General features: G+C 34.5%; 4 protein-coding genes across 13 annotated transcripts; 2 read left to right on the forward strand and 2 right to left on the reverse strand.

The window, feature by feature from the left end:
- Positions 1–42,484: 42,484 nt before the first annotated feature.
- Positions 42,485–331,300, reverse strand: TJP1 (tight junction protein 1). Of its 8 annotated transcripts, none has more exons than XM_051980961.1 (29): positions 331,119–331,300; positions 315,352–315,484; positions 114,282–114,338; positions 93,688–93,812; positions 93,305–93,407; positions 90,360–90,639; positions 89,107–89,210; positions 88,248–88,416; positions 87,783–87,927; positions 79,143–79,285; positions 78,516–78,621; positions 74,435–74,585; positions 72,239–72,347; positions 70,837–71,056; positions 70,338–70,522; positions 70,138–70,233; positions 64,027–64,109; positions 62,831–63,041; positions 62,057–62,157; positions 58,650–59,000; positions 58,054–58,290; positions 56,515–57,402; positions 56,280–56,377; positions 54,843–55,067; positions 51,875–52,050; positions 50,236–50,713; positions 48,256–48,473; positions 47,007–47,090; positions 42,485–44,108 (listed from the first exon to the last, which is right to left on the reverse strand). In XM_051980961.1, the coding sequence occupies exons 1-29, from the start codon at positions 331,283–331,285 to the stop codon at positions 44,014–44,016; spliced, it is 5,538 nt and encodes a 1,845-aa protein (XP_051836921.1). In that variant the 5' UTR covers positions 331,286–331,300; the 3' UTR covers positions 42,485–44,013. The 8 variants fall into 8 exon arrangements, with proteins under 8 accessions (XP_051836921.1, XP_051836920.1, XP_051836919.1 ...); XM_051980960.1 differs by having other exon boundaries at positions 46,986–47,090; XM_051980959.1 differs by having other exon boundaries at positions 46,947–47,090.
- Positions 331,301–442,034: 110,734 nt separating this feature from the next.
- Positions 442,035–477,278, forward strand: TARS3 (threonyl-tRNA synthetase 3). 3 transcript variants are annotated; one of them, XM_051980968.1, is made up of 19 exons: positions 442,039–443,077; positions 446,919–447,005; positions 448,020–448,210; positions 449,466–449,589; positions 452,898–453,019; positions 454,673–454,790; positions 455,856–455,920; positions 457,670–457,748; positions 458,254–458,400; positions 459,642–459,740; positions 462,075–462,241; positions 463,196–463,358; positions 464,140–464,277; positions 464,938–465,015; positions 465,104–465,204; positions 469,138–469,242; positions 472,219–472,291; positions 472,610–472,724; positions 474,150–477,278. In XM_051980968.1, the coding sequence occupies exons 1-19, from the start codon at positions 442,778–442,780 to the stop codon at positions 474,296–474,298; spliced, it is 2,421 nt and encodes an 806-aa protein (XP_051836928.1). In that variant the 5' UTR covers positions 442,039–442,777; the 3' UTR covers positions 474,299–477,278. The 3 variants fall into 3 exon arrangements, with proteins under 3 accessions (XP_051836929.1, XP_051836928.1, XP_051836930.1); XM_051980970.1 differs by lacking the exon at positions 442,039–443,077 and adding an exon at positions 445,946–446,323; XM_051980969.1 differs by lacking the exons at positions 472,219–472,291; positions 474,150–477,278 and having other exon boundaries at positions 442,035–443,077; positions 472,610–472,704.
- A 3,936-nt stretch (positions 477,279–481,214) lies between these two features.
- On the forward strand, positions 481,215–489,427 carry TM2D3 (TM2 domain containing 3). Its single transcript, XM_051980971.1, has 5 exons — positions 481,215–481,337; positions 484,685–484,842; positions 486,397–486,571; positions 487,242–487,317; positions 488,741–489,427. Exons 1-5 carry the CDS (start codon positions 481,247–481,249, stop codon positions 488,904–488,906), a joined length of 666 nt encoding a protein of 221 aa, XP_051836931.1. The 5' UTR covers positions 481,215–481,246; the 3' UTR covers positions 488,907–489,427.
- Positions 489,428–505,953: 16,526 nt separating this feature from the next.
- Positions 505,954–508,791, reverse strand: LOC127546894 (transcription initiation factor TFIID subunit 7-like). The gene is given in 3 exon segments (XM_051973801.1): positions 505,954–506,728; positions 506,730–506,944; positions 508,785–508,791. Coding segments are annotated over 3 exon segments (915 nt in total). The 3' UTR covers positions 505,954–506,035.
- Positions 508,792–576,716: the final 67,925 nt, after the last annotated feature.

Here is a 576,716-nt window from a genome sequence, read left to right on the forward strand (position 1 = left end):
AAAATGAATGGATGCCCATCAATTGGAGAATGGCTGGGTAAATTATGGTATATGAATGTTATGGAATATTATTGTTCTGTAAGAAATGACCAGCAGGATGAATACAGAGAGGACTGGCGAGACTTACATGAACTGATGCTAAGTGAAATGAGCAGAACCAGAAGATCATTATACACTTCGACAACGATATTGTATGAGGACATATTTTGATGGAAGGGGATTTCTTTGACAAAGAGATCTGAGTTTCAATTGATAAATGACGGACAAAAGCAGCTACACCCAAAGAAAGAACACTGGGAAACGAATGTGAACTATCTGCATTTTTGTTTTTCTTCCCGGGTTATTTATACCTTCTGAATCCAATTCTCCCTATGCAACAAGAGAACTGTTCGGTTCTGCAAACATATATTGTATCTAGGATATACTGCAACATATCCAACATATAAAGGACTGCTTGCCATCTAGGGGAGGGGGTGGAGGGAGGGAGGGAAAAAAAATTGGAACAGAAACGAGTGTCAATATAAAGTAATTATTAAATAAAAATTTTAAAAAAATTATTTTTTGCACAGAAATGTATTATTGCAAAAGTCAAGTAAGTCCTTTTTGTCACTGATGATGGCTTCTATTTGTTCAATAGGGGGAAATGTCATTTTCCCTCTATAACCAAGATATATTATTTCATTTTCTTCTAAATTTCAGATAAGTCTTTGTTAAAAGTTTCGATCTATTTTTATCTCTATTAAATTTCATCGTTAGATAAAACATCCAGTTTGTTTGGATATTTTGGAATCCTTTCATGCAATACGTTAACTATCCCTACTGGCTTTGTGTCATCTACAAATTTGATAAATATGTGTTATGGTATTAGGTACAAACTGGAAGCCATTACAGATTTTCAGGCCTGCATTTATCACTCTGGTTTTATAAATATGCTCAATATTTGACACTAAAGTAGCAGAAATGTTCTTCATATTAAATATCTCTTAGCTTGGACTGATCTCAAGTCTTCACATTGCCTAGAAAATTCATTTAAGCTCACCACAATTCCTTTGGTTCTATTAGAAGTCCCAGGGCCAGCCCAGGGCAACCTTCCAGGACTAGCCATCACATCTCCAGGTTTTACAGCTGACTAAAGTGAAACAACTATATACAGTATATGTATACTATAGTATAGTTTATATTTATATATTGTATATATATGTAAGCATATGTAGATATAGATATAAATATATTCAATTAAATATATTAACTATATAAGTAACTTAGAGCTACCTCTTTACTTATATATCCTTCAAGAATTGTGCCAGCAAACCAATTACAAATAAGCTCCATTATGTCAAACTATTAGAATCCCTTGAATCCAGGATCAAGACAGTATGCTATCTACCTCTTTATCTAAGTTATTAATAACAATTACTAAACTGTACAGAACCAACGCTAGATCACAGAACATTTCACTGAATACCTCCTTCCAAGTGAATATCAAAGCAATTAATGATGCCTTTTGCATCCAGCCATTCAACCAGTTCTCAACCCATCTAATTTTATTATTTAGTCATTTTTCAGTGGTTTCCAACTCTTTATGAGGGTACTTTTAGGGTTTTCTTGGCAAGGATAGTAGAGTGATTTGCCATTCCCTTCTCTAGTTCATTGAGAAAACTGAGGCAAAGGGTAAATGATTTGCTCAAAGTCATAGAATTAATATCTGAGGCCAGAACAATAAGTCTTCTTAACTCCATACCTGGCGCTCTATCCACTCTGCCATGTAGCTACTCCCAGTTTAATTATATTTAATTATAACAATAGCTAGTATTTATATAGCACTTTAAATTTTACAAAGCATTTCACAAATAATATACAATTTTTTTTCTCACAACAATCTGTTGTTGAGATAGCTGCTATTTTATCCCTATTTTACAGGCAGACAGAAGCTAAGTAACTTGCCAAAAGTCACACAGATAGCAACTGTCTAAGGTTTGATTTGAATTCAGCTTTTCCTGATTCCAGGTCCTGATTCATGTTCTAATTCTGATTTAATGCATGGCAACACTTGGTTGCTTAGTTCACATCTATCTTGTCCATAAGTAGAGAATGAAATATTTTGTAAATTCCAAAGTAAAAAAAAAAAAAAATCTAAATATATTTGGCAACATTCCTCTCATCTACCAATCTCATAATCTTGTTTTTTAAAAGTGAGATTATTCTACCATAATTTATTTTAATTAACATTTTGCTTTTTCTAAATACACATAATTACATTTTAAAAATTTTTGAGTTCCAAATTTTCTACTACCCTCCCTTATCTTCTTCCTCAATAAAAAAGGCAAATAACTTTATATAGGTTATATATGGGCAGTCATGCAAAACATATTTCCATATTAATTGTGTTGTGAAAGAAAACACAGACCCAAACCAAAATATAAAGTAAGCAAAAAAATAGTGTGCTTTGATCTGCATTCAGACTCTTCACTTCTTTCTCTGAAGAGGTATAGCATTTTTCATCATAAGACCTTCAGAATTGTCTTGGATCATTGTATTGCTGAGAATAGCTAAGTCATTCACAGTTGATCATTGTGTAATGTTGCTATTATTGTGTACTCCTAATTTTGCTTACTTCATTTTGCATCAGTTCATGTCAATCTTTCCTGAGTTTTCTGAAAGAATCCTGTTCCTCACTTCATTCAGCACAATAGTATTCCATCACAATGATATAACACTAGTTGTTCAGCCATTCTCCAATTAATAGACACTCCCTTAATTTCCAGTTTTTTGCCACCACAAAAGAGCTAGCATAATCTATTCTTGCTGAGAGATAGTAAGATATAATGGATAGAATCGTGGACTTAAAGTGAAAAATACCTGGATTCAAGTCCCTCCTCACAGACTTACTACCTGTATGATCCGAAGCAAATCATTTACCTGCCCTGACTCAGAAACCTTATCTGTGAAATGAAGAACTAGACTCACTGACTTTTAAATTCTCAGTTTATGATCGTATCACTTAACTTGCTCCAACTCTTCTATTTCCTCATCTACAAAATGAGGATCACATTAACACCTACTACATAGGATAACTGTAATGATCACGATACAAAAGAATAAGGTATTTTGGATACTTAAATTGCTTTTTTAATAACTGTCAGTTTTTATTACTATCAAAGTTTTTTTTAATTTTTAAAATATATATATGGATAATTTTTCAACATTGACCCTTGCAAAACCTTGTGTTCCAAATTTCCCCCCTCCTCCCCACCTCTTCCCCTAGACGACAAGTAATCCAATATATGTTAAACATGTACGTCTTCTATACATATTTCTATAATTATCATGCTGCAAAAAATCAGATCAAAAAGGAAAAAATGATAAAGACAACAAGATACAAACAAACAACAACAAAAAGAGTAAAAATGCTATGTTGTGATCCACCCTCACTTCCCACAGCTCTCTAAGTGTAGATGGTTCTCTTCATCACAAGATCATTGAAACTGGCCTCAATTATCTCATTGTTGGAAAGAGTCACATTTGTCATTATTGATCTTCATATAATCTTGTTGTTGCTGTGTACAATGATCTCCTAGTTCTGCTCATTTTACTTGTCAGCTATTATTACATTTTGTAATAAATTTTTTTTAACTTTTTATTCTAGATGTTCACCTACCATCCTAGAATTTTGACAATAATCAAACTCAAGCCCATTGTTCTATGGTATATAGACTTCATCCTCTTCTCCTTCTTGATATGATGATTTCCTTTCCTATTTTGAAAAACTGCAAACCTCCCCTGCTTTTCACAATCATTCAAAGGTTATTGACTGCCACTGGCTCAATGGCATCCATTAATTCTTTCTCTAGTCTGGGATGTAGACTCTCTCAATTCACTGATTAATTCTTTAAAAGTTAGATGATCCCTTGTTATCCTCCTATTTGTGTAGCATTATCTGTTCTATTTTCATTTTTTGATCTTTGGTTCAAAGATTATTCCCCTAAGGAGAGGAAATTTAAGTCAATGAGAGTTGACTAGGTCTACCACATCTCCTTCATCTTTAAAATATCATCCCATCCACCTGAAGCAATGGTCCTACCCTTGTATCAATCCTCCTCTTTCCCTATATGTAATTACACACACACACACACACACACACACACACACACACACACACTTTTTGGTTGTCCTTAGCATTACTTGTTACCTTTCGCTTAATCAGTACTTTAATCCTCTTGATAAAGTCCTTACAAGACTATGTTATGTTTTTTATATCTAACTGCCATTACTTGTCCCTGCTTCTATCTTTGAACACACCCTAATGGAGAATCATCTAATCAACCTGAATGTACCCAACAATGATGCAGATTTCAACCTATTTATACCTATCTATCCATGTCCTCTCATTGGTTTGCCATTGGGATCTATTAGATATTTTGGGAACTTTCATATAAGAACATGTGGATGTTATCCACCTATTTTTTCCTAACTTTCACTACATAACCAGGCCATTTCAATCTCCCTGAAGACATTATTTTAGTTTTTCTTTGAATTTCCTAATTTGTTATGTACATTAAGTTTATATCCACCAGGCATTTTTCCATTGCTTTCAGTATGATGCTCATTTTTTTTTGAAATTGTAATGTTCTGTGACTTATAGCCAAATAAAATCAGTAGTGTGTTATTATTTAAAACATGAGTTTATGATTCTGGGAGAAGGATGCGGTGATTAGGGCTTTGCACTTTCCTAAAGCAATATATTCTTGATTCCTTCTGTCAGTATCTACGAGGGAGATTACCGTGCACTTTGAGCCAGTCCCTTGGCCGTGGCAGGAAGATTAAACAATGAGTCTTCTATGCAAGGTATTGTTGCAAAAAACTCTTCCTCTCTCCATACTTGCTTGAAGTGATATTCTCTGTTATTTTTGCTAGTAAGACTAAACTGCTTCTCAAATATAATTTTTAAGCATATTTGCTTTCTCTCCCCACTGCCATCTCCACATATGCCTCCTTCTCCTTCAGCTCAAATGCTTCTTTGAAAATTTCCCTAATTCCCTAAGCCAGAAACAATCTTTCTACTTGATTTTTTTACAGTATTTTAACTCTATTATGTACTTATATTTTATGATATATTTACAATATATGTAGTTAGCTTCAGCATGTAATATTCTACTCTAAGAGTTTTCAACAAATTATTCTAAGAAAAGGTACATAGGTTTCACTAGACTGTCCGTGACAAAAACAGTTTAAAATGTCTGGTATATTGAAAGGAAGAAATAAAATTCTGCTATCCTTACTCATTCTCTGCTAAATCCTGCCAATTTTTAGAATATGATGATTCCCTATGGTCTGATTATTTAGTGGAGGGAAAAAAGTCCTTTAACTACCTTGATTACAAACTTCTTGAGGGTAGGGATCATGTCATGCTTGACGCAATTACTCAGCTTTTCCTCCAAACCTAGCAGAGTGCCTTATACTTAGTAAGTTCTTAAAATAAATACTTCCTGAATACAAGTGAAATGCAATTATAAGTTAGGACTAGAATACTAATTGCAGACCACATACCTTTATGTAACTAAGATGCTGAATATTTTATAACAGCCTGAATAGGCTGGAATCTTGGAATCTTGGTTATTTGTTATTATTATTATTATTGTCTGCTTTATTTATATGATCCCATATAAGTCATCAGTCAGGAAGTGACTTAAGGATGTTATGCATGTACGTAGCTAAGAAGCTATATATTTCATATTGACCTGAATGGGCTGGAAATCTTGGAATTTTTTTTGTTATTTTTATTAAGTCTGCTTATTTATATGATCCCATATAAACCATCAGCCCGAAAATGACTTAAGGATGTTATACATGTACGTAGCTAAGATGCTGAATATTTCATAACAGCCTAAACAGGCTGGAAATCTTGGAATCTGCTTATTTCTGGAATTTCACCACAAAAATCTGATAATGTGATGACCAGTTGATGCCTAAGAAGTGCTTTAAGGATGTCATACATTTCTTGCACTCTCCCTCCTTCAGTATTGGGATGGGGGAGGAAAAAGAGCCTAATGGAATAGGAAACTTTCCTTTTTCCTTGACCCATATAAACCATTAGAGGACTTCAGGTCACTTTACAACCCCAATCTTCTAGTCCTCAAAATCAGGATCATTCCAAAATTGCATATAGATAAGATAAATTGCATATAGATAATTTTCCTGCAAATACTTTGGGAATATTGAAGGAGTTGTATACTTATTGTTTCCACATCATTTATTAATTTTTCTAATGAAAAAATCTTGGGGATTGATGTTTTATTCCTTTCTAATCAACTCCACATAATATGCATTTCTTTTCTTCATGGTAATGGAGCTTTGTTGTAATCCCTGCTTTGTCCAAGATGATATTGATAGATCATATCATGAATGGGAATGGACCTCAGAGATCCTTATTTTATAGATGACAAAGGTGAAGTCAATATGGCTCTATGATTTGCTCAATCACACTGATAGTAAATATTAGAATTTGAACCCAAGGCCTCTGACTTTAGTTCCAGTGCTTTTTCCACAATACAATGCAAAAACATGCCCTGAAACACTCCAGGACCACGGAGAGGGGGTGGGAGGTATTGATTCGCATTAATAGAGGGGGGTTCATTATCTGAAGTTCTCGAAAACAATAAAATGATAGGGCCAACCCTAAAAGGGAATTTTCTATTTATGTTCTCTCGAAAGATGCTCTGTGCCTACTGTATGTAGGATGCCCCTATAATCCAACTTTCCCAGGCTCACTAAAAGGCAGGATTGGGAAAATCCTTCCATGGTTTGTTATATTATAGATCCTGGAGAGCTTTCTTTATAAGAAGAAAGGGCAGTATTCTATTCAGCCCTGTAGATTCATGCAAACTCTAACCAGAAAAAAAAAAAAAAATCGGTCAGTTCACTAACTAATACAGTCATTTGCTTGCACATCTGACAAAAAAAATAAAGAGTCAGGTTTTTACAGATCAGGGAACTTCTTGATGTAAAAAGTTCTTCAAACAATGCCGACTGTAATCTCTATGACTTAGTAGATAACTCCTAAAGAGCTGCCAAAAGCAAAGCTTCTTAAACAGTGGGGTTCAGCCTCATAAGGGCACCTGTAACTAAATGTGGAGGTCATGAAATTATGATTTAATATCAGTAAATTTTGATTTGTTTACCTATTTCACATACTTATGTACCTGGGATTGTGTAAAAATTTCTTGAGCAAAAAAAAAAAAAAAAAAGGGGGGGGGGTGGGGGGAGATCTTGAGTAGAAAAAAGTTTAAGCAGCCCTGGCTTAAAATACAAAGAGGTTAAGTCATTTACCCAGTATTACATAGCAAATAAGGATCAGAAATAATCTGAAATCAAGTCTGACTCCCAAACGTGACAATCTGTCTCCTACATTGGAGCAATTCTCCTTATGTGTAATCAGCTATGAATAAATGTTTGCTTAATTGAATTGAATTTGGTTTCCTTAAATACTTGTTAGAGGGATTTCCCAGCTTCCTGGCATAGGTGATAGGATCTTTTTTTTGCCATTCTATGATAAGAATCAAACAAGGGTAAATTAAAACCAGTGGCACATGACTAAATCTTTCTCATCCTGAGCTTTCTCAAAGCCACCATCTTTGAGAAACAATCCACACAGGCTTACAGGCAGGGAAAGTCAATTAAATAGCTTTTATAGTCATTTCTTCATATAAGGGAAACTCTGCAAGCCTTGTTGATTTTCTTGTAAAGAGAGTTTGGAGCAGTGACCTCTGGAGTCACCATCTTAGTCGCGCCAACTTAGGCAAGCAAACCTAAAGCATAAAACATTTTTTCCAACACAGTGAAGAGGAAAGCCTTTCATTGGAATGAATGGGTAAGAAGAGGCAGTCTGTGACAGCAGATAGAGAGCCAGACTTCAAACCTACAAAGACTTGGATTCAAGACTTACTTCTGACATATTCTGATTGTATGAAACTGGACAAGTCACTCAATTCAGTCATCCAAATTATTCTGTGAGGGTCTTCCTCTCCCAGATTGAATCTTTTGTAAAAGCAAGGAAGCCATTTTTTTCTAATCTTAAATCACTGGATGAGTGCTGTCTCAGACAAACTGAGACCTGGGAAAGATCTTAGCTTAAAAAAATCAAAGTCTACTACATTGGAAGCCATCACTAATTGTCTTGATCTATTTCTAGCCACTTGGTTCCAATGACTTTGGAGAAGAGAGTGAGACTGATAACACAACTCTGCCTCTGTTATATCCAATTCATTTGCAAGTCAAGATGTCATGAGGTCATTGGTCCTCTCAAAGAACTAAGGATCAATAAGTTGTGAAGTAATCTGCATCAAAAAGGGAAGTTTCTTGAACCAGCTACACCCAGCATAAGAACTCAGGGAAATGAGTATGAACCACTACATAGAATTCCCAATCCCTCTATTTTTGTCCACCTACATTTTTTATTTCCTTCTCAGATTAATTTTACACTATTTCAAAGTCTGATTCTTCTTGTGCAGCAAAATAACTGTTTGGACATGTATACATATATTGTATTTAACATATACTTTAACATATTTAACATGTATTAGTCTACCGGCCATCTGGAGGAGAGGGTGAGGAGGAGGAGAAAAATTGGAACAGAAGGTTTTGCAATTGTCAATGCTGAAAAATTACCCATGCATACATCTTGTAAATAAAAAGCTATAATAAAAAATAAAAATAAAAAGGAAGTTTGCTCACTAGAAATACCCTATATACTGAGGCAGGTTAAAATGAATAACAACAAAAAGACAACAAACAACAACAACAAAAAAAAATTGGGGATACAATAATTGCAAATCTCATAGAAACTGAGTGATCTACCAAGTTGAGTTCAGTAACTACAATGGATTTTGTTATTGACTAAAAATTGTTGTTCAGTCATTTCAGTCATGCTCAACTCTTTCTGACCTCATTTGGGGTTTTCCTGATAAAGATACTGGAGTAGTGTGTAGTTTCTTTCTCCAGCTCATTTTACATGTGAGGAAACTGAGGCATAGGGTGTGATATGACTTGCCCGAGTTCATATATAACTGACCAATGTATGAGGTCAGATTTGAACTTAGGAAGATGAGTCTTCTTGACTCCTGACCTGGTGCTGAATTTGCTATGCCATCTAGGACTAATTTAAAAGCCTACCAGTGGTTCTCAAAGTATGGACTAGACCCCAGGGATCCTCAAACTACAGCCCACGGGCCAGATGCAGCAGCTAAGGATATTTATCCCCCTTACTCAGGGTGATGAAGTTTCTTTATTTAAAGGCCCACAAAACAAAGTTTTTGTTTTTACTATAGTCCGGCCCTCCAACAGTCTGAGGGACAGTGAACTGGCCCCCTATTTAAAACGTTTGCGGACCCTTGTGAGAATCCTGGGGATCTCTGAAACCCTTTTAGAGGGTCTACAAATTGAAAAGCAGTTTTTATTTCCAATATGGTAAATGTCTATAAATATAATCCAGATAAACAAAAACGCTTTGGAGAGATCCTCAATAATTTTTAATAGGATAAAGATACTGAAAACAAAAGTTTGAGAACCACTGCTATAGGCAAATGATTTTTTTTTAATCAGTCTTGCTATCTTAGACCAAGTCAAACTTTTAAAAAATATTCAATCAAGAGAAAAATTCACATTATATATTAGCTATATTAATATTCTATTAGATGTATGTATATACATATGCATATGTCTGTAAGTAGATATGTGTGTCTATATAGACACACAGACATATATGTATATATGTAAGTGTATGTACAGTCTGCTTGGAGGAGATGGAGGAGAGGAAAGGGGAAAAGAAGAGAATTTTAAAAAGTGCACAGTAGAGAACAAAAAAAAAAAGCCTAAAAGGAAGCAAAAAAAAAAAGATGGACAATGTTTTCTCTTCTACTTCTATTATTATAAGTACCAATAAATCCTAATGGAAAGAGAGTGGGGAAAGAAGGTACAAAATTTGGCAGTCCTAAATTGAGGAACTAATTCCAAGGGTTGGAGTTTAGAGTTTTGATCTGTTTCTTTTACCTATTCTCCAATATTTAGTTGCATAAATTCTCTCTAAATGGATAACTTTGTAGTGAACAATACCACATCACTAAAAGATAAACATAGGATACATAATTCATTAAGGTATATTGAAGGAATATATTGAATCTTCCCCAAATGGAGATTACCTTTTTGTTTTAACTATAAAATAAAATATGAATGGATAAAATCTCATGGCTTGTTACAACATTTAGCAGCACTTCTATAGGGAGAAATTCATATGACAGGAGAAGTTTGACCTATGAGCTGGAGAAAAGTCAATTAGCTGAGGCTCTAGCTAATAAAAAGGTAAAAAAACTGAACTATGGCATTACTTTTCTATGGGGTTCTTATAATACCTTTGGGGAAAACTATTATTGATCATTTTAAGTATGTGAATTTCCTAGGAAACTCATTGAGATAGGATCAAGGAATAGAACCCATTTCTATAATATAACACTAACTTCTCTCAAAGTGTTTCACAAGAACAGCATGTCCTAATTTGTAAATAACAAAATAATTCTCTCTCCTGCTTTTCCAGAAAATCTAGGACTCTCCCAAGCTACTATCTAGATGTAAATCTTGGGTTTTAAAAAATGTCTTTTAATACCCATGGTTGGAGAATGCCTAAATAAGTTATGGTTTATGAATGTTATAGAATATTATTGTTCTATAAGAAATGATCAGCAGGATGATTTCAGAGAGGCTTGGAGAGACTCACATGAACTGGTGCCAAGTGAAATGAGCAGAACCAGGAGATCATTATACATGGCAACAGCAAGATTATACAATGATCAATTCTGATCTCAGGAAGTCATTCTTCAAAAACAAGTTGATTCAGGACAATTCAATGATCTTGTGTTGAAGAGAACCATCTGCCCCCAGAGAAAGGATTGTGGGAACTGAATCCGGATCAAACATAGTATTTTTACCATTTTTATTGTTGTTTGCTTGCATTTTGTTTTCTCTCATTTTTTCCTTTTTAATCTGATTTTTCTTGTGCAACATGATAATTGTAGAAATACGTATAGAAGAATTGCACATGTTTAACTTGCCATCTAGAAGAGGGAGTAGAGGGGAGGGAGGGAGGGAAAAAAAATTTGAAACAAGATTTTACAAAGGTGAACGTTGAAAATTATCTATGCATATGTTTTGAAAAAATAGAATTAATGTCACAAAGGAAAAAAGTATTTCTAGGATGATAAAATTCTTAAACAACAAACAGAAATGTGTTAGGAAAAAAAATCTTGTAAATGTAGAAATAAATAGTTCAAGCTATTAGGAATTCAAAACAGTCCCAAATAATGTAGGACTTTTCTCTCAGCTATTTTGAAAGAAAGATTGGCAGTGACCTCATCAACTCAGAAGATCCAGTTATTGAATTTAGTGCTAGTCACCCAGAGGGAGGTACTTGGAATCTTGGAAGAGATTTTCTATTGAATGTATAATATGTGCATACATATAATTCCTAAACTCTCACCTACTCTTCCTACTAAAAGAATTGGATGAGGGTTTAATTTCCACAGAGTTACATTAAAAAAAAAAATCAAAATCAGAAAAATGAAACTGAAATCTAAGAAATGAATCTTAAGATTAGGTTTATGTTAAAACAAAGGAAACAAAACTTATAGAAAGAAGCCATAAATTAGAATAAGAAGCACTCTGTTGGTAGATGCAGAAGGATGTATATACACCCAAATAAGGACCAGAGTAGCTTAAATGGGGATAATAGGAATTGTAATTAGGGGAGAGATTGCTAATATAGTCCCTCATAGGTAAACTCACTGGGAGATATAATTAGGGATGGGGGCTTACACTCACATAGGGAAATTAGGTGTTTCAGATAGGGTAAACAGGAACTTGCAACTGGGAGGACAGAGAATAAAAGGTTTTGCTTTGTGCTTCAAAGATGTGCCTATTAGTTAGATATCCGCTCGCAAGATTGGGAATAAAATATTTCCTGGATTCATCAGTGAGTCAGTGGAATTCTCAGATAAAATGCTTGCTTCTTACACTATTTCTTCTCCTTCTATCTTCCCTCTTCCCAACTGCAGAACATTATACTATCTGTTAGCTTAGGAAAATCAAGAGAAGAATGTGTTAGGTTCAGAATTCCATTCAAATAACCATTGCAGTTAGGAAAATCTCTTGTTGAAGAACAGCCACCTTCTCTTGATCATTACAGTGCTTGAGATTACTGGAGTATCTCAAAGGAAATCAGATCACACTGGATGATTTACAATTCTTGGTCTTCGTGATTAGGCTAACCCAATAAAAATAAACTTAATCTGACTTCCAAATCCCAGAAGAATCTTTGAGATATGACTTGTAAAAATGTGTTTCTTTTTTCAACATTGACAATCACACAATTATGACATTTGCATGTGTAACTATGTCCAGGTTTATACACACGCACATACATAATTTTATTTATAAACTTGTCCTTCCAACAGAAGTATGGGAATCAAAGACATAGATCACTATGTGATAGCTAGCAAAAACAAAAATAAATCATGAAATGTTTGGTGTATTCTGTCTAAACTGGAAACTCTCTCCCCAGAGGGCAATTGTGTAGGTGTGGATACATAGATAGAAGTAGCTAGAAGGACCAATGAATCCATGATTAGAGCTCCCATCACCAAAGCAATTCAACAAAATATATATTTATCCTTATCTACACAGTTCCTAATTAATGTATTCAAAGATACCTAAAAATTTGCTTACTCTAGAATGGTACATTTTTAAAAGATTGCAACTTTCTTTGACCTCCAAATTATAAAACAGAATTTACCCTAATTTCTGGACCCATTTAGCACCCAAGCAACCATTCTGAGTAGGACTGGTATTCCCAAAACTCCCAAGTGTGTTACTTCATCTGTCAGACTGTAAGAACAGCAAAATTTTGCACAGTCGAATATTAGCATATTAGCATATATATCCTTATACATTTGTGTTTTTGCATATGCATATGCACATCATCAGTGATTAGTATATTATCAATAAACCAAGTGGTAATAAAGCTATGACCTATGTATATTATTTCATGAGGTACCAAGCTGGACTAATAGAATTTGAGTTAAAATGCTTCACTTTTTTTCCTCTATTAGACTGGGGTTAGCATTACTATCCAGAGAAGGTATGCAGAGAGGGAAGCTTTATGGTTGTTCAAGATTAATATCCACTAAAGGAAAGAAGGGATATCTTTTTTGCTTGGAAACTATGGCTATATTTTGGTCATAGTATTCTTGGTGGACACATTGAAACTATAATCAGTATAATCTGAATTTAGGATCATAGAATGTTAGCATCAAAAGAGATTTTGGAGATCTATTCAGCCCACTTGACAGATAAGATAACTAAGGCCTACAAGGGGGAATCAAAGTCAAACATCTAGTTAATGGCATAATTGGGACTCACACTCTCCCTTCTCCACCTCCCCCCAATTAAGTCCCATGCTCTTTCAATCATTCCAAAATAACCTATCTCTCGTTTCTAAAGGCCTGTTGTTCCCATATTTACCATACTCAAACTTTAAACAGCTCTGTGAGATAGGCAAGTATTGTGCTCATTCTCAATCTTTTTCTTCCCTTTCTTTTTTTCTTTCTTTTTACCTTTCTTCCTTTTGGGGGAAGAGGAGGGAGCTGGATTACTATCTCTATGCTGAACTACACTAGAAAAGTTAAGCATTTGGGCCAAGTTTAAATAATAAACCATTGGCAAAATGGGGATTGGAATCAAGACTTCATTGATTTCTCAAATCAAGTTTCTCTGAAGTCAAATGAAGTCAAAAAAATATTGACGGAGTTCCCACCATTTAGTACAAATATATGCTAGATACTATCTATAGGTGCTGTAGAAAAGCCAGATCTCTTCCCTGGCTTCAGTTCTTAGAGGTGCTTAAACATTTAATTGCAATTCAGTGCTTGAATAAGCACATTCCAAATTTTTACTCCAATTAAGTTCCTAATCCAAATAATCACTTCCATTCTTTATAAGAATTTATTTTCCCAAAATATGATATTAAGTGTATGTATCTTTGGACAGGTTCCTTATTCTTTAAATTTCTTTTTTTTTTTCATCTATCATACAATGGAATGAGCTAATATTATTCTTAAGGTATGATTCCTGCTCTAAAATTCCATTATTCTATTAGTTCTATGTTATATGCTATAATAAAAATCAAACAACTCAATTTAATAAGAATTTTTACTACCTGCTATATGGTAAGCATTATGCTAAGTGTTAAGGATTCAAAGATAAAAAAGAAACAGTTCTTATTCTCAAGCAGATTGGCAAATGGAGGGACAACAGAAGACAAATATAAGGGAGGGAAGGGAGAAAGGAAGAGAAAGAGAAAGGAAGGAGAAGGAGGAAGAGAGGGAGGGAAAGAGTAAGAGGGGGAGGGAAAGAGGGAGAGAGGGAGAGGTAATCATTAACAATAGAAAGGGTGGTCCAGTGGGCATGAAGTAAGGTAGGTGGGATAGAGTTGGTGGGACTAATATGATGGAATGAAAAAATGGCATAATTTCCCTGCAAATTCTTGCCAATTGTATATATTTATAAGTATGCATAAATAGATTATTGCAAATCAAAACCAAAATAATTTGCCATAATATCTTTAAATGACCTTCAAGGTAATCCTGTCTACCCTCTCATCCAATGTAGAAATCTCTCCTAAAACATCCCTGGTAAATGGTCATTCTGCCTCTGCTTACAGGTTATTTAATGTAACATGGATGCCTCTATCCTAATTTAAGCAATGATTAAAAATGACTTACCAAGATAATTTTTGCCAGTGTTGATAAATCTGGTTCTTACTAGGAAATAAAGTATTTTTCTGCAGTATTTTATGTTTATAACCATTTCTGTAGGTGAAAATCCCAACTATATAAATATATATATATATATATTTAACTTCACTGAGAGTCTTTGCTATTAGTTAGCTATGTGATGATTTCAAGCAAGGTAGGTAAGTGGTACAATGAATAGAGCATCAGGCCTAAAATTAGGATGATATTTTCCTGAATTCAAAGCTGACCTCAGATAAATTCCTTGCTGTAGGACCCTGGACAAATCACTTAATCCTGCCTGCCTCAGTTTCCTCATCTGTAAAATGAGCTGAAGAAAGAAATAGGAAACCACTATAATATCTTTGCCAAGAAAACCCCAAATGAGGTTGCTAACAGTCAGACATTACTGAATAATCTCAAATCAAGTCATTTAGTCTCTGTAGGTCTCAGCTGCCTTATATATAGAACCACGGTTTTTGATTATATAATCCTTACCAGCTGTCTGACTTTATTGTTTGTAGATTTAAATGGAAAACTAAATGATAATTAAATATTATATATAAAATTTATGTATTTTATGTGTTATACATACATATACCTACATGCATTTATATATATACATACACATAAATCCGTTTAAAGTGCCTGGTTTTCAAATGGATTCTAATAAGCTCCTTTGGGCTTTTTTTCTCCCTTTTACTACAGGGTTTGCATATATCCTTTAGAATCCCCATTCCATTGTCAAAGTAACTTTAAACATTACTTTGTATTTTGTATTGATATTTCACATATATGATGTTCCCCACCCACTCACCCCCTCCAACTCTGACAAGATTAAGGTAGGTATTGAATAAACCAACTGGAAGAGCAGGTACTTTAGATCAATTCAATTGGCACTGGGGAATTTGTTTTAATCACAATGCCTGCTTTCAAGGAGTTTACATTCTGTTATCATTCCGCTCAGTTCACTGGCAAAGATCAGTCAAACTAATTGGAACCCAAACTGAGATCAAACCGGGAGAATGCCTTTTCAGCACTGAGTATTTATGTTTTATAATATGATTTAGATGTATGAATAATTTAAAATCTTTAATACTAAAGATTTTCCCTGTAGTTTGAAAATCATCATTCTATGCTGGAAGCAAACTCATTATAACTCTATTTTCTATTTGACGTTTCTCTGTGGGCAAGATGCTACACAGTGAGTTGCCTTCTTTTCTCTCTGACCAGTTCCCCCAGGAATCCATTTCCTTTCCCATTGCTCTGACCCTCTCCTCTTGCCCTTCAATTATCCAGTTTGATTTCTGCTCTTTTCATACCAAATGAAAACTTTTGCTTACCTTCAAAGCCTTCACCTCCATTTATTTCCAACTTTACCTTTTTCTTTTTTCATCTTGCCCTCTGCCTCCTCTGACCAGACATCTTTCAGCTAACCTAGATATAGGAACTGGCCTGACAATTAGAACACACCAGCTGTCTCCATCAAACAGACAGCTGTGGGGATCTGTTCCTTTGAAATGGCACCACCAATTGAGTCTGTAACATTCGTGCATTTGGCATATACACATTCTGCATGTGAATTTGAGGAAATTAGCCCTTCATATGCAACAATATGCCCATCTATGAAGTGTTCCAGGAGGTGTAGGAACAAGTAGGTAAAAGGATGAGATTATTTAAAAAAAAAAAAAATACATGACAAACTAAACCAATCTAAAAGCTTTGGACTATAGATACCACTCTTCCTATAGTAAGAATTAGAACTTAATAGAAACAGATTTTTTTCCCCTCCTTTATTTTCTGCTTTTAAGAATCAAGCCACCAAAACAGCAACAACCAAACTTATGATCTGAGGAAGCAGAAGCAAAAATAAAAGAAAAGAAAAAGAAAAAAATCCAAGCTGCTTTCTTATGCCAGTGTATATTTAGTTCAGGGTAGCATGATAGGTTGTTTAGTTATTTCAAATTCTCCCTAACCCCACTTGGAGTTTTCTTGGTGAAGATACTAGAGTGGTTTACCATTTTCTTCTCCAGCTCAGGGGAAACTGAGGCAAGCAGGATTAAGTAATTTGCCCAGGGTCATACAGGTTGGATTTAAATTCAGGTCTTCCTGACTCTATTCTGTCAACTAACTGCCCTGCATGATATAGTAACTAATCAATATTTTTTAACCCGTTACTATGTTCCAAGCAGTTTATCAAGTGCTAAGGATAAAAATAAAAAGAAGAAAAGATCCTCACCCTCTAACAATTTACCTTCCATAGTAAGGGGACAAAATGGAGTAGGCTCCCAGGAGTCCTCAAACTTTTTAAATAGGGGGCCATTTCACTCTCCCTCAGACTGTTGGAGGGCCAGACAATAATAAAAACAAAACCTTTGTTTTGTGGGCCTTTAAATAAATAAATTTCATAGCCCTGGATGAGGGGGATAAAGGTCCTCACCTGCCGCATCTGGCCCGCGGGCCATACGGACTGCCACCAGGATGACAGGAACAGTATTTGTGTCACAGATCCCTTTGGCAATTTGGTGAGGCCTCTGGATCCCTTCTCAGAATAATGAGAGGAAATGCTCATTTTCAGTTAGAGATTATTGAAAATAAACGTATTTTTTCCCCATCCAAGTTTATGGATTCTCTGAGATCTATCAAAGACCTATTGGAATCCGGTATTGAATTCAATTCAATTTATTAAATGTTAAGTATCAGAGTCTGTATCAGAGCTAGTAACTTAAGAGAAACTACGGTGTCGGGGAGGACGAGGGAGGAGAGAGGGTAACAGCCCCAAAACGTGGCGCGACGGCCGTCCGACTTAGCAGTGAAGGGATGGTTGGCGAACTCGGAGAAAGTCGCTTCGGTCAGTCAGACCGTAAAGAAATAACAAGTGAACGAGTGATGACGAAGTCGGGCCGGGAGGGAGACAACTCTCGGAGTTCGGCCGGCGCAGAGAGGATGTGGGGAAACTGACAGCGCTGCCCCGCTGGATGCTCGCTCCGCGAGGCTTTCTGGGCGCTTACAGGGCACTCCTGACAAAACGTCCAAAATGCGCCCCCAAACACAGAGCCCGACAAACGCTACAACAGGTTTGGTTTCCTGCGGGGGGCACAAAATCCTTCGGGTCAAGTCTCTGAATCCTCCGCTGGCAATGCTGATTTTGTCCACCCGATGGCAGCAAGTACCAGCCGGCACGGCCTGGTTTTGTTCCTGAGCTGTTTCCCTTGAGTCCACTCCCGTCACCCTATTTGGGACTTGCTGGGCAGAGGTAATGGAGGGGTTTGCTGTTTCCTTTTCAGCGCATTGTATAGAGGAGGAAACTGAAGAAAAGAGGGTAACTTCCCCAGAATCACACAGTGAACAAGGTCCCGTTTGAACCCAGGAAGATGAGTCTTTTTTCTATCCACTTTGCCTCCTACCTGTCCTAAACCTGATTTGGGGTGGGGACTGGGGATACCAACCCCCAAAGTTTGGCATACAAGGGCCCACGTCTGAGAAAAATTTACATTACATCATATGATATTGTGCAAGAAATATAGGTTGGTTACTTCCAAATATGGCTCTTTAGAAATCAATACTGAATAAAATGAAGTAGATTAATTAGTTGCAAGTCCCATTCATCACACTATATTCATTCAAAAACAAAAATCCATCAGGAGAGACTTTATTGCTAAAGTTGAAGAACTGGAAAGAATCTTTGAGAAATCTTTTACAAGCAGGTACATCTTGAAAATTTGAAGGAAAAAAAGTTTGAATTATTTACTTACCAAAAAAATGACTAAAATAATGATCATAGATTCAGAGCCAGTAGGCTCCAGATTAATAAAGGATTCCAAATTATCTTCACCACTTTGAAACAATTATTCTAAAGGTATGGAAGGGGATTTCTCCATTTTCTTCCTCTTCTGCCCCAAGTAACAGCAATGGTGATATATAGCAGAAGCACAAGGTCGTGGTAGACGTGTACTTGCATGGAACTAGAGGATTTTTAAAAATTTCTGAATAACAGTTTCTCTTGTGTATTGGAGGGGATGTTTTTAATTCTCAAGGCTGTGAGATCCTAGAATTTAGCATTCTAGTAGAAAGAAATTTCCTAAATTGCAGTCCTTTCGGGAGTTGTCTCTTGTTTCAAGTTCATGCATTTGGGCATTGAGTTCTAAAGATTATTCAATGCAGTGAGTTCATTGGCCTTCCTTTGCCATCCTAATCAGAGACAAAAATTACTTGGCCAGTTCAGGTCTGAGGAAGATTTTTACTTGGGGAACAACCTCCAATGTATGTTTACCTTCCAGGAGGAGTCTAAATGATAGGGGAATATTACAGATCTTGGAGAATCATGTAGGATTGTAGGAAAGAAATATCTTCAAAATGACAAAGGGTTGTCAAAATAGCAACTGTCAGTCAATTTTTCATCAAACATTTATTAAGTGCCTACTATGGACCAGTCACCATGCTAAGCCAAAGAAAGGCAAAAATCAGTTGCAAGGAGCCCACAATCTAATGCAAATTCTTATATACAAACAGGACATAAGCAGAATAAATTGGATTCATCTCAAAGGGAAGGCCCTAAGATTAAGGAGGGCTAGGAAAGGCTTCTTGAAGTGAAACTAGATGAGACATTAGGAAGACAGGGAAACCAGAAAGAGAAAACCAAGAAGGAGCGAGACCCAGGATATGTGGAATAACCAGTGAAAATGCTTGAAGTGAAGAGATGAAGTATCTTACATGAGAAATAGCAATGAGGCCAAAGTCAATGGATCTCAGGACAGATGGATAGGAATAAAATGCCTTTGATACTAATAGAGAAGTTTCAGAGTGGAGCTCAGTTTGAATATATTGAGTTTAAGACTCACTTCCAATTCAGCTCTTTTTCAGGTGGAGCTGATGAGCCATTTGGGTGTTTTATGATTCCACACCTATTCATGGGTCCCCACAAGTCCTTTTGCCTCTTATAAATTTTCTTTGGGGGGGAAATGAAGGCTGTTCCATACCTAAATAGGTGATGCAGCTGCAAGAGCTCTGGCCTGTAGCCAAAAACCTGAGTTCAAATCCAGACTCAACACTAATTGTGGGCAGGTCACTTAACTATTTGTCTTTGTTCAACTGTCAAATGGGAATGACATCATCACTTCCCTCGTATTTTGTGAGGATCAAATAAGATATTTGTAAGGTGTTTATCATACAATAAGCACTATATAAATGCTTATTTCCCACCTTTTTTGTTCCCCTTCCCCCTAAAAGTCATATTTTTCAATGAATGGCTTATGGAGTTTCCCCACATTTGGGAGACATCTAGATTTAAGCTACACCCAAGTTTCATTTTAGAGATTCCCTAGAATAAAATTCCACAATGAAATCAAGTCACTAGCATATCATTTCTTCTAGCCAGTGCCTTTGGGTGTAATATCAACCAAATTTTAAGAAAAATGCAGGGATCAGCAACTTTTGAAAGAAGTAGCATTATTCATTATATTCTTAGATTAGAATAATGACAAAATCAGAGTATTCCAGAATTGAAATTCAGTGGCCATCCAATCCAATGCACATCCAAGAATGAATCCTTTAGATTGCCCTGATTGTGGCATTAGATCATAGTAGCTAGAAGAAAAGTAAATGGTCATACAACACGTTTGAAATGTCTTTATTTCTAATAAAACTTTATTGATATCTCTTATTTTTTACATCATCAGAATTTTTCTCAACATCCTTCCTCCTCCCAGAGAGCCATCCCATATAACAAATATTTTTAGGAAAAAAATCTAAATCAGCAAAACCAATCAATACATCCCAAAAGACTGAAAATATATGGATTATGCCAAACTGTGAGTTTCTCATCTCTACAAAGGTTTGTTCTACAAAAAAAAAAAAAAAAAATAGGTGTTCTCTTGTATCTCTTTTGGAGAGAGGCGACATATTTGTAATTTTGCAATATTTACTTTTTTTGCATTATTCTTTTAATTCACATTACTGTTGTCATTTTGTATATGGTTTCCTTGGCTCTACTTCATTCTGTAATAGGTCATGTAAATCTTTCCAAAAGAAAAAAATCTTTTCCCTTACATTCTTCAAATTTGTCATTTCTTACATCATAGTGATACAGGTAGGTCTTAATTACTGCACAAAATAATCTGCCTTAGATGGCCAAATGTATTCTAATTCTCACTATTTGAAATTATGATTATGTAAAATATGGTCAATGATTCTGGCCCAATGGAAATTTGCAGTTCAAATTCATATTATGCAACCATTTCATAGGGTTCATGATTGATTCATATCTACTTCCTTATGTTAATATACCCCAATTTCTTTAGCCACCCTCCAAATGATGGTATCTATTTCCATTTCTTTTCTATCACATAAACTGCTGCTATAAATCTTTTGGACACATCCTTTCACATTCTGTCTTTTCTTTTTTAAAGAATTTTGCCAAAAAGAAATAAAAAGTCAAAAATACGTATAATTAAAAATTTAGCAATGAACTCTTAAAAGATTTGTGATTTTGCCAATATACATAACTTGATAAACAAAAAAAGAAATGAGGAAAATCAAATCACCAAAATAAAAGTTGAATTAAGTAAAATCACAAAAGAACTAAAAGAAATAATCAATTGTCAGAGTCCACATAATTATACATAATTATATGCTAGCAAAACTCAGAATTTAAAAAATGTAAAATTACTTATAGAAATATAAATTATCTGAATTAACAGAACCTTAGAGATCATATAATACCCAATCTTAGAATACAATAAAATACAATAAAAGCACCAAGAGTTGGGGAAATCTCCTGTTCAGACAGATTTAGAGGTGAATTTTACCACATTTAAAGCACAATTCATAGACCACTCAAGAGACAGAATAAGACACACAAGAGAGAAAGAGAAATGGGGAGGGAGATGAGGAAGGGAAGAAGGAAGAACAGATTGTATCCAACACATTTTATGATAAAAACATGTTCCTAACAAACCAAGGATGAATAAAACAAAGAAAGAATGAATATTGATTCAAAGATATTATCAAAAAGATCACAGCAATATATGTTTTTTTAAAATTCACTGTGACCAAATTGGATTTATACCAAGGATCCAAGCATGCTTCAATATTAGGAAAGGAAATCACACAAAATTGACCATTTGCTTAGATACATGATAAAGAAAAATCTTTGACAATATACCATATTTATGCTAAAAAAAAGAAAAAAACCTCTTCTTAAAAATACCCATAGAAGGGCCATTTCAATATGATAGTATATGTTATGCATATATATAGTTCAGTATAATTATATAAAAGTAGTTAAATACAAATATATAATTTTAATATGTCATTATATATTTAATTATATATACATATACACATCCATATACTCATGTAAACAAAAGCTGGCATTATTTATAATGGGAAAATACAAGAAGTTTTCCACAGTGAATACAAGAATAAAACAAGCATGTTCCCTCTTTCCCCAAAATTATTTGAAAATTCTAGAAATACTGTAGGCATAATATAAGAAAAAGAAATTAAAAGTATAAATATTAGAGGAAGGAAGGAGGGAAGAATGAAGCAAGGAAAGAAGAATTAGGTCTACTTGCAGATGATTTATTCAGAAAACTTCAGAGAATTATAAATAAAAATAATTGCAACAATTAACAGCTTTGGTAAAGCCCATGATGCCATGGCTCATCTCTCTATTTTTTTCCTACCATCTTCTTCTAATAAGGGCAATGAATCTACTCTTAAGGCAGATTATTGATTGAGCTCCTCTCCTCTCAGAACCTCCAATTAAAGCAGCACCCATAAGCCATGATCTCTTCAAACCTGTTCTAGGCCATGATTCCACAGGCCTTTGCCCCAATATGTGTTCTTTGCCCATAGATTATTTGCTCTTGAAAGCAGTTTTTCTTTTTGTTTGCATTTGGTATTCCCAATACTAAGCACTAACCTGACATATAGTAAGCACTTAATGTCTGTGTCCATTCATCACAACACAAAATTAATACACAAACATTGTGAGCATTTCAGCATGTCAATAACAAAATGAAAAAAATTAAATGCCCCATTTAAAATAACTACAAACTGCATAAAGCCACACTCAAAACTTATATTCTTTTTAAAAATAAAGAATAACAAATAATTAGAGGGCTATTCATTGTTCATTAGTGGGCCACACAAATAAAATATTTATATGGCTAAAATTACTTTGCAGATTTAAGTATTTTGTCAGACTATGAAGGGGTATTATGTATACCCAGAAAAATTAACAAAAGTTAATTGACAGAATAAAAGTTCCAGAATTTCAAAAGCTACCACTATAGAAAAAGGTTTGATGGTGGTGTTTGTTGTTTTTGGATGGATCTTTTTATATATTTTCAAATTGCATATATTCATTTTATCTATTTATTAAAGAACTTGGGGGTAATTAAATAATTTTAAAAAGCAGAAAACAGATGTCCATTGAGTGTACTTGGTCCATCATGTATTTGGTTGCGGAGTCTTGGGTTGTAATGATGGAACCCACTATAGCTCATCAAAAATAGCATTGTCTTGAATTTTTTAATAGATATATTTATGCACATTCAACTTCCTTATTGCTGTTGTCTTGAGAATTTGGGGCTCTATTGGGCCTCAAATGTCTTACCAATTTATACTGAACAATTTTTCCCCCATTAAAAAAAAAAAAAAACCTCTCCTTTATTTAGTTCTATCAGCTGAATCTGGATTTTATGAAATATACATGTATTTCATGGCTTTTTAAAATTTTTGTTTTTAATTCTATAGTTTAAAAATGAGTGTCATGCCAAAAAAATAAACAAAAGTTTCCTAAAGAGAACCCTTCCATGACTGTTAAGAGATACTGAAGAAATTGCTGGTGTTGGGAAAGTTAAGTATTTCAAGAATCGTTCAAGTCTACAATGAAACAAAGATCAGTTACAACAAAGAACAAAGTATTGTATAAAATGCAAATGAAGAACTGACAAACTATTGCTGCAAAACAGTCTAATTAATCCTCATAAAACAAGCAAATTGAAATTTATCCAAAGGGCAATAGGAAGGTGGATATAAGTAAATATGGCATATTATAAATACAGTATTATGCATGTGAAATAAGATATTGGGAAACATATTTGAAAAAATCGACTTATTTTACAGAGTAAGGCATAACCAAAGGACCTATTACATGCTCTATTGTCATCCTCATAATATCAAGAGGACATGGGAACATTCTTTGCATATTGAATGAATTCTTTATGATCAGTTTATAGGAAGATATAGAAAAGTTGCACAGGATGAACTACCATTTGCATTATTGGAGGAAATATCCACATCAATGTGATCCATTTGAGTAAAGCAATTGGAATTTATTGCAATATATAGCATATGCTAGTTTAAACAAATTTTCCATTACATTGTTTTCCAGTTGTCCCAATAGTTCTTGTCAAAGAGAGCCTGTGCCCCAGGATTTTGTGTTCTTGAAATTTGTTAAATATTTGACTACTGTTTAGGTCTTTCTTCTTTGGGCTAATTTATTTTTAATTGCTACTAAGTAGTTTATAAGTAGTTTACCTTATGATAAAGATGTTTGCTTTATGTCAATTTTACTATTTTAATTCTGTAGTTCCTTGATAATCTGAATATTGAGTTTGTATGTAATTTGGATAGTACCATTTTTATTATATTGATACTGCCCCAACCATCAACAATGTCTAATTATTGAAGTCTTTTATTTTCTGGAGTCACTGGTTTTCTTTATATATCCTGTGTATATCATGGTAGATTAACTCCCAAATATTTTATGCATTTTGTAGTTATCTCAAAAGTAATTTATTTCCCCCTTCCCCCAGACTGCAAGAAATATATTAATGCTTTTCTTTATATTTCTTTGTGAAATTTTGCTACTTTGGTGAAGCTATTGTCCTGATTAGTTATTTTCTCCATTACGAATATAGAATAAAGCTTCTTAAACTGTGGGCCACAACTCCATGAGGAATCACATAACAATGTGGGAGTCATAAAAAATTTGGCAACAGTAAAAGATATAGTCTGCCAAGATTTAATTCCTTATGTAAAAAGAAATAAACACATCCATCTCATGATAATATGCAAATTTGCTTTCATCTTTAATGATAAAATTATATGTATGCCAACTATTTAAAAATAAATTTTTAGGATTTATTATCAGTAAATGTTTGATATACCTATTTGATATACCTATTTATCAAGAGTTGTATAAAAATTTCTCAAGAGAAAAGCAATCATTTGTGGGAAAAGTTTAAGAAGCCCTGGTTGTAGAGTGGTGGGAAGGTTGCTGAGCCCTTTTCAGGGCAGCTCTCCATCTTTTGATCCATCTAATTCTCACCTGTAACTCCATGAAGCTGTAGGATACACAGGTAAACCATTTCAGCAGAACTAGTAAGTTAAAGCAGGCTAAACTTGGTTGAAAGTAACTGAGGGATCTCCAACCCTTCAGTGAGTTGGGGCAGGTCAGCCCCAAACATGTTGAAGACTTCCCCCAGAGGAACAGACAGATGAGAATGATCTGTTCCAATAGCCTCATGGCTATTATAAGTAGTGGAAGCAGGTGCTTAGAGCCTGGCGAATCAGAAAAGATCACATCCCATTACGCCACTTTTACCCATCTCAAAGTCCTATGGTAATGGACAAGCGATGAAGCAGCAGGTATAAATTTGCTGGGAGCTACAGTCTCAACCCTGCACACAAGCTGCCCAGGCCATAGGGTCATCTTCTTACTGGAAGCATCAATGGGATTCAGCAGCCTTTTAAAGACTCCCTCCTCGGGACATTAATACATTGTTGGTGGAATTGTGAATACATCCAATCATTCTGGAGAGCAATTTGGAACTATGATCAAAAAGTTATCAAATTGTGCATACCCTTTGATCCAGCAGTGTTGCTACTGGGCTTATATCCCAAAGAAATATTAAAGAAGGGAAAGGGACCAGTATGTGCCAAAATGTTTGTGGCAGCCCTGTTTGTAGTGGCCAGAAACTGGAAACTGAGCGGATGCCCATCAATTGGAGAATGGCTGAATAAATTGTAGTATATGAATATTATGGAATATTATTGTTCTGTAAGAAATGACCAACAGGATGATTTCATAAAGTCCTGGAGAGACTGACATGAATTGATGCTGAGTGAAATGAGCAGGGCCAGGAAATTATTATATACTTCAACAACAATACTATATGATGATAAATTCTGATGGATGTGGCCATCCTCAACAATGAGATGAACCAAATCAGTTCCAATGGAGCAGTAATGAACTGAACCAGCTACGCCCAGCGAGAGAACTTTGGGAGATGACTAAGAACCATTACATTGAATTCCCAATCCCTATATTTTTGCCTGTCTGCATTTTGGATTTGCTTCACAGGCTAATTGTACAATATTTCAGAGTCTGATTCTTTTTGTACAGCAAAATAACGGTTTGGTCATATGTACTTATTTTGTATTTAATTTATACTTTAATATATTTAACATTTACTGGTCATCCTGCCATCTGGGGAAGGGAGTGGGGGTAAGAAGGGGAAATGTTGGAACAAAAGGTTTGGCAATTGTCAATGCTGTAAAATTACCCATGCATGTAACTTGTAAATAAAAAGCTATTAAAAATGTAAAGGAAAAAAAAAAAAGACTCCCTGCTCACCTCATAGTGTGAGATAGGGACTAGAAAAGATGTCCTAAAAACTGTCTGCTTTATCCAGCCCTGGGCTGCTTTACCACAGCAGGCAGGGGTCCCACTCTGTGGTCAAAATACACATACACACACACACACATACAACTCCTGCAAAGATGACTCTACTCCCCACTGCTACATTGAATGTTTTCACAATTAGGGAAAACATGAAATCTAGTACCTGAAAGAGGAACCATTGTGAAAGAAACTAATAGGCGTCATACCCAAATAGCAGGTCTAAGTGAAACAAGGATGGCAGAGGCCAGTTTACCAAACTCAGAAGTGGATACAAGTTTTTCTGGTGTGAATACAGTGAAGGGGAGCATCTTTGAAATCAAAATTAACCTAGTCAACAAGCTTGCACACCTACTAAAAGGACCTAACAGGTTCAATGCAATTGCCACTTGCAGGAAAGTACCATGTGCCTATGCTCCCGTCATGACAAACCCTGATAAAGCCAAAGAAAAAGGACAAGCTTATAATTCTGGGCAATTTTAATATAAGACAACCAGACATAGCAGGGAGTCCTTGGGAGGAATGGGGTCAAGAACAGCAACAGCAGTGATCATTTCCTACTGAAGATTTGTGCATCTTATGACCTCCTCATCAGTAACACTGTCTTTACCTAAACAGGTAAATGTATCCTTGCAACAAACGTAGGTTATTTAATCAACTGTCATTGTGAAGATAGAGAAAGAGATGGACTGAGAGAATGACGAAGGCCCTGTGGTGCAGCAAGCTGGACTAATCACAGACTTCTCCTCTCCAAGCTAAATATTTGCATTCAACAAAAGCAGCTGTTCCAAGGACGGTTGACTACTAGAAAACTTAATGTCAACAGATTAGAGTGCTTCTCCAAGTGAGGAACAGTTGATTGCTAAGTTGGAGAGAAAGCTGAGCCAACACATGATTGGCAACAGTAGAGTCAAAAAGGAGTAGGCAACTTTCAAAGATTTGGTGTACAGTGCTGCATTTACTCATCTGGGTCAGAAAATCCACAAATATCAAGAATGGTTTGAAGAAAATGATGGGCAAATTAAGAAGCTGCTAAACAAACAAAAAAACAAAAAAAAAAAAAAAGAACTTCATGGGATTTGCCAGCAGGATAGTTCATCTTTTAAGGTAACAGCATTTAACTCCATTAAGAGCAAAGAGCAAGAGAAACTTAGAGCTATGCGGGATTCTTGACTCAGTAAGAAGGCAGATGAAATTCAGTTTTATCTTAGTAACAATCTGAAGCACTTTTATGGTGTCCCAAGGGTATTTATGAGTCAAAGACCTAGCTAGGCTAGATCTGATTTTCTCAGTGCCTATAGAGCTACATTGATTAGTGAGAAGGACACAATTCTGGAAGATAGACTAAACACTTTCATAGTGTTTTCAACATATTGTCTTCTATCAATGCTTGTTATGGGCCAGAACTCTGAATTTGAAACAAGGATTCTTACAAGGTGCTAATTCAGTGGACTTGATAGAGACAATGGTTATTTAGCATGGTGCTTAACAGTTCTCTAGTTAAGTACATGTACTTAGTATTTAATATAATTCCACAAGATTCACACCTTTGATAAGAGCGCATAAGGCTCAGACAAACTCAGCCAGAATCAGAACTAGGGAAGAAGTGGTGGCAGGCTCTCCTCCTTCGCTTCTCCATTGAAATCAAGATCTGGAAGGCCTCCAGAAAACTGGCTGAGCCCCAAGTGAAGGAGACAAGACTTTGAAGGAGAAAATTAAGGATCAGAATTTTAACCCCTGGCTACTCGTGTGGTGATTACTGAACTGAAATGAAAGCTGCTCCCAGAGACCCCAAGGAAACCTCAACAGAGAACATTACATTTTAAAGAGAATATTACATTTTGGCTTCCAAACGTGGGACAGACATGATCCTGATTTCAGTGGAAAAAGTGGAAAAGTCTCCTCGACCCAGAAATTAGGGTGAATACAAAAACAGACAAGGAAACTGTTAAAGGACTAAACTAGTACTTCATCTAAAATGGGACAGATGTTTAGAAAACAGCCTTCTTTTCCAATTCAAGGAAAATGTGTAGAGAGCATTGTCAGACTTATGAAAAGCCAAAGTTTGATTGTAATTTGGGAACAGATCTTTGAACTTTTAGAAACAGTACAGTACACATCTCCTTAGTTCTCTAAGGAAAAAGAATTGGATCTAGAGGAGTGGAAATTAGTAGGAGAGCAACTATGTCATACTCCAGTGATAATAGATCTGACTCAATTTCCAAATACATTTTTACTTTATACATATAATTTAATAGAACTGGCTTTAGGAAATTATATAAGTATTAGAATAAGAAAAAAGAAGAAAGAACAGGAGGGGGAGGATCCAGATAAACTAGGTGAAAAGGATGAAGAATCAGATAAGAATGGAGTTAAGTAAAATTCTGAGTGTAGTGTTTCACAACAGAAGCCATTAGGGCATTCCCCATACCCTGACCTACTTCCCTCAATTAACCCTTCATGGGTAGAAGAAGAAGGAGGAGCGGGGGAGGCAGTGACACAATCAGCACCACCTATGAAGCAGCTTCTGACAAGATTACAAAAGGCACTGGTTAAGGTCAAGAAAGAAGGACAGGATGTATCTGATTTATTAACTGCATATCCTGTGATTGAAAACTCTTCAAGTCAAAAAAGGAGAATATACACTCCTTTTGATCTGGAAAAAAATTAAGGATTTGAAAAAAGGTTGTACTCTTTATGGGGCTACATCATCTTATGTTTAGATGTTACTAGAGAGTTTGGCTTATGAAATTTTAACCCTGAGTGATTGGAAATCCATAGCAAGAATTAGAACCTGCACAAAACTTGTTGTGGCTTTCGGAGTATCATGAATTATGTAGGATTCAAGTCAGATGCAATAAGCAAACTGGAGTTAATACTCCAATCATCTTTGACCAACTAGCAGGTGAAGGTCAGTATGCAGACAATTCAGCACAAATTAATTACCCCATAGCAGTGTATGAGCAAATTGCTACTGCTGCAATAAAAGCTTGGGGTTCCCTCCCCGGGAAAAATGGGGGGAAGCCTTCACAAAAATAGAGCAAGATCCCAATGAACTTTTTGCTGATTTTGTGGGATGTTTGCAGACAGCTGTCACAAGAACCATTGGAGAAAATGTAGCTACAGAAATAATGATCAGACATCTAACTAAGGAAAAAAATAAGAATTATATGAGGACTACACAAAGATGCTCCTTTAGAGGAGACCATAAGACGCTGTGCCACAGTGGGCACAAATGCTTATTATACCCAGACTATGATGAACATGGGAAGACAGAGTCCCTCTTGGTAAGGGACTTCTAGAGAAACTCGATGTTTTCAGTGTGGAAAAGTAGGACATCTGAGAGCCCGCCCAATGTAGGTATGGAGATAGAGAGGACAGGATGAGAGAAAACCCAAAACCCATGTCCAAAGTGCCACAGGGGATTCTACTGGGCCTCAGAATGTAGATTGACTCAGGGGAAATGAGAGGCGGGGCCCAGCTCCAAGATATCATATGAAAGACAGGTGGGGCATGATAGCAGCCAAGGTTACACCTTTAGAAGTTCAGGACTCTGATGTGATCAATCAGTCGAAAAGCAATCAGAATTGGCAGAATCAGCAATGGCAGAAAAGGATTACAATTGGAGGGAATATAGACTTTTTTTAACCCACAGAAGGGCAGTGTCCAGTGTAAGCAGCTCCAATGTAATTGCCAGGTGATGAGGAGAGATTTAGTAAGTGGTAAATGGAAGGGACTAGATGGGTTAACTGCCTGGGAGAGAGGGTTTGCTTGTATCTTTACAGATGGAGAAGGAATTAGATAAGTGCCAACAGCACCTGGTTCAGAGAGACAGAAATAGAGAAAATGGAGAAAAACCTCGAAACAAAAGAGAAGACCTAAAAAATATCTGATACTGAAAGAGCATGGCTGATAATGGGACTGTTAAAAAAAAACTTTAAAAGCAGCAGGAATCATTGGATTCCCTGAGATGAAAAATTGTTGATAAAGACTGTTATAGGACTTGAAAACCAGCAGGAATCACTGGATTCCCTAACACATAATAAGACTATTGCAGGACCTCAAAATTTGCAGGAATTATTGGATTCCTGGCACATGAAGTACTGGACAATAGATTCCTTTTGGACTATTTCTAGGATTTATGGACATGTATAATTCCTCATGTTGATTTATGTTATTTGTTACATCACTATTAGGCTGTGTTACTATGTGCTTATGTAATTTGTGTAATTGTGTGTAATATCTCCTGTAATGTTCTTCTCTAAATTATAATCGTTCTCTGGGAGCAGATTTCTTGGGAGCTTCTGGAGGCAGCCTTCCTTTCAGTTCTTTGTAATAATTACCTCAAAGGCAGCCAGCTGTTAAAGTACACAGCCTTTATTGCCTCCGGCTTCTGAATCTCCTTCCTGGTGCCCTGTTAGCTTTCTTAGAGGCCTACCTTTCTCCTTGGTTCCGAGAGCTCTTGCTGTTAGTCCTTTGCCTCTTCCAACTTCAGCCTCCAGCCAGCACAAAGGTGGAAAATGGAATGAATCTGTCTTGCCTCCAAGAGTGGGCTCCTCCTCCAGTGGGCTTGTCCTTTTGTATGCTCTTTTAGAGGTGTGAATTCAAAGGTGTGAAAGGTGTGAACTCTTGCAAAACTCTAACAAGTACGAAGCACATTAGTGAACCAGAAAACTATGAAGCAGTTTCTGACAAGATTAAATTAGACAACCGACATAGCACCTTATAAGACACCTGACAAGCTCCCATATTGATGGATTTATGTATACCTGTTTTAAAAGTGAGCCACTTCAGAAACCTGCTAATCTGATTTGATTTCCCCATTTCCTTTGGTGTTTTCATCTCCTTGAGATGTCAGAAAGAGTGTGATCACCTCCTTTTATGGTGTTTTCACCCCTTTTGTGAGGAGTCAGGGAAATGTGATCACCTTGTTTTGGGGGTTCTCACCTCCTTGAGAAGTTAGGGAGGTCATGACCACCTATGTTCTAAAAACAAAAGAAAGCGGGAGATGTTAGGATTCTTACAAGGTACTAAGTCAGTGGAATTGATAGACAATAGTTATCTAATTTAGCATGGTGCTTAATAGTTCTCTAGTTTAGTACATTATACTTAGTACTTACTATAGTTCTACAAGATTCACACCTATGATAAGAGAGCATATGCGCTCAGACAAACTCATCCAGAATCAGAACAAAGGAAGACAGAGAAGTTGTGGCAGGCTCTCCTCCTTATCTTCTCCACTGAAACCAAGATCTGAAAGGCCTCCAGAAAACTGGCTGAGCCCCAAGTGAAGGAGATAAGACTTTGAAGGAGACAATAAAGGATTTGGACTTTAACCTCTGGCTACTCTGTGGTGATTACTGAACTGAAACGAAAGCTGCTTCCAGAGACCCCAAGGAAACCTCAACAGAGAAAATTACATATTAAAGAGAATATTACAAATGCTGAAGCCACTGACCATATACCTCAGGTTGAATTCAATCCTTCTCTAGCCAAATTTCCAACTGAAAAAGTTTTGAATGCCATTAGACTTCTTTGTTGTAGCAAAGTGACTAGTGCTGATTTTATCCCAGTTTAGATTTCCAAGGCAGGGGGTCCACTTCTGATACAAAAGCTGGCTAAAAAATTCTCTAGATTATATATAGCAAGAGATTATTTCCCAGGAGTTGATATTTCCATTGTTCATCTCTGTGAAGGTAATGGAAATAGGTTGTCCTATGAAAAATGCAGGGTCTTGGGGAGGAGGGGGGTGAGGAAGGAACAGAGGAGAAAGAGGAGGAGGAAGAGGAGGAGGAGGAGGAGGAGGAGGAGGTATTGATTATAAGATGGCAATATTCTTGCCAGAGTCCTTACTAGGTTAATCTTTCACCTGGAAGCAGTCATCTACCTGAAATCTAGTGTGGTTTCAAAAAGGGCCAAGGAATAGTCAACATAGCATTTGCTGCCCAACAACTTTAGGAGAAAAACCAGGAGCACAATAGAGGTCCATACACAACATTCATAAATCTGACCAAAGTCTCTGACATTGTCAGTCACGAGGGCTTACAGAAAAGCATGTAATATTTGGTTGCATCGAGGAATTCACCATTATTGTACACCAGTTCCATGACAGCATGATTACACAGGTTCTGGATAACAGACAACGCTCTTGCACTTTCCCAGTCATGTGTGCTTGTTCTCATGCTTTTTAGCATGATTTTTTCCAACATTATCAGACACCTTCAATGAGGACAAACCTGGCATAAAGGTCAGCTACCATACTGATGGCAAATTATTTAACTTGAAAAGGTTACAAGCCAAGACCAAAGTGGAGGGAGAGTTAATGCATGATTTTGGTTCACAAATGATGGTGCAACCTCTGAAACTGAAATGCAAGCAATTTTCTGTTGCTTGTGCTAGTTTTGCTCTACCACCAAAACAGGTTTTCCGTCAGTCAGCACCACACCTTACATACAGAGAATCATTGGCTATAGCAAATGGAGAAATGCTGAATACAATGCTGTATACTTTGCAGAGATGTACACATAAATGATGAAGTCGATGCATATATTACCAGAGCTAAGTATTTCAGAGGCTCCAAAGGAAAGTGTAGGAAAGGAGTATTCGACAGCCTACCTAAATGGAGGTCTACAGAACCATTGTGATGACCTTACTGTTACATGCCTGTGAACCCGGACAGTATATCAGTGACATGCCAAGAAAGTTGAGTAACTTTCATTTGAATTGTTATATATCCTGAAGATCTCTTTGCAGAATTAGGTACTAGAAAATGAGGTCTATTTTTTGACCTGAACTACCAAGTAATCAAATTCTATTGCACAAAGTGCAATTTTAATGGGCTGGCTACATTTCTTTGAATGTCAAATGTGTTTGCCTAAAAGAGTATTTTAAAGAGAATTCAAGAAATGTATGTACAATGAAGCGAGGTAAGCTCACTCTCAAAGTCTCTCTGAAGAACTGTGGAATCAGATGCATGACATGGGGGATCCTGGCAAAGGACATCCAGCACAGCATGCTTGCATCAAAGAAAGGGCTGTGCTCTGTGAATGAAACAGAATTGCAGTAGCTCCAAAGAAACATTAGATACACACATTTAGAGATATCTCTACTCCAAATGCTCCTATGGACTATTTGTGCCCAACCTGTGGTAGAATGTCCTGAGCTTATATTTATCTGGGTCAGCTATAGTTGGGACATACTGTATGTTGACTCCACATAGTCATGTCTTTTTGGTCTTCTTTGAGAAGAAAGACAATAACCACCAATGGTTTGATTCTCCAAGATTTTCTAATTATCATATCATTTGCAAAGACAGATAATCTTGCCTCCTCTTTGTTTCATTAAATTTCTCTTGATCTCATTCTTATAGTGTTATTAGCATTATATCAAATAATAGTTGTGGCAGCAGGGATTCTTATTTCATTCTTGCTTTTCTTGGGGCAAAGATTCCATTGTTTTGGTGGGTTTTCCTTCTGCAAATACCCAGAGTAATTTAAAATAGTACTCATAATATTTTTTAAATTTCTTCATTAAGAGTTCAGAATCAATGATAACTTTTGTTCCAGCTTCAAATTAAAATTTACACCATGTAATTACATTATTAAACATAAAATACAAAACTTTGTTCTACCTATAAATTGTGAAAACTAAACATGATTCCAAAATTCTAATTAAAAAATAACAAATTGAGACAATGAATAATTTTAGCAAAGTGACAGGATATAAAGTAAATCCACATAGATCATCAGCATTCCTATATATCATAAACAAAACCCTGCAAGTAGAGATAGTAAAAGATATCCAATTGAAATAACTCTAGAATAGTATAAAATACCTGGGAACATATCTGCCAAAACAAACACTGGAATGCACAAAATTATTTAAAAAAAACAAAAACAAAAACAAAAAACTTGATATACAAATAAAATCAATTTAAATAATTAAGAGAAATATTAATGTTCAAGGATAGGCAGGGCCAATAGAATAAAAATGATAAATTTATCTAAACAAAGGTACTTCAGTCTACAGTAGTAAATAGATAACTTTGTATTTGGCAAATATTAAAAAAAAAACTTAAAAGATTTGGGGATAAGAATTCATTATTTGGTAAAAACAAATAAATAAAAATTGCTGGAGAAGCTGGAAAGCAGACTCACAGAAGTTGGGCATAGACCACTATCTTATACAGTTTATCAAGATATGGTCCAAAAAGATACATGACTTAATAGAGATATTACAGGAAAATTTTAAGAACACATTGCATCATATAAAGTCATTCCCCAATAGATAAATGGTCAAAGGTAATTTTCCAATTACGATATCAAAACAACTTAAGAGTCATATGAAAAGAGTGGGAAACCTTTTTTCTGCCAAGAGCCATTTATATATTTATATTATTTTTTAGTCAAGCAAAATAATCATCTTACAGAACTCAAGCAGTGGAAGGTTATTGTAACTAGATTTCAGTTCATCATTACCTTACAGTTAAATTAGGGGATGGTTTCTCAGACCTTATGTGGCCCACAGGTAAGGTGTTCATTAATGATTTAAAGAAATTATAACAACCTTGAGATTACATCTATCAGAATGGCTAAAATGATGAAATTGTGGAGCTTGGTCATTACAGTGCAAATTGGCTTATGCTTGATGCTTTCTCTTGGTGGCTTGTGGATTCTATAGACATGTATTTTATATTATTTTTAACAATTTTAAACAATCTCATGCAATTTTTCCAAATATTCAGATTGTTCTCATTGTTTTCCTGGGAGACAAATAATAATCAGACTGTGTTGATGAATTATCTTCAAAGTTAATTTTTTGGTTTATAAGAATCTTGAAATTTTGCTCTAATACTTGTTAATTGCCTTACTATATTTTTGTATTTTGTCTTTCCATTCATTTTCAAGTCATCCATCACTTAAGTTCTCCACCTTTGGTTACAAACATTCTTTAAAAAATTTTTTTTAAATCCTAAATTTTGTTATGTCCAACTTTTAACTTTTAAACTATTTTTTTTTTCAGATATTGGGGACTTTCAATTTTTACATTTCTTTTGGTAGATTCTAATAAGTTATTCTAACATTATGTCCTAATAACAATAGCTAGTATCATAACAGTGCCTACCATGTAACAGAGAACTTTGTGCATTTCACAACTATTTTAAGTGATTCTCATGATCCTGAGAGGTAACTGTTACTATTATCTCCATCTTACAGTTGAAGAAACTGAGGCAAACAGCGCCCAAGTGACTTGCTCAGGGTCCCTGATAGAACTTATACTCGGGTCTTTTTGACTTCAGGCCCAGAGTTCTCTAACCATGGCACCAGTGAAGAACTTAACATTATTATACTCCACGGTTATTACCTCACTCCACTATGGCATCTTTCTCCTTACTCATTTATTGTTTGTACTGGCTTTTTTATGAAAAGATTTATTTTCACCTTTTTTTGCCTCTTTAGTTTCTTTTAAGGGTGGGGTTAAACAGGATCAGTCATTTTCCAATGCCCATCAATCAAGAAATATTTGGATGATATATACCCTACATCATTTTAGGTGTAGGTCATTATTGGCAATATGATGCAGCCTCTTTATACTCACCATGTTATCTCTCCATATCCCTGTGAATCACCTATGCTTTTGGCTCTTCAAAAACCAGTTTGTTTCTTTTTTTTTTTTTTACAGATTCACACAACATCGTTAATACAAGAATACCACTGAAGCTTTTTTTTTTAAAGGGTTGGTGTGTCAGTAAATGCTTAGGAAAGGAAATGTCATCTGCTATTGCGATGTTTGGGAAAGCCTTCTATAAAGATAAAAAAAGCAGGTAAATTAAGAGACAATAGTTACTTTAGTCTTCTGAATCCTTTTCTCTAAGTACAAATCTTGTCTTCAATTTTTTCCCCATTGTTTTATACTTTCTCCTACATATCTTATGAAGTGATTATACTGGCTAACATGCTTATAGTACCATTAATGCTTTTACATAATTATTTCATTTGATTTCAAGTGGCCCTTCATGGACTCCAAATTTGTGTCTTGTCCAAATATGGATGCTACTAGCAAGAAAGAGGGAGAGAGAGAGGGGGGGAGGGAGGGGAGGGAGGAAGGAAGGGAGAGAGAGAGACAGAGAGACAGAGAGAGAAAGAGAAGGGGGGAAGGGGGAGAAAGAGGGGATGATGGACATCATTTTTAAAGCAAATCAATTTGATTATTAATGAACCACGTGTGCTCGACACTAAAGTTTTCAATGTATCACATTAGGAAATAATTATGGCATTTGAATAATTAAGCCAGTAAGAGCAGATAAACAAATATACAGAGGGAAAAAAATTTAGAAGTAATAATCTTAGAAATGCTATACATAGTAAACTTTGAGACTTTGTACTTTTTGAGAAGAGTGACAGGCCACATCACTAGATCACTAGACTTTTGACTTTCTTTCATAAGTTTTTGTCTCTACTAATAATAACTCTACTTATCCAACCTCAGGATTCTAATAATGATCTGTGATCTATGATACCAGCTGATCATGAACACCAGATTAATCCAGGATCAAGCCTGAATGAAATTTAGAGTCATTTCCCATGTCAAACATTTCACCTAGGATTCAAACCTCTGAGGAGTTAGGAATCAGGGAATGGGAAGTAGGTGGGGAACCCTGATACATAAAGACAAAAAAAGTCTGAAATAAAATCTAAACAAAAACATAAGCCACATGCACAACAGATTGTTTGTTAGTAAATAAAAATTCAAAAGACTAAAATGAGTGGCAAGAAGTCATAAGCCAATTAAGTATGCCAAGAAATTCAGATATAGGTCTAAAAAGCTAAGTAACTGCTTTTCTGAAACAATATTGAGTTTTGGTTTTATACTGACTTGTGGGAGTCTTTTATCCTACCAAAATATTATTTGCAGGGAAAACTATTTCAGATCTTTAAAACTCCTATTCTCAAAAATCTAAATATATATATATATAGAGAGAGGAATAAATTCTAGTAGACTATTCATTGTTCAGTGTTTAAAATGCCAAGACATTTTCCACAGTAAAAATTTGCAGCATGAAACTTATGACTCCAGCACCATCTAGATCAGTGGATGCCCAACTTTTTGTAACAAGTATCCTATTTAAGGCATCAAAATTGGCCACCTTTTAGGTTTTACATAGATATCTTCTAATCAAATCCTTAAATACAGATAAAAAAAAAACAAAAAACTGAAACCCCGAGTATTCTTTTGGAAGAAATATAGCCTTGTTTTGCTCAGCCCCACAAGGCAGAATTAGAACTGAGGGGTATAAACCATAGTCAAGAAACTGCACTTCAACTTCTTTGAAGGGAAGGGCAAAGTAATCATTAACTCCCCGCCAAAGTAGAAAGAACTCCCAAGGAGAATTCCTCAATGATGAAATTTTCTAGCAGAGGCTGCATGGTAACTTGTGGTAAGGAAAGTTATACAGGGAATCCATATTTGACAGATTGCACCATAGGCCTCTAAAAAATCTCTTTCAACTCAGATTCTGTGATGTGCCAAGGGTCACATTAGGTAATTAAAAGTTGAATCAAGACCCCAAACAGGTTTAGTTACATTTTGGAGGGAACTGTTGCTTTTGGAATCCAAATTTGAGATACTACGGCTCCTAGTCCCATGTGGTTCTTAAATTCTTTCAGCATTTCTTTATTTTCTTTTTCATAAGTTGCCTTTGTAAAATATGGAATATATTCTTAAATTTTTCCTGTTTTCTCAGATTCCTGAAGGCAGCTTACAACTCCAAAATGGATAATTTCTTCCACATAATACTTTTCCAATCACTTCATCAATATACTGTGCTTTTTCCTATTATATTACTAAAGTCTTCTCTTGAAAACACCTTTTTCTCTTGAAAAATTTTCTTAAGATCTCATTAAAACAGAAGTTTTGTTTTTAATATCAAATCCTTTTATAACCAAAAATGCTTCTATGAACAAATTTTATTTTCTTTGCTTCCAAAAGCAATTTGTGATAATCAGGCATGTGTAATCATACAAAATTGTTTTAACTACTAATATAATTTTCACTTTTCCCTTGTTCTAATTCAACAGGTTATATATATATATATATACGTGTGTGTGTGTGTGCGTGCTGTTTAATCTTTTTAAAAATAAAATTTACATGTGAGGAAAATATTGTACATCTATAGCATGAAGATGGGAAATTTTTACAATAAATAAAAACAGTTGGTATTGATTTGAAACTTCTGAAATCTTAAATGAGAAAGAAATTTAAGTGTTTTGGAGTGAGCTGTAAAATGAAATATATTAGAGGTTAATTTTGGGGAGGAGAAATTCCAGAAAATTTCAAGAAAAATCTCTAGGCCTAGATACTGATCTTTAAAGAGAAGTAAGGTCAAGAGTTATTTAGACTATTCCTATTGTATTACTAAAGTTTTCTCTTGAAATTTTGATTATGAAAGGATTAAGGATGACTACCAAATAGTATCTGAAGCAAAAGACCCAAGTAACAGAAGATAATTGACAATCAAGGAAAAATAAGAAAAGACAAGTGATAATTTGGAAATGGATACAGAGTTGGTGGTGGTATGGCTGTGGAAGTGTTGAGACCAAATTAGTTCATCAACATTATCCAGATTTTAAAGTGATAATTTGGCTGCTTTAATCAGATTGCTAAAATTGAGGTGTGTGTATATATATATACACCCACAAGTAGTTTTTAAGCGCCTGAAAACTACATCTGTATGGAAAGTAAGGGAAATTATGCAGTGATTTTGGATTGTGTTCAATGTTTTTATTTTTGCTAACTACAACTAAGTCTTATCTGCATTTTAAGGGTAGACTTGAAGTAGAAGAGTGAAGAGACTTTTAAGGATGCTTTTCCACTCTAGTTGGGGACAATTCCATTATTTCTAAAGGAAATATGTATAAATATATAACGCATAAATGGTAACTGAAGATTCTGAGACGAATGAAAGAAATATGAGGATGTTGGAATAGAATAGAATAGTAAAAGAAAAAGAAGGGGGAAAATGACTATTTACTTAGCGACTGAAAAAAGTTTGAAGCTCTTGAATTTCAAGTAGGAGGTGATGCTCTGAAAACAAAGTAGCTTTCTACAAAGTATCTATATCCATAAAAACCATCAAGTTAGAAATCTAATATTAAAAGACAAACTATCAAATTGATGACTCAGTGTTCTGAGAAAATGAGAAAAAATTTATCAATTATCAATTGTTATCTGATAACAATTGCTGATTATCTATCCTAGACACAACAGAAAAGACTCTAGAGCCCACTTCGAAGCATGTAGTCCCATTGCCAAAAGGAATCTAAAAAGTATTACAAATAATTATGAAATCTTGGGCAACAAATTTAAAACCAAAGAGGCACTAAATCTTTTTTCATAAATATTGTATTCATCAGTATTGCCCATTGAAAGAAAGTAGTGCAAAAGAAAAAACCGGATTTGGAAAGTGAGCAAACCAAGAGGTTGGTGTCTGAGACTGGGATCCTGACTTTTGGGCATCAATTTATTTCCTAGAGAAAGAAACATCTAGGTTGGTAAGAATTTATTTACCTGGTGACTTCCAATCCTAATCACCAAAAGTGCAAACTAAATAAAATAAGTATGTCAATCTCCAAGCAATCTACATAGAAGAAAACTACAAAAATAGCTCTTGAGACACCCAGAAAGTCCTAAGAGACAAAATCCAAAAAAATGGCCATTAATAAAGCCTGTGGCCTTAAAAGTCTATATAGAAGTACCTGAAGTTTAGGCAATAAGCAAGAACCACAAGTTCTTGCAAAAGGACAAAATTTAAAGTCACAGTTATATCACTGAAGACTTGATAGAATAAAACATGACTGGACCATGGTTCTGGATGATTATAATTTATCAAAAAACAAATAGGATAAGTAAAATATGGAGGGGTAGAGTTCAATTACTGATTAAATGGTAGATTCAAGTGGAAGAAACCCTAGAACCAAAGTAGAAGCCTGATGGAATGTTAAGTGAAAGTCAATGAAAGGAGAAATAGAAGTGATTTTTGTCAAATGTATGGAGATGATAAAGACCCTCTGAATAAAAGAAAGGTTGGGACACAAGAAGTTTGGGAAAGAGACCACCAGCCTCACAGAATTGGCTCTGAAGGGAGATGTCAATTATCTGGACAATTACTTAACTAAGAAATAAATTAATCTTTCAGAAGGTAGAGGAATCAAATGAGGGAATTATTATTCATAGAGGCAAAGTGACTACTCCCTGGAATGAAAAAAATGTTTTAGGAAAGCAGATTTTAAAGGGTGTAGGGGAAAGATAGGTAGGATGTCATGGACTAATATATGAGAGGGTTAGTCAATTCAGAGTGAACAAAATGCACTAAAGCTAAATTCTGAAGGCATTTCCAAAGAGAAAAAAAATCTTGATTTGTTTGATGAAATTACTATGAATGCTCAGATAACTCAGAAATGTTTAAAGACACAAGGCAGGGCAGCAGAGGATAAATATAGGAGCATGGCATGGTCATATAAAAAAAGTATCAGGAGTGCTAAAATACAGAATGAGCCAAGTGTGGAAAAAGAAGACAAAGACAAAAAAAGGGGTGTGTGTGTGTGCGCGCGCGCGTGTGTGTGTGTGCGTGTGTGTTTAAAGCAATACCAGTTGAAAGGATAAAACAAACAAAAAAAAATAGGTCTTTTTCTGGGGATGTATGTCATTAAAGAATACTAAATTCACAATCCTTTTACTCCTTCATTTTTTCTTTAATCTAAAACAAAGATAATAGAACAAAAGCTGGCAAAAGATATCTGAAAGATGAGAGAAAATGGGAAAGGTATGCCAAGAAGGAAGATGAATTTTAGGTGACATAATGAACCAAGTATTAGACCTGGAGAAGACCTTTTAAGAAGCATAAAGGATTATGACAGATTAAAAATTCACAAGTATTAGATAGGAAAACATAGTTTGACAACAGTTGCAAGATGTAAAGATTTAGTGTATTACAAATTCAGTAAGAAATGTGATGATATAAAAATTAAAAAAAGAAAAAGAAAAAAAAGGGAAAACAATGAATTAAAAATATCAGTTTCCTAGGATTAAATAAGTGGCAATATTTCTGTGTTCTGACTTTGTTAAGACTTCCTCTGCAATGTTATCTTCCATTCTGGGTACTACAATTTAAGAAGATATTGATAAGCTGGAGAGTATCTAGAACTAGGATACAGAAGGTGCCTTAAATCCATGTCAAATGAGGATTAGCTCAAAAGAATGAGTATCATTAGATGAGAATAAAGAAAGGAACATAATAACATGTTCAAATATTTGAAGGACTATCTAATGAAGAAGGGATTAGGTATGTTCTATTTGGCTCTAGAAGGTAGAATGATGAGCAAAAGGTGAAAGTTGCAAAGAAACCAACTTAAGCCTGATGTTAGGAAGAAAACCCTAAAAACGAATGTTATCCAACAAAAGTATAATGAATTGCCCTGGAAAGGTGTTAGCTATGGCTAGGGAGTTTTCAAATGGAAGCTAGATAAATCCTTCCCTGTATAGTGAGGATTGCATTTTGTACAGGTTGTATTAGATGGTTCTTGAAATTTGATCAATTAAATGCACCAAAGTTGTATACTTCATATCTGAGGGTTTTTTTCCCACGCTGTCAATTACTAAATGAAGAATTAAATAAAATTAGTTTGAATTTTAAATATGAGCACTGGCTACTAAGATACAATCATAAAAGACAATCTTTTTTAAGACATATGTAATTGAACACTGTACTAGAGAGAAGTGCTGAGATTTTCTTAAATATGTAAAATCTGTAGGCTTAATGAAGATTGCATAAAATTCTTATCAAAACAGTATGGAAGAAGATAGTATATAAAGAATTAAAATATTGTGTTTTCTGTCAGAGGCAGGGAGTTTAAGTGGTGATGTATCAACGTCAAGACTTTCTAAAACAGAGTCCAAGCCAGAATTTTATTATTTTAAAAAGTTTTATTCTGCTTATTTAGAAATTTGAATTTTTTAATAACTGCAAAGGAAAAAAAAAAAAACAGCCACACCTGAAGAGCTAATATAATTGATTAACAGAATGCAGTGGTATATCATTCTAAACAAATAGTGCTGATGTGCCATAATAAATTGTCTATTAGTAAAAAAATACATTTTAGGGCACATAATAACAGCATCTGTATCACAAATTACAGTAGGGATACTTTTCAAGAATTTAACCAAACTAGAGAATTTTGAGTAATGCATCTTTCAAATGCAGCACTTAAAAATGTAACAACTCTGCATTCTTGTTCTAAAAAATGTCCTTGTATTTTTATCATAGAAATGCTGCTGCTTTATTGCTGCAAGATGTCAAAGTTCAAGGCTCAAAAGGTATAGGAGAGAATACAAAGATATCTTTTATGAAACTTGTTTTATATATATATATGTATATATAAAAAGGTAAAGTTTATAAAAGTTAATTTACAAACCAAGAACAAAAGGGTATGCACGCATTATGTACAAGCATTCTTATAACAACTATAAATTTTCAAATGCATAGCAAACCCTCCCCACCCCAAGGGCAAAAAAAACCCCAATCCTATACCATTATTTTCTTCTGGTTCTATTTTGATCACATTTTGTTTCAAACCAACAAGTTCACAATCATTTCCCTCCAATCTTTCTCATGATATATTATACAGATAAGCACAAAAGCCATACAAAAACTTAGCCATACAGAACTAAGATGATCTAAAACTATAAAAAAATTAAGGGTAAGGCATCCCTGCTGGTTAATATGTTTGTAGTAATGTGGTTAATTTATAGATTCAAATAGGCCATTGATCCAGTCTCATTTGCTCTATGTCCATCTCAAGAAAAACTTGAATTTTTCTCACAACCAACACAGTGAGTCAATGTCAATTTGTCAAATTACCCTAGCTGTAATTGCTACAAATCCCACTGGACTGGATGTTTGCTCCAGATGTATTTGCACTTAAAGAGGGAATATGCATGTGTGTGTCTGTGTGTATATACACACATGTGCATATATGTGTATATATCCTGTGCAAATTAAAATAAACTATGTGTCTGTCAAACCCTGGCCAAAATGCTAGAAACAACAGTGTAGTTAAAAAAGAATACAGCCCAAAATGCTTCCTCCCTTCACTGGTTGGTAACTTAACGGAAATCTACCAATGTAAAGTTCCCAGTGCCCTTAAAAAATACAAAAACCAATTCAAAACTAAAATGCATTCAGAATACCCACACCCACGCCTGCCCTCAGTCAATACCAATTTTCCATCAAAATCTCAGTCCTATGGCATGTTTTTGACTGTGGTTCAAGGGTGTACTTGCTTAACCATCATAAGCTGAAATAAAATGCTTAATATTAAGGAGTCCCATCATCAATTCTATGAACAGCATAATACTTGATAGAGTGGTTCCACTTAAAATTCAGTAAGTCTAACCCAGTTTCACATTATTTAATCAAGTTTCTACTTTTAAGTATTAAAAATGGTCAATCAAGACAGAAACACAATTTGCTCCAACAAGATAATTTGGATCTCCAGGAAGAGACTTGTTCTGCCAGGTCTTAGGATCACCTAAGGGAAAAAACAAAATAGATATTTATTATCATTAAACAAACATATTTACATCACATACCTAAAACTCAGGATTCTCCATAATATTTGTATATGTGGTTGTGTACTAAGATGTATAATTTTTGCTCTTTAAAATGGAACCTGAACAGGAAAGGAAAATTGCACATGGATTGTTTGCTGTCTAGGAGAGAGAAGAGAAGGAGAAAAATATGGTACACAAAATTTTGCAAAGATGAATGTTGAAAACTATCTTTGCATATATTTTGAAAATAAAAAGCTATTTTTTTTAATTAAATAAAATGGAGTCTATCATTTTTGAGTAGTACCTATATGTTTCCACAGAAACAACTCAGGCATAGATAGCCTTAATTTAGTTACCTGAAACTGCTCTCCAAGAAAAAAATTATTCTCATCTTAAAAATTAAGGAAACTTTACAAAATGAAGAAAATAAAAGAGAATTCTGAAATTCTAAGCCATATATTCAGTGTGCATGAAAAACTGATAAGTGTAAGGAATGCTCAATTCCAAGACACCAAAAAATTCCTTTCTCAAGGTAAGAACACATAGTTCCTTTGAAGATCCCCATATTCTGAGATTATTGAATAAATGACAAAGAAAGCTGAATACCTGAAGTTGTACAGAAACTACTATAAATCTCTTCAAATAACCAGGGAATTTTGACACTAGGAATGAATAGGAGGTGAGTCAATATAAACCTCATGTTTCTACATTGGTTTCCAACAGAACTACAATTAGTCTGTAAAAATGGCTATTATCTTTGCATATATTAGGAAAAATAAAAAGCTATTAAAAAAATTTTTTTATGCTTCCTAGTTTTACTTTAAAAAAAGTAAACATGTCATCTAAGAAGAAAACATTCTTGTCAAAGTTGAAAAAGATTTTTTTCAGAGCTAATATTTTTTTATTTGCACAATAATCATGGATTATTTTATCTAAATTGTATAGATTAAATATAGTTTAGAAAAAGTAGAGGATATTTTGATCCATGAAATAGAGCTAAAAACTTGAAGAGGGATATATATGTATGAATGCCACACACATATAATCTTTATGTCTAAGTTGTCCCTCAATATATTCATTACATTAGCATAAACTGAGGAAAATTATCTGATTTGATCTGTCTTACCTGATCTTTACCTGTTTAATGGACAAGTTGTATATTTTATAAGTTTTATAAAACTATATTAAATTCCTTGTCTAATTTTCAAGAAGAGCCAAGTCAGAGTGAATCCACATGATTGTAATATAAAAAATTTTGAACTCTTCAATCTGACAAATATATTTTTCCTACAGTGTATTGGAGGTCAAAGTAGTGTATTTTTTATGTAAGAGATGTGATTCTATGGAAATTAGAGTGTAAATTTCAGTTTCTATAATAAGAAGTTTCTATTTGGAGGAAACACACAGGAAAACCCTTCATATAACAAGCAGCTACATATCTGATTTTCTGAAACAAGACAATCTCACTTATTTGAACTATTTAGAGGATGTTCGTATAGTAATATACTATAGTCTCAATTATAGGAGACATATTTTTACACACACACACACACACACACACACACACACCACCCAAATTTCAATTTTTTAAAAAAAGTTTAAGTGGATAATTCAAATAGGCTAAAGTTTTGCTTATTGAAAGCTACTGGAAAAATTCTTTTTAATATATAGCGTGTCCCAAAACTTTTTGGGATGACCTATAAAAATAACAATGATGATAACCATACAAATTTTTAAGTAGCATATTCCTGAAACATATAGGGCTTAAACATAGTGTTATATTATGGCCAATGTAGTCATGGGAATTTAATCTTCCCTTAGACATTTCCTAGATGTGTGATACTGGACAAATCACTTCGGCCTCTGACTCAGATTTCTCATCTATAAAATGAAGATAATAACTGTGAGATAATATATTTATAAAACACACTGCAAACCCTAAAGCATTATATGAATATCAGTTATTATTTTACTACTAATAGTAATAGTAACAGTGGTTAGAATGTTTCTACATTTTATTCTCACAACTCTATGTTATAGAAGTTATTATAATTATCACTGTACAGATAAGAAAACTGAGGTTTAAATGACTTGTTTTAGGGTCACATAGTGCCTGAGGAAGGATTTCAAGTTGAGTTTTCTTGACATGTCCAGCATTGTATCCACTGAAACATATACCTTAACTGTTTCCTAATAAAAATGTTGCTATAATCTATGCACTACAAAAATCAATTTGAGCCTGGACCACCTGAATTGTGAAAAATTCAAGCAGTATGAATTAGTGATATTTTCCTATTTCTGATATTCCTTTACTGGGAAAAGACATATGGTAATAGTCATTTGTGAGCTTACTTCATAAGTGCAACAAAACAAATCACTGAAAAGTGTGATGATGCAATGGAAAAGTTATAATTAAGATTTAATAACAAGCCCATAAAAAGAGGGCAAAAATGAGAAAACTATTAATCCCAATAAAAATTTGTGTTTTTCTTCCTGACCAAATCTGACCAAAAATATTTTAAAATTCCTTTTGGTGCCCTACTGGAGGTAAAGTAAGTACCAACATTTAGATCTCACAAATAAAGTAAATATGTGCAAAATATGAAAAAAAAAGAAAACTTTCCTTCATCTTTCCATACTAATTTGTCCACTCATGATTGATAGTATTTCTATTGCAAGTGAATCTAGAAATGCTTATGAAACAGAAAGTGACATTAAATGTGACGAAAAATGTTATGCAGTGATCATTAGCCCAGTAAATCAATCATATGATAAGCACCCAAAAGCCCCAAAAGGACAGAGGGAGGACAGCATACCCGACGAGGAGTCGGATGATTTTAGAGCAAAAGACCAACCATCAGGAGTCATAGACGCACAATGTGGTAAGCGTAGCTCCACTGGCTTCAGGAATTTTAGTCCATGGGGCCCACACATAACTAAAGGACTGAGCAGCGTTTCACCTGGAATTCAGGGGAAAATTAAAAAAAAAAAAAAAAAAAAAAAAGGTACCATGATACATACTGTCAAATCTACAAATTACAAATTAATGGGAATTACATTTGGTCTCAAGACAAAATAGATCAACTTGGCATATCATGAAAAATGCATATAAATATATGCTTTTATTCTGATCTTTTGAAAATATCCTATGATCATTCTTCTATATATGATATTTTATGTTTTACTACAAATTACTTACTGGACGATTTAAGGGATTAGGATTAATGGAAATATCAAGGTAAATATATGAATAGATTACATGGCTACAAAACAAGTAATTTAACACAAGGGCAAAATAAAACACCTTAAGTTCTGGCAAATTTTAAGGAAATTTATTGACTTGATATATTTAGAATCTAAGATCTACTTAGTCAAAATACAACTGCCACATTAATATCACAATACACTATGATAAAAATCATGTATTTTAAAATGTGCTTGCTCATTGTTTTAAATCAAGAGTTCCTAATCTGTGATGAGAACTTTCAAGTCACTTTTCATATTCTAATCTTATTACATTAGTGCATCAGATTAGATTAGCAATTAGAGAATCCAGTTTTTATCCTACATGTGAATCAATTTATGTGGCTGACCAATTGATATATACATATGTTTTATATATATATATAAAAACCTCCATATGTTTGGTAGGTATTTCTTTGAAAATGTAATTATTGAAAATATTAGGAAGAAAAAAGGAGAAGTGGTTCTTTTATACACAAAATACAAAGGTAAACTATCTAAATTCAACAAATATTTACCGGACAACATCTAAGGCATTAACCTAGGCACCAGAAATGCAAAGAATAATTCCTCAAGAATATTAAATTCTATTAGAATAGAATAGAATAAGCAAAGTGGGATGATTCAGGAAATGACAAAAGAGATAATAAATTTACTTTGCCTTGGAAAATATTTTTAATTTGCCCAAGTTTTAAGGGATTTTTTTAAACTTAAAGAACATAACCATTCAATACTGAATCAACTATACCATATTCCTAACTTTACATAGCTCCATAATAAGGGGTTTAGTGTGTAAATTTAATAGAACTCCCATGACAATTGATTTTAACCTTTTATAGATCAAAAATATTAGAGTGATTTTTAGATATATCATATACTTACCTTTTTCTTTATCTAAAGGTGGTAAGATGCTATTGTCTCGGCAGACTTTGAAATAGATTTCTTGCTCAATTCCTTCAGGGATGGCTCCTTGTGGAATAATTATACTAACTCCAGTTTCTATGGAACTTAAGACACCACCATTGCTATTAAAAATTCCTCTCGCTGTGGCTACAACAGTGTGACCATCTTCATCCTCGTCATCTTCCAAAGCTGAAGGACTGAGAGTTTATAAACATTTAAAGAATATGGGACAGAAGAGTATTTTAAGTGTTTGATTTTAATTTATCACATATTACACAAGATAACAAAGCATGGAAAAGTTGGTATGTGCAGCAACAGAAGAAGTCGGCACGGTGATGATATCACAGAGCCACTGAATTTTTTTCTTTCTTTAAGAAACCTTTTATCTCATGTTACAGTTAAAAAATGAGTGAAATGAGCAGGACCAGATGATCATTATATACTTCAACAACAATACTATATAATGATCAATTCTGATGTCCCTCTTCAACAAGGAGATGAACCAAATCATTTCCAACGAGCAGTAATGAACTGAACCAGCTAAACCCAGCGAAAGAACCCTGGGAGATGACTATGAACCACTACATAATAATTCCCAATCCCTCTATTTTTGTCTTCCTGCATTTTTGATTTCCTTCACAGGTTAATTGTACACTATTTCAAAGTCCAACTCTTTTTGTACAGCAAAATAACTGTTTGAACATGTATACATACATTGTAACTTATACTTTAACACATTTAATATATATTGGTCAACCTGCCATCTGGGGGAAGGGGTAGGGGAAGGAGGGAAAAAGTTGGAACAAAAGGATTTGCAACTGTCAATGCTGAAAAATTACCTATGCATATATCTTGTAAATAAAAAGCTATTAAAAAAATAAAATTATCTATAGAATTATAAGTCATAAGAACTTAAATAATTTCAACTGTAATTCCCAATGACAGAATATGAGGGACAGTAAAGTCCTAAAAATCACCAAATTTTCAATCTAAACTTATACATCAGAAAAAGCTTAACACCTAAGTGAATACATACACTAACCAATCAAGGAGAGCTGTGGCAAAAGATTATGATTCAAGATGGACAGGAATGAATCCTGGAAGGCTTCTTGAAATGAGTTTTGAAATAAGTTTTAAAGAAGGGAGAAAACACAGATCATCAGGAAGAAGAAAGTAACATGTCATGGAATTAAGTTCTAGGACAATCAAAAAAAAAGTTCTAGGACAATCAAGATTATGTGCAAGTTAATTCAGAATGCCACACCATCAGGAGATAAGTTTTTTGCCCTAGAAAAAGAATAAATCATCATAATAGACTGTGTTGCCAGTGTTTTGAATTCATGAAAAACTAAAGTAAATCACAAAAATAACAAAAGAAATGATTATAAAATGATACTTTTAAAGGAACACAACTAGGGAAAATTCTGTTAAAATTAATTACATCAAGAATCTGAATAATTAAGTTAAAAAGAGATGTTTTGGATTTCCTAGAACAAGAAATAGTATAATGAACATGTTTCCTTTACTACCCCAACTCCCCCCCCCCCTCATTTTTTTATAATATATTTTGGATTCTGTTGCTTAAGTTTTGATCTTTAATTTTTGTTTTAGGGATTATGTAGACTCTATTTAACCAGGGAGAAAAAAAATCAGATTCTTTTAATTACAGAGCAGACTATTCCAACAACAAAGACTAGAAAAGAGATGTTAAAAAACTTATTCCATGACATAGAAATGGATATACACACGCTTCAAAAAATGAGATTTAGGATGACTGCCTTTTTTTTTCCCCCCAACTATTTCTTTTAAAGTTTGAGGGTGGAAGGGTTAAAATTATCAATGCACGTCAAAATATATAGTGACAAAATAACTTATATTAAATATAGTTTTACACACAAACAAAAGAAAATTTATAAATCTCTAAGTTTAACAAGTATGACTGGTAAAAAATGACCTTACCTCACAGGAATGGCTTTAGGCACTGTACTAATATTATTTGGTTGATATTTGGGCCTATCTGTCTGAACGGAGAATGTCTCTACTCCACTATCAAACTCAGGAGGTTGTGATGAACTGTGTGCTTTCAAAAATGTTTTAGGGGAATTTGGAGCCTTAGGTGACAACTCCAGTTTATGATGAGTTTCATTTGGCAGCAGATTGTGATTGAATTTAGGACTTTCAAATTTTCGTTCAAATGGTCTGGCAGAGCTCGTGTAAGGTTTTGGTGTAAATCGGTTGTATGCAGGAGTAACTGTTTTCTGAGTTTGTTCAGTTCCATTAACTGGGCCTTTGTCAGGAAAACTTTTTTGAGGATAGAAAGTAGACTGAACAGTATCTTCTCGGTTTGAAGATCGGAACGTTAGTGGCTTATTTTGAGATGGAGGTGGGTCTGGCTTAGACACTATAGAATTCTGAAAGTCCAATGACAATGAGTTCCCTGAAAAAGAAAAAACATATGAAGAAAGAGTTCTAGTCAAAGAAAGTATTCATCAATGGAAGGTGAGAGCAATTATCCATAAAACATAAAAAAGAAGGAAAAAAAAAGATTTAACTCAATACTTTCTTGAAATCAATATTACTTTTTGGCAGGGCCAAGTATCCCATCTATTTCAACTCATTTTTTTTCAGGCATGGTTTGAATGTCAAATTCAAAGCCATAACTCTCAAGAAGGTGAGCTTCTATTTCTCCTTTGTGAATAATAAGGCAAAAATACTTAAAGTCTTTTTTCTTCATATCTTTGTTTAAAAGAAAATAGGCTACTTATATCCCAAGAAGTCTGATAAATAATCAAAGTAGGATTCAGGGAGTAAGTGTGGGAATTTGAGGAAGGTGTATTGGAGGGGCATGAAGTGTGAGGAAAGGAGGAAGGGGAGAAGTATGGAACCATTTACAGGTTATTAGGTTGTGCAGAGATAAAAAGGGAAAACAGATCCTTTATTCCTAAAAGATGAACTACATATTAAGGGATATTTAAGAGGTCAATCTTCAAAAAAAAAAAAAAAAAAATGTATCTGAAACCAATGTAAGTGATAAGCAGGTACTCTTCTCAGTAGATTGGCCAATGTTAGAATCTTGAGGAACTGAAACATGGAAATGGAAGCTTACACTGAAATTGAAAAACAGAAGCCAATATAGTTATCAAACCACTAAGGATAAGGGTTATTTTTCCTATCTGAATATCATTTTTAATATCTTTTTAATAGTGAAATAGTGGAGTATAAGTTGCAAATGATAGAAATTACGAGTTAATTTCATAATCTTATGTTTCAATGGAAGACATAAGGGCTGAAATAACTGCACCAAAGGAACTTTTTTTTTGGAGGTGAGGAAGGGGTAGGGGGAGGTGGCATTTAAAAACCCACACTAAATTTGGTGGTACCCCAATACAAATAGCTACTCTTAATAACCAAAAAAAAAAAATGCAGTCTTATAAATTTAAGCTGATTTTTAAAAATAAGATATTTATCCTGTCATGCATTTGAAAATATATTATGATCTGCTCAAAACTTAGTGGGAAATTAGTTTAGAAAGTTTATATAAGCTAAAAACAAAACATTTTGCTTATTAATATTTTAATTCAGTCTTTTAATCGCATACCTTCAGAAAGGAGTCCCTTGGGATGTGTATGAAGAGATAGTGAAGAGTTGGTAACAGGCTGAGAAGGTTGGCTATATTGTGAAAGAGGTGGAGGTGGTGGAGGAGTAACTTGAGTTGATTCATAGCGTTTTTCACCAAAAGATCTATCCATAATATCAGTTTCAATAGGTTTTCCCCTGTTAAAATATTAAAGCAGAAAATGGTAATACTCGGAAACCGACATCTGGCCAAACAAGCTTAAAATACTCCTAATTATCATTCTTTTCCTTGCAATATAGCTCTTTTAAAAATTTCTTCCCATGAGTTTTGGGAGAAGTTTTATATGAAGTACAAAAGAACTCAAGGCAATACATGTATTCTAAGTATATTAGTAAAAAAAAACAATCCAGAAGATGGTAATCAAAAGGCAGGTGAAATTTTGAGTATCCTTGAAAAGTATGACTCTCCCATCTTCTAATTTGATGTCTTTCTCAATGAATGTTTTAAACAAGCCTTGTAAATATCTTGCAGAATAATGATCTTCAATCCTTCTACCTTTATGTAGTCAGAAGATAAACAAAATATGAAGAACATTACTTTTTATACAAATAGCACCCAATGTTATCAGGCGTGCAAAACAAATAAATAAAACTATGTGTGGTCAGTTTCACACTACCCATATTCCTGTAGAGATATTTTAAGATTTTCTGAGTAAGGAGGTACTGGATTAATTTACAAGGCTCATTTAAGTTAAATATTATGTACCTATTATATTTCCCCTCCCCCCAATAAAATACTAATCACAAATACATAATACAAAAATGCACAATTAGTAGAAATTATCTGAAGAAACCCATAATTGCAACCATGCCATCTAAACCTTAGAAACAATCAGCCTAAACTTCACTAGTTTTATGTGCACAGACAGATTAATTATTAAGAACTGCACTTTTATGTTTACACAAAGTAATTTATTTTCATGTTTGCATGTGACAAAGTAGGCTTGTCCCAAGGAACTTCAAGCTAACAATTACTTCCAAACAAAAAAGTTATTTGGCTTCCATAGATATTAGACTGGAAAAATTTGAAAATGACTTTAAAGTCTGAAAGTGCACATAATGTCAATGACAAAAGCCACAGGGGAGGACACCTTAAAAACATCCTCACATTTATGCCAATCTTACCACTTGATGTTCCTTTTCAAGTAGTCATAGCTAGTGTAAGAGCCAAGAAATCTAGGTGATAGCAAAGCAAATGCAATAGAAGAACGAAAGAAAAACAAGTCATTCTAATAAAAGTTTAGGAGCTGGTCTAAATTGTAATTTTCAAACACTAAAACCATCAATAATTGCAATACTGCCTTCTAAGCAGCATTTGGCCTTTAAAAATATATACCTAACACTCATTTATCCATAGATTACTAATAAATATATAGGTGAGTGGGTGGGTATGTATACACACACACACACACACACACAAACACACAATTTTAGTGACCCTATCTGTCTACTTTAATTCTTTAGCTATTCTCAAAACTGAATAGTAAGGCGGGCAAATTTTAAATTCATCTTTTCATCTAGCAAAAGTGGTAAGTGTTCAAATAGGCAAAATAAGTTGTCAAGTGGGCAAAAAAAGCAGGCAAAAGATAAGGTGGGTAGAGGGAACGGAGAGGGGAGAAAAATAAGAACTGAGTCACCTGTTTAATTAAAAGGAATAATATTGCAAATAAATGAATATACATTTAAGGATGCAGAAGCAAACTGCACATAAGCAAATGAATAAATAATGAAGTATCTGCATTGCCATCTTACTGGGATGACCACAGATCTGCAAATTTTCAAAATACATTTGAAGTAAGCAACTCTATTTAGCACCAATTCTTTCCTAGGTATTTCCAAAATGAGATGTGATTTAAACTTTAAGATGAAAAAAACTTAAGGTATTTTCAATAGATTTTAATACTATACACCTTTACCCACAACTTTAAATAAATCCAGATGACAAATTTTTATCTTTGCATAATTCTTAAAGTCTAATAACCTGTAATTCTTTTTCTTCTTCTCTAACCCTGGGCCTGGATCTTCCAACAGTATTCACTGTGACTTTACTCCCCATATCATTTGTTGCTTGGAGCATTATTTCATCTAATTCTACCATTCTTTATGATTCTTTTCTGCACTAAAAATATCATGGGAGACACAGGTGGAAAAAAAAAATCATAGGATAATAAAAATCATGATAGCTAGCACTTAATATAGCATGTTAAATTTTGCCAAGCTTTTTGTGTGGGTACTTAGGCCCAGATACATGCACATGTGTGCACACACACATAGTTTCATTCAATCATGAAAACATTTCTGTATCCCCCATTTTGTTGTACATCTGGAGATGGTGGTGGTAAACAGATGAGTGACTTGCCCAGAATCCCACAGCAATTTTATTTGTTAGGCTGGCCTCAGGAGTCCTCTACAGACCAACCCCCTCCTACCAAAAGAAAAATATGATCCAGAGATTCAGTACCTTGGCCAGGGTCACACAAGGACTGAATGTCTGGAGGGATCTGAATCCAGCTTCTCTGACTCCTAAGACAGCATTCTCTCCCCGAAATCATGCTGCTTCCTATCAATATGCTTCAAAAAATAACATTTTTTTAAAATTGAAATTACTGGTCCTACAAATATAAGAAGGGCATGGTAAGAGAATTATGACTACGTGTTCTACATCCTACCCACAGCTCTATGTCTTAAGAACAAGGCATGGCTTTTATTATGATTTCTTTCTACCAACTTAATATTATCTTCTTAGGTCATAATTTGATATATAGTCTTGATAACTGCTAACCCCTCTGAATTAAAAAGCATCTATACATTGTTATATTTTTAAAGGTTATTAAAAAGCACACATGACTTCTCCATTTATTTTACTTCTGATAAAATTCAATCTTGTACAAGTATAGTTTATTTACACCATCTCAAATTAAATAACTTACTTAGAGTAACTAGAAAAACCGAGTTGATTTGAAGAATGAATTGGTTTGACAGATTCTACAAGATGGCCAGCAGGAACTTGTGCTGAAGGTTTGTTTTCAAAATTTCTTCGATCAAAATATGAAAGTTGCTTTCGATAGTATTCCTCATCTTCCTCAGGATCATAATGATTTGAACGAACAATATCTTCAGGTGCCTTCACCTGAGGTTTCTGTGGTTCTGGGGACCTAGTACATGATCATATAAGTCACTCAAACTCAGGTTATAATACACAATTTATAATGAAAATTTCAAAGATACAGATACAAAGGCTGGAAGATAGGTTACTGCAGCACATTTTAGACCTTTTGCTATAAAAACTAGTATAAAATATCTTATTTTAGCTATTAACTTTCAAGTTTTCAGAGTCTACCCCAAAAAACAGAATGCTCAAGCAACTAGGATATGTGTAACCAAGTTCAAGGTTTCGGTCTTGCGCATCCTACTCACAAACACCTGCCAGGTTTTTGCCTATTTCAGAAACAATCTTAACAAGCTAGATTTTCTGTTTTCCTAACTTGTAGCACATAGTCTAATAACAAATTGAGAGGAATGTTACCAAAGGTACATGTTGACAAAGTCTGAAAGGTACTCCTGTGACCATTTATTACAAGGACAAATAGACCAAAAGAGCAATACTAATTTTATTGTGCTATAATACATTCATACCTATAATAGTGACTCATAGAAAGGTTAAATTGTATTTGACAAACTTTAAGGAGACAGGAAAACATAGATTATAGCCTAGAAAGAATTGCATAAAGTATAAGGAGCTAAAGTAAATGTTGTGAAATGATTAATTATACATCTGGAATCTAGAAGAAACTCAAATGTACTTTAAAAGTTTTTTTTTTTTTTTTCCAAACTAGAGCCAGAAAAAGCTTCTTGTACAACAAATCTCACTTAAAAGCAAGGAATTTTTCTAACAATTTATGAATTATTAATTAGACTTTTCACCTTTCCTGCCTAATTAATCTAAACTACACTTAAGTCAATTGAACATAAGGGCAATTGATTATTATTTTAGTCATGTAATTCATTTTATTTTTCTCCTCTTTTACTATACTAAGAAAAGCACTCTGGAAAGTATATAAAGAGCTGGTCCTTATGAGCTAGAAAGACTTGAGTTAATTCCTGCCTCTAAGACACACTGTCTATGTTATTTGACCACATGCTTTAAACAACTCCTTAATACAAAAAACTGCAAAGAAGTTTGCAACTTGACTTGGTAGAAGCTGCATCCTCATCTGAACATTCCTTGACAATGAAATCACAGATCTAGTCCCTAGCCCTATCTTGACAAAAGTAAAAGTGGTCTTATTGAACTGAATGCACAAATAACCCAAAATGTAGTTTTATATCACAAGCCAAACTTCTTTATTAAATGGCAATACACCCACCTGTAGAGTGTTTTATCATGTTCACTGAACTGATTTTGAGAAGTAGATTTAGGACCACTGATGGGAGCAACTGCAGGTTTAGGTGCTATTTCTGGGGGCTATAGAGGGGGACAAGATAACAAATTATATCTTTGAAGCAATTATTTAATAAATTTCAAAGAAAATAAAAGACATTTTAAAATTACTTTTATATTAAGTGATAATAAAAATAATTCTCGTTCTTTTACATATTTACCTTAATAACAGTAGCTGTATCATTAATGTCCTTCTTACTTTCTAATGATGCTGACCTTTTGTTTTCAAACATTTTGACTCTGGTAAGCACAGACTGTGGCTTCATTGCTGGATCTTCCTCATCTTCAATTATAGTGGGTGGTGGTGGAAGTGGTTTGGTGTTTGAAGGCAGCACCTCGGTCTTTTGAGATGAAGGTATTAGAGAAGGAACACCTGTAGACCCATGGGAAGAAGGCTCATAATGCCCAACTTTAGCATTAAATCCTTGTGGTGGTACTTGTTCATAATTTCGAGAGTACTGATCAAAATACTGTTTAGTTTCAGAAGACTTGGACATTGCTGATGAGTAAGGCTGGGCTTCTGATTTATATCTACCATGAATATCATAACCAGAAGTTGGCTGTTCTTCATAGCGGAGGTTAGAGTTTTTAGGGGGTTGTTCATATCGTGATCTACTGTCGTAAGATACTGGGGTTGGTTCTTCAAAACGGGGTTGTACTGGAAAGTAAGGACGTTCTGAAGCCTCATCAGCATGCTGTCTAGAGTCAAAGTCTCGAGGGTGCTGATTATCAAAGGAAGACCGTGGTTGGTAAGGCTGTTTGTCATCAAAATATGACCACTGGTCTTCATAAGAAGGTGTACGATGATCATCATAATGCAAGCGAGGGTCATAGCTTCGAGACAACTGATCTGCATAGTTAGTAGACTCATACTTGAATGCAGGTGGTTCAATATCTCTGCTAGATTGTTTTTCTGCATAAGGTGGTTGAGGTTCATAGCTTAAATTAGACTCTTTCTCTTGTCTCTGCACTGGGTGGTTAACAGGCAACTGTTTCATAACATAATTTTGTCTTGATGGTTCTTCAGTATATTGTTCCTTTTTATATACCTATGCAAAATACATAAGCTTAGCTGTAAATATCTGATTTATAATCCCAATCAAATTTTATTGTATAAAAACAAATGAACCTGGGGGGAAAAAGGGTGTGTTCCGCTAACAATTATAAGGTTACATTTAAATCAGAAGAAAATGGTAATTACTAGGTTGTTATTTTGATTAGAAGAAAGGCCAAAGTTTATTTTAAAATGCAGATGTCATCTGAGTCTAAATCTATTAAAATAAATCTAAGAAAAATAAACTTTAAAAAAATAGCCAAGTTATGATTTGTTGAACTATTTTTTCATTCGATTCTTATATTTGAAATTATGAATATAAAGCAAAGCACAGTATAATTTTTAGTGAGGTTTTTAATCAAGATTCTCTGATAAGCAATAAGGAATTGGCAATAAATAAAAAATAAGCTTAAAAATAAAAATTATTCAGCAAAAAATTTTATTGAAAATACTATTTTTAGACAATAAATATACATTTGGAAGCCATGCAAGCTAAAACATTTATAATTCTTACTGATTTAAATGCACTAAACTACATAAGCCCATAGTAAAAAGCAAAAGGAATCCTTAAAAGGGGCAAAGCAAAAAATGCTCATGTGCTAGCTTAGGACAGCAGCAAGTTAGTGCAACAGTGCAGCACAGGTACCTTTGCCGGGTCTACATGCGACGACAATGATGGTTCTTGATCTCTTAGCACTATTTGAGATGTCTCAGTACTTGGTGGTGTTAAGGGGCCCGCTTGTGGCTGATAGGAGTTGTAAGGAGCTGGGACTGGCTCCTCCAGTTGGATATTAGTTAGATTTACATTAGGATTAACAGCAGAGGTTGATGCAGGGTGTGTTTCAGACGAAGGGTAAGGGACTGCAGATGAGACTTCTGCTTTCTGTGAAGTGTTTAAAATATTTTAAATATAGTGCTTCTGGTACAGTGCTGATTTTCCACTTTAGTTTAAGTTTTTATTTTTAATATAATATATATTATGTACACATAGTTTGAGTGTACTGGTAAAAGGTTAATGGCTCCTAACTTTGGGGAAATTATTTATACCACTTTTATATATTGAATTAAGTGAAACCATTTAAAAGACTTAGAGAAGTTCTTAATATACTCATATCCAACTTATTGACTAATTGTTTGTCTGGAAAAAGGACAAGATATATATATTCTCTTTACATCAATTCCCACATTTTAAAACTGAATAATGCACCTACAGCTGGAAAATGTTTAATGTTTGCTGCTTACCTGTTGAGAGGCTGTTTTAAATCCTGGGGAGTCTATTCTATGAATTGGTTGTGGCTGCGCTTGTGGTGAATAAGAAGGGTATGTTTGGCTTTCATGATGCATTCCAGAGGAGTCCTCTCTTACAGGTTCAGAGGACCGTGTAATTGCAGACTCCGGGGGAGTCCCAACCTCATCATTAAGAGTTTCATCTAGTTCTTGATCAGTGTAGGCCCCACCTTCTGTATCTGTGTCTTCATAGTCAGAAGTGTGTCTACTGTCCGTGCTATACATTGAGTATTCACTACCTGGAGCTGACAGGTAGGATAGACGATCATCATGCAAATCAAGGTCATCACTTGTAGCACCATCCGCCTGGGTCAAATAAAAGTAAATTAAAAACTTTATTCAATATTTTTAAAGAGATGACCTTTATTTTTTACAAGGGGAGATTGGAAAGGATATTTTCCTCTGGAAAAATCAAATCTACCTGCTTCAAATTTACGATGGGTAAAGGTCAAGAAGAACTGTACAAGCATACATGCAGACACACAGAACATCCCTTTGTAGCTAAAACTTCTGGATGAATCCAATGTTAGCTAGCTAATCCAAGTCTTAGAAACCCAACCAAAAGAGGTAAATGAAGGATCTCTATCTACAAAGTCTAGTTACTGAATTTCTAACCCAGAGCATGAAGAAGAAAGGGAAATGAGCAAGCTTGCAGAAGCACCAGCATACTGATTTAACAGCAATGGAAGAAAAACTGTAATAGCCAATGGAATAGTTCTACTCAAGCAAGAATAAAGTATTATCTTTAGAAAGCAAGTCTCAAAAAAAGTTGAAGCTGATATCTGAAGATTTTTTTGTAAAGTATTATAGAAAAGCATCACTACTAGAGATATGGCTCTCCCTTAAATCTTAGGAAGAAATAAATGATTCCTTATAAGAGAAGTTTCTGTTTTATAAGTAATTAAGTCATGAACTGATCCAAAGATTCCAAGTTCCATTAGCATAGAAGAGAAGAAATGAGAAATGGTTGGGGGAAAGTAATTTCTAAATTTGAACTCACCAACCTATCATTGTCTGCTATTAATATGAGAGTATTTACCAGGCTCAATAGCATAATCGTTATTAAAACACCATCCTCAAAAAGTGGGTACATCTACATAAATACTGAAGAAGAATCCAGAGAGTTTAGTGTTGTTTTTCTTTTTTTTCCACGCCTTTTCTTTTTAGAGGGAATGAGTAACTGATTGGGCACCTCCACAATCTGAAACAGTACAAAGAAATGAAAAATTTCTTCTTACAGTGGTGAGGTCCTAGAAGCAAGCTTTCTAGCACGGAATCGAAGACTTCAGTGTACTAGCCAGAATTATGGTTCTCAGTCAATTGGCATTCTTCAAGAGAACAAACACCAATTCTACGGAAGGTGCCCCAGGAGTTTGTGCATCAAAAGTCAGCCTGAGACATGACACTGAGCACTGTCTCCTTAGTACAATACATGAAAGTCTACCATGTAGCAATGCAGTTCTTGCTTTCGGTAGAGAACATCTTGCCTACATGAAAAACTCAGAGCTCTTCAGTGTATTAGGTAAGAAATTTCCATGGCATAACTTCCTTTCTGACAACATAAAAGAGTGTGTTCTCCTGCACTACCCATAACTCCCAGCTTTCCTGCGACCTCAAAAGTCACCCAAGTGGGTAATGTCTTAGGAGAAGAATTCAGAATTAATTACTTCATCCATTCACTATTTGTTTTCAGTTCCCTGAGATAACAGATCATCTTAAGAATTATGGAGATTGTAAACAATGAATGGAACAAGAAGAACTAGGACTTTAGAACCAGAAAATGCTGCCATGCCAACATCTTTTAAGAAATTCAATAAAGGGAAGTCTGATGACTTTTCATGGGTTGATTAGGTGACCATAAGACTTTGTGATAGACTATATGATAGAAAGAAATACTCTATAGGCTAAGTCACTGAAACTTTAACACGAAGTCAGTTTTATTTGAAGTAGTTTTAAGAAGGAAATTCATTCATCTACTTTGAAGACATATTGTATGTAAGCAAAATAAAACAATATAAACAGACATGATTTTTATATATTCTGATTATGACACCATAATGATAAAAGATTAAATTTACTTTATAAGGAAGAAAAGAGGAAAATTGGGGCAGCAAAGTAGGAAGGTCAATTATTGCAGAAGAATAAAGTAAATTGAAGGAGGTTTTTACTAGCAAAAATTCTATGTCTATTTTCTGTAATTTTATTTAAGTGTATTTTTTCAACAGATGCCTTTAAAGAATTCATCTGCAGAAATTATAATCCATTTTCTATTATCATAGGATGATGAGGACATTATAATAACAATGTTATCTCAAATATTAATGTCATAACACTAAGGATAAGATTACAATTATTTTTCCTGAGTGCTGTGAGAGCAAAAACTAATCAAATAGTCAAAGTGTTGTCATAAAAGTGGCTAAGTGGTTTCTTGACTCACTTTTTATTATGTACAATGTCCTACTTAAAATGTCAGTAATTCAGTTTTGTCTTGAGAATATACATGAACTACTTGTAAACTGGCAGAAGAAAAATGCTAGTTCTGAAAAATTGTTGCATATACTACTTCTACATGGGAAACTTTTATTATATTTTCTTGCAAAGGTGGTATACTTTTCTGAATAGGCACTGTTGTCTTAAAACATGCAGCATGCACTGCCAGAGCTCCTGTAGACAGCCAAGTAGAGGAAAACAGGGGCCATGCCCAGGAAGAGGGTGAGGAGTGGATAGGGAAAAGAGTTGGGAAAAATAGCACCACCATCACAACAAAAACAACAAACAAAAAAACAAAACAAAACCCTACAAACCGAAAACGAGATAGCCACAATTTTTCCTTATAGTCTGGTAAAACTTAGTTTAAGAACTTGGGAATAGTCTTAAGAAAAGCTGACAGGGCTATTATACTGAACTGTTAGGAACATATAAAATAAAGATGGCAACAGGTAATAAAAACTCACTTTGCTTTTAATGGGGAGAAATGTTAAATTTATCTTGAAAAGGCATGCTCACCAAAATTTTGTGTAAAACTAATGACAATAGCAAAAAATATTTAATATGATAGATATAAAGTAATAAAGTTGGTCTCCCAAATACATGGTCTGAGACCTTAATGAAATTCATTGAATGGACTAATTAGAATTAATAAGCTATTAGAATTACAAAAACTAGTAAAAGTAGTTTAATATATCACATATCAGACATAATTTTTTTTGTCTCTAATTGAGCCAAAGTTTATTCCTTGCTTCCATAACCTCTCTCTTTGTTATTACTGTCACTTACATAATGCAGCAACTTAAGAGACACCAAAAATACAAAATTCTGAAATATAGGACAAACTTCAAAAAACTATTAGTGAAATTTCTTACCTTTCCCTCTGAAACCCAAACCAGCTGGTTCTGCTGTTGCTGAATAGCTTCTTTCAGTGCTCCATACCAACCGTCATTCATTGAATTTAAATTAATAGTAGCTGAAAACAACGTATTAATTTGGTCTCATGAATAGGAAGATATCAGAAGTCGAGATGTAAAACAGCTTTCAACTCAACCACCAAAAAGCAATATTATTATATTACTTGCAAGAGAGATGGGAGTATTTGCAGAAGATAAATGTCCTGCTGGTGCCCCAATTATAAAATGCTATTTCCTGTTAAAAAGTGGTTCATCTGGGGGCAGCTAGGTGGTACAGTGGAGAGAGCACCAGCTCTGAGTCAGGAGCACCTGAGTTCAAATCTGGCCTCATAACTTAACACTTCCTGGCTGTGTGGCCTTGGGCAAGTCACTTAACCCCAACTGCGGCTGAGGAGAAGGGGCAAGAGGGGGGGAAAAAGGGTAGGAGGTAGGGAGGAGAGAAGGAAGAGGGCGGGAGGAAGTGGTTGATCTTGTTAGGATGAAATCAATGATAAATCTCTAGAAGCCAAGAAATGCAAAGCATAAAAACACAAAAACTTTTGCTATAAATAATTGTGTTGGGCAGCTAGATACAACACTCATTAACTATGTGACCTGAGAAAGTCACTTAACCCTGACTGCCTGGTAAATGTAAAGGGGGAAAAAAAGATTAAGAATGAAAAGTGTGTCTAAGCAGATTCCTTATGCAAACTTTTAATAACTGGTTTTTAAAGTTTTCTTGGCTGTACTCACTTGTAAAAAGATGATGATTATTTTTACGAAGCTTATGAGACCGTTCATATAATTTTCTGGCACTCTTACGTGATTCTGGACACAATCGCATTCTCATTGTTTTAACACCCTGCTTAGAATCAGGGTTGAGGAATACCACAATAGGATACCACTGTGCATAATTTAGACGGTCAACAGCATTTGGTGTTACATCTAATAAAGCATGTTTATCCTACAAAAGAAAAAACAAACAAAAAAAAACCCCACAATGATTCCAGATATGTAATTCTCTTCAAAAAACTACCAATTCAGAAAATGACACTCTATCCAAAGAAGATAAAATCTCCTTAACTTGTAAAATTAAGCCATTTGGAGGCAGTTATGTGGCATGGTAGATAAGAGCACTGGCTAAATCTAGAGGACCTGAGTTCAAATCTGACCTCAGAAATGTAACACTAACTAGCTGTGCGACCCTGGGCAAGTCACTTAATCCCAACTGCCTCACTACCACTCCCCAAATTAAACAATCTTAACACAATCATCTTTATCATTATCATTTCATGCAATGACTAGCAGGTTTAAAATTCTACTTCATTAAATTATCTCTAAAACAGTTCATCTTAAAAACTATTTATAACAAAAGTTGTATATAGCTAAAACAAGTTAAATACCTCATCTAAATATGGCTTGACCTAATCTGAGAGAAAAAATACCAACAGCATTCATTCCTTAAATAAAAACATTAGAATATTTAAATGTCTTGTAAACACCACATGAAGTAAACAAAAAGTCAAAATTCATATCTAACAATATTAGTACAAAATTTAACTATCATATAAGATTAAGATTTGAGGTAAAATTCAGTCTCAGACATTTACTAGTTGTGTGACTCTAGGAAGGTCATTTAACCTCTCTCTATCTCAGATTCCTCATGTGGGAAACTGGGGGACAACTATGACACTCAGAGTAGTTTTAAGAATAAAATGAAATATTTATCAAGATTTTGTGAATCTTGGAGTGCTAAATAAATACTAACTTTTATAATGATGATTATTATTATACTTCTCATTGATATGATTACTACTGGTAGAAGTGACAATAAATTTAGTAATATTTTCTACATTTAAACGAGACAATTCTAACATTTTCAATAACTTTATTTTCAAAATTCATTCTAGATTCATTATACAATTGAACTGTTTATTGCTACAACTTACCCGATCAATAATTTGTTTAATAGTGTGAAGTCGTATAATTCCAGAGCTCCGTTGGTCAGTGCCAGCATCTCTAGGTTCACTTTCTAATAAAGGAAAAAAAGTAACTCAACTTTTGAAGATACTATCAAAAATACTGGAAATACAGGTACTTCATTTCAAAAACAGCCTGTATTCCAAAACATTCATTTATAATCTAATTATTCAAAATCCCAAATGAATTATAATAAATGGGAATGATGTTTTGCCAAAAAGTTGACAAATATGCATTGACGTACCTCAAGAACATAGTTGCTACCCTGTAATTCTTTCTACTGTAAATCTCAATTTAATAAACATTTATCAATTAAATGGCATGTATAAGATGCTATATGGCAATATAACAACAAAATAAGACAGCCTCTAGAAAATTCAGATAGAGAAGGAATGAACTATGTAAGTAACTAGAAAGTGATATATAGTCAGGAATATATTTATCTTGGAGGGGTCTGGAGGTTTAGTTTTTATTGGGGAGAGGAATGTGAGGTGCTTAGGCATGAAGACTGAAAAAAATCAGTGAAAGCTTTATCAATGAGAGCTTTATAAAAGAAGCTGAGGTGGGCTTCAAAGAAAAAAGCAGATTAAAAGATAAAAAATCTTTGGGAAAAAAATTAGTATCGAGTGTCAAAGAAATGGATAAAATTTATAATGAGGAATCAAATGATTTCAAGGATATGAATAGGTGATATTTAAATAAATAATTAGTTATGGATCAAAAATATATAAATCAAATAGATATAAATTAAAATAATTTTGAGGTTAATAATTCACACAACATTGACAAAAATAATTAAAAGTAGGGAAAGTATAATGCAACTATAAAAAAAGAAGCATATTTACACACAGCTGATGAAATTACAAATTGAATGTATCAATAATAGGTGCTTTTTATATAACTATACCATGACAGTTATAAAACTATTAACAATAAGGTAAATAAAATGTTCATACAAAGAATATAATATGGGATGTGATTCGGTATATAACAGAAGGCATAAATTATCATAGGTATTCAAACAAAAAAGAGAGCACGTTTGAGGAAAGTGGGCTGGGAAATAGGTTCTTAGAAGAAAAATCAGGAAAACAGTAAATTAAGCTGCACCCAAATGAATAGAAATAACAAATTATGATAGGGATTTCCCATCCAGAGAAAACAACCTAAGTAAAACACATAGGAGGGCATGCTAGGGAAATAATAAGCAACTTAGTTTGCCTGAAGCATAGGATTCATGAAACAGAGATATGACAGAGAACTGGAAAGTTAAGTCAGAATAGAAGTGTGGAATTCTTTGAGTATCTATTCACACACAGAGTTGTTTTGAGGAAAGCATCAAATAGTGCAATATAAATGTAAACTATTATTGTCCCCATTAGACCAAATATACTAAGGCATAATTTCATTCTATATTACTAAGGTCACACCAGATACCTGGGAACCATACTACCACTCAACAGCAGGCTGGATTATCTCCTCTCTCTCTTCCCATGTCCCACCATCCTTACCTCTATCCCTCAAATGGGCAATTCAAGGAGTCAGATGAATCCTAAGCAGAAAGAGGAGCTACAATTCTTTAGAGTTGGAAAAGGGGGAAAGATCTTCATTAAGGTAAAGGAGTTAAAATAAGATGCATGTTTAAACTAGGGTACACAAGTAATGCAAAAAATTCATTTCTGTGGTATGATAATAGCAATGGCAATGTGTCAATCTAAACTGGGCTAACAATAAGCTAGCAGTATGTCTGAGCAGCTCAGTAATTTATATACATATATGTACATCTATTAAAAATGAGTAAATTGTATATTATTTATCCTCAGCTAAAATACCACTGTCCTGTTGAACTGAAAGTGAAACACAATCTGTAATAAATTTTATCTCCAGTATCAAAATTAAAACTAATCTGACAAGATAATTATCACACATCTACAAAGATTATGCTCTTTTAATAATATACAATGCTTTCATTTTTCAATGTCATTTAAAGTTTAGACTGGCACTTTAATTGAAGGTCAGTTAAAGAATTTGAACTATGAGAAGGAAAACATTCATAGAATTGTAATTTTTGTCTCTATTCAATTACTTTAATCCTTTTCCTTACACCCTACTATATTATACAAGATAATAGTCTTGGGGGAAAAAATGATCCAGTAATTTGGATTCCTAACTTGTGTGTCACAGACCTCTTGCAAGTCTGATAAACCCTAAAAACTCCTGAGAACAATGCTTTTTAATAAGTAAAAAAGAAATATATTCCATATAAAAACTATAAAATTGCAATAAAGATGTAACATCCTCATTTGAGTTTACAAAACCCTTGAAATATATCCGTGAATACCACAAGCAAATTAAGAGCAAGTGTTAAGAATTAAGAGTCTAGAATATTGATGATAGTTCTAGAGTTAGTGAGGAGAATCTCCCTTTAAAATGCATCATTGAAACTTTCTAAACAACCAATGGCAAATTACCAACCTCCCTGAGGCTCATATTCATTCACAAAATGAGGAAACTAATAATTTTAGTATCTGCTCAAGAGTTATTTTGAGGACCAAGTTTTCACACTTTAAAAAGCCCTTTACATAATGCCAGCTAAGAACATTATCATTCAAGATATCTGTAGCACAGTGGAAAGAGTGCTGGACTTGGACTCAGGAAGACTAGATTCCAAATTCTGTATCAGACCCTAATGAGAACCATGTGAACCTAAGGAATTCACTTATTTTCTCAATTTCATTTTCCTTATCTGCAAAATGGAGGTGATAAGGAATACCTACTTTCATAAGTTTGAAGATGAAAGTGTGGTGGGCAAACTTTATACTGATAGATATGTGTGTGTGTATATATATATATATATATATATATATATATATATATATATATATATATATATATCTATATCTATATCTATTATTATTATTATTATTATTCCTACACAAAACATGTAATTTGATGACATCATGGATTGGAGGTGATCTTCAGTTCTTGAAGACTAATATCAGCAAAATATAAGCTCTGACAAAATTGCTCTTATAGAAAGACTGACACTAGGATTTACATAATTTTTAGATTATCTATGAATCTTAACTTGTTTGCTGGTACACTAAAAGAGATAGCTGTCTAATATTTAGCAAATGAGAATACCTAAATGCTAAATATTGACATTCTCAATATCAAAAAATAATCATAATCATAAAAATTGTAACTAAAAACGTTGTAGCTAAAAAGGAGGGATGGCTCAAGATGCAAGAAAAAGAAGTATTTTAGTATTTTATCTATAAACTGCTATGATCATCTTAAGTAGTTATAATAAGACATCCATGAAAATAATTTTGAATCAACATCCTTTGGTTAAGGCTTAAAAAGATAAATTCTAAAAGGACTAAGAGAAGATCCTCCCATTAAAATCAATATATATGATATTGCTACAAAAGTGAAGTTTCCTTTCCCCATCAAATTGAAAAACATGGGTCAAAATGAAGAAAGAAAGACAAAGATTTGCAGTTTGCAATGAATCTTAAAGTTCATGAAATCATAGGAGGAAAAATTTCAAGGAAATCAACATGGCAGGAATCAGATAAAATATAATCAACCCTAAATTTTGTTTTTTTCTAATGTTGGCAGGAATTTATTCTACCAATATAGGAGTGTCCTGAAGAAGTAATCAGTGTTCAGTAAAAAGACCAACTTCATTAGAACTAAGATCACATTCTTCTTGTGCAGCATGATAAATGTAGAAATATGTTTAGAAGAACTGCACATGTATAATCTATATTGGATTAACTTGCTGTCTAGGAGAGGGGAGAGATGGGGAGGGAGGGAGAAAAATTTGGAACACAAGGTTTTACAAGGCTAATGCTGAAAACTATCTTTGCTTATATTTTGAAAAATAAAAAGCTATTATAAAAAAGAACTAAGATCACAGTCATTAACAAAAATATATTGTGAATATATTCTTTTTCTTACCCTTTCCATGATAATTTGTGTATACACATATTATAAAAACTAAATTCTACATATAAAATTTAGCAAAAATTTAAAACAAAATCCCAAAGAATATGGAGGATCTATCAATTCAAAGGCATATGTTGATGTATGTAAAATATAAACAATTAAAATAATGTCTTAATGGATATTTACAAAATAAAAATGACTACTGATGAGGCAATGTGATATACTGGATAGAGTGCTGAGCTAGGAGCTGGGAAGACATGGTTCCAATCCTATTTCATTTCAAACAATAGGTAACCCTAGGAAAATAACCACCTACCAAGGGAGGAGAGAAGGGAGAGTATGCCAGGTACTGTGGAATGCAAATATAAAAGAATAAGACAAGAGTACTTTTAAAATATAGTCTATTCAAGGAGATAATATGTATAATATAAGAATAAATATTATGTTAAATTGATACAATAGAGTGACTAAGCCTAGGAGTGACAAAGACTATGTCTAGGAGTGACAAAGACTATCTGATATGGCAATTTAAAATCATTTATAACTGGGCACATGAATTTCAATTGGTTATGAAGTAGGAAGATAGACTACAAAGAGAAAAGGAGTAAGAACTTGGGAGAAGAATGAGTTCATGGCTTTTTCTAGAAGTAAGGCTATGAAAAGGAAGACGAGATAATGGAACAATAGCTCGATAGAAAGATTTAGAGAAGGTATTTTTAAAGGGAAGAGGAGATATGTGTGTCTAAAGGAAAGAGTGAAAAAAAGCTAGTAGAAAGAGAAAAATGAAGTTGTCATGAGTCCATGGAAAACAGCAGACAGATGGCCTTGACAAAGTGGAGGGTGATGTTTAGATATTTTGAGATAAAAAAGGAAGAGGAAATTCACAGCAAATGATCTAAATTTTTTTCAGTAAAGTAAAAACAAGGTTCTCAAGTGAGAGATTGAAGAAAGGTACAAGTGCAAAGACTTGAAGAGAATAGAAAAGATCAAAATTAGTAGAGAAGATAGAAATCAATTAGGGAGGAAAAACAGTACTGCCTTGCTGCAGTGAGTATTCAATATTAGTTAGGCAACAAAGGTATAATACATCTCATCAGCACAGTTGTGTAATTTCATCCAATTCTGTTCAGCACTACGTGAGTAGGAGTAGAAGAAGTCAATGATGGTAGGAATAATCTAAGGATCTATCCTTACATTTAACTGGGGATGGGCAGCGATAAGGAGGCCACACATTTGAAAGTTTAGGACAGGATGGAGTTGAAGTGTTTAATTACAGGTGTGGAATGAGATGGGAAGAAACTGAAGTCAGAGAAGATCTTGAGAAAGTACCAAGCAAGAAGTAGAGAGATTAAAAGTGGCAATGAAGGCAAAGACACTGTGAGAAGGGGTAAGAGATGAAAAGAAATGACACAAAATCATGGTCAGATAAGAGGAATTTCAGAATTTTTGATTAAGGTATGAGAATTTTATGGTGGGAACTAGCTGTAACCATCTCTCTATGACTTTCCACCATGTGTGGTTGTAGTAAAGTTAAGGAGACTAAAGAACTAGGAGTTTGAGGGAACATCAAAATAAATTATTAAATTCACCTAGGATAAGAGTAGAAATTGTAGAGGAGAAAACATTGATGGAGTCAAGTGCTAAACTCCTTGAAAAAGGAAAGTAAATTACCAGAGAGGTAAGTTTTTGTTGTTCAGTCATTTTTCAGTCATATCCAATTTTTCATGAACCCATCTGGGATTTTCTTTGGCAAAGTTACTGGAGTAGTTTGCCTTTTCTTTCTCCAGTTCATTTAACACATAAGGAAACTGATGCAAACAGCTTAAAAGACCTGCTCAGGGTCACAGGAGTAGCAAAGTTCTGGTGCCAAATTTGAAGTCAGATTTCCTTCTGACTTTTCCAACTTCAGGCCATAGCAATTTATCCACTGTGCCATTGCTCCACAGAGCTAGTCAAGTAAAAAACAGCTATTATAATCTGTACTGAGTAAACTTCAAAACGAAGAGGAATTATGAGTGATAATGACCAAAAAGGGATTTTGAAAGTTTACCTCCCCAGCAATGGGAAAGTAAACAGGTATTTCTACTCCTCATCTAGAAACAGTAATCAACAATCAAAATGGTACTCACTTGCCACTTGATAAATATCTGGTTCTTCTCTTGCTAGTTTCTCTCTTGCAACATCAGCAATTGGTCCAAAGATAGTTACAGGTCTGAGAAATCCAGCTACAAGAAAGACATTATTTTAATGAAAGCAATTCATTGAAGATACTTTTATTTACCACGATAGTATAGGTATTGAATAGGCTAAAGCTTAAAAAGAAAGCTACCTTCTCGAAGAACAACTCTTTCATAAGCAGGAAACTTAGTCTGAAATGGTTGAGCAGAGAGATCCTCTCTGCTTTTACGTAAATTTCTTTTAGAGCTACGAAGACCTCGGAATCTCCAAAAGTCAGCACGATCTCCTCCTGCTGTCTTTGGAAGTGTATACTGAACACTGGCTAGCTGCTCAGCTCTATATTAAAAACAGAATATAAGGTGGGGGGAGGGAGAAGATCAACAAATAAATTAACTTTTGAAACATAAGTCTAATTGATGTTATTTAAATCTTAATCTCAGTATAACTTGAGGATCTTTTACTACAGCAATTTTTAGCATTGAACAATGATTTGTATTAGACCGAAGTTGAATAAAGTTTATTACTTATTTAATGTATTATTTTATTTCTTATATACATTATATAACATTTCACAAAGGAAATGTTTTAAGTTTTGATTAATTGTATTATTCATTTAATTTACTCCAAGAAGAATAATTATCTAATCATACCTGTTCTTATTAGGAATGATGCCTCTTTCTACCTCCTTGTGATTTTTGCCAATTCGTATAGCCAGCCAAGAACCCAATTTTCCATTGTATAAGGTATCCACTACACGGAACACTTCTCCTTTGTTGAAACTAAGCCCATAAGGAGATTCCTTTTCATATTCGAAGTGTGTTCTAATATAAAAAGAATCTCCTACATCTGATTCTACAATGCGACGATAAACTGAAAGAAAACAAAATAAACATGTAGAATGTCAATGAAAAGAAAGGAAATGTTTAATGATCATCTATTAAGCATTGTATGCTTTACAAATATTGGACTTGTGATGGAAAAAGCCATCCACGTCCAGAGAGAGAGGTATGGAGACTAAATGTGATCAAACATAGTATTTTTCACCTTTGTTGTTTGTGTTTTTCTCTTTTCCTTTTAATCTGATTTTTTCTTGCAAAACATGCTATTTGTGGAAATATGTTTGGAAGAATTGTACATGTGTAAACCTATATTGGGTTATTTGCTATATAGGGGAGGGAGGAAGAAAAACTGAAATGCAAGATTTTCCAAAGGTGGATGATGAAAATCATCTTTCCATGTATTTTGAAAAATAAAAAATTATTATTACTATTACGCGTATATGTGTTTGTGTATGTGTATAAAAAAAAAATCTCATTTGAACCTTACAACAACCCTGGTTAAGTAGATGCTATTATAATCTCCAATTAAAATTAGAGGAAACTGAGGTAGACAGAAGTATAAGAAATCAGGTTTAGAATTCAAGTGTCCTGATTATTAAGCAAGTACTCTGTTCCAATGAGCCATGAAACTGTCTCAATGGTTCAAAACATTACAAATTATGGGTAATATCTAATTTTTTAGAACTGTAGTATGGTTTTACTTTTTAAAGTTTAATTCAATTTAATAAACAATTATCAAGCACTTATAATACTTAGAAATATTATAGGGATTTGGGATATAAGAATAAAAAAATTATCAGTTCTCAATGAACTTGTATTTTATTTTCAAATCTTCAAAAGAAAAATCTGAAGTTTAAACAAAACTAATGGGGGAAGGAAAAAATCTCCTTAAAATATTAAAATACCAAAACAAACAGTTGTCATTAAACTTATATATTAACAGGAGTCTCATTTTTTTCAACGGGTTATATATTAAAAGGATCGTGTTTTACTATCTAATTTCATCTATGATTATTAGTCTCTCTCATAAATGCCAGTTCTTAGCAGATAAATTAATTTATCAGTTCAACTAACTGAGATACAGTTCTGGTTTTCCTTTATTGATTTTATTAAAGAAAAATCTAATCACTAAGATCAAAAACTTTTCTTCTACAGCAACCCCTCTATGAATTTTAATTTTTTTCATTTTGGGATAACTACGAATATAACTTACCATCCTTCTTTTTCTGTGCCAAGATTGTCACTTCTTCTCCTTTAGGGAGGTCAAGCAAAAAAAGCACAGCTTCTTCTCGGATGATATTTGTGAAATCTACATTGTTTACCTATTAGAATGTAGTTCATAAAAATCATACTATGACATGAAATATAAATTATTTATGCAAAATTAAACAAAAAAAATCTCTCACTTGATTTTCAATTATCTAACACAATATTCTATAGATTTTGTTGTTTTGTAAACAGAAAAAAATTTTTGATTTAAAATGTTTAAATAAAATCTGGGTAAGTTATAAGAAAATGTCAAAATATCCTTAGATTAAAAAGATAAGCCTAAACAAACATTAAAACATAATACAATGTATACTATGAATATATACCTGTGTGTGTGTGCGTGTGTGTATGTGTGTGTATATACATATATATACATACATACATATATATACATAATTACAAATGTAGCATAATTTGCTTCATTTTCCTGAAATAAATAATTTAAAAATACGTGTAATTTGACCTGTAACATATATCCTTTTTATCTGATGTATTTTATAAATAAAATTAAATATGAATAATCTTACATTGAAAGCTGCCTGTGAAATCTCAGTACAAAATATGGCTAATAAAGTGAAAAAGATAAAATTTTTTTTTAAAACAAGACCCTCTTTTCTAAAAAAAGGTAGAAAAATTCCTACTTCTAAAAACAATTATCAATTCAACATTTTTCTTTTAAAAAATGATATTTTTAAGAAGGCTAATTCTAAAAATTATCAATGGTAATTATGTGAAATAAAATCACTGAACTATGCCACTCTAATAAAAATAAAAGTGAGAAAAGGAATGAAAATAAGGTATTTTGAAAAAGGTAGTTTGAGTGACAATAGTATACATCAATATTGTATACATATTGAGGTATACGATAGTTATTGAGGTATACTATTGTATACCTCAATAACGTAAGCATTTAGAAATTTGTTTGATGCTTTAAAACACATCATATTAATTTTCCATTACATGAGAGGATCCTTTAGTAATTAATCCTTCTACTTAATTAAATTTACAGGAAACTTAATTATTACGCCTTTTAGAATTTAAGTATACTTTAAGAATAACCTGAAAACAATAAAACTATTACACCAAGCATTTGTGGAAAATTACTTTTAAAATCATTATCAATAAGAGAAATTCATAATTATGATTTTTAAAACTCCTGTAAAATTGTACTGTCTTTTGATGATCTAACCTTTATTGAATCATGCTTTTGTTATATAGTCAGTGCAATTTAAATCTTAGCAAAGAAATATTTTTAAGGGCATATCAAGATAAAGAAATGTAGAGAAAATAAAATTATAATTATAATGACAACTAGCATTAATATAATCCTTTAAGGTTTACAAAGCACGTGACAAATCTCTCGTTTGATCCTTACAACAACTCTGGGAGGTAGACATTATTGCTATTCCCAGTGTATGGATAAAAGAATGGTGGCACACACCTGCTCAAAAATGAACATGATATGTCTGAGACGGAATCTGAATAGATCTTTCTGACTCCAGTACAGAACAATATCCAATCCACCATCTAGTATGCACAATCATATGAGATGACCAATTAAAAACAAAGAAACAAATTTGGAAATTAGAAGACTCTGCTTTCAAATGAAAAAGTTGGATAAATTATCTAAGGTTCACTCTAGTTCAGGAGCCTCAAACCATGTCTAGAATTCTGAGACATAAGGTAAGGAAGAGCATCTAATGAAGGAGGTACAATATGAGTAAAAGCAGAGACACTGAAAAGTAGGAGGGATGTTTAAATGACAGTGTTCACTATGGCTGCAGTAAAAAGTTTATGTCATAAGAGGAGCCAAAAATAAGTCTGGAGGGATAGGTTGGGATATAAAAGGTTTGCTTATATGCCAAGTTATAGAGTTGGAACTTATACCTTAGATAGTTTTAATTCAACTTCTGATCCAGCAAATAACAAAATAAAACTACTGACTAATGTAAAAATATCAAGTTGCATTCCCATATTGTCATATCATAAGTCCTGTATTAAAACAAGAATCTTTTCCTTTTTAAACATGTAACTGCTTGAACCTCTAAGAGTAAAGTAAATTATAATTTAATGGTTCTCCATTTTATATATCTAATTCTAAAAGAACTTTTAAATTACACAAGTTAATATACTGACATACCCTGAGAATTTGGTCACCTTCTTCTAAGCCTTCTTTAGCAGCAGGACTGTCTTCCAGAACTCCAGCTACAAAAATTCCTACATCATTACCACCGGCCAAACGTAAACCCACACTGTCTCCTTTTCTGAATTTTACTAGTTTCATGCTTGGCCTGTAAAATTAGAAATTTAATGCATAATTCTTAAGAGAAGTTCTTAACATGAAAAAAGCAACAAAAATTTGATTGAATTCAATCTAAAAAGATTATTTCTAATACTTCATAATGATCCTCAATTTGCTTATTAATAAGAGCTAATGATTCATAATTCAAATTCACAGTTAATAACACCTTTTTCCTATACTTAATATAAACTTGTTCCAAAAATGTCAGGCTTTTATTATGAAAGTCAATTAAATAAAATTTTTATTAAATAACTATGTGAAGAACATTACAGTAAGCACTGGGAAAAAAAATTAAAGACATGTTGGACACAAAGTGTAAAAGGTGAGCAAGTGAGATACAGCAGAGAAACAACAATACATTATAAGTGTACCAATCCCTTCCCCCAAAAAAAGGTTAAAAATAGTTGGGGTCAGAGGGGAGACAAGAAGAAAGGGGTTGTTAGATGGCATAGTGGCTAAAACACTGGCATTGGAGTCAAGAGGACCTGAATTCAAATCCACACTTAGACACTTAATACTTACAAGATATGTAATCCTGGGCAAGTCACTTAATCCCAATTGCCTTACCAGAAAAAAAAGAACATATGAGTTGTTCAAGAAATATTCCTTGAGCATTTATTGTGGAATATGGGGAAAAGAGTGGCTAAAAAAAAAAGCCAAAATCCTAAATTTCTGTGAGATATTTTTCAGTATTCTCAAAATTCTTGACTAAACAACAGACAATTTTCAGATGAAGAAATTGGAACTATTTCTATCCATATGAAAAGGTTCCAATTACTACTGATCAGAGAAATGCAAATTAATACAACTCTGAGATACCACTACACATCTGTCAGATTGGCTAAGATGACAGGAAAAAATAATGATGAATGTTGGAGGGGATGCAGGAAAACTGGGACACTGATGCATTGTTGGTGGAGTTGTGAATGAATCCAACCAGAGAGAGGACTGTGGGAACTGAGAGTGGATCATAACATAGCATTCTCACTCTCAGTTGTTGTTTTGTTTGCTTTTGTTTTCTTTCCAAGTTTTTTATTTCCTTCTTGATCCGATTTTTCTTGTGCAGCAAGATAACTGTATAAATATGTATACTTATATTGGATTTAACATTTATTTTAACATATTTAGTATTTTGGACTATCTGCCATATAGGGGAGGGAGTGGGGGGAAGGAGAGGAAAATTTGGAACAGAAGGTTTTGCAAGGGTCAATGTTGAAAAATTACTCATGCATGTTTTGTAAATAAAAAGCTTTAATAAATTTTTTTAAAAATTTGACCAAAAAGGAATATTGTAAAAAAGTAATTTTTTTTTTCAGATTTATCTAAAACAACTGAAAATCAAGTGAAGAATATAGGCACAATTCTTTGTAAGAGACAGCATAGAATAATGAATAGCATACTGGTACCTATGTTCAAATTCTGACTCAGATATGTAAAAGTATGGTCATTCAATGTTTTTCTGTTTCCATTTATGCACACTGAAAAGGCTGAATTTAATCAACTCAAAGATCCTTCAGCACTCTAAATCAACAACTACCATTACTTATAACAAATCATACCTGGATATGGGACCTCTAAAACTTTAAAAGAGAAATCTGAGAATTATCTGCCTAGAGGTAATAGTTAAAGTTATATTGATAAATAGTTTACAAAGTAAAATGTATTAAAGAGAAGATGACCAATGACAGAACTGTAAGGGGCATAGGAAGAATAAATAAATAAATCTACAAAGGAAATAGCAAGGAAAAGACAAAAATTAGGACAATGTAATATTTTTGATAATGAAAGAGTATCTAGAATGAAAAGTGGTTTTAAGCATAAATTGCTATAAGAAAGCCAATGAGTTTAAGACATGAAAGAAGTCAGTAGATTTGATTATTAGGGAGTCACTAGTGGCCTAAAAGTAAAGTTTATATACAACTGTGAAGGCGGAAACCAAACTGAAATGAATCAAGACACTACTTGACTATCTGCTATGCAAATGCATCCTACTGTCTTCTGAGTCTTACTGCTCTCTAAGCTACAGGGCACTGTAAACTGACCTGGTAGTTTTTATTACTTGGTAACTTTACTAAAAGCCCTATCACTGTACCCATAACAACTTCTGGGTCTTTTTCATTTGCCCTGCAGCTGAATTATATGAATGTGCTGTCTGACCTAAATAAAAGTATGACCACTTTGAGAGGTATCTTTTTTTATTGTTATTTGTATCACCAGTATTTAGTACAGCATTGGTACTTAATATATGCTTTTTTTCATGCATTCATTTCATTCAAGAGCAGAATGCTGGGAGGAACCAGGATCAAAGATACAGATATTGTATCTTGTTTTTCTGTAACTTGAGGGATGAAGGAAAACATAAACAAACAATAGAATGGGAATACTGTTCAACAATCTTAGGCCTTCACCTTTTTGAAAAGATGAAATTAATTAGTCAGGGGAGGGAGCAATAGAGAGAAGACTAAGGTTTTGAGAATTTTACATTAAAAAACACATTAAATACTTACTTTAGAAATTAAGATACACATAGGCACAGGCGTGTGTACACACACACACACACACACACACACACACACACACACACTCTCTCTCTCTCTCTTTCTCTCTCTCTCTTACACCTGTCGATACTTGTAGCACCCAACTTTCCCAAAGGTAGTGTGAAGGAAAAAACTTTGCAAAAGCTTAAACCATTATATAAATTGGGTCATTATCTTAAAATTTAAAATGTTGATGATTCTCTAGCTACCAACAAATATTACATTAAAATGTCTGCATAGTAGAGGTAGTAACCATGATAATTAACCTTTCAAAAAATTCAACTAAAATGTAAGTATTCTGGTCACTTGATAATAATGCCATCTTGCATGTTTTAGTCCACATTACATTTAGGTGGAACAAAAAAACCTGGTGCCAAACTAATTCCGCTTGTTCCCTCTTGTCCCTTCAAAACAATTATCTGATAGAAATTTCAGCTGGCTAAGAAGCTATTAATATAGTTATCTTTATTGATTAAAAGTACAGAAGAATGTTCAGTCTAATTTATAAATCAGTAAAAATTCCATAATTTATAATTATTTTCACTTTAGATCTGTAATATAATGAATTATAACAATGAGCTTTACTATTTCTAAATTCTACCTACACATGCTCAAAACTGGGGGAATAATATGTAGAAATTAATGCCTATACAATGATCTACAAAAGAAAATCACAAAGTACAAATAACTTAGTGTTTGCTTACTGGTATTATTTAAAGGCATCCTAATCTCTCATCTCTTTACCTCACCTAAACTTTATGTGAATTCTATAAATTTTGTAAATGTGCTCTTCTCTAATTCTATTATTATGGCTTTATCATACTACAAAAACTGAAGCATATAGTAAAAATGGTATGGGAGAAGAGAGGTCAGATCCTTACTAAAAATTTAAATTAAGCAACTATTTTTCCTTTTACGTATTGTCCATTGTTTGAAAACTTATTTTTTTAACTGATATAGCTTTTACTGATCTGCTTAGAAAAAGAAAATTTTCCTATTTGCTGGTTTATTCAGGAAACAGTAATGAATGACAGGTTGCTATATCTTTAGTACCACATTTAGGAGCTTGTAAAATTAATTAGGATAGGAAACAACTTTTCTACAACTTCAACCAAGAAAATAGGTTAAAGACAGATATGCAAGTCTCAAAGTGGGAAGAATCACCTTCCCATACCTAAATAAGCTGTGTTTCAAGATAAAGACATAAACAATAATGTAAAAACTTTAATTAAGGGTACTCAAATAGTCTTATGTGACTTAGTGGCATTCTAAAATATCTTGAATAATGTGTTATAGTGAATACTATACATATTTACAGTTATACACATACAGTTATACACATTAAAAACAAAATAATTTAGGATAATTTAGGATTATATTACCGAAGCATTCCATCTTCATGGGTTGAATTGGGTAGAAGACCATCAGAAGGACTAACAGGTAAATCCACATCTGGCTGCCCAACTTGAGCATACACAGGTTTTGGTTCTAAGAAGGAAAAATTACAGTTGTATAAAGTTCATTATTTATCAACATAAATAAAAGGTGGGAAATCCTAACAATAAAGAAGACATATATTATGTTAATAAGAAGGATAGCAGACTTTGCACTGCAAAATTATATAACAAAGGTCCATACACATTATGTCTTGTCAATTTTAATATTTTGCCAAGACATGTAAGCTGCTACCTACGCTACCATGAAGCTATGCTATACTTTCTCTCCAGGAAAAAAAGGATACAGAAGAATACACAAGAGATTGAGTAATGGCTAAATTCTCTCTCAAAGGCCTGTTCTTTATTTCCCATGAATTGATATATTTAATACTACCACACACCAGACATTTCTTTTTTCCAATAGGTAAATTAATTGTATTTCTACATATGGAAAATAATAGATACAAGACATTTTTATACTTAAAATGTAACCAACAGCTTTCAAATAGTCTCCTCTTACATCCTTTTATTTAAATTATTGAAGTTAACATGCATAGTATTGTCCAAGATTACCTGGAAGAGCAGGGGGTTGTTTTTCATTCCTTTCAACTACAGCTTCTTCTATGATTTTAGTAGGCATGAGATCATCTATGCTTTTTACAGGTGTAGAGATTGCTCCAGGTTTGGAATTCTTCTCTTCTTCTCTGCTCCGGAGACTAAATATTTTGTTAAACAGAAAACAAGGAAGAGAAAGAAGTTAATTTATTTAGTCTAAATATGGATCGAAGTTGTCTTTCCTTATGGAAAAAACTTCACTAATCTTTTATACAGAAAAATGGAGTTTACTAATGTACTTTAAATCTACATCAAGAAATTAGTGAAGAAAGAACTGTAATAAATATAATAAAAGACTTTTCATAGCTTTGAATAGTCACATCTACCCAATAATCAGTTAGATATATTGTCTTTTTTTAAAATTTCATGTGTTAAAATGGCTTCAGAATCACAAATAAAAGTTTAACTAAGACACTGCCTCCTATCTCTAACAAGAACAATGCTACTTTTAAATCTTAAAGGTCAAGGCGCTTCTGTTTACAAAATCAAGTAATTATTCCAAATATAATTCAACACATTGCAATTAATCTAACATTCAAAAATATAAATCACAAGAAATTTCTGTGTAAAACAAGTCCATTTTAGAATGGATATGGAAAAGGAAAAAATATATTTCTATAATTGTCTTTGCATTAAAAAAAAAAAAATGTCCAGAAACCTTTTAGGACATATTAAAAGACCAAAAACAACAACAACAACAACAACAAAAAGGCTATTTAAAGAATACATTTGAGGGAAACTATCAAAATATTTTCATGTTAACCAAAAATTCTGAATCTATTGTAGGAATTTTTTTTTTTAAAACCCACTTCTGGGAAGTTATTTGTATTTCATACACAACAAATAGCAAAAAAAGTAATATTCTCAGTTATATTGTTTTGTCTGAACTTTGACTTTAAAGCATCTTATCTAAACTATGAATGTTAAATAATATGAACAACTGTCTTCATAACTCATTTACTATCATTTTAATATAAATGTCCACAAAAATAGCATAGTGCTTATTATACACACTAAATCTTTTTACATGTAATTAAAATACATCTATCCCCTGCACATTTTAATGAATAACTTTATCATTTGTTAGTTATCCCCACTTGGCACTATATGCATGCATATGTTTGAATGTATGTATGCATGTATATAAAAATCTTCAGAATAGAACTGTTCCTCACTTTATTTTTTTAACCCTCAAAATAATATCCAGTACGTACATTAAAAATTAACCTTCCACTGCTTCCTAACTACATTTTTAATCAGATTTTTAGTGCACTTCCATTACCAGTCACTAGAGGGAGCCATTATATTATGCTTTAAATGACATCAATTTACAGAAACATAATACCAATAATTTCAAATACTAAATTATAATTATATTCCTACTCCACGATTTCAACAGGGTATAGAAATGACTGAGTTAAGAACCAGTTCAGTGATACACAAGCTCTAATAAAAATTACACCAAGCAAAACAGGTTGTGAGTATGGTCTGGCAAAGGAAATACCTATCCAAACTTACTAGAAATCAATCCGGATAATTTTTTGGAAAGTCTGGACAAAATATGATAATTTTTTTTCAGCTGTGACAAATTATACATATGTGGGTTATAATCTGTAATTGTTTGAGGCATACCCTTACTAATGTGATCCTTGAAATGTTATGATTATGGGATTAAACTTCTCCTTTATCCTTTCCTCACCTAGGCATCAATTCCAAATTTCTATCATGTCATTTGTAGTCACTGCCTCTATTAGTTTTCTCTATCCCATTGGATCTTTGTGATTTCACCAGCACTTTATTGAAACTTCATTCAATGGTCATCAGTAATCTAATTAACAAATATAATGGCTTCTTGTTTTCCTTCTTCTAATTCTACCTATAGAAAAGATTCTTGAAACTTGGGAGTCCCACAAACTTAGGAAAAAAGTTAACTATTTCAATACAATTGGTCTGTTTGATGATTTATGTATTTTATGAAATTAAGAACATTATGGCTGAAAGGGGAACCATGATTTTCATCAAACTGCCACGAAGAGGTCCACAATACAATGAAAAAAGTTAAGACCCATCCTTAATATATACCACATACACATAAAGAGACTGTCTTGATTCAAAAATCTACTGTGTTTGAAGTACAATTCTCTACAATCATCACCAAACTACATAGAAGAAGAGTTAAGTAAACATAGTTTAAGTCTGTTTTACTAATATTTTCTAAATTACTTAAGCAGATGAAATATGTTCCATACTTGGCTAAGATGTTAAGACTTGCTTAGCACAATTTTGAAAAATTATAGTTTCTTGCTTAGAAACATGTAATTTCAATTTTGCTTAGCATTTAAATTTAATCAAGTACCTCATGTTTCAATAATTCAATATTAATGTCATGTAACATTTTCCAAACAGCATAACTTCATTAGTGTTAACTAAACTAAGTTCAAAAGATATAGAAGCTGACCAAACGTTATTTAAAACAACAAAAACAACAACAGTTTTAAAAAATAACATAAACAGTATTAAAAAGTAGACTATTTCAAATATTTATCAAATTCAAGCACAATGAAAGTAACACTTGAAGTACTTCAGGACTGAAAGTTTATAAAAATGAAGTAAATAAAAATTTTATTTTTTTTACTCATTAAAGGCTAAGATTTAAAAATTAAGGGCACACAGAAACACAACTTATTATTCCTATTATAAGACTATAATATTAATATCCCAATACTTCATGTATTTAAAGATATATTTAATACAGTTTGTTTAACTAGCTTTCGGGAGAACTAAAGTGAAGAAGGCCTAAGGGAAAGCAGGAATGCAAGAAAGCAGGCAGGAAGGAAACAAAATATTAAGTAACTGTTATGTGATAGACACTATACTAAGGTATTTGACAAAATCCCTATTTTATAACTGAACAAACTGAAGCAGATAGTGAGTGGGTGACTTGCCCAGTATTACAGTTAAAAGTCAAAATATTACAGTATTATAATGTCTTAAGTTGAATTTGTATTCCTTAAGTCCCAGTTCTCTACCCACAGTGCCACCTAGCTGCCCTAAATAATACAAACAAATGAAATGACGACAGATAACAAAGAGTATTTTCCAAAAGGCCATAAAAGAGATGTAAATGCAAATATCTCCTAAGAAATGTAAAAAAAAAAAAAAAAATGCCCATTGACAATAGAATATAGAAAAAACGCTTGCAAACAACCTCTATCTGCTTAGAAACAGAAAACAAGTAATAAAAACCAGCAATAAGAGATATAACAAAAAGAAAAATGAAAGCAGCTGGAAAACAATAAGTGTTTTTCGATCAAAACAGGATGACATATTTAGAGGTTAGAAGGAACCTTAGCAAAGTTATAGGGTTCTTAATTCTTTGTCATGAACCTTTTTTTTCCCAAAAAAAGTTTAAATGCATGGAATAGATTAAAAATAAAAGCAAATATAATGAAATTTAGTTAATAAAAAAAAATTTTTTTTTTAAATTCATGAACTACAAGCTCAGAACTTCAGGTCAGTTTCTAATTAGTTTCCCTTTCTCTGTTCAGTAGCATCTGACTCTTCATGACCCAATTTGGGGTTTCCTTGGCAGAAATACTGGGATGGTTTGTTATTTTTTTCTCCAGCTCATTTTACATATAAGGACACTGAGGAAAACAAGAGTGAAGTGACTTGTCCAGGGTCATACAGCTACTAAGTGTCTGAGGCCAAATTTGAACTTAGTTCTCCTTGACTCCATCCACTGCAACACCTAACTGCTCCTTTTGTTAAGTAGCAAGGTTTTGTACTAGTAATTGCGTTCATTCCCTTCCTCTTCTCTTGACTTTAAGAAATAAAAGTTATAAAGATGATAGCTCTCTGAGAATGGTGAGGGATAGGGAAAAATTATAATGATGTAAAAAATAAAAGAATGAATAAAACCTTTTTTATAAGTGTGTGTGTGTGTGAGAGAGAGAGAGAGAGAGAGAGAGAGAGAGAGAGAGAGAGAGAGAGAGAGAGAGAGAGATTGATTCCATTGCAGGATCACAGACGTAGCAGTGACTGGATATACAGATACTAAAAAAGGATGCTTTTTCATTTTATAGATGAGAAAACTAAGACCTAAAGAGGCTTATCTAATTTCTAAAAGATATATAAAGATATCAGGTGAGAATACTAGGATTTGAATCCAGGTCTTTCTTCCGAATCTGAGCCTAACATTTCTCCTCCTAACTGCACCTGGCCTCCTGCACAGACACTAAGGAATGAGATGACAAGGGAAACTTAAGGATCTCGCCTGAAACCTGAGGCGGTGGGTGTGTGGCTAGGGATGTGTCCTGTGGCCTCTCTGACCCAGTTTCACTCAGCCCTCCTTCCCTTCTCCATAACATTAAGTGGCTGGAGCAGGTGACCCAGACAGCACCTTTCAAATCTAAGTTCCGCAATCCTAAGGAGTCACAACTGCTTACAGAATCTTTTTTAGTGAAACACAAAGAAAATACAGAGTTGGAGTCATTAATTTCACTTGAGATGACAAATTCAAATTCCAAGTCATTTCAGTCCTAGACCAAGCCCAACCATCTCAAAAGCATCCTTATCAGATGGAATTCACCACTGTTTGAGTAATTCTAGAGATAGGGTATTTGCTTCATCTAAAAATAACCAATATCCAATTTCTTCTCAGTTGTAACTGTTACAAAAGATATTAACCTGATGTGGAATCTTATCAGCTTTAACTAATTAATTCTATTTCTGTCTGCCTATGCAATAGGGACTGTATTTATTCCTATTAAAAAGTCCTTAAAATTCTTGGTTTTATTCAACAATGGATGAATGGAAGAAAAAATTTACTAAATACTTACAACACCAAAAATGCACTATGATAATACTGACTAGGTAGGTAGTAGAGAATAATGGACTGAAATCAGAAAGATTCATATTCCTGAGTTCAAATCCAGGAACAGAAAGATTATGTGGTGATCAACTATGATGGATTTTAGTAGAATAAGCTTCATGATAGGCAAATCCATCTAATTATTCTTCTATCTTACTGCTCTTAGCAAGTGCTTTGCAAAAAGATATGAACAGTTTTTCTCACAAGAAAGAAAAATTGTCAAATACAAGAAATATGACCTAAATCACTAAGAAGAGAAATGTAAATAAAACAAGTCTGGATCTGATACCCAAGAAACTGGTGAAATATTAGATAAACTGAATCTTAGATTGATGTGTATCATGTAGATGCTTCATCCTATGCCTATTTCACCTCCTTTCTACTAAGAACATACATTTTATCAATAATCCCTGAAAATCAATGATGAATAAAACTGGTATATACAGATATGAAATTTGTGATAGCTATAGTTAAAGTTGCAATAGTAACAATAACATTATTTTCATACTATTTTAAGATTTGCAGAGCACTTTATAAATATCTCATTTAGTCTTTACAACTTTGGGAGTTGGGTGAGTAGGTGCTATTATTATCCTTATTTTACTATAAGGAAGTAGGCAGAGGTTAAGTGATTTGCCCAGGGCTACATAGTTATTAAGCATCTGAGAATGAATTTGAACTCAGGGATAGAACTCTATTCACTACACCACACTACTGTCACACTGCTGTCACATTATTTGGTACTAAGTGCTAGGAATAAAATTTAATGAGTCCCTGTGTTTAAGATATTCTACTAGAAGCCAACAAATAAATAAAATAAATATTTATTTAGTAATACAAGAGATCAAGAGGAATCTTGTTAAAGGACAAGGGGTAAATCTGAGCTGAGCGTTAAAGGAAATTAGGGTCTACTAAGTGAAAGTAAAGAGGCAGAACATTACAGAGACGATGAACCAATATTACAAAGCCAAAGAAGTACAAGAGGGAATATTAAGTAAAGGAAACAGCTTGAAGGCCAATTTACCTAGAACTAGTGAATGAAGGAGAATAATATGATGTTAAGACTGGAAATCTACAGGAACACCAGACTGGAAAGGAAAATAAACATCTTTAAAAAAAAAGATGAATAAGAATTTTACTACTTTGTTATGCAAAGGAATGTTTTATTGGGAAGGAGAGTTATTTAAAAAAAAAAAAGATACTGATGTGGGGGATGGAGAGAGAAGGAAAGAAGTATCCAAAAAAAGTTGTGAAGCCTTTTTATAATACAGAGGGATATAGTTCCACTGTGCTATGACATTCTTTTTCTCCTACAGTTTAAGTGTTTGCAGCAGAAGAGTATACAATATACTGATAACTGAAAAACTTGAAACTATGCTTTCCCAGTGTTTTTAATTTTAATTTTTTTTAATTTATGAAATAAAAGCAAGCATTACCATAACAATACAATAAAAAAGATGACTGCACATGAAACATATTATACACAACTTACTACACACACACACACATACACGCACACACACACGCGTGCACACACACACACACACACACACACACACACACACACACACACCCCTGCCCTAAAGATGGCTACCTACCATTAGACACAAAGAGGAGTAGGCATATAAAATTATTCTATAAATAATTTGTTTTATCAGTTCTTTCTCTGGATACAGACAGATGGCATCTTTCTTCCTAAGTTCTTTTACATTAATTGGGTATTAAGTCAAAATAACTTATTCAGTCAAAGTGATTAAGAAAATATTGCTGTTACTATATACAATTTTCTCTTGGTTTTGCTCATTTTATTCTGCATTTTTTCATGAAAGTCTTGCCATGTTTTTTCTAAGATCAGTGAACTCATTATTTCGTATAGCAAAGAAATAATCCATCACAATCAGAGCACAACTTGTTCAATCATTTCCCAATTAATGTGCATCCCTGCAATTTCCAGTTCTTTGCCATCACAAACAGAGCTCCTCTAAACATTTTAGAAAACATAAGTACTTTTCCTTTTGCTGTAATTGTCTTTGGAGATAGACCCGATATTAATATTGCATGGTCACTTTTATATAATTTAATAATAATTTCAGCACAATTCCAGATTACTCTCCAAAATGGTCCCAATTTTTTCCACAATCCTTCCAACATTGTCACTCTTCTATTATTTTAGCCAATCTGGTAATATAAAATGATATTTCAAGATTGTTTTAATTTGCAATTGTCTAAATCAACAATGATTTAGAGCATTTTTCAAATGACTAAATCATTTTAATTTCCTCACTGGAAAACTACCTGTTCATTTCCTTTGACATCTAATTCATTTGGAAAATATCAAATCTATAAGAATACCAATGTTCTTTATATATTTTTGATATGACAATTTTAACTAATAAACTGTCTATAAAATTTCCCCCAAAATTTTCTACATTCTTACTGATCTTGGCTACATTTGTTTTATTTGCACAAAAACTATTTAATTGAATGTAACAATTTATCCATTTTATATGTAACTTTGCTATTTATTTATAAACTGTCTATTCATAAGTCTGACAATTAATGTGTTCCATGTTCTTCTAATTTTCTTGTAATCTCTCTCTTCATATTTATCCATTATGACCTGCTTACCAAGAATATCAAAGAAAGAATAGGGCAAAATGTAAAGAAAGTAAGTTTAACAGTTGCAATAAATATTAAAACTATTTGGTGCTGACCAATACTAATATTGTAATAGAAATAGAAAAGCAGATCAATAGAAGAGAGGGAACATATAATTTGCAGCAGCAAATAAACATAAGAATCTTGTATTTGACAAGTGTAAAGACTTGATTTAGAAATAAAAATTCATTATGTGGTAAAAAAAAAAACTGTTATGGAAACCAAAAAGCAGTGTGACAGAAACTGAACATGGACCAGTATCATATCATTTTCCTGTGTTTAAAAAAACACCAGCACAAATTTTATGAGAGAAATTTTCTAATAAAACCACAGAGAACATCCTACTTCTGCACTTGAGCCTTTAAGTAAAATTAGAAACACACAAATATCATAAAATAAATCCTCAATAAATTTTAAATGCCAAAACCACCCCATTATAGCAAGTACTATCATATACAATGTTCATATGTAAAAACACTATCAATTCACAAATTAATGTCTTTGTAGAGGGCCCATAGAATTTATTTCAACAAATATTTACCTATATATAACACCTATATATGCCTAATACAGAATTAAGTATTACTGAGCACAAATTTGGCTGGGCCTAACATCGCTTCTACCTTCTAGACAAGAATCTCAAATCTCAAATTGAACGTCATATAGCCAGATAAACTCTTAACTCATTACCTTCCCCTCTCACTATTCATTCCTCTTCTAAACTTTCTCATCAACCAAGAGCACCATCACCTTCCAAGTCAAGTAAATTCTCAAAACATATAACCTACATAGCCCCCCTCAATATCTCACTTACTCTCTCAACTCTTCAAGTTTCTACAGCAGAAATTCTTAATTGACTTAAAATAACTGAACTAATTTTTAAAGCTTAAAAACATTTTAAAATGAAAATATCACATGTAAAAAAGGAGGAAAAAATACCTGAAATACAACTAGATTCAAAAAGAACATTTTCAAATTTTCTATACCACATATATATAAAAATGGCAAGTCAATGCATAGAGGCATTAATGGTTTGTTTAAATCAAAATACACAATTCTGCCATCACCTGCCATTGCTGGGTTGCTGTGGAGAATGCCTGGAATGATCTGAAGGCTCTGACCTCTGGTCAGGAGAGCGTGAACGGCTGCGGCGGGGTCTGTCATGTGATCGATTAGAATGGTCTGATGCCAGCGACTGAATTTCTGAAATGTCTGTTAAATAAAAGTTGGTTTTTGTTCCATGAAATGACTGCAATAAAATAATAGTGTCCCTTATTGATAATGGGAATTAACCATCTGAATACAATCTTTTAAAAAGTAGCTTACTTTACATATTTACTTTTCACAATCATGGAATAAGTTAATGGTCTCAAACACACACAAGGTTTTATTGGCTTATTTTAAATACTGGTAATAAGTTTTTATGAAAAAAATCATTAATTTTACTCCATACTTTTATTCTAAATTAAGAAAACAGAAGTAGCATGTGACCTTCACTTAAAAAGAAAATTCCAAAACAAATTCAAACTTACCATCTCTTTCAGATGCATTAGCTGAGTGAATACTATCAGAAAGATCAGGGACATTCAAAAGCGTAGCTCGCTCATCTCTCTGTACAACCATTTTCAATTTGCCTTTGGACCTTTCTATTAATGTCTTTGCATCTGTCAATGACATATTTTCTGTCACAGTCCCATTTATCTACAATAGAACAGAGACTATGTATTGGAATTGAGTGATGAACAAATCCATATCCAATAATGGAACCCCTTGTAAAATTAAAAAACAATGCAAATTACTCTTTAATTTACCATAAGAAATAGTTATGTATGTTTAAAACTTTCACTTTATCAAATTATCACCTACCTTAAATCAATGAAACCTTGGCTGTTCTGCCATTAAATTAGATAAAAATCATTTAATATGCCTATAATTCCTGTGTCCTCTCCCTTTTGTTCAAAACAAAAGAGTATATCACACCTAAAATTTCTGTCACTTAAAATCAAATCAAAAAACATCTGATACTTGAGATCACGATGATGATTTAAGAAACAAATATATAAATAAAATTTACTTACAATTTTTAAAAACAATAGAATCCCATCTCTAGCAATTATAAACCCACAACTTCCTCATCTCAATCAACAGAAATAAATGTTATTGGAAAATGAAGGGAAAGGCTTTCAATTATATATGTCCATATAACTGTGTGGCAACATAACTGTTTTAGTATAATGATATCTTTTAAGATCTAGCTCACTAAGAAATACCAGATAGCAGCTTTTCCATTTCTTCCTATTAGACTTAATTTAATTTTAAGCATCTAATAAACTGTTTCAAAACAACTTGTTTGATAATTCAATCCAAAAAAATTTTAGAATATGACTATACCTTCAATACAACATCACCTTCTTGGATATTGCCATCTCTTGCTGCCAAACTGTCTTGTGATATTTCTTTTACAAATATATGACTGGCTAAACGAAGTCCATATTCTGTAATAAAACAATGAAATCATTTTAGCATAAAACAATATAAAACATTTATAAATATCTTGAATTAAAACATCAACAGTAATAGCCTAAGGAGAAATCCAGACACAACAAAAAGTTTTTAAAAAACAGATAACCGTGGCAAAAAAAAAAAAAAAAAAAAAGGAAATTCTTTATAATCGGCAAAGTAGAAAGAGCTTCATAAAAAATGAAATTAAAACTGCTTGAACCAAGCTTTTTTCCTATCATGTGAAGATCAAAATAATAAAAATGTAATGAAAAACCAGTTTATTTTCCAATAATACAATGATAATTGTACCATTTCTAAGAGCATTGTTATTTTGAAGGAAGATATAACAATTATAGCCAAATTAAAAAAGAAGAATGGGTAATGTTTAAGGAAAAACTGGAAATGTAACTTCTTTCACAAACAAAATTTAATTCTAAGTATTCTGATCTAGGAATGAAATAAGATTGGACCTAACAAGAGAGTTATTTAGATATATATAATATATATGCATAATGCATATACACATAAAATAAGCACACAGGACAGAGACCTACACATGCATACATATATGCCAATTATACACATGTGTTTGTATGGTTGCACATGTAAGTAAGCAGTATTCTTATTGAAAATGAACAAGGATCATGATTGCACAAAATATTATTGATGTATGACTGATTACTAATTTTTTAGAATCCTCATTAAATAGATCAAAAAAGCACTGTCAGTGTGAATCGGTGTCAGAAGGGTATCTGTTAGCACTGAAAATTAAGTCTTATTACAACAGATTTATCAGTGTAATTTTCACTTCTAGAAAGTTTTTTTTTCTATATTTGTGAAACATGCTTAAAATATAGTCACAAAACTGCATCAACTATAAATTTTTGATATGTTTCTACCAAATTTTCAGTTATTATTATAATTATATTTATATTTCTATAATTATATTATTATATTATTGTTATTGACATGATATATATTACCAAGATTAGAATATGCAAATCAAAAAGAAACGTATGATCAAGAAGCTATTCCATTTCTGAAACACACACACACACACACACACACACACACACACACACACACACACACACACACACACACCCTTTTAAGTAAGGTTTCCAGTAGATAGTAGAGTTTACCTTCATTTTTTCTAGACTTCACCAATGTTACTTTGGTAGGTTTTGCAGGTTGACTAGAAGCAACAGATCTCCTGTCTGATCGAGGAGACAAACTTCTTTCTCGACTTGCACTTCGATCTCTCACCCAACTCTTTTCGCTCCTTCTACCAACAACTGGACCACTTCGTGTACCTCTTGAATCATGTACATCTTCATCATAACTGTCCTCTTCATTTTCAGATACTGGCTCAGGATCTGGACGGGTAACTGGTATCTGAACTTTTTTCTTTCTTCGAATAGTCTATAACCAAAATAGTTATCACAATCACTTTATGACCCAATGTGCCTAAGTAGAAAACACGCACACATACCCTTATGGGGAGAAGGGGAGAAAGGAAGAAACCAAGAAGGAAGGGGAAGGAGAAAGAAGGAGGAAGAGAGAGAGAAATAAGGAAGAAAGAGGGAGAGGGGGAGGAGAGAGAGAAACAGAGAGACACATAAACACACACGCACACACACACACAGACAAAGGAGAAGACAGAGACAGAGAAAGAAAAAGAAAGAGAAAGTAAAGAGAAAGAAAAAGAAAAAGACAGACAGAATGCAAAAGAAGGAGAGAGAGGGAGAAAGGAAAAATATCAAATAACCACTAAGGAATATTTTCTAATTGCTTCTGCACATTCTTGAATATTGACACACTAAAGGTACTGTTCCAGTAAAAAATAAATCCTAAAATCTTTCTAAAAGTGAAATAATCTCAATCTCAAAGGAAAAAAAATAATCAATAAATCTACCAAATAATGGTATGAATAAAGTGCACTGCTCTCTTCATAAAACTGTTATCCTACCTTCAAACTTCAATCCTAGAATATTTTTATCATCTACATTCTCTACTCATATTCTAGCGCTGCTGAATAACAAGTGAAGAAATCTTAACTCTATGCTGTCTGAGTTTACTACAAATTCAAGTTATCTAATGTCAGTACTGGGGGCAGCTAGATGGTATAAGCAGATAAAACACTGGGCCTGAAATCAAGAAGATCTGAGTTCAAATTTGGCCTCAGACATTTATTAACTGTTTGACTCTGGACAAGTCAGTTAACTCTCATTTGCATCAGTTCTTCATCTGTAAAATAGGGACATACCAGAGAATGAAATAGCAAACCACTCCATCCTTTTTACCAATCAAGCAATAAATAAAGCAAAGGAACTCCACCAGGGACAGAGTCTCTATCCTAATCCAGACACCCATCTCCTCTCCCCTAGAATACTACAATAGATTCCTAATTGATCTCCCCACTTACAGTATCTTCACATAGCTGCCAAAGTAATATTCATAAGGCACAGAGAGGTTTGCACTGTCCTACACATAAGCCTTTTGCCTCTAAAATAAAACATAAGCTCCCAAACCTGGAAACTCCTATGCCACTACCCTTCACAAATAACCCATGTTCCACCTCTAGGCATTCATACAAACCAATTCCCATACCTAGTTTTAAGTGTTTTTCTACTGCTCACTTATTCTTACAACATACCATACATTCATGTACATGTTATATTTCCCCAGTAGACTGGAATTTCCTGAGAACAAGGGAGTGTGTGTGTGTGTGTGTGTGTGTGCGCGCGAGCGCGTTTAAATCTAATCCTCATCCTTAGCACAATGCTTTATGTACGACAAGCTCTTAATAAAGAATTTGAAATTAACTTATAATATGTAAAAAAAGATTAATGGAAAAATCATTGGATCGCATCAAAATTCCTGGGTTTTGGTCCCAGCCAGTCCTTAGTAACACTGGGCAAGTTATTTGACCTCAGACTCAATGATTTATTCTCTGATATAATGCTCATTCCTTAATATTATTACTTTATATTTAAGGTGACTAAATAGGGGAATCACATAATCAGATCACTGTTTGAGAAAAATTACTTTAGCAAAAGTATATAGGATGGGCAGGGATGAAGGGAAGGAATGACTTGAGGCTATTAAATATGAAAACTAGAATTCAGTATCTTCTGAGACCAAGACCAGCTAAAAATAAAATTTCAAAAGGAATGAAGGATTTTAAATTGAAAAATAATTACCTTAAAAGGTAAATAAACTATTAATATTAATGATTGATTATTTTAATTAATTTAATTATTATTAATATTTATATTAAAGGAAAATGTGTTTTAAAGTATTCTATGGAAAAAATATAATGGAAGAAAAGTATTAAATGAAAAAAAATTTTTAAGTGTTGCTAGTTGATAAATAAGAACCTGTACAAAAATAAAATATCCTACTGCCAATTCTAAAAAAAAAAAAAAAAAAAAAAGACAAGGTAAAGTATATAGGGACAACTTATTGGAAATTATATAGGAGCCTGGAAGCTATTTTTCCTCTTGCTGAATTGTTATTTAAAGAAAACTATATTTAATGAAGATACTTCCTTTCATTTTTCAGTTAAAATTTAAAGGTTATGAGGAACAGTTAGTGGTGATATATGCAAGATTCAATGCAGATTTACATATAAACTATTTTGATTCAGTAAAAGTCCTACAGTAAAGCCACTAATAGGAATTTGTAGGCATACTTTATAGACCATAAAGTTCAAGAATCAAATAATCAAAGAAATATATATTTTAACAAAACAAGTAATATGAAAATTTGACCACAAATGTACACACTAAATGTAAGTCTCTCAAAAACATTCTGTTTAGATTCTAAAGTAATAATCAATGGAAACAAATATTATCCTAATAACAACATTTTCAACTGGAGAGATTCTAATATGCAAATTAGTTGCACAATCCTTTATTTTGTGACAAATGAGAATGCCAGTCATTTAATCAATTTTAAAATGCCATTAGAACTGAAATATTTTGTTCTAAAGAATGTCATTCATTGATATTACATCCAAATCATATACTCAAGTTTATAATGCTTGATACTGTAAAAGGAAGAACTTAAAATTACAATTACTTACAATTTTTGCATTTTTTCCACTTTTCCTTAATTGTTGAACTGCAAAAGCATGTTCCACATTGTCCATGGAAACACCATTAACCATTGCAACGCGATCATTTTCCCTGTTTAAAAAAAAAAAATAAAGTTGAAAAGACAATGTTGCAAAAATGTGTAATGCCTTGATGGAGGTGGAGGTAGAAGTGGAGGAGGAGATCTACAAAGAAAATATATTACCTAACCAGCTAAAATAGGGATAGTAACATACTTATCTTCAGATCTACCACAATTCCACCTGGACAATAAGCCATTGTCCATTTTCTTTAAAAACAAACCAAACCATTACCAAAGGGGCCTATCATCTAAAACAGCTGTCTTAAGAACACAGGAAAAGGAAACACTTACTGAAGTTGTCCTTCAGCTGGACCTCCTTTCAACACATCAGAAATAACTATTGAGGTTTCACCACTCTGAAAATGAGGATTATCTCTTCCTCCTGATATTGCAATTCCAAACCCAAATCCAGGAGCCTAGATTTTAACAATAAATGAATGAATGAACAGATAAATAAAGCATTCTTTAATATCAAGATCTATCCAATATTTTCAAATCTGTCATAATCTAGAACATTAAATAAGTGGAACAAACAGGGTTAATCGTTACTATCACCCATGTTAAAAAGCATAGTCAGGTGGCTCTCTTCAACAATGAAATGATTCAGACCAGTTCCAATGATTTAGTGATGAAGAGAGCCATATATGCCCAGAGAGAAGACTGGGGGAACTGTGTGGTTCACAACATAGCATTTTCACTTTTTGTTTTTGTTTGCTTGAATTTTATTTTTGTTTCTCTTTTTTTTGTCTGTTTAGATTTGATTTTTTTTCTTGTGAAGCAAGATACTTGTGTAAATATGTATGCATATAATGGATTTAACATATATTTCTACCATGTTTAACATATATTAAGACTACTTGCTATCTAAGAGAAGGGATTGTGGGAAAAGGGGGGAAAATGAAACACAAAGTTTTCAAGGGTTGATGTTGAAGAATTGTCCATGCATATGTTTTGACCCAAAGCTTTAACCAAAAAAAAAAAAAAAAAAAAAAAAAGTATAGTCAGAAAATAGATATCTTAATAAATCATTGTTTAATTAGGAAGCATACATGTGGACTACCTGATTATTGTTTTTTAAATTAAAACATAATGAAAACACTAATCACTAAAACAAGTATCATAACTTGCTTATTTCTGAATTTTTATGAGGTAGAGGAGGATGCTATAGAGTGATCACAGGATCATTATGATGGAAGTTTCTTTAGCTTTAACATTCTATTTTTCTATAGAATACTACACTGATAGTACCAATAGAGAGACCTTCACAAATAACTGTATATAAGATAGTTTATTGCAGGAAACAGTCATGTAAGAATGCAACTCACAATAGAACAAAAAATTTTCAAAGCAATCTTAATAACACAATAATGTTAATAATATTACAAATTCCAAATTAATATAATCATGTGTACAATGTATCCAATGATCTGATAAATAATGAAATGTAATTTTTAAAAGTCAATGAACAAACGTGTTAATTATCTATTAAAAATCCACACACACATGGTACCCCGCTTTCAATGGGTCTACATCTCATGCAAGAGATAATATCCTGTCTATCTGTGTATAATGCAAATATCTATTGTGTATATGTATATGATATTAAAGCATAGATCTCAGAAGGAAAGTCAGAGGATTGGGTGGAGACAATAAGGGAACAGAAAAAGTCTCTTACAGATGGTAGAATTTAAACTGAATATTAGAGGAATTCAGGAAATCCAGGAGTCAGGGATGAGAACATTCTAAGGTGGAAAGACATGAATGCATGAAAAGGCATGCAGTCTGTAGATGAAGGATCTTATGTAAGAAACACCAATTCAACACCACCAGAAAGGAATAAACACACCAGAAAGGAATAAAATATCCAAGTTGTAAAGGACTTTAAATATTAAAGAATATTTTTATACTTGATAAAAAAGAGGGAACTATGTTAAGTTTACTAATCATGGGATATAATATGAGCTTTAAGGAAATCCATGAATGGATTAAGACAGACAGAACAACCCATAATCATCCAGGATTGAGGTGAAACATCTCCCACCAGGGTGGGAGCTGTAGGAATGAAGGGAAAGTATGATGATGAGAACAAGGTTTGACAATAGATTCGTTTATGTGAGATTAAGTGCAAATATTACCAACTTGGGTAGAAAGGCAAGTTCTATTTTGAACATAATGACTTTTCAGGATGTTATTGGATATTCAATTTGAGATACCTAAAAGGCAACTGATGATGTAGAACTGGAACTCAGGAAAAGAGACTATTAACAAATGAATAAGCATAGCAACTCTGTATATAAATAATCTGTACTTTTGGAAAATTTTTAATTAAACTAACTGAAAATTCTTACAATACTTAAAATATCATAATATCTGACTTTACTTCTACACACTTACACACGCATGTGCATGTACATCTTTCCTCCAAACTTCCTCTTTTCTCTTTTAGGTATTATTATGCTATTCAAGTCATTTTAGACTCTTCACCTTCCTCAACACTTCTCACCTGGATTATGCTAAAAATTCCTTTGTTGCCTGCTCCTACCCTAATAATAGAGTACCTTAATATCCCTGTACATATTACTTCAAACTTACCAGCTTCTCTTTTCCTCAATTCTATTAAGTCTCACAACAAACTCCTATAACCTAGGCCACTGATATAAAAGTTCACACAATATATCTTTCCACTGAACTCACATTTTCAACTCTAATGTTTCAGTTAATTGTCATATCTGATTTTCTCAGTCTGCTTTATTTTGGGTCTATTTGACACTACTGAACTTTCTCCCCTCTAGAATACTTTCTCTCCTCTACAGGTTTTCATGACTATCTCCTGGCTCATCTCCCAACTGACTACTCCTGAGGCACACACAGGTATGCCCCCTAACTGGAGTTTTCCACAGTTCTGCTCTGACATTTTTTGTCTTGTTCCTCTACATCTTCTTGGTAAACTCAAGAGCTCTAATAAATCATCTCTACACATAGACTCCCAAATCTACATATCTAGCTCTAACCTTTCCTCTGAATTTCAGTTCCAGACCACCAAATGACTATTGTTTCCCCCTTCCAATTATTTAGTATTTTAATTCCCCCCCATTTATATGTAAAACAAATTATAACTTTGTTTTTAAAACTGAATTTCAAATTCTCTCCCTTCCTTACTCCCTACCTCCTTTAATAGAAAAGGCACACATGAAATCATATAAAACATTTCCATAAAAGTCATGTTATGAAAGGAAACAGAGCACCCCACACACACCCAAAGCTCAAAAAAGAAGTTTTAGAAAGTATGTTTCAATCTGTATTCAAATACAATCAGTTCCTTCTCTCCAGCTAGAGAACATTTTTCATTTAAGTCCTTCAGAACTGTTGTGAATCACTGCACTGCTGAGAATAGTCAAACTATTCACAGCTGAACGATATTGTTGTATCTTTGTACTTAATATTTTTCACTTTGCATTAGCTCATGGAAATCTTTCCAGAATTTTCTGAGATCATCCTGCTCTTCATTTTTAATAGCCTAATAGTATTCCATCATAATCCCATACTACAATTTGTTCAGCCATCCCCAATTGGTGGGCATCCCTTCAATTTCCAATTCTTTGGCCCCCAAGAAAGGAGTTGCTATAAACTTTTTTTTGCTAAATAAAACTGATTTTTTTTATTAGGTAGGATAATGGATCATTATGATGGTAAACACTAAAGTTTCTATTATTCTATAGAATACCACACTGATAGGTACCAGCAGAGAGGCCCTTGGACATAGCTCCAAATTGCTCTCCTGAATAGGTCAATCAATTCATAATTCCACCAAAAATACATTGTTTCATTTTTCCCACATTTCCTTCAATATTTATCAGTTTCCTTTTTAGCCTAAGTAGATATGAGGTAGGTAATACCTCAGAATTGTTCAACTCTGCATTTTTCCAATCAATCATGAGTTAAGCTTTTTTTAAAAAATATGGTTATATTTTGGTTATTTCATCTGAAAATGTCATATCTTTTGGTCATTCATCAATTGGGGAATGGCTTTTTATAAATTTAGCTCAATTCCCTATATGTGTGAGAAGAAAATTTTATTTGAGAAATTTGCTTCAAGATTCTTTTCACAATTACTACTGCTAACTATATTTCCCATTTATTCTATACTCTCTCCTTTCATCCTGTCCCTCCTCAAAATTCTTTTACTTCTAACCTTTCCCTCAAATATACCCTTCCTTCTATCATCTTTTTCCTTTTTTGTATTCCCTTTCCTTCCTACTTTTCTGAAGGGTTACATTTCTAAAGCCAAATTTTGTGTTGACCTGACTATAATTCAATTGTTTCTTTCTGGCTGTTTACAATATTTTCTGCTTGACTTGAGAGTTTTGGAACTTGGCTATAATATTCCTAGGAGTTTTCATTTTGGGATCTCTTTCAGGAAGTTTCCCTCTAGAACATCAATACAACTTTCCTTGACAATTTCTTGAAAGATGATGTCTAGGTTTTTTTTCTCTTTTGGATCATGGCTTTCAGTCCCATATATATATACACATACATACATATGTATGTAAAAAAAATTTTTGGCTGAGGCAATTGGGGTTAAGTGACTTGCCGAGGGTCACACAGCTAGGAAGGGTTAAGTATCTGAGCCCAGATTTGAACTCAGGTCCTCCTGACTTCAGGGCTGGTGCTCTATCCACTGCACCACCTAGCTGTCCCCAAGTCCAATAATTTTTAAATTATCTCTCCTGAAGCTATTTTCTAGGTCAACTATTTTTCCAATGAGTATTTTACATTGTCTTCTGTTTTTTCATTCTTTTGGTTTTGTTTGGATGTTTCTTGATTTTTCATAAAGTCACTAGCTTCCATTTGTTCAACTCTCATTTTTAAGTAATTATTTTATTCAATGAGCTTTTGTATCTCCTTTTCTATTTGAATAATTTTGTTCCTTAAGCCATGTCTTAAGAATGCCTTAAGGCACTCTACTCCTCATAAACTTTTTATACTTTCTTTTGCATCTCATTTCTCTTCCCAATTTTTCCTCTACCTTTCTCTTGATTTTCAAAATCCCTTTTGAGCTCTTCCATGGCCTGAGACCAATTCTTATTTTTCTTGGAGGTTTTGGGTATAAGGAGCTTTGACTTATCTTCTTCTGAGTGTGTATTTTAATCTTCCTCATCACACAATCTTCCTCATCACCACGGTAACTTTCGGTGGTCAGAATCTTTTTCTGTTTTTTGCTTATTTTCCCACTCTATCACTTGACTCTGCTTCCAAGGCGGAAAATGCACTTCAGGGTTTTGTGCGTCTATTTCCAGAAATACTTCTAGGGACCTGGAAGTGTTCAGTTTTCCCAAGAGAAGTGTATTTACTATTCTCCTGGCCTATGCTATAGTCTGTCTGTTAATAACCACAAGTGCTCCACTGTGGCTGCAAATTCTAGTGTGCTAGTACTTCTCACACCAGGATTGCAACAGAGCAAGTCTTGACTCAGTGTAGCAAAAAGACCCATGTAATCTCCTTCTGACCAGTTGTTCGACCCCTTAATACTTATGGGCTCACCCTAATGCAACAAACTTTTCTGCTAATGTCCTGGGTTGTCTATGGCATCTGTGGGCTGAGAAGTCTGGAAACCAGCACTGATTCAGAGGCTGGCTCTGAGACTTTGGGTTTTCTAGGACTTGGTCTGTGCTGGCATAGCCTGCCATGGACTGTGCTCCTCTTTCACTTTTGTATGACAAATTTTCCCTGCTCACTTGTCTTGAGCTGGAAAATTGCTTCCTACTGTTTTGTTTTTGTTTGGGGGTTTTTTTGTGTGTGTTTCTTTGTTTTTGTGTATTGTGACAGTCTAGAGTTTGTTTGGAGTCATTATTTAAAGGTATTTCAAGGTGGAGAGCACAAGCAAATTCCTGCCTTTATTTAGCTATCTTGGCTTCATCTTTCCACCAGGTTTATTTCAAAATGGATCCCCACAAACATCTTAAGGTACCTAAATTGAACTCATTATCTTGCTCTCTTTAATTCTTCCCCATTACCAAACTTTCTTATTCCTGGCTAAGGTATTGTCATCTTTTCAGCACCTCATATCTAAATAAGCATTACCTTCAACTTCTCATTTTTCTTCATACTAATATCCAATCAGTTACCAGTTTTTCTCATTTCTAGCTTCACAACCTCATTTCTCAGGATAAAAGGGCCAATTCTTTTAACTTCCAACTGAGACCATCTATAATTTGATTACAAATTATCTTTCCAGGCTTATTTCATACTATTTCCCTTTTGTAATTTAGTATCTACCCAAACTGGACTGTTCTACAAAGTGGCCTTCCATTTTGTCAAACCCAATGCCTAGGAATGCTCTCTTACTTCATTTCTTATCTCTAAAAATCTTTTATCTTCAGTTTAGTTACTACTTCTCTCCCAAAAGGCTTCCTGGATGTCCTACCCCCAGATGTTAGGACTATCTCATATTTACCTCTTATTTAACCAATTAAAAACAGTACCTTTTCTGTCTTTGTATCTCTGGTGCCTTGCATACTGCCTCATACATAATAAGCTTTAATGTTTGTTGAATTAAATTGCAAATGCTAAATTATATATGCTACTAATCTTGACAGGAATGTATCTAAATCTAGCCTAAAGCCTACCTAGAAGATGAAGAGGCCTTAACTATGTTAGCAAAGTTTACTGCTGCACTTGGCTCCTATTGGAAGGTAATAGAAGTTCACAATGAAAAAGTGTTTGGACTTCCTCTTCCAACAATGGAGGGCTGAAATGATAGGAGTATCCTACTGGTGCATTTTTAAAACCTTACTGTGACCTTTGGTACTGAGGTTTATCTAGACTTTACAGAGTAATCACCTGACCTACCATTTTCACCAGAACACATCCTCCCCAGGGCCACTGGAATGTTCCGGTCTTGATAGAGTTAATATATAAAAGAAGATTGAACTATACTATCAAAAGTGAGCTTGAGAACAAGAACAATCTCACTTTTCTATTTACATCTCAAATGCTAATTAACAATGTTTGGCACATAACAAAAACTTATTAAATTCATTTTTAATGACTGATTCATATCTTCTTGACTCCTATTAGAAACCAGGGAAACATATAGTTTTACATTACATTGCATCTAATGAAAAATTTTTAACACATTGGTAAGATTCACTGAACTCTTTTCCCCCTCTTTTTTATTCTTGGTTATAAGGATGCATATCAGGGAGAAGACAGGGGAAAATATACATTCAGGAAAACAAATGAATAGGTCTCAGGGCAGCTAGGGATGCAGTGAATAGAGCACCAGCCTTGAAGTCAGGAGGACCTTAGTTCATATCTGGTCTCACATTTAACAATTCCTGGCTGTGTGACCCTGGGCAAGTCACTTAATCCCAATTGCCTCAGGAGGAAAAAAAAAAAAAAAGAATAGGCCCCATTTCTGGGTTATTAAACTGTCCTCTTGTTTCAAGCCCCTCATCCTTTTATCTCATTACTCAAATATCTTCCCTACACATTTCCTTCCTTTAAGAGTCTCAAATGAAGAGGTCACCTTTCTCCTATTCAAATAAAATTCCTCTGTTACACAACTGATGCCATTTGGTATATTTTCTCCAGCATGGTTCTCTTATCACTACTTCCTTGTCTAATGTTTTCTTTCCTGTTGCTTAAAAACCTCATGTTTCTACCAACCTCAAAACACCCTCAGTTGATCTGTCCATTATTTTCTTGTGGCTAAACTCCTTGAAAAGGCTATCTACAACATGTATCTTTACTTCTTTTTCTCTCAATCTCTTTAAACTCTCTGCAATCTTGCTTCTGTTCCTATTATTCAACTGAAACAGCTCTCTACAAAGTTACCAATAATTTCTTGATTGTCTACTCCAATAACTTCTTTCCATTTCCATCCTTCTTGATTTCTCTACCTTTGATAGGTTGACAGATTCTTTTACTCTACTTTCATAATCTCGGATACATATTCTATCCAGTCACTAAACACCATCTTGTTTTAGACTAATACCATACTGCCAGACTACTGCATTAGCTTCCAGTGATCTTCCTAAAATGCAAGTCTGACTTATCACCTGTACTGTTGTGCCATAGTTCTTTTTTATTATCCTGACTCAGTTTCCCTAAATTGTCCTGCCTCCATTTCTCTAATTGTTCTGCCTCAGTTTATAATTGTTCTGCTCAATCCTGCAAAACTACCCCTCCCTCTTAATCAGAATATTTGATAAAGATAAAAGATCTTATATTTTAGAATATCAGAATGCCTCTCCCCATCCCAAACTATCAGAATATCAGATATTGTCTTATCAAGATGCCTCTCCCCATCTCCAGGGTGCTTTCCCCAATTATGTCATCCCCATCTCCAGTGGCTCACCCCATCGGGTCAGAGTTCCATTCCCACTCTCAGCACCCTGACTCCACCCCTGTCTCGGTCTACCTCCTACGTCTGAACCATGTGTATATATGTCACTGAGAACTCAGATTGTTTGCTGGATTCTTGGAGACTATAGTCTTAATTCAGCCCTGGGATCAAACTATGGATCCATTTGGTCTCTGTAAATCTCTCCCTTTCAAATAAAATAATGAATAATCTCTAAACTCTATCTTGCCTCGGTTTTTCCAGCTTTACAGTACAATAATTTCTATTAATTTTAAGCATGTCCTTCATAATCTATCTTGAATATAGTTCTATTCATGTCAAATAAGTGTAAAATTAGCCAGATCAAAAAGGAAAAAAAAGGAGAAAGAAAACAAGATGCAAGTAAACAACAAAAAGAGTGAAAATATCATGTAGTGATCTACACTCAGTTCCCATAGTCCTCTCTCTGGGTGTAAATGACTCTTAAAAAAATTTTTGGCTTTGCCTCAAAAACTCAAAATTGAAAATGGCAAGACCTTCTTCACTTATGCACTAAGAAGAATGAATTGAAATGAGAGAATTGAGGCCAGTTCCAATGATCTTGTGATGAAGAGAGTCATTTACACCAGAGAGAGGACTGTGGGAACTGAGTGTAGATCACTACATGATATTTTCACTCTTGTTGTTGTTTACTTGCATCTTGTTTTCTTTCTCCTTTTTTTTTCCTTTTTGATCTGGTTTTTCTTGGGCAGCAAGATAATTGCATAAATATATGCATATATTAGATTTAACATGTACTTTTAATATGTTTAATATATACTGGATTACTTGCCATCTAGGGAAGAGAGTGAGAGGAAAGGAGAGATTTGAAACAAGGTTTTGCAATGGTCAATGTTGAAAAATTATCCGCGCATATGTTATGAAAATAAAAAGCTTTAATAAAAAAAATTTTTTTAAATAGTTGAACTTCAAATATTTGGGTTTCTTTTTTGGTAGGATGCCCTCCCCTTAGTAATGTACTCCTTAGATCAGCAAGTAGTTATCAACTATAATTTCTTCTAATGGTTTTGACAAGTTGAATTATCTTCTCCAAAACACCATAATGCCACAATTGTCTCAAGCATCATGAAATATAAAATCTGTATTTGCATATTAGGTTTTCCTAAACCTAAAATGGTCTCACTTTTCATCTCTATATCCTGGCTTTCCTGAATTACTATGGAACCTAATGAAAATTCTACTTTCTATGAGAAACTTTCCCTTATCCCCTTTTGAAATTAATCTCTTCTAAGAAACTCTCCAAATTTATGCCAGTATGACTATCTCTCCCATTGGATACCAGGGACAGTTTTTGTTTTTCTTTTTTTGTATTCTCACAGCACACTATCTGGCATATTGTTCACAGTCATTTTAGTTGTGTCTGACTCTTGGAGAGTCCATTTTTTCTTGGCAAAGATATTGGAGTGCTTTGCCATTTCCTTTTCCAGCTCACTTTATACAAGAGGAAATTGAGCAAAGAGGGTTAAATAACTTGTTCAGGATCATATAGCTAATAAGTACCTGAAGCTGAATTTTAACTTCAGTCTTCCTGACTCCATGCCCACAGCCCCACCTAGCTGCCTTACTACCTGGCACAGAATATGTCTAGAACGTTTTAACATCAATCAGCAAGTATCTGTTAATGCTGCTATTGTTTGTAGAACTAAATAACTAACTTGTATTAGAGAAAGAAAAATTGACAAAAACCTGGCATGAGAAGAAGACATGGATCTCAAAATGTATTTTCTCATAGAAATACATGCTGACAGAGTAAGATCATTAATAAAGATGTTATCACCATATATCTGTAGTATATCTTTCCATTTGAAGGAGATGAGGTGAGATCTCTCAGGACAGTTGTAAAAATTGAGTAAGGCTTCCTCTACTTCAGAGTTGTATGTGGGACGGGTGGGGTGCAAGACCCATTCCACACAGTGTATGGGGTCTCATCCAGGATCTGGCTTCCCAGAGAGATGACTGGGATCCTGATTCAAGGTAGGCACCAGGTTGGGTTCTCCAATCAACCTTGACATCAGACTCTCAGTCTCCCTCTCTGTGAAGAATGGGCCTAGGGAGAAGAGACACTCAGGTACAAACAGAAGACACATAAGTCTTTTGAAGATGAAGCCCAGGTGAGAGAAAAGGCCAGGTAACTTATGCATGTGTAATCCTAGAGTCACTATTTGTTAATTTTTCCCTTTAACTGTCCTTGTGGGCCCTAGGATCATCAAGCCTTGGGTGATCCAGATTAAGGGGTGAGGGCCAAATTAAGGGGTTTTGTTAACGGTACAGGATAGGGGCGCTCTATGGTTGGCTATGAAGGTAGGCAACTCCTTCTGAACCTGGTCTGTCAAGCCACCCTGGAGGGGTTCAGCTATGCATTTGCTGAAGACCAGGTGGGATGAGATTGGATGCTCTGAGAGGGCAGTCCAACTCAAATCTACAGAACAAAAAGGGGGGGGGGGGGGAAAGTGCACTTGGGTCTTTTTGTTGTATGTGGGGAAGAGATGGTCTCTTCCATGTAATTTTTGTCTGTGTGTATCTTTGGGCAGAATGTTCTGTGAACTAGAATTTGTTAGGAAAAAAAAAAGAGAGAAAAACTTTTCTATAGGCTCCAACTCTGGTCAAAGTTGGAGCTTTAGGAAAGTCCATCAGGAATAATGGTTAGGGAATTTGGCAATTGGTCATTTCAAAATTCCAAAGCAATTCAATTAAACTGGGGAGGAATGTGAAGAGAGAGTGAAGATAGTGGTTTCTTTCTTTTCCTTCCCTGTGTCCTGACTGCAGCAGAGCCACTCAGGGCCAGGGGGAAAAAAAGAAATTATGCTGTTTAGTGAAATTCATTATTTGAAATATGATAGCAAAAGCAGTTTTATATTATTGGGAATTTAAAGCTGTATTTGATTGGATTTTAAGTTAAAATATAGGTTGTTAAAACAAAATGCCAGTAGTTTACCTTGGGAGATTGTGTTGTAATATTGGTATGTTGCTTTCTAGAAGTATTGGGTAGTTTCTAAACTATGCTCTGTTGGCTATATGTATAAGTTTTATGAAATTTGGTTCAAAGTTATTTGTGAATCTTGAAGTTTTTTTTAAGTGAGTTAAAGATAAGGGGACAAGCAAGATTGATTTGCAAAAGCAATTAATAGTTTAAATGGAGCATATAGTATTGATTTAGGAGTGTTTAAAGTATGTCGGAGAAGGTTTGAGCAAGTAGGCACTGGGAGAAGAGAGACAGAGATGGGACAGGAAGAGATGGTATGAGAGAAGGAAAAAGAGAGAGGAAAATAGCTTTCCAGAAATGGGGAACAAAAAGGCACAAATCCCTAATGAATCTGCCATTTTTCATGGGAAAGGAGATACTTCATGAGGTTGGGATCTATCTTTAGCTGGCATATTGGATCTTGGGAGAAATGGCACTCTTAAAAAGGTTAGCTGTGATAAGTTGGGGTGGGGAAGCATGGTGATCTAATCCCCTCCCCCATTAAGTATGGTGGCTTTTTAACAAACTGTATGTAGCTTCTTGTTGGTTTAAACATTAATTGTTCTACTATTTAAAGGAACAAGGAACAGCCTACATTTACATGGTGTTAATAACAATGTTTTATTTTTATTTTTTTTAAGTCTATAGCTGCTTTAAGAAGTTTGTTGGAACTCTTAGGTTTTCTGAAACCAATTTATTTCTACTAAGATATCCCATCTGTCTAAAAAAAATTATTTAAGTGCTTAAGTCTCCTTGTTTAAGGAACATGATTAAAAAAAAATCTAGAGCAGAATTTTAATCCGATCTGATAATTTGATAGGGTTATTTCCAAAAGTTTAATTTTTTTTTTTTAGAATGAAAAGAGTATTCATGTTAAATATGAAAGTTTCTTTTATGTGGAAACAGGATGGACAATATGGACTTAAGAATTTTTTCTTTCTCTATTGGGTATTTTAAAAGCAAAATAATCTGTGTAATGTTGAACCTAGAACCATCTACTTAGATATGAAGGATAAGCTATATAAACTGAACTTTCTAAGATGAATCTCTTACTGTGACCCTTGAGAGTTAGATTCAGTTGAAGCTTTGATTAATGATAATTGCTGTAGGAGATAAACTCTTTTAGGACTGTAGCTGATATTTATTTGGAGTTTCAAATTCAGGTATGACTGTCAAACTCCACCATCTGAAGGAATATGCCACAAGCTACTAAGAAGAAGCTGTTACAGGTGGAAGGTAAAGTTTGGGAATTAAGTGGAAGGATTATCTTGGTCTCAACTGAAGATAGGATTCTTCTGACTCAATTTCCCAGTGATCTCCTTTTGAATGAGAACCCACCTGATTATTCCTGAGTCTGGTTTAAGGTAGAATGGTTAAAAATTAGGACAGTTACCTGAACTAAAACTTCCTTAAATAAATCATGTTCCTGACTTTTCTTCTTACAGCAAATGTCTAATCAGAGCAAGTGATCAGTGAGATATCACACAATACAAGTATGTAGATATTTTAATTTGCAGACCAGCCCTGGAGGACTTTTTGGTTGCTGCCATTATATCTTTTAACCCTTTTACTTCCTGGGGCTAGAGTTTCTTTATCTAAAGGCTTACTTCGCCCCAAGTACTTGGAGCCACTCCCACTTTGCCTTTTGTTCTTTGAGAGTAAGCAGGGAATCTCATCACACCCTGATTAGGCTAAGGTTTGGGGTTTTTTTAGGACCCTAAAAGTTAAATGAGTCTGGGTCTGGATTGCTTAAAGTGGGATGTATATATGGGGGTAAGAAATCTTCAAACTGATGAAAAAGAAAAGGGACTGAATGGAACTGACTGGGTGAAGTATTTCTCAGTATTGTCACATGATCCGTTCTCAGAACGTTGGACTTTGAAAGGTCATTTGTTCTCTGGAGGAATGGACTTTGAACCTAGAGAAGTAGGAAGTTGCAGGAAGTGACATGACCTGTGGGAGGCAGCCAGCATTAGTGACCATTGGTCGAGGATGGTTACATCCTGTTAGTCTATCCAATGAGAAGGCTCGAGTCTTTTGCTTTTAAATCCTGGACAAGAGGGAACAGGTCAGGTTCCAGAGCAAGGGACAGCTCCCGATGATGTGTCTGGGCCTCTCCCTGCAGGGATTAAATAAATGCTTTCTCTTTGTACCTGATGATGTCTCTGATTAGTTAACTGGGGAGGGCGTCTCGCCCGGTCCCACACATTTGGAGTAGGCCTGAAGGTGCTTGAGCATTGACTCAAGGACACACCTAAGTCCCCTTCCTAATATCCTCCCATGACATCATTTTCTCCCTACTTCAATCAAATATGGACAACTATGTACTTATTAGCCAAGTAAAACCTGTACCAGAAGGTGCCTCCTCCCTTCGATTGCCTGCTTGATGGGTGAGACGCCCGATTCTCAAGAGAATGTATAATAAACTTTTGCTTTGCTCCTAGAGATCTCTCCAGAGCTTTTTATTAAATGGTGATCCCCATGCTGACCCACACACTTTCTAATTGCTTATCTTAATTCAAACACAATCAGTGTATAGAGCAAGCAGCTAGATGGCTCAGTGGATATTTTGATCACTGGGCCTGGTGTCACAAAGACCTGAGTCAAAACTCAGCCCCAAACACTTACTAGATGTGTGTCCTTGGACAAGTCACTCAACCCTGTTAACTAGTATCTTATTTGTAAAATGAGCTGGAGAAAAAAATGGCCAACTGTTCCCGTAGCTTTGCCAAGAAAACCCCATGGATTGTATGGTTCATGAAGTCACAAAGAATTAAGACATGACTGAATAACAACATCTACATGTAAAGCTTGAACATCTGATGCCTCTGGAATGACTAGATGAAGTGGAATGTAAGCGGGACTAACACTATAAATGTGGGTTTGAAAGCCCTTTGTAGTCATAACTGAACCATGGCAACTGTTAAAATCATCAGTACAAAATGTAGAAAGAAAACTAGGGCCAAAAAAGTCTTGGGGGATGCCACAAACAGCTCTGTAGAATTAACTGAGCATAGAATGAACTGAGTTATATTCTCATGGGAATATAACTTTAAATTAAATTTAAATTGTTACTTGAGACTATAAAATAACAAAGAGAGATATAGGTAAAAGTTGCAGGTATTTATCCCCTCCTGTTTCCTACCACCTCTTAATTAGCCATTAAGTACTTCTTTTAAAGGTGATGACGACTTTGAATTCTCTTATTGGAGGATATCTGCTTGTATAGCAGTTCCCTGGAAAATTTAAATTGAGAGTTTATTATTATTGACTTGTATTCTTTTGTTTCTAGTTTAGAATGTAAGCCCAGATTTCCCCAAACAAAGAGAGAAAAGGCCAGGCAAGGATGGGGGGTTCTGTGTTCAGGATATTTAATCTTGGTTTTGCAGTTTTCACTTTGCACTCCTTCTGACAGATGCCTTCTCTCATGAGATCATAATAAAATCCTTTTTTTTGCTTTTTCTTACTCTGAGAGTTTGTTTGTGTGGTTGATCCTGTCCCATACGCAGTGAACAAAAGAAAAAAAGATGATCCAGAAAAGGAGTCAGAGAAGGAACATCAGATGGAAAAAGAATCAAGGAAGAGATTTCAAAGGAGAAGTTGAATAGAAAGAGTATTAACAAAAGGTGCAAAGCAATCAAAATAAACAAACAAAAAACCTGAGAAAGGAGTTTTGTATTTACAATTAAATCATTGAAATACATTTCAGAAAGACAGAATCGGGAATTAGTCAAGTGAGAGGTTGTTAGCTAGACTACAAGGGACTAAAAAGTAAATGAGTAAGTGGAGCCAAAAAAGCAGAATAGTAGAAAGTAGAGCTAATTCCACCCCCCACATCCCTTCCTATCACCCCCATTACATGTCCAAATAGATCTGGATGGCTCCAGAAATGCAGAGAACATTCCATCACAAGGAAAGATTGGGTACCAAGGCAAGAAAGAAGCCCAATCTTGTAAATGATGCAGGATTAGCTGCCAACTAGTAACTGTCACTCACAACTCAATTTCAGGTCACAGATCCAGAACTAACTGAAGAGGAGACCTATAATAGAAGTGGCATTCCAATATATGCCTCACAGTATTTGGGCTCAGATCCAAACTTAGGTGAGAAACTCAAAGATCTCAGATCAGCAAGGGAGCAAGTAGACTTTACCCTGAATCAGACCACTATGAAAACATTTAAAACTTTGCAGGACCAATATCTGAGTTGCCCAGAGATTCATTCCAAATGAATAGAGCCTGGCTTTAACATCAAGTACAAAGTCAGAAAGTACTGTGGAAGAATGCATTAACCAAAAAAAGAATTCCATCATAAAAAAGTTAGTGGTGATTGAGCTTAAGATACAAATTCAGAATGGTTCCAAAATATCTACCCGCAAAACTTCAAAGCAAAACACAGCTTTGGCACAAATTCAACTGGAATTCCTGGAAAAGAAAATGCAAGAAATTTTAAAGAGCTTAAAAAAATGTTTTTTATACATACAGTAAAGAATGCTAGAGGGGGAAAAGGGGAAGGGGGAATGAAAGGTACAGAAGAAAAAAACTGGAAAGGAAAACTTATGTTCTGCATGTAGGAAAAGGTATAAAACCTTTGCCCAAGCAACTCACCTCATTGAACATTAGAATGAACCAAACAAGAGATGATTAACTTCCAAATCTTAAGACTGAAGGACATAGAAGAAAATGGAAGGTATTGATGAGGTGAGAAAATTAAGGATAAGAGATCTCTGGTAGATGTGGCAGATTCTTTGCAAAAAAATTTGCAAATCTGAAGTTTGTGGCAAAAGGGGATTTATTTTCACTAAGAAGACAGTAAGCTAAGTTTAAGACTTAGCGGGCAAACTCCTGATTAGGAATTTAGCAAAGATGGGTTTACACTGAGAAGAAAATACCTTCATCAGTGGGCAAAATCCTATTAGGACTTCTGCGAAGATGGGTTGACAAACCCTTGGTTATATCGGGTTAGTCTTGGCCTGGAGCTGGGGAGGGAGGGAGGGAGAGAGGAGGAGATCAAGATCGAAGGACTGAGAGGGAGAGGGAAAGGGAAAAGATTCAAAGTATAGGTTGAAATCTCCACCTGAGATCTGGAGGTGACAAACCCAGGAGGTTGGGGGGGAAGGGGAGGAAAGGGTAAGGGGAGAGAATGGACAGACAAGATATGACCAATCTAGGAATCTCTTTTGGTGGAACACAAATGTTTCTAATAGGGTTTTTTTTTTCCCCCTTTCTCAATTGAGGAGGGGAGAGGTATAAGAAAAAATTAATTCTTGCTTCTTAAAAATTTGTTTAATTTTTTAAAAATTAAGGAAAGGGTGACCAAAAAAACCCAACAAAAAAAACAAAAAGGTTGATTCCTTTCTAGGAGTCTTGACTGCTAAAAAGAAAACTCCTAGATGAGGAATCATTAAAGAGCAAGTTAGAACTGATCTTCAAAATCATCTAATAAAAACCTCTGCACTTTTCAGAAAAGTTAAGGTGAGGCCATGCAAGTCTGGTGATTTCCTCAAAATTCCTCAGGTAGTAAATATCAAGTTGATTTTATTATAGAAAAACAGATTCTCTCACTCTAGAGCACTCCTCTCCTCACAAAAAAGGGAAGGAAGGAAGACTCAAGAGTACAAGTTAAAGGACAGATGATTCTGCTAAGAAGTAAGGTTATCTTAAAATAAGGAAGGAGTGAGTATAGAGAAGACTGAGGTGTAAAGGAAAAGGAAAGAAGCAGCTCATACCAGATGGCCTTATTTTCTCAAAGTTGAAGATGAACAAGTTTTGCTGAAAAGTGAAACAAAGAAAGATGTTATGACATATTTAAGCAAAAAGAGAGATGTAGAAGAATTAGTCAAGGAAGAATAGAAGGAATGCCATAACAGTGAGGAAGGGTCTAGCTAAGATTAGAGTATATATATATTTGTATGGAACACAGCAGCATTGGTTATATGATTTTATTCAGAAGTGTTCAAAAGTACATGAATGGCAAGAGACATTGGAAAATAGTGGGAAAAACTTAAGGTTGGTGCTTAGCAAGACAAAACTGGTGATGGGACAATGAAACAAGGAATTCATCCAAAGATAGTAAAGAATTTTTTGGTTGAATTTATCAACAATAGGGTCCAGACTAAGTGAAGCTAAGGGAGGGGAAATGGGCTGAGAAAACAGCAAGGACTGAAAGTAAAAAAAAAAAAAAAAAAAAAATCTAAAATATGACACATATTTAATATTTGAGCTAAACTGGCATAAGATTTGAGAACCCTTTTGACCCAGTAGGCTGAAGGAGTTACCAATAGTATTTATGTTCAAATATGGCCTCTAACAAAATGATATTCTATAATCTTACTTTCATTCCTCCTAAAAGTAGTAATCATTGCAGTCAGTCCTTCTTCAATAAAGGTCCATTAAAATATAGTCACCATACATATATGAAAAAAAGGGACTTATCTTCTACAACCTCTTAAAAGTACAATTTATTTAATAAAATTGATTTACAAATTTAAAATGTTACATTCTTCTACTTTTAAAAAAAACCTTTTCTTCACATCTGCATCCTCTATCCTGAGTCTAACTTATTTTCTCGTTTCATTACTACCCTGATTTACAACATGATCTTTTTTCCTTTTATCTTATTCCTTAACAATCATGCTATTACTTTCTTTTTACCTCTTCTTTTCTTTCATGTCTCTTCTGTATTTCTACTTTTTTAAACAGTAGCTAGATCAACAATATGCAAGCTGGAAAACGAAATCCATATGCTTCCATATGGAAGGTAGAGGGCAGTGAATCCCAGACAAGAATTTAATTACAATCTTGCATTTTGCAGTAAGATAGCAAGGAAAGAGGAGAGAATAAATAAGCTAAGTACAGAAAGAAAGGAGGACTAGAGGAAATTTGGCAGAAACAGCTGGAACATAAATAAAGGACTAACATTGTAAGGATTGTTTAGGAAGCACAGAAGCAAATTCTAATCAAGTAGTAGTTATTAAAGATATCATTTTGACATGAGAACCAGTTTTCTAAATAGTAACATTTTAGCAACTTACTTGAGTCAAATGTTTTAGGAAATAAGTGATGTACAAGCAAATCTTTTCCTAAATTAGTATCAAGTCTGAAACCCATTACTACTCATATGACATTTAGATTTGTAGTACATATAGTTTTCTCTAGAAATTATAAATTCTATAGATTATAAATTCCTTAAAAACAGGGCCCATGTTCTTAACAATTTACTCTACCACAAAGGTTATCCATTATGAACCTTAGCCCTCAACACTTCCTATATGAAACCAGATTAAAATGTAATTGAGAAATATTTAATTAAATAAAAATAAAATACACAATAGGTAATGCTACTTTATGGCTTTTTAAGCTAATATGTGACCTTCAGGGATGCATTTCAATGTGACTTTGACACCATCTGCTCAACAATGATATGCACAAATTATGTGCTCATGTAAGGAACAATCAAAGGATTAATTTCAGAAAAACCTGGGGAAGACTTAGATGAACTGAAACAAAGTTAAGTGACCAGAACTAGGAAAATAATTTATATAATAAAACAACATTGTTAAGGATGGTTTCCTTCAATTTTTTCATCTGTAATACCTACCTTAAAAGACTTATAAAATTCAAATGGGATGATGTATAGAAAATGCTCTAGTAAATGATAGTTATTATTCTCTGAAGAACAATACAATAGACATCAACTGTGAGGCACTTTGGCCAAGAACATGCGGTATTCACTAAGTAAGCTATCATTTCTGTCCATTTTATGTACTTCATCAAAAGAGAAAAACATGGCTGTTTCTTTTGAGGTGGATGGTTTAATATTTAGTTTTCTGTAAGACTGTAGTCTGAATAGTGAGTTCACAGCAATTCAAAGTAAATCTGATTTGGTCATTCCTCTGAGTGCTTGGATTTCAACATTTTAAAGAAAAACACTTTCAAAAACAAACAAATGCTAATCAATGCAATGTTCAAATAAGATTTCAGGAAACTAATGATGAAGCATATTACCCACTTTCTGAAGTAGAAGAATGGATTCAAAACAGAAAACAAGACATACATAGACAATAGGAACATTCTTTTGCTTGACTATGTGTATTTAAGATTTGGGTTTTTTTCCTTCTAATGGAAGAGATATGGTGAAGGTGGTTTATGAATTAGGTTGACAAAAAAAACCAGAAGACAGCTTCAAATTTAAGTACATTTTTTAAATGTAGAGAAGAAAGAAATCTAGAAGAAATCATAGACACATAAAATTGGGGGGGGGGGGCGCAAAGAGGGGGAAAGAGAGGAGGGGAAGGGTTGTTTTTCCTTTTTTTGGTTTTTTTGTTTGCTTTGTTTTTTGTTGAGGCAATTGGGATTAAGTGACTTGCCTAGGGTCACACACTTGGAAGTATTAAGTGTCTGAGGCCGCATTTGAACTTGGGTCCCCCTGACTTCAGGGCTGATGCTCTATCCACTGTGCCACCTAGCTGCCCAAATAAAATGGTTTTGAAAGTTACATACTGAATTTATTATGCAGTTAATAAGACATGTTGTACACATAAAGATTCATGGTTTTGTGTACAATCCTATCTTTCTGCTCTACTGTGTGTATGGAAACAGCCATTTTCATGTTTAAGTTCACAAATTTCTCTAAAAAGTATGTGTTCAATAAACGTTTGCAGAATAATTATGCTGAATTTATGATAGCTGAGCTATGCTAGCTCTCAATACTAGTACCTGTTAATGAACTGCATTAGCAGCTTTCCTAGGCAACAGCAAAGGCAAAGTGGTAAATCATTAGTAAAAGATTTATCAAAGTAGCATCTATTTAAAACCATCAGCAAGCATCATATTTAATGGGGATAAACTAGAAGCATTTCCAATAAGATCAAGGGTGAAACAAAGTTGCCCACTATCACTATTATTATTCAATATTGTATTAGAAATGTTAGCTTTAGCAATAAGAGAAGAAAAAGGAATTAGAGTAGGTAATAAAGAAATAAAATTATCACTTTTTGCAGATGATATATAATGGTATACTTAGAGAATTGACTACCCAATAAACTGTGCTAGACAGTCCATTTGATTTCACAAAAACCTAAAAATTATAAAACAAATTAGAAATAGTCTATTTAAAAAAAAACAAGCCTTTTTGTTAGACTTAACAGCAAATTTCTGAAAGTTTATTAAAGTATATCACTCCTACCAACATATTCTTGTCTCTCGAATTACTCAAAATTTAGGGAATTTGAACTTAATGAAAGTTCTGTATATTTATCATCCCAAATTCAGAATGCAAACTGGTAAGTCAAATAAATCCTGTTATGTCAAAAAAAAAAAAAAAAAACAAAACAATCATCATCATCATCATAATCTAACAATAATCTTGGCAAAGAACAGCAACTAATTTTAAACAAAAAAAAAGAGGGGGAGGAGGGTTTGAAGCACTATTTCCTTCTTTTGCTTCCTGACATCTGGATTTACTCTATTGTTTTAAATTAATATCCTGATTTAGGTTTTTACTGTGGTAAAAACTCACCCTGTGAAGCGTCACTGTGTGTTGTTCCCATATAGCTGTTTCCTCCATTGTTGTACTCTGGCAATAAAAGAGAAAAGAAACCAAGTTTAGTGTACATGTTACTAGTCTGTGTTCTTCAAAGAAAAAAATACTGTGCAAGCACCAATTTAACGTTATAGAATACCAACATCCTCTGTATTAAAGATATTCTCCACTTTATTACAGAAGTAGGGTTTTAGTTGGTTGGTTGATTTTTTTTAACCAACAGGAAACTACATACTGGAACTTCCTTTGTTTTTAACAACTTGAATAGATGCTTCATCTCGCCAAACAAGTGCTGGAAACAATAATAGTCTACTATCTATCCTTATAATTTTGGTATAATTCTATACTTTGTATATATTAACCAAATATTAATCTGTTAAAATAAGGTATAGTCATTTCAAAGTCATAATTCCATCTAATTGCATTTTTAAAACATGAAAGTATCTCTGATTCCATTAAAATATACATTGCAAGAAAACACAAGACGCTATTCTATACTTTTGGTCAAGAATTTATTCCGTGTAATAATTGCTGCTATACCCAATCGCAATTTTACTCCATAATCAAAATTCCTAAATTTAATTTACAACATGGAAAAATACCAGTTCTAATAGATATATTATAATAGTAATACTAACACCTGAAATACTGTCAAATAAGCAACTTGCACTCTTAGTATAATTACCATAGAATGTAATTACCTCATCTCACATAGATGATTCATTACAGAGAAAACTAAGTTGCTATTCAAGAGATAAGCTCATAGAATTTAAACTAAGAATTTTTTGTAAGACTTAAATTTAACTGATAGCTCATGGAGCCATCATAAAGTAACTCAACATGACCCAATAAAATTTTTTTCACTTGTGTTAATTTAAAATATTTTTAAAATTCTGATTATAATTTGAAGTATAAATATGAATATGTAGAATTAAACACAGTAGTCTCCAAAGTGTGGTAGATAGAAGAAAATTCTGAGGAAAAATAAAATTATATATACACATATATTTATATTTCTATGAACTGAAGAGTAGCACAACTGTACTGTGTGTTTCCAGCTGGCTTTTATTGTCCTACTCTTTTTCCCCTTGTCTAGGGCCAGTTCTTCAGTTGACTTTGTACGGGATGGTAAGCCCCAATGCTTCCTTCCCAGGAAAGTAATTTTCTTATACTCAATCTAACTCTATCCATAGAGATAACTTCCTTCCTTTTTCTCTGTCACATACTTTCTCTCAACACTATTACCAGAGCAGTGGAAGAGGCGCATCTCCTAAATCACTAGTCTAAATTCAGTAACTGAATAGCAGAAGGTACTACTACCTCTATCTCTAATCCCAGCTCCCTAGAGAACAAAAGAAGTATTTACCAATACAAAAGGATTGAAGAGAGCTTAGAATGAAGTCAGGAAAATATTAATAGATGGAAAAAGTACATGGAAACCAGTAGTAGCAGTTAATAAGAGATTAAAGCCAAGGATATATAGCAGGTGCAGCCTGTGATTTGAGGCTATGAAGTACCTTCAGGCATTCACAGTAGTTATTAATATACTTTTGACAGGGGCAGCTAGTTGGTGTAGTGGAAAGAATATCAGTCCTGAACTCAAGATAACGCAGAGTTCAAATCTGGCCTCAGACATTTAACATGTTGTGGCTGTGTGACGCTGGGCAAGTCACTTAACCCCTATTGCCTCAGATATATATGTATATATACACATACATACATACATACATACACTTTTGAGATTCAATATATTGGGGACTTCCGGCCAAGATGGCGGAGAGGAAATACACTTCTGTGTAATCTCCGTGTTTTTCTCTCACTATTCATTTCATTTCATGCCTCTGAATTAATGCTCGACTGAAAAAAAAACCATACAATTACTTACCAAGAGAAACCATCCTTGAGACTCGTCAAGAAAGGTCTGTTTTTGCGCGAGGGCGGGGACGGTATTTGGAAGCAGTCTGCGGGTAGCAGCAGCTGCAACCAGAGCACAGATAGCAGCTCAGAACCGGGTGGAGCGGAGAGGGGGTAGGACCGCAGCCGTCTCTGCGGTGAGAGCTTTGCTATAGGAGCAAGTCAGCAGCCCAGCAGAGAAGCTAAAAACACCGGGGGTGAAGAATACAATCCCAAACAGCTGGAGTTTCTAGGGACCTGGCCACCCCTCCCCACAGTGTCTTAGCCCGCTCGGATCTCAGAGCGCTCGGATCTCAGTGCGCAGGCGCCATAGCACAGTAGGACCTGTGCCTCACGAATACCCTGCCCCTCCCCCAAAGAAAGCAGCCTCCATTCAAGGGGTTTTTTTTCCTTCTGTTTCTTTGATAGTTTGTCTTTGATAAATAGACAGAATGAGCAAGAAACTGAAAAAGAATTTAACCCTGGACAGCTTTTATACAGATAAAGAGCAGACTCCAAACCCTGAGGAGACTAAAAACAAACAGTCCCCAGGTGAATCCCCGAAGGAGGAGACCTTATATCCCTCAGCACAGATGAATCTCATGGAAGAAATTAAAAAGGCTCTCACAAGGGAGCTAGAAGAAAAATGGGAAAAGGAGAGGGAGGCTCTGCAAAAGGAGAGGGAGGCTTGGCAAAAGAGCCTGGAGAAGTCAGTTAAAGAGAGAGTGGATAAAGAAACCAAATCCTTGAAAAATAGGATTAGTGAACTGGAAACAGAAAACAGCTCTCTAAAAAACAAAATTGGCGAAATGGAAAAAAATTCCACAGAACAAAAGAACTCAATTGGACAATTAGAAAAAGATCTTAAAAAAGTGAGTGAAGAAAATACCTCACTGAAAATCAGGGTCGAACAATTGGAATTGAATGACTCGAGGAGACAAGAAGAATCAGTCAAGCAAATCCAAAAAAATCAAACAATGGAAAAGGATGTGAAATACCTTCTGGGGAAGACAACAGACCTGGAAAACAGATCCAGGAGAGACAACCTGAGAATCATCGGACTTCCAGAAAAATATGATGAAAAAAAAAGCCTGAACACTATCTTCCAGGAAATTATCAAAGAGAACTGCCCAGAAGTCATAGAAACAGAAGGTAAAATAGACATTGAAAGAATTCATCGATCCCCTACTGAAAGGGATCCTAAAATCAAAACACCAAGGAATATAGTGGCCAAATGCCAGAACCCTCAGGCAAAGGAAAAAATACTGCAAGCGGCTAGAAAAACCCAATTCAAGTATCAAGGAGCCACAATAAGGATCACCCAGGATCTGGCAGCATCCACATTAAAGGATCGAAGGGCCTGGAATATGATATTCCGAAAGGCTAAGGAACTTGGTATGCAACCAAAAATAACTTACCCAGCGAGATTGAGCATCTTTTTCCAGGGAAGAAGATGGTCATTCAACGAAATAAGCGAATTTCATCTATTTCTGATGAAAAAGCCAGAACTTAACAAAAAATTTGATCTACAAGCACAGAACTCAAGAGAAATCTAAAAAGGTAAAGATTAATCTTGGGAACTATATTTCGGCTGTAAAGATGTATAAAAAATACATGTATACCTTGTTCTAGAAACTAGTTGAGGGAAGGACATTGTACTAGAAAAAAGGGAAAGTGGGGGTACTACATTTCATGAAGAGGCAAAGAAAACCTAGTATATCTGAGAGAAAGAATGGAGAGGAATGAAAATAGTGAGTATTTTACTGCTTTCAGAATTGGCAGTAAGAGAAGAATTTTAGACATATTCAATCTATGGTGAAACTTCTCCCACCTCATTGAAAAGTGAGAAGGGAAAAGTGAAAAAGGAAGGAATAAGCTAAGTGGAAGGGAATACAGGAACTGGGAGGGAAAGGGGTAAGTTGGGGGGGGGGGAACTCTAAGGGGAGGGGAGGGATACTGAAAAAGGGAGGGCTGTGAGAAGCAAGGGGAGCTCACAAGCTTAATACTGGGAAGGGGGGTAAGGGAGGGGGTAAGGGAGTAAGAAGGGAGAAAAGCATAAACCGGGGTCAACAAGATGGCAAGTAATACAGAATTGGTCATTTTAACCATAAATGTGAACGGGGTAAACTCCTCTATAAAGAGGAAGCGGTTAGCAGAATGGATTAAAAGCCAGAATCCTACAATATGTTGTATACAGGAAACACACCTGAAGCGGGGTGATACATGCAGGTTAAAGGTAAAAGGTTGGAGCAAAATCTACTATGCTTCAGGTGAAGCCAAAAAAGCAGGGGTAGCCATCCTGATCTCAGATCAAGCTAAAGCAAAAATTGATCTAATCAAAAGAGATAAGGAAGGGCACTATATCTTGCTAAAGGGTAGAATGAATAATGAAGAAGTATCTATATTAAATATATATGCACCAAGTAGTGTAGCATCTAAATTCCTAAAAGAGAAATTAAGAGAGCTGCAAGAAGAAATAGACAGTAAAACTATAATAGTGGGAGATCTCAACCTTGCACTCTCAGAATTAGATAAATCAAACCACAAAATAAATAAGAAAGAAGTCAAAGAGATAAATAGAATACTAGAAAAATTAGATATGATAGATCTCTGGAGAAAATGTAATGGGGACAGAAAGGAGTACACCTTCTTTTCAGCAGTTCATGGAACTTATACAAAAATTGATCATATATTAGGACATAAAAACCTCAAACTCAAATGCAGTAAGGCAGAAATAGTGAATGCATCCTTTTCAGACCATGATGCATTGAAAATTACATTCAATAAAAAGCCACAGGAAAGTAGACCAAAAAATAATTGGAAACTAAATAATCTCATACTAAAGAATGATTGGGTGAAACAGCAAATTATAGACATAATTAATAACTTCATCCAAGAAAATGATAATAATGAGACATCATACCAAAATGTATGGGATGCAGCCAAAGCGGTAATAAGGGGAAATCTCATATCTCTAGAGGCCTATTTGTATAAAATAGAGAAAGAGAAGGTCAATGAATTGGGCTTGCAACTAAAAATGCTAGAAAAGGAACAAATTAAAAACCCCCAATCAAACACTAAACTTGAAATTCAAAAAATAAAAGGAGAGATCAATAAAATTGAAAGTAAAAAAACTATTGAATTGATTAATAAAACTAAGAGTTGGTTCTATGAAAAAACCAACAAAATAGACAAACCCTTAGTAAATCTGATTAAAAAAAGGAAAGAGGAAAATCAAATTGTTAGTCTTAAAAATGAAAAGGGAGAACTCACCACTAACGAAGAGGAAATTAGAGCAATAATTAGGAGTTACTTTGCCCAACTTTACGCCAATAAATTCGACAACTTAAATGAAATAGAAGAATACCTCCAAAAATATAGCTTACCTAAACTAACAGAGGAAGAAGTAAATATCCTAAACACTCCTATCTCAGAAAAAGAAATAGAACAAACTATCAATCAACTCCCTAAGAAAAAAACCCCAGGACCAGATGGATTTACATCTGAATTCTATCAAACATTTAAAGATCAATTAACTCCAATGCTAAATAAACTATTTGAAGAAGTAGGGATTGAAGGAGTCCTACCAAACTCCTTTTATGACACAGATATGGTACTGATACCTAAACCAGGTAGGCTGAAAACAGAGAAAGAAAATTATAGACCAATCTCCCTAATGAATATTGATGCTAAAATCTTAAATAAAATATTAGCAAAAAGATTACAGAAAATCATCCCCAGGATAATACACTATGACCAAGTAGGATTTATACCAGGAATGCAGGGCTGGTTCAATATTAGGAAAACTATTAACATAATTGACTATATCAACAACCAACCAAACAAAAACCATATGATCATTTCAATAGATGCAGAAAAAGCATTTGATAAAATCCAACAGCCATTCCTAATAAAAACACTTGAGAGCATAGGAATAAAAGGACTTTTCCTTAAAATAGTTAGGAGCATATATTTTAAACCTTCAGTAAGCATCATATGCAATGGGGAAAAACTGGAACCTTTCCCGTAAGATCTGGAGTGAAGCAAGGTTGCCCACTATCACCATTATTATTCAATATTGTATTAGAAACACTGGCCTCTGCAATAAGAGTCGAGAAAGAGATTAAAGGAATTAGAGTAGGCAATGAGGAAACCAAACTATCACTCTTTGCAGATGATATGATGGTATACCTAGAAAACCCCAGAGATTCTACTAAAAAGCTATTAGAAATAATTCATAATTTTAGCAAAGTAGCAGGATACAAAATAAATCCCCATAAATCCTCAGCATTCTTATACACCACCAACAAAATCCAAGAGCAAGAGATACAAAGAGAAATTCCATTCAAAATAACTGTTGATAGCATAAAATATTTGGGAATCTACCTACCAAAGGAAAGTCAGGAATTATATGAGCAAAATTACAAAAAAGTTTTCACACAAATAAAGTCAGACTTAAATAATTGGAAAAATATTAAGTGCTCTTGGATAGGCCGAGCAAATATAATAAAGATGACAATACTCCCTAAACTAATCTATTTATTTAGTGCTATACCAATCAGACTTCCAAGAAAATATTTTAATGATTTAGAAAAAATAACAACAAAATTCATATGGAACAATAAAAAGTCGAGAATCTCAAGGGAATTAATGAAAAAAAAATCAAATGAAGGTGGTCTAGCTGTACCTGATCTAAAATTATATTATAAAGCAGCAGTCACCAAAACCATCTGGTATTGGCTTAGAAATAGATTAGTTGATCAGTGGAAAAGGTTAGGTTCACAAGACAGAATAGTCAACTATAGCAATCTAGTGTTTGACAAACCCAAAGATTCTAAATTTTGGGATAAGATTTCATTATTTGATAAAAACTGCTGGGATAACTGGAAATTAGTATGGCAGAAATTAGGCAAGGACCCACACTTAACACCACATACCAAGATAAGATCAAAATGGGTCCATGACCTAGGCATAAAGAACGAGATTATAAATAAATTAGAAGAACATAGGATAGTTTATCTCTCAGACTTGTGGAGGAGAAAGAAATTTGTGACCAAAGATGAACTAGAGACCATTACCAATCACAAAATAGAAAATTTTGATTATATCAAATTAAAAAGCCTTTGTACAAACAGAACGAATGCAAACAAGATTAGTAGGGAAGTAACTAACTGGGAAAACATCTTTACAATTAAAGGTTCTGATAAAGGCCTCATTTCCAAAATATATAGAGAACTGACTCAAATTTATAAAAAATCAAGCCATTCTCCAATTGATAAATGGTCAAAGGATATGAACAGACAATTTTCAGATGAAGAAATTGAAACTATTACCACTCACATGAAAGAGTGTTCCAAATCACTATTGATCAGAGAAATGCAAATTAAGACAACTCTGAGATATCACTACACTCCTGTCAGATTGGCTAAGATGACAGGAAAAAACAATGATGAATGTTGGAGGGGATGCGGGAAAACGGGGACATTGATGCATTGTTGGTGGAGTTGTGAACGAATCCAGCCATTCTGGAGAGCGATCTGGAATTATGCCCAAAAAGTTATCAAACTGTGCATACCCTTTGATCCAACAGTGTTTCTATTGGGCTTATACCCCAAAGAGATACTAAAAAAGGGAAGGGGACCTGTATGTGCCAAAATGTTTGTAGCAGCCCTGTTTGTAGTGGCTAGAAACTGGAAAATGAATGGATGCCCATCAATTGGAGAATGGCTGGGTAAATTGTGGTATATGAACGTTATGGAATATTATTGCTCTGTAAGGAATGACCAGCAGGATGAATACAGAGAGGCTTGGAGAGACCTACATGGACTGATGCTAAGTGAGATGAGCAGAACCAGGAGATCATTATACACTTCGACAACGATATTGTATGAGGATGTATTCTGATGGAAGTGGATTTCTCTGACAAAGAGACTTAACTGAGTTTCATTGGAGAAATGATGGACAGAAACAGCTACACCCAAAGAAGGAATACTGGGAAATGAATGTGAACTATTTGCAATTTTGATTTTCTTCCCGAGTTATTTTTACCTTCTGAATCCAATTCTCCCTGTGCAACAAGAGAACTGTTTGGTTCTGCAAATATGTATTGTATCTAGGATATACTGCAACATGTTTAGCAGATATAGGACTGCTTGCCATCCTGGGGGGGGGGGGAGGAGGGAGGGAGGGGAAAAAACGAAACATAAGTGATTGCAAGGGATAATGTCGTGTAGAAATTATCCTGGCATGGATTCTGTCAATGCGAAGTTATTATTAAATAAAATAAAATTTATTATAAAAAAAAAAAAAAAAAAAAAAAAAAAAAAAAGAGATTCAATATATTTATCATTAGGATTTAAAGGTACTATTAAGTGCTGGTAAGAAAAAACTGTGCCAATGATTTTGATAATTGTCATGAAAACTAAATGAAGCAACAACTTGAAAGTGTTTACTAATCTACAATGAAGACAAGATAATTCCCCTCCCAACATTATATGTTTTAATAAGCAATAACAAACTTTTTCAAAAATTAACATATCAAACAGATTGATTTGCTATGAAAGAATTGCCATGGAGAAAAAATTTTATTCAATAAGGGGAGAAATAGCTACTGATTATCAAATAGAACTTGGTGAATTACATGCAAGAAGTTTAAAATAATTCTACATAAAGATAAGTCCGATAACCTTTGTAATCATCTGAGAAAATAAAAAAACTAAAGAGATAATTACTACCAAATGCATCTTTCTAATGCATAGGTAAAATTATGTTATGGTCTATTTTTTAAAAAACCCACCAAAGTTCTTTATTCACAACCTTCTTTACTTGGTACAACCTTAGATAAAGGTTATTGTTAAAGTCATGAATAAGATTACCCCTAGTAAATAAATGTACAAATAAGTGATTCAAAGTAATGTTTATGATAAGAATAACACTTTTAATTGTTTTCTCTCTTTTAGGAGATAAGGAGATCATCCTCAGGAGATCATCATGAGCAGTAGCAGAGAAAGCATAGGGTTCTTTTATCACTGAAGTCTTATTCTCACTCCATTTCCCATTGTCATTCTTTAAAATTTTACTCAGAATGGAATTAAATGTATTCTTTTATTTATTTATTTATTCCCAATGGGGTTAGACATTCTTTTTAAATTTCCCACATCTAAATTCCATTAAAATTCCACAGATTCACTATTATGTCAATCAATTCTTTATGTTGTATACGCAGTCTGTTGTTCATCAATTTTCCCAAATCTCTTTTAGCTAGCCAAGCTATCCCCATCTTGCTATACTTATTAATACCAAATAGAATTAACTCCCAAAAACATAAGCAATTAAGACAGAAAACAATGTGTCATTAGTTAATTAAGGAGGATACAGTAATTATATCGGGGAAAGATTTCATTTGAGTTTAACTTTTAAAAAAACAGGATGAAATTTTAACAGGAAGGAGAGAATATTCAATGGATAAGTGACAGGATGTGGCAAGTCATGTAGATGAGATGGCATGGTATGATTTTTGACAGATTAGATCTCTTCGAGCATACAATGGGAATGAGTCTTAGTTTGAGGTAAATTTAGACAGGCAAAGTAGTACCAGAATGTCAAGTCTGAATGTTACTCAAATAATATGTAGCCTCTTAGAGATATCACTTAGCAGATGATTAGCTTAATTTGATCTGTGCTGGATGAAAGAAAATCTCTATTTGACCTAGTGAGCAGATATCTATTTCAATGAATTCATAATTCACATGGGAAATTGGTATTTGTATGGCAAGTTATGAGAGTCTGATAACCTATTTCTAATTTGTTACATGTTATATGTTTGTTAGAGCCCTGGTACTATATACTGAAGAAGTAGGACAAAGATCAAATAAAGAGTGAATGGACTTCCCTGTATACATGGAGTATCTTGTTCAAGAACATCAAGGAGTCTGGTGCATATGGCAGGGTATACTGAAACTGTGAAAAAATGGTATGAAGTGCAAGAAAATTGGAAAAATAGGAGGCCAGATCAGGTTATGAAAGACCTGGTAGTAAGGAATATGTGATCACACAGAATTAAATGCAGATTCAAGAAAGATGAGAAGAAAATGATTATCACATCCGGCAATAAAGCACTGGTAATTCTAAAGGGAGAATGGGTTCAGCTAAGTGAAGGAGGGCAAGTTCTAGTTGAGAGATGAGATAGGAAGCAAGTCAAATTTTGCAAAAGGAATAAGGAGAGGAATGGAAAGAGACATACTAAGAGACATATAGACACTCTTTTCTAAGAATCTGGATGGGAAGCAAAGTTAGAATTGAGAGAATGGTATAATCTAGGGAAAGTTTTGTTTGTTTTTAAAGAATGTGGTTTTAAAGATGTAGGCATGTTTGAAGCCAGTAGGAAAAGAACCAGTAAACAGGAAGAGGCCAAAGAGGAAAGATAAGAAAGAGATGGGTTATGACTGAGACTGCAATCTTCTGGAGAAAATCAGAGGAGAGAGGATCAAGGTCACATTTAGAGGGTTTGATTTTAGCAAGGAAAAAGATCATCTAATTGTCAGACTGAGGGAAAGGAGAAGAGTTTGGAAATGATGCAAGAAGTTTTGACATTAAGAGAAGGGAAAAAAAGGGAATGTATCAAACGTCCTTAGCAAAGACACAAGTTCTTCAGTCAAGGCGAAGAGGGAGGGAAGGAAAGTAAGAAAACGACTTGAAAAAAACTTTTGTGATAAGGGAGATAGGGAATCAATTAGGGAAAAACACCCTCCCTGCACTGATGACTTAGTTGGAATGAAAAATGAACTTATAATGAACTCCGGATAGTTGTGAAACTCCAACTCCACACAGATATATGGACCATAAGAGGACCACTTGTGGGTAATTCTGAGATCTAATGTGGGAAAAGCTTTATGTATGTCTAAAATAGAATAAAGGTGATCATGGGATTTAATGAAGCTAAGGATTTGCGAAGTTACAATTTGAATTTTACAACAAAAGAGTTGGACTGAGTGGTCTCAGAGGTCCCTTCTAGCTATAAAATTATGGCTCTAATTATTATTATTTAAGCATTCTCGGTAAATCTCCTAGAATTATATTCTAAAGGAGTTAGGAGACCCAGGATTCAATCTGTGATTCAGACTTAAGAATTGGAAGAGATCTTAGAAGCTATCTAGTCAAATCATCTCTCATTTGCCTTTCTTTATATCCCATGCTTTAGCACTGTGTCTGACACTTAAGAAACATTTAAATAGTGACTCACTGATTGATTAAAGAAGAAAAAACTTAGGATCAGTGTTCAATGACTTGATCATGGTCATATTTGAGGGAGACTATGAATTTTGGCTATGGGATCTTGAGCTTACCTGAATCTAACACCAGCATTACTCTCAATAACTCTCAAGTCATTTACTCATCTGTAAAAAGTAGAAGAGATCAAGCTAGATGATCTTTAACATCCCTTTCAGTACTAAATTCATGGGATTACTCCACTGCCTAGAATTCAAATTCAACTCTCAATTAGAAAAGCACTGCAGGCTCCAAACATAATTGTAAGCCAACGTGATTGTTAGAAGTCTTACGTGTATTTCTGAAGCTCTATCAACTGACTGGAATCACAATTTCTAAAGAAACAGAAAGCTATACTTTAGAATTTGCCAAAAGTCTGTTTGGTTTCTCTGTTCTGAATTCCAGCTGGCAAAGAATACACTCAGATCACCAGTTCTGAAAGGCTGCCTGCCAAAACTTCAGATCATAATTCTAGTCAGTTTCATTGTATTATACAACTGAATACTAACTGAATGAGGAAGGGAGAAGAGAGTATGAGAATTGGCAAGGTAACAGGTATCTAAAAGGGGCAGGAGGGAGGGGGGACATAAAAGGCAAAGATAATAAAAGAAAGTATGCTAAATGAGTTCAAAATTTCAATTTGTGAATAGAAACAAAATGCATTTTTCAATATCCAGATTACAAGTGATTTTGTTACTAAAGTAATTCATCCTTTCCTAGAAACTACACTGATAATTTGCACTTCTCTTCAATGAATCAATTATATTCATGAATATCTGTACAAAAAGTAAAGAAAAAAATCATTTTAAAGAGCTGCAAAAGATCTTAGAGATCCTCTATACTACTTCCAACCTCTGCCATATTTGACAATGTGGAGACAACTAAAACCCAGAAGGTGAAAATCATGTCAATTTGGGGCATAAACCTTTGAATAAAAATTTCCCAAATGATTTCAATAAGGCATTCTTAGTTCATTTTGAGTAATGGACTTAGAATCAAAAGAGCCGAGTTGGAACTCTGACAAATGCTAGTTGTTATACCTTAACTATGTTCTCAGACTCTTATTATACTTGTTATAACTGACTCAGAGAGCTAATGAGGATTGACTGAATTAATATAAAATAGTTCCACAAACCTAAAAGGACCATATAAAGATCACCTATTATTAAGAATAACAAAAATTAACTTGTTCAAGATCACATAACTAAAGGCAGCAGAGCTTGAACCTGAACACAAGTCACTTAGAGTTCAGTGGTCTTTATAATTATACTAGAGGGATACATTTTGTATAACAAGCTCTATTTTCAACTCTAAATGAAAACATCCTAATATATAGTTTATCAATACACCACAATATTCAAATTGAAAATCAAAATGCAAACCATGCCAAATGACCTTTTGTCCTAAACAGAATCTCAAAAGTCCAATTTTTAATTGAGTTAATATATATTTTATATATTAATTCAAGGTACAATGGAAAGATATATACTGAGAATAAACAGGTTATAACATATTAATAGTTATGGTAGAAGTACATTAGGAGGGAGAGCTTTTGTCTGAAGTCAGAAAGCAAATTACTTAAATCGATTATTGGTCTCTCATGCAATCTTCTGTCTTCCCTAGTCTTCTGTAGAGCATCAACACTACAGTCAAAGGTTTTAATTATCATTTTTTTGAAACCAAGGAAATGACTCTGTTGCAAGAACAAACCTAGCTCAAGAACAAAGCCTCGTACAATTTTCAATGCTTTACAATTCTTTCACTTAGTAGAATCAAGGCAGAACTTGAGTTTCTAATGCCAAACCTTAATTCTAGAATTGGAGAATTCTAGACACCAGGTCTTTGACTTCTATGATCAGAGCATTTAAAATCAGACCCTCCCTTCCCTCAAGGATCCAGCCTACCACCAAAGACTCAATTATTAATTCTCTTATTCCCAGGTCCTTGTCTACAAAAAAGGCCACTAAAAAGAAATTTAATTACCTTTTTTTCTTTAATACTTCAAAGAAAAATGATATACAAAAATGACTCAAAATACTCTTGTGGATAAAAAACCCAAGCAAAAGATATCCAAAGACCATAGACATTCTGTGGCTAGAATATAGCCTTCTCAGAAACCAGTAAAAATCAACCATTTTAACAGGTTAACACAAATTAAATGAAAGAGGAAGAAGAGGGAGGCAGTTTACAAAACTAAATACCACAGTGACTACAACTCATTTTTGTAGTTATTTTTAGTCCTTATAATGACACAGGTTTATAAGTGTTTATTTTTATTCTATTTACTTCACATTATTGTTATTCCTACTTCAATTGCAGTGATAATGAATCCTCAAAAGCATAAAAAAAACCCCACTCCCTTTTCACCTGCCACCACTTTCTGGTTCTCTCCTCACATTCACCTTTCTCCTTCCTAACCCTTTTTTCAGTTCTAATCCATTTTAATCCATTACTTCCCTTCATCTTAGACCTCTTCCACAGGTACTCCTTCCAAAGGCCAACCATCTAACCAAAAGACATTCTTATCCCTTTCCATTTTTTCTAAAACTAAATATCCCTTTTCTTATATTTCCTCAACACATTGGTAAAGGAGAAGTAGGAACACCCCTTACTCTCACTGTCTCTTCCACAAACTATCACCCCATTTGGTGCCATCACTCAACATCAACTCAACAACTCCAGAGAAAAGTGATTTTTATCAAGTTTTTATCAAGTCATACTATCCTCTTTTTCTCAGTAAACTCAATTCCCAGCTCACAGCCTTCTTCTCCATTCCAAACCCTAACCTTAGAGTAGGAGACTCCAACATACAGGTTTATTATTCCCTTAAAACCTTGACTTCCTAATTCAGTATCTTCCACTCCCATGACCTGCACCAAAGTTAAAGTTGAAGCTCACTGAAGTTATGACATGATCCCCAAGGGCAGTGAGATCAACACAGGGGTAGAAAGATGGATGGGTCATATCCCATCTTCCCTGAAAAGACAAGAAATACACAGATAGATGAAATGAGACTTCTTTCTAATAAATCTATCCTCTTATTACAGAACATTCCCAATTCTACTTCCATCTCACCAGAAGTCCCCAACCTTCCCCCTTCTAAGCAAAATATAAGCTTTTCAAGGAAGTTATTATATCTTAACTTCAACATAGGCACCTACAGAAGTTGTCTGAATGCCCCTATAGACCAAAAAAAAAAAGGAAGAAAGAAAATTCCATCAGGGTTGTACAATAAAACTTCATTCTACTTCAATTGCACATAAGTGATCTCACCAACACCCACAAATGTTCCATAAGAATTCCTAAATTCCTTTATCTGACATTATACTAATCTCCACATAAACTTATTCACTTTCCTTACTGTGATTCCCAATCTCTTCACCATTCAGTATTTTTTGAGGTTAAGCATGGACCCCAAAGAAATCAAATCTTAATCTTATAATTAGCTGCTCAATTTTATACTGTCTCAATCTCTTGAAATTCCCTACCCATTGGTCCAAAACTAATGCCTAGTCAAACCCCAATGGATAAATAGGAAAACTACAGGACAATGAATATTAATGCAAAAAATGCTGGAAAAGTTACTGAAGAAGTCACACATATACTTTAACCAAGTTGTATTTATGTTAGGAATGCAGAATTGGTTCAATATTAGAGAAACTGTAAATAGACAATATTAATAACAAAAAAAAAATCACAATAAAAATTATAATGAATTATACCAATAGATGAAAAGGCTTTGTTAAAAGAACTCTTGAGATAGAAGAAGGAAAGGAATATATTTGGAAACTTTAAAAAAGTTTTTTAATTAACTTGAAATTCTGATATTCAACCTCAACAGTATTTACTCTTAAATAGCAATATATTCCTAGTCATTTCAACACAACATAGTATTTTCACCTTTTTTGCTGTTCTTTGCTTGCATATTGCTTTCTTTCTAAAAAAAGAAAGGGAAAAAGATTTCCCTTTTTAATCTGATTTTTCTTGTACAGCATGATAATTGTGGAAATATATATAGAAGAATTGCAGGGATTTACTGGATTACTTGCCATCTAAGAAAGGAGGTGTGGGCAAAGGGAGAGAGAAAAAAATTTGGAACAAAAGGTTTTGCAAGGGTGAAAGTTGAAAATTACCTATGCATATGTCTTGAAAATAAAAATCTTTTAAAAATTTATCAAATTTATTTTTAAATGACAAAATAAAATTGGACCTGCTTATTGGTAAAAAAAAAAAAATATTTTGAAGCTAGCACTCAATTTTCTATATGTATGGGAACAGCAGCATAGATTAACTTTACAATACAAAATTTAATTTAATAACAATTTGGAATTATTTTTTAAATCCAACAAAAACAACTACTTAAAAGCTTATACGTATTTCAAAAGCGAAAAGTTAAATAAAGCAATTTAAAGAAATACTAGACACTTTTGCACCTAAGAAACTTAGGCCTTGTTAAAGAAATATCCCTCAATCAAAATTCAAATAGAAGTAGAAGAATGAATGAGAAAAATACTTTCTTTATAAAGTCTCCTTTGCTGGCCAATCAGAGTCATAAATGTCAAATTCTTCAGTCTTCCCCAAACTCAGCAAAAAAGAGGGGAAGGGGTAGACTTTTCTTGCTGGCTAAACTTAATCATTGCTAATTATAACGTTTGAGAAATTTCTGTTCATTCTACATATACTATTGATATCAGTATTTTGCTAGTTTCATAGTACATCAGTTCAAATAAGTCTTTCCACATTTCTTTGAATTCTTCCCAGTTATCATTTCTTATGGTGCAATAGCATTACAATACATTGTAAAACAATCTATTTTGCTTAAAATTTTTTCCCATTGAAAAAGTACTAAGGTAAATATTTTGATGTACAAAGAAGCTTTCCTTTTAGCACTGATTTCCTTAAAGTATAAGGAAAAAATGGCTTTCAACACCTGCTGAGGCCTAAAGTAACTTTTATTAATTTAAATAACTGAGGTAGAACCAGGGAAGTAGGCTTTGCAAATAACAATTTGATGACCCCAGCTTTTGGGATAAGAATTCACTGTTTGACAAAAACTGCTGGGAAAAATAGAAATTAGTATGGCAGAAACTAGGCATTGACCCACATTTAACACTGTACACCAAGATTATAAATAAATTAGAAGAACATAGGATAGCTTACCTCTTAGACCTGTAGAGGAGGAAGGAATTTATGACCAAAGAACTAGAGCTCATTACTGATCACAAAATAGAAAATTTTTATTATATCAAATTGAAAAGTTTTTGTACAAACAAAACTAATGTAAACAAGATTAGAAGGAAAGCAATAAACTGGAACAACATTTTTACAGTCAAAGGTTCTGATAAAAGCCTCATTTCCAAAACATATAGAGAATTGACTCTATAAGAAATCAAGCCATTCTCCAATTGATAAATGGTCAAAGGACATGAACAGACAATTCTCAGACGAAGAAATTGCAAATATTTCTAGCCATATGAAAAGATGCTCCAAGTCATTATTAATCAGAGAAATGGAAATTAAGACAACTCTGAGATACCACTACACACCTGTCAGATTGACTAGAATGACAGGGAAAGATAATCTGGAATGTTGGAGGAAATGTGGGAAAATTGGGACACTGATACTGGTGGAATTGTGAATGGATACAACCATTCTGGAGAGCAATTTGGAACTATGCTCAAAAAGTTATCAAACTGTGCACATCCTTTGATCCAGCAGTGTTTCTATTGGGCTTATACCCCAAAGAGATCTTAAAGGGGGAAAAGGGACCTGTATGTGCCAAAATGTTTGGGGCAGCCCTTTTTGTAGTGGTAAGAAACTGGAAATTGAATGGGTGCCCATCAATTGGAGAATGGTTAAATAACTTATGGTGTATGAATATTATGGAATATTACTGTTCTGTAAGAAATGACCAGCAGGATGATTTCAGAAAGGCCTGGAGAGACTTAAATGAACTGATGCTGAGTGAAATGAGCAGGACCAGGAGATCATTATATACTTCAACAACAATACTATATGAGGATATAGTTCCCCTCTTAAATAATGAGATGAATCATATCAGTTCCAATAGAGCAGTAATGAATTGAACCAGCTACACCCAGGGAAAGAACTCTGGGAGATGAGTATGAATCACTATATAGAATTTCCAATCCCTCTATTTTTGTCCGCCTGTATTTTTTATTTCCTTCACAGGCTAATTGTACACTATTTCAGAGTCCAATTCTTTTTATACAGCAAAATAACTGTATGGACCTGTACACATATATTGTATTTAATTTATACTTTAACATATTTAACATGTATTGGTCTATCTGCCATCTGGGGAAAGGGATAGGGGGGAAAGAGGGGGAAAAACTGAAACAAAAGATTTTGCAATTGTCAGTGCTGAAAAATCACCCATGCATCTATCTTGTAAATAAAAAGCTATAATAAAAAAAAATTAATTGTCTTGACCTTCTCTATGGTTCAGCTTCCTCCACTGATAAAATGAGGAATGTTAACTAATTAAACTTCAACTAGATTATAAAATATGTAAATTTTAGGACATTAACTACCCGAAATCCCTTGGAAGTGAGATAATAAACTTTTTCAACCTGAGAAAATGGTTTCATTTGAGGGAAATAAAATCATAGAATACTCTCACTCTAGGAATCAGACCCAGATTCAGGTCTGACCTAATTCCTAATCCAAGAAGCCAACTCCCAGGATTACCCTATGTATGGGGGAGGGCACTATGATCTTCAGGATCACCTAATTGCTCTTAAAATTATCCATCCTCAAAGATTTTGTCCAAAGACTTCCTTTGCTAGACTGTAAGGGAATGTGGTTTTTCTAGCGGGGTAAGGAGGGGTAGTAGAAAAATAACAAGAGGTAAAATAACATGTTCTTTCAACCACTATACCTTACTATCAACTATGAAAAGCTAAAAGAAATATTCTTCCTCCAGTAGGGAAAATCTGTCTGGAAAAAAACTTTGCCTTGAGCCCAACTAACCCAGATCCCTACAAGATTTTATACTCTAATGAATGATCACAAAAATGCAAAATAGAACAGATCTATATTTCTTTAGTGATCAATAAATTAATAAATATCTAATAAGGAAGCACAACATGCAAAGTTAGAAGACCTGAGTTCATACTGGGCCTCAAATAAATTCTTAAACTACGTGACATTAAGCAAATCATTTAATTTTTGTCCATCTCAGTTTCTTCAATTATAAAATGAGAAAAATAAAAGCACCTGCCTTCCCAGGATTGTTGTGAAAATAAAACATCTATAAAGTGCTTTGCAAACCTTAAAACACTACAGAAATGTGAGTTATTATTCACTCAAGGATCTTAATACATACATACATGTAAGGAATGCTAACTAGTCACAAAATAAAAGAATATGTAAAGCATCACATATATACACACAATACAAACATACATATGTGTTTAATATAACATACATATGCACAAAAACACATGCACAGCATCTGAAAACATCAGGTGGCATTTCACCTGAAGGAAGCAAGAAACTTCAACATGCAAAGTGGAAGAGAAGTATGTTCTTTGCATGAGGTTTATCAATGAATAGGCACAAAAATGAGAGACGGGAGAGCCATGCGTGAAGAAAACTACATCAGAATGGTTGGGTCATGCTGAGTAAAAGAAAAGGCAGGTCAAGGCCAGGTAGTAAGGGCTTTTAAAAAATGTGAGAGAAAATTATATTTGCTCTTTTGGGGAATACAGAACCAATGGAATTTGAGAGAAAGCAAATAGAGACTTGCACTTTAGTAAAACTAGCAATTTTGTGAAGGATGAACTACAAAGGTGAGACTCAAAGCACAAATATTAATTAGGAAGTTATTACAATACTACAGGCAAGAATTGATCAAGATCTGAACTATGGTGGTGAAGTGTGAGGGGATAGATGTAAAAAAACCATGCAAAGGTTTCTGATAAGAAATTTCTAACATATTTAAGAACAAAACTAACAACTATTATGTACACATTTGACATTTATTATGTGCTGGTCATTGGGCAAATAAGTGTTTTATAAATATCTCCTTTGATCCTTTTACAGATTTACACACAGAAAATAAGTAACCTGTTCAGGTCATAATTAGTAAGTGGATGACCCCTAGGCCAGAGCATGCTCTCTCCGTGGATAGCCCAGTTCTGGCCCTAGGAGCTCCTATCAGGGAGAGAGAAGAGTTGAAGATGACACTAAAGTTAGGGATCTCAGGGGCTTGAAGTAGTAGGTAAACCTCAAACAGGATTAAGGAAGTTGGGGAAAGAGACTGAAATATGAGGGGGAATGAGTTCATCTCTGGGCATGTTAAATTTAAGGCACCTATGGAATATCTAGTTAGAAATGTCTGGCAGCTACAGGGCACAGTGGAGAGAGCAGCAGTCCTGCAGTCAGGAGAACTCGAGTTCAAATTCAGACACTAACATTTCTTAGCTGTGTGACCCTGGCAAGCCACTTAACCATAACTGCCTCACAATTAAAAAAAAAAAAAAAAAAACACACACACACAATAAGGTAGCAAAGCACTTTGCATGTGTTACCTTATTTAGAGGCAGCCTGAAGATAGGCAGATCTGAGAATCATCTGCATAGATATGATTAAATCATAGAAATGGATTAAGTTCCTAAGAGAACAGAGTAAAGGAAATATCAGAAAGGAAGGCAGTGTATACTCAAGCATATACTTATAGTTGGGGGCACGGCATGGATGCTGATTCAGCAAAAAAGACTGAAGAACACTCAGGTTAATGACGAATTGTGTCACAAAAACTCCAAGGAGAGAGCCATCAGGAGGAAAAGAGGGTTAACTCCAGAATGATGAGGACTGAGAAAAGGCCATCAGACTGGACTTTTAAGACACTGGGATCTAACTTTAGAAACAGCAGTTTCAGTTCAGTAATGAGACTAGATGCTAGACTGCAATTTGCTGAAAAGCAACTGAAGAGCAAAAGGTGAGAAGTGTGGGCTCCTTCCAGAAGTTTGGCAAAGAAGAGGAGACGAGACAGAAGCTGGAAGGGATTGTCAAGCTTAATAATTGCTTTGTTTATTATTATTTATTGTCTATTATTATTATCATTATTATTGTGATAAGTATGCAAGTGACTATTTCTGTTAGAAGTAGCAGGGTATGGGAGCATTCTCTTATGACCCTGCCCCCCAAAGCCAAAAGTACTATTGACATAGCTTCCAGGTAACAAAAAAGTTACATTCTAAGGATGCTTGTCTTCTCCTTTAAATTCTCTTGGCTGCAGACCATCAAGGACAACATAAAGGCAAGCAAGATTTTCCCTCCTCTGGATAAATAAGCCTTCTTTTGTTAACTGTTAGATGCTATACGAGCACTGTATTACAATCTCAAACCTGAGGTACAGAGACAGGCCTGACACAAGTGCCCCCCACACAAAAAGGAGAGAGAGGATTGTTAAGGATGAAACCAGGAATGGGCATTATAAGATACATCTAGAGAAGTTGAACTTGATGAGAACTTGATGAGAGGTGCCATTTCTTCCAAGAATGGAAATCAAGGTGTGTTAATATATGGAAAGGAAGTGAAGAGTTTGTGCCAAATTGCTTCCATTTTGTCTGTAAAGTCTGAGTTATGATCCTTAATTAGCTGAGAGGATGGAAGAGAGGATATATGAGAAGGGAATATTTGGCATAGCAATGTTAATAACAAGGCAGAGAATTAGGAAGGAGTAGAAAGTTTGATTTCAAAGCAATGAGTGGCCAATTAATACTTGTGCAGGGAACCCAATCAGCTCAGTTACGTGACTTTTGCTGAAATATTCAGCAGAACAAGATTGGGAAATTTGAAGGATGATAGTAATACAGGATGGGCTCTTAACAAGAAAGGAGTAGGGATAGGCATAGAGCAGCACCACTGCGTCAGCACACTAGATCTTACAGCTACAGTGGGGTGGGGACACTGCTAACTCTGGTCCCTAGAAGCATCTTGGAGGACAGCTGCACAACCTGTCTCAAGCTTGGGGCAATGAACCCTCCACCCTGGAAACAGCAGTCCTACTACAACAAAGAGTGAAAAGCCGAGTAACAGGCTAGGAAAGCAAGCAGACAACAGAAAAACTTTCTGACCACTGAAAGTTATTATGTTGACAAGGAAGATCAAAACACACTCATAAGATGAAAACAAAGTCAAAGCTCCTACATCGAAAGCCTCTAAGAAAAATAAGAATTGGGCTCAGGCCATGGAAGAGCTCAAAAGGGATTTTGAAAATCAAGTGAGAGAAGCAGAGTAAAAATTAGGGAAAGAATTGAGAATGGTACAGAAGGAAACTTAAAAAACTAATGAAAAATTGCTTGAAAAGCAAAATTGGTCAACTGGAAATGGAAGTACAGAAGATCACTAAAGAAAATAATTCCTTAAAAAATAGAATTCGGCAAATGGAAGCTAATGGCTTTATGAGAAATCAAGATACAATAAAATAAAACCAAAAAGAAAAAATAGGAAAAAAAAAAAAAAAAGGTGAAATATCCCACTGGAAAAACAATTCTGGAAAAATAGACCCAAGAGAGATAATTTAAAAATTATTGGTCTACCTGAAAGTCATGATCAAAAAAAGAGCCTGGATATCATCTTTCAAGAAATTATAAAGGAATATTGTCCTAATATTCTACAACCAGAGGGCAAAATAGAAATTTAAAGAATCCACCAATCACCTCCTGAAAAAGATCTCAAAATGAAAACTCCTAAGAAGAATATAGCCAAAGTGTGGAACTCCCAGGGGGTCAAGGAGAAAATATTACATCCAGAAAAAAAAATCAAAAACAGTGAAGCCGTGCTCAGGATTTAGCAGCTTCTACATTAAAGAGTGAGAGGGGTTTTGAATATGATATTCTAGAGATCAATGGAAGTAGAATTACAACCAAGAATCACCTACCCAGAAAAACTGAGTAAAATCCTTCAAAGGAAAAGGTGGTCATTCAATGAAATAGCGTTTTCAAGCATTCCTGATGAAAAGACCAGAATTGAATGGAAAAAATGACTTTCAAATACAGAATTCTGGAGAAGCATAAGGAGGTAATCAGGAAAGTAATTAACATACGAGCCTTAATAAACTTTATCTGTTTACTTTCTTACATGAGAGGATGATACTTGTAACTCACTAAAATTTTCTCATTATCATGGCAACTAAGAAGCAGTATTTATAGTTAGAGGGTATAGGTGGAGTTGAAATGAAGGGATAATATCTTTTTGAAAAATGAGGAAATTAAGGCATAAGAGAGTAATGTACTGGGAGAAGGGGAAAGGGAAAAGTGGAATGGTACAAAGTATCTGCCATAAAAAAAAGAGGCAAGAAAATGCTTTTACAACAAAGAGGAAGGGGTGAACCTTACTCTCATCAGAACTGGCTGAAAGAAGAAAGAAAGAAGATATATTCAATATAGTATAGAAATCTATCTTATATAGCCACTATATGGAATTATTTTGTTTGACTGTACATATTTGTTACAAGGGATGGTTCTTTAGTTTTCAGTGACAGAGATACAAAAGAATGAAGCGAATATCAACAAAACAGAAGTACACAAAATAAAATAAAGAAATTGAGCAAATAAAATTAAAACAATCCCATTACTATGTTATATATAATGTTACAGAAGTTCAGCATTTCAACACTATCTTATATTTGTTGCTGATTCAAGTTCTTAACAAGAAAAAAAATTTTAAATCCATCTTATTTTGCAGGAAAATAGGAGAGGAATGGCATGTGGGAAGAGGAGAGGGTAATAAAATAAAGGGTACATTGGGGAAGGGAGTGATCAGTAGCAAAACATCTTTGAGTAAAGACAGTTTGAAAGGAGAAAGAATAAATGGGAGAAAGGAAGAATACAATTAGTAATAGTAACTGTAAAAAAAGAATTTTGAAGTAAGTTTCTCTGATAAGGCATCATTTCTTAAATATAGGAGGAACTGAGTTATAAAAAAATAAGAGCCATGCCCCAATTGATAAATGATCAAAAGATATGATGTGTGCCCAAAGGACTATAAATACATATTGTTACAAGGGATGGTTCTTTAGTTTTCAGTGACAGAGATACAAAAGAATGAAGAGAATATCAACAAAACAGAAGTACTGTTTTTTTGACTTAGCAATACCACTAGGTATTTTAGAGATTAAAAAAAAAAAAGAAAATGAACTAAATGTACAAAAAATATTAACAGCATCTCTCTTCTCAGGGGAAAAAAATTTAGAAATTGAGGGGATGCTCATCAATTGGGGAATGGCTCAATAAAGTGTGATATGTGTTTGTGATGGAGTATTATTGTTCTATGGGAAATGAGGACCAGGATGCTCTCAGAGGAAAAAAAGAAAAAAAACACAATAACTTGTAGTCCTCCATGAACATAAGCAAAATGAAATGTATTGTATACAAAGCGATAACAATGTTCTAGGAAGACCAGCTAAAAATGTCTTAGCTATTCTCAGCAGTATAATGATCCACGACTACTCTCTAGAAGACTTATGATTAAATATCCTAACTATACCCAGAGAAGGAATTGTGTCTGAATAGTACTGTAGCACTCTCTCTTTTTTTAAACTATTTTTTGAGGGTTTTTCTTTTCATCAAGGAGGGAAATCTATGTTTTCTTTCACAATATGACTTTTATGGAAATGTTTCACATTACATCACATGTGGTTTAACTGTGCATAGGAGAAGGGATAGAACCTAGACCTCAAAAATTTTAAAAACAAACTTAAGTGGCAGCTAGGTGGCAGAGTGGATAGAGTACCAGCCGGGAAGTCAGGAGGACCTGAGTTCAAATCTGCCCTGAGACACTTAATACTTCCTAGCTGTATGACCCTGAGCAAGTCACTTAACCCTTATTGCCTGAGCAAAAAAAAAAAACACCTTAAAAATTTTTTGTTTTAAATGTAGCTGGAATATTAAATAAATACAAAAAATATTTCTGATTTTTTAAAAAGGGCCCAAAATGACATTATTATGTTAGAGTCCAGTTACACTGTGTCCAAACTGTGATTGATCACACCAATATGAGCTTGGAATGCTTTGTCACAAGTCAGATACAAATAATCCCTATGAACATCTGAGGTGGGAACTTTGCACAACTTGTGTTTCTTTTGAGCTAATTTAATTTTACTTTGCTCATAGAACACAGCACCTTCTCTCAAAAGGGTACAGCATGCTAGGCAGTCCTGTGTATCACTTTTTCTGATCACCCCTTGTGAGCACTTGCTATGTGAATTCTCCATAATACAGTTTTTGTTTTTTTTTTTTTTTTTGGCAGACATATATTTGGCATTTGAACAATGTGGCCAGAGTTGTGCTCTCTGCAACAGAGTTTTAATGCTTGGCTGTTCAATAAAGGGCTTCAGTGCCTGATATCTTATCCTGCCAGATGATCTTCAGAATCTTCCTAGACATTTCAAATAGGAGCGATTCAATGTCCTGGCATGGGACTGTCCAGGTTTCGAGGACCTACAACAATGAGGTCAGCCCAATGGCTCTGATCAGCTATTGGCAGTCCATCTGATACTTCTCTCTCATCCTTTTCCTCAGAGCTGCCCAAATACTGAGCCAGCTCTGACAATCTCATTACCAATGTGCACATGCTTGGAAAGTATACAGAAAAGGTAAGTGAATTTATCCATAAGATATCCATTTGCTTTAACTGATGGTTCTACATATGGTGTGGTGCTGGCTGATGGAGCACCTGATATTATCTTAGTGTTAACTATTAGACTAAAATTAACACAAGCAGCAAAGAATTGATCTATACTTTGTTGAATTTCAGCTATAGAGGCTATTGAGTGCACATTATCTGCAAACAAAAAAAATATGCAAAATACAGGAATCTAAATGGAAAAATAATTTCAAAGGACTTCACTGAGGAGGCAAGAAAAGTTGGATTAGGATATAGGAGAAGGAAGATTAAGGTGAAAGAGGGGTAAGAGACTAGGAAGAGAAGTTTGGAGAGAGTAATGGTAGCACATTCTTCAGCAGCTAGATTAAATATTCATAGGGATCTGAAGAGTAAGAGGTGACGGGAATTTGCAAAACACAGGGGTTAAGTGTGGGCAAATCAGGTGGGAATAAGTCCACAGAGGATAAGGTGGTGGTACAAACCTTTCCTTAAAGAGTTTCAAGTACATATGTCTTTAAATGTAATCTGGGAGCTATGCCTTCCCAAAAAAGAACCAAGTAGAGAGGCTTCAAACAACTTGTGAGAGAAAAATTATTTTCAGTTCTGGTTCTTTATGTATCCAGAACAGTGCGCCTTAAAGGCAGAGCAACCATTACATTTGGCCTTTAACACTCAAGAGCAATAAAATAAAATGAAAATGGTCCTTAGATATGAATTTCAGGAAAACTGCTAAAAATCTGAACATACACATGACATCTGTATCTATAGGCAGCACAATTTTGAAAGCCCAAATTTTCAAGACTTCACCAGAATAAAAACTGGGAAAATTATAAAGGATATTAGTAGAAAAAACAAAAAATGTCAAATAAGAAAAATAAGACCACCATCTTCTGCCTTTTAATGTCTGTTCTCCCTAGAAAATCTGTTTAAAAATGGTCCACACAGTAGTATATACTGATGATATGTTGATGGAAATGAGGAAAACAATCTTTTGCAGATGATTCTCTACAATAAATACCATCATCATAGTGGCACAAGTAAGAGAACTTAAGATTAAAAACGTCTTAAAGAGTCTCTTCCAACAAAACATACTCTATGTTAACATCAGTAGTAGATGCAGCTGAAGGTCCTGATTAATATCAAGCAAGGCACAAAACAGAAAAAATATGCTCCCCTGAGATGCCTGCCATTGTTCCAGAGGATAACCTGTACAAAAAGAAGATCCTCAATGGTGAGGTTCTTTGGAGAATCCGATTTTTGAATAGTATAATGCTTATTGCATCAAGATTCAGTCTTGATGACCAGCTCCAAAATATACAAAGTAAAATCCAAACTGATGAAGAATTCAATTCAACATTTATTACACATTTATTACCCTGTAGTTGAATAAGCAATCCAATAAATTTAGCTATGGGGGAGGATTCTGGAAAGATGGAAGAGTAGGTTGGTAAATTTCAAGCTCTCCCGATTTTCCCCACAAACAGAACAAATATGCATCTTAGGGCGAACACAGACTGGTGAAAAATCAAAAAGACTTGGGGCAGAACAGGAGTCCTTCAAATATAACCCGAGACCTGAAGAAGGTTAGAAGAAAAACTTGGGGCCCGATTAACCCCAGTGAAGTGCAAACACCTGCGGCCAGCTGCAAAGAAAACACCAAATGGGGGGGTCTTCAGGCTATCAGAGTGTGGCTGAAGGCTCAGCAGCAACCACAGAAACGTTCACCTCTCAGTAGGTGAAGTCAGGGTTTGAGTGCAGGAGGACAAAAAGAACGGCGCTGATTGGGAGCACAAGCCCAGCTGCGCTGCAGGATGTCGCCCTGGGTGAGAAGGAATCAGCAGCGAGTGAGTGCAAAGGCAGTGGGGCAGGGACGGGGCTGGCTGCCGGCCCTTGCTGGAGGTTGGAGTCGTTGGTTTGGGGTTCCAGAGCAAAGGAATGGGCTCAAGTAAAGCTAGATGCAACATTCCCATCACACCAAAATTAAAGGTGCTTACACTTATCCCTCTTTATTTAAAAAAACGTGCAGCAAAGAAGAAAGAACTACCAAAGAAACATACTTTGGTATGTGGGAACTAGGAAGATCAGGGTTTATCTCCAGAGGAGGACGCTTAAGTCAAAAAAGCTTATACTCCAAAGAATAATGTGAAATGGTTCCCTGCCCAGAAAGAACTTATAGAAGAACTCAAAAAAAGAATTTAAAAATTAAACGAGACATTGAGAAAAAACTAAATTAATAAAAACCAACCAAGAATAAGATTATTAAAAAATGTTAACTACAAAAGGAGAGTCTCAAAGACAAAAATAACTCTGAAAATTAGAATTGAGCAGGCTATGAGAGACCAAGAAATGACTAAACAGATTATAAAGAATGAAAAAATAGAACAGAATGTGAAACATAAGAAAAATGAAAGATCTGGAGAATAGACTAAGAAGAAAAAATATATTAGACTGCCTGAAAGTTATGATCAAAAAAAGGACCTTGATACAATAATGCAAGAAATAATCTAAGAAATTTCCCCTGCCGTGATATAACACGAGGGGAAAATAGAAATAGAAAAAATTCATCAATCACCAACCTCAAAGAGATCCCTTGTGGAAAACATAGGAACATTATTGCCAAATTTCAAAAGCCCCACAAAGAGAAAATTTTGCAAGAAACAAGAAAAAAAAACAAATTAAATATGTTGGAGCTACAATTAGAAACATACAGAATTTCTCAGCAGCCACAATAAAAGACCGAAGATCCTGGAATCATATCTACCAGCCATCAAAAGAACTAGGCCTATGGCCAAAAATATCATATACAGCAAAATGATCTATATGTCAGGAACAAATAGAACCGCATTCCCCAAAATGACATATGCAAAGCAGTGGTCTATAACAAAGGCTTTATAAACTTTTTTCACTTGTGACCTCTTTTTGCCCAAGAAATTTTTGTGTGGTCACAGGTATATAGGTATCAAAAACAAGTGTACAAATCAAACATTTACTGATAATACATCATAATTTCACAACCCCCACATTCAGTTTAAAAACTTCATATGGTCATGAACCACAGTTTAAGAAACTGAGGTCTGAAAATATTCAGGAAATGTATAATTTTAAAGCATGCTGAGTGAAAACAAAAGATAACTGATGAACCAAGTACTATACAGGTATCCACAAAAAGTTAAAAACTTTTTTCAGATACAAAAAGATATATAATGGCATTTTCATTTTAAGTTTTTGCCCATTATATAAGGCAGACTCTATTGCAAAATTTACAGGACATTGTGCTAATCCACTGTTTCTTTCCCTTAATCCCTATAAAAATATGTAGGAGCTGTCCATCCTTTAAAAACAAAAGCCTTCATTTGATCCCCGTGTCTTCAAGCATGTATTTTCTCTTTCCATTTCCATAGCCAAACTTCCACAAAGAGTTGTACTCCTTATTTCACTTACTCATATCCCACTCACTTCTCATTTCCCTTGCTAATGTTTTCTAATTGATGGAAACTGTTCTCTCAAAAATTACTAAATATATCTTAATTAGTAACTGGCTCCCCCCCCCCCCCCATCTTCATACTTTTTGACCTTTTTTCAGGATTTAGCACTCTTTTTTTTTTTTTAAATCCTATTTAATCAACCCTTCTTTGGATTTTGGTGACATTGTTTTCTCTTGTTTCTCCTTTTACTTGACTATTTGTCAGTCTCTCTTATTAGAGACTAAAATCATGACTATCCAAACTCTCGTGTGTGAATAATCCATAAGGCAATTTCCTAAATCATATTCTCAATTCTTTCTCTACTCTCTCTTTTGGTGATGATTTTGGTAAGCTCACACAGGTTCAGTTATTATCTCCATGTCAATGACTGCCATATAAATATACAGAGTGTCCAAATGTCACTGCAGAGATATATTTTTCTTTTTATTAAAGCTTTTTAAATAGTCTCCCTGCCTTCAGTCTCTCCTGTAATGCATCTATCAAATTGATATTCCTTTTTCACAACAGTTCCATACTGTATCACTAAATAGTCTCATCTGTTTAGTATTTATAGACCTTGATCATCTGGCTCCTGACATTTTAGTCCACTCAATATTGTGCATCATTGGTCTCTTTGGGAGTCTAAAGTATATATACCTATGAATCCCGTCTCAGAACATTTTTTTTTAATTTGCAAATTTAGGAAATATTACCATCAAAACCATTCTCACTACTATACCTTCATGTAAGTTAACATCCATACTTGAAATGTTCTCCCCCCTCAACTCTCTACAGATTCAACTCAAGTGCTACCTCCTATAAGCTTAATGCTAATAAATTTTCCTCCTCCAGTTGCTATTGAATTTACTTTATATTTATTTTGTATCACTTATGTTTTCTCACACATCCTTAAGTGACAAAGGTCATAAAGCTACTGGGCATGAACTGTTTTATTTTTATCCTTATGTTATAGAACCATATTTAGAAATTAATAGTTGTTTAACAAACACATTGAAGTAAATTTTTGAAAATTGTTTTAATGGATTAATTAATGGCATCAATAGATTGTGATCTCCAGTGGAAGAGGTACTATGCTGATTAAGATTGAGAAAGTCACAGGAGGATTCAAGATAGTTGGTATGACTTAGGGGACAACATAACTAAGAAAAGAAGTTGATTTTTGCATGGCATATGAATGAAACAATAAGTAAATTAATGTAAGTAAGAAGGATCAAGTACAAATAGGAAAATTAAGTAGAGTAGGACATTACATAGGCTCTTTCAAAAGAAGTTGTATAATGCTTCTGTTGCCTGACATCTTTGTAATGAAAGAGTTCTTAGAATGACAAGTCCTGAGTTCCAGTCCCAGTTGTACCATTTAGTACGCTTTGGAACAGAATCAAATCATCATCATCATCAGATATTCTCTTTCCTTATCTAGAAAATGGAGAAAACTATATTCGTGCTATCTACTTCGTAGAGTTGTTGTAAACATTATTTATTTCTTGGTTCTGCATACTTAATTTCACTTTAATTCATATATTAAGCCTTCCTATGTTTCTCTATATTCATAACACTCATTATTTCTCAGAACACAGTAACACTATTATATTTATCAATGAGTTATTTAGCATCCCTCTATCTACTTTGCTTGCAGTTCTTTAACATTTAAAAAAAAAATGTTGCCAAATTTTTTGGTGTATATGGTATCACTGACCTCTCCTTGAAATATATGACAAGCAGTAGAATCTCTGGCCATCTTAGTCACTTTCTTCAAGTAATTCCAAAATATTTTCAAAAATTGTTAGAATAGTTGCAGAATTTCTCCAACAAAACATTAGCATTCATCTTTGTATACCTCTCTGACTTTAAATATTCCCTCTTCTGTCACCTTTGCTAAATTTGCTGGATGTAAAGGATTAGTGTATAATATACTTTAGTAAGGGGAGTAAGGAAGAAAGCAAGGCAAAGTGGATACAGAGCTATCATCAAAAGTCAAAAAGAGCTGAGTTCATCAAGTCCTATTTCACATACATCTTGGCTGAGTAAGCATAGGCAAATCACTTAATCTCTTAGTATTCTGGAAAACTAACTCTTAAGCTTCAGACAAGATGCTGATAGCATTGGTAGGGGGATTTTCCTCATAAGAGATTCACTCCAATCTAAGAGGCAAATCCACCTTTTCTGTTTTTTATAGTCTAAGAGCTTAGAATGGTTTTAAACATTTTAAATACAATGTTATTTAAAAACTTAAAACCATTCTAGCTCAGGCATACAAAACAGGCCCAGAAGCCAGTTTATAGTATATATACATATATATGCACACATATACACACAACTTCCAATATGTATAATACACACATACAACCATGTGGCACTCTATTATGTCATCTAACTGCCCATAATATACATGTATACACACAGCATGTTTACATGTCCATATGTATGCTTATAGACACATCTGGATTTATATACACCAATGTGTATATATCCAACATGTACACACACACACACACACTCTTACATAAATTATAAAGAATAATAAAGAGTTCCTCATAACAATAGGAACTAACTCCATTGGCCTCATCTAAGCCCACAAACCTGAATCCCTCACACATACTTTCTAAATAATTTGCATTTCTAATATTACCACAAAAATCAAGACAGAAGGAGAAATTATATTTATATAACTACAGAATTTACAAAACACTTGAAATGCTGTACAGTTAAAAAAAAAAAAACTATAGTGACTTATAGTGAAACACTCTTAAGTTCCACATAGTGACTTTCCATATTGCAGTTTTGATACATCATGGGTCAGACCGCTTAAGAAATAAAATGGGAATCTGGGAGGAGTTTTGTAGAAGCAGATGATAGGCCACTATCATCTTTTATTCTGTTATAGCATATCAATGATATCATCGCTATTATTTTGTGAAAGGCCAGCAGATGACAAAAAATTTAGAATTTCACAAATGCATAAACTATATGTACAGTATTGTGTAATATCATCAACCAAAATTTTACAATAAAGCATTGTAACACTCCTTAAAAGAAAAAATTCAAACTAATGAGGGCTAAAAATTTTCACATGGATTTTCTAGAGGGGGAGGGGGGGTTTGTTAAATTCCAACCCCTATAATATTAAAGGGATAAATGTAAATGAGGACTTATTAAATACATACTTTGTAGCAAGTAGTGTTTGATAAGCACTAGAAACACAAAAATCAGAAACACTGTGGGATAAGCAATCTGCATTAACTATGTACATAGAAAACATATAGAGTATAAAAGGGAGGTAAAAGGCATTAGCAATAGGGAGCTAGAGAAAGGAAGACTGAAAAAAGCTTTTTGTAAAGTGAGTTTTGAATTAAGTCTTACAGGAAGCCAAGAAAGCCAGAAGGTAAAACTGAAGATGGGAGGGCATTCCAGACATGGGGGGCAGCCAGTGAAAAGATACAAGAGACAAAAGGTAGAGGGGAACAGAAATTTGGAAGAATGCAATTGTTGCTGAATTGTAGAATATAAAAAATAAGAACAACGGAAAGGTATGAAAGGATCAGATTATGAAGGCCTTTAAAACATGAAGAGAGCATTTTATTCTGGCTATAACAAGAAGAAACAGATAAGTATGAGGTAGGGAAATCAACCAATAGGCTACTGTAATAGTCTAAAAGTGAAGAGGGAATGATTTTACACAGGATGAAAAAGAGGGATGAAAAAGATATGAAAGATACTGAGAAAGTATAAATGAAAAAATGCAGCAACACATTAAGAGGAAGGAGGTGATAAAGAGTGAATGATGATATCTACATGCAAATTTAGGTAACAGGAAAGGGTGTTTAATAGTAAGACTGAAAAAGCTTCTAAGAGGGGATGGTTTAGACAAAGCTTCTTAAATTTTTTCCTTGAATAGATGCCCATCAGTTGGAGAATGGCTGAATAAGTGATGTAATGGAATATTATCATTCTATAAAAAACAAACAGCAGAGAGTCTCTAAACTAAAACCTACCAACAAAAATCCTTGACAATGTCTCTTTTTAGTTTTTCCGGAAATAGAATGAAGTTGAACTAAAGTATAAACTACAGGAGTGTGTTGTGGGTTTTGTTTTTTTGGATTTTTTAAAGATTTGACAAACACTTTTAAAAAAAGAGTTGCTATACTAAAATGGTTTGCTAATCTTGTTTCGTTTTTTTCAGATATATTTTAGGCTGCTAGTAATGTTAACCCTTCCATTATCCAAAGTAGATAATTATTTTTATTTGGGAACAAGTACAATTGTTGCCTACTTAAATATCACTATAACATCCTATGATAATTAATTACAGTGTAATTTTATCCCATGAAAACTATCCCTTGAAAACAAAGTAAACTATTTTTAATTTAATCTTAATTTATTAAATTTCAATCAGGTGGCATTCAGAATATATACCACTAAAAACTATTAGCCTAAGAGCTATATATGCTAACAACAAAATATAATTTAGCTACTTAGGATTTTTATAGTTTTTTTTTTATCAAATTTTAACATTTTTGTCAAATTTTTAGGTATTTAATTTGTAAAAGTCTGCTTGTACTAGTATACAGAAGATAGGGTATCAATTTAAATTTTTTGAATCCAAGTGATCAAGTACATTTGTAATAAGTCAATAAATCAATAATAAAAAAAAAAGATGATGATGATGATGATGATGAGCAGGCTGATTTCAGAAAAGCCTGGAAAGCCTTACATGAACTGATGCTGAATAAAGTGAGCAGAAGTAGGTGAATATTGTACACAGTAATAGCAAGACTGATTATCAACTATGATAGACTTAACTTTTCAGCAATGATCCAAGACAATTCCAATAGAGTTGGGATGAAAAATGCCATCTTCATCTAGAGAAAAGAACTCTGGAAACTGAAACATACAAATCCCTTTCCCCACCTCTTCCCTTTCCCTCCCAATTCCTTTTTTGTTTGTTTGCTTTTTCTTCTTTGTGTTTTTTCTCTTTTGTTCTGGTTTTTCTTTTTACTGATTTTTTTTTCTGATTTTCTTTTTCAACATGACAAATATGTATATGTTGTTAAGATGATTGCATAACCTACGTCAGAATGTCTACTCTTGGAGAGGGGAGATGACAGGGAAGAAGAAATATTTGGAACTCAAAATTTTACAAAAATGAATGTTGAAAACCATCTTTACATGTTAACTGGAAAAATAAATTATTATCGAGGGAAAATTTTTTTTCACTCATAATGCCTTTTCACCCAAGAAATTTTTACATGACCCCAAGTACATAGATATATAAAACATATAAATCAAACATTTATTGATAACAAATCATAATTTCAAAATGCCCACATTCAATTTCATAACTCTCAATTTAAGAAGCTTTAGTATAAAGGGAAAGATATCTATTCAACATCCAGGTCAAGATGTCTTGGCTATTACCAAGCATGAAAAATGGTCTTAATAATAACATTAATACATTTTAGAAGCAAATATAAGGAGAAAAACATAGCTATGCACTTACCAAGACATAAAGGAACTACACAGTACAATTATCAAATATTCTTCAGAGATTAAATACAAACCTTGTTAGAGAAATATTTGCTCATTGGTAGGCCAAGCCAGTAAGAGAAAAATGACGCTATGTATGTTAAATTTACTTATTACTTAGTGGTATATCAAACAGCCAAAGGATTACTTTATATTATTAGGAAAAAAAAAAATTGTATGGAGGAACTAAAGGTTAAGAATCTCAAGGGAAATGGAGGAGGAAAGATAAGGGAACAGGTAGGAAAGAAAAGTGACTAACAGCACTGAATCTCAAAATATACTACACAAAGCGCTAATATAACTCAAAACAATTTTGTACCAGTTAAAAAATTAGGTAGACAATAAAAAATAAAAAGCTTTAATTGAGGAAAAATAATAAAAGTCAAAAATAAATAACAAGCTGTTTTTCCAAAAAAGAAAGAAAGAAATATACCTGCACATGTTTCTAGGTGGAAGAGAAGAAATCAGAAGGGAGATTTTCATTTTCTTTGTATTACTCAGTTCCTAACTCAGTGCGCCTTTAATTTACAGCAAGCAGCACCACATAGAATTAGAGAGAAAAGTCAAAGTGATGACAATTTACTAAACATAAGTAGGAAAAAAAATCAGTAGACAGGTGGAAGGAGAAAGGTTGAGAGATAGGTTCATTTTCCTCTAAGAGATTAAATATGGAGAAAGAGAGGTTGGGAATATGAGGAAGCAGAGCTGAACAAGGTTCACCACAGATGTAATAAAGAATGGATTTGAGAAGTCTACAAAGAGTTAAAGTGGGCAATATGATGTAGACAAACAGGATTCCAGAGTTTCAAAGCAATTTCATGTAAAATTTATACCATAATCCAATAATTTGATTTCCAATTATTTAATATGTACTACATATGTAATGAATATTTAAAGATGCATCTAACTTTTTCTCAATTGGATTTTATGCACTTTCAAAGCATTTCTTTTGTTTTTCTGATAGCCTTCAAAGCAAATACACAAATGAATTAAAAGTCAGTTTAAGAGATGAGAAGGGTCAGCAAATTACCATATCTACTGAACTTCTCTATGTTTCTTAAGTCATGACTAAAAGTTTTATATAATTATTATAAATTTAAAATAAACATTTGCTTTTATTGTATACAGTTCAAGGGGCACCTTAATCATAGAACACTCCTACATATCAAGCTAATGAAAGTGAATGTGACTGAACAAGGACTATGAAGAAGTAATTCAATTTAACAAATATTATTGGGAAATATATAAAATTAATCTAGCCCCTGAATTTATTCAATTTAACAGATATTATTGGGAAATACATAAAATTAATCTAGTCCCTGAACTTATGTAATTCTAATGGAGGAATCATAAAACTATAGTAAAAAGCAATTCCTTATATCCAGTATTTATTACTCAACATTTATGTAGTTCAAGTTTAAGGATTACAAAACATTTTCCTCTGTAGTAAATGTAGCATTATATTCATTCTGTAACGAAGAAATCTTAGGCTCCCAGAGCTAATTCACATGTCAATGATCATCTCTAGTATCAGTCAGCTTTTTAGACTTCCAACTACATTTAACTCATGTGTGTAGTAGTGCATGATCAATGCCAAATGTTACTGCAGGGAAAGGAAGATCAATCATTGCAGATTTAAGTATGGAAAGTAAGGAAATAAAGAAAGGCTTTCAGATGGATTGTAAAGAACTGATAGAAAAAAATAGAAATGAGGAGGTTGAAAGGTATACAGTGGAGGCAAAGTAAACAAGATGATGCAGCAAAGGAAGATGGAGATGGCAAGACATGAGACAGATGTGGAGAACACAAAGCATACTTCAGCATGGCCACCTCAAAGACCTAATAAAAGTGAGTAGTGTAAGATGCATCTGTAAAGCATATATTCTTACTCTGCGGTCTGTGGATCTTAAGAAGCCCTGCCTGTAGTTAAGACTGAAGTCTCAGATGCCAGTTGAAGTTGATTTTTAATTGTCATGAAAACAGAACTACTGAAGATGGTACAATCAAGTCTATGTTGAAATATGACTAATATGGTAATAAGAAGAAGAATGGATTTCAGAGAAGAGGGAATTTGTAGCTCATGGAAATGAGCCCCTGAATGTAGATGGGGAACTACAGCAAGAAGAATCAGATTTTGGAGGTCAAAATTCAGCACGACTTGATTATCAATTGATAGGTAAAGTAAAAGAAAAGTCAAAAATAGCACTGAGATTTCAAATATGAGGAATTAGGTGAACCATAGTACCACTAATAATAAATTCCATAAGAGATTTTGAGGAGGAAAAACAATATACAATTAATTTCAGACACACTGAGTTGGATGTAAACACGGCAATATCCATGTAGAAGGAAGTCAATATAATGTTTTTTTAAAGACAGTATTCACACAAATTCCTTTAAAATTCTTAAATAAATCATTTTTTAAAAGTGCCTAATTTCTCCTTTTTTTGTTTCACCAAAGCACAGAGATGAACAAGCGTTCTCAAAAGCCAGAAGAGAGCACAATTTCTAATAGATGGTTCCAAATTGGAAAAGTTTCATGTACCTATCTTGGGGACAGCTTATGATACCTCCTGTTCATAATAACTTTTTAAACTAAATCAATTCATTTAACTCAAAAGTATATCACTTAAAGATTTTTGCCAAATCCTTTTTAGGACTAAGCCCATTGAGGTATTCTCTACCTCATAAGTGACTTCCCTCCTTTCCTTATGATTCATTGAATTTCACTAGTTATTTTTCCCCTTTTTATTCACATAATAATTAACATAAATTTCTAAGAAAAAAAAGCATATCACTGTGGCATACTTAACTTGTATAGGACTGCTTGCCATCTGGAGGAGGGGGTGGATGGAGGGGAAAAAATGGAACAAAAGTGAGTGGAAGGGATAATGTAAAAAATTACCCTGGCATGGGTTCTATCAATAAAAAGTCATTAAATAGGGAAAAAAGAAAAAAGAAAGAAAAAAAAAAGCATATCAAGACAGTAAACAATGTAGGGGTGATATTTTCTTTTGCAATACAATAAATATATGTGTATATGAACCCATAGTTATAAACTTAAAGTGGCTTCTGGCTCTACCTAACTACTTCTATCCTAGTCCCATTTGGGAGATGGGGCTGGGGATAAACCCAGTCCAAATAAATTAATTAGAGCTCTGGATGGAAAGAGCTATATATTTTACCATTCTGCTTCATATTTTGAACTTGAGATTTTATTTTTCTTCTAGTTAATCTACTAAAAGTCAACATTTTCAAATTATTTTGATATATTTTAAAAATTATCAAAATTGTATCAAGTCTTGAGGTAACACAAAGGTGAAAAAAAAGTCCTTGCTCTTACGAATAGACTTGCAAATTTAAATCATTTCAAAAAGCCCAATTCCATGTATCTTTGTTCAAAAATTCTACTAAATTAGTATGCTAAAACTTTTTTATTTTAATAACAGAGATAATCATATATTTCTGTAGGAATTTTAAATGTACTTACTTTTAAATTCTACTTATTCTTTGAGAGGGACATTTTTATCTAGCTTACAAACTACTCATATCTTTCCAAGAAATTTATAGTGACCATGCACACAGCCTTCCCCATTTAAATCCAATTCACTTGCATGTCATGGCATCACCTCCCTGATGTCATAGTCTTCTTCAACAAACTAACAACTAACATTTAAGTGTCTGCTATGTTAAAAGTATTGATTAAGAAGGTTAATGTAGTTTCTGAAAGTCTATTTCTTAAATGTTAGTTAACTGAATAAAACCTCCTTACTCTACTCTTATCAACAGAACACACAAAGTCCCTTGGCCTATCTTTTAAATAAAAAAATTAGATTCCTAGTAGAAAAAGGGCTATCTCCAACGATAAACTTCAGGGGTGAAGACCTATTATAAACTTTCAGACACTTGATCACAGCTCTCATGTCCCCTCCCCAAGTCTAAATACCGCACTTCTTCACCACATTTTCATATGTCATGATCACTCATCCCTCACTACTCTAGTTAGCAATTATTTCTGTTTTGGCTAGAAGCCCTGAGTATCTTCCCCTCTCAGATATTTTTTTAACCAGATTTCTCTGGTTTATATCTCTGATTTATATCTTACAAATGACTGGGCATTGTCTCAATCAAACTGAACTTGTTAAAGACTTTTAAAGGCCACAGTCTCCCTCCTGTATCCAGGGCCATCTGTAGCCATCCTGATCTATATCTGCCACTGGACCCAGATGGCTCTGGAGGACAAAGTGAGACTGGTGACCATGCACAGCCCTCCCTCATTTAAATCCAATTCACTTGTATGTCATGGCATCACCTCCCTGAAGTCACAGTCTTCTTCAACAAACAACAACAAAACATACAATCCTAAAAACACACAATAGTAATTTACCAAATGCCACAAGCAAACTAAGCCTGCATTTTTTCCCATCAGCCAGTTTGGCAACTTGCCATTTGATTCTCAGCATCAAGTTCCACTTGCCTGACTAAAGCAAAGATGTTTTTTGCCAACTCAGCTGATGAAAGAAAAAAGAAGGGCAAGGGATTACACCATTCTGCTACGGGGCATCAGCATACTGAGAAAGCTTTGTCATTCCTAAAACTGAATACAGAAAATGACATTAAAAAAAATACTGATGACAATGCTTGTCTTAAGATACTGGTTTGGAAAACAGTATCATAGGATTAATACAAGAAATTACCTCGAATCATTTGTGGGGAGAAGACAGGAGATATTGAAATATACTAAGAAAATCACCATAATAATTATACAGAAAGCAATTCAAGGGTAATATTTTTAACAGATAAAACTCAAAACTCTTAATAAAAGTTACCTAAATACTAAGTAAGTAGTACTTAGGAATAGCAACTAACATTTCTCATCTCCCATCATAACAGACACAAAATGTCAGTCTATATAACAATATAAATTCTTTCTCATTTATGAAATATTAGTATCCTCCTGAAGCTTAACATTATATTGTCAACTGTTTTCTCCAGATGATATGCTCATCTTTTAACTTTTTACTACCAATTATTAATAAATGTTCATTCCTCAGAAACAAAAGATAATATTGCATTCTTTAAAAAAAAGAGGAATAAGAAAAATAAAGATTTGTATGAATGTAGAGTAAAATTAGCAGAACCAGAAAAAATTACACAAAATGAATAAAACAAAAAAGAATAAAGAAAGCTGAAGGGTGGAATTATAATAGCCAATGTTGACCACCCAAGCCAAAAAGGTGAGGAAATATACCTTCCTCTTTACTTGTAGATAGAAGGATGGGTGCAGAATATTGCAAGAGGATGTCAAATGGATAATGGATGGACTGGTCAGTTGGCTCTGCTCAACTTTTTTTCTTTGTCATAAAGGAAGATTCACTGGGCAGGGTAGGGTTATGGTACATCTGAAAATGACAACAAAAGTAATCACTAAAACCTTTATTTAAAATCCAGTCCACATTATATTGCCTAGAATAACAATGAAGCACAGATCATTTTCCTTTTCTTAAGAATCTAAGGACTTCATTAATCTATTATCTTTTTTCTCCTCCCCAATGCTTATTCTTATAATAGGAAACTTCAATATCCATAAAGATGCTGCCTCAACTCCTCAGCATCTTTAAAATTCTTTGACATACTTTTTACCTCAGCCACATAGGAATTAACAGTAGAGTTTGCCATTTTGCACAAGTTTTTCATCCATTTCCCTAACTAAAAAACCCAACCTCCCAATCTAACTGTAACTTCCTATCACTACATCTGCTTTATTCCTCTTAAACCTTTTCCATCTTCAAAGAAATTTCCAATCTCTCTCCTTGATCTGATCTCCTTTTAAGTCCTCTCTTCTTGAAACTTTCCTATTTCTGATGGCTCCATCATTCCAACCATTCTACTCCAAGAATTCCCAATCTCAGCTTTCCTCACTTCCTCTTCTCCATTCAGCTCACATATCCAATCAATTTATCCGTTTCTGTCTTCACAACATTTCACTACTTCTGTCTACTCAAACAACTACCACCTCAGTTAGGACCTTTATCACCTCTCATTTAGATTACTATTATCAGTTACTACCTGGATTCTCTGACTTAATTCTCTTCCTATTTCAAGTCTATCTTCCATACTGTTGACCATGTGATTTTTTTTATAAGTGCAGAACTTACCAAGTCTCAACCCCACTCAAACTCCAAAGGACTCTCTATCAGAAAATATTGACTCCTCCATTAAGACCTTCACAATCTTGCCTTACCTCTCCCTCCCACCTCTCTCTAGTTTCATTATATATTATTTTCTTTTCTTATATTTAAAATCTAGTTAAACAAGCTCCTGTCTGGGTTCTCTGTCTTTCTCTGTGTCTGTCTCCCTCTCTCCACTCCTCCTTTCTTCTCTGTACTTATTCCCTAAAACTGAAATGTGTTCCCTTCTTCAGCTTGACAGAAGAATTGTTTTTATTCTTTCAAGATGCTGCTCAAACACCATGGCATGAAGTTTTTCTTGATTACCCCCAAATTTAGTACCCTGCTCCCCCCAAAAATTTAATTATTGCATTTAAATATTTTGTATATAATTATAATTATTCCCTTTCATTTTATTCTGCATATGCCTATACAAAAATTTATATTGTTCCTCAGGATGCAATTATTTCATTTTTTTGTACTTGTATTTCCATGGCCTGTCATAACTCCTACATATAGAAGGCCTATAAAAATAGTTGTAGATTGAGCAGTAAAACTTTTTCAGTCTAAATAAGAAAAAGGTAAAATCTCTATGGAAGTTTTAAGGAACATAAAATGAAAAACTATTCAAGGTTATAACCTGCACTGGTGGAAAGAATACTTGTGTCACAAATTCATTAAGTAGCTAAGTTTTAGTAATACAGACTTGGTTTTCAATATCAAATGAAAGCATTAAGTGCCTACTATGTAAAGGGCAATATGCTAAGTTATAGGGATATAAAGAAAAGCAAAACCAATTCCTAATTATGCTCAAAAAGCTATCAAACTGTGCATATCCTTTGACCCAGCAGTGTTACTACTGGGCTTATATCCCAAAGAGATTTTAAATAAGGGAAAGGGACCTGTATGTGCAAGAATGTTTGTGGCAGTCCTTTTTGTAGTGGCCAGAAACTGGAGAATTGGAGAATGGCTGAATAAATTGTGGTATATGAATATTATGGAATATTACTGCTCTGTAAGAAATAACCAGCAGGATGATTTCAGAAAGGCCTGGAGAGACTTGCATGAACTGATGCTGAGTGAAATGAGCAGGACCAGGAGGATCATTATATACTTCAACAACAATACTATATAAGGATGTATTCTGATGGACGTGGCTCTCTTCAACAATGAGATGAACCAAATCAGTTCCATTTGTTCAATAATGAAGAGAACCAGCTACATCCAGGGAAAGAACTCTGAGAGATGACTATGAACCATTACATAGAATTCCCAATCCCTCTATTTTTGATTTCCTTCACAGGCTAATTGTACACTATTTCAAAGTCCGACTCTTGTTTATACAGCAAAGTAACTGTTTGGACATGTATACATATATTGTACTTAACTTATACCTTAACATATTTAACATGTATTGGTCAATCTGCCATCTGGGGGAAGGGATGGAGGGAGGAGGGAAAAAGTTGGAACAAAAGGATTTGCAACTGTCAATGCTGAAAAATTACCTATGCATATATCTTGTAAATAAAAAGCTATAATTAAAAAAAAATTCCTGTTCTCAAGAAACCCACCTTCTAATGAAGGAATAATATGAAAACAACTATGTATTAAAAAAGATTAAACTGAAGATAATCTCAGAGAAGAATCATTAAGATTAATGACAAGTCTAGCAAATAGTTTCTTGAGAAGGTAGGATTTTAACTGAGACCTAAAGAAAGCCAGGGAAAGTCAGAAAAGTCAGATAAAGAGGGAGACAATTCCAGGTCACTGAAGATGGCCACTGAAAATGCCCAAATTCAGGAGGTGAGAGTGTCTTCTGTCAGTCTGGAAGAAACAGGAAGCCTGAGTCATTGTCTGAGCGAGGGGAGGAGTATACCAGGAAAAAGTATAAGAACAGAAAAAGTAGGAAGGGATCAGGTTATAAAGGGTAAACAATGAAATTTTTTCTTTAAATTACAAAAACAAAATAAATACTAATTTTGATAAAGCTAATTAATATTCATATAGATACAGTATAAGCTATAAAAGGCAAGCTCCTTGAAATCAGGAAAAAAAATATTTTGCATCCCCAAGGATTAGCATAGTAATTATAATAATGAATTAAAAAAGCAATAGAACCTTTTTTTTTCCTATTCTTCCTATCTATGAGCACAGAAGGGCTGAAAGAGACCCTGTGAATCATGTAGTTTGACCTCAAATTACAGTAGGACCACAAGAGAAGTGCAGGTTTTGCCAACACAATTATTTAACTTGTGCCTCTGCTCTTCCCACTATGACAGACACAAATAAATGGCCCCTATAATGTTTATTCATCAGTTTATATAGTCTTTTAGATATTCTACTATTTTAACTCAAACTATGTTAACCTTGTCTTGAAACATATAGTAAGAATAGTGACAACAGAGGAACTTTTTAGTGGAGCTCACAGCTCAACACCTAAATCTTAACATTCAATATTAAGAAAATGAATTTTTTAAAATAAGTTAACATAAAGTACTATCTTAAAAACAAACACATTATATAAAGTCTTGTTTCAGCATCACTGTTCTTTTAAAATTGTAAAGGTATACTTAAGTTTCATAGTAGTTTTTATAGATCTCTTCCATTTTTAGGAAAGATTCCCTGCTTCTTCAACCACAAACATGCCCCACCTGTTATTAAGAATTTATAGACTGCAGAACAAGTTAGAAACAAAGCACCTTGCTAACCTGGAAAGAAGCAACTTGAACCCACCATTCTCTACTATAAATAAATGAACACCTTTTCATCAAGAACAGCAAAAGTCCTGGTTTCACCTCAGTATTTGGCTTCAGAAACTATGTGAATATTTCAAAATCATTTGAGTAAATTTATTTTAAAATTCTTGAAAGAAACCATTCTAAGATCCTTTATCATAAGACTAAAGAATATAAAATTTAGGTGATTTTTTGGCATGAATTATTTTTCCATGAAGCAGTTTTTCAATAAATCCCAATTTGTCAGAGAATTTTTCTAAATCACAGATACTTTATAAAGTACTCTGATGTACCTTTTAGATATAGACATATCTTTTACATATGAATCTTTATTATATGATCAAAGACTCTAAAACTTGATCTTAAAAACAATGATCTTATCTAGTCACCATTTGCAAATATACAATAATAAGCCAATTTTGAGTCAGATTAAAGGTCTTTGGAAGAAAAGACATTAAGAGCATGTGATATCATGCATGTGATATCATGTGGATAAGACATGTTATCAGACTAAATTTTATTTTGTTGTAATAGAAGACACTAAATTTACAGACTCTTTTAGATCTGCAAAGGTAGATACTTTCCTGTATCCTGTATTTTACAGATAAGGAACCTGAGCTTCCAAAAGATGAAATGACCATTTCCTGGTCATACAATAAACAGCAGTGGCTAGTCTCCTAATCAAAGTCTGGCACTCTTTCCAATATGCCACATTGCCTAAAAGGTTTACATTAGCACTTTAGCTCTAAACAGAAAATTAAAGAGCAACTAAGTTAGGACTGCTGCACTGTTTCCAATCTTTGAAAGAAAAAAAGGAATGAAATTACTATAATCTTTTTTCCTGCCAACAAAACAAGAAATAGTAATGCACCTTGTATTATAGACTTCAGAGCAAAAGATCAGTTTCAACCTCATTACTTACACAGCAGTGTGGTTATTTTTTTGTTTAGAGAATTTCTGTTATAATTTACCGATGAGTAGTATGTACTAAAAACCAAGCCTTTCTAAAACAAATTTAAAAGCAACCTAAAAAGATTTTGTGTTAAGCCTGAATGCTTCCAAAATGTAAGTATGTAAAGCTTAAAAACTCTTTTAAAAAGCTCTTTCAATCCATGTTAATTAGCCCTGTGCCACCACAGAACTCAGAATATACGAGAGACCAAGAAGAAAAGCAATTATCATAAGTAGTATTATAATAATGAATAAATTCTAGTTTTAACACACTAGATGTCTAACACAAGTTGAAGGCCTTTGATGGAAACTGTTTTCAGAAATGTTAAATTTTAAAAATTTGTATTTTAAGCATAGTACTGGGTTTACAGCATATCCTCAATTACTTGACAGATCTGAAATTCCTAACTACATCATTAGATTTACTTACAAGAAAATCCAGATCTAAAAGATTAGTTGCTCATCTCTTTAAGAGTATCTTATGAATTAGTAGCCTACATATAATTTTGAAGCTGTCCTATGAAGTTGTTAAAATACAAGTGGTACCTAATTTGATAGCCTAGAAATATATTTATCAATAGAAATACACACACACACACACACACACACACACACACATACACATATCAAATACCATGTAAATCAATGCACTTTTTTCAATGATTTGCATTGCAATATCCTTCCTGACAGGAAAAAAAATCTCTAGCAACACATAAGGAAAATTGTGCTTAAAAATATATTAAAATTGTATAAGCACATATCCAATGCCCAAATTTCAAATTAAATTCCATTGCTCCCTCTACAGCAAGGGAGCTCAGGAACTTAGATGGCACTTTAACTTCCAAGTTCCAAAAAAATTCTCTCTGCAATCTCTGATGATTCAAAGATACAAACAACCGCTAACAGGGTTTCCCAAACATATCTCATATCTTCAGTTCTCAAATAGTTCTTTGGTAATGAAGATTATCACTATTATTTTTCCTATTCTGCATAGAGTGTATCCATGGTCAAAATTAAGTTTATAGTTCCAGATAAGAAAGAGTAAACATAAAATGATACACTTCTCTCCACTTTCAAAACAGCCCAAAGACTGAAACATTTTTAAGGTGGAGAGAAGTAAAAAATCCTAAAAAGCCCTAGATCCATAATTTGCACATATCATATATCAACTCTCTAGTGACTGAAGTTTAATATGCTTTATTAGAAAATTTTAGACAAAAGTTTCTAAAAATTTTTTTTTCAATAATAATACCTAATGTTTAAAGGACTATGTAAGTTTTGCAAAGTATTTTACATGTTATCTCATTTTATGCTCACAAGACCCCTCAGGTCAATGTTAAGAAAACCTCAATAAAAGTATTTTTATATTAAAATGTTTCTCTACCTCTTAACAGGTTCACTCATTTTTTTTTTTTAAATAAACATCTAAAAAGATATTGTAAATGTAAATGTTTTAAAGGTTAGGGGAAATTAACGTAAAAATCAATTATATACAATCTACAATATTTGCAAAAAGAAGACTTTCAAATTACACCTGACCAAATTATAATAACCAATACGAATACAGGCAATAAAAGCACAACCAGCCCTACTTATCAATACACCATATCCATTAAAAAGACCAAAAAACATGGAAAAAAAATATTCCTCATTCTCTTTTCACAAAGAAAACATTTCCAAGTCTAAGTCTTCTGAAAAACCTGCCTAAAACAATAAATAAAGTATTCTTTCCCCTTCCTGATACTCACCCTACCTACACTGCAGAAGTTACATTCTGTCTAAAGGACAATAATTTTTTTCTCCTCTTGTGAGGATGAAAAATACCCTGTTTGAAAAGTAACTCAAGCAGTTTTGTGTGAAAATTCTGCAGGTTATATTTCAGTGGTAAATTTTTCATTAAGATACTACTTCAATGTTACAGAGTCAAAGGGGAAAAAAAAAGACTAGATTCATCAGTCATTCTTAGGTGTCTTTAAAAGTCAGTCCATTTTTTCTTTCTAGTAATTAGCGAATGAAACTTCAAAACGACAGGTCCAGAGCTAACACCATACAGCCTTCAAGTAGCCTTCTTTCCATGGTATATATGAACATGTGTTTTTCAATAAAGAAAAATAGACTGCTTTGGTAACCTCGGTGCTTTGAATCAATTCAGAAAGGGGAAGCTTCTAGTGCTGCAGATAGAAACAAGTTAATTAACTTTACTAAACTCATAAAATTTTGTAAAAGTTACTTTTAGTTAACTCAAAAAAATGGTCTGAAGTCACAGCATATGGAAAAATGTGAGGAAGGACTTGTTTACAAGTGGTCCATTTTGACAGTATACTTTAACAGCACATAGTATATATCCTTAATATGCAAATGTATTTTTAAGTCAGGTATTCAGCTACAAAAAGTTTTAAAATGAAAATCGTGAAGCGGTAAGGGAGTAGGAGAAACTCTTTTCGGACAAAAGCAATAATCACTTGTTGACAAATGGAAGGGAGAGAGTGGTCAGAGGAAAGTCAGCTCCGCTCTCGGCTGGGAGTCCGCAGAGTCCGAAGCCTTATCACAACCAAGGCAGGGAGCACATACCACAATCAATGACATCAGATCGAAACTAGCCGGTTTCACCAGGGAGCTGACGATCCTTTCACAGAGATGGGGCCGCCCCACTTCTCCCGCCCCCTCCCCTCTACTCCATCTTCGTTTTTTCCAGAGCCGCGGGGAACCTGGTGGCTCTCAAAGCACCCCCAAAGCTCTCGAGCGGCCAGCAGGGGAGCGTCCCTAGCCCGCGGTACGGCTCAGGAGGGAGGGAGGAGGGAAGAGGGAGGAGGGATGCACCTGCCTCGGCGTCGCCCACGGCGGCCCCACCCGAACGAGCCTTCTCTCCTGTCACCTTCGCCAACTCCCTGGGCCGGTATTTCTTCTCCGTCACCTTCTCTGCCAGGGCCGGAAGACCAATCCTCGGGTGGGTCGTCTCCGAGCTCAGTCCAGTGGGGCCGAGCCGCCACCCCCCTCCACCCGAGCCCCTCCCCCTGGCTCGGGGCTAAAAGTCGGGCCACTCCCGGGGCGGAGCTGTGCCTCGGCGTCCTACTCACCTGGCCCGGCGCCGGGGGAGTATAGCGGGGTCTGCGTCCCCATAGGAGCGAGGCCGAAGGGGTTAGGAGACCGCCCTGGCGCGAGGCCGCCAGTCAACAGGTGGGAGGTCCCTTCGGTGAGGTCTGCCAGAACCTCTACATCCCGGACGCAGCCGCCGGGTCCTCGTCCCGCCCGGGGCTCTGTGCCCGACAGAGACGCTCCCAGACCCGGCTCTCCAGTGGGAGATAGGGGAAAAAGAAAGAGCCGTGGGAGCCTCCCCAGCCCCAGGCTGGCTGAGCTTCGGGCCCTGCCCCGACCCCGGCCTCGCTCGCTCCCGCTCCCGCGCCGGCTCCCGTGCTTCTTACCTTGGCGGCCGCAGTTCTGGCGGACATTTTGTGCGTCTCTCCCGCGCCAAGCGAGGCTTCTCACTCTTAAGGCAGAAGCTGCAGTTCCAGGTCGGCCGCAGCTCGCTCCTCTCACGCCGCTGCCCAAATAAACATCTCCCGGGAGCGAGCGAGCGAGCGGGGCCGGGGGCGGGGGCCGGCGGCGCAGGCCCGGCCCAGGGGGAGGGGATTCAACTTGGACAAAAGTCCCGGAGTCGTTCGGCGTCGGCCGCTCGGCCCGGGGCCTCCCGGGTGAGGGAGCCGAAAGCTGAGGGGGGCTCCGCGGAGCGGTCGGGGCCGAAGCGACCCCAGGTTCCTTCCTCTGCCCCAGCTACCACCCGTCTCTCCCGGCAACCGGCGCCATGCCAGCCGGGGCAGGCCGGCCTCGTCGCTCACGCCCCGTCCAGCCGAGACCGCGGCTTCACGAAGGAAAGGATTCGGACCCAAGCGGCCCACCCCCGAGAGTTACCTCCTTCTCTTGCTCTGGAGGGGTCCTCTGTGCCCAACTTAACCAGTCTCCCTGTTGGGAGGAGAAGGGGGCTGGGGCACCACAAGAAGCCGGAGCCGAGGAACCCCAGGCCGGCCAGCGGCGCTCACATCTGCCCTTGCTTACTGAGCATGCCCAGCCCTCGGGCCCGAGCCACGGAGGCGTTTCTGGGGGCGGGGAGAGAGAGGAAGGAGAGTCGTGGGGAGCCCGGGGTTCTAGGCACGCCTGGAACCCTCCAGGAATGTAGCTGCACGGAAGGAAGCAGAGTTGGGACTCGGCCAAGGTACTCCGAACTTGGAACTATCGCCCGGGCAGAAGCTGAACTATTGTTCTTTTAAGCAAAAAATAGCCCGAGGAGACTGAGGACCGGGACCACTAGACCACCCTCCAACCGCCATTCATGACCAAAAGAGGGAGCCAGCTTCGAGTCTTCCCGCTCTAGGTCAGGAATGAATTCCCACGTTCTTTCCTTACTAATCAAAAAAGTGTTCATGGGTTTGCATGTTTAAAAATGAAAAATTCTTGTTCATTTCAGGGATAGCGGGGCCACGTGTAAGAATCCAACCAAATAGTCCGCCTTTACCACTGACGATCTCTGGAAAGAAAGTTCATTCTACCTTAGAACAGATCTAATTGTTAGGAAGTTTTTCGATATATCAAGGCTGAGACCTTTTTGCAACTATCCCTAGCAACTACTTTTGCCATAAGGGTACAAGCTAATAAGTCCTAGTCAATTCAATTCAACCTCTCGTAGTTTTCTCAACTGGAAAAAATGAGGGGATGGACTAAATGACCTCTACTGTCCTTTTCAGCTCCAAAATCTGATTCCATAGTTCCAGGACCAATAAAGAATAGAATTTGAAAGATCCCTCAGATTTTCCCAATAGGAGAAGATTTGTATAACTCATACTAAGACAGTAAAGAAAAAGCCTTTTGGGAGGAGGGTAGGAAATGAGATGGATGGGAGTTTATAAGGGGCACAGTAAAATAAGTTTTGCTTACAGTTACATAGAAATGGCAAGGCTACAGGAGAATACTTGATACAATTCATGAATAGTATCCATTCAATCTGTTGCCAAGGCCTGTCAATTTCATCTTTGCAACATATCTTCATTGGGCCATCTTTCCTCTGATACTGCCAATCACTTTGCTGTAGGCCAGTATCACACTTCTGAACTATTGCTGTATCCTGCTTGTGAGTGTGCCTGTCTCCAGTCTCTATCCATCCTCCATTCAGCCACCAAAGTGATTTTCCTAAAGGGTAGGTCTGACCATATCAACCTGGAGTCGATAAATTCCAGTGACTCCCTTTGCCTCTAGAATCAAATACAAAATGGTGTAGAACATTTTGGCACCTTCCTTCCTCCCTCATTCTTCCCAATATAAACTCTTCAACACAGTGATTTATTGTTCCAGGAACACTACCCTCCCTCCACCTCTGCATTTTCTCTGGCTCTCCCCCATGAGCCTGGAATGTGCTACCTCTTCTACCTACTGGTTTGCTTCAGGTCTCAAGTAAAATCCCAACTGAATACAGGAAGCTTCCAGTAATTCCTCTCTCTTAATTATCTTGTTACACAGCCTATATATCTATTTTTTTACTTATCTTATCCCGTGAGATTTTGAGCTCCTCCTAGAAGGCAGGTCTTTTGCCCTTTTTTTTGGTGTTGCTTGGTACATAGTAGTTACTTAATGTTTATTGACTGATAAGTATTGAGTGCCTACTGTGTATAAGAAATTATGTTTTAAGGTTGGTCAATGAAGATGACTGACAAAATTTACAGTCTGAGAGCAGTGGGAACGTGATAATGCAGATATACAAATAACAAGAGCATGAGACGGAATATGTCAAGTGTTAAAGTTTCAAATTAGAGAAAGTGAGACAATATACAATTGAAGGAGTTGGGGGGATACTTCATGGAAGAGGGAGCATATTTAAACTCGACCTTAAAGAAATATGGAGGGAGTGAATCATTTCAAGCAAAGAGAACAACAAGAGTTAATTCACCAGAAAGAGAGAAGCAGGTTCAAGAAATGATAAATTGCTTTTTTTTTTTTTTTTTTTTTTTTTTTTTTTTTTTTTTTTTTTTAGGGAAGACTAAAAAAAGATACTGGGGAGCCTTGAATGCCAGGTTGAGAAGTTTGAGCTTATTCTGAGAGAGCCATTCAAAAAAATTTTAACAAGGGATTAGCAGGACCTAAATTATGCTTTAGGGATATTAATTTCTGAATAATGAATAGAATGTAGTAGGGGGTAAAGAAACTAATGAAAACCTAATAAGAGCCTACTTCTGTAGTTCAGAAAAAAATTTAATAAGCATTTATTCAGCAATTACTAAGTACTAGGTACTGGTACTGAGAATAGAGAAAAGAATGATAAACTTTCCCTGCTCTCAAGGAATTTACATTTATTAGCTGTATCAAGGGCTAGTACACTGGAATGGGGGTAATAATGATAGAAAATAATTTTGACAGACATCATGGAGATGTAATCCATATGACTTAGAAATTAATTGAAAGTGAACTCTCTATAATGCTGGATCTTCTTTAGAGCCTAATGACCCAAAGAACACTGGTTATCATACCCAGAAGTAGAAAGAAATATAGTAAGTATGATACTTTAGAGTTACAGATCATCTGTGGGAAAAAAAAAAATTTGGAGAGCAACTTCCATAGAAAACACAGCAAATGTGTATTTGTACACTGTCATGGAACATGCTTCACATCCCTTCCAGCCATCCACCTTGACCATCCTCTCCTAATGTTTCTCTCCACCTGGAGCAGTACATCTGGACTAAACACCAGAAAAAAAATGTTCCTCTGGCCCAGGGGATATTAATCCACTTATCTTTGGAATTGCAACCCTGGGGCCTAACCATATAAACTAAGGAGTGAGCTGCACCAGCTCTACCAGCCTTCCCCAAATCACCAGATGCTATAATGCTCCACAGCCCCTCCAGCCATCCACTGCTGGCTCTGAATTCAGTAATCAAAACAAATATTATCACACTAACAAGATTCCTGAAAAGAACTGATCAATTCACCATCCCAGTAATGCTCAGACACTCCCTTCCCTGACTACCCCTCCCATATAGGTTTTATCTTTCCCTAAATTCCCTAAAGGCCTCAAACTCTAGTGTCTTACAAACCCCTCCCTAAGGTTCCCCTAGATAGTGCTGGATCTGTAGTTTGGAAGATCTCAGCACTAGTTCTGTGACTCTGAGCCAATCATTTAACCTTTAAAAGACTCAGTTTCCTCATCTGAAAGATGGGAAAAATAAGAGTTGTGAGGAAAAAATAAGAAAATATTGTAAAGCACTTTGTAAACCTTAAAGTGCTGTATAAATGCTATCGTGGTTGTATCCCCAAAATCTTAAAAAGGACCTGCACATAAAAAAGTGATTTAAATTTTTTTTTCATTTCTTCATTCACTTACAAAGTCCTATCCCAGCATACAGTTAGAACTACACATCAAAAAGTATTATTTGTATATCTATATATTAACATCAAAAAATTGAAAACCACTCCTTACACTGCAAAGTTTTAAAATATTTTTGCTGAATTGAATCAAAGTATTAGTTGCAAAGAAATGTCCATCATAAACTCTAAGCCCACACATACTTGAAACTTTTCTACCCTCCCATTCTCTGATACAATTCCCAAAAAAGGCCACTAACAAAACAATATAATTAAGGTGAAATAGCAAGTGAAATGAAGCTCTTCTTCCCGATCTTTCCACAAACCTCAGAAGCTTAATATGTTACTAAAAGTATCTACCCAAGTCCTAACTGTTTCTTACTGAACATTAGTGCTAAGAAGATTATCTGAGCCCTGGGAACAGGGATGCAAATTCCTTCCTCTCACCAAGATAACTGTCCAAAAAGAATGCATTTTGTGCAGAAGTTTCAGTAAAGCATAAATTTCACCAATAGCATAATAGCATTTCATTTTATATCTCATTTGATTCTCACAACCATCCTAGATGAGGTAGTACAACTTATTGTCTATTATGTCTAGTACAGATGAGGTAGCTGAGGCTAAGTGATTTACAGAAGAACATGCAATGTGGGGTATGAGGGAACTGAAATAGAGTAAGCATTTGCATAGCACCTACTGTTTTGCCTGAGGGGCAGCTTGATGTCACATTGGAGAGAGTAAGAAAAGACTTCCATAGTTCAAGTCTGGCTTCAATCACTTATTAACTCTGTGACCCTGGGCAAGTAATTTAATTCTATCTGCCTCAGTTTCCTCATCTGAAAAAAACCAAAGAAGCAACTGGCAAGTCACTCCAGTATCTTTGCCAAGAAAACCCCAAATGAGATGACAAAGAGTTGGACACTACTGAATGACTGAACAATAGCATATGTCAAGTGCTGTGTTAACATTTTCCATATGTTTTTATGAATATAATTTATCAAATATTGATTCTTACAACAATCCTGGGAAGTGGCTACTATTATTATCCTTACTTTATATTAGAGGAAACTAAATAAAAAACTAATTAGCAGAGACTCAAATCTAGGTAACTTGCCTCCATGTTCAGTGTTCTTTCTACCATACCATGTGATGAATGAAAGGTTAACTCAAACAGTCCAGGGAAAATTGTAGAAGGAACTACTTCTGCCTAGTTTATTCTTTTTTTCCTAACCTAGATTCCACTTCCTCTAATTTTACTAACATTATTAATGTTTTCATTAATTCTTTGTGGCCTTGCCATCTGAGTCGGTTGCCAGATCTTCTTTAATACTGCGCTACTTAAGTCATCCCCTATCTTCTAAGGACTTTTTTTTTAACTTCCTGTTAATGATCTTCCCCATTCCCAACACACACATCATAATTCTGAGTAACATATCTTTCAGTCAGGAATCAGATCTAACCTACTTGCCCTATTATCTTATCCCATTACCTGTACCCTACTTATCTAAGTTCAAAATCCTTCATTAACTCCCTATTATCTATCAAATAAAGTTCAAACTCCAGTCTAGCACCTCCCTAACTTTCCAGTTATCTCATAATACTCTCTTCCATATACTACTTTTAATACCATCCCTAACAAATCATCATCCTGCTAGCACATAATAGGTGCTTAATGTTGATGGACTGATTGCTTGAAAAATCTCAAGTGACCAATGTTTCTTATCTCCATTTGTGGAAACCCTAGCTATTTCTCAAAACTTAGATTGATGACAACTTTCCCCTAAAACTTTCCTTTATATTCCCAGAGAAATAACCTTTCCTTTCTGAATCCTCAGGTAGCAATGTTTATAGCTTCCTCATATATTCGCTATGTTCTAGTTTGTCTTGTGATTATTGACATATGTGTTGTATTCACATAAGAGACTGTAAGTTCTAAGAGTGAGAGGGTCTTGTCTTATTTTATGTATTCATATTTTGTAACCCATCAGTGCCCTATGGGGCAAAAAAAAAAAAAATTTAGTTATTTTATTCTTCTACTACTTGCTATAGCTTTTGTTCAAACTGCTGAAATCCACAGTTTTAATGTTGTTCAGTCCTTTCAGCTTCGTCTACCTCTTCATGACCCCACTTGGGGTTTGCTTGACAAAGATACTGGAGTAATTTGGCATTTCCTCCTGTAGCTTATTTTACAGATAAGAAAACTATGGCAAATAGGAGTAAGTGACTTGCCTAGGGTCAAACAGCTAGTGTCTGTAGCTACATTTAACTCAGAAAGATGACAATTCTAATAGGACTTGGAAAAATATATGTTCCAGGCAATTTTCAGATGAAGAAATTAAAACTATTTCTAGCCATATGAAAAGGTGCTCTAAATCATTATTGATCAGAGAAATGCAAATTAAAACAATTCTGAGGTACCACCACATGCCTCTCCAATTGGCTAACATGACAGGAAAAGGAGGATAAATGTCAGAAGAAATGTGGGAAAACTGGGACACTAATACATTCTTGGTGGAATTGTGAACTGATTCAACCACTCTAGAGAGCAATTTGGAATTATGCCCAAAGAGCTATCAAACTGTGCATACCCTTTGATCCAGCAGTGTTTCTTGTAAAAGAGATCATAAGGGAGGGGAAATTGTGTGCCAAAGTGTTTGTAGTGGACCTTTTTGTAGTGGCAAGTAACTGGAAACTGACTGGATGCTCATCAGTTGGAGAATGGCTGAACAAGTTATGGTATATGAATATTATCGAATATTATTGTTCTATAAGAAATGATCAGCAGGATGATTTCAGAGAGGCCTGGATAGACTCAATGAACTGATGCTGAATGAAATGAGCAGGACCAGAATCATTATACAAGGCAACAGCAAGATTATATAATGACCAATTCTGATACACATGGCTCTCATCAACAATGAGGAGATTCAGACCACTTCTAATGGTCTTGTGACAAAGAAAGCAGCTACACCCAGAGAGAGAACAATGGGAACTGAATGTGAACCTGACATAGTATTTTCACTCATTTTGTCATTTGCTTGCATTTTGTTTTCTTTCTCAATTTTCCCTCCTAATGGACCTGATTTTTCTTGTGCAGCATGATATTTGTGGAAATATGTTTAGAGGAATTGCATGTTTAACATATTATTGGATCACTTGCTGACTGGGGGAGGGGGAGGAAGGAAGGGGAGAAAATTAGAACACCAGATTTTGTAGGGGTGAATGTTGAAAATTATTCATGTATACATTTTGAAAATAAAAAGCTATAATAAAAAAAATATGTTCCTTTGGAAGTTTTAGCTTCATCACAATTAGTTTCAGCTTAAAAGACTCTCAAGAAGGCCACAAGCAAAAGTAAAACCATGTAAAGGGAGGAAGGGAAGAAGGGTGGGGTTTAAGAAAAGGAGGATACAGTGTATATACAAATAAGTAGGATACAAGATTGAATACTGAGTAGTTTGGCATTTCCTCTAGCTTATTTTACAGATAAGGAAACTATGACAAACAGGAGTAAATGACTTGCCTAGGGTCAAACAGCTAGTGTCTGCAGCTACATTTAACTTAGACGACAATTCTAATAGGACTTTGAAAAATATATGTTCCAGATCAAAACAAAGGGAAAATCCAGTTAGTGTCATGAAAAAAAATTGAGATTCTACTCTTACAAATATAAATTTTTCCATTATTTTCTTAGATTTTTTTCAATATAAACATATCTTAAGTTTAAAGAGAAAAGTGATTTTGGAACTAAAATATAAATATCTCTGTATAATTAATTTACATGGAAATCAGGTTTTAAATTGTAGGATTAGTCTCTGAAAAAAGTTGAACTCAGAAAATAAAAGTATAAGGGTACACTCAAAGATTTGAAAAGTTTGCTGCCCACATATACATAATAAAAACAGGAAAGTGGCTAGGAAGAGGAAAGATGACCTTATCCCTGGGCTCAGTTTTATCCCAATACCTTTTGTTTCCCACCTCCCAATTCCCCCAATTCATTTGCATTTGAAAGAGTTTTGGAACTGAGAAACTGTAGGATATCTTAACCCCAGAGTTATTGACCATTTGCTAGTTACAGTAGCCTCTATTTGGATAGTCACTAGATGAAGTTGATTCCTGGAAATCAAATAGGGAGCCATATTGAATTTGTACCAAAAGTAAGAAGCCATTTTCTGATGGAAACCCAAGGAAAAATGATCAAGAAATAGAATTCAAAAACTAGAATTGAGACTGAGGGTGCTATTTAGCTAAAATAGACAGTACTATATGTTTCAGAGAGTGCTCTGGGGGAAATTATTTTCTCTGGGGATTGTGGTCCTCTCATCAAGGTTATGAAAGAAACTTGGCATACTGTTCAGAAATAAAAATTTAAAGTTTGTTTTATTTGACTTCATCTGTTGCCTCGATGTATAGAGGCTTTTATTATCTAAAAAGAGCTATAAACCTCAGGATCTCTTAAACTAATAAGACTGACTAAAACTGAGTCCTTTCTTCCTATAAAAAAGGAATCTAGTAAAAAGCTAAAAGCAGAGGGAAGCTCTATAATCTTGATCTTTGTGAAGCCCCATCTATATAACTAAATAACCTGTGCAACACTGATCAGGTTCTACATGAAATCAGCATGTAGATTATAGCTAATGGTCATTATACACCCCTGGGGCTATATACTATATATATTATATATACCATATATATTATATGGAATACCATTAGGAAGAAGCATCAGTCCCAAACATCAGCATCCATATAGTGTGGTGAAAATGAGCTGCCTTAGCCATATATGTTCCTTATGCATATATCCTTTCATATGGGATCAAGGAAGACTGTTGAGTTCTTGAGAGCAGGAATTGATTGTCTTTTTATATTTCTTGGTATTTCTAATGCTTACCACAAAGCCATGATAGGTATTTAATAAATGTTTATTGATTTACATGTTAATCATATTTTATATCTTCAATAATATTAACTAGAAATGAAAATATGTTTTCATATTTTTATTATACTGTTGTTGATGTGATCTTAAACACACACTGCCAATTTATTTTATTCTATGATATGCTCTTATGAAATAAAAAAACACAAAATTCATTATGACAACTTCAGAAAATTTCTATGGTCAGATACTATGAGTTTATGTAAAGAGCACAGAAAATGTAGAATCTTTAATTCTTATACATATGGTCATTTATCCTTTAAAGAAAATTAATAGTGAATAATAAAGATTCTGAGAATAAATGAAAATAAGGTTTGACTAAATATGTACTGGGATTGAAAAAATTTAATTTATTTCTGATTATCTAATGCAAACTGAATAGGAAATTGGTAAACCACAACACTTACAAATACAACTTCCTGTGGGTTTTTTGCAGTTTGTGGTTTAAGAATGTAAAAGTACTATATGTGCAAAATATTTGTAAATCTCAGAACTATTTATTAGAACAGGCCTGACTACTTGCATGTATATATAAACATATATTTGTATAATTAATATGTTTAAATAAGCTTTTAAACAGTATCATTTATTTTATCCTTGATATGATTCTGCTACCATTCAGACATAAATTTGGACATAGCTAAATAAAAGAGGAAGTATTATAATATAGTCAAATATAAGAAAATATATACTTTTGTATATTAAAACTAAAATAATTTTCTATCAAAATACCACCATCAAAATAACAACAACAACTAATAAAAAACTGAGGAGAGAAGGGGAAAGGAGGAAAGATCCACCTATCTCCTTTGCTGTATGTTTTAGAATTCTACAAGTTGTCCATATATTTTTATAAAAATAAATATCATTTACAAAAATCATAATAATAAAGGAATAATCTGTACACATAAACAGTCTATCTTTTTTCATCATGGGGTGAAGAAGTCCTGCATAGGTGGATAAAAGGAGGATTTAACTTGGATTAAGTGGAAGCAGTTCTACATGTGACTATTTTCTTTAAATAACAGAACAGAGAAATAGTCAGGTGGGTTTAGTTAGGGAAAAGCTGCATGAAGATATTTTGAGGCAGATTTCAAAGAAACAAATGAATTAAAGGAGAGTTGAGGTGGGATAAGTAAGTCAGTTGAGTTGAGTCCCTAATGATAAAAGATGAGATAGGAGAAATATATACGAAAGGAGGAAATAGAGCAGGAAGGCAACTGATGGATAGGTTTGAATTCTAGGTACATGAATTTCAACATCAAAAATATAAAAAGCAAAAGGGACCCTGGAGCAGGAAAATTGTGATAAAAATTGTGTTGGAAAAATATTATTTTACCAACCACTTAGAATAGATTTGAAGGAGGAGAAAATTTTAGTTAAGGAAACCAGCTAGGAGACTGTTGAAATAAATTAGTCAGAAGATGATGAGAGCATAAATTAGATAGTGGAATGTAAAAAGGTAGCAATGGAACCGTTCTGACCTTGGTTAGGGTCAGGATTTTTTAATACTCATTATAATTCCATTTTTATAGATGCTCCTTCCATTGACATATCAAAATCCCTTCACATATTATGGTAGCAAGTCTTCATGGATTACTGTAGATAAAACAAAAATCATTCTGCTGGCTATCCTGTTGTTGAAAGTGCATGTCCCAGAAACAAATAATGTGTCACTAAATGGTCTGATACTAAAAGCCATACTGGCTTGCTAAAGCCTGACAAAGCTTAGGTTTCCCTAAAATAACTTTTAGGAACCTAGACTTAAATCCTTACCACAAAGAGACAGAGAACCTCTTAGTGGAGGTAATTCCACTCCAAGCTCTCTTGCCCCCAGACCCTTCTGCCCATTATTTCAGTTTCATTTCTTGTTGCTGCTCTACACAGTCAAGATCATCTGCTTGTTATCCCATCCATGAAGTTTTCTCATGCCTATCTCTGTTCCAGTCCTTTTTTGTTCCTTTTCTACTCTTCTGCCACTCAATAATGCCATCCTATAGTGTCTTTTTAAAAGGGGCAGAGGAGAAGAGGGAGGTCCTGATACATGTCTACTAGGAAGTTTACTTGATTCTAGTTAATTCTTTGCCCTATGTTCTTTTAGGTTACATGTTCAATTTATACCACATCCATTTTAATTGTGTTCATAAGTTGTTTTGTAAAAGATGTTCTGTGTTTTTCATCTTCCCAACCAAATCAAAGCTTTTTGAAGATGACACTTACTGTTATACAAGCAGTGTGAATAAAAAGTCAACCATGATTCTAATGTATATTTTGTAAAACAAAATTTTCCATAAAAAAATTTTAATGACTTAACACTAATTTCTTATTAATATTTCCTTAGAATAGAAATTATTCAGATTTTTGTAGTGTTTTATGACTGACAAGTTTTTCTCACAGTAATCCTGAAAAATGGATAATGAAAAATCAATTTTACAGATGAAGAAATTATAACTCAGAAAAATCACAAACCGATTGGAGTAAGTATTCAAACTCAGTTCTGAATCCCTTCCCATATTCTTTCCCATTATGTCACAGAACAGTCTTGTGCATATGTAATAGGTACTTTTAATATTATCATTAATTTAAAAGTTAGATTATCTAAAAGTAAATTGGAATAAAATAAGGAGATGAAAGCAAAAGCTATAACTTGTCACCATTACCTTCCTCATTTCAAAAGGGGAATATTTCTAAGGCACATAAAATTAAGGGGCCTACATATGAGGTATACAAAGAGCTAAAAGCCTAACAGCCACCTTACTTTAACTACAGGGATGTGTGTGCTCAGATTAACTTTAACTGTAGAATTAACCCGATAGTTGCTTCAACTCAATGTGCCAACTACTTGTGCCAGCCTTGTTAGGTGTGATATTTAATATAATCATTGATGTAAATGATCCTGAAGATCACAAAATTTGGGGCTGAAAAGGGCCTAAATTATCATGTATAAATTACATGTATAATGTAAAATATCATTATTATAGTAATAAACTAGGTTTAAAGATAAGGGAAAAAAGGTCCAAAAAAGCCTACATGAACCTTTAATTTACTTTTTTTGCCATATAAAAATGGCAAAAAAAAAAAAAAAATTTAAATAGCAATGAATTCGCTTTTTTTAATTTTAGCAATAAGAAAAAAAAAAAAAGACTCTATGAGATCTGACAGATAAAGTGCTATGATACTTGACCAATAATATTTTATACTCAACAAACATTTCTCAATAGATAATAAGAACAGGTATGGGGGAGGAAATAAGAGAATCTTGAAGAGTGTAATCTCAATTAAAAGTATTCCTCTAAATCAGTGATTCTTTAACATATTTTTTGTGTGGTGGACTACTTTGGCATCCTGGTGTAATCTACAGACCCCTTCTCAGAATGTTTTGTTGTTTTTTTTTTTTTTAATTCACAATTGATAGAAAAATATTCAGTCTCAGTTAAATGTAAATTTTTCTCCCATACAACTTCACAGACCACCTGAAATCAATCCATTAACCCTGGGTTAAGAACTCCTGTTTTAATGTCTTATTTTGGTGTGTATTTGAGCATGGATTCCTTCAAATTATGCCAGCAAAGAGCTCCTACCAAGTTGAAAAGCCTCTGAATACCAAACCATGGTCTAAGGACAAACTTGCTGTCTCTGCTATGTGCAAGGTACTAGGACTATGAATAAAGAGAAGCAAAAGATCACAGGCTAGAAGAAAACTCATTCATCTAGTCTAACCTCATTTTGCAGATGGAGAAAGTGAGTCTCATAGAGGTCAAAAATCACACCAGATATTGTCAGAGACCAAATCCAGGTCCTCTGCCTCCAGAACCAGGATGCTTCCCATTATACCACACTACTGTCCTCTCTCTCTCTCTCTCCTGGGGATGAAAGGAGTACTCACAGTTCAACTTAGGGAAAACCATTGTCAGTGTCTAAGTCAATCACCCAGCACTTTATTGGGCAGCCATTAAATTCAGCTACTGTTGCAGTATTCTTTATTTTGAAGCTAAATGGATAGAGGAGCTACTTCTGAAATTTGGATTTTGGGACAAAAATTTCTAGTTACCACTTTTCCAGTTGATGCCCAAAGGGCAAAAATCAATGGATGAGTGACACCTTTCTCCTTTTGTCCCTATCTCTACCAGTCACACAGCCTTTACAGTTTTTTCATCTCCACTGACAAAAGGCCTTACTGTCCGAAAAGAGTGGCCAGTTTCTCACCTCCCCATCGACAGGGTTGCTTATGAACGAAATCTTATGAGGTGGGATCTTTCAAGACAGTTGTAAAAATCTTGTAAGGCTTCATCTACTTCAGGGTTTGAGTAGGCCTGAAGGACTTTGAGCATCAATCCAAGGGCATAAGTAAATCCCCTTCCTGCTATCCTTCCATGACATCATTTTCTCCCTATTTCAGTCAAATATGGGCAACTATGTACTTATTGGTCAAGTTCAATTTCTTGGCTAGTTCCTGCATTTAGAATCTAAGACCCTCAGCCAATGAGGATGATGGTCAGTGGTGGGAGGGGGTATTTGCATTAGGGATTAAAAGTGTTACCCCGCCCCAGAAGTTTGCTCCTCTGCTTGACAGGTGAGCCGCCTTCTCACGAAAATGTATAATAAACTTTGCTTTGCTTCTAAAGATCTCTCCAGCTTTTTTATTAAATGGTGACCCCTCACTATTTCTGAACCACGCACTTACACCTTCTCAGTTGAGCCTCTTGTAATTAAAATTCAGGCCATCTCGTAGCCAAGGCAGGGACCCTGAAAAGCAGCAACATATAGTACCTGGCATACAGAGGAAGGGATTCAATTCAGCTCAGTTTATCAAAAATGTCTTAAGCCCTCGCTAAATACAAAACACAGAACTAAGTGCAGGAGGAAATATAAAGTTTAGATAATTCTATCCTCATTAAATTGAAGGGCTAAGTGAAGAAGACAGAACATATGCAGATAATAGTTAATGTAAAAGAATGAGACATGCAAAATGCTAATAAGAAATTAGAGTGGAAAAGTCATTACTGACAATACATCAATGAAGGCTACAAGGTACCATTTAAGTTAGGCTTGGAAAATTACATAAGAATTTAACAAGTGAAGGGGAGGTCAGGCACAGAGATAAGAAACATGAAAGGGAAGGGTGAAAAGGGAGGAGTATAATAGGGATGGGGAGTCATTCTGTTTTGGTTACTTTGTTGCTGTTCAGGAGTTTAGTCACTCTTTGTGACCCTGATATGGGGTTTTCTTGGCAATCAAACTCAGGTTAAATGAATTACTCAAGGTCACACAGCTAGGGAATATCTGAGGCTGGGTTTGAAGTCAGGTCTTCCTGATTCCAAACCCAGCATTCTATTCATGGAGCTATCTAGCTGCCTCTTTTGGTCATCTACCAAAGTACTAAGACTTTTGGGAGTTCCTGTACCATCATGAGAAGGTAGCCAAGCAACAAAATGGTACAACTGAGTTATTACATGTATTAGTTATATATAATAGCTCGGAGGATAAAACATAATGAATAGAATAGCATAGAGGCACATAGTAAACACTCAATATATGGCTGTGGATTAATTGACTGAACCAGTTCTATCCCACACGAGTTACATGCGACTTACTCTACTGCTTGTAAAAAAAAAAGCCAACCCAAGTAGAACACCTGGACTCATGTTTTAGGCTGAGCATTATGCTACCCTTTAGATAGCCTCTTGGGCAGAGAGGACATTCTAAGGCTTTTGAGATAGTAAGCTTAATAACCATCAGGTTATTAAGACCAGAAAAGGAGTAACTTCAAACTCGACAATACCTTCTGAGCTCTCTCTTATCCCTCAATTGTCTCATGTATGCGAGAGACAGTCAGGGACCTTCACAGTAGTATGGATGGAAGGATAGGATGCTAATCTGAATGATTTCAAATACAAAGCTAAGAAGCAAGAACTCCTCAAGGAGAACAGGGAACCACTAAATGGTTTTTGAGGTGGTCCATATGTAACTTTAGCAATAACTAAAGAAAGAATTCGAGACAACAGAGTATACTGGGGTGTAGGAAGATATGATGGTGTAGAAAAATAGTCCAAGAAAGAAACCAAGAGAGTGACTATTGGTTGGAGAATGGCTGAACAAATTATGGTAGGTGAGTGAAAGAGAATACTATTGTGCTGTAAGAAATACCAAAAGAATAAATTCAAGGAAGCCTAGGAAGACTTACATGAATTGAAAATAGAATGAGCACAACCAGGAAAACATTTTAATTAATAAAAACACTGTAAAGACAAATAAATTTTGAAAAACTTAAAAATTTTTATCAGTGTAATGACCAACCATGACCAGGAGGATCAATGATGCAGTATGTTACCCACCTCCTGTCAAAGAGGTTATGAATTCAAGAAGTAAAATGAGACATATTTTTAAACACTGCCAATGTAAGAACTTATTTTGTTTACCAATTTTATTTATTATAAGGGTTTTCTTTTTTCTTTTCCAAATAAAGAAAAAAGACAATAATAGGAAGAAGAAAATATAAATCCTTACTAATATAAATAAAATTAAATGTAAATTTTAAAAATCAATAGTCCAAGCAAACCTTAGAAAAACATAGTGAAGTAGCTCACCATCATAACTTTACAGCAAAAAGACCCAGGTTTGAATCCTGCCTTTTACTATAGCTTACAAGGTGTGTAAAAATGAGCAAAAGATTTTATAGCTATGAAAAATTATTCCCCAATCTGTAACATGGGGATAACACTTACTTCACAGGGTTGTTATAAAGCTTAAATGAGATAATTTCTGTAAAGATATTGATCAAATTGCTTAGACCTGGAAAAGACCTTAAAGATGATCTAGGCCAATCCTCTCGTTTTATAGATGAATAAATTAACTTACCAAAAGGTGATGTGATTTATAACACAGGAAGTAGCAGAGCCAGAATCCAAACCTAGTTTTAATAGAGTACAGAGGGTGAAAGCCAGATTACAAGAAGTTTAGGAGAAAGTAGGTGATAATTAAGAGGAAGAACCAGGTGTGAACAACATTTTTTAAAGTTTGGCAAAGAATGAGAGGCTAGTTTATGAGACAGTAGCTGAACTGAGTGGAAACATCTATATGTGTTTCTAGGCTGATGCAAAGGAGCCAGTGGAAGGAGAGATCAAAGATGCTCATTAGAGATGGATTAGAGAAGGTCATGGAGGAGATATGAGGATTAGAATCACAGGAAGGTAAGGAACTCAGAATTTACAGAAAGGATCAGGGGAATAGCTAGGTGACATAATGCTAGACTCTCAGAAAAACTTAAGTTCAAATCTTGTCTCAAACATTTCCCAGCTATGTGGCCCTGGGCAAGCCCTATTTGCCTCTATTCTTCACCTGTAAAATGAGCTGGAAAAGGAAAAGGCAATCCAGTATCTCTGCCCCAAAAACTCCCTAATGGGGTCATAAAAAGTCAGACACAACTCTAAGCAACTGATGAGATGAGATCATAGTTTTTTAGCTGGAAGTGATTCTAAAAGTCCATTTTACAGATAATCAAGTTTAGGCCTAGAAAGTTAAGAGACTTGCTTAGTTCCCCAGGTACTAAATCTCAGAAGTGAAAACAGAATCCAGATTATCTGACTTTAAATTGTACCTCACCCTTCCTAGTTATCAAATTATATCTTCCTCAGAAGGAAGAAAGGAAGGAAAAGTGAATAATAATACCGGAGAAGTGGCCAAAAATGAATGATGGGAATAGAGTTCTGATTGGATGCCTTCATTATTAAACAAACACTTGTGAAATACATGCCTACTAGCTCACAGGCCCTGTTTGATGCTGGCAGCAACATACAGAAAGAAAAGAGTCCTTGATCTGAAGCTTATAGGCTACTGGGGGGGGGGGGGGAGAGAGGAAGAAGGGTGCGAGGAAAAGGGACATGGGGATAGGGGAGGTGGGTGAGATGACATAGGGGAAGGGAAGTTACATGATGTCACGCACTGTGCTAAGTGCTTTACAAATATTTCATCTGCGAAGATATGATCACACACACACATACACACATTTTTGTAAATGTGAGCTACATACCTAGATGTTCTGTGGGAGCCCTCTAGCACCTGCAAGATTTTGGATGGGCCTTCTACAGAAGACCGACACTTGAGCAGAGCCTTGAAGCAAGACAGAGTGGTGTGGTACTCTGGATTCATAAGACCTAGGTAAACTAAATGAGTTTCTGAGGTCCCTCCCAGTTCTTTGATACTATGATCTCATGAATTCTCCTACCAAGGTATGGAGAGAATGCATCTCAGGCACAGGGAATGGCATGTGCAATGCACAGAGACAAGTGGAATGTCAGGTAAGTGGAACAGCAAGTAAGCCAGTTTGGATGGAATGGAGGCACACAGAGGCCTCCAAGAAGAGTAACTGTCTGGGGCTAGTTGGTTAATTCAGCCACTGTAGAGTGGAAGGGTGGCAAAAATAGTGGCACCTTGACAAGAATATAGAAAATGATTAAGAGTTAAAATATAACAGAAAGACTATTGAGCATCATGAGCACCCAGCAGAGGTCAGAAACTATACACTTAGATAATAATATAATAATAGCTAAGATCAATATAGCATCTAGTATGTACCTGGCCCAGTGCTATTATTATTTCAGTTGACCCTCATAACAACTCTGTGAAGAATACTATTATTATCCCCATTTTGCAGATGACGAAATTGAGTCAAACAAGAATTTTAAAAATTTATTCAGCTTTTCTCCCCTTCTCCTGTGTCTCCCTTTCCCTCGCTCCCCCCAGTAAACTATAAGCTTCAAGTCAGGGACTCTTTTCTTTCTGTATGTGTGAGCAGCATCAAATAAGACCTGTGAGGTAATAGGTATTTATTTCACAAGTGTTTATTTAATAAATGAAGGCATCCAATCAGAACTTTACCCCCATCATGCACTTTGACCACGTTTTCAGTATTATTGAATCAAACAGAGGTTAAATGTCCTGGAATCACTCAGCTAGTAAGTGAATGAATCCAAATTTGAAGAAGGAAAAGGAAAGTGGTTCTGATCTGCTAACAAAGAGCTGCTGAAGTTACTCACTGCCCTCCAACATACTTTAATTTATACACTCATTCATATTATTGTGAACATATCACTTTTGCCATTTATATGATAGTTTCCTCACTTGTAAAATTCTAGTATTATAGTACTAGTGTTATATATTAGTAAATTTTGGGGCAAGGATATTATAAGTTGGTAAAAGGATTAATTAGAACAATTTAGAGCTGCATTGAGAATAGTACTATACAGATTTCTTTTTATAGTGGTCAGTGAGGTGCATTGAGAGACCATAAAGTATTTTTCATTAGCAAAATATTTAAAGAATGTTTACTATAAAAAGCTTAAGGACTACTAAATCAATTCAATTGAAGTGAATCTTATGTGGAATTTTTCTATTATTTAAGAAACAACTCCTTAAGAACTACATAATTCATTGATGTTATTGGTGAAATGCTATACATTTAAGAAAAATTTGAGACAGAGGTATGGCACAGTGGATAGATTATTAGCCCAGAAGTCAGAAGCACCTGAGTTTAAATCCAGATACTTACAAGGTAAGAGATCCTTAGCAAGTCACTTAATCCCATTGCGCCAAAAAGCAAAACAAAACAAAACAAATCTCAAGATAATTCAATTCTACTCTGTAATATGTGATTGAAATTTTCTCCAAGTTCATTTGATATTTTAATTGATGGGCCTGTTTGAGTATTTTGTATATGAGTATTAATTTTTGTTATTTACACACAGGCCACCACATAGATATCCTAATTTACTCCCATGCCATTTATAGAATTTTTAATTAGCATATCATAATTTAATAAGTGTTACAAATGCCTTTTTCAATACAGTGATTGTATTGGACATTATTTACTGAAGTAAAATCACATGCAAGAGCACTGAACATAATAATTGGGAAAACCTGGGAAAAAAGCAAACTACATGCAAACAAATTCTCATGCAACATTTCTGTCCCAGCTTTGTAATTAGGTGTGGAAACTGATTTCAGGGGAATTGATAAGATGCAAAATCATTTTGGTGTAGTAAAAAAAAAAAACCTTAGCATAGCTGCGGTTACCCTACTTTGCAAGAACATTGTTCAAAATATTCTCAGCCCTAAAAAGGGGCAAAGTAAAATAAGGAAGAATCATTAATTTCCTAATATTCAACCGAAATCCTAAAATAACACTTTTCCTTATTTAACCAAGTTTGGACACATTTGGACAAAGCATTAGGAAGAACACTGTGGAAACAATCAGGAAAGATCTCCAGGGAATTAACTAGTTGATTCCATGCTGAAGGCTTTTTTCCATCTCTGGTGTTGTGATTTTTGTATCGTTTGATTAATAAATTGCTTTCAGGCCATAGGGGTTTTGGAAAAAAAGATACATACTTTATATACTTGCAAAGGTCTCCAAATGTGCTGTCATAAGCAAACATGATTTTAACCATGTTTGTAGGCAGCATTTCCTTAAAATTCATATATATTCTGTAAAAGATTTTTTAATTTTTACAAAAGCTGAACATATTTTTAAAAGCTGTATCAAAATCCAGTTAAACTACTGTGTGTGTTTTGAAAGGGTGTGGTTTTTCCTGTCCCTGAATTGTTTTGAAAATTTTTTCCACAAAGCCTAATTTACTTCTCTTATGTCCTGAACATAGCAAGTAAATGGTGCCTTAAATAGCATGAAAATAAAAAATTATCCTCACACTTACTGTTATTTTAACTCAAGTAAAATTATGAAAAGGTCAAAGGAATGCAATGAATACCTAAGAGATTTAAAATCTTTGTTCTCTAATTCCTTTTAAGGCAAATTCCATCAAACACAAAAAACTAGAATCCGGAAAGCTTAAACTCTGCATACTGAATTACTCCTTTACCTCTCTTCCCACATTATTTCTTAGCCTTCCTCTTGTCTTTCTTTTTTCTTCCTAAAAGTTCTATTTTGTTTTGCTTAGGCATCTTTCCCTGCTGAAATTTTGCCATCCCACAAAAGGATTTTTCCCACTAGAATTTCTAGTGGGAACAACAAACTTATTAAAATATAAATATGTTGGTCTATCCTATAGCTAGAGAGATAAGAAGTAAGAAGCTGACTTGACCTAGTACAAAAATATAATTAAATCACTTTTAGGAAGGTCGGGAGACTGGAGAAAAACCATATATACAATACTAAACCTACCTTTGCCTCCTACTGCTTCTACTACAGCAGAAGGCCTGTCCATCAGAAGGGATCCGTTTTAGAGATCCCAGGGAATACAGAAATCCTGGAGTACTGTGGTCTCTCTGGATGCCCCTCTTCCTATTCCCCTCACAGACAATGGAGGCCGAAAGAGCAGGCCACAAGGACATTCCTCCCCTACTTTCAGTGTTTCCTCCCTTTCTAACCCAAGCAATTAACATGAAAATGCTTGTGTCCTCCCCTTTCTCCCAGTGGGGGAGGTGCATGAATTAGGATGGGCTGAACTCCAGGAGAGGAGATTGGGAACCCTGGGATGAAATGGAGCTAGCTGGGCCTGTACTTCTCCCAAAGCCATTTGCCAGGAATACCTTCCTCAGGTATTCAAGGGCTCTAGACCCTTACACAATTAAAAAAAAAAAAAGTAGAAGCATCAGGTTTAGGTGAAAGTATGTTAGAAATCATCTAGTCCAATTTTCTTATTTTATAGTTGAGGAAACTGAGGCACAAAAAGGATGTGGGTTTTGCCCTAAGGGTAGCTGGGAGGCACAGTATATAAATCCCTGGGCCTAGAGTCAGGAAAAATTGAATTTAATTATAGCCTTAGATGCTGATTAGATGTGTGACCCTGGGCAAGTCACAAGTCTACCTCAACTTCCCCATCTTAAGAAGGTGATAACAATTGAACTCACCTCCCAGATTTATTATGAGGATTAAATGAAATAATAATTGTCAAGCACTTAGCACAGTGCCAGGCACATGTCAGTTACTAACTATTGTTACCTGCCCAAATTCATATCCTTAGCCCTCTGGCTCTAAAACCAACTCTTTTTCTTTTTTCTTTTTTTTTTAAGGTGGGTTGGCCTTGTGCATGATGAAAATTTGAAACTAAGAATCATTAACCCAGACTCTCATCATAGATTTCAAGTGGTCTCAATTTTGAAATTGTCCTTTTAGAAAGAGGGACAAGGATCTCCCTAACTAGGCTCTAGGAATAGACTATATGGAAAGTGTGTTAAGGCAGAATAAGAAAACCACTATTACTTCTATTGTTAAAATACATGCAAAAGAAACTTGTCTTATACTTTGGGCCAAATTAAACCTTAGTTGTTAATAGTCAGTAAGGTATTTAGCATTTATTATTATTATTAGCACCATGCTAAGTACAAAGAGATGCAAAAGACAGTCCAGCTCTCTCCAAGAGCTCACAGTCTTATGGAAGGAGACAGCATGCAAACTCCTGTGTACAAACTAACTATATAGAGAATAAATTGGAGCTAATCTCAAGAGGGCAGCCATAAGCAATAAGGAGGATTGGGAAAGGCTTCTGGTAGAATGGGGGATTTTAGACAGGATTTAACCAGGAGGCAGAAATGAGAAAAAAACAGAATTCCATGAATGGGGGATGGCTAGTGAAAATTTCTGGAGTAGAAGGATGGAAATTCTTGTACTTGGAACATCAAGGAGGCCGGTGTTACTAAATTTCAGAGTACAAGGATAAGAACAAGGTATATTAGAAGACTGGAAAGGTGGATGGCCAATGGGGAGGCAGACTATGAAAGGCTTTGAAGGACAGAGGATTTATTTGATTTTGTAGATAATAGAGAGTTCCTGGAGTTTATTGAGTGGGAAGGGGACAGTCACATTCACATTTTAGGAAGGCACTTTGACGCAATGGAGGATGGACTGGAGCAGCAGGTAAACCCAGTAGCAGGCTGTTACAATAATCCAGGCATAATGTAATAATGAAGGCTTACACTAGGGCAATGACAGCATCAAAAAACAAGAGATGTTACAAAGGCATAACTGACAGGCTTTGGCACTAGATTAAAGTGAGGAATTGAGGGTGACACCTAGATTGCAAGCCTACCTGGGCAACTGGAGTAATAGAGGTATCCTTTGCAGTAAGAAGGAGGTTAGGAAAAGAAGATTTCGGAGGGAGAGGGAGAATAAGTACGATTTTGGACCCCTGTAGCTTAAGATATCTATGAAACATGCAGTTCAAGATTGATAGACAATGAAAGATAAAGACTGAATACCAAGAGAGAGGTTAGGGCTGAACAAACAGACCTCAGAATCATCTGCATAGAGATTGTAGCTGATTCCATGGGAGCTGATGACATCACTATGTTAAATAGACTGAAGTAAAAGAGAAAAGGCCTATGGCAGAGCCTGAGAGTCACTCAGAATTGGTGAACAGGACTTGAATAGCCAGCAAAGAAACCTGAGCAACAGTGGTCAGACAAGTCAAAGAACCTGGAGAATGTAATATCATGAAAACCTAGAGAAAAGTAACTAGAATGATTATAACAGGTAGCATTTATATAACACTTTAGAGTGCACAAAGCGCTTTACATATATTACCTCATTTGATTTAAAGTAGCATTTGAACTCAGATCTTTTTTACGCCAGTTCTAGTCTATCCACTGCACTACCTGACTGCCTGGGAATATCACAGACAAGAGAGTGATGGACAATGTCAAAGGTTGCAGAGTGATCAAAAAGGATGAGGGGTGAAAAAAGGGCATTGGATTTAGAAGTTAAAATATCCCTAGTAACTTGGAAGAAAGCAGTTTCAGTTAAATGACAAGGTCAGAAGCCAGACTGCTGAGTTAAGAAGGGAGAAAGAAGAAAGGAAGCAGTGGGACCTATGGTAAACAGCCTTTGGTATGGGACTGGACCTAATGGGGACAGCTGGCACAAGTAAAGGTTTTTTGAGGATACAGGAGACATGGGTATATTTGTATGCAGGAAGGATGCAGCCAGTGGAAAGGGAGAGACTGAACATGAGTGAGAAAGTGGAGATGGTAGAGAGCCAGCATTCAAGTCAGATGGGCTCAACTCGAGTCTTGGACCACAAAAAATACTGATTGTAGGACAAGTTGTATAACTGCTCCTAGTTTGACTGAGACCTTAAGTTGCAGAGAAGGTATAGATTTGCATTTGTAAAGGGACTGTCTTTCATGAAAGTTCCCTATAACAGGGAAATCAGGTACCTGTTTTTTGTTTTGTTTTTGTTTTGTTTTGGTTTGGTTTTAGTATCTTAATACAAGAAACAGAGCTGTGTGGTAGTGAATGAATGAGGCATTCTAATCAGAACCCTCCTCCCATCTTCCACTCTTCACAACTTAGTATCATTCATTGCACGTTTCTTTCCTCAAAGGAAAGAAAACAACAGCATGATAAAGTAGAAAGTACATGGGATTTGGAATCAGAGAACCTGTATTTAGTTTCCACCTTTGACAATAGCTGTGTGACTTGGAGTAAATTACTTGGCCTCTCAGGGCCTCAGAGCTGAAAGGTACCTTAGAGATCATTTCAACAAACCCCTCATTTAATAGATGAAGGAATCAAGTTTTCTAGTCTTTTATAATTCATTATAGGGTTTTTCTCTTTGTGAAATGTGGATTTTGAAAAAAAAAATTTAACTTCCCTTTTTCTCTACAGTTCTATTCTCAAGTCTCATCAAGATCTGTAGTTTCCATCAAGGCTCACTTCAAAAGCAGTCTCCAAGAATAGAACTTTCTGAACCCTGTACACTTATTATTTTTTACCTCTATTTATCTGTTTACTAGTTATTTCCCCTACAATAGAGTAAAAGCTCATTGAAAGAATCTTTGAATTTTGTCTTTGTATCATCAGCATCTAGTACAATGCTTAGCACATAGTAGGCATTCAGTAATGGCTTGTTAAATTAAATTGAATTGAATTGAGATAGAAAAGGCTTACATTCCTGAAGGCTCTTCCAGTAGAGGAAAAGTTCTACTAGGTCCTACTTGAAACTGAAAAATCTTCAATTATTGTTACTTGAAAAGTGTCATAGCTAAATTCTAAGAGGCTCACCACTACTGGAAGGTGGAGCAACAGATATATGGCCATTCAACCATTTACTAAAGTATGATGGGTTGCAATCAGACCTTTTGATATAAATTTTCTTTAAATTATATAACTATCTGAATAAGCATTTTCTTTTTTTGTCCACAGATGTGTAATGTAATCCAGAGAAGAAACAGCTTGACTTAATGGAAAGAGCATTGGATTTGGATGCCCTGAATTCTTGCTAAAGGAAGTCATTTGCAAGGATTTGCATTGTAAACTCAGGTTCTGACTTCAAATCCCGTGGATTTTCTACTTCACATAAATACTACTAGTATATGGTGAAGTAGAAGACATGGCTTGAGGCCAAAAAGGTCAAAATAATTCATATGACAATCATGATCTAATTAAATAAACAAAATGCAAATCATGTATTCCACATCTTTCTTTGATTTTTAAGCAGTTCAACATTTATAAAGTGTTTCTTCTGTGTAGAACAGTGTGCTGAGTGCTAAGGAAAATAACATGAATTATGTATTTCATTTGTATTCTAGATATACAGCTATATATGAAACTAGGCTCCGTTCCAGTTTAATTTCATAATTAACTGTGCCTAACACTAACAACAACCAGAGTAAAAGCTCAAGAATGAAATGTGATTGAAGGATGCATCCTTCAACTGGTGTTAAACAGCTGTGGCTAATTCTGGAATGCAAATTAGAACTATGCACCCAAAGTCACTATATTATGCATATTCTTTGATGTAGCAATACCACTACTAAGTATGTATATATGTCTGAAGACACTGCAGAAAAAAGGAAAAAAGCACATGTGTACAAAATTATTTATACCAGTCATTTTTATTGTCATCTTGAAGAAATGGAAATAAAGGGGGAAGTGACTGTTAATTGAGGAATGAATGGACAAATTATGGTATATAACTATAATGGAATATTGTTATATACATGAAATTACAGAAGAGCTCATTTCAGAGAAACTTGAGAAGATCTGTATGAGGCAAAATAAAGTAAACAGCACCAGGAGGACAATTTGTATAATAATAACAGCAAAGAACAACAATTTTGAAAAATTTAAGGAATCTAATCAATTCGGTGACTAATCATGATTCCAAGGGGCTAACTATCCACCTCCTGACAAAGAAGCATGATCTCAAGGGGAAGAATGAGATAGTTTTGAACGTAATAAATATGTAGATGTTTTACTTAACTCTGCTTACTCGTTACAAGGATTATATCTTTCTTTTCTTTTCTTTTCTTTTTAATTGAGAGAAGAAACAAGAAAGATAACAAGGTTGAAAAAAAATAAGTCAAGAAAGAAAGAAGGGTCATTGAAGCATTTTTTTTTAATGCACAGAAGAGAACAGAAGAAAATTCTTAAGGAAACACAGACAATTCAGCTTTGAAAGTCACTTGTTTAATATACTGCACTTTTTTAAAAAGCAAGTTCTACATAATAAAGATTTTAGTTTTCACATATGATTCTTGTTGTTGTTCTACTTTATATATTTAAATTTTTTTCTTTCTGGTATTCATTAAGTTCAGAATTTTAAAAAATAAGATTTTTTTTTTAAAAGCTGTGGTTAGGCTATTGCAAACTCAAGACTTGCCACATTTCTCAGTTCTGATGAAGATGAAGTCTGACTTGAGAGTCACTGAAAATCTTCTTCCCCCTAGCCAGCCACAAATCTCTTCTCTGGATTTGTGGCTGGCTAGGGGGAAGAAGATTTTCAGGCTCTTCTCTGAGCCTGCCAAAAGTAGCTAAAATATCCTCTTTTAGTTGCTTTTATATATGTGAAATCTATGAAATCTTCCACTTAAACATGCAAATTTATTTAAAAGAGTTAACATACTAATATTTTAGCATAAATTAATTTATCAAATCAACAACTCTATTCTCTAGTTCCAATTCATCTGTAAAATAAGACAGTAGGGGTGGTCAGTGTAGGAATTTATGTTGCTCAACTGCTTATCTGTTATAACAGTTTATTGCGATTTTGTTTTTGTTTTGTTTCTTTCCAATTTGGAGGCTGGTATGGGGGAAGAGCAGGGCTAGAGAAAGAAAAGACAAAAAAAAAAAAAAACAGGAAATAAAAGAACAGGAGTTTTTGGGGGTTTTTTTTTGAGGGGAAGGGGTGAAGGGGAAGGACAAAAGAGAACAGAAAAAATCATTGACAAGGAGGAAAGTTTGAAATGTTGAATTTATTGGATATTTAAAAGTTAAAGTAAATTGTAAATAATAAGAGATTCTCAGTTCATATGCAATTCTCTTTTTCTATTCTAATTTTTTGAATGTGAATGCTCAATTTATTTGGTACTGGTTAAGCTCAGATTTTTTTTTTTTTTAAATGGGAGCAGCTAGATGGCACAGCAGGTAGAGCAACAGACCTGAACTCAAGAGAATCTGAGTTCAAATTTGACCTATGCCACAACACTTAGTAGCTGGGTGACCTGGGAAAACAAAGAAAGAAGGATGGAAAGAAGGAAAAAAGAAGTTAATAAAGAAAGAAGCCTAAAAAATAAAATGATAGAAGAGGTCAGATTTAAATAACCTTCAAGATTTCTTCCAACTAATATTCCACTAATCATACACTTATCTCTGTCTCTCAAAATATAACTCAAATCTAACTCTTCTGTAAAGCTTTCCCTGATTACTTTAGCTTGAAATTATTTCTATTTTTCCTGAATTTCTACTCTTATTAGCTGTACAATTCATTTGTCAATAAATCATGTATACACGTTAACATCTCCTCAAATATTGCCTTTTCAACTCTTGCTTGAATCTTTTATTATATTTTTAATTGTTCATATGTATGTTTTGTCTCCTTGATGAGAGGCAGAGCAGCAAGTCTTATGCTTTGTTCTCTAATTTTGGTTAATGCTGTCTTGTACATGATAGACTATCAAATATTGATGATTTGTTGATTAATTGATATGATGTTAAGGCTCTAAAGGAATGGGATTGAAGGAAGATGATATTTTAATGAAGAAAAAGGAAGAAATGATGATTCGTTACTCAAATTTTTAGGTTTAAAAAGGACAATACTACAGAGAAATGGCACAATAGGGAACATAGTTAGAGGGGAGCATGAAGCCAATGGGTGATTTACGAAAAGAGACCACTGAAAGGAAGAATAAGGACAATGGAAATAGAAATGGAGAAGTCTCAGAAAACTTTGTGTACTTTATAATCTTCCCTAGGGACAACCCAGGACAACCACAAAACATTTGACCCAAAGATCTTATGAACTACCATTCAAATTAAAGTCAAATTTAGCTTTTGTCTATTTTTCTTTTACTCATTTATATGAAGTTCCAAAAGCACAGCACTTTCTTTATTGGTCTTTCTACTAGCAACTGAAATCATCTAGCTAATTAAAAGTTCTAATAAGCCATGACCTTTTTGTTCACAGGTATAAGAATAAGTGTCCATTATTCAAAGAGTAACAAAGCACCAGTAAGTAGTTCAATACACAGAAAAGAAACTTGCTGAAAGCCAACTGTTGGTACTACATTCTCTGCTTTTTCAGTGCCAGAATAGCTCTGCTTTATTTATTTATTTATTTGTAGGCCACTCCCCGTGTCCTGTAAAATGAGAACACAGTGAACCAGGGCATCAAGCTGTCTAAACAATAATGAACATTTGTTGGAACTGAAGTTTTCAATATTATAAAATATGTGCAACATGAATTGTATGTGTATTGTTGAGGGCAGATAAATAGGAAATGAATTTTTTATGCTGTTTTAATTTTTATATAAGTGCTATTCCCAAAATAAATTTCCAGATTATAAAATATGAACACAAGCAGCTGTTATTGGTAAGCTACAGAATCAAAATGAAATCCATAAACCTCAAATCACTTTATAATCAGTGAGTATTTTTTCCAAAAAGTTATTAAATATACTTGTTTCAGGATTAAGAAAATCAAGGGCTGAAATAGTTTCTGTGTTATAACTCAACATTTTTTGCTATTCTATTAAGGGATTTTTTTTCCCACCATGGAAAGCTTATCATGCTTCCTAGTAAATTCTTTCTAATTTGGCAGATAGTTACTGTACTTTCACCAGACAGTGAATTTTCTAGGAATTTCTAGGAATACCTAAATCATTTATAAGAAAATGGAGATGTTACTATATCTTTTAGGATGATACATAAAAGAAAATTAGAAAGTCATATTTTACTTTATCTGATTTTTTTAAAAGAAACAAAATGCTTCTGTGGATAATATTCTGTTTTAATTCTAAAAGCATATGCAAAATACAATGGTTCATATGTAAGAACTATAGAATCACATAAAAAGGACCAAGAAAATATAAAAGAGGAAGCACTGACTAGTATCAAAGGATTGGGGTTCAAATGTTCCTTCTTTCACACTTCTGAGATTTGGCCAACCCAAATAACTTTATAGATCTCAGTTTTCTGATTTACAAATGAATAAATTGGACTAGATTCTTCTGAAGTTCCTTCCAACTCCAAGTTCCTAATCTATATCTTTCTATACATTATATTATCTGGTAAAGAGCAATATTACAAGAATAAACAGTTACTAGATTATTGAATATCTGTAAACAATCAATGAACAAATGGAAGTATAGAAATCATGACCCTTAAAAATTTAACATACAATCCACAACAAATATAGATTCAAATCTCATTTATCCATCTAAAAATCAGTCTTCTAGAATCCTCAGACTTTGGAATAGAATTCTATTGGGAAATTATTGATCCCCCAAAAAATATCATTGTCAACACAAAAAACCAATCTTTTAGCACTCAACAAGAATAAAAACTGCTACATGGGGTTGAAGACTAAAAGATGACCCTCTCACATGTGGCCCTTCTTCTTGCCAAAGCAAATCCCTCTCCATGGCCTCCTGATCATGTCCCATCTCATCTTCTCTGGTTAACTTCCTCCACTAGTATTCCTATTCTCTCTCAAATATTTGGTGGCTCTTTTCCTACTACATACAAACCTGCCTAGCACTCCTCCCCCCCCCCCCCATCATGCTTTAAAAAACCCCATTTAAACCAATGCACTATAATCAAATGACAGCATCAAATAAAAGGAAAACTGATTTACAGGCAATATGCATATAATTTTTTTAACATAAAAAATAGGAGAGAGAAAAGGCAATAAAGGTAAAGATAAGAGTAGGGTGGAAAAAAAGCAGAGGTTAGAGGCTTTAGAGATGGTGGGCATGGTGATAATGATGGTATCCATGTAAATGATGACAATAGTGATTAGAATCCATGACAGAGTTGGTATGCATCAGGCAACAAAGAAGCAAGCTGGCAAGATGAAACAAGTTAGCTCTGCCTCTGGTGGCTCTTTTCCTACTACATACAAACCTGCCTAGCACTCCTCTCCCCACCCCCATCATGCTTAAAAAACCCCATTTAAACCAATGCACTATAATCAAATGACAGCATCAAATAAAAGGAAAACTGATTTACAGGCAATATGCATATAATTTTTTTAACATAAAAAATAGGAGAGAGAAAAGGCAATAAAGGTAAAGATAAGAGTAGGGTGGAAAAAAAGCAGAGGTTAGAGGCTTTAGAGATGGTGGGCATGGTGATAATGATGGTATCCATGTAAATGATGACAATAGTGATTAGAATCCATGACAGAGTTGGTATGCATCAGGCAACAAAGAAGCAAGCTGGCAAGATGAAACAAGTTAGCTCTGCCTCTGGTGGCTCTTTTCCTACTACATACAAACCTGCCTAGCACTCCTCTCCCCACCTCCATCATGCTTAAAAAACCCCCACTTAATGTGACTATCCCTGCTAACTGTATTTCTACTCCCTTTCTTGGCTAAACAGCCTCTATACTAGGTGCCTCCATTTCCTCTCATTTCGCTCAATTTAAAATTCTTTTCTTTGGCTTCCCATTTCGTAATTCAACTGAAACTGCTCTCCCCAAAGTTAACAATGATCTTTGAATTTTCATATCTAATGGCTTTTTTCTCTGTTTTCATCTTTTTTTTTTTATCTCTTTTCCATCTTTGAACTGTCACTCTCCCTCTCTTTCCTGCATACTCTTTCCAGCTAAATTTTTGTGAAACTAATTTCTCCTGGTTCTTATCTTAGTTCTGTCTGTGATCATTCCTCAGTTTTCTTGACTAGATCTTTATCCAAGCTATGTCTACTAACTGAGGAAATCCTTTAAGGCTCTCTTCTGGGCTTTTCTTTTCTTTTCTTTTCTTTCCCCACACTGTATCCCTTGACAATCTTGTCAGTTATCAATTCTGTGAAGATAATTTCTAAATTTACTGATTTAACTTCATTTCTTTCATGAGTTCCAGTCTCACATCACTATTACAAGTCCCATAGGTATCTCAAACTTAACATGTAACAAAGAAATAATTTTTCTCCTTAAATCCTTCTTTCTTGCCACTTTTCCTAGTACTGTCACAGGTGCTATCATCTTCTCAGTCACCTAGATATGCAACTGCAGTTATCATTCTTGATTCCACATATTCAGTCTTTTGCCAAAATTATCATTTCTAACATCACAGTTTCTTTCCTATATATTTCTTCTATCCACTCACATAGATTTTATCCTACTTCAAGCTCTATCACCTGGACTGTTATTGCAGAACCCTTCTAATTGCTCTTCCTGATTCATGTCCCTACTCCAAGGCAATCTTCTGAGACTCAGTTACTAAAGATATTGCTAAAATATTACCCCATTTCTCCCCCCAATTCAACATATACCAAAGAAGAATAAATGAAAAAAGAATTAATTAAGCACTTATATGCAAAGAATTGTTTTGAACAGCAGAAATACAAATAGAAAAACAAGACAGTTTCTATTCTTCAGGAATTTCATCGGGGAGACAAATATTGAAAGATTTCCTAGGCAAGAAGCAAGTTCCATGCATCATCAGCAAAGTATATACAACCTTTTTTTTTTTAATTATAACTTTTCATTTACAAGTTATATGCATGAGTAATTTTATAGTATTGACAATTGCCAAACCTTTTGTTCCAATTTTTCCCCTCCTTCCCCAGGAGGCAGGTTGACTAATACATGTTAAATATGTTAAAGTATAAATTAAATACAATATTAAGTATACATGTCCAAACAGTTATTTTGCTGTACAAAAAGAATCGGACTTTGAAATAGTGTACAATTAGCCTGTGAAGGAAATAAAAAATGCAGGCAGACAAAAATAGAGGGATTGGGAATTCTATGTAATGATTCATAGTCATCTCCCAGAGTTCTTTCACTGGGTATAGCTGGTTCAATTCATTACTGCTCTATTGGAGCTGATTCATCTCATTGGTGAAGAGGGCCACGTCCCTCAGAATTGATGATCATATAGTATTGTTGTTGAAGTATATAATAATCTCCTGGTCCTGCTCATTTAACTCAGCATCAGTTCATGTAAGTCTCTCAATCATTCTTCTGGTCATTTCTTACCGAACAACAATATTCCATATTATTCATATGCTACGATTTATTCAGCCATTCTCCAATTGATGGGCATCCACTCAGTTCCAGTTTCTGGCCACTACAAAGAGACCTGTCACAAACATTCTTGCATATACGGGTCCTTCTTTAAGATTTCTTTGGAATATAAGCGCAGTAGAAACATTACTGGACCAAAGGGTATGCACAGTTTGGTAACTTTTTGAGCATAGTTCCAAATCGCTCTCCAGAATGGTTGGATGTATTCACAATTCCACCAGCAATGGTAATAATGTCACTTTAATGTCACTTCTCTTGATATTTATTTCTGTTGAGTATTTGATCATGCCAAGGACTTTGGGACTAAGAACTTTGCTTTTAACATGTTCAGAATGTAAGGTTGCTATTGAGGTAGGGCTTAAGTCACCAACAGAAGCAGTTGTCAGGTTGCATCTGGAGTTGTCAGGATTTGCTTGCTAAGATAATGACTATAGGGACTGATTTAGAAACATGGATAGTCATTTCAGAAGTGTGCCAAATTCACTGACTCTCTGGTTTATCTGCCCAATAGTGGGAATTGTTGAAGAAGGTGGGCTTTGTTCCCCACAGGGATTGCTCCCTTAATAGTTTATGGGATCCAGGTTGGAAGAAGGCTACTGCTATTTCTAACAAGGTCTGGGGTCTTGGGCTAGAGGAAACAATTGTTCAAATGGTTGTGATGATTTGGCTTCTCTGGCATATGCTGCTTCCTATATATGTTGTATTCTTCAAGAAAATTATGTCCAATGATTCAGGTCAGTCCCAATGGGTTTGTGGTGGAGAGAGCCATCTGCATCCAGAGAGAGGACCGTGAAGACTGATTACAACATGGTATTTTTAGTTGTTGTTTGCTTGCTTTTTGTTTTCTATCTCATTTTTTTCCTTTTTTGATCTGATTTCATTTGTACAGCATGATAAATGAGGAAATATGTATAGAAGAATTGCAGATGGATTTATTTAACATATATTGGATTACTTGCCATCTAAGGGAGGGGCTGAAGAGAGAAAAAAAAATGTAGAACACAAGGTTTTACAAGGGTGGATGTTAAAAACTATCTACGCACATATTTTGAAAATAAAGGTTTTTTGTTTTTTTTTAAAGAAATATGTCCCAAATCAAATATAAATTACTCTTTGATGTTTAAAACCCTTCACAAATTGGGCCCTTCCCAGCTTTCCAATATTTTTATATACTTTATTCCCTGCACACACACAAGCCACACTGGTCTACTTGCTATTTCTCAAAGAGGATATTCCATGTCCCCCATTGACAGACTTTATGGCTCTCTATTGGCATCCTCATGCCTGGAATGCTCTCTTTTGACCTCTACCTCCTGACTTCCTTGGATTTGGCCAAGACTCAGCTTAAATATGATCTTTTTGTATGTACATAGTTATAGATAACCCCTGGAAAGCAGGGACTTGTCTAGCATAAAGCAAACAAATAAATGCTTGTTGACAGACAAAAATTTTAAATCCTGTAGGTTTTACAATGATGTGTAAATCACACAACTTAAGAAAGCTAGATCTTTACTTTAGATAAGATCCTATGATACAGATTCCAGTTTTCACTGGTGAAAGGGAAGGGATAGTTTAAAACAGTGTTTAAAATGTCACTGAAAACATTAAAAAATTATTATAATCTTAGAAGATAAAATTAAAATGGATATCTGTAGAGAACTTTAAAAGAGTGAGCATAAGAAAATGTTGTTGAAATAAAATATTTCATCTACCTTATGTGACATCTGGGCCCAGCAAGGGTCACGTCAGTCCTGGATTTTAAGGTATAAAGGAAAAATTTCACAGCCATCGAAATTTCTTTATAATTTTGTTGTTCTTAGTCATTTTCAATTGTGTCCACCTCTTTGTGACTTCATTGGGAGTTTTCTTGGCAAAGATACTGTAATAATTTGCCATTTTCTTCTCCAGTTCATTTTACAGATGAGGAAACTGAGGCAAATAGGGTTAAGTGACTTGCCCACAGTCACATACATTTGAGGCAGGATCTGAATTCAGGTTTTCCTGCTTCCAAATCTAGTACTCTATTCACTGTGCCACCTAGCTTCCCATGCTCTGAGCACCTCGTTGCAATTCTAGATCTCAAAACTGCAAAATACAGGGACTGGGAATTCGATGTAATGATTCTTAAGTCATCTCCCAGAGTTCTTTCGCTGGGTGTAGCTGGTTCAATTCTTTACTGCTCCATTAGAACTGATTTGGTTCATCTTGAATAATATCCTTTTGATGGATTGATTGCTTCAGTCAGTTGGTGCATTTATAAAGAGCTCCAGTTCCCTTTTCCTATCTCACTTAAGAAACCAAAGGTATGCTTAAAAACAAAGGTATTCTCCAAACCTGTGTTTATTCTCAATTGGCCTCTTTACAGCAAAATAATGGTTTGGACATGTATACTTATTTTGTATTTAATTTATCCTCTAATATATTTAACATGTATTGGTCATTCTGCCATCTAGAGGAGGGGGTGGGGGGAAGGAGGGGAAAAATTGGAACAAAAGGTTTGGCAATTGTCAATGCTGTAAAATTACACATGCATATAAATTGTAAAGAAAAAGCTATTAAAATTTAAAAAAAAAAAGGATTTTATTCAGGGCTTATTACTAGGGAGGGAAAACATACAATAACATTTTCTGCCCTCAAGAACTTCCATTCTACTTTAGGTAAGGCACCACAGGTAATCAATCAATCAATCTACAACTATTTATTAAGTGCCTACCATGGAAAAAGTACTGTGTCCTTACTTTCAGGTCCATGTACAATGTGAGTAGACATAAAGTGTGTACAAGACAAATGCAAAGTAATTTTTTTGGTTTGTGGTAGGGAGAGGCACTAGCAGCTGGGAGGACCATAGAAAGACCAAATTGAGAATAAACACAGGTTTGGAGAATACCTTTGTTTTTAAGGAATGCTCACAATGGACTCTTTAGTCAAAAAGCTATCTTTATCTCCCCTTTGCTCCCTCGATTTTAATCTAACCTTACAGCATCACCTTTGTTGAGTCATAAAGAAAGTTTAGATTAGCCACCCAACTAAATCAAAGCATCTTGTCTTTTGATTTTAAAAATGTGTGAGATCTTCTCTCTCTCTCTCTTTTTTTTTTTTGGTTCAATATTTAGCAAAAAAGCAAAAAAAAAAATTTATGCTCAAATGTAGTTTGCTGAAAATTCTTTATTTTCTGAATGTAATTCTGACATTTTACATTCAAACAAGTAAATACTTCTCAGTGTCTGAGGCAAAGTGAGCAAAATACAAACTATGGTAGGCCTAAGCAATGCTTCAAATATAAACCTAGTCATGAAGTCCCTATGAAGACATTCATCATTTTTAGCCCCTAATAATTCCTTATGACCTCCTACTAAATTAAAGAACAATTATGGTATTCATCAGTGGTAAGATTACCCACACCAACAAAATGACATACTAGAAGCATTTAAGTATTCTAAGTCAGATCTTAATTTATAGAATCAACTAAGTAATATATTAGAGGAATGTTAGGAAAATGGTAAAAAAAAAATCACTACATTAACAGTTTCTTTAGGTTGAATTCTGGAACTATCATTAAATCAATTGTGCTATTTTCAGAGAGAAACAGCAGGATAAAGATAATTTTTTTTAGTATTTGGGAGATGACTCTTGTAGTCTTTGATGTCAATGAATGTTGGAAATTTTGGAAAATGGAAAATTATACCACCCAGGAGATCATGTAGGTGCTTTATCTTTATGGGAAAAACAAAGTTGAAATCACAGCCATTTAAGAAAGTACTGGAGCTGCTGTTAAGGTTAGAATCCATTAAGCTCATTGTCTCTTACTAGCTATGTATCTGTGCCTTTGACAGTATTTTCAACATATCAAAATTTAATCTTATGATCATAAATTATAGAAAAAAATGATAACCTATGGTACACTCTGTTTAAGAAGGCTGGGAAAGGTATAGTGATTTTTAGAAAGGTTTCTATAACAAATATTTAAAACCTAAATTGAATCATTGTTACATGGTTAAGTGGAACTCACTGGAACCTATGTTTAGGAAGAACCAAAAATTCAAGGTAGTGGAAGTAGAGAAAAAACATCACCCCACCTGTCCCCACCCCACCCCCAGCCCAAGATGCCTCATAGGAGCCTGAAGGGGAAATGTAGCTAACCTCTCTGAGAGAGTCCAAAGCATACTCACTAAGCACACTAGAAAGATTTTTATCAAATCAATGCAAAATGAAATAAACAGAGCCAAGAAAATATACGAGATGATTAGAACTACAAAATAATTGAAAATTAATTGTGCAAAATTACAAAGAACAAGAATGGTCTCAATGAAGAGATGAGATGTCTTTGCAGCAATGGAAGTTCACCAATACGGAACACTGAATACACTTTCAAATTTTGGGGAAGTATTTACTGGTTTTGCTTATTTTTTTCTTTTTCTTTAGAAAATAGTTATGTTGTGTATTGGTCTACCTACCATCTGAAAGAGGGGGTGGGGGGAAGAAGGGGAAAAATTGAAACAAAAGGTTTTGCGAGAGTCAATGCTGAAAAATTACCCATGTATATATCTTGTAAATAAAAAACTATAATAAAAAAGAAAAAGAAAATAGTTATGTTGGATGGCTCTGAAGGAAATGGGAGAGAGAAGGGAAGAGAGAGAAATGTAGGTGATATAAAAATGAAAGATATTAATGCAAACTAAAAAATATGTTTGCTATAAAACAACTCTCCATAAATATTTTTAAAATAAATCTATCATTTCTTTTAGCATTTAAAATTTTTTTTTAATTCTGAATTCTCTCTGCCCTTTTCACCCATTAAGAAAGCAAATTGTATGATACCAATATATGTGAAATCATGTAAAACATATTTCCATATTAGCTATGTTACAAAAGCAAGAAAAATAAAGTGAAGAAATTATGCTTCAAACTGTACTCAAACTCCATTACTTTTTTCTCTGGAAGTAACAGCTTTTTTCATCATGAGTCCTTTGTCTTACATCATTATATTAAACAGAGAAAGTAAGTCTTTCACAGCTCATCATAATTACAATATTGCTATTACTTTGGACAATGTTCTCCTGACTTTATTCACTTAGCATCAATTTATATATGTTCTTCCAGGTTTTTTCTGAATCCATCCCCCTAGTCATTTCTTACATTGTTGCTGTTCAGTCATTTCAATTTTATCATGACCCCATTTGAAGCTTTCTTAGCTAAGATATTGGAGTGACTTGCCATTTCCTTCTATAGTTAATTTTACAGATGAGGAAACTGAGGGACCCTGATTAAGTGACTTGTCCAGGGTCACACAGGTAATAGCACAATAGTATTCCATATATCGCAACTTGTTCAGCCATTCCCCAGTTGATAGACATGCCCTCAATTTCCAATTCTTTGCCACCATAAAAACACCTGCTACAAATATTTTTTGTACATTTCCTTTTTTTTTTCTGATTTTTCAGGAAAACAGACCTATAATTAGATACAACAGTATTATGCACAGCTTTATAGTCCTTTGCATATAGTTTCAAAGTAACAAGTCATTTTGTGAAGATTCTAAGTAATGAATACTTTTCTTCGTTAAAAAACCTAAGTGATTAGATAGACAAATGTAATGACAAAATTACTTCAGAGCAAAAAAAGAACCTTAAAAATAATTTAATACAATCTCTTGAAAAACTGCTCCTGTGCTTTTATCTTTACTTGAACTCCCAAATCCATATAGCCAGCCTAATTTTCTTTTCTAAACCACATTGTTGTTGTTGTTATTTGTTGAACATCTCTCTCAGCACATTCCATCAAAAATTCAAATGTAACATTTCTAAAATGGAACCCATGCTTTCCTCCAAATTTTCTATTTGGAGGAACATATCCAACAACATATCCAACAATCTAGTCAGACTTCAAACTTTAGAGTAATCTCAGACTCAACTCTCCCTTATCCCATAAGTTTTCTGCATTCATTCAGTCACCACTCTAGTTCAGGCCCTCATCACCCCACCCTGTAATTATATTGGTTTCCCTGTTCTCCAGTCTTCCTCCTCTACAAGTCATCCTTGTGGCTACCAAAATAATCTTCCCTTGGGACAGTTTTAACTGTCACTGCACCATTCAAAAACCTTCAATTATATCCCTTGGTGAAAACAGTATTCTTTCCAAACTAGCCTATTAGTTGTTCTTTGCACTCAACATTCCATCTCTCATCTCTACACCGTTCCACAGGCAGTAGCCAAGCCTGGAATGAACTCTCACCTTACCTTTTTTTTTTTTTTTTAATAGTTTTTATTTTATTTTAAGGCTCAACTGGGATGCTATTGCCTCCATTAAATCTTTTCTGAGCCCCTTTTCCCCCAGAGTGATTAGAGCTCTCTTACTCTTCACTATTTCTTCCACTATACTTTTTTAAAAAATTGAATGCTATTTTTTATTCTGAACTTAATAAATACAATTAACATTTTCATAGACACAGTAGAAAAGAAAAAGAGGATTATAGGTGAAAATGTGAATCTATTATGTAAAGGCTGTCTTTTATACAATGTAATAAACATAACATACATAAGTATACACATGCATGTGTGCATGTGTGTGTGTGTATATGTATAATAAATACAACATATAATTTTCAAAGCAGTCTTGCTTATCTGTTATTCTTTCTTACTTTCCTAATGTTCTTTTCTGGATATTTAAAAATGTTTCAATGACTTTCTTTTTGGGGGGAAGGGAAATCTTTTTTTAATAATAGCTTTTAACCTCCTTTTTCTTTCACTTCCACTCCCCTACTGAAATTAAGAAAATAACTTTTGCCTTGGACTATATTTGCATACATATTTTCTTTATCCAAGCTACCAATAATAACAATAGCTAATAATATATAAAAAGCTTACTATGTGCTAAGTATTATGGTAAGCACTTTGCAATTATTATCTTATTTGATCCTCACAAGAACTCTAAGAGATAGGTACTGAGTCATTAAATGAATTGCCTAGGATCTTATAGGATTTATGCCAAGTCTTTTTGACTTCTAGGCAGCTCTTTGCCTTCTATCTCGAACCGGCTTTTAAAAGCCCACTTATCAGAGTAAATGATATTATTATGTTCAGCCTACTTTCTTCATGTTACTTTCTTCTATCTTTTATTAATTTGATTATGTTATGAATTTATATGTTTTATTTACAATGGAATTGTTACTGCATATTTTAAAAAATGCACAAGATTTTTCAATATAACATATCCTTTGAAGGTCTTAGAAATATGTCTAAATTCCATACCAAGAAACCCCCAGAAATATCAAAAGGAAACTAAGCTTAATTTATAAAGAATGTTGTTCAACCAAAACAACCTTTGAAATATTTAGAATATGTGGAAGTGAAGCATTTCAGACTACCGTCTGAAAAATATTTATTAAGCACCCACCTAGAAATAGAGGTTTGCTTGATAAGATGCAAAGCAAGTTAAATAGGAGTATTGTAGTTACTCTTAATATTTATAGATGGATAATGACATTTGCTATTTTCAATTAATCATTGACAAACCACATAATGCTTAGCTTATAAGATTAGTAATAAGAAGTATGCCATTAACAATGGCTTTTTCATAAAAGTTTTTAATCTTAAAATTACAGATGTTAATGCTTTTGTTTCTTTATTTAGATTTTTACAATAGTATTCTGATGCTAAAATGTCAGGTGAGATTGGTATTTCTGACAAGTAAACAGAATATGAAGAGTTTTTGTTTTGTTTAATTTTTTTTCAGCAGTTCTAGTCAAAGAGGTACATTCTACTTTGATTCCATCAAACAGAAGTGAGACTTTATCTCAACCTCAGAATGAGAAATTTGAAAGATTCTGAAAATATCCTTAGGAAAATTAATTTACGCACTGCAGGTCTGGGACATTTTGGCTATGTGCCTATGATAAGAAAACATTGAAAACAATGAAAATTTCAACCAGTAAACTTAAACATTCAACTACTTTACTAGAATTTTCATTTCTCATTCATACACTTCAAATCTATATAGCAAAAATATAAGTGAATTTGCCTCCATTAAAATAATCAGAACCAACTACCAACCTTGAACAAAGATAGGGGGAAAAGCAGAGGCAGTTTTTCAGTATAACTTGAGGTGTAATATAAAATAGAACACAACAATTTTTAGCAAGAGCTTGACTGGGCACAAAAACTCTGAGATTTAAATTGTTTTCTCCATTAAGGCAAAATAAGCTCTCTGAGGGGAGGATACAAGTTTTTCCAAGAATGGTTCTACTTTGGGGTTTTGATAATCTCAAGGAAAATAAGAAAAGGAGAAGAGAAAGCATGCTGTCATCTGACAGCAGCAGCTAGCATCTGCCCTGGCTACAGTTCCCTTCCTCAGGACTATGAAAAATGACTGTGAGTTGAATATAGAGGCTCCTTGAAGTTTTGGGGTTTAGAGACAGTTCCAATACTCCCTTCCTCCACTTGGCAGGACTTTCCCTGCAGCAATGGATAAAGGAGAGGCTTTAGGGTTTCTAGGTGGCAGCAGCATGACATGCCTTACTGAGTCAAACAGCTACATAAACTGAAAAAAAAGGAAAAGTCATCCTTCCATTCTCTTTGCATCATGATATGTAAAATGCCATCATGATAGGTAAAGCAGGATGAGATAAAGCAGAGAAATGACTACACCAATATCCCTAATAAACAATGATGCAAAAAAAAAATTCAAATAAAATGTTAGCAACCATCCTACAACAATATATTAAGTTTATACATTATGATAACATTGGGCTCATAACAAAAATGCCTAGTTGGTTCAACATAAGGAAGACAATATATATAATGAAGCATGTTAAATGGTAACAAAAACCACATGGTTATATATTTGAGATCCTGAAAAAAAAAATCTAATACTCGTTTCTATGAAAAACTCAAACATAGAAATAACTAAGCTTTTCCTTTATATAATAAATAATATTTATTTAAATCTAAGAGCAAGCTTTATAGAAAATGGATAAAAGTTAAAGAGACCTTTCCAATAAGTAAAGGTAAAGGAGGATGACTATTAACAACATTACTATTTAATATACTACTAGAAATGCTAGCTATATTAATAATGTGGGGGAAAGAAATTGAGGAAATAAACATAAGCAAAAATTACTTTTTTGAATATGTCATGATGGTATACTTAGAAAACTCTAGAGAGTCAACTAAAAATTAATTGAAATAATAATTTCAGTAAATTGGCAGGATATGAGAGAAATCCATGTAAATCATTAGTATTCCTATATCTAACCAACAAAGCCCAGCAAGAAAAGCTAGAAAGAGAACTTTCATACAATACAAAGACAGGAGCAATAAAATATTCGGGAAGTATATGTACCTAGATTTACCCAGGAATTATATGAATCTCAGTATAAAGCACCCTCTTAAGAGATAATTACACCTAAATAATTGAAGAAACACTAATTGTTCAGGGATGGTTCAGGATAGTATAATAAAAATGACAATTCTATCTAAATTGATTTATTTATTCAGTGCTATACTAAACTGCCAAAAGAATATTTTATAGAGCTAGGAAAAAAAGTAATGATATTCATATGGCAAAACAAAATGGACAACACAGAAAAAAAAAGTCAGGAAGGAAGGATTTTATCAATATTATATCTCAAAGTTCTGCTATAAAGGATAAATGATTTGGTACAGGTTTTTTGTTTTGTTTTGTTTTTTGAAAGAAAGGAAGAAAGGAAGGAAGGAAGGAAGAAAAAAGCATAGTGCTTGATAGTGCGAAAAAATTAATGAGAATATTAGGCAGCAATCCTGCAGAAACTAGGATTAGAACAACACTTCAAACCATGTACTTATAAACTCCAAATGAATACACAGCCTAGCCATAAAAGGTCACATCATAAATAAATTAGCAGAGCAAAGAAGAAATTGTCTTCTGAACCTATGAATAGGGAAAGAGTTCATGATTTAATAAGTAATGAAGAGTGTCACATAAAATAAAGTAGGCAATTTAAATTATATTTAATCAAAAATAGGAATAATATAGAAAAAATGAGAAAGAAAACTGGAAACTAGGAAAAAAAAATTTGTAGTAAGTCTGTCTGATAAAAGTCTTCATATCCAAGATATATAAGGAACTGATTAAAATTTGCAAGTTTATGAGATATTCCCCAATAGGTAAATGGTCAAAAGATATGAAAAAAAAATTTTTCAAAAGAAGAAATTAAGAAAAAAAAAGGTGATGATCTTTTTTTTTTGAAAGTTGCATTTTGAGTTTATTATATAATTTAAAAGAAAAATAAGTGCTACATCACATAAAAGGACAATTTTATATACAGTTTTCTTCTGTTCTACTATATTTAAAATCTGGTTTGGAGTTTCTTTGGGATTTTTACAAAAGAGAATTAAAAAATCAATTCCTGTATCTCTATGATACAAAGTCATGATTTACTTAATGCTATGATGGTCCAAAAATTCTGGTTTTTAAGACTAATTTGGCACAGATTATCTTAACTCTAGAAAGAGCTTTTTTCCCCTGCCTACCCTTCCCTTTTTCTAGAATGTTCTATGTTGAAATCTTCAATGCCAGAAATCTCCCACTTTGGATTTTCTAGTGGTAGGTTTGTATTTTTAAGGAGAAGAAAGACTGAAATCTAATTGACAATCCTGGTGATATCATAAAAAGTAAACCAATCAGCTATATTTACTTGGGAATTTATTATCTCTCATTACACCCATGTCCCTTACTAGATCCGCTGAGTCACCCTAACATGCAGGTGACAAAGGGAGGTGATGATCTTAAAGTACAGAAAGAAATAGTTTTTAAAATGGTAATGTGGAAATTTGTTTTTCTGGACTATGTAGTGCTATGTTAAGTGATTTGTTTTTAAGGGGTTTTTTTAATTGTTAGGTTGAGGAGAGGGTAATAGAAGAGATGAATTTTTAAAAATATATGTATGCTACTGATAATAAAATACATAGGGTCTCGGGCCTAGAGTCAGGAAGACTGACCTTTGTGAGTTAAAATCTGGCCTCACACATTTACTAACTATGTGACTGTGGGCAAATTACTAACCCTGTTTGCTTCAGTTTCCTCACTTGTAAAATAAGCTGCAGAAGGAAATGACAAACCACTCCAGTATCTTTGCCAACAAAACCCCAAAAGGGGTCACAAAGTCTTGGACAAAACTAAAAAACAACTGAACAAGAACAATAATAATATGTTATTAGAAAAATTGAAAACAAATTTTAAAAAAAGGAAAGGCATTCCTATTCCTCAATGGTACCCTCTGGAATTCTGAGGGGGAGATTAAGGTTTTTCTTCTATGAAACTCAATTTACCCATCAAAAAGAGTGTAGGTTGGAATAGGGACCTCTACAGACAGCAGGGACTACAAAAGAATGTTTCTTCTCAGACTTTTTTTCTAACGCAACTCACTGACACTCAACTTTAAAAATGACAAAAATCCAAGCTTTTCCCAACACAGAAACATATGAAACACAAACTTTGAATGACAAAAAATTCTTCTTGGTTAGAGTATGCTCTTAATATGTGGCACTCATATTATACATATTATATATTACATATTCATAACATAGCATACTACTCATATTACAGACTCAAAAAATATTTATTGATATTGCCAGTGGTGGTAGTATCAGCTTCCTGAGGCAAATCTTCATAACCTCATTTGCAAAATGAGGATGATTTTATCTTTATTATCTATCTCACAGGGTTGTTTTGAAGATCAAATGAGATAATAGATATAAAGTACATTTTGAACACTAAATTTCTATATGATTTAATGTAAATGTGCCACAAACATTTATTAGGCATTTTCTATGTGCAATATGCTGTTAAGTGATGGAAACACAAGGAAAAATTATGAAACTGTTTTTGCTCTTAAGAAGCTTACACTCCACTAAGGGGATACAAATTATACACCAATAAATATAGTAGGAAAAGTGAGTCAAAGTGCAATAGAAAATTTGAAGAGGGAGAAAAGATTTATAGATGAAAATATCAGGAAGTCTCCCCAGAGGTGATGACCTTTAAAGTTAATATCAGATAGTAGTACTTGTAGTAGTAATGCTACTAGTCATAGTAATGGTGGTAGTGATAGTAGTAGTAGTAGCAGCAGCAGCAACAGTGGTGGTGGTATTGGTAGTAATGATAGTAGTATACTGGTAGTTAATAAAGCCTTTTTACTTTCAAACTGTGCAGAAGTGTAAAGAGAGATGGAGGCAATGATATAAAATGAAAAAAAAATAATGGGCTAAGAGCTATTATTACTATATTATTACTAACTTACTTTGTGACTTAGAGAACTGACTTTAAAGTTCTAGGCCTCAATTTCCTCATCTATAAGATGAAGGAAGAGGTTGTCTAAAAAAAAATCTAATGTCCTTTGTAACTTTAAAATTGTGTGATTTTATAAAATGATGTTTAAAATTAATGAGGAAGCTTAAGGCCAATTTCTTGCCCAGGTCATACCAGTAGTAAGTACTAGAGTCTAGATTTGAACTCAGCTTTCCCTAACTCTGAAGTCAGTGCTCTTTCAATGATAATGTTAGGTCTCTGTTCCCAGTGGGTGGATGTAGTAATGTCAGTGACAATGTCACTTTTCTATCTCTGAAGCTGGAAGAGAAAAATTCTAAAACCTGAGAAGGATTTAGTTTAGAAGATATCCCCAGGAATTCCCATATAACCAGCATTTGGTAACAAAGCAATATCAAAAGAGGTTAAAAATTCCAAAGCCATTTGGTCAAGGACCTCTGTGTATTTGGTGATTACTTAAAAAGGTGAGTAAACTAATGCTAATTAATTAGTAAACTAAGTGCTAATTGCTAATAGGTAAGGAGATTGGTAAAATTTAGGAGAGAAGAAAAAGGAAATCTATAGGCTAGGTTATAACACAATATTCCATTCCCTGTCAAGGAATGGAAATGTCAGAGGAGGTTTTTAAGGTAAATCATAATAGAAATCTGCAGTTCCATTTAAGAGCCAGAAGTTAAGGAAATTGAAGGAACTCATAATCTTTTCAATGAGGAGGAGGTAGGGTAGGAGGGACAATGAGGGAGAGGATTTACTTGTCTTTCTACCAGAGATACTCACAATTATGTATTGGTCATCTCCTTATTGAAAAAAGGTGAAAAGGTTTGTGAAATGCCTCTCCAGCTTATTCAACACAATGAAAAACTTCCAGACCAAAAAAAAAAAAAAAAATTGTGAAGGAAATCTAGAAGAAATAAAAGATTTCATGGTAGTGAAGGAAATAAAAAAAATCAATGTCAAAAATGATGGAGGGGCTGTGGAAAAAAAGAGGTATATCAATGCATACTGTTGGTAGAGCTTTGAACTAGTACAGTCATTCTGGAAAGCAATTTGGAAGTATGCCCAAAAAGTTATTAAACTATGAATATCCTTTGAACCAGTGATACCACTTCTAAATTTATGCCCCAAAGAGATGAAAGAAAGGTCCATATGCATAAAAATATTGACAGCAACCCTTTTTTGTGGTGGCAAAGAATACTGAAGAGGAATTAAATAATAAATCATGAGGCCAAAAGAATGAAAGTGAAACATATCACTCACCTCCTGACAGAAATATGGGTTTCTGACCACCTTTCTCAGGATTACACATGTAGCTAGGAAGCTATGGCTTATTTGTTCTCATTCTCTCTCTCTCTCTCTCTCTCTCTCTCTCTCTCTCTCTCTCTCTCTCTCTCTCTCTTCTCTCTCTCTCTCTCTCTCTCTCTCTCTCTCTCTCTCTCTCTCTCTCTCTCTCTCCCTCTCTCTCTCTCTCTTTGTCATCCAGCTTCTTTCCTTAGTGTTAGTAGCTCTGATGAATGATTTTTGTGATGTTTTGAGGTAGAAGAACTGGAGTATAGTTTCTCATTAGATTTCTTGATCATTATTTGGTCCGGGACAAATTTCAGGTTTTTGCTGGGGTAAGTATGTAGGAGCTGGGCAATCTGCCTTGATTCAGACAGACACATTGGCCTAAAGTCAGCAGGATTGGCTTTCATCAGGGTAAAAGAGGCCTAAAGAGCTGAAGCTGGGACACTAAGTTGCCTTAGTGTTACAGTCTCTTGTTGCTGATTCTATGTATCTGTTCTCCTACTTAGCTTCTTCCTGGTCCCTCATAACCTGATAGTTGCTTTTGTAAAGCTTGTTTTGTTCCCACCCTCAAGCATCTGGTTTATTTTGTTGTTGTTTTTGGATACTTCACACACACTTATCTCAGGTTTCTTAGAAGTTATTTAAATAATATACAAGTTTCTTGTACATTATTAACTTTTTCTTTAATTTTTTTAACTGATGCCCACATTTGTTATCATTTCCTTTTTTTAAAGCAATTTTTAAAAATATTAAGTTATTGTTACATAATAAGCATTTAAATTCATAAAGCTGAAAACAGCCTATTCTTCTGCTCCAATAATGGTAGATCACTTGTGGCTCCTTCCAACCCTGTGATTCAAGATTTTAACTTGTTTTGGAAAACTGAAAGCTTATTAGTACCAAGATACTAAGAGTTAGCTTGGACTGGAAATCTGCAAGTGAATTTTAAACTGATAAGAAATCTCTAACAAGATCAAGGAACTATATAAGAACAACATTAGATGAGTGTTTTTCTTGATTTTTTTTTTTTTTTTTGTTGTTGTTGTTATAAAAACTAACTCCTCCTTTGATACAGTATGAATGAGGGTTTCAGCTGTATGATAGAATACAAGTAATAGATATGAACCACATGAATCTCAGGAATCTTAATATGAATTCTGTAGTTTATTTTCTCTGTATTATTGAAAGGTTCACCTGGAAGATTTTACGTTAGCCTTGGGAATACAGTCTTTCAAAAAAAATAGGAATGAAACTTGATTTAACTTTAGTATACCTATAATGTGAAAGAAAAGCCACACTGACAAATTCCTTCATGAGAAGAAGAGGAAGATTGTGAAGAAAGCACTCTGCAGATCTTAAAGCACTGAGTAAATATTATTAATAGTATTATTATTGCAGTGCTCCATTCCTATCCCTGATCTCTTTTCCAAGCTATAGATCTATGTCTCTTACTACCCACAAGACGGTGCGATAAGCAGGCTTATACCTATGTACATTCCAACAGCACTTCTAACTCAACAGAAACTTATCATCTGTACCTCCCATACACAACCTAACTCTGCTGACTTTATTATTATTTTTTTTAAGCTGTGCTTGACTGAAATGACAAAACAACCTGATTATCTCCTTATCTCTACTGGAATTGTCTTTCTCATAATTTTAGTCCTTTAGTGCTTTACTTAATGAAAATGCTGAGGTTATCTTTCTCTTCCTTGCTTCCCGCCCCCATTTTTAAAACCAGAAGGAATCTGATTTGTAAGGGAAAAAAGTGAACACAGTATGATTTACCAAATGACAGAGTAACTATTCAAGGAAACCACTTTGCAATTAATTCAATTAGAAATGCACCTGCTAGTAACTTGGAAGAATAGAACAGGAAGATGATTTCAATGGAACTTGATGTAAATATGAGATTAGGCAATTTCCTTTTTTTCTTTTAGTACTCTGATACCTTTCTCCATTAAAAATAGCGGTATATTAATTTCAAATCCTCCTTTTGCCTTGTGCAATTATATATGACATGACTTGATCTGCTCCCATATCACCTAATTCTTCCCACAGCATTAATGGAAACACCCACCTAAACACTTCAGCACATTTTCCCTTGCAAAATTAACTTAGGGTTAAGTAACTAAATAGATTTAGACAAATTAGTTTTGCCTTCATTCTTACCAAAATATAAAAGGTAATACAGTGCTAATTAGGAGTAATAATATTCAGTATATATACTGGTAGTTAGGTACTTTTTCATTGATGTTTACAGAAATAATTTCTAAGATTTCTTAAAAAGAAAGTATATAAATCATAGTTTTGACAGAAACACAGATGAATTATGCATACTGGCTAGAAAACATAATGGGAACATTCTTTGTTTTATTATGCGAACTCCCCACACAGTATGTCATGTGGAATTTGTGTGGGAACTTATTTACAGTACTGGAATATCTGTCACTAGGGTATATTTATGCAGAGAAAAACAAGATTGTATTATAGAAGTCAAATGTCAACTCAGAACTTAATACTCTGGAATGTTTGGAACTGGAAAGTGTTCCAGTGTTTTTGGCTTACATGAAAAGTAAAATTTGCCTTTATAAAGCAAGAATTAAGTGGAATGATGGAAAATGATCAAAATAAAAATAAAATTGTCAGAGACTGAGTTGTCATAAATACATGGAAGGAAATCATTCTTGGGCTTAATCATGTCAAGAGGTAAAAATTTCTCTTCTCAGGGGCCCATGTAGGATTAAAAAAAAAATTAATTCTCTGCTTCAACTTCCCATAAGCTGATAATTCTCCTAAGAATTAGCCCATTGGGTTAGTGGGTACAATGATTCTGTTGTGGAATTGAGCTCATTTCCAAGGCAGAATATGAAAGGTGGAAGGGTGTTCTTTTCACAGGATATAGTGTGCCTTTTTATCTCCTACTGATTTCTAGTAAAATTTGTAACATTAGAGGGTATACATATAAACATGCATACATATATATATACATGTGTGTATGCTTTTTTCCCTATCATTTTAGAGACTTCATACATTTATATGAAAAATCATCCCAAAAATGATGCTAAGACTCAAGAAAAGACTGGCTAATATGGTGAGTTTTGAGATGGAGAAGAAAGCTGTATGGAGAGAGCCAATTAAATCCTACTAATATTTATTACTATTTATTATGTCTAAGTCACTGTTTTAGATGCTGGATCTGAGACAACTCTAATTTGAGCTTTATAAAACTAATAAAACCCTTTTTTAAAAAGGGGCCCGAGGCTGTCCAAGACAGCAAAGGATAGCAAAAAAGTATATTAGTTTGGATTTTTTTTAGTAAAACTGGGGAAAGGGGGAGGACCAAAGAAAGGATAAGACTGCTGATTGGGGTAGACAGGGTATATTAATGGACAGAGAAAAGAGCTGCTTAGATTTTACTTTCCTTCTGTTTTCTCTATCAAAGAGAATAATTTTGGGACTAGAAAAGGGAGAATAAAAATAGCTAATAGGGAAATAACATCCAGGATTAGTAAAGATAGAGTAAGAAAGCACTTAATGAGTTCAGATCACTTGGGCCAGATGAATCACATCCTCTAATACTGAAAGTACCTGGCAGAGGAGATTGCTAAACCACTGTTAGTGATGTTCAAAGATCATGGGAAAAGACAGGGACTACAATGCTGGAGAAGAAGGGTGGGGGTGTGGAAGAGAGAAAGAGAGGGCGGGGAAGGAGGGAGAGAGAGAAGATAAAGAAGGAGGGGAAAGAAGAGGAGGAGGAGGAGTTGTAAACAATTTTTGAAAAAGTTCTAAACTGTATTAGAATAATGTTTAGTGAACATCTTAAAAAGGAAGCAGTGATCACAAAAAGCCAATTCTTCATTAAGAATAGGCCATGATAGTCCAATCTTATTAACTTACCAGAATACTAGATAAAAGGCATGGGCAGACGTTTGTTTGGGGACAAATTTGGGGTCACTCAAAGTCCTGCATAGTTTTTCAAAGCAATCTAATTTACTCTCTATTTCCTTCAAAGTCCAACTCATTGTTCATTCATTTTCAGGCCAAGATACATATATACTAATTGGCAATTCTGCTCATCCAACTGTATATCGTCAAATGGACCTCATATCTTTGCCAAATGCAGAGAGATGGCAGCCAAGGGTAATACTAGTTGCCATATTAATGTTATTTCAAACAAATCATTTCCTTAATACATCTGTGAAATATAATTTTATTAATATAAATGAATATCCCATTAACATTTTCTGTACTTCTAAATTCTTTTGAACAGCTATGTTAGTTAACCCCAAAAAAAAAAAAAATTCCATGCATATGGTTATTTACTCACAATTATTGATCCAACTATATGACTTCACATCTTTGAAAAGAACTAAAGAATACTATTTTTGAAATTCCCCTCATAATTCTATATTAGGGTAGGGACACAAAGATGTTAAGACAGATAGAGAACCTTGATCCTTTCTCCTTAGGTTCAGACTGTGCCACAAGACTAATTGAGGCACAGTGTGAGTCCACAGGAAGAGCCCCTAGTGGGAGCTTTCTCCACCCTAAAATAATACTAAAAATTAACATAGTGCTTTAAAGTTTTCAAAAGTACTTTGAGTCTTGCTTTTAAAGAGTTAACACTCTAGTTGGGTGGAAAAAAAAAACAACAACAACAAAAACTAATGCCATAAAAACTGGAGTATAATATACAACAGTATATAATTAAGGACTAAATTATATGGTACAGAAATTATAAATACTATAGGAGTTCAAGGAAGGGAGAGATTATCGTAGATTGAGTAATTGGAGATGTAAAAGAAGAGATGGGACTAGACCTAGGCCAAAAGGATGAGTAGGACTTAAGGTAGAGGGAGGGTAGGTGGTTAAGGCTTTACGGGAAGGAGAGCTAACCTAATCAAAAGTAGTGAGAATGAGTATAGTCTGCATTTTGTGCATGGAACAGTAAGGACTGTAATAGAGGGTTCCTGTTGAGGAGTGGGTAAATAAAGTAAGGTGTGGTCAAATTATGGGGTACCCTGAATGCTAAAGAAGGGTTTAAGCCTGTGAAATGTAAAAACCAGGCATTACAGAATGTTGAGTACAGGAGTGATGTGACAAAAGTGGTGTTTAAATAAGACTAATTAGGCTGACGATAAAATATGGGATGGACTACAGCATGGAAGAGACTAGTCAGGGAGGTTTATTAGGAGGTTGTCGCAGTTATTCAAATGCAAGGTGATGGGATGAGAGCCTAGCATAAAGTGATTATGGTGGTGGTAGTGGGAACAATGAAGTGTTATTTCCATTAAAAAATTTATAGATCATGATGACTAACTAGATGCAAGGTTGAAGGAGAAGGGTGAATCAAAGACTTCTCCATGGTTTTGTGCTTGTGTAACATTAATAAGTAAGTTGAAGGGGCAAAATTTTGGAAGGGGCATGGAGAATAAAGAGATAAATCTGGTTTGGGGTAGGTTGAAGAAACATCTAGTAGGCAGTTAGAGATGCAGTTATTAGAATTTGGGAGAAAGGCACAAAAATAAGGAAAAGTTTCACAAAATAATATATTATAAAATAGATATAAATTTCTAAGGAATGAAATTTTTTAAACTTGTTTTTAAACAGAGTTGTATAGATTATTATTAACATATTGCTATATGAAAGTCTTCAGATACTTAGAGCAGAAAAGGAGGGAAAGTGATGAATTACACAAATTGCCAAACTCAGATTCTACAAGCTGAAAATTCTAGTGCTTTGGCAACTTACTTGTTAAATGAAAGCTCTTTATTTGTTCATCTTGATTTATTGTACTCCTGGGAAGATTTCTGGAATGAATACAGAGAGCTTTTCTGTTGATTAGCCTTGTAGCTTTGGACTGAATGTGGATTTAAAAGTTAAAGCTTTTCATTCCAGGTTTTACATAACATGTCCTTTTTCATTATTTATTAAGTGGAACTTTCTCTTCCAAGAAAGGTTTTGAAGATGCATTATTCTACATATATATGACACAGTGAGCTCATTAGATGTTGTTACATATTGAAAATTCTTCTTACATATATTTTTCCCTTCAAGGGAAGGAAAGTCTGGAGACTTTTTTTTAAAACAAGAAAAATGTAAAAATTTGAAATAGATTACTATGATAATTAATTAGACTATTAAGGATGTTATTTAATATCACCACTAATAAATACACTGTCAATCTTGAGTAGAATGATAATTAGAAATTATTTTTTCATTCCAGAAAACCAGTAGAGTTTTCTGCAGGGCCAAGATACAGCAGAGCTCCCTCCTAACAAGTAAGCTTAGGCTCAGCCCAGCTGGTATTTCTTAAAGGTGTTAGTAAGTACTTAACACTTCATACAATCCTTCCTAGGATGGCTGTAGGGCAGCTCTGAACCTCTAAAAAAGGTGCTAAACTTTCATTAACAACTTGTAATAGAAACGCAATTCTTAGGAGCAAGTCCTAAAGCCCGGCTTCAAGTATTTACCCTTCAGTTATTAGAAAGGAGTGAAAAAAATGCAAATTAATGATATCCAATTAAAATGGCTTCAGCTTAGTATAATAACAGCAAAGGAAATTTTAATGGATATAGAAAAAAAAAAACAAATAGTAAAAGTAAAAATGCTTGTTGATGATTATAATAGCTAACTTTTATACAGCACTTATTATGTGCCAAGCACTGTGCTAAGTGCTTCAAAACATTTCATTTGATCCTTACAACAACCCTGGGAGGCAAGTACTATTATTACTCTCATTTACAGTTAAAAGATTTAACAGAGGTCATGCTGCTAGTAAATGTCTGAGACTGGATTTGAATTTAGGTCTTCCTAGTTCAGTTACTGTGGGTAACAAGTGGTTTTGTTATTTGAACATATATCAAAAGAATATATAAAATGGTGTTATCTACTAGATTTTTTCCCTAAGTATGTGACCATTATTTGAACTTGAAGTCTCTATCTTGAATAGAACAAACTAGCAGCTGTTCTGAAATAAATCTATAAACATTTATTGACATTTATTTATTATGTTCCAGGCATTGTGATAAGCGTTGCGGGGCTGTGAGGGAGAAGGGGAGAAAGGAGAGAAGGAGGGAAAGAGGGAGACAGAAAGAGACAGAAAGACAGAGAAAGAGCGAGCCAGAGCCAGAGACAGAGATAGACAGAGAGACAGAGACACAAGAGACACAGCAACAGTTCCTGCCTTCAAGGAGCTTACATTCTAATGGCAGAGTGGGGGAGAAGGGAAACAACCTAACATATAGGTATAATATACCTATCTATATGTTATACACAGAATATTTACAAAATCAAAACAAGATAGATGTATGAAAAAGTAAACTTAGCTGGATCATTGGATTCAAAAAGAGGAATGGTGTAAAAAGATTGGAAAGGTGGGAAAGGGTCAGAATTTAAAGCCTTAAATACCAAACAGGATTTTACATTTGATCCTAGAGGTAATAGGAAGCCACTGGAATTTACTGAGATGGGGAAGGGATGGTTAGACTTGCACTTTAAGAAACTTACTTTGGCAACTATGTGGAGAATAAAGTGAAGTAGGGAGAGGTATAAGGCAGGAAGACCAATTAGACCAATAAGTGCTGGCTATTGCTGTAGCCAGGTATCACCTGGATAATGAGGTTGTGAACCAGGACAGTGGTTATAGGACTGGAAGCACCTGACTGTATATGTGGGCTGAGGGAGAGTTAAGAATGGAGGTCAGATTCAGCACTCCACTGAATGCTGGTGCCATCATCTTGCCTCCCCTTTTCCCTCAGGATCCCCATTGAGCCCTTGTACCTACAGGCTCTGCCTCTTGTCAGTCTGAGGCAGCTTCAGAAAATGAGACCTCCATCCTTTTGTGCCAAATGAATTTGTGCCAAATGGGATGACTGCTTGAGGGGGGAATGATGTAATGTGATTTGGGGGTCCCCTGACCTTGGGGCTTCTGTTCTAATAAGTCCTTGGTCTTCTGGTTTTGCAATCTGTCTCAGGAAACTGAGCATATCCAATCTATCTGAAGACCACCCTTAATTCATTTGGAGATTACTTCCTAGCTTTATCCTTGGGGCATAGAATTAACATATCTATGATTGAAAGCTGTGTATCTCCTTGTTTCAGTCTCTTTACTGGATTCTCTTAGAATTCAGTATGCTCAATAATGGGGTCACATTGCTTTTAATAAAATCTTTACCCCTTGACTAGGAAAAAAAAAAAGAATGGAGGTCAGGGGCAAATAGCTGGTACAGTGGATAGAACAATGACCTTTGATCTCAGATGCTAGCTATGTCTAGGCAAGTCATTAACCCCCATTACCTCAAAAAAAAAAAAAAAAAAAGTAGAGATTAACATCCAAGTTTGCAAATCTAAGTGGCAAGATAGCGATGTTCTTGCCAGTAATGGGTTAGTTTAGGGAAGAGGTGGGTTTGGGAAAGAAAGTCCTGTTTTTGATATATTGAGTGTGAGATACCTCTAAGATCGCCAGTTCTAAATATCTAATAACTGGTTTATGATGTAGGATTGGAAGACAGGAGAGATTTAGATGGATCCTGGAGTCATTTGCATGGAGATGGTAATTGAGCCTGTGGGAACTGATGAGGTCACCAAGTGAGATCCGTAAAGAAAAAGGAGAAGAGGGCTCAATATAGAGCTTTGGGGACATACTCACTGTAAAGTGTGATACAAATGAAATGAAGAATGAGAGATTGAGGAAAGGTCAGACCCAAGCCCAACCAGGAGAGAATAGTGTTTTGAAAACCCAAGAGGAGAGAAGGCAGTTGCAACAGAGTCAAATGCTACAGAGTGGTCAAGAAGGATAAGGCCATTAAATTCAGAAATTTGATGATCAGTAACTTTGAAGAGGTCAGTTTCAGTTTAAGGGGAGAAACCATATTTCACAGGCTTTAAAAGAAAGCGAGAAGAAAAGAAATAGAGGTACTGAATGTAAATGACTTTTGCAAGGAGTTTAGCAGAGAAAGGAAAAAATAAAGGGTGATAATTATCAGGGATGATGGGATCTACAGAAAGTTTTTAAAGTTCGAGGTGGAGAACTAGGGCATACCTGTAAGTAGCAGAGAAGGAGAGACAAGAGCAAGGTATTCCAGAAATTCCAGAAAATAGATCAGGATGTGAGATAACTAGCTAGGAGAAAAAAAGCTGTTAGATGCTAGAAAAGGCTTTAAGTGTAGAAGTGGTAAATCTCCCCAATATGCTTGTGTTATAGCTGTAAAAGTGAAATAAATTTTTATGAGTCTGGATTATATGACATCATTTAAAATTTTTTGTTACTTTTTTGTCAGATTTAAACTCTATTGAGTTATTCATTAAACTAGTTTAGAATGTTGTGAACTTTATATTACAAAAATTATAAGTATTATGTACATATTTAGTTAAATTAATATGAGTATAAAGTAATACATATTATAGGTAATGCCTATAATAAAGCATCATTCACATTAATTATAATTTTTATAATAATTATATATTATGGATATATATACTTGACTAATAATGGAAACTTTATGTAAGCCTTAAAACATTATATAAATATTAGCTTTTATTATTATTCATCAAGTTACAAAGGAAATCTTTCTCCAGTTTCCATTGTATAGAAAAAAAAAGGTAAGGAGGGGAATCCTATAGAATGAAAACAGATACATGACTAAATCAGCCATCATCAAAATTGTTAAAATGTTGGAAGTTTACTATTGAAATTTACTCTTAGAACATATTTCCTCATTCTCCTGAGTAGCCATGTTTTAATTAGTCCTCTCAAATTCTAACCTTGTTTATCTTCATCCTAATTTCCTTAAGAGATTTTGTAAAACTACATGTATAGAAACCAACATTTACAGTCAGTGACAGATATGTTGGCTACACCTGTCTTAACACTGGCAGACACAAAAAGGAGGATGAGTAATATTAGCAGACATTCTTGCATGTATTTTCAGCCATGTCTAGGAAACTCCTATCAGAAATGTCTGTTAATAGAATGTTTAATAGAATGTGGCCCTATAGGTGCATGTGTCTGATTGTCTAGTTAATTAATTTCAAAGTTATCTTGCTATTATTTGCAGAATTTTCTAAGTTACCATATATAAGAAGAGTTAAGTAATTAAGTATTTACAGAAGAGCAAATGAAACTCCCAAAAAAAGGCTAGAGCTATTTCAAAACTACAATATCATTTTTGTTTTATTTGCTATTTGGACAAAACAACATCTTATCAAAAAGAACAAACACACTATCACTATTCTGCCTAATATACATACTTTTCTGATGATTCTATATCTCTTAGTTTGAAAGATGAATTCCAGATTATTAATTGTTCCCATAAATAAAGGCAACATTACTCTTGACCGAACTATTTTATTCAGAAATTAACAAAATATTGTAGAGGTATGAGGTCACTATATGTATGAGGTCACCAAGTGAGATCCGTAGAGAAAAAGGAGAAGAAAGCTCAATATAGAACCTTGGGGACATGCTCACTATAAAGTGTGATACAAAAGTATATAAATATATGCATATTTATACCTTTAACTCAAAAACAATGATATGAAGAAGCTACATGAAAGTAAAAAACAAAAAACAAAAGACATTTTGCATGTGGTTCCTTTTTGAAACCAACGTGTCTCACAATTTAAAGAAAATATGTCTGACTTTTGTTTTATTTCAGGCATTTTATGCTGTTTGAACTTTTCAGTTGTTTTCATATTCACATCCTCCTGCCATTTAAGAATGTGGTGTTCCTTTCTTGTTCATGCTTACTAGGATTTAATACACAGGAGCCTACCCATTGAATATTGATTTATGGCCTTGGGGGTTTTCCAGAGGGGGAAAGCCTTAGTCCATTCCCTTAGCTTTTCATTGCAAATGGATACTTCTCTCTAGTTAAAATTGGATATTTCTCTCAAGTTTGAGTTGTAGATTATGATTTAACATTTTGTTGAGAACAGGGAGTACACAGATATATGAAGTATAGAGACAGACACTGTTTCAATGGGTTTATAATCTAAATAAAGAAAAGAAAGCTTTAGACCAGAGACAGCAAGGTTATTTTTTTCTCTTTCTCCTTCCAAATATGCTGCTTATTTGGGCAGAGACTTGGAGCTGGGAAATACAGTTGTTAGACTTTCTGATTCAAGGTTATAATCATAAGCATGCCAAAATACAGATTGTAAATAAATGAGGTGAAAAACCTGGTGAAAATAACAAATAATCCAAACAGCTATTCATAGGTAAAAATAGTGGTTATGCTTCCTTTTTCTGTATTCCCCCACTCTGTCTCAGAGAAGGTGAGATAGAGCACAAATTTCTAAGAGAATAGCCTTAGGTATGAAATCCGTCTGGGCTATATTAAGAAACACTGCAGCAGATAGTCATGCAGTCCTCACTGTATATTGTCAGAAACAATCAATGCAAAACCTCCTATGTACTTATAAGAAATCTTTTTATTGCTGCAATCTGTGTCCTGAAGCAACCATATCAGGACATTGTTCCATAGTAGCAAATGGAGCGGGATTGACCTTAATTCAAAACTTAGGTCTTGGATAAGTCACTTCCCCTCTGAGCTTCTGTTTCTTCATCTGTAAAGTAAAGGGAATTGATTTAGATGATCTCTAAATTCTCTTCCAGCTTTAAATCTATGATGCCATCATTGTAAGTATGGGGATATTTTCATGTTTGGTACCTGAACGGAAGTGGACAAAATTTAGAGCCAATGTAGCACTATAAAAGTGATTAGTACAGCCTCCACAATGAATTAAAAAGTATGGAACTTCAGTCAGATTTTTTTTTCTGTTATTTCTCTTTGTAAATGAAGGACAAACAATGACAATTATTTACCTGGCATTATGCTAAGCACTTTTACAAATATCTCATTTGAAACTCACAACAATCCTGTAAATTAAGTACTATTATAATTCCCATTTTAGAGCTGAAGAAATTGATTCAAACTGAAGTTAAATAATTTGCCTAAAGTCACCTAATTAGTGTCTAATGTCAGATATGAAGTCAGGTTGTTAATTCCAGTCAGGTCCAAAAATGGTTCAATCCAGCTGCCTCTGGAAGGATAAGTATTGTTGGACTTTTGATTTCATTATTTAGGGAACTCTCAGATACAGAAACTCCTTCTATAAATTCAGGTTGCACCTTCTTAAACCTTATAATCATTTTAAGGAAACATCATTTAGGTATAGTCCAAACAAAAGTATATGGACATTTAATTTGGTAATAGAATCAAAAACTTATTTTTTCCCCCCTTTTGTTACTGGTAGCTGTATCATTCAACACAGTACAGGAACTATTTGTGGGTCAAGGTTATAGGTTTTAATTCAGAGGTATAGTTGTACTTTAGTGACCAAGACAGGCCATTGGAAGTTTATAATTTTTAAAAACAAATTCTGGGGACTTTTGAAAAAATTGGCTTACTCAAGAACCTTAAATCATGTGAATATTAAATTATTAACCTCACTTAAGTTCATTTTACTGAATGCTTCTAACCCACTTTCCATTTTAATTTATAGAAAACAATATGGTAGAAGGAGACTAAAGAAAGATTTCTCCAGCTTGTCAGATTCCATAAATTCTTTCTTTCAACTATATGCTTGGGATGTATATTAATGTATAATGCTTTCTCAGTAGAAGGAAAATGTGACCAGTTGTCTTTTGTGCTTTTGTGTGGAAAGAACAAATGTGGTTGCTTTTTAGGCAAGATCCTTTCTATAAGAAGTTTCTTCATATTGCTTCACATAAAGTAGGTACTTGACTCCAGAATGATGCTGAAGCCTGCCTGATAAAAGACACATATTTCCAGCATCTACTGAATAGACAACTATTGAATGAATAGACAACTTTAAGAATAGGTAGATGAATGAAGCTATGTATTTGAAGTACCACAGTCCTGTAACAGTCTTCTATATTCATCTGAAGAATTCCAAAGCTGTGAATTACCAGACACTAAAAATAATAATGATTTTAACACTGATAATCATCACTGATAACTGATTCCTAAAACCATCAGCATAATTAACTTATTTGTAAATTTTTACCTAAGAGAGCTAACAATTGTTTGTTAGAATCTCACACTGAGAGAAATAAAGTTTCAGGATTTTTTAGCCCAAATAACATGAAAAGTGTTCATTTTTAGTGTGATCTTACAGTTGCTAAATTTACCAAAAATGTTATAAATGTTACATAACAACCATTCTAAGAAATCAAATATATTGAAGGTTATTGGCCTTTCCTAATTTTAATTCAAATAATAGCAGTTTTGGAAATGAAACTAAGAATTCCTAAGAATTTCATCATACTCAGAACACGATTCATTCCATCTACTCACTCTACTGATAATCCTGCCATTAAATTAAACTACCTTTAAATAACTGATGTGATATTGAATTGGACTTGGAACCAGAAGAACTCAGTTTGGATTCCTCTTACACATATATCCCTGCTGTGTGATCTGGTAAATCATATCTCTTTTCTAGGACTCAGTTTCCTCATCTATTAAAAAGAAAAGGGTAAACTAGATGATCTTTTCTAGGAGTGAATCTATGATCTATGATCTATGATGTTATGATCCCAAAAAGGATGCAATAAAATATTAAAGAGGATGTTCAGAAAATGGGACATTTTGTTTAATTTAAGCTTCTCCAAAACCTGATATTAACCAAAAGGCCTTTTTTTTCTTTTGGTTACAAATAGAAAATCTTTGAAGAATTGAAAAATAGGTTATACTTTTATAGTATACTATAATAAAAAAGTTCATTATTTGATCTACATCATTATCTTACACTGCATCATCATTCTGAACATCAATTTTCTCTGAATAGTAATATGCAAAAAAGATAACCACAGGCATCCTTGAAGGTCTTAATATGTATACATGTGTATGTGTACACATATTTTTTGAAGCAGGTTTGTTTTTGTTTTTATGTGATTTTCCTCTTTCATTCTAAAGTTAATTGAAGAAAACCATTCTTGCTCATTAAAGATTTCATTAGCTGATTTGTGGTTAATCAAGGACTTATTTATACATAAAAACAATGAAAGTATTTTGGAAGAATGATTTTATGTTAGTCCAATTTATCATTTTGCTTTATAATTTGGATAAAATGTGATAATATTAAGAGTACGGGCCTTAACCGTAATGCATTGTTCATAGAATTGTAAACTGATACAATCATTCTGCAGAGCAATTTAGAACTCTACTCAAAGGATTGTACATATCCTTTTAGGGTTTTCCCCCACTTAATAGTATTTGTTTTTTCCCCAATGACATGTGAAGATAATTTCAACATTCACTTTTATGAGATCCTGAATTCCGAATTTTTCTCCCTTTCTTTTCTCTTCCCTCCTCAAGATAATAAGAAATCTGATATAGGTTATACATGTACAATTATATTAATCATATTTCTCATTAGTCATGTTTGTGAAAGAAGAATCAGAACAAAAAGAAAAAAATATGAGAAAGGGAAAAAAAAGTGAAAATAGTAAGCTTCAATCTGCATTCATAATCCATAATTTCTTTCTCTGGATGTAAACAGCATATATAAACATATAAACATCATGAGTCTTTTGGAATTGTCTTGGATTATTATATTGTTGAGAAGAATGAAGTTTATCATAGTTGATCATCATACAACGTTGCTGTTACTATTTACAATGTTCTCCTGGTTCTGCTTAGTATCAGTTCATGTAAATCCAGGTTTTTCTGAAATCTATCTGCTCATCATTTCTTATAGCATAACAGCATTCCATAGTATTGTGTATACCCTTCAACTATTTAAACACATTATTTGAGAATGGGTCTATGATCCCACAAAAGTTAAGAACCCTAGAACTTAATCTTTTTTTTATTTTATTAATGCTTTTTATTTACAAAACATATACATGGATAATTTTTCAGCATTGACCCTTGCAAAACTTTGTTCCAAATTTTTCCCTCCTTCCTCTTCTCCTAGATGGCAGGTAGTCTAATATATGTTAAATATGTTAAAAAATGTTAAATTCTTGCTGCACAAGAAAAATCAAGTAAAGAAGGGGGGAAAAACATGAGAAAGAAAACAAAATGCAAGCAAATATCAACATATGCTATGCTATGCTTCACAGTCAGTTCCCACAGGCCTCTCTTTGGGTGTAGATGGCTCTCTTCATCACTGAACAATTGGAACTGGTTTGAATCATCTCATTGTTGAAGAGAACCACGTCCATCAGAATTGATTATCATTGCAGTGTATAGTGATCTTCTGCTCATTTCACTCAGCATCAGTTCATTCAGGTCTCTCCAGGCCTTTCTGAAATCATCCTGTTGGTCATTTCTTATTGAACAATAATATTCCATAACATTCATATACCACAATTTACTCAGCCATTCTCCAATTGATGGGCATCCACTCATTTTCCAGTTTTTAACCACTACAAAAAGATCTGCCACAAACATGTGGGTCCCTTTTCCTTCTTTAATATCTCTTTGGGATATAAGCCCAGTAGAAACACTGCTGGGTCAAAGGGTGTAGACAGTTTGATAACTTTTTGAGCCTAGAACTTGATAATCTTTAAGGTCTCTTCCAGTTTTAAATCCTGTGATCCTAAAGCATTCCTTTCTTATCAAAAAGAAGAGATAAGGCATGTACATAAATAATTATAGTTCAAGGCAGAATCTGACATACTATCAGAGACATTCAAAATACAAGAGAGATTTTATTTTCTTCTATATGAAAATGCTTGGTGCACTGACAATGATAAGGTGCATATTACAGCATTTGCTGCAGTCCAGAAAGCCTTCTTTTCCATTCCTCACTAGCAACAGGTCTAAACAGAAGAGTCATAGCAATCAACTAACACCTTTTGACAAATATGTTAGACATAAGTCTAGGTTTTTTTGAAATCTATCTGCTTATCATTTCTTATAGTATAACAGCATTCCACAGTATTGTGTATACACTTCTAGAGCTGTATCCCATGACATAAAATAAAAGGAGAAAGGACCCACATATACCAAAAAATATTTACAGTAGCTTTTGTGATGGTAAAGAATTGAAAATTGAGGGGATAACCATCAGTTGGAGAATGGCAGAACAAATTTATACAACTGTGACAGAATACTATTGTACTATTAGAAATGATTAAAGGATAGCTTCAAAAATAAAAAAGGGCAACATCTATATGAACCTATGCAAAGTGAAGTAAGCAGAACCAGGAGAATATTAAACACAGTAACAGCAATATATGTATGACAATCAGTGAATGACTTAGCTCTTCTCAGCAATACAGTGATCAAAGACAATTCTGAAGGTCTTATGAAAAATATTATCTACTTCTAAAAAGAACTGAGTGAGTCTGAATGAAGTTCAAAACATACTTAAAATTTTTTTTTGGTCTGTGTTTTCTTTTGTAATATAATTAATGTGGAAATATACTTTGTATGACTGTTTGCACATATATAGTATCTATCAAATTACTTGCCTTTTCAATAAGAGGGGAGAGAAAGGAAGGAGGGAGAGAAGTTAGAACTCACAGTTTTAAAAACTGAATGTTATCAATGGTTTTTACATGTAACTGAGAAAAAATTTAAATTTTAAAAGAGTACAGATCTTAGCCAAGTGTATTATTGTAAACTATTGATGGGACTTAAGTCTCAGAAAACATGAGAAACTATCTAGAAAAACAAATTGTTGCCAAGATTTTATTCCCAATTAGTAAAATTTTTAATAAATATAAGCTGAAAAGATTTTTAAAAATTGTTTTCATATTTGCCTTAGTTCTGTTTTCAGAGCTCTGTCCTTGTTTATAAGTGGGGCAATCAGATCAATAAATTGCATTATCAAACAGAATGTCTGACATATTTGTCAAAAGGTGTTGTTGGTTACAATGATTCTTCCATTTAGAGCTGTTGCTAGTGGGGAATGAAAAAGAGAGCATTCTGGCCTGCAGCAATATGTGTTCCTTATCATTTTCAGTTCACCAAGCATTTTCATACAAAAGAAATTAAGGTAAAACCCCCTTGTACTTTGAATGTCTCTGATGTCAGATTCTGCTTTGAACTCTAATTATTTCTGTACATGCCTTATCTCTTCTTTTTGATAAGAAAGGAATGGTGTCTTCCTTGCTTTGAGATCACAGGATTTAAAGCTGGAAGAGACCTTAAAAATTATCAAGTTCTGGGATACTTAACTTTTTTTTTTGGGGGGGGGGGGTCCATAGACACATTCTCAAATAATGTTTAAATAATTGAAGGAAATATTCAATTTCAATTAGAGGTTAATGAAAATTAAAAAGGAATTTTTTATCCATGGATCTCTTTGGAGTCTATGGATCTTTGGTTAAGAACCCTTAATCTAGTTAAACACCTTTATTTTAGAGATAGAGAAAATGAAGTATGTGGAGGGGAAGTGATTTGCTTCAATTCAATACAAGTCAAAAGAAGAGTCTTAACTACAATTTGCATTTTCTGACTCAAAATCTAGGACTCTTTGTACCATATTTCATTACCCGTTTTTCTACCCTTAAAGCACGTGGGACATAATTTGATCCTTAAAGCCCACAGTAGATATTTATTGAATTGAATTTATATCAAGGTTAGTCTTGAAGGGGAAAAGTTACAAAATTGAGCAAATATTAATAAGTCTCAGATCTCTGTCTATGTTTCTCTCTCTGACATAGTATAACTATCTCATTTATAGATGAGAAATGACCTGTCTCTTCTATCAACAGCTTTCTTACCTTAATCATTAACTAGCACCAGCAATGTTGTAAACTTATCCTCTTATCCCTTTTCTTCTCCCCCTCCCCCATAATTAAGGACCAAGGTTATTTCAATAAACTCTGATTCTAGTATCATAGATACTGAACATTTTAAAAGATGTTTTAAAATGCATACTTATAGTACTGTGTCAATTGTTTTATTAAATCTCATTTGAGACAGGAGTTTTACTATCTTTGGCCACAAAGTCAGGAGATTGCTATCCCAATAATAACAATGATATAAATCACTGCTGTTAATAATAAAATAGTTAAGTTAATTCATAAGATAGTTATTTGGAGGTTGGAGTAATCCTTTCAAGTGCACCTTTCAGATGTTGCTTACATAATTTTGTCATTAACAGTTACCTGATGTTAATGTGCGGCTTTCTAGCTCTTGTCACAGATTTAGAAGTGGAAGGGACCTTAGAAGTCATCTAGTCCAACCTTCTCAATTTACAGATAAAGAAATTGAGGTTAATTACTTGCCCAAAGTTATACAAGTACTATGGTAAGGACCAGATTTGGTCCTTGTATCCCAAATTTATGGTACATTTCATTGCCTTTATGTTTCCAATTAATGTATGCTACCAATTTATAATATAAAATGAATACTAATAATGGTAATTCAGGCCATATTATAGATTAATATTAATGATAATCTCTTTTAAGATTTCAAAGCTTTGTGAATTCATCAATGTGGGTATTTCTCCTATAACCACTTTTTGGTTTGATAAATGGTCTTCAAGAATTGCTGTGGCAAAATCAACATTTGCTTCTTAATACCCAGTTTACAGATTTCTCTGAGCTTAGGCTAGGTAGAACAGTAGACATATAGTGTCACCAGGCCCATTTAATGGGATCTGTTCACAGCTTTGCTTTTCTAGCATAGCCTTTAAGAGCTTAGGATCTCCTTGATAATATGATGAGAAGTATTAGAGTCAGATTTTAGAGGATACATATCTTACATTTATATAGTATTGTACACTTCACAGGTAATCTGTGTTAAGTACAGAGGTCTAGTTAATATAGTAAACTTTATGATAGAATGTGAGCATTAAAACAGAGATGTTAACTTCATGGTCTGGAGGGGAAACTTCCTGTGCAGTCCAAATCAGATCAAAATGTCACTGGAAAAATTTTAACAAAAATAAATAGAGATACAATAGAATACAAATAATATTAATCAGTGGTTTTCTAAATCAATCTGTGGCCAAAAGGAATATCACTTATTTGAGTTTGATACCAGTGATTGAAAACATTATCCCACCCAAGGCAAAGATCTCTTTTACATCAGTGACAATGGAAATTCAGTCTCTACTTTCAGTGGCCAAGAACTCTCTCCCTCATGGGGCAGCCCTTTCTATTACTTTATAATAAGAGCCACTGTAATAAAAATCTTCCTCATAAAGAATTAAAATCTGGTTATTTATAATTTCAACTGACTGGTTCTAGGTCTGCCCTCTGGATTGATTTTTTTTTAATTTTGTTTAATTTATTCTGAACTTAAAACAAACATTTCAAAACATAATAGTATAGGGAAAAAAAAGATGATTGCCCATATTCTAAATGACAGCCTTTTAAATATGAAACACATTTATCATGTCCTCTTTTCTTTTTCCTTCCTCTCTCCCTTTCCCTTCCCAAATCTTCTGTTCTTAAGATTAAACATCTCTAGTTCCTTCAACAATTCTTAATGTGAGTGAATGAATAAAAAAGATATTAGTACCATCTCATGTGCTCTATGTTAAATTTTTGGGATACAAATAAAAAAAGCAAGAAAATCCCAGCCCTCAAGGAATTTATAACCTAATGAGAGAAACATAAGTGAGTGCTAGTGAGACATGGGAATAACATGGATGGTAACTGGGGCCTTAAGAGTTGGACATACTTTTTTTCTTTTCCTTCTCACTTTTTTTCTTTCTTTCTAGATCCAATTTTTCTTGCACAGCAAGATAACTATACAAATATATATACATATATTGGATTTAACATTTACTTTAATATATTTAACATGTATTGGACTACCTGCCATCTAGGGAAGGAGGTGGGAGGAAGTAAAGGAAAGGTTGGAACAGAAGGTGGGTAAATGTTGAAAAATTATCCATGCATATGTTTTGTAAATAAAAAGCTATAATTAAAAAAAAAAGTTTGACATGCTCTACCTAGTAACAATAATAGTATTAATTGATTATAGTTCCCAGAAGAAAATATGGACTGTTGAAGGAAAATATACATGTTATAAGGCAGAATAGAATGATGGTAAGAAAACGACAGGAGTAGAATGTGAAAAATGTCTGAGACCAGCTAAATACAATCATGTAAGTTTGTGTTCACCAATAAAGGCAACTTAGGCCATGGGATGAAAGAACTGAATAGATTCAGTTCCTGTCTGGAGGTCTGGGGGGGGGGGGTACTGAAGGTACAATATAGGTGAGTGAATGACAAGAAGATGGCCAGTCTCTTTTATATATGTGGGTTATCCTTCTTTGGACATATTACTGTATTTTAGTTTATTTTTTAAGATGTAGTAGTGAAACTAAATGCAATTTTATAGACATGGTCAAACTCTTTCAGAGTACAGTGGTATTGATCTAGATACTTCTATTAATGTTGTCAAACATCCCATTAACCTTTTTTGGTAGTCACGTCACTTGGTTGACCACATTTTTGCTGCCAAATATGATTCCTAATATTTTTCCTTATGAGTGCAAGGATGGAAACAAGCATTTATTAAGTGTCTAATATGTGTCAGGAACTGTGTTAAGAACTTTACAATTATTAACACATTTGATTCTCACAGTGATCCTGGGAAGCAGATACTATTATAATCCCCATTTACAACTGAGAAAACAGAGGCAGATGCTAGTTAAATAATTTACCCAGGGACAGACAGCCTGTACGTGTTGGAGGCTGGATTTCCTGACTCCAGGCTCAGCCTTCTAATCACTGCACTACCTAGCAACAGCATGAATGGCCATCAATCTGACTTTTCTTCTTCTTCTATATGTAGAGTGGATTCTCTAAAACTTTACTTCTTGATATTTTCACTCTATCCTTCTACTTGTTAAAATCCATCTTTCTTTTCCTTCTGTTGTCTAAGATATTAGTTTTTCCTTCTCCATTAGTTGGTTTCATCAACTAATTTGCTAAATATATGTCTTCATTACCCTCATTTAAGTCACTCACAAATTTGTTAAATAAGACAAGATCAAGTATGGAGCCTATAGATAACTCTTTTAGATTGTCATCAATGCATTCATCAACACTCTTTGGGCATGGCTGTCTAATCAAACATGAACTTCCTAATTATTTTATATCCAGCCCACATTTCTTCATTTTGTTCACAAAGCTAACAACTCAAGAGGCTTTATCTTCTCATCATTTTTATTGCCTTGTATTTTTCCATACTACAGTCCACTTACATAACATTGTTTAAGGCCTGGATAATTTAAAATGTTTTGTGAAGCTGCATTTTAGATATTTAAAATGTAATAGCAAATAACTGCTGATGTGATCTTCATCATTACTTTTATCTTGAAGCCATGATTACTAACATTCCCTGAAACTTTTAAAAGTTGGGGAGGGAAGATTTACCATACATGAACAGATTTTAGTGTTGTAATCAAATAAAATCTGACATATGTAATGCATAATTATTATTATGCTGCACAGTAATTAGGCATAACTGGTAAACAGTTTACATAAATGACTATAATTAAAAGGACTGTAATTAGTATTACTTTTACACAGTCAGAGAAGACATTTCTGGGGTCAGCTAGGGAAATATGAAAAGAGATCTGGGTGGAGTGGGAAGTTAGCCTCTTTGAAGATAACTTGATCTGTAACCTAGTGGAACCCTATGGCCAGGCTTTCTTGCTTATATTATACAAGAGATGTCTATCCAAGAGATGAGTACTAAATACTTTCTTTTTTGTTTCTCCTAGAGTAGCCAGACTGCCTCAGGCGCCTGCCTGGCTAAATTAAGGAGAGAGAAGGCTACTGGCCTGTTCTTCTTCTACATCCCAACTAAAAATTATATACTCAACAAGCCTAACAGTGTTGGAACTACCATATCATATTTGAATATGTGTGTACATATATGTATGCATGTGTATATCTGTACATGTATATCTACATATGTATATATTGTATATACTCATACATACACATATATAGACCCCTATACACATGCATACACACAGAAAGAGAAAGAGAGAGAAAGAGAGAAACCTATATCTCAAAACCTAAACCACTAAGTTGCATCAGTGGAAACAAAAGTAAATAATAAAATAAAAACAATATGGATCAGTGAGTCAAATTTGAAAAATTCAGATAGGCTTTAAGTAGAGTAGAAATCATGATAGGACATGCTAAATTTATGAAACTATAGCAAGACAGAATAGTTTATAAGTTAAATATATAGCTCTGGAATGAGAAATTTTCATTACTTGAATCTTCCATTAGACATATTATTTCTGAATCTTTACATTCTTCCCTTTCCTTTTTACCCCATCTCTCCAAAATAAACCCTAGAAAAGATACTTTCAAGATCTTCAATATGAGAAAAAAAAATTATAAGCCTAAAACTTGGAAGATACCTCTGAGGTCAGCTAATCCAAAAATTTGCCTGACTTGAATTTGTTTATAAAGGAAGTCATCCAGAATTTTTGCTGATCCATTGATCTCCACTGGTAGAACTCATAACTCATTAAGATAACCCATTACACTCTAGAACCCCTGAAATTGTTAGGAAATTGTTTTTGTTTTGTTTTTTTGTTATGGTATTTTTTTTAAATGTTGAACCAAATTTCCCTATTGCATTTTTTTACCCACTATTCCTAGCTTTGCCTTCTGAAGCCAAGGAGAACCAATCTAATCTCTCTTCCACATGGTAGATTCAAATATTTGAAATGGTTTTATTTAATCTCTGTTACAAATAATATAAATGTCATGAGGGTAGAGACTTTTGCATCCTCTTTTTCTTTCTTTCTTTCTTTCTTTCTTTTTTTTTTTTTTTTTTTGCATCCTCAGTACCCAGCACAGTACCTGGTGCAAAAAAAAGGAATTGCATGCCAGAAATAGAGCAAGATCACTGATTCTACAAATAAGACAGAATCACCCCATCTCCACTATTTCATATAAAGTAATTATTCTACTTATTTAGAAGTCTCAATACCTCTTCCTACCCTCTGACTTCATGTGCCTAAAGCACTGAACTCAAACTCTTAGACTTGTGAATGCGGTGCAGGTACAGGATTCTCTGGCTAGAGTGACTTTCTCTGAGCACCCTCTCTGCCTCAGAGAAAGAAATGGCAGATGCTGACTCTGGGCTTGTGACAGAAAGAAAGGAGAAGAACTCAAGCTGGTTGAAAATGTGTTTACAGATTCAGGCTAGCAGGGAAGAAAGTACACTAGGTCTGATAAAAAAAAAGAATAGGAAATAGGATAAAGCAAGTTCTCTCCTCCTAGAAGTTATTTACAGCAAGGATTAGGTTGGTTGGTCCTGATATCCCCATGAGGTCACAAGGAGTCAACCTAAGAACTCTGTGTAACAGTGAAAGAAGCAAAATTTAAAAATGAAAATGATTGAGAACCCAAGAAAGAAGCTGAAACATCAAAAATAAAAAGAGAAAAAGCCTAAATAAAAGAACTGTTCAGAATCAGATAAGCCAAGAACCTCCAAAAAACTGAAGGAAGAATGAATATAGCTTCAGAAACAAACCAAAGTAATTTAAATACCATATTTAAACCATATTTAAAATATTTTTTTAAAAAAAGAGCCAATATTGCCTGATGAAAAAAAGTTATAAATGAAAGAAAAAAACATAGCAGATAGAATTTTGTGGACTCCCCAGAGATTATGGAACAATAACAATAAACTATAGAATGGCTCAAAAGATAAATAAAATTCATAAAATAACTGAATTGAGCTGAAACAGAATTCTTTTTGAGCCAGTGTTCATTTAATATTCCCATTCACTGTACTCTCCTTCCTTTTACTCTAAAAACTCCATCACAAGAATCTATCAGTGCTACCATCAAATACATTTATTTAAATGAATAATTATGGTTTGCACTTTATAAAGAGAAATAGATGATTATGTTAGTTGACATTTATTTTTTATGTTATATTTTTATTATTTATTATATATATTTTATATGTTATATAATTATATATTATTATAATATATATTATAAATTTAAAATTTATTAAGCACTTTACATGTCCTCTTATTTTATTTACACGTTCTCACCACAACTCTGTGAGGTCATTTAACAGGTGGTATTCTCATTATTACAGATAAGCAAAACTGAGGGTTAAAGAGATTGTCACTTGCCTAGGCTCAATATGACTATAGTAAGTGTCAGAGGCAGAATTTGAATGCAGGTCTTCCTTATTCTGACTGCAGTTCTCTTCTATAACTTAGAAACTACCCTATTTTGGCTAGGGTACCAGTTTCAGAAGAATGGGGCTGAAGCCAGCTTTACTTTTTGTCGTCTTCTGTCTTCTCTATCTAATCTCTCAATTAGTTGCATTTTTTCTTCATTCAAAAAGTCTCCAAGACTTACATGAACTGATGCTAAGTGAAATGAGCAGAACCAGAAGCTCACTGTACATGACAATATGAATATTATACAATAATCAATTCGGATAAATGTGACTCTTTCCAACAATGAGATGATTGAGGCCAGTTCCAATGATCTTGTGACGAAGAGAGCCATCTACACCTAAAGAGAGGATTGTAGGAACTGAATGGGGATCACAACATAACATTCTCACTCTTAGTTGTTTTTCACTTGCATTTTGTTTTCTTATTCGTTTACTTTGTTTTTTTGATCTGATTTCTCTCGTGTAGCAAGAGAATTGTATATGTTTATATAATCAAATCTGTTTATACATATTGGATTTAATATATATTTTAACATGTTAAATTGCTTGCCATCTAGGGGAAGGGGTAGTGGGAAGGAGGAGAAAATCTGAAACACTAGGCTATGTAAGGGTCACTGTTGTTAAATTATCCATGTATTTTGAAAATACATGGTTTCAAAAAGTTTTGAAAATAAAAATTGAAAGCTTTATTAAAAAAAACAAAAAAGTCTCCAAATATTTTTCTTTTCATTTTCATTGCTATCACTAGTAGACCTCACTAAATACATCTGGATGATTGCTATGACTTCCTAGCTAGTTATGTCTCTAAGTTGCTTCTCTTCCTTAATACAATATACTGATGACTAAGAAATCTTTCTACTAAATTTAAATGTTTAAACATTACCTTCTTCAAGTCACTCACCTGCTAAAGAACCTATGGCTTACCACAGTTAATTCTTCTGATGACCTTTCAATGTTTTCATCAATCTGGACCTGCCCTAAACTATTCAGTCTTATTTCCTATTACACCCCCAAATATAATATGCACTCTACTCAGGCTAGTTTTCTTAGTATTTCCCAACATAACATGCGTATTCTTACCTCTCTGTTCATTTTATTTTCTTTTTGGGTTTTTTTCATTCTCCCCTGTGCCTATCTAATTAATCCCAAAAATTCTTCAAGATCAAGATAAGTTTCTCTCTCTTCCTCCTAGGAAAAAACTTCTTTTTCCTATTCTTTCACATAAAGTCATTTATTATCAAATATTGATCTAGTTGGGTCTTTCTCTAGGTCATGCCCACTAATCATGAAAGCCTACTAAGAATTTATCCTTAGACTTCATCTTTTCTACTTCTGTCTCATTTAGTGATTTTATCAACTTGTAAGGGCTCAATTTCCATATCTATGCAGATGATCACCAGCTGCCTATTGAATTTTTTTTTTTAACTGAATGTCCCTAAAGCAACACAAACTGGACAAATTCAAAATTTCTTATCTTTTCCCTAAATCCACTACCTTTTGAATTCCTCTATTACTATTTTTTTAGTTATTAAGCCTCAGATTTTAGCTCAGCTCCTTATTTTCATTTACCTTATATTTCCAATCTATTTCCAAGTCTTGTCATTTCAGTCTTTACAATATATCTCATATAAGTGATCCCATCTTTCCATCACCTTGATATAGGTTCTCATTACCTCACCCAGGGACTGTTGCAATAGCCTTCTGTTTGGTCTCTCTTCCTCAAGTCTCTCCCTATGCCATTTCATCCTCTATTCAGTTACTAAAGCATCTACCAAATTTAAATGCTCCAGGATCAAATATAAAATCCCCTCTTTGACTTTTAAAGAACTTCACAATCTGACTGCTTTCTACCTTCACAGTTTTCTTATACTCTACACCTTTCCACATACTCTAAGATCTAGCTTTTCCTTATACATGGCTCTCCATCTCTTGACTCTCTGAATTGTTCCTGGCTTTCCCTTATGTTTGAAATCCCCTTCCTGCTCATTTCAGCCTCTGGGTTTCCTGACTCTTTTCAAAATTCAGTTCAAGGGGCAGCTAGATGGCACAGTGGAGAGAGCACTGGCCCTGGAAAAAGGAGGACCTGAGTTCAAATTCAACATCAGATTTACTAGTTGTGTCATTTAACTCTAATCATCTCTCAAAACAAACAAAAAGACTCAGTACAAACCTTACCTTCTGAAATAGGCCTTTCCAAGACTATCCTGTTTGATCCTATCTAACTCTTCAAGACCCCATTTGGAGTTTTCTTGGCAGAGATACTGGAGCTCTTTACCATTTTCTTCTCAGTTCATTTTACAGGCGAAGAAACTAAGGCAAACAAAGTGAAGTGACTTGACCAGGGTCATACAACTAAGAAAAATTAGAGGCAGAATTTGAACTCAGGAAGATGAGCCTTCCTGACTCCTGACCTGGCCCTCTATCCACTGCGCCATCCCACCATCCCACCCTTCTGCCATTACACCTTTCTTCCGAGATTCTGTCCCTTTTACACTGTGTATATCTTGTATGCATCTAGTTGTTTACATGTTGTTTCTTCTTATAAGGAAGGCTCCAAAGAGGCAGGGTCCATGTTTTTGCTAACATATAAAACATGCTTAATAAACACAAGTTAAGTGGCTGTGTTAAGCTAAAAGGATAGAAATATAAAACAAACCCTATTCTCTTGGAGCTTCCCTTCTACAGAGGGATGCAGCCTCTGCATTTATAGATAAATAAACATGACCTGCTCAGAAAGTATTTACTCTCTTTGGCTCACTTCTTTCCTCTACAAGGTCAGAGTTGAATACTTCTAGGCCACACCTAGCTCCTCCCTTGGTGTGTTTTCAGGGTGTAACCTTCTCTTCAGTCATAATTCTTTCCTCCAACCCCCGCCTCTCTCCCATGTGGGGCTAAAGATTTAATCAGTCATACTCTGTTAAAACAATTAGCTCACTTTTAGATTATACATAACAAAATGACTCTCAGATCCATATGGCCCTTTCCTCCATTATTTTATGTACTTTATGTTAGAAAAAAAAGTTAATAAAATTACTAAAGCTCAGTGTCTCCAGTTAGGAAAATTCCTAACTTTCAATCAGAGATTTTGGCTTTCTGCTGATTTTAAATTTTGTATGTTTTCAGTTAGTCCCTTTTCATTTACTCCCCTTTTTGTGGCATGGTCAATGTATACAAAAGACTCATGACAGACCTGAATTTTTAAATGAAAGAAAATCAAGATCAACCAAATAATTTTGATGAAAAAGAAACAAGAACCAAGTATATAACAGTGCCTGTTATTGGATAATTTCAAGGAAGAGATCTTTAGTGATTACAACCAGTAGCTTCAAACCAAGTTCTTGATTTAAAGATTTCTTCAGCAATAACAATGACCCACCAAGATCTCTTGCCTCTCTGGTTCAACTCAATTCTCTTCTCTTTCCCAATGTGATCACACATTACTCATAAGGAATTCAGTTTATTGAAACCTTGATGATAGCTGAGCATGTAACCTCTCCATGGCTATTGCTCTTCAAGTCCTTCAGTCTTAGTCCCTTCTCATTAGTCTACCCTCCTATAGACTGTAGCTTTTTCAAAAGCTCTGGCATGATACAAGTCTAACTTCCAGAGATCTTTGCTTTAAGATTCCAGTAATCCACGTTTCCCTCAGTGCTGAGAGGAAGTTGTTGAATATCTCAGAATGCTAATTAATTCTCACACCCCTACTACAAAATAAGAAGTTATTACTTTTTATTATACAAAATAAATAATCATGGGGTGAAGGGGCTTGATAATGTGTGAGAATTAGAAAAGACCACTTAAAGGAAGTAGTACTTGAGCTGAACTTTGAAGAGAATTACTGTTTGAAAGAGGTAGAAATCAGGAGGGAAAATTTGGCTATAACACAAAATGCAAAAAGGGCAGTAAATTATAACACTAGAAAGATGGTTTGGAGCCAGATTGTGGATAGCTTCTGGATGCTTAGTTTACATTTTTTTTTTATCCTAATAGAAGTAGGGATCCACTAAAGGTTACTGAACAAAATAGTTTTGACCAGGAAGATTATTTTAGCCATTTTATGAAAGACATAAAAGGGGGAGAAACAAGAAGGAAGGAGTACAAACCATCAAGGCAAGAGATGAGTGCCTGCATTAGAGTAGGGGGGTCTATGTGAGTGGAGAAAAGATAATTGATTAGCTTTACTTTTTAAATTCCCTATGGAAATAGGAAGCATCAAGAATCCTATAAATGAGATAGAAGGCTCCGCAACCTTAAGACTTCTAATTCCTTATGATCTTATGTTCTGTTGACCTTGGTTAACAAAGTAGCCCCAGACATGAGGTTAGAAAATATAAAGTAGAGTAAATTTTAGGCATATTTAAGATAAGCAACTAAGATTATGATGGTATAAACTTCTGGGCAAAAAATGGTGACATTAGAAAAGCAAATGTTTTTATTACTGCCACTGATGAAAGACAGAGGTTCCAAAATATAGGGAAGCAAATAGTATGAAGGAAGATGCTGTAAAGGAAAAAAATTAGTGTCTGACAATAGTATTTATGGATTTGTGGACTGTATTATAGAAAGAATTTTTAAAAACTACTGGAGTTAGTGGAAAAAACTAAAAACCTTGTAGATTTAGCTATGTATTTTGGATGTAGCTAAGCTACAGACTCTCTATACCTAACCCTCATCCATATAAATATGAGTGGAGTAAAAATCCAGTGAAAATCCCTTCTAAATCTAAATTCTATATTTAAGCATACCTCAGATATACTGTAGATTCAGTTCCAGACAATTGCTATAAAGCAAATTTTACAATAAAGCAAGACACACAAATCTGATGGTTTCCCAGTGCTTATAAAAGTTATATTTACACTGTATTATTGTCTATTAAGTGTGAAATAGTATTATGTCTAAAATATATACATACCTTAATTTAAAATGCTTGATTGCTACATCATCTGAGTTTTTAGGGAATCATAATTGTTTTATTGGTGAAGTATCTTGTCTTAGCATTGTTGGGTACTGACTGATCAAGGTGGTGGTTGCTGAAAGTTGGGATAGTTGTGACAATTTCTTAAAACAAGACACCAATGTCACATCCACTTTCTTGAAAGACTTCTCTGTAGCACACAATAATGTTTGATAGCATTTTACTCATAGAAGGAACTTTTTTCAAAATTGAAATCAATCCTCTCAAATCCTGCCGCTGCTTTATCAATTAAGTTTGTGTAATACTCTTTAATATTATGTTTCAGGGAATGAGGCCCAAGGAGAAAAAGAGGTGGAAGAATGGTTGGTTGGTAGAGCAGCCAGAACAAACACAACACTTATCAATTAAGTTTATATGGTTTCAGTTTGTGGGACCCCAAAACAATTGCAATAGTAGCATCAAAGATCACTGATAATATTATCACCATAATGGCTATAATAATAATGGAAAAGTTTGAAATATTATGAGAATTACCAAAGTATTACAGAGACATGATGAAAGCATGTTATTGGGGAAAAAAATGGTACTGATAGACTTGCTTAATACATGGTTGCCACAAACCTTCGATTTGTAAAAACTACAGCAATAACAATGAAAAACTCCACAATTATCTGTATAGTGCAATAAATTGAAGCACAATAACACATGGTATGGCTATATATTAGAGAAACTGCAAAAGTTACCAATATTCTCTCAAGTGTCAGATCTAATGGCCCTTTCACAGTTCTTATCTTCTTGACCTGACTTAGCCTCTGACACTGACATATATTCTATCCCATCTGGATTTTCATACCATTTTGTGGTGATTGTTCTACCTGCCTGACTTATTCTTTCTTAGTCCCCTTTGTAAGTTTTTTGTCCATTCCATGCCCACTAATTATAGGGTGTGCAGATCCCTTTCTCTTTTCATGCTGTCTTATTTGGTGACATTAATTTCTATAGGTTCAGTGATCATATTATAAATTAATACATACAGACCTAGTTTCTCTCCTTAGAGTTCCACCTCCCCCTATACCTTTTGGACATGTTGAATTGATATTCATTGATACTTCAAACTCAAAATGTTTAAACAAGAATTTATTATCTTTCCTCCTAAATCCTTTCTTCTTTAAAACTTCTCTATTACTATCAAGGTACCATCATCCTTCTAGCCACTCAGACTTGCAACCTCATTGCTATTCTCTACTTTTTACTCTCACTCATTCTACATCCAATCTACTCCCAAATATTGTCATTTCTATCTTCATAACGTCTCTTATAGTCTTCTCTACTTACATAGCCACTGTTCTAGTTCAGGTCTTCATTACTTCTTGCCTATTCTATTGCAATAGCCTATGTTGACAGAAGCTAATAATTATTGGTCTTCTTTCTCTCCCCCATTCCACTCTATTCTTTATTCAACTGCCAAAGTGATTTTTCTAAAGCACAGATCTGACCACATCACTCCTCTACTCAATAAATTTCTGTGACTTCCTCTTACTTCCAAGATCGTATATAAACTTCTCTTTTTTTGGCATTTAAAACTCTTCATCACTATCATTTAAAACCTTCATCATCTAACTTCCTTCTACTTTTTCTTATACTTACTCTCCTCTTCACAACAATTCCATTGTTCCTTGTCCATGACATACTATCTACTATCTCTACCATTAGCATATCTTTGTACTTACTGATTCCCATTCCTGGAATTCTCTAGGCCTCACCTCTGCCTCTCAATTTTCCTGATTTCCTTCAAGATTCAATTCAAAAACTCACCTTTTACTGGAAGGCTTTCCTCTTTCCTTCAGATTCTAGTGTCTTTCCTCCTAAGATAACATTCTATCTATTCTGTATAGACTTACTTGTTCCCTCAGCATCGTGAGGGCTCCTTGAGAGCAGAAACTTTTGTTTTTTGACTTTCCTTGTATGCTCAGAGCTTGATACAGTGTCTGGCACATAATAATTACTTAATAAATTCTTTTTGACTGGCTGACTAATGAAGGGAATCAGATAATATGATTCTTTTCTCACATTAACCTAAGCAAACCTTAAATTTCCTAAGTATGTTGGCCAAGGAAACCAGGTTAGCACCTCATTAACACCCCACCACCAAGAAGCAAACAGATTCTTTCACCATCTGTTCTTCTGGAAAGGGATATCACCAGGCTCACAGCTATCACAGTGAGTGGACCTTAAATATGGAATAAATCACGTGCCCTAACTATAAATAACAACCAAAAAAGTCTCAGCAAGGCCTGGAGATTTTTTTTAGATAGATTAGCATGCTTTCTAAAAATAAAGCTTGTGAATTTCATCCTTAGTGATTATTAAAGTAGATTATTTTCTAGACTATTATAACTGGGTTACAGAATGACCAGAAGGCATGTACAGGCTTATGCTATAGGAGAGAACTAAGCTAGACATGAATCTGGAAGTCAGTTTTAAACACTAAGCTCCCATCTTACTTAGGTGACTAGATGTAAAGGATTCATTATATGCTTTATGATCTCAGCTCAGTTTGAGAAACTTAGAAGACCCCCTTTAATACTTTAGTGAGCTATGAGCTCACCTGTTTGGGTACTTCCCTCCAGTGAAGCTATCAACCATCCATGCCCTCTCCTCCTGGGAGAGTTTCGTCCGTGTTCTCCTGGACATAGTCCATGATGGGTGCCCCCATGACGGGGCCTTTGATCGCCCACTGTGTGGGTACTGATAGAGTACCTGGACTGTCTCTTGCTTGTCCATCATTCTCTTACTCTCTCCACAGGCCCAAGCGGCGGTGCTCTTCCATCTTTGGTGTCCAACCCTTCACTCCATTCTTACCTGTGGCTCTAAGAAGCTACGGCCGCCACATCCCAGTAAAACCATCCTGGCAGACTGATGGAGGATAACCAACAGGCCTCAAGCCACAAGCAGTATCCACTCCAAGCATGTGAAGAATTCCGCCAGCAAAATGGACGGATGGAAACAGTTTGTGGCAATGGCCAAGAGGCTGGCTTAGAGCTTGGTCAGACACCCGAGCCTGATGACCTGGGGGTCATCCTGCACGCTGGGCCAGTGCCATCTGCGCTGGCTTTTATCCTGCCACTTCAGTGACTCTGACAAGAGCGCGATGACTTTATGGGACTCTGCCTCACTTACATCCAATTCATGTTCAAGTCAAGACATCAGCCTGAGATGTCATTGATTCTCTTTCAAAATGGAAGGACAAACAACAATCGTCTCCACATAATTGGCTCCCTTTCTTTTCTGCTCTCTCTCTGTCTCTGTCTCTTTTTCTGTCTCTAGCTCTGACTCTGTCATTTTCTCTCTGTGGGGCTGGCTGTTGACTCAGTCTCTGTTTCTTTTCCCCATTCTCTGCCTCTCTGATGTCATCCGTTATGTCATTTGCCTTGTACCAGCGTACAAGTGTTGCCATCTGACAATGCCCACTTGCACCTGTCCATTGCTCTTTGGGTGAACTTCAATTTTGCTTCTTTAGAACCTGCAGTATTTCATTGCTGGAATATTGCTATTAAAAAAAATGCGCCTTTATTTCAACAAGAAGCTCAGGGTCATTGAAAGCACTACATCTTTTCCCAAATGTAATGATACATTCACTTTAGTTCTGTACAACTCCTAGCCTAGTTCACTGACCATGCAAAGTGTCTATCTCAAGTACTGATAAGCGTGCTATGTACTGTCTATTTGGTTGTGTATCATAATCTGCATAATTGGTGTTTTTCATTATCTTTGTGTTCTGTTGTGAATAGTCAGGGTTATCTCTTTTGAGTAATGATGTGTGCCATTTAGGAGGTTTTTCAGTGTTTGAGAATTTGTTTTAACCATCAGTAAAAAAAAAAAAATCTGCAAGTAGGAATATCTGAGAGACCTTGCTATCTAGAAATCCCTATTCCAGGTGGACTCTGCTGGATATTCTAATAATGGCAAAATCTTTGGACAAAATATATTTTTTGCTCTGTTAACTTTTTTGATATTCATAGTAAGAAAGTTGTCAAAGTTTAGTTTTGTTACATCTTTTAGGGGAGTTTTGTATGAATATGATATATATATATGGAAAACACCTTATTAGAAGAGTTATTAAGACAATATTTTGCTCTTTTCAGGGTCATTTTCTACTTATCCAGGTAGTATACTAGGGACTGTCTAAATGTGATTCTCACAGATATTTTCTATTTTGTTTTTTGTCCTTTTACTTTCATTTTTAAATGAATCCTAATATTAACAAATTGTTTACATCTGATAAATATACTCTAATTTAATATAGTCAATTTTTAATGATGTGATTTGTTCAGCCCAGTCCACAATGTCCAGTGTCTTTTGATATTCCTCTTAAATTGTTCATTTAAATATAAGTATAGTTTCTGTATGGTATAAGCTTCTGACCATTCTTATTTCTTAATCCTGGACCATGTTTTCCTATATGGTTTTTTAACATTCTTCCTTATGCCTAGGCCTTTGCACTGAAGTCACCAAGTACTTCTTTATAAGCTGGTTATATTTGGAGGGTTTTACTGAGTTCTTCACAGATTTTCTCTGCTTCGTTATCCTCTGCAACTGATGTTGGCATATTAGCTGCAATTATCTTTAAAATTTTTTTCCTTGCAAATGCTCATCTTGTGCACTGCCATATCAGATGACTAAATGTCCTGTGGAATTGTTTCTTGTTGTTCTTATACACAATACGCCTTTATTTTTGCCAAGGAGAACCTACGCCATTTTTCCATTTAGTTGCACCTTTCTTTTGTCTTTTGGTTTCTAATAGATTTAAATTATCAAGCTCCAGTGAGATAATTCAGTTCCTCCCACCAGTATATCCATTCATTAGTTACTGGACAAGGATCTCACATTTGGAGTATCAAAAGTTATCTTAATGTTTGTAGATAGTATAAAATCATGTGAATTTTAGTACCCTTTGTTCTTTTCCCTGCTACTCTTAACACCCTCACTGATAAGTTCTTTTGCATTTAGCTAGGCTGGTCCTTCAAAATAGTATAATTTCTGAGTACCTTTTTGGCACATGTTTTTTCCTCATCTCCAGAAAAGCTGTCTCAGGCTGAAGGCATTCCATGCACTTACATACACTCAAAACTATAGTTCATAAGTTTCTACTGACATGTTTACTTTTACCTTTCAACCAGAGAAAAAAATTAATTCAATTAATCAATTCAATTAAAAGGCACTTAATCAAATAGTATAGTAAGAAAAGTTAGCATAGAAAATTTCTCCCATAAACTTGGGGCATATTTTCTCACAAGTACACAGACTATGAAAAGAAATATGGACATGCCTAGGTAATATACATGGAGGAATACACTTGGAAGGAACACAAGTTGTTTGGGCACATATGTGATAATGAGAGTCTGCTAATTTCCAGAGTATTGCTATGGTTAGCTTTTTCTTATAGAAATGTCTTTACTTCCAGAGGCCAATCTCTTTTGGAACATAAGAGTAGCTTGCCAACTAAGCAGCACCCACACACATTTTACCTAACAGGGAGGCTTCCTTCTCCTGCTCAAGGGCAAAGTTTCTTATCCTAATTCTCTAGTTGATTAAGGAATTTTCTGTGGTGATCATGTGCTTCCAAGCCCATTTCAGGGGAAAAGATTCTGTCAAAGAAGCTTCACAAGTTTATATGAGTCTCAAGTACCTCCTTTCGCCCTCAGCCAAGGGTTAAGTGGAAGAAAGAAAAGGAACAAAATCCCCTAAATGGGTTAAAGCATTAGCCCTCTACCTTAATTCTTTTTGTCTTTAAATTTTGAAGGGATTTTGAAAGAGATGGCTGAAAGAGATGACAGTGAATGGTCTCAGTAAAGTATGAGAAACTAGATCCTTAGCTGAGAGGGAGGTAGAAAGGGATGGTGGGGGAGGCTTGTGGAAAAAAGGGAAAGTCTGAAACAGTTTCTGTTAAGAGTAGGATAAAGAATCAATTAGGAAGGAGTAAAAGGATTGTCTTGCTGTGATGAGAGCCTGATTGAGATTGAGATTATATAAATTGGTTATATTATTCCATTCCCTACCATCTGTTCCAGCAGATTGCTCCTGCAACCTTCCCATTACCTCACCCATCCCAATCATCAGCCTTTCATGCTGGTTCCTTCCACGATATCCACAAAGCATGCTCAAGTTTCCCCAATCCTGAAAAAATAAAACAAAAAGCTCCCCTCATTAGATCTTCTCTATCCCATCAAAGTGTCATCCCACACATGTCTTCTCTTTCAGTCAAGTTTCTAAAACTTTCACTGTCCTCTGCTCTCTTGTATATCTTGTGGCTATCTTATCTTTGCTTCTCTCTGGCCAAACCCAGTTCTAGATTTACTTTCATCTGCCTCCTCTGTTCTTATTTATTTATGTACAACTGAATGGAACTGGAAGAAATCACCACCAAGACAAATGTGTGTTTTACAAATTTATGCCCTCCTGCTTTTGTCCTTCACTGATGGTCACTGTAGTTCCTTAACTTCCATGGCTTCTGGAAGATAGAAGAATTAAATATTTAAAAGGAAAAATTTTCAAAAGGGATGCCTTTAAAAAAATCACCCAAAATACAAAAAGGATAAAGTCATCTCCAAATTAACAACAGGAAAGTTATTCCCACACTATTGAGAGAACAGCTTTTTGACAAAAGATTTTTTTAACAACATTCTAAAACATGAAAGACTTGTGGTTCAGTAAATAGAGCCCTGGCCCTGGAGGCAGTAAGACCTAAGTTCAAATGTGACCCCAGACATTTATTTACCAGCTGTGGCAACTCATTTAACCTCTTTTGCCTCAGTTCCTTATCTGTAAAATGAGCTGGAGAGGGAAAGGGCAAACCACTTCATTATCTTTGCCAAGAAAACCCTAAATGGGGTCACAGAGTTAGACATGACTGAACAACAGCAAGATCTCAACCTACAATATTGAAAACTTTTTTCCCACAGACTATCTTGACAAAAACATAAATTCAAATCTGATCAAAGAATGTTAGTAGTTTTTTAATTGCGAACTTCTCGGAATTTAAATATTTCTGGTTATATCTTTTATATGTAAAACCAAACAGGCAGCAGAATCATTTCCTGCTGTGTTGTCTCAAAAAAAAAAAAAAAAAAGAGATCTTATGGGAAGAACTCTGGCATTGTTTTGAACTGGAGACTATAAATGTGGGTTGCTGTTTTATGTTTGTTTTCACTCTGAATTGTTTACTAGTGCTTACTTTGAAGGCTGGAGATAACATATCTTTAGTAAATTCTAGATTATAGCTTCTTAACTTTTGCATCATGTCTAAGGAATTAAAGTTATGAGATTAAATAAATGTCTCTTGTATTTTACTAGTAGCAATTGCTTTTTCTTCAGTTTCTTAGCAAGGAAATAGTTTATTTTTCTTTTTTTATAGCTTTAGAAACCAAGAGTTCCCCCATTAAGTCATTTTATGGGAAGGTAAAATTATTTAATATAGATTTTGTTTTGACAAAATTAGTCTAGATTTAACTATTTAAAACTTCATTGCAAAATTTAGCTATGCTATATTATGCAGTTAGGACATTGATTTTTTTGAAGGGGTAAAATGCTCAGTAATGAAAGATCCGAAAGTTAAAAAATGTATTTTCTTCATGTAAATCTTTTGTACATTCACAGGAACTTTAACTAAATGCATATAGTTCATAATTATAGCCCCCAAAACAATGTATTTACAATATTTAGAAAATCACATAGGAGGCCTCATGTAGGCAGTCATCCTTAAGCTGAACTTTGAAATGAAGCTGGGGATTCAAAGAGATAGAGAGGAAGGAATGTTACACAGGTCTGGAGAATAGCCTAATTAAAAACCAGGAGACAGGAGAAGAATCCTATGTGAGCAGCAGCCAGAAAGCCAATTTGTCTGAACCACAGACTGGATGAAGGAGAGGACTGCATAATAACCCTGGCAAGATATGAACCAAGTTGGGAAAGGTTTTATGTGTCCATCAAAGGAGTTTGGATAATAAGATAATGATGTATGGATGAACTATGCATCTGTAAGGTGCCTTTTTTAAAATTAAAAAACAGTAGGCTCACAGTGGCATTGAAGCTTAGGTTTTTACCTATAACTCATTCATTGATTCATCAAAGACAAGAAGATGTTATACTAGAGTTAGACGCCTTTCTTTCTCACACTGGCTCTGTCATTCACTAATTGTGTAAATTTGGATAAGTCAAAGATCTTCCTGAGTCAGTTTTCTCTTCTGTCAGAGAAGAGGCTTTGACTGGATAATGTCTAAAGTATTTCCAGTACCTAATAATATATGATATAAACATTTACTATCTATGAGAGCCTCATCTGAAAACGTACTGAGGACAGTAAAAAGATGACTATTTTAACAGTCTCTACTCTCAAGAACTATATAATTTCGGAAGAAAAGAAACTAATGTTTATCTCCTATGTGCCAGGCATTGTGCTAGGTGTTTTACAAGCATTATTTCAGTTGATCCTCACAACAATTCTGAGATGTAGATATTATCCTCATTATATATTTGAGCCAAAAATTAAGGGAGTTGCCAGGGTCCCAGTTAATAAGGCTCTGAGGCAGAATTTGACTCCAGTCTTCCTGACTTTTTAGCTCAGTGCTCTATCCATTGTGCTAAATTTACAAATTTATTATTTACAAATATCTCATTTTATCTTCATAACAATTCTGAGAGGCAGGTACTGTTATCTCTGCTATACAAAGAAATTGACACAGCTAATTATCTGAGGTTGAATCTGAACTCATGTTTTTCTGATTCCAGGTCTAGTGGTTTAGCTACCAAGAGGAGAGGAAATGTACTGAAATAAGTATAAGACAAAGAAGCATATGAGAGATGCATCTAAAGTGCCATAGGAAGAAAAGAGAGAAATCACATTAGACATTATCATGGTATAGCAGAAAAACAAAAAGGCAAGAGGATCTGAGCAGGAATTCTAGCTCTGTCATTTAATATCTACAATATTAGGTAAGTCATTTAGCTTCAATTTAGGTCTCAATTTTCTTACCTATAAGATGAGAGGACTGGATTAGATGACTTCTTGTTTTTTTCCACCTTTAAATCTATGATCCTATGAGTCTAGATGGGAAATCAACAAAGATTTCAAGGCACAGGAAAATTTTAGCTGGAATCTAAAGAATAAATGGCATACAGGAAGACAGACACTGGCAGTGGTGGACTGGGATTTGTTCTTTTTTACTATCATTCATCAATAGAATATAAAATATTTCATCAAGATCCCATATTCTATGACAATATACACCTTAGAAAATAAATTTAGGCTTGTAAGATGTTTATAATAATAGCAATAATAAATGTATATCAGGATTTTATAATATTTTGTATTTATTTGTATTTATTCTCTCCAGATTTATTCTATATGTAACCATACTTTGAAGGCATGAGAATTATCAAGATGTATAACACTTGATCTTTAGGAGAGAAACTCTGGGAGGTTGAGTGTATAGGTGACTGGAATTAGTTCATGGAGTCTTCTGAGAGGAAAGACAGACCTGGAATTTGAGACAACTAGATGAATTCTCCCATTTGAGAGAGTCACATATGGAGAGGAGCCACTTCTCATGTGTTTGCTCCATGGAATTTGCAATGGAGACTCTGAGAACCCAACTTGTGAGGACACTACCATGTGAGGTGTGGCTGGGCTTTTTAATGAATTTAGTTTGGACAAAATGGAGTACTGCTGTTCTCTCCTCCCCCACGTTTTCCTCAGGCTTTGAGAACCAGAGAAAAGCACTGATTAACTGCCCCCTCTCCTTCTCCCCCCCTTTCCGGCATCTAAGCAGGAAGCCCTTTCCTGCTCCCAGCAGTCAGGAAATCACTGGCTGCCTTACTTTTCACTGCTTGCACTGATAAGTCTCTCTCCCCCCATCGACTACTTTTGCTTGCTCCCCATTTCTTTTATACTTTGCCCTCCTTGATATATTAAGTTTAATACACTAACTCTTGTTCCATGATTATCTGGGGAGCATTAGAGTAGAAAGTTAAAGCAGAGCTGGAATAAAAGCAATATATGCGACTGGCACTTGTAGAAGTTGACTTTGGGCAGGGACATGGCAACTGAACACTTGGCTATTACTCCTTTCTTGAGGGGCTGACTGTGGCCACTCAATTCTTTTAATCTGACATTTCAATCTCTATGCAGTTATCATCTAGCATGTCTAACTATAAGCTATATGTCATATCTATTTATTCTATATAATTTATTCTCTATCATATCTATGTAAATCATAATATATTTATTATCTATCATATCTATTTCTATTATTTCTCTATCATGTCTATTGACAGATGTATCGATAGATACAGATGAATAGATGGATGACTATCTGGCTAGATGGATGATAGATGGATATACTGATAGAGATAATAGAGATATAGTGTACTCAATAGACATGACAGTAGAAGAGTGAAGAGGAATTCTGTGGCATGGACTTTCCTGGTTTCCTCTAACTCTGGGTCACCTGGGAGGACTTCATCACTCTGGAAATAAACACAAAAGGGCATAGTATAAGTGTATATATGTCTTTATTGTTCCCCACTAAAAATGTAATTGCCTTAGAAATAGGATCATTTTATCCTTTGCATTTTTACTCTTGGGGCCTAGCCCAGTGCCTGGCACATGTCAAGCACTTAATAAATGCTTGTTGACTGATTGATAATAGTAGCAGCTGAAATTCACATAGTGTTTGTCATTTTGCAGACTACTGTGTGTTTGTCATCTCCTCTGAGCCTGCGACAACATTAGCAGCCCAAGCCTTCTGGTTCACCTTGTACCTTTAACACCTCCATCAGTATGTTTAGCAGAGCCCACTGCACAAACTCCCTCCTTCCCCTTCTTCCCCCCCAGGGATACACATAACTTAGAAAAGTTCTGACCTGGACACATGTGGAAAGCTGCCCAGAGGACCAACCTCCTTAGTGTGTAGATCTGGAGTCTGACTCTCTTTTTCTCTCTCTTGATAACATTGTTTTCTTTTAACTATGAGGGCCAGCTTAGAGATCCAGGCCCCAAAGCAAAGCAGGCTGACTTTAGGAGGGAGGCAGAAAGAGAGGACTGTGCTCTTACCCTCCATGAAGGTCAATAAGTGCTACCTTTCTAACCCACATTTATTATCCCTGCTTTCTTGAATTTGGAAGCATATCAGAATCTGTTGTAACAACCTTAAAAACAATATTTTAAAAATGTTTGAACTGCTAAATGTGGGAAAAAGAGGAAAAAAGGAAATAAATCTTCATTCCATGAATGTATATTCTACTGAAAACAAACTTAAAAAGGGATGGGGGAAAGCATTACTGTGAAAGAAATTTCAGAATTCTGAAGTTGCGAAGTATGTATAGCTATTGGCATTTTGCTTGACTATTAATTTTTAGAGGCTCAAACCTGTTTTCAGATTCCTCTCTACTTACAAAAAATCATATCACATCTAAACTGTTATTCAAGGATTTTATGAACTTTTTATGAAAAGTCCTTCTTTGAGTTTTTATTACTCTTTCTTTTCTTTTTCACTGATATAGATATGTCTCATCAGTAAACTTTCCCTAGTAAGTTTTTCAGGGATATTAATTTGACTATTGTTCCACTTTATTTTTCTTCATATCTGAAAATCCCTCAAGGTCAACAATGTTGGTCAACTTGTATTGTCTGTCTTACTCAATGGGAGATATCTCACTAGTAACATTCTCTGAGTTAAGTATTAGAGCAAACAGATACAAGATATAAACTGGCAACCAAAAAATACTACTCATTCTAAATAAACATTATAGGAAAACCACATTATCTCAAAATATGTTACAAAGATACATCTATATCCTTCTACAACATTCCATGTATTATTAAAAATATGTTTTTAATGGTAGTTATCTCTAGGATAAAGGAGGAGGGAAAGAATAAAAGAGAAAGAAATTTACATGATAATTTATTATATATTTAAAAGGAATACAAAGTTGTATAAAATAGATCTGCAGTTTCATGTACAATCTTTTTTTTTAATTACTACATAAAAGAAATGCTTCTTTTATTCCATAAAAAATGAAATAAATTTTAAAAAAATTTAAATTACATTCTAAAATCGTAAAGATCTTACAAGAAATGTACCCTTGAAAAAAACCTCTAGAAATTCTGAACTTATAACACTAGAGGGGATAGTACCACGATGAAAAGAGTATTCTACTTGGAACCAGATCTAGATCAACTTCAACTTAAGACACTTACTAGTTATGTGATCTTAAGCAAGTAATCTCACTTTTGTAAACCTCTATTTCTTCCTTTGTAAATGAGTATGCTAATACTTGTATTACCTAAATTACAGAGTGGTTATGAAGAAAGTGTTCTGTAAACCTTAAAGCATTAAATGAATATGCATCATTAAGGTTGGTCTTATTTTTATTGATATTTTTTATTTTTATATTACTTTCTTTCCAAGTATATCCTTTCTCTTTCTCTTACTCACTGAGCTATCTAACAAAGATTTTAAAAGAAAGAAAAAAAAAAAACTAGTTAAGCAAAACCAACCAATTCATCAATTGTTTCTGCCACAATAGCTGATATTCACGGCTACCTAGACTTCATCAAAGAAGGAAGAGAAAGAGATACATATCTTTTCTCCAAGGCCAGATTTGGTCAGTATAATAAAATATCATTTCTGGGGCACATATATTGTTTCCTTTGTTCTGCTTATGCTATTTTTTATCAGTTCACTTATCTACTAAATACACTAAATATAGTGTATTTAAGTTGGCAGTTTACATGGCTTCATATGTATCTAGTTATTTATAAGTTGTATTCCCTATTTGAATGTATTCTCTTTGAGTAAAGAAACTTTTTTATCTATTTTTTTTTAAATTCTCAGAACTTAGGGTAGTGCCCGGTACATAGTAAGAGCTTAATAAATACCTGCTAACTGACTAACTATGAGGAACTCTTATCTTGTCAGGCTACTTTCTAAAAACATAAGTTGTAGAGAGACTGCAAGGGAAAGCTAGGTAGTACAATGGATAGAGTGCCAGGCCTGAGTTCAAATCCAACCTCAGACACTAGCTATGTGACCCTGGAGAATTTATTTAACTGTGATTGACCCAGTTTCTTCATCTGTACTGAAGAAGGAAATGGTAAACCATCCCCATACATTGCCAAGAAAACCCCAAATGCAGTTACAAAGTGTAAGATATTACTGAAATGTGTCTCTATCTGGATATAATCACAACCTTATGTCTCTCTATTTGGATATAACAACCTTGAGGATGCTGTTATTACCTAATAGCATGGAAAGGGTATAGTCCCTAGGATCATACTTGGGAAAAGATATAAACTGTACATATTAGTCAACATGTTTTCACCAAATTTTATCCAATGTTAGCCAAGTGTTTTCAACAAAAATCTTCAGAACAGGACATGCTTCTAGGAAAACAAGTATTAATGCTTCACCATGGCCTGGCCTAAAATGCTAATGTACTAGGTCAAGTTAGCTCATCCTTTTGAGAATAACAGTAAGATGTGGATAAAGAGGAAAACAGATAAATAATCAGGCTCCATGAAGTTTAATTGTTATGATTTGTGTATTTTTTCTCTCATTTTCCTCAATAAACTGGCTGTTGTACTTTGGGAAAAATGCAGTCATGAGCTAGTGTGGTATATCTATCTTTCTTTGAATTCTCCACATCTTCCAACATTGATCCAGCATTATTCTAGAACCAGAAGCCATAATGTATACTTCTTTGTAAGCTATTTGTAAGATTGCATATGTAAATTACATATAGTGAACTTGGTTCAGACTATGTATGGTTTGAATAAAGATGAATTGTGATGACAAGTCCTATAAATCAGGCTGGGGGTTATGAATAAGTTCAGTACTGCTTCTAGAAATAGGACTGCCAAAGGGCATACAATTTATTCTGGATATGAAAAAGTCATGAATGGAAGAGAGGCTTCCAGGCTAGATGTGGCCTAGATAAATACTAGAAAATATGATTTGGTTTATGTAATATTCCCCCCACTTTATCAAAGGCTTATAAATTCAATATTTCAAAATTTGTAGGATTAGATTGATAGTATAAATAATGTAATCTATTTCCAGGACCTGGTTCATCACACTGAATTGTTCTAAATTGCCACTTAGTACATAAACCAACACTATCTGATTGCACAACTGGAAAGGAAAATATAACATAAATACGGAAATATGATAGGCCAAAAGAGAACCTATAAAGATGAATGTAAAGTGGTCTCTGCAAAAGATTTGTTGTCGTTATCTGTCTTTACTGTCTTCTAGGTTTTCTTTTCTGAAAATAAGACACCAACTTGATAAAGCATTTCAAAGGTTTCTAAAGAACACTACAAATGGAATATATATAAAATAACCCCAAGTACTGCTTCACCTCAGTACCTCTCTTGATACATTCAGTTTACAGAAAGAGCTCATTATAGAAATCAATATATCTAAACATTTCTTGGGCCATTTATGTGTTCAATCACTCTTTTGCAGGTCCTGGCTTCAAATGTACTTCTCTCATGATTTAATACACACTTAAAGGAAAAGTATCAGCTAGAATAAGGCACAATCCAAAGTTGTTGTTGTTATTGTTGTTAAACACAGAGGAACTACTATATCAAGGATTATTGATAACCACACTGAATGATATCCTGGAGCACCTTCAAACCACCTACCTTCAAGAGTTATAGCCACAGCTACTGAAGATCAAGAAAATACAGTTATCATCAGCGATTCAACATTAGAAACACATGATTTTATCAGAAGAAATGACATTAAAGGAAAGGCATTTGCCTCTGTGCCCTAAGGGCCAGAGGCATGCAACTGAACCTTCCAAACTCAATAAATTCCTTTCACCTCCAGGATACAAATTCTCCATTTGCTCTTTAAAGCCCTTCATAACCCAACCCCTTCTTACCTTTCCAGTCTTTGGATGCCTTCTACTCTTTGATCCAAAGATACTATCCTCTTGTACTGCACAGACCACACTCCATGGCTGTCTCCCATTTTATACTGTATTCCTGCCTCATCTTTGTCTACTAGCTTCCCTGAATTCCTTTAAGAACCACTAAAATCCTATATTCTACAGGAAAACTTTTCCAACTCTTCATTACAGTTCCCTTTTTAAATTATTGACCATTTATTCTTTTTATAGCTTGCTTAACATATATTTGATTGTATATGTATCTACATTGTTAGATTGTCAACTCTTTGAGGACAGGGGCTGTCTTTTTCCTCTTTTTGTATCCCTAGCACTTAGCATTGTGCTTCGAACATAATAGATGCTTAATAAATATTTACTGACCCTTTGAACATACGGTCTCTACCATCTCCTTCATTAGAATATATAAAGTCCTTGAGAGAAGAAATTGTCTCACTTTTCCATTTGTATCCTTAGCACTTGGTACAGTGCTTTGTCCACAGTCTACACTTAATAAAGCTTTTTTCATTCCTTCATTCATCCTGAGATGGTCAGTCTGCTGAAATGCTTTTTATCTGTTTGTATCTATAAGAACCTTTCCAGTGAAGCTTTTGAAGGGCAATACTTACCTTAGCAATGCTAGTTGGTTATGAATCTTGTTAAAGTCTTTTTCAATAGTCACTGAAGACTTTTGATGGCTATTACTATGACATGATTTCTGAAAACATGTTCATTCAAGTGTGTACTCTGATCAAGGAATCTGGAAAAATAGGTAGGTAGCAAAATCAGGAGGCTTGCTGCAAACCCTGCCAGTTGCCCTCCATCTCTGAATGGTAATCATAGTGGCTTATATCATAAACCTCTTTCCAAGTGAGGATGTTATACAAAAAACCTCTCCTATGATGCACTTCTTTTATAATTGCAGGCTGACATCATGCCCAAACTATAATCCTTAAATTCTTTTTACCATGATAAATTGTAGATGGGTGGGAAGACTATATTGTCTAATATATTTTTAACTCACAGAGAATACAAGGATACTTCAAGTTTTTAATTGACTAGAAGGAATACATTCTTGAGGATAGAGTCTGGAGCTTGGATACCATATGTGTGCCCTAGATTCAAAGGCTTTCCATCACCATTAATATAACAAGTCACAACTTCAAAGTCCTGGAAGGCATCTTAAGAGAAGGAAGGTGGTCACTGCTACATATCATGGTGGAATGGGAATAGAGAATGAGTGCTACCATTTTTTAAAAATAAAGTTTATATTAGTTCAAAGTCTCCTCTGGATTCCAACTTTCATCTTAGTTCTTTGGATATGCATTTTCAGAGAAACCCTTACTCCTCACTTTGCCCCATTTCTTTTCTATGATCATCTAGATCCCCTTTGGGATTCCATCCCTATTTCCTCTAAAAAGGGTCTGGTTTCCTTTAGCCCTAGTAATTGTCTAATTATTGGTATCTGTCAAGCTCCTTGTGGAACACAAGACACCAGTGATTTTTCCATTAAACTATATCCTTTCTCCCCATTATTGCTAATTTTTATGAACAGAAAGAGATATTATATTGCTTGCAACATAAATAATGGGTATATCAAAATATGAGTAATATACCCTAAAAATTATATACCATTTCCACTTTCGCATTTGGTCTGACAAATTATAAACTTTCCCCTCCCTTTGTCATTTATAGAGAATTTTGTGGTGCAAATATGAAGTTATTAAAATAGTTATGGAAAGTACATTAGAAAATACAAAAAAACTATAAATGAATCGTGTCTACCAGATAAAGTAGCTATTTGCCTCACTGGTCAGCTGAAACAAGTGGTATAAACATTGGATAACATTTTGTACAGTTATTTCTACAAATGGGTAGCAGGAATACTTTTTTCTCAGCTGAGAGTCATCTTAACAAAATCAATGGAAATTTTTCTTTATAACTGTGAAAGGATGTGAATATTAAAATATTGAATTTAAAAAATTTTAAATCTGACAATTTATATATTAGTTGACAGAAATCTACGTTTGGCAGGGATACTTATTAGGAAATCCTCCTTACAATTTTGTGGCAAGATTATTTGCATGTAAATAGTTGTTTTTCACATAATGGTTTGATGCCAGTGCAATACAGGACCTTATATAATGCTGGGAATACAAACACAACAGCTAAATCTTGACAACTATTATACAATGAGCTACCAAGAGACTAAATAATTCTGTCATTTAGAAATAGGAGATGCTTTTAAGAAGTAAGCAAGCCCAGAGGGAGCCTCTGATTTTCTAGGCTCACACTGGTTTTACTTACTTCTTAATTTGGCTCAGAAAGCTCTTTCTATTCCTTAATAACACAAGAAGTGGTTAAAGGAAAAAAGAAGTCACAGTCAGAAGAAACCTAACATCTCCTTCCATCTCTTCATTCTATAGGGGACAAAATAGGCCCAGTGAGGTCAAGCAATTGCCCAATGTCATAATCCGATGTCTTAGGCTATAAATCTGCAACAGGACCATTATGACAATAGTGCTAAATTTACATGAGTCAGTGAGTTAGTAAAGCAGACTATGGAATGGTTTGTTGTTCTCTTTAAAATATATGTGCACCAACATGACAAATATAGAAATATGTTGAAAAGAATTGAACATATTTAACTTAGAGTGCTTGTTGTCTTAAGGAGGGGTGAGGTAAGGGAAAGAGGGAGAAAAATTTGGAATACAAAATCTTACAAAAATGAATGTTGAAAACTATCTATATATGTCTTTGGAAAAATAAAATACTATTTAAAAAGTAAAAAATGTATGTGCACAAAAACTTATACACATACACATATATGTATCTGTTCATACACACATACAAAGCATTGTTTCACATATATAAACAATATCTATTATATATACATGTATACATATGTATAACTTTATCTATATTAGATACCTCCATTTTCTATATATATTTATAAATATTCAAATATACATATATGTACATATGTATGTATAAGATATATTCTTACTGAAGTTTTTTCCAAAACCTCATCATCTGATCCTGGGTTCTTGAAGATGATTGTAGCAGAGGACAATCTTTTTTAAGAATAGAAAAGTTCTGAGTATGAGTCTGATGGCATTTATCATCTGAGCACTATATGAACAAATATGTTCATTGTCAAAATGTTATCCATCTTTTTTTTTTGTTATCCATCTTTTAATAAATTTTATTAACTATCATAGCTAACAAAGAGGCAAAAAGGAGTTATATTTTATCTGGGTGGAAATGAGCCCTACCCTCAATTAAATCATAGATTTTTTGATGTACTGATATGTGTGTGTGTGTGTGTGTGTGTATGTGTGTGTGTGTTTCTGTATGTGTGATATGTGTATACATAGTAAGTCAATGTCAAAAATATACTAATTTCACTTTTTGTTTTGTGTTTTGTAGATAGTATTTTTAATGTGCCTAGTTTCCCATAACATATCCTGGTATCTTATATGAAAATTAACAGGAAAAGTTAAGGTGGGTGGTAATCCCTAAAGAGCTAAAGTGTGATCACTTGGGGAAAAGGCTGGGGGGAGGCACAATTTCACTTGAGTATAAATGATAGTGACACTATCAGTTGACATTTAAATAAAACTGAATTTTATAAGAAAAGAATTTCCCTTTAATGAGGGGCCAACATGTTCTTAGTGATCCTCTTACTGTAGGTTTACTTGCCTTCATCATTATAAAGGTAAGTGGGTTATCGCCATTGGGATAAGGTAATTACTTATTTTTTTCTCCTTCATTCCCTTCCATCTCAACTTCCTAAGACAACAGGCAATCTGATAGAAGTTAAATGTGTGCAATCATATTAAACAAATTTCCACATTAGTCATGTTGTGAAAGAAGAAACAGATCAAAAGGGAAAAGCTATGTGAGAAAAAAACCCACAAAGTAAGTGAAAATAATATTCTTCAATCTGTGTTCAGACTCCATTAGTTCTTTCTCTGGATGTGGATAGCACTTTCCATCATGAATCTTATTGGAACTGTTTTAGATCACTGTATTACTGAGAAGAGCTAAGTCTATCATAGCTGATCATCATAAAATATTGCTGTTATTCTATACAAAGTTCTCTTGATTCTGTTCATTTTATTCAGCATCAATTCATGTACATCTTTCCAAGCATTTACTATTTTTATTTTTGAATAATAGTTTTTTTATTTTCAAAATACATGCAAAGATAATTTTCAACATTCATCCTAGTAAAACCTTGTGTTCCAAATTTGCCTCTACTACTTTTAAAGCAAGTGCTACATCTGCTGATGAAATGGCTAGTAACTAGCTAGACTATGAAGAGCATTCCCAGCCCCTTTTCCATTACTAGCCACAGAGGCTGAGAGGAGCTACAGATTTCTGAAAATGTTTAGAAAGGCATGGGACTAAGCATGGAAGTAACCAATGTCAGTGAAGAGAAAAATATCAGTCATGAGAATTGTCAAATAGAAAGCCAGGCCCTTTATGTCACAAATAACTATGACACAAGCATAATCTGTATGGATATATATACATATACACACACACATATATGTGTGTGTATATACATGTATATGTACATATATAATAAAGATATGTACAAAATATAAATACACACACACACACATATATATATAGGCAGTTCACAATTTCACCCACAATGTATAGATATGAATACTGATCATATTTTCTCTGAGAAATAACACTATAATTAAGAGTATGGGGGAGGAAGAAGAAGAGGCGAACTTGAACCCAAATCTTGATTCTGAGGAAAGTGCTTTATTATACCATGCTATTTTTTCCATCTTATTTCATAAAGTACTTTTTAAAATTGGCAGAAATTTAAGAAATAAATCATTCATTCAAGAGGCCTCATGTTTTGTGAAGTAAATACATTTAAATCACATAAAATGCCTTACATAAATTAAAACTGACTAATATGTTACTAAGAGCAGCTAGGTGGTATAATGCATAGAATGCCAGGACTAAAGTCAAGAAGACTTCATTTACTAGCTATGTGACTTTGGACAAGACACTTACTCCCATTTGCCTCAGTTTCCTCATCTGTAAAAAGAACTAGAGAAAAAATTGCCAAACTATTTCAATATTTTTTGTCAAGAAAACCCCAAGTAGGGTCATAGAGAGTCTTTACTACTTCACAAATAAAAAAAAATACTACTTCTAATAAGTAGTTTACATTTGATTAAAAATACATCTGTTTATAAATTAGGTTTTTTGGGGGTGGGTTAGACAATTCAAATAGCTAAAGTTTCTTAAAAGCTATCCATGGAAGTTTGAATTGATGTATTATTTTCTCTAAATAAATTATTCTATAAAAAACATAGAAATAAACTTTTTTTAAAGAAATGGCCAGTACAGCACCTAAATATTTTAGTAAATGAATGAATAAAAAAAGCAGTAGGTGTGTACTATGTGCAAAGTACTAGGGATACAAATAGAAAGTGGAGACTTTAAAACATTTTAAAATAGAATAGCAATTCATTTGCTCAAGATAACTGAGGTGCATTCCTATTTGTGGAGTGAGGAGAGTGCTAGGTTTGCAGTAAGAAATCTGCCTGGGTCACTTAGTCCTTCTGTAAATTTTTTAAATCAGTTAACTTTTGTCTCTCTATTGCCTCCTCTGTAAATGAGGGAATTATTCAACTAGATGTTGCTTTATGGCTCTAAATATATGATCCTATTTTCCTTCAATCAACTATAAAAAATACTGAATAAACTCTTTCACATTTCTATGTCACTGTACTACCAAGAAAAAGGATGTTAAGAGAGTTATTGAGACATCTAATTGCAGGGAATAACATCAGCTTTGGAAGAATGCAGAACTATGATCCAGCAGTGTTTCTATTGGGCCTATACCCCAAAGAGATACTAAAAAAGGGAAAGGGACCTGTATGTGCCAAAATGTTTGTAGCAGCCCTGTTTGTAGTGGCTAGAAACTGGAAAATGAATGGATGCCCATCAATTGGAGAATGGCTGGGTAAATTGTGGTATATGAATGTTATGGAATATTATTGCTCTGTAAGGAATGACCAGCAGGATGAATACAGAGAGGCTTGGAGAGACCTACACGGACTGATGCTAAGTGAGATGAGCAGAACCAGGAGATCATTATACACTTCGACAACGATATTGTATGAGGATATATTCTGATGGAAGTGGATTTCTCTGACAAAGAGACTTAACTGAGTTTCATTGGATAAACGATGGACAGAAACAGCTACACCCAAAGAAGGAACACTGGGAAATGAATGTGAACTATTTGATTTTTGATTTTCTTCCTGAGTTATTTTTACCTTCTGAATCCAATTCTCCCTGTGCAGCGGGAGTACTGTTCGGTTCTGCAAATATGTATTGTATCTAGGATATACTGCAACATATTTAACATATATAGGACTGCTTGCCATCTTGGGGGGGGGAGAGAGGGAGGAGAAAAAACGAAACATAAGTGATTGCAAGGGATAATGCTGTGTAAAAATTATCCTGGCATGGATTCTGTCAATACAAAGTTATTATTAAATAAAATTAAATTTTCAAAAAAAAAAAAAAAAAAAGAAGAAGAATGCAGAACTACAAAGTCTTGAGAATATAGTAAAATAGAAGAAACATAAGCAACTGTCCACTTAATTTGGTTCCAGAAAAGCAATTTTAAAATATTACAATATTTCTTATATATCATATGGACTAAGATAGCACTATCATTTCAATATTATTCTGTTGAATTGTAATGGTTCAAACTTAATTAAAGAAAATGTAGCACTTTGGGGGTAACAGGATAGAGAGGCTTCCATCTCCATCCCCTTTAATTCAGAGCTGGTACAGATATTCTCCGACTGCTTCCTGTTGGCAATGATGATTTTTAAAATTGGCTGCTGGTTTCAAACTCTGGATATACTAAAGGGGAAATCCACCCCTTCAGGCCTCTTCTTCCTGCTTGCTTTTGAACTATAAGAAGATTTTTTCACTTCCCACTTCCCCCCCCCAAACCTGGCTGTAAGCCAAAAATTAATAGGCTCCCAAGCAAGCCTATGTCTGTTATGAGGTCTCCCTCTGTTTGTATTTTTTTTTCCTTTTGGAATGGGATCTTATGAAATCTTTAAAAACCTGGCATCTTTTTTTTTTTCCACAAGTACTTGCTGGCTACTAGTAACAGCCATAATTATCTAGAGGGAAAGAGAGAAACCACCAGAAAGAAAAGAGCTCACTTGATGTTGATTTGGCTGTGCCTAGTGAAGATGAAATGTAAAATAGCTAATGAGCAGCTCTGTATTAAAAGTCCAAATGAAGCCAGAATACTGCTGTCTCGCGTGATTGTAATCATCCAATGATTCTTTATTACCTAACAGTTCCTTTCCTGTGTAGGAATAAAACTGCTTGTTCCATACTTCTTCCATGTTTATACTCAACCTAATTTTTTTTAATTTCCTTTCCCATTCAGAGTAGAGACAAAAATAGAGTTGTTCCTTGGGAACATGAGATGGGAATAAAACTGAAGCACTGGAAGCTACTTCTCTTTGAAGATATGGGCAACCTCTAAACAAAGAATCTTAGATATGACTTCAAGAGAAAATAGAATATTAGGATAGGCCAGCTATATGGCTTCAAAACCTGGGGTCAGAAAGATATGAATTCAAATTCTGCCTCAGACACATACTAGCTGTGTGACTCTGGGCAAGTCACTTAGCCCTGTCTGCCCCAGTTTCCTCATCTATAAAATGAATTGAGAAGGAAATGACAAACAATTCTAATATCTTTGCCAAGAAAACCCCAAATAGGATCATAAAAAGTCCCATGCTACTAAAACAACTGAAAAATAAAGTAGTAATAGTAGCAGCAGTAGTAATAGCAATAGTGATAGTAGTAGAAGTAGTAGCAGTGGTGGTGGTAGTAGTAGTAGAGTCAGCATTTATATTATACTTTAAAGTCTGCAAAGCACTTTATAAGAATCTTATTTATTTTGCAGGTAGGTGGAGCAAATGCTGATACTAGAATAAAAAAGACTTGAGTTGGAATATAAGTTTTCTCAACTGAAGATGGGAAATACAAGACAGAATTGCTGTGAGGATCAAATGGGATAATATTTCTAAAAGTATTTAGCACAGTACCTCATCAATAGGAGATACTACATTGATTCAATAAACATTTGTTAAGTGCCTATATGACCTGTGCCAGGTCATAATGCTAGGGATACAAAAAAGAGACAAAAGACAGTCCCTGCCCTCAAGATTACAGTTTAATGGGGAAGACAACATGCCAACAACTATATATAAAGCAAGCCATTTACAGAAAATAAATAACAGAGGAAAGGCTCTGTAAGTGAGATTGGGAAAGACTTCCTGTAGGAGGGTTTTAGTTGGGACTTGAAATGCTTATTTTCTTTCTTCTTCCCTTCCGCTCTTATTCCTTTTATTACAACAATCCTGGGAAGTAGGTGCTGTTATTATCCCAGTTTTATAGATGAATAGAGGAAGACAGACAAGTAGTAAATGAGTTGCCCAGTTAATAAGTACCTGATTTGAACTCTTCCTGACCCAGTTCCATCATTCTGTGCCATACTGTGCCACCTAGTTATCTGTAATATCAATATTATGTACAAACATGCTATCTTTACTTTTTATGTAAAACATTTTGTTTGAAATGTTGGGATTCTCCAACCATTCTGGAGAGCAATCTGGAATTATGCCCAAAAAGTTATCAAACTGTGCATACCCTTTGATCCAGCAGTGTTTCTATTGGGCTTATACCCCAAAGAGATACTAAAAAAAGGAAAGGGACCTGTATGTGCCAAAATGTTTGTGGCAGCCCTGTTTGTAGTGGCTAGAAACTGGAAAATGAATGGATGCCCATCAATTGGAGAATGGCTGGGTAAATTGTGGTATATGAATGTTATGGAATATTATTGTTCTGTAAGAAATGACCAACAGGATGAATACAGAGAGGCTTGGAGAGACCTACATGGACTGATGCTAAGTGAGATGAGCAGAACCAGGAGATCATTATACACTTCGACAACGATATTGTATGAGGATGTATTCTGATGGAAGTGGATTTCTATTACAAAGAGACCTAACTGAGTTCCAATGGATAAATGTTGGACAGAAACAGCTACACCCAAAGAAGGAACACTGGGAAACGAATGTGAACTATTTGCATTTTTGATTTTCTTCCCGAGTTATTTTTTACCTTCTGAATCCAATTCTCCCTGTGCAACAGGAGAACTGTTTGGTTCTGCAAATATGTATTATATCTAGGATATACTGCAACATATTTAACATATATAGGACTGCTTGCCATCTTGGCGGGGGGTGGAGGGAGGGAGGGGAAAAAACGAAACATAAGCGAGTGCAAGGGATAATGTTGTAAAAAATTACCCTGGCATGGATTCTGTCAATACAAAGTTATTATTAAATAAAATAAGATTAAAAAAAAATAAATTCTTCTACCAACATTCTTATTTTTTCTTACAAAAAAAAAAAAAAAAAAAAGAAATGTTGGGATTCTGAAGTTTTAAATCTATTGACAGAGAAGGCCTTGAGATACAGTTGCTGCTTTCAAAAAGCACCTGCCAAATTTTGCTATGGCTATCATGTTTAGCTTTATAATTTTATGTATCATTTATCTTTCCCAATAAGTTGCTTATCAAGTGCGCGAGTAGATAATGTTCTTCCTGTAACACATAACTAGTCTGGCCATAAATAGTTTGTTTTAGTATTAAATTCTTTGACAAAATGATCAGCCCAACTCTGAAAGCAAGGTTAGGACAGATAAGAAAACAGAGAGCCGCTAGTTTAGTTTGTGAGAATTTCCCCATCCCAATTTCTTATAAAGTTTTGACTCCAAATTATGGAACAGAAAAGCCTTTTCTAAAGAAAAGGAAAAGCAGATAAATAAAATAGTTTAGGCAACCCCTGATCTTTAATGCTTTGAATTCATTGCTGAGCTCATTTAAATCTTTTAACACCATAATTCACCTTTTATTTGTCAGTTTCTCTAGCAGTGACTGACTCACACACACAGAGACAAAAGCAGGCAACAGATGGTAGAAAAGGAAATGGGTTCCTATGAGTTTAAGTGAAAAAAAAAATGCACTCATTCCCTAAACCTTGGTTTTATCATTAAGTCTAAAGAGAGATTTTTCTTTTCCATATATACATACTTTTATTTCACACCTGTGGCCCTTTTACTATTTCTTTCCCTCTTGTGTTGCTAGAGCTCAACTTTAGGGAATTAGAAATTCCAAGAAGTAGACATGAGAGTTTATGTTAGGCATAAAAATTTTGGGCAAAGGCACAAAGATGGAAAATAGGATGTTTTATGTAAAAATAGCAAGAAAATCAATATGGTGGTCTATAGAGTGCATAAAGGGAAATAATGTATAATAAGGCTGGAAAGATAAGTTGAGGAGAGCTTTAAGTGTTAGAAGATCTTGTGTTTGATTCTAAAGGTAGAATTATTGAATAAGAAAGTGATATATTCTTATCTGGGCGTTAATAACATCATTTTGGCAACTATATTTCCAATCAAATAGAATAGATGGGAAAGTAGAGAGACCCTAGGTAGGAAGACTCATTAGGGGATTGTTGCAGTAGCCTAGGCAAGAAATAATCTAAATAGGGATGATCATATGGATCATTATTGTAGATCATGGAAAATAATTATATGCGTGTGTTTATATATATATATATATATATATACATGTATATATATATACATTATGTTCTATAATTTATAATACAAATTGATCATGCATATAATTAATTTCATGCATTTAATTATTATTTATCCATTAGCCAGTATAGTAAAAGAAATGACATCAGGGGGCACATTCACAGTTAGGATACATGACATAGATGATGGACACAGTAAAAAAGACTGAGAAGAAGTAATAGACAGATAAGAGGAGAATCAAGAGAGACCAGTCAGGAAAACCCTAAGAAGAAAAAAGTATCTAGGAGAATAGGGTAGTCAACAGTATCAGATCCTTCAGAGAGATCAAGAAGGATGAGGATGGCAGAAAATCTATCCCAGTTATCACTTTGGAGAGAGCAGTTTCAGTTCAGTAATGAAGTAAGGATTAATATGTGAGTTGGGGGAGAGGAAATAGAGGCAAGAATTACATATAGCTTTTTCTAGAAATTTGAGAAAAGAGATATAGGGAGATAATCTAAGGGGATGTTAATGTTAAATATGGATATCTATGGGATAGGAAAATGGGGATGTTTGTAGAAGCAGGGAAGGAGTTAGTAAGATTTGTTGTTGTTGAAGACAGCTAGTTGGCATAGGGAGTAGAGAGAGCTAGGTTTGGAGTTAGGAAGAGTCTTCTTTCTGGGTTCAAATATGGTCTCAAGAACCTATTAGCTGTGGGATGCTGGATGAGTCATTTAACCCTGTTTGCCTCAGTTTCCTCATCTCTAAAATGAGCTGGAGAAAGAAATGGCAAAACACTTCAGTATTTTTGCCAAGAAAACTCTAAATGAGGTCAAAAAGTCTAACATGATTGAACCAGTAGAAAGGGAGAAATGAAAGATTGGAGAGGTAAGATTAGAAGGGCAATGTACTGAAAAAGGCTGGAGGAGATGAGGTCAAGTATATTTAGAAGAGTTGGTCACTGTAAGCACTTTTTCACCAAATCCCAGATTAAATGAGGAGAGAGAGTAGGGGATGATATCTAGAAACCAAGTAAGGGAAAAAAAAGGGAGCAAATGACTTCTGTTTCCTTAATAAAGTAGGAAGCAAGGTCTTTAGCCTTGCATATGTCTGGAGTAGGATTGTATGGGAAGTTTGAGGATAGAAGAGATGGTTTGGAACAGTCACTGTGGGGAAAAGGACAAAGAACCAATTAAGCAGAGATAAAAGTGTTGTTTTGCAGTAGTGAGGGCAGAATTGAGAGTCGATGATGTAATTTTATAATGGACTCAGCTGGCATGGCTGCATGTCTTTCTCTAGTACCATTCAGCAGCAGAATAATCAAATAGTGAACGTGTGAAATTTGTCAATATATTTAGCAACCATAAGATAGGGAGCAAGAGATTTGAGAATACCATCTTTTTGTGTCCTAAAGTCGCTTATGTTGTACTAGAAGGGAAACATGCATAGAAAAGAAAATACAAAATGCATTTTTAAAAATGAATACAAAGGAATTTTGGAAAGAAAGTAGAACTAACAATTGGGGAGATCGGGAAAGGACTAATGCTAGACCTTGAGGAAAAGTATATGTTCTTAGACATGGGAAAGAGGAGGAACAGCCTTCTGGAATCGAGAAAAGTTTGTGTGGATATAGGGGTACAGGTGAGGAGTGGTGGGGAAGTAGTTCAGAAAAATTAACACAAAAATAAAATCCAAGAGTATAATCTTACTCACGTCTAAGAAACAGAAATGGAAGTCAAAAATAAGTAGTAGTAATAATAATTGTTTGAACTAAAAGAAATAAGGAAAATGATTTGGTTCTGACTAATTAGAAAAACTAATTTTTCTAAAGATAGGAATAGTTCACAAGACAGATTTGTTTCAGTGTGTTCTGTAGGAAAGAGAACATATTATATTTCTCTATTGACCTGAGAAATAAATTGTATGGCTTTTGACCTTGAAGAAGAATGTCTCTGTAAAGCAAAAGTTATCAACTGCTCTGCCAATAGTTTTTCTCCACTAAGTTCTGTATTGAGTGTACAAGAAGAATGTGCTGGTGAACCAAAACCACATAAAATAGTTTTAATATACACTTTTTTTTTTTTACTACTTCTTTTACAAAGTGCTGTTTTGAATGGGAAAGTGGCTGATGGAGACAATTTCTACATATAGACAATAAAGAGGATAAATAATATGAATACATCCATCCAATCTTTGCTCAAAAAAAAAAAATCTGAGTATTATAAAACTTTCCTTTATGCTTGGGTAAACTCTCCCTTACTTTATGGAAGCAAAGGAGAATTTTGGTGAAAAGGAACAATCTGGTGAATCCAGAATAGTATAAAATTCCTTAAGGTTGAATTAACTACAAGAATTCAACAGAGAGATATGCATTTGTAGTAGCAAACATAAAGACTGTTCTATCAGAGCAAGCTTTCTCCATGAAGCTTATGCAAACCGAGCTCCCTGGAAAAGAAACAAAGGCACCCAGTGTAGCACCATTATCAGTTCTTTGAATTCTCAGATCATCTGTGCATGCCTAAAATAACTTATGTAGATTTCATAAGAATTAACTCATTGATAGCACATTTGCCTAAACTAATGAATCAATACAGGAAAAGAGAATGGAATAACTATAGGCCAAAATTTTCCCATCATAGTTTTCCAGATAAATATCTACTAAAATTACTAATGAATTAAAAAAAAAAAATTCTACAGTTTCCATTGGTGCTTTGGCCCTAGTTTTTCTTTGCTATAAAAACTATGTAATCTTCAACAGTCATGAGAATATAACAGACATATCAATAGTCTGTTCAACTATAATTCATAAAAATTCTTGTTACTAATATAATGTTATAGTAAATTTCCATCATTTAATCATCTGAAAAACTGAATTTTATTGAAAAGAAAATTATACAAATCTTTAAAAAAATTATTTTTATTTTCTCCAGTTACACGTAAAAACAATATTTTTTCTGGCAATATATTTACGTTCATATTCAAACATTTTCTTATGAATCATGTTGAGAGAAAAATCTGAACAAAGGGGAAAAATTATGAGAGAAAAAAACAGAAGTAAAAGAAAAAAAAGTGACTATAGCCTTGCATATCTTAATAATAGGTAAAGTAAAGCAGAGGGAGTCAACGTAGAGATAAGAGATTCTTGAATTAAGGTCCTTCTACATACTAGCTATATGATCCTGGAGTAAGTCAAGTAGAGTCCTTTGTAAGTAATAAATTCCAGAAAAAAGTGCCAATTTTCTTTGGCAGAGGTAGTTTTTTTATTGAGAATTTCAGAAACCAATGAAATCACTAGTATAGTTCTGTGAAAATTAGGCATAAAAATTATAATTGGCAATAAAAATCAAAATATGAAAAAACTGAATTTAAATGATCCAAGAGGCATTTACCTAAATTACAAAATTACTTTTTGTCTTGTTCAAGTGATATTTATCAGAACTTCCCTAATTATTAAAAAGGGAAAGGAATAATTCTTAGCTAATCTGATCCAAAATAAACCTTTTGGTGATCTGGGAAAATAGAGAGTAATTCTTCAACTTTCAAGGAGTAGCATTAGTTAGTATTCATTTAAGTTAAATTAATTTACAAAACTGTGGTTGATTCCTCTTTGTTCAATTATTACTGTGAAGACTAATAATATCTTTCTTCAAGCTAAGAAAAATGAGAGATGCTTAACTTCTGCGGCTCTAATTCATTAGCCAGAGAAGCAGTTTTCAATGTGGTTCAGGGAGCCCCCCAGATCCCTGAGACTTTCAAAGGGTCTATGAGATTAAAATCAGTTTAGTCAATGAAACCAAAACTATTTTCATAATGCTTTTATCCAAATATGACAAATGTTCTTTGAGAGGATTTTCAATCATTTTTTAATGTTCTGAAACCAAAATGTTTGAGAATCTCTGACCTAGATTGTCTATAAAGTTTTTCAGTATTGCCAAACAAAATTTCTATCCTATTTCCTACAGCACAGATGATAAGAAGTCAGAAATTGCCAAGTATAAGGAATTTTTTTTTTTGCTTGGGAAAAAAATATTTTTTAAAATTTTAGTAAAAAGAAATATGCAAATACAAATACTGGTGCCTTGCCCCTGCAAACTAATTTGTCTTTATAATGGGTTGATTTATAGATGCTGGGCATCGAGGTGGTTCATTGAATAGCGTACTGGGCCTAGGGTCAGTAATACTAATCTTCCTAAGTTCAAATGTGGCCTCAGATATTTATTATTAGCTGTGTGTCTCAGAGTAAGTCATTTAACTTGATTTGCCCTAATTTCCTCATCTGTAAAATAAGCTGGAGAAGGAAATGGCAAACTACTGCCGTATCACTGCCAAGAAAACCCCAAATGGAGTCATTTGGATTGGAATGACTGAACAACTAATAGATGCTAATTCAGCATGTTGTTAATGTGTTTATGCATTGATGTATTTTTCTAAAGTTGCCTAAAATATGTTTTCATACAAAACTTTTTTCTAAATATATCTACATATTTTGTTTATCTGGAAACTGAAATATTTTAAGATGAAGTAATGAAAGTGAATTTCTATTTCAATTCATTTAGAATTCGTGATATTTTAGGCTTTAATTGAACTGAAATTTATCTTTGCACTATGAATAAAGGTCTCACTGAACAAAGTGGGCAAGATTGAACGAAAAATAATTTGCCTACTAAAAAAGAGTCATGATTCTTAAGTATTTCAGAAACATTGCTTATAGGGAGGAAAATTATATGCTTTTAGTTTATAATCCAAAGTTCTGTTTTTATCCTCTAGTTTCTCAGGCTCAGATGCTAATCTTTCCTCAGTCTTTTACTATAAAAACAAAATTGTTTTATGTTTTGAAGTAGTGTAAGACTGAGTGTTTATAAGGGGAGCAAATGGCCAAATATCGAAGTTCTCAGGTCCCAGTAGTGAGCCAAATAAGTGAGAGGTCTCCAACATGCACCAAGGTTCTGTCAATAAAGGACTCTGAATCAAGGCTTGTTTATGCTACTGCCAGCTTCTGCAAATTCACATGGTGTCAGCACTCTTGAGAGACTTCTTGGGGTAGAAGGCTTCTAGGAGCCAAACTGCTCCCACTTGTCTCTGTTGGGTATACATTTCTTCTTCCTTTTCTTATAAAGTATGGCTAAAAGTCATGGGAATTCATCACTCCAAGGCATGTCTAACAGCAATAATTTTCTATAATTGTGAAAATGTCTGTGCAACATATTAAATTAGGTGTACACTCTGAGAAGGAGATCTTGGAAAGTGATTCCCATCTAAAATTATAACAGAAAACATCAATTTCATAGAAGTTACTTTTGTTATAGTTTGTTCAGGCATGTCCAACTCTTTATGATCCTATGGACACAGCATACTGTTTGTGGGGTTTTCTTAGCAAAGATACTAAAGTATTTTGCCATTTCCTTTTCCAGTAAATTATGGCAAATCAAAGTTAAGTGATTTGCCAAGGGTCACTTAGCAACTAAGTATCTGAGGTTAAATTTGAACTTAGGCCTTCTTACCTCCATGCCCAGCACTCTCTCACTAAGCCACCTAAGCTTCCTGACAGAAGTTAGTTACAGATTTCTATTAATTCTCAATTTTGCTAGAATATTGTGAATGAATGATCCTGACTTTGGAGAGGAATATGAGATTTCTTTTAGGTCAAAGTTTGTTTGTCTTATTACCTTCAGTCCCACATTGGTTAGTGATTGGCTAGATTCATTAAGCAAAATTGTGAAATAAGGAAAGTTTATCATTGGTTTGGTTGTATCTACCCCCTTTCTACTCCTCTATCCCATCTCTGCAGCCTCCCACCCCTGTTTTCTAGAAACGGAAGACCCATAAACCACTGGAATAGCTTGAACAGGTTCAGGTGAATTGCTAAATTTTCAATGTGAGCATTTACACCTTAGAAATTGGCATTCAAGACTTTCAAGACTGCTATACTTAGTAGTACTGCTAACCACAGGATCCTTCCTTCTAAGACTATCTTCCTTCTCTTTGGTATGTATCTCATATGTAGTTATTTAATGTATACCAGTTTTTTTTTTCCTCTTAGCATGTAAGCTCTTTGAAGAAAGGGTCTGTTCTTCTGTTTTTGTCTTTATATTCCTAGAGCTTAGCACAAAACTTGTCACATGTTAAGCATTTGATATTTAGATTGATTTTTAGAGTTTCATGCAGTATTCCTGTGCTTGTTTATTCTCTTAATTGTTTGTATAGTTGTGGTAGAGTGTGGCCTAGGTTTATCAGAGAAGGAGGGAGGTTTTCTTACTATGCTATTTCATTAAATGACTCTTCTTTGAACTAATTGTTTCTTCTTTTTCCTAGAAAAAAGAAAACACATCAGTGGGGTTCATGAGCTATAATTCTGAGTGGATGCAGAATAACAGAGTGCCTTGAACTTGGAGTAGCTACTCCAGGGATCTCCCATGTAAGAGGGTGAATCAGGTGCTACATTGTCATTTGTTTGTTTATCTTTATAGTAATTACTGACTGCTGTTAATTCACTCTTCAGATTATTTCTACCACCTGCCTTCTCTTCTCCACTTATGTGCTAAAACCCAAGTTTGGAGCCCTGAAATATTTTAGTTTGTATCGCAGTGGTGGGAATTAATTCTAGTCATGGGGTTCAGCTTGTATGAACATAGAGACATAGGAAAGCACTGGGGTATAGCTGGTGCAGTAATTTGGCAAGAATTAGAGTGTATAAAGGGAAGTAATGTGAAATAATCCTGGAAAGATAAAACTGGAGCCAACAAATCTGGGGCTTTAAATGCCAAGCTGATGAGTTTGTAATTTATTTTAGAGACAAAAGGGAACCACGAATACAAGCAGGCTTCTTCAGGAAGATTATTTTGGCAGCTATGGAAAAGATGAATTGGAGAACTGGAGAGGCTAGAAATTGGAATTCCAAATAGGAAGGCATTGCTTCCTAATGGACTAGGAAAGAAATGATGAGAGCTGAACTACAGTGGTGACTGGGAGAGTGGAAAGAAGGAATAAGTATGAGACATTTTATGAAGGTAGTTGACAAATCTTCATAATGGAATGTTATGAATAAGGTGAGAAGAAGGAAAAGTCAATAATGACTCCAAGGTTATAAATCTGAATGAATATCAAGATACTCATGTTTTCATTAACTAGAAAAAGATAAGTTTAGGGGGAAATTTATGAGGTTTAATTTGAATATACATAGAAGAATGTCTGTGGGACATACAGTGAGAGATTTGTTTAAAAAGTAGGTATTGATATGGAACTGGAACTCAACAGAGACACTTTGGATATATACATAGATCTAAGAGTCAACTGCATTGAGAGGTTAATTTAATTCTGAAGCAGTTAATCAATATAGCATCAGCTCTAGAGAAGCACCTGAGTTCAAATCTGTCTTCAGACACTTACTATGTAATCCCTAAAAGAGGTATAAAGAAGGAATAAAGACAAGGGGGCCCAAGATGGAATCCCGGAGGACACCCATGATTAAGGATGATAATTCAGCAAAGGAGTCTGGCATGGAGTGGTAAGATAGGGAAAGAACCAAGAGACAGGAGTGTCATAAAAAAGCATGGAGGAGAAAATATTCCGAAAGAGAGGGTAGTCAACAGTATGAAATGTTGTAGAAGAGTCAAAAAACGTGAAGAATGACAAAGGATCATTGGATTTAGCACTGAAAATAGATGGTAATTATGGAGAGAGAAATTTTAGTTGATTGGTTGGTGATGTAAAAAAGAACAGAGAGGAAAATAAAAGGAGAAAAAGCACATGCTATATCAAATAGGTCTAGAATAATAGAGAGCAACAGGTTGAATCTAGAAAGACAATCAGAAGACCATAATTTATAGGAAACATATCTACATATCCATACACACATAAGTGTATGAGTATGTGTTTATGTTTACATACATATACATGGAAGAATATAAGTTTACATGAACACATATGTACAAACACACATATAAATATAATGCCCTAAAAGTCTTAGGACAAGTTTTAGTAGCTTAAAATTTCCCTAAGGCTTTTTGAAATGTGTTACATATAACACATATACACATAGATTATGGGTAACATAAATAGGGTAAAATAGCAATCTTAAAATACAAAGAGGTAAATATGACCTAAGTGGGTATTATTGAGACTTGAGACTTAGTAAAATAGAATCTGTGAGTAGACCATGGGGTACAGCTTATTCAAAAGGAACAGAATATAGAAAAGAGAATCTGGAGTAACATTGTATTTTAGATTTAAGTGTATATATGCACACACACACATATATACATTTTCTCTCTCTCTCTCTCTCTTTCTCTCTCTCTCTCTCTCATACATGAAGAACTCTAAGATTACAACAGGGAAAGCATAGTACAGAGTATTTGAGGATTGGTGAAGGGAGAAAAAGAAGCACTATGTTATGTAGTTTTGCTAAAGTCAAAATCAGGAATTATTGAAGATAGTTGGGAAATAGCATAGATCTGGAATTGCAGTAAGAGGTGTGTGTGTGTGTGTGTGTATAAAAAAATAGTGTACTTACATTAATCAGATCTCTTGGAACTCTTTATCTTCTAAAAGCAGAGAAGCTTGTAAATTTATGACTTGTTTAAAGGTAATTTCATCCTTTAAAATGATGGAGGAAATGACTAGAAGAACTGCTATCCTGGATCAGATGCTTACCAACAACAAAAAAAAAAAAACTTCTGGCTAGGGTAGAACCTTGTAAGTTGGTACAAATGAATCCTTCATCCCAGAATTCTTGATAGAAAAGAGTAAGGCCATGCATAGTCTGACATGCACTGAAACTTTTGGGAGGACAGATTTCAAAAGGGCTCAGAGAAAATATTTAGAGGATCCAGTGTCAGAGGAAGTTAGCCCAAAAGAGATGTAACTTTCTCAAATAAAATTCTGAAGACCAAAAAAAAAAAAAAAAAAAAAAAAAAAAAAAAAGAAGAAGAAATTATTCCAATGAAGAACAAAAGAAATATGCTCTAAAGAGACCAATATAGTTGAACAGAGAACTTTATAGGTCAATTCCGATTTTTAAAAGAAGAAAACGGGAACAAGAAACTGGGAATCAATACAAAATAGCAGCATTGTTTTGTAAGAATGATGTAAGGGGGTACCATTGCCCAGAGTGAGCTAAGGCTGGTAATGAATGCTAAGGACAACAAAAAGATTACTTTTTTTTAAAAGCTATGTTGGATGCTACAAAGGGATCATCAAAGGAAAAGAACCTCAACTTAAAGTATATAATATGGTAATAGAAAATACTGAAGAAGCTCAGTTACTTAGCATTTATTTCATTTCTTTTTTTCTCTTTCATGAAGAATGATTTTTGGAATGAGAAAGATAGGGGGAAAAGTTTTTATACAGAGTAGAAACCCAAGATAAGTATGGAGATGATAAAATAGCAATTATATACATCCTCAATCAACTCAAATATAATAGCTAAAACAAATGATAAGAATACAAGTCATTCCCCGATTGATAAAGGGTCAAAGGATATGTACAGACAATTTTCAGATGAAGAAATCAAAACTATCTATAGTAGATTAAAAATGCCCTAAATTACTATTGATTAAATACAACTTAGAACAAATATGAGGTACTACCTCATACCCATTAGATTGGCTAATATGACAGAAAAAGGATAATGATACATGTTGGAGGGGATGTGGAAAAATTGGAACACTAATGCCTTCTTGGTGGAGTTGTGAACTGATCCACACTCTGGAGACCAATTTGGAATTATGTCCAATGGGCTTATAAGGTGCATCCAGTAGTACCACTATTAGGTCTAAGTCCCAAAGAGATCATAAAAAAGAGGAAAGGATCCACAAGTACAAAAAGGTTTATAGCAGGCTTTACTGTGGAAACAAGAGGTTGAATATTGAAGGAATGCCTATCAATTGGGGAATGGCTGAACTGTGAAATTGTGGAATATGAATGTAATAGAATATTAGTGTTCTATAAGAAATAATGAGCAGCTTTTAGGGTAGTAAAGAATTGGAAAATGAATAGATGTCCATCAACTGGGAAATGACTGAATATATTATGGTAAATGAAAGTAATAGACTATTATTGTTCTATAAAAAAAAATGAGGAACAGGCTGATTTTAGAAAGGCCTGAAAGGTTTACATGAATTGATGCTGAGTGAAACAAACACAACTAGGACAACATTGTACTTAACAAAAGCAAGATTGTGTGATGATCAATTATGACAGACTTGGTACTTCTCGGGGTTCAGTGATCCAAGGCAATCCCAATAAACATTGGATGGAAAATGCCATCTGCATTCAAAGAGAGAGAGAGAACTATGGAGACTGAATGAATGTAACTCAACACATGCTATGTTCATTTTTTTCTTCTTTTTTTTTCCTCTCATGATTTTTCCCTTTTGTTTTGATTTTTCTTTTCCAAAATAATTTATATGGAAATATGTTTGTTTTTTTTTAAAAAAAGATGAGCAGGCAGATTTCAGAAAAACCTAAAAGGACATATGCAAATTAACACTAATTAAAGTGAGTAGAACTAGGAGAATGCTGTGCACAGTAACAGCAATATTGTATGATAATCAACTTTGATAGACTTAGCTCAGCAATACAATAATCTAAGAAAATTCCAAAAGACTCATGATGGAAGATGCTATCCACATTCAGAAAAAGAACTATGGAGTTTGAATGCAGATTGAAGCATACTATTTTCACTTTTTTTTCTTGCATTTTTTTCTTTTATTCTGATTCTGCTTTCACAGTATCACTGTGGAAATAGGTTTAATATGATTGTACATATATAACTTGTATCAGATTACTTACTGTCTTGGGGAGGGAGGACACAAAGGAGAGAGGGAGAAAATAATTAAAGCTCAAAATCTTATAAAAGTGAATATTGAAAACTATCTTTACATGTAATTGGAAAAACAAATACCACTGAATTTTTGAAAAAAGAAAACTATCTTTATATATAATTGGAAAAATACTATTAAGTGGAAAATAAAATGAAGCATTTAAAAAAATTATATTCTAGGATACTGATAAAAATTGTGGCCATGACATGGCACCCAAAAAGTTACTTCTATTTTAGACTGCCTGAAAAGAAGTATACATTCAGAACAAGGGACCTAACTCTTTCAAAATAATCAACCCTACTCTGACATGTGGAATACTCTGTTCAATCACAGATTTCATATATTAGGAAAGACATAACCTGAAGCATGCCCAGAAACAGGGATAAGGATGCTGAAGAGACTGGACAACTTGTCACATGAGGATTGTTTGAGGGAACTGGGGATGGTTAGATTAAATAAAATAAGATTTCTTTGGGAAAAGGGATACCAGATGTGAAGCATTTGAAATCACTGTCATGAAGAAGAGACATTAGGTAAGTTTTATATGTCTCTAGAGAGGCAGAATTAGTAACCCCCATGTATAAACATTCCAGAGAAGTAAGCTAAAGTTTGATGTAAGGGAAAATTTCCTAACAATTAGAAGGTAGATTGGGATGTCTCAGAAAGTAGTAGTTCTTGCTCAGTGCAATCCTTCAAGCAGATGGTACATGACCACCTGTTAGGAATGCTGTAGAAGGAAAGTATATGTTAAACTAGATGGCTCATAGCATCCCTTCCAGTTCTGATATCTTGTGTACGAACAGTAGAAGCAATGTGCTTTTCAAGGCCTAAGGAGAGAAAAACCACATTCAAATAAGTTTTGGAATCAAGTAGAACTTCAAGGAAGAGGAGTATTTCAGCTGAATCTTTAAGGATGAAGAGGCAAGGATGAAAAAGGAACACCAGACAAGGTTAGGATATTATAAGAATGGTGGGATCAAAATCATGGATGCTGGAAAATTTGAGATATGCCAAAGGATGACAAATAGTACAGTTACTTGGAGTACAGAATATAATTTGTGTAAGTATCAAACCTAAAATTATATTATAAAGCAGCAGTCATCAAAACCATTTGGTACTGGCTAAGAAATTGGTGGATCAGTGCTATGAATAGATTAGATACATATGAAACAATTAAGTAAGGCCTATAGCAATCTAGTATTTGGTAAACCCCCAAACTCCAGCTCTTGGAATAAGAACTCACTATTTGACAAAAATTGCTGGAAAAACTGGAAAATAATATGTCAGAAACTTAGCCACGACCTAAATCTCATACCTCATACCAAAATAAGGTCAAAATGGATACATGATCTGAGCATAAAGGATGATACCATAAACAAACTAGAGACAAGGGATAATTTACTTTTCAATTTTTTGGAGAAGGGAGGATTTTATAACCAAAGAAGAAGTCATTATGAAAAAGCATTATGAAAGGCAAAATAGACAACTTTAATTATGTTAAATTAAAAAGTTTTTGCACAAACAAAATCAACACAAACAAGATTAAAAGGGAAGTACAAAGCTGGGGGAAAATAACTTTACAGCCAGTATTTCTGATAAAAGTTTCATTTCTAAAATATATAAAGAACTGTGTCAAATTTATAAAAATACACATCATTTCTCAACTATAAATGGTTAAAGGATATGAACAGAGAATTTTCAGATGATGAAATTAAAGCCATTTATAGTTATATGAAAAAATGCTCTAAATCACTATTGATTAGAGAAATTCAAATTAAAACAACTCTGAGATACCATCTCACACCTCTCAGATTAGCTAAGAAGACAGGAAAGAAGAATGATAAATGTTGGAGGGGATGTGGAAAAATTGGGACACTAATATATTGTTGATAGAGTTGTGAAACGATCCAACAATTCTGGAGAGCAATCTGGAATTATGCCCACAGGGCTATAAAACTATGCATACCCTTTGACTCAGCAGTGGCACTATTAGGTCTGTATCCCAAGGAAATCATAAAGAAGGGAAAAGGACCCACATGTACAAAAATGTTTGTAGCAAGCAGCTCTTTTTGTGGTAGCAAAGAATTGGAAAAGGAGTGGATGCCCATCAATTGGGCAATGGCTGAACAAGTTGTGGTACATGAAGATAATGGAATATTACTGTTCTATAAAAATTGATGAACAAGCTGATTATAGAAAGTCCTGGAAAGATTTACATGAACTGAGTGAAACAAGCAGAACCAGGAATACGTTGTACACAATAACAGCAAGAATGTGAGATGATCAACTATGAAAGGCTTGGTTCTTCTCAATAGGTCAGTGATCCAAAGCAATCCCAATAGACTTTGGGCAGAAAATGCCATCTGCAACCACAGAAAAAACTAAAGAGACTGAATATAAATCAACACATGCTATGTTCACTTCTTTTGTCTTTTTTTTTTTTTTAATCTCTCCCATGGTTTTTCTCATTTGCTCTGATTTTTTTCTCCCAACATAATTCATAAAACAATGTGTATTAAAAATAAACTAAAAAAACATAATGATTGTAATATCAAATAAAGTAGGAAAAGTAGTGTGAAGCTAGACTGTGGATGACTTTGGATGTCAGACTAAAGGGAAGGAAATTTAATTTGGTACGCATATAAAGTAGAGAATTATTGAAAGGATTTTTTTTCCAAAATAGAGGTATAATATAATCAAATCTATACATGAAGAAGATCAATATGACAGAAGCGAGAGACAGAAGAGACAGACAGAAATGAGAGAGAGTGGTGAGGGCTGGGAAGAAATAATAGAATGAGGGAGTTACTGCATCTGTTCAGGTGGGTGGTAGTAGATCCCATACAAATGGTGGCAACAGGAATAGAGAGGATGATACAGTTACAGAAATATTAAATTAAAAAAATCAACTTGGCATCTGTTTGTAATACTAGAAACCACTGGAGAAAACTTTATATCTAACAAAATAATTTGAACTTTCATTGACTGCCCTCAAATTAAATTGCTGTTTGATACTTTGAAACAACAGCAGACACTGGATATAAAATTATGACTAAGAGTTGTCATAATGTCACAAATCTGGAAATAAGCAAACAAAACACCTATTTTCTATATCCATTCACCTTTCTTTTTTAACATCAAAGAATGGGCATATTTTTAAACACTAAAATAGAAGTAGTGATTATATTAATAAACTCACCCCACCCAAGTTCATTGCTACAATACCTGAATTTTTGCCAAAGTGTTTGGCTTATTGCTAGAATATACCAAGCAGAGCACTGTTTTTGAACATTATTCTACCACTCCCTTAAACTTTCCACTTTACAAATATTTTTATATCTCTGTTTACTGCGTATTTGTAATTTTTTGGTTTTGGCATGTAAAGAAATTCTCACCAAATTAAATTAAAAGTTGAAACAGTAAACAAAAATCTATTATTAATAATATAAATTTTTTTCTGATGCTAATCACAAATAAAATGGATCTGTGGACATTTGCACAATTGTCATGGGTATGAAAATAAAAATCATAAGAATTCTTCCTTTTTTTTTTTTTTTTTTTTGGCAAGGCAATTGGGGTTAAGTGACTTGTCCTGGATCACACAGCTTCAAAGTATTAAGTATCGGAGGTCGAATTTGAACCCAGGTCTTCTATCCTCTATGTCATCTAGCCTGCCCCAGAAATCATAAGAATTAAAGTGGGGAGGAACCTTAAAAATGTCCTAGTCCAGCCTCTTCATTTGAAGCTCTGAAATGATTTGCCCATTGTCACACAGCTAGTATAGTTTAAAAGGTTTTAGGGATAGGATTTAAACTGAATATTTTTTCCACTACCCCATACTATTTTCAATATTGTTGATATAAAATTGTCCCACCCTGTTCCATAAATTTAGTGAGATTTTACATATTTATTTATTTTTACTAACAACAAACCACTAATAGTACAGAGGACCCATGAATGATAAATAAGTTGTGTTCAAAAAGTTGAAAAAGAGTTTGGTTTTAGGTTCTAAGAAAAATGCATTTCAAATTCTGTCAGATTATTGGGATAGCTCAGAAAGTTTCAACTAAACTATAATATAATTGAAATAGAATTGGAATGAAAAATAGTAGAAAAAGTAGAAAAAAAGACAGTCATTAAGCAAAATAAAATTGATTAATAAATAATAACTTAAAATCATCAATGTTGGCATTTTAAGAAAAGGAAGATAATTAAAGGAATGTGGAAAAGTAGGTAAAAGAGATTTTTATGAAGCTATAAAGAAAACTTAGATACTTTAGGATTCTCAAGGTTGATAACATTGTGTTTTTCTCCCTTGATTAGATCCTATTTTGCTCTTAATCTTGACTTTTATTTTTCTTTATACAGCATATCCTTAATAGTTTTCATGTTTATTAGGCATTTTATCTTACGATGGCAGAAGGTTAGGCTGAAGGTTGTAGAAAAAGTGATATTTAACAGGTTGAAATAGAACTCTTCTCTAGCAGACTTCCCTATTTTGGTCACTACTACCAGTCATCTACATTTTCAACCTTAGAGTCATCCTCAACTCTTCATTCTTTCTCATTTTAAATAAGCAATCATTTGTGAAGTCTAACTCTATATTTTCTAAATCTGTCTTTTCTTTTTACTCACACAACCATCATTCCAGTTCAGATTCTCCGCCACCTTTAAAATGGACTACTGCAATAGTCCATTCTAATTAAGTTCTTCTAATTAAGTTCTGGAACTCATGTATGTCTCCTCTTGTCAAGAAGAAATAATCTACCAGTGGTATTCCAAGGGGTGAGTTATTTCTTTTAAAAGGGAGAGAGATTTGCCTTATTCTAGATGTGTGTGTGTGTGTGTGTGTGTGTGTGTGTGTGTGAGAGAGAGAGAGACAGAGAGAGACAGAGAGAGAGAGAGAGAGAGAGAGAGAGAGAGAGAGAGAGAGAGAGAGAGAGACAGAGAGAGACAGAGAGACAGAGAGAGAGAGAATGTTCTAATCTGGTAGTAATTTTATAGAGGCAGTAAAATGAAATTGTACTTGAGGTTTGATTGGCTCAGAGGACTAAGGCTTCCTAGTCACCTACACACAAAAAAAGGGGAGAGCAGATTTAGCTGTTCCTTGAGGTCTGAACAGTAGACCAATCTGGGCAGCAGAGAGAGATGGGGAAGCCATGGTCAAATAAATTAACTTTGGATGATTAGCTGAATGTCCTTTTTCTATTCTGCATAGCCTTCCCTTACTGTGGTTAAATATAACTAGTGTTACTATTAAATGGATTATAAGTGTTTTATTTCATTCCAAGCTCATACAAGCATAATTAAGTCAATCTAGGCCTATTATATCTTTAATCCATCTTCAACAGAGATAACAAAGTGATTTCGTTAAAACACAAGTTTAACCATGGCACTTTTGACTTAATAAAATTATTTCTGGTATGACTCTCTATTATTTCTAGATCTAAGATCAAACAGAAACTTTTTAGCTTTTCATTTACAACCCTTCACAACCTGGAGCCAACCTACCTCAGTAGGCTTATTTCAATACTCCCTTTTGCACAATCTAGAGTCCAGCCAAATGAATACTCCATCTTTCATTTCCATTCTACTTCAGGGGCTGTTTCCTTTGCCTAGAATCCATTCCCTCCTCATCTTTGCCTCTTGTAATTCCTGGTTTTCTTCAAAAGTGCAGATTAAATGCCATCTTTTGCATGGTACCTTTCCCGATCCCCCCAACGGCTCTTAATGATGAAAATACAAAGAAGAAGAATTGGCCATGCATTTCAGGTTTTTGTAACTTCAGGATAACTTTTCCCCCCAGATTCCTCAATGGAAACTGTTTCATTTCTACCATATTATTCCTTTTTTTTTTCCAACATTAGTCCAAATTAATAAAATCCAAACAACCAAAAGGTACATATCTAATTAAGTTCATGAATTTCTCCAACTAGGAGCTATCTTATTAATATGATATCCTTCTTTATCCTTTCTAAAATGACTATAATTATTATAATCACAGTGTGTTAGAGCTTGAAAGAATTTTAGGGATCTAGCCCAATCCCCTTATTTTTCTGTTGAAGAAATTGAAATCCAAGGGCATGGTCACTTAATATAATCTGCGGAGCTTTTCCAAGTAACTTAGAAGGATCTTTATCACAACTAGAAAAAACACTAAATATATCATATTAACATCTATTCCGATTTCTATTTGGGAAATGGACTATTTTCACTAATTGTCTAGCCTAGTTAAAAGATAATTGCTTCTAAAAATGGTGCTAGTAACAATATTAAAACTAATAAAATAAATATACTTTTCAATAAATTGAAATTCAATAAAATATAACTTATAGAAAAGAAAAACTGTTCACAAAGTTTAGTATATTTATATAGTATATATGTATATATATATACTTTATAGTACTTTATGATTTAAAAATTTTATAGCATATCCCCAACAAAGTCATAAAGAATGTATCCCTAGGAAAGGAGCTAGGTCCATATCATGTAACTGAAGTGAGGAGCAACCAAAAGGCAATCTTCATACTCTATTGGCAACCATACAATATTAAGTAAATTAAAGGAAGATTTCTGGCATGATACAAAGATGTCCTATGGAGAACACAGGAAGAAAAATCTCACAGAATAAATAGACTTGGACAGCTAGGTAGTGAATTGGATACAGTCCCAGATCTGGGGTTCAAATTTGACCTTAGACACTTACTAGCTATACAATCCTGAGCAAGTCACTTACCCCTGTTGGCCTCAGTTTCCTCATCTGTAAAATGAGCTGGAGAAGAGAATGGCAAATCACTTCAATATCTTTGCCAAGAAAACCCCACATGGAGTCACTAAGAGTTAAACATGAATGAAAATGAGTGAACAACAATCTACACCATTAGAGAATGTATTCACAAATTAGAGGATGAGATCACAAATTCATGCAAGAATTAACATAGTCTTGAAGGGTACTTTACAAAGTGCAGTTATCATTGCCTTCACTTTTAAAAGACATTTACCAACAAATTTTAATCATCTTTTAATGATTCAGATTTTTCCTTGAGGACATACAACAAATATTTAAAAGTTATTATTATGAACAACATTTTCTACTATGTGTTACAAACTTGACAATACTGAGTAACTGAGGGTTTTGATTAATGGAATGGCAGGTAGTAAATAACACATTTTATTAAGTACCTACTATGTAGTAGGAATTGTGCTAAGAATGTTAACTATGTTTTTAAAAATCCCAGTGATACTTTATCTTGCTTTCAGTGCTGAGTATTTTCTTTAAAAATTCTTTACTTAAGAAGAACCATCTGAAACTTAAAATTAGGGTTAGGGAAAGAAAGCCCACATATAACTTACTTAAGGAGAAAACATGCCCAGTGAACAAATATGATGTTAATATTTTGTTTAAAAATGGGGTCACACAAAAATAAATGCTTCTTGTATTTTATTTAAACATTGCTTTATGCAATGAGAAAGAATTTGATACCTAACCTTTTGACTTTTGTCACTCACTGTAAAATCTGAAGCTATTTTTATGGACTAAATTCTCCCTAAAGTGCTTCTGACTAAGGACACAGATAAGACAAAGACTATGACCTAAAGAGCATTTTGCTTCAATGGAAAATAAAAAGCAGATGATAAAAAGCTCTTCAAAGCTCTTCTCAGGGTTCTTACTTAGCTTTTCTCATAGGAGATATGGAAAATTTCCATTGCAGAAAAATCACTGAGGGAAATGATAACCATCTGACCACATAAAAGATTTAATACGCCAAATTTAAGTAGAAAAAATAGTATCTATTAAAATACTACTAACTTTTTTCCTTCATTTTTTATTATAACTTTTTATTGACAGTACATATGCATGGGTAATTTTTACAACATTATTCCTTGCACTCACTTCTGTTCCGATTTTTCCCTTCCCTCCACTCCCTCCTCTAGATGGCAGGCAGTCTTATACATGTTAAATATGTTATAGTAATACTACTAACTTTTAAAAAGGCTTATTGACAGCTTTGATTAATCAAAGGATTTTTTTTTTACTCTTTTACTTACTAGAAAAGATTATCCCCTAAATTAAAAATATTTTCTTTATAAAGTCAGAAAACTTTATGGGTTACTTTACATATAAACACATACGTATCTGATCTTCACAATTACCTTGTGAGTTAGGCAATAGAATCATTGTTATCATTATCCTTTTTGCAGTCAAGAAATATGAGAATCAGAGATATCAATACATGGCTGGTAAGCTGAAGAACCATTTTAATTAACTCCAACTAAAGTGTTCAATCAAAACAAACCAAGGGTTCTTAACTTTGTGTATCTTGGATTCTTTTTTGTGGTCAATCTGATGAAGCTTATGGAATTTCCCCTCACAGAATATTGTTTTCAAATAAATGAAGGAAATGCTAATTTTCATATAGAAGTTAGTAAAAAATAAAGTTGTAGTTTTTTACTATCCAAGTTCATGTACCTCCTGCAATTTATCCTTTTAAGGGATTTGTTTACTCCAGTTAAACCCTGCTGTAGATCAAGGATCATCTACACCTGTTTCTTCTATTTCTTCACCTTTTATTCTTCTCAAGTTACTACAATTTGGGTTTCACCTGGATCTTAATTGAAACTCCTCTCTCCAAGTATACTAATTATCTCTTAAATACTAAGTCCAATGGCCTTTTCTCAGTCTCCATTCTGTTTGTCCTCTCTGCAGCTTTCAGAATTGTCAACTACCTCTTCCTTTTAAATACTCTTTCCTCCATGGATTTCCATGACACTGGCCTTTCTTGCTTTTCCTCCTGCCTTATCAAATTGGTCATTCTATGTTTTTTTTTGAAGATTATCATTCTGTTCCGCGCTAATGTGCATCCATAAAGCTTAGACCCAGGCCTTTTTCCTCTTCAACAGCTTTAATCAATTCAATTAATTCTATGAAAATGACTTCCAAATATATACAAGCAGTTCTCATACTTAATTCTGTTATTTCCTTTTACCCATACCAGCAGAAGATGATTAAATGGGCATTTAAAGAGGGAAATGGACTTGTGATTTTGTTAGTATGGTGAACTCCTAGGAACTCCCTCTATCAATGCTGGTCAATACCTACTTTGTAATTTATATATTCTTAGAGAGTCATCTAAAACAGGGCTTCTTAAATTTATTCCACTTGTGACCCCTTTTTGCCCCCCAAAATTTTAAGGAACCCCAGGTATATAGGGTATATAAAATAGTATAAAATACAAACCAAACATTTACTGATAATAAATCATAATTTCCCAGCTCCCACATTCAGTTACATGATCCCATATGAGGTTGTGACTCACAGTTAAAGAATCTTGGACCTAAAGCACTAAGAAATAGGTGACTTGCTTAGGGTCCTACAGCCAGTATGTATCAGAAACAATACTTGAACTCAGTTCACTACTTGAACCTGGCTTCTAGTTGAGCTCTCTATTTACTGTGCCAGGATGTCTCTTTGGTATTCTAGAATAAATTTATTCTAACCTGCCTCCATGAAATTTTTTTAACACTATTTTGATAATTGTATTTTAAAATCATTGGTTTCCTTTGTAATTCTATATATTTTTATTTTATGTATATAAAAACAATAGTATGAGAAAAAATTAACAGATATAATACAAGAAAAGATTAAGGATCTCTGCTCAAGAATGTATTTTAGAATAATACATTTTGACTAATATATTTAAATATTTTCAAAAAGCAACTTTTTAATAAAAAGTGACAAGTTTGTGTGTTTTTTTCAGAATTATCACAATGAATAGCATTAAATGTTCAGAATTGACCTATTTTTAACTAACCATGTGACCTCTTATCTCCTTTTCTTTGATTTCCAGATTAATAACTGCCATTTTTCTGTTAAGCTGAACTGTGTTTTGGTTGTGTTTGTATATGCCTTCAATTGTTTTATCTTTTCACGCATGAAGGAGAATTCAAAATGCACATTTCAGCCAACTATACAGCTGATATTTAATGTCAAAGCCAATGCCATCATCACCTGGGAGATGTGTTTGTGTTGCAGAGTCAGCACTCTAAAATCAGTCTCTTGTGTGCTGAGCCAGCATGCCCCAGCTGTCCCTCATCACTTCAGTATCTGTTTGCCTACAGCTGAGATAACATAGCTATGCACCCAGATGTGTCACAGTGTTTCTAAATGCCAAAAATGCACCTACTAAATTTTCAAAGTGGAATTTTGAAATGGGATCCTGTTAAAGTAATAAAAATATCTAGTCACAAAATCAGAAATTCCCAATGCTAGTTTTATAATGCCCAAGATAATTACAAGCTACCCTTGGGAATTGCTAAATTCTCAAAAAACATTCTCAGAAGAAAATTATAGTAATTTATACATTCATTTAAAATAGAAATACATAAAAATGGAAACTTTTTTTCTCCAAGGGGTCTAGGTAACAGGGACTAAATCTTGTAATGAAATTAATAGTAATATTACATTACAATTTCCAAATGAGTAAGATCTTTTTTGCTTATTAACTCCTCTGTTTGGTATTTAAAGCTCTTTCCAATCTAACTACAGGCCATTTTGCTAGGCTGATTATACAGTGCTTCTCCTCATACACTCTATACTCCAGCCACATAGTTTTTGTTGGTTGTCATATTATTGTTTCCATTAATATCAGAAGTTTTCATTAATGACCAATGGAGTTTCTTAAAAGAAAACTACTTATTGCAGCTCACTTTTTGGTGAATTCTAATAATATACTAGGCAATTAAATAATATAAAAGAACTATGATTTCATCAATGTGAGTATTCCTTCTACCAACATAGATTACAACTCCTTCATGAGTCACCATGACAGCCAAAGAATATTTAGCTAGTAGTCAACTTTCAGGTGATTAACCTCTCCTTGGCTGGCTCTTAGACAATACTCACCTTTTGTCACAGGGCTCAGAGTTGAAGTATTTCCAGCTTTGTCAGACCTGTCAAAGCTTGCACTTTGGACCTAACCTTTGAGAATTACAGGCGACCTTCATGATAAGATAAGTCATTGAGTAGGATATGTTTCATATTAACTAATCAAGATAATTCTTACTACCCACATTTTTAGATCTAGTCACTTAGGTAAATGAGAAATATTTAAGGACATAGGTGGTTAGATCTAATCATTTTATACTTTTTGAGTAGGTGTTACAATTTCCCCCTTATATTCAGCAAGTATTTGTAACATATTGAACAACAAACTATTTACAACTGAGTACTTTATTTTGGATGGCTGGTAAATAGTCTATTTTCAAAGGAAAAAAAATCTTATAAATAAAATATCTCCAAAAATTGACAAGGTGCATTTATTTTTTTTAAATGTTCATGTTGTATTTTGAACAAACGAAAAGAGATTTCAGCCTTTTCATCAGTTACACTGCAGTGCCCCAAATGGCAATTTGAAGAACTCACAATCACTATGTACGTACATTCCATTCAAAAGATATTCTGCCTTATATAGGTTTTTGATTTTTGATAGAGTTTAAATTTTTTCCAACACCCCCAGTTAGAATATAATCAATAAAATACAAGTCCTGAGGAATTATATCTGTTTATATCTATTTATTTTTCACATTTAGTTCTCAGAAGGTTTTGGGGGATAAGTTGATTTTTTGAGGCATGAATTGGCACTTGTTAAATTCTACCAATTTATGTAAAATTTCCTTTCCTGATGAAAAGTAAAATCTAACTCACCTTAAATAAGTTGCATATCCAACACTAAAGATAATAATTATAATACTATAGTTGTCCATTTTCCCCCTTTTTTCCCTGATGCAAGTGGGGTTAAGTGACTTGGCCAGGGTCACACAGCTAGGAAGTGATAAATGTTGAGACCACATTTGAACTTAGGTCCTCTTGACTTCAGGGCTGGTGCTTTATCCACTGCATCATCTAGCTGCTCCTATGATTATCAATTTAATAGAAAGTTGTGCTAATAAACAAAGGAGGTTATAACATTAATATAACAAAGACTACATAAAAGAAAAGAAAAGTTGCTAATTCTGGTGGGGGAAGGGTGGAGAAGGCAGATTTCTATTTGGTTCACTAATTTTTAAAAATATCACAGTGTTAATTTTTAAAAATACTATTGGGCATTTATTAAATACCTACTGTGTTCCAGGCATTGTTTCAAATACTGGAACACAAAGAAAGGCAAAAACAAGTTTCTGCTCTTAACGAAGTCAGTTCAATAAGGGAGACAATATGCAAATAACTATTATGCACAAACAAGATATAAGTAAGATAAAATAGAGATGATCTTAGGAAAAGGCACTAGTATTAAGGGAGATGAGGAAAGACTTCTTGTAGGGTAGAAATTTAGCTGGGACTTGAAAGAAGGCAGGATATCCAGGAGCTAGATGAAGAGGGAGAGAATACCAGGAAAAGGGAGACAGACAGGAAAAATGCACAGTCAAGCGAGAGAATATTTTGTTCAAGAAACAGCAAGAGGCCTTCTTGGCATTCACTGACATGAACATTTTACAAACAAAACATAATGTGATATGTTTGATGACAAGAATCATTCAGCACTTTGGAAATCTTTGATTTTCTTCCTAATGATGCCGTTAACATTATCATTCATTACCTTTTCTCTCAAACAAATCTCTTATTCTATCTTTGCACATTTCTTTATTTCTTTCATCAGCTGACAGAAAAATTTGAGACTCTGAGATCTTAGAATATAAGTGGACTTGTTACAAAATTTACAGTTATTACATACTTTCATGAATCCAAAAGATTACACAATTTCTGTAATCTCTTTACATATTCTTCATTGCCCATAGATCTAAATCTATGATCCTATGAATAACAATAATAAAAATAAAAATAAATATTGAACAGTGACATCGGATTTGTGCATGCACTTGAAAGAAATGGCAAAAATATAAAGAATGACTTGGAGATAGCTCAAAGACTATTTAAAGAGGTCAAATTCTAAGGTCTTGACTATACTCATTAAAACTGAAAATGGAAAGGATAAAAAAAGATATGGTATATATTACAGAGATGGAATGACTGAAAGTGACAGATGACTGGATGTAGGGACAGAACAAGAGATAGAACAATGCTATAGAACCCAATGAAGAAAAAAAGATGGGGGTTGATCAAAAGTTTCAAATGTTACAGAAAAGTCAAAAAAGAGACTGAGAAGAAGCAATTGGATTTTAAAGTAAGTGACCTTAGAAAAGGTAGTTTCTATAAATTAGGAGGTATAGAAACTTCATTTCAGAATGATAAAAGGAATATTTTTTTCCTGAAGAAAAATATTCAACATTAATTTAGCATGCATTCTGTAATGACCGCGTATTTAAAATCAGCCGGAGTCAGGAATTCAGGTTAAGGGAAAAATCTTCAATATTTATTGAAGTGAAGAGGTGAATAAAGATTGCGATAGCAAATATAGGCAAGAAAGGTTGAGATAGCAATATGGACAGTTGCGACAGGAAGCCAGCTAACAGAGAGAGATGTGAGCTGAGCAAACCGTGGCAAGGCAATCCCAAAAGTCTCTCTTTCCCCTTCCTTTTCCACTCCCCTGCCTCCACCCACCAAAATCGTCATTTCCTATACAACACATCAGGACTTGCACAAAGAGTGGGCGGGGGCCATTCTTTCTCCAAGCTTATATATTAATAGAGTATGGTCCAATTACTATTTAGCCTCATGTGCTTGGGACCTCAGTGCATCAACTCAAGCCTCAGCCCATTACAGCATTCCATACACAAAGAAATTCCGGCCTTAATCTATTCCTCTACCCCCTAAAATCTCATTGCCCTTAGTCTAGTATGGTTTTTCCTTTAATTTCTTTTTTATGCTTTCTAAGCCACTACAAAATAGCTACAAAATACAGAAACTTGATGCATTTAGGATGTTTTCTATAGACATAAAAGCAGTAATATATTCTTTCAGGACAAGTGAGCCCTTGGAATCCTTAAGATAATAACAGTAATAAGCAGCAGCATCAGTACTAATAGTAGCTAGCATTTATACAGTACTTAAAGGTTTGCAAAACATTTTACAAATATATCATTTTATTCTCATAACAACCTTGGGAGACAAGTACAATCCCTAGTTTACAGATGAGCAAACGGAGGTAGACAGAGTTTTAAATTACTTGTTCAGGGTCACATAGCTAGGATCTGAGGCCTAATTTGAAATCAGGTCTTTCTAACTCTAGGTCTAGCACTCTAGTCACTGTGTCATCAAGCCACCATAAATCAATAAGTACCTTTTAGAATTATCTCCTCCTCCCCCCCACCAAGCCTATGCCATCATGTTTTGCATAGCTAGCTTTTTCTTTCAATTAGATCATAAAATATAATGTTAAAAAGAAATAGTTCACCTGGGAAATAGTACTTACATTTGAAAGATATTGCCTAAAGCAATGAATCCTTACTCATATTAACATGACAGATATATTTGGTATATTTGGAGAGATAAAGTTAATATTAAACACCAAGCAGATCAAGAAAAAGAGAACAGAAGCATATTTTCATAATATACTTTAGAAATTATATCAATTATCTTTTAGCTCATAACTGCATGATAGTAGGCAAATATTTTGAAATATAATAAAATGAGCAAACGAATAAGCTGTATTCACTAGACAAGGTTATGTAATAGGAAATGATAGTTCTGAACCAAGGTGAATATTTTTTTTTCATTTTCACTTACCCCAGCTAATAAATATTCATTAATTAGCTGGCACACCCTCACTCTGAGTCTCCAGTTTTAATGATTAATTCACCAGAGTTTCAAGTCCCATTTCTTCAGTCTTAAAACATCACAATATGAGTGTTTTTCATTTGGTGCAGACAGTAACCCATTAATGCTTTGTTATATGTCTTTGTAGTCTCATCAATTCTCCATATAATCTGTCCATAGGGCTAGACTTAGTCTACTCACTCTTTTTATATAACAAGGGAGATAACATATGAAGTGCTTTGCAAACTTTAAAGTGTCATATAAATGCCAGCAATCATTCCTATTTCATGAGTAACAGTGCATTTGGTCTATTCAGTTGTTAGTTCCATCCTCTCTAAATGACCAATGCAACTCTTTCCAATGATAGATTCCTTGAATACTATCTCTTCTATTATCTATCCTTCTCCTATAATAAATGTCCCCCCCCCAATTTTTTGCCCATTTTACCAATTATCCTAATAAAGCAGCCTTGAAACTTTAGTGTGATGTTCATTTTTTCCATCATGCTTTGAATTGTTCCTTTGAAATTCTTTGAATAAGTGAAATCAACAGAACTAGAATAATATTATACTCATTGATAATTGCTATATTTGAGAGAAAGATACAAAGTTAAAAAAAAAAAAGACCAGACACAGAAAAAGAGGAAAAACAAAGAGAATAAGAGGGGTGGAAAGAAACAGACAGACAGATAGACAGACAGACGGAGAGAAACAAGGACAGAGTAAAGGATACTCATCAAATTGAAGAATGGCTGAACAAGTTATATCATATGATCGAAATGGAATTCTACTGTACTAAAGAAATGGTGAGCAGGATGGACTCAGAAAAATGAGGGAAGACTTATATGAATTGGTATAAAATGAAATAAGCAGATCCAGGAGAATACTGGTGATGATCAGATCACCTATGAAGGCTACCACTCTGATTAAACAATGCTCCAAGACTATATCAAAGAACTCATGATAAAAATGGTATCTACTGATAAAGAACTAATGGACCCTGAACATGGATTGAAGCATACTTTTTCACTTCCTTTTTGTTGTTGTTGTTGTTGTTTTTTTGGCAGCATGACTAATGTGGAAATATATTTTGCATGACTTTACATGTATAATTGATATATTGCTTATCTTCTCAATGGATGGAGAAAAGGCTGGAGGAGGAAAAGAATTTGGAACTCAAAATTTCTAAAAATGAGTTCCAAAAATAAATAAATGAATGAAGAAATGTATGGCATAATCTACGAAGAATTTTGAAGAAAAATGGGAATTAAAGATGTCATTAAAGAATTGCATGAAAGGAAGAAGCAATGGGAGATAAAGGATGACAGATTAACAGCTTGAATATTTCTGAAATTTCTGTGATATAGAGAAGAACACTGTATGATGTTCTCTCTTCCCCCACCATGGCAAATCTATAAAATCTACAGAGTGATATAGATAATCACAAGATGGAAAGAATTCATTGGCATAGGATCTGCATATTTAGAAGGAATTTTCAAATCAATAAGTTCACAGATTCATTTCAATATCTGATTGAAAAGTTTGTCATTTACATTTTATAGATAAGAAAATTCTAGATTTGTAAAAATCCATAGTAAAAGAATTGTTGCTCTATATTTTTGATTAAAAACATTCCAATTTTGGAGTTTTGTTCAACAATTTACCTGATTTGATTCTTGATTGCTTGGTATTTGTTATAAATGCTGTGTTAGTAGAAATCATGATAATAAGCAACTTTTTAAAGGGATATCTTTCAATAAATCCCATTCTTAACATCTCTAGGCTTTGATTTCCTTATCTGTAAATTAGATTGGACTAAGATCTGCCACCAAGGTCCCTTATGGTTCTATTTATAAATTTATTCCCATTGCCAGTATCCTAATTTAGATCCATCATCTCAGGTTAAAATTAATACAATACATCCTTCCCATCTGGTCCAATTCCAACATTTTCTAACTAATCTTTTGAAAACTTAGATGTCACCTTGTTACTCTGCTATTCAAAAACCTAGAAGGGCTTCCTACTGCATTAAGTCCAAATTCTTTTGCCTTGTTTTTAAGCCCTTCCCTCATCTGGTCATATGCCTTAAGTAGCCAATCTTATTCCTTCTTTAAATCTTGAAAGTCCCTTCCAAATCTAAATCTAGGATTCAAATCTCTTGCTCTAGACAGACATTGCCTAAAATGTCCTCCTATGTCCTTACGAGGCCCAATTTAAATCCTGTTTTTTTTTTCAGGAATATTTCTGTCCTCAGTGATCTTTGCCTTCACTAACATAGCTTATTCTCTGGGTGACATAATTTTTTTTCTTTATTATATTTTGTCCTGTCTTATCACTAATGTTTCAGAAATATTATTTCCAGCAGACAGATAAGGATATTTAAGTTAGTGACAGAGCTAGGGCTGGAATCTGGGTCTCTTGACTTCCAGTGCCAATTCTATCTTTTATTATATATAGCTTGATAAAATAATCATGTAAACCTATATATTTTTTAATGTTCTATTTCACTTTCCTCACAAAGATTTTGAAGAGAAAAAACTACGGCTTAAAAATTGCTTCTAAATACAGAACTTTTAATACACTATTGTCTTCTAAACAATTTGGAAGATGAACAGAAGACATAGAGTTTACTCAGAAGACTTGTCCAGTGAAAAATATACAATGCACTTATAGCATCCGACACTGGCCAATTTCATTTTTGCTTAGCAATACTCTGTAAGTTTTAGAATTCTGTACTGGGAACTACATACCCAGAAGAAATTCTGTAGCCATGCAGAAAAATAAAGATGCAAAAATGACAACATCCATAACTTTTGCTCTGCTCTAGAGAACTTAAAGTATGGCTTTTCATTGTGAAGTTGAATTTCAATTTGTCAAATTAATGCCCTGTTAACTTACCATCACAGAAAAATGTCTCCAACAAAACAGCAGGTGTGCCACATCATTTTTCTCATTCTCTTCAGCAAATGCAACAGGCCATAACCAAAACCACTCCCCAGGCAAAAATGAAGAAGCAACTAGATTCTCAGAAGCTAAACAAGCTCCAATTTACTAGTCTGAAAGTTAGCTTGAAAACAGTTTACACAGACACACACACACACACACACACACACACACACACACACACACTGGATATAGAGTCAGAATGAAGAACATTGCTCCAGTCAGATGCCTCTTTCTACTTATCTTCAAAGGTGCAAATATAGGAAAGCAGTTTCTCTGTTGAAGAGGTACTGTATCAATTTATTTAATAATTAGTAAAACATTTATTTCTGAATTTTTTTGTTTGTTTAGATTATTCAAAATTAGGCTATTTCACTACACTTTTTCTTCTCATCTTTTCCTCAGCATGAGACCTTTGATTTTATTGGTTTAGAGAACCCCCAATGAGGAACTCCCTTTACTATAATAGTTGGATGTAAATGTTTACTCTACAAACTAGTTTCAGAGAGATGCCTTAGGCACTCACTGAGAATTTAAGTGATTTGCCTAAGATCTTATAGCTAGACTGGACTTGAATCTAGGTCTTCCAGACTCAGACATAGACTTTCAATTCTCAAATTATCTCACACTATCTCAAACTACACTTTCATTTTTTTTTAACTTTAAAAAAAGTAGAGGGAAGTTGAATATCTTTTTTTTTTCTTCCTAAGGAGAAAAAAAGTAGGTTAAAGGGTTAAGCAAAGAAAAATTAAGATAAGTGGCCCAAGTTGTTCGTTTATAAGAATGATCCAACCTGGTTTGTCCATTCCAAACATCCCATTTTATCTTTGTTTACCTGCCTGTGCTCTACCTTCAGGCTAAGAACAGTGGGATGTTTGCTGAATTGCAGGAAACAGGAAGCAGGAAGCATAAAGGGAGGACTGAAGGGGAGACAATAGGGAGTGTAAGAAAGGACAGGAAATGTGGAGTAGTTATATACACAATTGTGCAATCCAAAGTGAATTTCCTAATACTCCTAGTTTCTGTAGCAAGAGAAAATGTTGTTAGTATGAGTGGCCCTGCCCCTTCATTTGGCTCTGGCTTTGCTCCCAAAGCACATTCAGGAATCTGAGTCATGACCTACTGTAACCTAAAGTAAAGGAGGGAGCAGGGTACCCCCCCCCCTTTCCTCTTTCCTCTTTTCTTTGCTCCCTCCCACCCCCCTGCAGATTTAGTTTTAGCACTTTAAAAAAAATGTCAGTTACTATACTGGAGAAAAAACATTAAGAGGCTCAGGAAGGGACATAAGGAATAGGAAAATATACTTCTCTAATTCTTTTCCATGAAAAAAAGTAAAAAGAAAGAATGAAAAAGTACAAGCATATGGGAAACTATTTAAAAAGAGTAAGGAATAAAGATTATAGTAATTTTGTAGATTGTGGCAAAATTTATAGAGTATTCATTAGTTACATACAAAAGCAAATAAGTATTATATTTGTAATAAGTTTCTTGTGATTCTAAAATCTTTAGTTAGCAGTTTCTATATTTATCTAGAATTAGTTTAATTTTTTAAAAAAGAAATAACTGGTGTGAAAATGCAAGATAGTCATGTGAAAAATTCTAACTGGAGCCTGTAAAGCCTCTGTGTAGACTTAAAAGTTGTTTTCATAAAACAAAAGGAAATTTTCTATGGAAATGTAATGGCAGTTTAAAATAGCAGAAAAAAAAATTTTTTAAAGGAAAGTAGTAAGAAAGCAATACAAAAGAACACTGATTGCTTCTGCTGAAAAATAATAAATCTGTTCTAATTAAGTATTGCAACTATTATTATTCCCTTCACATTAAAAGAAAATGCTTGTATATCTTTTTTTTTTTTGGTTGGTTTCTCTCAAACTAAAATTCTTTCCTCTAGAATATTCTTGAATACTATAATCTATTATTATCTATTCCATACAATATTATTCTTCTGTTATCCTATTAATGCCACCTAAAGGTAACATTACCCTATGAAACTACAAAAGGACTTTGGATAATTATGGACCTTATCACAATGGATATTCAAAATTAACATCAGAGACCTACAAAATGGAAAACTAATTTGAGGGAATTCAGATTGAAATAGTTGCTACCTAAAGATGATGTGGTGTTACCTAAAGATGTGGGGAACAGAGTGGTGCTGTGAGACTGAAGCCTTCATTTTTTTAAATACAGGAAGTTGGATTCATTTAACTAAAGGTCAATGAACAAAATTCTAGGTTGTATTACTAAAAGAATTGTTTACATACAATTCTAAGACATGGTACTATACACTGGAGATTTAAAAATAGCAAAAACAGTTCTTGCTCTCAAGAAGCTTACATTCTGAGGTATAGACAACATATATTTAAATTGATACATATAAGAAAGATATACAATCTTCCAATGATACTATGTATTTGTTGTTTCTCATAGAACAATAATTTTTTCATTATATACTGTGTTTAATTCAACACTCCATACAAATATAAAATTATCTATTATGTATATACCTATATGTACTATTTGATGTTAAGGAATGTAGATCTTGCTTTGGTACACATCTAAAAGATATAAATGACTGCTTACCTTGGTGGAGTTTGGCATAATGTCTGCCTGTCCCCCAGGTTCTATGAACCAGACTCTTGCCACCCCAAACATCTGGCCCTAAACAGATTTGGGGTGCTCTCGTCTCGTTAATGAGCTACAGCTTATGAGTCAACACCTGTTGCAGAAGATGAAGAAGTAAAGAAATTCTATGAAGAATTTGACATTATCTTCTTCCAAATCAAGTCAACATATAATTGGAGATTTTAATGCAAAGGTAGATCAGAGAGAGTATAGCAAAAATATGTTGAAAAATATGATTCAGTATTAAGAAATGAAAGAGATTAAAGATTTGTAGATTACTTCAAAGTTGCTTCCTTATATATTATGGAGTCTTACTTAAAAAAGAGGGTTGAAAGGTATTAAATTTGGCAAGTGTTAAGTAATATCACACACAAAAAGTGAAATTAGTTATATCCTAAAATAGAGTAAATAACTCATTATTGACATGATATACAGTTCAAAATTCACTGTGAAGTCAGATTTCCAAATATGAATGTCAGAATTAAAACCAGATTAGTACAAGGGATGAAGATGAGAAGATACCATGTGCAGTTATAGCACCTCTAACCTAATTAATTTTTCAGAGATGTAGATTGTTACAATGTTTTGAAGACAGTTATCTGATGCAAAATAATAATGACAACAATGAGGGCAAAAGAAAGCCATAAACCAAGCTGACTAATGAATACTTGATTTCTTTGCCAAATAGTAGGGATTCGGAAGTTAAGATGTATTTTAAATACAAACTTAATTGCTTTATGCTCAAAAAGTAGTATCAAAGTCCCCATCAAGGACTTGTATGACAAAATACAAAGGGTTGTTGGAGCAAAAGAAAACAGGTTATAGCCTTGGTGCTATATGAAATATAGATAAGAATGAATCAAAACCAAACCCTCTTGCCTCTGGCAACTGAATTAAATTGTGGAGGAAATTTAGAAAAAAAAAAAAGACAAAAATCAGACAGAATGAGACTAATCTGTACTGTTGGAAGAAGTATTCATGCGATGAGATCAAGGCGTCTTTAAAGAATCAAGGTATTGAAGTAATTTTTGAGAGTTGAATTTTAGTAGAGTCAGAAGCTTGATTGCAGGGATTTAGGGGGAAAATGTGGATAGTGAAATAGAGACAAAATTAGTTAAAATACTTACTCATACAAAGGAAGAAAAGAAGGATTGGTATCTATATTATACAATATAGTAAAATGAAATTTTTCTCAAGGAAGTTGAGATCCTTATTTGGTAATTATTTATTTAATAGTAGGGAAGAAATCAATGAAGAGGGTAAGTTGGAAGATATTAGATAAAGGTATTGAGAGAAAAAATATAGAAAATATTTAGCTGAAACAAAATAGGTGAAACAACATAGATGAGGAAGTTAGTTTTGGAAATGGAGAAAATCATCTCTTCTTTTAAGATAATCAAGAAACCAGAAGGGGATGGGTACTTGTTCAACACAATTATTTTATATGGAAATGTAATATGTGATATTCTTTGCCACATAGTTCAAAGGAGAGTACTTAATAGATGTTTATTGAAGTGAGGTCACCAAGGAAGGGAGAAGAAAAAATAACTGACATTTATATAGTAATTTAAAACTTATACAACACATTATAAGCATGCTTTCATTTGAGAAAATAAGAGTTGGTGAGTCTATTGGTCTAAGTTTTAGAGAGAGACACCCAACAACAAAGGCAGGTCTACTTTTCAGTGTCAGGCCAATAGTCTGGTTTTGAGAACAAAAAGAAGACAGTCATTTGCTAGCTATATATTGCTTTCATTCCTTTAACCAAACTACAATCAGTCATAAAATGTTATAGAGCAAATCTTGATTTTCCAAATATATTGCAACTAGGGCAATGGAAAGAAGGGGTCAAGGCTCTCTGCAAATGAAATAGTTTTGTTTTAGGTTTCTCTGTCACCTGAAAAACAATCACCATAACCCTTGACTATAAAGGGGAAATTAGAAAGAAAAGAGGTGTGAGTAGGTAGGAGGAAGAAGGAGAGAGAAGATTAGTCTAGTTCTGGATATTGAGTTTAAGATGTCTACAGGATATCAAGTTTAAGACTCCAATAATGTTTTCAGTTTTTGCTTGACCCAGCTTGGGCACTTTATACTTAAAATCCAAAAAGAGGAGTTTATATTGGAAGCTAAAGATAACAGAAAACCAATGGAGTTTACTGAATAGGGGAGAAACAATGTCAAACCAGTTCCTTTGATGGTTGAGAGGAAAATGGACTGAAGGAAAAAAAGACAAGACAGGGAGACCAATCAGAGGCTATTGCAGCAGTCCAGGTGTGACTCAATCAGGACCTTGTTCAGAACAATGTCAAAAGAAAGAAGAGGGCATATGTGAGAAATGCTGCAAAGAATTAACAGGCCTTGACAATTGATGCAAATGTAGGGGGTGAGAGAAAGAGAGGAAGAGAACAAGCATTTATAAAATACTTACTATGTGCCAGGGATACAGTGCTAAGTGCTTTACAAATATTATGTTGTTTGAAATTGAGGAAATTGAAGCATACAGTGGCCCAGGGTCACATGGAAAGTAAGTGTCTGAGGCCAAAAGTGAAGATTTGAATTCAGGTCTTCCTGACTTCAAGTCCAGTGTTCTTTCCATAATATCACCAAACTACCAAAGAGAATGACCCAATCACTCAAGGATAACAATAAAGTTGCAAACCTGGATGGTTGCATGTTAGAACCCTTAACTACAATAGGGAAATTAGAAGGGAGGAGGAAGAGGACAGGAGAAGATGAGGTTAATTTTGGACATTCTGAGCTTAAAATGTCCAGAATATCAAGTTTAAGATTCCATTAGGTAGTTGGAGAGTCAAGACCATAGGCTAGGACAGAGAATAATGTTATATTAGGATAAATAGATGAAAGTCATATGTATAAAGACAACAATTGAATTGATGGGAGCTGATGAGGTTACCAAGTAAAAATAGTATAGAAGAGACGAGAACAGGGCTCAGGCTAGAGCCTTGGGGGACACAGTGAGTGCAGCCTGGAAAAATATCTAAGAAAAGAGATTGAAAAGGAGCAAACAAACAAATTATGGGAGAGCCAGGAAGGAACAGTGTCAGGAAAATCCATAGAGAAGAGAATATCAAAGAGAAGAGAGTGATTGAGTGTCAAAAGTTACAAAGAAGTCAAGGATGAGAAAGGAGAAAGGTCCATTAGGTTTGGTAATTAAGTGATCACTGGTAACTTTAGGAGAGAACTATTTCAGCTGTCTGATGAGATCAGAGGTCAGACTCAGAGTTAAAAAGAAACTGAGAGCAAGGGAACAGTAGACTGAATGATAATCATACAGATAATATATAATGCATGCATAATATCTATAATATAATGCCAAACTATGTTACAAAGAATATGACAAAATAATAATAAAAATAGTTCCATATATTTGAATTGTTTATGTACACAACAGAAATTCAGTTTTTCTTTGTATTTCTCACAATCCTGGTTTTTTTGTTTGTTTTTTTCTTTGTATATTGAAATATTTGTTAATGTTTAATAAGTTCATACTAACAAGAGTTTTTAAAAATTGTGTGGTTGACAAAATATTTTCATACTTGATCACAATTTTATGCTTTTGCAAGTGTATTATCTTGTATAATCATTATAAAAACCTAGTGAAGTAAATAGAATAGGTATTCATTTTACAGATAAGGAAACTAAAATTCAAATTTATCATTAATGCCATCTAAAGGGCTTAATTATTGAGAATAATTCATATTATTCCATATAGCACTGATATACCTATAAAAATAGTCTCATGTCATGAACCCAAACGACAGTGAAACTCTAGTCTAATTCTTGTTTTTGATTTTTTTTTGTCCACAATTATTTCTAATTTTAAATATATTACTTCAGACCCGTATATCACTTGAATACAGGATGAGCATATTTTTGTTTCCTCAGTAAGTAGTAAAACAAATATCAAACATTTCCCTCTAAAAACAGGTATTTTGTTATTATTACTCAAGTGAATATGTAAGGCATGTTTCTGTGTGCCACAGTTGACTTTACTAATAGCCAGTTGGACATGCAGAGCTATCAGCAAAAGCCAAAGCCAAATAAGAACCCAACATCTGTTTTCTTAAACATCTGTTATGAAGCAATATATAGATAATGATTCATGGGACTCTAATTAAATTAAGTTTAATGTTGCTTCTTTTAAACAAGAGAAAAGTAGGGCTGGGAAGGATCTGAATAAAAAAGCTGTCAACAGTGATTTTTGCAAACCCTCAAATTCTACATTACTCTGTTCTATCATAACTTGGCTCCACCCAAGGTGATGCCAAGTTGAAACACCAACACAGGCATCACTACATGAGAAACCTGGAAAACTGGAGAAACAAGAATGATTACTCTCTATTACTACTTGGCAAGGAATCTAAAAATCATAAATGAATTGTTTTTATTTTTCATGGAAAGGTATAAATAGAGATTTCTATGAAAATACTCTTCTATGCATTTTATTTTCAAAGAGATTTATAAACCTTAATTAAATTAAAATTTAAAAATTAAATTAAATTAAAATTTAAAAAATTAAAACTATAGTTTATGTGACAACAGTAGTTAATATAGTTTGGATAAGTAAGGTTGGAAAGTTAGAATATACTAAGTAGGCTCAATAATCAATCTCTGAAATAGTTAACTTCTTATGGATATTAAGAGTTTATTAAGTCAATGGTATATCTATTTTTGGGAACACCGAGGCAAGGCTTTTGTAGGGGAAAAAAATTGTGAGAAATACAAAGATAGGAATATCTAAAAAGTGACTTTTAGACATGAAGTAACAAGTCATCTTTGTGATTCTTCACAACTTACGTCTAAATTATCTCTGAATGTACTGCTTCTTTTGCTAATAGCACAGAAGCCTATTTCAATTGCTATAATAGCCCCTGCTTTATTTTTCTTTTTCACTTTCTCAAATCAGTCCAATTGTACTGCCTAAAAAGGTCTTTTAGTCTCTCTTCTTCCATATTTCAGTTTCCCCCATGTTTCTAGGAATAATTTAAATTTATTCACCTTTTCCCACTCACTCCCTTTGCTTCAAGTAAAAATGTGACATGAGTCATTATGCACTTTGAAATACAGTGAAACTGACTTCCTCATTATTCCTTACATACAAAATTCCATCTCCCATCCAGAGATCTGTCTTTGCTCAAGCCTGGGAAAAATCCCTCTTCAACTACACTGTTTAGAATCTCTAGTTTATACTAAAGCTTATATGTCCTAAGTTTCTAGTGTCTCCCCCTTAAAATTATGAGGCATTTATCTTTAAACACTGTGTATATATTTATATTTAAGGGTCCCCCCCCCAGGCAATTGGGGTTAAGTGACTTGCCCAGGGTCACACAGCCAGGAAGTGTTAATTGTCTGAGACTAGATTTGAACTCAGGTCCTTCTGACTTCAGGATTGGTGCTCTATCTAATGTGTCACCTAGCTGCTCTTGTAAAGTTCTTAAGGAAAGAAATGCTATACAAAAATGAGATGCTTGTAAGGCACTTAGCACAGTGCCTGGCATGTAGTAGGCACTTAATAAATGCTTGTTTCCTTTCCTACCACAATAGCTGCTTAATAGATGCTTGTTGATTGCTTGATTGACTTTTGAAACTTTTGGCTACTCAGGTTGAATGTGGGAATTTGTGAATAATTATAGCGAAAGGAAAAACTATGGTTTTAGCTCCCTAGTAATGCATTCCTTACCCACAGAACTAGAAATCAAATAGTAAGCTTTTTAATTGGGAAAATATAGCAAAGAAAATAACTAGGGAGAATATCCCCATCCACTACTATCCTTCTACAGCACTCTTCCATAGATTTTCACACCAGTGGACAACTCATGATCCTAGGGTTGATTAGAGCTCTGTATCACAGCAACCAATCACAGCCTCGATGTTTAAGCCTACTTTTGTAGCTGACATTCTGTTCCTTGTCAAAAGCTGCACATTTATGGCTACTGTACTCAATAACTGCTGCCATCTATAGGAGATACATTGCCCGATACAACTGTTTCATCCTTAAAGGGAGCGTGATTAGTCTTTTTGTGAGACTGGTAAACCAACATGCTTGGACTAATTAACACATTTTCAACTCTTTGGGTAGTTAAGATCTCAGCCAAGCCTGTCTGGTACACAAAAGAATACTTGAGGGGAGAAGGGAGAGAAAGGGGAAAGGGAGCCTGTAAAATTTTTTTTAGTTTTACCTTTTTACCCCTAAGCAAGAAATCCCATGCTGATATATAATTTCCCTTAATACATAGGTGAGCAAATTCCTTTTTCATTATGCCCATGGCAGGTAGTTTAGATGCGTGCATATTATTGTGTGTGTGTGTGTGTGTGTGTGTGTTTTTTAACTAAATAGTATTTTGTTTTTTTCAATCACATGTAAAGACCATTTTCAACATTCCTTCTTGTTAAAATTTTGAGCTCCAAAATTTTCTCCCTTTCTTCCTTCCCTCTCCCCTAAGACAGCAAGCAATCCATGAAGAATTTTTTCAAGCTTTACTAAAATCTCAAGAAAATACTGAACAACTTTAGAAGGCACACAGGAGTTGCCAAATGGTGACCTTTGATCTATATTCTTACTGCTTGCTCTCTCTGTTTCCCTTACATGAACAAACATTAAATAAAGTCATTATTTCTTTTAACTTCCATGAATTTTTTCTATGCTCACCATGGCCCTCTGTCCTACCACTGGCTATATGGAATTTGCATTTTGGAATATTCATAATTGGTACTTAGAATTTGTATTTAGTATCATGTCACTGATCATGATAAGAAGCCTTATCTAGAGGTTTTCTCATACCACATATTGTGATGTGAGAAAAACTGACCACAGAAGATCTACCCTCTCTTCACAACTGCCACCTGGCACTGAACACTTAATTCTTACAAGTCCTCAATAATCAGTAATATCTATTGTGGTTGCCATGTCTATAAATATCTAGAATAGCCTCTTCTTGCTCATCCTATTATATTATTTTAAAAGCACTGGCTACAGTAGATTGTGTATACAAGGCAAGGTGTTGGGATCATCAAAGGCTAAGGATTTGGAATGAAGGATAGTTACAAGAAAGTGATCCAAGTCTAAAAGGCAGGAGGCAAATAATGAGTTTAGAACTAAATAAGTAGCTCAGGAATGGGGGATATAAAAGCACTTTCTAATATCAAAGGTCAGAGCTAAATGAAGTACTAAGGTAAAACTTGAAGGATCATGAAGGTAGTGAAAATAAACAATTGATCCAGAATCTATTTTTTTTAAAGGCTTGGAAACAAGTTTTAAGAATTCAGGTAAGAAACCTGGGCAACCAAAATTCAGGAAATAAGTAGTCTGAGCAAAAGATGTATTATAACATCAACAGGAAAGATTTTGATGATCAAGGTAATCTTTAGTCAACAGATTTTATATATTTCTCATGAGGGCATAAACCATTCCCCAACTCATGATAAACCTAGAAAGAAAAGCCCCATATTAGTGGGAGTACCTGACTGGAATGAGGTCAGAGAAGGGCAATTTTCTGAATAGGTACCTCCTCACTGATAAAACTTAATTCAGTTTTTCAATTTCATGTTCAAAATGAAATAATTCAAATACTGAAAAACAAATTTATGAAAATTTCCCAGAACCACCATTCATGATACATGACTATAAACATAAGAGTCATTAGTTTCTTCTCCCTTAAATATATCAGTCACATTGTGCTATTGTGTAGATGTCAAGCTTCCTCAATAAGAAACATATACCAAAAATATACCTCAACACAGAAGAATTTGTCTGATTCTCCACAAGTAGGTCAACAGATCATCAGATGCCTATGTATGTTGAAATACAGAAAAATATGGATAAAATACTGAGACATATTGAATAACCAAGTTGAATACAGACAGAACACATGGCATAGACAAACATATAAAAGGATATACAGATATGTTCTGTTTAAAAAATATATACATAATATCATATAATATATATATGTAATAAATATACCCTTTTTTCAGTTGACAGGCTATCTGTATATATATGTATGTATACACACTTATATGTATGTATATATATATTTTTATATATATACACATATGTATATATAAATACTTATATAGCTTATATATACACATATGTATATATATATATATATATATATATGTATATGGCCTATTTTTCCCAAACTAACTGAAGTGCTGATATCATTCAATATTTATTCAAGGAATTTTTAAGCTGTGGCTAAATAGCATTCCACTAAAATATTAGTTGCTTAAGTCTATAAAACAAAATTTTTCTTTGAACTTGATAAATAGAAATAATCAATGTTTTACATCATCATCATAGAAGAGGCAAAGAAAATAAGATGAAACCAATCCTTTATACTATTCTTTTTAAATAAGAAAAAAATTGATGTGTTGAACAACTATTTCAAATGCAAATACTAAAATTATACATGAATCTTCAGAAGACAGTGACTAATGCCATAAAAAGTTTATGAAACAACTACCAAAATGAGGTATCATATAAAACATATTAGTTTCTAAGAATTGTTAATATGATATCATATTGACATAAACAAATCAATACTTAAGGAAATCTTAATATTTTAGTGGAAATATTATTTATTCAGTAAATCATAAATAATATACTATAGAAGAAAGAAAATGAAAGTTGAAAAATAGAAATATTTCCTAATAAGACTCTTAAAAGCTCTAAGCCAACCTATTTAAATCTATTCCTAATTTAGCCAACCTAATTTAAATATGCCCAAAGTAAAAATGTTTTTAATTATTAAAGAGAGAAAACTATCAGCATTTAAATCAAATATCCTAGCTACTATAATAATGGTCCACACCACAGTAATCCTTTTCAAGGTAGCAAGGCAATAGATTTTTGATGATTTTCAAATTTTGCTCCATTCCTTTTATTGTATTATACTACTATTACATACTTTAAAAGTAAAGTATGTGAGTTACTAAACATGAGTTTTTCTATTTTTAAATAAATTTTGAATTCTAGACTAAAGCATTACTGTTTCTTATGTGTGTAACATGTATATATATATAATCTGTGTACATGAGTATAAATACACATTTAGATATATAAGATATATTTGTGTATGTATAGGTATATTTTATGCATATATATACATATATACACATATATGTATAAACATGGAGACACTCAAAATGAAATTCTTTTTGTGTAACTCAAAAGTCAAATCAAATTTTAAAAAATGTAAATAGCAAGAAATATAATATAAAATTATATATCTATAATAAAATACAATTCTAATAAATATTGGTTGTGTAAATAAATTGCACTAATTCCAAGTATATAATTAAAATGATAAAAGTGAAATATTTTAAGAACTTGCTTAAGGGTGGGGTTTCTGTTTTATTTTGCTTTACTTATAGTAATTTCTGGTATGATACTAAGATGACTCCATATTTCTAATGGTTATACCAGAGGAGCACAAGACATGGTAGGTTCTTATCATGTTAGAAAGGCTTCATGTAAAAGCCCAGTGACTGAGCATGTACCTACTGTCCAAAGAATGATCAAGCTAAATAAAGAGAGGCTCTCTGGAAGGTTGATCATTAGGTCACTCTGGCTTTAGCAACTCATGAAGATATAAGGCACAGAGGGATTAGGGCCTAAATTTACATCTGTGGAAAAGAAAGCCAATACTGATACAATTGTGGATCCTTTTTTGAAGCTCTGAAGTTGCTGTGATTAAGCAAAAGAATCTACAAAATTTTCATTCTTTGTAGAAACTATTAAGACAAGAGATAATAAAGTTTCATAAATAAAAGCTCTATGCTGGTGCATAGAACTATCTCACATTATAATTATGAACATCAAAACATTTTGTTTTCAAAACAGATCTATAAGTAAACTGAATATTGCAGACATATATCTAGTTTTAAACAAACAAAAAAAATCATTAAACATAAGTTCGTTTTCAATGAAGCTACTAAAAACATCGATTAAAAAGCCTGGCCTCCATTCTGGAAGCACATAAATCATTCATCAAGGGCAGAATGACTTTGATTTTCATCAGGAACTAAAATATAACAACATAAAAAGCACTTTAATCTCTCTCCAACTAGTGACCTAGACGTATTCCTGAAACTCTGCATATGAATCATCCTTATATATGTTCAAAGTTGCCCAAGGTTTCTTATATTTCCAAGCATAAAGTTCTAAGATGTAGTCTATCTTTGCAAAAGATTCTCCTATCTGCATTTCCAGCCTTGATATGGACATTACACATTTTTGTAGAATGGTAATTGAAGAGTAACAATGGCATGCAGATAAAAATGTTTAGGTGAAAGAACAATTCCTACTCCCCCTCCCTGCCTTTTAACAATTACTCATATTCTAGAATGAGATGCCCCCATGTGGTCATTTGAATTGCCTGTGTAGTTGGGTTTTAGGTTCCAGGCTGGAACATAGAGGGGGGGTGGGGAGGGTGAGGGAATATATATATACAGTAGAAAATGACTATTGGACTAACTGGTATAAATTATTGTCTTTAGAAAACACAGAATACTCAATCGTAATTTCTTTCCATTTCCCACAACCAAATCATATGAAAACCTTGTAGAAATATTAATTTCATAGGTAAAAGGCATCTCTCCTTTCTTTCTAAGCCAGACATCTTGAAAAAAGTTGCCTAACTTCATTGCCTTCTTTTCTGTTGTTGAATGCTTTGTAGTCTGGCTTTGATGCCATTATTCAGCCCAAACCAATAAATTGCCATTGATCTCTTAATTGCAAAATGTTGTGATCTTTTCTCAGTTCTAATTCTTTTGCTTTTCCTTTTTTTGAGGGAATCAGGGTTAAGCAATTCTGTGTCACACAACTAGAAGGTATCAGGCTAGATTTGAACTCTTGTCCTTGATTCCTAAGCCAATGGGCTATCACTGTGCCACCTAGCTGCCATCAGTCTAATTCCTTTTTCATCCATTACTGTTAAGGACCATGCCTAAGTGAAGGGGCAGGTCAATTTTCTGAGAGCCTCCACAGCTGTGGATCATAACACTTGAAGGAGTTGCAAAGCAGCCTTTACTTACAAAGATGTTCCTTGTGGATTGGAAATGAAATAAATTGGAGGCAAGAGGGAAGAGGGAGGTTCAAAGAACAGCAACTGCCTCTCTCTCTCCCTGTATCATCATTGTCCTCTCACATTAAGAGATCTGTTCTACAGCTATGAGTTAGACCTCCAGCAGCCACTGGCAGGTGGCTCCCGTATCACAACATGTGGTACCCGAATGTGGGACATAAGAAACACAAGAAACAAAAAAGCAACAACGTCCGAGAACTGTTTACGAGCAGGATCCTCGCAGGAGAGTTCCTTTGGTAACCCATGGGGAAGGAAAGGGAGAAGAGACCTGGTAAGACCTTTTTAGTCAGGGGTAATTAAATGGGCCAATATATCAAAGGGCCAAGCCAAGAGACTGATGAGAGACTTATGAAAAATACCTGTTCTGACTATAGTCTTCTTTTCCGTTTGAAAGTTTGACTCCATGACATCTTACAAGATTCAACAACTGCTATAGTGCTGTTTGCATTCAGTGTGCAGACTCAGATAACAGTTAATGCACAAACTTACTGATCTTGTTGTATGTGTGTGGAAATAATCGCGTTTTCACAAAACAAAAAAACGGGGGATTGTTAAAGACCAGTGGTTCTCAAAGTATGGTCTAGACACAGGGGTCCTCAAACTTTTAAAATAGGGGGCCAGTTCACTATCCCTCAGACTGTTGGAGGACCGGACTATAGTAAAAATAAAAACTTTGTTTTGTGGGCCTTTAAATAAAGAAACTTCATAGCCCTAGGTGAGGGACATAAACGTCCTCAGCTGCTGTATCTGGCTCATGGGACCGTAGTTTGAGGACTCCTGCTAGAGAATCCTGGAGATCTCTGAAACCCTTTTAGAAGATCTACAAATTCAAAAATAGTTTTTATTTCCAATATGGTAAATGTCTATAAATATAATCCAGATAAACAAAAACGCTTTGAAGAGATCCTCAACAATTTTTAATAGAATAAAGATACTGAAAACAAAAGTTTGAGAACCATTGTTAAAGACCATGCCTAGGTGAAGGGGCAGGTCAATTCTCTGAGAGCTTCCACAGCTGTGAATCATAAATTTGAAGGAGTTGCAAAGCAGCCTTTACTTACACAGATGTTCCTTGTGGATTGGGAATGAAATAAATTGGAGGCAAGAGGGAAGAGGGAGGTCAGAGAACAGCAACTGCCTCTCAGTCCCCTTGTATCATCATCATCCTCTCACATGAAGAGATCCATTCTACAGGGCTGAGTTAAGCCTCCAGCAGCCATTGGCAGGTGGCTCCTGTATCACAATACATTGCTACATTTAAAAAAAAATAGTTTTTTATTTACAAGTTATATGCATGGGTAATTTTATATCACTGACAACTGCCAACCTTTTGTTCCAATTTTTTCCCTCCTTCCCCTCACCCCCTCCCCAGATGGCAGGATGATCAATACATGTTAAATATATTAAATTAAATACAAAATAAGTATACATGTCCAAACCGTTATTTTGCTGTACAAAAAGAATTGGACTCTGAAATATTGTACAATTAACCTGTGAAGGAAATAAAAAATTCAGACAGACAAAATTATAGAGATTGGGAATTCAATGTAATGGTTCTTAGTCATCTCCCAGAGTTCTTTCACTGGATGTGGCTGGTTCAGTTCAATACTGCTCCATTGGAACTGATTTGGTTCATGTCATTGCTGAAGATGGCCAGGTCCATCAGAATTGATCATCATATAGTATTGTGGCTGAAGTATATAATGATCTCCTGGTCCTGCTCATTTCACTCAGCATCAGTTCGTGTAAGTCTCTCCAGGCCTTTCTGAAATCATCTTGTTGGTCATTTCTTACCAAAAAATAATATTCCATAACATTCGTATACCACAATTTATTCAGCCATTCTCCAACTGATGGGCACTCAGTTTCCAGTTTCTGGCCACTACAAAGAGGGCTGCCACAAACATTCGTGCACATACAGATCCCTTTCCCTTCTTTAGTATCTCTGGGATATAAGCCCAGTAGTAACACTGCTGGATCAAAGGGTATGCACAGTTTGATAACTTTTTGAGCATAGTTCCAAATTGCTCTCCAGAATGGCTGGATGTGTTCACAATTCCACCAACGACATTACTACATTTTTGATGATTCTTTTTTCCTATATACTATTTTCTCTCCAGGTTTTTGTGATATTACTTTCTCTTGCTTTGCCCCTTTCTTGGTCTTTGCTGGCTCACCATGCAGATCATACCTCCCGACTTTAGATGTTTCCCAAGGTTCTGCTTAGGCTCTCTTCTCTTACTCTGTCTGTCTTTCTCCCTCTTCCTTCTATTCAACAAATCTAAATCTGAATTCATTATCTTCTTCTCTAAACTCTCCCCTCCTCCAAACTTTCTATCAAAGGTACCATCATCCTTCCAGTGGCTCAGATTTGTAATCTTGGCATTTTTCTTTGTTCTTCACTCTCACTACGGCTTGCCATTATGAAGAAGCAGATGCTTAACAGATGTTAGCAGAGAAATGTATTAGTTGTGGAGAGGTACATGGGGGAGATGGACCAGTTTTGAACCAGGATGAACAACCTGCATGCTCCACTGGTATTTGAACATTGTCAAGAGAAGTTGAGGAAGACCCTTAGCTTGTTGGGTGGACCCTCTGTGATAGATGTATAGGAGTCATGTGGACAAGAATCTCATAAAGAAGGCAAGCTCTTGGTCTCAGACACTGTCTAGCTGTGTGACCCTGGGCAAGTCACTTAACCCCAATTGCCTCAGGGGGAAAAAAAAAAAAGGCAAGCTTTGATATGTGGATAGATTACAATCTACATTGATGGAATATATGCCTACATTACTAAAATCACAGATACACAGAGCACTTCAACTGTTGTAGGGTCAAATAAATTGTGATTGCTGGATTCTTTTGATACCATCTGATATGTGGTTTCTATAACTTTTATTGGTTTTTGTATAGATATGTTTGTTAAAATTTTAATCACTGCAAATGCTATTCTTTCTTATTCTATGAATGAGCTGATGTTGTTTGCCATAGAAGGTACACTTACATATATACTTTTATATAATTACATTAATAAACAAGATATTTATTGAAAATTTATTCTCTCATCACTAGAGAATCTGAGCTAACATTTACATTTAGTCTCCCAAGGCCTTTGTTCCTTGGTCTAGACAAGGCTTCTTAAACTTTTTCTACTTGTGACTCTTTTTTGACTAAGAAATGTTTGTGACCCTAGATATAAAGGTATATAAAATAGGCATATAAATCAAGCATTCACTAATAATAAATCATAATTTCATAACCTACATATTCAGTTATGGGACCCCAGAGGGGTCACAAACCACAGTTTAAGAAGCTGTGCTCTGGGAGAACTTCTAAAGGCTATTCTCCTGGCATTGGGGAACTTCCTGGAAAGAAACAAGCTCATATAAATTAGCTAGCAGATTATACGTGTCGATTGTTTCTCCTGTCTTTGCTTGTACCCCCAAAACAAGCCCCTTCTTTTATCTATTAAAAACTTTAGAGATAAATACTCATCTGGGTTCAAATATAGTACTTGACATCTTACTATTCGTTCAATTCATGTAAATCATGAAACATTCCAATATCAAACTTTTATTTACCTCACCTGTGAATCCATTCAAATATCTCAAAGAAAAGTTCTACAAGTTAGAATATAACACCATGTTCCCTGTCAATCATTATCCTAAAATCAAAATGATGGAGCATCTCTAATGAGTGGGATGGATGGCATTTTTCCTATACAAAAAGGGAAAGCTGGGAAGTAATCTTTGAAGTTGACACAGTGTTATCCCAATTTGGATTTGGATTTGGTTTTGGTCTACTGCCACATTTCATTCCCCATGTGCAGCCCTTCCAAAGCCTCATTAGACTGTACAGACTATTGTATAATAAATCTCATTTAAAGATGTAAGTCTTGTACATGAGGCATTTTCCTTCTCTCTTCCCCTTTCCTCTGACCCCTTATGCTAAGCTATCACATAATTACTAATTTGAAGAGGCCTGGGCTGTCAAATATAATAAACCTTAAGAATCTTCTCTGCAATGAATGGTCTTAATTTGCATCCTTGAGAAGGAGATATTACAGGGATCCCTCTTTCACAAATAAGGAAACTAAAACTCAGAGAAATAAAGTAGGTTGGCTATGAGCACACAGATTAAGGAAAGGTCAATAAGATTCTACTATGCATTCAGCCAGAGGGAAAAGGATATATGGAGGGAAAAGATCATCATAATCAAGATCTGAAAGAATCCTAAAGAGCTTAAATAACTTAAGCATGGTCACATGGGTAGTAATGAACAGAACCAGGATTTGAAACCAAATCTTTTGAATCCAAGACCAGTATTCTTTCTACCCAGATTGATTCTTATGTTTCTTGATTAACAGATTAAATGTTGTTATTATTTAGCATTGATTTTGTGTTAACAATCTCTCCTTGCATTTTAAGCCCGTAAGTTTTAAGTGTGGAATGAAAACTTTGTCTTATAAGAAAATCAGGGACCAGTATAAGTATATGGAAAGCCTTTATTTGAAGGCAGAGAAGTCACATACAAACCTTCCTTGGTTAGCCTTTACAAGATTTAATTCTTTTAGGGCACCTATATTTAGGGCATTCCTTTCCCTGGAAGAGGAAGAGAATGTTGACATTAGTTCCTGGTGTGCCTTCTAATGGCCTCAGGTTGGAAGTTCCAGGGCTTCAAAGAGCTTGTGTCCTTTATTATATTTAACTCTGGAAAATAGTATAGTCAGACAAAAAACACTCATTAAGTGCTGATTATGTGCCAAGCACTGTGCTAAGTGACAGGAATATGAACAGGAGTGTATTGTAGCTAACTTAATCCAGCTCAGAGAGCGATTTGTTAAATTTTTAAAATGAGCAGAAAATTTTAAGTATGTCAGGGTACATTTTTCTTTCCTGGAAAGATGGTTGTTAAAAATTTATCAGCATACCCCAGGCTACAAAGAAAGACCAAAGATAGTCCTTGCCCTCAAGGAGCTCACCTTTTGACTGAATTTCTCTCTCCCTTTTGGTTTAAGAAGATCAAAGGGCCAGACATAGAAAGAACTTCAGGAACCATCTAAACTCTCCTTTCATTTTATAGAGGAAGATAATAACACTGCTAAAAGGTAATTGACTTGCCCAACAACACAGCAAACATCAGAGGAAGAATCTGAACCTCAGTTTTCTAGCACCATTGCAGAAGCCATGGTAAATAGGTAAAACATCCATCCTCAATTTCTATTATCAACCCAATTTCTTTCCTTTCTCTGATCCTAAGATAGAGGTATCAAGCTATCTGCCTGAGTAAAATATAATTGGGAAATGTTGAAAATTAAAAATAAATAAAAATACAGCTCAGATAATGTTAATTTGAGGTTTTCTGATTTGAGGTTTCTACTTGACTTCGAGATCAATTCCTTAAGTCCCTTAAATGCTATATTTAGACTATATTTTATGTTTGATATTTATTATTTAATAATATTCACATCTTGCTCCTCCATTTGTGTGACAACTAGGTAAAAAGACCTGAGTTTGAATTCTCACTCAAACACTTACTAGCTATATGATCCTGGGCAAATCACTTAATCACTCAACCTCAATTTCCTCTTTTTATACATTAAGATAATTAAGGTCCTACTGCACAATGTTAGTGTGAGGCTCAAATTAAATAACATACATAAAGTGATTTGTAAACCTTAAATTGCTATATAAATTAGGATTACTATTATGTGATATGCTTGAATACATTTGAGGGAGCAGTGAAAAAAACCCTGGTTTGGAAGTAAATGGACCTGTGTTTAGATCCTCACTTATTCCACTTACTACCTTCTGAGACCATGGGCAAACTAACTTCCCTGATCTCAGCTTCCTTTGTGGAAAAAAAAGCTGGGATGAGATGACTCCTAAACTCTTTTCTAATTCTAAATTTATGGATTTATGAACTTCTTCCTTCAATACTATTTCTTCTTATGTTAATGGAGTTTCTGATAAAGAAGTATGCTGCCAGAACATATAAACTCTTAAAGAAGGAAGAAAATGAGAAGGGCCAAGTAAAACAATCGCACTTCCATTATCATCATCATCATTCTGAATTAAAGAGTTGGGTAGCATGATATAACAGAGAGAGAGAGAGCCAGCCTGGAAGTCAGAAGACTTGATCAAATTCATAAGCTGTGTGATTATTAGTAAGCAAGTCACTTAAAGGGCTGCAGTTTCTTTGTCAGTAAAGTAAAAAGGTTGGACTAGGTTCCTTCCAGAATGAACAATCAATGGTTTTATTGATTAGGTAATAAAGTGGTGAGCCTGGAGCCAGAAAGACCTGAGTTCAAATCCAGTCTTAGACACTCTATCTGTGTGACCCGGACAAGTCACTTAACCACTGTCTGCCTCAGTTTCCTCAACTGCAAAATAAAGATCACAAAAGCACCTATCTTTCAAGGTTGTTATGAGGAACAAATGAGATCATATTTGTAAAGCACTTAGCACAAGAGCTAGAATATGTAATAAATATTTGTTCCCTAAAATGAGCCCATCCACTGGTGTCTCCAAATTTATGAAGAACTTGTACTCAATTCTAGTAAAGGTAGAAACCAACTTATATGTGATAGACTTAGTTAAGCACAGACACTCCAATTGAAAGATATGATAGCCATAGAAAATCCCGTTTCATTCCAATAGCCACTGCTCAGAATTTCTCTGTCCAGGATGTATCCTTCATCCTAACCCTGTACCCATTCTTCATGTCACCTCAAGGCTGGTTCAGAATAAGGCAGAGTTGGTAGTGGCAAGACTGGCAGTGATAAGAAGGTTGAAGAGGAAGAAAGGGAAGAGGAAGTTCTTATGGCCTTCTATTCTTTATCACTAAGTCTAATGGTTGTCAATCATCAGACTCTGCCTGAATTCTATCTCATTTCTTCACACACATACCCCACCCTACCACTAAAGAATAACTTTTAGTCTCCTTCCTGTGACAAATACCTATCTATGATATTGTCAGTGTAGGAAATTCAAGTGTGGGCACTCCCTGTACTAAGGTAGCCTATAAACCATTTATGGCTTACTAGATAAGTCCTAGGAAATTTCTTGGCACATAGTGCCTCATCCAATCACAAGGCCAGCACAGTTACACAGCTAGCATGTTAAAGAAGAGATTTAAATCTTTGCCTTTTTGATCCCAAGCCAGAATACCATCCGTGATATTATGTAGCTTTTATATCAGTGACAAAACAGCCAAGAGAACCCGGATTGAATGATTCCATAAAAACTAGATTAACTTTATTTCAGTTCTGCTATGTTTTACGTGGAAAAATTCATTGTTCTTATCTTGTACAAGGACAAAGTGAAAAAAAAAAAGAGAGCATATATAGGAGAGAGCCTTTGATTCCTGGTTTCTATGATGAATACTGACAGTTTCAAATGGATTATGTGCTTGCTTTAGGGACAAACATAGAAAAAGAGCTACTACTGGCCAGATGATCCAGAGAAGAAAGGACGCTTGGTCAGAGGCAATATGTGGTGACTGCATAAGGAAAGCAGGCAGGCCCAATCCCTATGGTGGATGAAATAAAATAAAGGAGATGTTCAAAGAAGTACTCAGGACTAATGTGCAAATCAGGGATATCATATGGGTTTGGGGACCTGGCTCCTAAAATACCATAAGTCCCAGAATTCTCTTGACCTGTAATTCTCTCTCTGCTCCAACTACTTTCTTTACTATAGAAATTCATCCATATACTTTTCTAGTTCCTAAGAGCAGTCCTCACTCTGCTTGAATCCCTTCTTAAAATCACATAGCCACACTAATAATGGCTTAGAGCTGGGGAAGTAACATCTTGCAACTGTAGGTTAGTAGGAATGAAGAAGAGATGTCCTCACTTCAGTAAGGAAATATATTTTCCTAGTATTTCCAAAATTATTTCCCAATTACATGTTAAATAATTTTAACATCAAATTAAAAAAAAATTGAGTTCCAAATTCTCTCCCTCCCTCCCAATTCTTCCATTACCTGAGAGGTAAGCAGTTTTATATTGATTATAAATGTAAAGTCATGTAAAACATATTTGTGTATTAGCCATAGAATTGGATTTTTAAAGCAAATACACTCCAACTTCTAAACGATTGAATGATGCATAATATACTGTGATCAAGTGGGATTTGCATGTCTGGTTCACTGTCAGCAAAATTATTGATAATATCAATAACCAAACTAACAGAAATTAACATAATTATAGCAATAGATACAAAAACCATCTGACAAAATACAACACCCATTTCTATTAAAAACACAAGAAAGCATAGGAAGAAATGTAATTTTCCTTAAAATTGTAAGTAGTATCCACCTAAAACCATCAGCAACATTACATGTAATGGGGATAAATTAGAAGTATTCCCAATAAGTTCAGGGGTGAAACAAGGTTGCCCCCTCACTATTTCTATTCAATATTGTATTAGAAATGTTAGTTTTAGCAGTAAGAGAAGAAAAAGAAATCAAAAGAATTAGAGTAGGTCATGAAGAAACAAAATTATCACTGTCACTCTTTGCAGATGATCTGATGGTATATTTAGAGAATCCTAGAGAATCAACTAAAAACTACTATAAACAATTAACAACTTTAGAAAATTTACAAGACATAAAATAAACCCACATAAATTATCAGCATTTCTATATGTTACCAACACAGTCCAACAGTAAGATATAGAAAGAGAAATTCTATTTAAAATAACTGTAGATAATGCAAAGCATTTGGGAGTCTATCTGCCAAGACAAAGCTAGAAACCATCTGAACACAATTACAAAACACTTCGCACAACTAAAGTTAGATCTAAACAAGTAGAAGACTATCAAGTGCTTATGAGTAGGCCAAGCTAATATAATGAAAATGACAATTCTACCTAAATTAATCTACTTATTCAGTGCTATACTAATCAAATTGCCAAGAAATTACTTTATAGAATTAGAAAAATTAATAAAAAAATTCACCCGGAACAACAAAACATCAACAATTTCAAGGGAATTAATTTTTAAAAATGCAAATCAATGTGGCCTAGCTGTACCAGACCTAAAACTATATTATAGAGCAATGGTCATCAAAACCATTTGGTACTGAATGTTGGAGGGGATGTGGGAAAACTGGGACACTGATGCATTGTTGGTGGAGTTATGAATGAATCCAAGCATTCTGGAGAGCAATTTGGAACTATGCTCAAAAGGTTATCACACTGCACATACCCTTTGAACCAGAAGTGTTACTACTAGGCTTATATGCCAAAGAGATATTGAAGAAGGGAAAGGGACCCACATGTGCAAAAATGTTTGTGGCAGCCCTTTTTGTAGAGGCCAGAAACTGGAAAGTGAATGGATGCCCATCAATTGGAGAATGGTTGGGTAAATTGTGGTATATGAATGTTATGGAATATTATTATTCTATAAAAATGACCAGCAGGATGAATACAGAGAGACTTGGAGAAACTTATGTGAACTGATGCTAAATGAAATGAGTAGAACCAGGAGATCATTATATACTTCAGTAACATTATATGATGATCAATTCTGATAGACGTGGCTCTCTTCAATAATGAGAGGATCCAAATAAGTTCCAATTGAGCAATAATGAACAGAACCAGTTATATCCAGAGAAAGAACATTGGGAAATGAGTATGGACCATAACATAGCATTTCCACTCTTTTGGTTATTGTTTGCTTGCATTTTTGTTTTTCTTCCCAGGTTATTTTTTTACATTCTCTCTAAACCTGATCTTTCTTGTGCAGCAAAATAACTATATAAATATGTATACATATATTGTATTTCACATACACTTTAACACATTTAACATGTATGGGACTACCTGACATCTAGGGGAGGGGGAGGAGGGAAGGAGGGGAAAAGTTGAAACAGAAGTTTTTGCAAGGATCACTGTTAACAAATTACCCATGCATATATTTTGTATATAAAAAAGCTATAATAAAAAAAGTAAAAAAAAATTGGTATTGACTAAGAAATAGAGTACTGGATCAGTGGCATAAGTTAGATTCATAAGACACAATAGTCAATAATTATAGTAATCTAGTATTTGATAAACCCAAAGACTCCAGCTTCTGAAATAAGTTCTCACTATTTAACAAAAAATGCTGAGAAAACTGAAAAATAGTATGGCAGAAATTAGACATTGATCAACACCTAACCTTATACTAAGATAAAGTGGAAATGAATTCATGATTTAGACAGAAAGGAGGAGAACAAGGAATAGTCTACCTTTCAGATATGTGGAGGAAGGAAATTTAAGGCCAAAGAAGAACTACAGAATATTATGAAATGCAAATTGGATAATTTTGATTATATTAAGTTAAACACTTTTAATACAAACAATACAGTCAACATTAGAAGGGAAGAAGAAAACTGGGGAAAATTTTTACATTCAAGAGTTTCAACAAAGGTTTCATTTTTAAAATATATGGAGAATTGACTCAAATTTTAAAGACTACAAGCCATTTTCTAATTGATAAATGGTCAAAGGATATGAACAGAGAATTTTCAGATAAGAAAACCATTTCTAGCCATATGAAAAAATGTTCTAGAGAAATGTAAATTAAGACAACTCTGAGGTGCCACTACACACACTCCTAAAGATTGGTCAAAGTGACAGGAAAAGAAAATGATAAATGTTGGAGGGGATGTGAGAAAAATAGAACACTAATACATTATTGATAAAGTTGTGAACTGATTCAATCATTCTGGAGAGCAATTTGGAACTATGCCCAAAAGGCTATCAAATTGTGTATACCCTGTGATCTAGCAATGTCTCTACTGAGTCTGTATCCTAAAGATATCATAAAAAGGGGTAATGATCTACATGTGCAAAAATGTTTGTGACAGCCCTTTTTGAAGTAGCAAGAAATTGGAAACTGAATGGATGCCCAAGAACTGGGGAATGACTGAGTAAATTATGGTTTATGAATGTAATGGAATGTTATTGTTCTATAAGAAACAATCACCAGAATGATTTCAGAAAGTCCTAGAGAGATTTACATGAACTGGTGCTGTTAAGTGAGTAGAACCAAAAGAACATTGTACACAGCAACAAGATTATGTGATGATCAACTGTGATGGACTTGGCTGTTTTTAACAATGAGGTGATTCAGGCCAATTCCAATGGTCTTGTGATGGACAGAGCCCTCTGCACCCAGAGAGAAGACTATGGGGACTTAATGTGGATCACAACATAGTATTTTTCACCTTTGTTGTTGTTGTTGGCTTGCTTGATTTTTCCCCCCCTCATTTTTCCCCCCTTTTGATTTGATTTTTCTTGGGCAGAATGATAAATGTGGAAATATGTTTAGAAGAATTCATGTGTTTAACCTATACTGGACTACTTGCTATCTAGGGGAGGAGGGAAAAGGGGAGAAAGGAAGAAAAGTTTGGAGCACAAGGTTTTGCAAGGGTGAATGCTGAGAATTATCTTTGCATGTATTTTGAAAAATAAAAAGCTATTATTAAAAAAAATTACTGAGTGACAAACCCATTTCTGGAAAACAACCTATCTGTAAACTGGATGGTATCTATATTTCCCTTATGGCTATAGGGTGTCTCAGAACTTTAAGGCCCACTAAGTAAGACATTTTTTAATACATTTAGTATCCTTATGTCCTAAAAGGATTAATAGATATCTACAAAAGGAATAATTTATACCATTTTTCTGATTGCTTCAGGTTAAACATGCATCCACTGATCTAATAAAATTAAAAACCAATTATTTCCAACTTTTAAAAATTCAGTTTTCTAGAAAAAATATGATGTTCAACATTTATCAATTATTATTCAAATCAATATAATAGAGATTATAGTAACTATTATCCATCTTGGTTTGGATATAGGGTACTTTATCAAATATTTGGATTAAGAGAGGGGTTCTATATACCATATCTCACCAATTTTCCAAGTATAATATGCTGTTGATAACATGAAAACTATACTGAATGTAACAATTTTTTGGATCTTCATCATTATTATGAATAATATCAATTAAAACAGCACCATAGATGTGTTAGTTGAAGAAGTAGTTTTGCTGAAAAAACATTGTTACACTCTATACATCACTGTAAATTTTTATAGGCATGAAAAATTAAATAAAAGCAGTCTAGACAAAACTGATCTTCAAAAGCTTTAAAAATGAGAATGCATTGAAAAAGCTTACTTACAGTAAATTCACAGAAATCAACACTATCAAGGCTTTTGCTTCTGTGTATCCTCCCTTTAATTCGTCTTAAAGAAGGCTTTCCTTGGCTAACACTAGAAGTAGCACCATTAGGATTTTCAGAAGATGGAGTTACCCTGCAAAGACACAAAGGCAATATATTTCAATAATTTTTTAAATTATATATGCGATTCTCTTCTAAGAATATCTAAGAAATGTCATTATATCATTTTTTAAATCACAGCAGCTGAAGTCATCAGTGGTGTTTCTTTTAATACAATACTTTATCTTGGAGTTACAGCTTTCAAAGATTTTTTGATAATTCATTAAACATGAAATCCAATAGACATGTATTCAGTGTCTACTATGTTCCAGGCAATGTCTCAGTCACTGTCCTTCAGGACTTTATAATCTTAAGGAGGAAAGGAATTTTGCATATACATGGATATATGTATTCCCCCCCAACTTTATTTTTTAACCAAAACATGCCTTATTTAAAATTACCATCCAATGGGGAGATGTAAAAGGCAGCATGAGCTAACAATGTCAAACAACTTTGACCATCACTTTCTCCTAGACTCAGTATCTGAGTATAAGAATCCTGAGAAAAACAACACTTCTCAGATCACTGCACCTGACTCCAGCTTGGTCCCTGCAGCCTTTATCAAGGGCAGCAGCTACTGTGAGGGAGAGTCTATATCATCCCTAAATCATCAATACCAACTAAGAATAATCTACAGGTAAGGTCAATAGCCCTAGAACAAGCAGTACATCATACCCCTGAGCCTGCTTCCAGCCCAATATCAAGGAAGGGATACCCTATATCAAGGAAGATATGTGATGCAGAAAGTTCCTCTGCATGTGCAGCAGGCCTCAACTGCTCAGCAGCTGCCGTTATGAAAGCCATAACAGGAGGTTCTTGCCATCAAAGTCCCTGGTGTTTGGTTCAACACCAGAAGTCAGGATAGCCAGGCACGGTGGCACATATTGTTAATCCCGGCCACAAATGGAATTTGAGATTGAGATAATCTCATATCTTAATAAAGAAGATCTGAGGATCTGCATTGTTGGTGCAATATAATCAGATCTTGAGCTCAGAAGCTGAGCTGCAGTGAGCTATGCAGATCAGGTGCTGGCACTAAGTTTGAAATCACTATGGTGAACCCCACCAGGAGTGGGAGAAGGGAAAACACCAGATTGTTTAAAGAGGGGGTAACCATCAGGTTGGAAAATAGAGTAGGTCAAAATACCCATGACAATCAGTTATGAAATTGGGCCTGTGAGTAGTCCCTGTATATCTAGTTTGGGGGAGATGGAGAAATGCAGAGAAAAAATTAAGAAGAGAAGAGAAAAAGAAGCAAAGAGAAATCAGTATGATTTTACTTGTAGAAATTCCTCACAGAAGACAAATGACCATCTACTTTGCTCTCTAAGTAATCTTTCTTTCACTCTGACTTCCAGCTAAAACTTCCTTTATGGATTTTCTCCTCCCTGCCTATATTATACTGTGAGCTTCTTGAGATCAGGAATTGCCTTCTTTTTCTATTTGTAGCTCCAGTGCTTAGCACATAGTAAGGGCTTAATAATTTTTTTCTTTAAGTCATTCATTAAGTCATCAGTGTCAGTCAGTTAACTAACTTTTATTAAGCATTGACTATGTGTCAGGAATTGTACTAAGCATAGTCCATTCATCAACACTAAGGCAGGTAAGTGAACAATGAACACAAAACATCCAGGGAAAGAGTGAGAACAACTATTGTCAGAGTGTAATTTTTGCCTCAACCCCTCCTTCCATCTCTTCCCTCCCCCACCCCAGCATTCTCAAGCAAAGCTGTTCCAGATCCCTTCCCTTAAACAGGTGCCAGTAGGAGATATGTGAATGGTCTAGCCTAATTTCCCATAATTACAGCCCCTTTTTAGTGCCTTATAAATCAGCCCAGGTTCTAAGTAATGAAAATTTCAAAAATTCTAATTTATCAGAATGGCTTGTGCCATCATTCCTGTTATGATTCTCATTTCTTCTCAACTTTTTGTAACCTGAAGAGGACTGCATATTCACTTTATAGATTAGAGTATATTTACTAAATAGAATTGAAAGTACTCATGTACTTTCCTCCATTGTGACTGTGATATAGGGAGAGGAGAGAATGTTTGAAAATACTTTTATATATAACATCATATTATATTATAATATTAAAGCTTGTAAATAGCCAAGTCACTAATTCCTAGAAAGGTCCAAAAATTTCAGCTTTCCACAATTCCCCCTCCCCAATTCTTCTATAATATGATTCATGGTTTTCAAAAAAAAAAAAAAAGAAAAAAGGAAAGGATGATTAAGTATCTACTATGTGCTAGACACTTTGTTAATCACTTTACAAATATTTCATTTATCCTTCCATTAATCCTGGGATGTTGGTACTATTTTAGTCAAGGAAACTGAGACATAAAAAGGTGAATTGACTTCCCCAGTTGTCACATAGCTAGTAAATGTCTAAGGTGAGGTTTGAATCCAGGTCTTTCTGACTCTAGGCTCATTGTTCTGTATACTGCATCACTTATTAGTGTTGTCCTTCATTTTCAAAGATGACCAATATAACATCACTATGTTAGAGTTGAGTTACATTGTATCACACTGGGGCTGATCAGACCAACATGAGCTTGGAATGCTCTGCCACAGCTCAGACACAAATAGTCCATATGAATATTTGGGATAGCTTCTTTAATTTTGCATATTTCATGTTTCCTTTGGGCTAGTTCAGTTCTGCTTTGCTCATAGAGCACAGCACCTTCTCTCTTAAGGGCATTCCATGTTGGGTGGTCCTGTGCCAGTGTCTCCCATGTCATACAATTTTCAACTTGATTTTCAAGTTCTTGAGAGATACCTAGACAGTGTCCTTGTATCGCTTTTTCTCACCACCTTCTGAATGCTTGCCCTGTGTGATTCTTCATAAAATACACATATGAAGATACCATGTAGAGAAGCACTAACAAAAGAGAATATTTCCAAACATTCTCTCCTCTCCTCATATCACAATCACAAGGGAGGAAAAGGAATTCATTTACAACATTGTGTGTAATTGTTGTGGACCAGGATGCAAGTGGGAAGGCTTGACAATTTCTCACACATCCACAGTAATAGCCAGGAGTGTTGTGAGGAAAGAAGTTTTAATCCTAAACTGGATCAACCTGTACCCTGTGGAAAGTTCTCCTTCCATTAAAAAGAAAATAAAGGCAGTTTTTAGGAATCTGGTGAGGCACTTCTGAGAACCTCTTTACCAACTGTTGATGCTTTTATCATTGTGAAGTTTTAATCTCCTAGGGAAACTGCTTTTACTAGGGGTGAGGAACATTTCTGAATAAAATTTAGAACAAATGGTTTGTTTGAACTCCTTGACTTTGAGCATCAATTGCCTTAAATACTGAATAAGACACAGTGTGAGGCTTCTTCTCTTCCTCTTCCTTCACACACAACATTTGCCTCTTGGCCAATTGCAAACCAGAAGTTCTTTGCTTCCAATGATTCTGTAGAATGGTTTCTGAAAAGTCTTTCTGATATTATCAACCACCTCTAGCACTGGTCCCAAAGAATCATACCAATCCTCCACGTGGAGAATTACTGATGCAAGTTGACAGTCATGTTCCCTGTCAGGTGGGGCTTCTCTTGGCCCGTTTCCTTCTTCTAGAGACTTCTGGCATGTTTTTTAGAAGGTACAGAGACTGGTTGTTTTTCTTTCTTTTTTTTTTTTAATAACCAAATGTGTTATGACATTAAATGACCTTAAACAAACAACTGTCTTTAAAATATTAAAAGGTTCAGACAATTCTTTCTGGCCCCTTAAATTTGCTGATACAAAGCAAACTGTGATCAAGGCAAAGCAGAACCAGGCAAAGTGTGAAAGGGAATTTCAAGGCAGGAGAGATCATTCTCAGTTCATGGGGTATAGACGAGAAGAGAAAGAAAAAAGTTAGAGAAAGCTTTATAGAAGAGGTGGCCTTTGACCACCATGGGTCTTGGAGATACTTCAAAAGATAAAGATGATTGGAGTAGGGGAGGAGTTAGTATATTTCATTTCTTGGGGCTGATGTGAACAAAAACACAGATGAAGAAGGCAGGATTTGAGTGTTAAAAACAAAGGAGACATGTGCTTGCTCATAAATCTTGAGAGAAAAGTTGATGCATGATGTCCCAAGTCTCAACCTCCTGTATAGAGAAGAAGAGATCTATATTTCCTATACAGTATGATCTCAGAATCTTGTCTTGTAGGAGAGAAGGGACAATCCCTAGCCCAAATAAGACTTGGAGGATTGTCCCCAGAATAATCCCAAGGTTGAAAATTCCCTAAGGATCTGACATTATATAGAGATAAATGAGTTCCTGAGCAGTGGATCTCTTGGAGAAAAGATTGCCCAGAGGGCCAATGAAGCTAGATTATAGAGAATTAAAGCCATAAAACAGGAGAATAAAAAGCCTGTATTTTGTTCTCTTTACAATCTAAGTCCCATGGGAAGGTAGATAGATGCCTATCCAGCAGCCCCAAAGATTTTGCCTTTTCCAGAAAGTTTGAATCACAGGGGAAAATATGAATCTAGAAGTATATGCTTAGAACCCTGTGGGAGGAAATTTTACTCTAGGGTTACATAATGGTAACTCTCCAGTTAAGTCCCTTTCATCTCTCTCTCTCTCTCTCTCTCTCTCTCTCTCTCTCTCTCTCTCTCTCTCTCTCTCTCTCTCTCTCTCTTTTAATTTAATTCTCTATCTCTCTTTTAATTTAATTTAACATTTTCCCCAGTTATATTCAAAATAAATGTTTTTTACATTTATTTTTTAAGATTTTTGAGTTCTAGGTTCTCTTCCTTACCCCTACCCCACAATTAGAAACAGTAATAGGATGGCTATTCTCTACCAGTCATTTTTCAGAGTGCTTTATAGTATTTTAAACAAAATTTGAAATAAATATTCCTGAGTGACTGAGTTGCATTCAGGAAATTAAGTTGTAAGAAAATTAATTTCAAGGTTAAATAAAAATTTAAAGGATACCTTATGGATTTATTTAAATTTAACGATTTTAATTGGCCCAACTGATTTAAAACTTTGAACATAACTAGTACTCTCTATGTCAAAAGTGTTGAACATGGTCTCCTGCAGAACCAGTTTAAATATAATTGATCAATATTTAAGAAAATAAAAATACAATAAAATATGGATAATACCATATTTCAAAACTAAGTCATGTATAGAAATACAATATGTCTGCACAACCAATGAATAAGAATAATTGATATGAATCATTATTAAATAGTATGGAAACATAATAACCATGAAAAGAAGTTTCAAAAGTTGAAAATAAATCTCCTCTTCTCATACTTGTACATACTCTCTCTATACATATATCCTATCTAACCAGACTGAGTAAAAATTGTTCTTGAAAACAAATTTTTTAAAAAGCCATCATGAAGATTATTTTCAAGTTTTGTATTAATCAGAAACAAATAAAGTTTGGCCCAGCAGAATGTTCACCGGATCACCAGGGAACCAATTTTACTTCTATGCTACTCCTTGATGCCATTATCAACTTCAAGATGCCTCCAAAACAACAACTTTACCCCAATCATTGACTTTCTATTACATAAAACATCACAAACATCAAAGCAAAGCTTAGGAAATATAAAAACCAACTCAATCAAAATTTCTAGACAGAAAAAAGTAGGAAACATCATAGGCTTCCCAATTTAAATGAATGCTAATGAAAGTTCTAAAAAAGATTCTTGAAGCATCCTTTTGAAAGGTTCGAAGAAATAGCTAAACACATCTGATTAAAAATCTTTCTTGATTTAAGGTTGGAGGAAACCTGGTAGTTGGTCCTTGGTTCTATCCATACTTTTCACTTGCCATTTTCTTTCCTGAAGGAAGCAGACTCCAATCAATGCTATAACAAGTGGGGTGTACTTGAGAAATCCAAAGAGCCTTCCTCAAGTGACTTTCACTGATGTCTGCACCAAGTTAGGTACCTGTAACATTGCTATATTGTTATGTTAGCAGCATTATGGCAAGCATGATTGCAAAGTCAGCCACATCTGGTTAGAGGCCTCTGGGTAGATTATTACAGTCACAATGACTTGGCTCATATCTTTTCCTTCAGGGACTAGCTCTCAAAATGGATCCAGTGCCATTTAAAGCCTCTCAGACTTAAGAAGCTTCTTTCTTCCCTCACAAGTATATTGCTTTTTCAGTATACATGAGCTATCTTTTTTTTTTTTTTAAAGCAAAATGGGGAAGAAAACAAATTTGTCACCTTTTTATATTTGCTCTCAAGTTCTGTAAGGTTTATATAACAAAAGCCCCTTCTCTGCTTTTGTATGTGTCTCTATATTTGCAGTCCAGCTTTGATGAGCAAAATCTCTCTGCTTTCTAAATGAAAAAAGTCTTCCTCTATCTTTAATTCTGTATTTTAAACAACACAAAAAATATCCTAGTATTTTTTTTTATTGGCCAAAAACATTTATCACAGGTTAATAAATTAGGAATAACAGTAAACTACTTGAGAAAATGACTATGCTTCCCAACCTTAGTTTCAACTCAGAGACTAAAGATTCAATGGGAACAGGAAGTGAAGGGATTGAAGGGATTGACTAGCACCAGGGAAATCCCTCTTACTGGAATGGAGAAGGATTGGAAAAGAGTGACCTTGTGCTTGTAGCTGGTGTGTCAATTATTTATTGTAGATCACAGCCTCATCTTCTCAGTTTACACACTGTTTATCAATATAGGTCATCATCTCATCCTCCTAGTTTGAGTGCTATCAACAATGTAGGGCACTATTTTGTCCTTTTGGCTCATGCTTAGCCATTACTCTGAATTATTTTTTTTAAGAACTTCCACTAGCTCTAAGGGTCTCTTCTAGCTGAATTTCCTCTTTTTTTCCTGCCAATAGCTCATTCTATTTCAATGATAAGAGGAAAAATACCCTGGAACCCTGGGAATTATAATTCCCCTGTCCCCAAGGCTGTAAAGTGTAACATTGCTGTGGATTGGGACAAAAATGAATTGCATATGCATTTAACTTTTAAAAACATCTTTTGTCAGCATGTCATCTTTTCATGTATATATTTTTATGCCTTGACCTACTATAGATATAATTTAAACAGCTAGATATGGTGGAAACAAGGTGTCTGTACTTAGTAGTTTTGTTAAGATAATATAGAAATAAAATTTTAAATTTAAAAAAATTAAATTTTAAAGTGTGTATATGTGTGTGTGCATGTGTGTGTGTGTGTGTGTGTGTGTGTGTGTGTGTGTGTGTATCCCTAAACTCAATGTGATACTGGGAACCTGTGAAAGTCAAAATAAAGAAAAATAATATTTGAGAATTTTCTTTAATAATACTATTTTGAATACAGTAATATCTAACAAGTTAAAAACATTTAGCATCTGTATGAATTACCATATAAATAGTATAATTTTAAAAAATTCTTTAGAAAAGGGGTTCTTAACCTGAGGTTCATGAACTTAATTCTAAAAATATATCTTGGCAGCAGCTAGATAGCATAGTGGATAGAGTGCAAGCCCAGAGTTCAAATCCTCAGATACTTAATACTTCCTAACTATGTGACCCTGGGCAAGTCAATCCCAATTACCCCAGCAAAAAGTACTTTAATTGGTTTCCTTTTGTTATCCCATGTATTTCATTTTAGACATATAAAAACATTATTTTGAGAAGAGGTCCATGAGTTTTACCAGACTCCCAAAGACGACCATGATACAAAAAATAATAAGAATCCTCTGCTTTAGAACTAATTGTAATACTTTTAATAGAATGCAAATTTCTTGGGGAAGGAAGAAAATAACAATGATAACTGTTAATGCTTATGTGGAGTTTACTATGCTCTAGACACTGCTAAACCCCTTTTTATTATTATGTTATTAAGCATTTATTAAATGCTTACTACATGCCAGGAATTTTACAAAAATCATCTCATTCAATCTTCACAACAACCTTGGGAGGAAGCTGCCCTTATTATTCTTATTTTAAGGCTGAGGAAACTGAGGCAGACGGGTTAAGTGACATCCAGCACCACAACACTAGTAAATCTGGGGGTAGGCCTGATTTTAGATCTTCCTGACATCAGGTCTAGCATGACCTGTAACTTAAGGGGAAGCATTATGCCATTCTTCAACTTTTGTATTCCCATATGTTTCCAAATATATAGAACACTAAATATATAAAATAATTGCCAACATTCCTAAAACACTTTAAAATATGATTATTCCTATTTCACAGATAAGGAAACTAAAAGACTTAAAGAGGTGAAGGGATTTGCTCAGGATCATAAAAATAGTAAATATTAAAGGCAGCATTTGAACAGGGGTCTTCCTGTTCAATTCCAAGTTCATCTGCTGTACCACAGCTGCCTAATTTACCTTACCAGTAATGAATATTTCCATTATGTATATAGGCTGATTCATAGTCTATTACTAGGATATATACAAAAGATTTCAGTATGGTAGAAATTTCTATAATTGGAATTTGCCCTCCAATCTTTATGAGACTAGGTCATTACCAAATCATTATTTAAATAGAACTTTGATGTAAGTATCCCTCCTTGATTAACACAATGATCTACATATCCATTTGTTTAATTGAATTGAATCTTGAAAAAAATAATATCAACTAGTATTTGCTTGAGTGACTAGTATGTGAAAAGAACAATTCTAAGTATTATGGGGTTTAAAAAACCTCTAAGTACCCTGGAACTCAAACATTGTACAACTTAATAGGTGTTCTATGACAAAAGGGAGTAATTACAGTTTAAAGATGGTGTATTTAAAGATGTCAAAAACAAAATACTCAGATATTTTTCCAGTTCCATTAACATGTAATATGTAATCACAATATTAAAAATCCCTTCTGTTTTGGTACTCAAATACCATGCAACATGTTCAAATTGAACATACCAGCAAACCTATTTCTTCACTGTGATGCTACAGAAAGACTGGACTGAGAGTCAGGAGACTTAAATTCTGGTTTTGTCTTTGTAACTGGTTATATGGCATTGAGCAAGTCATTCTCCTTCTCCGGAACTTAATATTATCATTGCAAAACCATTTTTACAAACAAACTTTTATGTTCCTCTTTTCATAAAATAATTTATTCAAGTAGTTTTCAAACAAAATTTAAATTTATTAAAATTTTTACAATAACAAAACATTCAATGGAAAAATTAACATACAATAAAATACTTTATAATTTTAGTATTTATAACAAGATAATATTATTAATATGATGAATGGATTTTTATTGGGGTACAAAATTCTCAAATTATGGTGACATTAATGTTGTCACATTATGTTTTCAACCACTAATCAAGATATTTTAGTTATAACAGAAAATGCTATTTCACACAAATAATGTAAAATTTGTGTTTGTGTTTTTGATAAAACTATAGAAGTCTTTATTTAGCTATAACTAAAGTATAATATTTTCAGTTTCAAAAGTTTCTTTCAATGTACTATCACAAGGTAAGTCCAGTTACCATTTATGTTCAGATAGGGCAAGATTTTAAAAATGTATCATTTTTGTCATAGCAAATGGGTTCTTTACCCAAATTCATACTTTAAAATATCAAAATATTAAAAAAAAACAAATGAAAATCACCTCATAGACCGAGTGATTGAAAAAAAAATAGAATTTTATTGCATTTTATTTAATTTTCAGTACAGGTGCATTTTTATTCAGAAACATATCAAAATATTATCTTGTAAATTTGGTAGCCATAGATCTACTTTTGTTATAAATATAATTACTTTATCTTTATATATCTGAGTTTGAATTTGAAGAACTTCTATTGATTGAATTATAGCACTCCATTTAAGAAATCCATCAAATATGAAATTTCTTCATCTTTATAAAAGACACTAACAAAAATGACAATTTGTTCTTTTTTTTTTTTTTTTTTGGCTGAGGCAATTGGGGTTAAGTGACTTGCCTAGGGTCACACAGCTAGGAAGTATTAAGTGTCTGAGATCACATCTGAGTTCTCAGATCCTTCTGACTTCAGGGCTGGTTCTCTAATCACTGCACCACCTACCTGCACCAACAATTTGTTCTTTTAGTTCAAGCATCCTTCAGTGCTTCAGCATGAGAAAATTAGCATATTTTGCAATAACACTTAAGTGTCCTATGTGTTCCATTCTTATTTCCACCCATTTTTGCAAAAAAACTTCTATTAACAAAATTAATTAAATTAAATTACTAGAATTTAAGAATATTTTGAAGGCTCAAGCTGTGTCAATTGATGCAGTGCTTTTTTAAAATCCATAAAACAAAGAGATTGTAAGATGAAGTTATTTCAAAATAAAATTATGATAATTTTGCATCACTTGATAAATTTGCTATTTCTAGTAGTACAAGTCTAGTGAACTGCTTTTTATAAAGTCGATTATTCTTTTAACAACTTGAAAAGGTTTAACTTAAATGTCTAATATTCTCAATAGTAGGGATTGTCTGTGTCCCTAATAGTAGGGATATAATGTAACTAAACTGAAATAAGGGACAATTTTTGGCTAGTACTTTTTGACCTACATTTCATCCTGACATAAATTTGAGCTCCATGAGTGTAGAACCTATTATACTTCCCTACATTATATCCATTTAAAAATCCATCCATTATATAAAAGAATACCTTTGATGGGGCATGTTGTCATTTGATGGGGCAAAGTAAAATTTCTTCTACATGTTTCAAAAAAATACATATGTAATTAAATGAGCATCTTTAATTATATATGTTGCTTTATCTATATGCAATGCAAAATAGAAATATTTTAATTCCTCAAATAATTCATAACGAAGATATTCATACTTGTAAGCAATTCTCACTTCTCTACACTATCTGCAACTGAAACTCTTCAGTCATTTTGCATGATTTGCAGATGATATCAGCTTTTCTATCAAATGGCATTAGTTATTTTTTAAACATATCTTTTGTTTTGTTTTTTAAAAATATTTTTTTCTCTGGAAAAATTGATTGCTAATATTTCTTCATATACATTTTAAAGAAATTATTTAGATTTCATGTCATTTGCAGTTAACACATCTATACAGACACTGATTTTTCTCTTCATCAAAAGCAACATTTTTGGATATCAATAAAAACAGAAAATATGATTTTTCTGGATTTGAACTTCTTTATTTTGTGTTTTTATAAATGCACTAAACTACCCTTACTGTTTTTTCTAATTATTCCAACTGATCAGTGAATTTTCTTTTCAAATCAATTGTGTATTCATGTACCAAAAAAGGATATTATTTTACTTTTGGAAATAATATTGTAAATAAAAGGAGTAAAATTTTAAGTTAATTAAATGTTAATTTAATTCTTGAAAAAATCAACAAATTATTATTTATAACTTCTCTGAAACTAATTTTTAATGTTTGAGGGGTCTTAAGAAAATTAGCTTTATATACTGTACTTAAAATGTCCCTCAGAAACAAAACAATTTGATACTTTAAACAGCTACACAGTGACTATTTAAAGTTTACACACTCAACAACAAAATTACCCATTTGTTTCATTAGCCTAAACTGACTAGTGAATAATAAGGGTAGGAGAGTATATCTGTATTGATTCAAATTTGATTTCATCTATACAAAACTTATTAAATGATTGCTACTCTGTATTCATTGCCATTTGAAAAATTAATGTTAGTCTTGCCTAGTCAATTTGTATATTTTTGATGAAAAAAAGTTAAATTTATGGGAATTATATTAGGAAATTTATAATAACATTGGATAGTATTTCATTCCTTCTGCCAAAAGGCATACTCTTCAGTTTAGAAAACTCTAGTGAAATGGTCCAAGCACAGGTCTTTGGAACTGAGAACCTGGGGCAAAATTTTTGCTCTGCTGGTTATCACCAATATGACCATCCCTTTTCTGTAAAATGAAGCTTTTCTACATTTTTGAGAATCCTTACAACACTAAATCCCATAATCTCCAACTCTATTATTCAATGTAGCTGTTGTAACCCTAGATACTTTCTGGCATTGATTTCTGCCAAGGAGAAATAACCCTAGATGACACCAGGATATCAATCTCTTCTAGCCAAGATGTATTCTTTTGGTGTACACCAAAAACAAAAGAGAAGTGTTTCATTAGATAGGCTGCTTTTTTTCTTGACTGCTAGAAACTGAAAATTTTATAAAATTTGTCTGTAAATTCTGGGAAATATAGTCTGGGAGAGATAAATTTTGTTTTCTCTATGCCCTAGGAAAGAGCTTAATGTGAATTTTAGTTCTGTGGTTCAAGTATGTTTGAGGGAAGGAGGAGGGATTGGACAGGAGTGAGGGTCTTTTAGTATTGAACAGAGGTACTAGCTCTTCGCTAGGGGGACAGCTCCAATTGACAGCACAGGTGTGGCACAGGAGAAAAAAGTTCGACGGTGGTCAGAAGGAGACAAAGAGGGAAGTTAGGATAATGATTCCTAGACATGCTATTGACTGGAATTATGCTTTTGATAGCTGAAAAAAGTTTAACTTCTCTAATATACTCTTTTGTTTTCCCCCACTCCCATGTCTTGACTATTACATGCTTTCCACATATGGTTTCTCTATATGGCTTCTATTTTCTGATTTTGCTTTATATAAAAAGTATTTATCATAATTGCTCTGTAATACCCATCTGCAAATTAATTGAATTCATCAGAGAAGGACAATGTAAGATGCCAGTGAATACCTTCATATACACAGAATAAAATTGGGTCAGAGAACTTAACCTCTGTTTAAAATGCTACATTTCTTCGCTGGAGAATTTTGAGCTGTAGTCAGGAAAACATCTTATTTGAGACTAGGTATAAAGAACTCCCAGGACAGGAAATTCCCTCTATCAATATAGGTCAGTATCTTCTCTGAAACTTGATGGTTTCCACACAAAGTTACCTAAAGTACTGAGAGTTCAAGTTACTTATGCAGAATCACACAGCCAAATATGTATCGAAAGCAGGACTAGAACCCAGGTCTTTTTGATTTCAGTGCTCATTCTCTTTCTATGAGACAATGTCTTTATTATGGTTATACTTTCATTAAATTTTTTCATAAGCTTCTAAATAGCAAAGAGACATTTTAGATGAATGTGGACCGTAAACTAGAGGGAAGTCCAGTCTCCAAAGTGCAAGGAGTGTAAATCAAGGATAATAATTATAGCAGTGCTTCCCAGTGGGAAGAGAAAACCATGATCTAGTAGAATACCACTTTTTGAAAGTACGAGATTAAGCCCTCATATAGCTAAAATTTGCCACTTGCTGATTATACTTATCTTTGGCTCCTCCGTCAATATTTTTTCTCATATTCTTTCCTAAGATCTTGCTTGCCTTTGGTGACAAAATTCATTCAGCTTTGGAATCATCTTTATGCAGTACTAACTGAGGAGCCAACCAGTATAAATCTGCATGACCCATTACATCTAACTGGCCCCCAGATCCTAGAGTATACTTCACATTCTATCCAACTGGCCACCCGCCAACTGCCATGCTGCTCTGCTTGTATCTTAATCCCACATCCACATCCTTCACTTTCTATCTCTTGCTCTGGGAAAAGTAATCAAACCAATACTACCACTGCTGCTGCAAAAGACCACTCAGTTGATTCTTCTATAGATATACTTAGTATCTCAGAAAATTTCCAAACTACAACATAGTGATCACTTCTTTATATGTATTGTTTCTCCTTAAGTTCCTGAGGGCTAGACCTGCTTTGCTTTTTGTATTTGTGTCTCCAGTGCTTCTAACTGTGCATCATACAATAAATACTTTTCATCCTTACATTCAAATCATTTTTTAAAATGTGCTACTTCTTTTTGCAAGTCATTCTCTTTTTTCCTTCATATCATTGTTAAAATTCTTTCCTATGGTTGTGTCTTAATATAACTAATCCACTTTTTCCTCCTTGTTTTTTCTTTCAGTTCAAAATAATGCATGCAGCATAACTTCTATGTTATTCAGACAATCATGAAAGAAGGTTTAAGTTTCCTCATGAACTCAATTGCTTTCTAATTCTATTTGAACTTTTTATCATTGTCTTTAAAGCCCTCCATTAAGCAATTCTTCTTTACTCTCCTTTTATGAAACCTATGCTGTGGCTCTTTGAAAGTCCATAATTCCTAAAGTGTACTCTTGTATTGTCTCATTTCCTGGAAACAGTTTTTCCTCAAATTCCTAGATGTCACTTCTCTTTTCACAAATATTTCTTTAAGATTCAGAGACTCAATAAAACCTAAATGATTTATATTACATTTCCAAATCAAAATCAACTTGTTGCAAAGATCACTTGTAACAGACATTTACTGAGCTCTGTTATTGTTTATTTCCCCCTTGAAAGTATCCTAAACAGAATATATTTAAACACTCTATAAACTTCTTTGTGAACCTCATCAAAGAGCTATCATCAAATTCTGAACTTATTGTAATTCTAAGAACACTTCTGGACTTCCACAGTACATAAGTTTAACAGTAGTTGTTTTTTTTTTTTTTAAAGCAGCTCCAATATATAATCAACTATGTGAGCCAGATCTTAATGAATTACTTTCAAAAGCATTTTCAAAAAATATTTTTCTATTTTTCTTAATTGAGCTCCTATGTTAAATGTTTGTTTATAAATCACTATAAGTGAAAAAAAGCACTTAGAAAAATCTTGTTTATGTTTTAAAATGATAATATATTTATAGGAATATATTATTATTGTCTCTTTTCCTACTCATCCAGAAGCAAACCAATTTAAGGAAGAATGTGTTAACAAATCTACATTTGTTGTGTTCCCTATTGCAGCTGTCAAGCAAGCTGACATGAATTTTCTTAGAACTCATTGAAACTGAGATCAGAAGGTACAAATGTGGAACAACATCAAAGAAACCTACAATCAGACTGCCATGTCGAATCCAGCACCTCTTCACTGTAAATGCCACTTTCTAACAATAAAATGACTTAATGAAACATTTCTACCGAATGAAGCACAATTACAAATCACGGAGGGCATCAGAAATGGTTGGTTTAGGTTTCTGTTTCTGAATTAATTTCCTCCCTTTCCCTCGGTGCCCCCCATCCCTAGTTGCATTTTAAGGTACAGAAAGAAGCAGCCTCACTGCTTTTTCCTTCACTTGGGAGAGAGGCTGAACGAGTAAATACATGGATGGATGGTTGGATGGATGGATGGGGATGGATGGATGGACAGATGGATAGTTCCTTCCATGCAGCCGCCCAAGAGGTATCCTCGTTCTTTCTCCTGGGGCCGTTTAGCAGAAAATGACAAACATAAAATCAGGCAGGAACTTTCCGTTTTTTTCATCCATTTTTTAAAAAAAATGCGGCATTTATCTTTTTTAAAGCAGTCCTCCCAACATACACACACACACACATACACGCACACACGCACGCACACACGCACTAGCAGTTCACGCATCCCCAGGCCAGGTGTCACACACATACACATACACACACACACACGCAACTACGGCATCTTCCAACAAGATGGGCACCACCACGCTTAGCATCTGTCACCGCCTCCCTGGTCCTCTTGCTCTCCCGCCCGCCGGCCCCAGCGTGGCCCCCGGCTTCCAGAGAAAGGAAAGGTCGGAGCGGTCGGCCTGGGGGAGCAGGCGGAAGGATGGAGAGCTCCCGGCCGCCCAGCCTGGCCGGGTAGCGGCCCCCAGCAGCCGCCCGTGCCCCGCGCCCCGCGCCAACCGCCCCGCCCCGCCCGCGCGCTCCGCCTGCCCGCTCGCCCCTCACCAGAGCTTCCTCTTGAGGGGCAGGAGGCTGCCCCGGTTGGAGGGGGTGACCCCGATCGCCATCTGCAGCACCGTCAGGTATTTCTGATATTTCATCTTGTCCCCGCCCCGCTCCCGGGCCGGTCCCCACCGCCGCCGCCGCAGACACAGCCGCTCCAACCGCCGCATAGACTCAGCTGCGTCCCATGGACCGAGCCGCCGCCGCCGCCACCGCCGCCGCCGCCGCTGCTGTCACCGTCGCCGCTACAGTCACAGCTCCAGATGCCGCCGCCGCCGCCGCCGCCGCCGCCGCCGTGCGTGGCGCTCCCGCCGCCCGGCCCCGCCCCGCCCCGCAGAACCGCCCTCTCGGCCGCGCTCCGCCGGCCCCGGCCGGGCCTCCCAGGGCTCGGCGGCTGGGGGCCTGGGGTCGCCGCCCGCCGCTCCACTCCAGGATAATCTCATTAGCGCCCAGAATAGAGTCGGGCACTCTAATCCCGCCTTCCTGCCTCCCCTCCGCCCGCTCCCTGCAGGCTGGCAGGCTGGCAGGCTGGCAGGAAGCCCGAGAAGCTGGATAGTGCGCGAGCCCCCACTCCCCGCCCTTGCCACCCCCTCCCCGTTCCCTCCCTCTCCCCACACCTCCCGCCCCACAGCATGGCACCTGCTGGGGAGAGCATCCTCCGGCTACCCGCCCAGGGTCACAGACCCAAGGCATCTCAAGCTGGAAGAAACCAGGGGATCATCCCCTCCCTCAATTTGAGATTAGGAAAGGAGGTCTGGGGAGGTGAATGGATTTATCCAGGGTAAGTTTTACACAGAGAGTGAGTTTTTATATTGGGATTTGAACCCGCGTTATCCTAAAGCAAAATCAGTACATTTGCCTCATCCAGCCTCTAGAGCCGTAGCACGGAGGAGGGAGTGGCCATAGACTCATCCCGTGGGTATGAGGAACGTGAGTTCCAACGCCACCTCTGGTTTTGTAAACTTTAATATTTCAAGTCTTTCACCACCTGGGGTAGTATAGATAGATTCAGGAAAACTATGCTTTGAACCTCATTTCAGACGGCGTGATCTCTGATATCAGATGATTTATTTAATCTCACTGACCTCAGTTTCCCTATCTATATAACGGGAACAATCATAATGTAACAATTACCTCAACAATTGTTGTGAGGGTCAAATGAGATCGTTTAAGTGAAAGGTTTTAAAACCTTAAAAGTTCTATATAAGTTATTTGTAATCTCTACAATTTTGTAATGTCAGAAACAGTTTCAGTTTACCAAATTAAAAACTAATTTTAGATGATTTTCAACATTTCTAAAGAAAAATGAACCTACCAATCCGATTCTTCCACAGAGATGAATAATTTTAAGTTTTCATCTGAAAATGTCACATTATGTCAAGTTTTTAGAAGACAGTCATGATATTGTCCGTTTTATGAAACAATTACTTTGCCGATATCTCTTTTAAATGTAATATAGGAGGTCATATTTCTTTTCAGATTCTTTTCTGCTGCACAACAAGATGATTAGGGCAAAAAGACTTCCTTTTAATCGGGATCATCATTTTTGTTTTAGAGCAGTAGGGATCTCTACCCATTCCAAAACCTAATAATCTGGCTCTCACAACTTCCAGCTAATGAGAACTAATTTATCCAATAATTTTTCAAGAAGTACAACGGGAAGATTTGAAATACTATTCTTGAAAATCATCACTACTTTATAAATACCCCATTTTAACCATGGGTTGGGCCTTCTATAAGCCTTTTCCTATAGTATCACTTTATAGATTTTTCAACTATGCTTTATGTCCATGGATTTGTATCATAGTTAAAAGGTTTGATATTTATATATAACTTTACAGTTACAAATTTTCACATCTGATCCTCATCCCTGTGTGATTATTATATCATCAAAACAATTGTTTTCTCTATTTTATAGATGAAAGTGAGTTCAGAGAGATTATAATTTATCCAAGATCACTCTGCCAGGGGGTACCAGTATGTGCTGTATACATACTAGGAACTTAATAAATATTAAATTACATAGCAGGATTCTGTCTAGTGTTCTTTCCACTGCCCAGGAAAGCATATATTCAGATTGGTTGAAATGGATGCAATGACTATATAAAAAAATTGGATCATTTGAAGAATGCAATGAGAAACACCACTGCTAAACACCAGAGGCTATGAAAAAGTACTTGACCAGTACTAGTCTGAAAGTAAGAGAAAGTCAGTGTTTAATTAGATTTAATTGAATCCTAGTTTAGATGTTTATATCTTCTTGAACCTTTGGTCTAATGAATTTTTTAAAATTAGGGATTTAATTTTATGCTGTCAGTATAATAGAAATATAATTTTTATAGATGGTGAATTTGTGAGTGGATCACATGCTATATACTTGCTTCCTCTAGTAATTATAGGCTGAAAAGAGGCTTGAGCATTTGGCCTAAGTAACCAATGACAGGTATCACCCATTGTTTTTCCTGCTGACTGTTACATTAAGTGAAAATATGCTGCCCTGCTGGCTAGTCATTATAGAGTTGGTTTTATAAAAGTAAAATGTTTTAGAGATGTTTGCCAAATAATTTCCCCTATTTTACTCCCATAAATCTCATGCAATTGTGGGGTCTCATATTGTCTTTGCATTAAGTCTAGGACTGATGAGTCAAATTTTATCACTCACCACTGGCACACTAGTTCTTCCACTTAACACAACAATTTCCCCAGATTACAACTTACAATACTGCATTTGGATGAGCAAGGTCCCCTAATAAGATGCTTCTTTCTAGGGAATACAGTTAGCAAGATAACTTTGTTCTGAATCAGACAGACAGAAGCGTCAGACTAAGGCAATGTACTTGAAATCCTAAAAAAAGGGGGGAAAATCAAATGGATCCAATCAGCTTCAGTGGCAATTCTACAATTATTAAATATTTAATTTAAGGTAAATGGCACAGTAGATAGAGTGCCAGGCACAGAGTCAGAAAGATATGAATTGAAATCAGGACTCAGATAATTATTAGCTGTGTGATCCTGGGCAAATCACTTACCCTCATTGACTCAGTTTCCTCATTTATAAAATAAACTGGAGAAAGAAGTGGCAAACCACCCCATTATCTTTGCTAAGAAAACCCAAAATGGGGTCATAAGAGTCAGACATGACTGAAATACTAAACAACAAAGTGTGTAGGTTTCTGTGCTATGTGATAGAGCTAAAAAGACACAAATCATCCCTCCCTTCAAGTGGCATATATGCTCCTGAGGTTATGTGTATATATATATATATGTATCTGCATATGTATGTGTATATATAGGTATATATAGACACACACTATATATATATGTACATATACATACCTATATTTTAATACATTTTATTAATATAGATACTCTTTTCCCAATAGTCCAATTCATAACTAATTCCTGTTTTCTTATGTGGAACCCTTATTCCTTCTTACACATGAAACAAAGTAAAACACAAACTGACTCTAAGTCCTGCATCACCTTATTCCACCTTCTTTGTATATAGTGGTAGAGTGATGGAAAAGGATAGGGTTACAAAAATGACATTTTATTTCAATTATAAGTATAAAGTACAGTACAAGGAAAATCTAAGAAGGAGAGTACCAGAGTTGCGTTGTTAAGGGAGGTAAGCATTGTGAGAAATGAGCATGATAAGATATCTAGCAGTAAGAGAAAGTAACTATATGCTTGGGAGTCTGGAAAGTAGTACAATTAACAGTTGCTGGGAAGGGCTGGGAGTAGTTGGGGAAAGGCTAGGATGTTAAATCTTTCAGGCTCAACCCCACACTGTTAAATTGCTTTGACACTGCTGAATATTGGCCACTTCTTCCCCTTATTTTTTAACTTAGCATTCAAGTCCTAATTTCCTCTCATTTACATGAAGTAAAAAACTACCATTATAGGTAGGCCCATGTAGTACTACTATATATATACTGCTACTATATAGCAGAATTTCTAAGGCATTCCTCTGTATTTTTTCTTTGTGCCCCAAATGAAGCACTGGAAAGATTTGGAGGACCAAGATTTAAAATCTAGTTTTGCCACTTACTATCTCGGTAATCTTATACCAATCACTCAACCTCTCTAGGCCTGTTTCCATATCTATAAAATGGTTGAACTAGATGATCCCTTAATGGCCTTCCTACTTCTAAATGTGAGGTTTTGTGATCCTTAAGACAGTGAAATCATTCAAGACTTGGAGACAAATTCAGAGAAGACAGAGGATGGGAGGCTGGAGCTCAAGGTCTCAGAGCCAAGGAGAGACATTCATTCCATTTCACACCATCATGGTGGCTGGCCTATCTTCCTGGATTTCCTATCCTGAAACTAAGGCCCATCTGAAGGCCCTCCAGAAAGCTAGCTAATTCCCAGGCAAGAAGACAGACTGAGAAAGAGACAATAAAGACTTTTGGACTTTATCACCTGGCTATTCTTGTTGTGATTATTCAGCTGAAACAAAGGCTGGTCTAAAGACTTCCAGAAAACTAACCAGAACATTATGGCAAACCATTCCAATATCTTTGTCAAGAAAACCCCCCAAAGGGGTCACAAAGAGTCTGACTTGATTGGAAATAACTAAACTAGAATCTCTTTAATCACTGAGACTGTGTTATATATTATTTATAACACAAGGGTACTTAATTACATTTCAAATCCATCCCAATTTAAATAAAATTTGCCTGGGAATGTGTAAACTTTGTGTCTACAAAGAGAGCCTTGGAATGATAAAAGTAGTATTAGTATTCTGTCAAGTCATTTACTAAGTGGGCTGTGGAGAGACTGTAATTTATTGTTCTAACTGCAGAATCACTATAACAATCAGTAGGAGAGATAGTGTGTTCCAAAAACAGTGTTCAAATCCACAAAAAATTATCTCCTGTCCATACAGACACTGAGATAAACTTGACTGATTAAAATAAGATTTTGATGCTAAAAAAACAAAATCCTGGAGTCAGTACCATGAAGCCAGTATCCAAAATTCAAATGAACCTAGAAGTTCCCATAATTTAGGAAACCAGTAAAGAAATTTAATTGTGGTTTTGTAAATTTACTTAACTAACAATAAATTTGAAATCTTGAGTGTATTCAGATATAAGGTTTAATTTAGGATGTTTAGCATAAAAAAGTAGAAAATATTAATTGTGTTGAGAAAAATGTAGTTAATTTTATCATGCATAGCTAGAGAATTGAACTTTCCTTTTTTTTTTTTTTTTTTTTTAAGTTTTCAACATTTCTTTTTATGAGATTTTGATCTAGGTTTCCCCCCTCCCCAAGACTGCAAGCCATCTGGTATAGGTTCCACATGAACAATCATATTAAACATTTCTACATTAGTCATGTTATGAAAGAAGAATCAGAACAAAAGGGAAAAGCCATGAGAAAGAAAAAAAAAGTAAAAATAGTTATCTGTCGATTTGCATTGACTCCATTGTTCTTTTTTGTGGATGTGGATAGCATTTTCCATTATGAGTGTTTTTGGAATGTCTTAGATTATTGTATTGCTGAGAAGAACTAAGTTTATCAAAGTTAATCATCAGCACAACTTTGTTGTTACTGTATACAATGTTCTCCTGGTTCTTGAGCTTTCCTTTTAATAAATTTTGTAAAAAATGCTTTACAGATATCTTTTGTTTTTATATCACAGTCATTTCCAAATATTTCCTCCCCCACATGACAAACGAGTACTCCCTCATAAAAGGAAAAATCATTAAATAAAACCAATTGATCATGTGACTATACACATTACATTCTGCACCCAGAGTTCTCTACCTTTCTACTGTAAGGAAGTGCTTTCTCATCTTTTTGTGTAAGATCTGTTATTATAATCACTTAAAGATTTATATCAGTGTGCTTTTTAAAAAATATTACTATCATGAGTATTGCTTTCCTATTTTTGTTTCACCTTGTATTGGTTTACACTAATATTGCCAATAAGATAGTTTGATGTCAGTGTTATCAAGAAATATGAATTTTTGAATTAATTAAAATCATCCATCTTTCATCCCCTTAGCATGAATATCCCATGGGATTATATCCTGGTCCATCTTCTCTTTCTAAACTATCTTTTTTGGTGATTTCTATGGAGATGACTTCCAAATTTACATAGCTAGTCCATATCTCTTATATATATATATAATCCTGAGCTAGCATTGCTCACTACCTGAAGTGATGTCCTTCAACATATCTTGTAGGAACCATAATTTCAGAGTTGTCTTTGATTCTTAACAGCATCACTTGCATCCAGTCTCTTCACTCTACTAATCCTAGTTAATGCTCACCAGCCTAATTCATTAGATCTTGGGCATCTTGGGTATTATAATAAACTTCTTCTTGGTTTCCTTGTTCTCAATTTCTCCTCTAATCCATGAAGCCACAAAAATAAGGCAAAAGTCTGACCCATCTCATATCCCTTCTCCAAAATTTCAGTGGCTCCCCTCTGCCTCTAGGGCAAATTTCTCTGATTCCCTTTACAATCCACGGCTTATTTTCCAGCTTTATTTCCTTTAATGAATAAGACCTTTTAGTCAAGCTGAATTATTAGTAGTGCTCTGAATACATGCACATCACATCTCACACCTTTCTGCATTTTCAAAAGTTATCCCCATGCCCACAATATGCTTCATTTTCATCTCTATCTCTCAGAATCTTTTCTTTCTCAAAAATCAGCTATGGTACTATTCCTTCCACAAAATCTTCCTTGATCTTCTTGGCTGTTAATGCTCTCTCTTACTTAAAAATACCATGTTCTTTATTTTTATTTACGTACATACTATATCTCCTTTTTTTTTTTTTTGTAGGATATAAATCCCTTGATTTCAAGACTAGAATACCTTACTCATGGCAGCCACTCAATATGTTTGCTCAATCTCAATATACAGAAAACTGAAAACAAATTGAATAATTTTTAAATATTCCCTTAATTGAGAAGGAAAAATTCTCAGCTAATGGACACCAGATAGATATCATTAGGCTTTAGATGAAAGAAAATGTGGATTATTTGAGTTGAAGCTAGAAACTGAAAGTTCACAGTTAAGACTTCCCTTCTTCCCAGACTCATTTCATTGCCACTTTAAGTTCATTAACCTTACTTTTAGGATTATAAGCATCATTTAATCCAACTCATTTTACAAATTGAAGTTCAAAGGATTATATGACCACTCAAGATGACTCCCCCAATACTTCTTTCTAGGATTTACCTCTGTCAAGGATACTACTTTCTTTTCTTTTCTTTTTTAAGTATGCAATTGAGGTCATTCCTGAATCCTTTTTCTATTTACACATGTGCAAACCATTGCCAAATATTGTGGTTGAGAAGGTAAAAAGGAAAAAACACCTTATTGCACCTCACAACAATGATGTATGTGATACTTTTGAAACAGAAAGGAGGTAAGACAGAAGGAGTATTTTGACCAAACACAAACACAGATGATGCTAACAGAGGAACTGAATTGAATAAAACAAAACAAAACAAAATCATGTGTTAAGAAATCACTATGTGCAAGGTATTCTTCATACAAAGAATAACAAATAAATAACAAGCCAGGACTGTATCTTGGAGTTTATATTCTGATGAGAAAATTATTTAACAACATATAATAGTTTGGAGGGGAGGAAGAAGATAACATATGGAGAAGAATAAGAGTTTTGGAGATGTTATAAAAGAAAAATTTTAAAATTATTTTTTCACCCACAAAGCACATTTCCTTTGAGAAATTACCAGAAACAATAGAAAGACAAGAATAGTTACATTAACAATGGGGGATCAATGGGCTATATAAGCAAAATATCTCAAACTATTATTGTAAGACAATATTACTAAGAAAAGTTCTTATTAACCTAAATAATGAAAATAAACAACTATGCTAACAATACTACTAAAATATTTTTTATCTAATACTATATTTGATCAAGCTCAAATTATATGAAGCATGACATTCTGTCTGCTAAATTGCATTTAAGGAGATTCCTCTAAAACACATAGCATGATATAGAAATTCCATCCATAAGTTTAAATCAGAATTTTAAAAGCCTGAGTTACTTCCTTCAGATCTCATTTTCTTTTTTTAATGTTATAAATATAACACATTCAGAACTATATCAAAACACTCACCTTCTGAGGCTCTTGTCAATGTGACTTTATAGATAAGCTGTATTAATATGTCAATAGATATAAAAATATTTACCTATTTACATATTTATTCTATGTTAGTAAAAAAAAACAAATCATAAACACCTTTTCATAGTGCTATGTAAAAGCACTTACACATCCCCATTCTCCTCAAATCTACAGTACATTCATTTATCACCTTTTAATACAAACTCTTTTTCTCTCTCTGAATATTGTTATCACCCTATATTCCAGTAACCAATTATCTCTTTTTTCATCCCTAGTACCCTATTGGCCTTCTCAGGATGAAATTGCTTTTTTGTTGTTGCTTTTTATTTTTATGTTTTTGTTACTAGGAAAGAGATCAAGGGTAATTTCTAGTTTTATCTCTGAAGTTATTATTAAGGAAAATGAATGTAAAGAAATGAGATTGAACAGGCAGACAGGATTTTCTTAGAGACACTCAGTGTGAGACTTTTCAATTTGATGAAATTGAATCTAATGTCTCCTCATGTAATTATAAAATTTCTTCAGAGTAGGTCCATCCCACATAGAGAAAATATTCATCTCACTCAAAAATATACCAGAAGTACAAATGTATTTTTGCTTTATATGTGATAATTTATGTGGTACCATAGCTCTACTTATTAGGCATGGAGTGGGAATAGTGGATTGATATTATTTACTGAATGACTAAGGCTTCTTCTTCCCTTTTCCCTTTTCTCTCTTCCTTCCTTCCTCCTACCCTTCCACCCTCCTTCTCTCTCTCTCTCTTCCTCTCTTCCTCTCTCCCTTTCTTGCTCCCTCCCTCCCTCCTACTCTCTTGCCCTCCCTTCCTCCTTCCTTCTCTTCCTCCTTCCAACCCTCCTACCCTCCCTCCTTCTCTTTTTCCCTCTCTCCCTTCCTCCCTCTCTTACTTCCTTCCTTTCTTCCTCCCTTCCTTCCTTCTTTCCTAGAATCTAGAAAGTAATCTTTACTAATGGAGTGGTACAAGTTATGACCTTGATTATGAGTTTGAAGAAATGAAAATGTTTAAGTAAATAAAAGGGTTAAGAAAAAGTGATCACTTTTTGTGGGGACCAGGGGAGAGATCATGGTGGCTTGGATCTAGATATTAACCTAGGATCATAGACAATTGTTATGAAGAAAAGATAGGTAAAAGACAAGAAACAAATTTTGAGGCCATAAAATTTAAGTGGGATACTGCACCCTTCATGTCCTGAAGCCCTGCTGGATAATTCATTGTTGCTGTCCATCCAACTCAATCAATGCTAAGGAAATACTGTCCAGGTGCTGAAGAACACGTTCTAGAAGTAATGTAATAGCTCCAATAGATGTAATTAACTACCTTATGCTGATAGAAAGTCCTCTGAAACTAGCTATAAACATAGCAATGAGAGTCTCATTGATTATTTGTCTAAGGTATATTCCCAGCTGCTGGGAAAGTTTTCTCAAAGTGAATGTTGATACTATAAATGATTCTGAGAAAACAAGTCTTTATTTAGTGGTCAAACTCTCTTCTTCCTATCTTTATGAATGAAAAATGCTTATTTTGATTTTTGAAGGGTCTCATGTATCTCCTGAAGCCATTGGGAGAGTGAATTTCATTTGAGGAAAATATGTGTATAACTGAATGAATGGAGATATTATTAAGTAGCTTTTTAGTTGTCCAATAACAGAAATATAGCATATAACATTTGGAAAAATGCTTGCCAATATAGAGGATCTTTATGGGGCTGTTTATTTTATTTTATTTTGTTTTGTGAACATTTTATTAATTGACATTTATTATTAATTGACATTTTATTAATGTCTTTTATTATGCCATAGTTATTTCCTAATAGATCTCACAATTGAAAATACCTTTTTTTTTTTACTTAAAAAAGATTATTTTGCTTTTATATGTTATATATTGCTGAACAGGTCCTTTTCTTTCCTCTTTCTAGTGTACCATTTCTTGTAAAAACAAATGAGAAAATCAGTTTAGCACAACTAATAAAAACATAAATGTAGTATGACAGCGTATATAGTTTTCCAAACTCTGGGGTCAAATCTTGTTCACTATCATGACACAGATGAACTTTCTATTTTAAGAAAAAAAGAGTCAAGCTAAACCAATCAACAAAGCAATCACATAAAACAAAGTCCAAAGAATTTCTAAACCATAGTTCCCCGGTTCCCTCCTGAGAGTACATGAGATATGTCTTAGCATTTGTTCTTTGAGTATTTTCAATTAACAAAAATTTAAATGTGTTTTTTAAATTCACATTATTATATCATATCACACTGTTACATTGTTACAATATGCAATTATGCACATTGTTCTTATTCTTCATTTTACATACAAATACTTGATAGGCACTCTGTTTCCAGTTATTTGCCACCACTTTTGGTGACTGTTTTAATTATATTTATATTCTTGCATAAAACTAAAGCATTTTAAGTAACATCTATGTCAACCCTTATAGAAAATTTTACAGGGAAGAAATACAATGAATCACATAAGAAGGGGAAAAAACCAAGAAGGACAAAGGGAAGGATCTTTCTTGTTTCTCTGAGTTCTTTATAATCATTATTTCTTACAGCACAATAGAATTCTATCATATTCATATGTCATAGTTTACCCAGGCCTTTTCCACTCCATAGATGCTCTGTTTCCAGTTATTTGCCACTTTTGGTGACAGCTATGTCAACCATTATAGAAAATTGTGCAGGGCAGAAACACAATCATATAAGAAGGGGAAAAAACCCAAGAAGGATAAAGGGAAGGATCTTTTTTGTCTAGAATTCAGGGAGATAAAAGCAAATTTATGACCAAATTGTAAAGAATGTACTTGGAGAGCTCATGTAATAGACATTTTTTATCACCCAGAAAAGACAAATCAAGTACTTGTCATGTACCAGGCACTATGCTAAATGCTGGGAATCCAAAGACAAATGGAAAATTGCCCCTGACCTCAAGGAACATTTTAAGGAAGAGAAAACAAAAACATATGCATTTATACAAAATAAACGCAAAATTATTTTTAAAATAAGGAGGACATTAGCAAAGCTTCATGTAGAAGATGACTCGAGCTGAATCTTAGAGGAAACTCAGGATTGCAAAGGGTAAAAATGAAGGACTGCTTTTTAGGCACAGAAGGCAGTCAGTGCAAAGATACAGTGAAAAGAAATGGAATATTGTGTGTGAAGCATGACTGAATTATAAAATGTATGGAGGGGAGTAATGTGCAACAAAAAAATTGGAAAGGCAGGAAGGGGCCATTTTGTGTAGGATTTTTTCTCAATTGTATTTTATTTTTTAAATTACATGTAAAATAGTTTTCTACATTCATTTTAATAAAATTTTGAGTTCCATTTTTTCTCCTTCCCTTCCCTTTTCTCTCCCAAAGACAGCAAATAATCTGATATAGATTGTACATATACAATCATGTTAAACATATTTTTGTATTTTTCATGATGAAAGAAAAATCAGAATAAAAGGAAAAAAACATAAGAAAAAGCAAACAAAACTGAAAATAGTATGCTTCAATCTGCATTCAGTCTCCATAGTTCTCCCTCTCAATGTGGATGACATTTTCCATCCCAAGTCTATTAAAATTGCCTTGGATACTGCATAGCTGAAAAGAGCTAAGTTTATCATAGCAAAGTGTTTTAAATACAAAACAGTTTATTTTTTATCCTAGAAGTAATATGGAGTTCGTTGAACAAGAGGATGATGTGATCTGACCTACATTTAGGATAATCACTTTGATACCTATGTAGAAGATGGATCGAAGCACAGAAGATTGGATTGATAAGGAGACCAATTAGGTGACTTCTGTAATTGTTAAGATGAAGTGATTAGGGATGAGCTAGCATGGTAGTTATGTGAATAGCTGCTACATTTGATTTAACTACCAGTATAGAAATTTGGTACAGGGAAGAGAATATAGAACCTAAGTTCAAATTGTACTCTGACACTAGGTGTATGACCATAGGAACATTACTTTATCTCTATGTGCCTCAATTTCTTTCTTCTGTAAAATGGAGAAAATAATATATATTATCTAAATATATACCTAATGTAATACTTACCTGAAAGGATTGTGGTGAAGGGTCAAAGGTTATAATGTATATAAGTGTTTTGTAAGCAGCAAAAAGGTTTTTAAACATCAGTTATTATCTGTATCAGGGGGTCTGGCACATGTGCAAAATGTGAATAGACTTTAGAGACTAAATAACTCTAGTAGAACTTTTTTTTCTTAAATCAAGCCTAAATAAACATTTCTGTAACATGTATTAATTGTTCTTATTTCTCTCTTGGGCCCAAGCAGAACAAGCCTAATTCTTCCTCTTCCACAGAATGGTCCTTCAAATGTATGAAAACAGTGATCATATCTTTCCATGTCTTCACTTTTCTAGGCTAAATATCTCAAGTTATTTCAACTAATATTCACATGATATAAACTCAAGGTCCTTCACTATGCTGGTTACTCTTCTCCATATGCTCTCCAGTTCATTTTAAGATAAGGGGCCAGAAACTAGCACAATACTTCTGGGGGTCAGAGCAAAACTTTACATTCACCACTGTTAAATTTCATCTTGTTAGATTCAGCTCAAAACTTTGTTCTGTCAAAAAATTTTTGGATCTTGATTGCTATTCATCATAGCTTTGTGCCATACATAAATTTGAAAAAGAAAACATTCATGCTTTTACCCAATTTACTAAGATGTGGAAAAGAATAAGGACAAAGCCAAGGATGGATCTTTGGGGTACTATACTAGAGCCTTACTTGCATGTTGACATGGATTCCTCAATCATTTCATTTGATTATGGCTATTCTTCTAGATCAGAAGATATTTAACTACATTATCAGAGTACTTATTTATCTTTTTAACCAAAACATCCAAAGAAACTCTGTCAAGTTCTTTTCTGAAATTTAGGTATGCTATCTCCATAGCATTTGACAACTACCAGTATAGAAATTTGGTACAGGGAAGAGAATATAGAAGAACCTAAGTTCAAAGTGTACTTCTGACACTAAGTGTATGACCATGGGAAAATTACTTTATCTCTATGTGCCTCAATTTCTCTCTCCTTGAAATAGAGAAAGTAACATGTATTACCTAAATATATACCTAATGTAATACTTAGCTGAAAGGGTTGTGGTGAAGGTCAAAGGTTATAATGTAAGCAAGTATTTTGTAAACAGCAAAAAGGTTTTTAAATATTTGTTATTATTATTTGTATCAGGGAGTCTGGCACATGTGCAAAATGCTTCTGACAGCATTTACTCACAAAGAAAGGCTAAGCAACCTATGTCTGGGAGAATTGTGACAACATATAATAGCAGTGCATTGGAGAGACTGGAGTATGTGTAGATGTTTAATAACAGGAGCTAGCCTACTAAACATGGTTTGGAAAAGACTTTTTTGATTTCCTTCAAAAAGTGGCTTGGCTTTTCTCTTTGAGTCATTTTAGGTGGTTTGATTCTGTCACTGTTGGCAACCAGTGAGAAATGATGCTATAAGTGGAAAGGCTTCAGGTCTTTTCTTCTTCTAAACTCTGTGGCCCTATCAGTATGGTCTAGATATTTTGCCTAATTTAGAATTTGTTATTTTTTTCTTTTAGGCAAAGGGAAAGCAGTTCCTCTATGTCCTGGCATCTGGATTTTATGACCATTTCAGTGATGCTCAGAATAGTAAGAAGTAACTTTTGGCAGTACTCTTCAGGATCCAGATCAATTTTAAATGAGATAAAAGACTCCTCTGACAGAAATACTGCATTTAGAAATGAACTTGATGGGACCAATGTTATACAGAAATTGAGCTAAAAGTAAGTTCACTCTCTCCAGAAAATAAAGAAATATGGGAGAGTGATGGAGGAAAATATTTGTTCTTTGTTCTTGCATCATTAACATAAATATCCTCTTTGTAAAAGTTAATTGATATTAAATGGTTAAATGAAAGAGGGGTACTACTCACTGATATCCAGCAGTAGGGGGAATATAGCCAGTGAATTGATAATAGTAGAGAAGAAAAGCCCCCAAACCTCTGAATATATCCCTAGGATACTGTGGGAAAGATAGTTTTCCTAATTTTGGAAGAGTAAGCCAGACCATTCTCTCTATCTCAGTTTAGCAAGCCCATTTATTATTTTTTTTTATTTTAAATTTTTTATTTAATAATTACTTTATATTGACACTCGTTTCTGTTCTGATTTTTTTTCCCCTCCCTCCCTCCACCCCCTCCCCTAGATGGCAAGCAGTCCTTTATATGTTGGATATGTTGCAGTATATCCTAGATACAATATATGTTTGCAGAACCGAACAGTTCTCTTGTTGCATAGGGAGAATTGGATTCAGAAGGTATAAATAACCCGGGAAGAAAAACAAAAATGCAGATAGTTCACATTCGTTTCCCAGTGTTCTTTCTTTGGGTGTAGCTGCTTTTGTCCGTCATTTATCAATTGAAACTCAGGTCTCTTTGTCAAAGAAATCCACTTCCATCAAAATATGTCCTCATACAATATCGTTGTCGAAGTGTATAATGATCTCCTGGTTCTAGCAAGCCCATTTAAGAAAAGGAAAATGAGCTCTGTGTGATATGACTTACTCTCAATGAAGACATGATAGGACTTAATGATTACTATTTCCTTTTAAAAACTTCACATATGGAGGGCAGCCAGATGGTGTAGTAGATAGAGCACTGGCCCTGGAGTCAGGAGAACCTAAATTCAAATAAGGTCTCAGACACTTAACACTTCTTAGCTGTGTTTTCTTGGGTAAGTAATTAACTCCAATTGCTCCACACACACATACACACACAAAAAAATTCACATGTGGAAATAGAGCCAAGATGGTGAATTAACCAGCTGAACTCTGCATTTATTTCCAAACAACTTTGAAGTAATATCTCAAATAAAATTTTGGAATGATGGAGCCAAGAAAAAGTTGGAGTGAGATATTTTTCTGGCTTAAAAAAACTCAAGAAGTAGATAGAAGAAATGTATAACACTGCAGAAGGAGGGAAGTCTGGTGAAAGTCTGTTGGGAGTCCATACATGATACAGCAGCAGGTTGGGAAATTCTTAATCCAGAGTGAGTGAGGGGGCTCAGATAACTGCACAGAAAGAGATTACTTTTCTGACACTGGGTACAGCTGGTGTTGATTGGCAACTCTGTTGCAGATACACAATTCTGAATTGCAGTTTGAGGGCAGAGAGGATTTCTGGGGATCTGTTACAAGGGAGCAAAGGTCTCAGTCTCAATTCCCAAGCAAAGAGGAGTGCTATCATACAGATGCAGAGATCAGATATAGATGCAGGAATACCAGAGAAGAAGGTACTCTTTACCCTTCCTTGGTAAAGACTAGATAACAGACCAAGAAAGCAGTAACCATATTTCTTCCAGCTTCACATTATCTTGGAAGCACCAACAACTTGCAATTCCTTAAAACTAGCTCTGAAAACAGTAGCACAAAAAATCCTGAAGCTTGGGACAGTGCTTTCCCACCTCCAGGTGAACAGAGCCCAGTTTTAACATAAAGTTCAAAATCAAGAAATCGACTGGAAAAATAAGCAAACAACAAAACAATTTGACCCTAAAAAGCTGCTATGTGATTTAGAAGAATAAGACATAAGCTCAGAAGAAGACAACAATGAGAAAAAGAACTACCAAAAATACCTCAAAGAAAAATGCTTATAGCTCCAAACTCAACAAGAATTCTTGGAAAAACCAAAGAGATAACAATGTAAAAGGAAAAATTGGGGAAAGAAATCAGAATAATGCAAGAAAATAATAAAAAATGACAGTTTGGTAAAAAGAGATCCCCCCAAATACTGAAGAAAATATCTTTTTAAAAAAAGAAACACAAAAATTCACTGAAGAAAAGAATTTTTTAAAAAAGCAGAATATAGGGGCAGCTAGGTGATTCAATGGATAGAACAGCAGCCCTGAAGTCAGGAAGACTTGAGTTTACATTTGATCTCAGACACACTGCCTATCTGTGTGGCCTTGGGCAAGTCATTTAACCCTAATGCCTCAGAAGATGAAGAAGAAGAAGAAGAAGATGAAGAAGAAGAAGAAGAAGAAGAAGGCAGAATAAGTCAAATGGAAAAAAAGGTTAAAAAATTCACTGAAGAAAAGAACTCCTTAAAAATTAGAGTTGGGCAAGTGGAAGTTAATGATTTTATGAAATACTTTAAAATACAGTAAAGTCAAAAGAATGAAAAAAAGAAAAAAATGTGAAATATCTTATTAGAAAAAACACTGATCTGAAAAATGGATCAAGGAGAGAACATTTAAGAATCATTGGACTACTTGAAAACCATGATCAAAGGAAAAGTCTACGCATCATATTTCAAGAAGTTATTATGCAAAACTGTTCTGGACTTTAGGTCCAGAAGTTAAAACAGAAATGGAAGAAATCTACCAATCACCTCAGGAAAGACACTGCAGAATAAAAATTCTCAGGTATAGACAGCCAAATTCTAGAGTTCCCAGTTAGAAGGAAACTATTTCAAGCAGCTGGAAAGCAACAATTCAGATATTATGGATCCACAGTCAGGATCATATAGAATTTAATGGCTTCCACATAAAAGGAATATAATATTCCAAAAGGCAAAGGAACTAGGATTACAACTAAGAATCATCTATCCAGCAAAACAGTATATTTCTTCAGACAGAAATAGATATTTAATGAAGTAATGGGCTTTCAGGCATTCCTGTTGAAGAGACCAGAGCTAAAAAAAAAAAAAATTGAGATTCAAACAGAAGACTTAAGAGAAGCACAAAAAGGTAAGCATGAAAGAGTAATAATAAGGGATTTCCTAAAGTTAAATAGAAAAAGATACATGTAATTCCTAAGTATTTTATCATCATTAGGGCAGTTAAAATGAGTATGTAGAGAGAAGGAATGAATATAAATAAATTATGATCTCCAAAACCTAAATAAAATGGGGAGAAAAAGGAATGTACTGGGAGAAGGGGAAAGGGAGAGGTAGAATATAGGAAATGTTCTCAAATAGGAGACTTACATAACAAGATCCAATAAAGTTTCAACCCGACATCAATTGAGGATGATCGCAGTGCACGTGTTTAATTCCAAATGGTGTTATTTAATGAATGATGATTAAACATAATATTAAGATCAAATATAACACATCACGTTTAGATATTAAGCTAAGTAATTATAATCAATTATATTACAGACATAATTAATCAATGATCGATAGACATATTATTATTATTATATTACTATTAACCTCAATAGACTATGAGTTTATAATCCCCCTTCCCCCCACCGCACAATCTGTAACAAATCATCAACTGGCTTGAGTGCAAGCGTAGGTGTATGTGCAAGTGTAGGTGCACAATGAAGAGCTTTTACAATGCAAGGAATGGAAGGGTGGTAGGCAGTGTTTGAACTCTACTCTCATTGGAATTGATTCAAAGAAAAAAATATACACACAGTTGTGAATAGAAATGTAACTTACACAATAGTGAAATAAGAGGGAAAGGGAATAAGAGAAAGGAGGAGACAATAAAAAGGGTGAATTAAAGAGAAAGTGATTAGAAATCAGACTTCTGAGGAGGGATAAAAAGAGAAGAGAGAGAAGAAGAAACAGAAAATAATGCAATGAATGGAAACACACAGTAATCACAATAGTGAATGTAAATGGGATGAGTTCACCCATAAAATGGAAGCAGATAGTAGAATAGATTAAAAACCAGAAGGCAACAATATTTTATTTACAAGAGACACATTTGAAACAGAAAAACACATACAAAGTTAAAGGGCTGGAACAAACTCTAACATTTCAGCTGAAGTAAAAAAGACTTAGCTATCATGATCTCAGACAAAGCAAAAGCAAAAACAGACTTAACAGAAATATTTAGGGAAATTACGTTTTGCTAAAAGGCACCATAGAAAATGAAGTAATATCAAAAAAAAATTACAGTAAGTTTTTTTTAAAGTCCTCATTTATCATATATAGAATGTAGAACTGAATCAAATTTATAAAAATAAGAACCATTCCCCAATTGATAAATGGTCAAATGATATGAATATGTAGCTTTTAGAAAAAGAAATCAAAGCTATCTAAAGTCATTTGAGGAAAAAAAAGCTTCAAACCACTATTGATTAGAAAAATACAATGAAAAGATCTCTGAATAGAGATACTATCTGATAGAGTACTATCATGTTATAAGAAATGATGAGAGGAATAGTTTTGAAAAATTATGTCAAGACCTATATGAATTGATACAAAGTTAAATGAAAAATGGGAGATCATTGTGAACAGTAACAATAATGATGATCAACCATGAAAGCCTTGGCTGTTTTGATTAATATAATGATCTAAGGCAATTCCAAAGGATTCATGATGAAAAAAAAATGCTTTCTACATCCAGAGGGAGGACTGATGAATTCTTGATGGAAATTGAAGTATAATTTTTTCACTTTATTTTTCTTGCTTTTAAAATATGGCTAATATGGAAATGTTTAGCATGATTTCATATAATTGATATCATATTACTTGCCTCTTTAGTAACTGGGAGAGCAGGAAAGGGGGCAGGAAGGGAGAGAATTTAGAACTCAAAATTTTAAAAGAATGTTAAAAATAAGTAATAATTTTAAAAAAATTTACATCATTCCTTTAATAATACATATAGAATTTTAGTATGAATTAAAGTTAAGTTTACTGATTTATAATTTGAAGAATCCATCTTATTCTTTTGTTTGAAAATACATTTGCCTTTTTCCAATCTTGTAATACCTCTTAAATCCTCCATAATTTTTTGATAGTCACTAATAGTAGCTCAGTAAACATACCTATAATTTTTTTTCATTAACCTAAGATAGGATTTTTCTGGAATTAGTGATTTCAAGTTATTGAGATTTATAGAACAAGAGGAAAGGAAAAGTTTAGGCCCCTTCTTACATATTAATCTGGAAAGCTAGATGCAGGTGGGGTGAGGCAGCTACAAACCTATAGAGACTATTATTAAATCAAGTAAGAAAAGAGAAGCAATGAGCTAGAAGATCATAGGCTTTATTTCTCATATTTATCTTTACTCTAAATCTAGTAATTTATTACTACTAATTTATTTATCTTAAACCTTGCCTTTTATTTTTAGACCTGCATTTTAGGTCTAAAAGGAACTTTGGCTAATTGACTGATCCATCCAACTACTCTCAAGAAGGGCTTTATAGTAAAGGTGGTTTACATAACTGTTATTGTTGGCTAGATAAAGTACTGAACCTGGAGTCAGAAAGACCAGAGTTCAAATCTGCCTCATGATTCTGGTCAAGTCATTTATCCTGTTTACCTTAGTTTCCTCACCTATAAAATGAAGATAAAAGTAATACCTACTTCACAACAAACATTAAATAGATTTTTTTTGGGGGGGGTGTCAGATTAATGTCTTTTTTACAGTTAAGAAGTTCTTTTTAACATTTCATCTAAATATTTTTCTCTTTCATCCTGTTCTTAGTAGAAATCAAAAATCACTGCTTACTACTTAGGAAATGCAAATTTTAATCCTTAGCTTTCTTTTACTAGGATGTAATCACCTAGATGTCTTCCTTAAGTTCTTTTATTTATTTTTTTATTTTTTTGCTGAGGCAATTGGGGTTAAGTAATTTGCCCAGAGTCATTTTTGGTCAATTTGGTGTAGACATAATTCAGAGAGCTTATACAATACTATAAAAAAAATTGGTATGTGAACTAGAGCTTCAGCTCTTCCATTTTCTGTATCTATTTTCTCCTGCTTTCATTGTTAATTCCTTAATTTTTGTTTTCCCTCCCTAGTATTTTTCAAAGGACAACTATAGAAATACTCCACTAAATGTGGAGTGGGGGACAGGAAGTGGTAGACTACGTAGTCTACCACAACTTTACTGATTGACTCTGATGTTTTAGTATAGTTCCATAGTTCACGATGGTGACTACCAGGCTACATTCCTTCCACTTCATCATGCCATCTATATTCTCTGATTCGTTTTAACTTTCTTTTTATTGTTATCATATTCCCATTAAATTATAATCTCCTTGAGGAAAGGATTTTCTTTCTTTAGCCCCAGGGCTTAGTACAATGCTTGGCACTTAGTAGGCACTTAGAAAATATTTATTGACTGACTGATTGATTTTGACTATTCACAAAGTCTATGCAGCAGCACCTGCTTTCATCTAATAACAGAAATCCCATATGATTCTTTCCAGTAGCTAAGAAGTCATTCACAGATAATTCCCTTGGTTGAGTGATTGACTGATTCAATAAGATGAGGGAGGAAGGAGTTCTATGGTTAATTGAAAATTAGGTCAGGAAAATAATCCTAGAGACAGGCACAGTGATAGTAACAAAAAAGTCACAGCTGACAACCCCACAATTAGGAATTAGGTATGAAAAGTATCTTATATTAAAATTAGCTCACTTGATCTGCAAAATAACCCTGTGGAATACTATGGGAGTCGAATTAAGGCCTGGCTTTTTCCTGATTTTCATTTTCTTTAGTACAATGGATACATAGATGGGAAATTCTTTGAAGTTGATAGGAAAACATATGAGGTAGTTACAAGAAAGAGAAACCCTTGGCCAGGTCTTATTTGACTGAATTTAATTTCTTGTCTTTTAAGTTACTGATCTGCAGAAGCAGTGTGATGTAGCTGTCTTCACAGGGGATGGTGAGTCTGGCCTATCTAACAGGAAACAGAAAGCTCTGTTTAACTCTGCCCATTGTGTTTCTTATGAGTCTCTCCCTGGAGTTTCTAATGAATATGCTGCCTGGGTGTTATGAGCCAAATTCTGCCTTCAGACATTAAGATACAAACCCTTGGGAGGAGCTAAAGGCAGAATTTGTTTTTATACTGGCAAAACCAGAGAAGTACAATGGACACTTTGAACACTTTGGGAACAAAAATAGGAAGGTAGTTGTGCCCAAAGAACTTTTCCTCCCAATGGGTGGTGTTTGTGTAAAAAGGTTACAGGAACCTAAAATTAGGGTAAATTTTGTATTAGTGGGGGAAGGTAGCTATAAAAAAGACAAGATATAATGAAGAGTCATGACCAATAAAAGGATGAGAACATAATCACAGCCTTATCTACTGGTAACATGGGGACCCAAACAGCTTTAATCATGTATTGTATTATCAATTAAGACAACAACCTAAAATTTTTCTGACAGCAACTCCTTGGTGCCAAATTCTTAATGTGCTAATGCGTTTAGAAATTTTAGCCTACTAACAAAGTTAGATTTATTCTGAAGTATGTATTATTTTCATTTTTATAATTAGAAATTATTCATATTTGCATAGAAATACATTTAAGTATATCCAAAAGTAGTCAAGGACTGATTTCAACATACTCAAAGATTTTAGAAAATGTTTATTGTTGCATAAAGACTTTAAAACATATTATTAAAATATGTGGGACAGTTGCTTTGGATTTATGGCATATAAACATACATAATTAATGACTTTCTCTTTCCAATTTTACTGTGTTTAATTAGACTTTTCAGGCTTAGTTAATAGCTTACTTGAAAGAAGAAATAATGAATAGTGAAGAAATATGAACCATTATAGAAACAAATAGTTCTCAGTGCTCATATTCCATTTGCAGAGTGTGCTAGAACTTTTTTTATAGTTACTTTCTTAATGTGGTCTATACATAGCATAAGCAGACCTAGAAGTTAGAAACTTCTGATTATAGCTTTGTACAAAATAAAACCATCATTCAACTAATGGAGGCTAAAGTGTTCTGAAGTATAAAAAGTTTTTTTTAATTAAAATTTTAATTTGTCAGAAGACCTGTGATCTCATCAATGTAGGTATTCCTTTTTATGGTATAGATCTCAATCCACCTCAACCTCTGTATTCCATGATATTGTATGTATTTTTAACTACAAGTTTTTACCTACAAGCAAACTTCCGTGTCCTCCTCCAGTTCCTTTTATATTTCATGGGTGCCAGTGCTACAGTTGGGTTAATTCTTTTAAAATAGTGGTAATACACACCTGTCAGACTGGCTGGAATGACAGGGAAAGATAATGCGGAATGTTGGAGGGGATGTGGGAAAACAGGGACACTAATACATTGTTGGTGGAATTGTGAATACATCCAGCCATTCTGGAGAGCAATTTGGAGCTATGCTCAAAAAGTTATCAAACTATACATACCCTGTGATCCAGCAGTGCTACTATTGGGCTTATATCCCAAAGAGATTTTAAAGAAGGGAAAGGGATCCGTATGTGCAAGAATGTTTGTGGCAGCCCTCTTTGTAGTGGCCAAAAACTGGAAACTGAGTGGATGCCCATCAATTGGAGAATGGCTGAATAAATTGTGGTGTATGAATGTTATGGAATATGATTGTTTGGTAAGAACAATGATCAACAGGATGATTTCAGAAAGGCCTGGAGAGACTTACATGAACTGATGCTGAGTGAAATGAGCAGGACCAGGAGATCATTACATACTTCAACAACAATACTATGTGATGATCAGTTATGATGGACCTGATCATTCTCAGCAATGAGATGAACCAAATCAGTTCTAATGGAGCAGTAATGAACTGAACCAGCTACACCCAGTGAAAGAACTCTGGGAGATGACTAAGAACCATTACATTGAATTCCCAATCCCTATATTTTCGCCTGCCTGCATTTTTGATTTCCTTCACAGGCTAAGTTTACACTATTTCAGAGTCCGATTCTTTTTGTACAGCAAAATAACAATTTATACATGTATACTTATTTTGATTTAATTTATACTTTAATATATTTAACATGTATTGGTCATCCTGCCATCTAGGGGAGGGACTGGGGGGAAGGAAGGGAAAAATTGGAACAAAAGGTTTGGCAATTGTCAATGCTATAAAATTACCCATTCATATAACTTGTAAATAAAAAGCTATTTAAAAAATAGTGGCAATAGTGTTTAATTTATATTGGACTGCTTGCCATCTAGGGGAGGGAGTGGGGGAGGAAGGGAAATTGGAACACAAGGTTTTGCTTAAGGATTAATGTTGAAAAAATTATCCATGCATATGTTTTGAAAATAAAAAGCTTTAATAAAAAATAATGGTAATATAATTAGGACAAGATAAATAGCATAATGAATTGAAGGTCATTCTGAAAGTTAAGAAGGCCTAGATTCAAATCTTGCCTTTGTCATAGGAACTATGTGACTGTCCTTAAGTGATTTAAAGCTCTTGCTACACAACTCTAAGATTCTAAGTTCTAGAGCAGTTGTGAACTATTTTGGTAGAGTTTCCACAATAGGACTTCCCCACATCAATGAATTTACAACCCTGACCAAAAAAGAATTAAGACAAATGCAAATTTAGATTGTGTTTTTCTAGTGGTATACAAACTAAGACATAAAACATTAAAGAGGTGAATCATGTTCACTTGGTAAATTAAACTATATAACATGCAGGATCTTTCAACTTTTGTAGGGAATAGGTATTGAAAATATGAAAAATGTGTTATAACTAAATATGGTATAGTATGGTGAAAACAAAACTGAATTTGAGACTCAGGAGATCCGGTTCTAGTCCTCTCCCCAATGTTTTGCCACAGTCAAATAACTGTGAGAAGCAATTGCTTCTTGGGGCCCTTTTTTCTAAATGTGTAGGAGGAAAGACTTGCACTAAATAATTTCTAAGATACTTTCCAGTTCTAAAAATCTATGAATCTATACCAAATCTGCTAGGTTAGTAGTAGGTTTTCAGAGGCTCACGTGAATAATAGACAACAGAATTGTTATAAACCAAGAAATCATGTATGTACCAGGACCTGCAAAAACATTTGTGGCCTCTAGAAGATATACTGAAGAAGAAAGATGAATTCAGTACTTGCCATATAGAGGTTAAACTCATGGTAAAATATTCAGGCAGATTTTTAAAAAGTTAATTTTACAGAAATTAACTTTACACAAAACTGTCAGAATTCATGGGCAGCTAGGTAGCACAATGAATGGACTGTTCTGAGTAGATCTGAGCTCAAATCTATCCTGAAACACTGATGAACTGTGTGAGCCTGAGCAAGTCACTTCACCCTGTTTGCCTCAGTTTCCCCTTCTGTAAAATGAGGAAAAGAAAAAAACTCCAAATAGGATTTCAAAGAGTTGAACATGCCTGAAAAATGACCTGAACAACAACTTTGAAATTTATGTGGCACATTAATGAAAGAATATGTACTTGTAAACACTATTACTTGGTGTAATAAAAGTCTGGCAATTAAGGGGAAAACATAAACAGATTTCACTACTAATATTGTTTTATATTTGCAGACTTTGTGTTAGTTCAATTATATCTCTACTAATTGCTTAGTAGCTTGCTAATTCAATTCAGTTTTCAATGTGTGTGTGTGTGTGTGTGCATGTGTACATATGTGTCTATGTGCTATTCAGGCACAAAGGAATAAACAAGACAATGGATTAGCCAAAGAAGTGGAAAAGGGAATGCAAATGCAAATTTAAATGGTACCATTCTCAGGAAGGTTATTTCCAAATGAGGACTATAACATGAATGCAGATAAGTATAGAGCAGAGAAGGGAGAAAAAAGTTAAAGGAGAGATCAAAGAACTTTAGAAATAGTTAAGGATTCCTGATAAAGGAACCAGGATCAGAGATGGCTTCATGGAGGAATCATAGAGTTAAATTTCACCAGTGTGGGGAACTTCTTTTTTGTCTACAGAAAGATACTAGTAGCTGTTCTGTGATTTATAGTCAGAGAGAGAGGAGCTTGGGGAGCATCCAGTGGTTAAGTTGGCTATCCCCAGCATCATCGAGTCCAGTGTGTGTCAGAGATGGGTCAGCAGACTCTCTACCCACCATACCACAGTACTTTTCTCATAGCCACAACAACCCAGAATTTGACCTGAGAGGAATCTCAGAAATGATTTAGTCCAAATCCCCTCAATTTACAGATAAGGAAACGGAAGCCCAATAGGGGAAAAAGCCAGGATGCAAACACAGGTATTTGACTTCAAATTTAGCATTCTTTTCTCACATTTATGCTTCATCTTGCTAGCCTCTCAAGCTCTATTGTCCAATTTCTGTCCTCCACTCACTACCAAATTACTAACAAGAATAAAATATTCAGTGCTTCTACTTCCTCACCATCCATTTACTCTTCAACCTCTTGTCTTCTAGATTCCTTCCTCTGTTCCTCTCATACATATTTCAAATAAATCCCCTCGCCCCCCACAAGGTCATCTTATTAATAAATTCAATGATCTTTTTCATCCTCACCTTGCTTCACCTTTGCAGCATCTGACACCGTGGATCACGTCCTCAACTTGATTCCCTTTCTTCTCTTGATTCCCATGACTGCACTCTCACGATTTTTTCCCCTGCCTTTTCTAATGCTCCTTTGTCATCTTTCTTTCTTCCCTCCTGAGTTAGAGGGGAAAGATGTGTTCCTGTCTTTTTGAAGCCTAATAATCTCCTGCAGGATTCTGTTTCTTTAATAATGTACCCTGTAGGATCTTTGACCACATTACATCTTTTTACTCTGCCTATGCTTCTGCCAACAAACATACTTTATTTAGGTATTTTCTGCTTTTAAAAAAAGATGAAAGAGGAGGAGTCTTCACTTGACCATATTACTGCATTATTCTCTCTAGGTGCTTTCCTACTTATTACAGAATTTAGGACTACTAGGGATCTTATAGGTGATTCAACACCTACATTTGAGGTGAGAATTCTCAGCTTCACAGAGGTTTAAGTGGCTTAAAGTTTTTCAGCTAGCCAAGAGCAGGGCTGGGTCTGAAGTCTGTATCTCCTGACTCTAGGTCAGGAGATAAGGAAGAAGAGATGTTACCTATGACATCAAGTTGCACATAGACCTTTCCAATGAACTCAGATTTTTTAAAAGGTCTTTTTAAAAATAAAATAGAAACCAAAGCATGTAAACAAAGAATAACATGAAAAAGTGGCACAGATCCACAGGAATAATATAAGGCAAGAAGACAAAACTCTGGTTGAGGCTTCTGAAAAAAATGACAATAAAATGGGCTTTTAAAAAAATCTATGTTTGTAGGAAAAAAGAGAAAGAACTTGGATAGGTTAGGGCCCCCTGTTTGGGATCAGTGGTGTAATCTTAATACGTAAGTGAAAGAGAAGATGAAACTACTCAACTCCTATTTTACTTCTGTCTTCTCTGTCCAGAAAAGTGATCTTCAGGCTAGAAAGGACAGAACAACAACAACAAAAAAAGGTACAAGGGAACCTGAGCCCAAGATAGGAGGGGAGATAGTAAGACTACCTAGCTGCTCTAAATGAGTTCAAGTGTCTGAGTCAGGACACAGTACATCCCAGTATACTCAAAGAATTTGCAAGTGGGATCATTAAACTGTTTTTGGCAATCTTTAAGAAATCTTAAGCAACAGGAGAGGTATTGTAAGATTGGAGATAGGACAAAGGTTGTCCGGAATATCAAAATTCAATTCAACAAATATCTTTTAAGCACTTACTAGGTACAAGGCACTATACTAAACAGGAGAGATACAGAGACAAAGAGCTAAGCTAAACCTTTAAGGAATGTAAAGATTTTGAAAAGTGGAGAGCATTTCAGACTTGAAGGATGACTTGTACAAGCACTTAGAGACAAAAGGTAGAACATTGAGTTCAGGAAATGTTCCATTTGAATGGATTGTGAACTATGATTAAAGAGGAGCAGCACAAAATAAGATTGCAAGGGTATATTGGAGTTATATTATGGAGGTACACAAAGTCACTAAAAGCCTTTGAGCAGAGAGTAAATTGCTGAGATCTGTGAAATAGAAATATTTTGGCAGAAGTATTAAGGTTAGATTGGGGAAGGAAGAGATCAATTATGAGTAGACTAGGCCAGACACTGATGATGAAGGCCTGAATTAAGGTAGTGACAATTTGAAAAGAGAAAAGGGGAGAGAAGATGTCATGGAAATAGAATTGATGGCACTTAACTACTAAATAATTGGATTGATATGACTAATATGAAAAGATTTGTATGGTTTCCATGTAAAATTAACATTACATTACTTGTCTTTTCAATGGCTAGAGGAGGTTGAGAATTTGGAATAAAAAATTTTAAAGGAATATTAAAAATAAATTGATTTTTAAAAATAAAAAAAAATTGGATTGATCTTTTTTTAAATTTTTGTCTCAATTTTCTCTTTATTACTCCTTTATCAGGAACAAATCACTCATGTGTTGTTATTGTTATTTAGTCATGTGTTATTTCATGACCCCATTTGGGATTTTATTTTAGCAAAGACACTGGAGTGGATTGCTATTTCCTACTTGAGTTCATTTTACAAATGAGAAACTGAGGCAAACAGGATTAAGTGACTTGCCCAGAATCATGCAACTAGTAAGCATCTAAGGTCACATTTGAAATCAGGTCCTCCAAACTCCAAACTCCAAGACTAGCACACCATTGCACCACAAAGCTATTCTAAATCTCTTTGGTAGGAAAACTACCAAAAGTGTGTCTTAGAAATGTCAGGGCCAGAGGCTATTAAAAATTTAGAAGATTAGAAAAGTGACAGATGACAATGAAAGCAGTAAAGTCTGTGAATTTTTAAGAAAAGGGGAATAAAAAAACAAAGTGGAATAGAAGGTAGGTAATAACTAGAAAAGGGATGGATCAAAGACTTTTCTGGACAGGATAAATCTAATTGTTTAAATGTGATGAGAAAAGGAGTAGAATCTGGAAGATATTACAAATTTCTTTCAGATACTGTTAAGCATTTATAAATGCAGGCAGGAATTGCATAATTCCTACAAACATAGATTTTTTTAAAGCCCGTTTTATTGTCATTTTTTCCAGAAGCCTCAACCAGAGTTTTGTCTTCTTGCCTTACATTATTCCTGTAATACAATTGTATTACAGAGTACTAGACCTGTATAGAGGGAGACTCAACTTTTAAGTTCAGCCTCAGACACTTTCTAACTCTCTGTCCCTGGGCAAGTCATTTAATCTCTGTTTCAGTTTTCTCAATTATAAAATAGGTATAATCATAGCATCTACCTCCTAGCATGGTTGTGAGGCTTACACAAGGTAACAACTATAAAACACTTAACACAGTGCTTGGACCACAGTGAGCACTTAATAAATGCTTTGTTTCCTTCCTTCTTTTTCTTCTTTTTTTCCTCCCTCCCTCCCTTCCTTCTTTTCTTCTTGTAAAAAATAAACTGAAAAAATATTCATAAATAATATTGAGTCTGATATCAACATTCAATGGCACAAAATTTGCCTAAAATTTTCAATCTCAAAAATAAATTTGAGTTCCTAATCAGAACCTCAAAGCTTTTCAGTAATATGGATAAGGCCTGGGAAATTAGTCTTGGGTGATTTTGAGGTTGGAGGACCCCAAAGTGGATCTTAAAATCAGTCTTAAGAATACAAGTGTACTCCATATGAACTTGAATTCTATAAATGACTATATAGAATTATATGTGACTATAAATGACTATATAGAATGAATATATTATGCTGTACCTAACAAATGACCTTACTACATTAAGTATATATGTATATTTGAACTCAATGAACACATTTGAATTCAGATACTCCTAACTCCAGGGCTGGAATTCTATCCATTGTGCCATATAGCTACTCCTCATTAAATGTATTTTAAAGCAATTAATTTGATACAAACCAATTCTGTTATTAAAAGGCTTATTAAATTGAACTTGTGTAATTTTTGTATAGATTAGTTACCATTTTGAAGTCCTTTGCTGAAAGTCCCATCCTAATATCGCATTGTAGTTTCTCAGAGTTTATACCAATAGGGAACAAGCTCAAGCAGACAACTTGGAAAGTATAGCCCCAAATAGAAATTTTATATCTGTTTTCTGAGGACGCAGGCAAAATTCAGCTAAGCTCATTACCAGAAGGGTGACTCCTGGATGATGAACTTTTTTCAGCTGTAGAGGCTCACACAATCATTGATGAAGGTATGGAAAGGCTGTAATATGCCATCATTTAGAAGAGGTGACATGAGGATAGTACCCATACTAAAGAAAGATGCATAGATGCTATGTATATAGAAATTATTCATTTCTAAATGGTTTGAAATCAACAGAACTAAAATGACACAGTTTAAAACAAGCTTCAGTAAATTTACAAAACGAGAATACTCAAGATTAATCAATTTATGCTTACAGCTGATATTGCCATAGTATCTCAGGCATTGTTTTTTGGGCAATATTATGGTTATGCTATCCAAATAAAAATGCCAAAAGATTTAAAAATCCAGCAGAGAAAAAAGACTGATAGTGAAAACTTGAGGTTGAAAAAAATCTATAAAGAAAATTCCACAGATTTAGTATAATAGATAAATTAAGAAATTAACAAACTGGATCTTGTCTTATTTCTCCCTCTTGGAAAACATAGTTTAGTTATTTCATTGAAGGGACAGTATCAAATTTTATGCTTGATACTTTCTTTTCTAAACAATCAAATCAAGGTAAAATATTAATGAACATGATGTGTGTTATTAATTTCTTCCTATTGTTTACCTTTTAGTTCTATCTGGAAGTTACTGAACATTTAGGATTTCTATCTCTAAATTCACATTTAAGGAAGATTAAAAATATTTTACTTGATTTAGTTGATAATTTCAAGTTTATAACAAAATAGTAATATATCAGTGAGAAAATATATTTTAAAATTTTTATTATTTTTATAAATTTGGGGGTAAATCGCAAAGTTAAAGCAAAGAGACAGCAATTACCTAATTTAACTGTTCCAAATGCAAGCAAGAATTATTACAACAAAGAATTTTCTTATTCAGTGAAATTAACTATTGATCACATTTTGACTCTTTAACCAGGTCTTTTGTCATTATCCTATTCAACTAGAATGCTACTGATCATTTTATTTATTAAAAATGTTATTGTACTCACCTACTTAGACCTTTTTTTAGCCTAACTAATTTATAATGATTCACACTAAGAATGGATCGATTAAATGTCATAGTGTATTATGGTAGCGCTAGAATGCATCATAATTTCTACACAGCCAAGTCAGCATCCTAATGATTTAGTATTTATGCTCCCGACAGCTGTTTATTCCTTTCAATGTAATTTCAGAGAAAAATGTCCAGAAGGGATTTGCTGCCCCAATTCTATCAAGAAACATATTTAATATACTTTGTGGTATTTATACTATGCAAGCATCTATTATACAGTAATTTTATCATTAAAAAATTTATATTTTGACTATTAACTTAAATAAGACTAAAAGATATTAAAATTTAATGAACAGTAATGATTACAAAAACCATTTATGCCTTTCACATCATGTGGTTATTCTTGTGAAAGTCAGGAACAATTATTTCAATGTTAAGGTTAGTTTTTTTTTCCCTTTTTCTTTTCCCAGACTGTAAAATGAGAAGTGCTACTCATCGCGTAACAGATCCAGAAGGGAATTTGAAAAGTTATCTGGTCCAAGTTCCTGCCTTCAGCAATGTACAAGTCACTCAGAACCAATCACAGGATTTTCTAGTTAGGGCCAAATGACTCAGAGGTCACCAAGTCCCACCTCCTCATTTTACAGATGAAAAAACTGAAGAGATTTGACTAAGATTATTCATATTATCAAATGAAAAAAATCAGGATTAAATCCCAGGTCTCCAAAACCACTATGTGATGATTATGCTGAAAGTTTCTCTTCCACCTACACTGAACAACTGATAGCTGTGGCCTGGGATCAAGCAGCCTCAGGATTTGGTTCACAAAGAGTAAGCTTGAATTAGACAAAGACGTAATAGAGATATGTTTTAGAGTAAGAGTAGAAAGGCATGATACATAGACCAAAGAATCTACTGGGCAAAGTCAGTTACTTGGACAGAAAGTCTAGCATTACATCAAAACAGTACACTAATGAGGAAATATATTTTAATATATTTTTATGTTGTTCAATTGTTTTTTTTTTTTTTTAATAACCTTTTATTTACAGGTTATACGTATGGGTAACTTTACAGCATTGACAATTGTCAAACCTCTTGTTCCAATTTTTCCCCTCCTTCCCTCCACCCCCTCCCCCAGATGGCAGGATGACCAGTAAATGTTAAATATATTAAAGTATAAATTAGATACACAATAGGTATACATGACCAAACCGTTATTTTGCTGTACCAAAAGAATCAGACTCTGAAATATTATACAATTAGTCTGTGAAGGAAATAAAAAATGCAGGCAGGCAAAAATATAGGGATTGGGAATTCAATGTAATGGTTCTTAGTCATCTCCCAGAGTTCTTTCACTGGGCATAACTGGTTCAGTTCATTACTGCTCCATTGGAACTGATTTGATTCATCTCATTGCTGAGGATGGTCAGGTCCATCAGAATTGGTCATCATATAGTATTGTTGTTGAAGTATATAATGCTCTCCTGGTCCAGCTCATTTCACTTAGCATCAGTTCGTGTAAGTCTCTCCAGGTCTTTCTGAATTCATCCTGTTGCTCATTTCGTACCGAGTTGTTCAATTGTTGTAGTAATGTCTGACTCTATGACCCCATTTGGGGTTTTTTTTTTTTTTTTGGCAGAGATGCTGGAGTGGTTTACCATTTCCTTCTCCAACTCATCTTGCACATAAGGAAACTCAGACAAAGAGATTAAGTGATTTACGCAGGATTATACAGCTAGTAAGTATCTTAGATCAGATTTGAACTCAGGAAGATGAGTCTTCCTAACTCTAGGGCCAGAATTCAATTCATTGTACCATCTATAAGCTCACTATTTTAATAAATTTTGGGGGGAAATGGCAAAGTCAAAGCAAAGAGAAAGCAATTACATAATTCAACTGTTCTAAATGGTGGTCAGGAAGAAATATTATAACAAGAAATATTCCTATTAAATAAAGTTAGGTATTGATTCCATTTTGATTCTTTTAACCAGGTCTTTTGTCATTGGCCTATCCAGCTAGAGTATCACTTGATCATTTTTATCTATTAAATGATTTTATATATATGTGATTATGTATTATATATAATATCACATATAAAATATTGAATTATATTATGTATATTTATACATATGTATATATTACATATTATATATAAATTAAAATGATCATTTTACTTATTAAAAATATTGTATGACTGACATTCACAAAGCACTTGAAGTTTTACAAAGTGCTTTACATATACTGATCTCATTTAAGTCTCACAACAACCCCGTGAGGTAGGTATTATTAGCTTTGTTTTATAAGTGAGGAAGCTGAGGTTGAGAAAAACTAAGTTTGGCTTGTCCAAGATCATACAGCTATTAATAAGTATTAAAGCAGTCTTCAAATTCTTTCTGGATCCATATTCAACATTCAGTGCTGTATATCTAGCTACTGTTAGAACAATAGGGCTTCCAGAATAGCAACTGAGGAAAACTGGTACCTTTTATACTAGAACAAATCAGGCCTACTTTACCTGACCAGCTTTTCTAGGTTGTCCCTGCTTAGAGATTTTCTACATTGGAGGCATATCTATGGTGTTAGGACAGACTGGGGAGCTTCTTTGAGTCGGGGTAGAAATAGCTGGAAACATAGAGCAGAGATCAAGAATGCAAATATCCCCAGAAGGGAGAAGACCACTTGGTCAAAAAGGGAGAGACTAGAGTATGATTAAGTACTTTAAGGCATAGAATAGAGGAGAAGAAGAAGCTCTTGATATCTGCTTTTTTTTTTCCTTAGCAATATAGTAGGTAAGGTCTTCTTTTGACAGAATATGGGGAAGAAAGGGCTAGGAGGTCTTAGAAGAGAGGAAAAAAATTGAAACAGACAGCATATAAAGTGGGATAGAGTCAAAGAAAGATAAAAAGTTCAGTTCAGTAGTAAGGGCTCAGTCAATCAACTAACATTAAATGGTTGTGATGTGCTAGGTACTTTACTAAGCTAAAAAGAGCAAAAAAGGGATCTCTGATCTCATGGAGCTCACAATTTAAAGTAGGGAAAAAACATGCAATCAGCTGTGTACAAATAGGATATACAGGGTAAGTTGGAGATAATATAATATTAGAGGGAAGGTGTTAAGACTAAGGAAGATTTGAAAAAGCTTCTTTTTTTTTTAAATTTTTATTTAATAATTACTTTATATTGACACTCGTTTCTGTTCCGGTTTTTTTTTTTTCCCTCCCTCCCTCCACCCCCTTCCCTAGATGACAAGCAGTCCTTTATATGTTGGATATGTTGCAGTATATCCTAGATACAATATATGTTTGCAGAACCGAACAGTTCTCTTGTTGCACAGGGAGAATTGGATTCAGAAGGTATAAATAACCCGGGAAGAAAAACAAAAATGCAGATAGTTCACATTCGTTTCCCAGTGTTCTTTCTTTGGGTGTAGCTGCTTTTGTCCGTCATTTATCAATTGAAACTCAGGTCTCTTTGTCAAAGAAATCCACTTCCATCAAAATATGTCCTCGTACAATATCGTTGTCGAAGTGTATAATGATCTCCTGGTTCTGCTCATTTCACTTAGCATCAGTTCATGTAACTCTCGCCAGTCCTCTCTGTATTCATCCTGCTGGTCATTTCTTACAGAACAATAATATTCCATAACATTCATATACCACAATTTACCCAGCCATTCTCCAATTGATGGGCATCCATTCATTTTCCAGTTTCTAGCCACTACAAACAGGGCTGCTACAAACATTTTGGCACATACAGGTCCCTTTCCCTTCTTTAGTATTTCTTTGGGATATAAGCCCAATAGAAACACTGCTGGATCAAAGGGTATGCACAATTTGATAATTTTTTGGGCATAATTCCAGATTGCTCTCCAGAATGGCTGGATTCGTTCACAACTCCACCAACAATGCATTAGTGTCCCAGTTTTCCCGCATCCCCTCCAACATTCATCATTATTTTTTCCTGTCATCTTAGCCAATCTGACAGGTGTGTAGTGGTATCTCAGAGTTGTCTTAATTTGCATTTCTCTGATCAATAATGATTTGGAACACTCTTTCATATGAGTGGTAATAGTTTCAATTTCATCCTCTGAAAATTGTCTGTTCATATCCTTTGACCATTTATCAATTGGAGAATGGCTTGATTTCTTATAAATTTGAGTCAGTTCTCTATATATTTTGGAAATGAGGCCTTTATCAGAACCTTTAACTGTGAAAATGTTTTCCCAGTTTGTTGCTTCCCTTCTAATCTTGTTTGCATTAGTTTTATTTGTACAAAGGCTTTTTAATTTGATGTAATCAAAATTTTCTATTTTGTGATCAGTAATGGTCTCTAGTTCATCTTTGGTCACAAATTTCTTTCTCCTCCACAAGTCTGAGAGATAAACTATTCTATGTTCCTCTAATTTATTTATAATCTCGTTCTTTATGTCTAGGTCATAGACCCATTTTGATCTTATCTTGGTATATGGTGTTAAGTGTGGGTCCATGCCTAATTTCTGCCATACTAATTTCCAATTATCCCAGCAGTTTTTATCAAATAATGAATTCTTTTCCCAGAAGTTAGGGGCTTTGGGTTTGTCAAACACTAGATTGCTATAATTGACTATTCTGTCTTGTGAGCCTAGCCTTTTCCACTGATCCACTAATCTATTTCTTAGCCAATACCAAATGGTTTTGGTGACTGCTGCTTTATAATATAATTTTAGATCAGGTACAGCTAGACCACCTTCATTTGATTTTTTTTTCATTAATTCCCTTGAGATTCTCGACTTTTTATTGTTCCATATGAATTTTGTTGTTATTTTTTCTAGATCAATAAAATATTTTCTTGGAAGTCTGATTGGTATAGCACTAAATAAATAGATTAGTTTAGGGAGTATTGTCATCTTTATTATGTTCGCTCGGCCGATCCAAGAGCACTTAATATTTTTCCAATTATTTAAGTCTGACTTTATTTGTGTGGAGACTTTTTTATAATTTTGCTCATATAATTCCTGACTTTCCTTTGGTAGATAGATTCCCAAATATTTTATGGTATCAACAGTTATTCTGAATGGAATTTCTCTTTGTATCTCTTGCTGTTGGGTTGAAAAAGCTTCTTGTGGAGGTGGGATATTTGTTGAGATTTTAGGAAACCAGAAAAGGTGGGAGGTGGGAAAGAGAAGGAAGATAATTTCGGGCATGGGGGACATACCAGGTAAAATGCTCATAGTTAGGATCTGTAGTGTTTTATTCAAGGAACCAACAGCAAGGAGGCCCAGTTGAGATTATATAACATATATTTGTAGTGAATCCAGTTGTCATGGTTACATGATTTTCTCCAGGCTAATTTGACAATAAGTAGAAACAGAGAAAGTGGATGATGAAACTAACCCAGGAATGGCTTTGTCAAGGCATGACTGGTGAGAGGATGGGGGAAACCAAAGCATGAGTAGAATTAAATTGTTCTTTTAATATCATGACTATGGGGGGAGGGAGGTGAGGAACAGGAGGTATTGAAAGGACAAAGAGGGATGGTTGGGCTAGAAGTTATGGTAGGAGTGAAGGATAGGTAGAGGAGAGTGGTTGGAGAGCTATAGGATAGGATGGTGTGGTTGTATCTTAGTTGTCTAGCCTTGCTACTCTTGTTAGTCTGTTAGTTCAAATTTAATGATGGGACACAATGTAGCACTCAAGTCATTGAATAGTTAACAACAGAGGTTTACTCAGCCCAAAATATCAAAGCAACAAGGATATCTTAGAGTCTATTATTAGTGTGCTGTCGAGGGCATCTAGAGCCTAGGCTTGAGATATATGTGAGATCCCTTTGGAACCAATTCTCTATTGATCTCTGATTCCATTGATCTAGAACTGAAGAGCTCTGTTAACTCAGTGGCTAAGGAAAACTAATATGATGATTTGGTTCCTGGAAGTTAGACTGAACTTAACAGATGGGGACCCTTCTTCGGGAGCCTTATCTCAAGATATTGGGAGTGGGGTATACCTAAGAAATATTTTTAAGAATGGCAGGCTCCTCATCTCTGAATCCAAAGCCCTCTTAATATGTATATTATGTGTGTAGGGTTACAAAAACAGAAACAAAACCAGCTTTTGCCCTCAAAAAATTTATATTCTACCATATCTTACAACAAATGGAAAGAAATGCAAACCTTCAATGAGATGTCCCAGAAAGTAGGGAAGATTGCAGAATCTTTTAGGAATCTAATGGACGCTCTTTTTTTTTTTTTTTAATTAAACTCCAACTTATGAAAAACAATGAGTATGGCTTCAGGTGAGAGACTGAAGAAATGTTTATGAATTGTTTCTGTGTGAAGTCACAAAGATCTGGCATAACCTTAAAGGGCAGTGGAAGAGCTTCCAGTTGTTCAATCGGATACCCAGCTTACATAAAATCTAGAATGTGGCTCCGAGAGTGTGGCTGTGCCCAGGTTCTGGGCAACTTAACAACCTGGCCATAGACAGACAAGATATCTAAAGGGATATATACATACACTACTTGTTCTCTTGGCCACTTTCCAACCAAAGGGTTGAATGACCAATGGACCCAGTCACAAACAAAAGAAAATGCCCAAATATCCCCAAACTATCACAAACACTCTATTCTACTGTGTCCCAATCCCATTTATATCTTTCCCTCAATGTCTCCTTACATATGATCACTTGTCAACAACAGGATTCTGTAGATTAGTTTCAAACTAATTCTCCTAGCAATGAAAATATTTCTTCTTTTCTTTAAATATATTGAAAAAGAAAGAATACAAAAGTCCCGAAACACTGGAGAATCCTCCTAGTTTAAACAGTTAGGTCTACCCTCTTCTTGACATGGTAACTCTAACTTGCCTTCTTTTTTCTTGTTTTTGTTTTATCACATGAATATTGATTCAGTTGATAGTTTCTTTGATCTCATACTTTATATCTACATCTGGGGCATCTCCAGTTATCCTGATCTATATTTTGCCACTGAACCCATATGACTCTGGAGGAGACAATGAGGTTGATGACTTTGCACAACCCTCTCTCACTTAAATCCAATTCACCTGCAAGTCATGACATCACTTTCCTGATGTCATTGGCCCTCTTCAAGAACATAGGACAAACAACAACCTCATATACCATTACTGATTTTGGGGCTTCTATCCTAATCCTTATCATATCATGCTGATATCTTTTGCTGGCTAAAAACTCCAAAATTTTCACCATACTGATATGTTAGTAGCTGTCATGTGACAGTCAGATCTGAGACTGTTACAGAAGCGTCTGTTGCCACTGGGGTAATTGCTTTCCTGGAGAGCTAGGACTACATGTGGTCTCATTTTAAGTGGGAGTTTTTGCCAAGAGAGTCAGTCAAACTAGGGAATCACAAGAGAAACTAGGTAGGTGTTATGGGTAAATAATATATCAAAAGATAGGGAATAGAAAGCATGCAGGCTGGAGTTAGAACTGAGCAAGAATGCAGTTTAGGGGAGTTTACAATTCCTGAAGTATTATTTCTTGCTTCCTTCTAGTGCTTTCCTCCTATTTGTTATTTCCTCCTATATATAGCTTGTTTAGTTTTAGCTGTAATTGTTTAAAATGCAGCTATTTGCATCCCTTCTATCCCTTATTAGATTGTGAGTTCCTTAAAAGCAAAGGTTATTTTTTGGAATTTAAAAAATACAGTCATGTGGCTAATAGTAAGTGCTGAGTAAATGTTTATGGACTAACTGCTGACTAACAGCTACTTTTAATTATAAAACTCATCCTTTGGAGTCCCTGATGACTCTGATCCAGGACCTTTAAAATTTTTTTATTTTAATAACTTTTTATTGACAGTACATATGCCTGGGTAATTTTTTTTTTTACAACATTATCCCTTGTACTCACTTCTGTTCTGACTTTTCCCTTTCCTCCCTCCACCTCCTCTGCTAGATGGCAGGCAGTCTCATACATGTTAAATATGTTATAGTATATCCTAGATACAATATACGTGTGCAGAACCTAACAGTTCTCTTGTTGCACAGGAAGAATTGGATTCAGAAGTAAAAATAACTTGAGAAGAAAAACAAAAATGCAAATAGTTTACACTCATTTCCCAGTGTTCCTTCTCTGGGTGTAGCTGCTTCTGTCCATCATTGATCAATTGGAACTGAATTAGATCTTCTCTTTGTCGAAGAAATCCACTTCCATCAGAATACATCCTCATATAGTATTGTTGAAGTATATAATGATCTCCTGGTTCTGATCATTTCACTCAGGATCAGTTCATGTAAGTCTCTCCAAGTCTCTCTGTATTCATCCTGCTGGTCATTTTTTACAGAACAATAATATTCCATAACATTCATATACCATAACTTATTCAGCCATTCATTCTCCAATTGATGGGCATCCATTCATTTTCCAGCTTCTAGCCACCACAAAAAGGGCTGCCACAAATATTTTGGCACATACAGGTCCCTTTCCCTTCTTTAGTGTGTTTTTGGGGTAAAAGCCCAGTATAGCACTGCTGGATCAAAGGGTATGCGCAGATTGATAACTTTTTGGGCATAATTCCAGATTGTCTCCAGAATGGTTGTGATCCAAGACCTTTTGCTAGTCTTCCTAAGGGGAAGGATAGAAAAGTGTGGTTTTCCCTATTTGAGTTAATTTATTTCAAGACGCAAGCAAAGCCTTCATGATTTTCATCGAGATAGCTACATATCTAATAACAAAAGAATTTAAGTCACAAAAACTGTAAATAACAGGAGGAAATCAAGAAAGTTGGCTAATTCTCTTCTGCCATACATAAATAGGGGCAGCTACACTGTAGGATTCTGGGGAAATATAATTTTATCCTTACTTTCTAATCACCATTAATCATCCCCAGAAGGTCAGTATGGGAATTGATTGTTCCCAAACTCATGGCTCAGTGGAAAAAAATTAAGAATTCAGAGTTGTCTGCCTCATGGAATCTTTCAGAAGCCTTTTGGGGGCAAGCCAAAAATCTATTGAGACTTCTTAGCTTGGCAGCATTGTCATCAGGATTACACTGGGACTCCTGAGGACACCATATCAGTACCACCCCATAGATGCTCTCATAGATTCCCTTTACAATAACCACTGCCATTGCCCATTTTCCTGACATTTCAGATGATGCTTCAAGTAGAAGAAATTGTTTACAGTTTCATGTAGATATTAAGGAGAATTAGTAATTAGCTTCAAAGACATATTATATCAACTGATAGTTTAGGGCCTGACCCAGTTATTACAAACAAAAGGCAGTGTATAAGGAGAATAAAAGATTCAGCCACGGATTCAAGAGTTTCTGAGGGTAAGTGTGAATGTGAAGCTTAGTAACATTGGAACTTGGAGTGAGATCAGAGAATTTAGTTTCTTTGTAATCTAAAATAATTTTTATTGATATCTTTTCTTTATATATTGCTAGAATTTCCCTATGCCCCTTTCCCTTATTCCCTTATAAAGGATTTAAAAAAAATTTTAATAATAGCTTTTAATTTTTTTTTAATGGGAAGCAATTGAAGTTTATTGATCAGCAGACTGACTTGTTATGAACAACACTTTAGTGATCTTAAATTATTTATCCTTCATTTTTATTTTTTAAACCTTTTTATTTTCAAAACATATGCATAGTTTTCAACATTCACCCTTGCAAAACACTGTGTTCCAAATTTTTTTCTTCTTCTGTTCCCCCTAATTGGCAAGTAATCCAATATATGTTAAATATGTGCAGTTCTTCTATACATATTTCTACAATTATCATTCTGCACAAGAAAAATCAGATCAAAAAGAGAAAAAATGAGAAAGAAAACAAAATGCAAGCAAAAAGTGAAAATACTGTGTTGTGATCCACACTTAGTCCCCTCAGTTCTTTTTCTGGGTGCAAAGGGTTCTCCATCACAAGACCACTGGAACTAGCTTGAATCACCTTGCTGTTGAAAAAAGCCATGTCCATCAGAATTAATCATTGTATAATTTTGTTGTTGTTGTTCTCTTGGTTCTACTCACTTCACTCGGCATCAGTTCATTTAAATCTCTCTAGGACTTTCTGAAATCATCCTGCTGGTCGTTTCTTATAGAACAATAATATCCCATAACATTCATATACCATAACTTATTCAGCCATTCTCCAACTGATAGTTAAACTCTCAGTTTCTAGTTCCTTGCCACTACAAAAAGGGCTGCTACAAACATTTTTGCATATGTGGGTCCTTTTTCTTTTTTTTATGATCTCTTTGGGATACAGATTCAGTAGAGACATTGCTGGATCAAAGGATATGCACAGTTTGATAGTTCTTTGGACATAGTTCCATATTACAGTTTTTTATTTCAAAATACATGCAAAGATAGTTTTGTACATTCACCCTTGCAAAATCTTGCACTCCAAATTTTTACCCCTCCCTTTCCCCTCTTCCCTAGATAGCAAGTAATCAAAAGATTGATTTTTTAAAAAAAAGGAAAAAGAGAAAAAAATCATTAGCAAAACTGATCAATACATTGAAAATAAATCTAACAATATGTGAAATATTCTATATCCTGAGTCACCCTTCCTCCAACTACTGCAAAGAAGTGGGAGGATATATTTTCTCATATTTCTTCTTTGGAGACAAACTTATAATTTGTAACTTGGCAACATTCATTTTCAATTCTCTTTCTTTCTTTCTTTCTTTCTTTCTTTCTTTCTTTCTTTCTTTCTTTCTTTCTTTCTTTCTTTCTTTCTTTCTTTCTTTCTTTCTTTCTTTCTTTCTTTTTCTTTCTCAAAAATCTCCTTGAAGTATATACCTAGTATCAAAACTCAGTGTTAAAGGTTGTACAGTATAGACACTTCATTTACATAATTCCAAATCGCTTTCCCGGATGGTTGTGCTAATTCGTGGTGAATATATTAGCAAATGGCAGTCTTTCTACAACCTTTCTAGAATTGACTATTTCCATCTTTTACCATGAATGCTGATTTGCTGAGATTAGAGAGTTTCTAAAAGACACTATCAGCTCAAGTGGACATTTAGGAGTGCCCTAAGTGGTCTTATGGTTAGGCTCTGACCATAAACACTATGTTCCAGGATAGGGTTGATAGTATCCAGCCCTACCATGCAGAAGTTTCCCGAATAAAGTGAGATGCAATGAAAAGCTGTAAGGTCTGATTCTGTTTTGGGATTCAGTGTATCTGAATCAATTACTCAACAAGCATTTACTAACTATTGCATGTTAGACACTATGTTAAGTGCTAGGGGATACAAAGAAAAGTGAAACAATAGGTGCGCCCTCAAGAATCTTACATTTCAACAGGAGGCATATCTATAGGTGGTATGAATAGAGTTAAGCTCAGGAAGACTTGAGTTCAAATCCTGCCTCAGATATTTACTGTCTGAGCTTGGCCAAGTCATTAAACCTCTTTCAGATTCACTTTCCTGATCTGTACAACAGAGATCATAATATGTGTACTACTTATTTCATAGGATTGTTCTGCCAATCAAATGAAACTTTATGTTATATAAATGTTAGCTGTTATTTATGTATAGGAATGCATAATATATCTAAAATCAATACCAGCTAGTTTTGAGAAGGAGTGTACTAGTAGCTCTGGGACAGGGGAATGACCTTTTTGATCTTGATCTGAATCTTGAGCCCCAAAGGGATGATAAATGGAGGGATTGTTTATGTGGAACAATAAATAGGCTAGGAAAGTAATGCATAAGAAGACCAGAAAAGCAGGAATCATGGGCACCTAAATTTTCTCCTGGTTTTCTTTTTAAAAGGAATTTTATTTGGGAGTCTAGAGGAGCACTGTGTTACCTAAAGCACTGGCAGCATGATCTCTCCCAAACTACTCATAGAAAGCTTGGAATCACTGTTCCAATCATTCAACTAGAAAAATAGAATAGTGATTATTTCATATATCTTATGCATGGGACAAAGAAAAATCTGAAGATTAGCCCTCTGTATGTTGCTAGTGATTTTGAATCTTCATTGCAAAACTCCCATTTGATAGAGCTCACTACTAACACAGGTGCAGAGCTAGCAGAGAGGGATGGGATACCAGAATCCAAAAGTGGTAGAAAAATAGGACTTTCAATGTTTGCATCTGAGATAGTAGGAAGTATGAAGAGCAGCTCTTTGAAACCATCTATTTCCTCTCTTACCTTACCTTCTTTCCTCTTCAACTCAACTTTGGCACCCGGCTCCTGCTTATTTTGTCATTTCCGCCCCATTAACAAATGAAACCATACAAAGCCAGGCACCTGGGCTTTTCTCTTTCTGAGTTATCCAGGAAATGTCCCAGTAATGACCTTCACTGAGACATAATACAAAAAAAACGTAGGGCCAAAGTAAACGAGGCACACCCCCTACAGGCGAGTGTGGCAAATTGTAGTTCTCCTTATCAACTATTATTATGTTCTCCTAGTACGAAATCCTTGATTCGTGAATCTAATACCAAATCCTTGATTTGTGAACTTCGGACCTCACTTTCAGCTGATTTCCCAGAAGGGCTTGTACTTCTTTTATTGTTGATTATGACCACATACTTTAACACAATAAAAATACAAAGAAAAGTTTTCAATGCTGCTATTTGAAGTTTTCTTCCAAACATTTTTTCAAAACTTCTTCCTGCTTACTCTCCATATTTAGTGTTTCAGGGTTCAGGGATAGTTTTAAAGAATTTACCCTTCCCTTTACCCAGGCTGTAGGAAATACTGGATCATAGATCTGTAGCTAAAAGAGAGATCTCAGAGACTTTCTATTCCAATCCCCTCAATTTACAGATGGGGAAACTGAGACCCAGAGAGAAAAATTAGTTTTGACCAGACCATAGAGATAATAAACAAAAAGAGACAGGATTTGAACTTAGCTTCTCTGACACCATATCCAATGGTCTTTTCATTGTACAATGTGTCCAAGACTGCACCCAAGGTTAGGACCATAGGCAAGGAAAAAGGAGAAAAGTAAATAAGTCTGCATCCCTTCTCATCAGAAGATAGGGTTTTTTAAAACTAAAGAGCTAAGTCACCATTTATTGTGCTTACTGGTCACTAATCTTCTCTCTTAGAATGATGATTGGTTTAGGTCACAACAGAGAGAGGACCAGGTTGTGGTTGTCAGTAACCCAAGTACCTGACCCCTCAAATCCTCTGAGGTCTACCTGCTTGGCAGAGTTTTTATCCTACTGCAGTGCCTTTTTATCCTCCTGTATTCTCCATAAATGACAGGAAATCTCTTGAGCTATACTTAATTCCTGTGAGTAGGCACCCCATTAGCTCAAGTTGGGAAAAGGTACTGACAATCATTAGGTATACTTTGCCTGACCTAGACCTCCTTTTGCCTTCAAATTATCTTTAAATTCAAAGTGTAAATAAGAATTCAGAACAGATAAAGTTATTTCTAAAGATTTTATTTTCTAGTTGATTATACTCATTTTGAATTTCTTTGACTTCTCTACCATGCTCCCAATACCACCTCCTTCCCTTCCTTTTTTTCTTTTATATTCCTTCATTGGATTGTAAGTTTCTTGAGGACAGGGATTATCTATTTCATATTTCATATTCCTACTTATCCTTCATATTCCTACCGCTTAGCATAGTGCCTGACACATTTGTTGGTGCTGCTGCTATTATTAAATTGTTTCAATAATTTCAATCAGGATCCCATTTGGGATTTTCTTGGCAAAGATACTGGAGGGATTTATCATTTCTTTCTCCAGTTCTTAATCAAGTGGTTAATAAGTGATTATTTACTAAGGCCCAGTTTACACATATTCCTATCTCATCATTAATCTTTTCCTTCTTGTATGCAATGCCTCTGCTCATTTTTAGGGCCTTTCCCTTTATCCCTCACACATTTCTAGGCCTAGATTTCTTTCTTTAAAAAAACTTTTTTTAAAAAAAGTTGTGAATTCAATAAGAGACATCTCAAGGCATGAAGAGGAACATATACAGTGTTTGCTTAAAAATGCATATTTTAATACATAATAATATAAAACAAACATCTTGTTTGTTTATATGTCACTTTTCAGTCATGTCTAACTTTTCATGAATCCTTTTAGAGTTTTCATGGTTAAAAATATTAGATACTGGAATGTTTTGTCATTTACTTCTCTAGATCATTTTACAGATGAGATAACTGAGGCAAAACATGATTAAATGACTTGCCCAAGTTTACACAATCAGTAAGTATTCAAGGCCAAATTTGAACTCAAGAAGATAAGTCTTTCTGACTCTAGGTTTGTGATCCCAGCTGCCCCCCAACAACAACATTATGTTATTGACACATTAGTGTTATTTCCAACATAGTATATTATATTAATATCACATATATTATAATATTAAATAAACTCTGAAGTAGATAGTAACAGATTGCACTAATTTTTAGCCCCTTTCCCACCTCCCCTTCCTTCCCTCTGAGCAACTTTTTAAATGCTTTATTTATGCTCTTTTTCCATATCTTTCAAAATATTGGTCACATCTGAGAATTTGTGTCTGATTCTGTGCCACTGGTTCATCATTTCTGTACCAAGAGATGGAACACACTTTTCATCAATCTTTTGATAACATTGTTAATTGTGACCCATTCAGTTTTGTTATTGGCAATCTCATCTACCCAGCTTGGCTTGGTCATTTTGTGACCACTAAACCTTTTCATTTCTGAGTTTTATATTCCTGGCCACTAACCTTTGGTTGCTCACATTGAATTTCTGTTCCCACTCTTGCCCATCAGGATGCCCTGACTGGAATCTTTCTCTTGGTCTTTCCACCTTAGGAGATTCAGGCCAGCACTCTGGAAACTACAGTCAATAGTCTCTGCTAGATCCCAGCCATGAAAGGTAGTATACATATTACAGTCTATTTGAAAAGACAGTACACACAAAAATAAATGTCAGCACTAGATAGTAATTGCTAAAAAAGAAAAAAACAAGCTACTTTTGGGGAGAATTTTCTTCTTGTCTATATTACTTTAATATTTCTAAGAACTCAAGTCTATTATGATATAATGATGCAGACAAGGAACTAAGCCCAGTCAAGCTTTGAGAGGGCAGTCTATGTATTTAACAATTTCCTTGATTTCTAATTTAATCCAATTGCAAAAATTCAAGCCAGTTTTATAAATCTTGATTTTAAAAGCAGACTAGGTTTTGTGTATACCCTTTAATTTCCACATACTACCAGGCAAAACAATAGCGTTGGCTTGATTTTGTTTTAAATTTCAGGTTTATTTTTAGCTCTTGAAACAAAACAGAACTCAGGAAGTGTGAAGCTACTGGAACCAAAACTGAAAAAAGGTTTTCTCAGCCTTTCTGCAACATGAAGATACAGAGTTCACAAGGGCTTTAATTATAACACACTAAATAAATACAATAAGTCACTCTAAGATGTGAGATTTAAATCGGTATCTATTTTTATTTTCAGGCAAATCACAGGCTTCAATTTGAAGTTACTATATGAATAAGTCATTGAATAGGTCACTGAGTCTATGGGTATTAAAAACTTTGACGTCATTGAGTCATATAAAACACTAAGGAAAATAAACTATCTGAAGAATCCTTGATTAGGGTTCTTGAGTACTAATGTGCATGACAACAGCAGAAAAAAAAAAGGCTAAGGTTCCTTGGAAGAAACATTTCTCAGAAATTAGTTTAATACATTATTCTCCCCTTTAATTCCTGGAGCTATTGATGAAGTGTATGGTCCATCTCTTGGTAGAGAGGTGATGAGCCAATGCATAGAACTAGACACAAATTCTCACATGTGGCCAATATCTTGAATGATATGGAAAAAGAGCATCAATAACATTTTAAAAGTTGCACAGAGGGATGGAAGAAGAAGTGGGAAAGGAATAAAAAAAAAAATAGAGCAATCTGTTACTATTTGCTGCTTCAGCTTTTATTTAATATTATAAATTAATCACATTACAGATAAACTAGAGAATATGGGAATTTTGTCTGTAAGTGTCCTAGTTATTCTTTGAAACTGTGCTTTTGGCTAAATGGAACTCTAAAGAGGAGCAACAGCTAATCCATTTTCCATAGAGGGTGAAACATTCGTGAACTTGTTCTGATGGATCATAAAGAAGGTATTTGCTACATCTTGATTTTGGTATTTTCAAATGAGCATGAAAAATGACCAGATCCAGGGAAGACTCATTATCAGTACTGGGGCTCAGTGTTATGGGATGATCCAGACTAGGGAAGACCAGGACTGAGAGTCTTGACAGACCTTTCAAAATAGGACAGGTAGTATAGGAAGGGGGTGGTATGGGGAAAATGGGTTAATAAGAGAACGTTCAGACAGATAGGTAGAATTTAATATTTGGGAATAGCCAATAGTATATATTGATTAGGGAGGCGCAGGGAATTCTGAACAGATTGGCAGTTTCAGAGAGATGGGTAAATAGAGATATTAAAATGGAGAGCAAAGGCACAGCATGATGGAATCTAATAACAGCATGGAGTAGAAGTTCAAGGTAATTATCATCAAATATGGCTTAGAAACAGGTTTCTAGTTGTTTTCTAATCTATGGGGAAATATGTAATATTAAGGAATTCAAGTGATAAATGAGAGGTGAAGGTCTAGGTGTCTAATCGGTAGAATACTTGAGTTAGAAGGGACATGAGATATTCAGGGCAAAGGTATGTTACTCATTTTCCTCAAATATTCATGAATTGTTTTTACAACTGTTTGGACCAATTCACAACTCTATCAGCAATGTATTAGTGTTCCTAGCAGACCTTCCATATTTACTATTTCCATCTTTTGTTACTTTATTCTATTTTCTGGGTATGGGACAAAATCTCAGAGTTGTTTTGATATACATTTCTATTAGTAGAATAATAGTAGTAGTAGTGATTTGGAACAGTATTTCAAATGATTTGCAATTAATTCTTCATTAGACAAATATTAGTTTATATTCTTTGACTACTTATTGAGAAATACCTTTTAGTTTTAGATATTTGCATTAATTCATTAAGTACCTTGGCTAACAGACCTTTATCAGAGATATTTGATTCAGTCTTTTTTTCTTCCATTGACATATTTCCTTCTACCCTAGTTGCATTGTTTTTTTTTTTTCTGACACAAAAGTTTTTTTTAATTTCATATATATATATTTCATATACTCTTTATTTAAGAATTATACTCCTCTCCCCTGACACAACATAGGAGAAGTGCTATCTTTCATTTTCCTCCATTTTTAAATGATACTTTTTTATAATTATGTTGTATATGTGGAATTTATTGTTGCATAGAGTGTCAGATTCTGACCTAATCTTTTTTTTTTAGCCAAAATGTTTTATGGCTTTCTTACCTGTAATTGTCAAGATAGTCTTGCCTCAAGGAATTTCTTACTGAGTTTTGCAAAAAACAAAACTCAAAAAAAGCCAAACTATTGAATTTTATTATATCTAATTTTAAGTTTGTCCTTTTTTAATAGTTTTTTTATAATTTTATTTTATATTTTGTCCTACTGACCTATTTTACAGTTTTTTAACCTTAGTCAAATAGTTTTGTTGATTTCTGCCTGATAATAGTTTAAGATCTGAAGGTGTTATTTACCTTGCACTTCTACTTAAAAAAAAAAAATTTTACTTGAAACTCTAGACTTACTCCTCCAATGAAATTTACTATTATTTTGTCCAGTTCTAAAAAGTAAAACCTTGGTTATTTAATTGGCATATACGGAATATATAATTTTTAGATAATATCACCATTTTAGATGTAGACTAACCAAGAGAAATGAATGCTCCCTAATTAAAGATTTCCTCTATATTTGTAAAGGTTTTGTAATTGTGTGTGTGTTACCGTGTATGTGTCTGTAGCTTGACCTGAATTTTTTAATACATATTGAAATTATTTTTAATGGAATTTATTTTTTCACCATTTCTTATTGTTTTTTTGTTTTTTGTTTTTTTGTAATTGCTATGTAGAAATGTTGATGGTTTTATGGATTACTTTTGTATCCTGATACTTAAGTCAAACTATTAATTATCTCACATAGTTTCTTTACTGATTCTCTTCAGTTCTAAATAAAGCATCCTAAAATTATGCCTGCATATAAGGATAATTTTGGTTTTTTGCCAATTTTTATATCCTTGGTTTCTTTCTCTTGTCTTATTGTCATTGCAAACATGTAGAACTAAGTAAAAAAAAAGTAGTGAAAAGAGATGTCCTTGCTTTACCTTTCTATTTATTGGGAAAGTCTACAGTATTTCTCTTTTGGAAATAATGCTATCTTTTGTTTTTAGATCTCTATATTTTAAATCCCATTTTAAATGCCCTCTTAAAGAAGTAATTTTTTTAAATAAATGAGTACTATATTTTGCCAAAGACTTTTTTCTTATCTATTTATGTATTCATGTGATGTTGGTTGTCTTTGTTTTTAATATGCGTATATTAATTATTTTGCTAATGTTAAGCTATCCTTCTATTTCTGGTTGAAATTCAATGTTTTCACAATGAATTTTAAAATAGAGTGCTGTATTCTTCTTAATGGATTTTATTTAAAATTTTATTATTATTATTCATTATAATATTGGTCTATAGTTCTCTTTTGTTACTTTATACTTAGCTGTTTTAGGTATTAGTAGTATATTTCTCTCATAAAAAGATTTTGGTAAAATATTTTATTTCTCAATCACTGGCTATGATTTTGTGCCTTAGGTAGTAATTGATATTTAAACACTGGATAGAATTCACTTATAAATTTATTTGAGCCACAGATTCTTTCTTTGATAGTTTTGTTAAGGCTTATTCAATTACTTTTAGAAATTAAATTATTTAATATCCTTATGTTTGACTTTGTTCATTTGAGCATTTTTATTTTTATAGGTAATTATCCATTTTCCTTAAGTTCTCGGTTTTTCTGGAATATAATTATATATAGTAAATGCCAAAAATTCTTTTGATGACCTCTCTCTAACTTTTTAAAAAATAAATTCACCTCATGCATTTTTAAATGAAATGATGATATTTGTAACTGTTGAGAAGTATATCTTTATTAGGGAAGTTAGAAGGGTTATACATAGGCAGAGACATTAAGGGGCGGGAAAAGGATTGTACTAGGAGAAGAGGAAAGGGGAAATAAAACAAAGTAAATTAGATCACATGAAGAGGCTCAAAACACCTAGCAGTACAGGAAAAGAAGGGAAGGGAATGAGCATTATCTGAAACTTAATCCCATTAGATTTGGTGCAAATAGGGAAATAGAAGAAAAGGGAGGGGTTGGATAGAAAGGAGGATAGAAACAGCAGGAGAAAGATATCATAAGGGAAGGGAAAATGGAGGGCAGATTGAGGGAGAGAAAGAAACAAAACACTGGTAAGGAGGGATTAGGTGGAAAGAAAAAAAAGTATAAACAAGGGAGAAAATAGGATGAAGGGAAATATACAGCTGGTATTCATAACTATAAATATGAATGGGATGAACTGTCCCATAAGATGGAAGCAGATAGAAGAGTGGATTAAAAACCAGAACCCTATAATATGTTGTTTACAAGAAACATAAAACAGAGATACACAGGGAATAAAGTTAAAAGGCTAGAGCAGAATATATTGTGCTTCAGATGAAGTTAAAAAAAAAAGCAGGAATAATAATCCTAATGTCAAACAAAGCAGAAGCAAAAATAAAAATAATTTTAAAAGATAAGGAAGGAAACAAAGTCTTGCTAAAAGATATAATGGAAAATGAAGCAATATCAATACTAAACACATATGCACCAAGTGGTACAACATCCAAATTCTTAGAGAAGCTAAATCAATTACAGGAAGATATAGATGGCAAAACTATACTAGTAGGGGACCTCAATCTTCCTCTGTCAGAATTAGATAAATCTAACCACAAAATAAACAAGAAAGAAGTTAGGAAGGTGAATAGAATCTTAGAAAACTTACATATGATAAACCTCTGGAGAAAACTGAATAGGGATAGAAAGGAATACACATTTTTTCTCAAAATCCACTCAAAAACTGGCCATGTATTAGAGCATAAAAACCTCACAGTCAAATGCAGAAAGTCAAAAATACGAAATGTATTCTTTTCAGATCATGATGCAATAAAAATTACATTCAACATAGGGCCATGGAAAGACGGACTAAAAACTAATTGGAAATCAAATAATCCAATCCTAAAGAAAGGGTATGCGAAATAACAAATCATAGAAACAACCAATAATTTCATTCAAGAGAATGACAATATTAAGACAACATATCAAAACTTATGGGATACAGCCAAAGGAGTTCCAAGGGGAAATTTTATATCTCTAAATGCTTATGCAAATAAGAGAGAGAGAGAGAGAGAGAGAGAGAGAGAGAGAGAGAGATCAATGAATAGAGCATGCAGCTAAAAAAGCTAGAAAAAGAACAAATTAATCCATTAATTGAATACCAAATGAGAAATTCTGAAAATCAAAGGAGATTAATAAAATTGAAAGTAAGAAAACCATTGAACTAATAAATAAAATTGAGTTGGTTTTTTGAAAAAAATAGAAAAAAATCAATAAAAATGAACCTTTGGTTAATTTGATTAAAAAAAGGAAAGAAGGAAACCAAATTATCAGTATCAAAAATGAAAAGGGTAAACTTACCACCAATGAAGGAGAAAGCAAAATAATAATTAGGAGCTAATTTGACCAACTGCATTCCAACTAATCTGACAATATAATTGAAATGGATGAATATTTATAAAAATATAAATTTCCAAGATTAACAGAAGAAATAAAATAATTAAATAAATCCATTAAAAAAAGAAATTGAACAAACGTTAGTGAACTCCTTAAGAGAAAATCTTCAGGATCAGATGGATTTTGCAAAAGAATTTTTATCAAACATTTAAAGACCAATTAATTCTAATACTATCTAAACTATTTGGGAAAATAGCAAAGAAAGAGTGCTGCCAAATTCCATATGAGGCACAATTATGGTACTGATACCTAAACCAAGAAGAACCAAAATAGAAAAGGAAAATTACAGAGCAATGTCCCTAATGAATATTGATGTAAAAATTTTAAGTAAAATATCACCAAAAAGATTATAGCAATTTATCACCAGGATAATCTATTATGAGTGGGATTTATACCAGGATTACAGGGTTGGTTCAATATCAGGAAAATTATCAGCACAATTGACCATATCATTAACAAAACTATCAGAAATCATATGATTAGCTCAATAGATATGATATCTATTCCTATTAAAAACATTAGATAACACAGCAATAAATAAAGTTGTGCTTAAAAATGATAAACATCTATCCAAAACCATTAACAAGTATTATTTGTAATCAGGAAAAATTAGAACTATTCCCAGTAAGAAGAAAGGTGAAACAAGAATGCCCATTATTGTCACTATTATTCAATATTATACTAGAAATGTTAGTTTTAGCAATAAGATGAGAAAAAAGAAATTGAAAGATTAGAGTAGGGAATAAAGAAACAAAACTATCACTTTTTGCAGATATGAGCATATTTAGTTTATTTATTTAGAGAATATTTAGTATATTTAGAGAATCCTACAGAATCAACTCAACTACTAGAAATCATTTTTAAAAACTACCAAAATTTCAGGATCTAATAAACCCACATAAATCATTGGTATTTGTATATACTACCAACAAAGTCTAGCAGCAAGAGATAGAAAGAGAACTCCCATTTAAAATAACTATGCACAATATAAAATATTTGGGTGTTTACCTATCAAGACAAACCCAGGAACTATATTAACTGAACTACAAAACACTTTCCACATAAATCAAGTCAGATCCAAATAACTGGAAAAACATCATTTGCTCATGGGTAGGTTGAACTAATATAATAAAACTGACAATTCTACCTAAATTAATCTACTTATTCAGTGTCATGCCAATCAAACTGCCAAAACAATTATTTTATAGATAAAAAAAAAAATAACAAAATTCATTTGGAAAAAAAGTCAAGAATATCAAGAGAATTAATGGGAAAAAATTGCAATGGCCAGTAGCCTGGCCATACCAGATCTAAAACTGTTTTATAAAGTGTCTGTCATCAAAACAATTTGGTATTGGCTAAAAAAGATAGTGGTAGATCAATGGGGTAGGTTAGGTACACAACACAAAATAATCAATGACTATAGTAACCTACTGATTGATGAATCCAAAGACTCCAACTTCTGGGATAAGAAGTCACCATTTGACAAAAATTGCTGGGAAAATTGGAAAATAGTATGGCAAAAAGTAGACATAGACCAATATCTCACACCCTTTACCAAAATAAGATAAAAAGGGTGATAGCATAAGTAAATTAGGAGAGCAAAGAATAGTTTTCCTGTCAGAACATTAAAGAAGGGAGGAATTTATGACCAAACAAAAAATAAAGAATATTATGAAATGCAAACTAGATAGTTTTTATTAAATTAAAAAGTTTTTGAACAAAGCCAAGATTAGAAGGGAAACAGAAATCTGGGAAACAATATTTACAGCCAGTGTTTCTTTTTCTTTTTTTTTTTAAAATTTTATTTTATTTAATAATAACTTTGTATTGACAGAATCCATGCCAGGGTAATTTTTTACATTATCCCTTGCACTCGCTTATGTTTCGTTTTTTCCCCTCCCTCCCTCCACCCCCCCCCCCAAGATGGCAAGCAGTCCTATATATGTTAAATATGTTGCAGTATATCCTAGATATAATACATATTTGCAGAACCAAACAGTTCTCCTGTTGCATAGGGAGAATTGGATTCAGAAGGTAAAAATAACTTGGGAAGAAAATCAAAAATGCAAATAGTTCACATTCGTTTCCCACTGTTCCTTCTTTGGGTGTAGCTGTTTCTGTCCATCATTTATCCATTGAAACTCAGTTAGGTCTCTTTGTCATAGAAATCCACTTCCATCAGAATACATCCTCATACAATATCATTGTCGAAGTGTATAATGATCTCCTGGTTCTGCTCATCTCACTTAGCATCAGTCCATGTAGGTCTCTCCAAGCCTCTCTGTATTCATCCTGTTGGTCATTTCTTACAGAACAATAATATTCCATAACATTCATATACCACAATTTACCCAGCCATTCTCCAATTGATGAGCATCCATTCATTTTCCAGCTTCTAGCCACTACAAACAGGGCTGCTACAAACATTTTGGCACATCCAGGTCCCTTTCCCTTCTTTAGTATCTCTTTGGGATATAAGCCCGGTAGTAACACTGCTGGATCAAAGGGTATGCACAGTTTGATAACTTTTTGGGCATAATTCCAGATTACTCTCCAGAATGGTTGGATTCGTTCACAACTCCACCAACAATGCATCAGTGTCCCCGTTTTCCCGCATCCCCTCCAACATTCATCATTATTTTTTCCTGTCATCTTAGCCAATCTGACAGGTGTGTAGTGATATCTCAGAGTTGTCTTAATTTGCATTTCTCTGATCAATAGTGATTTGGAACACTCTTTTATGTGAGTGGTAATAGTTTCAATTTCATCATCTGAAAATTGTCTGTTCATATCCTTTGACCATTTATCAATTGGAGAATGGCTTGATTTTTTATAAATTTGAGTCAGTTCTCTATATATTTTGGAAATGAGGCCTTTATCAGAACCTTTAATTGTAAAGATGTTTTCCCAGTTTGTTGCTTCCCTACTAATCTTGTTTGCATTTGTTCTGTTTGTACAAAGGCTTTTTAATTTGATATAATCAAAATTTTCTATTTTGTGATCAGTAATGGTCTCTAGTTCATCTTTGGTCACAAATTTCTTTCTCCTCCACAAGTCTGAGAGATAAACTATCCTATGTTCCTCTAATTTATTTATAATCTCGTTCTTTATGCCTAGATCATGGACCCATCAGCCAGTGTTTCTGATAAAGGTCTTATTTCTAAAATATATAGAGAACTGAGTCAAATGCATAAGAATACAAGTCATCCTCTAATTTATAAGAAATCAAGCCATTCTCCAATTGATAAATGGTCAAAGGATATGAACAAACAATTCTCAGATGAAGAAATTAAAACTATTTATAGTTATATGAAAATACGCTCCAAATCATTATTAATCAGAGAAATGCAAATTAAGACAACTCTGAGATACCATTACACACCTGTCAGATTGGCTAGAATGACAGGGAAAGATAATGCAGAATGTTGGAGGGGAAGTGGGAAAACAGGGACACTGATACTTTGTTGGTGGAGTTTGAACACATCCAGCCATTCTAGAGACCAATTTGGAACTATGCCCCAAAAGTTATCAAATTGTGCATACCCTTTGATCCAGCAGCGTTTATACTGGGCTTATACCCCAAAGAGATACAGGGAAAGGAAACTGTATGTGCCAAAATGTTTGTGGAGCCCTGTTTGTAGTGGCTAGAAACTGGAAAATGAATGGATGCCCATCAATTGGAGAATGGTTGAGTAAATTGTGGTATATGAACATTATGGAATATTATTGTTCTGTAAGGAACGACCAGCAGGATGAATACAGAGAGGGGTGGCAAGACTTACATGAACTGATGCTAAGTGAAATGAGCAGAACCAGGAGATCATTATATATCTCAACAACGATACTGTATGAGGATGTATTCTGATGGGAGTGGATTTCTTCGATAAAGAGAGCTAATTCAGTTTCAATTGATCAAGGATGGACAGAAGCAGCTACACCCAAAGAAAGAACACTGGGAAACGAATATAAACTGTTGCATTTTTGTTTTTCTTCCCGGGTTATTTATACCTTCTGAATCCAATTCTCCCTGTGCAACAAGAGAACTGTTCAGTTCTGCACACATATATTGCATCTGGGATATACTGTAACCTATTTGATATGTATAGGACTGCTTGCCATCTAGGGGAGGGGATGGAGGGAGGGAGGGGAAAAATTGGAACAGAAGAGAGTGCAAGGAATAATGCTGTAAAAAATTACCCTGGCATGGGTTCTGTCAATAAAAAGTTATTAAAAAAAAAAGAATACAAGTCATTACTCAATTGATAAATGGTCAAAAGATATGAACAATTTTCAGATGCAGATGTTAAAACCATCTATAGTTATTTGAAAAAATGTTCTAAATCACTATTGATTAGAGAAATGCAAATTAAGACAACTTTGAGATACTATCTCACAGCTATCAGATTGGCTAATGTGACAGCAAAGTTGGAAGGGATGTGGGAAAACTGGGACATTAATGCATTGTTGATGGAGATGTGAACAGATCCAGCCATTCTGGAGAGTAATTTGGAACTATGTCTAAAGGACTATAAAACTGTGCATACTTTATGATCCACTACTGGATCTGTATCCTAAAAATATCATTAAGAAAAGAGGAAATGATCCACATATGCAAAAATGTTTATAGTACCTTTTTTATGGTAGATATCCATCAACTGGGGAATGGCTGAGTAAGTTTCAATATATAGTGAAATATGGCCTATAATGGAATACAATTTTTTCTATAAAAATGATTAATAGGATGATTTCAGAAAAGTCTGGAAAGACTTATATGAACTGATGCTAAGTAAAGTGAACAGAACCAGGAGAACATTGTATGTAGTAACAGTAAGATTGTATGATGATCAGCTATGATAGAAATCTCTTCTCAGCAGTACAATGGTCTAAGACAATTCCAGTAGACTTGGGATGGAAAATGTCTTCTGTATCCAGAAAAAGTACTATGGAAAATAAATGTAGATCAAAGTATACTATTTTCACCTTTTTGTCTGTCTTTTTCTTTCTCATGGTTTTCCTCTTTTGTTCTTTTTCCCTGACATGACTCATGGAAATATATTAAAATTGATTGCACATGTATAATCTATATCAGATTGCATATTCTCTTAGAAAGAGGGGAGATAAAGGAAGGAGGGAGAAAAAATGGAACTCAAAATCTTACAACAATGAATGTTGAAAGTCATCTTTACTTGTAATTGTAAAAATAATATACTATTAAAATAAAATTTTAGAAAAAAATCTATTTCTCCTCTCTTAAACTTTTCTATTTGTCTACCCAGTTAAGCATGTGGTTTAAAATTCACTTTTTTCCTCTCCCTCTTAGCTTAGGTTACAGTTTTTTTGTGTGTTTCCTTTTCCCAATGTTTTAATTTATCTTCCTCCTTGTTTTTATTTCCTTCTAGTATATTTTGAGTTCATTTCTTCCATTCATGGGCTATCATGAGAGAATCTTTATTCTCCTTATTTCCCTCAATGAGAGATAGAACTTTTAGAGTAGCTTGGATGCTGGCTGTCCCTAAGGGTACATATATCTCCCCTTATGGGGTAGAATAAAGTCTTGGGCAGCCCAACCTACCATTGGTGAAGATTCTCTTCATATTGTGTTCATTCTCCCCTGAATGATATCCATTATAAGGTCTATATTTCTCACCACAAATACAACTCTTATCTCTAGTGAACATGCTTTAGTTTCTTTTTGTTTACCATTTTAAAGCAGTTCTTGCTTATTCTCCTACATACCAGTTCTCCTTTACTACCTGCTAATTCAGAAAGAGTTGAATAAGAGACCCCCTAAAATTTAACAAAATGTTTGTTATATGAAATATCTATTTTAGCTAAACCCATCAAACATGTACATATACTACTACTTGCTGAAGATCATTAACTTTTTTCAGATTTAATTATTCATTAGGTCTGAAATGTATAAAAAAGAATTTTGTAACCTGTAAGTAATATATCAATGTGAATTATTATTTTTTCTTTTTTCTCTCCATAGACAAAAATACCTGCCAATTGGTTCTTGGACTAAAGACCTATTTGTTTTTTCAAATAACAAAGAGGAAGAGAATCTTTTCTGAGAACGTCTAATTTTCTAATAAGTTTTTAAATAATGTTGGAATTTCTATCTGGATTTGGGCAAATAAATATCACACATATAAATATATACATGTTTAGAAAGAATCCATTTATATAAAATAATATTAGCATATTATGATGCCAGACTCCCAAATAACAAATGAATAATTAAAACAGTTATCTGGAAGTTTTTGTTTATAGAACATAAATATAGCCAATGTGTTAACTGGTCATTAGCCCATGGGTTTACCCCAGAGATCTATTTCAATAATAATCTTTCTGACTTGCTTTCTCATATCTGGGGTTTTTCTTGCTGCACACCCCCTTTAGTGTTGCCTCAGGCCATGCTCAGCTGTTATTCCAAACAAGCACATGGAAACTTGGGGTGGCTCAGTTCTGGGAAAGCTTATTGGAGAGCCTCTTTCCGGCTTTTCCTTCAGAACATGAGCAAATAGATATCTTCTAATTTCTACCTATGGGCCCAAATCCTCAGGATAGCTCAAAGAGCTTGTACTTCAAAGTTGATAGGATGGAGACACCTAAGGGGCATTTATCTCCCCTTTAGCATGTCCACAGAGTTGGGCTCAGCAACCAATTAAAAGAGTTTTTTTTCAGAACAAGTTAAAACTCCTAAATCAATATGGCTGACAGCAATAAGAGGATATCTGAATTCTGGTCTGTATGTGTGTGTGTGTGTGTGTGTGTGTGTGTGTGTGTGTGTGTGTGTTGGAAGCAGGTCTACAAGCTTCCATGAGTTTGCTGGGAGAGTTGCACTAGCATCAAAATATAAAATATCAGATATAGGACGGATGTCTTTTAACCTGATGTGACAGAGACAAAGACAGAGATAGAGAGCGACAGACAGAGAGAGACAATGTATGTGTGTGTGAGAGAGACAGAGACAGAATGAGGCGGGAAGAGAGGGAGAAAGAAAGGCAAAGTGGGGGAGGGAGGAAAAATAGGGGAGGGAGAGAGGGAAGGAGAGAAAGAGAAGACTTTTTGGCTTTTTAAAGGATTTTAAGCAACTATCTTCCAGTGGGTTCCACCTTCCAATTGGAACCACAAAAAACAGATTCCTCAGGGAAGAGATAGGTCTGAATTGTTCCTTGGTGTATACATTCCCTTCTGTGATCTTGGACCTTCTTCAGGAACCAAGTGAAAATGAGATTTTTATTTTCCTTTCTCCCTTGCTGAGTCTTGGTAACCCCTTTTCCCTCTCTCACCATCTTATTTCTCCTCCTATAGAGATACATATCCAGTTCCTAGATGTATACGGTTTCCTATAAATCAATATATATGACATTCTCCAAGGTTGTGTGCAGTTTTCTGTGTCTTTGTCCCTCTCTGTGTTTACATTTTTTGGCTTCTTTCTTAAAATCTGTTCTTTTAAAAAATAGGACCAAGGGCCATCTCAAATGTGCAAAATTCAGTAATTGCAAAAGCAAAGACCACATCCATGAGACAATGGACCCCAAATAAGGCAAAAATCATATTTGGGAGATCTCTTTGGAGAAAAAGTTATACACAGTTATACCCAGACTCTTTTTGGTGCCTGCTGATATGTACTTATTGTAATAAATTTATAGAAAGAGGGTTTGGTTTAAAGTCACATGACCTGGATTTAAATCCTTATTCTTCCATTTACTGACTGTGAGATCTTAGGAAGGTCATTTAACTCCTTCCAGGCCTCAGTTCCCTTTTTTGTAAAATGGAGTTGGACTAAATGACTTCTCAAGGCCCCATCAGCTCAAAAACCTTATGATCCGGATATTTAATAGAATTTGATTCCCTTTAAATAAAATAAAATATATTTTCATTGTTGGAGATTAGTTTTTTATTGAAAGAGGAATCACGGGCATATCTATCATTCCTTCATCTATCTATCTATCTATCTATCTATCTATCTATCTATCTATCTATCTATCATCTATCTGCATATAATATTCCATATCATATTAGTGTCACTTATATCTTTTTCTTTAGCACACCTTATTACATGTGTGTGTAATTCTGTGAGATCCACTTTAAAACCTGAGTGATGTCTTGAGTGTTCACAGAGAGAACACTAGCATTATTTTTCCAGTTGATTGAGTTTAAAATAGCATCATACATCAGTAAAAGCTTCATTCTGAGATGCTTTGCCTTAGAGACAACTCTTTATAGTGTTGCCATGGTAATAGTAAGTTTAGTTAGTACTTTTTATAGATCAAACTTCTACACTTTGGCATCAGGTTATATAAATGAACCTCACAGAACAGTATGGTATTTCCCTATTAAATGTCAAATTTAGATAAAGATTTTTAAGAATAATACTGTGTGGGGTGGGTAGGTAGCACAGTAGATAGAGCCAGTGGAATGGGGAGGACCTAAGTTCAAATGTGACCTCAGAAACTATCTCTATCATCCTGGGCAAATCACTTAACCCTGATTGCTTCCCTCTCCCCTCCCCCCCAGTAATATTGTGTAAAGTCTTGCTAACTTACTTTCGGTGCATTGTTTTTCACAACAGAGAATTGACCTTGAAGCCAAAAAGAATTAGGTTTAAATCACAGCATCCCCCAAATCACAAAATTTGAGAATTGGAAGGGACTTCGGTAGCCATCCTGTCCATCCTACAATAGCATACCCAATAAATGATCTTTCGTCCTTTGCTTGAAGACCTCCATAGAAGGGAAATCCATCACTATTTGAGGCAAGCCATTCCACAACTCTAATTGTTAGGAAGGTTTCCTGATGTCAAGTCTCAATTGATCTCTTTGCAGCTTTCACTCATTGCTTTGGGTTCTGCCCTCTAAAGCCAAATGAGATAAATCGAATCCCTTCTCCACAAAGACCTTGAAATATTTGAACATGTCTCTCTTGTCTCCCCTAAGTCTTCTTTGCTCTCTGTTAAATTGGCCTAGTTCCTTCAGCCAGTTCTCATAAATCATGTCTTCAAGGGCTTTCACCATCCTGGGCCTCCTCAAGACATTCTCCAGGTAAATTATCATCTTAAATTATTTTGGTTCCCCAACCTAACACAGTACTCTACATTAGTTCTGATTAGAGCAGGGCATGCTGGGATTATCATCACTTCTCTCTCCCTGGAAGTCATGTTCTTCTCAATTACCTTTTTTGGCTTCTACATTGTACTTCTGACATATATTAGGGAGAAGGAATAAAAAATATAGCTCAATGGGGGAAGTAAGTTGAGATCATAAGTAGATCAGCTTGAGGAAAAAACAGATATTCTATTAAAAGAGAGACCAAGTTGGAGAGATAAAATAGGGTCAGCTGATGAAGATTCTTGTTTGATGATGAAAAGTGCACAAGGGGCAGCTAAGAGGCACAGTGGATAGAACACCAGCCCTGAAGTCAGGAGGACCTGAGTTCAAATCTGGCCTCAGACACTTAACACTTCCTGGCTGTGTGACCCTCTTTGGGCAATCACTTAACCCCAATTGCCTCAGCAGGAAGAAAGAAAGAAAGAAAGAAAGAAAGAAAGAAAGAAAGAAAGAAAGAAAGAAAGAAAGAAAGAAAGAAAGAAAGAAAGAAAGAAAGAAAGAAAGAAAGAAAGAAAGAAAGAAAGAAAGAAAGAAAGAAAGAAAAAGTACACATATGTTGTAATAGACAAAGAGAAGTACTAGGTTTTAAACAGAGACATGACATCATAAGGAGTGTTTTATGATCAAATTATTTTCATTACTACTCACTTGGCACTTATTGATATACTACCATGTGCTATTGTTTAACTTTGTTGTGTGGATATGAATGTGTTTGTATATATCTTATCTCCCCATAAAGTTGAAAACAACATGAGGTTAGAGACCAAGTTTATGCTGCTTTGTGTTCCTCGTAACACCTAGCACTTTGGTACTCAATAAATATTTGTTGAATTGTATTTATCTAGAAAACCATATATAGAAAACTTTTATAGATAATGACTGAGTCAGCAAAAGGTAATGGCCCTTCTCAGGATAAAGCAAACAGACTTCTGGAATAAAAAATGCTGTTTCCAGGAAACAGTTTAAGTTCAGACAAAGAAAGTATTATGTCTTAGTCATACTGGTATTTCGACATACCAATTTTTTGCCGGGTTAATTTTGTATCCCATGAACTTAACATAATCCATGGCATGTAGTAGGAACATGATAAATGCTTGTTGACTTGTAAAATTTCTTTGGCTTCAGAATATCACTGTCATCAGATTTACTCACTTAGCTTGGACTTTGGTGCCCCACAGTCACTGTGATGTCTAACTGTGACCCAGCCTCTCCATTACTTTTGTCCTTTTTTCCCTTTTTGAACCTTATTTATTCTTTGCCTTATTGGAGAATATTGGGACTTCCTTAATTACTCACATGTTGCAATTCTATGTTAGGTGACACAAAACAAAACAATAGAATGTAGTACCCCATTAATAAATGACTGTATTATGCATATTTTTAGCATTTAAATGTGCCAAGAATTTATGTTACTTAGCAATGCACTAAATTACTAATCACAACACTCAAAAATTAATTGTGCATTACTAGATGTAGCTTATTTTTTGAAGCACATAGTATTTATAGCCATGAATATAAATAAAATTCCTACCTATATAATTTTGGAGCTGCAAATAATTTGACATAATTTTTATTTATTACTAGTTTTAAGGTGGGACTGATTTACCCAGTATTCATTTCAGATTAGTGTTAGGACAAAATGAGATCTGCAGGTCATTCAACAGTTAACAGAGCAAGGTTGATTTAAACAGTACTCAGGCCTGAGTAGTCTTGATACTCTCTTTTACCTCTAGCCAAGGTAGAATGGTTATTCAAGCCTGAAGAGCCCAGACTCAATGTGGGTGGGCCTATGATGTCCTTAGGTGACCAGGAAGCCACATCAGTATTTCTAAAGGTTACTAGGAATGTTCTTTAAGTGAAACAGCTTGAGCCTTGACCCAGGACCAATCAAGTCCTGGCAACAGCTTTGTTCTTTTTAGGGAAAAATAAACTTAACTTCTAGTTGTGAGGGGAGTGGGAAATTCTGATACTATCATTCTAGAATTTCTATAAGTAAATCATATTACAGTAAAGAAATATTTTTTTTTTCTCTTGAATTGGGAAGACCAGGGTTCAATTCCTATTCCAGACAGTCAGCTGTATGACATTCATATTTTTTGAGCATAAGGCAACTTTCTTTTTTTTATTTTTTAATTAAATAGTATTTTAATTTTCCAATTACATGTAAAGAGAATTTTCTTTTTCTTTTTTTTAAAGAAAGGAATTTTTTATTAAAGTTTTTTATTTTCAAAATATATACATAGATAATTTTTCAACAATGACCCTTGCAAAACCTTGTGTTCCAAATTTCCCTCCTTCTCTAAATTCCCTTCCCTAGATGGCAAGTAATCCAATATATGTTAAACATGTTAAAAGTAAATGTTAAATCCAATATATGTATACATATTTATACAATTATCATGCTACACAAGAAAAATCAGATCAAAAAGGAAAAAAAATGAGAAAGAAAACAAAATGCAAGCAAACAATAACAAAAAAGAGTGAAATTGCTATGTTGTGATCCACAGTCCTTTCTCTGAGTGTAGATGGCTCTCTTCATTGCAACATCATTGAAACAGGCCTCAATCATTTTATTGTTGAAAAGAGCCACATTCATTAGAATTGATCTACATATAATCTTGTTGTCTGTCATGTCTCCTGGTTCTGCTCACTTCTCTTAGCACCAGTTCATGTAAGTCTCTCCAGGCCTCTCTGAAATACCTGTTGATCATTTCTTATAAAACAATAATATTCCATAATATTCATATGTTATAATTTATTCAGCCATTCTCCAATTGATGGGCATCCACTCAGTTTCCAGTTTCTGGCCACTACAAAAAGGGCTGCTACAAACATTTTTGCACAAGTGGGTCCCTTTGCCTACTTTAAGATCTCTTTGGGGTATAAGCCCAGTAGAAACACTGCTGGATCAAAGGGTATGCACAGTTTGATAACTTTTTGAGCCTAGTTCCAAATTGTTTTCCAGAATGTTTGAATCAGTTCACAATTTCACCAACAATGTTATCAGTGTCCCTGTTTTCCCACATCCTCTCCAACATTCGTCATTATCTTTTCCTGTCATCCTACCCAATCTGAAAGATGTGTAGTGGTAACTCAGAGTTGTCTTAATTTACACTTCTCTGATCAATAGTGATTTAGAGCATGTGACTAGAAATGGTTTTAATTTCTTTATTTGAAAATGTCTGTTCATATCCTTTGATCATTTGTTAATTGGACAGTGGCTGAATTCTTATAAATTTGAGTCAATTCTCTATATATTTTAGAAATGAGGCCTTTATCAAAATCCTTGAATGTAATTTTTCCTCCAGTTTATTGCTTCCTTTCTAATCTTGTCTGTATTAGTTTTCATTGTACAAAAACTTTTTAACTTAATATAATCAAAATTATCTATTTGGCGTTCAATAATCTACTCTAATTCTTCTTTGGCCACACATTCCTTCCTTCTCCACAGATCTAACAGGTAAACTATCCTTTCCCCCCGCTAATTTGCTTATATCACTCTTTATGTATAAATTATGAACCCATTTTGACCTTATCTTGGTATGTGGTGTTAGGTATGGATCAATGCCTAATTTCTGCCATACTCATTTTCAATTTTCCCCAGAAGTTTTTGTCAAATAGTGAGTTCTTAGCCCAAATGCTAGGGTCTTTGGGTTTGTCAAACACTAGATTACTATAGTCTTTATTTTTGTCCTGTGAACCTAATCTATTCCACTGATTGACTACTCTATTTCTTAGCTAATACTAAATGGTTTTGATGACTGCTGCTTTATAACATAGTTTTTGGGTCTGATACAGCTAGGTTACCTTCATATGCATGTAAAGATAATTTTCAACATTCATTTTACGTTCCAAATTTTTCCTCTTCTCCTCCCCAAGACAGAAGGCAATCTAATATAGGTTATACATATGTTCAATCATTTAAAACATATTTCCATACTAGTCATTTTGTTAAAGAAAAATCAGAACAAAAGGAAAAAAAAAACACAAGAAAAAGCAAACAAATAAACAAAAAAATGGTATGCTTCAATTCACAGTCTCCATAGTTTTTCCTCTTGGTACAGATGATATATTTCATTCCAAGTCTATTGGAATTGCCTTGAATCACCACATTGCTGAGAAAAGCTAAATCTATCATATTTGATCACCACATACTTTTGCTAGTACTGTGTACAATGTTCTCTTGGTTCTGCTCACTTCATTCAGCTTCAATTCATGTAAGTCTTTCCAAGCTTTTCATAAATCAGCTTGCTCATCATTTCTTACAGAACAATAATATTCCATTATATTCACATACCATAATTTATTCAGCCATTCTCCAATTGATGGACATCTACTCAATTTCCAATTTCTTGCTTAGACAACTTCTTAAGACTATGAGTTAGAGATCAGTTTCTATCTACATTGGTACAGGGAATTCCACTGCCAGTGAAGTTACATGTATGTGTGCATGTATCTTTATTATTTGCAGTGTGATCTTGTATAAATCATTCATATGTTGCAATCAGTTCATACCACTGGAAAATAAGGATTAACAGGATTAATGTAGTCATAGTTTATTCAGTATTCCATGATCCACAAATAAGGAAATTGTGTTAGGAAAGAAAGTTATCATAAAACATTTTGGCATGATGTCTATATATATTCCATTTGTTAAAAATATCTTAAATGTTGCAATTACTTCACCAAAGTCCTATTTCAATGCCTCATCATATTGCAGAGATGAGTTCTTTTTTTTTTTTTTTTCTAATATTTTGACTCTAGCTAGGTCACTTTGTATCTCTAGGTTCCAATTTTCTAATCCATAAAATGGGGATTGTGTTAATATGAACTCCCTATCTCCCCAAGTTGTTGTGGAAAAATCCCTTTGTAAATCTTATGCATAGTAGAAATAATAAAGATGACTAATTAACTATCTAATTAAATAAAATTTAATTTACAAAGGAAAAGCATGGATTAATGGAAAGATCACTGGATTTAGACTTCATCAATCTGGAATTGAAATACAGTCTTGCTGGTTGCCACCTGGATCAACTTTGGAATGTTATTTAACTTTTCTGGGCCTGTTTCCTCATCTGTAAAATGAGGGGTTGGACAAAATGACCTCTAAAATCTGTTCCAGCTGTAATAACTATGATCCTATGATTCAAAGTTATGGAAAGATCTGGTTCTTCCATTCCTTCCAACATTCCCTTTCTTCCTATCTATTCCCCTAACTACTGGCAGTGTTTATATGATAATCAAGCTAAGTATGCAATCCTCTTTTTTAACCTTAATAACTTGCCAATCACTAGGAGGAAACCCATTGTAACATTTCCTCACCCACATACAGAAAAGGAAAGATAATTGCAAATCAATGTCAAAAAATTTACCAGTCTGTTGAGAACTGATATGGAACACAAAAGGGATAATAACAATGACTTTTACAAAGGTACAATAATATAAAGAAAAAGTGTAATACATCATGTAAAAAAAAAAAAAAAAAGAACCCAGTAATGGGCCATCCCTATTGTCTAATTGGTTCATTCAAATGTTTCTCTCTATCTCTCTTGTCTTCACCATCACTTTAATAAATATTTAAGGTCAGTAAGACACAAATTTATGTGGCTTATAGGTTGATCAATATAATATTGCCCTAAAATCAGGCATCACAATAAAATCCCCAAGTACTTATTTGTTTAAGACACGTCCTCCCCATGAATTTTCACTCATTTATGTGACTTTCAAGGGATAGTTCTTAGATGGGGTATCCATTTCTCAAGCTAATTTAGGTGATTCACTGGGAGTAACCTCTTCTCTCCTTTTCTCTTATTACCTGGACATCACTTTCTCCTATTACCTTTCTACTGCAATCTTTAATGAAGTGGTGGCCCTTCTTGGTTCTTTAAGGGACAGAAAAAATATTCAAGTCTCCCTCATCCTTTTTTTTTTTTTTGTTTGTTTGTTTATTTATTTTTAATACACATTGTTTTATTAATTATTTTGGGAAAGAAAGATCAGAGCAAAAGGGAAAAACCAATGGAGAGATAAAAAAAATAGAAAAAAGAAGCAAACATAGCATGTGTTGATTTACATTCAGTCTCCTTGATGTGGGTTGTGGTCCCTTTAAGAAATGATTTATTTTTTTTCTTTCTGATTCCCAGCCCCTCCTAGCTGATGCATTATCAATTCAGGAAGCTAGGACCTTTGATTCACAAATCCTGGTCAAAAGCACCCCTTTGAATCCCAATAAAAGATCCTGGCCTGTCCCAGCCCCACCACAGATCTGAGCCAACTTAGGCTGTCCCAGCCCCAATTCTAATGATCTGCTCAGGTTTCCCAACCCCCACCAAGCGAACTCAAGCCCCCACTGAAATCCAGGGAGGATCCAACTTGGGACTCCACCCACAGGCCCCTTTAAATCTCTTCTTATAAAAGAATCAAACTGGATCCCTCTCTTTGCAGAGGTTCCAAACATGCCAGCCTTACGCCTGGCACCCCAAGGACCCTCCGTCCAGTGGAATCCAGTTTCGGGTGTCATCTTATCTCACCTTCACCTATTTCCTTAACCAGTGGTCCTCAAACTTTTGTTCTCAATATCTTTATCCTATTAAAAATGATTGAGGATCTGTCCAAAGAGTTTTTGTTTATTTGGCTTATAGTTATAGATATTGATCACATTAAAAATAAAAACCAATTATGAATTTGTAGACTTTCTGAAAGGATTTCAGAGATTCTGAGGATGCTCTGGATCAGACTTTGAGAACCACTGTCCTTCCCTGTACTTTAACCTTACTTCCAAACCCCATAATAAACCTCTTTTATCCATCTAGGTTTTTGGGCCTGTAAATTCCTTTACAGGAAACTCTCATGCCGTTACTAGTCCACTGCAGGGGAGCTCTATTTGACTCCCTGCACCCCGAACCTGCCACTAGACCTCAATTAAACCCTAATTTCATTTAGGTACCCCATATCTAGCCCTCATCATCCTTAGTTCTTTTTCTGGATGCAGATTGCATTTTCTGTCCAAAGTCCATTGGGATTGCTTTGGATCACTGAACCCCTGAGAAGAACCAAGTCTTTTATGGTTGATCATTATATATTCTTGCTGTTATTATCTACACTGGATTCCTGGTTCTGCTTGTTTTGCTCAGCATCAGTTCATATAAGTCTTTCCAGGGCTTTTTATAATCAGTTTGTTCATCAATTTTTATAGAATAGTAATATTCCATTACCTTCACATACCACAACTTGTTTAGCCATTCCCTAGTTGATAGGCATCCACTCTTTGTTACCTTTTTACTATCTGTCTCATTCTTTGCTGCCACAAAAAAGAGCTGCTCCAAACATTTTTGCACATGTGAGTTCTTTTCTCTCCTTTATGATTTCTTTGGGATACAGATTCAGTAATGGTACTGCTGGGTCAAAGGGTATGCACAGTTTTGGACATAGTTCCAGATTGCTCTCTAGAATGGTTGGACCATTTCACAACTCCACCAACAATGTATCAGTGTCCTAGTTTTCCCACATCCCCTCCATATTTATCATTATCATTTCCTGTCATTTTAGCCAATCTGAGAGGTTTGAGATGATCCCTCAGAAGTGTTTTAATTTGCATTTCTCTAATCAATAGTGATTTAGAACATTTTTTCATATAACTATAAAGGGCTTTAATTTCATCATTTGAAAATCATCTATTTATATCCTTTGGCCATTTATCAATTGAGGAATGATGTGTATTCTTATAAATTTGACACATTTCTTTATATATTTTAGAAATGAGACCTTTATCAAAAATACTGGTTGTAAATATTGTTTTCCAGCTTTGTACTTCCCTTTTAATCTTGTTTCTGTTGGTTTTGTTTGTACAAAACTTTTTAATTTAATGTAATCAAAATTGTCCATTTTGCCTTTCATAATGCCTTTTCATAATGACCTCTTCTTTGGTTATAAAATCTTCCCTTTACCAAGGAACTGAAAAGTAAATTATCCCTTGTTCTCCTAGTGTGTTTATGGTATCATCCTTTATGCTCAAATCATGTATCCATTTTGACCTTATTTTGGAATGGGGTATGAGATGTGGGTCTTTGCCAAGTTTCTGACATATCGTTTTCCAGTTTTTCCAATAATTTTTTTCAAATAGTGAGTTCTTATTCCAGAAGTTGGAGTTTGGGGGTTTATCAAATACTAGATTGCTATAGGCCTTGCTTATTGTGTCATGTGTATCCACTGTTCGTTCCACTAATCCACCAGTCTATTTCTTAACCAGTACCAAATGGTTTTGATGACTGTTGCTTTATAATATAGTTTTAGGTTTGGTACTGTTAAACCACCATCCTTTGTATTTTTTCATATTTCCTTAATATTCTTGACCTTTTGTTCTTCCAGATGAATTCTGTTATTATTTTTCCTAGTTCTATAAAATATGTTTTGGCAATTTGACTGGTTTGCCACTGAATAAGTAGACCGATTTAGGCAGAATTGTCATTTTTATTGTATTAGCTCAGCTTAGCCATGAACAATTGATTTTTTAAAATTGTTTAAATCTAATTTTATTTGTGTGAGAAGTATTTTGTAATTGTGTTCATATAGTTCTTGGGTTTGTCTTGGCAGGTAGCCCCCCCCAAAAAAATATTTTATTTTGCTTATGGTAATTTTAACTGGGAATTTCTCTTTCTATCTCTTGCTGATGGGCTTTGTCAGTAACATTATAGAAATGCTGATGATTTGTGTGGATTTATTTTATGTCCTGCAACTTTGCTAAAGTTGTGAATTGTTTCCAGTAGATTTTTGGATGATTTTCTAGGATTTTCTAAGTATATCATCATATCATCTGCAAAGCATGATAGTTTTATTTCCTCATTGTCTATTCTAATTCCTTTAATTACTTTTTCTTTTCTTATTGCTAAAGGCAACATAAGTCTCCATCATCCTTAACTAAATCTGTCATTCCTGCTAGATATCATGCTACATTTCTCCTCTTTTCAGCTAAACTCCTTGTTTTTTTTTTTAATTATAGCTTTTTATTTACAAGATATATGCATAGGTAACTTTTCAGCATTGACAGTTGTAAATCCTTTTGTTCCAACTTTTTCCCTCCTTCCCCCCACCCCTTCTCCCAGATGGCAGATTGACCAATACATGTTAAATATGTTAAAGTATAAGTTAAATACAACATATGTATATATGTCCAAACAGTTATTTTGCTGTACAAAAAGAGTCGGACTTTGAAACAGTGTAAATTATCATCTAAACTCCTTGAAAAATCTACTTGTCCTTTCCCTCTCTTCCAAATCCTCTAAAATATGGCTTCCAATGTTATCATTCAATTTATGTTTCTTTCTCCAGTTACTAACAGATGTTAATTACTCAATCCAATGGTCCTTTTTCAAAATTCATCCTTAATCCAGTCTATATAATATCTGACACTATTGATCACTTTCTTTTCCCTAGCTGCTCACCCTCCTCTTGTAACATTGTTCTCCTGTCTGTCTGACTGCTTCTCCTCAGCTTCTTTTGCTGGATCTTCATTTACATTCCACCCACTAATTGTAAATGTTCCCTAAGTTTCATTCTTGCTCTTGTTTTCCTTCTCAAATCTTCCCTCCCACAAGTCCTGCCTCAGTAAGAAATATTTCACACCTCTAAGAAGAGGGAACAATATCTGGACAGAGCCTAGGCTATGAAAGCAGGGACATAATGTAGGGAATAGATGATGTAGACCTTGAAGTCAAATAAGGACCAGGTGGCAGTTCTATGCTTGGTTTTTAAATTTTTTTTTTTATTATAGCTTTTTATTTACAAAATATATACATGGGTAATTTTTCAGCATTGACCCTTGCAAAATCTTATGTTCCAACTTTTCCCCTCCTTCCCCCCACCCCCTCTCCTGGATGGCAGGTAGACCAATACATGTTAAAGGTATTAAAATATATGTTAAATCCAATATGTGCATACATATTTATATAGTTATCTTGCTGCACAAGAAAAATAGGATTTAGAAATAAAGTAAAAATAACTTGAAAAGGAAACCAAAATGCAAGTGGACAAAAACAGAAGAAATGGAAATGCTATATTGTGGTCCACACTCTTTTCCTATAGTTCTTTCACTGGGTGTAGCTGGTTCTCTTCATTACTGAACAATTGGAATTGATTTGGTTCATTTCATTTTTGAAGAGAGCCACGACCATCAGGATTGATCATCATATAGTATTGTTATTGAAGTATATAATGATCTCCTGGTCCTGCTCGTTGCACTCAGCATCAGTTCATGTAAGTCTCTCCAGGCCTCTCTGAAATCATCCTGTTGGTCATTTCTTACAGAACAGTAATATTCCATAACATTCATATACCATAATTTATTTAGCCATTTTCCAATTGAAGGGCATCCATTCAATTTCTACTTTCTAGCCACTACAAAAAGGTATGCTTGGTTCTTAAGTCTCTCTCTGAATTGTGTCCTTCCTTCCTGTTTATTTGCCACACTTGAGAACTTCCGTATATTATTGACTTTAACACCTCAATTGACTTTCGATCCTGGCTTCCGTGGGTGAATTCATTAATATTTTAGCTTATCTGTGCAAGGCAGAATGGAGTAATAGATAAAAGAAAACCTGAAAGACAAACCAAATTCTGTCTCTGACACTTACTAGCTATGTAACTGTGCATACGTTCCTCAACTTTGGGCTTCAATATCCTTAATGTAGCAAATAAGGGTGATATTATCTACTTCAAAGGCTTGTTGTGAAGTTATATGAGATAATATATTAAGTGCTACACACCTATCTATTAACACTCTTGTAATTATTATCTCACACGTCTCTGTGAACAACCTTTACCAATCTTGACTCTGACTTTAGATTACCCCTTTGGTCTTAGAGAATATATCAGGAATTTCATAAATCTGTTTATTGTGCTTTAGTCATGTCTTACTTTGCTCAAAATAGTAATCATTCTATTTAAAAATATGAGTGCCAATAATTTTTTTCTAAGAAAGTATGTAAATTAATTATGAAATATCCCCTCTCTTTTTTAAAGTACAAATTTTACTCAATAAAAATGACGAACAAGCTGATTTTAGAAAGACCAGGAAAGATTTACATGAACTGATGCTAAGCGAAACAAGTGGAACCAGGAATACATTGTACACAGTAACAGCAAGATTGTGTGATGATCAACTATGAAAGACTTGCTTCTTCACAGTTGTTCAGTGATCCAAAGCAATTCCAATAAACTTTGAATAGAAAACATCATTTGCATCTAGTAAAAGAACTTGGGAGATTGAAGGTAAATCAACACATGCTATTTTCACCTCTTTTTTCTTTTTCTTTTCTCTTCTGTGATTTTTCTCTTTTCTTCTGCTTTTTCTCTTCCAACATGATTAAAAAAGAAATGTGTATTTAAAAACCTAATATACATACACAACCAGAAAATATAACAATAAAGAAGGAAAAATAAAGGACAAATTTTGAAAACCTATACTTTGCTAATGATTTAGCTTTGATGACAAATATTTTCCCTGTGTTTATGAAACTAGCACCACCCTGGAAAGCAACTTTCTTTGTGTTATAATGAAAATGTATATATCTGTTTACATCTCTTAAGAATTACCTAAACAGAGTTAGTGAGGGTATTACAGTGAATATTGTTAAAAATATAGAAGACTTGAGACTAGAACACACATTTCTTGTATCACTTCAGTTGTCAGAGTGTTGTTAATTTTTAGGCAAGCAGTGAAAATGACAGAGTCTAAGAATAATAAAAATTCTGAGTGGATCCATTTTGTTCATTGTTGAGAACTAGGCTTCCACCCCATATAAATCTTCCTATGTTTGGTTCAAAGCCTCAAACAATTGATGATGAAGGGAGGTAACCTAAACAGTCTCAGAAAGGCCTTTTTCTCCATACTCATCTGTTTCAGATGAGTATGGTACCCCTGATGAGCTGCATAACTTTAGGCAAATTACTTATAAGATCTGTTTGATTGTAAGATGGAGATGATGATGATAATAATAATTATACTTCCCTCAGAGTATTATGAAGGTAAAATGAAATATTTGTAAAAATGCTTTGCAAACCTTAAAGCCTACATAAATGCTAGCTATTATGAGTTTGCTCCTTGCACTTACTTAAAGAATATCAATGACTCAGCTCCTGGGAACTATCAAAAATTTCCTGTTTCATACTCATCCATTATTCCTACCACAAAGAATGGATAGGGTCAACTTAGTTGCTGCTTTGAGAATCTGAGGAAACCCATGCTTATGTGGTACAAAAATATGAAAAATGCATGATTTCTATAACCTCTTTATGATCCTGGCACATAAATACTGGATTTACCTATTGTTTAATCATGAGTCAAGAATCTGTTGATGAAAGCATGGGAGAGCCTGTGTGTTGAACATATTTCTCAGATAGAGTGACAGGATTCTCACAACATAGGGCCTTTATTTTCTTCTAGTTTTCTTTTTCTTTGCTTTTGAATGCACGTTAATGTTTTCTGTGAGAACCAGATTTTCCTCAGTCAATGTTGTTCTTGGGTTTTATGGTCCCTCTGAAAGCTATCTGGACCTAGCATAAATCTTCTGAGGATTATTGATGCTGGTAGAAAATGTACTTTTCTGGCTTGCTATATAAACCAGGGTCAAGCTATTAGAGAAATATTTCTTGGATTTGCATAATATATTCCTGTTCACACCAGGGAAGAATTGAGATATTATCTAAGTGTGTACGCTATGACATACTGATCAAGAAAATTTGTCAAAATCTCATTAAACAAATGCTAGAAATGTCATAGATGCAACTTAAAGGGCATAACTAGGAATTCTTGATGTTTAAACCATATTTTTAAATGATCTTCTATTTATCCCCTGCTCTAACTCTAAGGAAGTTATATTCCAGTCATAATTCACGCTAAGTATAGATGTGTTCTCTGAAATCCAGCTGAAATATCTATGATCAATGAAGGAAGGAAATAAGTATTTATTTAACACCTATGTGTCAGGAACTGTGCTAAGCTCTTTTGATTATCTCATTTGATCTGTGCAATAACTCTGAACTGCAGGTGCTATGACAATTTTTTACATTTTACATTTTACAATTGAAGATACTAAAGCAGAGACTGAGTCATTTGCCCAAGTTCACACACCTTGTGAATGTCTGGGGCTGGATTTGAACACTGTTCTTTCTGGGTCCAGGTCCACCAGAGTACTATCCACTGTGTCCCCTGGCACTGCAGTTCTGGATAGTGATCTCATAAGAAGGCAGTATGGCACAGTAAAAAGAGAAATAGTCCTAGAGCCAAAGGAACTGGGTTTTATCTTAGTCAAGTCATTTAAATTTCCTTGATCTGTCTCCTTGTCTGTAAAATGAAGAGGTTGCACTAAAAGGACCGCTTCCAAGGCATGATTTTGTCGATCATAGTTCTGAGATATTGTAGTTTGGTATAAGAAATTAAATGGGTATTTTGTGGGACCTTTAAGGAAGCTGCAAAGGACACTCAACAGCCAGTAGATGACACAGAGCCTATGATCAAATACTTAACTGAAATTTGGCAATAACGTATTGTAGATACCTCATTAAAGAAAAAGAAAAAATTCTGACTTCTCTGAATTTTCCAGATCATGGGGACACTGCACTCCAATCCTGGTGAAGTGGAAGGGTTGACTGTAATTTCCTCCCAGTTCCAGATCTATAATCCGATAGGATATATATTTAAGAATCTAAAAAAAAAGATCCTCCTGATAACTAGAAGACTAAAATGAAGTCTTATTTAATGTTTGCTCAGATGTATTTTCATGTGTCTCTTTCTCATTTAAAGCATAAATTCATTTGTATGTACTGGGTTGTTCTATGGGACCATGGTAATCATAAAAAATGGAGCTAAGTGGTCAGTTCATTCCTAAATAAAGGCTCCTGTAACTCCTGGTTCCCAGTGAGAATCCCTTCCAGCTTCCTCCCATGGAAGGCAATCATAGGTTAGCTTTGGTTAGACCTCAAGCCTGCCCAGGCAGTTCCTGCTTGAGAAACCTAGGCATCTTAGCTCTACTCAAAACTAGAGTTATATGGTCTAAGGTATAGAGTTGAAATACCCCCGCCAGTCTGCTTCAGGTGATGTTCTGCCTGCTATGTCATGGGGCTATCCCTCTACTACACCGGCCTCCTTCTCAAAGGTTTTCCATCCTTAGATGTAACTACTTTTTTATACTTGGCGTTTCCTTATCTATAAGAATAATAACTATATATATAGTGCTTACTCTATGCCAGACATTGTGCTAAGTGCTTTGTGATTATTATTTCATTTGATCCTCACAACGACACTGAGAAAGAGGGGCTATAAGTATCTTTGTTTTACAGATAAGGAAACTGAGGCAAACAGTGATTTGCTCAGGATCAGCTATTAAGTGGTTGAATTTGAATTTAGGTCTTTTTGACCCCAGACCTTGAGCTCCATCCACTGTACTTCTTAGGTGCATAGTACTGTAAGAATGCCAAAGCTTGTCATTCTGACCATCACAACATTTTTTATATACTTCCCTTTTTCTCTACTCACAAAAGTCCTTCATCACTTCTTGCCTGGCCTACTGCAATTAGTTCTTAATTGGTCCCTCTGCTTTTCCCCACACCAATCCATTTTCCATTTAGCTGCCAACTTGATTTTTCTAAAACATGTTTAATCATATTATTCCCAACTCTTAGTTCACTGAGCTCCATTTACACCCTATTATCTCCAGAATCAAATATAAACTCTTCTGTTGGCATTTAAAGCTATCCTTCATCTATCTTACTATTTTTTTAGTCTTCTAATATTTTGCTCCTTTTCTACACATGCTTCTCCAGAGGCAGCTAAGTAATGTGGTAGATAGAGGACTGGACGCAGATTCAGGAAGAGACCGAGCTCAAGTCTGGCCTTAGTCACTTAGGAGCTGCATGACCATGGGCAAGACATTTATAATCCGCATCTGCTTCTGTGCTTTACTTGCTATTCCTTGAACATACATGTTTGTATCTTTACCTTGTTATTGTCTATACTTAGCGTTCCAGATAACACTTGAAAAAATCCAGGAGAACTAGGAGACAAATATGTGAGCATTGAGGTTTCCTAGAATCCCACCTTCTCCATGATGCAGTGCACCGTTTCTCTGAGACTCTCCTCCACCTACTCTATCCATCCATCATCTCCATGTATCTTGTGTGTATGTGACTATGGATCTGACGAGCCAGGTAGCTGATGCAACAAGGCAAACAAATGGAGGGAGGCTGTGCTAGACAAGTCAAGCTACCTCTCCCACTCCAAGCTTCCCATTCCTTCAGGCCCTGCTGGAAATAGTCCAGGGCTCTGAATTCCAAGCCCCTCCAAACCACAGGAGCTGCTTCCATCTGAGCCCACTGCCATAATCCCAGGAAGCAGCCATGTGGAGATGGGGCGTTAAGCCTTAGAAAAGTCACTAACAAATGGTTTAACATTAGCACTGTATATTATGATTTTATCTAAATGGTTTTTTACCAAAGATGCGTTACACACTATTTGTCATTACCTCCTAAGGATGTTGAGACTTTCCCAGATGACTTGTACCTGAAACCTTCTCTGTGCATGGCAGCACAGTGGATGCTGCTGGGCTTGGAATCGAGAAGACTTATCTCTGTGAATTCAAATATGGCTTCATATACTTACTAGCTGTGTGACCCTGAACAAGTCACTTAACACTGTTTGCCTCAATCTCCTCATCTGTAAAATGTCAAGTCATTGGAGAAAGAAATGGCAAATCACTCCAGTATCTCTGCCGGGAAAATATCTCTGTCAAGAAAACCCCAAATGGGGTAGTAAAAATTGAAATGATCAAATATGAAAATGACCAAACAATAATCCTAAGAGCAGAGACTGTTGCTTATTTATTCTCATCCCTACTGCTTAGGACAGTGCTTTGCATAGTTAATAATTTAATAAAAATAAATGATTTTTCCATTGTTCCTTCATGCCTTCTCATATTAGAATGAAAATTCTATAAAGACAAGGATTTTTTTTTTTTTTTTTTTTTTTTTTTTTTGCTTTGGGAGGTGAGGGTAATTCCCACCACTTAGTACAGTGTCTACACATACTAACAGCATAATGAATGTTGATTGACTTACTGAGTCATTGTGACTGACCTTGTGAGAGTCTAAAGATATGGTGTATATAAAGCTCTTTGCCAATTTTAAAGGCACTCTATAAATGTCAACTATCATCATCAATCAATCAATCACTATGGCTGTTATTAAAGGGGCACTCCCATTTCCTGATGTGACTAGAAGTAAGCCATGTGTTTCTCCTTGGTTGAAAAGATGCCAGAACTTTAAATTAAGTTTTCTTCCAAAAGGCCTTTATATCTGTGGCCAGACATCCTGGATCAGCAACTAGACCCTAGACTGTCAAATTTGAGGTCATTTTGGCCTATTTGGCAGTAAGGGAAATCTTCCTTGCACTGAATTATAAAGCAAAAAGAACAAAATAGTATGTTGTTTTTGACATGTAGTGGGCCTTTCTAACCTCTCCACTGATGCACTGATGATCTGACATAGTATCATTTGTGTCCTGAGTTTTATAGACTCTGGAGGGATAGAAGACAGAAGGCAAATCCTTAGATGAAAATGGCAGAAGTTTGGAAGGTGAAGGGAAAAGATGTCACTACTTTCTTTTATCCATCTCTATAGAAAATTATTAGGATTAAATGCTTGATCAATATTGTATTCTTTGAAATTAATTATGAAAGAAAATGAGGAATTGGCATCTTTCTAAACAAAATATATTTTATTTTGCCTAAACAATGATTTGTCACTATAAATTAAATATGATTCTGCCATCATAAGGGTGGATGTAACAAATTAAACTTATGGAAGAATTTGTTAACAGTAATGGAAATGTCATGAATGCATGGACTCATTTTTGGCAAAAAAAAATCGGTCAAAATTAAATTTAAGTCAATGTGGAATTTAATAACTATATCAGAGTACCATCTAGTGGTCAGATATTCTCATTTTGTATTTAAGTAAATGATTACATTTCTTATTTATAAGCCAGGTCAGAGAAAAAACTTTGGTTTTGTTTTTAGCATGGCTGTGAATTTAGGATATGAATGTGAAAGACAATGTTTTGTTATTTAAATGCATTTATACTAAAAATAAAGGGGAAAAACTTTAAACAAAAAAAAATTGTCACATCATATTCTCATTGTGCATCTTTTAAACAATGTTTCCAAGTTTTTGGATATCCATTTTGTGATGTCTCAAGAAACTAAAAGTTTGAACAAAACTTCTTAAACTGTGAGTCATGATCCCATATGGGTTGTATAACTGAATGCGGGAGCTGTCAAAAATTTGACATCAGTAAAAGGTATCAAATATTCTACCAAGATTTAGTTCTTTATGTAAAAATAAACAAGTACATCTATCTCATTTGTATACAAATTTGTTTCATGTTGAATGAACAGTAAAATTATATATATATGCACATCAATAAATTATTTTAAAATAAATTGCTTTATGATTTATTATCAGTAAATATCTGATTTGTATGACAATTTTACATACCTATATATCCTGAATTGCATAAATATTTCTCCAGCAAAAAGGGATCATGAATGGAAAAAAATTTAAGAAGCCTTGGTTTAGAGTATTACATTAGTAAATTGGTTCAAATGAATGCTTCTACCGCCAATTGCAAGAGATGGAAAATGTAAATCAATTAGGAATGTTTCGCTCTCCCCCTCCTCCCCACTTTAAGACCGTACCAATCAGAGAATCTTAAGATGGGAAGAGACCTCAGGGCAATATAGCTCAATTTAGACATGCTCAGGAATCCCTTGCACAATATCTGCAATTGGTCATGCAGTCTCTACTTAGAGGGGAACTCACTACTTTATGAGCAGCCCATTGCAATTTTGGACAGTTGTAAGTAACAGAAATCTGTTACTGTTTCATTAAGGGACTGTCTCTCCTAAATATCCATCGATTTTTCCAAGAATTGTCCTCTGCGATCAAGCAGAACAAATGTAATCTCTACCACAAGTCAGTCTGAAATGCTTGAATAGAACTGATATCCTTCTCTGACAACCCTCCTTTCTCACTAAACCCTCCAAGACCCTATTAAAGGCTAAGTATCCCCAGGTACTTCAACTGATCAAAGACAATCAAATTCTTAATTGTAGGTTCCCACTATACTTCTGGTGTAGATGAGGATTGCATTAATGTTTCTGGCAATTATGTCACACTGTTGATTTACATTGAGTTGGATTCACAAAAAACTCCAGATCTCTTCCTCAGAAATTATTCAGTCATATCTCCTTAATCCTATACCTATGAAGTTGATATTTGGAACCCATGGCTAGGATTTGGTGTGTATCCCTATTAAAAAAATCATACTAGATTCAGCTGGGAGAGGGAGACTGATCCAAGATGTCACAGTAAGAAGAATGGGAGGAGTGAGGTGGCTCTTTAATATGCTACAAAAAAACCAAATAAACAGAAATATCATCTACTCCACAAGCCACACCCACACTCATATCCACACACAGCTACACATAAATAAAAACCAATCTTGCTTTCAGCAAATCGACCAAATTTTCCAGAATCTTATCTCTGTTATTTAATATATTAACTATCCTTCCCAGTTTTATGTCATTTGCAAATGTGATAAGTATTTCACTTATGACTTCATTCAAATTACTGATTAAAAATTTAAATAGCTCAAGGACAAGACTTTTATAGAGTACTAGATTTCCTCCTTGAAAATTGGCAGACTCAATGGTTTATATACTTCTGAACCCACCCAGCCTGCATCTCTCTAATTTTGGGTATACTCTATTTTACCAGTCTATTGATACTGTCAAAAAAGAGTAAATGAGGTTTGCCTAGTATGACCTATGCATGATGAAGCTTCCCTTTTAAAATCTTTATATAACCATCTAGAATTTCACCAGGGATAAAAGGCAAACTTAATGATCTGTAATGTAACAGTAAAGTGAATGTCATGAATCCATCAAGAGTTACCCTTACTGGAGTAGGAAAGAAAATATCTTTCAAATCTAATTCACACCTAGATAATAGAGAGGATTGTACAAGATAACAGGGACGATTTTAATTATATAAAATTACACAATTGTTTTTGTACAAGCAAATCTTATGTAGCAAAGTTAGAAGAGAAACAGATCCTTGAAGTAGGATAGTAAAGGGAATCATTAATACCAATTTCATATCTAAGATATATAATTCAAATTTATGAAACTTAAGAACATTCCCGAAAATATAAATGGTCAAAAGATATGAACAGGAAGTTTTCAAAGGAAAAAAAAAATCCAAGCTATCAACAGCTATATGAAAAAATGTTCTAAATCACTAATAATTTGAAAAATGCAAATGAAAGCAACTTTGAAGTTCCCTCTCACACCTATTAGATTGGCAAAGAAGATAACCAACAGAGGAAAATGAAACCAACAGAATGTTAGAGGAACTATGGGAAAATAGATACATAAATGTGCTATTGGTAAAGCTCTCAGTTGGTTCACCAAACATATTTATAGCAACTCTTTTTTTATAACAAAAATAGGAAACCAAGAGAATGTTCTCCTATTGAGTAAAGGCTAAACAAATTGTGGTATGAGATGTGATATGATGTGATTTTATTTTGTCATAGGAAAAGATAAGATAGATAGTTTCAGAGGAAAATTAGAAGATCACTATGAACTTATGCAGAGAGAAGTGAGCAAAAGTAGAAATTTTTGTACAATGATAATATCAGAAAGAAAAACAACTTTGAAAAACTTCACTTCAGAACTCTGATCAGTGCAATAATAAACCATAAATGAAGATGAAACATGGCACTTCCTAATAAAGGCAAGACTGCACTTAAAAATATACAAATTATAATGTTTTTCAGACATGGACAAATTCCACCTAAATTTTACAGGCTTGTGTGTGTGTGTGTGTGTGTGTGTGTGTGTGTGTGTGTGTGTTTTGCTTGTTGGAGATGATAGGAAACACAGATTAATTTTTAAAAATAATAAAAAAGAGGCACCTTTACTTTCTTCCATTATGTGAAAATTGCTGCTCTCCTCCAGTTTTATGTTCCCTATGATCTTTTAAAAGTCATCTTGCTGACAGATTTCTCAGTAATCACATTTCCCCATTTGTTCAGTAGACTGAAACAGTTTTCTCATCATGGACACTTGGATTTACTAAGATCAGTGAGATTCTCTTGCTGTCCTTTCACCTATGTTATTTCAATTGCGTGATAACCACTTGACTCTTTCTTAACCCCCAAACCTCCTCCTTCTAAATAGAGAACATTGAAGCAAAATAAAAGTTGAATTTTTCTGCCTTTTCTTTATCATTATTTTCATACAATCTATCCTTAACTGCAGTCCAAATCTTGTATGTTTCTTTTGCCCCCAGAATACTATGTGTTTTTCTTAGAATTCGCCATCAGTCTTGATTTATTCTGAGTCTTACTCTGTAATACTTACTGTGCCACCTTATTTATAATCATCTTCCATTATCTACCCTTTCTTTCATGGTTTATATATGTCTTTTCCACCTAGCATGGTTGATAGGTTCCTTGTCCATTTATCCAAATCACTCTCTTTGGATACTTCCACTCTTCCTTCCCAATTTTAATTGTTTCCATTTCTGTCTTTAGAATTTTGTTCATGAGAATTTTCTATCGTTCCTGTGCTGACTTCTGTAGAATTCAAACTATGAGATCCTACATGGATGTCTGAATCATCGGCATGCTTAGAATGCGAGCTATGTGTGCCTGCATAGCCGGAGGTGCATTCCCAAAGAATTTTGCGCTTAAGATAAAGTATGGGTCTCAGTTCTCTTAGCACATCGGCCTATATTCTATGCACTTCTGCACTCAGAAATCCACTCTCTTACTATCTAGCCCATCCTCAGCTTTCCTTTCTTTTTCTGTCACAAATTCTAAGTTAAGTAGTCACGTGTTTGTTCTAAGTAACTGACAACACTATTAAATATTGGAATTATAAATGAAATCCCCATTTTAGGGGACTCCTTTCTAAGTGGAACCGCGATTAAGAGTGATTTGCTTTTGGTTTGCATGATTTTCTTTGAGGCATACTTCTAAATGCTCTTAGGGTTTTCCTTCTTCCACTCCTTCCACTGCCATTAGTAACTATGTGGGCCTCCTTGCCTTCTTCCCTCCTGTTCTTGACTGGCTCTAAGAAAATAGTAGTTTCCTCTACAGTCAGTCTCAAGACAAATATTAGTATGAGAACTTGGCAAACTGTCAACCTTAAAATAACTGGGTCTCCCAAGATTACTGACCATATGCCATTTTTAGGTTAATTATGAGAATTTATCCCTTATAGGTTTCTTTCCAGATAATCTGCATTTAAGGCCACAAAACATCTTGAATGTGTGCCAAGGCTGAGCTGCCTGAAAGACCAAACATGAAGTCACACCAAGATTATCCATGAGCTCAGTCATGTGCCCTGGTCAATTAGCACTTCCATGACTTCAACAAAGATTAAAAGGTGACTTTCTAGATAAGCCATATTAGAAACCAGGTACATTTCCTCTCACACACCACTCCTCTCATAGAAACAAAGTGTAAACAGAATAACTTCAGAGTGCAGTGTTGCCAAAGACTCATCCTGCAACCTTCACAAAGATTCTGGAGCTTGAATCACCATATTGAAGGCTGATGTAAGACGAGGACTTCTATAACTACAGAGTAGTATGCCCCCAAATTGGAAGCATCCAATGGGGTCTTGGCAGCTTTTGTGTTCTTTTTATTTACTACCCATCTAAGATTCAGTTGACATCGATTATGTCTCCGTGAAACCTGTTGGAATATATAGGAACTGTGGATTGTGTTTATTTTCACCTTTTAGTAGCACAGAAGTAACATATATCATACAACTATCTTTTAAAAAATACTGCACTAAATATTGGGGAATGATCACCGCTCCAATGCTTAAGAATTAGGCCTTCAAACCTAAGTCTTGTCAAACAAATTTCTGACTCAAGTCTCAATTCACATTTAGTTTCCAATATAAGGCCTTCCCTGTGATTCCCCCAATTGTAAGTGCTCCCTTGCTAAATTACTTTGTGTTTATTTAGCTGTGTATCATTTGTTTTTAGAATGTACGATCCCTGAGGACAGGAACTATTGTATTTTTAAAAACATCTCTCTGTATTTCCAGAACCAAGCATAATTCCTGGTTCATAATTATTTAATGAATATTGATTAGAAAATTGTTTTTTGAAATGAATTCTATTCTCCTTGTGTCTCCTTTTCTTCATTCCCTTTTCTTTGGGCATTTTCTTCTCACATGGAGATTACAGGTAGCTCAGAATTTATCACTGAGGTGTACTGTATAAGATAGAATCAGATTAAGTTTCTCAAAGAAGATTCTCTGTATCATTATCAGTATATACAAAAGGGGAAGAGAGCAGTGGAACAATATATCTTCTGCAGCTGCAGACCACCCCAGTGTGATATTTCTTCTTAATTTCTTTCATTCTGTCTGTCTCAACATCTGTCTCTTATCTTTTTGTGCCTCATCTCTGATTCTCTGTTTCTCTCCTCCTCCCTAAAACATAATTCATTTCTACATATAAATTTCCTTAATCTTGAAGCCTCAGACATTCCCTCTCACACATCACTCCTCTTTCAATCATTTCTCCCTCACTGTCCACTCATATAGAGATATTATTACTCCAAAATTTACTCACTCTCACAGCTTTTAAAGACCCAGGTGCCAGTTTCTCTCATCACATTTCTAACACCAGCACCGATTTTAAGAATATAATTAAGAATTACCAATGCTTTTTATGTTTCTCTGGGCTAAAGCTGGCACATCTAAGCATCTGTGCTGCCCTGTAGCCACTGGCACAATTACCAATCCTCTCTTTGACCACATTAATAAAATTTCTGAGCCTGCCCTTTTACAAAAGCCCCCCACAATCCTCGGACAATCTACTGTCCTAGATTTATTCTTCCTTAGTCTCCTTTATTCATTCTTCCAGAAAATTGGGTCTACTTCTTCCTCCTCAGATTCATCACTTTATCTCTCATTTCTTTACTTTCATAGGAATGCATTTTCTCCAGTGCTTCTCAGAAAATTCGGTTTCCTTCAATATTCAGCTGAAGTGCCTTCCTATGTGAAGTCTTTCTTAATCCCCTCTTTTCTCTGTCTTCTCTCCCTTTAGGTGTTAGCTCTCCTATTTCATGTGATACTAAGTTAATTGTCTGTTTTTGGAAGTTAGCAGATTCTTAACCTTAATGAAAAAGAAACTGCCTACATGTGTGAAGGTCTCAAGTAAAAATTCAATGATCAGCAAGGCTTTAGCTAATCAAATTTAATTATATACTTTCAATATCCTCTTCCTCTTGATTAACTTTATCATAGATAAGATTCTGCCTTGTACTTTTCTTCTCACAATGCTTTCTGATAGTAGCAGCTCATATTGAGTAAATCTCACAGACTAATAATAATTAATAAAAAATGATAATGGTGATAATATTTATGCAATGCTTTAAGGTTTGCAAAACACTTTATAAAGAGTACCCTCTTTTATCCTCATAACAACCTTGGGATGTTGATTCTATTATTATTTCCATTTTACAGATGAAAAAACTGAGATAGACAAGAAGTCAAGTGCCTTATTCAGGGTCACAGATCAGCTACTAAGTTTTCAAGGATGAATTTGAATCCAGACCTTCTTGACTTCAGGTACAGCTGTCTATCCATTGTGCTTCCTCAAACTATTTACTTTTTCCTACAATGAACAACTAATATTTTGTATGTTTGATTATTAATGAAATTTTAGAGAAACATAGCTCTCCTTGCAACATTCTCCTATTTAAAAAGCACAAGAGTGAGTGATTCATATAGACCATGCAATCCTCAGAAAGTTATGCAACCTTTAAGTGCCCTAGGCAACTCTCCAAGACATAAGTTTCTGATCTGCACTAGTAAAGACCACTTTCTGATTGTGAGTTTTCTCATTGTTAGTTACCTACACACATATATGTACAATATGTATATATATATATACATATACATATACACACAGACATACATGCATACATATGTATCACTTTTTTTGGTCAAATGCTCAATGTGTCAAAGGATTTTGCACACAGTGGTCACTCATTACATTTTTTTTTTTTGAGTGAATAAGTTTTTAAGGACAATAACTAGTTTTCATTTTGTTTCTGTATTCCTAGGACCTGACATTAGGACCTTGCCAGGTAAGATAATTGTAAATGCTTATTAAGTTGAATAGAATAAACTAGTTTTAAAGGATTTATTCCCTTTATCTACAGATATGTGGGCAGCTAGTGGTGTGATAGATAGAATGCTTGGCCTGGAGTCAGGAATACCTGAGGTCAAGTCTAATGTAGATACTTCTCTGTATTTCCTGGGATAGTCACTTAACCCTTTTTGCCTCAGTTTCCTCATCTGTAAAATGAGCTAGAAAAGGAAATGACAAACCATTCCAGCATCTTTGCCAAGAAAACCCCCAAAAGGAGTCACAAAGACTTGGACACAATTGATAAAACCACAACAATCTGTAGACATAGTAGGAAATATTCTCAATAACTATCAGTGTGTGTGTGTGTTTTACACACAATAAATGCTTATTATATATTTGTCAAATTGACCTGAATTATTATCATCTGCTTTTTCAGAGAAGGAAAACTAAAGCATAAAACAGTTAAATTAGTTGCTTAAGGCATACCGAGTTATTCAGAGCCAGATTTAGATTTAGAGTTCTTGATCTCTGATCTGTCTTTCTAATAAAAGCAACCTCTTTTGTAGAATGATGAGATGTGATTTTATCACAGCCCTAGGAGAAGCTAAAAAATACCATCATTTCTACCACATAAATCTGTTTCATTTACAGTCTAAATTCATCAGCCATCTTAGTGTGACTTGACATTTTAGGAACTTCTTTCCTAAAAAAAAAAAAAACAAAAACAAAACCCTCAGTTAAAAGAACTCTAGCAAAAAATAAAAAAATTAAAAAAAAATTAAACATGCACTCAGAAAAAGAAATGATGCATAAAATATGATGGATACTGGGACATCAAGAATGATGATAGATTTCTATTCACCATATTTGGTTTTATATTGCCTTTATTTCCAAACATCTCCTTTTTCCTTTCTTATTTAGAGAATCATCCCTTGTAGTGAAAGAAACAAAGCAATTCAGTCAAATTATCCAGATACATAACCACTATTGATAGTTTAAGCAAGACTCTTGCCTATAATTCTACACTGCTGCAAAAAACAAAAGGTAAATTTTCTCATCTCTTCTTCAAGGACAAGCTTGATTAGTATAATAATAATAATAGTATCACAACAACACAGAAAACATTTGTATAGGACTTAGTATGTGCCAGATATCATGCAAAGCACTTTACAAAGCTATTTTATTTGATTCTCAAAACAACCCTGGGAGTTAGGAGTTATTATCTCCCACTGAGGCAAAAGATTAAGTGATTGCCCAGGATCACACAGCTAGGAAGTTCTGAACCTGGATTTAAATCTACGTGTTCATAAATTTAAATTTATGACTCAGCAGTCTATCCATGGAATAACTTAGCTGCCACCATTAATTCTTGTTTTTGTTGTTGTTTCCATTTAAACTGTTGTAGGGATTGTATATATTGGTTTTATGATTCTGTTTATTTCACCTGGCATCAGTTCACATAAGTCTTCCCATCCTTTCCTATGTTATTCTTATTTATTTATTTATTTATTTATTTATTTATTTTACATCATTAGGTCTATTTTAAAGGATAAATGCTAATGTTGCAGTTAATGGAGTATTAAAAATATAGATTATGCATCTAATATATGAGCTTTTAAATCAAATCAGTAAATAAAAGAGGAGCTTTGGTTTAGGTTAACAATATTTAATGATAAATTAAATAACAATAGTCAACTCAAGGAAAAGCTCTTATTTTATTTCCAAATGTAGCTCCAAATTAATAAATAATAGAAGTCAGCAAACTTTAAAATTTCTGTTTTTACCCAAGAACTGTTCTTTAAAAAGTGGAATTTTTTCAGTATTTGGAAATCTAAGTGAATTAATTTTATACCTCAGTAAAAGAACAATTAAAGAACACAGGTTAATTTGTTGGAAGTAAATTATTCACAAAATTCTTCAGCTGATTTATTGAAACAATTCATAATACATGCCCATATCCATTAGAATTTTACTTACTAAATTTTAAAAATGCCCTATTGAAGACAGACTTAAGTAATTAATATAGCTGCTGTGATCTGTTTTAGAGAAAAGCTAATGAAATGCTGACACAAGATAATTTAAACAGAATCTTCACTCAGTCCCAATTTCCCTAGCAAAATAAAATGTCATCTAGTTTTTAAATGGTAAGAGGTCTCCTGGAAAAAAAAATATACTTATACAACATTCAAAGATAAATGTAAGGTCTATTTCTGCCCACATCAATTTTCTCCTCTGTGAACTTTTCTAGCAAATATTCAGTCTGTTCTATTTAAATTAGTGCTGTCTTATATTGTATATTTTTTATATGCATGCATTCAATTCACTAAAGACTTAGTAAGAGACCATAGATATGTACCATTACTTAGTAAGAGAGCATTGGGCACAGGAAGACAAAAAAATGTGGCCCCTGCCTTCACAGAGTTTAAAATTCAGTATGAGAGATAATGCCTTGGGGCAGCTAGATGGTGCAGTGGAGAGAGCATTGGCCCTCAAGTCAGGAGGACCTGAGTTCAAATCTGGTCTCAGACACTTAACACTTCCTAGCTGTGTGACTCTGGTCAAATGCCTTGCCAAAAAGATAAATAAATTCATCCTCAGAGATCAGGCCTGTATTCAAGTAACTACAAAAGAACTTTAAATCATGTTAAGATCTTTCTCCTGTCTGCTTTGTTCAAAATGCTTAGTGTCTTAACCAGGAATACATTCTGCGAACTTAGAGAAGCATATCTTTCTCTCTGTCCTTCTCATTTTAGACAAGTTGGTGGTAGTAATAATAATGATAATAATTATAACAACAATAAATGCCTCAAAACACATCATATACGATATATATGTATATGAGAAGAGGAAACCATAACTGCTGAATAAAAGAATGTCAATTAAGCTGATGTGCAGCCTTGATTTCACATGCCCTGAAACTATTAGCTATGAAGGCCTAGCAAAAACCCTGAAAACAGATCTGTTGGACTGGCAATACTAATAATTGAGTTGTTGTTTGTTCTTTTTTCTCAAACAGGATCACGTCATCAGGGAGGTGATGTCATGACATGCAAACAAATTGGATTTAAATGAGAGAGGGCTGTGCAGTCACCAGCCTCACTTTTTCCTCCAGAGCCATCAGTGTCCAATGGCCAGATATAAATCAGGATGATTAGAGATAGCCTGGATTGAGTTATCTCCCTAGCCACCAGAATGAAATTGTTCCTCTTATGAATTTAAGAAATAGATTGTGTGGGATAAGGTTGTAGCCTAGATCTACTTAAAACTCTTGGTGATGGTTCTCAAGTTCAGCTTAACATGGGAGACAGCAGAATGAGCACTATTGTTTCATATTCTATCTGGTATCCCAAGAAGGCAAAATACAGAGAAACAAGTAAGAAATACCAAAATCCCGTCTTCCGGAAATGCTTTAATACAGATATTTCTGACACAATGAATATTTTCTTTATGTACCTAAACTATTATCTTAACCAAATTGAAAACATCTCACCATTTAAAGGCAGTGGCTACATACTGCTTTTTTGTGAATATTAATGGATAGAGTACTGGGCCTAAAGTCAGGACAATTCATCTTCCCGAGTTCAATCTATCCTAGATACTTACTAGCTATGTACTGGGCAAGTCATTTAACCCTATTTGCCTCAGTTTCCTCATCTGTAAAATGAGCTGGAGAAGGAAATGACTCCAGTATCTTTACCAAAAAAACCCCAAATGCCATACAAAACTAAACAACAAAAGCAAAATTAGATAAAAGCTGAAACCAAGGAGATTCTAAAATCTGAAAGCAAAAAAAGTTGTGACTCTGAAATCATTAAAAATCTTGACTTAATGCAAACTCCAGAATTATGTCTGATAATGAAATAAATGATAAAAGGAAATAAATGAAAAAGTGTCTCAAAAGATTTAAAGTAGAATAGAATTCTCCTCCTTTTCTCTTCCTTTTTTAACTTGGATAGCATGAAAGCACCTACCAAGCCAAATATGCCAAAAGAGAACAGTCCAAAAAAGTTGTTCTCTGCCATAATCATTATGAATAAACTTATTCTCCTACAATAAATAGATAAAATAAATATAAATTTATTGAACAAAATAAAAGGCTAATAACAGGTATATTCCATTGAATTTGTCAAATGTAACTCAATGTATTCTACTTCCAAATAGAACTTATGCGATGATTAAGATCCAAGAGAAGTATAAAAATTTTTGTGGACTATTTCTTAATACTTTGCATTCTGACTTTTGATCCCATCATTTAATTAAAACTGCTCACTCATGGTTATGAATATTCTTATTATCTTAAGCTTTTTTTTAGAAATCCTCATTCTACTTGAACCTCTCTGTCATTGTTTATACCATACTTTCATTCTGGCTATTCTCTTTCCTAGTCTTCCATAACATTGTTCTCTTTGTTTTCCTCCTATTTGTCTTGCTTTTTCTTCATAATCTCTTTTTGCTAGATCATCACTTTTACCTCATCTACTTAGCAAGAGTGTTTCCCAAAGCTGCATTCTGAAGTCCTTTTCTCCTCTTGGATTCAATAATCATCTATATATAGATAACTGCACAGTCTATATGTTGTTGCTTAGTCATTTTTAAGTCATTTCCAATTCTTCATGACACCATTTTGGGTTTTCTTCTCCAGATCGGTTTACAGATGAGAAAAATTAAGGCAAACAGGGTTAAGTATCTTGCCTAAGATCACACTCCTAAATAAGTATTTGAGGCCAGATTTGAACTCAGGAAGATGCAGTTTTCTGACTCCACATCCAGCACTCTATCCCAACTGAACCAACTAACTGTTTGATATATAGTCTACATATTCAGCCCTAACTTCTCTACTGAATATTAGTCCCACATGCTTAATTGTCTCTTGGACATCTTCACCAAGATATCTCATAAGCATCTTAAGCTCAACATGTTCAGAATGCAATTTTTAAACTTCCCCTTCAAAACCATTTTTTTTTTGCAACTTCCCTTATTTTTTTAGGGTACTATCATCTTTCCAATTGCTCAGGTTCACAATGTTGGAGTCAACTTTGATTTTTCACACTCATTCCTTTTATTCAATCACGGGTTGCCAACTCTTTTCAATTTATCTTCATAATGTATGTGGAATCTATTTCCTTCTCTTCCATAATATGGCCACTAATATGGTTCGGGCCCCATCACTTCTTGCCTCAATAGCCTCCTAATTGGTTTTCTCCTTTTCAATTTCCCCTTCTTCTCCAAGTATACTGTAGAGCTGCTAAATTAACATTCCTAAAACACACATTTGATCATGTCATTCTTCTGCCCAGCTGTTCTTTGTTACCTCTTGGATATAATACAAAATCATCAGCTTAAAATTTAAAGCCCTCCACAATTTGGTTCCCATCTAGGTTTATTTCATCTTGTTCCCTTTCACACACTCTTCCTTTCAGACAGACTAACTTATTGATTGTTCAGATACTTCATTCTATGTGAAGTCTTTTCTGCCCTCTTCCCTTATACTCCTAGTCCTCCATTTCTCAGTAGTTAGTGCCTTTTCCCTCCTCAAATTATTTTCTATTAATTATGTACATTTTGTATTCCTTGGGTATCATATGAACTCCTTTAGGGTGCTGACCATTTGTTGCCTAGTACAGTGTCTTGTGTATTGTAGACCCTTAATAAACTCTTGTTGAATTGAATTGAACCATGCAGGTCATTTTCAATCCTCACTATGATTCTATAGATTTGCTTAATGATAGCATTCACTGCACAAATTAGTCAAAGGTATTGCTAATGAACTAGAGCATTTAAATTATTTGAAGAGCCAGGATATCACATATTTTAGATCAATATGGAATTGTCCAACAGAGACCAATAAAATTAGACCAGACTGAAAAATGTTGTTTTGTTTAATATACTATAGCTAGCACACTTGGCTAAGTCCCAGGGTGGGGATGGAGAAACACAAATCATAATGCTCTGATTTGCTAAAATAGCATCTGCTAAATGATTTTGTTTGATGTGGGTCCAAGGCAAACATAGTTTTGTAAACTTGACATATGTCAACAGTGTTCCATCAAAATCACTAAAAGCAGAGTTAAATTAAAAACAGAATTTTCAAAGTCATTCTCAATAAATGAATATTTAAAGTATACAGGTATTACCATTATTTCTTTTTATTTGTTCCATCACTCTTTTTTCCTGCAATTTTTGTTACTCAATTTAACATTTGTAATTAAAAGAGCAATTTTAAAATATGCTCTTTGTACCTTGCCATATAAGCCTTTAATTTAACTTGACAGCTGGGTGTCCATGGTTACTACATGGTTATCCTCATGAATTTTGCTGGTTTCTGATTGGTTGCTTGGTAGGTATTGGATACTGTTGCCTTGGAGAATTTATGAAGAGATGTGTGGATTGAAGATTTATTTGTTTCTCTGATAAATTTCCTGTTCTTGAAAATTGAGGTTATCATTTTATGAAGGTTGAAATTAATATGACTTTCCTCCATTCTCCAATTTTCTCTTTCAATGTGTAGTTGTATGGCTGAGTAATGCTTTTTTCCTGACAGCTGAATAAGCATAAAAAGGAAAAAGAAAAAAATGCCTGCTGTGTCCCATTTATAATGTTTGGATAGGATTTTGGTGGAAGGCAGTATAGTGAAAGCATAGCAATTTTTCAATAGCTAACGCTCAATAAGCTATGTCTAGTTTATACAGTTGGAGTATGTATCCAGAATTGGCATCTTCCCATCAGAGTAGACTTTCCAGCATTCTCCTCCCACCCGTCAAGAATAAAAGCTAATTTTAATATTCATTTGGGAAAACATGATCAAGGGTATTTTTTTTTGGAAAAAATGTAATGCCTTCAAAATGGCCATGGAAATGATTTTTGTATTATCATCTATGTAAATATAAATGTCAACTGTTGGTAACTATAATCTAGTTAGCTAGTTTTCACTAATATTATGCTGGTGTTTTGATTATTGGGGTAAAAGTTATTTTTTGAAAGCAGCCTTTGTTGAAATGATAAACTGTCTCAGATAAAAATTTTGTCATGAAAATATAATGAATATTTACTTAAATTTCAACATGAATATATATTAATATATAATAGAAATTTCAGTGATTGTAGAAAGACCTCCCTACTGTATTTTTTTAAAGACAAATTAATAGTGTATACTATGAACCTTGTAGGCTACCTTATAAAATTAAGCACTGTTCCAGAACTCATGTAGATTCCCTATTATACTGTAATATGTTGAGTAAGATTCTCTTCCATGTTAAAAATCATTCCTAGATAATATAATACATGGTTGGAGAAAGAGGTAGCAGAGTATGATACAAAAACATTGGGTTTGAAGTCAGAGGACTTGTGTTTAAATTATAACTGCTGCTGACCAGCTAGAAGATCCTGGGAAAATCATTTATCCTCTATGTGCCTATAAAATGAAAAAGTTAGATTCGATCCCTCTGTCTCCATATCTTACAGTCTTTCTGAAGACAGTTAGCCTCTTGATTATTCTCCCTCTTTTAGCCAGAGAAGGGCACTATCAGTTTCAGAGACCATGTAATACTCTTCAGTATACAGTAATCAATTAATCAGTCAATATTTATTAAGTTTCCACTATGGGCCAGACAGTATGCTTAGTGCCAGGGAAACAAGAGGCATTTCCTTTTTTTTTTTTTTTTTTTTAATTTTATTTTATTTAATAATAACTTTGTATTGACAGAATCCATGCCAGGGTAATTTTTTACAACATTATCCCTTGCACTCGCTTATGTTTCGTTTTTTCCTCCCTCCCTCCACCCCCCGCCAAGATGGCAAGCAGTCCTATATATGTTAAATATGTTGCAGTATATCCTAGATACAATACATATTTGCAGAACCAAACAGTTCTCCTGTTGCACAGGGAGAATTGGATTCAGAAGGTAAAAATAACTCAGGAAGAAAATCAAAAATGCAAATAGTTCACATTCGTTTCCCAGTGTTCCTTCTTTGGGTGTAGCTAACAAGAGGCATTTCCAATGGAGATGGTAATTAAATCTATGGGAGATGAGGAGACCACCAAGTGAATTAGTGGCAGCCCTTTTTTTTGTTTGTTTGTTTTACTGAGGCAATTGGGAATAGGTGATTTGCCCAAAGTCACACAGCTAGGAAGTGTTAAGTGTCTGAGACCAGATTTAACTCAGGTCCTCCTGACTTCAGGGCTGGTGCTCTATTCACTGCGCCACCTAAGCTGCCCCCATCAGGTGAAGTAGTATAGTGGGAAAAAAGAGGAAGGCCCAGGACAGAACTCTGAGATTAACCTGTGATTGACAGGTATAATCTGGAAGAGGATCCAGCAAAGGAGACTGAAAAAGAGAAGTCAGATAGTTAGGAGAAAAACCAGAAGAGTGGTGTCCTGAAAATGTAGAAGAAAAGACAGTGTTAAGGAGGAGAGAATGATTAATAGTGTCAAAGGCTTCAAAGAAGTCAAGGAGAATGAGGATTTGGAAAAGGTCATTGGATTTGGCAACTAAGAGGTCATTAATAATGGGGAGAGCAGTTTCAGTGGAATGATAAATTAGGAAGTCTGATTGTGAGAGATTAAGAAGAGAGTGAAAGAAAAGTGGACAGTCTTCTTGAGGAGTTTGGCTACAAAGGGCAGGAGAGTTATAGGATAAAAATGAACAGAAATGGAAGGATCAAATAGGACATTTTCGGGATGGGGAGATCTGGGAGACCTAGGATAGCAGTATAACACAATAGAGAGGGAGAGATTGAAAATAAGTGAAAGAGTGGGAAGAACCAAAGGGGGAACCTGTTGGAAGACATGGAGAGGGATGAGATTGCTTGAACAAGTAGAGGGTTAGCCTTAGTAAGGAATAAGACCACTTCATTGTGTGAAACAGAGGTTAAGGAAGAGAAAAGCTCCAAAGGTATCTAAGCGGTAAGAGATGAAAAAGAGGGGAGAAGGAGTTCATGGAGACTTGCCTCAATTTTTTTTCTGTAAAATATTAGCTATTAGCTGAGAAAGTGAGGGACGGAGAGCCTTTGAAGATTAGAGTGATCTAGGTTCAGATCTTTCCTTTGCCACTTACTACTTGTGTCATGTTGGACAAGCCTCTTAATGATGCTGACGCTTGGTTTCTCATCTGTAAAAATGCTGGGGTTGGGGCAGATTATTCCCAGGGAGTACCTTCCAGAACTAAATTGGTGACTCTATAGGTAGTACATTGATGCATTTTGTCTTTTTATTCACTCTGTAGCCTATTTTGTCTTCATGGATTTAGTAAACATTAGAGTTTGGGGTCAGAGGCTTAGCCCTTTCTCCTCTATTATCTCCTGAACAAAGTATGATTTGCCTAGTCTGGTCCTCCTTGCTTTTGTTCAGGCCATAGCAGTAAAGATCCCTATGGTGACGATGACAAAGTGATGGTAGAGATTACTCACTTGAGTAATTTTGTGGTGATTTGTGTGTAATTTTAAGGAAAAAAGGGACTCCCAAAGAGTCAAACAGAGAAGAAAAATCACAGCCACAGGTACAGTTACAAGCATGGGCACAGGCACAGGCACACATATAGCAGACATAAACAGACACCAGCAAAGAAATGCCAGGCTGCATGTGGATTTGAATCAAGGCCTATATATCCATGTGGCCTTTTTGGGAAGCCATGTCTAGAGGCATGGAAAAAGAGAAGGAGATATGGAATTTCAATAAGCAGATAGGAGAGAAAAAGAGACACCAATCATTTGATCCTGGATAGAGAGAGGTATTTAGGTTGAATTGTCCATTAAAAACTCAAAAGGAAATAGCAGGGAACCACACACATTGAGGAACACTCTGGGTCTGTACAGGTCCAAAAGGAAAGTGGCACCTACCAGAAAGAAGGGTTATTTGATACCTCTGAAAAAAAAAGAGAAGGAAAATTCCTAAATGTCAAGGGAAGGAAGGTTAAGCGGAGAGAATGACTTAGATACCAGCATGTTCTATATTTTCTTTCTTGGTTTAAATAAAACCTGACATATCTGATGATTTGTTAGCTTTGATGCTTATAGAAGTGCTATGGGCCCTTTGAAGGGAGAGATACAAACCAAATTTGGATGTTCCCAGAAGAAACTCTGGGACTGGAGAACTATAAAAATTTTCATTAAGATGAACTCAGCCAATTATGACATAAGCGGAGGCGCCCATGTGAAACACAAATTAAATTTTGTAGGCTCATCTGAGATCACTGATTTTTTGTTTTGTGGGGCCTAGAATTTCTGCATTAACTATCTGAGTTGAAATAATACCCTTACAAACACCTAGGCAGATTTGAGTCTAGAAGTATTGTAAATAAGTAGTCATACTATCTGCTAAGTTTTTAAAGTCTGGTACACAGCTGTATTCATGGATCCTAAACAAGGATTAGTAATTTGAGGAATATTTATGGGTTATAACATGGAAACTACTGAAAAGATTTTGCACACTTTTGTGGATTCTCTGGGAAAATGTAAGTGAGATGGGAACCTTAGTAGAGAAGATTGGAAAAATGCATAGGGATTACTAAAAACTGAGATAACCTCTTCTTTGGTCATCTATCTGCGGATCACAGAACCGTGGGTTCAGGTGATGGCACAAACCACTAATCAAGGGGTATAGTCTCTCTGAGGGGAAATCATGTTTATTTTTTCAAGGAATGTTTACTTACTCTTGAAAAATGGCTAAAATATGTCATAAAGATGCTGCAAAAGAGCAAATGACTGACACAGAGACATTATCACTTGTTTAGGGGATCTTCTTTGATGTTCTATGTATACTGTAGATGTAGCTCCTGTTGCTTAAGATACTAGGATGTTGATAGGCACTGAGCAGCCCACTGAGTGGCACTGAGAGTGCAGAATACATTTATGTCAAATTCCTAATTATTTCCCTAAAGGAGGAAGACATGTTTTTTTGTTTGTTTGTTTTTGTTTTTATTTTTATTTTTTAGTTTTCATTATATTTCTTTTTTTATAGCTTTTTATTTATAAGATATATGCATGGGTAATGGGTAATTTTTCAGCATTAACAATTGCAAAACCTTTTGTTCCAACTTTTCCTCTCCTTCCCCCCATCCTCTCCCCAGATGGCAGGTTGACCAATACATGTTAAATATGTTAAAGTATAAATTAAATACAATATATGTATACAAGGACATGGTTTTTAATTTCATACAAAGGGTAGAAAGACTACCACAGAGAGCAGCAATCAGTGACAGTGACTGTGGAATTCATGAACCACACTTGTCTGACCCAAATAATCAGGAAGGCTCTAGATGATAAACTGTTATTTTATTTATTTATTTATGCAATTAGAGCTACCTGATCAGGGAAAACCACTACTCATGGAGGGTGAGATAGGGAAATGGATAAGGAGATCAATAGAACAAACCTACAGAAATTGACTGTGAAGGTGTCCCACTTAAGTATTTTCCATCAAGATGAAAACAAAGTTTAACTCAGATTATATAGAACACTTCAGAAAAAGTGAGCCAGGCCTACTATCAGTCAGATTGCTATTCAGAAGGATAAGGGGACTTAGATACAGAGGTCATAAGTATGTGCTACAAAAAAGGTACTAAAAGACAAGAGGGATACTCAAGAAGGGAATATAGCATGGATTTAATCAGAGACTTGGAAGTTGAATAGAGAAAGGGGGAACAGGACCTAACCGATGGCTCCTGAGAAATAAACTCACCCTTTAGAAACCTTTCTTAGATCTAATCTCAGAATCTTAAGATACAATTTATCTGTGACATTAAAAATTAAAGATATGGACTATCCTGGTTTGTAGAATAGGGCATCTCAAGTTTAAATAACTTCTAGTTATTTTTTGAAGGAAACATAACAGATCCATTATGGAATGTGATGGAATAATCTTTATTAAGCACTAAGCATTTATTACTATGTTAAATAATGAGGATACAAATACAAGTAAGCAAAATGGTCCCTGCCCTTTAGGAGCTTACATTCTAATCCATATAGAGGTGTGGTGCCTAGGGAGGAGTATTTTGGTAGCATTGATTGATTCCTGTTCTGAGAGCTAGAAAAGGAAAATGGGAAAGTGATTGATGAGGGAGAGAGGAGGAGCAACATTATGATGGCCAGGGAGTACTGAAGTGGATTTGGGTCCAGGATACTTATGGTGAACACTCACCAATCTGAAGCCCATGGTCAAAAGCCCTTTTTTGTTTGACTGTCTTTTGACTCATATTATCAAGTAATGAGTCATGAAAGCCATAAAAAAGAAAAATGTATGTTTGCTAAAGGTGTTTGCTACTGTTGTAAAGTTAGTCTGGTGCAGAGTCCAAACAGAAGGGGAATTCCTTATAGATGGTGAGACATTCCGAATGCTATTTGCTGAAGACATTGTGAGTCATGTCCCAGAACCCTGCCTCCTAAATGAGAATTCATCTTAACAGGAAAAAGTAAATGGATTAAGGAAGGAAGGAAACAAGCACTTATTAGGTGCCTATCATATACCACAAATACTCAATGCTTATTGTCCAGTATATATAGTATATAGTTGCAAACCCATTGAGTTGATTCCAAAGTACATTCATGTTGGATAGACACTGAAAATGCATAATGAACCAGACCCAAAATTGAATAGGAGGAAGAATAGAGGTTGGATTACTTTGGGAAATCATGCAGTGTTTTTAATGACACCAAGTTTCTCTTTGAAACAAAATTCTGTTTTAAACACTGATAATTGTATTCCCAGTGCTTAGTACAGGGCCTGACACATATTAAACACTTCATAAATGCTTTATCATCTATAATTATCCATCTATACCTACTCCTTCCATTTCCTCATTAACATTTACTTCTCACTCCCTTGCTATCTGACTTCTAGCTCCACTCTTTGAATGAAATTATTCTCTATAAGGTTGTCAATGACTTCTTAGCCTCTGAATCTAGTGGATTTTTTTTATTCAATAATTTTTAAACTTCTGTTTAGCTTTTTTTAAAAAAACAATTTGTATTATCCTCTTCTTCCTAAAATAGCCTCTCTTCTCTTCACCTCCATGACATTGCTCCCTCCTGATTCTCCTATCTGTATGACCTTGACATTCCCATCCTCTTATTTGATCATCATTTATCTTGTTGTTTCTGAGCACAGGTCTTCTAGAGGGCTCTATCTTGGGCCCTCTCTCCTTACTTTTTGTGCTTTTTCCCTTGGTGATCTCTTCTGCTCCCATATAATTTCAAGTATCCCTTTGTAAATAATTGCTATATTTATATATCCAGTTCTAATTTCCTGAACTTCACTGGGCATTTCTTGCTGATGGTGATGTAGTCACCCAAACTTAATATGCCCAAATCAGGACATCATCTTCCCTAAATCTACCTATCTTGTAAACTTCCTTTTTCTTTCTACTGAGAGCACATAAAAATAAAATGAATTATTCAAGATTAGATAGCTATAAAGTAATGGAACTGGGATTAAAATTGGGACTTTCTAATTCCAAATTTGGTATTCTTTCCATTAGATCCTTCTGAAAGTATAATTTGAACTCCATAAGTAAATAGATTAGTGCCAAAATCATGCGCACATTAACAAACATTTAAAAGATAAAACTAATTAGATGTGGAAATTAAACATAGGAAAATGTTAGTTTGCATAATTTTATACCATATTCACTAAATATTATAATAAGCTAGACACTTAAAATCCCAAAGTAAATCAATGGTAATTTTTATAAGAACTATCAATACCATTTTTCTCACCCCTAAGAGTAGGAAGAAGTGAGAGATACAACATGCTAATGTTTTTCTTTTTTGCTTTATTCATATCTCTTACTGTAAGTATTCAGAAATCTGCAAAATTGGCTTTGTGGGTAGTATGAACGATTGTTTTTAGTTTACTGTGCTAAAAGAGCCTCCTCAAAATTAATTATTTAACCTTATTAGCAAATTCAAAAGATTCTCAAGAAATGGAAAGAATGTTTGTCTTGGAAAAATAATTAAAATGGATTATATATTACCAGTGTCCAGCTCTTAGTATTTGATTTACATTTACTTGCTGAAATACAAAATTTATCTTGGCAAATTCATACCCAATACTACCAATCATGAGAATTAACAAAACTACACTGATTATAAAATATTGATTAAATATGCCTCCAAAGCAAGCATTAACTGCCTACAATGAAATAATGATATCCTGATTTCCTGGACTTTCTTCATAGAACAATAAATAAGGAAATCTTCAAAAAATAGTAAAATGAAATCATATACATATTTTGTCCTGTGAAAACATGAATAGCAGTTATCTAGATTAGCTTTTTTTTTTTTTTTTTTAAGGGACAGAGTAGAATGATAAGCTTAAGAATAGAAAGAGCAATGCAGATTAAAATTATGGGAATCTTTAAAAATGATAACCTTAACATACTTGCTAAATGATTGAAGACTTCCCTCTTGTTCTTCAGTCTCAAGGGCATCATTCAATTTGATTTCAGTCAAAGCCCTTGTTGTCATGTCTGCAACTGATACATCTTGTAATCCTCTTTGTGTTTGATCTACGTTAAAACATAGATAGTTATCAAATTTCTAATTGAAGTATGAGGCCTATCATATTCTATAATATCCTATTAATAGTAATTTATGATAATTTGTGATAATATAGTTTATAGTAATGAATGATAGTTTGTGGGCTTGAGTTAAGCATGTCACTACCTATTGCATGTCACTACCTAATATGATTTTAAAAAGAAGTGACCATCATTTTTGAGTTGGCCCTATTATAGCCTTTTAAGTACAAAACATTACAAAGCCTGCTTTAAAAACTCCCCAACAATTACCTCCTCTCTCCTACTCCTTCATTAATAAATATTTTTGATTGAGTAATATTTTTTTTTCCCCTGGGAAAGGGATACAATATGCCCTGTAAAACTCTTATATTGCTATGATTATCATATCATTGGAATAGTCACTAGTCATTTCAATCATGTTTGACTCTTTATGACCTCATTTGGGGTTTTCTTGGTTAAGATACTGGAATGATTTCAGTTTCCTTCTCCAGCTGATTTTATAAATGAGGAAACTGAAGTAAATACGGTTAAATGACTTGACCAGATTTGAACTCAGAAGAAAAGTCTTCCTGGCTTCAGGTCTGTCATCTAGTTGCCTTCATTATATATCACTATGAACTAGGGTCTATTATTGTCCATATTTTGTAGATAAGGAAATTGAGGGAGATTGCCCTGAGTTTCACATCCAATAAGTGTTGGAGGCAGGATTCAAACTCAGACATTAATTACTGCTTCCCCTCCAGCATTGTATCCATTATACTCTCATTTCTCATGTGTGCTTCTTTTTAAATGCAAATTCATAAATCATAAACAAACTTTTGTTGTAAGTGAAGTATCAATAAAAGGGCCACTTTAAAAAATGATTATCTTTGGGAACCAGCTCAAAAGGTGGACTGGGAAAGCACTGCTGGCATTTTCCTATTCTGTACCCCTAACTAGATTCCCTTTCAGAGCACTAGTTAGCAGTATAAGTGGTGAGAAAGTTGTACCACAATAAATTTTTTAAGGCAAATTTTGATGGGATGGGGAAGGAATCAGAAATACTGGGACACTATGCTAAAAGAAGGAGACAGGTACATATGACAAGAAGAAAGATATAAAATAAAAACATTTAATAACAATAAATATGTGAGGTGAAGGAAAATGAAGAACTAAGAAAGGAGACAATGTGGTAGAGAAAAGAAGGAAATAAAAATGTATTAAATGCCTATTCTACGTCAGAAATTGTGCTAAGTGTTTACAAGTATCTCCTTTGAATGAGTACTAGATCTGCAGTTAGAGGTCTTGGAATCAAATCCTAGATGTTGTTTATTACCTGTGGAAAAGGTCAAGTCTTGGTTTTCTCAGTTTCTCAATTGTAAAATGAAGGGATTGGATTAAGTGACCTCAAAGATGTCTTCCAGGTCAAAATCTATGAGTTTATGACAAGTTTGGAAACTTGAATAATGATTTGGGTAAGAAGGGTGTTTTTCTTCTTGTTGTTTTTTGTTGGTGGAGAGGGTGGTAAGTTGGAAACCACTAGCTTACTTTGCAGTTAACTTGTTCTTCTAAGAAATCTTCCTAAATTTAAAGTCATGTAAATAATTAGAATGTTTTATCTGGGAGTTCATTAAATTCTTAATTCTGAACATTGATAGGTTTTTTGTTACTTAGATGGATAGAAAACCTACCCCAAAGTGCAATGGAAAGAATGCAATATTTGGAGTATGAAGATAAGTCTGATACTTAAAACCAGTGTAACCACAGGCAAGAATTTGATGTCTTTATGCCTCAGTTTCCTGACTTGTAAAAATAGATGTTAGCTAAATATGAAAATCTTCTTCTGCTCTGAAATTAAGGTTCTATGAATGTGATAAAGTATAGAATTTCATGTTTTAAGCCATTTACCTAATGAAATTTTTTCAAAGTCAAAGGTATACCTCTATTTGTATATTCATATATAATATGAAATGGTTAATATTATAAATATTTAAACTATTTTAAAATTATAACTACTTTTAATTATGGATAATAAACTTCACAAAAGTTTTATACTTCTATATCATCACTGTTTATAGTATTATATAGTATAGCATAGTATTTTTATCTTAAAAATATGCTTTTACCATATTACAATATATCAAATAATTTAAACATCAACTTTGAAGCATTAATCTTTAAAATGTCACAACAATAGCTCATATGCATATGTAAAAACATACCAAATTAAATCTTGCATGTAGATAGCACTCTCAGTTTATAGTTCACAAGGCATTAACTATTTAAATAATATGTGCACACGTACTACATCTGAACTACATATTGTAGAAACACAGACTGTTTTGGTTGAATTGATTATTCAAATAAAATCAACTCGTTGATTATGTTGATTTGAATTTTCAAGAATTCAATGAGCTATTTTTCTTGAGTACACTGGTTGTTCTAGCATTGTGTAGCTAATTTAATAATTCACACTTGTATAGTACTTTACAATCTACAAAGCATTTTCCTTACAATGTTTCTGTGAAATTGATAGTATTATTTCCTTCATTTTTATAAAACAGAAAACTGACTTTGCTAGGGAAAAACACAAGTTTTGGGTCTGGGATTGAAATATCTGTTTCCTTGTTCTGGGTTTTTACAGGACAACCTGGTACCTATCAAAATGCAACACGTGAAAAAATGTCCTAAAATTCCAAAATCATTCCCTTAATGAAACAAAGCAATTTCTATCCTTGAGATTGGATAACCAGTCAACTTGGAGAAAGCATGTGTAAAATTGCCTTCATTTATTCTCATTTTAATGTTTAGCGTTTTAAATCCAAAAAGGTAAAAATCATTCCATTAGAAAAATGGAAAAATTAATATACAAATTGGGATAAAAGTTAAATAAGCTTTTACTTGTTTTTGCTCCAAAAAAGGAATGCTTAACAGCATGTCTTAAATACTTTAAATGGATAGCTTTAAGATAAATATTTCAAATAAGACAAAACTTAAAATATTGCATAGTACACAGTTGTAGTGTAAGGTATCAAAGATACTGTTTTAATTGCCTATATCATAGAGCAAATTATATTCTTACCTTGATAATAAAGCAAAAAACTCATGAGCAGATGAGGACAGATTTCCTCCAAAAGGGAACAGAAAGCAGAGAAACCATTTGGACCTTTCAAAAAGAGTTTATATAAAAAATACTCAACTCTCTTCCTAGTGTAGTCCTGGGACAAAATGTCTTTGTATTCCATCAAGGAAAAAACTCTATCATAAACCAGGTAGGGAAGCACTTTGTTCACATCTAATTCATTCAATATTTTCTCTTTATAATTATTCAAAGTCTCTGAAAGCCACTTGTTACTTTTTCTTATTGTAGGTGTCTCATAATGATAAAACCAAGACCTGGCTCTTCCATCAAACATCCTGGCATTTACATTCCTTAGAATTGTTTTCCTTCTGTACTCTTTGCTCACGTAGCAGTTCCTAGTAGACAATGTATGCATACTATGGACAGCTGGAATGCAAATGCAAACTGCTGTCTGTAATTATTATAAATCTGTTGGAAGAAAGGCCTTTATCTAAACCAGAGAGAAAGCTAACTCTGTGCCTAGCTCCTTTGCCTAAGAGGATTACTTTACACTAATTAGCCCCTTTATAATTGGTAACGAGGTTGTTTAACTGCTGTTCTTTTTAAATTCTGGATTTCATCCCCTAAATAATGGGTCTCCCCCACCTTGAAAGACCTAATTTAGAGAAGCCACATCTTAAGCTTAAATAATATCTGCCAAATGGTGCTTATCATAAAATAAATACTTGTTTTTAGGAATCAAGACTTTAATCATTGGAGTCCCATCATTCCTTTGATTTGTAGTAGCCAAGAAATGCAGATAGAATACAGATAAAACTAATGACTTTGCAAAGAAAAGTAACTCCAAATTGATAACCTCAATTATTTATGTAATTACATTTGTTTTAATTGTTAGGTTTCATGATGTCCATATATTAAAGCAGAAAGTATTTCTTAGTAATATAACATACATTTTAAAAGACAGAGTATTTGGAGTGAGTTGAGAGCTGATTTCTTAATGTTTGCCTTTATTAAATGATGTTAAATTAGCATATGTCCTCTTTGTCCTATCCTCCACATTAGTTTCCACTTAATGAAACAAGATTAAGAGAAGAGATTATTGTCATTTACAAGATAGGTGTTCTGCCACTGGTAATCTGTCACCATGGATCATCTTATATAATGTAATTGCTCAAAGCACAGATGTTTTAAATTGTTTAGGTTAACTCTGTAATATATATATACACACACATGTGCATGTGTGTATGTGTGTGTGTGTGTGTATGTATAAATTTGTCTTCAAATTTACACCCACCAGAAACTCTTTAAGGACAAAAATTAACCCTATCATTACTTTCTACCAACTGTTCATTTCCTGCCCTACCAGCTTTATCTGCTAAAGCTAATGAATTATGGTAGCAATCATGAATTTCCTACTTTAATAAAATATAATGCCCTTTTTCTCAGTCCACTGGTGTTCTTTTTCTTATTGTTAAGGTGAAGGGGAACTGGTTTAGTGAAATCCAAATCCAAATATTATAATTCCCATATTTTTCATCAGGAAACAACAAGAAAGATAAAGCCATGAATATCATACCATTTTAATTATCGTTATTATATTTGCTGTGTTTTCTCATATCATAACTGGGGGATATAAGCTTCTGTGACATCAATATTTAACATTTGTATTTATGTGATCATAATTACTTGGAAGGTAAAGTCATTAGCAGTCAGACCATTTTTCCTGACTCAATCTGATGCTTTGCCTCGGTCATACTGACGACTTGATGGTGGGGGAAATATAATTATGACAATATTTTTAAGTGAAGACATTTGAATTGAATAGAGAATTGATTTTATGACCATGTGGATCACAACAAATTGTGGTTAAGTTCTCAAAGAGATGAGAAAACTAGTCATTTCACACCTCCTGAAGATGTGGCCCTTTATATGGCCAAGAAGGAAGTTAGAGCAAACAATTGGTTTAAGATTGGGAAAAGACGCTGAATATTGTCACCTTATCTATTTAATTTCTATGCAGAATAATTCATGTGAATGCCAGGCTAGATGAATCAAAAGGTGGAATTAAGATTGCTGTAGGAATATCAACAATCTTAAATATAAACCATACCACTTAGATGGTAGAAAATGAAGAAGAATTAAAAAGTCGCTAGATGAGAGTAAAAAAGGAGAATGTAAAAAGTTAACTTGAAGCATAACATAAAAAGAAAGACAAACTAACTAAAAGCATGGCATCTAGTCCTATCACTTCCTGACAAATAGAAGAAGAAATGGAAGCATTGTCCTTTTATATTTGTGGGCTCAAAGATCATTACAGATTTTGAATGTAGCCATGAAATCAAAAGATGCTTATTACTTGGAAAGAAAGCTATGGCAAGTCTGGGCTTATGCAAACTAAGAAACAGAGGCAACACTTTGCCACTATTTTTCTACTAATAATGTGTGACTGTGAGAGTTGGACTATAAGGAAAGCTGAGCACCTCAAAATTGACTGGAGATTTTTAAGAGTATCTTGGACAAAAAGGAAATCAATCAGTCAATACCTACAGAAATTAATTTTGACTGTTCAGTGGAAGGACATACTGAAATTAAAGCTTAAATACTTTGGTTGTATAATGAAGAAACAAGACTCATTGGAAAAGATGCTGGCAAAGATTGAAGGTAAAAAGAGAAGAGAATAGCAGAGGATGAGATAGATGGATGGTGTTATGGAAGCAATGAACATAAACTTGGACAAGATAGTGGAGGACAGAAGGGCCTAGTGTGCTATAGGCCAAAACTTCTTAAACTGTAGGTTGTTACCCCATATGGGGTTACATAACTGAATGTGGGGGTTGCAGAAAAAAATTTGGCAACAGTAAAAGATTTCTGAATGTGGCAACCAAAAATTTATTCAAAATCCAACGCAGCTCTTGCCCCTGTTGCATCACTTAACTTCCCTGCAGCTTTGATTCTGAACACACAACATGTTCACTTTGTAATGCACATGCATGTTGCTGCTAGAAACACCTTGGCTTAGGTTTGAGATGGGTTGGCATAAAAGTTTTTCAGGCAAAAAGGGTTCATAGGAAAACCAAAGAGACAGATACAATTGAACAACAACACAAATAAATATGTATAAAAACACATATATGTATACATAATGCACAATACACATTGCATAAATATGTATATATTATGCAGATGGATGTGTTATATACTATATGTATATATAGCATTCTAGATGAGTTAAAGATGGGTTCAGAAAGGGCAAAGATCCTAAATGTCCCAATATGATTATTGTAACTCTGAAAATTTGAAATTCAATTGAATTCAAATTGAATTGAATTCAAATTGAAAATTGAAAATTCAATACTCTTAATATTATCAATTATAATGTAAAAGAAAAATTAGTCCAATCTTACAATCTTCAGACACAGTGCCATCTTGTGGTAGTTTATCACTATGCAATACATACTTATAATAAGCATTTTAAAAATCACATATTAAAAAGTTGGTTGTTATAGTGAATAAAAATTTTAAAGTGCTTTTTAAAAGTCTGTATATTTAATTTTGCCTTATGTTATTAATTTCTTATCTTTACATTTGTTTCTCTAAATAATGTTGGATATGCTGGAAAATATTTATCCTTTCCCAATTCTCTATTTTTCTCTAATTATTTTCATTATTTTCTTTAGAATACACAATTCCATAGTTTTCAGAAGTCATTATACTTAAAGGCTCATTTATTTAGTTAGTTCTTATATTCATAATATGGTGGCAGATGTGATCCAAGCATTATGATTAAAATTATAACCTAAAACCTATATAAGAAGAAACTTTGCCTCTTTTTTGTTTTGTCACTGTAAAAATGAAAATAGGTTAAGGATACTAATGATGGCCCTGTGATTTCATTTGGTTTAAGAGGAAATTGTCATGAGAGGAAATTCCCTCTTCTAATAGTCAGCATTTCCTTAGAGAGTTGCCAAAAACTAAATTTCTCTAAGAAATTAAGTGACTCACCTGAGGTCATACCTTCAATATATATTAGATCAAAGACTTGAACTATAGTCTTTCTGTCTCTAATGCCAGCTCTTTATCCTTGGCTGCTTTCATAAAGCAGAATATAATACTATTGAGTTATAACCTTAAACATATACATTTGTGTACATAGGTTTTCATTATATTAATTTAGAATATTAGAATATATTAAATTAGAATATTGCATTCTTTGAGGAATGCAAATTATATATTTTTTATCTTTAATATTTTATTTCCACAAATGAAAAATGTATTTAGGAAAGATTAAATGTATGTTCATAGACCAAAGAGAATCCTTTCATCTTTAGGATTTTTTGAAATGCTCAATATTGTATATCATAGCATTTTAAAGAAAGAGAGAGAGAGATTTCAGATTTATTAGAAGAATTTTGTTAAGTATGACCAAAAATATCCTACTATAAATGTTGAAAGAGAAACCTCAAATCGAAAAAGTCAACAGCTAAAGTCTGCAGGATCTTATAGTGATATTCATTAGTTAATCTTTATACAGACCTGATGTTACCGTGTAAACAGAACAGTGATCCAGAGCAACAAAATGTTAGGGGCAGCAAAAAATTTTCAGTAACTATAGGTTACAAGAAGTATGTATTTTCTAATTTGCTTAGGGCACTAAAAACCTTTCAGCTGGCATTGTCTGCCTACTGTGTCAGAAGGGAATTTGTCCTCTTAACCAGATCCTAGAGTTAAAAAAGAGATGCTCCATTAATCTTAACATAAAATTTTTCAAACGCCTATAAAAGTCAAGAAGAATAATGAGTGATATTATAGGAAACGTACCATAGCCATGTAGTAGTGTATTTACCCATTAGTTACTCTTGGCATGGGAGAAAGGATAGAGACACAGACAAAAAGATAGGAGGAGAAATAAACAGTAAGAAATAACCAGTTAAATGGGAAAAAAAATTAGAAAAAGAAATGAGATCATAAAATAAAATTTAAAAAACCTCACCCAACTATCTGCAGTTAGCATCCTTTTCATAGGCAGAATTTGTCATTTACTTTAGGTTTCTAAAATTTATTATATTGCATGAAAAAAGGAATATCTTGATAAAGAAAATATTATGCACAAATTGAGATTCCACGAAACTATAAAGGAGCTAGGAAATCAGAATCAGGGTACCTACATCTGGATCCATGCAAGTTCACTGGAAAGCTCATGGACAGCTATAAACTGACTGACCCCAAAGCATTAGTTATAGGGTTTTCAGTTAGCATTTTGATTTTATATTTGATGGTTATCACAGGTTTCCTGACATTTATCTGGATCTGGCCCTAATTGATGGGGTGAACGCAAAGATCCTGGAAGATCTGAAGCTATTTTCTGTGGAAGGCCAAAATCCAGAGCTATGGTCAAGTAAAATGAACTTAAATGGTCACTAAGGCACCTTGTTTGGTCTATGATCCTATGAGCATTTTTGACCTCATTCATTGATTATGAATTATTATCATTAACCCTGATGTTCTTTTTAAACTTTAAACTTTATGGTAACTCTTAATCATTTAATGTTTATGGATGTAAGTCAATGTTTTAACTTTTTTTCTCCTCCTAGTACTGGCTACAATGTTAGGAGAGTACTTAACTCCCCTCCAAGTCCATTCCCTTACCCTACACGTGTGATGATCGCATATTTTAAAATCAGCTGGGGTCAAGAATTCAGGTTAAGGGAAAATCTTCAATCTTTATTCTTTTTGGAGGTGAAGGGGGATTAGCAATGTGAGCAGCTGCGACAGAACCAGCCAGCAGTCTTTTTTTCCTCTCTTTCTGCCCCTCTGCCTCCACCCACCAAAATTGTCATTTCCTATACAACACATCAGAACTTGCACAAAGAGGGGGGGGGCATTCTTTCTCCAAGCATATACTAATAGAGTATGATCCAATTACTATTTAGCCTCACATGATTGGGACCTTAGTGCATCAACTTGAGCTTCAGCCCATTACATACATGCAAGTACCAAGTACTTTAAATATAACCCAACCAGAGTATCCTAGAGATAAACCACCGAGATGAATAAATTCGATGTTATGACCAAATTCTAGACTTGTAGGAAATATTGACACAGATGGGATGTGCTAATGTAAGAAGAAAGTATGCCCCATTGTGTGTTGGGGAAAAAAGACATAGGGAGGTATATACATTCTTGGTTCATTCTCCCAGAGCCAGGCTACTTCAACTAATCCTCAAGGTTCCAGGGTAGTCTGAGGGGGCTTGTGAATCTCTTTCTATCATTAGTTTAAAACTCCTACATCTGTCCCCCACCCCATTTGGTGCCAGTGGCTAATGTCTCAATTCCAGCTTTTCCAAAAGGATATTCATTTCAAAAATATAAAATAAATTAAACATTTCCTCCAGGACCAGGAGGTATATAGTCAATATCTGGGCAAGTCAGTTCAAAATTTTCTCATTTCCTTTTTTCCCCCTGCGGCAATTTGGGTTAAGTGGCTTACCCAGGGTCACACAGCTAGGAAATGTTAAGTGTTTGAGTGTCTGAGATCAGATTTGAACTCAAGTCCTCCAGACTTCAGGGCTGGTGCTCTCTCCACTGTACCACCTAGCTGCCGAATTTTCTAATTTCTTTCATAGAACTAGTTCCGATAAGTTAACATCTAGATTTCACCTTAATGAATTCTAGTCTCTTTTACTTGTAGAATGAGGTCCCAAAGGTCAATCTTTGCTCCTAAGTGATTAAGGTCACTTAAGAGACCAAGATGGAAGTGGCAGTGAGGGTACAGTACTTGAGCTTTTTGATCACCTCTCTCTTGGATGTTTTCTCCTCTCTGGCTTTTTGTGACACTGCAGTATCCCGATTCTCCTTACTGCCCCATGATCCATAACTGTGGTTGTATCCAGGAATATCTATCTATCTATCTATCTATCTATCTATCTATCTATCTACCTATCTATCGTCTGTCTATACAGATCACAATTTTAAATTTAATCTGCAGTATTAACATTTCTTAAAGTTTAGACAACAAAATAATAAATCAAACTGTGATTTAGAGTGTTTGCCAAATTCCAAAGTGGAAATGTTTATACTGAAAATTTAACAATCAACTATTATGTCAGTTTGAACAAGCTCTAGCGTAACCTGGGGTATATCCTTGAAAATTCTAATGACAAAGTCCTTGGGCCTGTCCAATCAGACAATAATATAATTTTGTTTATATTAAAGGAGTATTACTATCTGCTTTCCTGCTATAATCTTAAGGATCTTGGGATCTTTCCATTTAACCTTTCATATATATTATTCTTCCCCATTAGAACATAAGCTCTTTAAGAGAAGAGGTTATTTGTATACCTAGTACTTAGTTGATATTTATATATAATCATTGCTTAATAAATGCTTTTTTCATTCATTGTTCATGTCCCAGAGTTATCTCAAACTTAGCATGTCCAAAAATGAGCTCATTATTCTTCCTTCAAATTCTTCCCTCTTCCAAACTTTTAAATTTTAATTAAAGGCACTAACATTATTCTAGAGTCTCAGGTTTGAATCTTAGCATTATCCTCAATTGTTCACTCTCACTCCACATATCTTATCAGTTGATAAATCTTCACTATTTCCATTTCCAAACCTCTCTACCATCTAAATACTTCTCTCTTCTCATACAGCTATCTTCTTAGTTCAGGCCCTTAGCATCTCTTACCTAGACTTTTGCAACAACTTCTAATCCTGCCTTAAGTCTTACCACTCCAGTCCATCATATATATATATATATATATTGCTGCTAAAGTGATTTTTCTTAAGCACAGATCCAACTGTGGTACTCTGCCACTCAATCTAACTACAATATTTCAATCCTTCAGGATACAATACAAACTTTTCTAATTAGCTTTTAAAACCTTTTACAATCTGTCTGTAGCTTATCTTTACAGATTCAATGAACATTACTCTTCTCTCCCCCTTTTCCCCCTCCAATACTCTTCCATCTAGCCAAACCGGTTTTCTCTCTGCTCCACACACAGACTCTATCTTCCTATCTTCATGTTTTTCTCCTGGAGATTTCCCAGGCTTGGAATTTACTCCTCCCTCCCTCCTTCAAGATGCAGCTCAAGCACCACCCACAAGAATCCTTTTCTGACCTTACCAATTGCTAGTACTCCCTCCACAGCCTTTTTGGGGAAGGACCTATGTCTGCTAATTTTCATTCCTCTCCCAGCTGGGTTTCTGACTTTCTGGACTTCAGCTGTTGTCTTAACTTGAAACTGTCCTCTGGTGCCTGAGGCCTCCTTACTCTGAAACATCTCTTTACCTTGTTAGCCCCATTCTATAATGATGAATTTCTCCTAGGGTCTCTCTCCATTTTGTGAAAAGGCTTAACAGCTTTCCCTTCCCAAATATGTTTGTTTTTCTGGACTTCATACTGCCCTGGTAGCTTACTGTCCCTTCCCCCCCCCCAATTTTCAGTTTTCCTTTTGTGTGTTATCTTCCTCTATTAGAATATAAGCTCTTTAAGGAGAGGCACTATTTCTTTTTTCTTATATTCCCAGGTCTCATTGCAATGGCTGGCACATAGTAAGCATTTAATAATAAAATAATAATTTTATAATTTATTTTTCATATTTATATTATATATTTTCATAATTTATATATATCTCCATATATTTATTTACAATATTTAATACAAATATATAATATATAATTTATGTATACTATAAAATATATTATTTATATTTATTATAAATTATTAAAAATAAATATTTTAAAATAAATTAAAAATAATAAATAAATAAAATACTAATAAAAGCTGGCTGGCTGGCTGGCTGGCTGCCTGCCCGTCTATTCTTTTTGTATTAATTTATTTACTTGCCTTCCCCCTTAGAATGTAAGCTATGTTTTTGGCACATGCTAGCACAGTGCTAAATGTTTGTTGATTGACATGTTGAACAGGATAGTCTCATGGAAAGATGCCTCACTCTACCAGAGACCTTCCTCTATAATAAAATTGATTCACTAGTGATTACTTTTTGAATCTGATCATTCAACCAATCTGAATGCATTTAATTTTGTTTTCTACTCCTTATCATTCCATTTTATCCATGTTATCATGTATAACATGAGACACTATCAAAATTATTGCTAAAATCTAGGCATATTATGTCTGTAGCATCTGATATGCTAATCTAGCTACCTTGGAGGAAAAAAAAAATTTTTTTTTAAAGATTCCCATCTTATACATTTTTAGCACTCTGCATTGCACACAGTAAATATTCCAAAACTGGAACTGTCTTTCTTAGCTTTGATGGTTGAGTTGAATCTGAAAGGACTTACAAAACTTTAAAAGTAGAAGAGAAGAGAATATTTCATGCAGGATTTAGAGCATAAACAAAATTATAGGGGCAAGTCAAAGGCTCCTGAGAGCAGCTAAGAGATTATATGAGCCATTTGAGAGGGGGGAGGGGGGAGGTGTATTCCAAGCCTGGGGAACCTCCAGGAGAAAGACTTAAAATGTTGAGGGGTGTTATCACAGGGGCCGTGGGGAGAGGATGGCCGGACTATTCTATAAGGAGTTCAGACTGGACAAGGAAACTGGAGGCAGTTTGTGGAAAGCCTTAAATGCTAGAGTGAAGAGTTGGTACTTTATTCTGTGACACAAGAGAAGCCAATGAAAATATTGCTTCAAAAAGATAAACCGTGGCTGGGGGGAAGAGGAGGCCAGGAAACCTTTTACTTTGCTGAAGGGAAGGGAAGAATCAGTAGGTCCCGCTTACTTGGATCAGGATAAAACCCATCCTTTGAGGACTGGAGATTGGATGATGTTTTTCGGAAAGAGAGGTTTACAGGGGAGAGAAAAAAAATGATGATTGTTTAATGGTTGTAAAGATGGTCTTTCGGAGTTGAAAGGGCCTTCAGGTCCCCGGGGCTCTCTTGCTTTATTTTCCTCAAATGTAGAATAAGCACCAGGGGCTTCCACTTCTCACCCTGGGCCCGTGAACGCGGGAGTCCCGCCAAAGCGGGGTCAGCGCTAGCGCTCCGGACAACCGGCGGTCGGCTCTCCCCGCGCGGCCACACCCGCACCTCCCGGCCTATCCCAGCCCGCAGCGGACCGCGGAGCGGCAGCAGAGGATCATGGCGGCCGACGCGGTGGCTTCTCGCCTGGCGCGGCAGGAGCAGGACATCCGCTGGCTGACCGCGGAGATCGGCCGCCTGAAGGAGCAGCAACAACAGCCAGAGCCCGAGCTGGAGCCGGAGCCCGGGCCCTGGCCAAGCTGGGCCGGCAGCCCCAGTCCCGAGCTCGAGCGCCTGCGGGGCGAGAACGAGAAGCTGCGCTACCGGTTGCAGCACCTGCGGCGCAGCCTGGAGGCCGAGCTGAGCCGGCAGCCAGAGCAGCTCGAGCAGCCCCGAAAGCCGGCCCGAGACCGAGCGCAGGTAAAGCAAGGCCGGGGCGAGGGCGGGAGCGCGCTTTGGCCTTGACCTTGACCGCGGAACTTCTCTCTCCGCTAGCAGCTGGCGGGGAGGGAAACCTGCGATGTAGGGAATTCCCCGAGATTAGGGGCGGGCACGGAGAGGCAGATAACGGGAATAACCCCGCTAGAGGATTTCCCTTCTGCTCTGTAATTTATTTCCTGTTCTCTCTGCGTTTCTTCTTCTTCCAGATAGGCCCAAACGAGCGCAAGTAGTAACGGGAGCAATAATATTACTCCCGTTCCTTCTGAGGGTGAAGTCATTGAGTCCAATCCAACACCCGTGGGTCGAATAAAGTCCCTGTGCCGGGCTCTGGGAATACAGAGACAAAAAAGAAGCTGTCTCCCCCACCCCCTCCCCGAGCTCCGCGGTTCTTTTTTCGGTTCTATCCTTCTCATTCTGGGACAGGGACACAGGTATAGGAGAAGGCTTGCTTTGTCACTAGGGACCCTTAGCATCTGCCCCGGCAGGCTTCTCGTGATGTTTTCTCTCTTCCTGACATCATCAGTTCAATCAGATGACTCTCCTAACCCACATGGTCAGTCTTCCTCCATCTCCCTTGCCACGACCTCTCATCACTGTCTGATTGCTGGACGTGTCACATTAAAATGTGAGCTCCTAGAGTAGGGTGTGTCTCGTTTTTTAATCTTTGTATGGTCACAGGTAACTGATAGTTGGCACTTGCTAAATTCTTGTTGCCTTATCTCAAACTTAACATGTTCAAAAGAAAATATTCGTCCTTCAAACGCACCCTTCTTTGACTCTCCCCTCAGTGCTAGGAAAACATTTTTGTTGCGGATACCACCATTTTTCCAGTTACTTTGTTCCATAATATAGGAGTCCTCCTCAACTGTTAAGTCTGGTTGGTACTTCCACAGCATGTTTTAAATGTGTTCCAATTTCCAATCTTGTGCAGGATCTCAAATATTCATCTAGACTATTGCAATAGCCTCCTAAAGTTGTCTCTATGCCTTAAACCTGTTCCTTTTCTAATCCATTTCATACAGCTCTGGAATTGATATTTCTAAGGCTCTGTTCCGATCATGTCACTCTCTGTTCCCTAAGTTTTAGTGGATTCTTTTTGGCCTGTAGGATAAGAAATAAAATGTAAAGGTATAGAGAGGGGTGGCATGATATTTCCTGGGGAAGGATTAGTAGGCCACTTTGGAATTTGCAGTATTATTATATGTAGTCTGGCAAAATGGGTGAAAAAACAGATTGTAGAGGGATTTAAATTCCAGACCAAAGAGTTTGCTTTGTCATTTTATTATTCTGACCTACCATCTAGGAGAGGGGTTGTTCACTTGGGATCTATGAACTTGTTTTTGAAAAATATTTTGATAACTTTATTTTAATATAATTGATTTCCTTTGTAATCCTATTTTATTTTATGCATTAAACAGGTCCATAAATCTTTATCAAACTGCCAAAGGAAGGAAGGAAACAAACATTTATTAAATTCCTACTATGTGGTAGGCAGTATGCTAAGATATCAACTCTTATGATGCAAAACCCTCTATCCTCAGATTATGTGAGGTTTCAACAGATGTGTGTGTTTACATACGTATGTATACATATATATGTTTGCATATTGTCATTGTTCAGTTGTTTCAATCATGTCTGACTTCACATGAAGCCATTTGTGATTTTCTTGGCAGAAATACTGGTAGGGTTTGCCATTTCCTTCTCCAGCCAATTTTACAGATGAGGAAACTGAGACAAATAGGATTAAGTTCATACAGCTAGTATGTGTCTGAAGTGGGATTTGAATTAAGATCTTCCTGATTCCAAACCAAGCACTCTATTATGCATCATCTAGCTGTCTCTGTATATGTTTATATGTATGGGTTGAAATCAACTCCTGAAATAAATGCTTTGTAAGAACGTGGAATACTTTTATTTTATATCTCTTTAGAATCTGCATAGCCACCACTTACAACTCATTTTATCCCAATAAAATTATATTATGGATTCAATTTCATCTCAAATCTTTTCTGGGGATTTCTTGAGCATCCACCTCCACTTTAGGTTGCTGGCAATAATGAAAGGGAGCTAATTTGCTCCCTATATATAATTTATTCTTTCTTTATCTGATTTTACCAATTGCTTCCTGGGTGTCTCTTCTTTCCCATAGATATATCCAAAACTAAACTCATTATCCATCCCCCTACACTGATCATTCTTCAAAACTTCCCTTTTTCTGTCAACTCCTTTGTGATTCATAATTTTGGAGTCATCCTTAATTTTTCCCTCAGTCGCATCCTCCATATTCCATCAGTTGCCAAGTCCTGTCAATTCTCTATAACATATTTTACATCTGACTCCTGATACTCTCTGGGCCATCACCCTCATTCACATGCTTATCATCTTCTATATGAACTATTATACTTGCTTGTAAATTAGTTTACCTGGTTCTGATCCTATTTATTCTCCACACGACTGCCAAAATAAATTTATTAAGAGACAGATTTGACAATGTTGTTCCTTTGTTTAAAAGTCTTTGATAGCTCCCACATTCCATAATCTGGCACTTAAAGCCATTCATAATCTGGCTCCAATCCACCTTTCCAGCTTTATTTTACTTTTTCATCCCATTATGTGCTTTATATTCCAGGGCTCAGCTTAAATATCACCTTTCTGAAAATTTCATATGCCCTCCACAGAAAACTTTTATTTGCTTTTGGCATACATAACATGTATGCCATACATACCTTTAGTACAATGTAAATTCTCTGAGTGTAGTAAGTATTTTTTCTCTGATTTTGCATTCCTGGTGCTTGGCACAATGCCTTAGAAATACTAGATGCTTAATAAATGTTTGTGAAATTGGGTTGTCATTGAATCAGATCAGGAATTAGTAGACTGGTCCCTAAAAGGTGTAGGTTCTGTATTTGGTTTACTGTGTCATTTGCCACTTCCACCAATCTCCTCAGAAATTTCCTATAACAAAAAAGCCCATCAGTTTTATTTGCTTGAAGAATGCCAAAGTGTCTTTTACCTATCATCCAATAGATTGTTCGTTCGCTCTAACTGTTCTGATGTTTTCTCTGCTGGCTACCCTAGATAATAGCCCCAAACTCCACAACTCTAACTTCTTAGCCCCTACTAGCCCCAATTCCTATTCTTCTTGTTCTACTCTAGGCCTGACTGAGGCCATAGGAGCTACCAGCAGTGATTAAGGGCTGAAAGAGCCCTCCCATTACAAAACAGGTAAGGACTCTAGTGGAAGAAGAGGATTTTCATATAACCAATTCATTAGGCAACCTATTTGTTGGGGACTGCTTATATGGAATGCCCTTCCAAAGACATTCCATCAACTATGAGGGTAACCTATGAGAATCATCATAGATACAAAATTTTGTTTCTAAAAGGCAGCTTTATAACCATTTTATAGTGACATGAGTAGTTATTTTTCTAAAGATAAAAAAAAATTCCAAAACTCCAAAGAGATTTATATCTGTTGAATTAAGGTGTATGTATCAAGTCTGTGATGAAATAGGCTTGATAGTTGGTTAAGCTCCTCTTTCTTAGCCAGTCTGTTGAAGAAGATTCAGTGTAAGTAGAAGAGATATGACTTTGGATTTCTAAAATATGAAATTTTTGTTTAGTACCACCTCCAGGAACTATCAAAAATAATAAAGTAAGAAATAGCTTATAGCTATTATACATATTTTACATAGCTTATTATGTAGTATTTTACATTCATTTGTTTTCCTTCAAGTGCCTTAGTTACCTTGTCTTGTCCTGCCTTTTGTCATCCATGTGAGTGGTTTTTTTTTTTTTTTTTTAACATTCTGTCTTTTAGCTTTCTTCCATCACAAACCAAAAAGATGTTCAAAATAAAAAGGAGAAGAAAAAAGAAAATGAAATTGTAAATGCCTTAAAGAGTGAGGTAAGTAATTCTTAATTAGAAAAGGCTACCTCTGATTTTTAATATTTTTATGTTAAAAATGTGATTTATCTAGGCACCTTAAATAATTTGTAATAATACTCTATGTAAAACTATGTAGAACTTAGATTAATTTTTTTACATAACTTAAATGTGGTGGGATATCAGTATAATTTGCTTCACCAATCTGTGATTTCTTCTGTGTGGGTACACCTGTCACCAAGGTAAATCACAACCCTTCTAACATTTAGTAAAGTTCCATGTTGAAAAATTCACATGGTAGAAAAATTCAGCTCTTTTGTAGGATATTTTTCTAAATTTAGGCAGATCTTTTGGAGACAGATATTCAGTTATTGGGCCTTTATTTGAAACTTACATATGTAGTTGTCTCAAGTTTAAATAATTGCTCCTCCTTTATATAATCAGCCAGTTAACTAGTATTTATTGAATCTTGTGTGCATCTAAGAAGCATTGTGCTTCTTAACCTACTATTTGTGCTTATTACATTGTGCTTTGTCCAGTATACAAAGGCAAAAAGAACAATACTGTTCTTGACCCTGAGGAATTACAATCTGAAAAGCTAAGACTAACATGAATTGGCCAATTTAAGAACAATACTAGATAGTATAGAGTGTACTATCAGAAGTCTTAGTGCATTTGTAAGCTTTAAGTAGCATAAAATTGCACTTAGATTTTTGGGTCACTCTATATTTAAGTAAATGCTAATTTGTGTAGAACTAAGTAAGTAAGGACAGAGAGATTAATGGACTGTAATTCAAGGAGGGGTTTATGGAAAAGATAGAATTTGAGCTGTGCTATTTAAAGATAAAATGGATTTGGATAGGTGAAGAAGAGATAGAGTCCAGGTAAGGGAACAGTATGAGCAAATGCATGGAAAATGGGGAAATAGGGGGCAGAAAAGAGTGAGACTTAATTACAGCCAAGGATCCATATATGGAAGTAGTAAGAAGTAAGGTTGGCTATGTGTTTATGTTATTGTCTTGTAATGATTTACAGTTATGTAGTGGGCCAAACTTCATAGAAGATAGACTGATGCTTTATGAAACATTGAAGAGAGAGCATGACACCTTGCTTGCCCATAGAGCAGCAAACGAGAGCAAATTGATCAAAATAATGCTGATTGATGGAAAAATAGTTGAAGGGGAGTCTTGGAAAACAACACCATATCAAGTGGCTGCTGGAATTAGGTAAATTGTAGTATAAAGAAGATCGTGGGTATTAAGTAATTGAGCAAAAGACTAATAGCATTTTTTTTCTTGAAAATGCAATTTTCTTTGATCAACAAGAATAAGTCAATGGGAAATAGAGTTTTCACCAACACTACCTTTGGACTTCTTAGGAATATCATTTAAATTTGGGAAATGCATAATTTAGAATACAATCCTATCTTTTTCCAACTCTAAATGCTCAATTTTTTAAGTCATAAAAAATGTAAAACAGGTTATCAAAGACATAAGAAAAATGTCTACTCTTTACTTAATAATATTGTATTATTTGAGTTTTTAAGAGTTTCTTGTCATCTTTTTAAAAGCAGATAATTTTCATTAATTATATATGAGTATGTATGTGTATGAGTGTGTGTGTGTGTGTGTGTGTATGTGTGTGTGTGTGTGTGTGTGTGTGTGTTTATGTGTGCATGCATTTGTATTATAGAGCTGGAAGAGGGAGGGAGGTTATGGGTTAGACTAGAATTCAGGAGACCTGAATTCTGATCCCAGCTCTTTCACTAAATATGTGACCACTGGCAAATCATCAAACTTCCAAGCACCAGTTCACTCATCTATAAAATGGGCATAATAACATTCATGCTGTTGACCTCAGCTGTTTCAAGGATTAAACAAGATAATGTATCTGAAATTGTTTTGAAGGGTGTGAAATATTATATATTTAGAAGTTAGTATGGTACAGAAATTAGTCAGAGAACTAGTTTCAAATTCATCTTATTATCTATATGATCTTGGGACAATCCTCTGAATCTCCTTAAATCCCTAAATCTCAGTCTCCTCATCTATAAAAGAAGGAGGCTGGATTAAATGTCCTCTGATAGCCCTTTTTGCCCTAGAGCTGTGATCCTATGAAATAAAAAGCATTGTTACTGGTTCAAAATCCTTTTACCCTAAAAAGACAAAAATATACCATCTTTGTGATTATATACAAAAGAATTTGGCAAAGACTCAGAAGGTAGGTCCAAAAGAGGAGGACTCGATATTTTCCAATGGCAACATTACCAAGTCACAGCCTTGAGAGATAACTACTTTGAAGAGAACACGACTCATTTGAATATGTCTGTGTATATGGTCTGACATTTATCTAAATAATAAATCATATTACTTTAGGTACATATGTAGCATGTACTTTTGCAACCTGAATTGTTTTAAATTTTGGCTTACAAATAATATTGTATATGTATAATTAATTTCAAAATTATTTTTCCTTCAATAGTCAAGGACTGGCTGATAACACAATAATAGCCAAAGTAAATGATGAATTGTGGGATTTGGATCGTCCATTGGAAGAAGATTCTACTTTAGAATTACTTAAGTTTGATAATGAAGAAGCTCAGGCTGTAAGTATATTTTAAGAGCTGATTTCTAAATTTCACTTAAGAGTTCTATTAAGTAAAAAAGCAGTGAATTGAAATTTAGAGAGAGATGTGTTCTTATGGTACTTTATAGGACCATGATGTCCCACAAATAGAAATGTATTTCTGTGAGTCTTTTATTGACTCAGAAAATCACAAATTAACATTACTCTGTATTGTATTTTTATTTATTTTGTTAAACATTTCTCAATTACATTTCAATTTAGTTCAGCCAGTAGCACTTTGGGAATTTTGTGAGCCATAAGTTTGGCACATCTGCTCTAATTGTTAACATTTATATAATAGATGTTCAATACACATACACAGAGTTCTTGCTTTATATAAATTAACTTTTGCAGGTGTCCATGTAAAGCAATTTTTACTTAATGTGAATTAGCATGCTAATGTGAGGAAGAAAAGGCCTGTGGATGAAGAGGACTGGCAAACACATGGTTCAAGGACACATAGAGGCTGTGGACAGAGACATGAGAGTGGGAAGGACACATCGGCTGGGGAGAGAAATATAGTACCCCAGCATAGACAGACAGAAGAATAGGCTTTTTTTTTCCCTCTCAAAAATGCTGCTGAACCTGTTTTATAGACTGATCAGTTACAGCTTAATTTCCCTTGTGGAACATGAATTAAATTGAGATACATTTAATTCTAGAGCTTTTCACAGATATATGTTTATATCTTATGCTTGTTTTTTTTTTTTCCCCTTATAAATATAACGTGTCTTCAATAACACTAATAGAGCATTTTTGTTCTTGTACATGTTTATAATATTCCCATCCGCAGCAGCAAAACATGATTTCAAATGCTAGTCAATAAGTGAACATTTGTTGAATAACTCTTGATAGAGAGAAAGCATTGTACTAAAATCCTATGATTTAAGGAAAGCCTTTATACAAAATCCAAATTTGCAGAACTATTTAGTTATTTGTCTTATTAAAGCTTTAGTTATCTTTGAAAATTAATTTTAGTACTTGTTTAAAAGACAAATTCTTTTATGATAGCAAATTCCTTTATGAAAACTTAATTGACAAATCTCAGAAGGCATGTAGAATAAAGGCTGAAACATACCTACAATTAGCTCTCTGATATAAATTAAATACTACACTCTCTCCAATTTTGTATTTTAAAGAGGAAATAGAAGAAAATACTTCTCATTCTATATCTGTATGTATATCTATTTATATGAGAGTATACATATACACATGTATTTATATCTCTCTATATTATTACATTTCTTTATAGATCTGGCTATATTTCTATCTGTCATCATCCTTTTATATCTATCTCTGGGACTAAATGGTCCTTAGATCAATTGATTGTCCTTATTATTGTTAGCTTTTTAGCCAGATACAAATATACATATCTATAATTCATTTTATGGTAGCATAAAATGCCACGTAATATAGGTATATATGTGCTTATGCAATTTAGCATAGATATACATATACATGTATATATATGTATGTGTATATACACACACACACACCATAGTATAGGTATATAGAGATACCTCTATCTCTATTGTATTGTATACAATATTTGTATTGTATAGTTATGTATTAATATAAATGTACATATTTGTATACCTGTAGTAAATGATGTTCCATGCTTCTATAAGATGATTTTCAAGCTAAAATTTCATAGAATCATAGAATTATGAGTAACCTCAGGATTCAGTCATATTCCCATATGACTGATATCATTTCATCAAAGGAATTATCTAGTCTCTTCTTAAATATCTTCGGTGATTGAAATTTCCAGTTGTTCTAGACAGTCTGTTCTATTGTGGGGCAGCTATAATTGTTAGGACATTTTTTTAAAAAATTGAGATGAATTTTAGCACCCTATTATTTCCATTCTATGACTTGGGACTAAATAGAATTAAGCCCACTTCCTCCTTTTATATGATATTCCTTCAGATATTTGAAAACTGCTAGTATATCCTGTTTTAGATTTTCTTCTCTAGATTAAACATTTTTAGTTCATTCAACTAATCCTCATCTATTGTTTGTGTTGATGATGCCTTTATGGGTACATCAATAAATAGTAAAAGAAGGCTATTTGGATTTCTATTCATTTTTCTTTTTGCAAATATAATAGCTATATCACTTTACTCTGTGCCTGATAAAAAACAATATGTGATTTTAAATCTAGAAGGGACTTGAGTATTCATTTTAACATGTTATGTGGTATTGTATTTTTGTTTATTTTATTAAACATTTTCCTATTACATTTTATTTTGGTATAGATTGTACTTTGTAAGTTTGGCCCCAATTCTAACTCCCAGAATTTGACATTTCTGATCTAAACTGATTCCCAGGGAGGTTAGGTGATTTTTTCAAAGTTGGGGAAATAACCTATTACCAGAGCAGTCTAGGAATCTGAATTGGTTATGTTGTTAGACTGATATGAACTGATATACCAAGGGTTTACAAGTTTAACTATGATGTATAGCTGTAATCTCATGCCCAAGGAAACAAAAACAACTCCCATTTGGGAGTGTAAAAATCCATGCCTCTAAAAATAAGAGAGGATATTGTTTTGCCTCATGTGTTTCAGGTTTTGTAAAGTTCTCCCTGACCAAGATGAATCTCTGACTATAGGAAAGACACACAGCCTACCATAATAGAGAGAACCCATTTTGGAACCAGGAAAACTTGATTTCAAAGCCTACCTCTGAAAGCACTGATTACATAGCCTCTCCTATTGTCTAATACTAGAGCTCTTGGCAGTTTCAAGACTGTAAGAGAAAAGTACTAACCCACAGTGAAACAGAGTTTTCTCAACAAGGAGCTTCTTATACTGGAAAAATAATAGCTCCAGTCCCTATCCTGATTCTATAGGAAGAGCTGCTGAAACTTTGGAGCTAAGTATCAGAGAGGGTATGGAAGAGCCTCTTCTCCCCATGTGCAGGAGCAAAGGATAGAATTTTTTGCTATTACCCAAATAAGCATTAGTACTGATAATTCAACCAATTTTTATCTAATTTTGATAACATCGCTTTATAGATGGAAGTTATGGAACTTTTAATGAATGTATTCTGCCACATTTAAAGATCTTGATTCTAGTGTTGCATATAAAGAGCATTACTAAGTAATTTTTGGATTTCTACAGGATTGTTGGGAGGTTTAAATGAGATAACACATGTAAAATGCTTCATAAACCTCAAATGTTATATTTTCTATATAAATGTTACATAAATTTTATATAAATGTTAGCTATTTTTATTACAAATATTTTTTTTAACAATATAAATTCCTTCTTTTTTTGATTTATAGGTATATTGGCATTCTAGTGCTCACATTCTTGGAGAAGCTATGGAAAGTTATTATGGAGGCCACTTGTGTTATGGCCCACCTATTGAAAATGGATTTTACTATGACATGTTCATTGAAGACAGGTAATATTTGATTAATTTGGTGCTTACCATGAGTATGCTGAATATCAGAATATGAAGAATATTGATTGATATGATTACAAATTAATGAATTTTATTCAGGGAAAGAAACATTAGGCAGCTATTATGTGCAGGTCACTGTGCTAGACAACTGGGTGAGATAAAGAGTTGACTTTAAAGACATCATCTTCAAGAGTTTGTGGTAGGGAGCCAAGACATATAAACACAAGAAACTATATAACAACAATAACAAAAAAAAAAAAAAATACATCGTTGCATTGAAGATATGTACGCAGAATACAATGTGAAATCCAGATGGAGAAAGATTACTAGCAACTCTAGCAAAATATTAGACTTACAGTAACTGCTTAAGAAACACTTGTTAGAATGAAATTTGGGGTGGGAGGGCAGAAATCAAGGAGGGCTTCCTGAAGGAAGTAGCATTTGAGTTGGGCTTTAAAATACGAATAGGAATGCATTAGGGTAAGAATGGAAGGAACTTGGTCAACCAAGTCTTGAAGATAGAGAAATGTCTTGATGGGGACTTTGAGTTTTATACTTGGGTTGAAGCTTGAAATATGTGGAAGGACAATATTGGTAGAAAAGGCTTAGAAAATTGAATTATTATTATTCCAGTATCTACTATAGACCCAGTTCTGTCCTTGGCAGTAGGAAAGATTAAAAGAAAGTCAAGCCATAGTTCCTGTCCTTAAGTAGGAAACTAATTTCTCATTCTCATGAGTCTATCAGGGTATCAACTATCATAATTTGTCAAATAAAAAGATTGCTGAAGAGAAAAAACAATTGGGAAAATAATACAGATCAACAAATTATTTGGTTTGGCAGGAATTCAGGAAAGGGAAAAATAAGAATAGGTTGGAGGAGTTAGTAAAGGCTTCAAAGAAGAACTTCATAAATGTGAAACTTTTAGAAGACTCGGGAAATGACTTAGATTAGATAGGTTGGAGGCCAAAGAGGAGACCTTCCAGAAAGTGGGAATCACAAGAACTAAAACAGAAATCAATACATTTAGTACATTTATGGCTTCAGTTTATTTTTCATATAACATTTTGAAATGATTATTCTATTTTTTGTACTTTTAATCTGTCAAATGTTGCCTTAATCATAATAGAAATATTTATTCAGTATTAGGATCATAGAGATAGAAAGTGAGAATACAAAAATTATTTCTCGTTTCATCTCAGTTATTTTTAAAAATGGATAAATAAAAAGTGTATGGAACTTGACTCTTAAGTGAGAAACTTTAAAGAATTAATGTAGAAAACATTTTGATTATATCAAAACAGCACTGTCCCTTAAATATAAAATTGTAACTACAGGGAAGAGACTTGTTGTTTTAAGGATTATGGTTTCTTTGGTCTAGCAGAATAATTTGGTGGTCTCATCATTTATTTATGGGATATAGGCAGATGTCTTAGCTTCCTTTTTTGTGAAATGGAAAGTAATTTAGAGTTTTTAAGGATCAGATTAAGTCCCCTTGACTCGGAGGAGAAGATATTATAAATCCACCAATTTTAATGTATCAATTAGAAATTTAAAAACAATTCTAAGTAACTTGGGAAGATAATATATAATTCGTTCTCAAAATTAAGTGTTATTCTTGTCCTGGTTAACAAAATTCTATTCTCTGTTTAGAGGAGTATCCAGTACAGAATTCCCAACATTAGAGAACTTGTGCAAAACTATCATGAAAGAGAAGCAACCTTTTGAAAGATTAGAAATCAGCAAAGAAATTCTTCTGGACATGTTTAAGGTAATTTATTAATTTATTAAAATGCATGCATTTAAAAATAATGCAGATGCCTTAACAATTTTGTAACTCTCCCTCCCCTAAAACCCTAATTTCTATAACCCCTGAAATATTTTCTTTCAGATTGTTTGATAGTAGGTTCTGTGGATAAATGAACACAGTCAGCATCTCCTGATTTACCTACCCATGTATTTCTTGATAATTTTAAAAATAGAGAGAAGTAGTTATCCATGGCACCAAGATGTAGCTATTGGTGGAAAGAAAGTTGTTGAAAGGATTAAACTAGTCAATGTAAAATTATGCAAATTAAGATTTTTGGACTAAAGGGTCATACATTCTTTTCTGATTGAGATTTAGCTTTATTTCTGATGGAGGCAGGTAGATAAAGAGTCAGGTGGATAATGTTTGTGTGTTTTTATAACTTATTTAACTTTGTAAGGATACTGTCTTTATTAAATTATTTTTGTAATTTAATATGTAATCTCAGTTTTTGCTATCTCCTTTGGATTTTCTTGATGCTTTTCTTTTAAATTATATTAGGCATAAATCTGGCAACCCATGCCTTTCATTTTCATATGTTCTTATGATCTCTTTATTTATAAATATTGATAATTTTATTTTTAAAATGTACATTTAAAAAATAGCATTAGTCTTATGTTCCAAATACTATACAAAGAGTAAAAAATTTGTTTATTTGTGTTAGAATTCTACTTGTTAATGCATGTGTTATGAATGCTTTAAGGATCACAGCCCAATAAAATATTAATATGAGGAATAATTTGCTGAATATTTGTCCTAAAATTTGTAGGTATGAAGTCAAATTACCACCGATCAATTATTCCTTTCATGACTATATCCATGAAATAAATATTTGCCACAAATACCTTTTATAAAAGCATTACAGTGCCAATAAATATTTTGCCATTAACTTTTTTTAAATCTATGTTTAGATAAATTCATACTGAAGCTTTACTCTTTGACTTTGTTTTTTATATTCAATGTATTATTCTTTCCCTGAATATGTGTTTTTACTTAGTTTGTATGCTAATATGAATGTTTTCTTTGTAGTATAATAAGTTTAAATGCCGAATCCTGAATGAGAAGGTTGATACCCCAACTACTACAGTATACAGGTAAACGGAGCATAATTAACAATAGGTCATTACTAAATACTCCATTATTAGGCAGCACTAGAAAAATGTTTGTCTTAAGATATCCTGTTCTTTGTGCTGTTAAATTATCTTCATTTTTAAGACAATTGAAAATATCTGTCATGTGTTCAAAATAGATAAATGTGTATATAGTCTTAAAGAATACATATTATTTTGCATGCCTAAGCAAGGCTTCAAAAATGTCATCATTGTGGAATATTTACATCCTCCTCCTTCATTTATCATTTGGAAAGCCTTCTTTTCTCTAATTGTTGAATTTGGTTGCCTCTTTTCTGATGGGTTCCTTAAGTGGGCTAGATTTTTTTTTATTACGGTTAAAAAAAATGTAGATATAAAATGAAAGGTTTGGATTATATGATTTCTAAGATATGAGCAGACACTTCTAGAACTCTGCTTTCACTCTGTCACATTTATAAAAAGAAGCTGCAAAAACTTGCTAGTAACATCCTTAATCATTGCTTTTTCTGCTCTATATTGTGCCTTTTTACTCTGTTGTTCAGAATTAAAAGTACCAATCTTTTGAATAAGGAAACTGACATATGGCTAGCACACTTGGGTCAGCAGGTGATCTGTAGAATATTTGGCATGGGCCAGTTTCTACTTCCTAGCATAAGTACAACACTGGACATTGAACAGTATGGAAGCTTTTACTGTGGAAGTCTTTCCATTTTTCCATCCTTCCTTCTTGCTTTGGTGATAGCTTTGATCTTGACTTTGAAGCTATAAAATCTGTTTTATAATTTTCCTTCATTCATTTTCTACAGGAAAGAGCTTTCCTGGATTTGGTAATATTACTAGAAATATATTGAGCCTTACTAACTTTAAAATTGTTTAGAATTGTCATTTTACATATTTTCTTTACATTATTTTAAAATTTCACTGGGTCTTCCCATTCTACTTTGCTTCCTCTTTCTATCTTTCAGTAAACATTTTATATTTGAAAAGTTGTTTCTAGAAACTTGTCCAAACATAGACACAACTTATAAAAGAATTGTGGTAAAAGGAATGAATAATCTCTACTTATAAAATATAAAAATATAAAAATCTGATGTCTGATATGGGCTGGTTAAAAAACAGTTGCAAACAGATTTTGGTATTGGCATTCACTACTCTGGTAACCCAGTTTATTCAATTTCAGTAAACTAGGAAGTGGTAGAAATATCATGGAAAGAATTTTGAATTGGAATCAGATGTGGATTCACATCTTGACTCTGCTACTCTGCCTGTGTTATTTTGGACAAGCCACTTAATTTATTAGGATCTGTTTCCTCTTCTCTAAAGTGGGGAGTTGGAAGAGGTAATAAATTTCTAGAAACTTTCTAGTGCTTAACACAGTAGTGGGCATATAGGAGACATTTCATAAATATCATTTGATGAAATGATTGGTTTTAGAATTTCATGTGGGATAGGAAAGGTGCTTTGATAATTTTAGGATCACTTAAGGATTCATTGGGATGTGGAATTTCAAATTCTACTTGTTTGCTAAGTTTTACATTGGCCACATGTCTTGGAGGATGGGTGTTCTATTGTTTTTGGTTTCAAGCAGGTAGTTGTAGAGTAGGGCGTGGCTTTTTGAGTTTAGTAATGTAAGCAATCTAATCATTGTGTTCTTCCTACCAAACATTGAAAATTTCTACATAGAATTTAATTTAAAAGATTGAGAAAAGATGATAAAGTTTCTGCCTGAATATCTCAAAAATTGTGTTACAGGTGTGGTCCATTGATTGACCTTTGTAGAGGTCCACATGTAAGACATACTGGAAAAATTAAAGCCATAAAAATATTTAAGGTAAGCATTTATAGTTCTGATAATTGAAGACAAATTAAAAGATGGGCTACTGCATTTTTAAAAAATCTGCCCACTCTAGTACTTAGAAATATTTTCTTTTTTGATTTTGCATTTGCTTCTGGGAAAAATGTAATCTAAAATTTTGTGAAATCTTTATTTAATTATTATAATTGCTCCTTTTCTCTCCTTTCCACATTAATGCAAATACTGTATAGAACCTCTCTTTTTATATTATTTTGTGATCTTGCATCATAAATTGTAATTTAGCATGAATTATAGTATTTGATGTATACAAGACCTCTTTATTTTTTATCTCTTTGGGGCTTATGCTTAGCAAGATAATTTGACTACATCAAAAAAATACTACAAGAAAAGCCTTTTTTCATAATCTTGGTATCAATATCACAAATAGAAAATTATGAATATATTAAAATAATTTTATTTCTCAATAAACATTTGTTATTGTTACTGAAAGATTATACATTTCTTTCTGTTTGAATCATAGAATTCTTCAACCTATTGGGAAGGAAAGCCTGATATGGAGACTTTGCAGAGAATTTATGGAATATCTTTTCCTGATAACAAGATGATGAAAACCTGGGAAAAGTTCCAAGAAGAGGCAAAAAACAGAGATCACAGGAAAATTGGAAAGGTATGTCCCCAAAACATAATAGCTACTAATAAAATAACATTAATTTTAATGGGAATTATGGACTGTTTAGAGGGGACTAGCATCTTGGTGTGAGGGCTTGCTGAACTCTTGTCAGGGCTGCTCATCTACCTTTGATGGCTCTCTTTTACTTGTGACTCCAAGTAGCTGTAGCATGTGTAGTAGTCACACCACAATAAACTGTCTTGGTAGATGGGCTGAAACAGGTAGGGGCTTACACAGAGACCTCAGACTTGTTGGTACATTAGGGGGATGTCTACCCCAAGCATGTGAAGATTTTCCTCAATGGGATGGGTGGATGAGAACAATTTGTTCCAGTGGGGCATGAAGGCAGCTGAAGCAGGAGCTGTGAAGCACTTAGAGCTAATGAGACATAGAAGAAACCAAGGTCATCTATTGCATTCTGACCCGCTGCTAGTTATCTTGACTTTTGTCTTGCCACTGGATTTTGATAACCCTGGAAGAAAGAATGAGACATACAACTTTGTGCAACTCTGCTTCATATATCCAAATCATGCATGGGTAGGATATCACCTCATGATGTCATTGGTCCTCTTTGAAATGAAGAATGAATAATAGTCATGTTACCATTGGTAGACCTAAAATGTATCACATAGCTAAATTCTTTTACAATAATCTTTCCTTATCTTCTACTTTTCCCCTTGTTTGACTTCAAAAGGGACAAACTACAAATTTCTGAATCTACCTTACTGTTCCACTGCAGTTTCTTTCCTTGCTCTTCAAATTAATGTCCTCTGACCTAATCCCAGAATATTCATTTACTGCATATTTAAAATTGCATTTGTCTCTTTTAAAAGCTTTATTCTTGAATAATTAAAATTATTCTACATAATATTTATTCCAGATGAGGTTTTATTTTCTTAATGTCTGCCTTGTACAAGAAATCATTTCAATTTGAATTGGTTGGATAATGATTATTTTTCCTTCAAAATACTTTATTAATCAATAATTTCTTCATAAAATACATTTAGGTATTACAAAATAAGTAAATTAGAAATATGTCAGAATATTAACAAAAAGAGAAAATAAAAGCTTAATAATGCAAAGAAAATCTAACTCAAAAAAACTATTTAAAAGGAATTAAATTTTCATATAAGGGATAGCATATGTTTCAGTAATATATAAGAAGTATGAATTATGTAGTGGAAATTTTCTGTTTTGTATTCAAATTTTAAACTTGAAATATGATTGTTTTAATGTAGGAACAGGAACTTTTCTTTTTCCATGATCTGAGTCCAGGAAGCTGTTTTTTCCTTCCAAGAGGAGCTTTTATCTATAATGCACTCATGGATTTTATAAAAGTAAGTAGATTTGTTATTTATTAAGATTGCTGTCTTAGCATTTTGCATATTCATTTTAGGTACATAAGCTTTAAAATATTACTCCATTTGCACTTTATTTTCCTTTTTTTTTTCAAAGTAACATAGTTAATGGAAAATTCCATACTATTTCCATTAATTCTGTTTTCAACACATTAGTGATTTTCAGCCTAATATGTCTTCATAAGATCTAGAGTTTAAAAGGCTTTTCAAGATAATCTAATTCATCTCACTCGTGTTATAAATGAGCACACTGAAGGCTAGTTAGATAAGGTGATACGTTCAAGCTCACATAGGTATGAAAAGAGCTAGGGTTAGAGTTTTGGTCATCTAACTTTCAATACCAAGATGTGATGTTTTAAAAATTGGAAGCCTGTTTATTTTCCCTAAGAAAAATTCAAATATTTAGATTTTTCCTAAAATCTATTTTTTAAATTATATCTAAAACTTATATGCAAAATCAAAGATTGAAGTTCTATTCATTCATTAAGCACAATGATAGATTAGAGAATTAGCTCATTTCATCTCTATCTCTTGCTAGCATAGTGCCTTTAAAATTTTTTGACATTCTTTGTTTTTATATTGCCTTCATTTTAAAATATATGCCTCTCCTTTTCCCACCTAAAAAGTCATTTCCTATAGCAAAGAATAAAAAAAGAGAAGAAAATCAGTAACCCAGCAAAATAAATTGTCATATCAATAATGCCTGAAAGTGTATACAAAGTTCTACATCCATATTCCCCCACCTCTGCAAAGAAGGGAGGAAGATACATCTGTTCACCTCTTCTTCAGAGCCAAGCTTGTTTATTATACTTATACAATATTCAGTTTTGCTTTTGTTTGTTGCTGTTTCTGTTGATACTGATATAGTGATTATGTTTATTGGTTTCTGTTAAGTCCAGGCTAGCTCCCTAGAGGCCTTAGGATCAGTCAGAGTCAGGATAAGTAAAAGTGTTTGGTCTTTAGGAGGAGAAGCAGGCAAACTGCCAGGAGTTTTGCCAAAGATTTCTTGATTCTAGAGTCCAGAATCTCCACTTTCTCTTCCTCATCCTGCTGCCAAGTGAAGTCTGGCTCTCTCACTCCACCCTCTAATTCTTGCCTATGGTTATCTTAACATTGAGCCAGCACCAATGGTGAGAAGAGTTATTCTTCCAAACATGCTAATAGAGTCATTGTTTCATAGTGAATAAGTAATTAGCCTTAAGTGCTCGGTTGCCTGAGTCACGCATACCTTTTTGGAGTTTCAGCCCTTTACAATTTTCCTACTTAAACTTATTTACCTTCCCTATAATTCATCCCAAGTATCCATGTATTCTACATATTTATTGTTTATTTATAGCAACGTCGCATTGCAGTCATAGACTATGAATTTTTAGCCATTCCCTAATCAGGGGACATCTACTTGGTTCCCAATTCTTTTCTATTACAAAAAAGTGAATATGTTGGTGGATATAAAGCATTTTTTTAAACCTACTTGAAATATGTGTCTAACAATGAGATTTCTAAGTTAAAAGAGCATTTTTCTTATTTCTCAGCACACTCTGAAATTACATTTCCAGAATGATTACCCCCCCATGCATAGCTCCATCAATAGGATATTAGTGTGCCTATCTTCTGAAAGTCTCTCCAATATTAACTATTCCCATCTTATGCCATTTTTGCTAGATTTCTGGGATTTACATAAAACCACATGGTTGTCTTAGAATGAGCTGGAACAATCTAGTCTTGCATATAATTGTGAGGGGTCCCAATTTTTCTTTTGAGAATTGCATATTCACATCCTCTAACCACCTAGCCATTAAACAATGGCTTTTAGTCATATACATTTGTGTTAGATCCCTATATATCTTTGATAACATACCTTATCAAAGAGAAGTAATCATTATAGAATACTATAGATATGTTTTGTGTGGGACATGGAGCTTAATCCATATTGACCCCACATTATACATTGGTAGGTGATGTTAAAAAAAAAATCTCAAAAAATGAACCTTGGAGAGGTAGGAAACTTTGGATGTAGAATGATGCTGGTAAACCAATTAATGATTGACATGCCAATAAAAAAAAAAAGTCCACCATTGCAAAAAATAGATCCCTAAGGACCACTTGTATATTTGTATTTCTTCTTTCTTATAAAAATAGCATACAGTTTTCTTTGGAAAAACAGCATTTTACTTGACTTTAAATCAGGGTTCATTTAGCCAATGCTTAATTTTAGATATGATCATAAGTGCTTTTAAAAAATGTATTATTGTTAGTCTTATTTTGCTTGAAAGAGATATATTCATTAATTTTTTTCTTTATTATATTTTGTAGGAGGAATATCATCGGCGTAATTTTACAGAAGTGATGTCTCCTAATATCTACAATTGTAAACTCTGGGAAACATCAGGACATTGGCAACATTACAGTGAAAACATGTTTTCTTTTGATATTGAGAAGGAGACATTTGCACTTAAACCCATGAATTGTCCAGGGCATTGGTTAGTATTTTCAATCTAATTTCAGATGTCCATACTTATTTCAAATGAGTATTCAACTTTACATGTCTTTGTATTCATGTAGATACATCTCTTACATTTATTGTGTCACTATTTGTTGGATTTGTTCTGAAGAAGTTTTTTTCTGAGGTCCTTTTAAAAATAATTCTTGGTGAAATTTTTATTGGTTTGTTTCATTTCATAGCTTTGATTTTAAAATATGTTTAATCATTGGCAGGAATAGCATGGTTAGCTGGAAAGTTGAGGTTTTTGTTTTGATAGTCTTAGGAAATTACTTCTTAGAAAACAATTTAAAAAAATGTTTTTTATTTAAATTTCTTCAATCAATTAGCATTTACTAAGCATCCATCGTGGTGTCAGGCTCTGGGCTTGGCACTGCTGATTCAAAGATCAAAACATGGAACAGTATCCATTTTCAGGTTTTTTCTATTCTTTTTCTCTCTCTCTTTCTCTCTCTCTCTCTCTCTGTCTCTCTGTCTCTCTCTCTCTCTCTCTCTCTCTTTCTCTTTCCATTCATAGATAAGATGGTTATGATGACACTTCACTCTCTGTTTGAGAGAGAGCTTCAAAGCTAATATATTAGGAAGCTTATTTGAAAGAATGGGCTCTGAAAATGATAGGTTGTAGAATAATTGGGCCACTCTAAGAACATAGAGTTATATCCTTTCTCTATTTGTTGAGAAAATCCTCTCTGAGGAAGAGGGATCTTTTTGGTTTTATATTTGATATGGCTCTTTTCCCCTCAATCTGATGCTATGACATACAGTTCAGTAAGACTCATAAGAAATGGATATCATAATCTTGTTTGTGCTCCTGAAGCAAATTAGGGAATTCGAGATTTCCATCTTGAATTCCAATTTTAGGCAGATAGTCTTTAAAAAGTTACTTTATTTTTCTGTGCTTTGTACAATTTTCATATAATTTTATTTGTCTTAGTCTGATGTTTGCTCATCGTCCACGTTCCTGGAGGGAAATGCCTGTCAGACTAGCTGATTTTGGAGTTCTTCATCGGAACGAGCTGTCTGGAACTTTAAGTGGTTTAACACGTGTCAGACGATTCCAGCAGGATGATGCACACATCTTTTGCATGATGGAGCAAGTAAGCAAAAAAATACAAAACCAAGCTGAATCAGTGGAGCAGCAGTCTGTTCTAATGTTCACCTCTTCATTTTTTTTTTATCTTCAGTTTCCTTCTAAAATGATAATGATTTAATTTTAATTGTTCTAATTGAACACATGGAAGTATTTTATGTATGTTTAAATCAACCATTTTTGTTTTCCTAAATTATCTATAATAGCTCATTTTCTAAGATAGAAACATCAATAATAATTAAATGGTGAAGCATAGAAAGATTGACATACCTTAGTAGAGATTCCTTAGAAATGTTCTCATAAATGCTGTTACTTTTTATGTGCTTAAAACTAAATTACTAACTAAAGTCTCTTTAATAACAAGTAATTTTTACTTATTTAGTTTTAGTCATGTACAACTCTTTGTAACTCCAGTTGGGGTTTTATTGGCAAATATGCTGAAGTGGTTTGCTGTTTCTTTCTCCAGCTGGTTTTACAGATGAAAAAGTTGAGGCAGAGAGGGCTAAGTGACTTGCTCAGGGTCATATAACTAGTGTTTGAGGCCACAGTTGAGCTTAGGTCTTCCTGACTCCAGACTGGTGCTCTATCTACCATACCACCCAGTGCCCATAAATAATTTTAGTAAGGTGTATAATTTTAGTAGTGTGTGATCAGATGCATTATCTAGGAACATACTGTAGTTTTTGACATTTTTCTATTTCAAAAGTATTTCAGTAGTTTTGAGAGAAAAAATAGGTAGTAATGTTTAAGAGTTTCTATTTTAAATTCATCATTTGGTTAAATTTCAGATTGAAGAAGAAATGAAGGGATGCTTAGAGTTTTTACAATCAATTTATACAGTATTCGGATTTTCCTTTCAATTAAATCTTTCTACACGGCCTGAAAACTTCCTAGGAGAAATTGAGATATGGAACCAAGCTGAAAAGGTACAAACCACAAAAAGTTTCCCATTTCATTTTATGTTAGTTCCTTGTGAGTCTTCATCATTTTGTAATAGAATTTTTTAAATTATAATTTTTTTCCTGTTAATCAATTGCAGTCTTGGATTACCACAGACCAGGTGGTTTATGGCTTGTCATACACATCATGGAAATTTACTCATTGATGGATCACCAATATAACATTTTTTATTATTCAAGTTTTAAAGTAATATAAAGCTTTTAAATTAGGAGAGTTGGCTTTAAAATATTTATTGTATAAAGTCTTCTTTGCATGACCGATTTAATTTTCCTTACGTTTAAAAAACTAATAATAGAGTGCTTATTACTTTTTTATCATTCAGCATAAAATTATTAAATCTCATAAGTTATTTTACTTTGAATTATTTAAATTCTTTATCTTTTTTCTAGTTAAAATTTTTAGTTTAAATTTATTTTTAGACATACTAAGTTGTATTAAAATAAATATATACATATTAAAAGATATTCTTTACTTTATTGATTCTACTTCAGTGATTCTTACTTAACCTCATAAGTGACATGCATTTTCAACAAAATATTTCTTGAAGCATCCCACATAATATGTGGAAAAAATAAAAGTACAATGTAAAAAAAGATTACAATATTCTCTCTCTCTCTTAATACTAGCAACTTCAAAACAGCTTGCAGGAATTTGGAGAGCCATGGAAATTAAACCCAGGAGATGGAGCATTTTATGGGCCTAAAGTAAGTAAAGTAAAATTACTTCTTAAATAGCTTATGAGATATAGGTTCAAAAATTCTTGCATCTTACAAAAAATAATTTAATTTACAGATTGACATAAAAATCAAAGATGCCATTGGCAGGTACCACCAATGTGCTACTATTCAGCTTGATTTCCAACTACCCATCAGATTTAACCTTACATATGTTAGGTGAGTATTTGAATTATTGTAATGTTGATTTTAATTGTCATTTGAATGATGTTAGTAACTTCGTTACTTAATAAAACAAAACCATTAAACTGGGCCTATTCTTCACTTGATAATACGGAAAAAACTAATAAATGCTTATTTTTGATTGACTAGTCTCTTAACACTTAAAATAGACATATCAAAACTAGTCTATTTTCTTTTCTTCCACTTCATCTCAACTAAGTGATAAACCATAATAGCATATTTTCTGTCCCTTAAACTTATAAACTGGATTGTTTGATTATTCTTTATACAACAGTTTTTTATTTAAGATATATGATTTAATAAGATATGTTAAGATAAGATATAAGATATATAAGGTATAAGATATAAGATAAATGATATAACATTTCAATGGAGATTCCATTTTTATAAAATTGTCATATAGACATGTTAATTTGAATGTTACTCATGAATTATTTATATAATTTGTTATACACAGAGCTTAGAATTATGACATACCTTAGGGGGTCAGATAGTCCAGACTCATAATTTTACATATAGGAAAACTGAGGCCAAGAAGAGCTTAAGTTATATTATCAATATCCTTCTTGAAATGAAGCAGCCAAATATGGGTAGCAATCCAAATTTAGTCAAATTAGATCAGCAAAACTGGTCTCCCCAGTCTTGACCACAATGCTTTTCTTCATGCAGTATAAATTATATTAGTAAAACTCTGATTAGAGCAGAGTCACGCACAGGGGTCCTCAAACTTTTTAAATAGGGGGCCAGTTCACTGTCCCTCAGACTGTTGGGGGACCGGACTATAGTAAAAACAAAAACTTTGTTTTGTGGGCCTTTAAATAAAAAAACTTCATAACCCCGGGTGAGGGGGATAATAGTCCTCAGCTGCCGCATCTGGCCCACAGGCCGTAGTTTGAGGACCCCTAGTAGAGTATGACTCTCATCTCCTTATATCTGGACTTTTCAATTCAACCTAAGGTTGCATTAGCTTTTTAGACTTCTAGATGACACTGTTGTTTCAAACTGAGCTTGCAGTCCATCAAAATCTCAGTAATTTTTAAACAGAAACTGCTGACTCACTCTTCTGGTTTTTGTGAAGTTGATCTTTTTTGAATCCAAATGCAAAATTTATTGAGGTTCATCTTATTATACTTAGCTAGATAAGATCTTTTAGTATCCTGTTTGGCATCATACAATATGTTATTTATCCTTCTAGTTTGTATTATCTGTATATCTGAGAAGCATAACCTTTATGCTTTTATACAGATCAAATATGTATCCCAATCTGCTGGAAATATCCTTCCAACTGGATTTCAGACTGTTAATGACTGCTCCTAATAGTTCAGTTATCCAAGTCCATCTGATTAGTATTGTCTAGCATACATCTCCCCGTCTTTTTCATATGAATAGACTGAGAAATTTCATCAAATGTTTTGCAGAAATCTAGGTTAGCTCTTTCTATAGCTGATACACACACACACACACACACACACACACACACACACATATATATATATCTTTGATATACAATGTACTAACCTTGTTAAAAAAAGAAAGAAAGAAAGAAAATAAGGTTACCATGATCTGTTCTAGACTGATGAATATAGTACTATCCAAACAAAAACTGAAAGAGAATTTAGGAAATCAGGAATGGTAGAAGACAAAGTAACATGACTTTTCATCTTTATTCCATATTATAAACATTAAATACTTGGCAAAATCCAGTATTGTTTTCTTTGTTTTATAGCTCAGGAATATACATTCTCTCCTTTTTTGATAACAAAAGTGCTAGAAGGAGCCTATAAGAACAGCAATTTGAATTTTAAAACCCCTGACTCATATTCTGTGTATTTTGTCAATGACTAATTCCATAGTGGTTAGAAAATTTGACAGGCGTTCCATTACATAGGAAAAGTCTAGTGTGGAGAGTAAATGAATGACAAAGATGTCAAATCCTAGCCGCCTTGGGCTTCAGTTTCTTCATCTGTAAAATGAGAGGTTTGCACTAAATGGCCTTTGAGGTCTCTTACCAGTCTATATAGTTCAACCTTCCTATGTCCTTAAATTTTTGTTCTATATCTTGCTTCCCCTTTTCAGCCAAACTTGTTGAAAAAACTCTCTGTACTCATTGCCTCACCTTTTCTCCTCATAACCTCTTCTAGACCCTCTACAATCTGGTTTCTAACATTATCACAACTCAAACTACCTCTCAAAAGTCATTAATGATCTCTTTTAAAAGGTCAGATCTATTGGCTTATTCTTTGTCCTCATCCTTCTTGTCTTCTACAAAGCATTTGGTGGTGCTGAACATCTTCTCCTCTGGGTACTTTTTCCTCTTCGAGTTTTGTGAAATTGCTCTTCAGGGGTTCTCCATAAATGTCTGACTGTTCCTTTTCAATTTCCTTTATTCATTCATCATTTATGGCACTTCTAGCTGAGGCAGTGAAGGGAAGAGGGCAAGGAGCACCTCCAGACTCTATTCTAAGCTATTTTCTCTGTTGATTATCTCTTTTATTTTTTAAATAATAGCTTTTTATTTTCAAAATACATGCAAAAATAGTTTTCATCATTCACTCTTGCAAAACCTTGTGTTCCAATTTTTTCCTCCCTTCCCCCCAACCCTCTCCCCTAGACAACAAGTAATCCAACATTTAACTATCTCTTTATGACCTCATCTGCTCATGTGGGCTTAATATGTTAATGTCTCCCAGTTTTATATTTCCTTCTTACTCACTCTCCTGAGCTGTAGTCTCATATCACCAATTTATGATTTGACATTTTGAACTGAATGTCTTATTGATATCTCAAATTTAAGAAATCCCAAAGTGAAATTATTATCTCCCCTGACAAAATTTAGCCCTCTTCTGAATATTCCTTTTTCTGTCAATAGTAATCTCATCCTTTCAGATATTTAGGTATGCAATCTCAGTGTTATTCTCTTCCCCTTTCACTCATCCCCCGTATCAATTAAGCTGCTAAATCTTATCATTTCTACCTCCACAATATCTCTCAAATATCTTCTTCTCTCTAATCATACAGTTGCCATCTTAATTCATATTCTCATCTTTACTATTTCATCAGCCTCTTAATTGGTTTTACAGCCCCAAGTCTTTTTTCTTCTCCAATCCATCTTTTACATATCTGCTAAACTGATTTTCCTGTAGGGAGTATTTGACCATGTCATTCAGTAACTCCCAAAATTTCCTCTTACCTGCAAAATCAATATAAACTCCTGTGACTAACATTTAAAATTCTTTATAACTTGTCCTCAGTCTACTTTTCTGCCCTGCTTGTATATTTCTTCATTCCATGCAAGCTGTCGTCCAGCCAAACTGGCATATCTGCAGCATTCTATCTCTTGTCTGTGCATTTGCCCTAGTGTTTCCCATGCCTAGAATATACTCCTTCTTCACTTTGTCCTTCAGAATCCCTAGATTACTTTAAGTAATAGTGAAATAGCACTATTTCAGCATGAGACCTTTCCTGATGCCCCTGGTTACTAATGTCTTCACCTCTCTCACTCGTTAATCTGTAAGCTTTTTGAGAGTAAGAATTAGCTTCACTTTTGGCTTTTTATCTCCAGAACCTAACAGTGCCTTGCACATGGTAGGCATTTTCTAAATGTTTATTTCTTGATTGACTGAATGGATGGAAAAAATTTAAACTACTTATTACTGCTTTTTTATTATGAGTTATAATAAAATAATTATTTTTTTCTTTTTAATTATACACTGGTGTTCTGAAATGTCTTAGACTTTTTTCATAGAGATCCATTTTTCAAATAAAATACAGTACATATATAAAAGTTTTAGTGAGTATCAGATGCCGATCATTCTATCTGATTTTGTAGAGGAGAAAACTGGAAGAAAAGAATATAATTATTAATTAAGGAATTTTAAAATGTCTAACACTATATTTTTTTTATTTCAGCAAAGATGGTGATGATAAAGCAAGACCAGTGATCATTCACCGAGCTATTTTGGGATCAGTAGAAAGAATGATAGCCATTCTTTCAGAAAACTATGGAGGAAAATGGTAAATAATAGAGAAAAAACATTTTTTTGATTGAAAATGTTACTGCTGTCATTTATTTTAAAATTACCTTTATTTCCACGTGTATCACTCCGCTCTCCTACCCTGCTCTCTTCACACTATTTTATCCAGAAAGCCATTCCTTACAATAAACATAAACAGAAGGGGTGAGGGAGAAGGGGGAAGCAGTATAACAAAACCAACCAATATATGAACCAAGTCTGATATCATATGAAATGTACCTTATCCCCCATCTCCCATCTTTGCCAAAAAGGATGAGATATATATTTTTCCATCTCTTTTCAGGATTAAGCTTAATTATTATAATTACATAACAGTCTCTTTCTTTTTCATTCTTTCTCTGTCCTCCCTCTCTCTCCTTCCTTCCCTCTATTCCTCCCTTTCTTCTTCCTTCTTTCTTTCCTTCCCTCTTTCTCCCTTTGTTTTTCTCCTTTCTTTCTTTGCAAAATCTTCCTTCCTCCCTTTCTTTTCTTCCTTCCTTCTTTTCTTTCTCTTCCTTCCTACCTTCCTTCCTTCTTCCTTCCCTCCCTCCCTTCCTCTCTTTCTTTCTTTCTAATTATTGCATATTGACTCTTGTCTACTTTACACTGTATCAATCCATAAAATCCTTCCCATTCTATTCTGAATTCTTCATAGGCATCATTTCTTGTGTGGTGTACATACTATATTCATGTACTGCAATTTATAAACAATATATATTTTTAAAAAGAATCTTATACACACATGTAAAGAATCTTATACACCAGCTGATGGTGTATAAAATTTTTATTTTTTTTATTATTAAAAGCATATACATGGGTTACCTTTCACTGACCCTTACATAGCCCAGAAAAAAATGAGAAAGAAAATAAAATGCAAACAACAAAAAGAGTGAAAATAATAGCATCTATCTTACAGGGGGTAGTGTACATCTCAAATGAGTTAATATTTATAAAAGGGCTTAGTACAGTCCCTGGCACATAGTAGGTGCTACATAAATGTGGTCATTTCCCCCATCCTTCTCCCATATGTACATGTTTAAATAGAGAAATATTGATTTGAAGTGATACAATAACTATATCTTCATAATAAAAAATATTCCAAATTATGCCTCAAAGAATAATAATGGCTGTGTCAGAGAAAAATCAGAAAGGAACATTGATATTTATTAAGCCCTGTTACTCTAATTTTTAGGTTAACTGGTTAATAGAAATGCAATTTTTTTAATATGACTTTTAGGTTCCAAATTTTAGTTTGGAGAGTTTCCAAAACTTCAGTAAAATTTAATCAATCAGTCTGCTGATATGCATTTAGCCTACTATATGTAGGTTATCACTAGTCATTATCATAAAATAACTTTGAAGGGAGTGGGTCTAGGTTTGTGATTTCATTGACATAGGGTACTACAATTGAGAAAATTCCCTCCTCCAGGGCAAATCATCAACTATTCTGCAACTTTGAGTCTTAGAGAAATGTCTGAGGCTTTAAGAAATAAAGGCACTTGATTTGGGTTATATAGCCAATATGTATTAGAAGTAGTACTTCAACTTTAGAAAAACTGCTTATAATCTAGGTCTTTCTAATTCCAAATCCAGCTCTCTTATCTACTCTGCTACATTGCCTTTCATCTTAAAATGTGTGAAATGAACACTGAACGTTTACATTAAATGTTAGTTGAGAATAAAAGCAAATATTTTTTATTTATTTATTTTTTTGCTAAGGCAATTGGGATTAAGTGACTTGATCAGGATCACACAGCAAATATTTTTTGATAATGTAGATTGTAAGTTATAAAACTTCTGAATTACAGCAAATCTTATAGGTTATCTAATATGATGACCCAGTTTTTCAGATAAGAAAAGTGGGGTTCAAAATAGTTAATGGCAGAGCCAGTACTAAAACCCAAGTCTCCTTACTATTGTAGTACTCTTTTTGCTATAATGTGACCCCTCTTCTATTAACATATAGAAACTGTCATTCTATTTCTTTCCTCTCCTTCATCAATAAACTCTTTGTTTAGCCTTCATTATTCTGGAAGTCCTAACAATTTCACCAGTTCAACAGTACTAGCAGTTTCAGTTGACAATTGAAATTGGAAGCCAAATTGCCAAAAATTGAGAAGTGAATGAGAGAGGAAGAAGTGGAATCAACAAGTAGAGACAACCTTTTTAAAGAGTTTAGCTGAGAAAAATGCAGAAAAATATAAAATTCTAGCTTGAAGAATGGAAGGCTGTGAGAGGTTTTTTTTTTTTTTTTTTCAAAGGATAACAGAGTTCTGAATCTGTAAGCAACAAGATAGGAATTAGTAGATGGGAAGTGATTGGAAAGAGATGGTGGCAGAGGTAATTTGCTAGGGAATATGGGAAAGAATGATGCTGAGGGCACATTTAGAAGGTTTGGCCTTGGAACAGAGAAAGATCACTTCATTATTAGAGATAAGTAAAGGAGAAAAAGGAAGAAGGATGACAAGGATTTTTGAGATGAAAAGAAAAGGGGGAGTTTGTATTAAATAGACTCATTTTCCTCAATAAAATAAAAGGAGAGTCCTGAGCTTTAATCTCTAGGTAAGGGAGGGAGAGATGTGGAAAGTTAGAAATAAGAAGAAAAGGTCTGGAACAGCTTCTCTGGGGATTGGAATAGGGAATTAATCAGGGAGCCTTGCATCGGGCTGCTTCCTATCTTGTAGAGTTGTTGGAAAAAGAATTTTCAAATATAAAAATTTTGAGGTATCAGCTTTTCTAGTCTTTCTTTATAGAAGTACTTTGTGGCTTTAAACCAGGAAGAGGAAAAAAGTGGATGACAGAGTGACCCAGAGATATGTTTTACATTAAAAATAAATTGAATTGAAATTAGAAAATAATCTAGAACCAATATAAGTTTATGCTCAAATAGCTTAAAGAATCAGTCCCATGTTTATTATTAAAGTTTGCCTAAATAAAAAGAATGTTCTTTTAAAAATACATCATTCCTATTTTTCAGGCCTTTCTGGCTGTCTCCACATCAAGTAATGGTAATCCCTGTAGGGCCAACTTGTGAAGACTATGCACTACAGGCAAGATAAAAAGCTTTCTCTCATATGCACTAGATAGTAAACACTTTGCCCTATATTTTCTCATAATGGTTTTTAAATGCTACACAATTAAAAATTATTATATTAATTCAATAATTGGGAACATAGTCTTGGTTCTGAATGGAATTAAATCTATGTAGTAATAAAACAAATTAATCACCATGGAGCTTAGGTGCTTTTTAAGATTTTTTTAGAATTGTGCTTATAATATTTATCCTGGGGTATATTCAAGCTACATTTTGCATACTTTCTATTAATACAAATGTTATAATAAAAAATTTGTCTGAAATTTTCCCCTAGATATCGAAGGAATTTTTTGAAGCTGGATTCATGGCTGATGTTGATCTAGATCAAAGCTGCACATTAAATAAGAAAATACGAAATGCACAATTGGCTCAGTATAATTTTATTTTAGGTAATTAAAATTTGTTATATATGCCTTGCACTCTGAGTTATATATTTTTAATAAGGTTAAGAATGTTTGGAAATGTATTAGAACGGTATTAATCTGCTTTGAGTTTGGCTTCAAATCAATAAAAAGGCAAGAATAAGGGTTTTAATTTTCCAGGGATTTATTCTTGCATTTCGGTGACCAATAAAGTGACCAATTAAATGACCAATAAAGTGATGAGTATGGCATCACTATTTTACTATGTGATCATATCTTGGATTTTCAAAAAGCAGTTTTGTGTTAAATGACCCTGAGACATGGTTTGTTTGCTTTTTTTTCTTGGAAGAATACTTACATACTTTTTATATGCATGCTATTACTATTCCATTGATGAAGAAAATTATTTAATGGATGTTGATTCTTTAAGTAAAAACTTTTCTATGTACCCAAATTCCTTCATTTTAGTCACTTTATGGAAGAATAGCATACTTGTTTTGCCTTTATTCACTTAATAAGAAATTTTATGGATTGGACTAAGTGGGAGTATCAATTTAAAATAAAGATGGTTCAAATTCAAAATAACATTTATTTAACAATTAGGGAAAATAATTATTTAGGGAGTGATTGAATGCTAACTGTTGGACTTAGTTTCAGCATCATACATTATGCAGAAATAAGAAATTTCTTTTGTATACTTGTAGATATGATGCTAGTTCCTGTGAAATTTTCAAATGTTCTTTTCTACTGAAAATAATAAAAATAACTAGCCTAATATAACAGCAGCTTGGCATAATGGATAGAGAGCTGGGTTTGAAGTCAGGAATCTTGAAGTCCAATACCCATTTCTGACCTTCTGGCTTTATGACCCTTTCCAAGGTAATTAACTTCTTAGTACCCCAGAGAACTATCTTAAGATAGTAAATTGCAGAGAAGGTGCTCATATGCTTGAGTACAAATCATTTCCTTATTAAATAATTTTATGTATCAATAATGTCACAGAGTTAATTGAAATATAAATATATGACATAATTTATGATATGTGACATAGCATCATCCCAAATGTTTTTCAATACCTTCAGGATATTTTATATTGGATATGATGGTTTGTAGGGTTTGGAAAAATATACTTTATCTCAGGGAACTTATAAAGAAAAGTATAATGTTATCAATTTTAAAAGAAAACACTCAGAGGTAGGTAGGTGATAAAGTGAATAGAGCACCAGCCCTGAAGTCAGGAAGACCTGAATTCAAATATGATCTTAGACACTTAATATTTCCTAGCTGTATGACCATGGGCAAAGGCCCTTAACCTCAATTGCCTGAGCAAAAAAAAAAAAAAAAAAAAAATGCTCAAGATAAAAACATTTTGTAACTTGTTAAAATGGCAAAGCTGTTGACTAAACTGTTGACTAAAACCAGAACATGCTTTTTTCCCCCCTCTTTAAACAGTGGTTGGAGAAAAAGAAAAAATAAATAATGCTGTAAATGTTCGAACAAGAGATAACAAAATTCATGGAGAGGCTTCAGTGGTTTCCACCATTAATAAATTGAAAAAACTAAAGGAGTCACGTACATTAAATGCAGAGGAAGAATTTTGAAGTTCCTGTGTTCTACTGGCCAAGCCTTAAGACATTTTCCACTACTTGAAGATGGAATTCCTTTCCTTAGCTTCTTAAAATTTTACTTATTGCTAGAACTTTGGACTTACCCACAACAACAAGGAATTGGCAGAAGGGAAAAAAGTTGTATGATTTTAATTTCAATACCTACTATTCCGAAACAAAAGTAAATTATGAAGGTGTTTTAGTTAGCAATAAAAGAAGACAATTTAGGGAAATTTTCAAAGAAAAATAATGCCTTGGTGTGTGTTTGTTAGAAGAATGAATTCATTTCATTGAAAAAAAGGAATATAATGGCAAATACAGTGATTTAGTGATGTTTACTAAGGGTCATTTAAACTTTTCAAAAGACAGATGAACTTAAAAGCCTGTGAAGTTCTGGGGTATTCAATGACAATCTAATTTTATTTTGAAATGCTATTATGTCTTAAATATTTTATGGTTATTGAACTATGTGGAAAACTTTTTCTTCAGAATTCAGCAAATAATTCATGCAGCAAATACTTTGGACCTTTTCTTGTAGATGCTCTACACAAAATTTTTAAAAAATGGAATCTGAATGACTCTTGGATTTCCCATTATTTATTTTAGATAACAGAAAACTTCAGAGTAACGTGTATACAGGAAGATATATTGCTACTCTCCATACTGCATATATTAGAGATTTTTTTTTTAAGAAAAACTCCCTTTTTTTTAAGAAAAATGAAAATAACATGGCATTACATTTTAAATTACTTTATTAAACAACCTAGTAAATGCTCCAAAAAAACATTTTCTCAATCAAATTATCTTTGATTAAATGACTGTCAGCTTATAATTTTCTTTTTCAATAAATCTATAGAAAAATAAACTGATTTCAGGATATATTGAAGAGGATATGTCCACAATTCTAGAAGTGGGATCCCCCCAGCCAAAAAAGGAAGACATTCTCTTCCACAAAGAGTTTGTAGTTTTATTAGAAAGACAAACTATAACATTCATGAAAGTTTTAATAAGAAGCTAATTATGTGGAGTAGAAAATAAGGTCAAAGTTAGAGAAAGTGGGCTAGAGTTCTCTTGGGATATTTTTCAGTAGAGTTGGAGTTTGGGTTGGATATTGAGAGCTAAATTGCATTTTAGATTAATAGGAGTGGGAAGAATCCTAAAATGGAGGAATGACATAATTTGTGAGAAAGAATAATGAGTTCCCTAAATAAAGCAAAGAAAATTCATGTAAGTAGAAATCTATTTGGATATGTAAACTGGGACCTGATTAAGAAGGCACATGGAAATCAAGATAAAGGAAGCACCGTTAACCAAGTTCTATGGCAGACCTGAAGGATGTTGGGGGTAATTCTTATATATGTATATTAAGAGGTACTATGGTACAATCTTTGGATTGATGTTTAAGATAATTTGAATTAATTAGGTGAAGGCTATATGGTGTTTTTTTTTTCTTTTTTGCAAGACAATTAGGGTTAAGCAATTTGCCCAGAGTCACACAGCTAGTAAGTGTTGTGTTTGAAGTGGGATTTGAATTCAGATCACAGGACCAGTGCTCAACCCACTGCATCATCTAGCTGCCATAGTCTATATGCTTTTAAGAAAAGACTTTGAAGAATTTATGCAGTTAAGAATGTATTTTTGAAAATCTGCTTTTTTCTTTGCCTGGTTTTATCACTTTCACCATTTAGTTTATATACTAGTAGTATCACAGTTTTAGACTGGAAGGAAATTAGTTCTCTTTATTTTATAGAAGAGAAAACTAAGGCCCTGAAGCTTACTTGCCTGAGGTCCCTTGGCAGTCAGTGCAAGAGCCAGGACTCAACTAAAATTCCAGTGCTCTTGAGACTACACTGTAGGATAAGGGAGACTTTTGGTCTTGTTTCAAGTTACTCTACAAATTATCTGTTTATTTTGGAGATGTACAGAGTCAGTTCTTCCTGTCTTCCCTTTCCTTCTAAATCAGTAATCAATCCAATGCAAAATTGTGAAGTCAATAGAATTAGTTATCTTCTTTTTTATTCTCTCCTACAATGGTACATCCTTTCTTTACCAACTCTGAGACCTGTAGGTCTCTTGCTCTCTCCTCAAATAAAATTTAAAAATATATATTTTCCTTATCCTCTTGAAAATCTGTTCTCAGGAAATACTTTGTCAAGTCACTTATATTACACTATGATTTTATAGTCAATGTGTTAACCTCTCAGTTATGCTTTTGTATTTAGGCATGTATCTTAATTTTAAAGTGAAAGACAATATAGCAGGGTAAAAAAGAAAACTCTTTGGTTTTCTGAGTTAAAAAGGAACTTGCTTTGAAGTCATATCCTTATTACCTGAATAATGCCAGGGAAGTCACAAATACATAAAATGTTAAATAGATGAGAACCAACAAGATCTAGTCCAATTCTGTTATTTCAAAGCTAGGATGCAAACCTAGTCAGTTTTATCAATGAAATTCATCTATATCCTACGATACTACTAGAAATCATTGAATCACAGTGAAAAAGACTTCAGAAGCCAGCTGGTTCAACTCATTTGAGGAAAATGAAATTAAACAGCTCCCTTGGAGTCTCATAAAAATATACAGGTAGAATTTGAATCCCTGTTCTCTGACTCACTTTTGAACACTAGTGCTTCTTTCACTGTGCTTTGTCAATCTCACAGGTTTTAATGCCCTCCCATCTCAATTGTCCCAATACTGTTCTTATATCAATCTCTTAAGCTCTTTTTAAAAAAAAATTATAGCTTTTTATTTTCAAAATATATACATGGATAATTTTTGACATTCACCCCTACAAAATATTGTGTTCTAATTTTTTCCTTCCCTTCCCCTCCTCCAGTCACCAAGTAATCCAATATATGTTAAACATGTGCAATTCTTCTATACATATTTCCACAAATAAGCTGCACAAGAAAAATCAGATCCAAAAGGAAAAAAAAAGAAAAAATGCAAACAATAAAATGAATGAAAATACTATGTTGTGGTCCACATTCAGTTCTCATTGGTTTTTTTCTGGGTGTGTAATGCCAGAGAAACTGAAGCAAGGCAGAGATTGGTTTTTAATCATTTTAATGTGAAGATTTTAGACTTGAGTTTTGGCTAGCTGGCTTTATGGGATTCTTGTCCAAAGCATTCAGAAGTGAGGAACTACATCAGGAAACTTTTATAGGGTTTTACCTATAGGGGAAACAAAAGCAGATAAGGAAGGGGGGACAAGGATACTGGGTGAGTGGATAAGTCATAGTTCTAGGAAAGGATCATAACTCAGTCCTGACAGGATAAGGGTCAAGATAAGAAAGGAGAGGGTAGGAGACAGTGAGGTGAGGGGCAATACTCAAATGGGGATGGAATTATCCCAGCAAGGATTTAGATAAGGCACCTGAAGTTTTTTTTTTTTAATATAACTTTTTATTGACAACTTTTGTAATTTTTTACAACATTATCCCTTGCACTCATTTCTGTTCTGACTTTTCCCTTCCCTCCCTCCACTCCCTCCCCCAGATGGCAAGCAGTCCTATACATGTTAAATATGTCACAGTATATCCTAGATACAATATATGTGTGCAGAACGGAACAGTTTTCTTGTTGAACAGGAAGAATTGGATTCAGAAAGTAAAAATAACCCAGGAAGAAAAAACCAAAATACAAACAGTTTACATTCATTTCCCAGTGTTCTTTCTTTGGGTGTAGCTGCTTCTGTCCATTGTTGATCAATTGAAACTGAGTTAGATCTCTTTGTCAAAGAAATCCACTTCCATCAGAATACATCCTCATACAGTATCGTTGTTGAAGTATATAATGATCTCTTGGTTCTGCTCATTTCACTTAGCATCAGTTAATGTAAGTCTCTCCAAGCCTGTCTATATTCATCCTGCTGGTCATTTCTTACAGAACAATAATATTCCATAACATTCATATACCACAATTTACCCAACCATTCTCCAATTTATGGGCATCCATTCATTTTCCAGTTTCTAGCCACTACAAACAGGGCTGCCACAAACATTTTGGCACATATAGGTCCCTTTCCCTTCTTTAGTATCTCTTTGGGATATAAGCTCACTAGTAGCATTGCTGAATCAAAGGGTATGCACAGTTTGATAACTTTTGGGGCATAATTCCAGATTGCTTTCCAGAATGGTTGGATTCGTTCACAACTCCACCAACAATGCATCAGTGTCCCCGTTTTCCCGCATCCCCTCCAACATTCATCATTATTTTTTCCTGTCATCTTAGCCAATCTGACAGGTGTGTAGTAGTATCTTAGAGTTATCTTAATTTTCATTTCTCTGATTAATAATGACTTGGAGCATCTTTTCATATGGCTAGAAATAGTTTCAATTTCATCATTTGAAAATTGTCTGTTCATATCCTTTGACCATTTATCAATTGGAGAATGGCTTAATTTCTTATAAATTTGAGTCAGTTCTCTATATATTTTGGAAATGAGGCCTTTATCAGAACCTTTAACTGTGAAGATATTTTCCCAGTTTATTGCTTCCCTTCTAATCTTGTTTGCATTAGTTTTGTTTGTACAAAGCCTTTTAATTTGATGTAATCAAAATTTTCTATTTTGTGATCAATAATGAATGATCTCTAGTTCATCTTTGGTCACAAATTTCTTCCTCCATGGGTCTTGAGAGATAAACTATCCTATGTTCCTCTAATTTATTTATAATCTCGTTCTTTATGCCTAAATCATGGACTCATTTTGATCTTATTTTGGTATATGTGTGGGTCTATGCCTAATTTATAAGGCACCTGGAGTTTTATAATATAATGGAATGTAAAGTGGCCAAAACTTCCAAAGTTTTTCATGACTCAATTTCTCCCAGTTCTAAGCAAGGAAAAAAGGAGTGAAGCTATAATTTTAATAATTCAGGGCATAACATGTGCGGATGGCTTTCTTCATCACAAGACCATTGGAACTGGTCTGAATCATCTCATTGTTGACAAGAGCCATGTCCATCAGAATTGATCATTGTATAATCTTTCTGTTGCTGTGTATAATGATCTCTTGGTTCTGCTCATTTCACTTAGTATCAGTTCATGTAAATCTCTCTATGCCTTTCTGAAATTATCCTGCTGATAATTTTTTATAGGACAATAATATTCCATAACATACATATGCCATAAGTTATTCAGCCATTCTCCAACTGATGGGCATCCATTCAGTTTCCAGTTTCTGCCACTACAAAAAGGGCCACAACAAACAATTTTGCACATGTGGGTCCCTTTCCCTCCTTTATGATTTCTTTGGGACAGAAGCCCAGCAGAAACACTGCTGGATCAAAAAGTTTACACAGTTTGAGAGCCCTTTAGGCATAGTTCCAAATTGCTCTCCAGAATAGTTGAATCAGTTCACAATTTCACTAACAATATATTAGAGTCCCAGTTTTTCCATACCCCCTCAAACATCTTTTCCTGTCATTTTAGCGAATTTGAGAGATGTGTAGTGGCACTTCAGGTTCTTTATTTGCATTTCTCTGATCAATAATGATTTAGAGCACCTTTTCATATGACTAGAAATGGTTTTAATTTTATCTGAAAATTGCCTGTTCATATCCTTTGACCATTTATCAATTGGAGAATTAATTCTTATACATTTGAGTCAATTTTCTATATATTTTAAAAGCGAGGCCTTTTATCAGAACACTTGAATGTAAAATTTCCTCCCCGGTTGCTTCCCTTCTCTTTTTGTCTGCATTGGTTTTGTTTAGAATATAAGCTTTTGAGGGAAAACCCAGTTTCATTTTTGTTTTTGTATTTCCAGCATCTATCACAGTGTTTTGTATGCAGCTAGGTTTTAATTTTACTGAATTGAACTGAATCTTTGGGAAAGAGCAGTCCTTCAAACTTCTGAAGAATTTCCCAAGAGAGGAAGAAGAAGGGATGTTAAGGGGAAAGTGAGATTCACTCAGAAGAAGTTTTGGTTTTTTTAATGTCCTTTTACAAATATATCTTTCCTCAGTGTTCCTCCCCCAGTAGATAAAGCAACCCTCCTCCCCCAAACCCCTTATAATAAATCCTCATAGTTCAGCAAAACTAATTCCCACATTGGTTATGTCCAAATATGCCTATTTCCTCCTGGGATTTTGGTCGATAGCTTCTCTGGCAGGAAGTAAACAGCATGACAAGTATATCATAAAATGGAGAGTATTAGATTTTCAGAATTGTTTTTCTCTTTGTCATTTTAAATTTGTTGGTCCTGAAACCATCTATTTTTTTTTTTAATTTCTCACCTTTCATTACATTCATATATCACAACTAGTTTAGCAATTCCTCCTTAGACTGGCAACCCTTTAGTTTTCAGTGTGGGAGCTATTATACAAAGAGCTGCTATTAAATATTTTTGCAGGAGTTACTCTGATATCATGGTCCAATAGAGCTAGCTAACTTGGGTCAAGGGGTAAACACAGTTTAATGACATTTTGGACATAATTCCAGGTAACTTTTGGATTGGACCAATTCACAACTCTACCAACAATGCAGTGGCTTCCACAGTCCTTCCGACATTTGTCATTTCTTTTTCTTTTTTGGTCACCTTTTCCTAATCTGGTGGATATAAGCTAGAATCTAGGAATTGTTTTTTTTTTGGGGGGGGGAGGGGCATAGTTACTGACAGCTTGTATTCCTACTGTTCCTCTGAAAACTGGCAATTCATATCATTCGACTAGTTCACTATCCCGAGCCAGAGTTTCCTTCTAACACTCTCCAACGCCGAGAATTCGATTAGTTTGCACGCACGTACGCCCCCTGATCCAGAGGCAACGAGGACTGGGGGGAGGGGGAGGGGCAAAGGTGCGTCCCGTTCCCAGCCACTGAAAAACCAGCTCGGGCCCCGCTTGCCTCCCCGACCCTCTCTCGGACGCTTCCTATTCGCGGGTATTTCAACCGCATTGACGTATAACGTAAAGACCCGGAAGTGAGAGCACGCCGACAAAATGGTGGTTGTGGCGGCTGCTACTGCGGCGTTCGGCGGTCTGAGCCGCGTCTTGCTCTTCCTCTCCCAGCTCTACATCTTAACGGGCGGTGGTGAGTCGAGGGCCAGCGTCCCCGGGGCAGATTCGGGCCTGGAGAGGGGAGGGACTGCCGAGGACGAGGAGTGGGCGTCCAGTTCCCCTCCGGAGCCGCGCTGCCGGGGACGGTGTGCTGGGGAGAGGAGAGCAGGGGAGGCCGGGGCACCCGCAGCCCTCACTGGGCAGTTGTGGTCGTTGCTTCTGGAGGAGGAGGGAAACGCTCCCCGCCCTTCCCCCTCTCCCGTCCCCCTCCCCTCTCTGCTCCGCCCCGGAGCGGGGTGACCTCACCCTTTGGCGCCCGGGACCGCGGGTAGGGGGTGGGGGGCTGGTTCCTTGCGCCGGCTCTTCGGTTTAACTAAGAAAACTGGTTGCAGATGGGGACATGAGGGCTCCTCCCCCTCTGCTTCTCCATCCTTCTCCCCTAACGATGGGCTTCGTCTCTGAGAGATGGCTAGCAGTGAATGAACAAGTTCTCTAGGTGTTCCATAAACCATTTTTGGCCCTGCCGATTACTTTTGGAGCTAAAGGTTCTGGCCAAATTTTTTTTAAATTGTAGGGTCTTTAAATATTTTGTCACCGGCTAGTAAGGAATCCAGCGGGCAGCGAGTTCACCTTGATTAAGCGCTTTCTACGTGTTAAGTGCTAGTGTTACAGAGAAAGCAAACAGCGCGTGCTGTGGACAAACACCATCTGGCGGGGATGCAAATTATATGCAAACATGCTGTGTGCAGGGTAAGGTGAGATGAGAAAAGGCTTCTTGCAGAAGAGGGGCTTTTAGCTGCGACTTGAAGGACGCTGAGATGAGCAGAAGAGAACTCTGCGGGCTGATGGGACTGAAATGCACGGAGTCCAGAGATGTCTTGTGATGTGAGGAACGGCAAGGAGGCCACTTGTCAACGTTGTAGAATTGGTGGAGGGAGTGAGGTATAAGAGTGGAAAGGTGTAACAGGCCGGGGTATAAAGGGCTTTTAATAGCCAACCAGGATTTTTACATTTGACCCTGGAGATAATAGGGAACCCATTGCATTTTATTGAAGACTTATAATATGATCAGACTCCTGCTTAGGGTGGAGTGGAGTGGGGAGAGACTTGAGGTAGGAGGATCAACCCACAGATTAATAGTCCAGGTGAAAGATGATTAGGGCCTGCACCTAGGGTGGCAGGTTCTGATTGGAAAAATCAAGTTGGATATATGGAGTGAGAGGTTATAGTCAACAAAAACTCTTTAAGTATTCAGGTGGCTAAGAGAAGATGATGTCTTTTAACAGTAATTAGAAAGTTAAGAAGGGGAGACATGCTATAGTGAAAAAATATTAGTTCTAGAATGAGAAAACTTTGAGCGTTTGAGCAAAAATTATTTAAACTCCCTGGGTTTAAATAGGAGGGTTAAATAAATGGAGATATTTCCAACTATTGAACTGTAATTCTAAAACTGAAAAAAAGCTATACTTCAATTATAAGTACTGTACCAATTAAGTTTTATAGTCACTTTGGAGTCTACAAAGGTTGACCAACCCAGCAATAATGTAGTCATCAGGAAAGAAGGTGCCAGGCTTGGTGGGCAAAAATATTCTGATTGTTTTTGAAGTACACTGCTCTATTGAAGGCTAACTCAGCGTGATGGAGGCTAGAACTATTTGTCACGCTCATCAACTCCTTTGGCTGTTCGCAAAGAAATCTAATGTTACTAATTTGATTTTCTAAATAAGAGTACTAGATTTACTTACTGTAAATTAGCAATCCCATTTATTTGGTCTTGTGTAGTTAGTGTGAAAGTCTGATCATATATCTGATCCTTCTTATAGACTGCAGAATTTACTAACAGAACCTTGACTTGATTCTTACAAGGTACTTGTATCTTCTAAATCAGCTTCTCTTGTCCTCTCTGTAACAGTTTTCAAATGTAATGTTGTTCTACAAATTTACAGTAAATGCAGAGGATATGTTAGAAACATTATCTCCAGGGGCAGCTAGAAGGCGCAGTGGATAGAGCATCAACCTTTTTTTTTTTTTTTTTTTTTTTTTTTTTTAATAACTTTTTATTGATAGAACCCATGTCAGGGTAATTTTTTACAGCATTATTCCTTGGACTCACTTCTGTTCCAATTTTTCCTTCCCCCCCCCAGATGACAAGCAGTCCTTTACATGTTGAATAGGTTACAGTATATCCTAGATACAATATATGTGTGTAGAACTGATCAGTTTTCTTGTTGCACAGGGAGAATTGGATTCAGAAGGTATAAATAACCTGGGAAGAAAAACAAAAATGCAAGCAGTTTATATTCATTTCCCAGTGTTCTTTCTTTGGGTGTAGCTGCTTCTGTCCATCCTTGATCAATTGAAACTGAATTAGCTCTCTTTAACAAAGAGATCCACTTCCATCAGAATACATCCTCAAACAGTATCGTTGTTGAGGTATATAATGATCTCCTGGTTCTGCTCATTTCACTTAGCATCACTTCATGTAAGTCTCGCCAGTCCTCTGTGTATTCATCCTGCTGGTCATTCCTTACAGAACAATAATATTCCATAACGTTCATATACCACAATTTACTCAACCATTCTCCAATTGATGGGCATCCATTCCTTTTCCAGTTTCTAGCCACTACAAACAGGGCTGCCACAAACATTTTGGCACATACAGGTCCCTTTCCCTTCTTTAGTATCTCTTTGGGATATAAGCCCAGTAGAAACACTGCTGGATCAAAGGGTATGCACAGTTTGATAACTTTCTGAGTATAGTTCCAAATTGCTCTCCAGAATGGCTGGATGTGTTCACAATTCAACCAACAATGTATCAGTGTCCCTGTTTTCCCACATCCCCTCCAACATTCCCCATTATCTTTCCCTGTCATTCTAGCCCATCTGACAGGTGTGTAGTGGTATCTCAGAGTTGGCTAAATTTGCATTGCTCTGATTAATAATGATTTGGAGCATATTTTCATATGTTTATAAATAGTTTCAATTTCTTCATCTGAGAATTGTCTGTTCATATCTTTTGACTGTTAATTGGAGAATGGTTTGATTTCTTATAAATTAGAGTCAATTCTCTATATATTTTGGAAATGAGGCCTTTATCAGAACCTTTGATTGTAAAAATGTTTTCCCAGTTTATTGTTTCCCTTCTAATCTTGTCTGCATTTGTTTTGTTTGTTGTAGTGATTTTTTTAAACTGTATTAGAAAATTTAGTTTCTCCGTATATTTTCAGTACAATAATTGGCTTTTATTTTTGTTTTTACTGTTGATAATTTAGGACCTTTTAGCTGTATTGAAGACATTACTAACATTTTCTTTTCACACTAATTTTTCTTTTCTTTTATTCATAATGATTTTCTAAGAAAAGCTTTTCTCTCATCTCACAGAAAGTACAGAAACTCCAGCTTATGTGATGAAATGTCCAAGTAATGGTTTATGTAGCAAGCTTCCTGCAGACTGCATAGAATGCAAGACAAATTACTCCTGTGTGTATGGAAAGCCTGTCACTTTTGACTGTACAGTCAAATCTCATGTTACCTGTGTTGTAAGTATGAAACGATTCAATGTCAAAATAATGTCAAAAATAAACTAACCCAAATTCATGTTAAGCATTAATTCAGTCTTGATGTTTCAAAACAAAACATATCAAAAAAAAAATCTAGGTGCTATGTGTTTTGCAAACAGTACTTTATGAAAAAAAATTCTTGGGCTGGAACTGCTGAAGTTAAAAATAAATTTCTGTCACCAGACAAGTCATTTAGTGTATTATAACATGCTATTTAAGATATTTACTGTAGACCTTCTGGAAAATTGCAAATCCTATCTACTGTTGCTTATTTCAGATTGATTCCTCTTAAGAAGATTCACCAATATCTTTGAGCAATAATGATTGTTTTGTCTTTTAGGACTGGTATGCTTATTGGGTTATATAGGAACTGATTAAGTCATTTAGAATTTTTAAAATATGTAAAATATGTATATATTTCAAAGACATTCAGGAGGGAAGTATAAAGCCTACAATTCTTTTGGAAGCAGAACAACAGATCTACTGATAAGTTTGATAAGTCCTCTGTGGAGTCCTTATTAGCATTTTTACTGGGTCCCAAGAATATTATTTTCCTGCATTCTTGTTATTTAGTAAATTAATAAATTGTTTTCAGCATTTAAATTTAAATTTGGTGGAGATACCCTCTTGAAATGGATTGTTGACAAGTACATAGGTGTATTCATAAATAAACTAGATTATCACAAAAGTAGGAAAATGGGAAGGAAAAAAAAGTTTGATGATGGTTCAAGTAGAATCCAAGAGAGATTATCTCATTACCATTGTGCCCATCATCTTTCCCCTCCTACTTGGATGAGTAATATGGGTGGGTGGGTATATAAGTGCATGCTCCCATGTCATAGATCCCTTCATTGACTGTGTTTCTCCTTTTTCTCTTTTTGTTTTCCCTTTAACCATCTGGCAATTTAGAATCTAACTAAAGACTTTCCTGATCACATTCTAGGTTTCCTTTTCTTGTTAAGACAGCTATGTTCCTACATGAGTAGGAAGTTTCAAAACATACTTAAACTAAATATTCAAATTTGAGTTTTTATCCACCGGGAGGAAAATTGCTGTGCCTCAAACAGTTGACACTATTATTGAAAAATTGATTTCTGGTCACAACAGTTTTTACTTATATTAGTTCAATTAATAATCTTGTTTCAGTGTCCTAGCCTGATATAAGATACAACTGATTATCCTGTCTAATTCTTCCATGAAAACATATGTCACTGACTGTTCTCTTTAATCTAGGAATCAAAAAAAAGTTCAAGAGTAGCAGAAAAAGGCAATAATTTGAGTATGTCTTTGTCATATTCTACAGAGAAAAATGTGAAGCTTAACAAGGAAAGCAGTGTGGTGTAGAAAATGGGCATTTAATTAGTTTGTAAAATGCAAGTGAATTTTAATTAAGCCTCTGTGATGTGTAGTGTCCTTGTTCTCCAAGTCCTATGATTCTATGGTTTTGAAACCTCATACAAGACAATTTGTAAGTTGTTTTTTATATTGACAGGTTGTTACTATTTTGCCAATGCTATGTCTTTTAACATGTAGGATCAGAACTTCACAGAGCAACATAATTTCACAATCAACATGACCTGCAGCTTTTGCTGGCAACTTCCAGAAACAGATTACGAGTGTTCCAATGCTACAAACTGTATGACTGTCTCCTGCCCCCGACAGCGTTACAGTGCCAACTGTACAGTTCATGATCATGTTCATTGTTTGGGTAAGTTATATGTTAAGCAGATAATTTAGGAGGTCTTCTCAACGAAAACAAAACTCAAATACTTTTTATTTATTTTGGGGGATGAGGCAGTTGAGATTAAATAACTTGCCCAGAGTCACACAGCTAGTGAGTGTTAAGTGTCTGGGACCACATTTGAACTCAGTTCTTCCTGACTCTGGGGCCAGTGCTCTATCCACTGCACCATCTATTTGTCCCTCTTACACTTTTTATATGGAGTTTTAATTTGAATTTTACTGTCCTATAAAATAACAATTTATTAATTTCATGTTTATGCCTTATGATAACAAAGGGTTTACTTTGATAATGAACTAAATATATTTTGAAAATGAACTGCTGCATCATTATAGGATTCCATATCACAGAGGCAGCTTTTGGTATATCTAGTATTTCAAGTATATTTAGCTTTTACAAAGTTGAATTATAAGTGTTATATTTGTTTGTTTTATTTGTATCAGATAAGATGTTAAAAAGTAGAATGGATGAAGAATTTCTTGGGATCTTTTTGTTTCATTGAGTAAAAATTGATCTTTATTAAATACAATAGCTTATAGATTTGCAAATTATAGTATCCATTAATCACCATTAGTTCTTCTGCCACAGTATTACTTGTTATACCCTTTTCCATTGTAGATTGTATTCCTTTTTTAAGGTAAACGTACCTTTCCCAAAATGCTGTACTGTAACTGGACTGGAGGTTACAAATGGTCTACTGCTCTGGCACTGAGGTAAAGAATTCTAAAATATTTTAGCTTGAATTTTTTAAAAAGATGCTCTGCAGATCCCTTTGGCATATAGTCTAATTTGATAACAAACTGAGCAAAATGAAAGTATTCATTGATTAAGATTCTGCCATGTGTGACATAAGCACTTTAGAAATTACATTATCTACCACCAAGACACATTTAGTTGATTAGATTTATGCCTTACTAAGAGGGACTTAGTAGACTGGAATTGTCCACAGTAATTCTAAAATGACTGATGTTCTAGAAATAACTTATTCACTTGTTAATATTTGTATTCCTTTTTGGTTTAACTTTATGTTAAAGTTTTAAATAATGCAAGTATTTCATTTGAAAGCATTATTATAGATGACAAAATATTAGACCATGATTAAAATGGCAAAATATCAAAAACTCTTTCTTTCTTTTTTTTTTTTTATTATAGCTTTTTATTGACAAAATATATGCATGGGTAATTTTTCAACATTGAACAGGGGCTTTTTCTTTAAAATGTAGGGTGTTGTTGTTTTAATATAATTTAAATTTTTTTTTCTTAATATGCTTTAACATAGAAAACTGAACATAATGATTTAATAGTGTTAAAATTCAGAAACTAAGTTAACTGTTGAAGAAAGAAGAAAAATAATCTTTGCTATTTTGAATTCACTTAATAATTATTTTTGTAACTGTTTTCCAATGGGAAAATGTTTCTAACTATTAGAATTTTAGCATTTAGTGGGGTCTTAAAAGTCCTTCCCTCATTTTTTTTGAAAATGAGGAAACAGAGATCCAGAAAAATGGAAGTAATTTTTCTAAGATTCCATCTTTTGAGTACATTGCATTTTCTACAGAAGACTTATAATTTCATCAGGCTTAGTCACTTTAAATGTGGAAAACTCCTTAGACTGATTCAGATCAGTGATTGCTCTGACATGTAGTTTCAGAGAATTCATGAAGGCAGAGACTTCCCCACTCACATAGCAGGTAGGAATTAGAGGCAGGTCTTGAACCTACCTCTTTCGGATTTGACAAGCTTTTTATTCCATCCTGCATTGCTTGCAATACCTTTTAACATTTATATTTTTTCTTTGTTAGAAAATGAAGTGATATACTTTTTTTCTTTAGAAAAAATAAAAAGTCAGGTTATTTAGTAGAATTTTGATACTAGAATTCTACGATTCCATTGACTGTTTTGTATACACCTGCACATGTTAGGTCTTCATACCCAGGATGTTTTGGTGGTGTTTTTTCCAGCTACAGTGTTGGAAATTAATTTGTAATGGGATTATTTGTTCGAAATTTATGATAACATTCATTTGTTGAAACATTATTTGCAGACATGAGCAAACTCTTTACTTTGAATGAGTTATGAAATTAGTTTGTAGTCAATCAGAACTTAATATTAACCAATTATTGTTTTACATTGTAGCATTACCCTTGGTGGATTTGGAGCAGATCGATTCTACCTGGGTCAGTGGCGAGAAGGTCTAGGAAAGCTGTTCAGCTTTGGTGGCTTGGGAATATGGACTCTGATAGATGTTCTGCTAATTGGAGTTGGTTATGTTGGACCAGCTGATGGTTCTTTATACATTTAAAAATGGTGAATGTGCTTCAGAAAGGGAGCAACAGGTAGAAACATCCTTAAGAATGTATAAATCAGTTGTAATTGTGTCAAGTTGTTACTATTTGTATGTTTTAATGTACAGTATCTGTACTTTGCCTGCCTTAATTAAGGTTAAATAAATGAATGTTTTTGAACCATGTTTATTTGGAATTTGTTTTCCTTTATCTGTAACAAGTTCTTTTTTTTTTTTCTATGAAAAGTGTTTAAAGTTGCACAGTTAAACTAGAGGAATAAATTCTGCAGTGTTTGCAGCCATTCACTCTTTTGACTTTAGTTTTGTGTTCTCTTTAAGTTATTCATTAAACTTGTAATTCAGATATGTGATATTAATGTAATTTGTTTTACAAAAAGTGTCAAAAGGTTTTATTTTTTAGGTAAACCAAATAAAATGATATGCCTAAATTCCAGCTGTCTATATAGATTTTGCTGTTAATATAGATCTTTATGATACCTGGCACATAGTAAATACTAAATAAATGTTTGTTGACTAATTGTCTTTGGTCTTTTTATTTTTTACAGTAGATTACAGTACTTGTTTCAATTTGGATTTATGACTTAAATGCATGGATACTGACATTTCACATTCATTTAAGAAATATTGAGAATCTGTTTCTAGTATCATTTACATGGAATGCTCCAATTTCCTTTTGTTGAAGGTCATTCAACAAATAATGAATGTTACTTTATTTCCTCTACCCTTTCTCTGGAAATTCTTTTGTTGTTTTGGTATTTATGGATATTACATTAAGACACCTATATTTGTTGTGATAGTTAGCCATCCTTTTAGGCTTAAAAACTACAAAATGCTTTCCAATCCTTATTTGCCAAAAAATTGGTTCTCCTTTAAGACAATTTATAAACTTAATTGTTGGTAATTAAAAATTTTATATTACTTTCATTTAAAAATACATCCTTCCCTATTTAGTAAGCCATATCTTGTAACAAAGTAGGGATGGGGGATGGAGGGAAGCAGCTCAGAAAAACTAACAAACATAACAACAGTCCTTAACAAATTCTCAGTCTCCCACTTGCAAGGAAGGGAGGGTGGTACATTTTCTCAATTCTTCTAAGGTCAAGCTTGATTGTTATTGTACAACATTCAGTTTTTTTTTTTTTTATCCTTCTATCTCTAGTCATTGTGTATACTTCTTGGTTTTGCTTATTTCCTGTGTCAATTCTTATTCTTATAATTTCTTATTGTTGTAAGTTGGACCTAACCTGATAGTTTAGTTCCACATTGGAACAAAATGAGCTACTGCTTCGGTCATAATTTAATAGTTTAAACTTTAGTTTAAAGGCTACTCAACAAAGATACAGAACTGAGGTTTGCCCCTCCATACCAAAAGTGAAAGAAAAATGGACAGGTCTTAGTGTTTAGAAAATGAAATTATTCATCATGGCTTAATAAATGAAACTATGTTGTTCCAGTGTTCAAAAAATTCCAGTGGTTCATTTTTGCCTCTAACACAAGATATAAACATTTTGGTTTGGCATGCACTTCACATTTGGGGCCTTCTCTCTCTTTCCAGGCATATTATACTTTACTCTGTGTGTGTCCTAAATTCCCTTGAAACTAACCTTGTTGCTTCCTATATACAACTGTCCAGCTTCTGTTTCTGTGTCTTTGTACATGCAGATGGTTCCCCTTTCCCCTGTGCAGCCTGTGTCTGAAATGATCTCTCCTCTCCTCTCCCTCCTACATGAAATCTTTCCTGAATCCTTATCTCATATGTTTTGTTTACTTGTGTACAGGTTGTTTCCTTTGTTAGCATATAAGCTTTGTATGAGGCAGATCCTGTTTCACTGGTGTTTTTGTACTGCTGATACCTAGGGTACAATGCCTGGCAGAGTAGTTACTTAATAAATCTTTATTAATTCACCTAACAACTTATTAAGTACTAGTATGTGAATTATATTGTGCTAAGTACTGCCAAACACTAAGAGGAATAAGACATCCTATCCTAGACCTAAAGGAACTTATAATCTAATGAAGGAAATAAAATTGATAAAAAAACTTTTACTGGAAAATTGGAGAACTCAGTTTCAAATTATAGCTTTTTGATATAGGTATATGAGCTTGAACAAGTCATTTCTGCAAGTCAGTTTCCTCACCTATAAAATGAAAAAGCTGGACGAGATGTCCTGGAAGATCTCTCAGCAATTTCTATGATCCTGTTTTAAAAGAAAATTACTTTATATACAAATCTGGTAAACTTTATCTGTAGTTCTAACTTTAATCACAAGGTGGTACTCTTGCTTTGCAATATAAGAAAAGGATAGCTCAAACCCAGTAATGTCCAATTTGTTTTTCTTGGAAAATCTTGACTTTAGTTTTTATAATTAAAATTTATTTAATTTCAGTTCCAAATTTTCTCTCTTGTTCTGTCCCTCATCCATTGAGAAAAAAAAAAAACTCTAAATATGCAAAAAAAATTTTCTTAGCCATGTGAAGAGTAGAAAATACTAATTAATTATTAATTAATTTTTATGTCACTTTAATTTTAAAATACATCCTTCCCTACTCAATGAGCCATATCTTGTAACAGTGGGAATAGGGAGGGAAGCATTCAGAAAAGCTAACCAATGTACCACAGTCTTAGCAAATTCTCAATTTCCATTTAAGCAAGGAAAGAAAATAACATTTTTTCAACTCTTCTAAAGTCAAGCTTGATTATTATTATATAACATTCAATTTCTTTTTTTATCATTCTATCTGTAGTCCATCAGTTTTCTGTCTGGAGGTGGATGGCATGTTATAGGTACTTTAGAACTGTAGTTGATTATTGTGTTGATCAGTTACTAAACACATAATTTGTTAGAATTCTTTAATAGGTATTTAATTCTTGAGTGAAATTGATGTAGCTTGCAAGGAGGGCAATCCTATTTCTAACTTGTAAGAGCTCTGTCTTTAACAGATCTTAAGATTTGGCTCCAATTCCTCTAGAAAGAGCCAGGTTTCTTGATGAAGAGATAATTTTTGACTGAATTCAAGTCACTGACCAGAGATTTTAAAAATACAAGTTATTTAACAAGGGAAGAATGTGTTAGTTTGAAGATGATGAGTAGATCATAATTAACCACTGGGGATTTCTCTATATGGCACACTTGTATCTCTGGAACAACTAAATTAGCTGAAAGATGAGAATATGTTCTATGACAAAAAATAGTACTTTTTAGTTCAGAAAAGTGAAGGCTAAGAGGTTGGTATTATTACATTGGATGTAGAGTCAGAGGACCTGTTTCTATTTTTTCCTCTGTGTCCTTGAGCAAATCAGTTCTATGTGTTCCTCAGTTTCCTCAACTATGAAATGAGAGCTTTAGACTAGATTATCTCTAGCTTTAAACCTTTATGTTCTGAATATCAAGTGACATGACTAAAATGTTTAAAATCATGTATGACATAGATATAGTAATATTGTGGACTTGTCTCCTTAAACTTGAAATACAAGGAGCAGTCTCTTGGTTTAGATAAATTTAATATAAATAAGAAATGTTACTTCACAGAGAGAGGAAAAACCTATTGCCTCTAGAGGAATGTAATGACAAGAAATTTTAAAGCGTTCCAATAGATTTACTAAAATTAAAGCCATAACTGGCTACTAAGAAAAGTCCAGATATAAGTAATCTTGAAAATTGACATAAGGGAAAGCAAGAATGCCCTATCAAGTTTCATCTTTTGTGTCAATAATGCTGAGGCAGATGCACAAGGGTTAGAACTAATATGGGAACTCTTGTATTCCTAATAAGTCATAGCTTTGAGAAATCTATTTCTGGAGAATTAAATGGTGTTTAAAGTCCAACTGCTATAGCATTAGGACAGTACTTAGTCATCATAAGTAGGATAATACTTCTCTTAACCATCAAATGGCATTTCTACAGTTGGAATATAGCAATGCTTCTAAACCACTTATTTCATATCCTGGTAGAAGAATCCAAATCTCTACATACTATATAGACAACTACATATTCACAATTTTGTGTTGTTATTTCTGTTCATTATATTTTCTTTCTCTCTCTATCTCTCCTTTTCTAGGCACTGGTCAGCTGCTTAAGTGCAGGGATTGTAATCATTTGTTTTTAATCTACAATGTTTAGCAAGGTCAGTGCCTTGCACAAAGTAAGTGTATAGTAAATATTTGTCAAATGCATAAATATATTTCGTAGACAAAAAAAATTGCAATTCTCTGACTAGCTCAAGCAATTAGGATTTTCTCTGAGGACACTAGCTGATGGCCTATAGTCTCTCTACACCAGTCCTCCATGCTTTCTGATCCTCTGCCTTCTACTGTCACCAATTAGACTTTCTCACCTAATCCTGGGCCTTTATCTAATGAGAGTCTAGTTGCTACCAGCTGTCTGTAGGGAGCAGTGGAAAAATAGTGGTCTTAGTATAATTCCCACTGATAAAACTATGTCTGTTTCTGATGTGGAAGCATTTGACAATGCCAAAAGTCCTAGTCATTAGAACTATCTTTTCTGGGTCTTCCTTTTGTGGTGATGCTGCTGAGGAGATGGGGGCTGGGGTACCTGCAGGGGAAATTGCTGCATTAGTTCTATAGTAATTAGTGTCCTGGCATGTATACTGTAATGGTTTCAGAGAATGGGCCTGTGGCCTGGGATTCCTAGGATGCAGGATCCTAGGCTGTCTTTATCAAGGCCTCAGGGCAAGAGATGGTCAAATTTGCTTGACTTATATAAGGTGCCTGCTGATTCTTTCCTTAGGAAAGAAAAAACACATAGAATTTAAAACATCACAATAAGATTTACTGAAATGTATTATTTTTAGCCAGTAGAGATCTGGGAAAGGTTGGAGATGAGATGGGTCTATATCTAACAGCTAAAAGAGAGGGGGATTTAGAAAGGTTTTCTGTACAACATTTGATTTTAGCTGGAACTTGAAGGAAGGCAAAGATAGTAAGAGGTAGAAAAGATGAGGAAGAGCATTCAGCTATGTGAGAGAGCCAGTGAAAATACTCCATTTGGGAAAGATAGCATCTTTTTTGAAGAATGGGAAGAAGGCTAGAATTCTTAGCATTGTGGGAGAGTATGAAACATGTTAAGACTATAAAGGTTGGAGGGAACACCAAACAGGGTATTTTATATATAGAGGGTCACTGGAATTTATTGAGTACATGGGGGTGGGAGGAAGGGGTGAGGGTGACCAAGGTCAAACCTAAGCTTTACCAAGATCTTTTTGACAGGTAGATAGAGGACAGACTGCAGTAGGGAAAGACTTGGGCAGGCAGTCTGCCCAGCAGCAATAGTTACAGACATGAGGTGAGGACTCCTTCCAGTTGTGGAAACTCATGATTTCGTCATCCTAAATTCTTCTCTTGTGCTTGTCCCACATATCCAACCAGCTGATCAATCTTTCTTTCTCTACCAACATTTTTTGCATGTGTCCCATTCCCCTCGACCACAAAGACACCACTTAATTCAGGCCCTCATCACATCTCAACTGGACTATTGCAATAGTTTTCTCATTATTGTCTGTTTTATGTTCGTTCTCCACTTAGCTGTCAAAATGATTTTCCTAATGACTGACTGTCACTCTCTTGCTCAATAACTCCTAAGAGCTAGCTGCCTTTTATCTCCAAGGTCAAATATGAAGTGCTTTATTTGTCATTCAATGCTCTCTTCCTACCATCCAGTCTTCAAATATTTTACTTTCATCTATATTCACTACATTACAGTAATAGGGGCCTAATTACTTCTCCTAAGATGTGGCCTTATAGCCTTCAAATTTGTGCCTTTACACTTGTTCTTCCCCATGCCAGAAATTCCCTCCTTTCCAACCTCTAAATTGGAGTCTCTAGAATTCCTTAAGACTCAAATTTCAACTGTTTTTTAAGCACCCCCTGACACTTAACAAAATGCCTGGCACATAGTGAGTGTTCGATAAATACTTTTGATTGCTTGGTGGATTCATAATAATATAATTGCCCAATTTCTTCAAATTCTAGTCAGAAAGAATTTTAAACTGAAAAAAGTTAGTGGGAGAAAACTACCTCATAATCTTTACTGTAGAAAAAAGTATCAATATCCAGATCTGTCCAGAAATTCATAGAAGTCCAAGATAGAACAGTTATGAAGCTATCTGAGATGCCAATATATGAATATACAAAGCTTGAGTAATAAGCAAAGAAAATGTGAAATTCGAAAGCAAGTGGGTTAGTGTGATTTCATAGTTATTTGTTTGTAGATATCCATGACTGTACTATGGCTCTTGAATGGTATACCTAATTCAAAAGGATTAGAAGAAGTAAAAGGCATGATTTGGGGTAGTAGATATCCTTATGTGAGGAAAATTCAGAAATAAGAATGGAAAAAATACAATAATGGAGAACATATGGGTGAATATAAACAAAGGCAGAATTAAAGCAATCATTGACTTAAATTGTAGAACAATTGGACAAAAAGACCCAACAAATAAGTTTAAGGAATAGATCATGAGCTTGCACAAATCCATGATATACTAGTGAGGAGAGGCCTCAATTATCTAGACTAACATTGCAAAAGCTTCTAGGATGTCTTTGATTGCTTTAATTATAATTGCATTCTTCAAAAGATAGAGAAAACAGTAAGCAGAGCTTCTATGTTTGGACCTGATTCAGGACACACTGGTTGCTGGGGCGAAAATGATGGGAAATTTTGAAGCAAATAATTGCTTCATCTTAGAATTTGTATTAAAGAAGAAGAGAAAAGCCAAGAATGATCTAACACATGCCCTAAATTTTGGGAGACTAGATTTCAAGATTCTCAGAGAAAAGATGGGAAAGATCCCATGGACTAAAATTCTGGCCAGAAGTGATGTACAGCTCTCAAGAATGAAATTCTAGATACAGAGAATAACAATTCTTATGAGAAACAAAAAGGTAGTTTAAGAATTTTAAAACTAAATACGATTTTATTTTTAAAGTGTTTTAGTGATACTTTGTTGTTGTTTTTATATCAAAGTTATTTTTAGAAATACTTTAATCTCTTAGAAATGAACTATAACAAAAATAATTATACAGAAATTGCTGATAAAATGATAATATCTGAAAATATATGACTTGTCTTGTCCTTATAATTTAGGGTCCTCTCAGCTAAGAGGAGAGAATTAGGCTTCATTTTGGTTTTTTGTGGGTCCATTATTTGTTAAGGTTGCTTTGAATGGTTTTTTCATTTACATTGTAGTCATTCTATGTCTTTCTCCAGCTTCTGCTTACTTTCCTCTTCAAGGTAAGTCTTTTATTCATATAAGTCTTTCTATATTTCCCTGAATTCTTCATATTTGTATTTTTAAATTCACTTTTAATTCAGCCATTCTTAAGTTGATGATTACACTTTATTTTCAGTTCTTTGCTACCCTCAAAAGTACTATTATGCATATTTCAGCATGTTTCAAGGACAATTTGTTATTGTTCTTGACTTCCTTGGATATGAAAAAGTGGGACTGCTGGATCAAAGGGCATAGCTAGTTTAGTTTTTTTCTTAAATAATTCCAAATGTATATATATATATAGAGAATCATCCAAGCAATTGTAGCTTCATTAACACTGCATCAATGCCAGTTTCTCCCAGATACTCTAATAATGACTATTTCAGCTTTTGGTCATCTGTACCAATTTTCAGAGTGTGGAGTGGAATTTCAGCGTTATTTTAGATGACATTTTAAAATTAATACTGATTTGGAGTATGTTTTCACGTGGTTGTTTGTAGTTGCAATTGCCTTTTTAAAAATTGCTCTTTTAAGAGAAAGGGATCTGTATGTGCCAAAATGTTTGTGGCAGCCCTTTTTGTAGTGGCTAGAAACTGGAAAATGAATGGATGCCCATCAATTGAAGAATGGCTGAATAAATTGTGGTATATGAATGTTGTGGAATATTATTGTTTGGTAAGAAATGACCAACAGGATAATTTCAGAAAGGCCTGGAGAGACTTACATGAACTGATGCTGAGTGAAATGAGCAGGACCAGGACCAGGAGTTATATACTTCAACAACAATACTATATGATGATCAATTCTGACTATCTTCAGCAATGAGATGAACTAAATCAGTTCCAATGGAGCAGTAATGAACTGAACCAGCTACACCCAGCAAAACAACTCCAGGAGATGACTAACAATCATTACATTGAATTCCCAATCCCTATATTTTTGCCTGCCTGCATTTTTTATTTCCTCCACAGGCTAATTATACAATATTTCAGAATCCAATTTTTTTTGTACAGCAAAATAACGGTTTGGTCATGTATACTTATTTTGTATTTAATTTATACTTTAATATATTTAACATGTATTGGTCATCCTGCCATCTAGGGGAGGGGCTGGAGAGAAGGAGGGGAAAAATTGGAACAAAAGGTTTGGCAATTTTCAATGCTGTAAAATTACCCATGCATGTAACTTGTAAATAAAAAGCTATTAAAAAAAAAAAAGAAAAAGATTAGTTGCAGATAGTTAGGCTGTTTAGCCTGTATAAAGGAAGAGTCAGTGGGAACACTAAGGCTGTCTTCAAGTATTTGAAGGGCTGTCAGTTGGAAGAAGAATACATATTTTTCTTTTGGATTTTGGAAGGTCTGCAAGAAATGAGTGAAAATTTCAAATGGGTCATGTAAAAAATATAAGGAAAAACTAACAGAGCTATCCAAAATAGGAATGGCTTGTTTTTCAATGTAGGGATTTTCCTGTCATTGGGGGTATTCAAGTAAAAGATAAACATTTGCTGGATAAGTTGCAGAGGGGATTCTTATCATCTGATAGATATGCTAATATTTATTAAGTGCATATTATGTGCTCTGGCACTATACTAAGGACTGGGGATACAAAAAAAAAATGAAACAATTCCTATTCTCTAACAGAATTCTAATGGAATGTTGCACAGAGAACAATTACATTTGAGGTCCTTTCTAACTCTTGAGGTGCTGTGATTCTGTAAAGCAAAAATGTGTAGCCACAACTCCATAAAAACCAAACTTCTGATAAATTCCAAGTCATGATCTTAGTTCAAGGAAAAAAAAAAAACCCTCCTTTTGAGCTATACAAGGATCAGCTTGTTTTGCAGTTTACAAAAAAAGTAAACAGGCTATTTAACATTTTATGCTCCAAGTGCTAAAAATGTCTTCTAAAAATAATACTCTGTTTTTATGTAGGATTTTTCATGTAGTCTCTTAGGATTAGATTGATCTTTAGTAGCTTCTTTCCACTATTTATCAATGTCTCAGATAATCACTTAATCCTTGAATGGAAGAGACAGTATGTTTTGCGTGGCCTTTAAAATAACATTGGATTGAGAGAGCTGAGTTTTAAATGAAGGCAAATCATTTCTTTTTTCTGTCCCTCTGCTTTTATTACTTAAGTAAATTAAGTAAGTAAAAGTTTCACTTAATTGCCTACTTTATCTCTTGGATATGGTTTCAGAGTATATGCCAATCAATAAAATCAATACACATTTATTAAGTACTTATTCTGTGCCAGGCACTGTACTAAGCCCTGAGGATACAAAGAGAAGCAAAAGACAATCCTTGTTTTCAAGGAGATTTTGTTATAATGGGAGAGATAATAAACAAATATATATATATATGCATACATATATACAAATAAGCTATATAAATGATAAGCAGGAAATAATTGAAAGAGGAAAGGCACTAGAATTAAGAAGGGGTGAGAATATATGTCTTGAGAGGATTAGTGGGTGAGCATCTGTTGTTATGAGCTGTTGGCAACACACTGAAGAGATAAAACAATATGAATGTTTGAGTTCAGGCTAGTTGATTTTATTAAGGATTCAAATATTGTTATACTTTGGTATGGCCCTCTTTTCACCAAGATTTGGGCTCAGTCTTGTAGTTCCAGAAGCTATATGATCTAATTTTATTATTTCTAATTTATCTAGTTATTGGAACTAATTTCATCAGTTTATCAGATTATGACTTAGAGACTTTTTTTCCCAACAATAACCATTTATTTTCTATCCCTCCCACAAAACCTTTATAACATGCAAGCATCACCCTACAAAACAAATCCCCATATTAGTCATGTGGCTTGTTCTGTATATTTAATCCTTTACCATTCTTTCACGAGGTGGGGATCATTTTTCATCACTGATCCTCTGGAAAGCATTAGCTTTGATAATCATTCACATCTTTGTGTGATTTGATTTAATTAGCCACTGTCTTCATTACTTTTAATATTAACTAGGGAGATGGTGAAGAGAAAAAAAAAAAGACTGAGTAACCCACTGAATGTTGAACATTTAGAGGAAAATGGTGGAGGAAGGTGTGATGATAAAATGAATGACAAATTTTGGAATCAAGAAAGACCTGAGTTTGAATGCTGCTTGCAAATTGTGTAACCAGGGGTAAGTGACTTAGTCACTTCAACTTTAAATTTCAACTTCCTTATCTGTAAAATGAAGACAAGGAATTATACAAGTTAAACTAATTTAAGTCATTAATCCCAATACTCTTCTACAACTACTCTTCCCTTACTTAACACCTTTTCTTACTAGTGTAGAAGTTTGTAGCAAAAAACAGTTATAGAGAAAGAAATGGGATGAATTCAAACTAGGCAAAAGAAAAATGGTGAAATCAAATATCCGTATTAACAATCTATATTGGGGACTTCCGGTTAAGATGGCGGAGAGGAGGCTCACAGCTGCATAAGCTCCGCGCTTTCTCTCACTATCCACTTCATTACAAGCCTCTGAATCAATGCTTGACTGAAAAAAACCCACAAATAGTTACCAAGAGAAGCCATCCTTGAGATCCGCCAAGAAAGGTCTGTCTTTACTGGAGGGCTGGGGCGGTTTTAGATCGGGCGCAGGCTGAGGGCAGCGGCAGTGAGAGCACGGGAGCAGACTGGAGAGGGGGTGGGGAGTGATCGTAGCCGTCTCTGCGGGGAGAGCTTCGCTACAGCTTTGGATAATTTCCTCCGGCAGCAAGTCAACAGCCCAGCAGAGAAGCTAAAAACACCGGGGCTGAAGAATACAACCGCAAACAGCTGGAGTCTCTCAGGACCTGGCCCCCCCCCTTCCCCCCCTCAGTGACTCAGCACGCTTTGGGATCTCAGAGCGCAGGCGCAGCACAGTCCTGCTAGTGCCTCACTGCTGCCACCTGCAGTCTGTAGAGGAAGCTCGATAACACACCCAGCCCCCCCCCAAAGAAAGACTCCAGTTTTTTTCTGTTTTTCTTTGGTAGTTTATCTCTGATTAATAGACAGAATGAGCAAGAAGCTGAAGAGGACTTTAACCCTTGACAGCTTCTATACAGATAGAGAGCAGACTCTAAATCCTGAGGAGACTAAAAACAGGCAGTCCCCAGGTGATTCCCCAAAGGAGGAGATCGGCTGTTCCTCAGCACAGATGAACCTCATAGAAGTGATTAAAAAGGCTCTCACAAGGGAGCTAGAAGAAAAATGGGAAAAGAGTCTGGAGAAAGTTAAAGAGAGAGTGGATAAAGAAGTAAAATCCTTGAAAAATAGGATTAGTGAACTGGAAACAGAAAACAGCTCTCTAAAAAACAAAATTGGCGAAATGGAAAAAAATTCCACAGAACAAAAGAACTCAATTGGACAATTAGAGAAAGATTTTAAAAAAGTGAGTGAAGAGAATACTTCACTGAAAATCAGAATTGAACAAGTGGAATTGAATGACTCGAGGAGACAAGAAGAATCAGTCAAGCAAATCCAAAAAAATCAAACAATGGAGAAAAATGTGAAATACCTTCTGGGGAAGACAACAGACCTGGAAAACAGATCCAGGAGAGACAATCTGAGAATCATTGGACTCCCAGAAAAACATGATGAAAAAAAGAGCCTGGACACTGTCTTCCAGGAAATTATCAAAGAGAACTGCCCAGAAGTCATAGGAACAGAGGAAAAAATAAACATTGAAAGGATTCATCGATCACCCACTGAAAGGGATCCTAAAATCAAAACACCAAGGAATATAGTGGCCAAATGCCAGAACCCTCAGGTGAAAGAAAAAATATTGCAAGCGGCTAGAAAAACCCAATTCAAGTATCAAGGAGCCACAATAAGGATCACCCAGGATCTGGCAGCATCCACATTAAAAGATCGAAGGGCCTGGAATATGATATTCCGAAAGGCTAAGGAACTTGGTATGCAACCAAAAATAACTTACCCAGCGAGAATGAGCATCTTTTTCCAGGGAAGAAGATGGACATTCAACGAAGTAAGCGAATTTCATCTATTTCTGATGAAAAAACCAGAACTTAACAAAAAGTTTGATCTACAAATATAGAACTCAAGAGAAATCTAAAAAGGTAAAGATTAATCTTGGGAACTATATTTTGACTATATAGATGTATAAAGAATACATGTATACCTTGTTCTAGAAATTGATGTGGAAAGGACATTGTACCAGAAAAAGGGTAAAGTGGGGGTAGTACATCTCATGAAGAGGCATAGGAAACCTATTATATCTGAGAGAAAGAATGGAGGGGGATGAATATAGTGGGTATCTTACTGCCTTCAGAATTGGCTTTAAGTGAAAAATCTTAAGACATATTCAATCTATGGTGAAACTTCTCCCATCTCATTGAAAAGTGAGAAGGGAAAAGTGGAAAGGGAAGGAATAAGCTAAGGGGAAGGGAATACGGGAACTGGGAGGGAAAGGGGTAAGATAGGGGGAGGAACTCTAAGGAGGGGGGAGGGATACTAAAAAGGGAGGGCTGTGAGAAGCAAGGGGTGCTCACAAGCTTAATACTTGGAAGGGGGGGAAAGGGGAAAGAAGGGAGGAAAGCATAAACCGGGGTTAACAAGATGGCAAGTAATACAGAATTGGTCATTCTAACCATAAACGTGAACGGGGTAAACTCCCCCATAAAGAGAAAGCGGTTAGCAGAATGGATTAAAAGCCAGAATCCTACAATATGTTGTTTACAGGAAACACACCTGAAGCGGGGAGATATATGCAGGTTAAAGGTAAAAGGTTGGAGCAAAATCTACTATGCTTCAGGTGAAGTCAAAAAAGCAGGGGTAGCCATCCTGATCTCAGATCAAGCTAAAGCAAAAATTGACCTAATTAAAAGAGATAAGGAAGGACACTATATCTTGCTAAAGGGTAGCATGGATAATGAAGCACTATCTATATTAAACATATATGCACCAAGTGGGGTAGCATCTAAATTCTTAAAAGAGAAACTAAGAGAGCTGCAAGAAGAAATAGACAGTAAAACTATAATAGTGGGAGATCTTAACCTTGCACTCTCAGAATTAGATAAATCAAACCAGAAAATAAATAAGAAAGAAGTCAAAGAGGTAAACAGAATACTAGAAAAGCTAGATATGATAGATCTCTGGAGAAAATGTAATGGAGACAGAAAGGAATACACTTTCTTTTCAGCAGTTCATGGAACCTATACAAAAATTGACCATATATTAGGACATAAAAACCTCAAACTCAAATGTAGTAAGGCAGAAATAGTAAATGCATCCTTTTCAGACCACGATGCAATGAAAATTACATTCAACAAAAAAGCAGGGGGAAGTAGACCAAAAAATAATTGGAAACTAAATAATCTCATACTAAAGAATGATTGGGTAAAACAGCAAATCATAGACATAATTAATAACTTCACCCAAGAAAACGATAATAATGAGACATCATACCAAAATGTATGGGATGCAGCCAAAGCGGTAATAAGGGGAAATTTCATATCTCTAGAGGCCTATTTGTATAAAATAGAGAAAGAGAAGGTCAATGAATTGGGTTTGCAATTAAAAATGCTAGAAAAGGAACAAATTAAAACCCCCAGTCAAACACTAAACTTGAAATTCTAAAAGTAAAAGGTGAGATCAATAAAATTGAAAGTAAAAAAACTATTGAATTGATTAATAAAACTAAGAGTTGGTTCTATGAAAAAACCAACAAAATAGACAAACCCTTAGTAAATCTGATTAAAAAAAGGAAAGAGGAAAATCAAATTGTTAGTCTTAAAAATGAAAAGGGAGAACTCACCACTAACGAAGAGGAAATTAGAGCAATAATTAGGAGTTACTTTGCCCAACTTTATGCCAATAAATTCGACAACTTAAATGAAATAGAAAAATACCTCCAAAAATACAGCTTGCCCAAACTAACAGAGGAAGAAGTAAATATCCTAAACAGTCCCATCTCAGAAAAAGAAATAGAACAAACTATCAATCAACTCCCTAAGAAAAAATCCCCAGGACCAGATGGATTTACATGTGAATTCTACCAAACATTTAAAGAACAATTAACTCCAATGTTATATAAACTATTTGAAAAAATAGGGATTGAAGGAGTCCTACCAAACTCCTTTTATGACACAGATATGGTACTGATACCTAAACCAGGTAGGCTGAAAACAGAGAAAGAAAATTATAGACCAATCTCCCTAATGAATATTGATGCTAAAATCTTAAATAAAATATTAGCAAAAAGATTACAGAAAATTGTCACCAGGATAATACACTATGACCAAGTAGGATTTATACCAGGAATGCAGGGCTGGTTCAATATTAGGAAAACTATTAGCATAATTGACTATATCAATAACCAAACAAACAAAAACCACATGATCATCTCAATAGATGCAGAAAAAGCATTTGATAAAATCCAACATCCATTCCTAATAAAAACACGTGAGAGCATAGGAATAAATGGACTTTTCCTTAAAATAGTCAGGAGCATATATTTAAAACCATCAGTAAGCATCATATGCAATGGGGAAAAACTGGAACCTTTCCCAGTAAGATCTGGAGTGAAGCAAGGTTGCCCACTATCACCATTATTATTTAATATCGTATTAGAAACACTAGCCTCGGCAATAAGAGTCGAGAAAGATATAAAAGGAATTAGAGTAGGCAATGAGGAAACCAAACTATCACTCTTTGCAGATGACATGATGGTATACCTAGAGAACCCCAGAGATTCTACCAAAAAGCTATTGGAAATAATTCATAATTTTAGCAAAGTAGCTGGCTACAAAATAAATCCCCATAAATCCTCAGCATTTTTATACATCACCAACAAAACCCAACAGCAAGAGATACAAAGAGAAATTCCATTCAGAATAACTGTTGATACCATAAAATATTTGGGAATCTATCTACCAAAGGAAAGTCAGGAATTATATGAGCAAAATTATAAAAAAGTCTCCACACAAATAAAGTCAGACTTAAATAATTGGAAAAATATTAAGTGCTCTTGGATCGGCCGAGCGAACATAATAAAGATGACAATACTCCCTAAACTAATCTATTTATTTAGTGCTATACCAATCAGACTTCCAAGAAAATATTTTATTGATCTAGAAAAAATAACAACAAAATTCATATGGAACAATAAAAAGTCGAGAATCTCAAGGGAATTAATGAAAAAAAAATCAAATGAAGGTGGCCTAGCTGTACCTGATCTAAAATTATATTATAAAGCAGCAGTCACCAAAACCATTTGGTATTGGCTAAGAAATAGATTAGTGGATCAGTGGAAAAGGCTAGGCTCACAAGACAGAATAGTCAACTATAGCAATCTAGTGTTTGACAAACCCAAAGCCCCTAACTTCTGGGAAAAGAATTCATTATTTGATAAAAACTGCTGGGATAATTGGAAATTAGTATGGCAGAAATTAGGCATGGACCCACACTTAACACCATATACCAAGATAAGATCAGAATGGGTCTATGACCTAGGCATAAAGAACGAGACTATAAATAAATTAGAGGAACATAGAATAGTTTATCTCTCAGACTTGTGGAGGAAAAAGAAATTTGTGACCAAAGATGAACTAGAGACCATTACTGATCACAGAATAGAAAATTTCGATTACATCAAATTAAAAAGCCTTTGTACAAATAAAACTAATGCAAACAAGATTAGAAGGGAAGCGACAAACTGGGAAAACATTTTCACAGTTAAAGGTTCTGATAAAGGCCTCATTTCCAAAATATATAGAGAACTGACTCAAATTTATAAGAAATCAAGCCATTCTCCAATTGATAAATGGTCAAAGGATATGAACAGACAATTTTCAGAGGATGAGATTGAAACTATTACCACTCATATGAAAGAGTGTTCCAAATCATTATTGATCAGAGAAATGCAAATTAAGACAACTCTGAGATACCACTACACACCTGTCAGATTGGCTAAGATGACAGGAAAAAATAATGATGAATGTTGGAGGGGATGCGGGAAAACTGGGACACTAATGCATTGTTGGTGGAGTTGTGAACGAATCCAACCATTCTGGAGAGCAATCTGGAATTATGCCCAAAAAATTATCAAAATGTGCATATCCTTTGATCCAGCAGTGTTTCTATTGGGCTTATATCCCAAAGAAATACTAAAGAAGGGAAAGGGACCTGTATGTGCCAAAATGTTTGTAGCAGCCCTGTTTGTAGTGGCTAGAAACTGGAAAATGAATGGATGCCCATCAATTGGAGAATGGCTGGGTAAATTGTGGTATATGAATGTTATGGAATATTATTGTTCTGTAAGAAATGACCAGCAGGATGAATACAGAGAGGCTTGGAGAGACCTACATGAACTGATGCTAAGTGAAATGAGCAGAACCAGGAGATCATTATACACTTCGACAACGATATTGTATGAGGACATATTTTGATGGAAGTGGATTTCTTTGACAAAGAGACCTGAGTTTCAATTGATAAATGACGGACAAAAGCAGCTACACCCAAAGAAAGAACACTGGGAAACGAATGTGAACTATCTGCATTTTTGTTTCTCTTCCCGGATTATTTATACCTTCTGAATCCAATTCTCCCTATGCAACAAGAGAACTGTTCGGTTCTGCAAACATATATTGTATCTAGGATATACTGCAACATATCCAACATATAAAGGACTGCTTGCCATCTAGGGGAGGGGGTGGAGGGAGGGAGGGGAAAAAAAAAATCGGAACAGAAATGAGTGTAAATATAATGTAATTATTAAATAAAAAAATTAAAAAAAAAAAAAAAAAGAAGAGCTGAGATTTAACCCTCAGACCTCTAACACTAAAAAAAAAAAAAAAAAAAAAAAAACAATCTATATTGGACTCAATCCAAAGGATGTAATGTAAGACAATTACCAATATGAGGACAACAGTGAATTTGCAAGCAGGGGACTCTTATTTCTCCAGGAGTGATTCTAGCTGTTCCTGCAAGGAACTGAGCTGTTGCTTCTCTCGTTCTTCCTGCTGTTTGAGTTCAACCAAAACAGCCTGAAGACGAGTCTTGAGTGCCAGATTTTCTACTTTGATGATGAGGTCTTCTTGTCGTTTTGCTCTCACTTGGGTCTCTTGAAGTTTACCTTTCATTATGTCAATCTGCTTCTGAATTCCCACGACCATCTGATTTGTTTCCTCATTTTCTTGGCGCTGCTCACTGGATTCATCAAGCTTGTCTTGTAGTTGCCTCTCTAGGTCTTCTTCAGTGTCAATGATTTTTATATCTTCATCATCATAAGGATCTCTCTCATCTTCTTCTTCACTACTGCTGCTGATATCATTAAATATCTCCCTGAGCTCATCATGTTCTGAGGAGCTATGGCCCTGCTTATGGCCACTCATTCCTGGAGAGAAAATATCTAGACCTGCTAAGGAAACCTGGTTGTCGGCTTCCTTTGTTTCATCTTCTGCAATTACCTCCCATCGGGCACTGACAGCTTCTGCATCTGTACTGAGAAGCCTCTTTACTTCTTTTTCCACATCTGGTGATTCAATGTACTTCTTCTTGGCTGTTTTACGGAACCTTTTCTTTCTGACATTCTTAAGCGGCAGAGTGATACCATGATTCCAGATGAATTTCCTCTCCCTGTCCTTCCTTATCTTTTTTCTTACTTGCTTTTGGATCAGTAGTGGCAACTGGTTCTTCTGGAGGAGGGTAAAGATCCCCATCCACACTGCACACTAGCATCTGGCAGATATCTGCTGTCTTGTAAAAAGTTTTTTTAATGCAGGGCAGGTCAACCACCTTAGCTGCTAATGGAGCACGGTCTACTCGGACAATTCCATGACGTCCATCTGCATCTTCAGTATCTATATAGAAGTAGAATAATGTACACAAAAGCTCTCTGTGAATACCAACTGTTTTCCCTGAAATAGTCAGGGAATAATATCAAGGAATTCAGTTTGAGGTCTTGGAGAGAAGGTAACCAATACCAAACTTGGGGTATTTCAAGTTTTGCCAGGGGAATTGGGATATTGAGGTCAAAAGTTTGGTTCAGTTCAATAGTTGAATAATCCAATGGCATCTTCTGTGCATGCCTTAGTTTCTTAATATACAAATAGAGTTTATCATGAGGTTAAATTGTTATAATAAATGTGAGTACAAAAAGGCTTCAAAAATAGGCCTACTTCAAAGACAAACTAGAATACATTATGGAATACAAAATAGATTATTTTGTTTATATTAAGTTAAAAACTTTTTGTACAAACAAATTACTGTAGACAAGATTAGAAGGGAAGCAGTAAACTGGGGGAAAATTTTTACATTCAAGGGTTCTGATAAAGGCCTCATTTTCAAAATTCGTAGAAAATTGACTCAAATTTATAAGAATACAAGACATTCTCCAATTGATAAATGGCCAAAGAATATGAAGAGACAATTTTCAGATAAAGAAAGTAAAGCCATTTCTAATCATTTGAAAAATCACTATTGATCAGAGAAATGCAAATTAATACAACTCTGAGGTACCATTTCACAGTTCTCAGATTGACTAAGATAATGATAAATGCTGGAGGAGATATGGGAAAACTGGAATACTAATACATTGTTGGTGGAGTTGTGAACTGATCCAATCATTCTGGAGAGCAATTTGAACTCTGCCCAAAGGGCTATCAACTGTGCATACCCTTTGATCTAGCAGTATCTCTAGGCCTATATCCCAAAGAGCTAATAAAAAAGGGAAAAGAACCTACATGTGCAAAAATGTTTGTAGCAGCTCTTCTTGTAGTGACAAGAACTGGAAACTGAGTGGATGCTCATCACTTGGAGAATGGCTAAATAAATTATGGTATGTGAATATTAGGGAATATTATTACCATATAAGAAATAATCAACAGGATGATTTCAGAAAGGCCTAGAGAGACTTACATGAATTGATGCTAAGTGAAGTGAATAGAACCAGGAGAATATTGTGCACAGCAATAGCAAGATTATATGATGATCTATTCTGATGGACGTGGCTCTTTTCAACACTGAGATGATTCAGGCCAGTTCCAATTCTCTTGTGACAGAGAGAGCCACCTGCACCCAGAGAGAGAACTGTGGGGACTAAGAATGAATCACAGCATAGTATTTTCACTTTTGTTATTGTTATTATTGGCTTGCATTTTATTTTCTTTTTCATTTTTTCCCCTTTTTGATCTGATTTTTCTTGTTTCAGCACGATAATTATGGAAATATGTGTAGAAGAATTGTACATGTTTAACGTATATTGTATTATTTGCTGTGTAGGGAAGGGGGTGGGAAGAAGGAAGGGAGAAAAAAAATTTGGATCACAAGGTTTTGCAAGGGTGAAAGTTGAAAACTATGCATATGTTTTAAAAATAAAAAGCTTTATAAAAAAATAGATCCACTGATAAATTGCACATTCATCTTTGGAGGACAAGTCTTAGTTGAAATTTGGAAAAGATCTTCTCCAGTGGGCAGGCTACCAGGACCTTTAATGCTTTTTTTTTTCTGTCCATAGAAACTCACAAATTCTATCTTGAAAGCTTGGAAGGCTTGTGAGAAGAAGTTGATATAATGGAAGGAAACCAGCCCTCAGTATTAGGGGGACCTGTGTTTGAATATTATTGCTAACATTATATAACCGAGTGACCATGGACAGAGGTGTTTTTTTTTAACCTCTCTGAGTTTCATCCAAATTAATACCTGTCATATCTGCATCATAAGGTTATTATGAGAACCAATTAAAATAACATGTATAATGCTTTGGAGATTTTAAATTAATCAACTTTTTAAAATTTCCATTGATAAGTATCCATATGCATGGATATGAACAAAATAAAACATAAAAAAATCACTAAGACTCTAAATTATTATAAATGTAATCATAGAGATTGTTAAGAATGAGGGGTAGGAGGGAGAGTCTGTGGGTACAGATTGTCCCAAAACTCTTAGTTCAATTTTTTTAGTTACTAAAGTTGAAAAATGAACTAAGACTTTTGAGACACTCATATGTAGTTTAGGAAGGTAATTAAAAAACTTATCTATATTTAATGAGGATTTTGTTGCTTTGTTATTCAATGCCCTCTCTCTTTTATGTAATTACAGTCATTATGTATATTATTTTTTCAGTCTTGCTTTCTTTACTCTTCATAAAATTATTTCATACAATTCTTCCAATATTTCTGATTTCTTGATATTCATTATTCTTTAAAAAATAGTACTACTATATTACCTTCAGATGTTCAGATGCCATAATTTGTTTAGATATTTACCTATTATTAGGCACACTGTTTATTTTGTTTGTTACCATTACAAATAGTGCTGCCATGAATATTCCTGTACACATATTTTTTTTTTATCCCCAATCAATATAGTCTTTAGGCTATAAACTAGGATGACAGAATCAGAGTATGAACATTTTTGTTCTCTTATTGTATAATTAATTTTTCTTTCCCAAAAGATGGAACTAAATCACAACTTGACAAGTAGTGAGTGCATCAGCTTGCTAGTGTGTGTTTAATTTTATTGATGCATTTGGTTTTATATTGTTGATACTTCCCTACAACTCCTCTCCCCTAAAAAAAAAATCCCTCACAAATTACATCCCCTCAAGCAATTTATCTGTTTATTAACAGAAAGAAGGGGTATGTCATTCAACTTTGATGGTGTGTTACTAACATTAACCATTATATTTGAACAGATTTTATTGTTTCTACATCTGGACTTTGTTTACAATGTTGTAGCCATTATGTCTACACACACACACACACACACACACACACAGAGTACACACACACACATGTATAGAAAGAGACACACAGAGAAATATATCAAATGTACATAGATTTATATATAAATCTAATTTCAGTAACTAGCTGTGTGACTGTCACTTAACTCTGCCTCAATTTCCTCATCTCTAAAATTAGCTGGACAAGGAAATGGCAAACTACTCTAATATCTCTTCCAAGAAATCCCCAAATGGAGTTACAAAGAATTGGACATGGCTGAACAACAACAACAGTCATTATGTATTTCTAAAATCTGTTTATTTCAATTTGTCCCACTTTATGGTTTCCCATATTTCTCTAAAATCTTTATTCCTAATGATATAACAATATTTTACCACATAAATATAACATAATTTGATCAGCCCTTCCCCAATCATTGGATAGATATTTTGCTTCTAACAATAACTAGGATTCATATAGCACCTACTATGAACCACATATGCTAAGTGTTTTATATATTGTGTCATTTGATACTCACAATAGCCCTTCTATTCATTCTTTAAAGACCAATTTTTTTTTTTTAAAGCGTTCTTCCAGGAACTCTTCCTTATTCTTCCAGGCAGTAATGACATTCCTCCTCAGATCTCAATTAGTATTTTGTTCTATAACTTATTAGGGATAGATAGCATTCTATAAATCACATTTTAGAGTTGTTTTAATTTGTTTTACTCCGATTATTAATGATTTTAAATATCCTTTCAATTGGTTGCTGATCATTTCTCCTTTCAAAAACTGTCTGGTCAAATATTTTTGACTCCTAGAAATTTTTAAATTAATTTATGTAGATTCATTACAAGTTTTGAATGTTAGTCTTTTATCAAAAATGTTTGATGCAAAGATTCTTTCCCTCCAGTATGTACCTTGTTTTCTTTTCCTGGCTGCATTACTTTTAGATGTACAAAAATATTAAAGCACATTTTACTCTGATCAACAACAGTATATATTGAAAAGAACTGGAATTAGAGCAACCTGTGTTTGTATATCTATATCTCCCTGTTCTACCTCTTGCTAGTTGTGTGATTGCATTTAACCTCTCTCAGTTGTTTTTTTAATTCATCTATAAAAAGGAAATAATATTTGTGCAGACCTTACACTATAAAGTGTTTTATAAATTTTAAAGTGTCACATAAATGTCAAGTATAATTACTGAGGTTTATAAGTGGCAAGAGTACCCTAGTGGATGAAGTCACTGATCTCTGAACTTGAAATATTGAAATTGTGCTTATATAGAAATTTCCTGTGAGAGTGCAAGTATCTCGAAATATTGTTGCCATAAACAATGTTCCCAAGTTGATAAGATGTTTGACTAGTAGATGTTGAGTTGTCTCCAGCTGCTAAAATAAGTGTCTTTCTTTCTTTTATTGGCTCTTGGTTGCCATTTTTTTCTTGTGCTGGATATATGTATCATATTTCGAATATCCCACAAATTCTATTATGGGCAGTCCCTTCTTACAGAGCTCTGCTGATATGGAATAAGAAGCACTACTGTTGTGCTTTATTAACTTTTTGTGTTTGTGTGTGTATGTGTGAGTGAGGCACCTGGATTTAAGTAATTTGCCCAATAGGAGGGCTAAGTTTCTGAGGCTGGATTTGAACACAGTTCCTCTTGACTTTAGGGCCAGTGGTCTATCTACTGAACTATCTAGCTGCCCCCTGCTATATTAACTTTTTTTTTCTGAGGCAATTGGGGTTAAATGACTTGCCCAGGGTCAGAAGTGTTAAGTGTCTGAGATCAAATTTGAACTCAGGTCCTCCTGACTTCAGGGCTGGGCTCTATCCACTGTGCCACCTAGCTGCCCCTGCTATATTAACTTTTAAAATTTATTTTCTTAATTCATAATTTGAAGCCCTCACATCAGAAAATATTTGCTAATTATTTCTCTAGTTGTCTTTCTCTCATCAGTGTCTTTTATTATATATTTGCAATAATTTAAAAAAAATCATCTCATATCTCTACAACAAACCTTTCTGTTATAAGCAACAACTCACTTTACTTGAGTTATATATTAGATTGAGTTTTAGTTACATAGCTGTAATCAGTCATACTGATATAGGTAGGTAGGTACCCTGAAGCCCTTTTTTGGCAGGGGCCACATCTAAATTTGCTTTGGGGCCATTTTTACATCTTCTGCTGGTTTTTACTTCATTTTTGTAGGTCTGACTGCTATAAAACTGTATTTTATTGGCTTGTTTATAGAGGTTGCAATCAGACCTCCTGTTGAAGTTACACCTCTATTTGGGAATCTGGTAGCAATAGAGAGGAATTAATGTGACTCCCAGGCAGTTCTAAGAACTTTCTCTTCTCAAATCATCTTGTATTTACTTCTCTGTGTACATGTTGTGTCCCCCTATAGGGTGTAAGATCTTTGAGAGCAGTTACTGTTTTGCTTCATTATGATATCTCTAGCACTTTGCACAATTCATTGCCTATAATAACCTCAGTTGTCATACATGGAGAAGAATAGGAATTTGGTGTGAATTTATATTAAGTCAACTCATACTACTGTTACCTACTGACATGGTCATTAAATTAGGCTACTTTGCACAAAGGAGTAGAAGTCACTTGTAGATAGAATAGTAAATTGTTATGTTTTTGTCATTGTGTATGATTTCTCTTCACTCCATTTGAAGTTTTCTGGGCACAGATATTGGAATGGTTTGCCATTTCCTTCTCCTGCTCATTTTAGAGATGAAGAAACTAAGGCAAACTTGCCCGGGATCACACATTAGTAAACATCTGAGGCCAGATTTAAACTCAACAAAATGAGTATTCCTGATTCTACATACAATACCCTATTCACTGCACCACCTAATTGCCTTCAGAGATAGTGAAAGTAACTTGATAAATATTTGTGACTGCAGTAGCTGAATCCTCCACTTAGATTCTATTTTCTGAATCTGCTCATCAGTATAGTAGGGAATTTGGGGTTAGTTTACTATAGACTGAACCCTTCAACTCTTTTTGTCTACTTCGGGAAAAAACTTTACAGCTCCCTGATAAATGTGGCCCTTCTAGAACTGGATAGTTGCCTGAGTTTAGTTGGTGACCACAAGCCAGCCACATGTATATATGTAGCTTCACTTCCCCAAATCAGCCCAGACAGGAACTCAGAAGAGCCTTGAGGCAAAAGTTATATGTATCTTAGATCTTTCTTTAGTGATTGACTACATCTGAGTGATTATACAGTGCTATTCAATAAACCCTAGAACTAGAGTAAGATGGTTGAGTTAGTCTTGGTATTTGAAATACTTGAATTTGAATAACAAACATACTACCCTAAAAGTTACTAGTGAAAGGAAACCTTGGAGATTCACTTGTTTTGTTAGCTTTTTGAGGTGTAAAATTCTGAATAATACTGGGTTAGGAATGGAGAGCTAGAAGGGGCTTTTTAGGTCTAGTACAACCCCTTCATTTTGCAAGTGAGGAAACCAAAGCTCAGAGGGATTAAACAACTCCTTGAAGATCACATAGGCAGTGAATGGTAACTTAGAAATCAAATCTAGGTATTCCAAGCCTAAATCCACTCCCATACCCGCTGTATAAAGTTGTCTTCTAGAAATGCTAGGAATTAAAAGAATCTATACATTTGCCATAAACTTTTAGAGTAAGACTTTAGACTTTATCTAATCTCCATCATTTTATTGGAAAAAACAGAACTAGAAAGGACAAATGCCCATAGTCTTATAGGTAATAAGCAACAGAACCAGTCCTTTGATTGTAGATGCAACATTTTCCCCATTAGATTATGCTGCAGAAAACTGCAACCGAATATTTTTGATTAGTTGAGCTATTTTGTTTGAATTCTAAATAAAGAGATTTATTTATATTGTTTTTTGGAGTAGTGGAAGAAAAAGGTATTCAACATAAATGGTTCTTGCTTACTGAATGGAATTACAGATTAGAGATGATTTAATGAATCTGATATGTAAAATGGAAGTAGTTGACCATACTACCCTTTCAGTGCTATCATTATATGATCCCAAGGAAAGTCAAGCTGATTTTTTCTGCCATCAATAAAACTTGAGGTCAGAAGGAAAGATTGTCTCACTAAGACTTTGTTTGGTACTGGTTCTTCTAGGACAGCTAATCCCAAGAGAAGTTTAGTATCAGAACTTCCACAGCTGGTTAATAGCTAACTGATACAGCCAAAGAAAATAGCCCCACCTTTAAAGCAACTGGCTCTCTGCTTCAGTTATGGACTCAGAATTTAAGAGTGAACTAGAACCTGAGTGATTGATGCTCAAAGAGAGAAATGGTTGAAATTCTCTCTATATTTGTCTGGCTTGAAGTTGAGAGATGGGAGGAAAAGAGGGTTGGAGGACTTTTATTTAGAAATTGTGGAGAGGACAAAACTAATCTTTGAACCATCAAGAAATTACCCCCTTGTGTAGGATGTGAGCTTTTTCTCTCTCTATGTATTTGGTATTTGTGCTAACAATTACCACTGTGTAAGAAATCTCCCTGGGTGAGAGTGACTCACACAGTTCTTGTGTCAGAAAATATTTGGCTTTCACTGCAGGGCGAGACTTTTGAAGGGAGGTAGGGGGTCATGTAGAATTCTTACTGTCTCTAATAGTCAGTGTCACTAGAAGATTGAAGTGGTTTTATGTCACAGCCCTTCATCAGTTTCCCAAGTCCTTGCTGAAAATGGGGAGGGGGAATCTATCATCTAGCACTAAATATTTCTCTCTTTAGAGTCAGCTTGGAAGAATCACCAATTTATTAGAGAGTTGCTTGCTCTTTTTAATCCTTGCTAATTCATTACTATGTTGTTTCTATATTCAAACTGAGACCCACACCCAGAAGCTTTTGGTTTCCAAAGACATTAGAGCCAGCAGCAAGGACAATGATAGCCAGATACATCAGAGACAGCTGTGAACCTCTTATTTTGCCAGTAACCCCCAGTCAAATGGAATTCTAGAGATGTGAACTTAATCACTGGTCAAATAGTTGGGGAGTTAGTTAATCCAATTAACAGGAGATGACATCCTATAGTGGAAATAGCACTGGGTTTGGACTTTGAGGACTTGGGTTTAAGGCTTATCCCTTATATTTCTTATTTATTTGACTTTGGGCAAATTATTTAATTTCTTTAAGCCTTAGTTTCTTCATCTGTTAAATGAAGGAGTTAGATTAGGTAATCTATAAGGTCTTTCCAGCTCTAAACCCTATATTCTGAATTCTAGGCGTTCATAAAGCAAGAGTTGTGTATGTATTCCTGTTTCAAATATAATAAGGTTTTACCATATTAAAAACAGTCATTTTTGGCAGATCTTAAAAGGGAACTAAATCTGATTTAGAGAGTTGCTTGCTCTTTTTAATCCTTGCTAATTCATTACTATGTCTCTATATTCAAACTGTCCTTTAAGACAGTTCCTTAATATTTTCTATGAAGTAGAACAGAGAAGATGTTTGATGACAAAGTAAACTTCCATCTTTAGATACATTTGTTTATTTTGCTCCCCTTTCCCTACATTGTAATATCTCTGTCCCTTTTAAAATGGTAATTTCTCTCCTTTAGGATGTGTGGTTTTCAGTGTAACCCTGTCACTCACAGAAGTCATCAATACCCTTTCCTGTGAAATGATGTTATCCTCAATTGGAGGCCATTTTTGTTGCCTTTCTTTTCTTTTAAAGTTACATAAGCTCAATGTTGAAGAGTTAAAATTATATCCCTAGCCCAGTGATTGTCACTCCCTAAAGCTTAAAATTTGAGGTTGAGTTTTGTGAATTACATTCTATTTTTTTTTTTTTTTTTTGTATTCAAGTGCTGGTTTGCTACAGTTAGACTAAATCAATGGTTCCCAACCTCATTTTTAGATCCAAATCAGACTTACCTCAATGTATGCCCCTGAGGAACTTTAGAAAAAGATTATAGGATGTTGAGTTGTAAAGGACCTTAGAAATCATCTACTCATAGGATCATAGACTTAAAGTAAGTAAGAATGAATCTTAGAAGTCATTAAATCATTTTACAGATGAGGAAACTGAGACACAGAGATGCCTAGTTGGCTTGCCCTGGGTCACACAGCTAAATAAATAAGAAGGAATTTGAGCCTATTTTCTTGACTCCAATTCCAGCACCCTATTCATTAATATTTTCCCCAACTTTCTTATCTTATCAACAAGTAAACTGAGGCTCAGACAGGGGGACTCTTTTTTCCAATAAATTTTCCTTGATTTCCCTGCCAAGCATTATGAGCAGAGGCTCCAGAAGCAGCCTTTCAAACTACCATTTCCAGGAGCAAGTACAATAGTGGTAAGGGGATTATTAACATCCACTTCCATATTTCCATCTCCAGTTCCTCCAACATATTTATTTCCTGCCTCTCTTCTTAGGTAAAGTAACTGAATAGAAAAAATTCGGGATGCATACCTGAATTTCCTCCATTTTTTTAAAAAACAAGAACTACTCATTTTAGTTCCCTTTTAAGATCTGAGAGCCAAAAAGCCTCATTGCTGTGCAATTTTGGATGACAGTGAGAAAATATCTCAATTAGAGTAGTTCTGTTCAAATGATAGGACAAAAACAACACAAATACATTCTAGGGTCCAACTTTTGCAAAGTTCTTTCCTCTTTTCTTCTCTCTGGAAAAGGAAGCAAGGCAAAACACTTGACTGATAGCAACTGGGGGGAGAAACTGTCTTGGGCCATATGCTCCATGTAATACTTGCACATAAAGATGCTAATCCACACCTGTTAGCAAATAGTCCACTTAAGGGGTGTTGGGCACATGTATATTTCATGGAAATGTTCCAAGGAAGTTTCTTAGCCATTGTAATATCTATACTCTATACAGATTCATTAAGTTGTGCAGGTGTGCAGATGAGCATTGACAAAAGATAAATGTACATTTAAAATTTGCCAGAATATCGGTTTTCTTTTTATATTCAAGCAAAGCCTCACTATAGGGTTCTTTTTTCTTCTTACCCCAGGTTTGCTTTTTTTCTGCCCTTCCATCTTGGCAGAATTGCTGGGAGCACTAATCATCATCTTTCCTGTCTCCAATGTTTATGGGATTCTTGTTTGCCTTGAAGTCTTGAGAAAGGCAGGGCCTTACTAGAAACTGCAATGGCAATGAGGTTATCGGGTTCCCCAAATGCCATCCATCCTAGAAGTGTGGATCTTATGAGGATTTTGATAAAATATTTGGTAAAAATTTGTCTCTGAAACTACCCCCACCTTTTGGTATCTTCTCTACTTTTGTTGCCGAAGCTCCATCCTTCTGTGCCTCACCTTTCCTGGCAGACAGACTCCATTTTTTGGATTTAGCGCCTGCTAGTATGTTTTATTCGGAAGAGACTTCAACCTCTAAAGATGGAAAGTGACTTGTCCAAGGGACAAGATGCTAGAAAGTTGTGAGTGAGCTTTTGAAAGTCGTACTTTTCTGATTTAATGTCTCATTCCTGTATGGCCCTGCATGATAAATAGCTAATTTTATAAATGAATCAAAATGGCCTACATAATAAGGGAACACTATTAGATTAATATGTTGCTCCTTCCAGGTAATGAAGACTTTTTTCTTTTAAAAGACAATTAGGAGCACCAGCTCTGAAGTCAGGTAGAGCTGAGTTCAAATGTGACCTCAGACACTTAACACTTCCTAGCTGTGTGACCCTAGGCAAGTCACTTAACCCCAATTGTCTCAGGAAAAAAGGCAATTAGGATTTAGTAATTTGCCTAAACTCATACCGCCAGTAAATGTCTGAGGCCAGATTTGAACTCAGGTCCTCCTGACTCCAGAGCAGGTGTTCTATCCATGCATCACCTTACTGTCCATTATGAAGCTTTTTAATGGAAGATTTCTGGAGACAACACCTAAACTCAAAAGAATAACTTTCATGAGGGCAATTTGGCTGCTGGTGGTGGTGTGGGTAATTTGAGATTTGGGGATAGGTAATTTTTTAGATATCAGAAATCAGCTCACCTACTTTGTGTTCAGTAAAATCCAGCTGGAATCCTATCCCCCTCCCCCTCATTTCTCTACTCCTTGAGAGTTGGTCCATGACTATCCAGTGGGCCAGTAATTGAAATGAAAGAGACCCAGCCCCTGGAAATTAACCATTCACCCCTAGGACAATGCATTAATATGAACCGATCTTATGTGGAAGCTGCACAAGGGGCCTCCAAAGAATATTGAGCTTTTCTTTTTTTCCTAGTTCCATTCAAAATCTAGACAGTGAAGGAGGGGCATGATTCAGGAGCCAAAACTAAAGGAGCCAGCCAGCTCTCATTGCATATCTTGCCCTGAGGCCACGCTGCTGCTGCCAGGATCTGAACATTTCCTCTGGAGTCATGGACCCCACTGTGATAAGTAAGGCCATAAGCATAATGCAAATGCGGCTTTCTGTAAATAGGAGAGAGAAGCAAGCATTGCCAGTGCAGTTGTTAACTTCCTAGCTGTCTGAATAGGGAGACAATGTTCTATAATGAGGAGTTTGTCTGGAAAGGTGGACCTCCAGTCTCAATCTCGACTCTGCCTCCTGTCTGTGACTTCACTTACTTGGGTTTCAGTTTCCTCATGAAAAAAGTGAGGCTCGGACTAGATGAACTATGGGGTACTTTCCAGAATTTAATCTGAATGATTTTCTTCCAATAGAAAGTAAACTTCCTGAAGGCAGGAACTATATTACTTTTTTATTTTTTTATACCCAAGCATCTAACATAGTGAATTTTTGGGGCAGCAGCCCACAACAGGGCGAAACACAAGATACTGTGGGACAAAAGAGCAAAATGGATCTGTAAACGCAGAAGGAGCAAAATCTGTTTCTAGCTTTGAGTGTGAAAACTTAAGTCCTTCCTACTCTTCTTGACTTTATAAATACTTTGCCACAATTGGTTTCTTGCTTTGTAAGAACTTGATCCTGGTGATGCCCCACCGACAATAAGATTGCATGAAGCAAACTTAACTAGGCTTTTCTGGTTTCCTAGGAAACCATTCTCCCAAAACTCAGTGACAACTCAAAGCCCTCTTAGGCATTGAACAGATAACTCAATTTCTGAATAAGCTCTGACTTGAGAAATATGTGCCCTCCAGGAAAGCAGAGCCTTCGCTAACAAGGAATCTGAGTGCATTTATTTTAGACATGTACTCAAAAGCTTTCCTTCAGCCAGGGAAAGAAGAAACTTAAGTGAACTCATAGGTCATCTGTATATCGGGCGGGTCAAGTACAATAGGAAATTCTGAAACATTTGCTTTTGCTCAATTCCCTTTGATTTCTCTGAGTCTGTGGCCTTATGGGGAAAGTTTTGCTTTCAGACGGAATAGAACCCTCAGTGGAGATGATAGGGCAGGAGATTTTGCTAATGCACAAGTCAGTGGTAGTGAAAAGCTAGCAGCAGTGCCAGGCTGTTTGAAGAGGAAGCCCACATTTTCTTCTTTTTTTAAATTATAGCTTTTTATTTTTAAAATATATACATGGATTTTTTTTTTTTTTGACATTTACTCCTACAAAACCCTGTGTTCTAATTTTTTTCCCTTCCTTCTCCCCACCCCCTCCCCCAGTTGGCAAGTGATCCAATTTATGTAAAACATGCACAATTCCTCTATACATATTTCTACAAATATGCTGCACAAGAAAAAATCTGATCCAAAAGAAAACTATGAGAAAGAAAACAAAATGCAAGCAAACAACAACAAAATGAATGAAAATGTGGAGTGGTCCACATTCAGTTCACACTATCCTCTTTCTGGGTGCAGGTGGCTTTCTTCATCACAAGACCATTGGAACTAGTCTGACTTACCTCATTGTTGACGAGAATCATGTCCATCAGAACTGATCATCATATAATCTTATTGTTGCCATGTACAATGATCTCCTGGTTCTGCTCATTTCACTTAGCACCAGTTCATGTAAGTCTCTCCAAGTTTCTCTGAAATCATTATGATTATTTCTTATAGAACAATATTATTCCATAACATTCATATACCATAACTTGTCCAGCCATTCTCCAATTGATTGGGATACACTTGATTTTCAGGGTTTTTTCCCATCAAAAAAAGGACTGCCACAAACATTTTTTGCACATGTGGGTCCCTTTCCCTCCTTTATGATCTCTTTAGGATATAAGCCCACTAGTAACACTGCTAGATCAAAGTGTATGCACAGTTTAATAGCCCTTGGGCATAGTTCCAAATTGCTCTCCAGAATGATTGAATCATTTCACAACTCCACCAACAATGTATTAATGTCACACCCCCTCCAACATTCATCATTTCTTTTCCTGTCATTTTAGCCAATCTGGAAGTTGTGTAGTGGTACTTCAGAGTTGTCTTAATTTGCATTTCTTTGATCAATAATAATTCAGAACATCTTTTCATACGACTAGAAATTATATTAATTTCTTCATTTGAAAATTATCTGTTCATATAATTTGACCATTTATCAATTGGAGAATGGCTTGAATTCTTATAAATTTGAGTCAATCTCTATATAATTTAGAAATGAGGCCTTTATCAGAACTCTTGATTAAAAATTTTTTTTCTCAGTTTATTGCTTCCTTTCTAATTTTGTCTACATTGGTTTTGTTTATATAAAACCTTTTTAACTTAACATAATCAAAATTATCCATTTCATATTTAATAATATACTGAAGTTCTTCTTTTGCCACAAACTCCTTCCTTCTACAGATCTGAGAAGTAAACTGACCTTTGCTCTTCTACTTTGATTATACTATCACTCTTTATGTCTAAATCATGAACTCATTTCAATCTTATCTTGATATAGGATGTTAGGTGTGAGTCAGTGACTAGTTTCTACTACACTAATTTTCAGTTTTCCCATCAGTTTTTGTCAATAGTGAGTTCTTATCCCAAAACCTGGGGTCCTCATTTTCTAATCCTAAACAGTTTCCAAATAGGGTGAAATAATAGGTGCTAGAAGATAATATTTTTTTTAGTTTTGTAACAACTTATGGGAAGGAACTTTCTTTAAAAGAGAAAATTTGATCACTCATAGTTAGATTAGGAATTACAGGAAATAAAGTGGTTAATCAACATATTTTCTGAGTTTATTTTATATATATAATAGAAGTACTAGTATTGGTTTAAGTGTTGTCTCTGATACTTATTAGCTGTGATGGTTTCTGCAGTGCATTAGGACTTATTTGCTAAATCATAGACAAATTATGATTGAAATTGATGGAGGGATTGATTTTTCATAGAGGGAGTTTCTCATACTGAAGAAATGTCAGGTGATTTCTATTTTCCTTATTATATATAAAGCCTGTTTTGAATATGCTGAGAGACACAATGAGATCTAAGAGTTGACATAGCCCTCAAGAAACGAGCAATTTAAATTGAGGAAAACAGGGTCAAAATTAAATTACTTCTCAAATTATCTTATTAGTGCCTTTTCTCTGAAATGACCTTCCAATTGCCCTGTGTATATCTCATTTATATAAAGATGTTTACAGCTTTTCTTCCTCATCAGAATGTGAACTTCTTGAGGGTAAGAACCATCTTTTTGTCTTTTTATACCCAGTTCTATACCCAGTATAGTGACTAATGTATAGTAAGCTTTAAAAAACTGGTTATTGACTATGTAGATATTAAATGGAATAGAATGTAAGATTCTTGAGAGTCTATTTGTTTTTTGTCTTTTTATCTTCATTCCAGTGCCTTGCATATCATAAGTATTTAATAAATGTTTATTGAATTGAACTAAAGGGGCATTTGAAGAATAGGTAAGATTAAAATAAGCAGAGAAAACAGAGGTTGTCATTTCAAGTAGGGAGAATGATATAAACCAAGGCATGGAGGTAGGAGTACATACAGGCTTGAATAATGTTACTTGCATACAGGAGTGGCTAGTGATAAGGTTGAAGAGACAGATTGGGACAGGACTGTAGGAGACCCTTTTCAAAGTGGATTTATTTGGCTTTTTTAAAGACTTTCCCCAATTTATAAAGACATGGCTGAAATCTGTTCATTTGGGCAACAGGAAAAGGGTGGGACGTTTAGTAAGATACTTCTTGGAAGCAATCCAATCCAACACAACACTATGACTTTATTTAGTACTTGTATTAAAGGCATTATATTATGACCTATAAATACCAAGACAAGACAAAAAGTAGGTTCTTCTTTCAAGTATCTTACATTCTCTTGGGGGAGAGATAACTTGTAAGCAGATTAATTAATTAATTATGTGATACTATGTAAAAATTAGGGAACCAGGAAAGGCCTCCTTCCCTTAGGAGATGATCTGAGCCATGGGATCAAGAGTCACCTCAATTCATCCCCCGATTTGTTCTCCATGCCAGTTTCTGTCCCCAAAGTATAGTCTGTGTTCCATTTTTGATTGAAGGTAAATTCATAGTTATAAATGTTGCAGCTTATCAGAGAATTAACTCAAATGATCTCTGGATCTCATTCACCATAAGGAGAGAACACAATTAGGTTTTTTGCAGTTATCAGAGGAGATCAAGAGATTTTTCTGAATTGATATTGAGGATATTGAGGAAGTTAGAGTCAGTCCATCCTTATTCGGGCTTGGAATTTGTCAAACATAAAATATATTTCATGGGCATCCACAGGGAGGCACCACAAGGCTTTACAAATGATTTTGGGCCTAGTTAAACTAGAGGGAATTTGACAACTTCACTTTTTTATATCTTACCTCTCATTTAAATTCAAACACAACTTATTTAATTTGTGACAAGGTATAAGCGGAAGAGAGGAAGATACATTAAACTGAATCTTTCTTTTAAAATTACTTTTTATTGCTATAAGTAAAATAGAATCTATATGTTGTTCTGTGTCCAGCAAAACTGAGCAAAAACATCGAATCTGGGCTTGGTGAACCATTAGAAGCTTATTAGACAAAGTACTTGGAATTGTTTTTCAAACAATGATTTTCTCAGGTTTCTTTTAATCTAAACTGCAACCCCACCCACAGGAAATCTTCTTGATTCTAGTGCCTTCCTTCTGTTAATTATTTCTTGTTTATTTCATATATAACTTGCTGTGTATATATTTGTATATTCTCTCTTCCTTTGGATTGTAGGGGAAGGACTCTTTTTTGCTTCTTTTTGTATCCTTGGCTTAGCACTGGGTCTGGCATGTTATAGAGACTTAATAGATGTTTATTGATGATTACTTGATTGTAGATTTGTATAATAGTGCTTCTTCTGGCCTCAGTGCTTGAGAACCAGGTATGCTTCATTTTATCCATTCCTTCTACCCCTAGTTTTCTGGTACCCTTTAGGAGGTTCAGGCTATCTATTCTCTGTCATTGACTCAAACTCCTGTTTATTGTGTTCCTCCAATTTTGCCCAAACCCATTAATTCCACTTAAGCAGTCAGATTAACCTTTACAGGAGAATATTTACTTTAGCAAAGTTTAGTAAGGACAAATGCACAAAAGTTACCTCCTCCAACCCCTGGAGAGGCATATATTACCCCCTCCCTCTCTTTTCAGTCTCTTTTCAGTTCTTTCTGAACTGTCTTCAGTTCACAGCTTAACTTCATTTCTACATATTGTAGTCCCATCAAGGGTCAAGTCCATTCTGTTCTCTTGGCTTCTCAGGGCTTCCCTGATGAGCTGGCAGCAACATTGGAACTGGAATACTGGTTGGGGGTATGGGACTGCCTGTGCCTAGAACTGAAAAAGACTAATTAAATAGACCAAATTCTGAGCCTGATTCTGGAGGCCATAGGGCCAAAGTTGGGAAGGAGAGACCTTTTCCCCACACCCAGCTTAGTGTATTATATCCATGCTGTAAAGGCAGCTGGACTTCTGGATGTAGCTGAAAAAGAGCAAGAATATCCTAGGTTGGTAGTTTAAAAGATTCAGCCTGTTCTGGTTACATGGAAAGAGATTGCTCCCACCCATGTAGTAGAGAACAAAGTATATCTTCTCCAGAATCAGGACTCTGCTCTCTTCCACCTGGGTCTCTCCATCTTAGGGGATCCCAACAGGCATAAAGCCTGTTTACAACTTGCCCAACTGACTGGAATCAAAAGCATACGCTCAGAAGATGAATTTAGAGACAGCTTGTCACCAGGGAACAGAAGCCAACTGACCTAAAAAGAGATGACCTTAGCTCTAGATACAGAAGGTTTTAATTCAAATCATAACTCCAACACTTAATAGTTATGGGAAACAGAAATATCACTCAACTCTCTCTGTCTCTGCCTCTCTTTCTCTCTCTGTCTCTTTTCTATTCTCTTCCTGTCTCTGATTCTATCTCTATTTCTTTGTCTTTGTCTTTCTCTGTTCCTGTCTCTGTGTGTCTGTCTTTCTCTCTGTATCTTCTGTCTCTATCTCTGTCTTTCTGTCTCTCTTTTGTTTTTGTTTTACTTTTTATTTGTCTTCTGTCTCTGTCTTTCCCTCTCTGACTTGGTCTCTGTCTTTATTATACTCTCTGTGTATCTTCTATCTTTGAATCTATTTTTCTGTCTGTAACTGTCTTTCTCTGTCTTTGTCTTGTTCTATGTGTGACTTCTGTCTCTGTCTCTCTGCCCTTGTCTTTCTCTCTGTGGGTCTCTGTCTCTGTCTCTGTCTCTGTCTCTCTATCTCTCATTCTTGCTCTCTCTTTCTAACTGTAACATGGGGTTATAATGATACTTGTACTCCCTATTTTACAAAGTTGTTATAAGGAAAAGCTCTGTGTAAAACCTTAAGGGGCTTAAATTGAAAGTTGTTGTTATTATTATTACTGAACTAAATAGATTATCCAATTTTATTTAGCAAACATTTATTTAACTACTAATATATACAAAATACCATACTGATACAATATCTTAGGATATAGGTTCTCATGGAGTTTACAATATAGTAGAGGAATATTTAAAATAAGGGAACAGATATGAGATGTACAGTGTAATTAGAGCTTGGCAATTGATTGGTTGAGAGATAATCTAAGATGGCTCTGGGGTTATGAATCTGGGAGAATGGTGGTACCCTTATTAGAAATATAGAATTTTGGAGGATATGAAATAATATGTGACACATGAAAAACAAAAGGAAAGTGCTATGTGAGATCTGCGCAGGAAAAATGTCATACTGGATAGGAATGAGGGAGAAGCAGAAGATTAAAAGTACCCCAAAGATGATGATTTTTTAATTGGATTTTAAAGAATGGATATGAACTCAGCATATGTGTGGACAGAAGAATTTCAACATAGGAAACATGAACAAAACATTGAGTTGAAAAAGAGTAGTGTGGAAAGAATAGAGTGAATGATCCAGTTTGGTGTGTCATGGAAGAAATTATTATGAAATATTGTGAGATAAGGTTACAAATGTGAGGTGGTCTTTTTTTGGAAGTCCTTGAATGTCAGGCAAGGGAATGTGATTTATTCAGTATAATCCAAGAGCCATTGAAAGGTTTTGAAGCAGAAGAGGAGTGTCACCACATGTCTATACATGAACATTATGACAACTACTTGGAAGATAAATTGAAAGGACAAGAGACTGATGGTAGAAAGAACTGTTAGGTAACTATTGCACAAATCCATATGGGTAATTGTAGTAATAAAAACCTGGGCTAAAATGGTGGCAATGCAAATAGAGAAAAGATCTTGAAGAAATACTGTGAAGATAGAATTTATAGCATTGGATGTAGATGATCAGAGAGGGAAGAGCAAGAGATAAAACCATGGTTTCAGACAATAGAGACAGGGTGAATGGTGCACAGTGAGCTTAAAATGAGGATCAGGCCCTATAGGAAGGGATATTCTTCTATTGTATTCCATTCTATTTATGATCAATTCTAGTTGAATTTGATGCATAAGTTACTATCATCACTGAACTTTAATTGTTCTTGAATACTTCTAATACTCTTGCAAAAAACATCATAAGTTAAAATTTTACCTATTTGATGTCAACTTGTAAATTGAAAAGTATTGCTTTGTTCAGTTTTATTTTCCCTATCAGAAAGTATGCTGGGGAAGCACCAGTAAAGGCTTTCTCTCTGACTTTGAAGAGTAGATAGTTAAACACTACCAGAACCACATCATAAAATGATTCCTAAGGTACTTTTCAACTATAGAAGGATAACTTTATTTTTGGTCAATGGATCATGGCTGATCCAAATGAAGTTCATGTTTCCCATTCTGATTATTATCCTTTATTCTTGAAAAAGACAAAAATGATAGCACTACATTGGAGACAAGGGACAGTATGTCCAATTATAACTGATAAAGCAATATAAGCAACATAAGACTCTCCTACAGGTTGGGCACAAATAGTCCATATGAATAATTGGAGTGGAGATATCTCTAAATGTGTGCATCTCATCTTTCTTTTGAGCTACTACAATTCTGTTTTGTTCTGCTTCTCTGATGCAGGCATACCATGATTGGTTCTATGTGAGTTTCTCTTATGTCTTACCGTTGATTTCAAAGTTCTTCAGAGACCTTGAGAGTGTCATTTTATAGTTCTAGTGATTTCCATGTAAGTGCTTGTCTTGTGTTAATTCTTTGTGAAATGGTATTTTACCTAAACATATGTTGACATTTAAACAATGTGGCTAGCCCATTAGAGTTGTACTCTCTACAGTAAAATTTGAATGGTTGGTAGCTTAGCTTAAGAAAGCTTTTGTGTGTGGTACTTATCTTGCCAGGTGGTTTTCAGAATCTTCCTAATTCAATTCAAATGGAAGTTATTCAGTTTCCTAGCATAACACTGGTACACTGTCCAGATTTCAAAGGCATACAACCATGACATCAAGCAGCTTTAGACCTTCAATTCGGTGGTCAGTCTAATACCTCTCCTCTTCCACACTTTCGTTCAGAGTCTTTCAAACACTGAGCTAACTCTAGCAATATGTGCATCAACTTTATCATGTTTGTGTACATCCCCCGAAAGAATACTAACAAGGTAAATGAATTTATTCCCAGCATTGAAAATTTCTCCATTTGCTATAGTCTATAGTTCCATGTATGAATGTTGTGGTGCTGGCTGGTAAAGAAACTGTGTTTTCTTGGTGGTAATTATCATGCCAAAATTAGCATAAGCAGCATACTCTGTTGCATCTCAGTCTAAGAAGCTACATTAAGGGGACAATAATCTGTGAGCAAAAAGCCATACACCAAATCTCCCTTCACTTTAATCTTGACTCATAGCCTTTTCAAGTTAAATATTTTACTAACATCAGTGTGGTAGTTGACCTTAATGCCATTTTGGTTCTCACTGAAGAAATCTGAAAACATCATGCTACAAAATGTGGGAGCAAGCATACAGTCATGCTTCACTCACCTGGTGACTGAGAAAGCACAAGATCATTGTCCTTTGTGCAGAACCCTTGGAAGCATGCTCTTGATACTGATAAACTTCTCCAGGCAACCAAATTTTGCTATGATCTTCCATGAGTCCTCATGATTGACAGCTTCAAAGACCTTGGTCAGATTGATGAATGTTGTATGCAGATCTCTGTCCTGCTCCTGGCATTTGTCTTGGAGTTATCAGGCAGCAAATTTTACATCAACTGTGCCTTGGCCCTTTCTGAAGCCACACTGGCTTTTATGTAGATGATTATCTTCTTGGTGAAGGATTTTCCTATTAAGGAGGACTCTGACAAGAATCTTCCCAGCAATGACTACAAGAGATATTCCATTCTACCCTGTTCCTTTGTGATTGTCACAGGATAACCTATTTCCCTTGCTTTTATTGAGTAGGGCAGTGGAAGCATCCTTGAACTCTTGGGAGGTAATCTCCTCTTGTCATATAACCCGGAAGAATTCAGTTAGTTTGTGTGTAAGCAGTAGACCCCACTTTGTAAATCTCAACTAGAATAAAATGAGCACCAGACACTTTATCAGTGAAAGGAGTCTAATGGCATTAAATTTTTTTCTTCAATGGGAAGTTCAGCTAAACAACTTAAAATATACAATCAATGGCTTCATCATTGGTTGATTATGGTCTGTTGAAAATGCTATGGAAGTATTCAGACCACCTCTCTAAGATCATGTATCTCTAATCAATGTGGCTCCATCAGTGCTGAGTAGCTGAGATGCTCTCTAGGCCTTTGGCCCATAAATAGCCGTCAGGGCATCATTAGTGCTTTGGATTGCCATTATCAATCTAAAACCAAATTTCATCTGCCTTCTTACTCAGTCAAGAACCCTGCAACTTCTAAACTGGAGTTCTTATTTTTTTGCTTAGCAGCTTCTGATTTCCCCATCGTTTTCATCAAATCTATCTTGATGTTTGTGAGTGTTCTGGCCCAAATGAGTGAATGTGGTATATTGTATACCAAAATTGAAAGGTGCCCACTTGTTTTCTGCTCCACTTTGCCATCTATGTGTTGGCTCAGCTTTCACTCCAAGTTAGCAACAAATTACTCAGGCATGGAGAAATGTTCTAATCTGTGGACATTAAGTCTTCTGGCATTGGTCCAGCACTCTGCTGATCACATTGCCTTTATCAAGTTCACATCTTGTCTGTCTTTTCTTCTTACAATGACATAGTCTTTGAAAAGCCAACATTTGCTTGTGAGGGTGCTTCCATGATATTTCATTGCATTTAAGTAAACTGAAACCAGCTTTGATGATAAGAAGATCATGAGATGCATAAGTCTTCTGTATTAACCATTGCCATTGCTGTTTTTGACTCCATTCCTCACAAGAATTTTCTGTCATGTCTGATAGTCTTGTGACTGCTCTGCTATTAAAGTCACCCAAAATCAAACTCTTGTCCTGTTTCAGCACATTAATGTTGGAGGTCCCCAGGCATTCATAAATTTTTTATTTGATCCATCAGGGTTTGTCTTGATGGAACCATATGCATTGAAGATAATGGCATAGTGCTTTCTTGCAAGTGGCAATCTCATTGTAATGAGCCTATTGTTCATTCCTTTTGGTAGACATACAAATTTGTTGACTAGATTAATTTTAATTGCAAAACCTGTCCTAGCCTTATACCACTGCAGCCATTTTAGAAAAATATATATCTAGCTCTAACTTCAGTAAAATGGCCTTCATTTGCCAGCCTTGTTTCATTCAAGGCTACTAGTTGAATGTAATACCTGATGAGTTCTTTCACATCAAGAGCTGGTTATCTTTTAGGTCACTGGATTTCATATTTTCTATAAGCATGCACACATTCCATATATCTATGGTGAGTGGAGCCACTTTCACAAAAGTTTTTGTACATTTTTTGTGTGTTTCATCTGCAGGGTAGGATTCCCAGATACTGCAGTAAGCAGATTGGGGTTAGATTGGTGAAGCAGACAATTTTTAGGGCATCTTCCTTCACACAAGGAAGTGAGCAGTGTGGTCCTTTAAAAAAGGTTGCTCAAAAATGTTTTTATCAGCCCTTTTTATTAGTGTCAAGAAAATGGAAATTGGGTAGAGATGCCCATCAGTTGGGGAATAGCTGAAAAAGTTAAGGTATATAAATATAGTGAAATGTCATTGTGCTATAAGAAATGATGAACAGACTGATTTCAGAAAAGCCTGGAAAGACATACATGAGCTGATGCTGAGTAAAGTGAGCAGAACCAGAGGAACAGTGTACACCACAACAGCAGGATTATGTGATGTTCAGCTGTGAGAGACTTAGTTCTTCTCAGCAATGTGGTGGTTCAAGACAATTCAACAGACTTGGATGGAAAATGCTATCCATATCCAGAGGAAGAATTATGGAGGCTGATTGTGGATCAAAGCACACGACTTTTACTGTTTTTTTTTTTGTTTGTTTGTTTGTTTGCTTTTTTTTTCTTGTGGTTTTTCCCCCTTTTGTTCTGAGTTTCCTTTCACAACATGATAGATATGGATATATGTTTAAAATGATTGTCTATGTATAAAATATATCAGATTGCCTGCTATCTTGGGGAAGGGAGAGGTAAGGGAAGGAGGGAGAAAAAATTTGGAATGCAAGGTTTTACAAAGGTGAATAACTATCTTTGCATGTATTTAGAAAAAATGAAAAATACAAAAAAAATTTTAAAGGGTGTTTAAGAACCAGGAGAACATTGTAGACAGTAACAGTAACATTCTATAATGATCAACTATGATTGGCTTAGTTCTTTTCAGCAATATGATCCAAGACAATTCCAAAAGATTTGTGATAGAACATGCTATCCACATCGAGAGAAATAACTATGAAGTCTGAATGCATATCAGAATATATTATTTTCACTTTTGGTGGGTTTTTGTAGCTCTTTCCTTTTTTTTCTGTTTCTTCTTTTCATAACATGACTAATGTGGAAATATATCTCTATGACTGCACATATATAATCTATATCAATTGCTTGCCATACTATGAAAGGAGGAGGAAAGGGAAGAGGGGAGAAAAATTTGAAACTCAAAATTTTTGTATGAAATTGTAAAAATAAAATACTATTTATAAAAATATTGCTCAGATACCCAGAAGGCTGCCAAATCCCACTGCTGCTTTAGACTAGTGAGAAGATGATCCCATGGCTTGGACCACCTGCACAGGGTTGTGACGTTAGCTCTCAATGTATCTGCACCTGCTGTTTCATTGTCACAGGACTTTGAAGTTAATAAAAATGGTAAAATGGTATGGGTGATGTCTTTTTACTTGTGTATAAATTGGATTTAATTGAGGCAGAGTTGCGTGAAGACATCAACCTTTCTCTCTTCTAGAGCCATCCAAGTCCAATGGCAAGATAAAAGACAAAACAATTGGTGATGGCTCAGCAGGCAGTGGATGACCTTGGCATTTAACCAAGCACAAGGTGTTCCACAGTGCTTGCTTCAGTCACCTTCTTGGTCATTGGAACAATTTGTTCTCTTTTGTCCATTCTGCCTGCGGAAGTTTTTAGGTGCTTGTGGATGACACATCCCTAATTTACCACCAGGTTTGAGACCCATCGATTCCTCTCAATCGGTTTAGTTCATTTGCCAAAACAATTTACTGGCTTATGTCACTTGTATATGTGCTACAGTTTCTTGGAGCTCATAAGTGAGAGCTGAGTGATCAGTTAGACACCAAAGATGGAAAGCAAATCTGAAAAGGGCTCGGCAGCCCTCACACCAAAAATATTAGTCTTCTCTGAAGACCTATACATTCTGGTTCTCATTCTATCCTCACATCAAAACATATAGCAGTTTGAGAAAGCTCTTATTTAGAGCAGATGAACATAAAAATGGCAGGGCATTGAACGAGTGTTGAAATCCAATAGTTTGTTACTGTTATGGGCCAAATGGGGATGAGGGAAAGTGTGATTACTGCTTATGTCAGTAGAAGAGGTAAAGTAAAGCCTAGAAGAAAGTGTGGTAATATAAGAATTATTATCTGATTATGTGATGTGATTATGTGAATAGAACATTTTGCTAGTGAACCTGAGAGAAACAAAAATGTAAATGATGAAGACAAGAAGAGAACTGAGTTAGTTTCTAGGTGGTTTTCTAAGGAGCTCTGGGGAAAAAGGAAGTTGCTACAATAATCCAATGAGGTAGAAGATGCATTTAGAGCAATGAAAGATCAATTTTCTTTTCAAAAGAAATCTATATCCTGTCTATTGCTACTGAGTTGCCATGGCAAAAAAAAAAAAAAAAACCAAAACCAAAAACAAACAAACAAACAAAAAACCCAGATCCTAAACAAACCTCAACTCATTACAATCTAATGCACCTTGAATATTTACTAACATTTGACTGGTAAGATATAAGAAGCTGAATCAGAGGGAAAAGACCTCAGGGATTATGAGGATATTTAAAGATCAGGTTGAAAAGGCAAGGAAAAAAGAGAGAAAAATGTGGAGGGGATCTGAGAATGATGGATAGTATAGGAAGAAGTACAAAAGATAGCAGCACTCCCAAACACTATAAGAGAAAAAAGATAACTTTTCATTGTCTCTTTATTGCTGTATCAGGCTGTGTGGATGTTTTGCTACCTGTAATAAATCTGTTTTTTCTAGTTTTGTCCTTTGGCACTTTTCCCCCAACTTGTTCAAAAATTTGTTGGTTTTTTTCCCCTCATGTCCTGAGCAGATATTTCCCAGAATTCCCATCTCAGGGCCTTCCTGTGGACAAATTGTCCATATCTACAAACTGAACCTTCAAGGAATTCCTGAAATAATTTCCTCTGATATTGACCCTTACACATTGCTATTATGTCCAAAGAAGAGAACATTTCTTTGTTTGCTCTTTTGAGAAAGTCTCATAGGATACCAAATCCTAGCTAAAAAGCAGCAGATCTTGACTTAGGAGTCATATTCTCTCCTGGGAAAGAAGTAACTGTTCTTGCAGAGGATTTGCAAATAGTTATTTTTTTTTCTTTTGCAGCATTTGATACCAGGCTTCCAATGCCACCTCAGAAAGCTGCTGGAAAATAATTTGGCTTTGTTCCCTCTGGCTGGTTTTTATCACCATGAAGAGATGGTTGCCTTTAGGCTACTTTGTGTTTTATTATAGTGACTCTTTGTGTCACTGGGAAATTGGAGAAGGAAAAATCACATGACTGTAAATCACTAAGTTTTTTTTCCTTCTATTAAGCCAGGACTACCTGAAAGTTGGTCACTGGGATTATGGCCCTTGGCCAGTTTCTTAGGGATACTTTTCCTTATCAGCACTCTTGAGATTAGTTTATGTCGTAATTGGTTTATCCATTGCAAAAAGAATTTCTTTTTTAAAAAAATTTAAATTTAATTGTTTTTATTGTTTCCCAGTTACATGTAAAACAATTTTTTCTGGTTATACATTTACATTAATTTTTTAATTTAAACATTTATGAATGTTAAGAGAGAAAAATCAGAACAAAAGGGAAAAACCATGAGAGGGAAAAAACAGAAGAAAAAGGAAAAAAGTTAACATAGCATGAGTTGACTTAGATTCAGTCTCCAAAGTTCTTTCTCTAGATGCAGATGAAATTTTCTATCCAAAGTTTACTGGCATTGCCTTGAATCACTGTACTGCTGAGAAGAACCAAGTCTTTCATAGTGGATCATCACACAATCTTGCTGTTTTTGTGTACAATGTATTCCTGGTTCTGCTTGTTTTACTCATCATCAGTTCATGTAAATCTTTCCAGTCCTTTCTAAAGTGTTAAAGTATTATTATAGAATAATAATATCCCATTACTTTCATATACTGTAACTTATTCAGCCATTCCCCAATTGATGGGAATCTATTCATTTCCAATTCTTTGCCACCACAAAAATATCTGATACAATCCTTTTGACACAGGTGGGTCTTTCCCCCTTCTTTATGATTTTCTTGGAATACAGACCCAGTAGTAGCACTGCTGGATCAAAGATTATGACCTTTGAGCATAGTTCCAAATTGCTCTACAGAATAGTTGAATCATTTCACAACTCCACTAACAATGCATTAGTGTCTCAGTTTTCCCACATCTCCTACAATATTTATCATTATCTTTTCCTGTCATCTTAGATGATCTGAGAGGTGTGAAGTGATACCTCAGAGTTGTTTTAATTTGTATTTCTCTAATCAATAGTAAGTAAACAAGAGTTTTCAAGCAACAATGTGTATAGGGGAAGGAGAAGTATACATACCATGAATTCCATTGGAATCAGCCATGTTAATTGTTTTAGAATGGAAAATTATCTTAGACATAATCTAGAATGATCTTTTTATATTATAACTGAGGAAGCTGAGGCTCACAAAAGGGAAGTGACGTTCCCCAATCAGAATCAGTACCAAAACCAGAATCACAAGTCCCTTAATTCTTAGGTCAAGGTCTTTCCATCATACAATCTCTCACATCTAGTCTTCCTAAATAATTGTATATGTAGAAATAATTTATTTATTGGATTCCTTTTATTATTTAGCTCAGAAGTGGATAGTTTGATTTTCCATGCCTTGGATTGGAATCAGGGAAACTTAGTATCACCATACTTTTACTCAAATACATCATCGTGTCTCCGAACTCCTTGATGTATTTCCCCTAGTGATTCTGATTGTAATCATCAATACTTGTTTATTTTGTTCAATCCTTGCCAACCTCTTCCATTGAGTTTGCCAAGGCAGGTGTCTACTCTGTTCTAGGGCTCTTCCTTTCTCTATTTTGACATCATCAAAATACTGTACAACTATCCATTGTTTATCCTTTACTCTCACCATATGGCTAGCCCAACCTTCTTTTCACTCAAACATTTCTATGATGACATCCTTCACTCTACTTCTTGTAATTCCTAATTTATAATGTGCCACAGCTTGCTCACACCCACTACAAAGCTCTCCATTGCATATTGGGTGATACTCGATTTTAATCCTTTGGAGATGTGTTTCCATGAATCACAGAAGCACAATAACACTACAATAATATTGATATCAAAGAGATGGATCTTTGTTCTGGAGAGAAGCTTGAGGTCCTGTCAAGATCTGCCTTCAACTATTGCCCCATCATCATCCTTTTCCAAACAGTATATCTACTTACTTGCCTTATACTATGAGCTTTGACTTTCCTGTATACTGCAATTAATTTCTGCTCCAGAAGGAACATTAAAAGCTCTTGGTTGAGATATTATAAAGTCTGCCAGTTTTTTGGTTTCTTGTCTTTTATATTAACTGTTAACTGACTGTATGGATTCCTGAATCATTGCTATGCTGTGATCCCTGGTCACTGTGTTCTTCTAATTTTGGCTTCCCCTTTTACTCCAGAGCCTCTGATAAAAATGTGTTCCCTATAACATTCTTGCTTATCTAAATTCTAAATGATTTTCACAGTCTATATTCTATTCTCTTTCTGGAACTTCCCTAAACACCTTGGGCCTTCTCAATCTAAAACATTCCTCTACCATTTGGGTCTCTTTTTTCCATTGGTGAGTTCTTTATAGGACCTCTATTTTGAGGATAGGCCTAGGCAATGTATGCTTCATTCTTCTTCCTCTGTGCTTTTTTGCTACCATGATGTTGTGGTGGATACCTTCTCTACCCCTCTGCCCACTCTTTCAGCTGTCTTTTGTAAAATGTTTTCCCCAATTAGAATATAATTGTTGGCAGGAGCAAGTTTTCTTTTTACTTAGCACATTCCTGGAACATAATAAGTATTTAATAAATGCTTGTTGCTTTACTTTGTCTCTTATTCTGACCTTTAACATTCCTAGCTCACCTTGATCTTTAATTCAACAGCATCTGGTTACCTCAACAGAGTTCTCTGTCTTGAATCACCTGGACCTGGATTCCTGCTTTGATTTGTTACTCCATTATTATGTGACATGAATTTCAGTAAAGTTATCAGAGTCCAGCAAAATGGATTTGGGAGCCAAACTTGGGTTTACAGCCACCATTTTTTCTAATCTTGCTATGTTAGTTTCCAAGGATAAGGCAATCCTATAGGGACAAAAAGAAAAATACAAGATTAGGAGAGAAAACTCTTTAAAAGAAAAATTTGCCCATAAGCTTCCTTCTCCCCATCCCAAATCTTAGAAAACACAAATTTCCATCCTGGGTCAGATACAAGATCTTATTCAGCTGAATATTTTATCCCTGAATGAGGCACTAAGGGAATCATAAAAGCTATGATTTTTCCTCTTTGAGGTCAATTTCAGAAGAAAGAGATGTTCTAAAAATATATATAAAACGATTATTTTCCCTTGTAGAGACTGAAAAACAGGGACCAATTAATGAAAGATAGAAAGGTAGAAATAAAGATAGGAAAAAAAAACTTCCTGATGATTAGTTATCTGATAATAGTAGTAATAGGTAGTATAATGTTTTATATTATCTTAAGATTTGTGAAGTGCTTTACATACATTACCTCATGATTTCCTCACAGCAACCTTTTGAAGCAGATACTGTTATTCCCCATTTTGCAGAGGAGAAAACTGTGACCGAGAAAAGGTAACTGACTTGCCCAGAGTCACACAGTTCATACATATATAAAACAGAATTTGAACTCAGATCTTTCTGTTTCTAAGCTCAGCAGCCTTTGTACTATATCACCTACCTGCCTCTTGATAACAAAGCAGGGCAATCTTGTTAAGTGATGAATTTCCTGTCACCAATGATCAAATGAGATAATATGTGTAGTGTTTCACACAGTACAGGGATATATGAATGTTAGCTATTATTATTAGATATGTGATCTTTATTTGTCTTTGCTATGGGTTGGTAGGTATAAATGCAAAAGAAAGGATAAAAAAGCAAAGACAGTAGTGGAAAGTAAAAAGACATTAATGGGTATAGATTTATTTTCTTGTAATCATCATGAGTTTTAAGGCTAATTTTTAATCTCATCAAAAGTGAAGAGAATTTCTCACTTAATGACATTTTCTTCTCAATGGAAAAAAATTCAGGGCCTTTATCATGCATCTTTGGAAAATTTCCTTTCTTGCAAGTACATTCTTTCCATTTAGGAAAGCATAGATATGTTCACCAGCTCCCCAAATGCTAGAATTAGGGGTATTTGTGGAACCTTTGAAAAAGATAAGTTTCCAAAATAAGAAGAAAGAGTAGTTTAGGACAAATAAAAAAGTTCTCTTTTAGACAAGTGGTAAAATTACAGCATGCATTACTCCACAAAAGTAGAAAATAAGAAATTAGATATATAAAAGTAGAAATAAGTAATAATTTCCCAAAAGGCTTCTCTGAATAAAGAGATAACAAAATCAAAATGTGTCAGAAACTTTGTAGTTTACTTTGTGCTCATATTTTCCTTTCCCTAAGTCTCGGTTTAGGGTGAAATCAAAACCAGAGATCCTGACTATACATGCAGTGGCTTACAGGGATTACAGATCTAGAAGGGATCCTAGAGCCTGTCAAATCCAATCCCCTTATTTTATAGATGAGGAAAATGAGACCCAGAAAAGTGTGACTATTTGCCAATATATTAAACAATTGAGGTATGATTTGATCTTATGTCTTCTGACTCCAAAATCATAGTTCTTTTTTTCCTCCTCTTGTAGAAGAGGCTCCAACATTTGAGTTTCCAAAGTATAATCACTTTCACTTCCAGCATTTCTGGCCAACAAGAATATAAATAATTTGATTCATTTCGTCTTGGTTTGTAATATAAATAATGTAGAAAGCATATTCCTACTCAATTGTTTTATGTTAACATTTTGAAAATGTCTCCGTATGTATGATACCTTTAATTATTTAATATTCAGCACTTACCACACTTATTCTACACTGAGGACAGTGAATATGCTAGCTATGAAGTAAAATACAAAGCCATCTAGCCAAATCTTATGTATTGTTATCTTGACAAGTCAGTGTGCCATCGACACATTAAAACTATAACATCGTCCACCATGACATTGAAAAACTATGCAGCAACATCATTATATTGACATTTATAATAAGACTGCTACAGAACTACTTGCTTTCAATAATTTTGTTTGAAATTATCTAGTATTCATGGTACTGATTAATTTCATTAAACAGCATGTTTTTGGTCCTTGCTCTTAAGAAATTATCTCAGGACTCTTGTTTGGGTGCCAGTCTTCATTATTTCTTTGTTGCTAAATTATGTTGATAGCAAAAAAAAAAAAATGGATAATTAGTCTCTGTTACAGATAAGACATTGTCCTTCTGCTCCCTCTGTCAAACTCATTCTGAACTGAAAAGAAATAAAATTGAAAATCTAAAATTTGGTTAATATAACAACTCTACAATACTATGTATCCATCTGGTCACAGTAGAGAGAGGATTAGATTTATTTGCTCCTTGTGAACTCTATATTTGAAAGAATAGATGTTGCCAATCTCCAGAATACTTTCTTTCCCTATGCTGAATTATAGAGGCAATGTTCTTCACTAATGTTCTGTAATTCATCTGCCATTGAATTGTATCTTGAAACATTAGCTATCCTTTCATTTTTGAGCATGTAGATGCATATAAATTTAGAAATGCTGGAAAAATGTGTCAATTTATATTCTGTCTCTACGTGGGTGGGAGGAAAAGGAATATGTATTTCAATGTATGTACACACATGTAAAATACAGATAGACATACAATTTATATTCATATATATGTGTGTTCATCTATCTAGCTATATACCTTTTTTTTTTTTTTTTTTGGCTGAGGCAATTGGGGTTAAGTGACTTGCCCAAGGTCACATAGCTAGGAAGTGTTAAGTGTCTGAGGTCATATTTGAACTCAGGTCCTCCTGACTTCAGGGCTGATGCTTTATCCAATGTACCACCTAGCTGCCCCTAAAACCTATCCTTTCTTAGAAGGAAAGGTTTGAGTGTAATCAAACTTTAACATTTAATAGTAGCTAAAAATTTCTTATAGCACTTATAGTAGCAAATATATAAAGAACTAAAAGTCAATAGTTATTTCATTTTGCTAGAATAGTGAGAAAATCCCAGGGATCAGTGTTCTTCCTTCTCAGAAAAAAAAAAGAAATTTGGGGATTATTAAAAGAATTACATCTGTATCGACTTCAGAAGGTAAGGAGGAAGAACATTCTAAAGCAAATGGATCTTTTGTAAACTGAATTAAAAACTAAGATCTGCATCCTTTAATTTATTAAGCATTTTCATGTACTTTGTGGCCTGCTAGATCCTGAATATAAAGAATAATTCAAAGAGAACCACCATGATCACTCTCTAAGAAACAAATTAATATCTAGTTTGGAAGTAAATACATGTAATGTGCTCCTTGCAATTCATAAGGCACTGAAAGGCAGCCAACTGGTATGTTGCATTGTGATAATTTAACCTAAGTCCAAAAGACCTAGATAATTAAAGCCAAGTTCATCCAACTAAGCAAATTGCCCACTCTATGCCAAATAGAGGTAGGAAAAAGGTACCCGAGTCACAGTTTTGCTCTGAGAAATCTAAACTGAAAAGAGCAGAGATTGACCCCCAAAAGAGGGAGTTAATTACTACCCCGCAGCAAGCACTAGACCTGTGGTTGGCAACTTTTAAAATGGATCATGCCAAGGTTCTGACCCCTTTCCTTCTGGCATGTGGAGTGGGGGAAGGGAGAGTGTGTGCTGACCTTGAGCCAGCCTGTAACTCACCAGGAAGATGGGGCAGAGGAGAAGTTAAAGTACATGTTAGCTGCCAATTCTTACAGAGAGTTGGAGACGGGAGGAGTAATCAGTTCAAATGCCAATGAAAATCAGCCCATGTGACACTTTTGGCACACATGCAGTGAGCTGCCAACCCCTACCCTACTCTGGATGTTTGTCCTTGTTACTAGCATCACCAAGGCTGCTGGAAAAAACAGAAACTTCTCTCTTACTCCATCTGGACATTTTTGCGGCATGACCTTGTCTGTGCTGATGGCCCAGGGATCCTATAATGGATGAGTATCAAAAGCATCAGTAGAAATGAGGCAGAGATGAGAAGATTGTTGGCAGGTGTAGTTATTTCTGAATAAAAGGCTGAGCCTTTGAGCCATTCCTCACTCACTCCCCCAGGGATTAGAAAATAGTCCAAATTTCATTGAGTATGTAATAACAGTATCTGTTAAATTTCTCTTACAATATAGGGAGCTATATCTCGTTGGCTATCTCGGTCAGCTTTAGGATATTGGTTTGAGGAAAGGTCATAAATTTTATTTTCAATTTTGTTCTTTGGCTTCTACACTTCAATATGCCCCCAAAGCTAAACTTCTGTAAGTCCCGCTTAATAGTCAGGTGAGGGAGAGAAAAGGGGGAGCATGGAGCCAAAGTAGGCTTCTCTTCTAAAGAAATGGCTATCCTACCTTGAAACAGTGATCCTAGATTGAAAAGAATCTATTTGCAGCAGAAAAGTTACATTTTGCTATATAATAATGGAAGGATGCTAAATGAGGCATCAAGATAAGTATTGGCCTGAATATTGTTTCTGCATCTTATTGCAGATCACTGAACTTTGTGGGATGTTTTTTTGAGGTAAAATGATATGATCAGACTATTGATCTCTGAAGGTTTTTCAAGCTTTAAATCTTGTGAATCACCTATCCATGATCAGGGAAGAGTGTATGCAAGTTTTTTATGGGAGCATTGGGTAGCCTTAAGTATAGAATTCACCTTTACAGATCTGAATCATGAGGTCAACATTGTTTCTCATGTAGACATTTTTGGATTCCCTAAAAAATGTCATTTAGGAATATTGGAGTGAAAAATCAGTCCTCCAGGCCTTCAACAACCACTTTTCCTTTGACAATTCTCCACCGCAATCCTTTCTCCTCATTACTCCCCACTTCCATTGTGTTACTTATATCACTGATTCCAAGAAGAGCACTACCAGCCCTACCAGTCTTTGTTTTCACCCTATAGGTTAATCTGCCTCTTGGTCTCAATATCCCTTTCCAACTGAATGTATTTTTTGGTTATTATATATAGTAGACTCAATTTTTCTAAGAGGAATTTTCTACTAAGCAATTCCTTTATAAATTTTCTTTCTTTCCTTTTTTTTTAAATACAAATGATCTCATATGTCATGCAATTGCTCAGTGAGAGATTTTTTAAACAAACTGAGCTTTGATCAAAGTGTACCTTTCTCTTGTTTTCTGTTCATTGCTCCAAAGTCAAGGAAATTTTCAGTTCTGATCCTCTGACATTTTGGTTCTCTTCTCCACGAGGGACATTTTTATACCCTTGGCTTTTCCCACTGAGAGCACTTCAAATACATTTCCACACCTGATGCAATAGCACTCATGCTTGATGCTGTTCCTCTCATTATCTCTGCTTCTGGCTCTTTCTCCAGGGAGCATATTTTAGTTTCTATCCTGATTGCTAAGTAAAAAAAAAATCACTCCAGAATAGATAAGGAATTCTTTCCAAGCTTATCTTGTAATTTGAACAAATCATATACTGGTTGCTTTAAGTATAGGGACTGGACCTGAGATTTCACTGATATAAGGAACTTCCAGGTGAGAAAACTTTTATCAATGCAGGTCAATACCTTCTCTGAAAATTAGTCTTGGAATATGGAGGGGTTGAGTGACTTGCCCTGTGCCACACAATCAGTGCAGAGAAGATACTTGAACCCAGATTTTTCTGACTTCAAAATCAGCTATCTTTCTGTGATCTGTTTAATTCCATTCATGTATAAAATCATCTAAAGTTCACATTTACACAGTTCTTTTTTTAGTGGACTTTTCTCTCTCTCCCAAACAAATAAGTTTATTGTGTGCTCTAGAATTGGATCCTGATAAAGATGCTATTATTGTTGTTTTGTTCCTTACACAACAAAATGTACCTGATGAATAGCAACTACTATCTCCCTCCTTGAGAATCCCCATGGGCTAGGAATTTGGCTCTTGATGGATTTTTACCTGTGATAGCGGGTTGGTTTTAGAGTAGTGATATCTCTGGCTCTTTTTGATTCTATTTGAATTTCTTATGATCATCTCATTTCTTTTTTTCCCCTGGTTCATTTTACCATTCTTTCATTTCTTCTTCTCGCTAAGGTTTTTCCTCATTCTTTCTAAAGAAAAAAATCTTTAATTGATGCTTATTACTGGATACTGCTATATATGTTTTTTTTTTTTTACTATATATGCTTAAAAGATTATTCCAAGGCATTATGTGCCACATTAAACCTCCCGGGATCCCTCTAAGGTATCATTTAATATCTAGATGAGGAAATCAAGACAGCAAATGTTAGTGATAGAAACTTGAATTCAAATCTTGAGAAAATCAGTGATCTTGCCACTAATTATGATAATTCAAGTTCAAAACCCTTTCTTCACTACAATCAGTCAGTCAAAAAGCATTTCTTAAATGCCTGCTATGTGTCAGGCACTGTGATAAATCCTGGAGATATTTTTGTTGTTCAGTTTTTCAGGAATATCCAGCTCTTTGTGACACCATTTGGGTTTTCTTGCAAAGATATTGAAGTGGTTTACTAATTTCCTTTTCCAGCTCATTTTATAGGTAATGAAATTGAGGCAAACAGGGTTAAGTGATTTGCCCAGAGTTATACAGGTAGGGTGTCTGAGACCAGATTTGAACTCATGAAAAAGAGTCTTCCTGATCCAGGCCCAGCTCTATCTACTGCACTATCTAGATAAAAAGCAAGGCAAATACCAGTTCCTGCCTTTGAAGCTTAAATCTAATAGGGAAGCTCACATCCTTGGTAGGTAGCATAAATTTTACTATCTTCATTTTTCAGCTGGGGAAATTGAGGCTCAGACAGGGAAAGTTGGTTTAAATTAATGAATAAATCAATTAAGAAGAATTTATTATATTCCTGTGCTAAGATTGGAATACAAATACTATTCCTACTTTCAAAGAGTTTATAAGTCAATCAGAGAGATAAGTGTACACACACACACACACACACACACACACACACTTACACAAAGAATAAATATAAAGTATATAAAATCCCACAGTATTTTCAAAACATATTATTCATAGTAGCCATTTAGTAAATGATTATTGAATGATTGACAATAATTCACATTTATGGTGCCTTTAAGGTTTTCAGAATACTTTTCTCATAAGATCCTTAAATCTATTGCATTTCTTTCTATCTTCATTGTGGTTAGTACAGGGCATAGCATACTATAGGTGCTTAACAAATGCTTGTTGACTGAAAATGCAGGTCATACAAGTATTATTACTTGTATTTTGATGGTGAAGAAACCAAGGCTAGAGAAGCTAATTGACTTGTTCACTAAAGCTTGTATTGGTACAAATGTGCCCATTGTCTGAGGCCACATCTATCTCTTTAATTCCTACCCTCCCTATTAATTTAGTTAAAAAGCATTAATTTAGTCCTCTCAATACAAATTATAGCCAACACTTGTTTTCTCCCAGGGATTTCTAAAGCAAGGAAAGAAGCTGGCATTATTATTTATCAGGGCTGATTTCTGCTGTTATTAAAGTGCATTACTGGAGTGGGGATAAAAACCACAGGTGGGCTAACTTTTGCATGGCATTCTACACTCAGAAGAGGAAAATCACACTTCTTGCCACAGAGAGTAGATACTGTCAAATCTCTGTGAAGTAGTTAATTTGTTACCAAAATGAGCTAATTCTCATTGCTTCCCATGAATGGTTTGGTATTCTTATGGGAAGTGGTAAAATGGGATCCTATAACAACAGACTTTTCAAAGTAGAAGATACCTTAGAAACTGACTAATCCAACCATTTCATTAGAGATGAAAAAAAAAAATGAAATCCAGAGAGGTCAAGACTTGATCAGGATCACCCAGCTTGTAAGAGTAGTTGATTTGTTTAACGATCAAATATTAACTGCATTCTTTAACTATTTTAATTCTTTGTTCAGTGAATAGTGGCATTTTTGACTTAGATCATCTCTGTACCCTTGCATCTCCCAAATGTCTTTGTATTTGGAATGTGCATCTAGCCTGCCTGTCAAAGTGCAGCTTTAAGGGGCCATATGCTTGCTTTTCATAGGGAATGCCATCTGGGCAAACCCGAAAGTACTGATCTTGATGGTATGCTGCAGTTAGAAGTGCTGAGAAGTACACATGTTTAGCAGAATATTCAGTAGATTGAGAACAGGTAGCATATGGCTTGGTTCATTAAGAAAACTCATTCAGTTCTATTTTGCTAGAATTTTAAGCAGTGGATCCTTACACATTCTCATAGTAGAACTTACATTGCATGATACAAGGCTTAAATGTTTTGTGTTTCTAATGATACTTCAGATCCAGCACTATCCCCACCTTCTGGTCATATCTAATTCCTTATCTAATCTGACCTTCAGATCAGTCACATCAATAGTGTGTATGCTAAAACCTTAGAGAAGCAAAAAGGTGTGAGAGGATATAGGTTTGAGTGTCAGAACTAACTTTACTAATTATGAGAACTTGGGCAAGTTTTATAACCTCCCTGATTTTTTTTACCCTTGGAAGCCAAAATAACATTTTATTGGCTCTATGGAAGAGTAAGTAGAATGTGGGTAAACTTCACGAAGCATTATAGTACAAAACAAATTTTTGGAGCCCCTAGAACAAAAGCTGGCCAGTGGAAGCATCAACTGAGCAGGTGAATGATAGGTTCTCCAAAAAGAACAGAAAAAAAAAAAAAAACAGCAGTTACTTCCAGGTGATGGAAGCCAGTCCTAGAATAACATACCCTATGAGGACAGAAGCTATTGAGCTGCCTTCCTATGATACTGCCAGTGACAGTGCACAGATCTTTCCAAAATACTATCCTTGTTATTCCTGATATTTATCTTTGAGTTCTCTAAGAGCTGACATACCTTGGCATCAGAATAGTTCATGAGGTGGGATATCCCATATATCTTATACTTCTTCTCAGTGACCTCTGGGCTGCCACAATTCACTCTGTCAAAAAAGTGTTAAGTATATGAGCATAGGCCCCTTGGCCTTATCAAAGTTATCAGAGGGAGCCTTAGTTTTTTGGTTGGCTTAGCCTCATATACTAGAGGGAAGGAGATATTTCAGACTTTGTAATAAGTGAAAATGGAGGGAGAGAGAGAAAGATGAAGAGAGAGAGACAGACAGACAAACAGACTTGAAGCTTCTCTAAATGCTTTCTTTGCACAATCTATGTGGTAGATGGAATAAGTATTATTATTTTCATTTTTACAAATGGAAAGACTCAATCTCTGAGTAATTGATTTGTCCATGATCATATAACTACTACTATTAATCACTAAATAGAGTTGTTTTTCAAAGCACCACATATCTATCTATCTATCTATCTATCTATATATGATCGTATTTTGTTTTCATAATTCCAAATTGGATTCTATTATTATGCCCACTCTCATTGACTGAGGTTAAGTGCTATAATCAGGGTTATAAAACTGGTAAGCATCTAAGCTAGTATTCATCTTGGGTCTTTATGGTTCCAAATTTATCATTCTATTCTTCATGCCACTGAGTGCTCCCTGAATATCTTCCTTGGAATTTGAATTTAAGTCTCCTGATGTTAAGGCTAGTGCTCTATCCATTATGTCACAGTGCTTTTTGATCTAGGAATAACAACTCTGATAAGTATGTGTTAGATTGTATAAACATCTTTATTTTCCAGATGGGAAATAAAGTGATGTATCCATAGTTATCTAACTACCAAGTATCCAGACTAAGATATAGGCCCAGGTCTTTAGACTCCCCATCTGGTTCTCTTTCTAGTTCAATGGAAAACTAGCTAGGTAACAATCTATAGTTGGGAGGATAGGAGTCAAATAGTACCTCAGATAATTATTGTGGATCCCTGGACAAATCACCTAGCTTTTTTCATGGCCTCAGTTTCTGTATCTATAAAATGGTAAAAAAAGGGAAAAATATAGTAAATAGATATGTGTGTACATATATATATATATATATATATATGCATGTATACATAAATATATTTGTGCTTAACTGTAGCCTTCTTGAGGGAAGTGGGGGAGGATGAAAAGGGGAAAAAAGAATAAAATAAAAAGTATATAGAAGAGAACAAAAGAAAGCCTACAAAGAAGCAAAGATGGATAGTTATGAATACAATGTCTTCTATATTATGTATTTATATATGTGCTTTCTTGAAATGGAAATTTATTGTTACATATTTCGAATCCTTCCTGATATTCTCCTGGGAACATGACAATTTTTTTTCTTTCTCTGTCTTTCTGTTTCTATTTTGCTTTTTCTTATTTTATATTTAAATTTTAAATAAACAAATTTAAAAATAATAGCATCTATATCAGAGGATCAAAGGAGATTATATACATAAAAGATACTTTATAAACCTTAAAGTACTATATAAATGTTATTATTATTACTGTCATCATCATCATCACTATTATATTCTCTCTCTCCATCATCTTCCCAGAGTCCCAGGCTCCATATGTCTTGAGTAATCTATTTAAGGACCTATTATTCCCAGTCATGCAGCTCTTACTCATGTCTTCTGTTTAATTTCCCTTTGTCTCTCTTAAATTCCCTGCCTTCCTCTCCCATATATACATATACATACAAAATCTTTTCCCATATGGAGACTGCAGAAAGTTCAGAAAATTGTCATTCATGTATGCTGTGCAAGACAAAATATGAATATGCTTGTCAACACAATTCTCTGATCCTGGGGTGGAGGGGTATGGTGAAGGAGGGGTGCAGTATGTAGTTCACAGAATATAACGCAACCCCCAAACAGTAACATTCGCACTAGAACCAATTTCTTCTGCACCTGCCAGGCTGCAACCTTCTGCCTTAACTATAGATTGATACTTTCTCATCTCTTCCTTGTTCTGTCCCTCAGATTCATTCCTTTTACCCCAAGCTACTGTCTAAAAAGGCAGCTAGATGAGAAAATACATTTAGTTTGGGTCTTGGAGTCAAAAAAATCGGAATTTAAATCCCATTTTTTCCTGAATTTGAATCCTGTTTCAGACATTTTCTAGATATGTTATCCCTAGCACTTAATCTTTTTCAGCCTCCATTTTCTTATTAGAGAAATAGGGCTAATAATAGCATTTCTCTCCCAGGGTTATTGTGAAGCTTAAATGAGATAACATACACAAAGCATTTTGTAAATGTTATGCTGCTAAGTAAATGCTAGCTTTTACTATTACAAATTTTCAGGGTTTTAAACTTTTAACACCCCTTCATATTGCCCAATCATTTCATTCCTGTCCTCTCTTTTCAGAATACCTTTCAACTCTTTTACTCCATGCTCTATTTTTACTGTTTTATTTTATTCAAAATCATCCGGCCATCTGTGCATAAAGACATCATTTTGTTCTGCCTTGCCTCAAATATGTTGAGAATATGTACTAATGGCAATTTTTATCTTTATTTTATTTTATTTTTTGCTGAGGTAGTTGGGGTTAAAGTGACTGCTCTAGGAAGCATTATGTGTCTGAGGTTAGATTTGAACTCAGGTCCTCCTGACTTCTGGGCTAATGCTCTATCCACTGCTCCAACTAGCTGCCCCCTTGTCTTTATTTTTCTTAAAATTATGCCTTTTTTCTGCTATAATTATTTTTTTATTTTATTTTATTTAATAATAACTTTGTATTGACAGAATCCATGCCAGGGTAATTTTTTACAACATTATCCCTTGCACTCGCTTATGTTTCGTTTTTTCCCCTCCCTCCCTCCACCCCCCCCCAAGATGGCAAGCAGTCCTATATATGTTAAATATATTGCAGTATATCCTAGATATAATACATATTTGCAGAACCAAACAGTTCTCCTGTTGCACAGGGAGAATTGGATTCAGAAGGTAAAAAATAACTCGGGAAGAAAATCAAAAATGCAAATAGTTCACATTCGTTTCCCAGTGTTCCTTCTTTGGGTGTAGCTGTTTCTGTCTATCATTTATCCATTGAAACTCAGTTAGGTCTCTTTGTCATAGAAATCCACTTCCATCAGAATATATCCTCATACAATATTGTTGTTGAAGTGTATAATGGTCTCCTGGTTCTGCTCATCTCACTTAGCATCAGTCCTATAATTATTTTTGAATACACTTCCTTTCCCAATGATCTGTCCTTTTTAAAATTACCAAAAAAAAAAGTAATTAAAAATCATCCAGGGGACTCTGTTGATAATCTATACAGTAATCCTTTCTCATAGTTTCTCCACTCTCTGAAGAAGAGGCAGATACATTTCCCCATCCAAGAATGATGATTGTGTGGAGCAGCTTGGTGGTGCAGTGGATAGAGCACCAGCCCTGAAGTTAGGAGGACCTGAGTTTAAATTTGACCTCAAAAACTTAATAGTTCTTAGCTATGTGACCCTGGACAAGTCATTTAATGCCATTTGCCTCAGGGAGGAAAAAAGAATGGTGATTGTAATTAATGTTGTCTTGTTTTTGCTGTTTTTTTTCCCCATTTGCATTATTATATTTATATTGTTTTCCTTTCTGCTTACTTTACTCTGTATCAGTTCATATATGTCTTCTCATGTTTTTCTGAATTATTTATATTTGTAGTTTCTTAAAGTGTGATAATATCCCATTAAATTCATGTACAATTTTCTTAGCTGTTTGCCAGTTAGTGGATAACCCATCTTGTTTTCAGTTTTTTAATACCACAAAAATACTGTGAAAACACACACACACACACACACACACACCTCTCTCTCTCTCTCTCTCTCTCTTTCTCTCTCTCTCTCTCTCTCTCTCTCTATATATATATATACACACATATAGATCTATATATATGTATACATATATATATACATATGTATATTATATATATATATATATATATATATATATATATATATATCATTTCTATATTTGATGTTCCTGGGGATATAAATGTGCGTGCATGTGTGTATGTGTGTGTGTGTGTGTGTGTGTGTGTGTGTGTACATATATATTTACAGAGGGTATATAGATATATATAAATACATATATATGTATGGGGATATCTATATACACATATTTATGTGTGTATATATATATATATAAATAAAATATATATACACATACATACACACACTCCTGGCAATGGAATCTTTAAGATTCCAATATTTTTAAATGAGGCCCTGAAAATAACTTTAAGAAAACCACAATTAACTTTGTACCCCTACAGCACTGGAAGCAAAGTTATACCAACTTTAAGTTAGACATATCTTTGATACATGTCCACCCCCTATCTAGTCAACTATCAATTCCTGTAAATTCTTTTCTAACTCTATTGCATCAGTTCCTTTTTATCCATTGCCAATGCCACCTCCCTACTTCAATTCAGTTCAACAAACATTTATTCAGGCTGCTATCATCTCTTGTTTGAGTAATTACTATAGCCTCCTAACTGGTTTCTCTGCCTCCTATCTTTTGTTTTTCCAATCCATCCTGATCATTACTCAGTGAGATTAATTATGGCAGAAACTACTCAAAAACCTTCACTAACTTGCTCCTACCTTCAGATAAAGTCCAAATACCTTAATCAGTTTGACATTCAAGGCCCTCTATAATTTGGATCTATTCTGTCTAGCTTACCTTATCTTCCTCAATATGAACCTTCTGTTTTTGCTTTAGTCAGGCTGGTCTGTTTATTTTCCTCAAGAACAGCTCACTAATTTTAACTTTACTTGTTGACTCATTATGTTTCAGAAATCATAGTTCTGGCAATTAGAAAATTGTAGGCTTCCCTATTACTCTCTTTTCTAAGATTATCTAAATTTTATCCTATCTAAATTTATCCTTTAAAGACCAACTCAAGTCCTCTATCTTCTAAGAAACCTTGCTTGACTGCCCCAATCCACACAGCTCTTTCCTTCTTCCTGATATCAGGATATGTATATGACATGTGAAAGTCTAAGAGACATAATGTCTAATAATTGATCATTTTATTAATTATGGCTAGTGAATGATTAATAAAAAGATGGTCATTTGACTTTCTCTTGTAAACCAAAGGTGATTCATGGAGGCATTTCAATGCTTATATGCCCTTGAGAGACTGGATGTTTTCAACAGGTGGCAATCAAATCTGGTTAATAATTCATGAGAGAATGAATATTATAATGAAAAGTAGAACTATTCTAATGGGGCTCTAGGGAATGTGATTGATTATATTACTCATATTGCCATCCCATGGGGCAATCTAGACAAAGGGCTCTACTCCCCACCAAGCCTATCAGAGTAAGATACAACAGACCCGAATTTACCTAGATTAGATTCTTTTTATAAGGTTTTTTAGTTCTGTGGGGTAAGAATTCCACTTAGATAAGATGTTGTAGGTGAGGTAAATTTTTAAATGAAGACAGTAATCTCCTTGAGAGACTGGACTTTGAAGAAATAGGAATGGATCCCCCAATCCCATTGATTGGTTATTAATGAGAGAAATAATCATTTTTCTCATGTGTCAATGAAATTATAAGTTCTTTGAAGATAGAAACCAGGTTTTAAAAATTTTCGTGTTCCTCCACGGTGTTAAGTGCAATGCTAGGAAAGTAATAGACATTGAATAAAAGAATATGTGGACAAAGAGGAAAATAATCTTGGCTACAACATTTCTTCTCTTGTATAGATTATTCCAGCTACAAGGACATGGCATTTTGATTATCCTGCATCTCAATTGCATTTAGAACACCCTGCAGACTGGGCAAAGCCTTCTTTGTGATAATAATAACTCAGCCTAATATGTTAATGGTGGGCTTTTGTGCACGTTACCTCATTTGATTATCATAAAAAATCTGTGAAGTCAATAGGGAATGTACTGAAGAGAGAGAATGAGAGGGAAACAAGTGATTTGTTCAAGGTCACACTTTGAAAGAGTAGTAGAAACAGGAATCAACCTTGGACTGCTGACTTCACAACAAAATGTCAGTTCCTTCCCAGCAGCATGATGCTGCTTTTTACCTGACAGGTATAAAGAAATCTCACTGTCTAAATTCCAATCTATCTTCTGGAAGATTATAGGACAAAGTGACTGAAATAGACAAAGTTTTATGGAGCTAGTTTGAAGGTTTGAGTAATTTCACATTGAAATTTGGCTTGAGCTTTTTGGTTTGGGATTGGCTTTTGGAGAACCCAGGCTGAGACAAGGGTATGTGTCAGTGATAAGCGTGAAGTATCATGAAAATGGAGAAAGGGATGGGTTGGAAGAGAAAAGCAATTAAAATTTATTGAGCACCTACTATGTGTCACTCACTGGTTAAGTACCATACCAATATTATCTTGGTCTTCATGAGTTGGAAAAATGGGAAAAAAGAAATGGAAAAATGAAATGAAATGGCAATTTTCTCTGTTCCTGAGGTCAGAATATTATGGCTTCCTAAATTTTGTACTATTTCATATTGGTCAAGGAGCCAAGAGACAGAACTGCCATAAAGAGGTCACATTCCTTCCTGTTTTTTGAATGTTCATAGAATAAATAAATAAATAAAGCAGGGTTGTTGGGGTTTTTTTTCCAGTGTAGAAAAGCAATGATTTTGTTATTGCCTTGGAAATCAAGTAGTATTCAATATAACCCTTCTGGTTTGCATGAAATAGAAGCATATGATCAGGAATTGAGAGAGGAAATGCTTCACTTAATTTTTGTTTTTTGTAATTTTGTCAAGGGGAATCCTGGGAATGATTTTATATGACCAAAAGATAATGTAAATTAAAAGGAATTATCTACTAATAACTGAGTTAGGGAGACTCAAATGTCAACAGAGGAGACAAAGAGCAAAAAAAGACAGATCTTAAAAATGTTCAAGGGCACTACTAGTTAGGTGACTACAGCTGTCTAGATCAACATCTAGTTTAGATAGATGAGATGCTAAAATATCTAAATACCTATTCTTTCATGCAGAGAAAAAAAATCACACTGCCTTTAAAAAGCAACTTTTGGCCCTAGAGAACATCAGCAGAGTCAGCCAACAAAAGAAGAGAAGAGGATAGTGAATAGTGTGGAAGAGGGTTCAGAGCATTAGAAAACCTTTATTTAATAGTGACAGCAGTTCACCTGGTGACATCACCAGAGTGGATAATAGCAGCTCAGTAGCATCAGAAATATGAATTATGGGGCAGCTAGGTGGCGCAGTGGATAGAGCACCAGCCCTAAAGTTAGAAAGATCTGAGTTCACAGCTAATCTCAGACAAAGCACTTCATAGATGTGTGATCCTGGGCAAGTCATTTAACCCCAATTACCTCAGGAAAAAAAAAATTACCCTAGCCATATGGGTAACCTTTCACTTGTTCTCAGGACAAATATATTCCCCATACTTTTGTAACTAGAGTCACATTACTTGTTCATATGGGTTCCTTGTATGTGTCCTAGTTGCCTAGCAAATAATTAATAAGAAGATGGTCCACTATTGATGTTGTACCTATAGGAAAGTGAATTAAGGATCTTTCTTGTCACTTATTTTGCCAAGCTGATAGATAAAATATCTTTTGCTTTGAAATAATGTATCCTTTGGATGGTCTAATAAAAGTGAAAAGGGGCTCTTGAGCTAAGGTTTTTGAGTAGATTCTGACACTCCCCTCCAAATACCTCAAATTTGGGATAATTTTCTGGGGAATTATATCTAAGAAGGAGTTTTCTAAAAAAGGTTTAAGATGTTGCATCTCTCTCTCTCTGTTTTTATATATATATATATACGTATATATATATGTCTTTATCTTTATATATACATATATATAATTAATTCATGCATTAAAGATAGAGGACGGGTATCACTCAACTTTGTACTTCTTCAAAAGAAAGATTCTTGCAATAGATGTTTTGGTTCACCTCACTACAAGGACAATCTTTACTTTACTATTATTATGTGCTTCAGTGGGATTTTTCATACTTCAGTCCTTCAAAATCTAATTTCTTATCTGTGTGGGTACACCCTCTACTAATGCAAATTCTAACTCCTCTATGTATTAGACAGTTCCAGGAATTACTAAAACCTCCATCATTTATCAACTTGTGGACAACCCTCTTGGTGACAAGCCTCAATGTTTTTAATTCAGCTTGTTTTACATAATAGATGTGTAGTTTGCAATGAAGCCTATAAAGATCTAAATGCAAAGGTGTTCAGTTTCCACTTTTTTTTTGTTAAGATAAATAGATTATTAGGAGTTATAATAAAGTGTGAGATAGATTGGTTTTAAAACTACCAATTTAGAGCATTTCTTAATGGATTGTTGAATTCAAAGGTATTGTTCAATACAAGACAGACATCTTACATCTCCTGGACTCTGACATTGTTATTGTTCTCCAGTCTGGATAAAATTAAGAAAAATCTCTTGCAGCTACTGCTCTTTCTACCACTGATTCATTTCCTGTTTGGTTGACTCCATAAAATACCATCTATCTCCAATAGACACATTTGGTAAGAAGCAGATAGCTACATTTTTCAACTGTTTGATTGTGACAAAAAGATTGCTTTTTGTTTTTCTGCTCCAATGAAGGCTCACACATCTCCCTGGAATGAATTTCAAGAAGCATTCATATTGGGAATGATCCTTCCTTCACCTGAGCCAGTTGTTGCTCTCATTTATTCCGAATACTCTACCAAAGACCAGGCACGAGCTCAGAAAGCAGATTGTACTTTTCTTTAATTTCATCTTTCCTCAGAGGAAGCCAAAGTAATATTCTTCTAAAGATTTGTTCTGTTTATGCATTTCAATAGCAGAAGAGAAATTTGTTGTATCATAACAAAGAAAATTTCAGTTATGTAATTGTCTATCAAAAACCCCTCTACTAATTTTTTTTGAAAGGAAAAACCTTAGTTTTGTACTTGCTGATATAATATTTTTAGGAAAGAAAATGAGCTTTTCTGGGAATAGTCAAAATTTCTACCAGAAGCTTCTTCCTTAGGAAGTCAGCTGATGTCATTGTCACTTCCAGTTGGTCCACATATCCCCATAACCAGTTACCAATAGGAGTTTAAATGCAACAGAAAACCAGTTTAATAGAGATGTTCTTGTCCTAGTATAAGAAATGTTAGGCACAGCTCAACATAGATAAGAGTTTCGGTTTTCATTTTGATTGCTGATGACTTAAGAGTAATTTGTAGGGATAGAATCATAAACAAAGATCTTGCCAAGTTTAGAAGCCCCAGCTTATTTCTCCTGAGAGCTTCTCTCAGTTTTGCTAGTGTGTCAATAAGATGTGTATGCCATAGTCATCTTGCTTTCTCTTTCTTAAAATTTCCCTCCTTCAGTCTTTCTTTTACTTTCTCATTTGTCATGCATATTTTTGGTTCCATTTAAGTCATAGTCCTAATGGATTCCTAAAGCCTTATTTATGTAATGTTTTATTCAAGAGAAGCAGTGTGGTATAATAGAAAGATTTCTAAGTGGGAAATCAAGAGATATCAGTTCAATCACTAATTACTATATCACTAGAGGTAAGTCTCTAAGTCTCAGTTTCCTACTTGTGTAAAATGAGACTGTGGGATTAGGGTGGTCTGCAAATACTTCTCGTTAAGTTGTTTTTTAGTCATGTCTGACTCTTTGTGACTCTATTTGGGGTTTTCTTCACAAAGATAATGAAATGTTTTGTTATTGTGTTCTCCACCTCATTTCATGTTGAATGATTTTCCCAAACTCACACATGTATAATGTCTGAACCTGGATTTGAACTCAAGAAATTGTCTTCCTGACTCTAGAATCAGTACTCTCTCCGCTGTACCACCTACTTGCTCCCTCCAAGGACTCTTCCAGCTCAAATCAATCAACATCTGTTAAGCACCTCCCATATAGTAGGCAATGTGCCAGGTACTAGGGAAAACAAAAACAAAATGTCAAGGAGCTTACATTCCATTTCTTTTTACTCTCAGTTCTCTCAGAGACAGGTTTTGTTCTAAATCTTCATAGTGTTCAAGTACTGAATACATTTTATATGTTAGTTTATTTGGATTTTTCCCCTTGGAATGTGAAGTTATGACTTTTGTTATAATAGTTATAATAATAGATTCATATAGTATTTAAGATTTATGTTTTGTATTTCACACATGCTATTTCATTTCCTCTAATTTGGATAGGTTATGTACAGAGCCATAATTAGGGCTGAGCTTTTGTCTCTAGACACCAGAATTTAGGGGGCAAGGGGCAACGACAATAGTGTATTCCTATATTCTTTCAGCAAACATAAACAACCAAGTTTAACATAGAATTATCAAGAATTAGCTATAATAGTAAACTCCTAGCTGGTACAGTTCCTTTTATTTCAATGGTCACACCATAGGTGACATCTTCTCTACCCAGATCTCAATCTACTTCCTTTCCTAGAAATAACCCCAGCAGTTTCCCTCAACCCAGACAACTCAATTTAAAAAATTAATTTGAAGATATTTTTCATGCTGCTTGTATGATGTGCAAATTTGATTTGTGATAATTGTTTTGGGTGCCAAACCATTAGATCCATGACTATGTTTAATAAATGTTTTTTGATTGAAAATATTTGATACTTTTTCCTTTCAATATTTTATATTTCCTAATTACATTTAAAAAAATCTTTAACTTCCCCCTCTTCATCCTGCCCTCTTCCTTTTCCTCCTCCTTCTTCATAATTTTGAGTTCTGATTTCTCTTCCACCCTCCCTCCTTTTATCTCTCACCAAGAAGGCAAGCAATTTAATAAAGATTATACATATGCAATCATGCAAAGCAAATTTTTATATGTCATATTGTAAAAAAAAAGCAGACAAAAATTTTTAAGAAAAATAAAGTTTAAAAGCCCAGTATGATTTTATTTGCATTCAGATTTCATTTTTTTTTCCTGGAGGTAGATAGCATAATCATCATAGGCCCTTCACAATTGTTTTGGGTCACTGAATTGCTGAGAATAGCTGTCATATGTCACATGTCATTGTACAATATTGCTGTAATGTTTTCCTAATTCTGCTCACTTCACTTTGCATCAGTTCGTGTAATTCTTTCCAGGTTCCTGCTTATCTTTTCTTATAGCACAATAATATTTCATCATGATCATGTACCACAACTTGTTCCGACATTCCCTAGTTGATGGGCATCCCCACAATCTCCAGTTCTTTGATACCACAAAAAGAGCTGCTACATTTTTGTAACATAAGTCCTTTTCCTTCTCTTTTCTAGTTTCTCTCACTTATTTCTGCAGTGTATGATTTTTTAGAACAGAAATTAATTCAGATTGCTTGACCATCAAGCATAATTAACTAGTGTTGGGATGATTTAGTCCATAATTCTTTTCAGCTGAATAAGAATATGTTTTCTTTGGAGATACACCACCAGCTCTGCCATTTATTTGGCCCCAGGAAAAGTACACAGAAGAGAAAGGATTATAGACCAATGGAAAGAGCACGTTGAGCTTTGAGCTTTGAGGTTAGAAGAGCTAAACTCTTCAGGACACTAAATGCTGATTAGAGATTACTGTCTTTATGAGTCTTGGGCAGACCCTAACAGCTCTATGCCTTTGATCATCTGTAAAAAAATATGAGAATTGTAGTTATGGTATAGGTTACATGAATTATTGAGGATAAAATGAAATACTTGCAAATTGCTTAGAAAAAAACTAGACCATTATGCAAATTCCAAGTAGTATGATTGTTAGGCTATTTATTCATGTTTGGAGTTGGCTATTTACTACTAGAATCAAGAGTCAGGAAAAGAAAGACTAAAAAAATTATATGACTGAAGTTATCTTAAAACATATCACACAGTGTATAGTGCATTAATTCTAGGCTCACTCTCCCAACTCACACTCAGAACACCAGATTTGGTCATTTCTAAATTATTCCCTTGCTTGAAGGTCATGATATTTTAGTGGTAGGATCGATTCATTGCTGGCTAAGTTCAGGCAGGTTGCTACTTAGGCCTGGCTCTTCACTGGCCATGACTGGTAATGCTGTAGGCTGTTTTGGACTCTGCTGTGAACTCCAGTTTTAGGACTTCTGGTGATTCTTTTTGATCTTTCAAAACTCATAAGACCATAACTTCATCTCTCCTAGATCTGATATTCATTCATCTAAGATCAGGAAAGAATAAATTTTACAGAGAGAAAAATAATGAGCTATATGTTCATGGCCACATAGTGTCTAGGTGAGATGGAGAGTCTCACTTTAGGTCCTCCTTCATCCTAAGGCCCAAGATAGCTCTTCCTCCTTACTTGAAAGCTGGGTGAAGAAAAAGTAGACAGACACACAGATACACCAAGAGAAACAGACAGAGACTAAGAGACAGAAGAGGGAGGGAAAGAGGGAGTGAGAGAGAAAGAGAGACAAAGAGACAGAGACACACACACACACACACACACACACACACACACAGAATTCATCTATTTGTGCCTCTCATATGCATTTTCGGTTCCAGGTTGGCAGCAAATTTAAAAGGTTTTGTTGTTACATAATAAGACAATAAGAAAGAATCAGATGTTCTGTAGCAGGGAAAGGATCCTTGGATTTCAGAAATCCAAGTCCTTTTAAGCCTCCAATGTAGATTGACCGATCCTCATTGGTAATTCTTCACCTCTTTAGTATATATGCAAACATGTCTTCCATATTACAGTACATAAAAGGAGATCCCACCCAAAGTATTTGAAACGCAAATTTGTAGGTATTAGGGCTAGAGATGGTTGTAAGGGAGTGCTAATAAAAATTTTGCTTAGTATCAAAGATTTAAAGGGGGGGCGGAGTTTGGGTGAGGTGTTATTCTGTTATTCTGGAAGTAGACTTTCAATGAACAGTATCAGTAAGTAAGGAAATAGAGTTGTGGGAACCTGAAAGCAAAACCTGTTGATTATGGTCTTGAGAAGGATATCTCCTTCTGAAACTAGCTTTTGGCAGTGGATATAGGTGAAAGATTCTGGGCTTCTCTGCTGGTGTTAAAGGCTGGCCCATTATGTGATAGATCTAGTTGTCTGAAGGAGGAAAAAAGATTCAGGTGAGATCTATTCCCAAAACATAATACAGCTGCAAGAATCTGATGTTTTCCCCTACTTTTTTGTCTGCTGCTGTATGTCTTCCTGAAGAAGTCTTATGTGACAAACTATGCTGTGGATCGCTAGTGTTCTTGGGCACAGAAATTTACAAAGTGTTGGACAGTAATGAGACTATATAACAAGGTCAGTGACAATAGCATTCTTTATAACTCCTAACACTAAATCTTTTCAGATATTCTTGTTCTAGATACCCAAGAATACTCATCCTCAGTCTATATACTGATCAGCATCTTTGTCAGTCTTAGATAAAAACAGAAGATATTGGATGTGCAGATGGCACAAGTTAGCAAGAAAAATTAGTTTAAATTGGAGAACTATTGGGGCAGTTAGATGGCCCAGTGGATAGAGCCCTGGCCCTGAAGTCAGGAGGACTTGAGTTCAAATCCAGCGTCAGACATTTAATACTTCCTAGCTAAGTGACCTTGAGCAAGTCACTTAACCCCAATTGCCTCAGGAAAAAAAAATTGTGGAACTATTGGAAAACTTGAGTGAACTTCTACCCCAAACCACTCTCTTCCATTCTTTCCCCATGGTAGATTCCCTGGTGTTTCTTGAACCCAAATAATCAATATGCTTTTCTCTATTCCTCATTTAAGAACATGTGTCATTTTGCTCAATCAAGGCAAGGCTTGTGGTACTAGACACCAGAGGCAAAAAAAAAAAGAAATCTTACTTATGTTTCCAGTACCAATTCAAATTCTTGCCTGGATCTCAGCTTCTGATTCTGAGCCTTCCACATAAAGCTTTGTAACCAATTTGTATGTTGGTAGAACAGCCAATTGTTCATTTATTTCACTCATGTCTGACTCTTTGTGACACTCTATTGGGGTTTCTTGATAAAGATACTGAAGGAGTTTGCCATCTCCTTCTCCAGCTCTTGGCTCCATATGGTAATGATTCATTTTTTTTCTTAAAGTTATAGGCTTCTCCTGCCCACAGCTAGAGAAGTTTCAGACCTTCCCATCCCTGGTACCACTCCTAGGGGCATCTGGGAGAATCATTAGAGGACAAAACTGTTAAGATGAAATTTGATGTACATAAATTCAAAGTTTTACATATAGAATTTTTTAAAAGGTAAATTTCAGAAGATAGAGAAATGCTAACTTATCAGTAGTCCAACTGAAAAAACTCTAGGAGTTTAGATTATTAAAAGCTTATACAAACCAAAAAGAGGAATTGGTTACAAAAAGAATTAGAGTGATGTTGGAAGAAATGAGTAGAAAACAGTGTCCATTTTAAGGAATGCAATAGTTCTATTATTTAAGTCTACATGGGTCAGACAGTGTTTTATAGTATATATTAATAAATATATTGACAAATTCAAGCATGCTTAGTGAAGGGTGACCAGGATGGTGATAGTTTGGCAACTTTCTTAAATGAAAAATAGTTGAAGAAATTAGGGATCCTTGGTGTGAAAAACAAGAAACTTAGGATGACTATTGTAGCTGTCTTGACATATTTGAAACTCTCATGTGAAAGAGGGATCAGAATTGTTCTGTTTATATCCTGAATGCAGAAATTTCATACCTGGTTACCTTCTACAGGATTAAGGGCTACTCTTATGCCCCTTGAAGCAGTGGGGCAGGAAGAACTTGTTTTTCATTCTCATTCCCCAGTCCATCCTTTGGCCACTTGCCTCCTTTGAGGTTCAACCCATCCATCTTAATCATTCAGCCTAAAATATCATCATAGTACATTAGGGTCTATTCTAGTTCTGGCACTTGCCTGCTGCCCTAACTCATAGACTGAAGACATCCTGATATATGAACAAAAGGCCCTGGGTGAATGTTCACCTGCTCAATGTACCAATTGAATGCTTCAGAATCAGAATATTTGTCTAGGAGAGTTGAGTTAAATCAGAAATTCAGGCCATGAAAAAAACATTGGTACCTTTGTTCTCTGTATAAGCTCTTAACCACCTGTCTGAGGAAGAGTTTCTTTCTCTTTTCATTTTTAATTATTTAAAAATTTTTCTTTGCTTTTCCATCAAAAGCCACAAAAACAAAACTCCAGTTTCTGTAAGAACAGGTTCCAAAGCAGCAGCTGTGAGATGAGCCAGATTTTCTCTCCATTTGCCTTTCTTCCTCTTTTGTCTCTTCAGCCACTTACAAGGATCGAGGACTCCAAATTAAGCTCTGGATGCAGAGGGATCTTGCTTCTGCACTAGTCACTGTCTTGTAAGTCATAGAAACTGAAGGAACATTGTCTAATACATTTCAGAGGTGGAACCTTTCTTGTACAGAAGGAGAAAGTTGGTAAGTGACTTGGGGAGCTGCCACTTCCTCACCCTGATTTGCACACAGACATGGGGAACCATAGCAGACTTCTTGTCTTCAACCCATCCTGAAGCCTTTATCAGCTGAGTATTTTTTTAAAATAAATATCATTTAGACATCTCATGTAAATCTTATGTATAGGTTTTCACCTTTCCCCTACCACAGTGAGGATGTTGACTTGCTCCATAATCAATAATTTACATGGGTCTTCATCATCTAATGTCGGAACCGAAATGAGTATTGGAACCTAGGAAGTCTTCATTTTAAAACTGACACTCATGCAAATAGTCCTTATTTGAATTGCTTCAGGGAGTGGGCCCAAAAGGTCATGCCTTTATCCCTCCTTTCTTGGAATTCAATGTCAGATTTGGAGTTTTTTTTTTCCCCTGTGCCAACCTCTGTCCTCATGTTAGAGATTTCAATGAACAGATATTTGCTCTTATTTCCCCCCTCTGAGCACTGGTCTCCTATTTCTCAAATCTCCTAAATTCCAGAGCCCTCCATCTTCATTCCACATCTGCCATTCTTAGATAGTCAAAACTTTGTTCTGACCATCAACAGTATTTATTTCACTACATGACTCATTATCTTAAATACCCTTTTTTGGCAACTGTCTCCCATCCTTTCATATCTCTTTCTCTTTTATTCCTTCTAACCTTATCAGCTTTGATCCCTCTCTACTCTTTCAGTCTTAACCCTATCTATCCTTGGCTAATTCAAACATACACTCTAACTTGCTCCCTTGTCCTAATACCAATTACACTTTTGCTAAATGGAATCCTGAGTTAAAAATTGGCTTCTTCCTTACTCAAATTTTATTGAGCACAGCTGGATAAAGTCATATGACCATGTTGACTGGGTTCACTGCTTAAGAACTGTCTACCTAAAGACACTGGAAGCTACCATTCCTAGCATATGATCCTGAAGAAGGAATAGCTTGGAGGCTCTCCCTTGAAGCCACCTCCTTCAGTGTCTCAATTCTTCCTTCCTCTCCTTTTCCTTTTCCTTCCACCCAATTCTCTTAAGCAATATGAGTCACTCAAGGCTTGTCATGTTGTTTCCCTACCTGTCCTCATCTTTAGTCAGGATCTGGATATCACTGGAAAAATGTGTCATCCTCTTGGTTCTCCCAATTGTGTTTGTCAAAGGAGGTCATATCTTTGGGAGGGGAAGGAGAGAAAGGAGGGTTTCAACACTGAGGGAATTTAATTTGCAGAGTTATAATGTCAGAAGCATATCAGGTATTTTAACTTTCGTACTGTCCTATTGTCTCCTGATCCCCTTCCCTATCCCAATTCTGTTAATGTTCTCCCTGTTATTTTCCTTTGTATGTTCGAGAATAGATAAGAGTACATAATCTGTGACAGTAAAATGCTCAACCATCAGTTGGAGTTTTTTTCTTTTCTTATTGTAGCTAACTCCAGATTTCTATACTGCTACATTCTAATGCTATGTTCTATCACTATAGTCTCTTCTGTCTTTCTCTTCATTATATATGTGTTTTAATATAAATATATGTATGTATACACATACATACATATTTTAGTTATGATAAACTAGGTAGTATCTAGATGAAGGTTGCCAGGTGAGTGAAGAGCTTCAAGTTCATAATGTGTAAGGTAAGGTTAAAGTAAATGGGGATATTTTATCTGGAAAAAAAGTAATGGGGGCAGCTAGGTGGTACAGTGGATAGAGAACCAGCCCTGAACTCAGGAGGATCTGAGTTCAAATCTGATCTCAGACACTTAACACTTTCTAGCTGTGTGACTCTGGGCAAGTCACTTAACCCCAATTGCCTCAGTTAAAAAAAAAAAAGATTAATGGATGTGGGGAGATAATGGAAAGGGATACTGTCTTCAAATATGAAGGGCTGTAATATGTAAGAGGGATTAGATTTTTTTCTTGGTCTCAGAGAATAGAAGTAGGTATAGAAATTGTAAAAAATCCATTTTCAGCTAGAAATAGGGAAAACTTCCAAAGAATTAGAAATCTTCAGAAATTGAATAGGTTGTCTGGAAAAATGTAGGTTCCATTTTAATTTAATTTTCTAGGCAAATACTGGATGACTACTTATTTAATGAGACAACAAGGTGGTACAGTGGATAGTGTGCTGTGCTTAGAGTCAGGAAAGTCAGTCTTAGCAATGTGACCCTGTACAAGTCACTTAAACCTGTTTACCTCTGTTTCCCCATCTATAAAATGAGGTGGAGAAGGAAACGGCAAACCATTCCAATGTCATTGCCAAGAAAATCCTAAATAGAGTTATAAAGTCAGATACAACTGAAAATGACAAAACAGCTTATTTAGTATGTTTTTGAAGGGATTCTTTATCAGATATAGAGCAGAACTGGGAACCCAGTTCCCTTCCATTTCAGTTTGTAGATGTAGATGTAAATTCCCCAAGTAGATGCATTATTGACTTCTATTTCTTTATCACTGATCTTGATATATGTTCAGTTCTACTGTTTGATGCAGATCTACTTAGCTCTGGAGTCCTTCAGTTTCAGTGTGTCAATGGCTTAGGTAGGGCCTCTTCTATAACTGCTGTCCTAGGGGAAGGAAGATGTATTTAGGTTCTGTTTAATGCAGAATTTTGTAATAAGAGCTTTTTGTTAAAAGCAAACAAGCCAGAGCTTTTTTTTTTTTTTTCAAAAATAAAATGTGTTTTCCTGAGAGGTAATGAGTTTTCCTTTACTGGAAGTGTTCAAGCAAAGCAGAATTCTCTCACTGGGTGGGAAATTGGACTAGATCTCCTTTATAATACCTTCTCACAAGACTCTATAATTCATGACTCACCACTTAGCTGTGTGACTGTGCAAGACACAGAAGTGTTCTAAGACTCAGTTTCCTCATTTACAATAGGAATAATAATGCAATACTAATCTTTTAAGATTGTGAGGAAACCAAGAAGAATACATCACAAACCTCAAAGCACAATGTAAATGTGAATTTTTATTTCAGAATAGCTGCTTGGTTGAGTGAATTCAATCAGATTGTTCTTTCCTTCTCCCTCCCTTCCTTACCACCACCCCCCCTCAAGTTTGGGTGTGCTGATACAGCTTTACTATCCCCGGAATAATTCATTCCTATTTCCTGCACTGTTTAAAGGATCATTGTATGGATTAGAGAACTAATGTTTGCAAATCCCCTGGCATAATTCACAGGGGAAGAACACATGATTCATGCAGAAATATTATTCTGCATTCTATGGCTGTATCACCTGGATAATTTTAAATGCTGCTTTCTAGACTAGTATACTCTTCTTACCATTGCGTCATTCGGGGAAAATAAATATTTTTCAAGTTGAAGACATTTGACTTCCTGTCCATCAGTGAAAGATGATGCAGTCACTTTTGCAGGCGGCTGAGAAAAGTGAAACTATCAAAAGATGAGATTCAGTCATTTAAAATTTGACAGGAAGCCGAGAGAGCTTTGGATGACTAATGCTTTTTATCTATTGCAGCCATGAGGACTGGCTTCTGAACTTGTGCCAAAAGACTTTGTAGAAATGCCAGGTAGATAGTTAAGAACAGATGTGTCCTATATGAAGAGGTATTGACTTTAAATACAAATACAGGGAGCAAGATTGGGTGGATTGTCTTTCCACATCTTGAAAAGTGCTTTGTGCCTTTCAAGAATGACACAGTTACAGTATATACCATCTGTTTAGAAGACCCATGCAATATAAAAAGTGAAACCCATACTGAAGTGTCATCAGAATGTTACAAACCTGTCTGCATCAGCCAAACCAGTCTTGTCCTAGTCTGCTTCAGTAAGCTGGGCATATGTTTCTTTCTACACCCTCTGGACTGGAAGTTTATATTATCTTATTTTTTTTTGTCAACTTCTAGTTCTCTTTGGATTCAATCCGTTGTTAGATTCAATGAGATGTCCTAGAGACTTTCTTATATTTAATGGAAAATTTAATGCATTTTAAGGATGCAAGCACATTTCAAGTATTAATGGAGCACTACTAATGATTCAAGATCAAAACTCATGCTGGATATTAGATTTTAACCCTGATATTCTGCATTTTTGGTGGGGTACTCCCATTGATATTAGCATTGTTTATATTGAATGGATGAAGGAAGGAAGGAATGATAAAGATTTTATCAGTCACTTACTATGTGCCTGGCACTGAGCTAAGCAATGAGGATACATTTATATATAAAAAAGAACATGAGGGAAAATAATATAAAAGGGGCCTGGGGAGAGGGAGAGACAATATTAATTTCTCCAGAAATGCCTACTATTGCAAGTGTCATATTCCTGAATCAGGCTGGGTATTCTTCTAATTCAACGAACATTGTTAAGTTCTAAACACTTATTGTGTGGTGAGTCCTGTTAGGTGGTATAAATAATGTAGAATAAAAAAAAAGAAATCATCACTGCCTTATATACACACAAAAAATTATAGCAGCACCTTTTATTATCGCAAAGAATGATAAACAAAGGAGACAGCCTTCAATTAAGTTAATCTGAATAAATTATGGTACATAAATATAATGGGATATTATTGTGTCATAAAATGATAAAAGGGTGATTTCTGAGAAGCCTGAAAAGACTCACATGGACAGAGGCAGAATGAAATGAGTAGAATCAGGAAATTATACAATAACAACTTCATTATAAATAATGACAACTTTGAAAGACTTGAGAATTTTCATAGTTGTGGTGAATTATTACTCCCGAGGACAGAGAGGTAATAGACTAAGGTGTAGAATGAGACGCATGTTTTTGGACATGGAAAAGATGTGGATTTGTTTTGCTTGATTATTATTTTTTAAATCTATCTGTCTTTTTGTCTATTTGTCTGATATCTCTATCTCACTTAGGTTGGAATTAAATGGCCAATTTACAGACCAAAGCCACTCTGGCATTAGAGGTTTGCCTTGGTCTTTTTCTAACATGGGCGGGTTTGCCCCTCCTTACGTTAAGTAACCTTGTGGCCCCTGCCTTCCAGGGGGTTGCCATATCTACTGCAGTTAGTGAAGACACTTGTGTAGCTTAATCTGCTACAGTTCAGAACCCCCAAGATCAAAAAATCCACTAGTCTCAGCCTTTTTGGTAGCAAGAGTTATAAGTATTGACCACCATGGCTAGTTTATTTGTTTATTTACATGCATTTATAATATGTTGCTCTGACTTCCCATTGAATAACATCAATACCAAAAAAACCAAACCCAAAACAAAATAAAAACTAAAATTCTCATGATAAACATGCAGTCCATTAAAAATAAATACCTATGTTTGTCAGGCTCTCAAAATATGTTGCTGCATTTTAAATTCATTCTCTTTTTGACAAGAGGTAAGAGTATGTTTCTTTTCCAATATTCTGGATTTATGATTTATCACTGAATTCATCAATGTTCCAGAGTCTTTCAGAGTTGTTTTTCATTAAATTGTTATTATTATATAAATTGATCTCCTAATTTTGCTCACATTTTCTACATTAGTTCATATACTGGTTTCTTTGGAAATTATCAACTTGGTCATTTCTTATGGCATAATATTTTATCATATTCATATACCATATTATATAAATATCATATAAATTTCCCAATAAGAGGATACCCTCTTTATGTTCCAATTCTTTGCTATCATGAAAAGAGCTGCTCAAGTCTATAAACATTTTTGTAAATATGAAGGTTCTTTTTCTTTCTTGATCTCTTTGGGAATAGAGGTCCAGTTATCTGGGTCAAAGGGTATTCACAATTTAATACTTTTGGGGGCTTAGTTCTAAATTATTGTCCACAATGGTTGAACACTAGTGTGTTTGTTTTCCTAAAGATCCCTCAACATTTTCATTTCCCTCTTTTTTCAGATAATGCTTACTTGTTACAAAGGATTGTTTTCTTTTTTTTTTTTAATTGGAGGAAGAGAACAATTAGGATTTCACTATTTTTAGAAAGATATGATTGACAAAAAAAGAAGAAGGTCATTGAAGAATTATTTTAGATACATAAAAGAAAACTAGAGAAAATTCAGAAGGAAGCACAAAGAGGATTGCTTTGAAAGTAAATATTCAATTTATTATATATTGAAAAAATAAGTTCCAATAGATTCATATTTTCATTACTTTTTATGTTCTTTATTTTATATGGAAATGTTCCTTTTTTAGTATTCATTAAAATCAATTTTAAAATAGAATTATTTTAAAAATAAAAAAAGAGAAATGGGTTCCTGTCCTTAAAGGGCTTATAGTTCAGTTTGCAAAATCATGGGACCACATATATCTATAGCTGGGAGGAATCTCTGAGGCCATGTAGGTCAGTTCCTCATTTTATTAAAATATTCAAATATATCTGTGATCTCATAGTTTTAAAAGTCCTCCAATGTTGGAATCCTTACAAAGTGTAAAGTCATTAGAGTTGATAGAGACAATAATTATCTAATTTAGTATGGTTCAGTATGATTGATCTGATCTTACAAGGAGATGTTATGGGCTAGAAGAAATAAGGTACTAAGAAACAATGCTTTAGAGAGCTCATATAAGCAAGAAGCTCTTAGGGCCAGAGAGCACTCTGGGACAGACATGGAGCACTCTGGGAGTGCCACAAGCCCTCTCTTGGAGGCAAGACAGATTCATTTCCAACTTTCACCTTGGTGCTGGCTGGAGACATTCGGAGTTGAGCTAGAGGATTCAGATCCATTCCATGTTCCAAAGGTGGAACCACCTTTGTGCTGGCTGGAGGCTGAAGAAAGCAGAGGCAGAAACAAAGGACAAAGCTGCAAGAGCTCTTAGGACCAAGGAGAGAGAGAGGCCTCTAAGAAAACTAATCGGGCTGGAGGCTGAAGGACAAACCTTTGGATTTGGAGACATTTGGAGGGAGCTCTTGGAACCAAGGAAAGAGATAAGAAATAAAGGTTTGAATTTTAATCAGCTGGCTGCATTTTGGAGTGATTATTACTTTTAACTGAAACTAAGGCTGCCTCCAGAAAACCTCCCCGAGAAACCTGCTCTTCCAGAGAGAACCATTATTATATTAAAGAAGAAGAACACCACATTTTGGCGCTCGAACAGGGACCTGTTAGGGTGCCAAAATGTGGTGTTTTTCTTCTTTAAATATAATATAATCATTCTCTGTGGGAGCAGGTTTCTCGGGGAGGTTTTCTGGAGGCAGCCTTAGTTTCAGTTAAAAGTAATAATCACCCAAATGCAGCCAGGGGCTAAAAGTTCTGATCTTTTATTGCCTCCAATATAGCCTGGTTAGTTTTTCTTAGAGGCCTCTCTCTCCCCTTAGTTCTAGGAGCTTTTGCAGCTTTGTCCTTTGCTTCTGCCTCTGCTTTCTTCAGCCTCCAGCCAGCACCAAGGTGAAAGTGGAAATGAATCTGTCTTGCCTCCGAGAGAGAGCTTCTGGCTCTCAATCTCCCAGAGTGCTTCTTTCCGACCCCTGGCAATGTTCCAAAGTAACTAACTTGACTGGCTCCCTGAAGCTCTATTTATTCTCCTTCTCCAAGAGTGGGATTGTGGGATACAAGAGTGGGATTATGGGTTTCCTCCCAGAGTGCTCTCTGGCCCTAAGAGCTTCAAGGGAGGTGTGAATTCAAAGTTAACTTTGTGAATCTCCCATACTTGTGAACTCCAATGAGTAAAGGTGTGAACGCAAGTATTGTTTCTCAGTTCCATTTAGTACCTTGTTTCTTCTGGTCCACAACATCTCCTTTAGGATCAGATCAATCATACTGAACCATACTAAATTAGATAATTATTGTCTCTATCAACTCTAATGACTTTACACTTTGTAAAGATTCCAACACTCTAACGCCATACAGAGGATATCCTCCTATGTATGCCTGCTCATTCTATTCCTATTTATTCTTTTAAAGTTACTACAGAAAGTCTAGCCACTATGTTTGAGACCCTCCTTGCTTTTTACTTGACATTTTGAGGGTTCAAGTGGAGCTCTTTGGCTGGCCACTTGTTATTCTTCATATCATATGACCAGACCATCTTCTCTTCCTATTACATCATTTCTTGATGGTTTTTTTTTTTTTTTTTACTCTTATTTTTCTCTGGAGTTCTTTATTGTTTATATTTTTCAAACTTATCATGGACTTTTCCATTGCCCTGTTTTCCATACTAATTTTCAATTCTTTGGAAATTCCTTGTTCAGCTACCATATAGTAGAACTAGTAAAACACTAGTATTGAAAAGTGAGGAATTTGTGCTCATGGAAAGAAAATTTGCAATTTCTTCAAAACAATCACATTTTATTCTCTCTCTGTTCAATTTTTTAAAAATTCATTTGCACTATCTTAGATAAACATACTGATGGACAAAACTCTGTAGGGTATCAAATAAAAGTAAAAATCTGAGCAATATACCTTTTTCTTCTTTCCTGTGTGGATAGACATATTAAATATCTTTTCCAGGAGGTTCTGAAAATTCTGGGGCTTGCTATAAATATCGAAAAACAGAAGATTCTTATCTTCTATTGAGAATCTTACATGTTGGACTGTGACATAGATCTCTCTTTTCACAATGAAAAATTCCTTTGAAGGCTATACATCTTCTTATATTATCTCTTATCTGGTGTTTATTATAAGAAGACCATTAAACAGAATTGCTTGTGTTGCTATATCTTTCAAAAATATTTTTTAAATAACTTTTTATTGATAGAACCCATGCCAGGATAATTTTTTTTACAACATTATCCCTTGCATTCACTTCTGTTCTGATTTTTCCCCTCCCTCCCTCCACCCCTTACCCTAGATGGCAAGCAGTCCTTTACATGTTGAATAGGTTACAGTATATCCTAGATACAATATATGTGTGCAGAACTGAACAGTTTTCTTGTTGCACAGGGAGAATTGAATTCAGAAGGTAGAAATAACCTGGGAAGAAAAACAAAAATGCAAGCAGTTTATATTCATTTCCCAGTGTTCTTTCTTTGGGTGTAGCTGCTTTTGTCTATCTTTGATCTGAATTAACTCTCTTTATCGAAGAGATCCACTTCCATCAGAATATATCCTCAAACAGTATCGTTGTTGAGGTATATAATGATCTCCTGGTTCTGCTCGTTTCACTTAGCATATCTTCCAAAAATATTGAATGATTTTGATATATCAATGGAAGACATATTATTTAAAAAAATTAAAACCATGTAAAGTAATATTTTGGTCTACTAAATCAAATGTGTTTTCATAATAATCAGCAAGTACAATATTCTCTCTTCTCTCCACCCTCCCAGTTAATTGTAAAATGATAAGGATTTGATTCATTATTGAAGATCACTTGCAAAATGCTGTTTCTTTCCTACTAATATCTATTGTCAATAAGAATGTCCTTGATCTTCTATGGATGACACATAATGATTTTGTATAGATGAGAAAATAGACTTATTGGTTGGTATTAATTGATATTCTATCAGTCTTTTCTATTTTAAAAAATATTAAAAAGTTTCAAGATTTTTCCATGATTTTACTATAGATGAATGGATGAAACATATCTTGAGCACTTTCGGAATATCTCTCACAGTGCTATGAATAGGGCATACAAATACAAACTTTCAAGGAGCTTATATTCTTTTTTTTTATTAAAGCTTTTTATTTACAGAGCATATGCATGGGTAATTTTTCCAACATTGACTCTTGCATAACCTTTTGTTGCAAAATTTCCCCTTCTTCCTCCCTCCCTCTCCCCTCGCAGGCAGGTAATCCAATACATGTTAAATATGTTGAAATACAGGCTAGATTCAATATGTATGTACATATTTATACAGTTATCTGGTTGCGCAAGAAAAATCAGATTAAGAAGGAAGAAAAAGAAAAAAACTGAGAAAAAAAAAAAACAAAATGTAAGCAAATAACAACAGAAAGAGTGAGAATGCTATGTTGTGGTCCACACTCAGTTCCCATGTTTCTCTCTCTGGGTGTAGATGGTTCTCTTCATTATTGCACAAGTGGAATTGGTTTGAATCATCTCAATGTTGAAGAGAGCCACATCTGTCAGAATTGATCATCATATAGTCTTATTGTTGTGATGTATAATGATCTCCTGATTCTGCTCATTTCACTTTGCATCAGTTCATGTGGGTCTCTCCAAGCATCTCTAAAACCATCCTGCTGGTCGTTTCTTACAGAACAATACTATTCAATAACATTCATATACCATAATTTATCCAGTCATTCTCCAATTAATGGGCACGCGCTCAGTTTCCAGTTTCTTGCCACTACGAAAAGGGTTGCCACAAACATTTTTGCACATGTGGGGCCCTTTCCCTTCTTTAAGATCTCTTTGGGATATAAATCAGTAGAAACACTGGTGGATCAAAGGGTATGCATAGTTTGATAACTTTCTAAGCATAGTTACAAACTGAGGAGCTTATATTCTTATAAAGAAAGATGACATATATTGGGGTACTAGAATGCAGAGATGTGTGGAAGTCAAAGGAAAGAGAAATGAGTCAGGCAAGAAAAAGGAGGTGGAGTTTATGGAAAGAAGAGATTAGAATATCTTCTCTTCCTTCAGAAATCATGTATATTGGAATCTCAACACTCTCAGAGTTGTGTTATCTCCAGCATGGACTTCCTGTAAATATACTTGGTCCAATCCAGCTGCTTTTCCCATTTTTCTTCCCTTTAGTACCATTTCCACTTTCTTTATAAATATATCAGAGGCTATGATGTTAAGCTCCAGACACTGTGGCTTATGATGTAAACAACTTGATTAAATAATATTTGAAATATTTCTTTCCTCTCCCCACCCCCATTCCCAGTTTGAAGTACTTCTTACCTTTTTTTCCTTCAAAACTTTTAGGATTGCTTTGTCTATTTGCATATCTTGCCAAGTTTTCTTTAAACTGGTTTTTATCCGATACTGCTTCTCTCTGCTTTATGAGATGATATTGTTCATAATTATTCATATTGTTTTATAAGCAAGTTTTATGCAGGGTATTCTAAATGTTTTAATATTTTGAAACTGCACTAAGACTTTTGTGATACCTGGTGTGTCAGCTGGCCCATTCTGATGAGCAAGTACAGTATGTGTTGGCTAAGGCATTTTCTAGGTACTTTGGTCTCCTTTTTGTAGTAATTAATTGGTTAAACTTCGGACAGAATTATTATATTTGATGTTGACGTTATTTCTGTAGTCCATTTCCAAATTTTTATTGTCAGTTATTTGGTTACATAGTTTAGAGTTAATTTGTTTCTGTTGTAAGCTATGTGTTTTTCTCTTCTCGCTCTCTTTCTCTCCTTTCTCCCTCTCCCTCTCTTTTTAGACAATTCTGATCTTAGTTCTGATGAATCAGTGGTCTGATTGTAAACCTAGAGCTAATTGTGAGATAATTCCCCACATCACTAATAAATCTTTTCCTGTCTGTTAAAATATTTATTTTATTCTTTATGGTATTATTTGGTGCTTGCCACATTCAACATCTAACAATTCTTTTCCTGAAGAAAGTATACATGATATAAAGGCAAAGTAATTTTTGTAATCTATGAATCTTTGGCCTCTTTCTGACCCATGCTTATTTCTCTATTTTCTCATATTTTCTCAATTTTGTCCTAAAATCACTAAGTTTTAAAGTGTATGCCAATTTTATTTGAAGCACCTTTTCAAGTCTCAGTAACTCTTTTGTTTAATAGAGTCTAATAATTTTTATTGTAGTTTTTTTTTTTGAGATTGAAATAGACAGTATACTGATAAATTTCATGTAGGAATGACTTATGCAGTACCTTTCAGCCGATGGAAACTCATTACCTTTTAAAATTAAGATCTTTAAGCTAGTTTAAAAAGCCATGAGCTTACAAAGGCCAGGGCTATCTCAGTCCTCCTGAGCTACATCTTACCACAGGACCCAGATGGTTCTGGAGGGGAAAGTGAGGCAGGTGACTTTGCACAGCCCTCATTCAATTAAATTCAATTCACTTTCATATCAAAGTATCACCTCCCTGATATCATGATCCTCTTCAAGAATGGAGGACAAACAATCATAACAGTAAGCTGTTAGGAACAATGTTCCTAAATGTCATCCTCTTGAGTAGAGGAGGGGAGATTCTGTCTTTTTGTATGACATGATCCCAGAATCTATCCATAAAAGTGTTGTTTCCTAGATAATACCAGCTTGGGAATTGGCCTATTGATAACCCAAACATGAGAGTGGCCAAGAGTAAGAATTTGGGGATTAGGTCTTCTAGAGAGATGGAAATTCCGAAGTAATATTACCTCTGAGAAAGAAAAAATATCAATAGGGGCGCTAAAAAGCACCACAATTTGGAGAAGGTAAAGAACTGAATGTTGCCATGCCTCTGAATATTAAGTGAGTGATAAAGGAAGTTAGGTTCAATGGGTAGTTTTGCTGCTTGTTCTGCAGCCTCAGTTGCCTTCTCTTGGGAATATAAGGCCTTTTGAATGCTTTGTATTTTCTGGATCTATTTATAAGTTCTTATGAGTCTAATAGGTGCTGTACATGCTTTCTGTTTTTGACCTCCTTTGTGTCTTCTGCATTTTCTTTGGGGTAAAATAAGAGTTGTCTCCTCCATTACCCAAATTGTTACCTGAAATACTTGCTCAAGAGCTAGGGTTTTTTTGACATTTCTGTAAGCCGTTATATTTAGAGTAAACTCCAAGTCAAGGACAGAAAGAATAAACTTTCTTTGATCTATCCAAAGGATTGGGTTTAGTCTTGTGAGCTTAGAACTTTGGGAGGTCCTGAATCATGGGATATACCTCTTTTATAAATGGCTAATTATTATATAGTCTCAAGTGAGGCCAGCCATCTTATGAGGAGGAGATTAATTGAACTTTTAAAGAATGATATTTATTTCTTTTTTAAAAAATCTTTATTTTTATATACCTACATTTCAACTATAACCCTTGCTATCCTCTTTCATCTCTCTGAGAGAGATTCCTTATAACAAAGAATAAAAAGGAGAAGGGGAAAATTGCAAAACTAACCAACATGCCAAATAAATTAGACATTATAGGCAAGAATTTCACATCTAGATACTTTCCTCTATCCTCTGCACAGAAAGAAAGGAGGTGAAAATGTGCAGGAACATTTCTATAGTGTTTTAAGCACATACTTTTCTTATAACACCTCTGTGAACTTGATAATCCAGGTTTTAGTATTTCCATTTCCTAAATGAGGAAACTGAGGTTCTTTTTTTAAGATCACAAAGCTAGTCAGTGGGGGAGTCCAGATTTCATCTCAGTTCTTCCACCTCTATATCCTATAATTATTCACTCTATTACACTGCCTCCACAAGAAATGTATGACTTTGGAATAGGAGCTTTCCACAGACATGAATTTGGCCTCAGATCATTTTAATTGGTCTGACACATGTAGAATCCAAAAAGCTCCATTTACCTTCCATGTGGGCAATAAAAAGCAGCACTGGAATTCACTTCATGTAGGATTTATACATTTCCTGGATGACAGCCCAAACATTACTGGCATTCCCTGGCACCTCCTAGGATGAGATAAGTTAAAGGTACTGCATGCTTGTGATCCAATATCTACTAATGGCTATTTCCTGGGTGGCACTATTCAAAGATGGGGGGGAAACTATTAGGAAACTCTCTTTGAAGTTTGTAATAAAATGTGTCTTGCTTAATCAAGCCACACAGCCAAATTCTGTAACATACCTTTTTTTATTAAAAAACTTTTTTTTTTTTTTTTATGAGATCCCATGTGAGAACCTAATAGCTCCTGTGAGGACTATTTGGAATCTGTAAACAATGCCAAGTAATTTCTCATTTCACCATGAAAATGTGCCAAAGTCAGCAAAACAACTTGATTGGTCAAAAGCCCCTTCAGTGATATGTATTAAAACCTGACAACACTGAAAACACTTTTTATCTGTGAATATCAGAACACTTTGGAAACAATGCAATTGCATATCTTTAAACAGCATTAATTCAGAATTATCTGGGGGAGGAAGGGAAGGGCCAGTCTATAAAAGACTGTCAACATTCAAAAAAAAAAATTAAGGGGTGGGAGAAATTCTGGGTTTATCATTAAATCCTAGTTTTAATTTGAAACTAGATTTAAATCCTAGTTTTTCCAGTGTCACCTTGGACAGCTTATTAATATTTCTGGGACTCAGTTTCCTTGTCTGTAAGAAATGTCAGTTGGATTCACTGGCGTCCAGTGAGCTCTAAATTTTTCTACCTCCAAATTTTTGAGTATGTATCTATACACACCCATATACTAATATATAGCCATTCCTTATTTGAATATTTGCTTTATGGATATCATTTTAATGAACATTAGTAACAGATGAAAGAGAATTTGTACTATAGGAGATAGAATTAGCCTTGGAATCTGGAAGTCCCAGATTTAAATTCTGCTTTCAATACATACTGATTGTGTGACTCTAGGCAAATCAGTTAACCTCTTAGAGTTTTGAGGAGATTTTCTAAAATAAAGAAATTACAGGATCTTATGTTCGATTATCACTATGAAATACTTGTTTTGTGTTTAGAGTTAAATTTCTCCTTGGTCTGGCAAGTATGACATACACATATACTAAGGAATCCATTATATGTTCCCAGAGTGCTGAACTAATCCCACTTTTCTTTTCTGTCTATACTCTTGGTAAACTAAGGGATTCCAGTTACTTTTGTGTTGTTTATTCTCTGATCTATGTATCCAGCCTCAGTCTGTCCTCTGGGCTTAAGCCCAGCATCACCGCTTGCCTTTTGGATATTTTAAATTCGACATTCTGGAGACATCTTAATAGAGGTTCTTATTTTGGGGCTGTGAATTTTAAAAATTTATTTTTAATGTTAATTTTTAAATATTATGAGTTCCAAATTTTGAGTGTCCCTTTCTACTCCTCTCCCTCACATTCTATGATCCAGCTAAATTGGCATTCTCTTTGTTCCTCACATATAACATTCCATTTTCTGCCTTTATCCTTTTGAACTGGCTATTCCACATGACTAGAAAGTACTCAATCTTTATCTCTATGTAGTTTATAGAGTTCTTCTCTTTAAATTGCAACTCAAGCAGCAAAAGACTTTCCTGATACTCCCTAACTTTTTCTCCCAAGCTACTTGTACTGAACTACTTTGTATATATTTATATTCACTTTATAATTATATGTGTTCTTTTTGTCTATACCATTAGAATGTCAGTGCTTGCAAATAGGGATTATTTTTTATCTATCTTATCTATCTAGCTACCTATCTACTTACCTACCTATTTATTTATTATCTTATTACTTGTATCTCCAGGGTTTAGAATAGTACCTAGTACATAATAGGTAATTAATAAATATTTGTTGATTGAATATAATTTACAACATAGGTGAATGGTGAAGATACACTTAAGAAAGAACTTTATTGTTCAATAGGATGCTAATTAGTGCAGAGATATGGTCAACTGATTGTCCAAAAAATATAGACAGGGTCATACTTTAACATGTAATCTGCTTTGTTAAATATTCCTCCCTCACTTTTATAAGTCTAAATCAACAGAATAATAACTCAAACCCTGATTTTTAGCATTCGCCAATTTCCAAGATGTCTGTACCCCACACTGAAAACTGAACAACTAGTAATCTTGTATGAATTGGTTCTAGCATACCCTTGGCTTTATGCTTATACAGAACAAAACACTGATATTTTCTTAAAGGAAACCAAGGATTGTAAAAGGCAAGGTTAAGGAAGGAGTGCATTTTAGGAATGGGGGATAGGAAGGTACTTTCTCTACTCATCCATGTTTTTTATAATTAACTCAGTTGTCAATACATATGATCTTTAGACTAGAACTGAAAATTCTCTAATGTTATTTCCCAATATTTCCCAATATCTAACTTCAGCTTTAGTCAGTTTGGTTTCAGCAGTGTCTCATGGTCCCATTGCTTTATAGGTCTCTTATCGAGATATCAGTTATAGTAGAAAGAGTGCTAGACTGGAGATAGGATGCTGGTTCTATTCCAGCTTGCACTTAACTAGTTATATGACCTCATCCAATTCACTTTCCCTCTCTAGGTCTTAGTTTCCTTATCTAAAAAATTAAAGGACCTTTTACTAGACAATTACTAATGTCCTTTCAGGTTTAGAAGTCTTTGAATTTATGCCGATTTCTCATTTTATTTCTCCCAAGGCATCAAATCAATAAGAATTTATTAAGTATTTTTTTTTTGTGTGTGGCTATCCAACTAAGAGTACAAATACAGGACGAAAGAAAGGCAATCTCTACTCTCAAGGAATTTATATTCTAATGGGAAAAAACAACACATTAAAGGGGAGCTAAAATGAGTTAATGAGGATCTATTCTTGTTGACTTCAGAGTTAGCAGTAGGGTCTTAAGATGATTGAAGATATGGCTGGTCTGGTTGGTATCCTTAAAATGAAGGTTCGGAGGAAACCAGCCAATCAGAGAAAGGGACCATGAAGGTGGAATGTATTAGATCTGCTATGAGAAGTCTAGGAGTTAAGTGAGCTTCAGGGGTGAGCTGGTTTCTGTGGCATGGTGGAGAAAGTACAGAGTCAGGAATGGAGGCCAGAGAAGAATGAAGCTTAATCACAGCCTAGCTCAAGTTCTATTGCCTGTGTGAAGTCTTCCATGACTATTCTCACTTTTATTAATTAATCTTTTTTATCTGTCATTTATATTCAGAAAGCACCCCACCCCCACCTCATTCCAGTCCATTATCCATTTAGGTGTCAAATTGATCTTCCCAAAGTAAAGATCTGCCTATGCTAGACCACTTCTATCTCCCATTCAAAAAATCCAGTGACTCTGTTCATTATGATCAAATATTAACCCTTTGGATTTTAAAACTCTTTCCTATTTTTCTAGTTCTTTTATTCTCTACAGACTTTCAAATACAATGGGGTCCAGTGACATTGGTCTACTTGTTGTACCTTGAAGAAGCTCCATCTCTCAATTCCAGGTATTTTTACTGAGTGGTTTCATACCTGGAACTCTCTCTCTCTTCATCTTCACATCCTGACTTCCTTCAAGTCTATGCTAAATTCCCTTTTCCAGTCCTCTTTAACCTTACTTTTCATCTAAGATTACCTGCAATTTATCCTTTCTATATCTTTTTTTTGTATATAGTAGTTTATATATTCTCTCTCCCCAAATCTGTAAACTTCATGGAGTAAGGACTGTTTTTTGCTCTCTATTTTGTACCCTCATGGCTTAGTGCAGTGACTGGGATAAAGTAGAGGCTTAATAAATGCTTCTTAACTTATAGCACATAATTGATTACTTAATTTCATGTATTCCTATGTTAACCACTGTTGTTTAATATGTTCTAGTCTTATCTCTACACTCAGATTATATTGACTTTAAGAGCATCAGTCCTAACTCGTAAATTAAATTAACATTAATTTTTGCATGTCTCCAAAGAGCCTCATATAATTTAGCTTGAAGATCATGATCTGCAATAAAAAGACTCAATATTTTTGAGCTTTTAGCTCAGCAATGTGGACTTAATCTCTGGGCCTCAATTTCCTTAATCCATAAAATGAGGGGATTCAAATTTAGATGGTGTTTAAATTCCTTTCTA

This window comes from Antechinus flavipes, chromosome 2 (assembly GCF_016432865.1).
Source record: "Antechinus flavipes isolate AdamAnt ecotype Samford, QLD, Australia chromosome 2, AdamAnt_v2, whole genome shotgun sequence".
NCBI classification, from domain to species: Eukaryota; Metazoa; Chordata; class Mammalia; order Dasyuromorphia; family Dasyuridae; genus Antechinus; species Antechinus flavipes.

Bases quoted from the DNA above. Each gene is read 5' to 3' on its own strand.
- TM2D3 (XM_051980971.1), top strand. From the start codon at position 481,247: ATGGTGGTTGTGGCGGCTGCTACTGCGGCGTTCGGCGGTCTGAGCCGC. The intron at 481,338-484,684 runs GTGAGTCGAGGG...CTCATCTCACAG, and splicing joins CTACATCTTAACGGGCGGTG to AAAGTACAGAAACTCCAGCT. The intron at 484,843-486,396 runs GTAAGTATGAAA...TTTAACATGTAG, and splicing joins AATCTCATGTTACCTGTGTT to GATCAGAACTTCACAGAGCA.
- TARS3 (XM_051980968.1), top strand. From the start codon at position 442,778: ATGGCGGCCGACGCGGTGGCTTCTCGCCTGGCGCGGCAGGAGCAGGAC. The intron at 472,292-472,609 runs GCAAGATAAAAA...ATTTTCCCCTAG, and splicing joins GTGAAGACTATGCACTACAG to ATATCGAAGGAATTTTTTGA. The intron at 472,725-474,149 runs GTAATTAAAATT...CTCTTTAAACAG, and splicing joins TCAGTATAATTTTATTTTAG to TGGTTGGAGAAAAAGAAAAA.
- TJP1 (XM_051980959.1), bottom strand. From the start codon at position 331,285: ATGCGGCGGTTGGAGCGGCTGTGTCTGCGGCGGCGGCGGTGGGGACCG. The intron at 74,586-78,515 runs GTAATATAATCC...CTAATTTTACAG, and splicing joins CATGAAGATGGAATGCTTCG to GCCAAGCATGAAACTAGTAA. The intron at 59,001-62,056 runs GTAAGAAATTTC...TATTTGACCCAG, and splicing joins TTTGGGTTTCAGAGGGAAAG to GCGGATGGTGCTACAAGTGA.